The 543,129-nt window shown below is 47.3% G+C and overlaps 7 protein-coding genes, 3 long non-coding RNA genes, 4 pseudogenes and 11 gene segments (V, D, J or C); 20 read left to right on the top strand and 5 right to left on the bottom strand.

Moving 5' to 3' along the window:
- Nucleotides 1-2,523: 2,523 nt before the first annotated feature.
- Nucleotides 2,524-8,682, bottom strand: ZNF280A (zinc finger protein 280A). Its single transcript, XM_005567821.4, has 2 exons — nucleotides 8,071-8,682; nucleotides 2,524-4,488 (listed from the first exon to the last, which is right to left on the bottom strand). Exon 2 carries the CDS (start codon nucleotides 4,415-4,417, stop codon nucleotides 2,789-2,791), a length of 1,629 nt encoding a protein of 542 aa, XP_005567878.3. The 5' UTR covers nucleotides 4,418-4,488; nucleotides 8,071-8,682; the 3' UTR covers nucleotides 2,524-2,788.
- A 33,017-nt stretch (nucleotides 8,683-41,699) lies between these two features.
- Nucleotides 41,700-51,833, bottom strand: LOC101866303 (hypothetical protein). 2 transcript variants are annotated; one of them, XM_005567824.4, is made up of 5 exons: nucleotides 51,746-51,833; nucleotides 51,014-51,132; nucleotides 44,723-45,045; nucleotides 43,683-44,291; nucleotides 41,700-42,601 (listed from the first exon to the last, which is right to left on the bottom strand). In XM_005567824.4, exons 2-5 carry the CDS (start codon nucleotides 51,032-51,034, stop codon nucleotides 42,025-42,027), a joined length of 1,530 nt encoding a protein of 509 aa, XP_005567881.1. In that variant the 5' UTR covers nucleotides 51,035-51,132; nucleotides 51,746-51,833; the 3' UTR covers nucleotides 41,700-42,024. The 2 variants fall into 2 exon arrangements, with proteins under 2 accessions (XP_005567881.1, XP_005567883.1); XM_005567826.5 differs by having other exon boundaries at nucleotides 51,014-51,111; nucleotides 51,746-51,778.
- A 102,492-nt stretch (nucleotides 51,834-154,325) lies between these two features.
- On the top strand, nucleotides 154,326-156,748 carry LOC102119605 (immunoglobulin lambda variable 3-21-like). The segment is given in 2 exon segments: nucleotides 154,326-154,410; nucleotides 154,814-156,748. Coding segments are annotated over 2 exon segments (447 nt in total).
- Nucleotides 156,749-165,559: 8,811 nt separating this feature from the next.
- On the top strand, nucleotides 165,560-169,606 carry LOC135965240 (immunoglobulin lambda variable 2-8-like). The segment is given in 2 exon segments: nucleotides 165,560-165,646; nucleotides 165,762-169,606. Coding segments are annotated over 2 exon segments (654 nt in total).
- A 5,570-nt stretch (nucleotides 169,607-175,176) lies between these two features.
- LOC135965244 (immunoglobulin lambda variable 3-22-like) lies at nucleotides 175,177-176,033 on the top strand. The segment is given in 2 exon segments: nucleotides 175,177-175,257; nucleotides 175,412-176,033. Coding segments are annotated over 2 exon segments (441 nt in total).
- A 7,173-nt stretch (nucleotides 176,034-183,206) lies between these two features.
- LOC102119992 (immunoglobulin lambda-1 light chain) lies at nucleotides 183,207-489,970 on the top strand. Of its 2 annotated transcripts, none has more exons than XM_065521755.2 (4): nucleotides 183,207-183,286; nucleotides 183,689-183,987; nucleotides 488,171-488,207; nucleotides 489,510-489,970. In XM_065521755.2, the coding sequence occupies exons 1-4, from the start codon at nucleotides 183,241-183,243 to the stop codon at nucleotides 489,827-489,829; spliced, it is 702 nt and encodes a 233-aa protein (XP_065377827.1). In that variant the 5' UTR covers nucleotides 183,207-183,240; the 3' UTR covers nucleotides 489,830-489,970. The 2 variants fall into 2 exon arrangements, with proteins under 2 accessions (XP_065377827.1, XP_065377826.1); XM_065521754.1 differs by lacking the exons at nucleotides 183,207-183,286; nucleotides 183,689-183,987 and adding exons at nucleotides 230,839-230,925; nucleotides 231,043-231,347.
- LOC135965242 (immunoglobulin lambda variable 3-21-like) lies at nucleotides 218,096-220,291 on the top strand. The segment is given in 2 exon segments: nucleotides 218,096-218,178; nucleotides 218,583-220,291. Coding segments are annotated over 2 exon segments (561 nt in total).
- On the bottom strand, nucleotides 223,969-225,095 carry LOC135965695 (uncharacterized protein C2orf27A-like; annotated as a pseudogene).
- Nucleotides 244,329-249,290, bottom strand: LOC135965248 (uncharacterized). The gene is made up of 3 exons (XR_010578193.1): nucleotides 249,189-249,290; nucleotides 247,597-247,770; nucleotides 244,329-246,098 (listed from the first exon to the last, which is right to left on the bottom strand). It is a non-coding gene; the product is annotated as an uncharacterized lncRNA (long non-coding RNA).
- On the top strand, nucleotides 254,068-266,180 carry LOC135965239 (uncharacterized). Its single transcript, XM_065521749.1, has 3 exons — nucleotides 254,068-254,154; nucleotides 254,272-254,565; nucleotides 263,905-266,180. The coding sequence occupies exons 1-3, from the start codon at nucleotides 254,109-254,111 to the stop codon at nucleotides 264,327-264,329; spliced, it is 765 nt and encodes a 254-aa protein (XP_065377821.1). The 5' UTR covers nucleotides 254,068-254,108; the 3' UTR covers nucleotides 264,330-266,180.
- Nucleotides 262,357-365,732, bottom strand: LOC123567284 (uncharacterized). 2 transcript variants are annotated; one of them, XR_010578192.1, is made up of 4 exons: nucleotides 365,403-365,732; nucleotides 266,317-266,341; nucleotides 262,799-262,860; nucleotides 262,357-262,455 (listed from the first exon to the last, which is right to left on the bottom strand). It is a non-coding gene; the product is annotated as an uncharacterized lncRNA (long non-coding RNA). The 2 variants fall into 2 exon arrangements; XR_012418962.1 differs by lacking the exons at nucleotides 266,317-266,341; nucleotides 365,403-365,732 and adding an exon at nucleotides 263,884-263,973.
- LOC107131043 (immunoglobulin lambda variable 3-9-like) lies at nucleotides 285,043-287,805 on the top strand. The segment is given in 2 exon segments: nucleotides 285,043-285,128; nucleotides 285,418-287,805. Coding segments are annotated over 2 exon segments (363 nt in total).
- Nucleotides 312,204-312,978, top strand: LOC135965241 (immunoglobulin lambda variable 2-18-like). The segment is given in 2 exon segments: nucleotides 312,204-312,286; nucleotides 312,392-312,978. Coding segments are annotated over 2 exon segments (579 nt in total).
- Nucleotides 332,141-332,710, top strand: LOC135965246 (immunoglobulin lambda variable 4-3-like). The segment is given in 2 exon segments: nucleotides 332,141-332,231; nucleotides 332,362-332,710. Coding segments are annotated over 2 exon segments (369 nt in total).
- Nucleotides 344,933-345,502, top strand: LOC135965245 (immunoglobulin lambda variable 4-3-like). The segment is given in 2 exon segments: nucleotides 344,933-345,023; nucleotides 345,154-345,502. Coding segments are annotated over 2 exon segments (369 nt in total).
- LOC123567272 (actin-related protein 2-like) lies at nucleotides 366,348-380,676 on the top strand (annotated as a pseudogene).
- LOC123567276 (ADP-ribosylation factor-like protein 5A pseudogene) lies at nucleotides 370,217-374,426 on the top strand (annotated as a pseudogene).
- Nucleotides 376,519-419,552, top strand: LOC102124557 (ubl carboxyl-terminal hydrolase 18-like). Its single transcript, XM_065521758.2, has 7 exons — nucleotides 376,519-385,078; nucleotides 387,003-387,079; nucleotides 414,022-414,101; nucleotides 414,388-414,523; nucleotides 416,278-416,367; nucleotides 417,126-417,231; nucleotides 419,370-419,552. Coding segments are annotated over exons 2-5 (276 nt in total). The 5' UTR covers nucleotides 376,519-385,078; nucleotides 387,003-387,078; the 3' UTR covers nucleotides 416,337-416,367; nucleotides 417,126-417,231; nucleotides 419,370-419,552.
- On the top strand, nucleotides 419,859-424,287 carry LOC135964376 (uncharacterized). The gene is made up of 2 exons (XR_010578194.1): nucleotides 419,859-421,460; nucleotides 423,501-424,287. It is a non-coding gene; the product is annotated as an uncharacterized lncRNA (long non-coding RNA).
- Nucleotides 424,465-433,608, top strand: LOC135965694 (putative POM121-like protein 1; annotated as a pseudogene).
- IGLL5 (immunoglobulin lambda like polypeptide 5) lies at nucleotides 462,603-484,354 on the top strand. Of its 4 annotated transcripts, XM_065521750.1 has the most exons (4): nucleotides 462,603-462,686; nucleotides 463,162-463,467; nucleotides 482,280-482,315; nucleotides 483,894-484,354. In XM_065521750.1, exons 1-4 carry the CDS (start codon nucleotides 462,632-462,634, stop codon nucleotides 484,211-484,213), a joined length of 717 nt encoding a protein of 238 aa, XP_065377822.1. In that variant the 5' UTR covers nucleotides 462,603-462,631; the 3' UTR covers nucleotides 484,214-484,354. The 4 variants fall into 4 exon arrangements, with proteins under 4 accessions (XP_065377822.1, XP_065377823.1, XP_065377824.1 ...); XM_065521751.1 differs by lacking the exons at nucleotides 462,603-462,686; nucleotides 463,162-463,467; nucleotides 482,280-482,315 and adding an exon at nucleotides 476,356-476,811; XM_065521752.1 differs by lacking the exons at nucleotides 462,603-462,686; nucleotides 463,162-463,467 and having other exon boundaries at nucleotides 482,234-482,936.
- Nucleotides 489,971-493,569: 3,599 nt separating the features above from the next.
- Nucleotides 493,570-495,593, top strand: LOC135964424 (immunoglobulin lambda constant 6-like). The segment is given in 2 exon segments: nucleotides 493,570-493,792; nucleotides 495,133-495,593. Coding segments are annotated over 2 exon segments (528 nt in total).
- A 3,349-nt stretch (nucleotides 495,594-498,942) lies between these two features.
- Nucleotides 498,943-500,926, top strand: LOC135965243 (immunoglobulin lambda constant 6-like). The segment is given in 2 exon segments: nucleotides 498,943-499,165; nucleotides 500,466-500,926. Coding segments are annotated over 2 exon segments (528 nt in total).
- An 11,279-nt stretch (nucleotides 500,927-512,205) lies between these two features.
- On the top strand, nucleotides 512,206-514,377 carry LOC135965693 (immunoglobulin lambda constant 6-like). The segment is given in 3 exon segments: nucleotides 512,206-512,256; nucleotides 512,484-512,589; nucleotides 513,923-514,377. Coding segments are annotated over 3 exon segments (477 nt in total).
- Nucleotides 514,378-515,620: 1,243 nt separating this feature from the next.
- On the top strand, nucleotides 515,621-517,463 carry LOC102117446 (immunoglobulin lambda constant 6). Its single transcript, XM_045364445.2, has 2 exons — nucleotides 515,621-515,820; nucleotides 517,030-517,463. The coding sequence occupies exons 1-2, from the start codon at nucleotides 515,637-515,639 to the stop codon at nucleotides 517,347-517,349; spliced, it is 504 nt and encodes a 167-aa protein (XP_045220380.2). The 5' UTR covers nucleotides 515,621-515,636; the 3' UTR covers nucleotides 517,350-517,463.
- The last annotated feature ends 25,666 nt before the right edge of the window (nucleotides 517,464-543,129 follow it).

Here is a 543,129-nt window from a genome sequence, read left to right as displayed (position 1 = left end):
AATTACTTTTTCTCCCCTTTCGTACCCTATTCTTTGGGAGTAAGTCACCAAATCTTGCCTACACGCAGGAAGGCCATGAGGTCTCATTAAGGGAAAATTATCTGTGCAAATTACTTTGCAACTCTTCTTTAAGGAAGGTTTGTCTCTTCTTCCTTTAGTTTTAAATTAATCAAAAATAGGTTTAGTTTTAAATTAATCATAAGTAAATAAAATTAAAAATTTAGTGTCTCAGTCACACTAGCCACATTTCAACAGATCAGTAGTCACCTGTAGCATATTGGACAGAGCAGAAGTAGAGCATTGTCATCATCACAGAAAGATCTATGGACAGCATTGACTTAGATCTTTAGTGAACCTTTCTTCTTTCCAAATATATGCATTTAAAAATACAAATTCTCAGGAACTGTTTTAATTCCATTGCATAAATTTTGTGCTTGTTTTCAATAACTTTCAATTCAACATTTTCCTTTTTTCACTGCAATTTCTTAGAGGAGCTATGGGTTATTTAGAATGAGGACCAGGACTGGGGTGAGATAAGCAAGGAGGCTGGGGTGCATTAAGGAGAGACGCACCCCCAACTTCAGGGATGGCACGTTGTCACCTTAGGTTCCCTGCTTGCTTCACCCTAGTCCCAGCCCTGTTTAGAACTGTATTGCCTAATTGAGGGACTTTGGGGTTTTTTTCAGTGATCTTTCTGTTACTGATTTGTAAGTCGATTCCCCTACAGTCAGTGGGTAACTACAAAGAGCCCCACAGCTAACATCACAATTAAAGTAAACTACTATACCTGAGTTTGAGACCACGCAAAGGACACCCACGAAAGCCACTTCAATTAGTAAAGCATTTGGAATAGCCAATGCAACTTTGAATGCCAAAGTTGGAGAAATGAAACTAACACATGGAGGATTATGCAAAGCTACAATAATTAAGATACTGCAGCCTTAGCACAAGGATAGAGAACAGGACAAATGAAATGAAATAGATTACAGAAACACATATATACAATCATCCCTGGTTCACACAGTTTCCACTGCAATACAGTAGGGAACGAGTGGTCTTTTTAGTAGGAGGTGCTGATTGATTTGGGGTATGCATATGAAAAAATTAGTCTTCGTGCCTTATCACACCATTAACAAAAAATCAGTTTGAGATATCTCATCTAAACAATAAAGCTTCTAGAAGAAAACATAGAAGGAATATCTTTATGTCCTTGGTAGACAATTTCTTTTTTTTTTTTTTTTTTTTTTTTTTTTTTTTTTGAGACGGAGTCTGGCTCTGTCGCCCAGGCTGGAGTGCAGTGGCGCGATCTCGGCTCACTGCAAGCTCCGCCTCCCGGGTTCACGCCATTCTCCTGCTTCAGCCTCCCGAGTAGCTGGGACTACAGGCGCCCACAACCGCGCCCGGCTAATTTTTTGTATTTTTAGTAGAGACCGTGGTCTCGATCTCCTGACCTTGTGATCCGCCCACCTCGGCCTCCCAAAGTGCTGCGATTACAGGCGTGAGCCACCGCGCCCGGCCGACAATTTCTTAAATAAGACATAGGAAAGATAAGGCTTAATGTACGTATGTACACCCATAAAGCCACCATTCAAATCCAAATATGGGACATTTCCAGTGCCCCAGCACTTTTCCCGTACCCTCCCCGGTCAACAGCCCAATTTTTAAAAAGGTAAGAGGGGGCAAAATTTGAATAGACATTTAATTTAAAAAAAATACTCACGTGGCTGATAACTATATAATCTCAAGGTCCATTACTCATCAGGGAAATGCAAATTAAAGCCACAATAAGGTACCACTACAATTTCAAGAGAAGGGCACTTACTAAAATGACTGACAGTACCAAGTGCTGGATCAGTAGCAATGGAATTCGCAATATCGGTGGTGGGAATGTAAATCGTTTCAACCACTTTGGAAATGTATTTGGCAGTATCTACACTAGAAAGCTAAATATATGCAGTTCCAGCACTTCTCATAGCCATACATACCCACGAGAAATGATTACATGCTTACCAAAAGACACGCACAAGGTCGTAGCAGCTTTATTCAAAATTGCCGAAGAATCAGCCTCAAAGTCCATCAACAGTAAAATAGATTTATATAAAACTGCCACAGTCACACAACGAAATTCTACCCAGCAATGAAAAAGAATGTGCTACTGCTACACACAGCAAAAATGCATCTCACTTATTTTATTTTACTTTATTTTGAGACAGAGTCTTACTCTGTCACCCAGACTGGAGGGCAGTGGCGCGATCTCAGCTCACTGCAAACTCCCCCACCCAGGTTCAAGTGATTCTTCTGCCTCAGCCTCCCGAGTAGCTGGAACTACAGGCACCCACCACTACACTTGGCTAATTTTTCTATTTTATGTAGAGAAGGGGTTTCACTATGTTGGCCAGCCTGGTCTCAAACTCCTGACCTCAAGTGATCCACCTGCCTCAGCCTCCCAAAGTGATGGGATTACAGGCGTAAACCATCACGCCCAGCCATCTCACTTATTTTAAAAAGCCAAAGACAAGAATCTTTGTGTTATTCCATTTATTTAAAGTTAATAAACAAGAAAAACCTCTGAGATCAGAATAGGGGATGAATTGTTGGAAGCCTTTGACTGGGAAAGGGCACGAAGACTTTGGAGCTACTTCTTGACGATAGGGAGCTGATGAGATGTCACTGTAAATAAAACCTGACAGTTGATGACATTGCTTGCTAGCATCTACAGCCACAAAGCACACATGGCCTAGCCTCACTTCTGCCTTTCACAACTCCTGGAAGTGAGTCGAACATATTTTCAGCGAGAATCCTTGCTGCAAGGGAGTCTGGAATCTCCAGTGTTCGTAGCCATCGTTTTAGTTTTTACAGGTGAAGGCGGAGGGTCAGTGTCACTCACAATAATGGAAGCCACACCACGTGATCCTGGCTGAGCTGAAGCCTGAATAATAACTTTCGTTTCACGAGGCAACCCTTGCAGTTGCTCCGGCTTTTTAAATGTTTGATGGTTCTTGGTTTTGTGCTCTATTTCCTCCTTCAACGTCAAAAACTGTAGTCGGCACTTGGAACATCGAAGGACCCTCCTTCTGCTGTGCCTCCAGCAATGATTCATGTATGGTATCGCAGTTTTGAAAAGTTTGAGACAAAACAGACAAAGCAAATACTTTGTGTTTTCATGGCATGTTCTAAAATGTGTTTCCACATCAGCAAAGACCGAAGATCTGTAATGGCAAACCTGGCACACATAGGGCATTTCGCCAGGCTTATGATGGTCCTTCATGTGTTGTAAGAGGACCTGATCTGTTTCGAATGACAATTCACAGATCTTACAGACAGCAGAGGGCCCCATGGCGATGTGCACACTGTCAATGTGACACTGTAGCTGGAAGGGAGTGGGAAACTGCCGGTGGCAGTGCTGGCAGGTGGTGTGGTTTTCCCAACTGTCGTTCCTCTGCTTCTCAAACTCCAAATGATGCTTCATGTGATTCATAAACTTAATATTTTTTAGAACTTTCACGCAACTGAGGCATTTAAAGGTGGTGTGAGTCTTCTGTTCTGGCTGCCCATCTCCTTTATGCTGTCCATAGTAAAAGTCGCTAAGTAACACGATGGGAATTTCTTTCCTGGGATCAAAGGTCTTCTTTTGACTTGCTAGACTTGAAATGTCTGTTATTACCAGGCCATCAGACCCATTTGCTCTCTCTGGATTCCTAAGATTGAAATGTGCTGTTCCGTTAGCATCAGCCCAAGGAAATGTTGCTCCATTCTGAACGTGGTTTGACGAGTTGCAGACCCCCTGTGAGGGTGTATTTGTGCTTATTATAGAAGAGCTATCTGAAGGGACCACAGCTAAAGAATGTACCCCTGGGATTTCATCCCTGAGTTTAACCCTTTTGGAATTTCTGCTGTTTATATCTGAAGTGGAAAGTCGCTTGGAATCAGGAGAACTCTCACTTCTGCCTCCTCCAGAGAACATAGCTCCAACTAGATGCTGAGTCCCTGGAGGAAGAGAATCTGAGGAATTGGGAGAAACAACGTGTGGTGAGCCCATTTTATAAGCAGATTCAGGTGAAGACATCGTAGTGACAGGACTATCTGTAGATCTCCCCTCAGATGGAGAAACTGGCCTGATGGCTTTTGCCATAGAGGTCACATGATTTGCAGGTTGCCACACGTGAGCAGGATCTTGACGGAAGTGGCCTTTTCTTCTTCTTGAATTTGAGCCTGGGGTGACTCTGTTCAAAATGTTTGAAACGACTGGTTTTGAATTTGAAATCATCCCGACAAAGAGAATTTCAGCGTCTTTATGTACATGTTCCACCCCAACAAAGATCAGATCTGGATCTTCATCATCTTTGTCGCTTTCTTTGGATTCTCTCAAATTCTTCTTTGGTGATTCCACTTCCTTACACAAAAAGACATCTCCCATTTTCAGTTTACTTTTTGCTTGAAGCCACTGGTCCCTTCAACTTCCAGAGCCGTCTTTTTACAAATTGCCACCTAAGTGCAACCATGTGACAATAGTCAATATTTATTTCAAAAGACAAAATCATTACTTTATTGTACCCTCCCTTAAAACACTGAGGTAACTATCAACATCACTCTTTTACACATCAGAAATAAGGCTTGAAACATTTTAAATGGCATAATTTCAAATTCACCTCTCTCTCCTACCCTGGTCTTCTGCAGTTGTGAGGCAAAGGAAGCAAGATTTCAGGAGGTGCAGATGGAACATCTCAGAGTGCTCGCCTCGAAATTTTGCACTCTAGATGCCTCGCTCACCTCCTCCTCATCCCAGATGTACTCTCTCAGATGTCTAAGGTTTCTAGCCAACTTGAACAAAACTTCTCTCAAAAACATTCTGCTCTAAGCCTGGGCAACATAGCAAGATCCCATCTCTACCAAAAAAAATTAAAAATTAAAAAAAAAAAAACTAGCTTGGCATAGTAGTACACACCTGTAGTCCCAGCTACTTGGGAGGCTGAGCCAAGAGGAACACTTGAGCCCAGGACTTCAAAGCGATGTTCATGGCACTGCACTCCAGCCTGGGCAACCAAATGAGACCCCATCACACACACAATAAAAGCTACAACACACACACACACACACACACACACATACACACACACACCCTTTGCTGTTCCTGTAATGTTCCTTTTCTCAGTAAACCCAGTTGTTCAGTCTACAAACTTCAGAGTCATCCTTTGACAGACTTTCTCTCATACACCACAGTCAATCAATTAGCAAACTCAGTCTGCTCTATCTTCTAAAGATATCCGGAATCTGACTACTCTCTTCTATATCCACTGCCACCTCCCTGATGGAAGGTACTATGTTCTCTCCCTGGATCATTGCAGAAGTTGCCAGACTTAAAAGTTGTCAGATCTCCCCATGGTGGCCCCAGTGCCCCTGTTAAAATATACAGGGGAGCAAGTATATTTTGCTCTTAAGTCTTCAATGACTTTCCATCTCATCCATAGGAAATACCAGTAAATTTAAATTTCCCCATAGAACCTTAGGTCATTATCACCCTTGCTAACTCCTCTCCCTCTGCTGCAGCCATCCTGAGCCCCATAAGTCTGGAACATACCAGACCTTTTTCTTTTTCAGAACTTTTGTTGTTCCCGGGCCTTGCATGCCTCTTTCCCCAGATTAACCCCATCTGGGCTCCTGATTTGCCTCACGTCAGTGGTTCCTCCTCAGCAAGGCTTCCCTGACCACAGTATCAAAAATCACAACCTCCTTAACTCATATGTTCTAACCTTCAATGCTATTTTTCAACTTAGCATTTATTACTGCCTACCACACAAGGTGTAAAATATACCTTGCAAGCCCAGGAGTTTGAGGTTACAGTGAGCTATAATCATGTCGCTGCATCCAGCCTGGGTGACTTTTATAATTGATGGCATCTTACAGTCAGCGAAAAACCCTATTTCTTTGTATAAGCTGACAGCCCGCTAAACTTGTTTTATAGTTCACTAATGGGATATCAACTATATTTTGGCAAACAATGGTTTAAGACAGGAATTGGAAAATTGGCCTTTCCCCTGTTTTGTACAGTCAGGAAGTCAAGAATGTTTCTTACATTTCTAAGGTATTGTTTTCTTACTTTTTTCTATTATTAAGATTACATTTTTTTTTTCTTTTTTTTTTTCTTTTGAGACGGAGTCTCGCTCTGTCGCCCAGGCTGGAATGCAGTGGCGCTATCTCCACTCACTGCAAGCTCCGCCTCCCAGGCCCACGCCATTCTCCTGCCTCGGCCTCCCGAGTAGCTGGGACCACAGGCGCCCACCACCGCGCCTGGCTAATTTTTTGTATTTTTAGTAGAGACGGGGTTTCACCATGTTAGCCAGGATGGTCTCAATCTCCTGACCTTGTGATCCGCCCGCCTCGGCCTCCCAAAGTACTGGATTACAGGCGTGAGCCACCACGCCCAGCCAAACTTTTGTATTTTTAAATCTGGGGGAATAAACAAGCAAAAGGAGGCGGGGCGTGGTGGCTCACACCTGTAATCCCAGCACTTTGGGAGGCCCAGGTGGGCATGAATCACTTGAGCTCAGGAGTTCCAGACCAGCCTGGCCGACATGGTGAAACCCCTTCTCTACTACAAATACAAAAATTAGCCAGGCATGGTAGCAGATGCCTGTAATCCCAGCTACTCAGCTACTCAGGAGGCTGAGGCAGGAGAATCTCTTGAACCTGGGAGGTGGAGGTTGCAGTGGCCAAGATCGCACCACTGCACTCCAACCTGGGTGACAGAGCGAGACTCTGTCTCAAAAAAAAAAAAAAAAAAAAAAGAAGAAAGAAAAAGGAATATTTTATGAAGTGAAAATTATATAACATTCAAAATGTCAGTGTTCACCATAAAGTGCTGTGAAACACGGCCATGATCATTTGTTTAGTGCTGTTGTCCATGGTTGCTTTCGCACTTTTATGACAAGAGTTGAGTACAGTAGTCCCCCCTTATCTTTGGGGCATATATTCCAAGACCCCCAAAGTGGATGCCTGAAACTGCAGATGGAACCAAATTCAATATATACTATGTTTTTATATATATATATACACACACGTGATCAAGTTTAATTTATAAATAGGCACAGTAAGAGGTTAAGAATAAAAAAAATAACAATATACTAACTACTGTAATAAAAGGTATGTGAGGCAGGGTGTGGTGGCTCATGCCTGTAAGCATTTGGGAGGCTGAGGTGGGTGGATTGCCTGAGGTCAGGAGTTTGAGACCAGCCTGGCCAACATGGTGAAACCCGTCTCTACTAAAAATACAACAATTAGCTGGGCGTAGTGGCAAGCATCTGTAATCTCAGTTACTTGGGAGAGTGAGGCAGAAGAATCACTTGAACCCGGGAGGCAGGGGTTGCAGTGAGCTGAGATCATGCCACTGCACTCCAGCCTGGGCAGCAAGAGTGAACTCCATCTCAAAAAAATTAATTAATTAAATTAAAGGTATGTGAATGCAGTCTCTCGCTGACAAAATATCTTTATGTACTGTAGATCTTGGCAACCTTAGCATATGATTGTGTTTTCTTTCCTTATTACATTAAAAACTTTCCCATTTTCACTTAAAGGAAGCACTGTACAGCTTCTCTATGGCATATTAGAATCGCCAGCCTGGCTACCCTTGTGCTTTGGGGCCATTATTGAGTACCATAAGGGTTAATTGAACACAAGCACTGAGATACCACCAGGACAGTCACTCTGGTAACTGCGATGGCTCCTAAGTGACTAAGGTACAGAGAGCGCAAACAGCCAACAGCATGGGGACTCAGGACAAAGGGAGGATTACCATCCCAGGGCAGGGCTGACTCAAGAGCTTATCACACTACTCAGAAGGGCTGGCGACTTAAAACTTATGAATTGCCTAATTCTGGAGTTTTCCAATTAATATTTTGGAACCGCAGGTAACTGAAAGCACGAAAAGCAAAACCCTGGATAAGGGAAGACTACTGTAGTTGAAGCAGAGAATCGCAATGCCTAAAATATTTACCATCTAGTCCTTCACAGAACAAGTTTGCCAACTCTAGTTTTAGAGAGGCAAAATGAAAGATACCAAATTTCTCAGCTCACCAGTTCCTAAAGTTGCGTGTGCATCCAGATGATCCAGTGCAGCTCAGTATGCTCCACTCTGGGCCACGAGGGAAAGCGAAGCTGGAGCTTCCTTGTCTCCACCTCCCAGAGAAATTTGTCGAGAGACCAGCAGCACTGCTTCTGCAGGCGAACAATGCCGCTTGCTCTTCAAAGTCCTTTCTGAGGCCAGATCAGAAGGTCCCACTCCTTTTAAGCCCATTATAACCCAATCATTTTCCAGTCACATGTCTGAAGCAGTTTATCCTGATTGGATTTTCAGTTGTTGTCCAGCTTGATTGCCAAAACCTTTCCTCCAATTGCTACTCAAAGGAAAGAAGGAGGGTTGGGCTTGAGGGTTGCCTTCTGGGTTGACTCAACTGGTGATGGGTGTCCTCCCTCCTCTCTCTGTTGTTCAGACTCCACCACCTTCTCTGTAGTGTGCCTGAGCCCTCAGCTACTGGGGGTCAGAAGGGATGGGGCGCGGAGTGGGAGGCAGTCCACATGTCTGTTCCAACAGAGCTCACACAGAGATGAGGAAGTTCAAAGGCAGATATCTTTCCAGTAGAAGCCCCAGGGGGCAGGGTGTGTCTCACTCCCACAGCCCTTGAAGACTAGGCTCCCATAGGAGTTTCCAGGTGTCCAAACAGGGTCCTCACTGAGTCTTCAACAGCTTTCTCTAAGCAGCATCCCACTTCCTTCTTAATCAGTTTCCAGGGGTCAAAGGTCTGTCCTGATTCCCTCCCATCCCCTCTCACTTCCTTCCCTCCGCCTCTCCCTCCCCCTTCCTCCTTCACTACCCCCTCCTTGGAACCTTCTCAGTTGAATTTCAGGCCCTCCCTTTCACTGTCTTTACAGCCTTTGCAATACAGATTAGAAAGCGGGGGAGGGGGAGCCTCAAGAGTCCCTCGACAGGTAAGAAATATTTGTATTTCCACCCCATTCCAATGCAGTGCAATCAAGTCCCAAAATTAAACCAAAAATCATTTGCAAATTAAAATGTTCTAAAGTAACATCTCCTGATAAAACTTTAAAAATACTTTTCTGGGCCAGGCGTGGTGACTCACGTCTGTAATCCCAGCACTTTTGGAGGCCGAAGCAGCAGATCACATAAGCCCAGTAGTTTGAGACCAGCCTGGCCAACTTGGTGAAAACCCATCTCTATTCTTTATAAAGTAAAATACAAAAATTTCCTGGGCTTGGCAATGCACACCTGTAATCCCAGGTACTTGGGAGGCTGAGGCAGGATAATCGCTTGAACCCAGTAGGCGGAGCCCAAGGTGGTATAAAAGTGTATGACTCAGGGTCTTTATTTCTAGGGACTGGGGAAAGGCTGCTTGAGGGCATTGCAAGTAGCCAAGGGTGTGCCCCTGGAAAGCAAAGTGAAATGAGGCCCGCTGCTGAGGTACACCTGTAGTCCCGGCTATTAAAGGGTGAGGTGGAAAGATCTTTGAGCCCAGGATATCCAGACCAACCTCAGCAAAATATCAAGACCTCTGTTTCTACAAAAAAAAATGTTTTTTAATTAGCCAGGCACAGTAGCACGTGCCTGTAGTCCCAGCTACCTGGGAAGCTGAGATGGGAGGATTGCTTGAGCCAGGGAGATCGAGGTTGCAGTAAACTATGATTGCATCACCATACTGCAGCCTGGGTGGAAGAGAGAGACCTTGTCTCATTCATTCATTCATAAATAAATAAATAAGCAAGCAAAGTGAAATGAAGTGCAAGACTTAGACAGTAAAATTATTCCAGGGGCTGGGCATGGTGGCTCACACCTGTAATGCCAGCGCTTAGACAGAGGCTTGAGCCCAGGAGTTTGAGACCAGCCTGGGCAACCTGGCTAAACCATGTTTCCACAAGAGAATACAAACAATTAGCCTGGGTGACAGAGTGAAACCCTGTCTCAAAGAAAAGAAAAAAGAAAGGAAGAGAAAGAGAGAAAGAAAAGAAGAAAGAAAAAGAAAGAAAGAGAGAGAGAAAGAAAGAAAGAAAGAAAGAAAGAAAGAAAGAAAGAAAGAAAGAAAGAAAGAAAGAAAGAAAGAAAGAAAGAAAAGAAAGAAAGAGAGGAGGGGAGGAGAGGAGAGGGGAGGGGAGGGGTGGGGAGGGGAGAGGAAAGGTGTATTCTACAGAACTGATATTCACTCCTTCCTCTTTTCCAGAAACAGAATCCTGCTAGGAAGATTCCAGGAAGGCTAGGCAGTGGTCAGGGGCTGGCTCAGGTATAAAGCAGGCCCTTCCCCTGAGACAGAAGGTTGTGGCAGCAGTGCTTGTGGAAGGTAAGAAAATTGAGAGGAGTGTCTAGAAATAGCTCGGAGTGGCATCTTATTTTCTTTTGCTCAGTTTTAAAAGTCCCAAATAAAACCTCATCTAGCTGTTCTAACCAAGCTATTCTAACCCACTAATCTAGTAAAAATAAAATCACATGGTCTGAATATAAATTTGCATCAGGATACATGCCTTTCCTATGAAACATTTATGTTCCCTTATAGAATATATCCTCCTTTTCTGCAGAAAACTAACTGTAATGCATCTAAAGGTCACAGAATGTGGTGAAACATCCTCATGGTTGATTTTTTAAAAATTATTTATTTATTTATTTTTTGAGACGTGGTCTCATGCTCTGTTGCCCAGGCTGGAGTGCAGTGGCACAATCACGCAGTCTTGATATCCTGGACCCGAGCGATCCTCCCACCTCAGCCTCCCAAGTAGCCAGGACAATAGGCAGATGCCACTATGTCTAAATATTTTAGTTGTATTTTTTAGTAGAGATGAGGTCTCACTATGTTGCCTGAACTAGTCTCAAACTCCTGAGCTCAAGCAATCTTCCCACCTCGGCCTCCCAAAGTTCTGGGATTACAGGTGTGAACTACCTGCACCCTGCCCTGCACAGCTGATTCTTTTTTTTTGAGACTACACTCTGTTGGCCAGGCTGGAGTACAGTGGCATGATCTCTGCTCACTGCAACCTCCATCTCCCAGGCTCAAGCAATTCTCGTGCCTCAGCCTCCCAAGTAGCTGGGATTACAAGTGTGTGCCAACAAGCCCAGCTAATGTTTGTACTTTTAGTAGAGACAGGGTTTCACCATATTGGCCAGGCTAGTCTTGAACTCCTGATCTCGGGTAATCTGCCCACCTCAGCCTCCCAATTATAGGATTATAGGCGTGAGCCACCACGCCCAGCCGTAGCTGATTCTTTATCAGTCTGCCTTTGGGAAGTTTCCGCTGGGAAACTCTTTCAGACCAGCCCCACTTTCCAAACAAAGAATTCCAGTGATGAGATTAAAGCTGGTCACAATATGTTTTTCAAATGACTGGTAGAAGCAGACCTTAAGATTAAAAAAGAAAAAGAAAAAATGGCTGAAATCTTGAATCCTTTATTGCTTTAAGGCACAGAATAGGAAATGGATGGTGCGTCAGGAATGGATGCAGGTAGGGACAGACCATCACTCATGCCACCTTGCTGTGTTTATGAAACAGAGTGCTGGAAATTAAATTTAAGGGATACACAAAGAGGTGCCCAGTCAGATGAACTCAGAGTTGGAATTGCAGTTTGTGAGACAGTTACGTCAAAGGAAGAAAAGAAGGAGAGAAGAAAGGTGAATATCAGGAGAATTTTCCAGCCAGAAGAAAGACACAGAGGTACAGGCATTTCATGGTCTGGAACAAGAAGAGCACAGAAACAAGTGTGGCTCCAGTTAAAGGACCAGCAGAGAGGAAAGATGAGGTCACTGATTTGGGTAGGGGACATAACAGTTAAGATATTGTTGGTCGGCCGGGCGCGGTGGCTCAAGCCTGTAATCCCAGCACTTTGGGAGGCCGAGACGGGCGGATCACGAGGTCAGGAGATCGAGACCATCCTGGCTAACACGGTGAAACCCCGTCTCTACTAAAAAATACAAAAAACTAGCCGGGCGAGTTGGTGGGCGCCTGTAGTCCCAACTACTCGGGAGGCTGAGGCAGGAGAATGGTGTGAACCCGGGAGGCGGAGCTTGCAGTGAGCTGAGATCCGGCCACTGCACTACAGCCTGGGCGGCAGAGCGAGACTCCGTCTCAAAAAAAAAAAAAAGATATTGTTGGTCAAAGTCAAGATTTTGGGATTTATACTGAATGAGATGAGAGATTACAGGACATTTATTTGAAAAAGGAAGTTACATGCTATGTTTATATTTTAGTTTTCATCAAATTTGGAAAATCTGCCATTACATCTTCAATTTTTTTTTGGTTACCTCCTCTATTATGGACTCAAGATAAGATGCTGCCCTCCACCACTGTGACTGCCCCTGAAGTGTTATGTTGAAGCCCTAACTCCTCTTGTTGTATTTGGAGATAGGGCCTTTAGAAGGTAATTAAGGTTAAATGAGGTCATAAGGGTGGGGTCCTAATCCCATAAAATTAGCATCTGTATGAGAAGTGACACCAGGGAGCTGACTCTCTGTGAGCTGAGGAAGGGGTCCTGTGAGGACATAACGAGAAGGTGGCCATCTAAAGCTGAGAAGACCCTCATCAGAAACTGATTCAGCTGGAACCTTGATCTTGGACTTCTAGCCTTCAGAACTGAGAGAACACATTTCTACTGTCTAAGCCACACAGTGTACGGTATTCTTTTAAACTCTATCTTGGCAGAGAAGTCTGTGTTATTTTATTATGGCAGCCCAAACAGACTAATATTCCCTCTCTCTCCACTTCCTCAGAGATTACAATTACACATATTATTGAGCTCTTGAAATTGTCCCCACAGTTTACTGACCCTCTGCTCATTTTCTTTTTTGTATTTGTTTTCCGTTTTGGGGAGTTTCTATTGCTATCCTCCAGTTTAATAATCTTTTCTTCTGCAATGTCTAATCCTCTGTTAATCTCATTCAGTGTATTCTTCAGCTCAAGCATAGTTTTCATCTGTAGAAGTTCAATTTGAGATGCTTTTACATCTTCTGTGTCACTGCTTAACATTCTCCAGCTTTCCCCTAACATGTGGAAGATCATTGTAATAACTGTTTCAATCTTCTTGTCTGCTAATGCACTAATTATATCATCTATGACATCATTGGAGCCTAATTCAGTTGATTAATTTTTCTCCTTATTATGGATAGTATTCCCTGGCTCCTTTGCCTGCCTGGTAATTTTTGATTAGGTGTCAGGTTTGATCTTGCTGGACTTGAATATTTTTGTATTCCTTTAAATATGCTTGAACCCTCTTCTGGGATGCAGTTAAATTACTTCAAGCTCGTTTAATCCTTTAAGGCTTGCTTTTAAGTGTAGGTGGCCTGATTTTGCTCCATTACCAAGGCAATGCCCTTCTGGGAATCTATGGTATATCAGCCTACAATATCTCTTTCAACTTGGTGTGGCAAATTCTCTCAGAGAATGAAAACAAGTGCATGAAAAGGATGAAATGAGCAGGGGAGCTCTTTGCAGCATGCCAATGTTGCTAGATACACAATCCAACTTGACCCTTTAAGCTCTGCTAAATGTCCTAGTGGTTTCTTTAGTGCAGACATAAAGATGAAGTTTACACACAGGGACAGGGGGACCAGAGAATGGAGCAGCAGTCCCAACCAGGAAGGATGGCAATGCTTTGGGAGCCCAAGACCAGGCCTTGGTTTAAGTTCAAACTGTTGGAAGTGAATAGAGCAGCGTAAAGCAGTCCTTGAAAGAACCTGGACAGGTCAGTTGATGCCTCTAAACTTGGGGACTTCAGGGCTATGCCGGAAGGATCTGGGCCAGGTTCTTAAAGTCCACGTGAAACGTCCTGCTGCAGTGGCTTATGCCTGTAATCCCAACACTTTGGGAGGGCAAGCCAGGTGAATCATTTGAGGTCAGGAGTTCGAGACCAGCCTGATTAACATGGTGAAACCCTGTCTCTACTAAAAACACAAAAAAGTTAGCCAGGCGTGGTAGTGACAGCTACTCGAGAAGCTGAGGCAGGAGAATGGCTCAAACCTGGGAGGCAGAGGCTGCAGTAAGCCAAGATCATGCCGTTGCCCTCCAGCCTGGGTGACCAAGCAAAACTCTGTCTCAAAAAAAAAAAAAAAATTCCACATGAAGGATGCAGAGATGCCTATGAGTGACAATATGTCTAATCTCCTACTTTAAGAATGGCCATTTTCAAATTCTAACATTCCTTCAACATTTATTAATTCTTTTGTAAAGAAGAATGTAGATTTGTCTATCAGTGTGGCGTCAGGAAGATTTACGTTATTTAAAAATGTTATAAACAGATACTGTCATTATTTTTATGATGCTTCAAATTTCAAGTGAGACTCCCTTTACCGTGGTCCCCATATCTTTTTGTTTTTTTTTTCCTTTTTTGAGAGAGAGAGTCATGGTCATCCATTTATTTCACACCTGATTCTCATTACATCAGTCAGAGAGGAAGGAGTCATGCACCAGTGCATACAATTGTGCTGTTCTATTATCCTTTGGACAATATTGGGATCCAGGTTCTAATTATTTTTAAGTTCAGGATCTGGATCAGAGCCCAAAGAGGTTAACTGCTGCTGCTGGGGACTGGGAGCTGCTGAGAGAACAGCAGGAAACAGGCATGGAGCTGACCATGGAGGGTTCATGCTCCAGAACTCCCATCTGGGTACCTGAGGATCTTTCACGGAGATCATGGACTGGGGTGTGACAGCACTTCCTCAAAGCAAACGGGGATGGCAAACATGGGGCTGGTACTTGGGAGTTGGAAAAACCATCATATTTGCACAGGGAGAAATTGAAAAACTGCTGTCCTTCCATCTGTATCCCAGAATCCTATGTAGAACCATGAGGACAGGGCCAAGGTTGGTTCCTTGGCCTCTGTTTGTCCTCATGAGTAGTCCAGTAGGAGTCCTGCAAACTTATCACCATCTGGAGTCAGTGCTGCCAACTCTTCTTTATGCCCCTCTGCTTGAGATGCTAGTTGATTGCTTTAGACTATTCACGATTACGCTTCCTCAACTCTTCACATTAAAGAAATTCCTGGCCAGATATAGTGGCTCATGCCTGTAATCCCAGCACTTTGGGAGACCAGAAGTTGGAGACCAGCCTGGGCAACATGGCGAAACCCTGTCTCTACAAAAAAATAGAAAAATTAGCTGAACGAGGTGGTGGGTGCCTGTAGTCCCAGCTACTTGGGAGGCTGAGGTAGGAGGATCACCTGGAACCTGGGAGGCAGAGGTTGCAGTTTGCTGAGATAACACCACTGCACTCCAGCCTGGGTAACAGAGTAAGACTGTCACAAAAAAAAAAAAAAAAAAAAAAAAAAGGCTGGGCACAGTGGCTCACGCCTGTAATCCCAGCACTTTGGGAGGCCGAGACAGGCAGATCACAAGGTCAGGAGATCGAGACTATCCTGGCTAACACAGTGAAACCCCGTCTCTACTAAAAAATACAAAAAACTAGCCGGGCGAGGTGGCAGGCGCCTGTAGTCCCAGCTACTCAGGAGGCTGAGGCAGGAGAATGGTGTAAACCCGGGAGGCGGAGCTTGCAGTGAGCTGAGATCCGGCCACTGCACTCCAGCCTGGGCGACAGAGCGAGACTCTGTCTCCAAAAAAAAAAAAAGGAAAGTAATTCCCGTTCTTTGATGAAACTCTGGATCTCCTAGCCACTCCATGTGTTAATCAACTGTTCTGAGGGTTTTCTAGTTCCTTGGTTTCATAATTTCAGTCTTAAGTCACACTTTCTCCGTTTTTATTCCTGAGTTTCCTCCTAAGGTTCTTTTCATTGCAGCCACAGGGACTAGTCTGGGGTCTGCAGAGAACTAGTACTTACTCTGCCCAAATGGAATCCAAGAGCATCAGAAGGGGCCCAACGGTGGAAATGTGTTTCGGCTGTCTGCTTTTGGCAGTCTTGCTCTCCATGTCTTTTTGACATGCCTCCTGATATAGTTTGGGTGTTGTACTCATAGGATGTAACCCCTGATGCTGGACATGAAGTCTGGCGAGAGGTGATTGGATCATGGAGGTGGATTTCTCATGAATGGTTTAGTACCATCCTGTTGGTACTGTCCTCAATGATAGTGAGTGGGTTCTCCTGATACCTAATTGTTTTAAAGTGTGTGGCACCTCCCGCCTCTCTCTTGCTCTGGCCATGGTATAGCTGTTATGGAAAGCAGTACAGTGGTTCCTCAAAATATTGAAAATAGAGCTACCATATGAGTCAGCAGTTCCATTTCTGGGTATATATCCGAAGAAAATGAAATCAATATGTTGAAGAGGTATCTTTACTCTCATGTACATTGCAACATTATTCACCACAGTCAAGATGTGGAATCAATCTGAGTGTTCATAAATGGATAGATGGATAAAGATAATGTGGTATGTATACATAATAAAATACTATTCAGCCCTTTCTTTTTTTTTTTTTTTTTTTTGAAACAAGATAAAAAGATCTTCCTCTGTCACCTAGGCTGGAGTGCAGTGGCATGACCATCATAACTCACTGCCGCCTTGAACTCCTGAATTCAAGCAATCCTCCCACCTCAGCCTCCCAAGTAATCAGGACCACAAGTGCATGCCACCAACACCTGGCTAATTAAAAAAAGAAAATTCTATAGGGACAAGGTCTCACTTTGTTACCCAGGCTGGTCGCAAACTCCTGTACTCAAGTGATCCTCCCTTCTTGGCCTTCCAAAGTGCTAGGATGACAGGCAAAAGCCACCACGCTTTACCACTATTCAGCCTTAAAATCAAAGGAAGTTCTGTTATTTGCAACAACGTGGATAAACTTGGATGACATTATGTTAAGTAAAATAAGCCAGACATAGAGGGACCAATACACAGTGTCTCACTTATATGTGGAATCTAAAAAAGTTAAACTCACAGAAGCAGAGAGTAAAATGGTGGTTACTAGGGTCAGGATGGATAGAGGATAGGGAAAATATATATATAGTATATATAAAAATACAAAAGTTTCAGTTAAACAGGAGGAATTATTAGTTTTGGAGACCTAATGTATAGTATTACAGCATGGCGACTATAGTTAATAATAGTGTATAGTATATTTTAAAATTGCTGAGTAGATTTTGAATGTTCTCATCACAAAATTATAAGTATGAGGTGATTGCTATGTTAATTGGCTTGATTGACACGTTAATTGGGTTGATTTAATCATTACATAATGTGTACACATATATTTATCATGTTGTACATCATAAAATGTATACAAATTATCATCTGTCAATCAAAATTTTAAAAACGCATTCAAGATCTGGGCACTAAGTATGTTCAATTGTTATAGCTTCAGTAGACAGACCTAGAATATACAGTGTACTCATATTTCCATTTAAATTTAGTGCCATGGCAGGAATTCTTACCTTCTTTCATTTTATTTTATTTTATTTTATTTGTTTTTATTTTTTGAGACAGGGTCTCACTCTGTCGTCCAGGCTGGAGTGCAGTGGTGCAGTCTCGGCTCACTGAAAGCTCTGCCTCCCAGGTTCAAGTGATTCTCCTGCCTCAACCTCTCCAGTAGCTGAAATTACAGGCGCATACCACCACGCTCGGCTAATTTCTTGTATTTTTAGTAGAGATGGGGTTTCACCATGTTGGCCAAGCTTGTCTTGAACTCGTGACCTCAAGTGATCTGCCCATCTCTGCCACCCAAAGTGCTAGGATTACAGGTGTGAGCCCCTGTGCCCGGCCCCTTCTTTCATTTAATATTTTTATATATACTATACTCAAGTGATCCTACTGTCTTGGCCTCTGATATGGTTTGGCTGTGTCCCCACCCAAATGTCATTTTGAATTATAGCTCCCATAATTCCCACGTGTTGTAGGAGGGACCCAGTGGGAAATTGCTGAATCATGAGGGAGGTTTCCCCCATACTGTTCTTATGATAGTGAATAAGTCTTATGAGATCTGATGGTTTTATAAGGGGTTTCCTGCTTTCACTTGGCTCTCATTCGCTCTTGTCTGCTGCCATATAAGATGTGTCTTTTGCCTTCCACCATGATTGTGAGGTCTCCCCAGCTACGTGGAACTCTGAGTTCATTAAATTTATTTTTCTTTATAAACTACCCAGGGTCAGATATGTCTTTATCAGCAGTGTGGAAATGGACTAATACAGCCTCCCAAAGTGCTAGGATTACAGGCAAGAGCCACCATACCTGGCCACTATTCAGCCTTAAAATCAAAGGAAATTCTGTTATTTGCAACAAGATAGATAAACCCAGATGGTGTTATGTTAAGTGAAATAAACCAGACATAGAGAGACAAATACACAGTGTCTCACTTATTTTAATTTGTTTAAATTACATTTTTTGTACAGATGGGGTCTCACTATGTTGCCCAAGCTGGTCACCAATTCCTGGATTCAAGGGATCCTCCTGCCTTGACTTCCCAAGTGCTTGGATTACAGGCGTGAGCCACTGTGCCTGGCCTATTTATGTTTTTAAATCCCATCATTCTTATTGTAAGACAAGTACAAGAATCTCTCCTAAGTCTAACTGTATTAGGCCATTCTTGCATTGTTACAAAGAAATACCTGAGACTGGGTAATTTATCAAGATGTTTAATTGGCACACGGTTCTGTGGGCTGTACAGGAAGCATAGTGGCATCTACTTGTGGGGAGGCCTCAGGAGGCTTACAATCGTGACAGGGTGAAGGGGAGCAGTCATGTCGCATGGTGAAAACAGGAACAACAGAGCAAGAGGGTGGTGCTACACCTTTTTTTTTTTTTTTTTTTTTGAGACAGGAGTCTCGCTCTGTCGCCCAGGCTAGAGTGTAGTGGTGCCATCTAGGCTCACTGCAAGCTCCGCCTCCTGGGTTCACACCATTCTACTGCCTCAGCCTCCCGAGTAGCTGGGACTACAGGCGCCCACCACCACGCCCAGCTCATTATTTGTATTTTTGGTAGAGACGGGGTTTCAGCATATTAGCCAGGATGGTCTCGATCTCCTGACCTCGTGATCCACCCGCCTCGGCCTCCCAAAATGCTGGGATTACAGGCGTGAGCCACCGTGCCCGGCGGTACTACACACTTTGAAACAACCAGATCACTGAGAACTCACTCACTGTCAGGAGGATAGCACCCAGGGGCATGGTGCTAAACCATTCACGAGAAATCACACCCATGATCCAATGACCTTTCACCAGGCCCCACCTCCAACATTGGGAATTACATTTCAATATGAGATTTCCTTGGGCAAACACATCCAAACTATATTATTCTGCCCCTGGCCGCGCCCAAATCTCCTGTCCTTCTCATATTTCAAAATACAATCATGCCTTCCCAATAATCCCCCAAAGTCTTAATTTATTCCAGCATTAACTCAAAGGTTTAAAGTCTTATCTGACCCAAGGCAAACATCTTCCACATATGAGCCTGTAAAATAAAAAATAAGTTAGTTACTTCCAAGATATAATTGGGGTACAACCATTGGGTAAACATTCCCATTCCCCAAGGGAGAAATCAGCCAAAAGAAAGGGGCTACAGGCCCCATGCAATTCTGAAACCCAGCAGGGCAGTTGTTAAATCTTAAAGCCCCAAAATAATCTCCTTTGACTCCATGTCCCACATCCAGGACACACTGATGCAAATGGTGGGCTCCCAAGGCCCTGGGCAGCTCCACCCCTGTGGCTTTGCAGGGTTCAGCCCCACCCTTGTGGCTATGCAGGGTACAGCTCCTGCTGCTACTCTCATGGGCTGGCATCGAGTGCCTGAGGCCTTTCCAGGTACAGGTGCAAGCTATGGGTGGATCCACTACAGCTCCACTAGATAGTGCCCCAGTGGGGACTCTGTGTGTTGGCTCCAACCCCACATTTCCCCTCCACACTGCCCCAGTAGAGGTTCTTTGTGAGGCTAAAATTTTGTTTGTTTTTTGAGAGAGAGTCTTCCAGGCTGGAGTGCAGTGGCATAATCATGGCTCAGTACAGCCTTGAACTTCTGGGCTCAATAGATCATCCCGCCTTCCACAGTGCTGGGTTTACAGGCGTGAGCCACTACGCCCAGCCAAAACACGCGCACATTCTTATGTCAACCTAGTAACGGAGAGAAGTTCTTTAAAAGAAAATGATGTGTATTTGGCAATAGAGCATTGCAATGAAAATATGTATGCCCTTTGTGTGCATTTGGGGAGGTAAAGGAAGACAAAGGTTTTTAAAGGAGAGATAAGAAGGATTACATAATTGTTTTGAGATAATTATCCTTGACTACAAAGATCAAGAGCAAGGGTGATGCTAGTCCAAGGTTGGAGAGGCAGTTGCTGGACAGATGCCCTTATGGAAGTATTTTTTGCTTCAGGTTGCGATGGCCTTTGTACGAGGCTGTTTCTGTAGAGTCTTTTGTCATTGTTTTGTTATCAGCTATGCAAGCGTGAAAACCCTCTCTTCACGGCCTTCCCAGGCTCTGTTTGTCAAGTTTTGCTTTGTTGTTGTTGTTGTTTTAACATTAGTGGCTCCGTTTTGAGTCTGACAACTTTCACACTTCTAAGTTAGAGTTTAGAAAATACTCTGTTACTTTTTTTTCTAAAAATGTATTTTAACTTCTTTCTTTCTTTTCTTTTTTTTTTTTTTTTTCCTGAGACGGGGTTTCGCTCTTGTTGCCCAGGCTGGAGTGCAGTGGCATGATCTGGGCTCACTGCAACCTCCACCTCCCAGGTTCAAGCGATTCTCCTGCCTCAGCCTCCCTAGTAGCTGGGATTACAGGCATGTGTCACCACACCCGGCTAATTTTGTATTTTTAGTAGAGACGGGGTTTCTCCGTGTTGGTCAGGCTGGTCTCAAACTCCTGACCTTAGGTAATCCTTCCACCTCAGCCTCCCAAAGTGCTGGGATTATAGGCGTTAGTCACCACGCCTGGCCCTTTTTTTTTTTTTTTTTTTTTTTTTTTAATTAGGCGAAGTCTCACTCTGGCACAGTCTAGAGTGCAGTGACGCGATCTCAGCTCACTGCAAACTCCACCTCCCGGGTTCAAGTGATTCTCCTGCCTCAGCCTCCCGGGTAGCTGGGATTACAGGCGCCCGCCACCATGCCTGGCTAATTTTTGGATTTTTAATAGAGACAGGGTTTGCCATGTTGGCCAGGCTGGTCTGGAACTCCCGACCTCAGGTGATCCACTCGTGTTGGGTCCCCAAAGTGCTGCGATTATAGGGGTGAGCCACCATGTCCAGCTTTTCTTTTTTCTTTTTTTTTTTTTTTTGAGGCGGAGTCTTGCTCTGTCGCCCAGGCTGGAGTGCAGTGACACAATCTTGCCTCCCAGGTTCGAGCCATTCTCCTGCCTCAGCCTCCCGAGTAGCTGGGACTACAGGCGCCCGCCACCACGCCCGGCTAATTTTTTGCATTTTCAGTAGAGACAGGGTTTCACCATGTTAGCCAGGATGGTCTCGATCTCCTGACCTCGTGATCCACCCGCCTCGGCCTCCCAAAGTGCTGGGATTACAAGCGTGAGCTACCGTGCCCGGCCTATTTTTTCTTTTTATACTGGATTTTGACAACTAAGAACAGAATTCTTAAAGTGAAAGGTTTATAAGGGCCGAGCATCAAACGCATTTGCAGAATAAGGTAAAAGAGAAATGAGCCCTTGGAAAATAGAATCATGCAGGAGTCTTTCAAAGATATTAATGCTACTACTCAATTTTATCTGATTTCTGTTCGATGGCAATGCTGATGTTGCTCATCTATTTTCTAGCAACACTAGAAATTTAAACTTTTATGTTGTCTCTCAATTTTAAAATGTAAAAAGTATTTATTTTTTAAGTTTTAAAGCATAGTGAAACCAAATAAAGCACATCTGTGTGTTGATTTGAACTGTGAATTGCCTGTACCCCAATCTGGCTTACTGAGATGTGTATTTTACACTTCACTCGTTTCTGAACTTAAGGCTAGTGGTACATGCAGAACTTAAGGCGAGGGGCACATGCAGAATGATGTGGTCCCTAACTACCCACAGAAGTGTCTCTAGTGATTGCAGCAGCTTAATCTAAGAGTTATCCCAACAGTCATCTTCATCCCAAATATTTTAGTATAGTATTTTAGTATAGACATCCCTCACTATCTGAAAGGGATTGAATATCAGCATCCTCAGATACTTGAATCTCTTATATAAAATGGCCTAGGATTTGCATATAACTGACACACATCCTCCCATATACTTTATTTTTCTCTATTTATTTATTTTTGGAGACAGAGTCTCTCTCTGTCACCCAGGCTGGACTGCAACAGTGTAATCTCAGCTCAGTGCAACCTCTGCCTCCCGGGTTCAAGTAATTCTCCTGCCTCAGCCTCCCAAGTAGCTGGGATTACAGGCATGAGCCACCATGCCCTGCCACCCTCCCATATACTTTAGATCATCTCTAGATTACTTATAATACTTAAGACAATGTATTGTAGTTGTTGTTGTTTTGAGACAGAGTCTCACTCTGTCACCCAGGCAGGAGTGCAGTGGCTTGATCATGGCTCACTCCAGCCTTGACCTCTTGAGCTCAAGTGATCCTCCCACCTCAGCCTCCTGAGTATCTAGGACTATAAGCATGAGCCACCATGCCCGGCTAGACCTTTTTTTTTTTTCCTCTCTTTTTTGGAAGAGACGAGTTCTTACTGTGTTGTCCAGGCTGGTCTTGAACTCCTAGGCTCAAGCAATCCTCTGGCCTCAGCCTCCCAAAGTGCTAGGATCACAGGTGCTAGCTACTGAACCTGGCAATACCCGTAACAATGTAAATGCTATTTAAATAGTTGTCATATTGTATTTGTTTTAAAATTTGTATTATTTTTAATTGTTGAATTGTTATTATTTTTTGAAATATTTTCAATCTACAGTTGGTTGAATCTTCAGATGAGGAACTCATGAGGTGTGGAGAGCTGGCTGTATATTATTTAGCAAGGCACCTAATCTATGACTCTTAAGCCTGTGGTTCTCATCCTGCTACACATTCAAATTGCCCAACCCTATCCCAGATCAGTTAGATTAAAACTTAGAGTAGTCCCTTTTCAGATGCTGAATGGATCCATGTGCCTTCCACCTGAGAAAAGGTTAGTGATGAGGGTTGAGGGGAAATACCTTTTTCCACCTCCCACTTCACAGCAGAAGGCTTTTCTTTCACCATTTTCAGATTATTTTTATTTATTTATGTTTTATTTTTTGAGACAGGGTCTTATTCTATCACCATGCAGTGGCAAGATCACAGCTCACTGCAGCCTCAGTCTTCCGGGGCTCCCCAGTAGCTGGGACCTGCAGGCATGTGCCACCATTCCTGGCTAATTTTTATATCTTTTGTAGAGATGGGATTTCACCATGTTACCTGGGCTGGTCTCCAACTCCTGGGCTCAAGCAATCCTCCTGCCTTGGCCTCCCAAAGTGTGTGTGTGTGAGTGTGTGTGTGTGTGTGTTTTGAGACGGAGTCTCGCTCTATCGCCCAGGCTGGAGTGCAGTAGTGTGATCTCGGTTCACTGCAAACTCCGCCTCCCAGGTTCACGCCATTCTCCTGCCTCAGCCTCCCGAGTAGCTGGGACTACAGGCGCCCGCCACCACGCCTGGCTAAGTTTTTTGTATTTTTAGTAGAGACAGAGTTTCACTGTGTTAGCCAGGATAGTCTCGATCTCCTGACCTCGTGATCCGCCCACGTTGGCCTCCCAAAGTGCTGGGATTACAGGCGTGAGCCACTGCACCCAGCCATGTTTTGTTTTTTTTTGAGACAGGCTCTTGCTCTATTGCCAGGCTCTAGGGTGCAATGACAGCTCACTGTAGCCTCAACCTCCTGGGCTCAAGCGATCCTCCCACCTCAGGGTCCCAAGTAGTGGGAATCACAGATGTGGGCCACCACACCTGGCTTTTCATTTGATTCCTAACCCAGACAAATGAAATCGGTATTTCCAGAGGTGGGACCCTGGAGTATGTATTATGAAAGCTCCCAGATGTCTAATGAGCAGCCTGGCTGGAAAACTACTGCCCTTGCTGGCCCTGGCCCCTGCTCAGCTGTCACCAAGTAAAGCAACCAGTGTGAATGAAGCCCTCTCCATCTCTCTCTATGACGGGCTGAATTGTGCTCCCCTCAATTCCTATGTTGAAATGCTAACCCATGGTACCTCAGAATGCAACCATATTTGGAGATAAGGCCTTTAAAGAGGTCATGAGGCCATTATGGTTGGCTCTGATTCCATCTGACAATACCCTTATAAGAGGAGGAAACATGGAGACACAAGCATACACCAGGGGTGCGAACACATAAAGGAAAGGTCAGCGGCAAGCAAGAGAGAGAAGGCCTTGCCAGAAACCAAACCTACCGACACCTTGATGTCTGACTTCCAGCCTCCAGAGTGGTGAGAAAATTGACATCTGTTGTTTAAGCTGCCCAGTCTGTATGTTATGGCAGCAATATCGAACTGATATACTCTACAAAATGAGAGCCACCTCATACATAGGTAGGGGGTGTGCAGGGATAGCTCAGTTCCCAGGTGACTCCTGGGACACAAACAGATGCCCTTAGAGGGGGTTTCTTTTTCTTTTTCTTTTTCTTTTTTTGGAATTGGGGTATTGCTGTGTTGCCTAGGCTGTAGTGCTATGGTGTGATCACAGTTCACTGCAGCCTCAATCTCTGAGCTCAAACAATCCTCCCACCTCAGCCTCCGGAGTAGCTGGGACTATAGAAATGTGCCACTATGCCTGGCAAAAATTTTTTTCTTTCTTTCTTTCTTTTTTTTTTTTTTTTTTTTAATTTCAGAGATGGGAGTCTCACTCTTTTGCTTCGGCCGGTCCCAAACTCCGGGCATCAATTGATCTTCCTGTCTCTGCCTCTGAAAGTACTGGGATTATAGGTGTGAGGTCCCCACAGCTGTCCAAGGGTTTTTTTTTTTTTAATTGTATCAATCTACCCTGATTTTCCAAGGAACAGCCTTCTCCCACTTTGGGCTATTTCCTAGAGACCAGTGTTGGTAGGGACTCCCTTTCAATTCTTTTTCTGGCCCCACCTCCCTTGATTTCTCTCCTAAACTGTGAAGAACAAAACCTTGAGGACAGAGAGAGATAAATTTTCACACTGTTTCAAAAGCTAGGGGAATATCTGTGTTCTATCTGTCTGGTATAGGTAAGAGAATAATAAAAACAAATGATAACTGTATATTAGAATGGTCTGAAAGCTAATGGCCTAATATATAAAAGACCTTACAGTGTGAAGTTATGAAGAAGCAGAGGGTGTAAGTTCAGTGTGGTCTGCAGATGCTGGGCAGGTCTGCTGGGGTGAGATGGCTACTTACCCAAGGTGGTTTCCATGGAGAAGGACAAGATGCTTTCTGCAGACTGAGTGGAGAGAAGACAAACTTTTCAGGTAGGCTTTGGGCCTGTAGCCAGTAATGTGAGTAGAGGGAGAATTTAAAAAGGGGAGTTTATTGTTATTCAGTTTTCTCCACTTCTAGAAGGTCTACACTATGAGCCTTGGACGTGTGGGCTCCCTGAAGCCAGGGAGAGGAATGAGGAATATCTAGTTCTAACTTTACGAAAGCCAAAATTGGGAGCAGGGTCTTGGAGCCACCTCTTACTAGTCAATATGGGGATACTCCCAGACAGCAGGCTGGGCTCAGGAAACTATCTGCTCTCTTCCTTCTTCCTCGAGGAGTCCCATGTGTACCCACCATTTACCTCCAACTTGTAAGTGAGAACATGCAGTATTTGGTTTTCTGTGTCTAGGTTGGTTCACTTAGGATATGGCCTCTAACTCTATCCACATTGCTACAAAGGACATGAATTTATTCTTTTTTGTGGCTGCATAGGACATTCTTAGGTGACAAATTATGGTGACCCAGGTTATCCCCAGTTCCTTCTGTCAAGAAAAAAAAAGGATGGTTAGAGGGAGCCTCCAATTTTAATGGGTACTGCAAGGAAGAAGACTGGAGAACCGGTGACAGAAATGTCCTCTGATGGGTCAAGTGCTTTAGCTGAGTCTTACCACTGCAAGGCTCACCACTGTAAAACTGGAGGAGACTGAGGCTTTGGGTAAATGCTCAGTCATTACCAGGTGGATTAAGGAAAAAACTCCAAGTAACAGTAATGAATCATCGCAGTAGAGGAGAAAAACTCCAAGTTATATCTAACACTGAAATCCTGAAATTGAATGTGTCTCTTCAGTGATTAGAAATGCATTTCTAGGCCGGGCGCGGTGGCTCAAGCCTGTAATCCCAGCACTTTGGGAGGCTGAGACGGGCGGATCACGAGGTCAGGAGATCGAGACCATCCTGGCTAACACGGTGAAACCCCGTCTCTACTGAAAAATACAAAAAACTAGCCGGGCGAGGTGGCAGGCGCTTGTAGTCCCAGCTACTCGGGAGGCTGAGGCAGGAGAATGGCGTAAACCCGGGAGGCGGAGCTTGCAGTGAGCTGAGATCTGGCCACTGCACCCCAGCCTGGGCGACAGAGCGAGACTCCGTCTCAAAAAAAAAAAAAAAAGAAATGCATTTCTATCAGCTATTGAATAAATACCTTATTTCATACAAGTTTTTATTAATTTAAAAACAAGGCTGCAGCAAACCACCATGGCACATGTATACCTACGTAACAAACCAGCACGTTCTGCACATATAATAATAATAATAATAATAATAATAATAAAAATCCCAGAACCTAACATATAATAATAATAATAATAAAAAACAAGGCCAGGCATGGTGGCTCACACCTGTAATCCAAGTAATTTGGGAGGCTGAGGCGGGTGGATTGCCTGAGCTCAGGAGTTGGAGACCAGCCTGGGCGACATGATAAAATCCCATGTCTACAAAAAATAGAAAAACTAGCCAGGTGTGGTGGCATGTGCCTGTGGTCCCAACTACTCAGGAGGCTGAGGTGGGAGGATTGCTTGAGCCTGGGAGGCAGAGGTTGCAGTGAGCCTAGATCGCACCATAGCACTCCAACCTGGGTGACAGAGTGAGACCCAGCTTCAAAAAAAAATTAAAAACAAATAATAATAATAATAATAACAAAACTAAAACACTCAGGAGAGATTAGTGGTCTAAACGCATATTTTTATAATGTATTCAGGGTTATTCCATTGTTTCTTAAAAACGGCCTTTGGGAGCACCTCCCCAAACTTAGTTTGGAAGTGTGTTTTCTGGGTTGCAATAAATAAGCAAACAAAACACTACCTTTTAATTAAAAGTAATACTTAAATAGAGCTAAAAATAAAATCAAATACACAAAAATCATCCATTAATTTTTTTTTTTTTTTTTTTTTTTACGTGGAGTCTTGCTCTGTTGTCTACCCAGGCTGGAGTGCAATGGTGCCATCTCGGCTCACTGCAACCTCCGCCTCCTGAGTTCAAGCGATTCTCTCACCTCTGCCTCCCAAGTAGCTGGGACTACAGTCGTGCGCCACCACGCCCAGCTCATTTTTATGTTTTTAGTAGAGACAGGGTTTCACCATGTTGGCCAGGTTGGTCTTGAACTCCTGACTTCAAGTGATCCCCTGCCTCAGCCTCCTGAGGCACTGGGATTACAAGCGTGAGCCACTGCACCCGGCCAAAATTCATCCATTAATTGTAAAGTAAATTTCCCTTCTGCCCCAGGTCACGGTTACCTGTCTCTATTCCCAAAATAAATGGCTGTTTAGAATTTCTGATGTGTCCTTCAATATATATTCTCTGCATCTACACAGACTCATCTTCCCCTACCCTTTTTTTTTTTTTTTAAAGACAGATCCTCACTCTGTCGCCCAGGTTGGAGTGCAGTGGCACGATTTCAGCTCACTGCAAGCTCCGCCTCCCGGGCTCACCATTCTCCTGCCTCACCCTCCTGAGTAGCTGGGACTACAGGCGCCTGCCACAACGCCTGACTAATTTTTTTTGTATTTTCAGTAGAGACGGGGTTTCACCGTGTTAGCCAGGATGATCTCTATCTCCTGACCTCGTGATCCGCCCACCTCGGCCTCCCAAAGTGCTGGGATTACAGGCGTGAGCCACTGTGCCCGGCCCATCTTCCCCTGCCTTTTTATGTAAGTGGGTGTTTATTATTTACATACTCTGTATTAAAATTGTGGTTTATTAACATAATTTTACTGACTTATTTTAATTTGAATGGAGATAAATTTGTAAAGGGGACTGATGATTATAATTTTATGTTTAAAATGTTCGAAAGCAAACAGTAATGCATCTTATCTTCTGAGTAGGATGTGGGTTGATACTGCAAAGGCAAGCATGAGATGTTTCATTAACACAAAGCCTTGAGTGCCCCAAACCCAAAAGTCAAAGCAACTTATCAATAAATGCCAAAGGATGCTATTCTGACATATCTGTGTGCTACGATGTGAATGCGAACCCCAAATCTCATGTGTGGGAAACTTAATTTCCAGTGTGGGACTATTGAAAGGTGGGGCCTTTAAGAGGTGATTGAATCATGAGGGCTCTGCCTTCACGAATGAATAAATCCTTTCATGGATTAATGGGTTAATGGGGTATCGTGGGAGGGGAACTGGTGGCTTTATAAGAAGAGAAGAGATACCTGAGCCAACATGCTCAGCCTCCTTCATGAGATGCCGTTTGTGGCATCGGGATGCTGCAGAACCCCCCAACCTGGTAAGAAGGCTGTTACCAGATGTGCCCCCTCCACTTTGGGCTTCCCAGCCTTCATAACTGTGAGAAACTCATCTTCTTTATAAACTGACAAGTTTCAGATATGTTGTTGTAAGCAACAGACAACGGACTAAAACACTGTGTTATCTAATTGTGTGATTCTTGTTTTATTATTTATTTATTTAGCCTCTTGTCAGAAACTTTTTTTTTTTCTTTTGAGATAAAGTCTCACTGTGTCACCCAGACTGGAATGCAGTGGTGCTCTCACGGCTCACTGCTGCCTCGACCTCCCTGGCTCAGATGATCCTCCCGCCTTAGCTTTTCTTTTTTTTTTTTTTTTTTTTTTGAGACGGAGTCTCGCTCTGCCGCCCAGGCTGGAGTGCAGTGGCCGGATCTCAGCTCACTGCAAGCTCCGCCTCCCAGGTTCACGCCATTCTCCTGCCTCAGCCTCCCAAGTAGCTGGGACTACAGGCGCCCGCCACCTCGCCCGGCTAGTTTTTTTTTGTATTTTTTAGTAGAGACGAGGTTTCACTGTGTTAGCCAGGATGGTCTCGATCTCCTGACCTCGTGATCCGCCCGTCTCGGCCTCCCAAAGTGCTGGGATTACAGGCTTGAGCCACCGCGCCCGGCCCCGCCTTAGCTTTTCAAGTACCTGGGACTACTACAGGTGCACACGCCACCATGACTGGCTACTACTTTTTTTTTTTTTTTTTTTTTTTTTTTTTAATGTTGCCCAGGCTGGTCTCAAACTCCCGGCCTCGAAAGATCCTCCTGCCTCAGCCTCCCAAAGTGCTGGCATTGCAGGTGTGAGCCACCACACCCAGCCCACCAAGAATTTTTTGAGACATGTACCTGAGTGATTAAGAGTTTAGGATTGGCTGGGCAGGGTGGCTCACACCTATAATCCCAGCACTTTGGGAGGCCAAGGCGGGCAGATCACCTGAGGTCAGGGGTTCGAGACCAGCCTGAACAACATGGAGGAACCCATTCTCTACTAAAAATACAAAATTAGCCGGGCATGGTGGCGCATGCCTGTAATCCCAGCTACTTGGGAAGTCTGAGGCAGGAGAATCGCTTGAACCCAGGAGGCGAATGTTGCGGTAAGCCGAGATCGTGCCATTGCACTCCAGCCTGGGCAACAGGCAACAAGAGTGAAACTCCATCTCAGAAAAAAAGAAAAGAGTTTAGGATCTATATTCACTCTGCCTGGGTCCAAATCCTGGATGTTATTAACTGTGTGACTTTGGGCAAGTTTATTAACATCTCCATTTAAAAAAAATCTGTAATAGGAATATAATAATAATAAATGCACACTCAGGATTTGATTAAATGGAATAAAATATATAGAACTCCTAGAACAGTGCCAGGAGTTTGAGGCCAGCCTGGGCAACATAGTGAGACCCCATCTCTACAAAAAATACATAAAAAAATGAGGTGGGAATGGTGGTGCACACCGGTGGACCCAGCTACTTGATAGACTGGGATGGGAGGATTGCTTGAGCCCGGGAGGTCAAAGCTGCAGCAGTGCAGTGATTGCACCCCAGTAATCCCAGCACTTTGGGAGGGCAAGGGAGGAGGATCCCTTGGGGCCAGGAGTTCAAGACCAGCCTGGGCAACATAACGAGACCCCATCTGTACAACAACAACAAAAATTCTCATGCACTTAGCATTTGCCAGATATAATGCCAATTTCTAGGGCACAAAGGCAAATGGTAACTACCTCCCTGGATTGTTGTAAAATAATGCATGCAAAACATTTTGTGCCCCCAGTGATCCCTTCCTCATGGTGTCCCCACACTTTTATTTTGTGCTTTCACAATGAGCAGGGCACCACCAGGATACTGGGAAATAATGACGTGTGATTTCCAAGACTAGGTCATACAAAACATTTTGCCTTGCTCTGTTGAATCACCTGCTCTGGTGGAAAACAGACAACTGCTATGTCATAGCGTTCAAGCGGCCCTATGGGGAGGTCCATGTGGTAAGGAACTGAGGCTTCCTGCCAACAGCCAAGTGAAAGAGGCGTGTTGGAAGAGGATCCTCCAGCTCTCAACAAGTTCGCCAAGCCAACATTTTGAGTATAACCTCATGAGAGTCTCTGAGCCAGAGCCACACAGCTAAGCTGCAGTAACTTTGACGTAATAATGATTTATTGTTGTTAAGCCACTAAGTTTGGGGATAATTTGTGATGTAGTCATAGATAGCTAATACAGTTGTGCTTATTATGTTTGGTACTTGTTACTATCACCACCACATCAGTGCATTGTTGTAGAAAACAAATTCTATGTACTAAATTGTTTTGTTTCCCCGCTGAATTATGCTGGGTTTCCAAGGGGAAAAGTGCCCACCAGAGTTGTTGTTTTTTTTAATGTAATCAAGTTTTTAAAATTTTATTCTATTCTATTTTTTTTTTTTTTTAAGTTCCAGGGTACACGTGCAGGATGTGCAGGTTTGTTACGTAAGTAAACGTGTGCCATGATGGTTTGCTGCAACTATCAACCCATCACCTAAGTATTAAGCCCAATATGCATTACCTCTTTTTCCTAATGCTCTACCCTCCTCCTTCCCTCCCCCAAAAGGCCCCATTGTGTGTTGTTCCCCTCCCTGTGTCCATGTGTTCTCATTGTTAAGCTTTCCACTTATAAGTGAGAAAACGCAGTGTCTGGTTTTCTGTTCCTGAGTTAGTTTGCTGAGGATAATGGCTTCCAGCTTATCTATATCCCTGCAAAGGACATTATCTCATTCGTTTTATGGATTCATAGTATTCCATGGTATGTATGTATCATATTTTCTTTTTTCTTTTTTTTTTTTTTGAGACGGACTCTCATTCTGTCGCCCAGCTGGAGTACAGTGGCATGATCTCTGCTCACTGCAACCTCTGCCTCCCAGGTTCAAGTGATTCTTCTGCCTCGGCTTCCTGAGTAGCTGAGATTACAGGCATGTACCATCACGCCTGGCTAGTTTTTTGTATTTTTAGTAGAGACGGGATTTCACTGTATTAGCCAGGATGGTCTCAATCTCCTGACCTCAGGTGATCCACCCGCCTCAGCCTCCCAAAGTGCTGGGATGAGCCACTGTGCCCGGCCAGTAACACATTTTCTTTAACCAGCCTATCATTAATGGAAATTTGGGTTGATTCTATGTCTTTGCTGTTGTGAATAGTGCTGCAATGAACATACACAAAATTAGCGGAATGATTCCAGTAAACATCATGTATTCGTTTGCCAGCTACCATAACAAAATACCATAGATTGGGTGCTTAACCAACAGAAATTTATTTTCCCACAGTTCTGGAGGCTGGAAATCCAAGATCAAGGTGTTGGCAGGGTTGGTTTTTTCTGAGACCTTGGCTTGCAAGATGGCCACCTTCTTGCTATATCCTCACAAGATCATTCCTCTGTGCACGTTTGTGTCCTAATTTTTTCTTCTTATAAGGACACCGGTCATTTTGGATTAGGGGTCATTCATATGACTTCATTTTCACCTTAACTGCTTCTTTCAAAGCCCTATCTGGAAATAAAGTCACATTCTGAGGTTACTGGGGGTTAGAATTTCAACAAATGAATTTTGGGAGGACTTGCCAGCATCATATGTGGAGCATTCAACTGGAGAAACTGCCCTAATTTCTCATTTGAAGGTCTAAACACCTCTTTTATCAAAATAAACCAGATTCTATTAAGAAGGCTGAATGTGCATCTGGCTCAATCAACAGGAGTCTGACTGCTTCAAATGCTTGATTTTTTTTTTCATTCTCAGAAAATGAAAACAATGTTGAAATACTGAGTATGTTCTATACAAAGTCTTCATGTCACAATGAGTAAGAAAAGTACTTTTTTTTTTGAGACAGGATCTTGCTCTGTAGCTCAGGCTGCAGTTTTTGGAGTGCACTGGCATGACATAACTCGCTGTAGCTTCCATTTCTTGGGCTCAAGTAATCCTCCCACCTCAACCTCCTGAGTAGCTGGGACTACAGGCATGTGCTACCACTCCAGGCTAATTATTTTATTGTATTTTTAGTAGAGATGGGGTCTTGCTATGTTGCCCAGGCTGGAATCAAACTCCTGGGCTTAAGCAATCTTCCTGCCTCAGCCTTCCAAAGTGTTGGGATTATAGGCTTGTGCCTATAATTACTGGCTTGTCCACTGCATCCAGTCAAGAAAATACTTTCTAATACTGAATGCAGCTAAAGAATGCATGGTAGGCTGGGCGCGGTGGCTCAAGCCTGTAATCCCAGCACTTTGGGAGGCCGAGACGGGCGGATCACGAGGTCAGGAGATCAAGACCATCCTGGCTAACACGGTGAAACCCCGTCTTTACTAAAAAAAAAATACAAAAAAATAGCCGGGCGAGGTGGCGGGTGCCTGTAGTCCCAGCTACTCGGGAGGCTGAGGCAGGAGAATGGCGTAAATCCGGGAGGCGGAGCTTGCAGTGAGCTGAGATCCGGCCACTATGCTCCAGCATGGGGGACAGAGCGAGACTCCGTCTCAAAAAAAAAAAAAAAAAAAAAGAATGCAGGGTAAACCATTATTGTCCAATCAGGATCACTACCATCCAAGTGGGACACTCAATCTTTGAGATTCTGAGTGGTGCTATAATACTTGTTGCCTTGGTATCTGAGTGAGCACTTAGTCTAACAATTATCTGGAGGTGTATATTAGGGTTCTCCAGAAAGACAGAACCAATAGAATGGATGAATAGATAGATGGATAGATAGATAGAAAGATAGATTGATAGATATGTGAGGGGATTTTGTTAGGGGAACTGTCTCATGCAATTATGAAGGCTGAGAAGTTCCACAGCAGGCCATCTGCAAGCTGGAGACCCTGGGATGCTGACAGCATGGCTTACTTCAAGTCCAAAAGCCTCAGAACTAGTGGTATAATTCTCAGTCCAATGCTGAAGGCCTGAGAAGCTAGGGAGTGAGGGCACACTGCTAGTGCAAGTGGTGGAGTCCAAAGACCAGAGAGCCTTGAGTTGCGACATCTAAGTACAAGACAGGAAGAGTGTATCTCAGCTCCAAGAGGTAGAGCAACACATTCACCTTTTCTCTGTTTTTGTTATCTTCAGTCCTGGCCTTTGGATGGTACCCACCCACATGGAGGGCAGATCTTCCCCACCTAGTCCACTCACACTCACGTGTTAATCTCTTCTGGAAACACTTACAGACACACCCAAAGATAATACTTTACCAGGTTTTTAGGTATTCTTTAATCCAGTCAAGATGACACCTAAAATTAACCATCACAAGGGTATATTCAATCTGAATGGCCAAAATTATCTGATAGAGCCTTCATACACTTGTACTCAACAGATGTACTCTTGGGATTAAATGAGTTTATGCTCAAGAAATGATATTAGCCAGGCATAAGGGTGCATGCCGTTGTCCTAGCTACCCTGGAGGCTAGGGCAGGAGGAGTATTGCTTGAGCCTGGCAGCTTGAGGCTGCAGTGAGCTGCGATGGTGCCACTGCAATCCAGCCTGGGTGACTGCGCAAGACCCCACCACAAAGAGAGAGAGGCAGAGAGAGAGAGAAGAAATGGTATCTGTTATTTTACATTAAAAGTTCTAGAACAGGGGAGTGCTATGGTCTGAACGTATCCCTCCAAAGTTAATGTTGGAACTTATGACCCAATGTGATAGTATTAAGAGGTGAGGCTTTTACAAGACAACTAGACTATTAGAGACTCACCCTTACGATGGATGAATGAATGTCCTATCAAAGAGATTCCAAATCCACTATGCTGAGGGCAGAAAACAAACAAACAAACAAACACAAACGAGGTTCCACACAGCACTCATCCTTTTTGCCCTTCCACCCTTCTGCCATGTGAGGACAAAGCAACAAGGCTCCATTTTGGAAGCAGAGAGCAGCCCTCACCAAATCTGAATCTGTTGGTGCCGTGATATTGAACTTCCTAGCCTCTAGAACTGTGAGAAATGTTTCTGTTCTTTTTTCTTTTCTTTTTTTTTTTTTTTTTTTTGAGACGAAGTCTCGCCGTTTTTGCCCAGGCTGGAGTGCAATGGTGTGATGTTGGCTCACTGCAACCTCCGCCTCCTGCGTTCAAGGGACTTTTCTGCCTCAGCCTCCCGAGTAGCTGGGATTACATGCGCGTGCCACCACGCCTGGGCAATGTTTGTACTTTTAGCAGAGATGGGGCCTCACGACGTTGGCCAGGCTGGTCTCAAACTCCTGACCTCAGGCGATCCGCCCGCCTCGGCCTCCCAAAGTGCTGGGGTTGCAGCCGGGAGCCACCGCGCCCAGCTGAAATGTTTCTGTTCCTTGTAAATTACCCAGTCTCAAGTATTTTGTTATAGCAGCACAAACAAGTTAAGTAAGCTGTAATATCAGGCTGTCTTCTAATTCCCTATGCTCTGCTGCACAAATTGTATTTCCAGAAGTTCCCATAGGAAGGTCTCAGGAAATGAAATGGATATGAGCTAACCTCATGTCAGGGGGTCAGTCTATGGAGGATCATAATCATACTACATGGTCCACCCTTGCTATAATCTATTCTTTTTTTTTTTTTTTTGAGACAGAGTTGCTCTGTTTCCCAGGCTGGAATGCAATGGTGCGATCTCGGCTCACTGCAACCTCCGCCTCCTGGGTTCAAGAGATTATCCTATCTCAGCCTCCTGAGTAGCTTGGATTACAGGCACCTGCCACCACACCCGGCTAATTTTTGTATTTTTAATATAGACGGTGTTTCACCATGTTGGTCAGGCTGATCTCAAACTCCTGACTTCAAGCAATCCACCTTCCTCGGCCTCCCAAAGTGCTGGGATTACAGGTGTGAGCCACCATGCCCAATCTTATATTCTATTCTTAAGGCCCTCATATATTCCCAAGTACTAGACGGGAGGCAGCCACATTATCTTATGTTCTAGGTATCCTCAGCATCGAATACAGGAGCTAGCCCATATAAAATGGGGTTTTCTCAAGATGGGATTTCACTCTGTCACCCAGGTTGGAGTGTAGTGGTACGATCTTGGCTCACTGCAACCTGTGCCTCCCAGGCTCAAACGATCCTTCCACCTCAGACTCCCGAGTAGCTGGGACCACAGGCACCCACCACCATGCCTGGCTAGTTTTTTGGATTTTTGGTAGAGACTGGGTTTCGCCCTGTTGCCCAGGCTGGTCTTGAACTCCTGAGCTCAGGCAATTTACCTGCCTTGGCCTCCCAAAGTGTTGGGATTACAGGGGTGAGCCACTGCACCCAGCTGTTTTCTGTTTTCTGGCTTTTATTAAGACAGTCTCACTCTGTTGCCCAGGCTGGAATGCAATGGCACAATCTCGGGTCACTGCAACCTCTGCCTCCTGGGTTCAAGCGATTTTTCTGTCTCAGCCTCCAGAGTAGCTGGGATTACAGGTGCCCGCCACCACACCCGGCTAATTTTTGTATTTTCAGTGGAGATGGGGTTTCACCATGTTGGCCAAACTGGTCTCCAACTCTTGACCTCAGGTGATCCCCACACCTTAGCCTCCCAAAGTGCTGGGATTATAGGCATGAGCCACCGAGCCCGGCCTTGTTTTCTGTGTGTGTGGGGGGGTTTTTTTTGTTTGTTTGGTTTTTTTTTTTAAGAGATAGGGTCTTGCTCTGTCGCCTAGGCTGGAGTGCAGTGGCACAATCAGCTCACTGCAGCCTTGAACTCCGGGGCCCAAGAATTCCTCCCACCACAGCCTTCTGAGTAGCCAGGACTATAGGTGAGCACTGGTTAAATTTTTAAATTTTTTGTAGAGACAGAGTCTTGTTATGTAGTACAGGCTGGTCTCAAACTCCTAGCCTCAAGTGGTCCTCCAGCCTCAGCCTCCCAAAGTTTGGGAATTACAGGCATGAGCCACTGCATCTGACCATATAAAATGTTAATAAACTGGCCAGGCACTGTGGCTTATGCCTGTAATCCCGGTACTTTGGGAGGCTGAGGCAGGCAGATCACTGGAGGTCAGGAGTTCAAGACCAGCCTGGCCAACGTGGTAAAACCCCATCTCTACTAAAAATACAAAAATTAGCCGGGCGTGGTGGCACTTGCGTGTAATTCCAGCTACTCGGGAGGCTGAGGCAGGAGAATCGCTTGAACCTGGGAGGCAGAGGTTGCAGTCAGCCGAGATCACGGCACTGCACTCCAGCCTGGGCGACAGAGTGAGACTCCGTCTCAAAAAAAAAAAAAAAAAAGGCCGGGCGCGGTGGCTCAAGCCTGTAATCCCAGCACTTTGGGAGGCCGAGACGGGTGGATCACGAGGTCAGGAGATCGAGACCATCCTGGCTAACACGGTGAAACCCCGTCTCTACTAAAAATACAAAAAAAAAAAAACTAGCCGGGCGAGGTGGCGGGCGCCTGTAGTCCTAGCTACTCGGGAGGCTGAGGCAGGAGAATGGCGTGAACCCGGGAGGCGGAGCTTGCAGTGAGCTGAGATCCGGCCACTGCACTTCAGCCTGGGCGACAGAGCGAGACTCCGTCTCAAAAAAAAAAAAAAAAAAAAATTAATAAACCTTTGTTTATCTGGCTAACGGCTAATAAGCCGTATATTTGTTATTGTGTAAATGACCAAACCAGCACTCCTTCCTACCCTGACCCATCTTTCTACTTCCCACGGGTTATTATACACCCTGTAGACAGGAACCTAACTGCATAGCCTGGGCTCCTTACTCCATGAGCAGGAAGATTTGACAGGCAATAACAATGACATGTATATCAGATTTCATTTCTGTCTTGATGCATTTTGGTCCTGTTAAGGAATTGAGAGGAAACACTTCTCTATCCCTCAACTAAAACATTGATGGAGCTGACCTAGGAGAAAGAAAGAAGCAAGTGGAGCTTATGGGTCTTCGCCTAGGAGTAAAATGATAAAAATACAGAGCCATCTCTTCAAACCATCAAACAGCCCACTGACTAGAATAAAGCTGTGCATTTACTTGTTGGGACCATGGAAGTCGGAGCCTCCAGAGGTCTGACAGATGCAGGATCCACTGGGCGCTGGCACATCACAGCCACCTACCTCTGGCACCTTCATAATTATCACAGGGGTGACAAGCTGCTTTTCCACGTTCTGCAGTTTACTTCCAGACAGACTAAAGGGTCTATGTCTCTGTCTCACATTTCTTTGGATTGGGAGGAGATTCATTAAAGAAAACGTCCAATAATATTCCAAGGGCAACAGCTTTGTTCTCCAGCCTGCTGAAGTCTTGCCTCTTCATGTTCTATTAAATTTTGCTTGTGTCTAAAAGTAGGTCACCTCACCTTTTGTTCTTCCTCTTTCTCTTCTTGAGATAATCTCTCTGTAGCCACGCAGCCCTCTTAGGTGCCTGGACCCACACCTTTCTGCAGTAACCCAAGGGTTGACGACTCCTCACGCTGATGTTCTGCTGTCTCCAGTGCAGTGCATGAATCCAAATCCAAATTCAGCTCAGCCTGTGAGACCTCCCTTTGCTTGGCCAATTTCTCTTCAGTTTCAAGACACAAGATGGCCAGTTAGATAGGAAATTTTACAGATGATGAAAATGTGTCTTTGCCAGGCATGGTGGCTCATGCCTGTGATCCAAGCACTTTAGGAGGCCAAGGCAGGTGGATCACCTGAGCTCAGGAGTTTGACACCTGCCTGGGCAACAAAATGAGAACCCGTCTCTACAAAAATTTGAAAAGCAAAGCAAAGAAAATATATCTCTAACAATGACTTTATGTCAGATGCAGAATCCGGGCTATTTCGCTCAGAACCCCGTTGGATACATCCCGTTAGTAATAGTAGTAGGAGCAGGATTAATCTAGTTTCCTCATACTGATCTGAATTTTGGGTCAAGTCAGCCGTCCTTTCTGGCATTTAGAAATTGTTGGGTTTTCCCTGACTCCGTTTCCTAAGACGGTTATCCTTTCTGCCCAAGCCTCAGGCCTTCTTTCTGTCTCTTTTCTGCTTCTGGATGATTCCCTGGGAGTGCATTTGACCTCACTCTATTTCTTTTATATTTAGATTCTTCCCTCTCAAATCCATATTGCCCAGATGCCGTAAGTCCAATCTGCCTGTCTGCCAAAGAGATGGGGTGTCTCTAACATGAATGTCAATACCGAGAAACCTACTGTGTGTACCATACTCCCCCTGCTTACTTCCTAACTGCCTACCATCTGGACACCCCTTCCTTGGGCCTTCATATACATGACTCCCCTACCTTAGGTAGCCACCACCTCCCCTTTTCCCTTGCATGGCTACTCTTACCAAAGAGATGAGGTCTCTCTCCAGCCAAAGTCAACTTATAAAAAACTCATCAATTAGTACCATGCCACCATGCCACTTCAAATATTTTGTTTGGAGACGGACTTTTGCAGTAGCACAATCATAGCTCACTGCAACCTCTGCCTCCCGGATTCTGGTGATTTTCCTGCCTCAACCTCCCCAGTAGCTGGGATTATAGGCGTGTACCACCATTACCCAGCTAATTTTTGTGTTTTTTGGTAGCGACAATGTTTCACCATGTTGGCCAAGCTGGTCTCAAACTCCTGGCCTCAAGCGATCCTGCTGCCTCAGCCTCCCAAAATGCTGAGATTACAAGCATGAGCCATTTATTTTTCTTTTTTTGAGACAGGAGCTCACTCTGTTACCCAGGCTGGAGTGTAGTAGCATGATCAAAACTCACTGCAGCCTTGAACTCCTGGATTCAAGTGATCCTCATGCCTCAGCCTCCTGAGTAGCTGGGACTATGGGTGCACGCCGACATGCTCAGCTCATTCAAAAATTTTTTCATAGAGATGGGCAGTCTTGCTATGCTGCCCAGCCTGGTCTCAAACTCCCGGACTCAACTGATCCTCTTGCCTTGGCTTCCCAAAATGCTAGGATTACAGGTGTGGGCTACTGTGCCTGGCCTTTGATTTTTAGACAGGGTGTTGCTCTGTTGCCAAGGCTGGAGTGCACTGGTATGATCACAGCTCACTGCAGCCTTGTCCTGAGTTTAAGTGATCCTCCTTCTTCAGTCTCCCAAGTTACTAGGACTACAGGTGTGTGCCACCACACCCAGCTACTTTATGAATATTTCGATTCCAAAGTCTGAAAAAAGTTTTCCAGATTCATCTCTCAAATGAGATCTCCAGGTCAAATAATGTCCCTACTGTCAGGAATCCTGCTTCAGAAGCAAGATGCAGCATTTTTCTTTCTTTACTTGCAGCAGGCAGCTAATAACCATTATCCTGTGCTGGACTATCCATGTTCTACGATTTTCTAATGTGTGCTTTACATAAAAAAATTAGCTCAAGTGAACCTCACTGTGACATTACAAGGTACGTATTATTAATCTCTTTTTTTTTTTTTTTGAGGTGGGGTCTCACTCTGTCGCCAAGGCTGGAGTACAATGGCTCATGCCTGTAATCCCAGCACTTTGGGAGGCTGAGTTGGGAATATCCCTTGAACCCAGGACTTCAAGACTAGTCTGTACAACATAGGAAGGATCCGCATCTCTAGAAAAAATAAAAACATAGCCATGCATGGTGGCGTGTGCCTGTGGTCCCAGCTACTTGGGAGGCTGAGAAAGGAGGATCACTTGAGCCTGGGAGGTTGAGGCTGCAGTGAGCCGTGATCATGCCACTACACTCCAGCCTGGGTGACAGAGTGGGACCCTATCTCTAAAAAGAGAGAAAGAGGGAGAGCTTTTAAAATACAGCAAAATGTGCCCACAAGATGGGCCTATTTCTTTTTTTTTAAATAGAGACAGAGTCTTGCTCTGTTGCCCAGGCTGGAGTAGAGTGGCATGATCTTGGCTCATCGCAACCTCTGCCTCCCGGGTTTAAGCGATTTTCCTGTCTCAGCCTCCTGAGTAGTTGGAAATACACACACCCGGCTAATTTTTGTATTTTTAGTAGAGACAGGGTTTCACCACGTTGGCCAGGCTGGTCTCGAACTCCTGACCTCAGGTGATCCACCTGCCTCGGCTTCCCAAAGTGCTGGGATTACAGGTGTGAGCCACTGCGCCCAACCAGTTTGTTTCTTATAGAGCTTAGAGTAGGAGGCTTGAAGATGGGAACAGAAGAAAAAAGGTTGAAGGGCCCAGCTGATAGGTGTCGCAAGATAGGAAATTGTTGACAGTCTGCAATGCCAGCAGCATCATGGGTGGTTATCACCAAGACAGAGACCTCAGAACAGGCAGGACTGGGTGTGCTGGCACTCACAGCTACATGCAGATAGAGCCTGCCCCTGGGCCTTGGTGTGTGACCTTATTCCCAAGTGCTTCTTTGGAAAGCTGTACAGTGAGGGAGGTGACGCAGCCTAAGGGCAGGACACACTAGCATGGGAGCAGTGGCAGGCAAGTGGGCTGACTGCCCAGGGATTGTAGAGTCCACCTGCACAGTATGACATCTCCCATCCTTTTTGATAGATTGTTCTATAGGGTGGCCTCCACCTACTCCCAACTCCCAAATCTGACATTCATTCATCTACTTCCCCCTAAGTGCTCCCTAGCACCTGCCCTGAGTTTGTTCACTATTGGAACCCCAAATCCAGGGCATCTCACTGGCTGAGATTCAGCTTACTACCTCCTCATTGATGGGGAGACTCTTACGTTGAAGTAGTAATTTTCTGGTAGGACCACAAGATGAAGTCATTTTTAATGTGGGTACAAATACTAAATAAATATGATCTTAGTGTTTTGCCAAAAGGAATTTAGATGTTTTAAATGGGTCACAATTAAATTCAAAAAGGGGCTGGACCTGATGGGATGGGTTGGTGAGGCCCAGAGGCTCCACCTCAAGTGCAGTACTGGACATCCCCTCCCAGTACTGGGGGTCTGACCTGTACATAGCCAAGCCCAATACTGGCACAGCCAAAGGCCAGGGATGGAGGCTTATGAGTGCACTGGAAAACAGGGAGGACTGAGTCCAGGGTCTCAGGGGGTTTAGTAGTGAGGGCTCCTGTGAACAACCCTTCACTCAGTGGTGTTCATTATTGGCCCCTTCCTTAGTATGTTCCAGCCCTGAGGATACACCTTGCATGCTGTCACCCTTTGAATACCAAAGAAATAAGCAAGGAGGTAACTGATGCCTCAAAGAAATTCATGGTGCCATGATATCTGGGGGCCGGGACCCTGTCCAGCCTAAAGGTATAAGTACCATGGATGAGCAGTGTCTTAACCAGCAACTGGAGATTTCCTGAGGTTTAATGGGGAAAGGAGATTCATATACTAGAAGACACCAGGTGCTTCACATTGCTTCTCTTTATTTTCAACAGTTTCTTTACAACAGTTTCTTTACAACAGTCTACACAGGGATTAACTTCTACATGTACTTCCCAAGCCAGAATCCCCCTTTAGAAATTCAGATTCTATTTCTAACTGTATAGGATGCATCTCCCAAAAGATCCCGTTAACTCAACATCTGTCTACCCCCAACTTCCCCTTTTTTCTCTCACTCACACTGAACATTTGTCTGAAACTGTGGCTGCTTTGTTGCTTCAAGATGCATGCACATCCTGGGCTTCAGTGTCCAAGTATGCAGAATGAAGCATTTGATATGTGCACCCAGCTAGTTAGGCATGAAACAGGGGCACAAGATGGGCTCTGGGTCATAGAAGGTTCTGTCCCCACAGTGAGGACAGGGATTGGCACTAAGCCAGACCATGCTGGGCCGCCCCAATTCGCACAGCAACTCCCTGAGCCTGGCGTGCAGATAGGCAAGTCTCCCCAGGTGGAGGGTACCATGGACGTCCTCGTAACTCTCCAGGGGGACAGGATACAGCACGTGGGTCAGATTGCTCAGCCCGATGAGGTGGTGCAGGAGGTTCTCCAGGACAGATATGGAGATGGGATTCCCGCAGAAGCTTAAGGTCGTCAGCTGGGAGCAGTGGCTCAGGGAAGGCAGGAGGACAAGGAGCTGATCATCCATGATCCCACACTCATCAAAGTCCAGGTCCTGGAGGGTGGCAGAGGCTCTCTCCAGCAGAGCTTGGAGGGGCTCGGGACTTACATCGGTCAGCATGACCCCACTTAGACTCAGGACACTCAGCTGACTGACGTTGGGGCTCTGGGACAGATGTATCACATCGCCTTCCGAAAGCCGGCAGTTAGTTACTGAGAGGGTTTCCAAGGGATTCATCACGTGCCTGCAAACAGACAAAGCAGTTAGTGCTGGGGAATGGTGGTAGTGGGGTGGGGAGACTGGAGAGAGGCCCGTTTCACCGAAACCCAAAGTCTTCCTGATGATGGTTAACCCCCAGGATGCCATGTTGTAAAGGAGCATTCAAGGGAGTACAAGTTTAGGTGCAGTCCTTTCTCCATTATTTGCTGCATAAGTGGGTCAGGTAAACAAAGATCTCAAACACTCTCTTGGCTGACCTGTGAGGCGGGGTCCAACACAGACCTCTTCGGTGGTGTGAGCATGAACTGAATTGAGAGAGCCTGATTTGATCTCTCAAGCAAGGAAGGGCATCAGTGAATTTTAGTATTTGAAGATACAACCGAAAATACTTTTTCACCTCAGGCTTCCTCTGCCACTGCCTGGGCCCCAGTCACCTGTATCTCTGTGCCTGATGAAGCTACTGGGGAGTAGTCATAGAGGACAAACTTGGGCAGGGTCAGCAACATCCAAAGGGGGTTCCCAGGCTGCAGGGCTACCTTAGATCACCGCATCATCAGCAAACCACCTATCAATTTTTGCAATTCCTCACTCTTGTTCCTTCTCCCACATCTCCAGAATCCTGCATTTCCCACCTATTACCTTGAGATCTAAATCACACTTTACAGACAGGAAATTTGAGTCGGGTTTAGAGGGAACAGCTCATGTTGAGAAGCTGGTGAGTACACAGCTTACAATTTCAAATCTCACCTTTGACAGGCTTTCCCTTCTTCAATGCCCTCCTTGCTTATTTTCGGTCATCTTAGGCATCACTTCCTAAGGAAGAATGCCTAAAGGCACCCTCGCCAGACCCCAACCTCCCATTACAGAGTTTTCTAACAAGGAGTCACTGTTAATAGCATCTATCCTAATGTATATCTCTAACCCTAATGAGTAGTAGTTACGTGATATCATGCTTGGGGACAGAGTGGTGAACAAGACATGTTAACTGGTAGTGACTTGCTCACTCTTGCATTATCAGTGGCTGGCACATGCTAGATGTCCTTTATTGTTTACTACAATAAAGAAGGGCTTGCTCTGGTCTGCAGAGAAACCTCACCATCCCTTACCTGAGCAACTGATCCAGGCGGCCTCTAAGGAAAAATAGAGAGTCCACATAGAGAGCCTGGAGGCACTGCAGACTGAGGAACTGAGAGGTGAACTGGGCGATATACTCCTCTTCCTTCTCCGGGGAAATGGAGGAAGATGCATGGATGTGGGAGAGGAGGAGTCTACGCAGATTAATCATCTGGCCCAGGTAGGGAGAAAATTTTGCCAAGGTGGGTAGCTTCCAGGTACAAGTCACTTCCAAATCTTCAATAGAGTCCAGCTGTACCATTTTCAGGATCATCTTGATATTCTGCATGGGCATTGCAAAAATCTTCAGCTTCTTACAGCACAGGTGTAGTACATTTTTCTGTCGCTTCACTTTCTCCATGAGGTAAGAGAACAACTCATCACAGGCACCTTCCTTGAGGGACAGGTCTACGAGCACCTCTATTGGAGTGAAGGGCTGCTCTGCCTCTGTGCTCAAACCATCTACTTTCCGCTTCTTTCTCATAGGCTGAGCTGCTTCTGGCTCTGGAAATGAGTAGAGACTGGCCCTGTTTCCAGACCATACAGTCCAGAAGTCCTGATGAGAGTTCTTCCGTAAATCCAGCACTTCAAGTTTCCACCTCCTGTGGGGAAAAACACGTTAATAGCCGAGATGCTTTAAAATCAACTCAAGATAAGACCATGAGTCTCATAATGTGGGTAAGAACCCACCAAACAACTGCCTTAGATCTGCACTTTTACTCCATACATCAGAAAGGCATCAGTTGCTCCCTTTCCCACTAGGATCCTGGGATCCTTCCTGGTCACCACTTCCTGCCCCACCAGGAGGAAGCAGGTGCATGTTCCTTCAGACACCTGCATTTTAATCAGTGCCCCATGTCCAGAAGCCCATTCCAAGAGTGACCCCTGCAGTGGCCCCCAAGGCCTCCCTGAACTTCCTTGCTGGCACCATCGGAGCCTCTGGCCCAGCCTTAGGTGCTCCATGCTCCCTGACCCCGGCTGCATCCTGCTCAGGTTCCCAGGGCCCCACATGAAGCTGCTAGATCACCCTTACCTGGGGCGAACCTCCTGGGTAAGCAGCACATCAAGTCCATCAAGCACAGCCTTGAAGGTCTCCAGGTGAAGCTGTTGTCCCTTCATCAGCACTCCCAAAGGGAGGCAGGTGAAGGGCCAGGCCTGCACCATTGCCTTCAGGGTCTGGCTATGTCTCCCATCAAAGGCTGCTGTGAAGAGTGGCGGGAAGAGCTCCCTGGGCAGCAACTCCAGGGCGGCGATGGCCAGGGCCTCATCCTTCAGCAGGCTCTGCCCCGCCAGCTCCACAAGTCTCCGTGGGCTTGTCCACACGCTCATGCTGATGTATCGGCTCTGAATGGAACCCTGAGGAAACATACAGGGAACAAAGCATCCCTTTCAGCCCAAGCATAAGCAACTCTATCTTTTCCTCGCCCTTCTGAGGGACCAACTCAGGGCCAAAGTCACTGTGCTAGCAACAGCAAGGGAGTTCTCAGTTTATCCCGATTCCATTCTGCACTCGGTGGCCACAAAGCCACAGCTCTGCTGGCATCAGGATGAGCATCTCATCAAGTGTAGAGGAGGAAACAGGATGGCCACTGGCCCCATCCTGTATCTACCCACTACTCTATTTAATTCTAGTCCCCCTGGGAAGTAAGAACTAAGGAGCCTGAGAGCTGAGCCTACTCATTCCGGGAAAAAGCTTCTGATGATCACTCAAAGACAATTCAAACGGGAGTGTCACATAGCCCAGAACAGCATCCTTCTCTGCTCCAACAAGCCAGATGGGAAAGATTAGGGACACACACACAATGCACAGTGGGTGCCATTATATTTCACCAAAAAATTTTAAATGAGAAACTACAGAAGCAGCCCAACAGTATTACACAGCAATTGGAAGTAAAATTAAAACAAAACAAAAAAAACCATTCTGAGACATGTATTTTAACTGTGTCTCTTTTACATATATTAAGAGTTATTACTTTGACATGGAAATCAAGGGAGCAAACAATTCACAGTAAAACAAAGCCTGGTTCTTTTTCCCCAAAACATTAGTTTTAAAATGGAGAAATAAAAATTGTGTATATTTATGGTGTACAATATGATGCTTTGAAGTATGTATACATTGTAGAATGGGTGCCTTAAGCTAATTAACATATGTATAATCTCACATATGTGTGGTGAGAACACTTAAAATGTACTCTTAGAAATTTTCATGTATACAATACATTATTAACTACAGTTACCATCTTGTATACTAGATGTCTTGAAAAAGCCTCCACCCTCCAGCACAGTGGCTCATGTCTGTAATCCCAGCACTTTGGGAGGCCAAGGTGGGATAATGGCTTGAGCCCAGGAGTTCAAGACGAGCCTGGGCAACACAACGAGACCTCATCTCTATTTAAAAAAAAAAAAAGGCCGGGCGCGGTGGCTCACGCCTGTAATCCCAGCACTTTGGGAGGCCGAGGCGGGCGGATCACAAGGTCAGGAGATCGAGACCACGGTGAAACCCCGTTTCTACTAAAAATACAAAAAATTAGCCGGGCGCGGTGGCGGGCGCCTGTAGTCCCAGCTACTCAGGAGGCTGAGGCAGGAGAATGGCGTGAACCCGGGAGGCGGAGCTTGCAGTGAGCCGCCACTGCACTCCAGCCTGGGCGACAGAGCGAGACTCTGTCTCAAAAAAAAAAAAAAAAAAAAAAAAAGAAAATGTCTTTAATTCCAAAGCATCTGACAAAAAGAAAAAAGAAAAAAAGAAAAAAATCTATGGAATATTTTTTAACTTTTTAGTTAAAAAAAGCCTTACTAGTAAATCACTAAAAAGTTAGAGAATCATAAATGATGCAAATTATAATTGCTTGCCACATACTATCTAAATTGTAATAAAGTAAAATTCCAACTAATTAGATATCTTTTATTTTCCAAAAAAGCTGTTTAAGAAATTATTTTTTAACATATACAAAATGGCAGAAATCAAAATGTTTGGGATTCAATATAAATAATAAATGTTCCAGGTAATGGCTATACTAATTGCCATAATTCGATTACACGCTATATATGCATCAACTAAAATATCACATGTACCCTACAAATATATACGATTATTGTGTATCCATTAAGAAATAATCCAATAACCAAAGAAAAATGTTTGGGATTAAGGCAAAACTACATTTAGAGGCAAAAGCAAAGCTTGTTCCTTTGTAAGGAAAGAAAAAGGAAAATCATCTAGGCAGCATTGGCCCTCATGGCCCATGGAGACCCTGGGCTGACAGTGGGAAGGTGGCAGTGGCCATAGCCTGGCCTGAGGTTCCCGACTCACCAGACCCAGGTGTGGTGCAGAAGCCATCTGCCCAGACCTCTGAGAGGACCACAACATTGACTTCAAGGCCTCTGGGTCCCTCCTCTAGCACCTCAGAAGCTATTATTGCCCTTTCTGGGCATCCTTCCCCTTTCAACTCCACGCTGCCAATGAGAGAGCCAAATCTAATTACATTCCTGGATTTCCAGCCAGTGAATCCTGGTGGGGTTTTTTACTTACTTCAGGTTCAACTGATTGAATGGGATGTCCATTTACAAAACGGAAAGAAAAAGTGAACAAAACCACCCAGAAAGTGTAACTGTTGGGGGAATTTTTGGCCACATCAAAATTACCCAAATACTCCAGTTAAGATAGCTTTATGAAGAGCATCATGTCATTACCCCTCCCCACTCCCAAACAATCCCCAAGTATCAAATTGTCACTTATACTCTGTGTTCCTTAACACAGCAAATCACATGCCTATTCAGGGAGAAAGGAAGGTACAATAGAGGGGTGGCTGGTCTTCCAGACTTTGAAGGTCAAGGCTGTCCTGAAGTAAGCTGGGTCAAAATTACACTACAACTAGGAGTTAGCCAGAAGTAAGGCTGGGCATTTGTAACGGGACTGAGTGGATTACCACAAAGACAGATATTCTTTTGGGGGGTGGAATTGAAAGACTTTGGCCTGGATGGAGTAGAGAAATTAAAAAGGGGAATGGCTAAGGAAGACAAAAGACAGTTCCAGTAAAGCCAAGGTAATCACTGGGACAGGGAGGGAGTTCAATTTTCCTCCCTCCCTAGAGGGAAAGGGTGTTTTCTGCCAGAAAGTCAGGATCCTCTTGGCAAACAGCCTTGACAAGATTAAACCTAGGAATGTGGGCTGGAGAGGTGGGATGGAGGGTAATGTTGGTGACCCAACCTAGGACAGCAACATTTTCAAGTCTGAAAGACCCCGTGGTTTCTTAGGAATCTTGGAGCCAGGGAGAGAAATAAACAAGAGCCAAAAGCACACATCCCTGCCATTAAGGAAGTTCTCAGAAGACCTTCTCTTTATAGTTAGGTGTCCTCTTCCACACCGGGGCTGTTCACAAGCAGCAGGTCAGGCCTTTACCCCAAACATAATCTCCAATGGCCAGTCCCTTCCTAAGTATTACTAATGTTTCCACACTTCAAGGAAACAGCTGACGCCTTCTTGACCCTAAGCTTCTCAGGCACAGAGATTCTGGTCACCGAGATGCAATCAGGCCTATCAATTAAGACTCAATTTTTCCCTCTTTTCATGCTAGGCACTGTGCACAAATACATTTTCTCTCACAAAAATTGAAGTTACATTTGGCATTTAAGGATCTGCTTAGGGATGATTCCTATCCTGGGCCTGATCACCCATTGGTGCTTTTGAAGTTTCGAAACCTCTCCACCCAAAGAATTCTCCAGGCCATTCTCTGCCTCATGCACTGTGACGTCCCCACAATGCTTATATTCTACTGGCAAGTGTCCAGCTGGAACGTCTTGGGGCCTGGCTTTGTTTGCTCTGGCCTGCCTAAGGAGGCTGTAATTCGTTGAAGGGTGTTTTCCATTTCAGTTCTCTCTCTGGAGACTATTTTCTCCTACTTTTCACCCTCAACACCAAACGGCCTTTGTGAAAATTGGGTTAAACTACAATTGGTTCTACATTTCCTTTAATTCCCAGGCAATCATCTTTCCTCATCAGCCACGGAAGACTGAGATTAGTAATAAAGGTCACTGTCAATGTCCCTAATTATCAAGCACCTACTGGGCACAGCAAAGGCAGCAGCAGTTCTCATTCATTACCTCAAATAGCCTTCACAGAAAATCTAAAATTCACCATCATTTTCATTTTTAGTCTTGTAAGTCCTTGACTCTTTCTGGGGAAGAACCTGCTCAGCTCCAGGCAGGCAGGAATTGGTAACCCTTACGTGAGGAGTTTAGATAGATCTTCATTTCCCTGCCTATCAAACAATCTAAGTGTCAGAAAGGGCTGATAAGCTTCACATAAACCATGGAAAAACAGGAAAACTGAGGAAGTCCAACAGTTAGGGAAGTTTCTATGGGATCCCCACTTCCAGGAGATCCAAGGGAGGAGGAGGGACTGTGATGAAGTGTGAGTTGTGCAATCTCTGAGCTGTGCAATCTCCCTGTGAGGCAGTGACACTCCTCCGTCCAGCTTCACACCGCCAGTTTGCCAGTGGCACTAGAGGAAGCAGCACCAGGAGCACATTTGCACAAAGGTGCTGTCCTTCCTCCCAATGTAAGGGAGGAGTGAAAAGACTGGGGCCCAGCATGACTCCTAGGGTCCGGGGCACGAATTGGGGAGGTATTTCTGCATGTCCTGTCTACTAGTTCTTAAGGTCCTTGTGGGCTGCGCAGGCCAGAGTGGCCTCTGAGCTCATCATGGGGGTGGTCTGCACCCTCTTCTCTAGTCATAGAATCCCAATGGGGACCCCCAAAGTATCTGCACCAGGTCCTTCAGGTCTTTTTTTTTGGAGTGCAATGGCACTATCTTGGCTCACTGCAATCTCCGCCTCCTGGGTTCAAACAATTCTCCTGCCTCAGCCTCCTGAGCAGCTGGGATTACAGGCATGCACCCCCACGCACGGCTATTTTTTTGTATTTTTAGTAGAGACGGGGTTTTGCCACGTTGGCCAGGCTGGTCTCAAACTCCTGACCTTCAGGTGATCTACCCGCCTAGGCCTCCCAAAGTGTTGAGATTACAGGCGTGAGCCACCATGCCCAGCCTCTTTTTCTACTCTTTAGAGACAGGGTCTTACTATGTTTCCCAGGCTGGTCTTGAACTCCTGAGCTCAAGTGATCCACCCGTTTCACCCTCCCAAAGCGCTGGGATTACAGGCGTGTGGATCCTAACAGCACCCAATACAGGCGAGCGGATACCAACAGCACCCGAGCATGACCCCACAGTCCAATGCACACAGTCATCCTTGAGTCTCTGGTTCCAGTACGAGTCTCCACGCTTCAAGTCAGGTTGCATGTCCTCCCTGATCTCCCCAGGAGGCACCCAACATTCTTGTTGTTCACTTCTCAAGACGAACACTTACCCCTAATGGCCCAAGCCCACGGGGCAGTGAGATCAGAGCCTCCCTGAACTCATGCTCTCTGACACCACTCGGAAATGTGGGCTGTAGCCTCTGATTACCCCATGCAAAGGTTCTGAATCTAATCGTGGCTTTGGCAATAAGGTCCCCAATACATTAGGATTTTTTTTTTTTTTTTTTTTTTTTTTGAGAAGGAGTTTCACGCTAGTCGCCCAAGCTAGAGTGCAATGGTGCCATCCTGGCTCACTGCAACCTCCACCTCCTGGGTTCAAGCGATTCTCCTGCTCCTGTCTCAGCCTCCTGACTAGCTGGGAGTACAGGTGTGGGCCCCCATGCCTGGCTAATGTTTTTCTATTTTTAGTAGAGACAGAATTTCACCATTTTGGCCAAGCTAGTCTCAAACTCCTGACCTCAGGTAATCTGCCCGCCTCGGCCTCCCATAGTACTGGGATTACAGGCATGAGCCACCATGCCTAGCCTAGGGTTCTTTTTTTTTTTAGAGACGGAGTCTAGCTCTGTCCCCCAGGCTGGAGTGCAGTGCCATGATCTTGGCTCACTGCAACCTTCGCCTCCTGGGTTCAAGCGATTCTCCTGCTTCAGCCTCTTGAGCAGCTGGGACTACAGGCGCATGCCACCACACCCCGCTAATTTTTTGTACTTTGGTAGAGACGGGATTTCACCGTGCTAGCCAGGAATGGTCTCAATCTCCTGATCTCATGATCCGCCTGCCTCAGCCTCCCAAAGTGGTGGGATTACAGGCACGAGCCACCAGGGTTGATTCTTAGACAAAGACAGCAGGAGGAGCGAAATGCTCTTTTGGGGAAATGACCGGAAACAATAAAAGCGGCTCCTGCCTCTTCCTCTACTGTGAGGGACCTCAGGATGCAGCTCCCATCTGGCTCGAGGGACAAGGACAGAGGGAACAGGGCTTCTCTGAGCACCTCAGACAGCTCAGGGGACCTTCTTACCCGCAAACGTCTTCGTTCCATTTTGAAGCGATTTAGGCTGGCCTCAGGACCTCCAACGTTTGGATTTCTAGGTCTCAGTCACTTGTCTCCACGCACGTCTGAGAGTAATAATCAAAATGCTCCAAAAAGAAGGACACATGTATAATATTTAGGAAGCAACGGTCTCCTGTAAAAACCTCCGCAAATACTGCTGAGGAAAGTGACAACTGGCGACTCAATCTCGCCCTTTCATTGCAAATCTCTAGCTCCAAACCCGAGCACCAGTGTCTCCTGGGCTGAACCAGGGCGCAGGAGGAACAACAGACCATGTGGTCGGTCACAAGTGACCCCTGTGGTCAAGGACCCTGACTACCGTCCTCTAGCCACATTTCTGCCTCTGCTCCCGCCTTCCTAGGACGCCTACGTCACTACCTGGGCCGTCCCCAACCCCCAGCACCTTCAGAGGGGCCGAGTCCCAGAGCATCCACCGCATTACAAATGCGCACCCGCCCCGAGGAGCTCCAAACACGAGCATCGCGGCCTCGGTTCAAGGCTTCGTGACAGCCACAACTCCTCAACTGTGGCCAATTTTCCGGGGCATGCGGCCCGGGGTGACCCAAGTGGCGCATATTATTTTCTTTGGTCTTCAACCCATTTCTGGAGAGAAAACAGGGACCCGGGACAGGGGTGGTGCCGGGGCACAAGCCCAAGGTCACCCTGTGGGGAAGCGGAGGAATCACGGCTCGAACTTACGTTTTTCCTCAGAGAGAGCACCACTCTGCGAAGTCGCTGGAAGGAAAGAACCAGACGATGGCTCAGCAAGCGCCCTAGCGGCTGTGGCGGGGCAAGCAGCCTGGCCTGACCAATCCCCGTCTCTCAGTCCTTCCAGGGCAAAATCTCACGAGATCCAGCGAGGTCGCCCAGAGTCGAGAGGGGCTCATTTTCAAGGAGTGGGAGGAGGAGGAGCAGTGGGGGGAGGGGCAGAGAAAAGGGAGCAGGAGGAAGGGAAAAGGGGAGACAGGGTTGGGGAGGAGATGGGGGTGGAGAAGGAGGGGGCGGAGGAGGGTTAGGAATGGGGGAGACAGGGTGGAGGAGCGGTGGGGTGCGGAAGGAACATAGGGTGGGGGAGGGGTCGGGATGGAGGAAGGGAAACAAAGAGTGGAGAAGGCATAGGCACGGGGAAAGGAGACAGGGTGGGGGAGGGGTGGGCATGGGGGAAGAGAGACAGGGTGGGGGAGGGGTGGACATGGGGGAAGGGAGACAGGGTGGGGGAGGGGTGGGCATGGGGGAAGGGAGACAGGGTGGGGATCCGAGAAGAAAGAAAGTGTGGGGGTGGGGGATGGAACACGTGGGGGAGGGGTCGGATGGGGGAAGAGAAACAGAGTGGCAGAAGCCCGTGGGGATTGGGAACGGAGACAGGGTGTGAGAGGGGTGGGGATGGGGGAAGGAAGACATAGGGTGGGGGAGGAGTGTGGATGGGAGAAGGGAGACAGGGTGGGGGAGGGGATGGGGGAAGGGAGACATATGGTGGGGGAAGGAATGGGGGAAGGGAGACAGGATGTGGAGGAGGGATGGGGGAAGGGCGACATAAGATGGGCCGGGTTGGGATGGGAGAAGGGAGACCGGGTGGGGGTGGGGATGAGGAAGACAGAGGTTGGGGGAGGGGTGGGGATGGGGAAGAGAAACAAAGGGGGAGGGGGAGAGAAGAGAGGCAGAGAGTGGGGGATGGGTGGGGATGTGGGAAGAAAGAAAGGGGAGAAGGTATAGAGGGGGGAAGGGATGGGGAAGGAATGGAGGGGGGGAAGAAATGGAGGGGGGAGGGAATGGGGGGGAAGAAATGGAGGGGGGAGGGAATGGGGGGGAGGGAATGGAGGGGGGGAGGGAATGGAGGGAGGGAGGGAATGGAGGGGGGGTGGGGATGGGTGAATAGGTGATGCCTGCGGCCTTTCCCACCGGACAGTAGGGTGGGGGCAGGGTGGAAAAAGGGGGTGCGGTGGGCAAATGGAGAGGCAGTGGGGAGGTGGGGGAGTGGCTGGGAGTGTGGGATGGAGTATTCTGGGATAACGGAGACGGCCAAGTCTGGACTCTGTCCTGGGCCTGTGCTTCTGGCGACCTCCCTTTTCCTCAGTTGGATGCGGGGTGCAGGGGCCGGTTCCAGGGTCCCGTGAGCTCAGGTCCTCGCCCCACCCCACCCCGCTTGTCTAGAAAAGACGCCCCTGCCCTTGGCTGGGCAAATCTCTGGATTTACCTACTTCTGTAACCCCCTGGGCTGGAAAGACCCACTGCCCCCGGGATTCTATTAACTTACCCTCTGTCTGGAGTGCACGTTCCTCCCTGCTGCCGGGAGTCAGTTTTCCACAACTTTCTGAGGCCCGCGCATGCTCCCCTCGACTCCCCGTGTTTCCGCTCTCCACGCATTCACGCCCCTCCCCTCCCGCGAGCCTGCAGAGGAGTCAGCCCTGCTTTCCCTACATGCAGGGCTGCTCCTTTTGTCGCCAGTCGCCAATACAGACCTGTTGACGGGTCACGCCTGGGAAGCGGGTGGGGTGTCCAGGAGCGGTGTGGAGGCGCGGCAGGCCCAGCTTTTGACTGCCGGGTAGCTGTGCCCTGAAGCCCCGCCGGAATCTCGCCTTCGGGACCAGCAGGGGGCACTGGAGTCAACAGGGACTGTTTGCAAAACTCACTTCCTCCCAGGCCCTCTAGGGGGACGGTCAAGCTTCTGTAGAGATGGGGAGGGTCTTTCCTGGTGAGGGGAGAGGGAGGGGCTAGGAGTCAAGCGGAAGGACCCCCTGTTCAAGGCCGTTCAAGGGACAGGACAGGCGAGGAATCCCTTTGGGTCTTTTGAATTGTTTTCTCGGTCAGGCCTGGAAAGTACTCAGCCTCCACAAACTGTCTTTTCCTGAAAGGGGTCGGGGGCACCCCAAATCTCCTGCCACAGGCTATGATGGCCATGGTGGCTAAGAGCAACAGGCAGTGTGGTGAGGCTGGCTATCTTTTCGTGGCTCTGTCCTGCCGTTCCCCGAGGTATCGCCATGCCAGCGAACAGAGCTGCAGGTTCCCAGCTGCACTGATGAATGCACGAACAAAACGTAGGTCCATACAAAGGAAGTCATTACATTGATCCAGATTCGACCTGGGATTGTCGCATAAAACAGGGCTGATAAAAACCGTCGTGTTTTTTTTCACCTTGAAAATACTCAGCCTCCCCCCCTCCGCTTGAAGCATTCAGCAAAGGTTTGTCCTTGAGTGGCTGTGGATGCTCAAGGACTTACGATTTCTGACTTTATAAATAGGGTGAAAACAAAAAACAAAACAAAAAGACCATTGTTTTAAAGTGGCCGTTGTAACTAATTATCTCAAGAAAGCAAACAGACTGGTACTGAAAGTTACACAGGCAGGCGGCTCCCTGGGAGGGTTGCCCAGGACTCCTTTTCTGAGACCTGAGCAGGGAGCAGCCAGAGGAGCTTGAAGGGATGGAGTTCAGGGCATGGAAATGGGCTGCACACATCTTCGCAGAGTAAGGCGCTTGTCCGGTTTGAGAAGGGAAAGAAACTGGGGCAGAGGGCTGATGAGAAGGCAGCAGATGGATAGTGCGAGATTGAAAAGGGGATCCATTTGAAGACTGGTCACCATTATTTATTTTCATCATCTGATTGCTGTTGCTCTACTGAGCTCCATGCATGGAGAACAAGTTGGGGAGTGGAGCAAATGTCAGGGAGGGGAGAGAAGTGAGTGAGTATGACCTTGATCCAGCCTCATAGGACAGAGTGTGGTCATAGAAGTCCACAGAGGAGGACAGATAGGGAGGAATCATGGCATGGCCAGGTTGCAGAGCAAGAGGGAGAGAGGAGAGAGGATTGTGGAGGATACCTGCAGAGTGCTGACTGTCAGTCGAGGCTGGTCCTTTCTTTTATGGCAATAGGTGTGTGAAAGTTGCAGATACTAAAATACACTCGCTTTTTGTTGACCCAAAGTAAAACCCTGAGGGTATGAAAGGGAAGGGCTCATGCTTACAAGGCTGAGATAAAAGCTGTTTCAGGAAACTGGACACGGTGGCTCAACCCTGTAATCCCAGCACTTTGGGAGGCCAAGGTTGGAGGATCCCCTGAGGTCAGGAATTCAAGACTAGCCTGAGCGATATAGCAAGACCCCATCTATATTTTTTAAAAGGGATGGCTGTCTCAGGACTTTCTGAAATAGGCCTGCAAGGCATTCCTGTTTTAGGACCACAACAATTCAGATAAGATGCTTTTGAAAGAACACCTGCCCAGGAACAGCATCTCCACCAATGAACTGATGCCATCTGTGGTTTTGAGTCTCCATAACCAGTGAACTGTTTCCAAGCAACTTATTTAAACCTCTTTTTTTGCCAATACAACCTTCCCTTTGCCCTCCCCTCTTCAGATGCATATGTGGCTTGCTATGGCTGTACATCTTAGGTTATAATGCTTTTTTTCTTTTTTTTTGTAGATTTATTTTTATTTTTATATTTATTTTTTGAGACAGGGTCTTGCTTTGTCACCCAGGCTGGAGTGTAGTACATAATCGTAGTTCACCACTGCCTCCAACTCTTGGGCTCAAGCAATCCTCCCACCTCAGCCTCCTGAGTAGCTAAGACAGCAGGCAAGTGCCACTATGCCCAGCTAATTTATGTATTTACTTTATTTAAAAAAAATTTTTTTTGGTAGAGTCTCACTGTGTTGCCCAGGCTGGTCTTGAACTCCAGGCCTCGAGTGTTCCTCCCACTTCGACCTTCCAAAGTGCTAGGATTACAGGCATGAGCCACGGTGCCCAGCCTATAATTCTGTATTCTGATTCCTGAATAAATTAAAAAAATTTGGAGGTGTTTTTTGTCTGATGGTTCCTTTTGGTCAACATTTGGAATGGGAGAGGAACAGTGTGAGGGCAAACAAATGCTTTGCTGAGCTCTGGGTAGTTTTTTTGGATAAGACACACAAAATACAATAAGATGTCTGTAATGTTTGATTTTTTTTCCAGGTTTCTTGAGGTATAATTGACAAATAAAAATTGTATGGATTCGAAGTGTACAATTCATACACATTGATCCACATACACCTTGTTTGATGATTAATCAAATTAGTTAACATATCTTTCACCACAGTAGTCAACGTGTGTGTGTGTGTGTGTGTACACTTAAAATATGCTCTCTTAGCAAATTTCAATTAATAATACGGCATTATTAACTACAGTTACTATGCTGCGTATTAGAGCCTCAGGACTTACCATCTTATAACTAAAATTTTGTAGCCTTTGACCACCATCTCTCATTCCTCCCACCCACAGCCCCTGGGAACTACCATTGTACTCTGCCTGTATATGTTCCACTTTTTGTGTTTACTTTTTCCCTTTCCTTTATCTTTTTTTTGCATTTATTGTATTACCAAACAATGTCAAAAGAGTTCCACTTTTTAGATTCCACATATTATTAGCTCATACAGTATTTGTCTTTCTGCATCTGGCTTATTTCACTTAGCATAATTTCCTCCAGGTTCATTTGTATTTTTGCAAATGGCAAGATTCCCTTCTATTTAATGATTGATGATGTCTGTCTGCAATATTTGAAAAAAAAAATGCAGGTCACATGAATGATTGTCTAATGTAATTCTATTACTGTAAAATCGTGTATGACCATAACATTCACTCATTCATTGCTTCACGTTCTTTATAATTGTATGCCATATTCCTGGGGCTCTACTAGGCCTGGAATGGGGAGTAGGAGTTACAAGGTTCCTGGGATATCAGTGATTCATATTTGTGAACGTCTTAGGTAAGTGGGTTAACATGTACAGAAAATGGTTACTAAAATGGTAACACTGTTTATTATAAAATACTTTTCTATATTCTCTTGAACTTTTTTTTTTTATCATTTATTCGTCTGCTTCAGTTGCCATAACAAAATATCACAGACTGGATGGATTAAACAACAGAAATTTATTTCTCACAGTTCTGGAGGCTGGGAAGTCCAAGATCAAGGTGCCAGTAAAGTAGGTGTCATTCTGAGGCGTCTTCTCTTAGCTTATAGGCTGAGGCCATTTGGCGTTGTGCTCACGTGACCCCTTTGTGCGCATGTGTGGAGAGACAGTGTGGGTGTTTCTTCTTATAAGGATGCTGATAGTATCTGATGAGAACCCAACCCTTGTGACTTCACTTAATCTTAATTACTTCCTTAGAGGCCCCATCTCCACATACAGCCACAATAGGGGTTAGGGCTTCAACATATGAATTTGTGGCAGGGGGACGTGCACATTCAGTTCATAAACATATCATGATTTTTTGTTTCCTTGACCAGCAATGAAAACAGAAGTATCTTCATTTTGGAAAGTGAGAGTCAACCTGTGCTGAATTAGAGTAATGACAAGAGATACTTTAAAAGACTGCAATGAGGGAAGCAAGGGAGGGGTATGCATTTGACAGTCTGTTCTGCTCTGCTCCTGGAACTGAAAGAGGCTGAGTCGGGACTAACCTTTGCACGGGTGACATAGAGAACTGAGAGAGAAAAATATGTATTTTTCTATGACCACCTAAAACAAACCTGGAGTTGAAGGGGCCAGATGTCTCAACCTAACCATTCTGGGAATAAAAATCATAGAGACCTTGCTGATTAATGGAAACACTTTGCCTTTCGATTTTCTAAGCAGGCGAATGCAAGGAGTTTGTGAACTTTACTGCTGTTTTAGTTTTCTTCAGGTGAAGACACTGACAGTAAGAAAAGACAAACCATGGGTCCAAGACAGAGTGGTCAAGTCAAGAAGAAACTCAGGCTGTGTAGTCCTGGTGCAAGGCTCCAGCATGGGGCCACTCTGGCTGGCTGTGCTCCCATGACACTTAGTGCACACTGGGCTCCTGACTTAATAACACGTGCCTGAAGTGGCCCCTGATTCCCAATCTGTCGCAGGATTCAGCAGATGCACAAGAGGCGACAGTGGAAGGTCTTGGAGAGAATTCAGAATGGCTTGCCTATGTTCCCATCACTATGTGTCCTAATGGGAGAATCACCACTTTGGAAAATTCTTTTGGAGGCCAGGCGCGGTGGCTCATGCCTGTAATCTCAGCGCTTTGGGAGGCTGAGGCAGGCAGATCACCTGAGGTCAGGAGTTCGAGACCAGCCTGGGCAACATAGTGAAACCCCATCTCTAATAAGAATACAAAAATTAGGCCGGGCGCGGTGGCTCACGCCTGTAATCCCAGCACTTTGGAAGGCCGAGGCGGGCGGATCACAAGGTCAGGAGATCGAGACCATGGTGAAACCCCGTCTCTACTAAAAATAGAAAAAAAAATTAGCCGGGCGCAGTGGCGGGCGCCTGTAGTCCCAGCTACTCGGGAGGCTGAGGCCGGAGAATGGCGTGAACCCGGGAGGCGGAGCTTGCAGTGAGCCGAGATTGCGCCACTGCACTCCAGCCTGGGTGACAGAGCGAGACTCCGTCTCAAAAAAAAAAAAAAAAAAAAAAAAAAAAAAAAAAAAAAAAAAAAAAATACAAAAATTAGCCTGGTGTGGTGGTGCACATCTGTAGTCCCAGCTACCTGGGAGACTGAGGCAAGAGAATTGCTTGAACCTGGGAGGCAGAGGTTGCAGTGAGCCGAGATGGCACCACTGCACCCCAGCCTGGGCAACAGAGTGAGACTCTGTCTCAAAAAAAAAAAAAAAAAAGAGAGAAAAATTATTTTGTGGGTAGCTGTGAATGAGCTCAGAGGGAAGGCAGGAGCCTTCAGGCAGGGAGCAGCATGATTCCACCCCAGATTGAGGCCTTCTGGGTGTACAAAGGGCAGGAGGATCCTCCCCAGGTATGTGAGAGGAAGGGAAGATGAGGCGTTTGGGTCAGGGAACACACTAGAAATCCAGATGCTCACTGATGGATGGTGCTTGGCATCTCTGTGTTCTACCAATTGAGCCTCAAAGCAACTTTGGAAGAGGATTTATGCCCTCCACACCCTTCCAACCTGGGCCAGGGCATCTGCACAATCCCCTGGGTGTAGGCCTCCAGGGCTTGGAGCAAAGGAAGAGCTAAGAATTGTCAGTGCTCAGGAGGCAGATTTTCAGGGAGGATCCTCTTGCATCTCAGGACATGAGAGGAGCTAAGAGAGCCTTGAGTGTCCTGTCCCAATGCTGGGGTCTCAGAAGGCAGCTCTGGGGCATCTCCACCATGTCTGACTTCTGCTGCCTCAAACCTTTCACCCTCAGGGCAAGAGTCCTCAAGGAAGAGCACCTGGGCACCTGGGTTGACTCTTCCTCTCTCCTCTGCTGGTTCACCTGGGGTCATGCTCTGACCTAATCTCCATCTGCATTTCTTTCTTCTCTCAGGGGCCTGAGCTCAGCCTCGACTTAGCCTCCCTCAGTGTCTGGGACTTTGGGATAAACAGTCACCATCTTCTGCACTGGAAGCAGCAGTGACCTTGAGGGTTCTAACCATATCTCTTGGTACCTATAGTGCCCAGGAACTGCCCCCACACTCCTGATTTATTATGTCCAGTCTCAACCCTTAGGGCTTGATTTTCAGTCTCTAAGTCTGGCAACACAGCTTTCCTGGCCATCTTTGTCCTCTAGCCTGAAGATGGGCCTGACAGTCACTGTTTGTTCTGGGACAGCCATAGCATTTTACCCAGATGTGTTCCAAGTCCATGGGGAACAGAGACCAAATCTGCCATGAGTGACCAGTGTCACGGGGCTTCACACCAGTCAGGCAGTCAGACGGTGGTGTTTGCTTTCATTTCTGCTCATCATCCCAAGGGTATGGACACTTCAGGAATGGGACCCTATGCAACTCTCATTGCTCTTAATAATGATGTGGGAAAGAGAACCCATCTCCCAGGGGACTTGGCTTTGCAAAAATGAAAATAAAAACTCTCTCCTTCCTCTGTGCAGTGAATGACCTCTGAATGCAGACTTGGTCTCCGTCTTCACTGGCAAGGTTGGAGGAAGAACAACAGATTCTTATTGCACTTAGACAGCTCAGGGGCCACTTCATCTGAAGATGTCCATCAGTGTGAGCCCAGGTATTCCTGTACTCAATGATTGAGGTCTCGCTCTTTACCTCGTCTCCACCTGTCTGACCAAAGTGACCAAGATGATTCAGGTTTTAGTTTTCTCTTGCTGTGTAACAAATTCCCATAAACCTAGCACCTTAAAATAATACCCATTTATGATCTCCCAGCTTTCCTGGATCAGAAGTGTGGGATCAGCTTAGCTGAGTCGTCTGTTCAGGGTCTTCCCAACCTGAAATCAGGGCATTGGCTTGGCTACGTTTTCATCTGGAGGCTCAACTGAGGAAGAATCTGTTTCCAAACTTATTGGCAGAACTCGCTTCCTTGCTGCTGTATGATTGAAGCCAGGGTTTTGGGGGGCTATTTGCCGTCAGTGCCGTTAGCTCCTAGAGCTCCTAGAAGTCACTCGTAGCTCATTTGCCATTTCACGTAACCTAATGAAAAGAGAGATATTTCATCACCTTTGCCATATTTATTGGTTAGGAGCCAGTCACAGGTTCTTCTTGAATTCAAGTGAAGAGATTGTGCAAGGATATGACTTATTTGGGGTAACCATAGGGTATATCCTCAGTAATTGTGTGCAGTGAGGACTAGGGGAGGAGATTCTAATTATACAGAGAAGACTTGTGCTTTCTGTTGAGAAGTTAAGAAGACATCCTTTACTTTTTAAGACACTGTTATTTTATTCATTGATTTTTAGTGGTGTTCTAGAAAGTAGATTTTCCAAGCGTAAACCACAATAATAAAATGGCAGAGCTGATGACAGTTCAAATGCTATTAGATGGGTATGCTGATCTAGGTTTAGAGCCAAGGGATGGAGTAGTGTCTCTTGGTCTCCACTGTGGAGAGGCCCCTTGGGAAAACCTACCACCCTTATTTCTTCTCACTCCCTGCCTGGCCCCATGGTCTCTGCTTGGTCTGGCCTATACTACTAAAAATACACTTCAGTAATGATACCTGTCTTGTGTTTCTCTACACTCTTTGTCTATTTGCAGTGGACAGCATACTGCATGCTGATATCAAAAATTAATCCAGCAAATTCAAAAATAAGACAGTAAAAAGAAAAGACAGTTTTACAGTGGAAGAGACAGAAATGAATATTTGCACTTATGGTTGATTTAGCTGTTAAATCTAAGAGAACCAACTGAGAATGAGTATAGAGAGAAAGAGGTGGTTGCTGCATACTAACCATTACTAGTGTGAGATACCAGGGGAGCTAGGATGGCCTCCTCCTCCTCCTCCTCTTCCTTCTCCTGCCTCTCCTCTTTTTTCTTTTTTTGGTAAATATCTTTCCTAGATCGGTGGTTCTCAAACCTTTTGGTCTCATAACCTAATCATCTTCCAGAGGCCCTACCTCCAAATACCATTGCATTAGGGGTTAGGTTTCAACATATGAATTTTGGGGGGACAGGAATATTCAGTCTAGAATACTATTTTAAGAAAAGGAGGACACACAGGTCACATGATAATGGCTTTTAAAAATTAGATGTGGACAGCTCTTGTTTTTGGAATATGTCAGTGTACTGCTGTGTAAAGCATCCTGGGAACAACACCTCAGAATGTTTCCTGTCTGTGCCTCAGTAAAACTTGAAGGCTGGTAGGGTAGCCTGAGTCATGGCCTTCAGTGGCATCCAGGTGCTAATTCCTGGGACCTGTGAATACTGCCTGTCTTCATCCATTTTGCATTGCTGTAAAGGAGCAATTGCTGTAACTGAGGCTGGGTAATTTATAAAGAAAGGAGGTTTATTTGGCTCAGGGTTCTGCAGACTGTACAAGAAGCATGGTGCCCACATCTACTTCTGATAAGGACCTCAGAAAGCTTTCAATTTGGTGGAAGGGGGGAGGAGGCATCACATGGCAAGAGGCAGGACAAGAGGGAGAGGAGAGGTGCCATGTTCTTTAAACAACCATCTCTCTCATGAACGAACTCTCTAATCTCCGCAGGGAGGGCACCAAGCTATTCATGAGGGATTTGCCCCCATGACCCCAAAACTTCCCACCTTATTTTTCTTTTTCTCAAGCTCTGGGAGCATAGAACACAACACAGGATTTGGAGGGGACAAATATCCAAGCTATATCATTACCTTATATGACAAAAGGGGTTTTGCAGATGTAATTAAGGATCTTGAGGGAGACATTATAGTGGATTATCCAGTGGGCCCTAAATGTAATCACAGGTGTCCTTTTAAGAGGGAAGCAGAAGGAGATTTGAGGACAGAAAAGAAGGAGACATGAACAGCGGTTGGATGATGCAATTACAAGCCAAGGAATGCCAGCAGTATCTAGCAGCTGGAAGAGTCAAGGAAACAGATTCTCCCCTGGGACCTCCAGAAGGAACCAGTCCTGCTGATAATTTTATTTCAGTTCTGTAAGCCTTCTTTTGGACTTTAGATTCTCAGAACTGTAAGAAAATAAATTGCTGTTATTCTAAGCCCCTAAGTTTTTGACAACTTGTTACAGCAACAATGGGAATCTAATATAGCTAAGGTACCATACATTTTGACATCTTCTGTACATATGGTACCTTTCTGATTTGTGCTGTGCAAGGATTCCTTGCCCTCTCACTGGTAAACCTTGGTATACAGGAAATTATTTTTGTACATTATGTAAACTGATTACATAGGAGAAACCATCTGTTTACTTCCTTCAGGAAGTACCTGGCACCTTCTAGTGCTTTCTCTTGTGGACCACAGATGATGGAGGCTGGGCCCTAATCCAGCACACACCTCCAGTCTGGTGGACTTCTGGTCCAGTTATGTATCTACAGGTATTTTATTGATGTTATTCTTCCTCTGATGACATGCTGATTTCAAAGCATGCCTAAAACAAAAGACATGGGATCTCTGAAGTCCCTTCCCCCAAATATCTGAGGCTTTTCCCCAATTGAGCAGCAGTTCGCATGTTTGTAATTTTTAAATGTGTTAGGCATTTTATTGGAAATGTTTTATGTGCTTCACACTCCACAGGACTTTACTCCCAGCTCATTGATTGAGGAAAGTGAAATCTGCCATTTGCTGATGGGCCAATGTCAAGGCCAATGTCCCAGGTCACCTGTCAGGACAAAAGTGTGATGCAGCCAGAAGTCAGCCCTCACCTGCAAATGCTCTCCTGAACTTGCCTACTCTGGAGGGATCTGCTCACCAGGCAGATTCCAAGTGATGCCCAAAGCACTCCCTAATAAAATTCTGTGTGCTCATCTCTGCCTTAACATCTGTTTCCAGGAGACCCAGCTTGTGACCATTGTTTCCAGGAAGATTACCAATTGTCTCTGTTTGCCCTAGACCGAAGGTTTTCCCAGGACATAGATCTTTCAGTGCTAAAACCGGGCAGTCCTGAGTTATCCTAGGACCAGGAATGTCTGAGAAAGGAGACACTGAGAGATGGAATTCTGGAGCAATGGAGACCCCAATATGCTGGAGTCGGAGGTAGAGGTGCGGGGGTAGATGTGCATATAGCCCCTACCATGGTGGAACAATGCAGTATGTAAACTTTTTACTAGTGGTGAATAGGGATGATTTACCTATAGGAGGAAATGAAAAAGCAGGGCCATGAGTCAGACATTTGAGAGATATCAAGGGAACCTGCCCCCGATGGTTAACATGGGTTCTTTTCTATTCCCTAAGCATCTCGGCTGGTTTGAGAAATAAAGGGAAAGAGTACGAGAGAGAAATTTAAAGTTGGGTGTCTGGGGGAGACATCACATGTTGGCAGGTTCCATGATGCTCCCTGAGCCATAAAACTAGCAAGTTTTTATTAGCGATTTTCAAAACGGGAAGGAGTGCACAAACAGGGTGTGGGTCACAGAGATCACATACTTCACAAGGTAATAAAATATCACAAAGCAAGTGGAGGCAGGGTGAGATCACAGGACCACAGGATGGGGCAAAATTAAAATTGCTAATGAAGTTTCGGGCACACATTGTCATTGATAACATCTTATCAGGAGACAGGGTTTGAGAGCAGACAACCTGTCTGACCAAAATTTGTGAGGTGGGAATTTCCTTGTCCTAATAAACCTGGGACAAGGAAACTGGGGCTTATTTCATCCCTTTGGCTTCGACCGTAAAAGGCAGCCGCCTCAAGGGGGCCGTCTGTAGACCTACCCTCAGGGTGCATTCTCTTTCTCAGGGATGTTCCTTGCTGAGAAAAAGAATTCAGCGATATTTCTCCTATTTGCCTTTGAAAGAAGAAAAATATGGCTCTGTTCCATCCGGCTCACTGGCAGTCAGACTGCGAAGTCTTATCTCTCTTGTTCCCTGAAGATTGCTGTTATCACGTTCTTTTTTCAAGCTGCCCAGGTTTCATATTGTTTAAACACGCATGCTCTATAAACAATTTGTGCAGTTAACACAATCATCACAGGGTCCTGAGGCGACATACATCCTCCTCAGCTTACGAAGATGATGGAATTAAGAGATTAAAGTAAAGACAGGCATAGGAAATCACAAGAGTGTTGATTGGGGAAGTGATAAGTGTCCATGAAATCTTCACAATTTATGTTCAGAGATTGCAGTAAAGACAGACGTAAGAAATTATAAAAGTATTAATTTGAGGAACTAATAAATGTCCATGAAATCTTCACAATTTATGTTCTTCTGCCATGGCTTCAGCAAGTCCCTCCGTTCGGGGTCCCTGACTTCCCACAACAGAGAGATGTGAAGAAAACAGAATATTAAAGGAACCAATTCCACAGCTTCCTCTGTTGGAACAGTGTGGTAGCACTGACACTAAGTGTGATTGATGATTTGCAAAAGATAAAAGGCTGGAATGATTAATTAGCAATGAAAAACTAGAAGTTGTGGGGAAACAAGGCTCCAGCTCTATCCTCTTATGGTACTAGCTGGGCTCAAGAATTAATTGACACAAAACAGATTCACAGGAGAAAAAGCATACGAATTTACTTAATACAGGTTTCACATGGCACAGGAGCCCTCACAAGGAAATGAAGACCCAAAGAAGCAGTTAGAGTCAGTTACGTATATAATGAATTGGTCAAAGAATAGTCGGTTGTGAAGAAGCAACTAAAATATGTGAAGAAAAAAAAACAAAACCCAGAATCTGGTGTATCCGGATAGGACTCCACTCTGATGACAGGTTTCTTGGGCCAAGGTTCCTTTGAGTCCCATCCAACTTCTTCCCAGCTGCTGAGAAGAAAAAATCTTTTTGAGGCTTCTGGAATTTTCCCAGTCCACACTGATTTTGCTTAAAAGATAAAAGTTATTATAATAAGGTCGTTCAGAAGTATCTCAGTTTTGACTTCTCATCCTTGAGGATAAGAATGTTGCTTTTCCTTCTAGCATAGGGACGGACAGCGTTTTTCACATGGGACTTTTGTCTTCTGCTTTTAAGAAACAGAAAAGAGGGCAGAATGATCTTTTTGCAATTGGTGTTTTCAAGTGCCTTTTACTTAAATAGTCAATTTGCTAGACTGGTATATTTTTAATTCCATCAGAGTGCAAGCCAAAAAGCTTCCTCCTGGACTGAAAAAGCTTTTTGGCTTGCACTCTTTCTCTGGGCCTGAGCCTTCCCTACCCTCTCATCTGCTTGGACAGAGGGCAGGGGAGACTGAGGCCCAGGGCTTCATCCTAAGTGTAGCAGACAATTAGGACCCTGACAGGGTAACATTGGGGTACTGAGTCACGGGATAAGGCCATCTGGAGTCATGCATCTGAAAATCTTGATGTCCTTGAATTTTCCAAACCTGCAGAAGTGGCCTTCCCTTACTCATTGAAGCCCATGTCTCCCTTCCTTTTGTTTGAAGATGACGCTGAGGCCTCTGACCTATGAGATTATATTCACCAGCACAAGTGTCCCCCGAAATATGCCACCTCTTCCCATTAAGACCAATGGACCAATAACCAGAATTGAGTCACCAAGAAACCTGACAAGGAATGTGATAGACTTGCTGCAGTATTAAGGAGCTCCAGAACCAGCCAACACGTGCAGTGGGCCTCAGGCAAGTGTATACAGGGCTGGATTCTGAGGGTGCAAGATCAAAGTGCAAAACCTAAGATTCGACTGGGGAGGGTTTATCTGCTGGAAGCACTCTCCTGGGACGCAGGCTTTAACCCCCTAGCAAAGACATTGAGGCATTCTGCAAGCCCGCTGCAAGGATGGCCCTTAGAAGGACAGAGAAAGCAATGGTCCGTACCAAGAAAGGTCATAATGCCAGACTTACTGTGGCAGATGGTGGGAGAGGAATCAAAAGGTCCTGGGAGGTCAGGTGTGGTGACTCACGCCTGTAATCCTGGCACCTTGGGAGGCCACCGTGGGAGAATGGCTTGAGAGTAGGAGTTCAAGACAAGCCTGAGCAATATAGTGAGACCATGTCTGTACAAAAGATTAAAAAAAATTAGTCAGGCATGGTGGCAAACTCCTGTAGTCCCAGCTACTAGGGAGTCTGAGGTAGGAGGATTGCTTCAGCCTAGGGAGTTTAAGACTGCAGCAAGCTGTTCCAGCCTGGGCGACAGAGTGAGACTGTGAAAAAAAAAAGAAGGGGAGAGAGAGAGAGAGAGAAGGAAGGAAATAAAGAAGGAAAGAAAGAGAAAGGAAGGAAGGAAGGAAGGAAGGAAGGAAGGAAGGAAGGAAGGAAGGAAGGAAGGAAGGAAGGAAGGAAGGAAGGAGGAGAGAGAAGGGTTCTGAGAGTGCTTAGCTGGAAAGGCAATACCAGGTACTCATGGACACCTCCCCAGGTGAGAGAATTCTCAGGAGGGCCTGGGGGCTGCAGTCTTGAGGCCAGGAGTTCAAGACTACCCTGGATAGCCTAGTGAGACCCCCATCTCGACAAAAAAATAAATAAATAAAAAATAAGCTAAAAAGATTAGAAGCTATCCCTTTCTTGGTAGCTCATGCATCTTGCCATGAGAGGTGCCATGCTATACTGACTGACTCCATCATTCAATGTCAGGGGCCTTGGCTGTCACTTCATCTTTTGCCACACACCTGCCTCCTATGTTTAAGCCCTGACAATGTGACACTATGACTGCATGGTCCTTCCATGCCTATTGCTATCAACTTCCTTACCAGCCTCCCCTACTGGCCTGGTCTAGAGAGGAACTACCCACTGAGTTTTTCAAGGATGCTGCACTGGTGAGAGAAACCTAGCATCCTTGAAAAACTCAGTGGGTAGTTCCTCTCTAGACCAGGCCAGTAGGGGAGGCTGGTAAGGAAGTTGATAGCAGCCAAGGCCCCTGACATTGAATGATGGAGTCAGTCAGTATAGCATGGCACCTCTCATGGCAAGATGCATGAGCTACCAAGAAAGGGATAGCTTCTAATCTTTTTAGCTTATTTTTTATTTATTTATTTTTCTGTCAAGATGGGGGTCTCACTAGGCTATCCAGGGTAGTCTTGAACTCCTGGCCTCAAGTGATCCTCCTGCCTCAGCCTCCCAAATTGCTGGGATTACAGGTGTGAGCCATAGCCTCTGGCCTAGCTTTTAATCTATATTTCAGAGGGAAGTAAGGAAGAAGGGCCAAACCCCATTAACAAGTTTCTGAAAGAGCCCAACTTGCAATGTCCAGTCATTCCAGAGTAGAGGGTAAAAACACAGCACTGATTGCTGTATATTAACTATCTAGAACTTATTCATCTTATATAACTGTACTCTTTTGTACCCTTTGATAAACATCTCCTCATTTCTCTTTTCCCTCCCTAGTCGTGACACCCACCATTTTACTCTCTGTTTCTATGAGTTTGAATATTTTAGATTTCACATGCAAATAAGATCATGCAGTATTTATCTTTCTGTTTCTGGCTTATATCAGTTAACATAATGTCCTCCAGCTTCATTCATGTTGTTGCAAAGGACAGGATTTCCTTTATTTTTTAAAACCTGACAATATTTGTGTGTGTGTGTGTGTGTGTGTGTGTGTGTGTGTGTGTGTGCGCGCGCATCACATTTTCTTTATCCATTCGTCATCAGAAATTTTGGTTGTTTCCATGTGTTGGCTATATAACAGATATCTATCCAAGATTCTGATTTCATTTTCTTTAGAGATATATCCACAATTGGTATTGCTGGATTATATGGTAGTTCTATTTTAATTTTTTGAGGAATTCCAATACATTCTCTACAATGGCTGTATTAGTTTACATTCCCTCCAACAGTGTACAAGAGTTTCTTTTGTCCACATCCTTGCCAACATGTGTTATTTTTTATCTTTTTGCTATATTGCAGGTGCATGCCAACACACCTGGATAATTTTTTATATTTTTGGTAGAGACAGGGTTTCACCATGTTGGCCAGGCTGGTTTCGAACCCCTGAACTCAAGTGATCCACCCGCCTCAGCCTCTCAAAGTGCCGGGATTACAGGTGTGAGCCACTATGCCTAGCCTATTTTTTCTATTTCTATAAAGAATGGCATTTGGGTATTGATAGGTCTAGCATTGAATCTGGAGATCACTTTGGGTAGTATGAACATTTTAAGAATATTAGCTCTTCCAATTTTTAAACATGAGATGTCTTGATATTTATCTATATCTTCTTTAACATTCTTCGTCAGTATATTATAATTTCCAGTGTAAAAGTCTTTCACCTCCTTTGTTAAGTTTATTCCTAAGTACTTATTCCTTTTGTAAATGTGATTGCTTTCTTAATTTTATTTTCATTTATTTGTTGTCTGTGTGTAGAAACATCATTGATTTTTGTATGCTGATTTTTTATCTTTCAAATTTACTTAATTCATTTATTAGTTTTAACAGACTTTTTGTTATTGTGGAGTCTTTAGGTTTTTCTACACGTGTGTTTATGTCATCTGCACACAGAGAATAGGATTTTAATTCTTCTTTTCCAGTTTGGATGCATTTCATTTCTTTTTCTTGTCTAATTGCTTTGGTTAGGGATTCCAGTGCAATGTTGAGTAAAAGTGGAGAGGGGGCATCTTGCCTTGCATGGGATCTTAGGGGAAAAGCTTCTGTTTTTGTTTTGTTTTTTTTTCCCCATTGATTATGATGCTAGTTTTGGGCTTTTCACATATGGTCTTTATTGTGTTATGGTAAGTTTCTTCTATACCTATTTTATTTATTTATTTATTTATTTTACAATTTATTTTATAATAGAGATGAATTTTGCTATGTCGCTCACGCTGGTCTTGAATTCCTGGGCTCAAGCGATACTCCTGTCTCAGCCTCTCAAAATACTGGGATTATAGGCATGAGCCACTGTGCCTGGCCTATACCTATTTTGTTGAGAGTTCTTTTCTTTTCTTTTTTCCCCTATTCATTTCTTTTCTTTTCTTTTCCTTTCTTTTCTCCTCCTCCTCTTCCTCTTCTTTTTTCTTTCCTCTTCCTCCTTCTTCTTCTTTCTTCTTCTCCTTTTCTTTCTCCTTCTCCTTCTTCTCCTTCTTCTCCTCCTCCTTCTTCATCTTCATTTAAAATCATGAATGGATGTTGAATTTGGTCACATGCCTTTTGTACATCTATGGACATAATCGTGTGTGTGTGTGTGTGTGTGTGTGTGTGTGTGTGAATCTTTCAGCCTGTGGATGTGCTGTACCATCCTTGCACATGCAGAATCATCCTTGTATCCAGGGGTAAACCCCACCTGTTCCTGATGTATGATCTTCTTAACATGCTGTTGAATTTGGTTTGCTAGTATTTTACTAAGAATTTTTCATTTAGTATCTGTTAATGTTTATCAGAGGTAGACTGGCTTGTAGTTTCTTTTATTTTCTGGTGTTGTCTTTGCTTTGCTTTGGGATCAGGGTGACGCTGACCTCATAAAACAATTTTGGAAGTGTTCCCTTTTCTATTTTTTGAAGACTTTAAGAAGAATTCATATTAAATCATCTTTGAATGTTTGGTAGAACGTTCAGCTATGAAGCGATCTGGTCCTGGGCTTTTCTTTTTTGAGAGATTTTTGATTATTAAGTAAATCTCCTTCTTTGTTATTGGTATGTTCAGGCTTTCTATTTTTTCTTGATTTGGGTTTTTTTTTTTTTTAGGTTGAATGTTTCTAGGAATTTATCTATTTATGTCTTTTAATTTATGTAGCTTGTTGGTGTATAATTGTTCAAAATATTCCCTTATGATCCTATTTATTTATTTGAGACATGGTCTTTCTTTGTCACCTAGGCTAGATTGCAGAGGCTTGATCACAGCTCACTGCAGCCTCAACCTCCCAGGCTCAAGTAATCCTCCCACCTCAGCTTTATAAGTAGCTGGGACTACAGGCATGCACCACCATGCCTGGATAATTTCCTTCCTTCCTTCCTTCCTTCCTTCCTTCCTTCCTTCCCTCCCTCCCTCCTTCTTTCCCTCCTTTCTTTCTTTCCTTTCTTTTCTTTCTTTTCTTTTCTTTTCTTTCTTTGTAGACGGGGTCTCACTTTGTTGCCCAGGCAGGTCTTGAATTACTGGGCTCAAGAGATCCACCTGTCTTGTCCTCCCAAGTGTTGGGATTACAGGTGTCAGCCTTTTTATTTCTGGCACATCTGTTGTAATAGCTCCTTTTTTCATTTCTGAGTTTATTTATTTGAGTCTTCTCTCTTTTTTCATAGTGTAGCTAAGGATTTGTCAACTTTGTTTAATTTTTCAAAAAAACCATCTCCTAGTTTTATTTTTTCTATTGTTTTTCTATTATCTGTTTGATTTATTTCTGCTGTAATCTTTATTATTTCCTTTTTTTCTGCTAAGTTTGTTCCTCTTTTTTTAGTTCATTGAGTTATACTTTTAGGTTGCTTATTTGAGATCTTTCTTTTTTTTTTTTTTTTTTTTTTGAGACAGAGTCTGGCTCTGTCGCCCAGGCTGGAGTGCAGTGGCCGGATCTCAGCTCACTGCAAGCCCCGCCTCCCGGGTTCACGCTATTCTCCTGCCTCAGCCTCCCGAGTAGCTGGGAGTACAGGCGCCCGCCACCTCGCCCGGCTAATTTTTTTTTTTTGTATTTTAGTAGAGACGGGGTTTCACCATGTTAGCCAGGGTGGTCTCGATCTCCTGAACTCGTGATCCGCCCGTCTCGGCCTCCCAAAGTGCTGGGATTACAGGCTTGAGCCACCGCGCCCTGCCTCTTTCTTCTTTTTTAATGTTTGCTTATCTCCATAAACTTCCCACTTAGTACTGCTTTTACTGCATCCTATATGTTTGGTGTGCTGTGTTTTAATTTTCATTTGTCTGAAGACATTTTTAAAATTCCCTTTGGTTTTCCTTTTTGACCCAATGGTTGTTCAACATGTGGTGTTTGATTTCTGTCTATTTGTGAATTTTTCCATTTTTTTACTGTTATTAATTTCTAGGTTCATTTCTTGTTGTAAAAAATATTTTTGGAATGATTTAATTCTCCTTAAGTTTCTTGAGACTTGTTCTGTGACCAAACGTGTGCTCTTTCCTGGAGAATATACCCTGTGCATGTACAAGACATATTGAGAAGTCGGGTGGTCTTTTCCTCACACCATTTTTCTCACCTAATGCTTATAATGAGGTTAGTTCATTTTACATCTAACGTTTTCTCAGCCTGGAGCTAAGACACCTCATGCACCTTTGACAAAGTCATTCGGTCCTGAGAATGAGTATCTTAGTGACCTGGTATGGCAGAGGACACATTCATCATGGAAAAAGTCAGAGGAAAAGGGTCAGGACTAGCGTGGGTCGGGGGCCTGGTCCTGAGCTGGGGGGAGAAAAAGGCACGTTGGAGTGGGAACAAAGCAGGTATTTCTATCTCCCACTTAGAACTGTGTCCTGGTACTTGAGATGAACCATCTGAGGCCACCAGGGGGCAGCAGGGGACTAGGTTGGGGATGATGATTGACACAGTTTATCCTGACCTTTAAAAAGTCCCTGAATCTGCTGGGCGCAGTGGCTCACGCCTGTAATCCCAGCACTTTCGGGAGGCCAAGGCGGGTGGATCACAAGGTCAGGAGATCGAGACTATCCTGGGCAACATGGCGAAACGCCGTCTCTACTAAAAACACAAATATTAGCTGGGCATGGTGTCTCGTGCCTGTAATCCTAGCTACTCAGGAGCCTGAGGCAGGAGAACCGGTTGAACCAGGGAGTTGGGGGTTGCAGTGAGCCGAGATTGTGCCACTGCGCTCCAGCCGGGCGACAGAGCAAGACTCCATCTAAAAAAAGAAAAAAAGGAAGACCCTGAATCTAAAAAAAAAGGAATGTGACTTTATGATTAACTATGAACAGCCAGCTGCTCATTCATAAAAAGCCATTAAAGTTAAAAAAAAAAAAAAAAAAAGAAAGAAAGAAATCTCAGGAGCTATTTACCCTTGAATATCTCTAAAGGTACTGGGAAGCAGTGCTCCAAATCTGTTGTGGCCCAGTGAATTCCTTTTTAGAAGCAGCATTAATGGTCCTAGTTCAACATGTCAGCCCCCAACTTTAAACCACTGCAGGGGCAGGGGATGCAGCGGTGCTTAGAACCCACCCTCGCTGAGAGAGCCAAGATGGTTGGGCAGGGGATGAGGAAATGAGAAGTCCCATCACTGTCTGAAGTCTCTGGGAGGAGGAGCGATTGAACTTTCCCGTCCAGCCTGGGAGCCTGTCCTCACATTCATCCTTCACAGCACAAAGGAGAAGTCCTGATTTCCTCAGCCTGAAGCTCCTGCAATAGCGAGGGTTCGGATACCTCTGGACTGGCCTGATGTACTGGGCACTCTCATGGGTTCAGTCTCGGGAAATCCATGCCTAGGCTGGATTAATCCCCTAGCCTGAGCCTCACAGGGAAGCAGAAGTCTCTGAGCCCAGGCCCAGGTGAGGGTGGGGTGGGGAGAGGAGCTTGGGACGAAGATTTGCATGGAGGCCCCGCCCTCCTCTGAGGCAGGGCGGATAAGAGAGGCAGTGCTGGGGTGTCAGGAGGCAGCGCTCTCAGTCTCCACCATGGCCTGGGCTCTGCTCCTCCTCACTCTCCTCACTCATGGCACGGGTGACACCTCCAGGGAAGTGGCCTCAGGGACCTCTGGGCTGATGCTTGCTCTTCTGCTCCTGCTCCTCAAGGTCACCGGGCCCAGCACTGACCCAGTAGAGTGTGTTTCTCCTTCTTTCCAGGGTCCTGGGCCCGGTCTGCCCTGACTGAGCTTCCTTTTGTGTCCCAGGCTCCAGGACAGTTAGTCACCATCTCCTGCACTGGAACCAGCAGTGACGTTAGGGTACCAACAGCGTCTCAGCACTACCTCCAGACTCCTGATTTACAGTGTCAACACTCGGCCCTCAGGGATCTCTGACCACTTCTCAGGCTCCAAGTCTGGCAACATGGCTTCCCTGACCATCTCTGGGCTCAAGTCCAAGGATGAGGCTAATTATCACTGCAGCTTATATTCAAGCAGTTACACTTTCCACAGTGGTCCAAGTTCCTGGGGGAACTGAGACCAAAACCTGCCCTGGGCTCTCAGGCTCCCTCTTTGCTCTGAAGATGCTTCCTCACGCTGTGCAAGGGGCTTCCTGCAACAGGGCCTTGAGAATTCACTTCTCTGTCAGCTCCTCTCCTTTTCCATCATGAATTCCCAAAGGAAACCTCCTCTCTTGTTTACTCTCTGAGATATGACAGCTTCCTGTTTACTCATATGATGGATGTCCTGTCTGAATTGGAAACTACTTCCGGCTCTTTAACAGGAAGTACATACTGGCAGGGAAATGCCTGCCTAGTGCAGTCCTCATACTTCTCCGGATGATCCTCACTTGATTATTTATTTTTATTTTTGTATGCACTAAAGTTTGTCAGTGTAAATCCTTACGTTAAATGCCTCTACTTCCCACATTGTGCAGCACAGCCTGGATTCAGAAATGACATTGTCCTCTTCAATGATAAAGGACCACTGCTCTATGAACACCCAACTCTAGTGAAGATAGTCCACCTTGCTGGGTTATTCATGTACATCTTTTGTGGAAGCAGCAACCACTGTGTAAAGCTCTGAAGATGTTTTAAAGCAAAGAGGAAGATGTGTGTGTGTGTGTGTGTGTGTGTGTGTGTGTGTGTACGTGTGTGTGTAGGGTCCATCCTCTTTGCCCTAATACCTCAGGTTGCTGAGCTACAGACTATTTGAGTGACAGACTTGGTGCCCTCTCAGGATCCCCCTCCTCTCATATCACTGAGCCCCTGTCCTCAAAACACTCAACAGGTGGAGGATCTCCCCATAGTATGGAAGTTTCCAAAATGGCTCCACAGGGAAGAGTTGAGCTGAACACACCCACCCCTTCCTCACGGGCATCAAATAAATCTAATTTCTCTGGGGAAATCAATAGATTTCTAGCTGGAGTCCTCATTAATCAACAGACTGTGAGAATTAAAAATTTAAAAAAGATTCAGACATATCCAGAGTCCAGTATTTGAATTCTCTGGAATTTTGTGAGCCAATTTTTAAACATAGTCATTATTATAGTTTAGAGTTCATGAACCTCAATTAAATAGATTCTATTAAACACAAAGTGCCTTAGTTGTCTATTGTTGCATAAAAATTACTCCTAAAATTAACATATTCTTATTGAGAACACATATGTATTAATCTGTTTTCACACTGCTATAAAAAATATCTTATTTATAAAAGAAAGAGGCTTAACTGGCTCACAGTTCCACATGGCTGGGGAGGCCTCAGGAAACTTACAATCACGGTAGAAGGCAAAGGGGAAGCAAGAACTTTATTCACAAGGTGGCAGGTGAGAAGAGCTGGGGAGGATGAACTTCCAAATACTTTTTTTTTTTTTTGAGATGGAGTCTCACTCTGTTGCCCAGGCTAGAGTGCAGTGGCGTGATCTCGGCTGACTGCAGCTTCTGTTCCCAGGTGCAAGTGATTCTCCCACCTCAGCCTCCGAGTAGCTGGGATTACAGGCATGCGTCACCAAGACCGATTAATTTTTATATTTTTAGTAGAGATGGGGTTTCACCATGTTGGCCAGGCTGGTCTCGAACTCCTGACCTCAAGTGATCTGCGCACCTAGGCCTCCCAAAATGCTGAGATTACAGGTTCAAGCCATTGTGCCTGGCCTCAAACAATTTTAAAACCATCAGCTCTCACGATAACTCCCTAACCACCACGAGAACAGCAAGGGGGAAACTGCCCCCATGATCCAATCCCTCCCCTCCCTCAACATGTGGGGATTACAGATCCCTCCTTCAATACATGGGGATTAGAATTTGAGATGAGATTTGGGTGGAGACACAGAGTCAAACCGTATCAACGTATTTGTGATCTTGTGGTTTTGCTGCATCGGGAATTTGAGAGCTGCTTAGTTTGGTGGTTCTGACTCTGGGCTCCTCATGAAATTGCATTGAGGGGCTGCGTTCAGAGGCCAGAGCATGTGGCCAGGCCCAGCCTCAGGAGGCTTCCACTGTCCCTAACCTCTTTGGCAGATGTAGATGAGTTCAGGGAAAAGGGGAACTCCCCACAGTGGGTAGAATCCCAGTGTCAGAGGGAAAGCACCATGGAGCAGAGGGCCCAGCACAGGGCCCTGGGGGTGCACTCAGACCTACCTGGTGGGATGGTGGGAAGGGGCATTCGCAGCAGGGACACGATAAAGGGCCTCTGTCCAGGGTCCTGAGCTGTCTTGGCAGCTCAGTCACATTGGTTCTTAGGCAAATCGGAGGTAAACCCTATCCTGCGTTTTACCGCTGAAAATGGGTACAGTTTGAACTAGGAGTGTTCAAACTTTTTCTTTCCACATTGACTTCTTAATAACCACGATTCAATTTTTTTAAACCCCAGCCTAGTTTAGCTACATAGCTTCCAAATGTTTTGCTAGTGTGAAACTGAGCTATTAGTTACTTTTATCAGAGCATTTTATTTTGGTTACATGTTTATACATGTGCTATGTTGGTGTGCTGCACCCGTTAACTCGTCATTTACATTAGGCATATCTCCTAATGCTCTCCCTCTCCCCTCCCCCGACCCCATGACAGGCTCCGGTGTGTGATGTGCCCCTTCCTGTGTCCAAGTGTTTGCACTGTTCAATTCACACCTATGAGTGAGAACATGCAGTGTTTGGTTTTCTGTTCTCGCAATAGTTTGCTCAGAATGATGGTTTCCAGCTTCATGCATGTCCCTACAAAGGACGTGAACTCATTCTTTTTAAATGGCTGCATAGTATTCCATGGTGTATATGTGCCACATTTTCTTAATCCAGTCTATCATTGATGGACATTTGGGTTGGTTCCAAGTCTTTGCTATTGTGACTAGTGCCACAATAAACATACGTGTGCATGTGTCTTTATAGCAGCATGATTTATAATCCTTTGGGTATATACCCAGTAATCGGATGGCTGGGTCATATGGTACATCTAGTTCTAGATCCTTGAAGAATTGCCACACTGTCTTCCACAATGGTTGAACTAGTTTAGAGTCCCACCAAAAGTGTAAAAGTGTTCCTATTTCTCCACATCCTCTCTAGCACCTGTTGTTTCCTGACTTTTTAAGGCTCACTATTCTAACTGGTGTGAGATGGTATCTCATTGTGGTTTTGATTTGCATTTCTTATCAGAGCATTTTAAATTTGAACAGATTCCTTGGTCTTTCTATGGGTAATTAGTCAAAGCTTAGGTATGGCGTAGAGGATCTTTACCAAATGCTTTTCTAGACTCTGGTTTCATTGGCCTTATAGCAGCTGTTTCATCTGGGCCATGCAGGATTAGGAGAGTTTTTACTCTCTTGACGTAGCCTCTATAACATGCCTATCCTTTCTGCCAGTATAAAAACAGCTGTGCTTTCTCTCCACCTGTCTCTCCTGCTGTCTCCCTGTTTTTCCTATTGAATATGCAACTGTGTTTGTAATCCATCTTGCATTCTGAGAAGATGAGAATTTCTTTTCATAAAGAGTGACCTAAAATAGCTTTAAAGATGATCAGAAGTCACAACTGCATACTTACTGGAGTGCAATACCAAATGTGGCCTCTGATTACAGTAACCTGGATCTTACAGTTGAAGCAATTCAGCCCCTGTTACTTGTGGACAGATTCGTACGTCTGTGGATGAGAAGATGAGCTATTGGAGGTGGATATGTTTATTCGTACCAGCAGAAGTCAGGCCGGACCCCTGTGCCAGTCATCTATAAGGATAGCAAGTGGCCTTCAGGGACCCCTGAGTGATTCTCTGGCTCTAACTTGTGGAACACAGCCACTCTGACCATTAGTGGGGTCCAGGCCAGGGATAAGCCTATTACTATAGCACCTATGATGGCAGTGGGAGCAGCAGGCAGTGGCTTACAGTGAAACAGACAGATGGGGATGTGGGACAGGAACCTCTAATATGACTTGACTCAAAATCTCACATCCCCTCTAAGCCAGGGTGTCCAATCTTTAGGCTTCCCTGGGCCACATTGGAAGAAGAAAAATTGTCTTGGGCCACACATAAATACAGTAACGCTAGCAATAGCTGATGAGCTTAAAAAATAGCATTAGGAGATATACCTAATGTAAATGATGAGTTAATGAGTGCAGCACACCAACATAGCACATGTATCCATATGTAACAAACCAGCACGTTGTGCATATGTACCCTAGAACTTAAAGTATAATAAAATAAGTAGAGAACAGATACAAAATACAAAATACAAAAAAAAAAATTGCAAAAAAACCCCTCATAATGTTTTAAGAAAGTTTACAAATTTATGTGGGGCCACGTTCAAAGCCATCCTAGGCTGCATGTGGCCTGCAGGCTACAGGCTGGACAAGCTTGCTCTAAGCAGCAACCATGACTTTGGTCTCTGTTCACTCAGATGGTTTTTCACGGTAGCCAAAGCAGCGGGAGAAATTGTCAGATTTCTATTTAACCACAAATTTTACAATTACGTTCATTATAAAACCAAACATCTTGTCCCTTTATTACCTGGGCCCTACAGAGGCCAGTGCATACGTTTATGGGATGAGAAATGTCTCCAGAGAGCTTGGTTTTCACACTAGAGACAGTCCTTTCCCTCCCTTTCAACATGGAGTGTGGCAGGAAAGGAACCAGTTCTCTGAGCTTCTGACCCTGAGAACTTGGGCTTGAGAAAAAGAAAGCATTTTGAACCAGTAGGATTGTGTCTGCAGAATGAGATGTGCTACTCTGGCTCAGCCCAAGTCCCTTCATTTCAGGAGCTCTGTCTGAGCCAGGCGGGTGCAATGGAATCCTAGGGATCAGATCCTCAGTTTCAAGCCTTTTCTTCTCTGGGTGTCTGAGAACAGGAGTTGTCTTGCACGTGCACATGAGAAAGAAGTGCACACATGACTCTCAGGTGTGAGCAGCAAAGACAGAACAAACCTTTCCAGAAGAGGCAAATTTCATTAAGATGACAGGGCCTTGTTACACAGCCCCATGGGTCTACATTGGGATCTCCTACTGGATCTTGACATAAATGCAAGGTTTTTTCTCCCATCAATTCCTGCATTGCAGTAGACCCAGCTGGATTTCAGGACTCAACCAGCAGGGCACTCTCACCACTGTGTGGACCTGCTGCAGAGCCTTCCTGCTGTAGAACCTACAGACATTCAACTTTTCTTTGTTTTTGATATTTGGGTTGGAGCAACATCCCAAGTGTGAATAATGCTTCTTCCTGAATCCATTATGACCATATATACTTCTTCCTGATGCAAAGTTAGGATGTAATAATGTGTCCCTTTTTTCTGTGGGAGGTGCTCAGCTGTTCCAAACAAGAAGACCCTAAACATTTCTGCTCATATGAAGGATGACTCCCTAGGTTTGCTTTCCTATTCTCTGAATGTATGGGTCCCAAATCTTCCAATGACTTTCCACTGCATGCACATCTCATCCAAATACTACCACATGGAGGATACTTGGGATGTTCTCCTGGGTGTCCAGGTGGTCCGAGACCCCATGACTATATCATGACAGGGAAGGGAGAGTTAATAAATCTGAGGGCATAAAATGTGAACATATACTGTTTCTATCCCACATGAAGGCACATGTGTCTGAGCCTACTTTCTGGGAGGAATAGAGAAGATCTCAGTTTCCACACTGGGGTTGCATTCTATGCACCTGCAGCCATGTTATTCTGCTGTAGCTGATGCTACACTTGGCACTGACATTGCAGATGGAACCATGAACTTACTGGAGCTGTATAAATCTACTTCCACCTTCCAGAATCCATTTAATATTTATAGGAGCTAGTCCAAGAAATTAGATGGAAATAAAGTCCTGCTACAACCTGAGAATCTTTCAGTCTTTAAAGGTGACACTTCTACATGCAACTCCCAATAAAGGGTGAAGCACGATTATTATTTACCTTTTTTAATGGGGTGAAATGGGGAGAGAATCAGAATTCATCACATGCATAAAAGGTAGGTCGTACAAATTTTAGTGTTTGTGAGTCACAAGGTCTGTCTTGCAGCAACTCAGATCTGCACTTGTGGCATGAAAGCAGCCATTGACTGAACATAAATGAAGGGACGTGGGTTTGTTTAATGAAACTTTATGTACAAACATAGGTAGTCACTATGGTTTGCTGACCCCAGCTTTTCCATTTCCCCATGGAACTTTCTTTGGGATGTCTTTTTGCAGTGGGTTCTAGGTGAGAAAAATTGGCTCGGGTCTGGATGCTGAAGTTGAGATTGGTGCTGTCATTTGGCTACTGCCCTCGTCCATCCTGGGTGACTTCTGACTGTTGTGATGAGCAGGGCCCTTTGTGACTGCCTAGCTCCTGGTGCTAAGAATGATGAACCCTCTGCATTGCCCTCTGCAGGGCAGACCACAGGACAGCCACCCCGAATCGCTCATTCTCACTGAATCCACCTTGGCTAAGATGGTTGGGCACATTCACTGGCTGGTTAATTCCAGATAGTGTGATCTCATTACTGCCAGGCAGTCCCTTCTAGAAGAGGCTCCTACCATCTGCACTAGCCCATGGAGCTTCTCAGGGGTGCTAGTGCCCTGTCACCTGAATGTGCTTCAGGGATTTGCTAAACAGAATGTCCTTCAGGCCCTCCTATAGAACACAGTCATCTGTGCAACTGCAAAAGGGAAAACAAAAATGAGGCTGGGAAAGGGTGATTTAGGACTTTGATAATGTCAAGGCTGGGAACTCCCATCAGAGTTTCTATATATGACGGGGGGGGGGGGCCCATTTTTTGAAAGTCAGCATTGACTGGTTATTGGACACAGGTGGCCCTCCGTTGACTCTCTCTTGCCCAGGATCTATCCTCAAAAAGTCTCAGGGTGATTCGGCCCCACAGCAGCAGGGGCGTGACACCTTCTGTCCTGAAGGCTGATAACCGGTGACGTGGACAGCTGCCAATCACTGTGGGGAAGATGCTGCCTAATTCCACACCCACTGCCTGCATGTCTAGTGAGAGCCTGCCTATCCCTATGGGGACACCCCAAAATTAGCTCCACCAAGAAGCCTCCCCCACCTCCATTCTCCACAGAAGACACTCATCTTACATGCTTGGCTACAGGTCCTGTTTGCTCTGCTATTATCCCTATCACCTGGTCCTGTCTGTTCAATTGTCTCACATGAGCAGAGAGCCCATGTCTCATTCAGCCCCATTTCCCATGGGTATTAATAAACATTCATTGAATCAATTAAAAATTCATGTAATAACCTATCAATGCATGTCTCTGTGTGAGGTAAAGAAAGCATCCTGACAGTAAATATAACTCTCATGTTAAAAGCCGGGTGCAGTGGCTCATGCCTATAATTCTAGCACTTTGGGAGGCTGAGGAGGGTGAATCACCTGAAGTTAGGAGTTTGAGACCAGTCTGACCAATATGGTGAAACCCCATCTCTACTAAAAATACAAAAATTAGCAGGGAATGGTGGTGTGTGCCTGTAGTTCCAGCCACTCAGGAGGCTGAAACAGGAGAATCACTTCAACCTGGGAGGCCGAGGTTGCAGTGAGCTGAGATCACGCCACTGCACTCCTGCCTGGGTAACAGAGCAAGACTCCGCCTCAAAACAAACAAACAAACAAACAAACAAAAAAGTTCTTACAGATTATCTGTGGCTTTTATTCCTTTATTCTACCATTAAGTTGTTAGCCTCTCCTATGTGCCATTTGTTATAAAAAATCAGCTGTCATTTTTATGGAGACTGAGAAGTCCCCTGATCTGTCCATTGCAAGCTGAAGACCCAGGAGAGCCGGTGTTGTGGATTCGTCCAAGCCCCAAGGCTTGAGAACCGGGGGAGCTGCTGGTCTAAGACTCAGTCCAAGGGCGGGAGAGGATCAAGATCTCACTCATGCAGTCACACACAAAGGAGGAATTCTCCCTGCTGGTGCCTTTTGTTGTATCCAGGCCTTCGACGGATTTCATGATGCCAACCACACAGAGGAGGGCAACGTACTAACTAACTGAGTTCAGGCATTCAAACGTGAATCTCATCTGGAAATACCCTCACAGACACATTCAGAAATAATGTTCAATCTGGGCACCTCATGGCCTGGTCCATTTGACCCATAAAACTTACCATTACCATCATTAAAATGGCACATGTTATGCATATTTTGTCATCATGAAAATTTACATTCTGAAAATAAAGTACAGTGTCTTAGCCCATTTGTGCTGCTATAACAGAATACTTGAGATTGAGTGATTTACAAAGAACAGACAATTGTTTCTCACAGTTCTGGAGGCTGGGCAGTCCAAGGTCCTGGTGAGGGCTTTTATACTGCATTCTCATGTGGCAAAGGCAGGAGGGCTGGAAGGAGAAAGCTAAAGGCTGCATGAAGCCTCTTTCCTAAGGGCCTTAATCCTTTCAAGAGTGAAGAGCTGTTATGCCCTAATTGCCTCTTAAAGGCCATCCCTTTTAATACTACCACGCTGGCAACATCTGAATTTTGAAGAGGACACATTCAAACTATAGCAGCAAGTTTAATTTGGAAATAATTCTACTAAAAAAAAAAAAAAGTTAGAATTGAGTAATAAGACCCTGTATATCCCCTCACTGGATGCAACAACAGGGTACATTAAGTCCTATCCAGGGGGCAGTCTCTCTTACTCTCTCTACTCCATCTTAGAAAATCAGCAATAATTTTCTGTCCACTCCATAATCCCATTTCACCAATTGCCCAAAATACCTACAGCAGTTACTTAATTATGTTTCCTGACAGCAGAGCGAGCCTAAAGGTAGGTGCCAGGCAGAGGTATCTGTGGGGTGGCCCAGATCTGGAGGGTCACAGAGACACAGGCACCACACAGCAGAGACACTGAGGGCCAGGAGCTCACTCGGATGAGGGACTTCAGCAGATCTTTCTCTCCTGAGCAAATCAGGTACAAAGAAATCAAGTTCCTATCATCAGAATAGACAAACAAGGACTTTAATCTCCTCAGCTGAACCCCACTGTCCAGGGAAGAAGTCTCTGAGCCCAAGCCCAGGTGAGGGTGGGGTGAGAAGATGAGCCAGGACACAGATTTGCATGGAGGCCCCGCCCTCCTCTGAGGCAGAAGGGATAAGACAGGGCTAGGGCAGGCCCAGTGCTGGGTTCTCAGAAGGCAGCGCTCTGGGGACGTCTCCGCCATGGCCTGGACTCTGCTTCTCCTCATCCTCCTCACTCAGGACACAGGTGATGCCTCCAGGGAAGGGGCCTCAGGGACCTATGGACTGATTCTTGGTCTTCTGCTCCTTAGGCTTACCTGGGCCCAGCACTGACTCACTAGAGTGTGTTTTTTTTCCCCCTTTTTCCAGGATCCTGGGCTCAGTCTGCCCTGACTCAGCCTCGCTCAGTGTCCGGGTCTCCTGGACAGTCGGTCACCATCTCCTGCACTGGAACCAGCAGTGACATTGGGTGTTATAACTATGTCTCCTGGTGCCATCTGCCCCCAGGCACATGATTTATGATGTCAGTAAGTGGCCCTCAGGGGTCTCTGATCGGTTCTCTGGCTCCAAGTCTGGCAACACGGCCTCCCTGACCATCTCTGGGATCCAGGCTGAGGACGAGGCTGATTATTACTGCAGCTCATATGCAAGCAGCAACATTTTCCACAGTGGACGTAAGATTGATTCTCAGGCTTCAAGTCTGGCAAGTGAGCTTCTTTGAGACTCCCTGGGATCCCACCAGTGAGACTGATCATTATTTCTGTCCCACACATCCCAAGTGATGAGGAAGTAAGATCAAAACCCTCCTGAGATTCCTGACTTGTGTCCTGACACCAGGGCTGTTGGGATTCCTGTCATTCCTTCAAAATTGTTCAAATAGGCAGTAACAATCACTTCCCTATGAGATACGAGAAGAGAATAATTCCATAGGAACCAAACCCATGAAGTCCACACTGAAGCCTGCCGAGTTCTCTGCAATCTAGTGCGACGGAGGGAGCATTTTCATGGGGACTTTTCAGAGTATGTGGAATGTCTGAGGAAACCACGCTCAGCCATGGGTTTCAGAGACAAAACTCTGGGAAATGAGCCCAAAAATCTCCTCAACCTGCAGCCTCTGTGGTCTGTTAGACTCAGCTATGCCTAGTAGAGATGGCCATGAGACACCTGTCCCCCACCTACTCAGGAGAGAGTGGAGCAGGCAACAGTGCAGAGAGAACCAGCAGGAGCCAGGCCAGGCCCTGCATCCAAAGCAGCCCCCAATCCCAACAGATTCTCAAGCTACAGCCCAGAGTACAGTTCCCACCTTCTGCAGGCTGAAGTGGGCTTCTCAGCATGGCCAAGCCATGACGGGGGATGGCAGTGTGTCCATGGGACACAGCCCTGCTGCCTGCCTGGCCCTCACGCCCCCTCCCTCCCCACCCTGGTTAAACTCTGCCCCAAAGGGCCCGGGTTCATTACTCAGGACACCTGGGTCAGGTCCTGTACTAGCCACCACTGCTCTCTGTTCTCTGAGCCACTTAGTCTCTTTTGGCCTCAATGTTACCTGCTGTGAAGTGAGGAGGCTTATACTGAACTGAGTAGCTCTTTTCTTAATTCAAAATTAAAAGAAAAACAATGAAAGTCATGTGAATTAAAGCCTGATGAGGGGATATCATTTAATGGGCTTCAATAGGCTTCAGGCATAGAACTTCTTGTCTTTCCTCTGCAGGGATTCCAAGAAAGGGGCTCAAAAGAGCTTGCTTTCTGTATGGTGGGAGCAGCGGTGCCCAGCTGAGAATAAGCAGAAGAGTCTCAGTTTCATCAGGAAGACAGACTAGGCTAGTGTAGAAATCTTCTCGGCACAAACTCTGAGAAGTGTTGAATAAAATAAAGATAAACATAATTTCATGTTTTCATGGTGCCAACGACGGTGATGTTAGTTCACAACTAAGCTGCAGTGCCTGAAACATCAGGAAATCACAGTGAATCATAGCTGCTCTTACTAGGTGGGAGGTGCACCAGTTTGCTTCCTAAGTGGATGGAAAGCCTGGGTCCCTGTAGGATGGCACACACATCTCTCTGGACTTTGAAAGCTTTGCGGAAGAGCTTCAGTTGACTCACTCTAATTAGTCCTGATGGAACAAAACCACTAGAGGAGGGCATTTCAACCCTGAGACACTTCTATAGCCCCACCTCCCTGCACTGCATGTGTGACCTCTCTGTGCTGGGCTGGGCAGGGCAGATCCGGTCATCCTGCACAGAATGGGGCTGGACTGTCTGGTCCTCAACTTCTGAAGTGACAGGTGCTGTGGGGTCACCTGGAAGAAAAAAGCCCCTGGGCTGAGTTTCCTCCACCAGCTGGGGGCAGCAGAGCTGCAGCCAGGAGCAGTCAGGAGAAAGGCTGGGGCTGCCCAGCTGGGGCAAAGAGGAAGGCCAGCCTGGGGTTCAACAGGTGTCCAAGAATCGGTCTTCAGATTGAAAGCGAGGGCAGCTCATCCTATCCCCTCAGGTTGCAGTGACCACGCTTTGAGGGTCAGACTCATACAGTGTCACCCAAGGACACCGACAGAAGCCTGGCACAGTAAAGGGCACACCCGGGAAATGCAGCTGGAGGAGGCTGGGTCCAGATGTCAGCGTGGACAGCCTCCTCAGGAAGGGGATTCCCTGGGAGATGTCCAGAGGTCGAATTGGTCTAGGAGGGGGCACAGCGTGAGGTGACGGGGCTCCCAGATCCCGAGTCCTTCACCCAGGAAGGCTGTCTGAGTCTCCTGCCACTCTCAGGTCCTTGTCCTCCCTGTCCAGCAGCATCCTGGGGAGCTAAGCCCTCTGTCCTGGGCACTTCCAGACACACCCGACCCCTGCTCTCTCTGCCTCTCCTTCAAGCTCCAGGCTGACTCTGACTCAGGGGGCAGCTCCTGTGCTCAGGTGAGTCTCAGGTGGATGGGGTGAAGCATTTGGGATCCTGATCCCTTCATGGGGCATCCCCAGCCTCCTTAAGGAGACACTCTTCAGAAGGACAGGGCTTCTCACTTGCCTCAGCTCTGACCATGGGGCTGTCCATGCTCAGTGACAGGACACTGACCAGGGATCTGACTGAAGTGGCCAGGAGCCTGGCTGGAGTAACCAGGGACCACCCACCTTCTGGAGCTCACGTGCTGTGCAGAGACCATGACCCTGGGACCCCTGCAGAGACCATGGGGCCTAAAGTTAGATTATCAGTCCAGTGTGGTTTTCTCCTGCTTTTTGCAAGTTTACATAAAACATTGATGAGAAAAACATACATCAATAACAGACGAGCTGAGGGTGCCAATTGCTAATCTCTTGTGGCAATGAGGGGTGATGTAGAAGGAGCAGCACCATGGCTGAAATGAGACCAGAGGCCCTGTTGACTCCACTGGGGTGTGTGGTTGCTTAAATGACCCAACTATTCCTACTGAAGTAATTAGCAAGTGTCCTGATGACACAGCACAGCATTTAGATGGAATGAACAAGAGGGGACTGAGTCTGAGGGACCAGCAGGAGGAAGATGATGGGTCCCTGGTCCACCTGCTGCTAGGTCAAGTGTCATCATGATCTCTCAGCAGAGCCCAGCTCAGGCCCATGGCCAACCTCCTGGAAGGTCCACAGCTCTGCTGAACCTGGTCCAGGACAGACCCCAGGTCAGCGAGGTTTGGGACAGTGGTCATGAGATCAATTCCCAGAAAGGTGACTGTGATCACAGGGCTTTAAGGCTGCAGCTGATTTTCTAATCTGAGACCCTGCTTCTTCCTCCTATCGCCTGTGCTGCCCCTGCAGCTGGTTTGAGTGACATTTGTCCAGGAGGAGTCACAGAGGATGTAAATTTGCATAAGCACCAAACACTGACTGCCCCCAAAAGCTGGAGAGGGAATAAGAGCGGCCTGGGAAGTCCAGCTGTGCTGTGGGCTCAGGAGGCAGAGCTCTGAACGTCTCACCATGGCCTGGATCCCTCTCCTGCTCCCCCTCCTCGCTCTCTGCACAGGTGCTGCCCCTAGGTTCAGTCTCCACAGACCCTAAGTTGGGCCTGACCTGAATCCTGAGCAAAGCCCCACCACTGCTGCTGAGAGCAGGGGGATTCCTGGCAATGGGTCCTTTGTCTTCAAGCCCCATCTCCTGTCTTTTCTTGCAGTCTCTGTGGCTTCCTATGAGCTGACACAGCCACCCTCGGTGTCAGTGTCCCCCGGACAGACGGCCAAGATCACCTGCTCTGGAGAAATACTGGCAAAAAAATATGCTCGGTGGTTCCAGCAGAAGCCAGGCCAGGCGCCTGTGCTGGTGATTTATAAAGACAGTGAGAGGCCCTCAGGGATCCCTGAGCGATTCTCTGGCTCCAGCTCAGGGACCACAGTCACCCTGACCATCAGCGGGGCCCAGGCTGAGGATGAGGCTGACTATTACTGTTACTCTGGGGATGACAACAATCTCACAGTGACACAGGCAGATGGGGAAATGAGACATAAACCCCTTGCCATCTGTGTCACCTTCTTCCTCCAGCCCCAGGAGGACTGTGGACAAAGCCACGAACAAGTCTGGCCCAGTTCACCTTGATTTGAGATTCTGAGGCCTCCCTTCCAGATCTCCACGCAGGCCCTCCAGAAGGTGGGTCGAGAGTAAATATGGGACTGGCAGATCCAGTCAGTCCTGGTGTTTTCTGGGCTGGAGTGCAACTTTGGGAAAAATGACTTGAATGGAAGTACAGTCAGAGGGAGACATCTGCTGAGTGGTGATGGTTCCAGTATTTCCTCGCGTGATGACTGAATCTAAGGCAGTGACCCTACTCTGTGGCCCAAATGCCATGGGTTATTCCTCTGAGCTCCCCATGTTTTACTGAGATGCTCCAACCCCCACTCTCATGGTATCCTGGTCTGAAGAATGATGGCCACTGCGGTGGGCACTGTGTGTCCGTCTAGATGCACTTTTCAGGCCTCATGCATCCAGCATCCAAACAAGGCTGTGCGGGAGACTGTGACTTGTCACAGCTGTTCCCCACTGGAAAATGCCATTGAGAGCAGAGAACTGCTCTCCCAATGATGTGCCTCCTTCACAGTGTGGTTCAGGTGCAATGCCTCCCTGGTCCCTAGATTTTGATGCCATGTTTTAATTTAAAATAACTTCAAAGTGTCTCCTGCTGAGCTCTCCAGTGTAACACATGCCCAGTCATACCTCTCACACTTTTCTTTCTGACAAAATTCCCTGAAACCCTACTGCAATGAATTCTCCCTCTCAGAGTAGGATTCCAGGGTATTCACAAATGAACAAACAAACCAAAAACTGTCTAGAAGAAAGAGGATCCAAGAGGAGAGAACTGCACAGGGGGTGCACTCTGGAGTCTGCAGATATTCATGAGCACCGATGAGCGCATGCGTGGGAGGAAAACTTCTGTGATAGAGAAAACAACCATTCAAAGATTCAAAGACATTTGAGGGAACACTCCATAGAGCTCACACTCACACCCATCTGCACACACACACACACACACACACACAATGAGAATAGTGCCTGGTCCTCCCCTCCATGAAGAAAGACCTGAGTTAAAGGGTGTGAGGTTGACCAGTGAGAAGAGCTTTGCCTCAGCACTGGGGAAAACGTTGCCCTAGACAAAAGGCATCTCTGGTGTCAACTAAGAAAGTGTAAGGCCCCTGTGCTGATGCCTATGTCAAAGACCATCAAATGTATTTTAACCAACTAGCCTAGAGTTGTCACCAAGAGTTTGATCTTACAAATAATCCTGCAATGAACATCCCTATTCGGACTCCTTGGGGTAATCTGAAGATTACCATAGAATAAATCTCTAGGCATTGAATTGCTGGGTCAAAAAGAAGTATGTTTGTAATTTTCACCGATTATTCTCGGATTCCTATTCATGGGGGGTTGTACCAATTTACAATGCCAGCCATAAATCTTTGATGTGAGTATGCTGTTGAAAGTTTGGGTTTTTGCCAACATGGGAGATTAAAATTTTGATATCATGTTACAGTGATATTTTGGATCTCTCCTATTCTGCTTGAGGTTGAACATTTTATCAAACATTTTGGTGCTCTTTAGTTTTTAGAATTTAGTAAACTTTTTTCTTAAGTGGCCAGGTAGAGAGGGTTTTAGCCCCTGTGGGCCAAGAGTCAACTTCGACCATATTATGAAGGAACTTATAACTCCAGTTACCATGTAACCTTTTAAAGCTATAAAAAACACTCTCAGCTCTGGAACCACACAAAACAGGTGACACACCAGGAGTGGCCGCAGGATGTGGTTTAATAGTCCCTGGTTTGTAGGGTCATTTGAAGTTGAAAAACTTCACCAGCATATATTTTAGGTGGAGATCTTTTTGTGGGTAACACTATATTTCACCTCCTATAGTGGCCTGAGGTTTCTCTCTAGATAAGAACACACTTTTATCATTTTTTTGGATGGATTTTGGGTCTATCCGTGATAGCCCTGTGTCATAAACTCCTAACTTTTGTGTCCGTCCTTTTACTGTGATTCTTGGGAGTGTGACAGTATATCAGGAATATACTCCCCAAGGTGGAAAATCAGAGAGAGGGAGGGGCAAGTGGGCAAAGAAGCTTGTACCAAAGCTGTAATATCCAGTGCAGTCTCAGAGAAAAGGGTCCTAATATCAGCATTTGACTGAAGCCAAAACCACAAGAGAACATAGGGGTGCTGAGGGTGACAAATAAAAACATAGTTTAAGTTTTGATGCATTCATTCTTTTTATAATCCACAAAAATTCTAAAACTCAGAATTTAACAATGGGATAAGGAAGAGAGCTTGAGATGTTAAACTATAAAGACCCCAAGGCAAGTTGCCAGGAAAAGAACAGGAACTTTTTGGTGGAACTATGTTTATGCTGCAAATTACCCTTTTCTATATGTCTATATATATATTTAGGTATAAGGGAACATCTCATGGAACATCCTTCTTCACTAGTCAAAGATCACCCTCACCCAAGGAGGGAACCTAAAGGGAATGTCAATATGAAACACAAAACATAATGCACTTTTGTATAACCATTAAGAGAGTCTCTATTTGCATATCAAAATGTGGATGCTTAATGTTAACTTTGGAAATAGTAGGTTAATATGCATATGAGATGAATTTTCTTGTGACTATTTCTGTCTGTGATTTATCTTTCTTAATAGGGACATTCTCTGCCCTTAGAACAATTAAACTTGTGATATTTTTTGTTCTATTATCTGTATCAGCTCTGTTTTTTTTCAAACGGTGGCAAAGATATCCCATGGCTAATGATTAATAAATTCAGTTAAGGGTATTTAAACTATTTCAAGAGTGGACAGTTGTGATTTCCCCACCTCTAACTCACAGATGTTGCTGATGCTGACTCGCTCTTCTCTTCTAATCTTAGCAAATAAAGTGGGAGCATTTACTTTCTGAAGACCCAGATGACAGCAGGAGAGAGGAGGTGAAACCCCTCAAAGCTGTTTTCCTTTAAACCCTCAGGATGAATCACCCTGGAGAATCCCCCACACTTGAGTTGGATGATATCTAAATGAGAGTTTGGTCTTAGAGTTGATGCTGAGTTAGTTCAGGATTTGGGCTGTTGGGATGGGGTGAATGTGCTTTACAAGTGAAAAATGCATGAGTGTTTGGGTCCATAGGTTGGAGAGTTCCTGGCTGCTTTATGTGCCCCTGAATTCATACAATGAAGCTCTTAGGCACAGTGTGTGAGTTAATTTGGAGAGTCTTTAAAGAGGTGATTAAGTGAAAATGAGGTCATGAGAGAGGGTTCTTATTCAATCTGACTGGTATTCTTCTGAGAAGAGAAAATTTTCAGACACAGAAATGAGACATCAGAGATGACCGTGTAGAGGAAAGAGCATGTAGGGACACAGCAAGGAGGTAGCGACCTGCAAGCCAAGGAGAGAAGCCTTAGGGGAATCCAAACCTATAAACCCTTTCATCTTGACTCCCCAGCTTCAGAACTGTGAGAAAATAAGTGTCTCCTCTTTAGGCCAGCAGGCCTTTGGTATCTCATTAAGGTAGCACTAGCAAATGAAAACAAAAGGACCCCGAAGACCTTGGATGTGGGAGAAGGAGGAGATGGAGCAGGGTGCAGGAGGCGGGGCAGGGAGAGCCTGGAAGTTCAGGCTCTGAGGTACATCTCCTGGGTGGAATCCTGACTCCACTCACTGCTCTCTGGGGACTTGGCGAAAAACAATTAACCTCCCAATAGTAAATCCCTAACAAATACCGGGCCTTGAGCATAGGGTTCCTCATCCTCTTATTCCCTATGATGCAAGTCTTATTGAAGTCACGCTTGTAAAACACTCAGCAATGTATCTGGCATACACTATGGTCTCAGAAGTGGTTGTTCTGAATTTTCTAGTGATGTGTAGAGGATGGCATTGGTCCTATGGGCAGAGGGGGCACTGTGGACCTTGGTTTGAGGACTCTGAAAAACACCAAGTCCCCTGGTAGTGCATAAGTGCGAAGAGCCTCACAGATGCTTCCTCCCAGGCCCCTTCTATTGGGTAAAATTTACTCTCCACTCCTGACACCCATCTGGTCCTTCTTCTGACTTTAGTAAATTGCCAGTATGAAGGGCTAAGGCTTAAGGCTCAGATGAGAGCTAGGACAGGCACACTGGGGAATGAGGAGTAGATTTGCATCCTCTGCTCATCAGGGATCCCACCCAACAAAGACACAAGAATAAAAGAAGTAGATTTGCATGAAGAGCCTCTCTTTCCTATGATAAGAGAGGCCGGAAGGTCCCTCCCCAGCCGTGGGCTCAGAGACAGAACTCTGGACCATCTCCGCCATGGCCTGGACCACTCCCCTGCTCACCCTCCCCATTGTCTGTGCTGCCTCCCAGGGTTCAGCGCCCACAGGACCAGAGATCAGCCTGGCCCTGAACTTCAGCTCAGCACAAGGAGTGATGTAGAGTGTGGGGCTCTGGGAATGACCCTCATCCTCATAATTACATCTCCTGTCCTCTCTTGTAGGCTCTGTGGCCTCCTCTAAGCTGACTCAGGAGTCAACAGCGTCTGTGACCCTGGGACAGTCAGCCACGGTAACCTGCCAGGGAGACAACCTAAGAAGCCATGGTACAAACTGGCACCAGGAGACACCAGGCCAGGCTCCTGTGTGGGTCATACATGGAAACAACAACCAGCCCTCAGGGATCCCAGATCAATTCTCTGGCTCCAACTCAGGAACACAGCCATCCTGACCATCACCGGGGCTTAGGCTGAACATGAAGCTGACTATTACTGTCACTCATGGGAAAGCAGTGCTACTCATCTCACAGTGGGACAGATAGATTGGGAAGTGAGATCTAAAGACCTTTGCTGTCTGTGTCACCCTCTTTCTCCAGGCCTAGCAGGACTGTGGAGGCAGCCATGAGCAGGGCGGGCCTGGGTCACCTGGATTGAAGCCCTTCAGTCTGCGCTTCCCTCCAGAGCTCCAGGCAGGCTCTGCAGAGAGTGGGTCAGGATAGGATTTGGGGTTGGCAGAACCAGGTTGTCCTGCTGTTATTGGAATGGATATACCTTGGCTCAAGGTGACCTGCATGGAAGGATAGTAAGAGGGAGACAGTTACTGAGTGCTCATGGTCGCTGAATTTCCTCCTGTGTGTTGACTGAACCCAAGACAGTACCTCTACTCTGTGGCCCAAGTACCCTGGATTATTTCTCCAAACTGCCCATGTTTAACTGAGACTCTCAAGCCCCAGCTTTGTGCATCCTGATGTTCTGAACATGGAAGCTTTTCATAGTGAGCACCGTGACATACCTTAGATTCCCATTTCAGGACTTACGAACCCACCATCCACCCAGGGCTGCAGGGAGACCCTGGTTTCTCACAACTCTTCCCCACCAGAAAATGCCATGCAGTGCAGAGAATAGTTTTGCTCAGAGAATTGTTCATTTCAGAATATGTTTCAGGGGCAATGACTCCCCAATGCCTTAATCATGCTTTAATTTAAGACCCTGAATATCACATTGAAGTCCCTCCTAGCATAGGACTCAATTGTAAAACATTCCCAGTCACGCTCCCCACACTTCTTTCCTGAGAATATATCCTGACACCCTACTGCATGCAATCCCCCCTCTCAGAGTAGGATTCCAGGGAACTCAAAAATTAAAAACAAACAAACAAAAAAGCCAGTCTAGAGGGAGGTGTATTGAAGAGGAGAGAGTTGCACAAGGAGAGAACTCTGAAGTTGCAAATATTCATGCACTGATGAGCACTTGTGTGTAAAGAAACTCCCTCTGAAAGAGAAAGACACTTGAGGGAACACTCCACATAAAACACACACACACACACACACACACACACACACACACACACACACACACTCACTCCAGTCACAGAGGAAAGGCCTGAGTTACGGGGCATGAGGTGGACTTGTCAGAAGAGCTTCAGCTCAGTATTGGAGGAAATGTCGCCCAGACATAGGGCTACTCTGCTTTCAACTAAGAAAGTGTAGAAGCAAACTGAGAAAAGTCAAGACAGTTTCCAAGTAACTTTACTGAATCCAAAAATAAAAGACAAAAATAGAAAAGAAAATGCAAAAGAATTATAAACTCAGCAAGGAAAAATGCACAATGATTGGCATTCTCTCAATATTTCCTGCAAGGAAAAAAGAAAATATATGCTCTAACACAGAGAAAAACAAATCAATCCAAAGTGACAATAAAATTGTACGCATGATAGACCTTATAGGCAAGAATTTTAAAGCAGTTCTTATAACTCTTTTCTCCTTGCTCATGAGAATAGAGGATTGATTGAATGTGTTAAGTGGAGAAATGGAAGGCATAAAGAAAGATCCAAGTTAAACTTTTGGAACTGGACCTTCTTTCTTTCTGCTGGACAGCAGAGAAAACTGTCTTCTCCAGGTTTATTCCCCTTCTTAGCAAGGTTTGGTTTCATAACTGCCTGAGGTGAAGATCTCAAGCCTCCCTTTCAATGTAGGAGAATCTGAAAATCCTCCAGTTCCACAGCTCCCTATAGGGATGGCAGAAGCCTCAATGTGGGTCAGGGTGTCCTTGTGCCCAGTGTTGCCTCCCTCACTTAGTTTCACACCAGCTGCGCAAGCAAATTTCCATCTCAGAGTCTGCCTCCAGGCATCCCAAAATAACATAACAAGTCATCCCCAACGTGAGCCATCAGGAACCTGAGGAGGCCACAGTATACCTGAAAGCACCGGTTTATTCCTAATGATCATTCTGAGTCTGCAAATGCCCAATGAGATCTGAGTGTTTCTTGCATTTGTACGGAGTGAAAAGGGCCCTGGCATGCCAGGTGCTCTGGGATCAGAGGGAGAGTTGAAGTCAGATCCTCCTCCAGGAATTCAGGGTCAGGAGAGGCAGCCTCACCCCAAGCAGAGACCACAGATGCACCCACAGGGGAAGCTACAGGATGGATGTTGCCCACCTCCACCCTCCACATCCTGTGAAAAAAATCATTCTTTCCACCCCTCCTTCAGCCATCAAAGTTGACACTTTAAAAGCCACAAGAGCCTACACCTGTCAACAGAAAACCCACTCACATCTCCATCAACCACACAATCTCCACATAAAGATTCTTCAAAAAATAATAACAGTAGCCACGAAAAGGTATCTAAAATGTTACATAAATAATTGAACTTAGATTACATATGAAAATGATACTATTTTTGATATGCGAGGTAAATAAAATATAATATTTGAAGTCATTTACCTTCTTCTCTTTATATGTCTAACGTGGCGGACTAGACCTTGGGATTCCCCTGAGGCTCACATTATATTGTGATTGAACAGTGCTGGTCTGCACCCCTTCAGGTAACAGGGGCTGAGGAGTGACCTGGTGCAGGAAGCCCCATCTCCATCTACAGGACATCAGTGTGAACACAGGGAGAGGCACGGGTGCAAGAGAAATGAGAACAGGAGTGTGGACCACCTGCTTGTGCACGGGACTGAGCCTTCACTTTGAGCCAAATAAACTTTTTTTTACTATCTTCAATTACGAACAAGAGGACTTTCCTGGACTTCTTTAGGTTTTGAGATTTGTGCCCCTTCAGGTTTGGTGCTGTCTGGACTCCCAGCCAGGGGTCACTGAGGAAATCCAGGAGTCTCACACTGACTCTGTTGCATTTCGTCTGCTGGGAGCACCCCAAACCATTGTGTACGATTTCCTTTGCTGGTGCTCAAATAGCTGCTCCATGCACTTGTCGTGGTTTCAGAGATGAATCTAGGTGGGAAGACAGGATAGTGTATGTTATGATATTTAAATGGAAACTGAATCCATTAATTGTTTTTGGTTTTGTTGTTGTTGTTTGTTTTGTTTTGTTTTTGAGAGAGAGAGTCTCGCTCTGTTGCCCAGGCTGGAGTGCAGTGGTGCAATCTCGGCTCACTGCAACCTCTACCTCCCAGGTTCAAGCGATTCTCCTGCCTCAGCCTCCTGAGCAGCTGGGATTACAAGCCCCCACCACTATGCCCAGCTAATTTTTGTATTTTAGTAGAAATGTGGTTTCACCATATTGGTCAGGCTGATCTCGAGCTCTTGACCTCAGGTGACCCACCTGTCTTAGCCTCCTAAAGTGCTAGGATTATAAAGGTGAGCCACTATGCCAGGCCCAATAGTTTTTTAAATATGAAATGTTAAGAGAGATTTGTCATAGGCAATGAGAAAGGTGAAAATAGATTAAAAGCGTTTTAAGGAAAAAAACCAAAAATATACTTGTAGACTGTGTGCCTTCAGTGTTGCAGGGTTGAGAGAGGTCAGTTTTATGGTCCCGAGAGGATGTGCTAAGATGGAGGAAACCAAGAAAGTAAAAAACACACATATCTGTGACTCAAAACAAAAATCAAAGTAAAATGGAAAAAATCTTTCAATAAAACATTCCCAATAAATATCACTCTGGTGCACTCAGAAATGCCTGTTACCAAACTTTCCCTTTCCCTTACTGGGTCATATTCCCATGGATCACCTGTGTGCAGTGTGGACTCAGCCTCCCTCTGAAAAAATTAAGTTCCTGCCATCAGAATAGACAAACAAGGACTTTAATCTCCTCAGCTGAGCCCCACTGTCCAGGGAAGCAGAAGCCTCTGAGCCCAGGCCCAGGTGAGGGTGGGGTGAGGAGAGGAGCTCAGGACGCAGATTTGCATGGAGGCCCCGCCCTCCTCTGAGGCAGAGGAGATAACACAGGGCTGGGGGCAGGTCCAGTGCTGGGGTCTCAGAAGGCAGCGCTCTCAGGACGTCTCCACCATGGCCTGGACTCTGCTCCTCGTCACCCTCCTCACTCAGGGCACAGGTGACACCTCCAGGGAAGGGGCTTCAGGGGCCTCTGGGCTGATTCTTGGTCTCCTGCTCCTCAGGCTCACCTGGGCCCAGCACTGACTCACTAGAGTTTCTCCCTCTTTCCAGGATCCTGGGCTCAGTCTGCCCCGACTCAGCCTCCCTCTGTGTCTGGGTCTCCTGGACAGTCGGTCACCATCTCCTGCACTGGAACCAGCAGTGACGTTGGTGGTTATAACTATGTCTCCTGGTACCAGCAGCACCCAGGCAAAGCCCCCAAACTCATGATTTATGGTGTCAGTAAGCGGCCCTCAGGGGTCTCTGATCGCTTCTCTGGCTCCAAGTCTGGCAACACGGCCTCCCTGACCATCTCTGGGCTCCAGGCTGAGGACGAGGCTGATTATTACTGTTGTTCATATACAACCAGTAGCACTTTCCACAGTGGTCCAAGTTCATGGGGAACTGAGACCAAAACCTGCCCTGGGCTCTCAGGCTCCCTTTCTGCTCTGAAGATGCTTCCTCACCCAGTGCAAGGGGCTTCCTGCAGCACGGCCTTGAGAATTCTTCTCTCCCAGCTCCTCTCCTTTCCCACCATGAAGTTCAAAAGGAAACCTGCCCTGTGGTTTCTCATCCAGGACAGGGACAGCTTCCTGATGCTTGTGTGCTGTGGTCCCTGAATGCACAACTCTTCCTAGCTCTTCAAATGCAGGGACAATGACAAGGAGCTTCCTGATTGGTGCAGTCACTGCTTTTTTCAGTGTCTCTCCACCCTAAATGCATCACCATCTCCCACACTGTGGGTAGAATTTTAGTCAACTACATTCTAATGGTTATCGCCACAACTTTGATCTTAGAAATAAGAGTGCAGCGAACATCCCTATGCAGCCTCCTTTGAGTTCCTGTGTGAATATGATCATAGGATTCATTTCTAAAAGTGAAATTGCTATTCAGAAAGACGTGTGCTTGTAATTTTCTCCCATTGTTGTCAGATTCCCCTCCAGAGGGGTTCTTTCAATTTTCAACGCCAGCCAGAAGTACTTGTTCAGAGTACATTGTTGAAAGTGTAAATTTTTGCCAACCTACCAGACTCAAAAATGGTAACTTGTTACAGTTTTACTTTTGAGTCTCCTCTTCTGCTTAAGATTGGGCCTTTTCAGAAATAGTTCAGTACATTTTCTTTTTTAGGATTTGGTAAACTTTTTCTTAAATATCCAGGTAAGGAGAATTTGAGTCTTTGAGGCCGGGCACGGTGGCTCACGCCTGTAATTCCAAGCACTTTAGAAGAGTAGGACGGGTCAACTGCTTGCTCCCAGGAGTTGAGATTAGCCTGGGCCTCACAGTGAACGCTCATCTCTATTAAACTAAAGAACATAAAAATAAATTTAAAAAAGAATTCGTTTAGTCTTTGTGGCTCAAGAATCAACCTTGGGGATATTCCATAGGTACGTATAGCATCATTTACAATGTAAACATTTAAAATGATAAAAAACACTGTCATCTCTGAGTCATACAAAAACAGGTGTCAGGCCAGGGATGATCACAGGATGTGGTTGAACAGTCCCTGGTTTGTACGTTTATCTGAAGGTTGAAAATTCCACCAGCACATGATCTAGGTGGGGATCTCTCTGTGAGGGTCACTGTATTTCACCTGTATTAGGCTGAGGACTTTCACTGGATAAGAACATGCTCATATCGTCTATTTGACTGGATCATGGGTTTAAGACAGCCCTGGGTCACAATCACATAACATTTTTCTGCATTGCTTGCTCTGAGTTTTGGGAGAGCTTTAATTTATCAGAAATAGACTCCTCTTAAGGCAAAAGTCTGAGGGAGTGGGAGGGGCACGTGGGCCAGAAAGCTTGTACCAAAGCTAGAATATCCAGGGCAGCCTCAAAGAGAAGGATCCTAATATCAGCATTTGACTGAAGCCAAAAACAGAAGAGAACATGGAGGTTCTGAGAATAACAAATAAACAAATAGTTTAAGTTTTAAATGTACTGAATATTTTTATAATCCATGAAAATTCTAGAACAGAATTCAACAGTGGGATAAGGAAGAGTGCTTGAGATGTTAAACTATAAAGATCCCAAGGCAAGTTGTCAGGAAAATAACAGCACCTTTTTGGTGTAAATATGTTTATGCTGCAAATTATCCTTATATATATATATGTGTGTGTGTGTGTGTGTGTGTGTGTGTCTGTGTGTCTGTGTCTGTGTCTGTGTGTATAAGTAAACATCCCTTGGAACATCCTTCTTCCCTACAGTCAAGATCACCTCACTCCACAAGGGAACCTAAACAAAATGTCATATCAAATAGAAAAAATAATGCACTTTGTATAACCATTACAGAGTCTCTATTTGCATATCAGAATATGGACGCTTAATGTTAACATTGGAAATAGTATTTTAATATGCATATGAGATGAATTTTCTTTAGACTATTTTTGTCTGTGATTTATCTTTCTTAATAAGGACATACTCTTCTCTTAGAACAATTTAACTTAATATACTTTTGTTGTACTTTCTGTATCATTTCTGTTTTTTTCTAAACACTGACAAATATATCCCAAGGCTACTGATTAATACATTCAATTAATGAATATCTAACTTATGTAAATTATTTCAATAGTGGACAGATGTGATTTCCTCACATGTACCTCACAGATGTTGCTGATGTTGACTCGCTCTTCTCTTCTAATCTTAGCAAATAAAGTGGGAAATTTGACTTTCCTGAACACCCAGATGACAACAGGAGAGAGGAGGTGAAACCCCCAAAGCTGTTATTCTTTAAATCCTCAGGATCAATAGACCTGGAGAATCACCCACACTTGAGTGGGATGACATATAAATGAGAGTTTGGTCTTAGAGTTGGTGCTGAGTTAGTTCAGGATTTGGGTTGTTGGGATGGGGTGAATGTGCTTTACAAGTGAAAAAGACATGAGTTTTGGAGTCTGTAGGGTAGAGTGTTCTTGGCAGAACTGTGTCCCCTAGATCTGGGTTGAGTGACATCCTACCATGAGGAGTCCCAGAGAAGTAAATTTGCATAAACACCAAACATGCAGTGACCCACCAGGCCTGAGAGGAAATAAGAGAGGTCTGGGAGCCCAGCTGTGCTGTGGGCTCAGGAAGCAGAGCTCTGGGCTCTGTGTCTTACCACAGCCTGGACCCTTCTCCAGCTCCCCCTCCTCAGCTTCTGCACAGGTGCTACCCCCAAGCCCTGCCCCAGGCTCAGCCCTCGCAGGGCCCTGAGCTGGTCCTGCCCTGAACCCTGAAAGCTCTGCATTTTCTGAGCTCAGCCGAGGCAGAGCCCCAGGATGATACCACTGGAAATGTGTTTGTTACCTTCAAGCCCCCTCGCCTGTCCTCTCCTGCAGGCTCTGTGGCCTCCTATGAGCTGACACAGCCACCCTTGGTGTCAGTGTCTCCAGGACAGGCAGCCAGGATCACCTGCTCTGGAGATATACTGAGGGAAAATTAAGCTGACTGGTACCAGTGGAAACCAGGCCAGGCCCCTGTGCTGCTGATATATAAAGATGGTGAGTGGCCTTCTGGAATGCCTGAGTGATTCTCCGGGTCCACCTGAGGGAACACGACCATCCTGACCATCAGCAGGGCCCTGAACAAAGATGAGGCTATTGCTCTTTTTCTGAGGATGAGGACAATCCCACAGTGACACAGGCAGATGGGGAAGTGAGACACAAACCCCTTTTTCAGAAGACACAAACCCCTTCTTCCTCTAGCACCAGGAAGACTGTGGACCAAGCCATGAGCAGGTCTGGCCAAGTTGTACTGGATCTGAGACCTCCAGGCTATCCTTTTGTCCAGCCCTACAGGTTGGCTCTGCAGAGGGTGGATCAGGAGTGGATTTAGGGCTGCTATTTCAGACTTTACTGGTGTTTTCGGGCTTTGGGAGTGACTTGGGAACATAAGAACTGGATGGAAGATGAGAGAGATGTAGAGAAACATCACTTGGCCTTAGATTTCCATACGATGGTGACTGGGTCACTCCTTCAAAATATCCTATATCAGTCCCAACAAATGCCCAGCTCAGTTCAATACCTGAGGTTCCAGTCTTCCATGGCAGCCTGGGATTTTGAACAGGAAAAGCTGAGGAAAGGGCACTGTGGCATCTGCCTCAAAACCCTTTTCTGAGCTCACCAACCCTCAACTGTTGGGAGCTTCTAGGAGCTCAGGGCTGTGCCCTCACTGGAAAGTGCTATTGTTTCCAGAAGACTTCCTTCCTCATATTTAGGTCCAGTTTTGAGAGTTTTCATTTAATGATGGCCTGGGACCAAGAACCCAAGGCCCTGCCTTAATACAGGATGACACTGAAAGCCCTTCCAGCTCATGACCTCCCATTGTTGATGTCTGAGGTGTCAGTTGCAGCCCTATGATGGGTCAGGGTATCCTGCAAGTGGTGCCTTCCTCACTCCATCCAGGTCATCTGTGCATGCAAATCTTTATCTCAGAGTCTATTTCCAGGAAACACAAACTAAGATGGCCAGCTCTTACCAAAATGAGCCACCATAGACCTGAGGTGGCCACTATACACTGGAAGGCACCAGCGAATTCCCTCAGTTTCCATTGTGAGCATCCAAATGCCCAACTACATCTGAGTGTTCCTTCTGTTCTTACGAAATGAAAAGGGAGCCTGACATACCAGGTGCTCTGAGTCCTGAAGGAGAGGTGGAGTCAGATCCTCCTGCAAGAAATCCATGGAAAGGGGAGCTGCCTCACCCCATTCAGGGACCAGAGATACTCCCACAGGGGCAGCTGTAGGATGGACGCTGCCCACCTCCACCCTGCACATCCTGCACAATTACTCTTTTCACCCTTCCTTCAGCTTATTGAAGTTGACATTGACGAAGCCAGCACAGCTCACCCTTGGCAATTGGACTCCTTCAAGCCTCCATCAACCACACAATCTCAACAAAAAGAATCTCCCCAAAATAATAATAGTAACAGTATCTATGAAAATGTCTATGAAATATCTCACAAATAATTTTAGATTGTGTGCATGTGTAAATATTATTTTTCACACGTTGGGTTAAATAAAATATATTATTGAAACTAGTTTACCTTTTTATTTTTTATGTCTAATATGGTAACTAGACAGTAGGATTCACATGAGGCTCACATCATGTTGTGATTGTACAATGCTGGTCTGGTCTTACCCCTTCAGATGACAGGTGCTTTGGAGTAACTTGCTTCAGCCCCATCTCCACCTCTAGGACATATGTGTGAAGCCAGGGAGAGGCACGGGTGGAAGAGAAATGAGGACCAGCTGTTTATGCAGGTGACTGAGTCCTGGAGCCCTGACCCTGCTCTGTCCTAGACGTGTCACGTCCATCTCACCAGAGATCACTGCTGGCCTGCTTGAGCTCAAAACTGGGGGCATCTGGCAGTTCTGGCAACATGGTCATTTGATGTCCAGTGTTATCCTGTCTCTCCCAGGGCCCAGTAAGACAAAAGGAGCTGTTTTTAGAAAGGGAAGTAATGCTCTACTGCACATGACATGGCCTTCTTCCAAAACCCCAGGAGTCTACATTGGGATTCTCCAGTGGGGTTTGCCATGTGCAGGAGGTTTCAGTTCCCACGGTAGAGTCAGCTGGATTCTCTGGCCCCAACAGCAGGACACTCACAACCCTGCCTGCACCTGCTGCAGAGCCTCAGTGCTCTGGGCCTGGAAAACAATGGGTGATATTTATGGCTCCTGATATACGGGTTGAGCCACATCCCCAAGTGTAAAATATGCTACCACTAGACCTTTATAGACCTTGTGTCTCTTTCTTCCTGAGGGTAAATGAAGGATGTAATAACATGTTGTTTATTTTGTAGGAGATTCTCAGCTGCTCCAGACAACTAAACTCCCAATTTCAGCTAATATGAAAGAGGAAACATCTTAGTTTATTTCCCACTCTGAAAACTGCATGGATCTCACAAAAGCTTGCAATAGGCCATGCCCATTATGTACATGTGATTCAACTCTGATGTCCAGATGGTCTGAGCCCCCATGAAGATATCTTGATAGGGAATGGAGAGCTAATGATGCTGGGCAGAAAATTGTGAATGTATACTGTTGTCCATCCCACGTGAATGCGCACTGATTCTGATCCTATTCTCTGAGGGTAATGGACAAGACCTCAGTATCTGCTTCAACGGTGTAACTGTGCACCTGCAGACATAGCATTCTGTTCCAGGAGATCCCCATCTGACACAGATACTGCAAATGCCTCTATTGCCTGTATGGATCTGTGCAAACCCAAATTCATCTTCCAGGATCATTCAACTATTGTAGAGATCAGTCCAGTAAACTGAAAACGAGGATCCCAGAAGTGATCACACGTACTTCAGGAGAGAATAGAGTTGTCTCAGAGGGCACCATCCTGTTGAAATTCCTCTGCTCCGTGGGAAGAAACAGCCCAGAAAGGGCCCCAGGGGCTGTGTCACCTCTGGTTCCTGGATAAGGCATAACTCCTTACTGTAGTGAGATTTCACAGAAGCCTCAGGTGAAGTGGAAACACCATCTTTGGTTCATGATTGGCATCTTTTTATCACACACTCGTCATTTTGTCCACAATGTCCAAGTTTCCAAATAGCTATCTAATAGATACAGAGGTTCTGTGTGGGCTGATGAAAGCTCTGGGGTTGGATAGTGGTGATGTTTGCATATTTTTACTGTACTTATTACTGCTTAATTACATACTTAAGAATGATTAAAAGGGTAAAATATTTTGTTATGTTTATTTTACCATAATAATAATATTGCATACTCTGGAAGCAAAGTAATACCAGTTTAATTTTAAAATTATACAACTGCTAAAAATGGAAAGAATTTAGTACTAAGCACCATTTTCTCTGTTTTATATGCTACAACTCAACTTTATCTCTCTCTCTCTCTCTTTCTCTAGTTAACAATGATCTCCTGTCTGGTCCAAGGTCACACATTTCCAGTCTTCTAGGAATGTCTATTGATTCTGCTAATTTGTTGCCAGGAAGAATCCTCAAACTTCTCACGCTCATGTTTGAGTGTCAGGTGTCTCCAGGCAGCATTTCTAAACCAGGATCCTTTGACAAGACTTGTGAAGAGTTTTGTAAAAAGTACCCCCCAAGATGACAGTGTTCACTGTTGGCAGCAGGACTGTTTCCACACAGTAGGGCTATGCTGGGTGTGCAGAGGAGCCGTGCCCAGTGTGCCCACGGGGCAGATTCTATGCTGCTGACTCTGATCCCTGTGTTTGGAGGACCGTGTCCACTGCTGAGTCTACATCTGAATTTGATTCTCAAGAAAAAGGTCATTCATAGCTGTTGGACACTGAGTCACATGGAGGGATAGACAGTGCCTGAGAACACCTTATCTCTGATGTGCATAAGGGGATTAGATCTGCTGGTGGAACAGGAAGATGAAGAAACCTGTGGCTCTAAACATGGAATTTCCAGCTCTCAGTCTCTGCTGTCCATGGCTCCCTCAGCTGTATGTTCCTGGGAGATGTGGACCATGTGTGTTAGAGGTGAAGGGGATTGGGAAGCTTTCATGGTCTCTCTCACCATCTCCCTTGCTTGTCTAACACACTCTTCTACACCTACTTTATTACAGCTTCTGCTCTACAAGCATACCTGACCTCTAAATTAGAGACTTGTGAAAGTACAGACAGACGCAGGAACTCATCCAACTGGAGACTTTTCCACCATTTGACCCACTGAACATGCCTCTGCAAGGCTCTGAATTTCAAGTGACAGGATTTTGGGATTTCAAAGAAAACTCAATCTTTGGATGAACCACGACACAAGAGGGAAGCATCACACGTTTCCCTGTTCCTTGGGCCTCAGTGAGGACTGACTTAGCCAGTCTCAGGCTCCTGGAGACCTTCTAGGTGATACGCACTAGAAAAGTCTTTTCAGTACAAACTGGGGCAGGTAAGGGGCCCTTGCTCTGATATTCTGCTCTCTGATAATTTGGTTTTCAGAGAAAAACAAAGACCTGTGATTCCAGGAAGTTCAAAGCCCACAGATAAGGTCTCCTCATTCTCCCATGACAGCCCAAGCTCTGCATTCCAGAAAAAAAAGAGCATCTTCCCAGCATGAAGAGCCAGGAGCAAAGAGCAAGCTTCTCACAGGGGTGAGCAGGACAGAAGCCACCTTGGTCAGTGGGAAGGAAACTTGCTCAGCTCACATCTGACTCAGAATGACTCAGTCACACCTGTGCAGGGTCACCTGCATGTGAGCATCATTCATTTGCTGCAAGACTAAATACCTTGTGTGGCTCTTGGGTAAAATCTTAGCACAGGTGACATTTCTCTGCCTATTGCTTCAACCCGTGTTTTTCATAATTCACTGTAGGACGCTTACATAAGGTAAGCATGTCAGGTGTGAGATGTGTTGAATAGGAAAAGCACAGGCTGCCTGTATCAATGCTCATGTCTTGTATTCATGGCCATATCTCATGGAAATGGAAAAAACAAACAGAAAAAAGAATAATACTCTGCTCAAAAAAGCACTGAGAAATGCTATTGTATTGCTATGTCTACAATGTATTGGTTGAGCTAATGGAACATTAACTTAGATAGATCATTTTTGTGGGGGGATTCCTAAACCTTAAACATTGTGTGAAAAAAATTGTTAGGTTGAAAGATCATTAAAAGGCCAAAGTTTGATTATAATCTGGAGTCTTTTACTTTGGGCTTCAACTGGCCAATGAGGGCAGGGAGCTGGCTGCCCTCCCAGGCTCTGACTGACTCCATGTCCAGGTAGAGCTGCACTCCCCACAGGCAGCTGGAGGAACTGACAAGGGGAAGCTGTTTGCATCAGGGCCTCAAAAATTTGGCTCAGGATTTTCCCATGTCCCCTCCCCAAGCCCAGGATGGTTCCAGAACACTAAGAGGAGCTCATCATTACGGATCTAAGACTTCTCTGATCTTGCTCTTCTTTCTCCCTTCCCCAGTGACCTTGGAATTGTCACTCCCTCTCATAGGCCCTTCTTTTCCTTGTCAAGTGCACTCCCTGAATTCTCTGCTTCTGGGTCAGCAAATCTCTAGAACTTCAGGGAAAGCAGAGCTGGGTCACCCACACGGGGCCCTAGAAAGCTGGCCCAGGACCAGACACACAGGCAGCAGGGTGGGTCCCCACAGGACTGCAGAGTGGGCATCGGGTAGAGGGAAGGGACCAGGAACCACTTTCTGAGTGTCCTTAGGGCCAGGTGAACTAGAGAAGGGCTGGGACCTGGTCTGGACCCACGCAAGCCACACCTGTCCCTACACACTATCATCTTCCTGGATGTGATTGGTGATTCTGTTTGTTATGCTGCCCCAGATCACCTAATTTATTACCAGTGAATTTCACACACTACACATCATGCCTGTCCCCAAATTCTTCACTTGTGAGCAAATGTCACATCTGACCTGAACTGGTTTACATCCCAGATCCCCTTCAGGCCTTCCACTGCCCTTTCAGATCCTCACACACCCGAGACCCTTCTCCGCAGGGCACAGACACAGCTCTCTGCACATGCTCTCATCACTTATTTCTTCACTGTTTACTGAAAGGAGCTCCATGGACTCCTTCAAGGACACCTTTTCCAAACACTGAATTTACAGCAGCCAGCCAGTCAGCTTCTGTCGGAACTTTCCATGATTATCTTCAGAGAGCTTACAATTCCACGTTTTTTTTTTCTATCATTATCTTTTGACTGGTTGGTTTCTATTAATCATTGCATTAACAGTCAGAAATGTTTTTTCACTACAAGAACACGTGAGGCAGGAACCAGGGAGCATCCAATTTTCTCCCACAAAAGAAAATCTGCATGTCCTTGGTGATTGTATTCCAGATGCTCACCGATTCCATAGGAAGCTTGAATGTTTGTAACTCTCCATTCCCTTTCAGTGCGGTGTTGACTTTGCTTTCATTGTTGTTGATGTAAGACCTCAGCATGGCTGCTGCAGCTCCAGTTATCACACCCATGTTCAAGAGAAAAAGCAAAGCACAAATCCAATCTAGTCCTTCCTACACGGTAGGAAAAGTTCCCTGAAAAGAACGTCAGCCACCTGACTCTTACATCCCATGGACCAGCGCTGGGCTACTTGGAAACTCCTGGGGGAAGCAACTGGAAATTTGCCTGGTTTTCAGTTGAATAGAGGGGATGACACACAGGTAGATGGTGTAGGGAGTATCTGTTGGGTCTGTAAACCCAGTGTGCCTACTGCACTGACCCAGCAACAGGACAGGAAAGTCCTCAGAGCAAGGACTGTGTCTTCCTCACGCTGAATTCCTAAAATGCTGTCTTACCAGGACAGAGTGGGTCGGGGGAATATTTGTTGGGTGAATGAGCTTCTGTCTCTGTTGTATTGCAGGAGTCACCACCGACCCACATTGTAGTCAGAACCAGTCACAGCCACCCCTGAGTCCTGCATCCCCCAGTACCAAGCCACAGTTCCCCCTCAGGACCACCCACCACTCAGAGAGACGTGCAGGGAGCCTCAGGAGGGCCCTGTCACCTCCTCCTCCACGTGGGAGTGTTTAAATTTCCATCAGGAATCTGAGCGCCTTGTGCCAGGTCCTGAAGCAGGAAGGGCCACACCAAGAAGAGGAACTTCTTTCCGTGAGGTCAGCAGTCCATGAATGAAGGAATCAGGGACCTGAGCAGCAGATTCTGAAGCTAGGACCCAGGAGACCCCTGAGCCTCCAGCTGACAGTGTAGAGAGGCCACCAGGGGGCAGCAGAGAGTAACCCGGCAAAAACACCTGGGGATGGGGTGGGCCTGGCATCAGGGAGATGCTGACAGGCAGGGAGGGTCAGTGACCATGCCCTGAGACCTGGAGGGAAAGAGGTTCTCCTTTTCTTAGAGTATTTGTCCTTCACACTGGCGTTTAAATTCTTCTGACTTCCTGGTTCTAAGATCTGACTCTTGGAGATGGTGCTTATTTTTCTGATGCAGATTCAGGCATTTTGCCTCTTCCCATCGCCCGGCCCCCATCCCACAACCCCTCTTGCCATCCCATTCTGTAGTCACGCATGTCCTGCCTCCCCGCCCTTCACTCTGAGAAGCAGACACAGGGGCTTCTCCTTCCCTGGCCACTCCTCAATGTCCACTGTCCCTGGTCTTTACCAACTGTCCCGGTGAACCTGCCAAATCACAGCTCTTGATTTCCTTATAAGGCACAAAATACTTGCTCGTTAATCTTTTGTTGACTTAAGATTTATCCATTGATACATTTTCCCAGCAACTGAAGACAACTTAATTGTAATAAACATTCACTACCAGGGTCTTGGAGTTTGCAGCCCCCTCTCACTCTCTCATGAAGCCAACATTTCCTTCACCTCCTGATCTGTCCCTGGCCCTGGCCGAACGCTGGAGATACTGAGGCACAGCACCTATGACCTGGCACTAGAACTCACAGCTAAGGCAGAAACTTACTACATCAGATGGATCATCCAACACTCCGTGTGCACTTGGCAACCAAGAATTGCATTCTCCCCTAGCACTTAGGAGCTGTGCCCTGGGGTGGGGCCTGTACCTGTCCAAGGCTTGTGCTGGCCCCTGTAGAGTGGGAATGAAGAGGGTCCCTGCATTGGCCTCTGCATGTATCTTCAACATGGATTTAGGCCTATACCAGACATCTCACATCTGACGTAAAATGGTTATGACCAGGACATTTCTAGAGACACAGACAAAAGCTAACCACCTCCCTCCTGAGCCAGGATGGAAGGAAGGAGGGAACTGTGGACTCCAGGTAATTCCCCCATCACCACTGTGACTCTGGCATCCTCTTGAACAAGGCCAAGCACTATCCCGTAGGAAGGACTTTATATCCCCTAGAAAATACAGAGAAACTCAGCTCTGAGCTTTTGCTTGAACAAGCCAGCCCAGGAGCAAGGCTGGGCACCATTTGGGTGAAGATGAGAGCCCAGACTACGGGACCAGTGGTTGGAAGAAAATCCCATGGGCTGAGGGGTGGGTAAGCAGGGGCCACCCCTCCTCTCTCTGTTTCCTTTTGGGCTGAGCCCTTCTCTGGAAACCACAGATCTCCGCCAGCAGCAGCCGCTGACTCTGCTGATTTGCATCACAGGCTGCGCTCTCCAGCAGGGGGATAAGAGGCCTGGGAGGAACCTGCCCAGCCTGGGCCTCAGGAGGCAGCATCGACGGTGCCTCAGCCATGGCCTGGACTTTTCTCCTCCTCGGCCTCCTTGCTTACTGCACAGGTGCTGCCCCCAGGGTCTCACTAACCTGTCAAGCCCCAGGGCTCTAGATCCAGCCTGGCCCTGACTCTGAGCTCAGCGGGGCCCTGCCAGTGGTGGGCAGGATGCTCATGACCCTGCTGCAGGGTGGGGGCTGTTGGGACTGAACTCCCCCCACACTCTGCTCAAGGCCTTGTGAGAGCCTGAGCGGCTGCACCTGCCAGGAGAGAGTAGTGGGTTTTCCGTTCAAAGGCTCCACGCAACAGGAAAGTCCATGGACCACTGGGACTGGGGCTAATTGCAGGGGATACACTGAGGGTTCACAGACTCTCTGGAGCTTGTCCAGGCCAGGAGGGCAGGGATTTCCTAGAAGGGTCTTTCACCTGCAAGTTAACCTCTACTTTTTTTCTTTCTTTTCCTTTGCAGGCTCTGCGGCCTCCTATGATCTGACTCAGCCACCCTCGGTGTCAGTGTCCCCAGGACAGACGGCCAGGATCACCTGTGGGGGAGACAACCTTGGAAGTGAAGTTGTGAACTGGTACCAGCAGAAGCCACCGCAGGCCCCTGTGCTGGTCATCTATGCTGATAGCGAACGGCCCTCAGGGATCCCTGAGCGATTCTCTGGCTCCAAATCAGGGAACACCGCCACCCTGACCATCAGCGGGGTCGAGGCCGGGGATGAGGCTGACTATTACTGTCAGGTGTGGGACATTAGTAGTGATCATCCCACAGTGACACAGGCAGATGGGGAAGTGAGACCAAAACACCCTCCCAGCCTCTGCCACCCTCTTGCTGCAGCCCCGGGAGGATAAAGCCATGAGTGAATCTGGTCTAGTTCACCTGGATCTGAGCCCCTCAAGCTGCCCTTCCCTCCAGCCCCCTCCGGAATCTCTACAGAGCACACATCAGGCAGAGACATGGCCTGGAAGAACCAGAATCATGAGGGCCTAGGTGGAACACAGAGGTAACCTCTGTCCACTGTCCTGCCCCTAGATGGTCATATGGTGGGGACAGGGCAACTCCTTAGATCAACTGTCTGGATCAGGCCCCAGAACTGCTGCCCAGCCCTGCTGAGGTCCTGGGCCTGAGGCTGTGTGGCAGCCTGTGATTCCCAACAGAGCAAACCAGAGGAGGGGACACTGTGAAGTCTGCCCAGATCCCCTCTTCCATGTGACCCACCTGGCACTGCTGAGAAGCCCAGCAGCTCAGAGCTGTGCCCTCACTGGGAAGTGCTGTTGGTTACAGAAAGCTGCCTCAAGTCTATGTCCCTTCTCAGAGGGGTTGGGTTTAATGAACCAAGATCTCAAGTCCCTGCCTCATTTTAAGATGCCACTGAATGAAGGGCCTCCCAGCTCCAGAGCTCCCTGTGTGGATGCCTGAGGCCTCAGTGGCAACCCCACCATGAGTCAGGGTCTCCTTCTGCCCGGTGTTTCCTCCCTCATTCCCTCCTAAATCTTCTGTGCGTGAAAATCTCCATTGCAGAGTTGGCTTCCAGCGAACCCCATCTACAATGGCCAACTGTCCCCAGCATGGGCCATCAGGGACCTAAGGAGGCCACTATGCACTGAAAACTCCGGTTTCTATCCTAAATTTTCAGAGCACATGTTGAAATGCCAAATTTGATGATGTCTTGAATTTTTATGGAAAGAAAAGGAAGCCTGAGTTGCCAGGTGCTCTGGGTTGAGGGAGAGTTGGAGCCAGATCTCCCTGCAGAGAACCCCAGGGCAGGCGGAGCAGCCTCATCCCATGCAGGGACCACAGATGCATCCACGGGGTGAGCTGCAGGTGACACTGTCCACCTCCACCTTCCATATCTTCTGCAAATGTCGCTCTTTTCTACAGTCCCAACCAGATATGTAGATGCGATTAACTAGGTAAAACTCAGGTCACTTGTCACATCAAAAGCCACTGCAGGTCACCCTCATCAACAGAAAACCCATTCACATCCCCATCAACTACAGAGTCCCCGAATCATTAATCTCCAGAAAAATAACAATAACAATAGCCAAGAAATCTATGTAATTCATCTCATAAATAATTTCATGTTGATAACATGTGAAAATGATAGTATTTTGCTTTACGGACATAAATAAAATATACTATTTATCTGAATTTATTTGTCTTATCTTTTTATATTAAATGTGATTACTAGACACTAGGGGTCACAGGAGGATCGTGTCATACCGTTATGGGACAGAGCTGGTCAGGACTCTTTCAGGTGACAGGTGCTGTCAAGTAACCCGGTGCAGGAAGCCCCATCTCCACCAGATGATATAAGTGTGAACCCAGGAAGAGGCACTGGAACAATAGACAGGACAACCTGTTTGTGCAGAGGACACCTCCCTCGAGCCCTGCTCCTGCTCCATCCTACGTATGCCACATTCATCTCACTGTGGGTCATTTCTTGCCCTGCCTGAGCTCATGACCAAGGGGATCCAGCTGGTCTGGCTGTGCGGTCACTGCTGTCTCATGTGGTTCTGTATATAACAAGGCCCATGAACATAAAAGAGGCTGTTTTGAAAAGATAAGTAATTCTCTACTGCACATGACATAGACATGTTGCTGAATCCCACAGGTCTACAGTAGGATTCTCCTCTGAAGCTTTGCCTTAAGCACAAGGTTTCAGTTCCTATGTCCAGTTCCTCCATTATGGTAGAGTATGCTAGTTTCTCTGGCCCAATAGCAGGACACTCACACTCCTGCCTGTACCTGCTGCAGAGCCTTTCTGCTCTTGGCCCCGAAACAATGGGGCACACAGTTCTTAGATCCTTGATTTATGAAGTGGCACAATCTCGGCTCACTGCAACCTCAGCCTCTCAGGTTCAAGCAATTCTCCCTGCCTCAGCCTCCTGAGTAGCTGGGATTACAGGTGCCCACCACCATTCCTAGCTAACTTTTGTGTATTTAGTAGAGACGGGATTTCACCATGTTGGCCAGCTGGTCTTGAACTCCTGATCTCAGGTGATCCACCCACCTAGGCCTCCCAAAGTGCTGGGAATACACATGTGAGCCACTGCACCTGGCCATGTTTTTCTTATTTTTGCTCCTCCTCTTTTCCTCAATACCTCAGGTAGGTGAACTGGGGAGATTTTGAGGGGCAGGCTCAGCGCTCCCTCAAAATTCCCCTGCCTCACATCACTGTGGTCTTGTCCTGGAAACTCCCCAGAAGTGAATGGTCTCCCTACGGGATGGGAGCTTCCAAAATGGCTCCATAGGGAAGAGTTAACCTGAGTCCATTCCTTCTTCCTCACTGACATCCAGCATTTGTAATTTCCATGGATGTCAATACTTTTGTAGCTGAAATCTTTATTAATCTACTAAAAGTGAGAATGAATTGACAAAATGTTCGGACATTAGTTGTATCCAATATTTAAATTTCCTTAGTCAACTGGTAAACATCGCCATGATTGTATGTAGTTTAGGCTTCATAAACTTTGATTAAATGGATTTTATGAAAAACAAAGTAACCATTTTACTATATGTGATCCCATATCAACATGTTGTATACTTGAAATATCCACAAGAAAATGTATTTCAGAAACCAAATTGTATTTATTATCTATTGTTGCATAAAAATTTCTCCCTAATAGCTAACATGTTAAGAGAACATGTGTTTGTGATCTTGTCACTTTGGTGCATCTGGAATTGAGAGCAGCTGAGTTTTGTGGTTCTGGTTCTGGGTTGGTCATGAAGTTGCAGCCAAGTTGTCAGGCCAGGCTGCATTCAGAGGCCAAAGCAGGTGGCCAGGCCCAGCCTGAGGGGGCTTCCACTGTCCCTAACGTGTTTGGCTGATGTGGAAAAGCTCAGAGGAAAAGGAGAGAGTGAAGTGTAAGGGGCCTGTCCTGGTCCCCCTTTGTCAAAGACCATCCCATACATGCACCATTTCTTATTCTTTTCTGTGACATCTTAGGCATAGAGCGCTGCCCATTCATTCTAAGGCTGTAGAGTATTCCACAGCAGGATTTTAGCCACGCAACCTCTAATGGTTATCACCATGATTTTGATCTTACAAATCACACTACAACGAGCATCCCTATGCAGACTCCTTTGAGTTCCTGTGTGCATATGACTGTAGGATAAATTTCCAGAAGTGGAATTGCTGAGTCAAAAAGATGTTCATTTCTAACTTTTACCCATTGTTTTCACATTCTCCTCCAGAGGGGTTCTACCAGTTTACAATGCCAGCCCTAAATATCGATGGGAGTACATTGGTGAAAGTGCAAATTTTTACCAACCTGTGAGATATAAAATGTTATCTAGTTACACTTTGAGTTTTGATTTCTCCTATTTTGCTTGAGGTTCAGCATTTACGCAAATATTTTAGGGCTCATTATTTTTTAGGATTTGTTCAACTATTTATTAAATGTCTAGATAAGAAGTATTTTAGTCTTTGCCACACACAAGACAATGTTGGGGATAATATGTAGGTTCTGATAGCACCATCTGCAATGTAACCATTTAAATGTATAAAAACCACTGTCAGTTCTGGGGACATTAAAAAAAAAAAAAAGGTGGCAGACCAGGGACATCCCACAGGATATGGTTTAACAGTCCCTGGTTTCTAGGGTGATTTGAAGTTTGAAAATCACCTAGGTGATTATATGTTCTAGGTGGAGACCTCTTTGTGAGGACACTGCAATTCACTTCACCTCCTATAGCAGCCTGAGGTCTTTCTTTGGATAAGAACATACTTGCACCATCTATTTGGTTGGAGCTTGTCTCTGCTCAGGACAGCCCTGTGTCACAAGCTCATGACTTTCATCTTCATCCATTTGCTCTGAGTTTTGTGAGAGCTTTAGTATAACAGGAAGAGAGACTCCTCCTCGGTAGAAACTTGGAGAGAGAGTTAGGGGCAAATGTGCAAGGAAGCTTGTACCAAGTCGGGTGAGATCCAATGTAGACTAAGCAAAAAAAGGTCCTATACTCAGCCTTGTAGCTGAAACCAAAAACACACAAGATTGTTGGTGTTCTGAGTGTCATAAACAAACAAATAAATGAAGTTCAAGTTTTAAACGTATTGCAGATTTTTGTAAATCAGATTATAGAACTCAGAATATAACAATGGAATAAAGAAAGAGTTTGAGATTTTAGACTGTAAGTCCCCCAACTAAGTTGCCGTGACAAGAACCGGATGGTGAGAGTGGACATATGTTATCCTGCAAATTATTCTTTTGTGTAAAAGAGTATTTTCCCTTTTACTTAGATAAAAGAAACATCTTCTGGAACATCCTTCTCTCCAACTGTGAAAGCACAATTAAGCCACCAATAAACTGTAACATGAAGTAGGCAACACCTGCCTTTTTATATAACCATTGAGAGGTTGCTTTATTTGCACACCAAAATTTTGATGCTCAATGCTTAAATTGGATTTAGTAATTTAATGTGCTTACAAGTGTTTAATTTTCTTTGGACTATATTATTTCTGTCTACAATATATATTAGTTAACTCGGACATATTCTGCTCTAAAAACAATTCAATTTTTGGGTTTTTTGGAGTTATATTTTCCGTACCAACTATGACACTTTTCAAATGCTGTCAGAATAGCCCATGGCTACTGGTTATATAATTTAATTTATGGGCATTTAAATTATTATGTCCTCTAAATTATTTTAGGAATGTACAGTGAATTTCACTTTCTTTTCTTTTTTTGACAAAGTCTTGCTCTGTTGCCAGCTGGAGTGCAGTGGTACAATCTCGGCTCACTGCAACCTCCGCCTCCCGGGTTCAAGTGATTCTCCTGCCTCAGCCTCCTGAGTAGTTGAGATTATAGGCACGTGCCACCACACCCAGCTAATTTTTTTATTTGTGGTAGAGTCAGGATTTCACCGTGTTGGCCAGGATAGTCTCAATCTCTTGACCTTGTGATCCACCTGCCTTGGCCTCCCAAAGGGCTGGGATTACAGGTATGAGACACCACGCCTGACCTATTTCAATCTTAATGAACTAGAAGTTTATTTTTCTGGAACCCGGATGATAACAGGAGACTGGAGATGAAACCCCCCTAAAGCTGTTTTCCTTTAAACCCTCAGGATGAATCATCCTGGGGAATCACCCACACTTGATTTGGATGATCTATAAATGAGAGTTGGGTCTTAGAGTTGGTGCTGAGTTAGTTTAGGATTTTGGCTACTGGGATGAGGTGAATATTTTTGCAAGGGAGAAAGACGTGAGTTTTTTGGAGTCCATTGGGTGGGGGGTTATTTGCTGAATTATGTTCCTCAAAATTCATGCACTGAAGCTGTAATGCACAGTGTGTGACCAAAATTGCATATAGCGTCTTTAAAGAGGTGATTAAGTGAAAATGAAGAAATTAGGGTGGATTCTTATCCAATCTAACTGATGTCATCCTAGAAAGTAAATATTTGCACACACAGAAATGAGACACCAGAGATGAGTGTGCAGAGGAAAGACCATGTGAGGACACAGCAAGGAGATAGCGACCTGCAAGCCAAGGAGAGAGGCCTCAGGGGAAGCCAAACCTACCAACACCTTTATCGTGGATTTTCAAGCTTCAGAAGTGTGAGAAAATATCTTTCTGCAATTTAGGTCACTAGCTCTTTTGTATTTTCTTGTGGGAACTTTAGCAAATGAAAACAGGAGGGAGCCCAAAGACCTTGGATGTGGGAGAAGGAGGAGATGGAGCAGGGTGCAGGAGGCAGGGCAGGGAGGGGCTGGAAGGTCGGGCTCTGAGATGCATCTCCTGGATGGAATCTTGACTCCACTCTCTACTGTCTGGCAGACTTGGGAAAAACATTTCACCTCTATTAATATTGATTCATTAATAAAGATAGGTTTGGAGCATAAGGCTCCCCAACATCCTATTCCATATTATAAAAGTCTTCTTGAGGTAACACTTGTAAAACTCTCACCAATGCATCTGGCATGAATTATGGGCTCATACGCAGCCCTTCTGAGTGATCTAGCGATGTACAGAAAATGGCATTCACACTGTGGGCACCAGGGGGCACTGTGAGATTTAGTCTGAGGCTCCTAATGAGTCCAAGCCCCTGGTAATGCTCAAGTGCAAAGGGCATGACTGTTGTTTTTTTTGAGGCTGCTTGTATTGGGCGAATCTTAAAACACACTTGGCCCTTCTTCTGATCTTGAGAAATTACTCAGAGAAGGCCATCAGGCTCAGGGCCCAGACAGAACTAGGACAAATGTTTTAGGGAATGGAGAACAGATTTGCATCCACTGCTCACTAGAGCCACCTAATAGCGACATAAGAATAAAGGAAGTAAATTTGCATGAAGAGATTCCCCTTCCTATGATAAGAGAGACCTGGAGGTTCCTCCCCAGCTGTGGGCTCAGAAGCAGAACTCTGGGTCGTCTCCACCATGGCCTGGACCCCTCCCCTGCTCATCCTCCTCACTCTCTGCACAGGTGCTGCCTCCCAGTGCTCAGCCCCTACAGAACCAGGGATCGGCCTAGCCCTGAGCTTTAGCTCAGCACAGAAAGTGATGGAGGGTGTGGGGCTCTGGAAATGAGAGCCTCATCCTCAGACACCCCTCCTGTCCTCTCTTGCAGGTTCCGTGGTTTCCTCTGAGCTGACTCAGGAGTTTGCATTGTCTGTGGCCTTGGGACATACAGTCAGGATGACCTGCCAAGGAGACAGCCTCAAAACCTATTATGCAAGCTGGTACCAGCAGAAGCCAGGCCAGGTCCCTGTGCTGGTCATCTATGGTAACAACTACCGGCCCTCAGGGATCCCAGGCCGATTCTCTGGCTCCTGGTCAGGAAACACAGCTTCCTTGACCATCACTGTGGCTCAGGTGGAAGATGAGGCTATTACTGTGGCTTCTGGGATAACAGTGGTAACCATCCCACAGTGACACAGACAGATGGGGAAGTGAGACAGAAACCCCTTTACTGTCTGTGTCACCCTCTCTCTCCAGCCCCAGCAGGATTGTGAACAAAGCCACGAACAGAGCTGACCAGTTCACCTGGATCTGAGACCTCCAGGCTGCCCTTCCCTGCAACCCTCTAGGCAGGCTCTGCAGAAGTTGGGTCAGTATAGGATTTGAGGCTCTAAGGACCACTCTATTCTGCTGTTGTTTGGACTGAGGGTGTCTTGGCTCAAGATGACCTAAGTGGAAGGACAATAAGAGGGAGGCACACAGCTGTTGAGTGGCCATGGTCCCTGGAGTTCCTCTTGTGTGGTGACTGGATCTAACACAATGCCTGGACCCTGTTGTCCAAATGCCCTGGATTATTGGTCTGAACTGCCCATGTTTAACTGAGACCCTCAAGCCCCAGCTCCATGCATCTCACGTTCTGAAAAGGAAAGTCTTTCCTAGTGAGCACTGTGGCATGCCTTGGCATCCCTGGCTTCATACAGCTCTTCCCCTCCGAAAAATGCCATTGAGTGCAAAGAACGGCTTTGTACAAAGATGTCCCTCCTTCAGAATGTGGTTCAAGAGCAATGACTGCCTGATGCCTTAATCCCAAAGCCGTGCTTTAATTTAGGATGACCTTAAATGCCTTGTAGCTGAGCAGTCAATTGTAACACATTCCCAGTCACACCTCCCACACTTCTCTCCTGAGAGTATATCCTGAAACCCTACTGCATGGAATCCTACCTCTCTGAGTAGGATTCAAGGATTTCAAAACTTAAAAAGCAAATAAAACAGTCTAATGGGGAAAGTATCAAAGTGGAGAGAGTTGCACAAAGAGAGAACTCTGAAGTCTGCAAATATTCATGCACTGATGAGCACTTCTGTGTGAAGAAACTCTATGAAAGAGAAAAGAACCACCCAAAGACACTTGAAGGAACATGCCTCAGAATGTATGTGCACACACTGTCACTCACACACACTCTCACACACATACTCACACAAACACACACATAACACTCTCTCACACACACATGTACTTTCACACTCACACACTCACACACACACTCACACACCAGTCCCAGAGGAAGGGCCTGAGTTACAGGGCACGAGGTTGACTCATCAGAAGAGCTTTGCCTCAGTACTGGGGAAATGTGACGCTAGACAAAAGGCTGTTCAGGTCTCAACTATGAAAGTGTAAAAGCAAACAGAAAATCCAAGCAGTTTTCATGTAACTTTACTGAATTCAATCATAAAAGACAAAAGTAGAGAATGAAATGTAAAATAATTCTAAATCCAACAGGAAAAATGCACAATGTCTTCATCCCGTCAATATTTCCTGCAAGATGACAAGAAAATATGTGCTATATCAGACAGAAAAATGAATCAATCCAAGGTGATAATTAAGTTGCACACATGATAGACCTTATAAACAAGTATAAAAAGAGCAATTCTCATCATTCTATTCTATTCTACTTGTTCCTGAGGATACAAGATTGAAAAAACATGTTAAATAGAGACATAAAAAAGGTAAAGAGAGGCACAAGTTATACTTTTATAAATAATCCATAATATGGCATAATAAAATATACACTGAATGAGACTGATTGCAGATTAGATGCTGTAAAGAATAGATGCGTGAACTTGAAGATATAGCAATGACAGCTATTCAAGATGAAGCACAAAAGCATAAACAAGTATCAGTGAGCTTTAGGACATTTTCAACTGCCTAAATTGGTATATTAAAGTCATTAAAGGAGATAAGATTGACCAGGAAGAGAAAAGGTAGAAATACAATTTGAAAGAATAAGGACCAAAATTACCCAAATTTTGTGAAAACTAGAAACCTACTATTCAAAAAGGTTAACACGTCCCAAAGACACACAGAGAAAGAGAGAGACAGATACGGGTGAACACCACAATGACAAGAAAAGGCTTGGTTTTTAACCTTTATTTAAATTTTAGTGTCTGCACAGTAGGAGTATATTTTATTGGGTACCTGAGATGTTTTGGTACAGGCACACAATGTGAAATAACCACATTATGGAAAATAGGATATTCATTCACTCAAGTATTTATCCTTTGAGTTATAAACTATTCAATTACACTCTTTCCGCTTTTTTAAACATGCAATTAATTTGTAATTAACTATAGTCATCCTGTTGTGCTGTCAAATAGTGGCCTTATTTATTATTTCTTACAGGTTTTTTGACCCATTAACCATCCTCAGATAATAGTGGATTTCTTATTAGAAGTAATACAAGCCTGAGTCAGTGAAGTTATATTTAGAAAATATTAAATGAGAAAACTTACTACCCAAAGTAATCTACAAACTCAATGCAATTCCTATCAAAATACCAATGACATTATTCACAGAAATGAAAAAATCTGTAAAAAAATTGGTATGAAACCAGAAAAGACCCTGAATAGCCAAAGCAATACTGAGCAAAAAGAACACAGCTGAAGATATCACACTACTAGAATTAAAATACATTACAAACTATAGTAACCAAAACAGGATGGTATGGGCATTTGATCAGACACTGAGACCAATATAACAGAATAGAGAACACAGAAATAAATTTGAATATCTATACCCAGCTGATTTTCAACAAAGATGACAAGAACATCCACTGAGAAAATGGCACAATTTTCAATAAATGGTGCTGAGAAAACTGGATACTTACGTACAGAACAAGGAAACTAGACACTTACCCCTCTCAGCATAAAAATATCAACTAAAAGTGGATTAAAGATCCAAATATAAGACCCCAAACTGTAAAACTACTAGAAGGAAACTTAGAGAACACAGAGGAAGAACAAGTTCTTTAGGACGTTGGTCTAGATAAAAATGGTATGGCCAACACTTCAAAAGCAAAGTCAACAACAAATAATAGCGATATGGGACTTTATTAAACTAAAAAGCTTCTGACAAGCAATGGAAACAATCAATAAAGTAAGGAAAATGTGTAGAAGAACAGAAAATATTTGCAAACTACTCACCAGACAAAGAGCTAATATTCAGTATAAAAAAATTTTTTTAAACTGAAACAACTCATTAGCATAAAAAATGAATAATACCTTTAAAAAGTGGGCCAAGAATTTGAATACACTTTTCTCAACAGAAGACATGCAAATGGTCAATAACATATGAGAAAAATGTTCAACATCACTAATCAGCAAGTGAATGAAAATCAAAACCCCAGTGAGATACAATCTCACCCTACCTGGAATGGCTATGAGCGAAAAGACAAAAAATACAAATGCTGGTGAAGATAAGTGACTTCATATTTCTCTAGTCTGATTCTCTGAGAACAATGAGAGTGCTCTGTCTTTTCTCTCCCTCTAGTAACTATTTTTCACATGCAAAAATATGGACCTTATTGGGAAATAACGCCTAAGACCACCAACACCTGAATCGGTCATTCATCACACTAGAAATGAAATGGTTTTCTGAATAATATTAACATCTCTCTGTGTCTATCACCATAGTGTCAATGTTTGTGTGATCCAATAAAATTTAGAAGGCCTAGAAGAATGCCTTTGCATCTGTGGCCTAACACAGATATAGATGATATAGATATAGATATAGATATAGATAGTAGGGGGTTGTACCTTGAAATTTATTTCCCTAAGGGACACATTTCACATCAAATTTGAAATTATTCTGGTTTTAAATGTAACAAATGATGAACCTCATGGAATGATAACACAATTGTTTATGTTATAAAGTCACAGGGTATATCAAATAATGAACCAATCATTCTATATTGAGGTTAGTATTATTTTTTTCACTTCAATTCTCATTATATGAGAACAGCTTTATATAAGGAAGGAAGAAAGGAAGGAAGGAGGAAGGGAAGGGGAAGGAAGAAAGAAAATGGAAGGAAGGAAGGAAGGAAGGAAGGAAGGAAGGAAGGAAGGAAGGAAGGAAGGAAGGAAAATCTTTCAAGCTTTACAATAGTAGTGCCACTCTGTAATCAATAAACAACAAAATCAAAACAATAAAAGATTTTACAGAGCAGTCTAACAAGTAATACAATTACAAAATTCTGATTCAGATATCAAAACCATTTTCAATAATAAATATATGATATGAAAACCCCACAAAGGTCAAGTAGGATTTATTATACTTGAATGAAATTATGAGTTGAGAGTAGGAAATTTATAAATTTGATGAAACAAATTAAAGAATTAAGAGGAAATTGTACTGCTAATCTAATGTCTTATTTGGCAAGCTGTTCAATGGAATGCCAAGATATTCTTAAGGAAGTTGCAAATATATTTTAAAATGTTATCATTGAGGTGGATTTTAAAAAATGAGGACATGAATACCTTTAAAAAGGATTCAGGGGTTAAGAGAGAAAAATACATTTAGATTGTATGCACATACAAAACATATTTTAAAAGATAAACTTGTCTTTTTTTATCCTTTAAATAAAAGGAGCAGATATTTAAATTCCTTGCATTTTATTTTAAAATTTAGAGAATGCGTACAGCTTCCCACACTGAAATTTTACTAAGAAGCTAATCTAATCAAGAGATAACAATATCAAAACAGAATTATCTTGATGAATCTATTTTCTTGATTTTTAAGTCTAAATGTATACTCAAAGAAGTAAAAGTATTTATCATTGATTCTGCTATTTGAAAATATTTACTGATCATTTACTTTACACCAAGTGACCTCCAGCTCTGAAGACAGGTCAGTGGTAAAATATACAAAGTTGCCCAGCTTCATTAAGCTTAAATCCTAACGTGGAAGAAAAGAAGTAATTAATCAGGGACTTTAAAACAGGAGTGTTGTGATATGGATTGGAATTCTAACTGCATACTGTGTTTGCTGTGTGGAGTCGGGATTGAAAAATAGAGCGATGATAGAAGCTTGAATTCATAGAGAATATGGCTAGCCTGTATTTTGAGGGTCCCTGAAATAAGAATGTGTAATTGTGCTCTTTGTTTCCCCCAAGAAATCTCTGCAGTGGAGCTTTGGTCTTGTGAGGGAAGTACTATAGTCAGCAAGTGGTGAGGGTGGGAAGGCGAATTTGCAGATACCATTTGGAATGACTTCACTTTAAAGGTAAAGCTGGCAGAATTTTCATACGTGTCAGATCTGAAAATGTGTGTGTGTTTGTGTGTATGCGTGTGTGTGTGTGTGATAGAGAGAGAGAGAGAGAAAGAGAAAGAGAGAGAGAATGAGAACCAGACAGATACAGAGAGACAATGACACAGAGAGAGCTGCAGAGACAAAGAATTAAAAGGGGACACCAAGAATATTGAGGTGAGAAATTATAAAATGGGAAGTGCCATTAACCAGAATGGGGAAGAGAAAGTTTGGGGAGTGTCAATGGCTCCATGTGGACTTACTAATTTTGAGATTCCTAAACCACATCCAAGTGGAGAAGCCAGACAGTGTTGGGTGTGGTCTAGTGTTATGGTATCAAAGAAAATATCAGGGAATGTATGACACAAAAATTGGTAAGAAAGCAAAGATAAGAAACTTAAGTGAAAATCCTGAGTCTAGTGGTTATCTAATACCCAAAAAGTAGTAAAGATGAGAAGAAACCAGCCCAAAAGTACTAGGGGTAATTATCAAAAATGTCAAGAGGAAAGTAGGTTAAGTGTTCTGGAATTCTCTCAAAGAAAGTTTTGAAAAAAAGAGGGAGAGATCGACTGCGTTCAATGCTACTGATAAATAAATTAAGACAAAGGCTGAGGAATTATGCTTCAATTCATCATTTCACAACATGGATACCGTTTATGCTTTGATAACAGCAATTTTCTTGCAGTGAGTAGGTGAGAAACCATATTGGAGTGATTTCCCCAGGCTGGAGTGCAGTGGCCGGATCTCAGCTCACAGCAAGCTCCGCCTCCCGGGTTTACGCCATTCTCCTGCCTCAGCCTCCCAAGTAGCTGGGACTACAGGCGCCCGCCACCTCGCCAGGCTAGTTTTTTGTATTTTTTAGTAGAGACGGGGTTTCACCGTGTTAGCCAGGATGGTCTCGATCTCCCGACCTCGTGATCCGCCTGTCTCGGCCTCCCAAAGTGCTGGGATTACAGGCTTGAGCCACCGTGCCCGGCCCTCTGGATTCTTAAGGAAATTTTTTATTGAACAGTGGAGGCACAAATCAGATTAGTTTTAATTCCGGGGTCAGGACGCACTCTAAACATGCACCTCTGCATGCCTCGCTTTTTAAAGCTGTGTATCCTATTATCTTTCAATAACAGAATAATCACCTGCAAAACCCACACCCATTTAATGGACACACTCTACAAAGATTGACACTAGAGGTTGCTGGAGAGGATGTGGTTCCACGTAATATCTTATTGAGTTACCAGTGAGTAAGTAAGCTGGTAAAATGTCTTTGGAAAACTCACCACGCCTGCTATACTTAAACACTCAGATGCCAGACACCAGAAATTCCACATCGTAATGTATTCCCATGAGAAAAAACAAGAGACTTGTATTAAAATAGTGATTATTATTAAAAATTATCACACTTGGTTTCCTGAATGTTTTATTAGCAAGTCAGTCTCTGCCTATTTTTAGTAGTACAACCTCTACCTAACATATATTTTTGTTTTTAATCATAAACTAAAAAAATGATATTTTGTCTTACTTCTACATCCAGTGCCATAACCAACATTTTGTAGATCCCACAGAATCATTTTTTGAATAAATAATGAATAACTTAAATAAGTTAATATTTATAGTGTCCATACACAAATAATGTATCATCTCAGAATACAGTGATAGCATGTTGTGTAGAAAATTATTTCAATCTCAGTTAAAACTATTTCGGGCACAGGAGTTACTGTCACATATAGATGTTCACATTGTTTTTTTAATATGAAAATGTTTGTAATTAATGTACATTTCTGGTACATACGCCTTTTGCTCTTGCTGCCATAGCAAATAGTGTGCCTATTAAGAACATGAACCTGAGTTTTACTTCATTTTAACAGATTTCTTAATAAAATATGTACCATACTATTTGGTTTAATACAAAGAGTCATCCACTCCAGCATTGCCACCTGTCCCTCCTCTAATGTGGCTCCTGAAGATGTTACCGATAGCAGAGGACTTTATGTTCAACCTAAGCACTTTATAGCCCTTTTATCTTGAACTAGGCATGAGATAAAGTAATTCAGCAGCAATACAACTCACACTTCTTAAAGAATGACTCTTTTGAACCTGGTTAGCATTACGCATCAAGACAGAGTACACTTCTCTATCCCAGCAAATCAGTGTTGGCATTACACTCTCTACACTCTGACGACTTGTATTATTGACTTTCTTACAAACACCTTTGGAGCTTATAATTTAGATGCCATCAAATAATGTATGAAAATATGCTACTTCCTTCCCCTTCTCTTCTGTTCTCTTCTTACCAGACAATTGTCAGTTGTCTTTTCTCTGCAACTGCTTTCTTCTGTCTACTTGGTTTTTAAAAGACTTTCTGCACATTTACAATCTTGGTATTGTAGATACCAAATATATGGTCAAACTACACACACAGGAAGAGTTGAATTATATGCAAGCATTTTTAAATAAACGATTCCTCCTCAGTTTTCTGTGATTATGTTATATAATCAAATGTCTTCCAGGTATACATCCCAAATCAGCGGTTGCCAAGCTCTGCTTTATTGTCTAATTTCATTGGAATTATCCAAAATTATTATGATAAGTACAGATAAATTGGCATAACTCCAGATTTATGAAATCAAAATGTCCAGAACTGAGGAACATGCATTGAAAAATGTGCTCCTCAGGTGATGCTGATGGGATCCGAGTTTAGAATCCAAGGAAAATTAACCTTCGTGCCCTCTAGTTGACCAGTTATCTAGATGACCAGAGTTGCCCTCTTGTTATCCAGAGGTTCTTTCCCCTTTCACTTTCTGCTCTCTCTCCATCTGCACAATCGTCCTCTCCTTCCTCCACTTCTCTTCATCCACATCCAAGCCCTCCTCCATCGATTCTCCTAAAGCTCCAAATGGTCAGTTGCCACTAAAGTTCCCTCTGTCCCATGAACAAGTTATGCGGACAAATGTAGAATTTAAGCTTGGACCCAGTGGAATCAAAAGCTGCAATTAAAGATTTCTCTAAACCCAGAGAGGACCTGCAAATACTTGTAGAAGATTAGAGATTTCCTGTGAGTGCAAAGGACTCAGGGTGACCTGATGCTATAGACAAAATCTTACGGTCCCCTCAGATTCATGTGTTAAAATCTAATTGCCTATGTGATGGGATTTGGAGGTGGGGCCTTGGAAGGTGATTGGGTCATGAAAGCTGAGACTATGAATGTGAACAGTGTTCCTATCACAGGGACTGCTGAGAGCTCCCTCATCCCTTTGGTCATGTGATGACACAGTATAAAGATGACAGCCTATGAACGGGGAAGCAAGCCCTCAACAGACAAGAAACCTGCTGACCATTTGACCTTGGTTCTTACCATCTCCAGAACCATGAGAAATAAATTTGTTTCCCTGCTACCTAGTCTGTGACGTTCTATGTTGGCACCCAGAAATTGGCTAAAGTACCAACATAACAACTTGTACACATAATTTCTGGAATCACTGATGCCAAATCTTTGATGGCAAGAGGCAATTGATCTGCTGGAGGAATGGACCTACGTGATCCCTCTTTCCACAATAAACCAGAGAGTAAAAACAAGCTAAAGTAGGTCAAGGTCTCCTAAAAGCAGTGCCTGAAAAGTTTCCAGTAACAGTTGATTAGATGGTAATTCCATCGCATAAACAACCACAGCAAAGTGACACAACTATCAGAGATTTCAGGATGACCTCAAAAACACCATCTGACAACATCAGGGAGTTAAAGAAGACATGAAGTTTCAAAAAGTCAACATTTATTCAAATGCCATTGTAGAAATTTTAATTTAACACTATGAATAAATTCTGGGCAAGTGGCGGCATGGCATGGTGACTTTGGGGCACAAGTGCTGAGTTTCGAAGCTTCAGTTTCTATACCCTTTGGAGATGCCCCTGGCCTCCTAACCCGTACCCACCTGTCAAGTAGAGTGCGTTCTGGGCAGCGCCTCAAGGGAAACATCACAGATGCCCAGCTGAGCACAGACCGTCATGCCTGGAGGAAGAAGCAGCCTCTGGGAGCAGGAGGAGCTGCTGGAACCCCTCCTGGCAGGCTTCTTTTCCTGCCCTCCAGCACCTCAGGCAAACAATCCCAGCAGCAGCAGGCGCTCCAGCTGCTGGGCTGCAGCTCTGCCAAATGAGAGAAGCCTCTCTCCAGTGATGCAGAGGAGCTCAGGCCACACACCCGGGTCTATGCCTCCATGTCTCCCACTGTGCCCAAGACTGACAGCAGCGTGGGAGATCCTGGCTGGGGCCATGCTGGCCCCCTCCTCTCTTCTACCTCTTGCTCCAGCCATACTTTCAGCTCCAGAGCTGAGGCCTATAGCTACAGCAGGTGCCATGAGGTCAGGCAGCTGCTTAATGGGCTAGTGCTGGGCAACACCAGGGCAGGGGCAGGAGGGCTCTGAAGCTGCCACTAGCTCCAGTTCTGTCCCTGACGGGGGCTCTTCCCCTAGTGCTGGCACTGGCTCATCAGATGGTGCTGGAAGGTCCTGTATTGCTGTACATTGAGCAGGAGTTGAAAAAGAAGAGTCACCAATGTCAGTCACTTTCCACTGGAATTTCCAGGCACAGAATCAACCGCGCTGAATTTAAGGAATTGCATTCCAAAACACTACCCCTGCCAAGTCTCTGAGTCTATAGGGAAAACACCAGCTCCCCGCCCCCCGCCGCAAACTCTCTGACACTATAGGCCACCTGACCGTGTGCCTGTGCCTCGAGGAAGAGCAGAGGCTCTGGTTGGACAAGAACAATGCCCACATATGGCCCCAATGGGATCACAGGTGAGGCCTGGCCTGGGTGGGGCTTGCTCTGGGCTGCCCTGTGATACCTGGGGGCGCCTTCAGCCAGAGGCACCTGGGTGAGGGATGAGCCTGCGTCTGCATCGTGGGAAAAGGCTCTCGCTCGGGGCCCTCCTGAAGCACGAACCTCGAGATGTGGGGATGCAGCATGAGAACATCATGCTTTCCTGAGCGTCTCCCACCAAGGGAGCAGGCTGCGGGGCTGTCCCTAGGATGTGGGTGCCTGGTTACCAGAGTTCTAAGTTCTTTGAGGGTCTGTCGCCAAGGAATTGAACTCACTTCTTTAAGGTTCTGTATCCTTGGCTCCTTCGTTCCATAAGACCTACTCGGAATCGCCTGGGCTGCTGGCCGCTCACCCTCCCCCCAGGTCAGCTCCTTACCTGTACACAGGTAAGCCCACCCAGGGCTTGCTTGTACACCTGCGCCTGATGTGCACCTGGGGCCTAGGAATCCACTTGGGGCCTGCGATCCAACAGGGGCCTAATGTGGGTTAAAAGTCATTTTGATTATTCCTACAGGGAAGGAAAGGCCTTCTAGCAATAAGAAGCAGAATTTCATATCAAATATGTAAAAATGATCAAAATCTTATGGAAGAAAACTATCAATTTTAATCACTGAAATGTTAACTTTTGATAAATATTTAAGTTTATAAGGAAAAATAAAACCATGCTGATTAAATCACAGTTGTAGGGAATGCTATAGAGTTTCTTGTTTGTGGGTTGAACACGGAAAGGTCCCACCTACTTATGGTCATAATTTTCTACCTTAATCTTCCTGTTCTTACGATCCATAGAAAAAATACCATGACAATGACGGTTATGATCGTTCAAGTACACAACTGAGGTTTAGCGACAGAAACATCAGGTGCTCCAGTTACAGTGCAGCTGTTCTTATTGGAGTGGGAAAATCAGTCTTCTGTTCAGGATACATGGGAAGCAGGAGTACATGTGGGGAGAACCGCATTTCACTGCACTTAGGTTTTTCACAGAAGAGCTACAGTTTATCCTGCACTCTGTATTCTGTGATCAAAAACCATGGAACAGAGAAAAACATTTCAACCTGAGACTCAGTTACCAGAAATACACCTGCCCCACCTCCCTGCAACCATATATACCACCTCTCTGTGCTGAGCCAGAAGGGTTCACATATGGCACAGACTGACGCTGGACTCCATAGTTCTCAGCCTCCCAGGTGTCAGGTGTTTTGTGGTCACCTGGAGGAGGGAAGCTCGTGGGTTCCATCTTCCTCACCAGCAGGGGGCAGCAGAGCTGCAACCAGAAGTTAGTCTGGGGCTGCCCAGGAGGAGTCTAATAGGGAGGCCTGCCCTGAAGGCTCAACAGGTGTTTGAGGATCAGTCCTGGGTCTGGAAGCCCAGTAAAGTGCATCCTATCCCCTCGGGCTGCAGTAACCCCGTCCTGAGTGCTGCATTCACGCGGCGTCTCCCAAATGACAGGAGACGGGGAACAGTGAGGGCCTCACCTGGGAAATGCAGCTGGAGGTGCCTGGGCCCTGGTGTCAGCCTGGGCAGCTCCTAAAGGGCTGGGATTCCCTGGGAGATGCCCCAAGGTCAAAGTGCTCTAGGAGGAGGGCACAGTGTGAGGAAAAAGGGTTTCCAGGGACTGAGCCCTTCATCTAGTATTGCTGCCTGAGCCTCCTGCCCCTCTCAGGGTCTTGTCCCTCTCTGTTCAGCAACATTCTGAGAAGCTGAGTCCTCAGTCCTGGGCACTTCCACAGGCTCCCCCACCCCTTCTCTCTCTGCCTTTCCTTCCAGCTCCAGGCATACTCTGACTCAGGGGGCGGCTCCTGTGCTCAGGGAGTCTCAGGTGGGTGGGGTGGCGCACTCAGGACCCTGGTTCCTGGATGGGACATCCCCAGCCTCCTTGAAGAGATGGTCTCCACAGGGGAGGGAATTCTCACCTGCCTCAGGCCACAGCTCTGGCCACCAGGTGGTCTTTGGCTCAGTGACAGGATATATCTCATTGCAGGGATCAGGGACCACCACCCTACCGAGACCACACCCTGTGCAAAGACTGTGTTCCTGGGATTCTCACAGAAACCATGGGGCTTACAGTTGGATTTCCCATCAATATTTCATGTAAACTTGTAAAAGGCACCAGAAAACCACGCTAGATAGAGAACCCTGGTGCTTTTTACCATTTTACATAAAATATTGATGGGAAAATAAATAAACAATGGCAGAGATGAGGATGGCAATGGCTGGTCCACTGTGGGGAAGGGGATGGCCTAGAAGGATCAGTACCATGGGTGAAATGAGACCAGATGTCCTGATGACTCCACATGGGTGAGTGGTTCCTTACATGATTCAACTATTCTCACTGAAATAGGTGACAAGTGTCCTAATGACACAATCCATCATTTAGAGGAAATGACCAGGATGGGAAATTTCCTCCAGCCAGGAAGACTGTGGACAAATTCATGAGCAGGGCCGGCCCCATTCACGTGGATCTGAGACCCTCGGATCTGAGTCTCTCTAGCCCTCCAGGCAGACTTTGAAGAGGGGGCATCAAGAGTGGATTTAGAACTTAGCTGACCAGGATGTATTGGGGTTTGGGGACTCAGCTGTGACTTAGGGAAATGGGGTCTGGTTGAATAATCAGACCGAGGTGGACATCCCTCAGCTGGTCTCTGGATTTCCACAGGTAATGACAATCCAGTCCTTGGCCTGAATATCCTGGATCAGTCCCCAGAACTGCCCAGCTCAGGCTCATGTCATTCTCTACAGAAAATCCAGTGGACTGGACACTGTGGGATCTGCCCAGATTCTTTTTTCTGTTCTCACCCACCCAGCACTTTTGGGAGCTTGTGGCAGCTGAGAGATGTGCCTTCACTGGGAAGTGCCACTCAGAGCAGAAAATTGCCTCCTCCAGGTTTATGTTCTTCCTCAGTGAGGTTAGGTTTCATGATTGCCTGAGGCCAAGATCTCAAGACTCTGCCTCAATATAGGAGGACCTGAAATTCCTCCTAGCTCCACAGCTCCCTGTGGGAAAGACTGAGACCTCAATGAGGGTCGGGGTCTCCTGCCCGGTGTTGCTTCCCTCACCTCCTTTCACAACTTCTGTGCATGCAGTTCCCCATCTCAGAGTCTGCTTCCAGGGAACCCAAATTAAGATCACCAGCCATCCCCAACATGGGCCATGTGGGACCTCAGGAGGCCACTGTACACTGGAAAGCACCCGTTTATTCCTAAATTAGCATTGTGAGTATCCAGATGCCCAGTGAGATCTGAGTGTTTCTTGCATTTGTATGGAATGAAAAGGGAGCCTGACTCACTAGGTGCTCTGGGTTCGGAGGGAGAGTTGGAGTCAGATCCTCCTGCAGGGAAACCCGGGATAGGAGGAGAAGCCTTACCCCATGCAGGGACCACAAATGTACCCACAGGGTGAGCTGCAGGATGGACACTGCCCACCTCCACCCTCCACACCCTGTGCAAAAAAATCATTCTTTCCACCCCTCCTTCAGGCTATCAAAGCTGATACTTAAAAAGCCACCACAGCCCACGCTTGTCAACAGGAAACCCATTCACATCTCCATCAACCACACAATCTCCACAGATTCTTCAAAACATAGTAACAGTAGCCATGCAAAGTATAGAAAATGTCTCCTAAATAATTGTACTTAACTTACATATGAAAGTGATACTATTTTTGATATGCTAGGTAAATAAAGTATATTATTTAACTCATTTTCTTCTTCTCTTTGTATTTCTAATGCGATGACTAGACATTCGGTTTCCCATGAGGCTCACAACATATTGTGAATGAACAGTGCTGGTCTGCACCCCTTCAGGTTACAGGGGCTGTGGAGTGACCTGGTGCAGGAAGCCCCATCTCCATCCCTATGACATTGGTGTGAACCCAGGGAGGGGCGCTGGTATAAAAGAGATGAGAACACAGGTGTCAACTACCTGCTTGTACAGGAGACTCAACCTTCACTTTGAGTCAAATAATTTCCTTTCCTATCTTCAATCCTGAACAAGAGGGCTTTCTGGTCTTCTTTTTGTTTTCAAGTTTGTGCCCCTTCAGGTTTCATGCTGTCTGGATCCCAGCCAGGGAACACTGAGGAAATCCAGGAGTCAGGAGGGCCCTGTCACCTCCTCCTCCACATGTGAGTGTTTGTATTTCCATCAGGAATCTGAGTGCCTTGTGCCAGGTCCTGAGGCAGGAAGGGGCCACATGGTGAAAAGGAATTTCTTCCCTGAGGTCAGCAATCCATGAATGAAGGAATCAGGGAACTGAGCAGCAGATTCTGAATCTACACCTGGACCCAGGAGGCCCCTGAGCCTCCAGCAGCCAGCGTAGAGAGACCACCAGGGGGCAGCAGAGAGCAACCTGGCAGAAACTCCTGGGGATGGGGTGGGCCTGGGCATCAGGGAGATGCTGCCATGCAGGGAAGGGTCAGTGACCGTGACCTGAGACCTGGAGGGAAAGAGGTTCTTCTTTTCTTAGAGTACTTGTCCTTGACACTGATGTTTAAAGTCTTCTGACTTCCTGGTTCTCAGATCTGACTCTTGGAGATGGTGCCTATTTTTCTGACACAGATTCAGGCACTTTGCCTCTTCCCATAGCCTGGCCCCCATCTCACGGTCACATATGCCATCCCATTCTGTAGTCACACATATCCCACCTCTCTGCCCTTTGCTCTGGGAGCTCCTGTCCTGCAGACATAGGGACTTCTCCTTCCCTGGCCACTCCTCCATGTCCACTCTTCCCAGTCTGTCCTGGTGAACCCCCCAAATTACAGCTCTTGATTTCCTTATGAGGCACAAAATACTTGCTCATTAACCTTTCCTTGATTTCAGTTTTTATCCATTGATACATTTTCCCAGCAACTGAAGACAACTTCGTTATAATAAACACTCATTCCCAGGGTCTTGGAGTTTGCAGTCCCTTCTCCTTTTCTCATGAAGCAAACATCTCCTTCCCATCCTGATCTGTCCCTGGTCCTGAAAGCACCCTGGTGATACCGAGGCACAGCACCTATGACCTGGCACTAGAATTCACAGTCAAGGTAGAAACTTATCACATCCCATGGATCTTGCAACACTCCGTGTGCACTTGGCAAACAAGGAATTTCATTCTCCCCTAGTACTGAGGAGCTGTGCCCTGGGGTGAGGCCCGGACCTGTCCAAGGCTTCTGCTGGCCCCTGTAGAGTGGGAATGAAGAGGGTCCTGCACTGGGCTCTGCATGTGTCTTCAAAATGGATTTAGGCCTATACCAGACATCTCACATCTGGCATAACATATTTATGACCAGGACATTTCTAGAGACACAGACAAAAGCTAACCTCCTCCCTCCTGAGCCAGAATGGAACGGAGGAGGGAACTGTGGACTCCAGGTAATTCCCCCATCACCACTGTGACTCTGGCATCCTCTTGAACAAGGCCAAGCACTATCCCGTAGGAAGAACTTTGTATCCCCTAGAGAATGAAGAGAAACTCAGCTCTGAGCTTTTCCGTGACCAACCCAGCCAAGCAGCAAGGCTGGGCACAATCTGGGTAAAGATGTGAGCCCAGATCATGAGACCAGTGGGTGAAGGAAAATCGCACGGGCTGAGGGGGTGGGTAAGCAGGGGCCACCCCTCCTCTCTCTGTTTCCTTTTGGGTTGAGCCCTTCACTGGAAACCACAGATCTCCAGCAGCAGCTCCTGACTCTGCTGATTTGCATTACGCGCTGTTCTCTTCAGCAAAGGTATAAGAGAGGCCTGAGAGGAACCTGCCCAGCCTGACTTTGGGAAGCAGCCTTGGCGGTGCCTCAGCCATGGCCGGGACCCTTCTCCTCCTCGGCCTCCTTGCTCACTGCACAGGTGCTGCCCCCAGGGTCTCACCAACCTGCCCAGACCAAGGGCTCCGGGTTCAGCGTGGCCCTGACTCTGAGCTCAGCGGGGCCCTGCCTGTGGTGGGCAGGATGCTCATGACCCTGCTGCAGGGTGGGGGCTGTTGGGGCTGAACTCCCCGCACACTCTGCTCAAGGCCTTGTGAGAGCCTGAGCGGCTGCACCTGCCAGGAGAGAGTAGTGGGTTTTCCGTTCAAAGGCTCCACGCAACAGGAAAGTCCATGGGCCACTGGCACTGGGGCTGATTGCAGGGGTTACCTTGAGGGTTCACAGACTCTCCGGAACTTGTCCACATCAGGAGGGCAAGGATTTCATAAAAAGGGTCTTTCACCTGCAAGTTAACCTCTACTTTTTTTCTTTCTTTTCCTTTGCAGGCTCTGCGGCCTCCTATGAGCTGACTCAGCCACACTCGGTGTCGGTGTCCCCGGGACAGACGGCCAGGATCACCTGTGGGGGAGACAACATTGGAAGTAAAAATGTGCAGTGGTACCAGCAGAAGCCAGCGCAGGCCCCTGTGCTGGTCATCTATGCTGATAGCGAACGGCCCTCAGGGATCCCTGAGCGATTCTCTGGCTCCAAATCAGGGAACACCGCCACCCTGACCATCAGCGGGGTTGAGGCCGGGGATGAGGCTGACTATTACTGTCAGGTGTGGGACAGTAGTAGTGATCATCCCACAGTGACACAGGCAGATGGGGAAGTGAGACCAAAACACCCTCCCAGCCTCTGCCACCCTCTTGCTTCAGCCCCGGGAGGCCTGTGGATAAAGCCATGAGTGAATCTGTCCCAGTTCACCTGGATCTGAGCCTTTCAGGCGCCGTTCCCTCCAGCCCCCTCCAGGAGTCTCTACAGAGTGTACATCAGGCAGAGACATGGCCTGGAAGGACCAGAATCATCTGGTGACTTGGGGCTGTTGTGTGAGTTAGAGAATGAGGGTCTGGGTGGAAACACAGACAGAGGCAACCTCTGTCCACTGTCCTGCCCCTGGATGGTCATATGGTTGGGACAGGGCAACTCCTGAGATCAACTGTCTGGATCAGGCTCTAGAACTGCTGCTCAGCCCTGCTGAGGTCCTGGCCCCAGGCTGTGTGGCAGCCTGTGATTCCCAACAGAGCAAACCAGAGGAGGGGACACTGTGAAGTCTGCCCAGATCCCCTCTTCCTTGTGACCCACCTGGCACTGCTGAGAAGCCCAGTAGCTTCTCAGAGGTTGTTTTCAAAACAGAAATAATTCGCAACTGCACATGACATAGACTTCTTGCTAAATCCCATGGGTCTACAGTAGGATTCTCCTCTGAAGCCTTGCCTTAAGCACAAGGTTTCAGTTCCTATGTCCAGTTCCTCTATTATGGTAGAGTCTGGTAGTTTCTCAGTCCCAATAGCAGGACACTCACACCCCTGCCTGCACCTGCAGCAGAGCCTTTCTGGCCCAAAATAACGGATGAGGCATTTCTCAGACCCATGATGTATGAAGTGGCACAATCTCGGCTCACTAAAACCTCAGCCTCTCAGGTCGAAGCAATTCTCCCTGCCTCAGCCTCCTGAGTAGCTGGGATTACAGGTGCCCACCACCTCGCCTGGCTAACTTTTGTGTATGTAGTAGAGACGGGTTTTCACCATGTTGGCCAGGGTGGTCTTGACCTCCTGATCTCAAGTGATCCACCCACCTCGGCCTCCAAAAGTGCTGGGAATATACACGTGAGCCACTGCACCTGGCCATGTTTTTCTTATTTTTGCTCCTCCTCTTTTCCTCAACACCTCAGGTTGGTGAACTGGGGAGATTTTGAGGGACAGGCTCAGTGCTCCCTCAAAATTCCCCTGTCGCACATCGCTGAGGCCCTGTCCTGGAAACTCCCCAAAAGTGAATGGTCTCCCTATAGGACGGGAGCTTCCAAAATGGCTCCACAGGGAAGAGTTAACCTGAGTCCATTCCTTCTTCCTCACTGACATCCAGCATTTGTGATTTCCATGGACATCAGTACTTTTGTAGCTGAAATCTTTATTAATCTACTTAAGGAGATAATTAATTTAATAAATATTCAGACATTAGTTACATCCAATATTTAAATTTCTTTAATCAATTGGTAAACATAGCCATGATTATATATAGTTTAGGCTTCATAAACTTTGATTAAATGGATTTTATGAAAAACAAAGTAACCATTTTATTCTACATGTATCCTATATCAATATGTTGTGTACTTGAAATATCCACAAGAAAATGTATTTCAAAAATCAAATTGTATTTATTTCCTATTGTTGCATAAAAATTGCTCCCTAATAGTGAGCATGGTAAAAGAACACGTGTTTGTGATCTTGTCAGTTCGGTGCATCTGGAAGTGACAGTCGCTTAGTTTTGTGGTTCTGGCTCTCGGTTGGTCATGAACTTGCAGCCAAGTTGTCAGGCCAGGCTGCATTCAGAGACCAGAGCAGGTGGCCAGGCCCTGCTTGAGGGGCTTTTACTCTCCCTACCCTGTTTGGCTGATGTGGAAAAGCTCAGAGGAAAAGGAGAGAATGAAGTGTAAGGCTTTTGTCCTTGTCCCCCTTGTCAAAGACCATCCCCTACATGCACCATTTCTTATTCTTTCCCGGGACATCCTAGGCATACAGCACTGCCCAAGTATTCTAAGGCTGTAGAGTATTCCACAGCAGGATTTTAGCCAGGCAACCTCTAATGGTTATCAGCATGATTTTGATCTTACAAATCACACTGCAGCGAGCATCCTGTGCAGACTCCTTTGAGCTCCTGTGTGCATATGAAGGTAGGATGAATTTCCAGAAGTGAAATTGTTGGGTCAAAAGGATGTGCCTTTCTAACTTTTACCCACTGTTTTCACTTTCCCCTGCAGAGGGGTTCTACCAGTTTACAACGCCAGCCCTAAATATCGATTGGAGTACATTGGTGAAAGTGCAAACCTTTGCCAACCTGTGAGATATAAAAAGTTATCTTGTTGCACTTATATTTTTGATTTCTCCTATTTTGCTTGAGATTCAGCATTTACTCAAATATTTCAGCGCTCATTACTTTTTAGAATTTGGTAAACTTTTTCTTAAATGTCTAGATAAGAAGTATTTTAGTCTTTGCCACACATGAGACAACGTTGGGGATAATATGTAGGTTCTGACAGCACCATCTGCAATGTAACCATTTAAAAATATGAAAACTGCTACCAGTTGTGGGGATATTTAAAAAACGTGGCAGGCCAGAGATGTCCCACAGGATGTGGTTTAATGTTCCCTGGTTTCTAGGGTTATTTGAAGTCTGAAAATTGCACCAGCATATGTTCTAGGTGGAGACTTCTTTGTGAGGGACACTGTATTTCACCTCGTACAGTGGCCTGAGGTCTTTCTTTGGATAAGAACATACTTGTACCATCTATTTGGTTGGATCTTGTCTCTGCTCAAGACAGCCCTGTGTCACAAGCTCATGACTTTCATCTTCATCCATTTGCTCTGAGTTTTGTGAGAACTTTAGTATAACAGGAAGAGAGTTTTCTGGAGTCCATAGGATGGAGGGTTATTGGCTGAATTATGTTCTCCACAATTCATGCATTGAAGCTGTAATGCAGTGTGTGTGTGACCGAAATTGCACACAGCATCTTTAAAGAGGTGATTAAGTGAAAATGAAGAAATTAGGGTGGATTCTTATCCAATCTGACTGATGTCATCCTAGAAAGTAAATATTTGCACACACAGAAATGAGACACCAGAGATGAGCATGCAGAGGAAAGACCATGTGTGGACACAGCAAAGAGGTAGCTACCTGCAAGCCAAGGAGAGAGGCCTCAGGGGACATCAAACCCACCAACACCTTTATCGTGGATTTTCCAGCTTCACAACTGTGAGAAAATATCTTTCTGCCATTTAGATCGCTAGCTCTTTTGTATCTTCTTGTGGGAAGTTTAGCAAGTAAAAACAAGAGGGACCTCAAAGACCTTGGATGTGGGAGAAGGAGGAGATGGAGTAGGGTGCAGGAGGCGGGGCAGGGAGGGCCTGGAAGGTCGCGCTCTGAGGTGCATCTCCTGGGTGGAATCTTGACTCCACTCACTACTGTCTGGAGGACTTGGGAAAAATATTTAACCTCCTAATATCGATTTACTAATAAAGATAGGTTTGGAGCATAAGGCTCCCCAACATCCTATTCCATATTATAAAAGTCTTCTTGAGGTAACACTTGTAAAACTCTCACCAATGCATCTGGCATGAATTATGGGCTCATAGGCAGCCCTTCTGAGTGATCTAGTGACCTACAGAAAATGACATTCACACTGTAGGCACCAGGGGGCACTGTGAGGTTTAGTCTGAGGCCCCTAATGTGTCCATTAAAAGCCCCTGGTAATGCTCAAATGCAAAGGGCAGTACTGTTGCTTCCTTTAAGGCCCCTTGTATTGGGTAAATCTTAACACATACTTGACCCTTCTTCTGATCTTGAGAAATTACTCAGAGAAGGCCATCAGGCTCACGGCCCAGACAGAACTGGGACAAATGTTTTAGGGAATGCAGAGCAGATTTGCATCCACTGCTCACCAGAGCCACTTAATAATGACATAAGAATAAAGGAAGTAAATTTGCATGAAGAGATTCCCCTTCCCATGATAAAAGAGGCCTGGAGGTTCCTCCCCAGCTGTGGGCTCAGAAGCAGAACTCTGGGTCGTCTCCACCATGGCCTGGACCCCTCCCCTGCTCATCCTCCTCACTCTCTGCACAGGTGCTGCCTCCCAGTGCTCAGCCCCTACAGAACCAGGGATCGGCCCAGCCCTGAGCTTTAGCTCAGCACAGAAAGTGATGGAGGGTGTGGGGCTCTGGAAATGAGAGCCTCATCCTCAGACACCCCTCCTGTCCTCTCTTGCAGGTTCCGTGGTTTCCTCTGGGCTGACTCAGGAGCCTGCATTGTCTGTGGCCTTGGGACATACAGTCAGCATGACCTGCCAAGGAGACAGCCTCAAAACCTATTATGCAAGCTGGTACCAGCAGAAGCCAGGCCAGGTCCCTGTGCTGGTCATCTATGGTAACAACTACCGGCCCTCAGGGATCCCAGGCCGATTCTCTGTCTCCTGGTCAGGAAACACAGGTTCCTTGACCATCACTGCGGCTCAGGTGGAAGATGAGGCTGACTATTACTGTAACTCCTGGGACAGCAGCGGTACCCATCTCACAGTGACACAGACAGATGGGGAAGTGAGACAGAAACCCCTTCACTATCTGTGTCACCCTCTCTCTCCAGCCCCAGCAGGATTGTGAACAAAGTCATAAGCAGAACTGACCCAGTTCACCTGGATCTGAGACCTCCAGGCTGCCCTTCCCTGCAACCCTCTAGGCAGGCTCTGCAGAAGTTGGGTCAGTATAGGATTTGAGGCTCTAAGGACCACTCTGTTCTGCTGTTGTTTGGACTGAGGGTGTCTTAGCTGAAGATGATCTAAGTGACAGGACAATAAGGGGAGACACACAGTCATTGGGTGGCCACAGTCCCTGGAGTTCCTCTTGTGTGGTGACTGGATCTAACACAATGCCTGGACCCTGTGGGCCAAATGCCCTGGATTATTGGTCTGAACTGTCCATGTTTAACTGAGACCCTCAAGCCCCAGCTCCATGCATCTCACATTCTAAACAGGAAAGTTTCCTAGTGAGCACTGTGGCATGCCTTGGCATCTCTGGCTTCATACAGCTCCTCTCCTCTGAAAAATGCCATTGAGTGCAAAGAACGGCCTCATGCAAAGATGTGCCTCCTTCAGAATGTGGTTCAAGAACAATGACTGCCTGATGCCTTCATCCCAAAGCCATGCTTTAATTTAGGATGACCTTAAATGCCTTCTAGCTGAGCAGTCAACTGTAACACATTCCTACTCACAGCACCTTCGGTCAGAGGTCCCTGGGGTGAGGGATGAGCCTGCGTCTGCATCGTGGGAAAGGCTCTCGCTCTGGGCCCTCCTGAAGCACAAACCTCGAGATTGGGGATGCAGCATGAGAACATCTTGCTGTCCTGAGCATCTCCCACCAAGGGAGCTGGCTGCGGGGCTGTCCCTAGGATGTGGGTGCCTGGTTACCAGAGTTCTAAGTTCCAATGGGGTCTGTCACCAAGGAAGTGAACTCACTTCTTTAAGGTTCCATATCCTCGTCTCCTTCCTTCCATAAGATCTACTCAGAAAGCCCTGGGCTGCTGGCTGCTCACCCTCCCCCCAGGTCAGCTCCTTACCTCTACACAGGTAAGGCCACCCAGGGCCTGCTTGTACACCTGCGCCTGATGTGCACCTGGGGCCTAGGAATCCACTTGGGGCCTGCGATCCAATAGGGGCCTAATGTGGATTAAAAGTCATTTTGATTATTCCTGCAGGGAGGAAAAGGCCTTCTAGCAATAAGAAGCACAGTTTCACATCAAACATGTAAAAATGATCAAAATCTCATGGAAGAAAACTATCAATTTTAATCACTGATATGTTAACTTTTGATAAATATTTAAGTTTATAAGAAAAAATCAAACCATGCTGATTAAACCACAGTTGTAGGGAATGCTATAGAGTTTCTCATTTGTGGACTGAACACAGAAAGCTCTCACCTACTTATGGTCATAATTTTCTACCTTAATCTTCTTAATCTTATGATTAATAGAAAAAATACCATGACAATGATGGTGATGATGGTTGAAGCACACAACTGAGGTTTAGTGACAGAAACATCAGGTGCTCCAGTTACAGTGCAGCTGTTCTTATTGGGGTGGGAAAATCAATCTTGTGTTCAGTATACATGGGAAGCAGGAGTAGATGTGGGGAGAACCGCATTTCACTGCACTTAGGTTTTTCACAGAAGAGCTACAGTTTATCCTGCACTCTGTATTCTGTGATCAAAAACCATGGAACAGAGAAGAGCATTTCAACCCGAGACTCAGTTACCAGAAATGCACCTGCCCCACCTCCCTGCAACCATATATGCCACCTCTCTGTGCTGAGCCAGAAGGGTTCACATATGGCACAGACTGACGCTGGACTCCATACTTTTCAGTCTCCCAGGTGTCAGGTGTTTTGTGGTCAGCTGGAGGAGGGAAGCTCGTGGGTTCCATCTTCCTCACCAGCAGGGGGCAGCAGAGCTGCAACCAGAAGTTAGTCTGGGGCTGCCCAGGAGGAGTCTAAGAGGGAGGCCAGCCCTAAAGATTCAAGAGGTGTTTGAGGATCAGTCCTGGGTCTGGAAGCCCAGTAAAGTGCATCCTATCCCCTCGGGTTGCAGTAAACCCGTCCTGAGTGCTGTATTCACGCGGCATCTCCCAAATGACAGGAGACGGGGAACAGTGAGGGCCTCACCTAGGAAATGCAGCTGGAGGTGCCTGGGCCCTGGTGTCAGCCTGGGCAGCTCCCACAGGGCTGGATTTCCCTGGGAGATGCCCCGAGGTCGACGTGCTCTAGGAGGAGGGCACAGTGTGAGGAAAAAGGGGTTCCAGGACCCGGGCCCTTCACCTAGTATTGCTGCCTGAGCCTCCTGCCCCTCTCAGGGTCTTGTCCCTCTCTGTTCAGCAACATTCTGAGGAGCTGAGCCCTCAGTCCTGGGCACTTCCACAGGCTCCCCCATCCTTTCTCCCTCTGCCTTTCCTTCCAGTTCCAGGCATACTCTGATTCAGGGGCGGCTCCTGTGCTCAGGGGAGTCTCAGGTGTGTGGGGTGGGGCATTCAGGACCCTGGTTCCTGGATGGGACATCCCCAGCCTCCTTGAGGAGACGGTTTCCACAGGGAAAGGGATTCTCACCAGTCTCAGGCCACAGCTCTGGCCACCGGGTGGTCTTTGGCTCATTGACAGGATATATGTCATTGCAGGGACCAGGGATCACCACCCTATGGAGCCCACACCCTGTGCAAAGACTGTGTCCCTAGGATTCTCACAGAGACCATGGGGCTTAAAGTTGGATTTCCCATCAATATTTCATGTAAACTTGTAAAAGTCACCAGAAAACCACACTAGATAGAGAACCCTGGTGCTTTATACCATTTTACATAAAATATTGATGGGAAAATAAATAAACAATGGCAGAGCTGAGGATGGCAATGGCTGGTGTACTGTGGAGATGGGGACGGACTAGAAGTATCAACACCATGGGTGAAATGAGACCAGATGTCCTGATGACTCCACATGGATGAGTGGTTCCTTACATGACTCAACTATTCTCACTGAAGTAGGTGACAAGTGTCCTAATGACACAATCCATCATTCAGATGAAATGACCAGGATGGGACATTTCCTCAAGCCAGGAAGACTGTGGACAAATTCATGAGCAGGTCTGCCCCAGTTCACCTGGCTCTGAGACCCTTGGATCTGAGTTCCTCCAGCCCTCCAGGCAGACTCTGCAGAGGGGGCGTCAAGAGTGGATTTAAGACGCAGCTGACCGCAATGTACTGGGGTGTGGACTCAGCTGTGACTTAGGGAAATGGGGTCTGGTTGAATCATGAGACTGAGGTAGACATCCCTCAGCTGGTCTCTGGATTTCCACAGGTCATGACAAGCCAGTCCTTGGCCTGAATATCCTGGATCAGTCCCCAGACATGAGCTCAGGCTCATGTCATTCTCTACAGAAAAACCAGCGGAGTGGACACTGTGGGATCTGCTCGGATTCCTTCCTCTGATCTCACCCCCGCAGCACTGTTGGGAGCTTGTGGCAGCTGAGAGCTGTGCCTTCTTCACTGGGAAGTGCTGCTCAGCACAGAAAACTGCCTCCTCCAGGTTTATGCCCTTCCTCAGCGAGGTTAGGTTTCATGACTGCCTGAGGCCAAGATCTCAACCCTCTGCCTCAATATAGGAAGACCTGAAATTCCTCCTAGCTCCACAGCTCCCTGTGGGAAAGACTGAGGACTCAGTGAGGGTCGGGGTCTCCTGCCTGGTGTTCCTTCCCTTACCTCCTTTCACATCCTCTGTGCATACAATTCTTCATGTCAGAGTCTTTTTCCAGGGAACCCAAATTAATATCACCAGCCATCCCCAACATGGGCCATGCAGGACCTCAGGAGGCCACTGTACACTGGAAAGCACCCATTTATTCCTAAATTAGCATTGTGAGTATCCAGATGCCCAATGAGATCTGAGTGTTTCTTGCACTTGTATGGAATGCAAAGGGAGCCTGAGTCACCAGGTGCTCTGGGTTCAGAGGGAGAGTTGGAGTCAGATCCCCCCACAGAGAAACCCAGGGCAGGAGGAGCAGCCTCACCCCATGCAGGGACCACAGATGTACCCACAGGGGGAGCTGCAGGATGGACACTGCCCACCTCCACCCTCCACACCCGGGGTAAAAAATCATTCTTTCCACCCCTCCTTCAGCCTATCAAAGTTGACACTTAAAAAGCCACAGCAGCCCACGCTTGTCAACAGGAAACCCATTCACATCTCCATCAGCCACACAATCTCCACAGATTCTTCAAAACATAATAACAGTAGCCATGCAAAGTATATATAAGATGTCTCAAATAATTGTACTTAATTACATATGAAGGTGATACTATTTTTGTTATGTTAAGCAAATAAAGTATATTATTTAACTCATTCTCTTCTCTTTGTATTTCTAATGCAATGACGAGACATTGGGATTTCCATGAGACTCACAACGTATTGTGAATGAACAGTGCTGGTCTGCACCCCTTCAGGTTACAGGGGCTGTGGAGTGACCTGGTGCAGGGAGCCCCGTCTCCATCCATAGGACATCGGTGTGAACCCAGGGAGGGGCGCTGGTGTAAGAGAGATGATAACACAGGTGTGAACCACCTGCTTGTGCAGGGGACTGAGCCTTCATTTTAAGTCAAATAATATCCTTTCCTATCTTCAATCCGTAACAATAGGGCTCTCTGGTCTTTTTGCTTTCAGGTTTGTGCCCCTTCAAGTTTCAGGCTGTCAGGAAACCAGCCAGGGAACACTGAGGAAATCCAGGAGTGTGACACTGACTCTGTTGTATGCCATCTGCCGGGACCATCCCAAACTGCATCGTACCATTTCCTTTCCTGGTGCTCAAATAGCTGCTCCACGCACTTGTCCTGGTTCCAGACATGAATCTAGGTGGGAAGACAGGATAGTGTATGTTATAATATTTAAATGGAACCTGAATCCATTAATATTTAATATGAAACATTAAAAGAATTTTGTCATAAGCTATGGGGAAAGAAGAAAAGATACAAAAATCCTTTTAAGGAAAAAAACAAGAAAACGTATTTATTGAATGTCTGTGTGTCTTCATTGTCGCAAGGCTTAGAGAGGTCAGCTTTAAGTTGTGCTGAGGAAGTGGTCTGATGGGAAAAGTAAGAAAGCAGGAAACACGCATCTCTGTGATTTAACACATAAATTACAGTTCAATAAAGCAAATATTCACAATAAATATCACGCTGGTGCACACAGAAAAGCCTGTTAACAAACTTTCCCTTTTTCCTGCTTGGTCATATTCCCATGGATCACCTGTGTGCAGTGTGGGCTCTGTGGTCCCCATTTCTCAGGCTGAGACCCAGACGGTGGGAAGGACACGTCGTCTGCTGATGAGTGGGAAGGGCTGCATTGGGAGCAGTGGAATCAGGCTCAGGACTGTGCACCTGGTCAGTGCTCCTGTTCCCTCCACAGGGTCCCTCCCACATGTGCCCGTGTGGATGTCGGTGCACTGCCTGGGGCGGCTGATGTGCTCCAGGGATTCGATGCTGTAGATGCTTCAGCACAAAGCGTGGGGGTGGGGATGGGACGAGGCTGCACCTGGGGAGACCAGGGACCAACAACACCCAGCAGAGGAGTCCACCAGATGGGTACCCCCATTTCCTGACAGTAGAAACAGCCTGGAGGTGGGTGCCAAGCAGAGGGCACTGCAGGGTGTGCCCAGGCCTGGAGGGTCACAGAGACACAGTCACCTCACAGCAGAGACACTGAGGGCCAGGAGCTCACTCAGGTAAGGGATTTCAGCAGATCTTTCACTCCTGAGGAAATCAGGTGCAAAAAAAATTAAGTTCCTGCCATCAGAATAGACAAACAAGGACTTTAGTCTCCTCAGCTGAGCCCTGCTGTCCAGGGAAGCAGAAACCTCTGAGCCCAGGCCCAGGTGAGGGTGGGGTGGGGGGAGGAGCTCAGGACGCAGATTTGCATGGAGGCCCCGCCCTCCTCTGAGGCAGAGGAGATAAGACAGGGCTGGGGGCAGGTCCAGTGCTGGGATCTCAGGAGGCAGCGCTCTCGGGACGTCTCCACCATGGCTTGGGCTCTGCTCCTCCTCACCCTCCTCACTCAGGGCACAGGTGACACCTCCAAGGAAGGGGCTTCTGGGTCCTCTGGGCTGATACTTGGTCTCTTGCTCCTCAGGCTCACCTGGTCCCAGCACTGACTCACTGGAGTGTGTTTCTCCCTCTTTCCAGGATCCTGGGCTCAGTCTGCCCTGACTCAGCCTCCCTCAGTGTCCAAGTCTCTTGGACAGTCGGTCACCATCTCCTGCACTGGAACCAGCAGTGACATCGGTGGTTATAATGACGTCTCCTGGTACCAGCAGCATCCAGGCACAGCCCCCAGACTCCTGATTTATGAGGTCAGTAAGCGGCCCTCAGGGGTCTCTGATCGCTTCTCTGGCTCCAAGTCTGGCAACATGGCCTCCCTGACCATCTCTGGGCTCCAGGCTGAGGACGAGGCTGATTATTACTGCTGCTCATATAGGAGTGGAAGCACTTTCCACAGTGGTTCAAGTTCATGGGGAACTGAGACCAAAACCTATCCTGGGCTCTCAGGCTCCCTTTCTGCTCTGAAGATGCTTCCTCACCCAGTGCAAGGGGCTTCCTGCAGCATGACCTTCAAAATTCTTCTCTCTCAGCTCCTCTCCTTTCCCACCATGAAATCCAACAGGAAACCTGCCCCGTGGTTTCTCATCCAGGACAGGGACAGCTTCCTGATGCTTGTGTGCTGTGGTCCCTGAATGTGCAACTCTTCCTAGCTCTTCAAATACAGAGACAGTGACAAGGAGCTGCCTGATTGATGTAGTCACTGATTTTTTGGGGATGTCTTCACCCTAAATACATCACCATCTCCCACACCGTGGGTAGAATTTTAGCCAACTACATTCTAATGGTTATCGCCACAACTTTGATCTTAGAAACAACAGTGCAGCGAACATCCCTGTACAGCCTCCTTTGCGTTCCTGTGTGAATATGACGATATGATCCATTTCTGAAAGTGAAATTGCGGATCAGAAAGATGTGTGCTTGTAATTTTCACCGGTTGTTGTCAGATTCACCGCCAGAGAGATCTACCAATTTTCAACGCCAGCCATAAGTGCTTACTCAGAGTATATTGTTGAAAGTGTAAATTTTTGCAAACATATCAAACTGAAAAATGTTACCTTTTTACAGTTTTATTTTTGAGTCTCCTGTTCTGCCTAAGATTGGGCCTTTTCAGAAATAGTTCATTACTTTTTCTTTTTTGCATTTGTTAAACTTTTTCTTAAATATCGAGATAAGAAGAATTTTAGTCTTTGTAGCCAGGCACTATGGCTCACGCCTGTAATCCTGAGCACTTTGGAGGGGTAAGACGGGTGAATTGCTTGATCTCAGGAATTTGAGATTAGTCTGGGCTACGCAGTGAACCCTCATCTCTATTACATTAAAAAAAATAAAAATAAATTTTGAAAAGAATTATTTTAGTCTTTGTTGCCCAAAGATCAACTTTGGGGATATTCCATAGATACCTATAGCATCATTTACAATGTAACCATTTAACATGATAAAAACCACTGTCAGCTCTGGGCCATACTAAAACAGGTGTCAGGTCAGGGATGGCCACAGGATGTGGTTGAACATTCCCTGGTTTGTAGGTTTATCTGAAGGTTGAAAATTCCACCAGCATATGATCTAGGTGGGGATCTCTCTGTGAGGGTCACTGTATTTCACCTGTATTATGCTGAGGTCTTTCATTGGATAAGAACATCTTCATATCATCTATTTGATTGGATCATGGGTTTAAGACAGCCCTGGGTCACAATCACATAACATTTTTCTGCATTGCTTGCTCTGAGTTTTGGGAGAGCTTTAATTTATCAGAAATAGACTCCCCCTAAGGCAAAAGTCTGAGGGAGTGGGAGGGGCAAGTGGGCCAGAAAACTTGTACCAAAGCTGGAATATCCAAGGCAGGCTCAGAGAGAAGGGTCCTAATATCAACATTTGACTGAAGCCACAAACAGAAGAGAACATGGAAGTTCTGAGAATGACAAATAAATAAACAGTTTCAGTTTTACATGTATTGAATATTTTTATAATCCATGAAAATTCTAGAACATAATGTAACAACGGGATAAGGAAGAGAGCTTGAGATGTTAAATGATAAAGACCCCAAGGCAAGTTGCCAGAGAAAAAACAGAACCTTTTTGGCAGAAATATGTTTATGCTGCAAATTATCCTCTCATATACGTGTGTGTGTGTGTGTGTGTGTGTGTGTGTGTGTGTGTGTAAGGAAACATTCCATGGAACATCCTTCTTTCCTACAGTCAAGATCACCCTCACTCCACAAGGGAACCTAAACCAAATGTCCTATCAAACAGAAAAAATAATGCACTTTGTATAACCATTAGAGAGTCTCTATTTGCATATCAAAATGTGGATACTTAATGTTAACATCGAAAATAGTACTTTAATATGCATATGAGATGAATTTTCTTTAGACTGTTTATGTCTGTGAGTTGTCTTTCTTAACAAGGACACACTCTTCTCTTAGTACAATTTAACTTAATGTACTTTTTGTTCTATGTTCTGTATCAATTCTGTTTTTTTTCTAAACACTGATAAAGATATCCCATGGCTACTGATTAATAAATTCAATTAATGGGTATTTAACTTATGTACATTATTTCAAGGGTAGACAGTTGTGGTTTTCAGACATGTACCTCACAGATGTTGCTGATGCTGACTGGCTCTTCTCTTCTAATCTTAGCAAATAAAGTGGGAAATTTGACTTTCCTGAACACTCAGCTGACAACAGGAGAGAGGAGGTAAAACCCCCCCCAAAGCTGTTATCCTTTAAACCCTCAGGATGAATCAGACCTGTAGAATCACCCACACTTGAGTTAGATGATATGCAAATGAGAGTTTGGTCTTAGAGTTTGGATCGGGATTTAGGTGATTGGGATGGGACGAATGCATTTTACAAGTAAAAAAGACATGAGTCTTGGGGTCTGTAGGGTAGAGAGTTCTTGGCTGAATTGTGTCCCCCAGATCTGGGTTGAGTGACATCCCACCATGAGAAGTCCCAGAGAAGTAAATTTGCATAAACACCAAACATGCAATGCCCCACCGGGCCTGAGAGGAAATAAGTGAAGCCTGGGGAGTTCCCATGTGCTTTGGGCTCCTGAGTTCGAGCTCTGGGTGTCTTACCATGGCCTGGACCCCTCTTCGGCTCTCCCTCCTCACCCTCTGCAAAGGTGCTGCCCCCAAGCCCTGCCCTAGGCTCAGCCCTTGCAGGCTCCTGAGCTGGTCCTGCCCTGAACCCTGAGCACAGCCTAGGCACAGCCTCAGGGTGATACCACTGGAAACGTGTTTGTTATCCTCAAGCCCCCTCTCCTGTCCTCTTCTGCAGGCTCTGTGGCCTCCTATGAGCTGACACAGCCACCCTTGGTGTCAGTCTCCCCAGGACAGACAGCCAGGATCACCTGCTCTGGAGATGTACTGAGGGAAAATTATGCTGACTGGTACCAGGAGAAGCCAGGCCAGGCCTCTGTGCTGCTGATATATAAAGATGGTGAGCAACCTCCGGGAATCCCTGAGCCATTCTCTGGGTCCACCTCAGGGACACGATCGCCCTGACCATCACCAGGGTCCTGAATAAAGACACGGCTGACTATTACTGTTTTTCCGGGGATGAGAACAATCCCACAGTGACACAGGCAGATGGGGAGGTGAGACACAAATCCATTTTTCATATGTGTCATCTTCTTCCTCCAGGACCAGGAAGACTGTGGACCAAGCCATGAGCAGGTCTGGCCAAGTTCTACTAGATCTGAGACCTCCAGGCCATCCTTTTGTCTAGCCCTACATGTTGACTCTGCAGGAATGGGTTTAGTGCTGCTATAATCAGAATTTACTGGTGATTTGGGGCCTCTGGAGTGACTTGGGGAAATAAGAATGGGATGGAAGATGAGAGAGATGCAGAGAAACATCACTTGGCCTTAGGTTTCCATACAATGGTGATTGGGTCATTCCTTCCAAATATCCTACATCAGTCCCCAAAAATGCCCAGCTCAGCTCAACACCTGAGGTTCCAGGCTTCCATGGCAGCCTGGGATTTTGAACAGCAAAGGCAGGTGAGGGGACACTGCGGCATCTGCCTCGATACCCTTTTGTGAGCTCACCCGCACTCATCTGCTGGGACCTTCTAGAAGCTCAGAGCTGTACCCTCACAGGAAAGTGCTATTGTTTCCAGAAAACTTCCTTTCTCATATTTAGGTTCAATTTTGAGTGTTTTGGTTTGATGACTGCGTAAGGCCAAGAATCCAAGGCCCTGCCTTAATACAAGTTGACACTGAAAGGCCTTCCAGCTCCAGACTTCCCATCGTGGATCCTGAGGCCTCAGTTGCAATCCTATTGTGGGTCAGGTTCTCCTTCTGCGGGTGATGCCTCCCTCACTCCTTCCAGATTCTCTGTGCATGGAAATCTTTACCTCAGAGTCTACTTCCAGGGAACCCAAACTAAGACGGTCAGCTCTCACCAAAATGAACCACCATGGACCTGAGATGGCCACTATACACTGGAATGCACCAGCGAACTTCCTAAATTTCCACTGTGAGCATCCAAATGCCCAACTATTTCTGAGTGTTCCTTCTATTCTTATAAAATGAAAAGGGAGCCTGAAATGCCAGCTACTATGAGTCCTGAAGGAGAGGAGGAATCATATCTTCCTGCAAGGAATCCACAGAAAAGGGAGCAACCTCACACCATGCAGGGACCAGAGATGCTCCCACAGGGGCAGCTGTAGGATGGATACTGCCCACCTCCACCCTGCACATCCTGCACAATCACTCTTTCACCCCCTCTTCAGCTTATCAAAGTTGGCACTTACGAAGCCAGCACAGCTCACCCTTGGCAACCCGACTCCTTCAAGCCTCCATCAACCACACAATCTCAACATAAAGAATCTCCCCAAAATAAAATAATAACAGTAGCTATGAAAACATCTATAAAATATCTCATAAATAATTTTAGATTGTGTACATGTGTAAATATTATTTTTCATACTTTGGGTTAAATAAAGTATATTATTGAAACTGGTTTACCTTTTTATTTTTTATGTCTAATATGGTGACGAGACAGTAGGATTCACGTGAGGCTCACATCATGTTGTGATTGTACAGTGCTGGTCTGGTCTTACCCCTTCAGCTGACGGTGCTTTGGAGTAACCTGCTTCAGCCCCATCTCCACCCGTAAGACGTATGTGTGAAGCCAGGGAGAGGCACTGGTGGAAGAGAAATGAGAACACGAATGTAGACCAGCTGTTTATGCAGGTGACTGAGTCCTGGAGCCCTGACCCTGCTCTGTCCCAGATGTGTCACATCCATCTCACCAGAGACCACTGCTGGCCTGCCTGAGCTCACAGCTGGGGGGATCTGGCAGTTCTGGCAACATGGTCGCTTGATGTCCAGTGTTATCCTGTCTCTCCCAGGGCCCAGTAAGACAAAAGGAGCTGTTTTTCCAAAGGGAAGTAATACTCTACTGCACATGACATGGCCTTCTTCCAAAACCCCAGGAGTCTACATTGGGATTCTCCAATGGGGTTTGCCATGTGCAGGAGGTTTCAGTTCCCACGGTAGAGTCAGCTGGATTCTCTGGCCCCAACAGCAGGACACTCACAACTCTGCCTGCACCTGCTGCAGAGCCTCAGTACTCTGGGCCTGGAAAACAATGGGTGATATTTATGGCTCCTGATATATGGGTCGGAGTCACATCCCCAAGTGTAAAATATACTACTCCTAGACCTTTAGAGACCTTGTGTCTCTTTCTTCCTGGGAGGAATTGAAGGCTATAATAACATGTTGTTTATGTTGTAGGAGAGTCTCAGCTGCTCCAGACAACTAAACTCTCAATTTCAGCTAGTATGAAAGAGGAAACATCTTAGTTTATTTCCCACTCTCAAAAGTACATGGATCTCACAAAAGCTTCCAATAGGCCGCGCCCATCATGTACATGTGATTGAACTATGATGTCCAGATGGTCTGAACTCCCATAATGATATAATGATAGGGAAGGGAGAGCTAATGATGCCCGGCAGAAAAAGTGTGAATGTATACTGTTGTCCATCCCACATGAATGTGCACTGATTCTGATCCTAGTCTCTGAGGGGAATAGACAAGACCTCAGTATCTGCTTCAATGATGTAACTGTGCACCTGCAGCCATAGCATTCTGTTCCAGGAGATCCCCATCTGGCACAGATACTGTAAATGCCACTATTGCCTGTCTGGATCTGTACAAATCCAAATTCATCTTCCAGGATCCTTCAACTATTGTAGAGATCAGTCCGGTGAACTGAAACACCAGAAGTAATCACACGTACTGCAGAAGAGGAGAGAGCTGTTTCAGAGGGCACAGTCCTGTTGAAATTCCTCTGCTCCTTGGGTAGAAACTTCCCAGAAAAGGCCCTGGGGGTGTGTCTCATCTGAGTTCCTGGATGAGGCATACCCCCTACTGTACTGAGATTTCACAGAAGCTGGAGTTGACGTGCAAACATGGTCTTTAGTTCATCCTTGGTATTTTCTTTTTATCACACACTCATCATTTTGTCTACAATTTCCAAAGTTTCTAAAGTAGCTGTCTAGTAGATACAGACGTTCTGAGTGCACTGATGAAAAAGCTCTGGGGTTGGATAGTGGTGATGACAGCACAACATTTTTACTGTACTTACTGCCACTTAATTACACACTTAAAAATGATGAAAAGGACGAAACGTTTTGTTATGTTTATTTTACCATAATAAAAATACTGCATACACAAGAAGCAAAGTAATGCTAGTTTAATTTTGAATTATGCAACTGTTAAAAATGGAAAGAATTTTGTACTAAGCACCATTTTCTCTGCTCTATATGCTACAACTCAACTTTCTCTCTCTCTCTCTCTTTCTCTTATTAACAATGATCTCCTGTCTGGTCCAAGGTCACACATTTCCAGTGTTGCAGGAATGTCTATTGAATCTGCTAATTTGTTGCCAGGAAGAATACTCAAATTTCTCATGCTCATATTTGAGTGTCAGTTGTCTCCAGCCAGCATTTCTAAACCAGGATTCTTAGACAAGACTTGTGAAGAATTTTGTAAAAAGTAGCTCCCAAGGTGACAGTATTCACTGTGGGCAGCAGGACTGTTCCCACGCAGTAGGGCTATGCTTGGTGTGCATTGGAGCCATGCACACTGTGCCCACAGGGCAGATTCTGTGCTGCTGACTCTGATCTCTGTGCTTGGGAGGACCGTGTCCACTGCTAAGTTTACATGCGAATTTGATTCTTAAGAAAATGGTCATTCATAGCTGTTGAACACTGAGTCACATAGAGGGAGAGATGGTAGCTGAGGACACCTTATCTCTGATGTGCATAAGGTGATTAGATCTTCTAGTGGAATAGGAAGATGAAGAAACCTGTAGCTCTAAACACAGACTTTCCAGCCCTCAGTCTCTGCTGTCCATGCTGTATGTTCCTGGGAGATGTGAACCACGTGTGTTAGAGGTGAAGGGGATTGGGAAGCTTTCATGGTCTCTCTCACCATCTCTCTTGCTTATCTAACACACTCTTCTACACCTACTTTATTGGAACTTCTGCTCTACAAACATGCCTGAACTCTAAATTAGAGACTTTTGAAAGTGCAGACAATTGCAGGAACTCATCCAACTGGAGAATTTTCCACCACTTGAAGCAGTGAACACGTCTCTGCAAGGCTCTGAATTTCAAGTGACAGGATTTTGGGATTTCAAAGAAAACTCAATCTTTGAATAAACCACAATACAAGAGGAAATCATCACACATTCCCCTGCTGCTTGGGCCTCAGTGAGGACTGACTCAGCCAGTCTCAGGCTCCTGGAGACCTCTTCGGTGATGTGCACTAGAAAAGTCCTTTCAGTACAACCTGGGGCAGGTAAGGGGCCCTTACTCTGAAATTCTGCTCCCTGATAATTGTGCTTTCAGAGAAAAACAAAAACCTGTGATTCCAAGAAGTTCAAAGCCCACAAATAAGGTCTCCTCATTCTCCCGTGACAGCCCGAGCTCCGCATTCCCAACATGAAGAGCATCTTCCCGGCATGAAGATCCAGGAGTAGAGAGGGAGCTTCTCACAGGGGTGAGCAGGACAGAAGCCACCTTTGTCAATGGGAAGGAAATGTGCTCAGCTCATGTCTGACCCGGAATGACTCAGTCACACCTGTGCAGGGTCACCTGCATGTGAACATCATCTATTTGCTCCATGAGTAATACCCTGTGTGACTCTTGGGTAAAATCTTACCACAGGTGACATTTCTCTGCCTATTGCTTCAACCCATGTTTTTCAAAATTCACTGTGGGACACTTACATAAGGTAACTATGTCAGGTGTGGGATGTATTGAATAGGAGAAGCAGAGGCTTCCTGTATCAATGCTCATGGCTTGTGTTTATGGCCACAACTCATGGAAATGGAAAAAACAAAAACAAAAACAGAAAATGATACTCCGCTCAAAAAAGCACTGAGAAATACCATTGTATTAATATATCTACAACTTATAAGTTGAGCTAATAGAACATTAACTTAGATAGATCGTTTTTATGGGGGGATTCCTAAACCTAAAACATTGTATTAAAAATTTTGTCAGGTTGAAAGGTAGAGCAGCACTCCCTACAGGCAGCTGGAAGAACTGATGATGGGAAGCTGTTTGCATCAGGACCTCCAAAATTTGACTTAAGATTATCCGATGTACCCTCCCCAAGCCCAGGATGCTTCCAGGCCACTAGAAAGAGCTCATCATTAAGGGTCTAAGATTTCTCCGATCTTGCTCTTCTTTCTTCCTTCCCCAGTGACCTTGGAACTGTCACTCCCTCTCACAGACCCTTCTTTTCCTTGTTAAGTGCGCTCCCTGAATTCTTTGCCCCTGGGTCAGCAAATCTCTAGAACTTCAGGGAAAGCAGGGCTGGGTCACCCACATTGGGTCCCAGAAAGCTGGCTAAGGACCAGACACACAGGCAGCAGGGTGGGTCCCCCCAGGGCTACATGGTGGGCATCGGGTAGAGGGGAGGGACAAGGAACCAGTCCCTGAGTGTCCATAGGGCCAGGTGAACTAGAGAAGGGCTGGGACCTGGTCTGGACCCACGCAAGCCACACCTGTCCCTACACAGTAGCATCTTCCTGGAGGTCAAGAGTGATTTCATTGCTATGCTGCCCCAGATCACCTAATTTATTACCTGTGAATTTCACACACTACACATCATGCCTGTCCCCAAATTCTTCACTTGTGAGCAAATGCCACATCTGACCTGAACTGGTTTACATCCCAGATCCCCTTCAGGCTTCCCACTGTCTTTTCAGATCCTCACACACCCGAGACCCTTCCCCCCAGGGCACAGACACAGCTCCCCGCACATACTTCCATCACTCCTGTCTTCACTCCTTCCTCAAAGGAGCTCCGCAGACTGTTCTTCAGGGAGGCCTTCTCCAAACACTGAATCTACAGCAGCCGCCAGTCAGCTTCTGTCGGAACTTTCCATGATTATCTGCATACAATTCCACGGTTATTCTTCTATTTCATTATTTTTGATTGATTTACTTCTATTAATCATTGCATTATCAGTCAGAAATGCTTTTTCACTACAAGTACATGTATGGCAGGAACCAGGGAGCATCCAATTTTCTTCCACAAAAATAAGTGTGCATGTGCTTGGTGGTTGAGTTCCAGATGCTCACCAGTGCCACAGGAAGCTCAAATATTTGTAACTCTCCATTCCCTTTCAATGCGATGTTGACTTTGCTTTCACTGTTGTTGATATAAGGCCTCAGCGTGGCTGCTGCAGCTCCAGTTATCACACCCATGTTCAAGAGATAAAGCAAAGCTCAAATCCGAATTAGTCCTTCCTTCATAAGAGGAAAAGTTTCCTGAGGGCAAACTCAGCCATCTGACTCTTACATCACATGGATCAATGGTAGGCTACATACATGGTCACTCCTGGCTGGGAGACACTGGACATTTGCCTGGTTTTCAGTTGAATAGAGGGGATGACACACAGGGGTAGGGAGTATCTGCTGGGTCTGTAAACCCAGTGTGCCTACTGCACTGACCCAGCAACAGGACAGGAAAGTCCTCAGAGCAAGGACTGTGTCTTCCTCACGCTGAATTCCTAAAATGCTGTCTTGCCAGGACAGAGTGGGTCAGGGGAATATTTGTTGAGTGAATGAGCTTCTGTCTCTGTTGTATTGCAGGAGTCACCACCGACCCACATTGGCCCTATATTTGCATCCAGACCCAGTCAGAGCCACACCTCAGTCCTGTATCCCTCAGTACCAAGTCCCAGTCCCCCTTCAGGACCACCCCCCACCCAGTGACACGTGCAGGGAGCCTCAGGAGGGCCCTGTCACCTCCTCCTCCACATGTGAGTGTTTGTATTTCCATCAGGAATCTGACTGCCTTGTGCCAGGTCCTGAGGCAGGAACGGGCCACATAGAGGAGAGGAATTTCTTCCCTGAGGTCAGCAATCCATGAATGAAGGAATCAGGGAACTAAGCATCAGATTCTGAATCTACACCTGGACCCAGGAGACCCCTTGAGCCTCCAGCAGCCAGCGTAGAGAGGCCACCAGGGGGCAGCAGAGAGCAACCTGGCAGAAACTCCTGGGGATGGGGTGGGCCTGGGCATCAGGGAGATGCTGCCATGCAGGGAGGGTCAGTGACCGTGACCTGAGACCTGGAGGGAAAGAGGTTCTTCTTTTCTTAGAGTACTTGTCTTTGACACTGATGTTTAAATTCTTCTGACTTCCTGGTCCTCAGATCTGACTCTTGGAGATGGTGCCTATTTTTCTGACACAGATTCAGGCATTTTGCCTCTTCCCATAGCCCGCCCCCCATCTCACGGTCACATATGCCATCCCATTCTGTAGTCAAACATATCCCACCTCTCTGCCCTTTGCTCTGGGAGCTCCTGTCCTGCAGATATAGGGACTTCTCCTTCCCTGGCCACTCCTCCATGTCCACTGTTCCCAGTCTGTCCTGGTGAACCCCCCAAATTACAGCTCTTGATTTCCTTATGAGGCACAAAATACTTGCTCATTAACCTTTCCTTGATTTCAGTTTTTATCCATTGATACATTTTCCCAGCAACTGAAGACAACTTCGTTATAATAAACACTCACTCCCAGGGTCTTGGAGTTTGCAGTCCCTTCTCGTTTTCTCATGAAGCAAACATCTCCTTCCCATCCTGATCTGTCCCTGGTCCTGAAAGCACCCTGGTGATACCGAGGCACAGCACCTATGACCTGGCACTAGAATTCACAGTCAAGGTAGAAACTTATCACATCCCATGGATCTTGCAACACTCCGTGTGCACTTGGCAACCAAGCAATTTCATTCTCCCCTAGCACTGAGGAGCTGTGCCCTGGGGTGAGGCCCGGACCTGTCCAAGGCTTCTGCTGGCCCCTGTAGAGTGGGAATGAAGAGGGTCCTGCATTGGGCTCTGCATGTGTCTTCAAAATGGATTTAGGCCTATACCAGACATCTCACATCTGGCATAACATATTTATGACCAGGACATTTCTAGAGACACAGACAAAAGCTAACCACCTCCCTCCTGAGCTAGGATGGAAGGGAGGAGGGGACTGTGGACTCCAGGTAATTCCCCCATCACCACTGTGACTCTGGCATCCTCTTGAACAAGGCCAAGCACTATCCCATAGGAAGAACTTTGTATCCCCTAGAGAATGAAGAGAAACTCAGCTCTGAGCTTTTCCATGACCAACCCAGCCAAGCAGCAAGGCTGGGCACAATCTGGGTAAAGATGTGAGCCCACACCGTGGGATCAGTGGGTGAAGGAAAATCGCATGGGCTGAGGGGGTGGGTAAGCAGGGGCCACCCCTCCTCTCTCTGTTTCCTTTTGGGTTGAGCCCTTCACTGGAAACCACAGATCTCCTCCAGCAGCAGCTCCTGACTCTGCTGATTTGCATCACGGGCTGTTCTCTTCAGCAAAGGTATAAGAGAGGCCTGAGAGGAACCTGCCCAGCCTGGCCTCGGGAAGCAGCCTTGGCGGTGCCTCAGCCATGGCCGGGACCCTTCTCCTCCTCGGCCTCCTTGCTCACTGCACAGGTGCTGCCCCCAGAGTCTCACCAACCTGCCCAACTCCAGGGCTCCGGGTCCAGTGTGGCCCTGACTCTGAGCTCAGCGGGGCCCTGCCTGTGGTGGGCAGGATGGTCATGACCCTGCTGCAGGGTGGGGGCTGTTGGGGCTGAACTCCCCGCACACTCTGCTCAAGGCCTTGTGAGAGCCTGAGCGGCTGCACCTGCCAGGAGAGAGTAGTGGGTTTTCCGTTCAAAGGCTCCACGCAACAGGAAAGTCCATGGGCCACTGGCACTGGGGCTGATCGCAGGGGTTACCTTGAGGGTTCACAGACTCTCCGGAACTTGTCCACATCAGGAGGGCAAGGATTTCATAAAAAGGCTCTTTTACCTGCAACTTAACCTCTACTTTTTTTCTTTCTTTTCCTTTGCAGGCTCTGCGGTCTCCTATGAGCTGACTCAGCCACCCTCGGTGTCAGTGTCCCCAGGACAGACGGCCAGGATCACCTGTGGGGGAGACAACATTGGAAGTAAATATGTGCACTGGTACCAGCAGAAGCCAGCGCAGGCCCCTGTGCTGGTCATCTATGATGATAGCGACCGGCCCTCAGGGATCCCTGAGCGATTCTCTGGCTCCAAATCAGGGAACACCGCCACCCTGACCATCAGCGGGGTCGAGGCCGGGGATGAGGCTGACTATTACTGTCAGGTGTGGGACAGTAGTAGTGATCATCCCACAGTGACACAGGCAGATGGGGAAGTGAGACCAAAACACCCTCCCAGCGTCTGCCACCCTCTTGCTCCAGCCCCGGGAGGCCTGTGGATAAAGCCATGAGTGAATCTGGCCCAGTTCACCTGGATCTGAGCCTTTCAGGCGCCCTTCCCTCCAGCCCCCTCCAGGAGTCTCTACAGAGCATACATCAGGCAGAGACATGGCCTGGAAGGACCAGAATCATCTGGTGACTTGGGGCTGTTGTGTGAGTTAGAGAATGAAGGCCTGGGTAGAAAGACAGACAGAGGCAACCTCTGTCCACTGTCCTGCCCCTGGATGGTCATATGGTTGGGACAGGGCAACTCCTGAGATCAACGGTCTGGATCAGGCCCCAGAACTGCTGCCCAGCCCTGCTGAGGTACTGGCCCCAGGCTGTGTGGCAGCCTGTGATTCCCAACAGAGCAAACCAGAGGAGGGGACACTGTGAAGTCTGCCCAGATCCCCTCTTCCTTGTGACCCACCTGGCACTGCTGAGAAGCCCAGTAGCTTCTCAGAGGTTGTTTTCAAAAGAGAAATAATTCGCAACTGCACATGACATAGACTTGTTGCTAAATCCCATGGGTCTACAGTAGGATTCTCCTCTGAAGCCTTGCCTTAAGCACAAGGTTTCAGTTCCTATGTCCAGTTCCTCTATTATGGTAGAGTCTGCTAGTTTCTCAGTCCCAATAGCACGACACTCACACCCCTGCCTGCACCTGCAGCAGAGCCTTTCTGCTCTTGGCCCCAAAATAACAAATGAGGCATTTCTCAGACCCATGATGTATGAAGTGGCACAATCTCGGCTCACTAAAACCTCAGCCTCTCAGGTCGAAGCAATTCTCCCTGCCTCAGCCTCCTGAGTAGCTAGGATTACAGGTGCCCACCACCTTGCCTGGCTAACTTTTGTGTATGTAGTAGAGACAGGTTTTCACCATGTTGGCCAGGGTGGTCTTGACCTCCTGATCTCAAGTGATCCACCCACCTCGGCCTTCAAAAGTGCTGGGAATATACACGTGAGCCACTGCACCTGGCCATGTTTTTCTTATTTTTGCTCCTCCTCTTTTCCTCAACACCTCAGGTTGGTGAACTGGGGAGATTTTGAGGGACAGGCTCAGTGCTCCCTCAAAATTCCCCTGTCGCACATCGCTGAGGCCCTGTCCTGGAAACTCCCCAAAAGTGGATGGTCTCCCTATAGGATGGGAGCTTCCAAAATGGCTCCACAGGGAAGAGTTAACGTGAGTCCTTTCCTTCGTCCTCATTGACATCCAGCATTTGTGATTTCCATGGACATCAGTACTTTTGTAGCTGAAATCTTTATTAATCTACTTAAGGAGATAATTAATTTAATAAATATTCAAACATTAGTTGCATCCAATATTTAAATTTCTTTAATCAATTGGTAAACATAGCCATGATTATATATAGTTTAGGCTTCATAAACTTCGATTAAATGGATTTTACGAAAAACAAAGTAACCATTTTATTCTACCTGTATCCTATATCAATATGTTGTGTACTTGAAATATCCACAAGAAAATGTATTTCAAAAATCAAATTGTATTTATTGCCTATTGTTGCATAAAAATTGCTCCCTAATAGTGAGCATGGTAAAAGAACATGTGTTTGTGATCTTGTCACTTCGGTGCACCTGGAATTGACAGTCGCTTAGTTTTGTGGTTCTGGCTCTGGGTTGGTCACAAAGTTGCAGCCAAGTTGTCAGGCCAGGCTGCATTCAGAGACCAGAGCAGGTGGCCAGGCCCTGCCTGAGGGGCTTTTACTCTCCCTACCCTGTTTGGCTGATGTGGGAAAGCTCAGAGGAAAAGGAGAGAATGAAGTGTAAGGCTTTTGTCCTGGTCCCCCTTGTCAAAGACCATCCCCTACATGCACCATTTCTTATTCTTTCCTGGGATATCCTAGGCATAGAGCACTGCCCAAGTATTCTAAAGCCATAGAGTATTCCACAGCAGGATTTTAGCCAGGCAACCTCTAATGGTTATCAGCATGATTTTGATCTTACAAATCACACTGCAGCGAGCATCCTGTGCAGACTCCTTTGAGCTCCTGTGTGCATATGAACGTAGGATAAATTTCCAGAAGTGGAATTGTTGGGTCAAAAGGATGTGCCTTTCTAACTTTTACCCATTGTTTTCACATTCCCCTCCAGAGGGGTTCTACCAGTTTACAATGCCAGCCCTAAATATCGATTGGAGTACATTGCTGAAAGTGCAAACGTTTGCCAACCTGTGAGATATAAAAAATTATCTTCTTGCACTTATATTTTTGATTTCTCCTATTTTGCTTGAGGTTCAGCATTTACTCAAATATTTTAGGGCTCATTACTTTTTAGAATTTGGTATACTCTTTCTTAAATGTCTAGATAAGAAGTATTTTAGTCTTTGCCACACATGAGACAACGTTGGGGATAATATGTAGGTTCTGACAGCACCATCTGCAATGTAACCGTTTAAAAATATGAAAACTGCTATCAGTTGTGGGGATATTTAAAAAACATGGCAGGCCGGGGATGTCCCACAGGATGTGGTTTAATGTTCCCTGGTTTCTAGGGTTATTTGAAGTCTGAAAATTGCACCAGCATATGTTCTAGGTGGAGACCTCTTTGTGAGGGACACTGTATTTCACCTCGTACAGTGGCCTGAGGTCTTTCTTTGGATAAGAACATACTTGTACCATCTATTTGGTTGGATCTTGTCTCTGCTCAAGACAGCCCTGTGTCACAAGCTCATGACTTTCATCTTCATCCATTTGCTCTGAGTTTTGTGAGAACTTTAGTATAACAGGAAGAGAGTTTTTTGGAGTCCATAGGATGGAGGGTTGTTGGCTGAATTATGTTCTCCACAATTCAATCATTGAAGCTGTAATGCAGTGTGTGTGTGACCGAAATTGCACACAGCATCTTTAAAGAGGTGATTAAGTGAAAATGAAGAAATTAGGGTGGATTCTTATCCAATCTGACTGATGTCATCCTAGAAAGTAAATATTTGCACACACAGAAATGAGACACCAGAGATGAGCATGCAGAGGAAAGACCATGTGTGGACACAGCAAAGAGGTAGGGACCTGCAAGCCAAGGAGAGAGGCCTCAGGGGAAATCAAACCCACCAACATCTTTATCATGGATTTTCCAGCTTCACAACTGTGAGAAAATATCTTTCTGCCATTTAGATCACTAGCTCTTTTGTATCTTCTTGTGGGAAGTTTAGCAAGCAAAAACAAGAGGGACCTCAAAGACCTTGGATGTGGGAAAGGGAGGAGATGGAGCAGGGTGCAGGAGGCAGGGCAGGGAGGGCCTGGAAGGTCGCGCTCTGAGGTGCATCTCCTGGGTGGAATCTTGACTCCACTCACTACTGTCTGGAGGACTTGGGAAAAATATTTAACCTCCTAATATCGATTTACTAATAAAGATAGGTTTGGAGCATAAGGCTCCCCAACATCCTATTCCATATTATAAAAGTCTTCTTGAGGTAACACTTGTAAAACTCTCACCAATGCATCTGGCATGAATTATGGGCTCATAGGCAGCCCTTCTGAGTGATCTAGTGACCTACAGAAAATGACATTCACACTGTAGGCACCAGGGGGCACTGTGAGGTTTAGTCTGAGGCCCCTAATGTGTCCAAGCCCCTGGTAATGCTCAAATGCAAAGGGCAGTACTGTTGCTTCCTTTAAGGTCCCTTGTATTGGGTAAATCTTAACACATACTTGACCCTTCTTCTGATCTTGAGAAATTACTCAGAGAAGGCCATCAGGCTCACGGCCCAGACAGAACTAGGACAAATGTTTTAGGGAATGCAGAGCAGATTTGCATCCACTGCTCACCAGAGCCACTTAATAATGACATAAGAATAAAGGAAGTAAATTTGCATGAAGAGATTCCCCTTCCTATGATAAGAGAGACCTGGAGGTTCCTCCCCAGCTGTGGGCTCAGAAGCAGAACTCTGGGTCATCTCCACCATGGCCTGGACCCCTCCCCTGCTCATCCTCCTCACTCTCTGCACAGGTGCTGCCTCCCAGTGCTCAGCCCCCACAGAACCAGGGATCGGCCCAGCCCTGAGCCTTAGCTCAGCACAGAAAGTGATGGAGGGTGTGGGGCTCTGGAAATGAGAGCCTCATCCTCAGACACCCCTCCTGTCCTCTCTTGCAGGTTCCGTGGTTTCCTCTGAGCTGACTCAGGAGCCTGCATTGTCTGTGGCCTTGGGACATACAGTCAGCATGACCTGCCAAGGAGACAGCCTCAAAACCTATTATGCAAGCTGGTACCAGCAGAAGCCAGGCCAGGTCCCTGTGCTGGTCGTCTATGGTAACAACTACCGGCCCTCAGGGATCCCAGGCCGATTCTCTGTCTCCTGGTCAGGAAACACAGGTTCCTTGACCATCACTGCGGCTCAGGTGGAAGATGAGGCTGACTATTACTGTAACTCCTGGGACAGCAGCGGTACCCATCTCACAGTGACACAGACAGATGGGGAAGTGAGACAGAAACCCCTTCACTATCTGTGTCACCCTCTCTCTCCAGCCCCAGCAGGATTGTGAACAAAGTCATAAGCAGAACTGACCCAGTTCACCTGGATCTGAGACCTCCAGGCTGCCCTTCCCTGCAACCCTCTAGGCAGGCTCTGCAGAAGTTGGGTCAGTATAGGATTTGAGGCTCTAAGGACCACTCTGTTCTGCTGTTGTTTGGACTGAGGGTGTCTTAGCTGAAGATGATCTAAGTGAAAGGACAATAAGGGGAGACACACAGTCATTGGGTGGCCACAGTCCCTGGAGTTCCTCTTGTGTGGTGACTGGATCTAACACAATGCCTGGACCCTGTGGGCCAAATGCCCTGGATTATTGGTCTGAACTGTCCATGTTTAACTGAGACCCTCAAGCCCCAGCTCCATGCATCTCACATTCTAAACAGGAAAGTTTCCTAGTGAGCACTGTGGCATGCCTTGGCATCTCTGGCTTCATACAGCTCTTCCCCTCTGAAAAATGCCATTGAGTGCAAAGAACAGACTCATGCAAAGATGTCCCTCCTTCAGAATGTGGTTCAAGAACAATGACTGCCTGATGCCTTCATCCCAAAGCCATGCTTTAATTTAGGATGACCTTAAATGCCTTCTAGCTGAGCAGTCAACTGTAACACATTCCTACTCACAGCACCTTCGGTCAGATGTGCCTGGGGTGAGGGATGAGCCTGCGTCTGCATCGTGGGAAAGGCTCTCGCTCTGGGCCCTCCTGAAGCACGAACCTCGAAATGTGGGGATGCAGCATGAGAACATCTTGCTGTCCTGAGCATCTCCCACCAAGGGAGCTGGCTGCGGGGCTGTCCCTAGGATGTGGGTGCCTGGTTACCAGAGTTCTAAGTTCCAATGGGGTCTGTCACCAAGGAAGTGAACTCACTTCTTTAAGGTTCCATATCCTCGTCTCCTTCCTTTCATAAGATCTACTCAGAAAGCCCTGGGCTGCTGGCTGCTCACCCTCCCCCCAGGTCAGCTCCTTACCTCTACACAGGTAAGCCCACCCAGGGCCTGCTTGTACACCTGCGCCTGATGTGCACCTGGGGCCTAGGAATCCACTTGGGGCCTGTGATCCAACAGGGGCCTAATGTGGATTAAAAGTCATTTTGATTATTCCTACAGGGAAGAAAAGGCCTTCTAGCAATAAGAAGCACAGTTTCACATCAAACATGTAAAAATGATCAAAATCTCATGGAAGAAAAGTATCAGTTTTAATCATTGAAATGTTAACTTTTGATAAATATTTAAGTTTATAAGGAAAAATAAAACCATGCTGATTAAACCACAGTTGTAGGGAATGCTATAGAGTTTCTCATTTGTGGACTGAACACAGAAAGCTCCCACCTACTTATGGTCACAATTTTCTACCTTAATCTTCTTAATCTTATGATTAATAGAAAAAATACCATGACAATGATGGTGATGATGGTTGAAGCACACAACTGAGGTTTAGTGACAGAAACATCAGGTGCTCCAGTTACAGTGCAGCTGTTCTTATTGGGGTGGGAAAATCAACCTTGTGTTCAGTATACATGGGAAGCAGGAGTACATGTGGGGAGAACCGCATTTCACTGGACTAAGGTTTTCCTGCACTCTCCATTCTGTGATCAAAAACCATGGTACAGAGAAGAGCATTTCAACCTGAGACTCAGTTACCAGAAATGCACCTGCCCCACCTCCCTGCAACCATATATGCCACCTCTCTGTGCTGAGCCAGAAGGGTTCACATATGGCACAGACTGAGGCTGGACTACATACTTTTCAGTCTCCCAGGTGACAGGTGTTTTGTGGTCACCTGGAGGAGGGAAGCTCCTGGGTTCCATCTTCCTCACCAGCATGGGGCAGCAGAGCTGCAACCAGAAGTTAGTCTGGGGCTGCCCAGGAGGAGCCTAAGAGGGAGGCCAGTCCTGAAGATTCAAGAGGTATTTGAGGATGAATCCTGGGTCTGGAAGCCCAATAAAGTGCATCCTATCCCCTCGGGTTGCAGTAAACCCGTCCTGAGTGCTGCATTCACGCGGCATCTCCCAAATGACAGGAGACGGGGAATAGTGAGGGCCTCACCTAGGAAATGCAGCTGGAGGTGCCTGGGCCCTGGTGTCAGCCTGGGCAGCTCCCACAGGGCTAGGATTCCCTGGGAGACGCCCCGAGGTCGACGTGCTCTAGGAGGAGGGCATAGTGTGAGGAAAAAGTGTTTCCAGGGCCTGAGCCCTTCACCTAGTATTGCTGCCTGAGCCTCCTGCCCCTCTCAGGGTCTTGTCCCTCTCTGTTCAGCAACATTCTGAGGAGCTCAGCCCTCAGTCCTGGGCACTTCCACAGGCTCCCCTGTCCCTTCTCCCTCTGCCTTTCCTTCCAGTTCCAGGCATACTCTGATTCAGGGGCGGATCCTGTGCTCAGGGGAGTCTCAGGTGGGTGGAGTGGGGCATTCAGGACCCTGGTTCCTGGATGGGACATCCCCAGCCTCCTTGAGGAGATGGTTTCCACAGGGAAAGGGATTCTCACCAGTCTCAGGCCACAGCTCTGGCCACCGGGTGGTCTTTGGCTCATTGACAGGATATATGTCATTGCAGGGACCAGGGATCACCACCCTATGGAGCCCACACCCTGTGCAAAGACTGTGTCCCTGGGATTCTCACAGAGACCATGGGGCTTAAAGTTGGATTTCCCATCAATATTTCATGTGAACTTGTAAAAGTCACCAGAAAACCACACTAGATAGAGAACCCTGGTGCTTTATACCATTTTACATAAAATATTGATGGGAAAATAAATAAACAATGGCAGAGCTGAGGATGGCAATGGCTGGTGTACTGTGGAGATGGGGACGGACTAGAAGTATCAACACCATGGGTGAAATGAGACCAGATGTCCTGATGACTCCACATGGATGAGTGGTTCCTTACATGACTCAACTATTCTCACTGAAGTAGGTGACAAGTGTCCTAATGACACAATCCATCATTCAGATGAAATGACCAGGATGGGACATTTCCTCAAGCCAGGAAGACTGTGGACAAATTCATGAGCAGGTCTGCCCCAGTTCACCTGGCTCTGAGACCCTTGGATCTGAGTTCCTCCAGCCCTCCAGGCAGACTCTGCAGAGGGGGCGTCAAGAGTGGATTTAAGACGCAGCTGACCGCAATGTACTGGGGTGTGGGACTCAGCTGTGACTTAGGGAAATGGGGTCTGGTTGAATCATGAGACTGAGGTAGACATCCCTCAGCTGGTCTCTGGATTTCCACAGGTCATGACAAGCCAGTCCTTGGCCTGAATATCCTGGATCAGTCCCCAGACATGAGCTCAGGCTCATGTCATTCTCTACAGAAAAACCAGCGGAGTGGACACTGTGGGATCTGCTCGGATTCCTTCCTCTGATCTCACCCCCGCAGCACTGTTGGGAGCTTGTGGCAGCTGAGAGCTGTGCCTTCTTCACTGGGAAGTGCTGCTCAGCACAGAAAACTGCCTCCTCCAGGTTTATGCCCTTCCTCAGCGAGGTTAGGTTTCATGACTGCCTGAGGCCAAGATCTGAACCCTCTGCCTCGATATAGGAGGACCTGAAATTCCTCCTAGCTCCACAGCTCCCTGTGGGAAAGACTGAGGACTCAATGAGGGTCGGGGTCTCCTGCCCGGTGTTCCTTCCCTTACCTCCTTTCACATCCTCTGTGCATACAATTCTTCATGTCAGAGTCTGTTTCCAGGGAACCCAAATTAATATCACCAGCCATCCCCAACATGGGCCATGCAGGACCTCAGGAGGCCACTGTACACTGGAAAGCACCCATTTATTCCTAAATTAGCATTGTGAGTATCCAGATGCCCAATGAGATCTGAGTGTTTCTTGCACTTGTATGGAATGCAAAGGGAGCCTGAGTCACCAGGTGCTCTGGGTTCTGAGGGAGAGTTGGAGTCAGATCCCCCTGCAGGGAAACCCAGGGCAGGAGGAGAAGCTTCACCCCATGCAGGGACCACAGATGTACCCACAGGGGGAGCTGCAGGATGGACACTGCCCACCTCCACCCTCCACACCCGGGGTAAAAAATCATTCTTTCCACCCCTCCTTCAGCCTATCAAAGTTGACACTTAAAAAGCCACAGCAGCCCACGCTTGTCAACAGGAAACCCATTCACATCTCTATCAGCCACACAATCTCCACAGATTCTTCAAAACATAGTAACAGTAGCCATGCAAAGTATATATAAGATGTCTCAAATAATTGTACTTAATTACATATGAAGGTGATACTATTTTTGTTATGTTAAGCAAATAAAGTATATTATTTAACTCATTCTCTTCTCTTTGTATTTCTAATGCGATGACGAGACATTGGGATTTCCATGAGACTCACAACGTATTGTGAATGAACAGTGCTGGTCTGCACCCCTTCAGGTTACAGGGGCTGTGGAGTGACCTGGTGCAGGGAGCCCCGTCTCCATCCATAGGACATCGGTGTGAACCCAGGGAGGGGCGCTGGTGTAAGAGAGATGATAACACAGGTGTGAACCACCTGCTTGTGCAGGGGACTGAGCCTTCATTTTAAGTCAAATAATATCCTTTCCTATCTTCAATCCGTAACAATAGGGCTCTCTGGTCTTTTTGCTTTCAGGTTTGTGCCCCTTCAAGTTTCAGGCTGTCAGGAAACCAGCCAGGGAACACTGAGGAAATCCAGGAGTGTGACACTGACTCTGTTGTATGCCATCTGCCGGGACCATCCCAAACTGCATCGTACCATTTCCTTTCCTGGTGCTCAAATAGCTGCTCCACGCACTTGTCCTGGTTCCAGACATGAATCTAGGTGGGAAGACAGGATAGTGTATGTTATAATATTTAAATGGAACCTGAATCCATTAATATTTAATATGAAACATTAAAAGAATTTTGTCATAAGCTATGGGGAAAGAAGAAAAGATACAAAAATCCTTTTAAGGAAAAAAACAAAAAAACGTATTTATTGAATGTCTGTGTGTCTTCATTGTCGCAAGGCTTAGAGAGGTCAGCTTTAAGTTGTGCTGAGGAAGTGGTCTGATGGGAAAAGTAAGAAAGCAGGAAACACGCATCTCTGTGATTTAACACATAAATTACAGTTCAATAAAGCAAACATTCACAATAAATATCACGCTGGTGCACACAGAAAAGCCTGTTAACAAACTTTCCCTTTTTCCTGCTTGGTCATATTCCCATGGATCACCTGTGTGCAGTGTGGGCTCTGTGGTCCCCATTTCTCAGGCTGAGACCCAGACGGTGGGAAGGACACGTCGTCTGCTGATGAGTGGGAAGGGCTGCATTGGGAGCAGTGGAATCAGGCTCAGGACTGTGCACCTGGTCAGTGCTCCTGTTCCCTCCACAGGGTCCCTCCCACATGTGCCCGTGTGGATGTGGGTGCACTGCCTGGGGCGGCTGATGTGCTCCAGGGATTCGATGCTGCAGATGCTTCAGCACAAAGCGTGGGGGTGGGGATGGGACGAGGCTGCAGCTGGGGAGACCAGGGACCAACAACACCCAGCAGAGGAGTCCACCAGATGGGTACCCCCATTTCCTGACAGTAGAAACAGCCTGGAGGTGGGTGCCAAGCAGAGGGCACTGCAGGGTGTGCCCAGGCCTGGAGGGTCACAGAGACACAGTCACCTCACAGCAGAGACACTGAGGGCCAGGAGCTCACTCAGGTAAGGGATTTCAGCAGATCTTTCAGTCCTGAGGAAATCAGGCACAAAAAAATTAAGTTCCTGCCATCAGAATAGACAAACAAGGACTTTAGTCTCCTCAGCTGAGCCCTGCTGTCCAGAGAAGCAGAAGCCTCTGAGCCCAGGCCCAGGTGAGGGTGGGGTGAGGAGAGGAGCTCAGGACGCAGATTTGCATGGAGGCCCCGCCCTCCTCTGAGGCAGAGGGGATAAGACAGGGCTGGGGGCAGGTCCAGTGCTGGGGTCTCAGGAGGCAGCGCTCTCCGGACATCTCCACCATGGCCTGGGCTCTGCTCCTCCTCACCCTCCTCACTCAGGGCACAGGTGACACCTCCAGGGAAGGGGCTTCTGGGTCCTTGACTGATTCTCGGTCTCCTGCTCCTCAGGCTCACCTGGGCCCAGCACTGACTCACTGGAGTGTGTTTCTCCCTCTTTCCAGGATCCTGGGCTCAGGCTGCCCTGACTCAGCCTCGCTCAGTGTCTGGGTCTCCTGGACAGTCGGTCACCATCTCCTGCACTGGAACCAGCAGTGACATCGGTGGTTATAACTATGTCTCCTGGTACCAACAGCATCCAGGCACAGCCCCCAAACTCATGATTTATGAGGTCAGTAAGCGGCCCTCAGGGGTCTCTGATCGCTTCTCTGGCTCCAAGTCTGGCAACACGGCCTCCCTGACCATCTCTGGGCTCCAGGCTGAGGACGAGGCTGATTATTACTGCAGCTCATATGCAGGCAGCAACACTTTCCACAGTGGTCCAAGTTCATGGGGAACTGAGACCAAAACCTGCCCTGGGCTCTTAGGCTTCCTCCTTGCTCTGAAGATGCTTCCTCACCCTGTGCAAGGGGCCTCCTGCAGCGCGGCCTTCAGAATTCTTCTCTCTCAGCTCCTCTCCTTTCCCACCATGAAACCCAAAAGGAAACCTGCCCTGTGGTTTCTCATCCAGGACAGGGACAGCTTCCTGATGCTTGTGTGCTGTGGTCGGTCCCTGAATGTGCAACTCTTCCTAGCTCCTCAAATGCAGGGACAGGGACAAGGAGCTGCCTGATTGCTGCAGTCACTGCTTTTCTCAGGAATGTCTTCAACCTAAACACATCACCATCTCCCACACTGTTGGTAAAATTTTAGCCAACTACATTCTAATGGTTATCGCCACAACCTTGATCTTAAATAACTGTGCAGCGAACATCCGTATGCAGCCTCCTTTGAGTTCTTGTGTGAATATGACCATAGGGTTCATTTCTGAAAGTGAAATTGTGGGTCAGAAAGATGCGTGCTTGTAATTTTCTCCCATTTTGCTAGATTTCCCTCCAGCGGGGTTCTACCAATTTACAATGCCAGCCGGAAGTACTTGTTCAGAGTACATTGTTGAAAGTGTAAATTTTTGCCAACTTATCAAACAGAAAAATGTTATCTGGTTACAGTTTTATTTTTGTGTTTCCTGTTCTGCTTTATGTTGGGCCTTTTCACAAATAGTTCAGTTCTCTTCATTTTTTAGGATTTGGTAAACTTTTTTAAAATTATCAGATAAGAAGAATTTTAATCTTTGTGGGCTTACACGGTGGCTCATGCCTGTAATCCCAGCTCTTTGGAAGGCTAAGATGGGTGAATCACTTGATCCCAGGAGTTTGATATTAGCCTGGGCCACACTAGCCCCGTGAGATGAGTGAACCCTCATCTCACTTAAATTAAAGAAAATAAAAATAAGCTTTAAAAAAGTCTTTGTGGCCCAAGGATCAACTTTGGGGATATTCCATATGGACTTATAGCACCATTTACAATGTAAACATTTAAAATGATAACAACCACTATCAATAGCAGAACTAATTTGACTCCATCAGAAATAAAACAAAAACAAAAACACTAAAAGATTCCAATTCTGTATTTCCAAATGTTCTAATGGTCAGAGACCACTTCCTTGAACAGTGGTGAGTACGGGGAACTGATAGGATAGGGAGCATTTAGGCAGGTTTTGGGTGAAGAATAGGGATATACACAGGAAAGCTTTCAAAGAGAAAAACACATGGCGGTTGGAACACAGAACAGAACATAATATGTCTGAGAAATAAGACTTACTGGAGCTGAGTGAGAACAACAACAACAAAAAATGGCATAAGCCATGTATTTCTCTCTGGATATCTCATTAAAATATTTTCTCCTCCCTAACACACCACCCATGTGAATTGTAAAAATGCCCATTTTTAATTTTTTTTTTTTTGCATATCATGACAGGGTCAAGCACATGAATCAAACTCAGTTTGATGAGTCCAGGCCTGTAAAGCACCAGACCCAGGTGGCCTCGGAAGGACCTGGGGAGACAAGGGCTTGTTGTCAAAAGTAGAGGAAGTGAGATTTTCATTGTGGCTTAGAGCAGAGATTCTAGTGGACATACAAGCCCCTGAGGGGTCTGGTTAAGATGCAGATGCAGCCTCAGCAGTTCTGGATGTGGCCCCAAATTCTCTGTGTCCAGCAACTCCCAGGTGAGGCTGATGCTGCTGGTCCTCCAAGGACCACACTTTGAGTGGCTTAGCTCTTATTCACCCACCTCACTCAAGGCACAGAGGAGACTCACACAAGGAGAGCACATTGTAGAAGCACAGGTCACTTCTCACTCCTCCCCTTGTGTCTTAGATCTTTTTCTGTTACTGTAAAGAAGTACCCAAGACTGGGTAATTTATAGAGAAAATAAAAGGTTTATTTGGCTCACAGTTCCAATGGCTGTAAAGTTCAAGGTGTGGCACCTGCTCTTGCTGAAGACCTCAGGCAATTTCCAGTCATGGCAAAAGGTGAAGGGGAGCCAGTGTGTGCTGAGGTCAATGGGGGGAGAGGAAGCAAGAGAGAAGGGGAAGATGCCAGGCTCTTTTAAATAACTAGCTCTTGTGGAAACAGTGAGAATTCACTCACCCCAAGTGAGGGCATTAAACTATTCATGAGAGATCCACTCCCATCACCCTAAAAGCTTCCATTAGTTCCCACCTCCAACACTGGGGATCCAGCTTCAACATAAGATTTGGAAGAGACAAAGATCAAAGCCATAGCACCCTGAGGTTAGGCCACGCACTTGCTCATCTCCACATTTGTCCGTCCCCTCAGGACTGGGGTCCTGACTGCTCTGACTCAGTCTCCCTCCACTTCATGGACACCTGGCAGTCTGTCATCATCTGCTTTGCTGAATCCGCAGCAACACTGGGGGTAACAATTTTGTCTCCTGGTTCCATGAGAAACAGAGTAGAGCCCCACACAGCTGAGGTGTGGGGTCAAAGATTAAAACTAAGAGACAAAAATCTGATTCTCAGGCTTCAAGTCTGACTAGTGAGCTTCTTTGAGACTCCCTGGGATCCCAGCAGTGAGACTGAACATTATTGCTGTCCCACACATCCCAAGCAATGAGGAAGTAAGACCAAAACCCTCCTAAGATTCCTGACTTGTGTCCTGACACCAGGCTGTGATTCCCGTCATTCCTTCAAGATTGCTCAAATAAGCAGTGACAATCACTTCCATATGAGATATGAGAGGAAAAAGAATTCCACATGAACCAAACCCACGAAGCCCACACTGAAGCCTGTCGAGTTCTCTGCAATCCAGTGAGATGGAGGGAACATTTTCATAGGAACTTTTGGGAATATGATGGGAACCAGCCCCAGCTATGGGTTCCGGAGACAAAACTCCGGGATGTCTCTCCCTGGCCTCGGCCCATCACCTGCTACTTCTCCTTACTCTTTGCACAGATGCTGCCCCAGGCTAAGCCCCCACAGGACCCTAAGCCTAGTCCTGACCCTGAGCTCAGCCCAGGTGATGCTTCAGGAGATGGGATCCTGAGAATGAGCCCCAAAGCCTCCTTAACCTGAATCCTCTGTGGTCTCCTAAAGACTCAGCTACCCCCAGTAGAGATGGCCATGAGACACCTGTCCCCACCTTCTCAGGAGACAGTGGAGCAGGCAACAGTGCAGAGAGAACCAGCAGGAGCCAGGCCAGGCCCTGCATCCAAAGCAGCCCCCAATTCCCACAGATTCTCCAGCTGTAGCCTGCGTACAGCCCCCACATTCTGCAGGCTGAAGTGGGCTTCTCGGGATGCCCAGGCCATGATGGAGGATGGAAGTGTGTCCATGGGACACAGCCATGCTGCCTGCCTGGCCATCATGTCCCCTCCCTCCTTACCCTGGTTAAGCTCCACCTCAAAGGGCCCAGGTTCAGAATTCAGGACACCTGGGTCAGCTCCTGGATTTGCCCCCACTGCTCTCTGTTCTCCTGAGCCAGTTAGTCTCTTTTGGCCTCAGTGTTACCTGCTGTGAAGTGAGGAGGCTTATACTGAAGTGAAGAAGCTCTTTTCTTCATTTGAAATTACAAGATAGAAAAACAATGAGTCATGTGAATTAAAGCCTGCTGAGAGGATGTCATTTAATGGGCTCCAATGGGCTTCAGTCATGGAACTTCTTGTCTTTCCTCTGTAGGGTTCCAAGAAAGGGACTCAAAAAGAGCTTGCCTTCTGTATGATGCCAACTACGTTCCCGAACCGAGCATAACCAGGAGAGTCCCAGTTTCATCAGCAAGACAGACGAGGCTAAAGTAGAAATCCTCCCCGCACAAGCTCTGAGAGGTGTGGAATGAAATAAAGATAAACATGAAATTAATATGCCGACGATGGTGATGTTAGCTCGTAACTAAGCTGCAGAACCAGAAACATCAGGTGATGGCAGTGATTCATGGCTGCTCTTACTGGGTGGGAGGTGCACCACTTTGCTTCCTTAGTGCATAGAAGGCCTGGGTCGCTGTAGGATGGCATGCACGTCTCTCTGGACTTCCAAAGTATTGCAGAAGAGCTTCAGTTGACTCACTCTAATTAGTCCTGACCGAACAAACCCATTAGAGGAGAGCATTTCAACCCTGAGACACTTTCATAGCAATTTCACCTGCCCCACCTCCCTGCACTGCATGTGTGACCTCTCTGCGCTGGGCTGGGCAGGGCAGATTGGGTCACACTGGCACAGAATGGAGCTGGACTCTCTGGTCCTCAACTTCTGAGGCGACAGGTGCTGTTGGGTCACCTGGAAGGAAAAAATCTCCTGGGCCGAGTCTCCTCCACCAACTGGGGGCAGCAGAGCTGCCGCCAGGAGCAGTCAGGAGAGAGGCTGGGGCTGCCCAGCTGGGACAAAGAGGAAGGCCAGCCTGGGGTTCAACAGGTGTGCAAGAATCAGTCTTCAGACTGAAAGTGAAGACAGTTCATCCTATCCCCTCGGGCTGCAGTGGCCATGTTCCGAGGGTCAGACTCACACGGTGTCAGCTCAGAACACTGACAGAAGCCTGGCACAGTGAAGGCCTCACCTGGGAAATGCAGCTGGAGGAGGCTGGAACCAGGTGTCAACCTGGGCAGCTTCCTCAGGAAGGCGATTCCCTGGGAGATGTCCCGAGGTCGAGGTGCTCTAGGAGGGTACACAGTGTGAGGTGACGGGGCTCCCAGGGCCCGAGTTCTTCATCCAGGATGGCTTCCTGAACCTCCTGCCACTCTCAGGGTCTTGTCCCTCACTGTCCAGCAGCATCCTTGGGAGCTGAGCCCTCTATTATGGGCACTTCCAGATACACCCTCCCTACCCTCCCTCTGCCTCTCCTTACTGATCCAGGCAGACTATGAGTCAAGGGTAGCACCTGTACTCAGGGGAGTCTCAGGTGGGTGGGGTGAGGCATTTGGGGCCCTGGTCCCTGCATGGGCATCACCAGCCTCATTGAGGAGACACTCTCCAGAGGGACGGGGCTTCACACCTGCCTCAGGCCTCAGCTCTGACCCCAGACCTGTCCATGCCACAGGTCAAAAACTAATTGCCAATCTTGAGCAGATTGTCCTGACTGTTTCTGCAGAACTGGATATCTCTTCCCAGCACCAGGAAGTCCCAAGCAAGGCCAGGTCTAGGAAGGCAAGTAGGAGTGTAACATACATCACAGAGTTTGGACAAGACAAAGTGGTTTTGCTGCAGTTCTGCTGGGACACATCCTGGTGATGTCTCTCAGAACTCATTCAGGTGCCTGCAACAGAAAGCCCACAGAACAGGACAGCAGGATGAAGGCTGTGCTCCCTTTTTACCTGTGCACAAAGCAGTGCCATGTGTATGCATGTGTGTAAATGCATATGTCTGTGTGTTGATGTGTGTGCCTGTGTGTAAATGCATATACCTGTGTGTGAGTGTGTGTGCTTGTGTGTACATGTGCATGCTAGTGTTGCCAAGGAATGTCTCGAGTATCAAATGTCCCAAATTCAAAACTTTTCTATTTTCCTCACTTACCTCCTCCCTCAGAGTTAAACTCATTTAACTCTGGGTTAAATGAGTTTGTGGGAGCAGGGCCCAGAAATAGGCAAGGCACAGGCCATAGTCAGTGCTGAGTAAGGGTCATTAACGATTGTTATGCTCATATAGAACCTTCCTCAGGATGGGCCACATGTACACCCGGGTCTGGTCCTAACAGAGCAGCAGAAGGGGGACTGAGATACAACAATGGCCAGGGCCCTGGCAACACGGAGACACCTTCCCACCCCTGTGAGCTTCACAGACAACCATGGGTATGGGATTCTTGTAGTTCCTTTGAGTTTGTTCAAATAATCCCTCCCCTATGAGATATGAGAAGAATAATCCCACATGAACCAAACCCGTGACTCCCACACTGGAGCCTCCGAGCTCTCTCCAGACCCGTGACTCCCACACTGGAGCCTCCGAGCTCTCTCCAGACCCGTGACTCCCACACTGGAGCCTCCGAGCTCTCTCCAGTCCCGTGACTCCCACACTGGAGCCTCCGAGCTCTCTCCAGTCCAGCGTGATGGAGGGAGCATTTTCGTGGGTACCTTTGAGAGTATGGAGAAGGCCTGAGGAAAATGGCCTCAGCTATGGGTTCCAGAGACAAAGCTCTGGGACATTTCCCCATGGCCTGTGCCCCTCACCTATCACCTTTCCTCACTCTGCACAGATGCTGCCCCCAGATAAGTCCCCACAGGGCCCTAAGCCCAGGTGATGCTTCAGGAGATGGTTCTCTGAGAATGAGCCCAAAGTCTCCTCAACCCACAGGTTCTGTGGTCTCCTACAGACTCAGCAGCCCCCAGGAGAGGTGGGCATGAGACACCTGTCCACCACCTTCTCAGGAGAGACTGGAGCAGACAAAAGTGCAGAGAGAACCAGCAGGTGCCAGGCCAGGCCCTGCACCCAAAACAGCCCTCAATCCCCACAGATGCTCCAGTTCTAACCTGGGGTACAGCCCCCACCTTCCACAGGCTGAAGTGGGCTTCTCAGAATGGCCAGACCATGACGGGGAATGGCAGTGTGCTTGTGAGACACAGTCCTGCTGCCTGCCTCACCCTCATGCCCCTTCCTCCCCACCCTGGTCAAGCTCTGCCCCCAAGGTCCCAAGTTCAGAACTCAGGACACCTGTGTCAACTCCTGGACTTGCCACCACTGCTCTCTCTTCTCCTCAGCCACTTAGTCTCTTGGGACCTGAGTATCACTTCCTGTGAATTGGGGAAGCTTATACTGAACTTAAAAATCTTTTTTCTTAATTCAAAATTACATGACAGAAAAGCAACAAAAGGCGTATTAGTTAAAGTCTGATGAGGGGGTATCATCGAATGGGCTCCAATGGGCCTCAGACATGGAATCTCTCATCATTCCTCTGCAGAAATTCCAAGAAAGGTGGTCAAAAAGTGCCTGTTTTCTGTATGGTGGGAACAGCGGTCCCCATTTGAGAATAAGCAGGAGAATCCCAGTTTCGTCAGGAAGACAGATTAGGCTAGTGAAGAAATCCTCCTGGCACAAACTCTAAGAGGTGTGGAATGAAATAAACAAACATGAAACTAATCATGCCAATGATGGTGATTTTAGTTCACAACTAAGCTGCAGTGCCAGAAACATGGGGTGATCGCAGTGAACCACAGCTGCTCTTATTAGGTGGGAGGTGCACCAGTTTGCTTCCTGAGTGTATAGGAAATCTGAATCGTTGAAGAATGGCCTGCATCTATCTCTGGACGTTGAAAGCTTTGCAGAGGAGCTTCGGTTGCCTCACTCTAATTAGTCCTGACAACCAAACCACTGTTGTAGGGCATTTCAAACCTGGGACATCATTATAGCAATTCCACCTACCTCACCTCCCTGCAAGTGTATGTGACCTCTCTGTGCCAAGCAAGGCAGATGGGGTCACGCTGGCACAGAATGAGGCTGGACTCCCTGGTCCACAGCCTCTGAGGTGACAGGTGCTACACCTCACCTGGAGGGAAGCTGCTGGTGTGAGTCATATCCACCAGCAGGGGGTAGCAGAGCAGCATCCAGGAGCAACCAGGAGACAGGCTGGGGCTGCCCAGGTGGAGCCTAAGAGGGAGGCCAGCCTGGGGTTCAACAGATGTCAGAGAATCAGTCCTCAGCCCGGAAGTCGGGACAGTGCACCGTACCCCCTCAGGCTGCAGTAACCACGTTCTGAGAGTTAAGCACACAAATCATCACCCCAGGACACCGGCAGGAGCCCAGGCACAGTTAGGATTTTGCCTGGGAAATGCAGCTGGAGGAGTCTGGGCCCAGGGGTCAGCCTGGGCAGCTCCCACAAGGATGGGATTCCTGGGAGATGTCCCAAGGTCCAGGTGCTCTGGAAGGGGCAAAGTTTGAGGGGATGGGGCTCCCAGAGCCCAAGTCCTTCACCCAGGATGACTGCCTGAGCCTCCTGCCACTCTCAGGGCCTCATCCCTCCCTGTCCAGCAGTGTCCTGGGGAGCCGAACCCTCTGTCCTGGGCACTTCCAGAGACAAGCGACCCCTCCTCCCTCTGCCTCTCCTTCCAGCTCCAGGTGGACTCCGACTCAGGGGGGAGCTCCTGTGCTCAGGGGAGTCTCAGGTGGGGGGTGGGGGGCGATCAGGGCTCTGGTCTCTGCATGGGGCATCCCCAGCCTCCTTGAGGAGACGCCTCCAGAGGAAAGGGGATTCTCACCTGCCCCAGCCCACAGCTCTCACCACAGGGCTGTCCTTTTATCAGTGACAGGACCTGCATGGCTGGAGGAACTACTGAACACACACTTTCTGGAGCTCATGTCCTGTGCAGAGACCATGACCCGGAGACCCTCAGAGAGACCATGGGACCAAAAGTTAGATTTTCAGTACAGTGTGATTATCTGGTTCTTTTCGCAAGTTTACATAGAACGTTGATGAGAAAAAGTGAATAAATAAAGGAAGAGCTGAGGATGGCAATTGCTGGTCTACTGCGGGGTTGGGGGATACCACGGAAAGAGCAGCAGCACGTGTCAAATGAGACTAGGGATTGGGATGCATCCACAATGTGTGTGGTTGCTCAAATGACACAACTCTTCCAACGGCAATGATTAATAAGTGTCCTAAAGACACAGTACATCACGTACATAAAATTGCCAGGATGGGGCCAAGTGATCCTGGGGCATCCGGAGCGGAGATGAAAGAGGAGAAAGATGACGCATCTTTGGTGCACTTGCTGCTGAGTCGGGTGTCATCAATGATCTCTCAGCAGGGCCCAGCTCAGCCCCACGCCAGGCTCCTGGAAGGTCCACAGCCCTGCTCAATGCAGCTTAGGACAGACCACATGAGACAGAGGTTTGAGACAGCAACCATGTTGTCAATACCCAGGCAGGTGGCTGTGATCACACACACGTCTTGGAGGCCAAAGCTGATTTTCTGACTAGAGAAGCAGATGAAGGAAGTTGGGGACTCACTCCTTCTTTCTTAGTTTCTTGTGCTGCCCCAGAGCTGGCTTGAAGGATATCCCACCATGAGGAGTCCCACAGAAGTAAATTTGCATAAACACCAAGGATGCACTGCTCCAGTGGAACTGAGAGGAAATAAGAGAGGACTGGGGAGCCCAGCTGTGCTGCAGGCTCAGGAGGCAGAGCCCTGGGTGTCTCACCATGGCCTGGACCACACTCCTGCTCCCGCTCCTCACCCTCTACACAGGTGCTGCCCCCAGGCCCTGCCCCAAGCTCAGCCCTCTTAGACCTCTGAGCTCGTCCTGCCCTGAACCCTGAGCTCAGCCCAGGCAGAGCCCCAGGGTGACACCACTGGAATGGGTTTGTTACCTTCAAGCCCCCTCTCTTGTCCTGTCCTGCAGGCTCTGTTGCCTCCTATGAGCTGACACAGCCACCCTCGGTGTCAGTGTCCCCAGGACAGACAGCCAGGATCACCTGCTCTGGAGATGTACTGAAGGAAAATTATGCCGACTGGTACCAGCAGAAGCCCGGCCAGGCCCCTGTGCTGCTGATATATGAAGATAGTAAGCGACCCTCTGGAATCCCTGAGCGATTCTCTGGGTCCACCTCAGGGCACACAACCACCCTGACCATCAGCAGCACCCTGAGCGAAGACGAGGCTGACTATTACTGTTTTTCTGGGAATGAGAACAATCCCACAGTGATACAGGCAGATGGAGAAGTGAGACACAAACCCCTTTTTCATCTGTGTCATGTTATTCCTCCAGCACCAGGAAGACTGTGGACCAAGCCATGAGCAGGTCTGGCCAAGTTCTACTGGATCTGAGACCTCCAGGCCATCCTTTCATCCAGCCAACCAGGTTGGCTCTGCAGAGCGTGGATCAGGAGTGGACTCAGGGCTGCTATAATCAGAATTTATGGTGTTTTTAGGCCTCTGGAGTGATTTGGGGAAATAAGAACTGGATGGAAGATGAGAGAGATGTAGAGAACCATCACTTGGCCTTAGATTTCCACATGATGGTGATTGGGTCACTTCTTCCAAACAGCCTACATCAGTCCCCAAAGCTGTCCACCTCAGCTCAACACCTGAGGTTCCAGGCTTCCATGGCAGCCTGGGATCTTGAACAAGAAAAGCAGAGGAGGGGACACTGTGGGATCAGCCTCAATAACCTTTTCTGAGCTCACCCACCCTCAACTGCTGGGAGCTTCTAGGAGCTCAGAACTGTGCCCTCACTGGGAAGTGCTATTAGTTCCAGAAAACTTCCTTCCTCATATTTAGGCCCAGTTTTGAGAGTTTTGATTTGATGACTGCGTGAGCCAAGAACCCAAGGCCCTGCCTTAATACAGGATGACACTGAAAGGCCTTCCAGCTCCAGACCTCCCATCGTGGATGCCTGAGGCCTCCGTTGCAACCCTATTGTGGGTCAGGGTCTCCTGCAGGTGATGCCTCCCTCACTCCTTCCAGATCTTCTGTGCATGCACATCCTTATCTCAGAGTCTACTTCCAGGGAACCCAAACTAAGATGACCAGCTGTCACTAAAATGAACTACCATAGACCTGAAGTGGAAACAGGAGCAAATTTACCAAATTTCCATTGTGAACATCCAAATGCCCATTTATATCTGAGTGTTCCTTGTATTCTTAGAAAATGAAAATGGAGCCTGACATACAAGGTTCTAGGAGTCCTGAAGGAGAGGTGGAGTCTGATCCTCCTGTAAGGAATCCACTGAAAGGGGAGCACCCTCACCACATGCAGAGATCAGAGATGCACCCACAGAGGCAGCTGTAGGATGGACGCTGCCCACCTCCACCCTGCACATCCTGTACAAACAATCGCGCTTTCACCCCTCCTTCAGCTTATCAAAGTTGACACTTACGAAGCCAGCACAGGTCACCCTTGTTAATCAGACTCCTTCAAACCTCCATCAACCACACAATCCCAACATAAAGAATCTCCCCAAAATAATAATGGTAACAGTAGCTATGAAAATATCTATAAAATATCTCATAAATAATTTTAGATTGTGTTCATGTGTAAAATTATTTTTCACACTGTGTTAAATACAGTATATTATTGAAACTGATTTACCTTTTTATTTTTTATGTCTAATATGGTGACTAGACAGTAGGATTCGCATGAGACTCACATCATGTTGTGATTGTACAAGGCTGGTCTTATCTTACCCCTTAACGTGACAGGTGCTGTGGAGTAACCTGCTTCAGCCCTATCTCCACCCGTAAGACATATGTGTGAAGCCAGGGAGGGGCACTGATGGAAGAGAAATGAGAACACGGGTGTGGACCAGCTGTTTATGCAGGTGACTGAGTCCTGGAGCCCTGACCCTGCTCTGTCCTAGATGTGTCACGTCTATCTCACCAGAGACCACTGCTGGCCTGCCTGAGCTCACAACTGGGGGGATCTGGCTGTTCTGGCAACATGGTCGCTTGATGTCCAGTGTTATCCTGTCTCTCCCAGGGCCCAGCAACACAAAAGGAGCTGTTTTTCCAAGGGGAAGTAATGCTCTACTGCAAATGACATGACCTTCTTCCAAAACCCCAGGAGTCTACATTGGGATTCTCCAGTGGGGTTTGCCATGTGCAGGAGGTTTCAGTTCCCACAGTAGAGTCAGCTGGATTCTCTGGCCCCAGCAGCAGGACACTCACAACCCTGCCTGCACCTGCTGCAGAACCTCAGTGCTCTGGGCCTGGAAAACAATGGGTGATATTTATGGCTCCTCATATATGGGTTGGAGCCCCTTCCCAGAGTGTAAAATATGCTACCACTAGACCTTTATAGACCTTGTGTCTCTTTCTTCCTGGGGGGAGCTGAAGGATATAATAACATGTTCTTTATTTTATAGGAGAGTCTCAGCTGCTCCAGACAACTAAACTCCCAATTTCAGCTAATATGGAGGAGGAAGCATCTTAGTTTATTTCCCACTCTCAAAAGTGCATGGATCTCCCAAAACCTTCCAATAGGCCATGCCCATCATGTACATATGATTCAACTCTGATGTCCAGATGGTCTGAACTCCCATAATGATATCATGACAGGGAAGGCAGAGCTAATGATGCTTGGCAGAAAAAGTGTGAATGTATACTGTTGTCCATCCCACATGAATGCACACTGATTCTGATCCTAATCTCTGAGGGCAATAGACAAGAATTCAGTATCTGCTTCCATGGTGTAACTGTGCACCTGCAGCCATAGCATTCTGTTCCAGGAGATCCCCATCTGGCACAGGTATTACAAATGCCACTGTTGCCTGTATGGATCTGTACAAATCCAAATTCATCTTCCAGGATCCTTCAACTATTGTAGAGATCAGTTCAGTGAACTGAAAATGAGGACCCCAGATTTAATCACATGCACTGTCAGAGAGGAGAGAGCTGTCTCAGAGGCCACAGTCCTGTTGAAATTCTTCTGCTTCTTGGGAAGAAACAGCCCAGAAAAGGCCCCAGGGGCTGCATCTCATCTGAGTTCCCGGATGAGGAATACCCACTACTGTGCTGAGATTTCGCAGAAGCTGGGGTTGAAGTGCTAACACCGTCTTTGGTTCATCCGTGGGATTTTCTAAAGTAGCTGCCTAATAGATACAGAAGTACTGAGTGCACTGATGAAAAAGCTCTGGGGTTGGATAGCAGTGATGTTTGCACAACAATTTTACTGTACTAACTGCCACTTAATTACACACTCAAAAATGAATAAAAGGATGAAACATTTTGTTATGTTTATTTTACCATAATAAAAATATTGCATACTCTGGAAGCAAGGTAATACTAGTTTAATTTTGAAAGCAGAGAACTGTTAAAAATGGAAGAATTATGTACTAAGCACCATTTTCTCTGCCCTATATGCTACAATTCAACTGTCTGTCTCTCTCACTCTTTCTTTGATTAACAGTGATCTCCTATCTGGTCCAAAGTCACACATTTCCAGTTTTCCAGGAATGTCTATTGAAGCTGTTAATTTGTTGCCAGGGAGAATACTCAAACTTCATGCTCATATTTGATGGTCAGGTGTCTCCAGGCAGCATTTCTAAACCAGGATCTTTTGTCAAGTCTTGTGAAGAGTTTTGTAAAAAGTACCCCCCGTGATGACAGTGTTCACTGTTGGCAGCAGCACTGTTTCCACACAGTAGGGCTAAACTTGGTGTGCTGTGGAGCTGTGCACAGTGTGCCCACGGGGCAGATTCTGTGCTGCTCACTGTGAATGATCCCTGTGCTTGCGAGGACCGTGTCCACTGCTGAGTCTACATCCAAATTTGATTCTCAAGAAAAAGGTCATTCATAGCTGTTGGACCCTCAGTCACATGGAGGGATAGACAGTGGCTGAGAACACCTTATCTCTGATGTGCATAAGGGGATTAGATCTGCTGGTGGAACAGGAAGATGAAGAAACCTGTGGTCCCAAATATGGAATTTCCATCCCTCAGTCTCTGCTGTCCATGGCCCCCTCATCTGCATGTTCCTGGGAGATGTGAACCACGTAGGTTAGAGGTGAAGGGGATTGGGAAGCTTTCAGGTTCTCTCTCACCGTCTCCCTTGCTCATCTAACACACTCTTCTACACCTACTTTATTGGAGCTTTTGCTCTACAAACATGCCTGAACTCTAAATTACAGACTTTTGAAAGTGCAGATGGATGCAGGAACTCGTCCATCTGGAGACTTTTCCACCACTTGAAGCAGTCTCTGCAAGGCTCCGAATTTCAAGAGACAGGATTTTGGGATTTCAAAGAAAACTCAATCTTTGGATGAACCACGACACAAGAGGGAAGCTTCACACATTTCCCTGCTGCTTGGGCCTCAGTGAGGACTGACTCAGCCAGTCTCTGGCTCCTGGAGACTGTCTGGGAGATTTGCACTAGGAAACCCTTTTCAGCACAACCTGGGTCAGGTAAGGGGCCGTTGCTCTGTTATTTTGCTGCCTGATAATTTTGCATCCAGAGAAGAATAAGGACCTGTGAGTTCGGGAGGTTCAGAGCCCACAGACGAGGTCCCTTCATTCTCCCATGACAGCCCGAGCTCTGCATTTCCCCCAAAAAAGAGCATCTTCCCAGCAGGAAGAACCAGGAGCAAAGAGGGAGCTTCTCAGAGGGCTGAGCGGGACAGAAGCCACCTTGGTCACTGGGAAGCAAACTTGCTCAGCTCATATCTGACCTGGAAAGACTCGGTCACACCTGTGCAAGGTCACCTGCGTGTGAGCATCATCTATTTGCTCCATGAGAAAATACATTGTGTGGCTCTTGGGTAAAATCATACCATAGGTGACACTTCTCTGCCTACTGCTTCAACTGATGTTGCTCCTGATGCACTTTAGGACACCTGCATAAGGTAAGCAGGTCAGGTTTGGGACGTATTGAACAGGAAAAGCAGAGGCTTCCCATATTAATGCTCATGGCTTGTATTTGTGCCCATACCTCATGGAAATGGGAAAAATGGAAAAGAAAATGATACTCTGCTCAAAAAAGTACCAAGAAATACTATTGTATTAATATATCTACAACTCATTAATTGACATAATAAAATATTAAAATAGATAGATCATTTTTATAGGGGATCCCTAATCCTTAAACATTATGTTAAAAATGTGTCAGGTAAAAGGCCTACGTTTGATTAAAATCTGGAGTAACGTCCTTTCAGTCTTCTAATCAGCCAATGAGTGCAGGGAGTTGGCTGCCCACCCAGGCCCTGACTGGCTCCATGTCCAGGTAGAGCTGCACTCCCCACAGGCAGCTGGAGGAACTGATGAGGGGAAGCTGTCTGCATCAGGACCTCAAAAATTTGGCTCAGGATTTTTCCATGTCCCCTTCCCAAGCCCAGGACACTCAGAAGAGCTCATCATTAAGGGTCTAGGACTTCCTTGGTCCTGCTCTTCTTTCTTCCTTCCCCAGTGGCCTTGAGATTGTCACTCCCTCTCATAGGCCCTTCCTTTCCTTGTCAAGTGCACTCCCTGAATTCTCTGCTTCTGGGTCAGCAAAGCTCTAGAACTTCAGGGAAAGTAGAGCTGGGTGACCCAGTGGGGCCCCAGAAAGCTGGCCCAGGACCAGACACACAGGCAGCAGGGGGGTCCCCACAAAGCTGACTGGTGGGCATCGGGTACAGGGGAGTGACCAGGACCAACAACCCTGAGTGTCTTCAGGGCCAGGTGAACTAGGGAGGGGCTGGGACCTGGTCTGGACCCACGCACTGGTTACTGCATTGACCCAGGAATAGGACAGGAGACTCCTCAGAGCAAGGACTGTGTCTTCCTCATGCTGAATTCCTAAAAAGCTGTCTTACCAGGACAGAGTGGATCAGGGGGAAATATTTGCTGGGTGAATGAGCTTCTGTCTCTGTTTTATTGCAGGAGTCACCACCAACCCACACTGGCCCTGTATTTGTATCCAGAACCAGTCAAAGCCACACGTGAGTCCTGCATCCCTCAGTTCCAAGGCCCAATCCCCCTTCAGGACCACCTACCACCCAGAGAGACGTGCAAGGAGCCTGAGAAAGAACCTGAAACCTCCACTACTACATGAAGTGTTTGTATTTCCACCAGGAATCTTGAGCGCCTTGTGCTGAGTCTTGAGGCAGGAAGGGGCCACACAGAGAAGAGGAATTTCTTCCCTGAGGTCAGCAGTCCATGAATGAAGGAATCAGGGACTTGAGCAGCAGAATCTGAAGCTACACCTGTACCCAGGAGGGCCCTGAGCCTCCAGTAGCCAGCGTAGGTGGCCACGAGGGGGCAGCAGAGAGTAACCTGGCAAAAACACCTCTGGATGGGGTGGGCCTGGCATCACGGAGATGCTGACATGCAGGGAGGGTCAGCGACCATGACCTGAGATGCAGAGGGAATGAAGTTCCTCTTTTCTTATAGTATTTGTCCCTGACACCGATGTTTAAATTCTGACTTCCTGGTTCTCAGATCTGACTCTTGGAGATGATCCCTATTTTTCTGACACACATTCAGGAACTTTGCCTCTTCCCATCGCCATGGCCCCCGTCTCACAGTCACACATGTCATCCCATCCTGTATTCACACGTGTCCCACATCCCTGCCCTTGCTTGGGGAGCCCTTATCCTGCAGACACAGCGGCTTCTCCTTCCCTGGCCACCCCTCAACATCCACTGTCCCCGGTCTTCCCCAATTCTGTCCTGGGGCACCTGCCAATTCACATTTCTTGATTTCCTTATGAGCACAAAACACTTACTCATTAATCTTTCACTGACTGAAGTTTGTATACATCGATACATTTTCCCAGCAACTGAAGACAACTTAGTTATAATAAACATTCATTTCCTGGGTCTTGGAGTTTGCAGCCCCCTCTCATTCTCTCATGAAGCAAAAATTTCCTTCACCTCCTGATCTGTCCCTGGTCCTGACAGCACCCTGGGGATACTGAGGCACAGCACATATGACCTGGCACAGAACTCACAGCTGAGGCAGAAACTTACTGCATCCCATGGATCTTCCAAAATTCTGTGTGCCCTTGGCAACCAGGGATTGCATTCTCTTCTAGGACAGAAGAGCTGTGTCCTGGAGTGGGGCCTGCACCTGTCCAAGGCTTGTGCTGTCCCCTGACGGAGATGAAAAGTGTCCCTGCATTGGGCTCTGGATGTGTCTTGGACATGAGTGAGAATGAAGAGGGTCCCGGCATTGGGCTCTGGAATGTGACTTCAAAATGGATTTCGCCTATACTGTACGTCTCATGTCTGACATAAAATATTTATAATCAGGACACTATTAGAGAAGCAGAAAAAAGCGAATCACCTCCCTCCTGAGCAAGGATGGAATGGATGAGGGGACTGTGGACCCCAGATAATTCCCCTGTCACCACTGTGACTCTGGCAACCTCTTGAACCACAGCCAAACTCTATCCCATAGAAAGGACTTTATATCCCCTGGAAAATAGAGAAAGTCACCTGTGAGCTTTTCCATGACCAACCCAGCCAAAGAGCAAGGCTGGGCACAACCTAGGTAAAGATGTGAGCCCGGACCATGGGACCAGTGGGTGAAGGAAAATCGCATGGGCTGAGGGGCTGGGTAAGCAGGGGCCATCCCTCCTCCTTCTGTTTCCTTTGGGGCTGAGCCCTTCTCAGGAAACCACAGATCTCCTCTCCAGCAGCAGCACCTAACTCTGCTGATTTGCATCACAGGCTGCTCTCTCCAGTAAGAAGATAAGAGAGGCCTGGGAGGAACCTGCCCAGCCTGGGCCTCAGGAAGCAGCCTTGGCGGTGCCTCAGCCATGGCCTGGACCCTTCTCCTCCTCGGCCTCCTCGCTTACTGCACAGGTGCTGCCCCCAGGGTCTCACGAACCTGCCCAGCCCCAGGGATCTGGGTGCAGTGTGGCTTTGACTCTTAGCTCAGGAGGGCCCTGCCTGTGGTGGGCAGGATGGTCATGACCCTGCTGTAGGGTCAGACGCTGGTGGGGCTAAAATCCCCGCACACTCTGCTCAAAGACTCGTGAGGGCATGAGGGCAGCACCTGCCAGGAGAGAGTAGTGGGTTTTCCGTTCAAAGGCTCCACACGACAGGAAAGTCCATGGGCCACTGGCACTGGGGCTGATTGCGGGGGATACGCTGAGGGTTCAAAGACTCTCTGGAGCTTGTCCGGACAGCAGGGCAGGGATTTCACAAAAAAGGTCTTTCACCTGCAAGTTAACCTCTACTTTTTTTCTTTCTTTTCCTTTGCAGGCTCTGCGGTCTCCTATGATGTGACTCAGCCACGCTCAGTGTCTGTGTCCCCAGGACAGACGGCCAGGATCACCTGTGGGGGAGACAACATTGGAAGTAAAGTTGTGCACTGGTACCAGCAGAAGCCAGCGCAGGCCCCTGTGCTGGTCATCTATAGAGATAGCAACCGGCCCTCAGGGATCCCTGAGCGATTCTCTGGCTCCAACTCAGGGAACACCGCCACCCTGACCATCAGCGGGGTCGAGGCCGGGGATGAGGCTGACTATTACTGTCAGGTGTGGGACAGTAGTAGTGATCATCCCACAGTGACACAGGCAGATGGGGAAGTGAGACCAAAACACCCTCCCAGCGTCTGCCACCCTCTTGCTCCAGCCCCGGGAGGCCTGTGGATAAAACCATGAGTGAATCTGGCCCAGTTCACCTGGATCTGAGCCTTTCAGGTTGCCCTTCCCTCCAGCCCCCTCCAGGAGTCTCTACAGAGCACACATCAGGCAGAGACATGGCCTGGAAGGACCAGAATGATCTGGTGACTGGAGCTGTTGTGTAAGTTGAGAATGAGGGCCTGGGTAGAAAGGCAGACAGAGGCAACCTCTGTCCACATCCTGCCCCTGCATGGTCATATGGTGGGGACTGGGCCCGTCCTTAAACCAGCTGTCTGGATCAGGCCCCAGAACTGTTGCCCAGCTCTGCTGAGGTCCTGGCCCCCGGGCTGTGTGGCAGCCTGTGATTCCCAACAGAGCAAACCAGAGGAGGGGACACTGTGAAGTCTGCCCAGATCTCCTCTTCCATGTGACCCACCTGGCACTGCTGAGAAGCCCAGCAGCTCAGAGCTGCACCCTCACTGGGAAGTGCTGTTGTTTGCAGAAAGCTGCCTCAAGTCTATGTCCCTTCTCAGAGGGGTTCGGTTTCATCAACCAAGGTCTCAAGTCCCTGCCTCAATTTGAGATGCCACTGAATGAAGGGCCTCCCAGCTCCAGAGCTTCCCGTGTGGATGCCTGAGGCCTCAGAGGCAACCCCGTCATGAGTCAGGGTCTCCTTCTGCCCAGTGTTGCCTCCCTCACTCCCTTCTAAATCTTCTGTGCATGGAAATCTCCATCTCAGAGTCGGCTTCCAGTGAACCCCATCTAAGATGGCCAAATGCCTCTACATGGGCCATCAGGGACCTGAGGAGGCCACTATACACTGAACACTCTGGCTTCTGTTCTAAATTTTCAGAGTAAATGTTCAAATGCCCAATGTGATTGTTCCTTGAAATTTTATGGAATGAAAAGGGAGCCTCAACTCAGGTGCTCTGGGTTGAGGGAGAGTTGGAATCAGATCTCCCTGCAGGGAAACCCGGGGCAGGAGCAGCCTCATCCCATGCAGGGACCACAGATGCACCCACAGGGTGAGCTGCAGGATGGACACTGCCCACCTCTGCCCTCCACATCTTCTCCAAATGTTGCTCCTTTCTACAATCCCAACCAGATACGTAGATGTGATGAGCTAGGTAAAAAACAGGTCACTTGTCACATCAAAAGCCACTGCAGGCCACCCTGGTCAACAGAAAACCCATTCACATCCCCATCAACTACACAGTCCCCAAATCATTGATCTCCAGAAAAATAACAGTAACAAAAGCCATGAAAACCTATGTAATTCATCTCATAAATAATTTCATGTTGATAACATGTGGAAATGATGGTATTTTTCTTTATTCACAAGAATAAAGTATACTATTTAGCCATATTTATTTTTATATTGTTTTTCATATCTTTTTATATTTAATGTAGTGACTAGACACTAGGGGTCACAGGAGGATCGTGTCATACCATTATGGGACAGAGCTGGTCAGGACTCTTTCAGGTGACAGGTGCTGTCGAGTAACCTGGTGCAGGAAGCCCCATCTCCACCAGACGATGGAAGTGTGAACCCAGGAAGAGGCACTGGAATAACAGAGAAGAATCTGCTTGTGAGGAATACAGTGCCCTTGGGCTCTGCTCCTGCTCCATCCTACCTGTGCCCCATCCATCTCACTATGGATCATTTCCTGCCCTGCCTGAGCTCATGATTGAGGGGATCTGACAGGTCTGGCTGTGTGGTCACTGCTATCTCACGTGGTTCTGTATGTAACAAAGCCCCTGAACATAGAAGAGGTTGTTTTCAATAGGAAATAATTCTCTACTGCACCTGACATAGACTTGTTGCTAAATCCCATGGGTCTACAGTAGGATTCTCCTCTGAAGCCTTGCCTTAAGCACAAAGTTTCAGTTTTGATGTCCAGTTCCTCTATTATGGTAGAGTCTGGTAGTTTCTCTGGCACAAAAGCAGGACACTCACACCCCTGCCTGCACCTGCTGCAAAGCTTTTCTGCTCTTGGCCCCAAAACACTGGGTGACACAGTTCTCAGACCCATGATTATGGTGTCAGTATTCAGGCCTCGAGGGTCCCTGATGGCTTCTCTGGCTCCAAGTCTAGCAACACAGCCTCCATGACCATCTCTGGATTCTAGGTTAAGGATGAGGCTGATTATTACTGCAGCTCACATAGGAGAGGTGGCACTTTCCACAGTGGCCCAAATTCATGGGGAATTGAGACCCAAACTTGCCCTGGGCTCTCAGGCTCTCCCTTATTCTGAAGATGTTTCCTCACCCTGTGCAAGGGGGTTCTTGCAGCACCGCCTTGAGAATTCCCCTCTCTCAGCTCCTCTCCTTTCTCACCACGAAGTCCAAAAGGAAACCTGCTCTGTGGTTTCTCATCCAGGACAAGGACAGCTTCCTGTTGCTTGTGTGCTGTGGTCCCTGAATGCGCAATTATTACCAGCTCTTCAAATGTAGGCACATAACGCAAAGGAGCAGGGGCATTCACTGCTGTTTTTAGGGGTATCCTTGCCCTGAATGCATCCCCATATCCAACACTGTGCACCAACCTGGACAGAAGTCATTACAGGGAGTTTCCTGAAATTGTATCTCACTCAACTCTGTCCACCATGCTCTGGTGAAGATGAAGATGACTCTCCTGGCGGGGCTATTCCTCTGAATCTCTGTTCTGAAGCAGTGACAATCACTGTGAGAAGATCTGAAAATGTTTTTGAGGGATTAAGAACAAAAGGAAGCTGTCGTTTTTCTTTTTTCTTTTTTTTTTTAAGACAGTGTCTCACTCTGTCACTCAGGCTGGAGTGTAATGGCGCGATCTTGGCTCACTGCAACCTCAGCCTCTCAGGTTCAAGCAATTCTCCCTGTCTCAGCCTCCTGAGTAGCTTGGATTACAGGCCTGCACCACCACGCCTAGCTAATTTTTGTATATTTAATAAAGATTTCATTATGTTGGCCAGGCTGGGCTTGAACTCCTGACCTCAGGTGATCCACCTGACTCAGCCTCCCAAAAGGGTGGGATTACAGGCGTGAACCACTGCACCTGACCTTTTTTTTTTTTTTTTTTGCTCCTCCTTTTTGCCTCAATACCCCAGGTTGCTGAGCTAAAGAGATTTTGAGTGACAGACTCAGTGTTCTCTCAAAATCCCTGCCTCACATCGCTGAGACCCTGTCCTGGAAACTCCCCAAAAGTGGATGGTCTCCCTATAGGACGGGAGCTTCCAAAATGGCTCCACAGGGAAGAGTTAACCTGAGTCCATTCCTTCTTCCTCACTGACATCCAGAATTTGTAATTTCTGTGGGCATCGATACTTCTGTAGCTGAAATCTTTATTAATCTACTAAAGGTGAGAATTTATTTAATAAATATTGAGACTTTACCTGCATCCAATATTTAAATTTTATGAGTCAACTGGTAAACATAGCCATGAATATATATAGTTTAGGCTTCATAAACTTTGATTAAATGGATTTTACGAAAAACAAAGTAACCATTTTAGTATATGTGTATACTATATCAACATGTTGTGTACCTGAAATATCCACAAGAAAATGTATTTCAAAAACCTAAACTGTATTTATTGTCTATTTTTGCATAAAAATTGCTCCCTAATTGTTAGCATATTAAGAGAACATGTGTTTGTGATCTTGTCACTTCAGTGCATCTGGAATTGAGAGCAGCTTAGTTTTGTGGTTCTGGTTCTGGGTTGGTCATGAAGTTGCAGCCAAGCTGTCAGGCCAGGCTGCATTCAGAGGCCAGAGCAGGTGGCTAGGCCCAGCCTGAGGTGGCTTCTACTGTCCGTAATCTATTTGGCTGATGTGAAAGAGCTCAGAGGAAAAGGAGAGAGTGAAGTGTAAGGGGCCTGTCTTGGTCCCCCTTGTCAAAGACCATTCCGTACATGCACCATTTCTTATTCTTTCCTGTGACATCCTAGGCATAGAGCACTGCCCATTCATTCTAAGGCTGTAGAGTATTCCACAGCAGGATTTTAGCCATGCAGCCTCTAATGCTTATTACCATGATTTTGATCCTGCAAATCACACTGCAGCGAGCATCCCTGTGCAGACTCCTTTGAGTTCATGTGTGCGTATGACCGTAGAATAAATTTCCAGAAGTGGATTTCTGGGACAAAGTACGTGCATTTGTAATCTTTACCCATCGTTTTCACATTCCCCTCCAGAGGAGTTCTACCAGTTTACAATGCCAGCCCTAAATATTGATCAGAATGCATTGGTGAAAGTGCAAATTTTGCCAAACTGTGAGATATAAAATGTTATCTGGTAACACTTTTAGTTTTGATTTCTCCTATTTTGCTTGAGGTTGAGCATTTACTCAAATATTTCAGTGCTCATAATTTTTTAGGATTTGGTCAACTTTTTCTTAAATGTCTAGATAAGAAGTATTTTAGTCTTTTCCACACATGAGTCAACTTTGAGAATAACATGTATGTACTGATAGCGCCATCCGCAACCATTTAAAAATATAAAAACCACTATCAGTTCCAGGGTCATTTTTAAAAAAAAGGTGGCAAGCCAGGATGTCCCACAGGATGTGGTTTAATGCTTCCTCATTTTTAGGGCCATTTGAAATTTGAACATTGTACCAGCATATGTTCTAGGTAGAGATTTCTTTGTGAGGGAAACTGTATTCCACCTCCTCTACTGGTCTGAGGTCTTTCTTTGGATAAGAACATACTTGTATCATCTATTTGATTGGATCTTGTGTCTACTCAAGACAGCCCTGTGTCACAAGCTCATGACTTTCATCTTCATCCATTTGCTCTGAGTTTTGTGAGAACTTTAGTACATGAGGAATAGAGACCCCTCCTAAGTGGAAAATTCAAGGGAGAGGGAGGGTCAAATGTGCTAGGAAGTTTGCACCACATTGAGAGTGATCCAGTGTAGGCTGAGAGAATAAAGGTCTTAAAATCAGCCTCGTAGCTAAAACCAAAACACACAAGATCATTGATATTCTGGGCATTATAAATAAACAAATAAATGAACTTCAGGTTTTAAAGGTATTGTGAATTTTTATAAAGCATGTAGATTGTAAAACTTAAAAGGTAGCAATGGGATAAAGAAGGGAGTTTGAGATTTTAAATTGTAAGTCCGCCACCTAAGTTGCCATGAAAAGAACAGCATGGTGAGAGTGGAAATATGTTATCCTGCAAATTATCATTTTATGTAAAATAATATTTTCCCTTTCTCAGATAAAAGAAACATGTATGGAGCATCTTCTCTCCCACTGTCAAGAGCACCATTAAGCCACAAATAAACTGTAACATGAAGTAGGAAACAATTGCCCTTTTATATAACCATTGAGAGGTCGCTTTATTTGCACACCAAAATGTTGATGCTCAATGCTAAAATTGGATTTAGTAATTTAATAGAATTATGAGAAATTAATTATCTTTGGACTGTATTATTTCTATGATTTATCTTAGTTAACTCAGATATATTCTGCTCTAAAGACAATTCAACTTTGGGTTTTTTTGTTTTATTTTCTCTATTAATTATGGCTGTTTTCCAAATGCTGTCAGAAATAACCCTTGGCTACTGATTATAAAATTCAATTTTATGGGCATTTAAATTTTTACTCTAAATTATTTTACGAATGAACAGATGTGAAGTTTTCACAGCTAACTCAAAATGTTGCTGATATTGATTCACTTTTTTGTGTCAATCTTAATCAAGTGGGTGTTTACTTTTCTGGACACTGGGATAATAACAGGAGAGTGGACATGAAACCCTCCAAAGCTGTTTTCCTTTAAACTCTCAGGATAAAACACCCATAGAATCACCCACATTTGACTTGGATGATATGTGAATGAGGGTTGGGTTTTAGAGTTGGTGCTGAGTTAGTTTAGGATTTGGGCTGTTGGGATGAGGTGAATGTTTTTACAAGGGAGAAAGACGTGAGTTTTTTGGAGTCCATAAGGTGCATGGGTATTGGCTGAATTATGTCCCCCAAAACTCTTACAATGAAGCTGTAATGCACAGTGTGTGACTGAAATTGCACACAGGGTCTTTAAAGAGGTAATTAAGTGAAAATGAAGAAATTAGGGGAGATTCTTATGCAATCTGACTGGTGTCATCCTAGGAAGAAAAAGTTTGCACCCACCAAAATGAGATACCAGAGATGAGAGTGCAGAGGAAAAACCACGTGAGGACATAACAAGAAGACAGCGACCTGCAAGCCAAGGAGAGAGGCCTCAGGGGAAGCCAAACCTACGAAAATGTTTATCGTGAATTTTTCAGCTTCAGAAATGTGCAAAAATGTAGGTTTCTGCCATTTAGGTCACCAGCTATTTTATATCTGTTTGTGGGAGCTCTAGTAAATAAAAACAAGAGGGACTTCAAAGGCCTTGGAGGCTGGAGAAGGAGGAGATGGAGCAGGGTGCAGAAGGCAGAGCAGGGAGGGGCTGGAAGGTTGGGCTCTGAGGTGCATCTCCTGGGTGGAATCTTGACTCCACTCACTGCTGTCTGGAGGACTTGGGAAAAACATTGAACTTCCTAATATTGACTCACTAATAAAGATAGGTTTGGAGCATAAGGCTCCCCATCATCCTATTCCATATTATAAAAGTCTTCTTGAAGTAATACTTGTAAAACTGTCACCAATGTATCTGGCATGAATTATGGGCTCATTAAGTAGCCCTTCTGAGTGATCTAGTGACATACAGAAAATGGCATTCATGCTGTGGGCACCAAGGGACACTGTGAGGTTTAGTCTGAGGCCCCTAATGAGTCCAAGCCCCTGGGAATGCTCAAGTGCAAAGGGCATGACTGTTGCTTTTTTTGAGGCCGCTTGTATTGTGTGAATCTTAAAACACACTTGACCCTTCTTCTGAGCCTGAGAAATTACTCAGAGAAGGCCATCAGGCTCAGGGCCCACACAGAACTAGGACAAATGTTTTAGGGAATGGAGAACAAATTTGCATCCTCTGCTAACCAGAGCCACTTAACAATGACACAAGAATAAAGGCAGTAGATTTGCATGAAGAGACTTCCCTTCCTATGATAAGAGAGGACTGGAGGTTCCCCTTAGCTGTGGGCTCAGAAGCAGAGCTCTGGGGTGTCTCCACCATGGCCTGGACTCCTCTCTGGCTCACCCTCCTCAGTCTTTGCACAGGTGCTGCCTCCCAGGGTTCAACCCCGTATTATTATGCTAACTGTGTCAGCCTGGCCCTGAGCTTCAGCTCAACACAGGGAGTGGTGTAGGGTGTGGGACTCTAGGCATGAAACCCTTATCCTCACCTCTCCTGTCCTCTTTTGCAGGTTCTGTGGTTTCTTCTGAGCTGACTCAGGACCCTGCAGTGTCTGTGGCCTTGGGACAGACAGTCAGGATCACCTGCCAAGGAGACAGCCTCAGAAGCTATTATGCAAGCTGGTACCAGCAGAAGCCAGGCCAGGCCCCTGTGCTGGTCATCTATGGTAACAACAACCGGCCCTCAGGGATCCCAGAGCGATTCTCTGGCTCCAGCTCAGGAAACACAGCTTCCTTGACCATCACTGGGGCTCAGGTGGAAGATGAGGCTGACTATTACTGTGACTCCTGGGACAGCAGCGGTACCCATCCCACAGTGACACAGACAGATGGGGAAGTGAGACAGAAACCCTTCACTATCTGTGTTACCCTCTCTCTCCAGTCCCAGCAGGACTGTGAGCAAAGCCATAAGCACAGCTGGCCCAGTTCACCTGGATCTGAGACCTCCAGGCTGCCCTTCCCTCCATCCCTCCAGGTAGGCTCTGCAGAAGGTGTGTCAGGATAGGATGTGAGTCTGGAAGGACCAGGCTGTTTTGCTGTTGTTTGGACTGTATCTTGCCTCAAGATGACCTGAGTGGAAGGAGAGTAAAAGGGAGACAGAGAGCTGTGGAGTGGTCATGGTCCCTGGAGTTCCTCTTGTGTGGTGACTGGATCTAACACAACGCCTGCACTCTGTGGCCCAAATACCCTGGATTATTGGTCTGAACTCCCCATGTTTAACTGAGACCCTCAAACCCCAACCCCATGGATCCTGATGTTCTGAACAGGAAAGTCTTTCCTAGTGAGTGCTGTGGCATCCCTTGGCACCCCCGGCTTCATACAGCAATTCCCCACTGAAAAGATGCCATGGAGTGCAAAGAATGGCTTCATGCAAAGATGTGCCTCCTTCAGAATGTAGTTCAGGAGCAGTGACTACCTGATGCCTTAATCCCAATACCATGCTTTAATTTAGAATGACATTGAAATGCCTTCTAGCTGAGCAGTCAACTGTAACACATTCCTACTCATGCCTCCCACACTTCTTTCCTGAGAGTATATCCTGAAACCCTGCTGCATGGAATCCTGCCTCCCAGAGTAGGATTCCAGGGATCTCAAAAATTTTTTAAATACGAACAAAAAGAGTCTAGTTGGAAGAGTCTCAAAGAGGAGGCAGTTGCACATGGAGAGAACTCTGAAGTCTGCAAATATTCATGCACTGATGAGCATTTGTGTGCAAACAAACTCCCTCTGAAAGAGAAAAGAACCACCCAAAGACACTTGAGGGAACACCCCACAGAGCTCACACCCACACACACTCACTCCCACACACACTTACAGACACTCACACACTGCAGTCAGAGGAAAGGCCTGAGTTACAGGGCACGAGGTTGACTCATCAGAAGAGCTTTGCCTCAGTACTGGGGAAATGTGACCCTAGACAAACGACTGCTCAGGTCTCAACTATGAAAGTGTAAAAGCAAACAGGAAATTCAAGCAGTTTTCAAGTAACTGTACTGAATTCAACAATAAAAGACAGAAATAGAGAATGAACTGCAAAAGAACTCTCAACCCAGCAGGAAAAATGTGCAATGCCTTCATCCTGTCAATATTTCCTGCAAGGTACCGAGAAAATATATGCTATATCACACACAGAAGTGAATCAATCCCAAATGGCAGTAAAATTGCACAGGTGATAGACCTTGTAGGAAGGACATGAAATAAATTCTTATAACTCTATTCTGTTGTACTTGTTCATAAGGATACAGGATTGAAAAAACATGTTAAGTGGAGACATAAAACATATAAAGAGAGACCCAAGTTATACTCTTATAAATGATCCATAATATGGCTGCAGTAAAAAATACACTGAATGAGACTGATCGCAGATTGCATTCTATGAAAGAATAGATGAGTGAGCTTGAAGATATGGCAATGGCAGCTATTCAAGATGAAGCACAAAAGCATAAACAGAGTGTCAGTGAGCTTTAAGACATCTTCAACTGCCTAAATTGGTATAATGAAAGTCATTAAAGGAGATAAGATTGGACAAGGAAGAGAAAAGGTAGAAAAACAATTTAAAGGAACAATGACCAAAATTTCCCAAATTTTGTGACAACTAGAAACTTACTATTCCAAAAAGCTTAACATGTCCCAAAGACACACAACACACATGGCGGGGTGGGGGGGTAGAGAGAGAGAGTGAGAGAGAGAGAGAGGAACAACATAATGACAAGAACAAATTTGGTTTTAAAATTTTTTTAAATTTTAGTGGTTGCATAGTAGGCATATTTTTTATTGGGTACATGAGATGTTTCAAAACAGGCATGCAATGTGAAATAGCCACATTATGGAAAATTCGGTATTCATTCACTCAAGCATTTATCCTTTGTGTTATAAACAATTCAATTACACTCTTTTAGCTTTATAAAATGTACAAATACGTTGTTATTGACTATAGTCATCCTGCTGTGCTGTCAAATAGTAGGCCTTATTCATTATTTCTAACTAGTTTTTTCTTACCCAGTAACCATCCCCAGATAATAGCTGATTTCTTACTAGAAGTAATGCAAGCCAGAGTCAGTGGAGTTATATTTAGAAAATATTAAATGAAAAAACTTACTACCCAAAGCAATCTACAAACTCAATGCAATTCCTATCAAAATACCAATGACATTATTCACAGAAATAAAAAAACTCCTCTGAAATTGGTATAAAACCAGAAAAGACCCTGAATAGCCAAAGCAATACTGGGCAAACAGAACACAGCTGAAGATATCACACTACTAGAATTAAAATATACTACAAACTATAGTAACCAAAGCGGGAAGGTATTGGCATGCAGTCAGACACTGAGACCAATATAACAAAGTAGAAAACCCAGAAATACATCCATATATCTATATATGGCTGACTGATTTTCAACAAAGATGCCAAGAACATACACTGAGAAAATGGCACAATTTTCAATAAATGATGTGAGAAAACTGGATACCTGTGTACAGAACAATGAAACTAGACACTTATCCCCTCCACAAAAACATCAACTAAAAATGGATTAAATACCCAAATATAACACCCCAAACTATAAAACTACTAGAAGGGAACTTAACATGGAAAAGAACAAATTCTTTAGGACTTTGGTCTAGATAAAAATTGTATGGCCAAGACTTCAAAAGCACAGGCAACAACAAATAATAGAGATATGAGACTTCATTAAACTAAAAGGCTCCTGAAAAGCAAACGAAACAATCAACAAAGTAAAGACAATATGTAGAATGAGAGAAAATATTTGCAAACTGTTTACCTGGCAAGGACCTAACATTCTATATAAGAAAAAAAAAACTGAAATAACTCATTAGCATAAAAATAATAATAATATGATTAAAAAGTGGGCCAAGAATTTGAAGAGACTTTTCTCAATAGAAGACATACAAATGGGCAACCTTCATACAAGAAAAATGTTCAACATCACTAATCAGCAAGGGAATGAAAATCAAAACCCCAATGAGACACAATCTCACCCTAGCTGGAATGGCTATGAGCAAAAAGACAAAAAACACAAATGGTAGTGAAGGTAAGTGACTTCATATTTCTCTAGTCCAATTCTCTGGGAACAATGAGAGCGCTCTATCTTTGCTCTCCCTCTAGTAATTATTTTTCACATGCAAAAATATGGACCCTAGTGGGAAATAATGCCTAAGACCACCAACACCTTAGTCATTTGTTCATCATACTAGAAATGAAACTGTTTTCCAAATAATATTAACATCTATCTGTATCTATCACCATTGTGTCAAACTCTGTGTGATCCTACAAAATTTAGAAGACCTAGAAGAATGTTCTTGCTTTTTGCAACACAAAGATGGCCTATATCATAGATGATACAGATATAGATAGATATGGGGTTGTATCTTGAAATGTATTTCTCTAAAGGACTTATTTCACTTCAAATTTGTAATTATTCTGGTTTTAAATGTCACAAATGATAAACCTTATAGAATGATAACACAATTGTATATGTTATAGTCACAGGGTCTATCAAATGATGAACCAATCATTCAGTGTTGAGGTTAGTAGTTTTTGTTTTGTTTTGTTTTTCAATTTTCACTAAATGAGAACACATTTTATATTATATATTGCCCTAACCATACCACTTACAGGGATTGGTCAGAGACTGTGAGGTTCTGCCAACACTAAGCCAGGATGAGAATTGTATTCCTCACACTGCTCTCTGCACTCATTTGAATCCCATAATATCCCCCAAAAGTGAGCATGAAAAGTTCATTTTTTAAGCTGCTTGTTCATTCTCTTACATTTAATACATGTACCAAAAATTGTCTTCATTTTTAAAATAAAGAGTCTGGCAGTTCCTCAAATGGTTAATCACAGTGACCCTGTGACCCAGCAATTCCACTCCTGAGGCTATACCCAAAAGAAGTGAATACATGTGTCCACGCAAAAACCTATACAGTAATGTTTATAGCAACATTATTCATAAAAGTTAAAGGGTGGAAAAAAAATACCCATCAACAATGATAATGAATGAATAAATAAAACGTGGAATATATCCACACAACAGAATATTATACACAATAAAAAGGAATGAAGTACTGATACATGCTACAACATGGATGAACCTTGAAAACATTATGCTAAGTGAAAGGAACCAGGCACAACGTATCACATATTTTGTGATTCCATTCACATGAAATCTCCAGAGTAAACGAATCTGTGGAGTCAGAAAGCAGATTAGTGGTTGCCTAGCAGAAGGGGTCAGGGAGATGAGAGGATTGGGAAGTGATAGCTAAGGGTGCGGGGTTTCTTCTTATAAAGAAGATGTTCTAAACTTGATTGTGGTGATGGATGCATAACTCTGTAAATAGGCTAAAAGTATAAGGGAGTATACATCTTAAATGGTGCATTATATCTCAATAAAACTACTTAAATAATATATTTTATTCAACCCAATATACCTAGAATATTACTATTTTAGCATATCCTTAATATAAAAACTACAAGTGATACATTTTACATTTTTTCATAACCCAATGTGTAATTTCTGGTTCCAGCACATCTCCTTTTGGACTAGTCACATTGCAATTGCTTAACAATCACATGTGGCTAGTGGCTACCATATGGGCCACCAAAGTTCTACAGCCTTCAGGAAGATCCTAGGAAGACCAAACAGTTACCAGATTGGTGGGGCTGACTGGTTCTTTTAATCCAGCTCCTTCATGGAATGTCCAGTGCTCCCACCCCCAGACCCTTCTGTAGCCGCTGCTGCTGAATGAAGACAGAGTCAAGACTGCAGTCTGCATGAGAGACAGCCCTAGCGGGGAAGAGGGCTCCACGGTCTGTGACATGAGCCTCCACTTCTGGCTCCGTGCTGGCGCACACACCCTTTGTCGGGTTCAACTTCAGACTTCAACATGTATGAGTGGTGTGTCTCATTTACGAAAATAGAGATGTAATAGTACCATTCCCTCATAACTATTTTGAGAATGGAATGTCATAATGTATGTAAACTGCTTTGGATGGTGTCTGGTACAAAGTAAGCATTATTTGGTATTTGGTAATTATTGAGGAATAATAATCATATCATTCATTCTGAAAACAAAAATTTTATGCTATCTTGTAATCTATGATCCTATAGAATAATCTTGATCCATACACTTTTGTTATCACAGGCAGAACAAGATCAAGTTCCTCTCTCTGGGATAAATGCCGTGACCGCTGCTCTTTGAGCATTATTTTTCTTAGATTATTTTTTAAACAGAAATTTATCTGACTTACCTTAACCAAATGTCTTTTCAAAGTAACCACATTTATTTTAAGTGAAAAATTAAATATTCACCATCTGTTATCAAGAATTATCTGAATACAAAATATTTATCGTTTTAACTATAGAAGGAATGAAAAACATCTACAGGTTACTAATCTAAAAATGCAGGCTCTAGGTTTATATGGTATTAACATGTCTTCCAAATTTTAAGGAATAGGTATTAAAATGACAGGCACTTTGTTTTCAAATTTAGAAAATGTTTCAACCTCTTGGCTGGGCATAGTGGCTCACGTCTATAACCCCAGCACTTTGGGAGGACAAGCTGGGAGTTTTGCCTGATCCCAGGAGCTCAAGACCAGCCTGGGCAACATGATGAAACCCCATCTCTACAGTTACCAAAATTGGCCAGGCATGGTGGCACCGCCTGTAGTCCCATCTGCTTGAGAGACTGAGATGGGAGGATTGCTGGAGCCAGAGAAGTTGAGGCTGCAGAAGGTAAACTATCGAGGCTAAAACATGGTAAATATTTAATTTGCCACTTGAAAGAAATGTTGGTTACATTGAAAAGAAATTTGATTCATCTAAGTTAGATACATTTCTGTTTAAAAAATAATTGAAGTGAGTTCTGGTAGCACCACTGCATTCCAGCCTGGGCGACAGAGCAAAACCTGTAGAAAGAAAGAAAGAAACGGAAGGAAGGAAGGAAGGAGGGAGGGAGGGAGGGAGGGAGGGAGGGAGGGAGGGAGGGAAGGAAGGAAGGAAGGAAGGAAGGAAGGAAGGAAGGAAGGAAGGAAGGAAGGAAGGAAGGGGAAAGAAAAAAAGAAAGAAAACATTTCAAGCTTTACAGTAGCAGAGCCACTCTGTAATCAATAAGCAACAAAACCAAAATGAAAAGGGATTCTACAGAACAGTCTAACCAGCAATACAATTATAAATTGTTCAGATATCAAAACCATTTTCAACAGTAAATATATGGTATGAACACCCCATAGAGGTCAAGTAGGATGTATTACGTGTGAACGAAATTATGAGTTGAGAGTAGGAAATTTATAAATTTAATCAAACAAATTAAAGAATTATGAGGCAGTTGTGCCGCTAATGTATTATTTGGCAAGTTGTTCAGTGGAACACCAAGATATTCTTAAGGAAGATGCATATATCTTTTAAAATGTGATTATCAAAGTGGATTTTTAAAAATGAGGACATGAATACCTTTACAAAGTATTCAGGGTAAAAGACAGAAAAATAAATTTAGATTGTGTATACATATATAAAGTGTATTTCAAAAGATACACTTTTTTTTATTCCTTAAGTAAAAGGAGCAGATGTTTAAATTCCTTGCCTTTTATTTTAAAATTTAGAAAATGCTTACAGCTTCCCACACTGAAATTTATACTAAGACAGATAATCTTTTTTTTTTTTTTTTTTTTTTTTTTTTGAGACGGAGTCTCGCTCTGTCTCCCAGGCTGGAGTGCAGTGGCCGGATCTCAGCTCACTGCAAGCTCCGCCTCCCAGGTTCCCGCCATTCTCCTGCCTCAGCCTCCCGAGTAGCTGGGACTACAGGCGCCCGCCACCTCGCCCGGCTAGTTTTTTGTATTTTTTTAGTAGAGACGGGGTTTCACCGTGTTAGCCAGGATGGTCTCGATCTCCCGACCTCGTGATCCGCCCGTCTCGGCCTCCCAAAGTGCTGGACAGATAATCTAATCAAGGGATAACAAAATCAAAACAGAATTCTCTTGACAAATCTATTTTCTTGATTTTGAAGTCTCAATGTGTACTCCAATAATAAAACTGTTTATAACTGATTCTGCTGTTTGAAAATATTTGCTGCTCATTTATCTTGCACCAAGTGACCTCCAGCTCTGAAGATAGGTCAGTGGTAAAATATACAAAGTTGCCCAACTTCGTTAAGTTTAAATTCTAATGAGGAAGAAAAGAAGTAATTGATCAGGGACTTTAAAACAGGAGTGTTGTGATATGACTTGGAACTCGAATTGAATACTGTGCTTGCTGTGTGGAGACTGGATTGAAACATAGGGCAATGATAGAAGCTTAAATTCTTTTAGAGCATGGCTGTCCTGCATTCTGAGGGCCTCTGAAAAAAGAATGTGTAATATTTCTCATTATTTCCTCAAGAAATCTCTGCAGTAGAGCTTTGGTCTTGTGAGGGAAGTACTATAGTCAGCAAGTGGTGAGGGTGGGAAGGTGAATTTGCAGATACCATCTGGAATGACTTCACCTTAAAGGTAAAGCTGGCAGGATTTTCATACATGTGAGATCCAAAAGTGTGTGCGTGCATGTGTGTGTGATAGAGAGAGAGAGAAAGAGCAAGAGAGAGAGAATGAGAACCAGACAGGTACAGAGAGACAGTGACAAAGCTGCAGTGACAGAGAGAATTAAAAGGGGACACCAAGAATATTGAGCTGAGAAACTATTAAATGGGAGGTGCCATTAAACAGAATGGGGAAGAGCAGTTTCGGGGAATGTCAGTGGCTCCATGTGGACTTAATTTTGAGATTCCTAACTGACATCCAAATGGAGAAGTCAGACAGTGTTGTGCGTAGTCTAGTGTTACCGCATCAAAGAGAATATCAGGAAATGAATAACACAAAAATTAGTAAGAAAGCAACGATAAGAAACATAAGTCGAAGTCCTGAATCTAGTGGTTATCTAACACCCAAAAAGTAGTAGGCCGGGCACAGTGGTTCACGCCTGGAATCCCAGCACTTTGGGTGGCCGAGGCAGGCAGATCACCTAAGGTCGGGAGTTCGAGACCAGCCTGACCAATATGGAGAAACTCCATCTCTACTAAAAATACAAAATTAGCCAAGTGTGGTGGCTCATGCCTGTAATCCCAGCTACTCAGGAGACTGAGGCAGGAGAATCGCTTGAACCCAGGAGATGGAGATTGTAGTGAGCTGAGATTGTGCCACTGCACTCCAGCCTGGGAAACAAGAGCAAAACTTTGTTTCAAAAAAAAAAGTGATAAAGATGAGAAGAAACCAGCAAAAAAGTACTCGGGGTAATTATCAAAAATGTCCAGGGGAAAGTAGGTTAAGTGTTCTGGAATTCTCTCAAAGAAAGCTTTGAAAAAAGGAGGGAGGGAGAGAACAACTGCGTTCAATGCTACTGATCCATAAATTAAGACAAAGGCTGAGGAATTATGCTTCAATTCATCATTTCACAATATAGATATCGTTTGCGCTTTGATAAGAGCAAATTTCTTGGAGTGAGTAGGGGAGAAACCATATCGGAGTGGTTTCTCAAAGGAATGCCTGGTCTCTGGATTCTTAAGGACAATTTTTATTGAACAGTGGAGGCACAAATCGGATTAGTTTTAATTCAGGGGTTGGGACACACTCTAAACTTGTGCCTCTGCATGCCTCGCTTTTTAAAGCTGGGTATCCTGTTATCTTTCAATAACAGAATAATCACCTGCAAAACCCACACCCGTTTAATGGACACACTCTACAAAGACTGACACTAGAGGTTGCTGGAGAGGATGTGGTTCCACGTAATATCTTATTGAGTTACCGATGAGCAAGGAAGCTGGTAAAATGTCTCTGGAAAACTCACCATTCCCGTTGTACTTAAATTTTCAGATACCAGACACCAGAAATTCCATATTGTAATATATTTTATGAGAAAAATCAAGAGTCTTGTATTAAAATATTTATTATTATTGAAAATAATCACACCGGGTTTCCTGATTATTTTTATTAGCAAGCCAGTCTCTGCTTGTTTTCGATAGTACAAACTCTATCTAATATATCCATATTGTAGTTTTAATCAACCACTAAGAAAAAGTATTATATTTTATCTCAATTCTACGTTCAGTGCCGAAACCAGCATTTTGTAGATTCCAGAGATTTGTTGAAGATATAATGAATAACTTAAATAAGTTAATATTTATAGTGTCTATACACAAATAATATATGATCTCAGAATACAGTGATAACATTTGTTATGTAGAAAATGATTTCAATCTCAGTTAAAAATATTTTGGGCGTAGGTGTTACTGTCATATATAGATGCTCACATTGTTTTGTTTATATGAAAATGTTTGTAGTTAACGTACATTTTTGGTACTTAAGCCTTTTGTTCTTGCTGCCACAGCAAATAGGGTGCCCTTTAAGAACAGGTACCTGAGTTTTACTTCATTTTAACAGATTTCTTAATAAAATATATACCATACTATTTGGTTTAACACATAAGCGAAGAGCCATTCACTACACGACTGCCACCCATCCCTCCTCTAATACGGCTCCTGAAGATGTTACTGATAGCAGAGGACTTTGTGTTCAACCTAAGCACTTTATAGCCCTTTCACTTTCAACTAGGTATGAGATAAAATAATTCAGCACCAATAAAACACATACTTCTTTTTTGTTTGTTTTTTGTTTTTTGGTTTTTTTAAATTATACTTTAAGTTCTAGGGTACATGTGCACAACGTGCAGGTTTGTTACATATGTATACATGTGCCATGTTGGTGTGCTGCACCCATTAACTCATCATTTACATTAGGTATATCTCCTAATGCTATCCCTCCCCCTTCCGCCTCCCCACAAAAGGCCCCAGTGTGTGATGTTCCCCTTCCTGTGTCCAAGTGATCTCATTGTTCAATTCCTACCTATGAGTTAGAACATGCGGTGTTTGGTTTTCTGTTCTTGCGATAGTTTGCTGAGAATGATGGTTTCCAACTGCATCCATGTTCCTACAGAGGACACGAACTCATCACTTTTTATGGCTGCACAGTATTCCATGGTGTATATGTGCCACATTTTCTTAATCCAGTCTGTCACTGATGGACATTTGGGTCGATTCCAAGTCTTTGCTATTGTGAATAGTGTCACAATAAACATACGTGTGCATGTGTCTTTATAGTAGTATGATTTATAATCCTTTGGGTATATGCCCAGTAATGGGATGGCTGGGTCAAATGGTATTTCTAGTTCTAGATCCTTGAGGAATTGCCACACTGTTTTCCACAATGGTTGAACTAGTTTACAGTCCCACCAACAGTGTCAAAGTGTTCCTATTTCTCCACATCCTCTCCAGCACCTGCTGTTTCCTGCGTTTTTATTGATTGACACTCTAACTGGTGTGAGATGGTATCTCATTGTGGTTTTGATTTGCATTTCTCTGATGGCGAGTGATGATGAGCATTTTTTCGTGTTTCTGTTGGCAGTATGAATGTCTTCTTTTGAGAAGTGTCTGTTCATATCCTTTGCCCACTTTTTGATGAGGTTGTTTGTTTATTTCTTGTACATTTGTTTGAGTTCTTTGTAGATTCTGGATATTAGCCCTTTGTCAGATGAATAGATTGCAAAAAATTCTCTCCCATTCTGTATGTTGCCTGTTGACTCTGATGGTAGTTTCTTTTGCTGTGCAGAAGCTCTTTAGTTTAATTAGATCCCATTTGTCAATTTTTGCTTTTGTTGCCGTTGCTTTTGGTGTTTCAGACATGAAGTCCTTTTCCATGCCTATGTCTTGAATGGTATTACCTAGGTTTCCTTCTAGGATTTTTATGGTTTTAGGTCTAACATTTAAGTCTTTAATCCATCTTGAATTGATTTTCATATAAGGAGTAAGGAAATCATCCAATTTCAGCTTTCTACTTATGGCTAGCCAATTTTCCCAGCACCATTTATTAAATAGGGAATCCTTTCCCCATTTTTTGTTTTTGTCAGGTTTATCAAAGATCAGATGGATGTAGATGTGTGGTATTATTTCTGAGGGCTCTGTTCTGTTCCATTGGTCTATATCTCTGTTTTGATACCAGTATCATGCTGTTTTGGTTACTGTAGCCTTGTAGTATAGTATGAAGTCAGGTAGCGTGATGCCTCCGGCTTTGTTCTTTTGGCTTAGGATTGTCTTGGCAATGCGGGCTGTTTTTTGGTTCCATATGAACTTTAAAGCAGTTTTTTCCAGTTCTGAAAACACACACTTCTTAAAGAAGGACTCTTTTTTTTTTTTTTTTTTTTGAGCCTGTTCAACAATACACAGCAAGACAGAGTACACTTCTCATTCCCAGCAAATCAGTGTTGGCACTACACTCTCTACACTCTGAAAACTTGTATTATTGGCTTTCTTACAAACACCGTTTGAGCTTATAATTTAGATGACATTGAATAATGTACAAAAAATATGCTACTTCCTTCCCCTTCACTTCTCTTCTCTTCTTACCAGACAATTGTCAATTGTCTTTTCTCTCCAACTCCTTTCCTCTGTTTACCTGATTTTTGAAAGATAATCTGCACGTTCCCAACCTTAGTATTGTAGAGACCAAATGTGTGGTCAAACTTCATATGCAGGAATAGTTGAATTATATGCAAGCACTTTTAAAAAACAATTCCTCCTCAGTTTTATGTGATTATTTTATAAAATCAAACGTCTTCCAGATATACATTCTAAACCAGTGGTTGTCAAGCTCCACTTTGTTGTCTAATTTCCTCAGAATTCTCCAAAATTCTTATGATAAATACAGATAAATTGGCATAACTCCAGATTTATGAAATCAAAATTTCCAGAACCCAGGAATATGCATTGAAAAAATGTATTCTTCAGGTGATGTTGACGTGATATGGGATCCAAGTTTATAATGCAAAGAAAATTACCTTGCTTGCCCTCCAGTTGACTCTTATATCCAGAGGTCCTCTTATGCTTTCACATTCTGCTCTATATCCTTCTGCACTTTCCTCCTTCCCCCCTCCACTTCTGCTCATCCAATTCCCAAGGCCTCCCCCATGGATTCTCCTAAAACTCCAAATGGTCAGTTGCCACTAAAGTTCCCTCTGTCTCATGAACAGGTTATGTGGGCAAATGTAGAATTTAAGCTTGGACCGAGCTGAATCAAGAGCTGCAATTAAAGATTTCTCTAAACCCAGAGGGGACCAGCAAATACTTAAAGAATATTAGAGATTTCCTGTGAGTGCAAAGGGCTCAGGGTGACCTGATGCTATAGACCAAATTTTATGGTCCCCTCAAATTCATGTGTTAAAATCTAACTCCCTATTTGATGGGATTTAGAGGTGAGGCCTTGCAAGGCGATTCATTCATGAAGGCAGAGACCATATGAATGGGGTCAGTGTTCCTATCAAAGGGACTGCTGAGAGCTCCCTTATCCCTTCTATCATGTGAAGACACAGTACAAAGATGACAGTCTATGAACCAGAAAGCAAACTGTCACCAGACACAAAACCTGCTGACCATTTGACCTTGGATTTTACCTTCTCCAGAACAATGAGAAATAAATTTGTTTCTCTGGTACCTAGTCTATGGCATTCTGTTTTGGCACCCAGATTAGCTAAAGTACCAACATATCAACTTGTACTCATAATTTCTGGAAACTCTGATGCCAAATCTTTGCTGGCAAAATGTGATTGATCTGCTAGAGGAATGAACCTACACGATCCATCTTTCCACAATAAACCAGAGAGTAAGAACAAGGAAAAGTAGGCCAATGTCTTCTAAAAGCCGTACCTGAAAGATTTCCAGTAACAGTTGATTAGATGGTAATTCCATCACACAAGCAACCCAGCAAAGAGACACAAAGATCAGAGGTTTTCAGGATAGCCTCAAAAACACCAACTGACAACATTAGGGAGTTAAAGGAGATATGAAGTTTCAAAAAGTCAAACTTTATTTAAATCTCATTGTAGAAACTTGTAATTCTAACACTGAATACATTCTAGGGCAGGTGGTGGCATGGCATGGCGACTCTGGGGCACAAATGCTGAGTTTCAAAGCTCCGATTTCTATACCCTTTGGAGATGCCCCCTACCCTCCTCACCCCTGCCCAGCTGTCAAGAAGAGCCTGTCCTGAGCGGCACCTCAGGGGCAAACAGCCCAGAAGCCCAGTTCAGCACAGACCTCCATGCCTGGAGGAAGAAGCGACCTCTGGTAGCAGGAGGAGCTGCTGGAACCCCTCCTCCAGGGCTTCTTTTCCTGCTCTCCAGTGTCTCTTGCAGGCAGGCAAACAACTCCAGCGGCAGCAGCAGCAGCAGGCACCTCAGCTGCAGGACCGCAGCTCTGCTAAACGACAGACGCCTCTCTCCAGTGAGGCAGAGGAGCCCAGGCCACATACCCAGGTCTCTGCCTCCATGCCTCCCACAGTGCCCAGTACTGAGAGTAGAAGGGCAGCTGCTGGCTGGAGCTGTGCTGGCCACCCCCTCTCTTCCACCTCTTGCTTTAGCCGTGCTTTCAGCTACAGGGGTGAGGCCAGTGGCTAGAGCAGGTGCCATGATGTCAGGCAGCTCCTTAATGGGCTGGTCCTTGGCAGGACCAGGCAAGGGCAGGAGGGGAGCTGCCTCTAGCTCCAGTTCTGTCCCTCAAGGGGCTCTTCCCCTAGTGCTGGCACTGGCTCATCAGATGGTGCTGGAAGGTCCTGTATTGCTGCACACTGAGCAGGAGCTGAAAAAGAAGAAAGAGTTCCCAATGTCAGTCACTTTCCACTGGAATTTCCACACATGGAAACAACCGCACTAAATGAAAGGAATTCCAACCAGAAAACATTGCTCCCAGAAAGTCTCCAAGACTACAGGCCACCTCACCATGTGCCTGTGCCTAGAGGAAGTCCAGAGGCTCCAGCTGGCCAAGGACAATGCACAGATGTGGCCCTGACAGGATAATATGTGAGGCCTGGCCTGGCAGGACTTGCCCTGGGCTGCCCTGTGGTACCTGGGAGCACCTTTGGCCAGAGGCGCCTGGGGTGAGGAATGAGCCAGTGTCAGCATGGTGGGAAAAGGCTCTCACTCTGGGCCCTCCTTAAGGAGGAGCCTCAAGATGTGGCGCCGCAGCATGAGAATTTCATGCTCTCTTGAGCATCTCCCACCAAGAGAGCTGGCTGCGGGGCTGTCCCTATGATGTGGGTGCCTGGTTACCAGAGTTCTAAGTTCCAATGGGGTCTGTCACCAAGGAAGTGAACTCACTTCTTTAAGGTTCAGTATCCTTGACTCCTTCCTTCCATAAAACCTACTCAGAACTCTCTGGGCTGCTGGCTGCTCACCCTCCCCTCAGGTCAGCTCCTTACCTGTACACAGGTAAGCCCACCCAGGGCCTGCTTGTACACCTGCGCCTGATGTGCACCTGGGGCCTAGGAATCCACTTTGGGCCTGTGATCCAACAGGGGTCTAAACTTGATTAAAACACATTTTGATTATTCCTATAGGGGAGAGAAGGCCTTGTAGCAATAAGAAGCACAGTGTCACATGAAATATGCAAAAATGATCAAAATCTTATGGAAGAAAAGTATCAATTTTAATCACTGAAATGTTAACTTTTGATAAATATTTAAGTTTATAAGGAAAAATAAAACCATGAAGATTAAACCAAAGTTGCAGGGAATGCTATAGAGTTTCTCGTTTGTGGATTGAACACGGAAATGTCCCACCTACTTATGGTCATAATTTTCTACCTTAATCTTCTTCTTCTTACGATTAATAGAAAAAATACCATGACAATGATGGTGATGATGGTTCAGGCACACAACCGAAGTTTAGTGACCGAAACATCAGGTGCTCCAGTTACAGTGCAGCCGTTCTTATTGGGGTGTGAAAATCAATCTTGTGTTCAGTATACATGGGAAGCAGGAGTACATGTGGGGAGAACTGCATTTCACTGGACTAAGTTTTTTTCCCAGAAGAGCTACAGTTCATCCTTCACTCTCCATTCTGTGATCAAAAACCATGGAACAGAGACGAGCATTTCAACCTGAGACTCAGTTACCATAAATGCACCTGCCCCACCTCCCCACAACCATATATGCCACCTCCCTGTGCTGAGCCAGAAGGGTTCACATATGGCACAGACTGAGGCTGGACTCCATAGTTTTCATCTTCCCAGGTGTCAGGTGTTTTGTGGTCACCTGGAGGAGGGAAGCTCCTGGGTTCCGTCTTCTTCACCAGCAGGGGGCAGCAGAGCTGCAGTCAGAAGTTAGTCTGGGGCTGCCCAGGAGGAGCCTAAGAGGGAGGCCAGCCCTGAAGGCTCAACAGGTGTTTGAGGATCAGTCCTGGGTCTGGAAGCCCAGTAAAGTGCATCCTATCCCCTCAGGCTGCCGTAAACCTGTCCTCAGTGCTACATTCACACAGCATCACCCAACTGACAGGAGTCAGGGAACAGTGAGGGGCCTCACCTGGGAAATGCAGCTGGAGGTGCCTGGGCCCTGGTGTCAGCCTGGGCAGCTCCCACAGGGCTGGGATTCCCTGGGAGACGCCCCGAGGTCGAGGTGCTCTAGGAGGAGGGCACAGTGTGAGGAAAAAGGATTTCCAAGGGCCCGAGCCCTTCACCTAATATTGCTGCCTGAGCCTCCTGCCCCTCTCAGGGTCTTGTCCCTCTCTGTTCAGCAACAATCTCTGAGCTCAGCCACCCAGCACTGCTGGGAGCTTGTGGCAGCTGAGAGCTGTGCCTTCACTGGGAAGTGTGGTTCAGCGCAGAAAACTGCCTCCTCCGGGTTTATGTCCTTCCTCAGCGAGGTTAGGTTTCATGACTACCTGAGGCCAAGTTCTTGGCTCTGCCTCCATATAGGAGGAGCTGAAAATCCTCCCAGCTCCACAGCTCCCTGTAGGAAACACTGAGGCCTCAATGTGCGTCAGGGTCTCCTTCTGCCCAGTGTTGCCTCCCTCACCTCCTTTCACACCCTCTGTGCATGCAATTCCCCTTCTCAGAGTCTGCTTCCGGGGAACCCAAATTAAGATCACCAGCCATCCCCAACATGGGCCATGCGGGACCTCAGGAAGTCACTGTACACTAGAAAGCGCCCGTTTATTCCTAAATTAGCATTGTGAGTATCCAAATGCCCAATGAGATCAGAGTGTTTCTTGCATTTGTATGGAATGCAAAGGGAGCCTGAGTCACCAGGTGGTCTGGGTTCTGAGGGAGAGTTGGAGTCAGATCCCCCCACAGAGAAACCCAGGGCAGGAGGAGCAGCCTCACCCCATGCAGGGACCACAGATGTACCCAGAGGGGGAGCTGCAGGATGGACACTGCCCACCTCCACCCTCCACACCCTGTGCAAAAAATCATTCTTTCCACCCCTCCTTCAGCCTATCCAAGTTGACACTTAAAAAGCCACCACAGCCCTCGCTTGTCAACAGGAAACCCATTCACATCTCCATCAGCCACACAATCTCCACAGATTCTTCAAAACATAATAGCAATAGCCATGCAAAGTGTATATAAGATGTCTCAAATAATTGTACTTAATTACATATGAAGGTGACACTATTTTTGATATGCTAGGTAAATAAAGTAAATTATTTAACTCATTTTCTTCTTCTCTTTGTATTTCTAATGCGATGACTAGACATCCGGTTTCCCATGAGGCTCACATCATATTGTGAATGGACAGGGCTGGTCTGCACCCCTTTAGGATACAGGGGCTGTGGAGTGACCTGGTGCAGGAAGCCCCGTCTCCATCCATAAGTCATTGGTGTGAACCCAGGGAGAGGCGCTGGTGCAAGAGAGATGAGAACCCAGGGGTGAACCACCTGTTTGTGCAGGAGACTGAGCCTTCACTTTGAGCCAAATAATTTGCTTTCCTATCTTCAATCCTGAACAAGATGGCTCTCTGGTCCTCTTTTTGTTTTCAAGTTTTTGCCCCTTGAAGTTTCAGGCTGTCTGGATCCCAACCAGGGGACACTGAGGAAATCCAGGAGTCTCACACTGACTGTTGTGTTTCATCTGCTGGGGCCATCCCAAACTGCAGCGTACCATTTCCTGTCCTGGTGCTCAAATAGCTGCTCCATGTACTTGTTGTGGTTTCAGACATGAATCTAGGTGGCAAGACGGGATAGTGTATGTTATAATATTTAAATGGAACCTGAATCCATTAATCTTTATTTTAATATGAAACATTAAAAGAATTTTGTCATAAGCAATGGGGAAACAGGAAAAGATAATAAAATCCTTTTGAGGAAAAAAGCAAAAATGTATTTATTGGATGTGTGTGTGTCTTCAGTGTTGCAGGGTTGAGAGAGGTCAGCTTTAGGTTGCCCTGAGGAAGTGATCTGATGGGAAAAAGCAAAAAAGCAGGAAAGATGCATCTCTGTGACCTGACACGTAAATCACAGTAAAATGGAAACAAATCTTCCAATAAATCAAACATTCACAAAAATATCACTGTGGTGCACACAGAAATGCCTGTTAACAACTTTCCCTTCGTCCTGCCGGCTCATATCCCCATAGATCACCTGTGTGCAGAATGGACTCTGTGGTCCCCATTTCTGAGGCTGAGAACTAGAGAGTGGGAAGAACAAGCGGCCTGCTCGTGAGTGGGAAGGACAGGATTGAGAGTAGTGGACTCGGGCTCAGGACTGTGGCCCTGGTCAGTCCTCAGTGTTCCCTCCACAGGTCCCTCCCACATGTGCCCGTGTGGATGTGGGTGCACTGCCTGTGGCGGCTGATTTGCTCCAGGGATTCAACGTGGCAGATGCTTTAGCACAAAGCCTGCAGCTGGGGAGACCAGAGACCAACACCCCCTGGCAGAGGGGTCCACAGGATGGGCAGCCCCATTTCCTGACAGTAGAGACAGCCTGGAGGTGGCTGCCAAGCAGAGGGCACTGCAGGGTGTGTCCAGGCCTGGAGGGTCACAAAGACACAGGCACCTCACAGCAGAGACACTGATGGCCAGAAGCTCACTCAGGAAAGGGATTTCAGCAGATCTTTCTCTCCTGAGGAAATCAGGTACAATAAAAGTAAGTTCCTGACGTCAGAATAGACAAACAGGGACTTTGATCTCCTCAGCTGAGCCCCACTGTCCAGGGAAGCAGAAGCCTCTGAGCCCAGGCCCAGGTGAGGGTGGGTGAGGAGAGGAGCTCAGGGTGCAGATTTGCATGGAGGCCCCGCCCTCCTCTGAGGCAGAGGAGATAACACAGGCCTGGGGGCAGGCTCAGTGCTGGGGTCTCAGGAGACAGTGCTGTTGGGAAGTCTCCACCATGGCCTGGGCTCTGCTCCTCCTCACCCTCCTCACTCAAGGCACAGGCGAGTCATCCAGGGAAGGGGCTACAGGGGCCTCTGGGCTGATCCTCAGTCTCCTGCTCCTCAGGCTCACCTGGGCCCAGCACTGACTCACTAGAGTGTGTTTCTCCCTCTTTCCAGGATCCTGGGCTCGGGCTGCCCTGACTCAGCCTCCCTCAGTGTCCAAGTCTCTTGGACAGTCGGTCACCATCTCCTGCCCTGGAACCAGCAGTGGCATTGCTAGTTATAGTGACGTCTCCTGGTACCAGCAGCACCCAGGCAAAGCCCCCAGACTCCTGATTTACAGTGTCAGTAATCGACCCTCAGGGGTCTCTGATCGCTTCTCTGGCTTCAAGTCTGGCAGCACAGCCTCCCTGACCATCTCTGGGCTCCAGGCTGAGGACGAGGCTATTTATTACTGCTGCTCATATAGGAGTGGAAGCACTTTCTACAGTGGTCCAATTTCATGAGGAACTGAGACCAAAACCTGCCCTGGGTTCTCAGGCTCCCTTTTTGCTCTGAAGATGCTTCCTCACCCCGTGCAAGGGGCTTCCTGCAGCGCGGCCTTGAGAATTCTCCTCTCTCAGCTCCTTCCCTTTCCACTGTGAAATCTGAAAGGAAACCTGCCCTGTGGTTTCTCATCCAGGACAGGGACAGCTTCCTGATGCTTGTGTGTTGTGGTCCCTGAATGTGCAACTCTTCCTAGCTCTTCAAATGCAGGGACAGTGACAAGGAGCTGCCTGATTGCTGCAGTCACTGCTTTTTTCAGGAATGTCTCCAACCAAAACACATCAGCATCTCCCACACTGTGTGTAGAATTTTAGCCAACTACATTCTAATGGTTATCGCCACTACTTTGATCTTAAATAACAGTGCAGCGAACATCCCTATGCAGCCTCCTTTGAGTTCCTGTGTGAATATGACCATAGGATTCATTTCTGAAAGTGAAATTGCTATTCAGAAAGATGTATGCTTGTAATTTTCTCCCACTGTTGTCAGATTCCCCTCCAGAGGGGTTCTACCAATTTTCAATGCCAGCCGGAAGTACTTGCTCAGAGTGCATTGTTGAAAGTGTAAATTTTTGCCAAGCTATCAGACTGAAAAATGGTAACTTGTTATAGTTTTACTTTTGAGTCTCCTCTTCTGCTTAAGTGTGGGCCCTTTCACAAATAGTTCGGTACATTTTCCTTTTTAAGATTTGGTCGACTTTTTCTTAAATATCCAGATAAGAAGAATTTGAGTCTTTGTGGGCAGGCACTGTGGCTCACGCCTATAATCCCAGCACTTTGGAATAAAACGACGGGTGAATTGATTGATATCAGGAGTTTGAGATTAGTTTAGGCCACACAGTGAACCCTCATCTCTATTAAAATAAAAAACATAAAAATAAATGTAAAAAACAATTATTTTAGTATTTGTGGTTCAAGAATCAACTTTGGGGATATTCCATAGGTATGTGTAGCATTATTTACAATGTAACCATTTAAAATGATAAAAAACAACGGTCAACTCTGGGCCACACAAAAACAGGTGCCAGGCCAGGGATGGCCATAGAATGTGGTTGAACAGCCCCTAGTTTGTAGGTTTATCTGAGGGTTGAAAATTCCACCAGCATATGATTTAGTTGAGTATCTCTCTGTGAGGGTCACTGTATTTCACCTCCTGTATTAGGCTGAGGTCTTTCACTGGATAAGAACATGCTCACATCATATTTGATGGACTCATGGGTTTGCCCAAGAGAGCCCCGTGTCACAGTCACATAACTTTTATCTGCATTGCTTGCTCTGAGTTTTGGGAGAGCTTTAATGTATCAGGAATAGACTCCTCCTAAGGCAAGAGTCTGAGGGAGAGGGATGGGCAGGTGGGCAAGAAAGCTTGTACCAAAGCTGGAACATCCAGGGCAGGCTCAGAGAGAAGGGTCCTAATATCAGCATTTGACTGAAGCCAAAAGAAGAAGAGAATATGCAAGTTCTGAGAATAACAAATAAGTAAATAAATAGTTTAAGTTTTGAATGTATTGAATATTGTTATACTGCATGAAAATTCTAGAACAGAATTTAACAATGGGATAAGGAAGAGAGCTTGAGATGTTAAAAGTATAAAGATCCCAAGCCAAGTTGCCAGAAGAAGAACAGGACTTTTTGGTGGAAATATGTTTATGCTGCAAATTACCTTTTCCTATAAAATTATTTTTTAGGAATAAGGAAACATCCCATGGAACATTCTTTTTTTCTACACTCAAGACCACCCTCACCTCACAAGGGAATCTCAATATCAAATAGAAAAAATAATGCACTTTTGTATAACCATTAGGAGACTCTTTATTTGCACAGCAAAATGAGGATGCTTAATGGTAACATTGGAAATAGTAGTTTAATATGCATATGTGATGAATTTTCTTTTGACTATACCATTTCTGTCTGCAATTTATCTTTCTTAATAAGGACATACTCTATTCTTAAAACAATTTAACTTGTGTTATATTTTGTTATATTTTCTGTATCAGCTTGTTTTTCCCAAACACTGGCAAAAATATGCCATGGCTAATGATTATTAAATTCAACTTATGGATATTTAGATTATTTAAATTATTTCACGAGTGGACAGATGTGATCTTCCCAGATGTAACTCACAGATGTCTCTGATGCTGACTCGCTCTTCTCTTCCAATCTCAGCAAACAAAGTGGGAAAGTTGACATTTCTGAACACCCAGATGACAACAGGAGAGAGGAGGTGAAACCCCCTAAAGCTGTTATCCTTTAAACCCCCAGGATGAATCACCCTGGAGAATCCCCCACACATAAGGCTTCCGTTTCTGTGCAATCCCCCACCCCACAGTTTATGTGTCACAGATAGTGGCACATCCTTACTGCAAGGGGTCGTCTGAATAATGCAGCCCTCAGGAGCTTGGCTTTGAGGGGCAGCCAGGTTTATCCTTGAAGCACACTTCTGTTACCTCCAGCTGTGTGGGTGTCAGCAAGGCATTTAATCTCTCAGAAAACTATCCTTATGAGAGGTAAAAAATCTCTGAGAAAAGAAGTTAGACAAGAATTCATAGTCATTCTTCACTATTGAGGCTGCAGGGATGTCACTTAATCATGTTTGTAAAGTGCATAACATACGGTCTGACACACCCCAGCTGCTCCTGAGTTGGCAGCAATTATTCCCGACATCACTCATGACAATTGGGCCTGGAATGGGAATGGAGGGAAGGCAGTGCAGAGGGTTTCAGAGGGTTAAGAAAAGAGAGACTTTAATAATTTAAAATGAAGGCCTGGGAGTGGAGGCGAGCATCCTGGGACATTCTCCTGCCAACTCTCACAATGTCTCAGAAACTGTTCCAAGGTGAAATCTACTAGAGAGGTAAGGGAGGAGTCTCAGAATCAATGTCATGGACAAGGCAGTGGAGAGTCAGTGGGGAAGGAAAAGAGCTGAGCTCATTTGAAGGGTGTTTATTATCTTCTGGCCCTAGAGTCCTTGGCCATCCCTCTATGACCAGGGCCTCAGATAAGCAGAGAGCTTATCTGCTTCTCCCCTCCAACCATAGTTCCTGGTTATCCTGAGCCCAGGTTAGTGCAGCTGTGGCCTTTGCATTCTATGAGCCTATTTGACTCCCCCTTGTGCTCAATTGACTGACCTGGAGGAAACAGTAGGGGGTTCCCCTGCTCTCTGTCCCCAGGGTCCCTTCCTTTCAGTGGCACCAGCCCAGCCCTAATGCCCATCCATCTGTGCCTGCTCAGTCAGGCCTCCATGCAGCCCACTGTAATGGCCACAGGTCAAAAACTGATTGTCAGTCTTGAGCAGATTGCCCTGACTCTTTCTGCAAAACTGAGCATCTCACTCAGCACCAGGACATCACAAGCAAGGCCAGCTGTAGGAAGGCAAGCAGGAGAGTAATGTCCATCAGAGAGCCTGGACAAAACAAAGTAGTTCTGCTGGAACACATTCTGCTGATGTCTCTCAGAATGGTTCAGGTCTCTGCAATTGCAGGCCCAGAGAACAGGACTGCAGGCTGGAAGATGTGATCCCTTTCTCATGTACACAAAGCAGTGCCATGTGTGCATGTGAGTAAATGCATATGCCTGTGTGTGTGCATGTGTGTAAATGCAAATGCCTATGTGTGTGTGTGTGCATGTGTGTAATGCAAATGCCTGTGTGAGTGTGTGTGCATGTGTGTAAATGCATATGCCTGTCTGTTGGTGTGTGTGCCTGTGTGTAAATGCATATGCTGTGTGTGAGTGTGTGTACACGTGCATGTTGGAGTTGCCAGGGAGTGCTGGCAGTGTCAAATGTCCCAGACTCAAAACTTTTCTATTTTTCTCACTTACCTTCTCCCTCAGACGTGCTTCTGGGTTAAATGAGTTCATGTGGGCAAGGCCCACAAACAGGCAAGGCACAGGCCATAGTCACTGCTGAGTCAGTGTCATCAGATATTGTTATGCTTATATAGAACCTTGTCCAGGATGGGCCACATGTACACCCAGGTCTGCTCCTGACAGAGCAGCAGAAGGGGGACTGAGACACCACAATGGCCAGGGCCCTAGCAACACGGAGACACCTTCCCACCCTGTGAGCTTCACAGACAACCGTGGGTATGGGATTCTTGTAATTCCTTTAAGATTGTTCAAATAATCCCTCCCCTATGAGATATGAGAAGAATAATCCCACATGAACCAAACCCGTGACTCCCACACTGGAGCCTCCGAGCTCTCTCCAGTCCAGCGTGATAGAGGAAGCATTTTTGTGGGGACCTTTGAGAGTGTGGAGAAGGCCTGAGGAAAACAGGTCAGCTATGGTTTCCAGAGTCAAAGCTCTGGGACATCTCCCCATGACCTGTGACCGTGACCTGTTACCTCTGCTTACTCTTTGCACAGATGCTGCCCCCAGGATATGTCCCCACAGGACCCTAAGCCCAGGTGATGCTCCAGGAGATGGGTCTCTGAGAATGAGCCTCAAAGTCTCCTCAACCCACAGGTTCTGTGGTCTCCTACAGACTCAGCTGCCCCCAGGAGAGGTGGGCATGAGACACCTGTCCACCACCTTCTCAGGAGAGACTGGAGCAGGCAACAATACAGAGAGAACCAGCAGGAGCCAGGCCAGGTCCCGCATCCAAATCAGCCCTCAATCCCCACAGATGCTCCAGCTCTAACCTGGGGTACAGCCCCCACCTTCTACAGGCTGAAGTGGGCTTCTCAGCATGGCCAGACCATGATGGGGGAGGGCAGTGTGCTTGTGAGACACAGTCCTGCTCATGGCTTGTATTCAGTCCCATACCTTATGGAAATGGGAAAAACAGAAAGGACAATGACACTCTGCTCAAAAAAGCACTGAGAAATAGTATTGTATTAATATATCTACAACTTTTTAACTAAGCTAATAAAATATTAACATAGATAGATCATTTTTATAGGGGGATCCCTAATCCTTAAACATTATATTAAAAATGTGTCAGGTAAAAAGATCATTAAAAGGCCTATATTTGATTAAAACCTGGAATAACTTACTTTGAGTCTTCTAATCAGCCAATGAGTGCAGGGAGCTGGCTGCCCACCCAGGCCCTGACTGGCTCCATGTCCAGGTAGAGCTGCACTCCCCACAGGCAGCTGGAGGAACTGACGAGGGGAAGCTGTTTGCATCAGGGCCCCAAAAATTTGGCTCAGGATTTTCCCATGTCCCCTTCCCAAGTTCAGACAGGTCCCAGGACACTCAGAAGAGCTCATCACTGTGGGTCTAGGACTTCCTTGGTCCTGCTCTTCTTTCTTCCTTCCCCAGTGGTCTTGACATTGTCACTCCCTCTCACAGGCCCTTCCTTTCCTTGTCAAGTGTACTCCCTGAATTCTCTGCTCCTGGGTCAGCAAAGCTCTAGAACTTCAGGGAAAGCAGGGCTGGGTGACCCAATAGGACCCCAGAAAGCTGGCCCAGGACCAGACACACAGGCAGCAGGGGGGTCCCCACAGGGCTGACTGGTGGGCATCGGGGGTACAGGGGAGTGATGAGGACCAACTCCCCCGAGTGTCTTCAGGGCCAGGTGAACTAGGGAGGGGCTGGGACCTGGTCTGGACCCACGCACTGGTTACTGCACTGACCCAGGAATAGGACAGGAGACTCCTCAGAGCAAGGACTGTGTCTTCCTCATGCTGAATTCCTAAAAAGCTGTCTTACCAGGACAGAGTGGGCTAGGGGGAATATTTCTTGGATGAATGAGCTTCTGTCTCTATTTTATTGCAGGAGTCACCGGCAACCCACGCTGGCCTTCTGTTTGTATCCAGAACCAGTCAAAGCCACCGGTGAGTCCTGCATCCCTCAGTACCAAGCCTCAGTCCCCCTTCAGGACCACCCACCACCCAGAGAGACACGCAGGGAGCCTCAGGAAGAACCTGAAACCTCCACTACTACATGTAGTGTTTGTATTTCCATCAGGAATCTTGAGAGCCTTATGCCATGTCTTGAGGCAGGAAGGGGCCTCACAGAGAAGAGGAATTTCTTCCGTGAGGTCAGCAGTCCATGAATGAAGAAATCAGGGACTTGAGCAGCAGATTCTGAAGCTACACCTGGACCCAGGAGGCCCCTGAGCCTCCAGCAGCCAGCGTAGAGTGGCCACCAGGGGGCAGCAGAGAGTAACCAGGCAGAAACACTGGGGATGGGTGGGCCTAGCATTTAGGGGAGGCTGACATGCAGGGAGGGTCAGTGACCATGAACTGGGATCCGGAGGGAAAGAAGTTCTTCTTTTCTTAGAGTATTTGTCCTTGACACCTATATTTAAATTCTTCTGACTTCCTGGTTCTCAGATCTGACTCTTGGAGATGATCCCTATTTTTCTGGCACAGATTCAGGCACTTTGCCTCTTCCCATCGCCCTGGATCCCATCTCACTCTCACACATACCATCCCATCCTGTATTCACACGTGTCCCACATCCCTGCCCTTGCTCTGGAAGCCCCTATCCTGCAGACACAGCGGTTTCTCCTTCCCTGGCCACCCCTCAACATCCACTGTCCCCGGTCTTGCCCAACTCTGTCCTGGGGCACCTGCCAATTCACATTTCTTGATTTCCTTATGAGGCAGAAAATGCTTACTTGTTAATCTTTTGTTGACTTAAGTTTTTATCTATTGATACATTTTCCCAGCAATTGAAGACAACTTAGTTACAATAAACATTCATTTCCTGGGTCTTGGAGTTTGCAGCCCCTTCTCATTCTCTCATGAAGCAAAAATTTCCCTGAACTCCTGATCTGTCTCTGGTCCTAACAGCACCCTGGGGATACTGAGGCACAGCACATATGACCTGGCACAGAACTCACAGCCAAGGCAGAAACGTACCGCATCCTATGGATCTTCCAAAACTCTATGTGCCTTTGGCAACCAGGGATTGCATTCTCCTCTAGGACAGAAGAGCTGTGCCCTGGAGTGGGGCCTGCACCTGTCCAAGGCTTGTGCTGTCCCCTGACGGAGATGAAAAGGATCCCTGCATTGGGCTCTGGATGTGTCTTGGACATGAGTGAGAATGAAGAGGGTCCCTGCATTGGGCTCTGGAATGTGACTTAAAATGCATTTAGGCCTCTACCAGACATCTCATATCTGACATAAAATATTTACGACCAGGATATTACTAGAGAAGCAGAAAACAGCGAATCACCTCCCTCCTGAGCCAGGATGGAATGCAGGAAAGGACAGTGGACCCCAGACAATTCCCCCATCGCCCCGTGCCTCTAACAACCTCTTGAAACACCGCCAACCTTAATCCCATAGGAAGGACTTTATATCCCCTAGATAATAGAGAGAAAGTCACCTCTGAGCATTTCCATGACCAACCCAGCTAAGGAGCAAGGCTGGGCACAACCTGGTTAAAGATGTGAGCCCAGACCATGGGATCAGTGGGTGAAGGAAAATCGCATGGGCTGAGGGGCTGGGTAAACAGGGGCCACCGCTCCTCTCTCTGTTTCCTTTTGGGCTGAGCCCTTCTCAGGAAACCACAGATCTCCTCCAGCAGCAGCCGCTGACTCTGCTGATTTGCATCATGGGCCACTCTCTCCAGTAAGAGGATAAGAGAAGCCTGGGAGGCACCTGCCCTGTCTGGGCCTCAGGAGGCAGCATTGACGGTGCCTCAGCCATGGCCTGGACCCTTCTCCTCCTCGGCCTCCTCGCTTACTGCACAGGTGCTGCCCCCAGGGTCTCACCAACCTGCCCAGACCAAGGGCTCTGTGTCCAGCGTGGCCTTGACTCTTAGCTCAGGAGGGCCCTGCCTGTGGTGGGCAGGATGCTCATGACCCTGCTGCAGGGTGGGGGCTGTTGGGGCTGAACTCCCCACACACTCTGCTCAAAGGCTTGTGAGAGCCTGAGCGGCTGCACCTGCCAGGAGAGAGTAGTGGGTTTTCCGTTCAAAGGCTCCATGCAACAGGAAAGTCCATGGGCCACTGGCACTGGGGCTGATTGCAGGGGTTACCTTGAGGGTTCACAGACTCTCTGGAGCTTGTCCGGACAGCATGGCAAGGGATTTCATAAGACGGATCTTTCACCTGCAAGCCAATCCCTCTCTCTCTCTCTCTTTTAACCTTTGCAGGCTCTGCGACCTCCTATGAGCTGACTCAGCCACCCTCGGTGTCAGCGGCCTCAGGACAGACGGCCAGGATCACCTGTGGGGGAGACAACATTGGAAGTAAAAATGTGCAGTGGTACCAGCAGAAGCCAGCGCAGGCCCCTGTGCTGGTCATCTATGCTGATAGCAAACGGCCCTCAGGGATCCCTGAGCGATTCTCTGGCTCCAACTCAGGGAACACCGCCACCCTGACCATCAGCAGGGTCGAGGCCGGGGATGAGGCTGACTATTACTGTCAGGTGTGGGACAGTAGTAGTAATACGCCACAGTGGCACAGACAGATGGGGAAGTGGGACAAAAACACCCTCCCAGCCTCTGCCACCCTCTTGCTGCAGCCCGGGAGGCCTGTGGATAAACCCATGAGTGAATCTGGTCCAGTTCACCTGGATCTGAGCCTTTCGGCCTGCCCTTCCCTCCAGCCGCCTCCAGGAGTCTCTACAGAGTGTACATCAGGCAGAGACATGGCCTGGAAGCGCTAGAATCATCTGGTGACTTGGGGCTGTTGTGTGAGTTAGAGAATGAGGGTCTGGGTGGAAAGACAGACAGATGCAACCTCTGTCCGCTGTCCTGCCCCTGCATGGTCATATGGTGGGCATGAGGCCAACCTTAGACCTGTTGTCTGGATCAGGCCCCACAACTGCTGCCCAGCTCTGCTGAGGTCCTGGCCCCCGGGCTGTGTGGCAGCCTGTGATTCCCAACAGAGCAAACCAGAGGAGGAGACACTGTGAAGTCTGCCCAGATCCCCTCTTCCATGTGACCCACCTGGCACTGCTGAGAAGCCCAGCAGCTCAGAGCTGCACCCTCACTGGGAAGTGCTGTTGTTTGCAGAAAGCTGCCTCAAGTCTATGTCCCTCCTCAGAGGGGTTCGGTTTCATCAACCAAGGTCTCAAGTCCCTGCCTCAATTTAAGATGCCACTGAATGAAGGGCCTCCCAGCTCCAGAGCTCCCTGTGTGGATGCCTGAGGCCTCAGAGGCAACCCCGTCATGAGTCAGGGTCTCCTTCTGCCCAGTGTTGCCTCCCTCACTCCCTTCTAAATCTTCTGTGCGTGGAAATCTCCATCTCAGAGCCGGCTTCCAGTGAACCCCATCTAAGATGGCCAAATGCCTCTACATGGGCCATCAGGGACCTGAGGAGGCCACTATACACTGAACACTCTGGCTTCTGTTCTAAATTTTCAGAGTAAATGATGAAATGCCCAATCTGATGGTTCCTTGAATTTTTATGGAATTTTGAAAAGGGAGCCTGACTTGCCAGGTGCTCTGGGTTGAGGGAGAGCTGGAGTCAGATCTCTCTGCAGGGAACCCCGGGGCAGGCAGAGCAGCCTCACCCCACTCAGGGACCACAGATGGACCCAGAGGGTGAGCTGCCACATCTTCTGCAAATGTCGCTCCTTTCTACCATCCCAACGAGATATGTAGATGTGATGAACTAGGTAAGACATAGCTCACTTGTCACATCAAAAGCCACTGCAGTCCACCTTGGTCAACAGAAGAAAACCCATTCACATCCCCATCAACTACACAGTCCCCAAATCATTGATCTCCAGAAAAATTACAATAACAATAGCCATGAAAACCTATGTAATTTCTCTCATCAATAATTTCATGTTGATAACTTGTGAAAATGGTAGTATTTTGCTTTATTGACAAGAATAAAATATACTATTTAGCCATATTTATTTTTCTTATCTTTTTATATTTAATGTGGTGACGACACCATGCGTCACAGGAGGATTGTATCATACCATTATGGGACAGAGCTGGTCAGGAGTATTTCAGGTGACAGGTGCTGTTGAGTAACCTGGTGCAGGAAGCCCCATCTCCACCAGACAATGGAACTGTGAACCCAGGAAGAGGCACTGGAACAACAGAGAGGAGAAATTGCTTATGTGGAAGACAGTGCTCTTGAGCAATGCTCCTGCTCCATTCTACGTGTGCCACCTCCATCTCAATGTGGATCATTTATTGTCCTGACTGAGCACGTACAGGAGGTTTTAATTCCCATGGTAGAGTCTGCTGGATTCTCTGGCCCCAACAGCCAGACACTCACAACCCTGCCTGCACCTGTTGCAGAGCCCCCCTGCTCTGGGCACAGAAAACAATGGGTGATATCATGACAGGGAAGGGAGAAATAATGATGCACGGCAGAAAAAGTGTGAATGTATACGGTTGCCCATCCCACGTGAATGCACATTGATTCTGATCCTATTCTCTGAGGGGAATAGACAAGACCTCAGTATCTGCTTCAATGATGTAACTGTGCACCTGCAACCATAGCATTCTGTTCCAGGAGATCCCCATCTGGCACAGATACTGCAAATGCCACTATTGCCTGTCTGGATCTGTACAAATCCAAATTCATCTTCCAGGATCATTCAACTATTGTAGAGATCAGTTCAGTAAACTGAAAAGGAGGACCCCAGAAGTAATCACACATACTGCATGTGAAAATGATAGTATTTTGATTTACTGACATAAATAAAATATACTATTTAGCCATATTTATTTTTATTTTATTTGTCTCATCTTTTTATATTTAATGTGGTGACTAGACACTAGGGGTCACAGGAGGATCGTGTCATACCGTTATGGGACACAGCTGGTCAGGACTCTTTCAGGTGACAGGTGCTGTTGAGTAAGCTGGTGCCGGAAGCCCCATCTCCACCAGACGATGGAAGTGTGAACCCAGGAAGAGGCACTGGAACAACAGAGAGAAGAACCTGCTTGTGAGGAATACAGTGCCCTTGGGCTCTGCTCCTGCTCCATCCTACCTGTGCCCCATCCATCTCACTATAGATCATTTCTTGCCCTGCCTGAGCTCATGACTGAGGGGATCTGACATGTCTGGCTGCGTGGTCACTGTTGTCTCATGTGGTTCTCGATGTAACAAAGCCCCGAACATAGAAGAGGTTGTTTTCAAAAGGAAATAATTCTCTATTGCACATGACATAGACTTGTTGCTAAATCCCATGGATCTACAGTAGGATTCTCCACTGAAGCCTTGTCTTAAGCACAAAGTTTCAGTTCCTATGTCCAGTTCCTCTATTATGGTAGACTCTACTAGTTTCTCTGGCCCAATAGCAGGACACTCACTCCCCTGCCTGCACCTGCTGCAAAGCCTTTCTGCTCTTGACCCCAAAACACTGGGTGACACAGTTCTCAGACCCATGATTATGGTGTCAGTATTCAGGCCTCGAGGGTCCCTGATGGCTTCTCTGGCTCCAAGTCTAGCAACACAGCCTCCATGACCGTCTGTGGGTTCCAGGCTGAGGATGAGGCTGATTATTACTGCAGCTCACATAGGAGAGGTGGCACTTTCCACAGTGGTCCAAGTTCATGGGGAATTGAGACCCAAACTTGCCCTGGACTCTCAGGCTCTCCCTTGTTCTGAAGATATTTCCTCACCCTGTGCAAGGGGCTTCTTGCAGCACCGCCTTGAGAATTCCCCTCTCTCAGCTCCTCTCCTTTCTCACAATGAAGTCCAAAAGGAAACGTGCTCTGTGGTTTCTCATTCATGACAGGGACAGCTTCCTGTTGCTTGTGTGTTTTGATCCTTGAATGCACAACTATTTCCAGCTCTTCAAATGCAGGCACACAGTGAAAAGGAGCTGCCTGACTAATGCATTCGCTGCTGTTTTTAGGGATGTTCTTGCCCTAAATGCATCCCCATATCTGACACTGTGCAGACCAACCTGGACAGAAGTCATTACAGGGAGTTTCCCAAAATTGCATCTTACTCAACCCTGTGTCCACCATGCTCTGGTGAAGATGACTCTCCTGGCTGGGCTACTCCTCTGCATCTCTGTTCTGAAGCAGTGACGACCACTGTGAGAAGATCTGAACATGTTTTTGAGGGATTAAGAACAAGAAGAAGCTGTTGTTTTTCTTTTCCTTTCCTTTTTTTTTTTTTTTTTTGAGACAGTGTCTCACTGTTGCCCAGGCTGGAGTGGCACGATCTCAGCTCACTGCAACACCAGCCTCTCAGGTTCAAGCAATTCTCCCTGCCTCAGCCTCCTGAGTAGCTGGGATTACAGGTCTACACCACCACGCCTGGCTAATTTTTGTATATTTAGTAGAGACTGGGTTTCATTATGTTGGCCAGGCTGGGCTTGAACTCCTGACCTCAGGTGATTCACCTGACTCGGCCTCCCAAAAGGGTGGGATTACAGGCGTGAACCACTGCACCTGACCTTTTTTTTTCTGCTCCTCCTTTTTGCCTCAATACCTCAGGTTGCTGAGCTAGAGAGATTTTGAGTGACAGACTCAGTGTTCCCTCAAAATCCCCCTGTCTCACATAGCTGAGGCCCTGTCCTGGGAACTGCGTAAAAGTGGATCATCTCTCTATAGAATGGGAGTTTCCAAAATGGTTCCACAGGGAAGAGTCAACCTGAGTCCATTCCTTCTTCCTCGTTGATATCAAGAATTTCTAATTTCCATGGGCATCAATACTTCTGTAGCTGAAATCTTTATTAATCTACTAAAGGTGAAAATTCATTTAATAAATACTGAGACATTACCTGCATCCAATATTTAAATTTTATGAGTCAATTGGTAAACATAGCCATGAATATATATATAGCTTAGGCTTCATAAACTTTGATTAAATGGATTTTATGAAAAACAAAGTAAAAACTTTAGTATATGTATATACTATATCAACATGTTTTGTACCTGAAATATCCACAAGAAAATGTATTTCAAAAGGCTAAACTGTATTTATTGTGTACTTTTGAATAAAAATTGCTTCCTAATAGTTAGCATATTAAGAGAACACGTGTTTGTGATCTTGTCACTTCGGTGCATCTGGAATTGAGAGCAGCTTAGTTTCGTGGTTCTGGCTCTGGGTTGGTCATGAAGTTGCAGCCAAGCTGTCAGGCCAGGCTGCATTCTGAGGCCAGAGCAGGTGGCCAGGCCCAGCCTGAGGGGGCTTCTACTGTCCCTAACCTATTTGGCTGATGTGGAAAAGCTCAAAGGAAAAGGAGAGAGTGAAGTGTAAGGGGCCTGTCCTGGTCCCCCTTGTCAAAGACCATCCCATACATGCACCATTTCTTATTCTTTCTTATTCTTTCCTGGGACATCCTAGGCATAGAGCACTAGCCTGTGTTTTGAGGGTGCCTGAAATAACAATGTGTAATAGTTCTCATTATTTCCTCAAGAAATCTCTGCAGTGGAGCTTTGGCCTTGTGAGGGAAGAACTATAGTCAGCAAGTGGTGAGGGTGGGAAGGTGAATTTGCAGATACCATCTGGAATGACTTCACTTTAGAGTTAAAGCTGGCAGGATATTCCCACATGTCCGATCTGAAAATGTGTGTGTATGTGTGTGTGTGTCTGTGTGTGTGTGTGTGTGTGTGTGTGTCTGTGTGTGTGTGCATGTGTGTGTGTGTGTGTGTTATAGAGAGAGAGAAAAAAAGAGAAAGAGAGAATGAGAACCAGACAGGTACAGAGAGACAATGACAGAGCTGCAATGACAGAGAGAATTAAAAGGGGACGCCAAGAATATTGAGCTGAGAAACTATTAAATGGGAGGTGCCATTAAACAGAATGGGGAAGAGTAAGTTTGAGGAGTGTCAGTGGCTCCGTGTGAGCTTACTAATTTTGACATTCCTAACTGATATCCAAATGGAGAAGTCAGACAGTGTTGTGCATAGTCTAGTGTTATGGTATAGAAGAAAATACCAGAAAATGAATGATACAAAAGTTAGTAAGAAAGCAAAGGTAAGAAACATAAGTCAAACTTCATTTAAATGTCATTGTAGAAACTTGTAATTCTAACACCGAATAAATTCTAGGGCAGGTGGTGGCGTGGTATGGTGTTTTTGGGGTACAAGTCCTGAGTTTCAAAGCTTTGGTTTCTATACCCTTTGGAGATGACCCCTAGCCTCCTCACCCCTGCACACCTGCCAAGAGGAGCCTGTCCTGGGCAGTACCTCAGGGGCAAACAGCCGAGAAGCCCAGTTCAGCACAGACCTCCAAGCCTGGAGGAAGAATCCGCCTCTGGGAACAGGAGGAGCTGCTGGAACCCCTCCTCCCAGGCTTCTTTTCCTGCTCTCCAGCGCCTCTTGCGGGCAGGCAGACAACACCAGCAGCAGCAGTAGCAGCAGCAGCAGCAGCAGCAGCAGGCCCCTAAGCTCCAGGGCTGCAGCTCTGCCAAATGAGAGAAGCCTCTCTCCAGTGAGGCAGAGGAGCCCAGGCCACACACCCGGGTGTCTGCCTCCATGGCTCCCACAGTACCCAGTACTGAGAGCAGAGTAGCAGCTGCTGGCTAGGGCTGTGCTGGCCACCCCCTCTCTTCCACCTCTTGCTCAAGCCATGCTTTCAGCTCCAGGGCTGAGGCCAGTGGCTAGAGTGGGTGCCATGAAGTCAGGCAGCTCCTTAATGGGCTGGTCCTCCACAGGACCAGGGCAGGGGCAGGAGGGCTCTGGTGCTGCCTCTAGCTCCAGTTCTGTCCCTGAAGAAACTACTGGCCACCTCACCATGTGCCTGTGTCTGGTGGAACTCCAGAGGCTCCAGCTGGCCAAGGGCAATGCACAGATGTGGTCCAGATGGGAACATTGGTGAGGTCTGGCCTCGTAGAGCCTTCCCTGTCATACCTGGGGGTGCCTTCAGCCACAGGTGCCTGGGATGAGGAATGAGCCTGCGTGGGCATAGTGAGAAAAGGCTCTCACTCCAGGCCCTCCTGAAGCAGGAGCCTCAAGATGTGGGGAGGCAGCACGAGAACATCTTGCTCTCCTGATCATCTCCCACCAAGGGAGCGGGCTGCGGGGCTGTCCCTAGGATGTGGGTGCCTGGTTACCAGAGTTCTAAGTTCTTTGAGGGTCTGTCGCCAAGGAAGTGAACTCACTTCTTTAAGGTTCCATATCCTTGCCTCCTTCCTTCCATAAGATCTACTCATAATCCACTGGGCTGCTGGCTGCTCACCCTCCCCCCAGGTCAGCTCCTTACCTGTACACAGGTAAGCCCACCCAGGGCCTGCTTGTACACCTGCGCCTGATGTGCACCTGGGGCCTAGAAATCCACTTGGGGCCTGCGATCCACCAGGGGTCAAAACTTGATTAAAACACATTTTGATTATTCCTATAGAGAAGGAAAGGCCTTCTAGCAATAAGAAGCAGAGTTTCACATCAAATACGTAAAAAATGATCAAAATCTTATGAAGAAAGGTATCAATTTTAATCTCTGAAATGTTAACTTTTTGATAAATATTTAAGTTTATAAGGAAAAATAAAACCATGCTGATTAAACCACAGTTGTAGGGAATGCTATAGAGTTTCTCGTGTGTGGATTGAACACAGAAAGGTTCCACCTACTTACGGTCACAATTTTCTACCTTAATCTTCTTGATCTTACGATTAATAGAAAAAATACCATGACAATGATGGTGATGATGGTTCAGGCACACAGCTGAGGTTTACTGATAGAAACATCAGATGCTCCCAGTTACAGTGCAGCTGTTCTTATTGGGGTGTGAAAATCAATCTTGTGTTCAGGATACATGGGAAGCAGGAGTACATGTGGGGAGAACTGCATTTCACTGGACTTAGGTTTTTCACAGAAGAGCTACAGTTTATCCTGCACTCTCCATTCTGTGGTCAAAAACCATGGAACAGAGAAGAGTATTTCAACCTGAGACTCAGTTACTAGAATTGCACCTGCACCTCCCTGCAACCATATATGCCACCTCTCTGTGCTGAACCAGAAGGGTTCACATATGGCACAGACTGAGGCTGGACCCCATAGTTTTCAGCCTCCCAGGTGTCAGGTGTTCTGGGGTCACCTGGAGGAGGAAAGCTTATGGGTTCCCTTTTCTTGACCAGCAGGGGGCAGCAGAGTTACAGTCAGAAGAGAGTCTGGGGCTGCCCAGGAGGAGCCTAAGAAGGAGGCCAACCCTGAAGGCTCAAGAGGAGTCCAAGGATCAGTCCTCAGTATGGAAGCCCAGTAAAGTGCATCCTATCCCCTTGAGCTGCAGTAACCCCATCCTGAGTGCTAGATTTATGCAGCGTTCACCCAGGACACTGACAGGAGACGGGAACATGAGGGCCTCACCTGGGAAATGCAGCCAAGGCAACTGGGCCCGGTGTCAGCCTAGGCAGCTCCTACAGGGCTGGGATTCCCCCAAGGTTGGGGTGCTCTAGGAGTGGGACACAGTGTGAGAAGATGGAGATCCCAGGGCCAGAGTCCTTCACCCAGGATGGCTGCCTGAGCCTCCTGCCAATCTCAGGCAGGGTCTTGTCCCTCTCTTTTCAGCAACATTTTGAGGAGCTGAGTCCTCAGTCCTGGGCACTTCAAAAGACTCCCCCACCCCTTCTCCCTCCGCCTTTCCTTCCAGTTCCAGGCATACTCTGGCTCAGGGGGCAGCTCCTGTGCTCAGGGGAGTCTCAGGGGGCTGGGGTGGCGCATTCAGGACCCTGGTTCCTGGATGGGACATCTGCAGCCTCCTTGAGGAGACGGTTTCCACAGGGAAGGGGATTCTCACCTGCCTCAGGCCACAGCTCTGGCCACCAGGTGGTCTTTGGCTCATTGACAGGATACACCTCATTGCAGGGACCAGGGACCACCACACTATGGAGCCCACACCCTGTGCAAAGACTGTGTCCCTGGGATTCTCACAGAGACCATGGGGCTTCAAGTTGGATTTCCCATCAGTATTTCATGTAAACTTGAGAAAGCACCAGAAAACCACATTGGATGGAGAACCCTGGTGCTTTTTACCAATTTACATAAAGATTTCATGGGAAAGATAGATAAACAATGGCAGAGCTGAGGATGGCAATGGCTGGTCCACTGTGGGGAAGGGGATGGCCTAGAAGGATCAGTACCATGGGCGAAATGAGACCAGATGTCCTGATGACTCCACATGGGTGAGCGGTTCCTTACATGACTCAACTATTCTCACTGAAATAGGTGACAAGTGTCCTAATGAAACAATCCATCATTTAGATGAAATGACCAGGATGGGACATTTCCTCTAGCCAGGAAGACTGTGGACAAATTCATGAGCAGGGCTGGCCCAGTTCATCTGGATCTGAGACCCTCCAGCCCTCCAGGCAGACTCTGAAGAGGGGGCATCAAGAGTGGATTTAGGACTTAGCTGACCGGGATGTATTGGGGTTTGGGGACTCAGCTGTGGCTTAGGGAAATGGGATCTGGTTGAATCATCAGACTGAGGTAGACATCCCTCAGCTGGTCTCTGGATTTCCACAGGTCATGACAAGCCAGTCCTTGGCCTGAATATCCTGGATCAGTCCCCAGAACTGCACAGCTTAAGTCGTGTCATTCTCTACAGAAAAACCAGTGGAGTGGACACCATGGAATCTGCACAGATTCTTTCTTCTGAGCTCAGCCACCCAGCACTGCTGGGAGCTTGTGGCAGCTGAGAGCTGTGTCTTCACTGGGAAGTGTGGCTCAGTTCAGAAAACTGCCTCCTCCGGGTTTATGCCCTTCCTCAGTGAGGTTAGGTTTCATGACTACCTGAGGCCCATTATCTCAAGACTGCCTCAATATAGGAGGACCTCAAAATCCGCCCAGCTCTACAGCTCCCTGAAGGAAATAATGAGACCTCACTGTCGGTCGGGGTCTCCTTCTGCCCAGTGTTGCCTCCCTCACCTCCTTTCACATCTTCTGTGAATGCAATTCCCCTTCTCAGAGTCTGCTTCCAGGGAACCCAAATTAAGATCACCAGCCATCCCCAACATGGGCCATGCGGGACCTCAGGAGGCCACTGTACACTGGAAACCTTACCCGTTTATTCCTAAATTAGCATTGTGAGTATCCACATGCCGAATGAGATCTGAGTGTTTCTTGCATTTGTATGGAATGCAAAGGGAGCCTGACTCACCAGGTGCTCTGGGTTCTGAGGGAGAGTTGGAGTCACATCTCCCTGCACAGAAACCTGGGGCAGGAGGAGCAGCCTCACCCCATGCAGGGACCACAGATGCACCCACAGGGGGAGCTGCAGGATGGACACTGCCCACCTCCACCCTCCACACCCTGGGCAAAAAATCATTCTTTCCACCCCTCCTTCAGCCTATCCAAGTTGACACTTAAAAAGCCACCACAGCCCACACTTGTCAACAGGAAACCCATTCACATCTCCATCAGCCACACAATCCCCACAGATTCTTCAAAACATAATAACAGTAGCCATGCAAGGTATAGAAAATGTCTCCTAAATAATTGTACTTAGATTACATATGAAAGTGATACTATTTTTGATATGCTAGGTAAACAAAGTATATTATTTAATCACTTTCTTCTCTTTGTATTTCTAATGTGATGACAAGACATTCGGATTCCCATGAGGCTCACATCATATTGTGAATGGACAGTGCCGGTCTGCACCCCTTCAGGTTACAGGGGCTGTGGAGTGACCTGGTGCAGGAAGCCCCGTCTCCATCCATAGGACATTGGTGTGAACCCAGGGAGAGGCGCTGGTATAAGAGATGAGAACCCAGGTGTGAACCACCTGCTTGTGCAGGGGACTGAGCCTTCACTTTGAGCCAAATAAGCTTCTTTTCCTATCTTTAATCCTGAATAAGAGGGCTCTCTAGACCTCTTTTTGTTTTTTGGGCTTGTGCCCCTTCAAGTTTCGGGCTGCCTGGATCCCAGCCTGGGGACACTGAGGAAATCCAGGAGTCTCACACTGACTCTGTTGTATTTCATCTGCTGGGGCCATCCCAAACTGCTGAGTACCATTTCCTTTCCTTGGGCTCAAATAGCCGCTCTGTGCACTTGTCCTGGTTTCAGAGATGAATCTGATGGGAGGACAGGATAGTGTATGTTATATTTAAAAGGAACTTGAATCCATTAATATTTATTTTATTTTATTTTATTTTTTATTTATTTATTTTTTTTGAGACGGAGTCTCGCTCTGTCGCCCAGGCTGGGGTGCAGTGGCCAGATCTCAGCTCACTGCAAGCTCCGCCTCCCGGGTTCCCGCCATTCTCCTGCCTCAGCCTCCTGAGTAGCTGGGACTACAGGCGCCCGCCACCTCGCCCGGCTAGTTTTTTGTACTTTTTAGTAGAGACGGGGTTTCACCGTGTTAGCCAGGATGGTCTCGATCTCCTGACCTCGTGATCCGCCCGTCTCGGCCTCCCAAAGTGCTGGGATTAAAGGCTTGAGCCACCGCGCCCGGCCTAATATTTATTTTAATATGAAACATTAAAAGAATTTTGTCACAGGCAATGGGGAAAGAGGAAAGATATTAAAATTATTTTGAGGAAAAAAACAATAAAGTATTTATGGAGTATCTGTGTGTGTCTTCAGCATTGCCGGGTGGAGAGAGGTCAGCTTTAGGTTGCTCTGAGGATGTGCTCCGATGGGGGAAACCAAGAAAGAGGAAAGATGCATTTCTGTGACTTGACACGTAAATCACAGTAAAATGGAAACAAATCTTTCAATAAATCAAACATTCACAATAAATATCACCCTGGTGCACACAGAAATGCCTGTTAACAACTTTCCCTTCATCCTGCCGGCTCATATCCCCATAGATCACCTGTGTGCAGAGTGGACTCTGTGGTCCCCATTTCTCAGGCTGAGAACTAGAGGCTGGGAAGAACAAGTCACCTGCTCATGAGTGGGAAGGGTAGGATTGGGGGCAGAGGACTCAGGCTCAGGACTGCGGCCCTGGTCGGTGCTCCTGTTCCCTCCACAGAGTCCCTCCTACATGTGCCGTGTGGATGTGGGTGCACTGCCTGGGGTGGCTGATGTGCTCCAGGGATTCAATGTGACAGATGCTTCAGCACAAAGCTTGTGGGTGGGGGTGGGATGAAGCTGCAGCTGGGGAGATTAGAGACCAACGCCCCCTGGCAGAGGGGTCCACAGGATGGGCAGTCCCATCTCCTGACAGTAGAGACAGCCTGGAGGTGGGTGCCAAGCAGAGGGCTCTGCACGGTGTGCCCAGGCCTGGAGGGTCACAGAGATACAGTCACCACACAACAGAGACCCTGAGGGCCAGGAGCTCACTCAGGAAAGGGATTTCAGCAGATCTTTCTCTCCTGAGCAAATCACGTACAAAATAATTAAGTTCCTGCCATCAGAATAGACAAACAAGGATTTTCATCTCCTCAGCTGAGCCCCACTGTCCAGAGAAGCAGAAGTCTCTGAACTCAGGCCCAGGTGAGGGTGGGGTGAGGAGAGGAGCTCAGGACGCAGATTTGCATGGAGGCCCCGCCCTCCTCTGAGGCAGAGGGGATAACACAGGGCTGGGGCAGGTGCAGTGCTGGGGTCTCAGGAGGCAGCGCTCTCGGGACGTCTCCACCATGGCCTGGGATCTGCTCCTCTTCACCCTCCTCACTCAGGGCACAGGTGACACCTCCAGGGAAGGGGCTTCAGGGGCCTCTGGGCTGATGCTTGGTCTCCTGCTCCTCAGGCTCACCTGGGCCCAGCACTGACTCACTGGAGTGTGTTTCTCCCTCTTTCCAGGATCCTGGGCTCAGGCTGCCCTGACTCAGCCTCCCTCTGTGTCTGGGTCTCCTGGACAGTCGGTCACCATCTCCTGCACTGGAACCAGCAGTGACATCGGTGGTTATAACTATGTCTCCTGGTACCAACAGCACCCAGGCAAAGCCCCCAAACTCATGATTTATGATGTCAGTAAGCGGCCCTCAGGGGTCTCTGATCGCTTCTCTGGCTCCAAATCTGGCAACACGGCCTCCCTGACCATCTCTGGGCTCCAGGCTGAGGATGAGGCTGATTATTACTGCAGCTCATATGCAGGCAGCAACACTTTCCACAGTGGTCCAAGTTCATGGGGAACTGAGACCAAAACCTGCCCTGGGTTCTCAGGCTTCCTCCTTGCTCTGAAGATGCTTCCTCACCCCGTGCAAGGGGCTTCCTGCAGCGCGGCCTTGAGAATTCTCCTCTCTCAGCTCCATCCCTTTCCACCATGAAGTCCAAAAGGAAACCTGCCCTGTGGTTTCTCATCCAGGACAGGGACAGCTTCCTGATGCTTGTGTGCTGTGGTCCCTGAATGTGCAACTCTTCCTACCTCTTCAAATGCAGGGACAGTGACAAGGAGCTGCCTGATTGCTGCAGTCACTGCTTTTTTCAGGAATGTCTCCACCCTAAATGCATCACCATCTCCCACACTGTGGGTAGAATTTTAGTCAACTACATTCTAATGGTTATCGCCACAAATTTGATCTTAGAAATAACAGTGCAGTGAACATCCCTATGTGGCCTCCTTTGAGTTCCTGTGTGAATATGAGCATAAGATTCATTTCTAAAAGTGAAATGGCTGCGTCAGAAAGATGTGTACTTGTAATTTTCACCCTCTGTTGTCAGATTCCCCTCCAGAGGGGTTCTTCCAATTTTCAATGCCAGCCGGAAGTACTTGTTCAGAGTACATTGTTGAAAGTGTAAATTTTTGCCAACCTACCAGACTCAAAAAAGTTACCTTGCTGCAGTTTTGAGTCTCCTGTTCTGCTTAAGTTTGGGCCTTTTCAGAGAGAGTTCAATAGTTTTTCCTTTTTTAGGATTTCATAAACTTTTTCTTGAATATCCAGATAAGAAGAATTTTAGTCTTTGAGGCCAGGCACGGTGGCTCACGCCTGTAATCCCAAGTACTTTGGAAGAGTTAGACGGGTGAATTGCTTGATCTCAGGAGTTTGAGATTAGTCTGGACCACACAGTGAATCCTCATCTCTATTAAATTAAAAAGCATAAAAATAAATTTAGAAAAGAATTGTTTTAGTCTTTGTGGTCCAAGAATCAACTTTCAATCCTAAAGTTGATTCTCAGGTACTTATAGCAACATTTACAACATAATCACTTAAAATGATAAAAGTCACTATCTCTCTGGACCATACAAAATCAAGTGTCAGGCCAGCGATGGTCACAGGATGTGTTTGAACAGTCACTGGTTTGTAGATTTGTCTGAGGGTTGAAAATTCCACCAGCATGTAATCTAGGTGGGGATCTCTCTGTGAGGGTCACTGTATTTCACCTCCTATATTAGGCTGAGGTCTTCCACTGGATAAGAACATGCTCACATCATATTTGATGGGCTCATGGGTTTGCCCAAGAGAGCCCTGTGTCACAGTCACATAAATTTTATCTGCATTGCTTGCTCTGAGTTTTGGGAGAGCTTTAACATATCAGGAATAGACTCCTCCTAAGGCAAGAGTCTGAGGGAGAGGGATGGGAAGGTGGGCAAGAAAGCTTGTACCAAAGCTGGAATATCCAGGGCAGGATCAGAGAGAAGGGTCCTAATATCAGCATTTGACTGAAGCCAATAACGGAAGAGAACATGCAAGTTCTGAGAATAAGAAATAAATAAATAGTTTAAGTTTTGAATGTATTGAAGATTTTTATACTCCATGAAAATTCTAGAACAGAATTTAACAATGGGATAAGGAAGACAGCTTGAGATGTTAAAAGTATAAAGATCCCAAGCCAAGTTGCCAGAAGAAGAACAGGACCTTTTTGGTGGAAATATGTTTATGCTGCAAATTACCTTTTCCTATGAAATTATTTTTTAGGAATAAGGAAACATCCTATGGAATATTCTTCTTTCCTACACTCAAGACCACCCTCACCCCACAGGGGAACCTCAATATCAAATAGAAAAAATAATGCACTTTTGTATAACCCTTAGGAGACCCTTCATTTGCACAGCAAAATGTGGATGCTTAATGGTAACATTGGAAATAGTAGTTTAATATACATATGTGAATTTTCTTTTGACTATACCATTTCTGTTTCCAATATATCTTTCATAATAGGGACATCCTCTGTTCTCAAAACATTTTAACTTGTGTTATTTTTTGTTCTATTTTCTGTATCAGCTCGATTTTTTACCAAACACTGGCAAAGATGTTCCATGGCTAATGATTATTAAATTCAATTTATGCTTATCTGCTTCTCTCCTCCAACCATAGTTCCTGGTTATCCTGAGCCCAGGTTAGTGCAGCTGTGGCCTTTGCATTCCATGAGCCCATTTGACTTCCCCTTGTGTTCAATGGACTGACCTGGAGGAAACAGTAGGCGATTCCCCTGCTCTCTGTCCCCAGGGTCCCTTCCTTTCAGTGGTACCAGTCCAGCCTTAATGCCCATCCATCTGTGCCTGCCCAGTCAGGCCTCCATGCTGCCCACTGTAATGGCCACAGGTCAAAAACTGATTGTCAGTCTTGAGCAGATTGTCCTGACTCTTTCTGCAAAACTGAGCATCTCACCCAGCACCAGGACATCACAAGCAAGGCCAGCTGTAGGAAGGCAAGCAGGAGAGTAATGTCCATCACAAAGTAGTTCTGCTGGGACACATTCTGGTGACGTCTCTCAGAACGGTTCAGGTGTCTGCAATTGCAGGCCCAGAGAACAGGACTGCAGGCTGGAAGATGTGATCCCTTTCTCCTGTACACAAAGCAGTGCCGTCTGTGCATGTGTGTAAATGCATATGCCTGTGTGTGTGCATGTGTGTAAATGCATATGCCTGTGTGTGTGCATGTGAGTAAATGCATATGCCTGTGTGTGTGCATGTGTGTAAATGCATATGCCTGTGAGTTGGTGTGTGTGCCTGTGTGTAAATGCATATGCTGTGTGAGTGTGTGTGCACGTCTGTACATTTGCATGTTAGTGTTGCCAGGGAGTGCTGGCAGTGTCAAATGTCCCAGACTCAAAACTTTTCTATTTTTCTCACTTGCCTTCTCCCTCAGATGTGCTTCTGGGTTAAATGAGTTCATATGTGCAAGGCCCACAAACAGGCAAGGCACAGGCCATAGTCACTGCTGAGTCAGTGTCATCAAATATTGTTATGCTTATATAGAACCTTGTCCAGGATGGGCCACATGTACACACCTGTCTGGTCCTGACAGAGCAACAGAAGGGGCACTGAGACACAACAATGGCCTTCCCACCCTGTGAGCTTCAGAGACAGCTGTAGGTATGGGATACCGGCATTCCTTTGAGATTGTTCAAATAAGCAGAGACAATCACTCCCCTATGAGACATGAGAAGAAGAAGAATTCCAATGAACCAGCCCCATGAAGCCCACACTGAAGCCTGCTGAGTTCTCTCCAGTTGAGCGTGATGGATGGAGCATTTTCATGGGGACTTTTGAGAGTATGGAGAAGATCTGAGGAAACCATGCTCAGCTGTGGGCTCCAGAGACAAAACTCTAGGATGTCTCCCCATGCCTAGATCCTTCGCCTGCCACCTCTCCTCACTCTTTGCACAGATGCTGCCCCAGGGAAAGCCCCCACAGGACCCTAAGCCTAGTCCTGACCCTGAGCTCAGCCCAGGTGATGCTTCAGGAGATGGGACCCTGAAAATGAGCCCCAAAGTCTCCTCAACCTGTAGGCTCTGTGGTTTCCTAAAGACTCAGTTACCCCCAGTAGAGATGGCCATGACACACCTGTCCCCACCTGCTCAGGAGACAGTGGAGCAGGCAACAGTGCAGAGAGAACCAGCAGGAGCCGGGCCAGGCCCTGCATCCAAAGCAGCCCCCAATTCCCACAGATTCTCCAGCTCTACCCTGGGGTATATCCCCCACCTTCTGCAGGCTGAGGTGGGCTCCTCAGCATGGCTAGGCTATGACAGGGGACGTCAGTGTGTTCACAGGACACATCCCTGAAGCCCCCTGGCCCTGATGCCCCCTCCCTCCCCACCCTGGTTAAGCTCTGCCCCGAAGTGCCCAGGTTCTGAAATCCAGACACCTGGGTCAGCTCCTGGACTTGCCCCCACTGACCTCTGTTCTCCTGAGCCACTTAGTCTCTTTGGGCCACAGTGTTACCTGCTGCAAAGTGAGGAGGCTTATACTGAGCTGAAGAAGCCTTTTTCTTCATTCCAAATTAAAAGACAGAAGAGCAACGAATGTCATATTAATTAAAGCCTGATGAGGGGATGTCATTCAATGGGCTTCAGTGGGTTTCAGACATGGAACTTCTTGTCCTTCCTCTGCAGGGATTCCAAGAAAGGGGCTGAAAAGAGCTTGTTTTCCGTATGGTGGGAACAGCAGCCCTCAGCTGAGAATAAGCAGGAGAGTCCCAGTTTCATCAGGAAAACAGACTAGACTAGTGTAGAAATCCTCCCGGCACAAGCTCTGAGAAGTGTGCAATGAAATAACCGTACACGTGAAATTGATGGTGCCGACCATGGTGATGTTAGCTCGCAACTAAGTTGCAGTGCAAGAACCATGCGGTGATGGCGATGAATCATAGCTGCTCTTACTGGGCGGGAGGTGCACCAGTTTGCTTCCTAAGTGCATAGGAAGCCTGGATCCCTGTAGGATGGCACACGCGTCTCTCTAAACATCGAAACCTTTGCAGAAGAGCTTCTGTTAACTCACTCTAATTAGTCCTGACTGAACAAAATCATGAGAAGGGCATTTCAACCCTGTGACACTTTTATAGCAATTGCACTTGCCCCACCTCTCTGCACTGCAGGTGTGACCTCTCTGTGCTGGGCTGGGCAGGGCAGATTGGGTCACACTGGCACAGAATGGGACTGGACTCTCTCGTCCTCAACTTCTGAGGCGACAGGTGCTGTGGGGTCACCTGGAAGAAGAAATCTCCTGGGCTGAGTTTCCTCCACCAGCTGGGGGCAGCAGAGCTGTAGCCAGGAGCAGTCAGGAGAGAGGCTGGGGCTGCCCAGCTGGGGCAAAGAGGAAGGCCAGCCTGGGGTTCAATAGGTGTCCAAGAGTCAGTGTTCAGACTGAAAGTGAAGACAGTTCATCCTATCCCCTCAGGTTATACTGACCACGTTCTGAGGGTCAGACTCATACAGTGTCACCCAAGGACACCAACAGAAGCCTGGCACAGTGAAGGCCTCACCTGGGAAATGCAGCTAGAAGAGGCTGAGCCCAGGTGTCAGCTTGGGCAGCTTCCTCAGGAAGAGGATTCTCTGCGAGACGTCCCGAGGTCGAGGTGCTCTAGGAGGGGGCACAGTGTGAGAGCATGGGGCTCCCAGGGCCCGAGTCCTTCACCCAGGATGGCTGCCTGAGCCCCCTGTAACTCTCAGGGCCTTGTTCTGTCCTGTCCAGCAGTGTCCTGGGGAGCTGTGCCCTCTGTCCTGGGCACTTCCAGATATACCGGCCCCCTCCTCCCTCTGCCTCTCCTTCCAGCTCCAGGTGGACTCTGACTCAGGGGGCAGCTCCTATGCTCAGGGGAGTCACAGGTGTGTGGGGTGAAGCATTTTGGGGCTTTGATCCCTGCATGGAGCATCCTCAGGAGCATCCTTCAGGAGATGCTTTCCAGAGGAACAGGGCTCTTCCCCTGCTTCAGGCCACAGCCTTGACACTGGCGCTGTCCATGTTCAGTGATGGGACAATGACCAGGAGCCTGGCTGGAGTAACCAGGGACCACCCACCCTCTGGAGCTCACGTGCTGTGCAGAGACCATGGGGCCTAAAGTTAGATTGTCAGTCCAGCGTGGCTTTCTGCTGCTTTTTGCAAGTTTTCATAAAACATTGATGAGAAAAACATATATAAATTCTGGCTGAGCTGAGGGTGTCAATGCTAAATCTCTTGTGGCAATGAGGAGTGATGTAGAAGGAGCAGCACCATGGCTGAAATGAGACCAGAGGCCCTGTTGACTCCACAGGGGTGTGTGGTTGCTTAAATGACCCAACTATTCCTACTGAAGTAATTAGCAAGTGTCCTGATGACACAGCACAGCATTTAAATGGAATGAACAAGAGGGGACTGAGTCTGAGGGACCAGCAGGAGGAAGATGATGGGTCCCTGGTCCACCTGCTGCTGAGTCAGGTGTCATCATGATCTCTCAGCAGAGGCCAGCTCAGCCCCATGGCCAACCTCCTGGAAGGTCCACAGCTTTGCTGAACTTGGCCCAAGACAGACCCCAGGTCAGCGAGGTTTGGGACAGTGGTCATGAGATCAATTCCCAGAAAGGTGACTGTGATCACAGGGCTTGAAGGCTGCAGCTGATTTTCTAATCTGAGACCCTGCTTCTTCCTCCTGTCACCTGTGCTGCCCCTGCAGCTGGTTTGAGTGACATCTCTCCAGCAGGAGTCTCAGAGGATGTAAATTTGCATAAACACTAAACACTGACTGCCCCAAAAGCCTGAGAGGGAATAAGAGCGGCCTGGAGAGCCCAGCTGTGCTGTGGTTCTAGGAGGAACAGCTCTGGGTGTCTCACCATGACCTGGACCACTGTTCTGCTCCCCTTTCTCACTCTCTGCACAGGTGCTGACCCCTGGCCCTGCCCCAGGCTCAGTCCCCACAGATCCCAAGTTGAGCCTACCCTGAATCCTGAGCAAAGCCCAGACACAGCCTCTGGGTGGGACTCCTGGGAATGGGTCCTTCATCTTCAAGCCCCCTCTCCTGTTCTTCTTTGCAGGCTCTGAGGCCTCCTATGAGCTGACACAGCCACCCTCAGTGTCAGTGTCCCCAGGACAGACGGCCAGGATCACCTGCTCTGGAGAAATACTGGCAAAAAAATATGCTCAGTGGTTCCAGCAGAAGCCAGGCCAGGCCCCTGTGCTGGTGATATATAAAGACAGTGACAGGCCCTCAGGGATCCCTGAGTGATTCTCTAGCTCCAGTTCAGGGACAACAGTTACCTTGACCATCAGTGGGGCCCAGGCAGAAGATGAGGCTGACTATTACTGTCAATCAGCAGACAGCAGTGGTAATCATCCCACAGTGACACAAGCATATGGGGAAGTGAGACATAAACCCCTCCCTCTCTATTTCATCCTCTTCTGTGAAATAGAAGAGGGACAAAGACCGTGGACAAAGCCATGAGCAGGATTGGCCCAATTCAACCCAATTTGAGACCCCCCAGGCTGCCCTTCCCTCCAGCCCTCCAGGCAGGCTCTGCAGAGGAGTCAGTCAGGAGTGGATTTGCACCTTGCAGGATCAGGCTGTCCTGTTTCTTTGCCTGGGGTTTGAGTTGTTGATGGAGAGTCTGAGCGGAAAGACAGACACAGGGAGACATCCATGCAGGCATATCCAGAGGGACGTGGGGAACTCTCAGGTCTCAGTTCAATACAGTCATTGTTGTATCCCCTGGGAATGCATTTCCCCAGTGCACTAAGACCTCTAGACCCACAGAGCCTGAGGTCAGGAGGAGAGGATGTTAAATTTTTGCTAATGGATCACTAAAGACATTTTTGAGTGGAGCCACTACAATTTACTCCTTGATTCTGGACACATGGATCCTGACTGTGGGAGAAAGAGCACCATATATTGGACACTGCTGCATAGCACATGCCCCATTCTGGAAGACATTGCCCAACCCTACACATACTCGCCACTTGCCTGGTTCAGTCATGGAGTCTTCAAGTTGTCATTAAACTATTCATATATGCCACATGCCTCAGAATGTTGGGGACAGTAGTAAGACTCTTGAATGTCATGAGAAAATGCCCATAGTCGTTTGTTTGCTGTGAAATGAGTTCCTTGGTCAGAACCTCCTGTGGAATACCATCATGATGGGTGTGTCGTTCTGTAATCCAGAGACAACAGTCTTGGCAGAAGCACTTCTGTCAATGAAAGCAAATCCTGTGTAGAGTAAATATCAATTCTAGTAAGAAAAAGAGCTATCTCTGCCATGATGGAACAGCTCTAATGAAATTAATATCAAGCAGGCCCCTGACTGTTTTCCACAGAGAAGGTCATCCTGTAGGAATCTCCGTGTTGGTCTCCGCTGTTGACTGATGGTCACTCCACAGTTGCTTCAGCCAGGCCAGCTCCAGTTAGTGGAAATTCACATTGGTAAGCCCATTGTCAGCCTCTATCCCTGCCACCATGGGCACTTTTTTATGGATCCCATTGAACAATGACAGGAGTGGTTGAGGGACGCTACCTGGTGTCCATAGAACAGGTTACTCTACTACCTGATTAACAAAATCACTTCCTTTTCACATCACACTTGGTGAGTATTTGCATATGGAAAAAAATTCTCATGCTTTCTGCCCACCAGAGGAGGTCTACCGACACATCTCTACCCAGACATCTTTGTGATCAACATTCTTATTGTGTCTCTCCCAAGCCCCTGAATATACTTGACCATCTTCTAGGACCCTTCACAGCCCACGAATTAGGAACCTCTGCCCATCTCTTTGCAGGTGACATGAACCATTTTCACTGCTTAAAATTCTGCTTTAAGGAGAATGTTTTTCCACTACTGCTGTTCAGGGATTCTCAGAGGCCAGGTGGAGTACAGTATTGTCCACACCAGTAGTGGCTGCATGTCCTGTAGAAACCTCTGTAACCCCAGTGTAAGTGCCTCCTCCTAGGCAGCTGATCTCAGGGAGCCCCTCAGGAGGCCAAGGCTGTAAGGTGAGAGGATGGCATGGCCCAGGGCTTGGGTCATGACTATTTGGCCAACTCTTCATGCAACTTACTTGGGCCTCATAACCTAGTCCCTCAAGTCACAAATACATCCCTGCCATGTGATTGGGGAGCTGCTGGAAATGGTCACCCGGGAGTATGCTTCAGAACAAGCCTAGCATATCAGCAACTTGGGCCCCATGGTGAGCTGTGTGGCCACAATCACACAGAACCCCTGCCAAGGCTCAGGAGCCCTCACAGTCTTTCTCAAATGGAGCTTTCTGCTCATTCAAAAAAACAATAAGTAGAGGAGGGCTGCTCACCTGCTTCCAGTCTGGGACACTAGGACCCCCTAGACCACACCCATGATCTTGTGTGATTATTCTGATTCCTTTTTGGCTCAGCTACGCATTATGGCAACCAAACCGCACCGTCACTGACCATAAAATGCCAATCCTTGGCCCCCACGTACCCTGGGATCCCCTCAACCACATCTTGCTACCCAGTTAAAGTTTCAGCAACACTAAGAAAAATGTATTTTTATATTGAGATAGGAAACATTATTTCAATTGTGAAAAATGTATAAGGCAATAATGTGAAAATATTTTAAAAGACATTTTACAAAGGGTGAAAGACCCTCCATTAAACCACTCAATATATTACACTGCAATTGGCCTGCCCAAACCCTGACTTCAGCTCTGGGCTGGGATCTTCTGTAAATGAACTTTTCATCCTCAAGTCCTCTTCTTTTCTCTTCTCTTCCCTTCTCTTCTCTCCTCTCCTCTCCTCTCCTCTTTTCTCCCCTCCCCGCCCCTCCCCTTCCCTCCCCTCCCCACCCATCCCCTTCCCTCCCCTCCCCACCCCTCCCCTTCCCTCCCCTCCTCTTCTCTTCTCTCAGCCCTGTGCCTCCTACATGCAGAGACAGCCGGTCTCAGTGTTGGTGGCCCTGAGACTGACAACCATGATCACATGCACTGGAGATAACCTCAGGATAAATGTGCCTTTAGGAACCAGCAGATGCCATGTCAGGCCTCGTGCTGGTCATCTAGTATAACAACAAGTGACCCTCAGGGACCTCTGCCCAATTCTTAGGCTCCAAATCAAGGAACATGGCCACCCTGATCATTAGTGGGGCCCAGACCCTCAATGAGGCTATTACTGTGCTGCAGATAATAGCAGTGGGAGCAGCTGGCAGGGACTCATAGTAACACAGACAGATAAGGAATTGCACAGAACTGTCCCCTTGGCCTGGCTCTCATTCTCACCTGCCCTCTGAGCAGCTATAGGTCAGACCTCAGGGTCAGGTGTCCTCTCTGGTCCTAACCTGACCCCCGCAGGGCTGGTGATTCTGAATGGCTTCTGTATCCTCTCAGGGCCTGCATGTGTCCAATGAGAAGTGGACAGGGGGAAGCTGGTCAGAGCTGCAGGGACCTTTGTTGGGTTTGTGGTGTACATCAACAGTTTAGAAATCCACACAACAGCACATGGCCCCAGATGTAATCATACATCATGCAGGGGAGGAGAGAGCTGTCACAGAGGGCACAGTCCTGTGGAATTTCTCTTTTCCTTGGGTAAAACCAGTTCAGTGGAAGCCCTAGGGGCTGTGTCTCCTCTGGTTTCCAGAGGAGTTGACCCCCACATTCTGATAGGGTGCTTGAGGCCTGAGGAGCACTGGAGACCCAGCCCCTTTTGGTCCCAGGGTCCTTTCTGTGCTGATATTTCACAGTAACTGAAGAGGAAGCACAGACACTACCTTTCATCCCACCTGGGGACAGTGTTTGGGGCACACTGACCTCCCAGGGTCCCCAAAGTCCCATCACCTTCCCCAGGTAGGTCAGGCCTGACTGGATGTGCCCCCAGAACCCTGTTGGTGTAGATTTTATCTTTGGGCTCTGGGCTGCTTTCTGAGGAGCTCACTAAGAAATCCTGGATGCCAAGCCTGGGACCTGCACCTTTGCTTCATGGCCCAGGACTGCAGCTGTGAAGGGAGGATCCCGGGTGAGGGTGGTGCCCTTTCCCAGGAGAGATGTCTGATTCCAGTCTCTAGGGCCAGGCTTATTGGGATTTCTTTTCTGACTTGGATGTCTCAGTCTTTATTTCCTTCTTTAAAAGTACTACCGGTTTAGGGCGACCCGTTTTGGTCCCCTTCCACGTTGTGGAAGCTTTGTGATTTCACTCTTCACAACAAATCTTGCTGCTGCTCACTCTTTGGGTCCATACCACCTTTTAAAAAAAAGTACAACTGGTTTAATCGTGAAATCATGTGTATACACTAAAGTTTACAGCTTACTGTCATCAGCACATATATATACTCTTTCAGGATGCGACAACTATGGACACTGTCTGGGGTCTCTGTCTCTCTCATTATCACAAGTGAGAATACTAACAGCTCTCTCCTATGCAGACCGTAGTCATGTTTCCCAGTTGCACAAGAATGTCTCTTACAGTTGTTTAATTTCCTTACCAACCAGGACCCTTAAGTTTCCCATGCTGATATTTGGTTGCTATTTCTCTCTGATCCAACATTTTTCAAGCAGTATTCCTTGGAACCCAACAAAAGTTCCACAAGAAAACTCAAGTTTCTGATGCACTGTTGGACCAGCTTCATTGCATGCAGTAGGACCTTGCTCAAGTGATGAATCCATTTGATGTTTTCACCATCAAGGGGAAGGGCGCTATGACTTTTGGGCACTGGGTTGATAAAGGGGAGATAGCAGCTGATGATGGCCCTACCCACCGATGTATGTGTGTGGGCAGGACCTATCGATGCATTTAGAAGTTGAGGGAACTGTGTATCCTGCAGATGGAATTTCCAGTACTGAATCTCCATCACCCAGCCACTAGCATTCAGCAGGTGCTCTGTAAGAAGAAGCCCTTCACTGCCAATCATGGCCATTACACAGGTGAAGGAGAAGATGACTTTTAACAGCCATTGACTCTCACAGTAAACTGAGGTGGAAACTCAGGTTCACAAAGTGACTTTGAGAGAAGAGACGGAGGAATCAGGTTAATTAGTAGCAGAAGGCTTGCCCAGAGCAGGAACAACACAGGGTCGGTGAGGACCTAGGGATGCCATGGTGTGGAAGGAACAAGGCCTGAACCAGGAGCAGGAAAGGGCATGGGAAAGACCATGCGCCACATATGATGAGTCAGCACGTGGAAGGCACAGCAAGTGTTGCCCAAAGATTTTATGTAATAATCTGGCAAACAGCTGCTTCTCTATCCAGACTGATGAGCCAAAAAATGTTACTGATGCATTGCTGTCACATGTGAACATGCTGTGAAGCATGGTGACATTCAAGGAAACCTGTTCTCTGCAGACACCTACCCACCGGTACAGCGGACACCCCAGCTATGCCAAAGCCTTTGTCTTCCTCTGGTGTAAGAGCCTGAGAACAACCAGGTGGCCCCTGAAAGGGGTGCCGCATCATCTGCTCTGCATGGCTGAGTTAAATGGGGAGCTCCCAGAGAACTTTCCAGAAAACAGCCTGCTTTTGCTGGGTACACTGAGGATGATCCAGGATCAATGGAAGTGACAGAAACTTAATTTCCCCATGGCTGCAAGGTGAGCACTGGGAAGACAGCTGAGGCAGTTCAGCCACCACCCCCTAGTGGCTTCAACCCCAGGTAAGCAGGGACAGGTGAAGGGCCTGCCTGAGCCCACCTGTGTCTAATTAGTTCCAGCATCAGCAACTGCATCCTGTGGACCACCAGGGAGTGTGTATGCCCAGCCCCTCACAGATCGCGAGAACATAAACAGAAAATTCTCCTCCTTACACCGAACTGCACCACACACCTGTGCCCAGATCTTCATTTACAAGATGGTATCACATCAGACACAGACTGATCTGGGTCCCAGGTCCCCTCAGGTTTCTGATGTCCTCTCAGATCCCCACACACAGCAGACTCTTCACCGCAGGGCGTTGAGCCAGCTCTTCCCCTCACAATGCCTGTTACAGGTTTACAAGTTACTCCTCTCCAATATGTTGGGGATTTGCTTTCACTGTGTGTGTGTGTGTGTGTATGTATGTATGTGTATATATATGTATTCACTGTGTATATATATAGACACAGTGTATATATACTGTGCATATATATATACACACACATACATATATGTATACACACACACACATACACACACACACATATATATATATATTTGTATTTTCTTGGGTAAGCTGAGCCCATTGTACCTGGTCTTGAGTCAGGCAGGCGCCACACAGAGAAGGGGAATTCCTCCCTTAGAATGAGCAGTCCATGGATCAGGGAATCAGGGACCTGAGCAGCAGGTTCTGAATCCACACCTAGACCGAGGAAGTCCCTGAGCTCCCAGCCAACAGTGTGGAGAGGCCACCAGGGGAAGCAGAGAATCAACTGGCAAAGCTACCTGGGGATGGGGCGGGCCTGAGTGACAGGGAGATGCTGACATGCAGCAGGTGCCAGTGACCACGACCTCACACCTGGAGGGAAAGGGTCTTTATTTTCCTAGAAGATTGTCCTTGTGTCCTTGACACTGATGTAAACATTCTGGAATCACATTTTGTCTCCAGCTCTTTTGCATGCTGACTCTCTCTGACACAGATCCAGGCACTTGACTTCTCACAATGCCCCCTCCTCCACACCCAGTTGTGCTAAAACAGCATCCCCCTCATGTACAGTGTCCTCCCTGAGGTCACAGGTGTCCTCCGTACTTTCCTTTGATCTGGGAGTCCCTGTCCTGCAGACATAGTGGCTTCTCCCTTCCTGGCTGCTCCTCCACATCCACTGTCCCTGGTCTTTCCCGACTCTCTCCTGGGGAAGCTGCCAAATCACAGCTCTTGATTTCTTTGTGAGTCACAAAATAGTTGCTCATTAACCTTTAGTTGACTTAAGTTCTTATTCATTAACACATTTTCCCCAGCAACTGAAGACATCTTATTTGTAATAAACATTCACTTCTGGGGGTCTTGGAGTTTGCAGCCCCCTCTCCTTCTCTTACGGAGCAAACATTTCCTTCACCTCCCCATCTGTCCCTGGTCCTGACAGCATCCTGGAGATATTGAGGCACAGCAGCTATGACCTACCTAGGAGCTCACAGCCAAGGCAGAAACTTTCAGCATCTCATGGATCTTCCAACACTCTGTGTGCACTTGGCAAATAAGGAATTTCATTGACCTCTATCACTCAGGGGCTGTGCCCTGGGGTGGAACCTGCACCTGTCCAAGGTGTGTGTTATCACCTGTACAGTGGAGATGAAGAGGGAACCTGCATTGGGTTCTGGAAAGTACCATCTAAAACAGATTTAGGCCTACACCAGAAATTTCCTCTCTAACATAACATCTTTATGATTAGGACACATTTAGAGGCCTAGATCAAAATTAAATACCTCCTTCCTGAGCCAAGATAGAATGGAGGAGGGGACTGGGGACCCCAGAGAATTCCCCAGTTACCAGCATGACTCTATGGTCACCTCCCAGACTAGGTCAAAACCCATCCCATAGGAAATACTTCATATTCCCCCAGGAAATACAGACAAAGTGAACTCTGAGCTCTGCTATGACCAAGTGAGCCCAGGAGTGAGACTGAGCGCAGTGTGATGTGGAGATGTCTGCAGAGAATATGGAATCAATTCATATAGGAGATCCTGGGGGCAAAGGGCAGGAGGGCAAGGCCACCCCTAACCTCTTTGGGTCCCTTGGGGCTGAGCCCTTCTGGGAACCACAAGCCTCCTCCAGCAGCAGCCCCTGACTCTGCTGATTGGCAGCAAGGGCCATTCTCTCCAACAAGGGGTTAAGGGAGACCTGGGAGGAGCCTGTCCAGCCTCAGATTTGACAAGCAGCATTGGAGGTGCTTCAGCCATGGCCTGGTCCCTCTTTTCCTGGGTCTCCTGACTCACTGCACAGGTGCTGCCCCAGGGTCTCACCCACCTGCCCAGCCCCAGGCCTCTAGGTTCAGCCTGGCCCTCAGTCTGAGCTCAGCAGGGCCCTGTGTGTGGTGGGCAGGATGCTCATGACCCTGCTGATGGGGGAGGGGCTGAGGGTGCTGAAATGCCCCCACTCTGTGCTCCAGTGCTCATGGGTGCCCTGAAAGCCCTATTATTCCTGGGACTCACTCCAGTCCCGGCAAGTGGCAAGATATCCTTGGGTTGAGCCGCTCAGTTTCAACTTTTTTCTCTCCCTTTTTCTTTCCTTGCAGGCTCTGTCATCTCTTGTGAACTGACACAGTCACCCTCAGTGTCAGTGGCCCCAGGACAGATGACCAGGATCACCTGTGAAGAAAGTAACATTGGAAGTAAAAGTGCTCAATGGTACCGGCAGAAGCCAGGCCAGGCCCGTGTTTGGGTCATCTATGGGGATAGCAGGCGGCCTTCAGGAATCTGTGAGAGATTCTCTGGCTCCAACTTGGAGAACACAGCCAACCTGACCATCAACAGGGCCCAGGCTGGGGATGAGGCTATTACTGTAAGATGTGGGACATTAATGCTCCTCATCCCACAGTGACACAGGGAGAGGGAGGAGCAAGACACAGGCTGCCCTTTTCAGAGGCTGTCCAGGCAGGCTCTGCAGAGGGGGCACCAAGAGTGAATTTAGGGCTGAGGTGACAAGGATACATTGAGGTTTGGGGGACTCAGTTGTGATTTGGGGAAATGGGGACTGGTTGGAATATCAGGCCAGGGTCGACATCCTTAGTTGGGCTCTGGATTTCCATAGGGGATGAAAACCAGTCCTTGGCCTGAATATCCTGAGTCAGTTTCCAGAACTGCCCAGCTCAGGCTCCCGTGGCATCCTGCCATTCTCTTCAGGAAAACCAGTGGAGTGGATACTGTGGGATCCACCCATATTCCCTTTTCTTAGAATGCCCACTCAGCACTGCTGGTAGCTGTGGCAGTTCAGAGCCGTGCCCTCACTGAGAAGAGCTGTCAACGGAGAAACCTGTCTCCTCCAGGTTTGTGCCCCTTCTCAACAAGGTTTGGTTCCATAGCTGCCTGAGGTGAAGATCTCAAGACTCCCTTTCAATATAGGAGAAACAGAAAATCCTCCGAGTTTCACAGCTCCTTACTGGGATGCTAGAAGCCTCAATATGGGTCAGGGTGTCCTTGCACCCGGTGTTGCCTCCCTCACTTAGTTTCACACCAGCTGTGCAAGCAAATTTCCATCTCAGAGTCTGCTTCCAGGCATCCCAAAATAACACAACAAGTCATCCCCAACTTGAGCCATCAGGAACCTGAGGAGGCCACAGTATACCAGAAAGCACCAGTTTATTCCTAATGATCATTGTGAGTCTGCAAATGCCCAGTGAGATCTGAGTGTTTCTTGCATTTGTATGGAATGAAAGGGGGCCTGGCATGCCAGGTGCTCTGGGGTCTGAGGGAGAGGTAGAGTCAGATCCTCCTGCAGGAATCTGGGGTCGGGAGAAGCAGCCTCACCCCAAGCAGGGACCACAGATGCACCCACAGGGGGAGCTGCAGGATGGATGCTGCCCACCTCCACCCTCCACATCCTGTGAAAAAAAAATCATTCTTTCCACTCCTCCTTCAGCCTATCAAAGTTGACACTTTGAAAGCCACAAGAGCCCACCCTTGTCAACAGAAAACCCACTCACATCCCCATCAGCCACACAATCTCCACATAAAGATTCTTCAAAAAATAGTAACAGTGGCCATGAAAAGGTATCTAAAATGTTACATAAATAGTTGAACTTAGATTACATATGAAAATGATACTGTTCTGATCAGTTAGGTAAATAAATCATTTGAGCTCATTTACCTTCTTCTCTTTGTATGTCTAACGTGGCGACTAGACCTTGGGATATCCATGAGGCTCACACCATATTGTGATTGAACAGTGCCCCTTCAGGTAACAGGGGCTGAGGAGTGACCTGCTGCAGGAAGTATCATCTCCATCCATAGGACATCAGTGTGAACCCAGGGAGAGGCACTGCTGCAAGAGAAATGAGAACAGAAGCATGGACCACCTGCTTGTGCAGGGGACTGAGCCTTCACTTTGACCAAATAAGTTTATTTTCCTATCTTCAATCCTGAACAAGAGGGCTTTCTGGAGTTCTTTTAATTTTCAGGCTTGTGTCCCTTCAAGTTTCAGGCTGTCTGGAGTCCCAGTCAGGGGACACTGAGGAAATCCAGGAGTCTCACTCTGACTCTGTTGTATTTCATCTGCTGGGGCCATCCCAAACCGCTGCATACCATTTCCTTTCCTGGTGCTCAAATAGCTGCTCCATGCACTTGTCATGGTTTCATAGCTCAATCTGAGTGGGAAGACAGGATAGTGTATGTTGTAATATTTAAATGGAACCTAAATCCTTTAATTGTTTTTGTTGTTGCTTTTGTGTTTTTTGAAAAAAAGTCCCGCTCTGTCGCCCAGGCTGGAGTGCAATGGCGTAATCTCGGCTCACTACAATCTCTGCTTGCTTGGTTCAAGCAATTCTCCTGCCTCAGCCTACTGAGCAGCTGGGATTCCAGGCCCCCGCCACCCCACCCAGCTAATCTTTGTATTATAGTAGAGATGGGGTTTCACCATGTTGGTCAGGCTGGCCTCCAGCTCTGGACCTCAGGTGACCCACCCGCCTCAGCCTCCTAAAGTGCTGGGATTACAGGCATGAGCCACCGCGCCTGGCCCAATCGTTTTTTCTAATATGAAATGTTGAAAGAGTTTTGTCATAGGCAGTGGGAAAGGTGAAAACAGATTAAAAACATTTTAAGAAAAAGAAAACAAAAACGTATGTACAGACTGTCTGTGTGTCTTCAGTGCTGCAAGGTTCAGAGAGGTCAGTTTTTTGGCTCCTTAAGGATGTGCCAAGATGGAGGAAAATGCCCCCACAAAGTCTGACACTATAGGCTGCCTCACCGTGTGCCTGTGCCTAGAGGAACTCCAGAGACTCCAGCTGGACAAGGACAATGCACAGATGTGGCCCCGATGGGATCACCGGTGAGGCCTGGCCTGGTAGAGCCTGCCCCGGGCTACCCTGTGGTACCTCACGGCACCTTCAGCCAGAGGTGCCTGGGGTGAGGGATGAGCCTGTGTCTGCATCGTGGGAAAGGCTCTCACTCGGGGCCCTCCTGAAGCAGGAGCCTCGAGATGTGGGGATGCAGCATAAGAACATCGTGCTCTCCTGATCGTCTCTCACCAAGGGAGCGGGCTGCGGGGCTGTCCTTAGGATGTGGGTGCCTGGTTACCAGAGTTCTAAGTTCTTTGAGGGTCCGTCACCAAGGAAGTGAATTTACTTCTTTAAGATTCCGTACCTTCGGCTCCTTCCTTCCATAAGAACTACTTATAAGAACTTCCTTCCATAAGAACCCCCTGGGCTGCTGGCCGCTCACCCTCCCCCCAGGTCAGCTCCTTACCTCTACACAGGTAAGCCCACCCAGGGCCTGCTTGTACACCTGCGCCTGATGTGCACCTGGGGCCTAGGAATCCACTTGGGGCCTGCGATCCAACAGGGGCCTAATGTGGATTAAAAGTCATTTTGATTATTCCTGCAGGGAGGAAAAGGCCTTCTAGCAATAAGAAGCACAGTTTCACATCAAACATGTAAAAATGATCAAAATCTCATGGAAGAAAGGTATCAATTTTAATCACTGAAATGTTAACTTTTGATAAATATGTAAGTTTATAAGGAAAAATAAAACCATGCTACAGTTATATGGAATGCTATAGAGTTTCTTTTATGTGGATTGAACACAGAAAGCTCCCACCTACTTATGGTCATAATTTTCTACCTTAATCTTCTTCTTCTTATGATTAATAGAAAAAATACCATGACAATGATGGTGATGATGGTTGAAGCACACAACTGAGGTTTAGTGACAGAAACATCAGGTGCTCCAGTTACAGTGCAGCCGTTCTTATTGGGGTGTGAAAATCAATCTTGTGTTCAGTATACACAGGAAACAGGAGTACATGTGGGGAGAACCACATTTCACTATACTTAGGTTTTTCACAGAAGAGCTACAGTTTATCCTGCACTCTCCATTCTGTGATCAAAAACCATGGAACAGAGAAGAGCGTTTCAACCTGAGACTCAGTTACCAGAAATGCACCTGCCCCACCTCCCTGCAACCATATATACCACCTCTCTGTGCTGAGCCAGAAGGGTTCACATATGGCACAGACTGACGCTGGACTCCATAGTTTTCATCCTCCCAGGTGTCAGGTGTTCTGGGGTCACCCAGAGGATGGAAGCTCCTGGGTTCCCTCTTCTTGACCAGCAGGGAGCAGCAGAGCTGCAGCCAGAAGAGAGTCTGGGGCTGCCCAGGAGGAGCCTAAGAGGGAGGCCAACCCTGAAGGCTAGAGAGGTGTTCCAGGATCAGTCCTAGGTCTGGAAGCCCAGTAAAGTGCATCCTATCCCCTCGGGCTGCAGTCACCCCATCATGAGTGCTAGATTTACATAGCATCACCCAACTGACAGGAGATGGAGAATATGAGGACCTTACCTGGGAAATGCAGCTGGAGACACTCGGGCCCTGGTGTCAGCCTGGGCAGCTCCGAAAGGGCTGAATTTCCCTCGGAGATGCCCCTAGGTTGAGATGCTCTAGGAGGAGGGCACAGTGTGAGGAGATGGGGCTCCCAGGACCCAAGTCCTTCACCCAGGATGGCTGCCTGAGCCTCCTGCCCCTCTCAGGGTCTTGTCCCTCTCTGTTCAGCAACATTCTGAGGCGCTGAGTCCTCAGTCCTGGGCACTTCCACAGGCTCCCCCACCCCTTCTCCCTCTGCCTTTCCTTCCAGTCCCAGGCATACTCTGATTCAGGGGCGGCTCCTGTGCTCAGGGGAGTCTCAGGTGGGTGGGGTGGGGCATTCAGGACCCTGGTTCCTGGATGGGACATCCCCAGCCTCCTTGAGGAGACGGTTTCCACAGGGAAGGGAATTCTCACCAGTCTCAGGCCACAACTCTGGCCACCAGGTGGTCTTTGGCTCAGTGACAGGATACACCTCATTGCAGGGACCAGGGATCACCACCCTATGGAGCCCACACCCTGTGCAAAGACTGTGTCCCTGGGATTCTCACAGAGACCATGGGGCTTACAGTTGGATTTCCCATCAATATTTCATACAAACTTGTAAAAAGCACCAGAAAACCACACTGGATAGAGAACCCTGGTGCTTTTAACCAGTAAACATAAGTTATTGATGCGAAAAATAAATAAACAATGGCAGAGCTGAGGATGGCAATGGCTAGTCCACTGTGGGGAAGGGGATGGCCTAGAAATATCAACACCATGGGTGAAATAAGACCGGATGTCCTGATGACTCCACATGGGTGAGCGGTTCCTTACATGACTCAACTATTCTCACTGAAATAGTTAACAGGTGTCCTAATGACACAATCCATCATTTAGATGAAATGACCAGGATAGGACATTTCCTCCAGCCAGGAAGACTGGACAAATTCATGAGCAGGGCTGGCCCAGTACACATGGATCTGAGACCCTTGGATCTGAGTCCCTCCAGCCCTCCAGGCGGACTCTGAAGAGGGGTCGTCAAGAGTGGATTTAGGACTTAGCTGACCAGGATATTTTGGGGTGTGGAGACTCAGCTGTGACTTAGGGAAATGTGGTCTGGTTGAATCATCAGACTGAGGTAGATATTCCTCAGCTGGTCTCTGGATTTCCACAGGTCATGACAAGCCAGTCCTTGGCCTGAATATCCTGGATCAGTCCCCAGAGATGAGCTCAGGTTCACGTCATTCTCTACAGAAAATCCAGTGGAGTGGACACTGTGGGATCTGCCCAGATTCTTTCTTCTGAGCTCAGCCACCCAGCACTGCTGGGAGCTTGTGGCAGCTGAGAGCTGTGTCTTCACTGGGAAGTGTAGCTCACAGCAGAAAACTGCCTCCTCCGGGTTTATGCCCTTCCTCAGCGAGGTTAGGTTTCATGACTGCCTGAGGCCAAGATCTCAAGACTCTGCCTCGATATAGGAGGACCTGAAAATCCTCCCAGCTCTACAGCTCCCTGTAGGAAAGACTGAGGCCTCAATGAGGGTCGGGGTCTCCTTCTGCCCAGTGTTGCCTCCCTCACCTCCTTTCACATCCTCTGTGCATGCAATTCCCCATCTCAGAGTCTGCTACCAGGGAACCCAAATTAAGATCACCAGCCATCCCTAACATGGGCCATGCGGGACCTCAGGAGGCCACTGTACACTGGAAAGCACCCGTTTATTCCTAAATTAGCACTGTGAGTACCCCATGTCCAATGAGATCTGAGTGTTTCTTGCATTTGTATGGAATGAAAAGGGAGCCTGAGTTGCCAAGTGCTCTGGGTTCTGAGGGAGAGTTGGAGTCAGATCTCCCTGCAGGGAAACCTAGGGCAGGGGGAGCAGCCTCACCCCATGCAGGGACCACAGGATGGATCCTGCCCACCTCCACCCTCCACATCCTGTGCAAAAATCATTCTTTCTATCCCTCCTTCAGCCTATCAAAGTTGACACTTAAAAAGCCACTACAGCCCACCCTTGTCAACAAGAAACCCATTCACATCTCCATCAGCCACACAATCTCCACAGATTCTTCAAAACATAATAACAATAACCATGCAAGGTATATGATATGTATCATAAAAAATTGTACTTATATATTAAAATGATGCTGTTTGATATGCTACATAAATAAAATACATTATTTAAACTCATCGACTTCTTTTCTTTGTATTTATAATGCAGTGACTAGACAGTGGGATTCCCATGAGGCTCACATCATATTGTGATTGGACAGTGCTGGTCTGCATGGCTTCAGGTTACGGGGCTGTGGAGTGATCTGGTGCAGGAAGCCCCGTCTCCACCCATTGGAAATCAGTGTGAACCCAGGGAGAGGCTGGTGTAAGAGAGATGAGAACCCAGGTGTGAACCGCCTGCTTGTGCAGGGGACTGAGCCTTCACTTTGAGCCAAATAAGCTATCTTCAATCCTGAACCAGAGGGCTTTTTGGACTTTTTTTTCAGGTTTGTGCCACTTCAGGTGTGGGGTTGTCTGAAGTCCCAGCCAGGGGACACAGGAAATCCAGGAGTCTCACTCTGACTCTGGTGTATTTCATCTGCTGGGGCCATCCCAAACTGCTGCATACCATTTCCTTTCCTGATGCTCAGATAGCTGCTCCATGCACTTGTCATGGTTTCAGAGATGAAACTACATGGAGAGACAGGATACTGCAGATTATATATTTAAATGGAAGCTGAATCCATTAATATTTAATTTAATATGAAACATTAAAAGAATTTTGTCACAGGCAATGGGGAAAGATGAAAAGAGAGTATAAGTGTTTTGGAAAAAAAAATGTATTTATCGAATGTGTTTGTGTCTTCAGTGTCGCAGGATTGAGAGTGGTCAGCTTTAGATTGCCCTGAGGATGTGCTCAGATGGGGGAAAGCAAGAAAGCAGGAAACACGGATCTCTGTGACCTGACACATAAATCACAGTAAAATGGAAATAAATCTTTCAATAAATCAAACATTCACAATAAATATCACTCTGGTGCACACAGAAAAGTCTGTTAGCAAACTTTCCCTTTGTCCTGCTGGCTCATATCCCCATGGATCACCTGTGTGCAGAGTGGACTCTGTGGTCCCCATTTCTCAGGCTGAGAACTAGAGGCTGGGAAGGACAAGTCACCTACTTGTGAGAGGGAAGGGCAGGATTGGGAGCAGCGGACTCGGGCTCAGGACTGTGGCCGTGGTTGTTGCTCCCTTGTTCCCTCTACAGGGTCCCTCCCACATGTGCCTGATGTGCTCCAGGGATCGATGCTGCAGATGCATCAGCACAAAGCGTGGGGGTGGGGATGGGATGAGGCTGCAGCTGGGGAGACCAGAGACCAACAACACCCAGCAGAGGTTTCCACGGGGCGGGCAGCCCCATTTCCTGACAGTAGAAACAGCCTGGAGGTGGGTGCCAAGCCGAGGGCACTGCAGGGTGTGCCCAGGCCTGGAGGGTCACATAGCCACAGGCACCTCACAGCAGAGACCCTGAGGGCCAGGAGCTCACTCAGGTAAGGGATTTCAGCAGATCTTTCTCTCCTGAGGAAATCAGGTACAAAAAAATTAAGATACTGCCACCAGAAAAGACAAACAAGAACGTTAATCTCCTCAGCTGAGCCCCACTGTCCCAGGAAGCAGAATTCTCTGAGCCCAGGCCCAGGTGAGGGTGGGGTGAGGAGAGGAGCTCAGGGTGTAGATTTGCATGGAGGCCCCGCCCTCCTCTGAGGCAGAGGAGATAACACAGGGCTGGGGGCAGGTCCAGTGCTGGGGTCTCAGGAGGCAGCGCTCTCAGGACTTCTCCACCATGGTCTGGACTCTGCTCCTCCTCACCCTCCTCACTCAGGGCACAGGTGACACCTCCAGGGAAGGGGCTTCAGGGGCCTCTGGGCTGATTCTCGGTCTCCTGCTCGTCAGGCTCACCTGGGCCCAGCACTGACTCACTGGAGTGTGTTTCTCCCTCTTTCCAGGATCCTGGGCTCAGGCTGCCCCGACTCAGCCTCCCTCTGTGTCCGGGTCTCCTGGACAGTCGGTCACCATCTCCTGCACTGGAACCAGCAGTGATATTGGGTATTATAATGCTGTGTCTTGGTACCAACAGCATCCAGGCAAAGCCCCCAAACTCATGATTTATGAGGTCAGTAAGCGGCCCTCAGGGGTCTCTGATCGCTTCTCTGGCTCCAAGTCTGGCAACACGGCCTCCCTGACCATCTCTGGGCTCCAAGCTGAGGACGAGGCTGATTATTACTGCAGCTCATATGCAGGTAGTGGTACTTTCCACAGTGGTCCAAGTTCATGGGGAAGTGAGATCAAAACCTGCCCTGGGTTCTCAGGCTTCCTCCTTGCTCTGAAGATGCTTCCTCACCCCGTGCAAGGGGCCTCCTGCAGCGCGGCCTTGAGAATTCTCCTCTCTCAGCTCCTCTCCTTTCCCGCCATGAATTCCAACAGGAAACCTGCCCTGTGGTTTCTCATCCAGGACAGGGAAAGCTTCCTGATGCTTGTGTGCTGTGGTCCCTGAATGTGCAACTCTTCCTAGCTCTACAAATGCAGGGACAGGGACAAGGAGCTGCCTGATTGCTGCAGTCACTGCTTTTTTTTTTCAGGGATGCCTTCACCACAAATGCATCACCATCTCCCACACTGTGGGTAGAATTTTAGCCAACTACATTCTAATGGTTATCGCCACAACCTTGATCTTAAATAACAGTGCAGCGAACATCCGTATGCAGCCTCCTTTGAGTTCCTGTGTGAATATGACCATAGGGTTCATTTCTGAAAGTGAAATTGCGGCTCAGAAAGATGTGTGTTTGTTATTTTCACCCACTGTTGTCAGAGTCCCCTCCAGAGGGGTTCTACCAATTTTCAATGCCAGCCAGAAGTACTTGTTCAGAGTATATTATTGAAAGTGTAAATTTTTGCCAACCTACCAGACTGAAAAACATTATCTTGTTACAGTTTTATGTTTGAGTCTCCCATTCTGCTTAAGGTTGGGCCTTTTCACAAATAGTTCAGTACTCTTTATTTTTTTAGGATTTGGTAAACTTTTTCTTGAATATCCAGTTAAGAAGAATTTTAGTTTTTGTGGCCAGGCACGATGGCTCATGCCTGTAATCCCAGCAGTCTGGAAGGCTTAGACATGTGAATTGCTTGAGCCCAGGAGTTCAAGATTAGCCTGGGCAACACAGTGAACCCTCATCTCTAGTACATTAAAGAAAATAAACATAAATTTTAAAATGAAGTAGTTTAGTCTTTGTGGCCCAAGAATCAACTTTGGGGATATTACATAGGTACTTATAGCATCATTTACAATGTAACCATTTAAAATGATAAAAAACCACTGTCAGCTCTGGGCCATACAAAAACAGGTGTCAGGCCAGTTCTGGCAGGGTGAGGGCTATTTTGGTGGGAAAGGGAAATGGAAGCCATTAGAGTTCCTTCTACCTAGAAAAAAATAGTAAATCAAAAACTGTATCATATCCCTGGAGGGATTGCAGAGATTAGTGCCGCCATCAAGGACTTGAAAGACACAGAGGTGGTGATCAGCACCACATCCCCGTTCAACTCTCCCATTTGGCCCGTGCAGAAGATAGATGGATCTTGGAAAGTGACAGTGGATTATCATAAGCTTAACCAAATGGTGACTTCAATTGCAGCTGCTGAACCAGATGTGGTTTCATTGCTTGATCCAATTAACACATCTCCTGGTACCTGGTATGCAGCCATTGACTTGGCAAATGCCTTTTTCTCCATTCCGGTCCACAAGGCCCACCAGAAGCAATCTGCCTTCAACTGGCAAGGCCAGCAATATACCTTTACTGTTCTACCTCAGAGATACATCAACTCTCCAGCTTTATATCATAATATTTTTTTTCTTTTTTTTTTTTTTTTGTTTTGAGAACGGAGTCTTGCTCTGTCACCAGGCTGGAGTGCAGTGGCACAATCTCAGCTCACTGCAACCTCTGCCTGCTGGATTCAAGCTATTCTCCTGCCTCAACCTCCTTAGTAGCTGGAGCTACACATGCGCACCATCACGCCCAGCTAATTTTTGTATTTTTAGTAGAGACAGGGTTTCACCATGTTGGCCAGGATGGTCCCAATCTCTTGACCTCGTGATCCAAATGCTTCTACCTCCTAAAGTGCTGGTATTACAGGCCTGAGCCACCACGCCTAGCCCTTTGTGTCATAATCTTATTCAAAGAGACCTTGATCACTTTTCACTTCTGCAAGATAGCACACTGGTCCATTACACTGATGATATTATTGGACTGGATTCAGTGAGCAAGAATTAACAAACACAATGGACTTATCGGTGAGACATTTGCATGCCAGAGGATTTGAAATAAATCTGACTAAAAATCAGGGACCTTCTACCTCAGAAAAATTTCTAGGGGTCCAGTGGTGTGGGGCCTGTTGAGATACTCTTTCTAAGGTAAAGGGTAAGTTGCTGCATTTGGCCCCTCCTACAACCAAGAAAGAGGCACAACGCCTAGTGGGCCTATTTGGATTTTGGAGGCAACACATTCCTCATTTGGTTGTGTTACTCTGGCCCATTTATTGAGTGACCCAAAAGGCTACCAGTTTTGAGTGGGTTCCAGAAGAGAAGAAAGCTCTGCAACAGGTCCAGGCTGCTGTACAAGCTGCTCTGCCACTTGTGCCATATAACCCAGCAGATCCAATGGTGCTTGAGGTGTCAGTGGCAGATAGCAATGCTGTTTGGAGCCTTTGGCAGGCTCCCATAGGTGAATTGCAGTGAGGTACCCCAGGATTTTGGAGCAAGGCCCTGCCATCCTCTACAGATAACTACTCTACTTTTGAGAGACAGCTCTTGGCCTGTTACTGGGCTTTGGTGGAAACTGAACATTTGACTATGAGTCATAAAGTTACCATGGAACCTGAACTGCCTGTCATGAACTGGGTTCTTTCTGATCCATCTAGCCATAAAGTGGGTCATGCACAGCAGCATTTCATCATCAAATGGAAGTGGTACATACATCACTAGGCTCGAGCAGGACTTGAAGGCACAAGAAAGTTACATGAAGAAGTGGCTCAAATGCCCATGGTCTCCACTGCGGCCACCCTGCCCTCTCTCCTCCAGCCTGCACCAATGGCCTCATGGGGAGTTTCCTATGATCAGTTGACTGGGGAAGAGATGGCTAGGGCCTGGATCATAGATGGTTCTACAAGATATGCAGGCACCACCCGAAAGTGGACAGCTGTAGCACTAAAGCCCCTTTCTAGGACATCCCTGAAGAATAGCAGGGAAGGAAAATCTTCCCAGTGGACAGAACTTAGAGCCGTGCCACTGGGTGTGCACTTTGCATGGAAGGAGAAATGGCCAGATGTGCGATTTTATACTGATTCATGGGGTGTAGCCAATGGTTTGGTTGGATGGTCAGGTACTTGGAAGAAACATGATTGGAAAATTGGTGACAAAGAAACTGGGGGAAGAGCTATGTGGATGGATCTCTCTGAGTGATAAAAAACTGTGAAGATATTTGTGTCCCATGTGAGTGCTCACCATTGGGTGACCTCAGCAGAGGAGAAGTTTAATAATCAAGTAAATAGGATGACCTGTTCTGTGGATCCCACTCAGCCTCTTTCCCCAGCCACCCCGTCATCCCCAATAAGCCCATGAACAAAGTGGCCATGATGGCAGAGACGGAGGTTATGCATGGGCTCAGCAACATGGACTTTCACTCACCAAGGCTGACCTGGTTATGGCGACTGCTGAATGCCCAATTTGCCAGCAGCAGAGACCAACACTGAGCCCTCAATATGGCACTATTCCTCAGGGTGATCAGCCAGACGCCTGGTGGCAGGTTGATTGTATTGGACCTCTTCCATCACGGAAAGGGCGGAGGTTTGTCCTCACTGGAATAGACACTTACTCTGGATATGGGTTTGCCAATCCTGTATGCAATGCTTCTGCCAAGACTACCATCTGTGGGCTCACGGAATGCCTTATCCACCATCATGGTATTCCACACGGCATTGCCTCTGACCAAGGCACTCACTTTACAGCTAAAGAACTGCAGCAGTAAGCTTATGCTCATGGAATTCACTGATCTTCCATGTTCCCCATCATCCTGAAGCAGCTGGACTGATAGAAGGGTGGAATGGCCTTTCGAAGTCACAATTACAATGCCAACTAGTTGACAATACTTTGCAGGCTGGGGTAAAGCTCTCCAGAAGGCCATGTATGTTCTGCATCAGCATCCAATATACGATACTGTTTCTTCTCCTGTAGCCAAGATGCATGGGTCCAGGAATCAAGCGGTGGAAGCGGAAGTGGCTGAGTCCTTTAGTATTTATGTAATTCCACTGAGACAGGGTATTAGTTGTGTCCCAGAAAGGTGAGGTCAGGGGTGTGTTCATAGGATTTGAGAATCTATGTTCAGGGGTTCAAGGCAGGTCTTCAAATAAGGAACTCCCTGGACTTGGACACATCTGGGACATCGCAGCTCGGGCTGGTGGGTGCTGGGAGCTGAGGGGCACCTAATGAGTCTGGATTAGTAATTATTTTTTAAATAAGTGACCTCTTTGTGCCAGTGAGAACCATGTTGTCCTAAAGCAAATTGTTCATCTGGGTAAGTGCTGTTTAGAAATTTCCTGAGCAATGGGTGCCTTTAGTGATGATTTACATCCTCACCCTCCTGGACAGAAAGGTCCTGAGGCTTTGACACGGTGACACAAGTATTTTCTCAGTCCCAGACCTTTCAAGTATCAACCCTGTTCCCCACCAGGATGAAAAGGATAATGCAAGAGGGAGAAATTTATTAAATTCATACAGAGAAACAGACGTCTCCACAAGCAGGGATAAGAGAGTCGGGATCAGCTGAGCCAGTCCTATCAGAGCTGATTCCCCTGTGATAGAAATGACCCCCACTTCTACCCCTAACACCCACCCCCCTCAGGCACATTAAAGTAATTACATTATCTTCCCATCTCCATGTCTTTCTATGGACACATAGACATGCTATTTCCTTTTCCAGGCAAAATTTTCCTCATCCTCTAAGTCCCAGTGTAAACCTCTTTAACAGACCCATAAGGTCCCACAGCTGCCTGGGCTGAGCTGAGGTTGGGGAGGGAAGCCCTGCCCTGCCCTTGTCTAGTCCTTCCCAGTGGCGTCTCCAGGCTCTTCCTCCCTCTGCTGGGGCTTCCTCTCCTCCCTGCAGCACCCCCGATGCCTCCCCATCTCCTGTCTCCCCCAGCCCCAGGCCCTCCATCTGCAAACCCTGGATCCTCCCCCTGCTCCATGTCCAGGCCCTGAAGAACAACCCAGGCCCAGAGACTCGGGCAGAATCTTCCATCCCACCAGCTTCGGGGCGGACACGGGGGCATCACAGCCAATGTTCCCTGAGGACTCCAGCCAGGGACAGGCCTGAGCTCCCTGGGTATCCTCTCACATGCCACACACACAGCCCCAGTAGGATCATTTAGGAAGCCCTAGAACCACCTGAGCCTTGAATGAGATACTCTGAGGCCTTCTGGATTAGTCCTCCTGGGTATACCTCACTTCACACACCCAAATCTTCCTTTGTGGGTTAAGATCCTTCCCAACCCAATTTGAACAAGACCCTGACTCTCTTTTCCATTAATCACATGAACTTGATAACTGGATGCATTAAAGATGAACTCACAGACCCATCTGAACATTGGAAAATGAGTTTTCTTCTTTCATTTATTCATTTAATCATTTTTCTTCAATACCTGTAAGAAAGTCCAACTTTCTAAAGATTCACTGATGTAAAATACAGGCATCAACTGAGTGAAGAATCTGAAACTGGTGGATAATTTGCTCACTCTTCCTCAAGGAAATGTGCATCCTCTTCATTATTGTCACATCCAAGAAGGTTGTGTCCTCTCCAGGGTCAGTGCTGCCACAGTGTCCACCCTGGACATGAGCACATTGCAAGAAATTGGCCCCAGGGATCAGCTCCTTTAGAAAAACATGAGGTTTCAGTGAGAAGGGATGAAGCTTCTCAGTCCCTTTTTGTTTGCTTGGTTGGTGTTTTTTGTTTTTGTTTTTGTTTTTTTTTGGTGACAGAGTCTTGCTCTGTCACCTAGGCTGGGGTGCAGTGGCACGATCTTGGCTCACTGTAACCTCCACCTCCTGGGTTCAAGCAATTCTCCTGCCTCACCCTCCCGAATAACTGGGATTACAGGTACCCACCACCACACCCAGCTAATTTTTACATTTTTAGTAGAGACAAGGTTTCACCATGTTGGCTTGGCTGGTCTCAAACTCCTGACCTCAGGTGATTCTCCCGCCTTGGCCTCCCAAAGTGCTGAGATTACAGGTGTGAGCCACTGCACCCAGCGCCTCTTTCTGAAGGGACACTTTCCGGCTGGAGGGAGAGGGAGCCACTCTTCCATCTCCATTTCCTTGTAGAACAGGCTCATTTGGGCTACTATGGAACCATCCAGAACACCTGCTCAGTGTAGCTGACTGACCCCAGAGCCTCATTCATCCTGAGAGGATGACAGAGGTTGGGAGAGCCCTGCCCAACTGTGGGCTCAGGAGGCAGAGCTCTTGGCATTTCCCCATGGCCCATGCCCCTCTCCTGCTCCCCCTCCTCACTCTCTGCACAGGTGCCACCTAGGACCTGAACCCAGGCTCAGCTCCCACAGAAACCTGAGCCTGACCCAGACCCTGAGTTCAGCCCAGGAGATTTTTCAGTCGATGGAACCCTGAGAATGAGCCCCACAGTCTCCTGATTCTGCAGGCTCTGTGGTCTCCTAAAGGCTCAGCTGTGTCCAGTAGAGTTGACCATGAGATACCTTCCTACACCTGCTCAGGAGAGAGTGGAACAGGCAACAGTGCAGAAAAAGCCAGCAGGAGCCCAGCCAGGCCCTGCATCCAAAACAGCGACCAATCCCCACAGATTCTGCAGCTCTAACCTGGAGTACAGCCCCAGTGAGCCCACCACCTGCAAGCCGAGGTGGGCTCCTCACACAGCCAGGCCATCATGGGGGATGGCAGTGAGCCAAGGGACACAGCCCTGCCACCACCCTGGCACTCACATTCTTTCTCCCCTACCCTGGTCAGTCTCTGTGCCACAGAGCCCAGTATCTGAATTCAGGACACCTACACTCAACCTGGACCTGCCACAGCTTTTCTTTGTTGTCTTGGGCAATGTAATCTCTATGGGCTCAACTTTACCTGCTGTGAAATGGGAAGCCTTATACTGACTTTAAGAATTTTCTTCCTAATTAAATGATAAAAATGACCAAAAACAGGTTCTCATTAATGAGAGAGAAACTCTGCAGAGGTCTGAATGGGTAGCACAGTTTTTGGAGTCTTGTTCTTCCTCTCGGGGAATCCAGGAAAGAGCTCAGCACAGAACATGTTTTCTGCAATGGAAGGAAAGGGTTTCCCTGGTCAGAACAAACAGCAGATTCCTTGTTTCAAATCTCTAGCCTATGCTCATATAGAAATCCTCCCACCACAAGCCCCAAACATTTGTGATGAAATCAAATAATCCCAACAGAGGTAATAATAAGAATGATGAAAATAATGATGGTAATGATAGTGATGATGATGATGATGGTGATGCTGATGATATCACAGCACAACTGAGCTTTAATGTCCAAAAACACCAGATGTTCCCAGTGAATTGTAGCTGCTCTTAATAGGTGGTGGGAGCATCAGTCTTGCTTGTAAATACATAGACATTCTGGGACCCTGTATGGTTCTGACTGGGTTACAGAAATTGCACCTGCCCCACCTTCTCGGGCACCACATTTTCAACCTTTCTATGGTGGGCTAGGCAGGGCAGGGTGGGTCACACTGGCAGAGAGTGAGGCTGGACTCTGGTCTGAAACCTCTTAGGTGAAAAGTACTGTGAGGTCACCTGGAGTAGGAAAGTTCCTGGGCTGAGTCTCCTCTTCCAGCAGGTGGTGGCAGAGCTGCAGCCAGTGGGAGTCAAGTGTCCCAGGGTCAGTTGTAGGACTGGAAGTCAGGACAGCCCATCCCCCATGCCGACCACTTTCTGACAGTCAGATTCACAGAATCACCCAGGACACTGACAGGAGTCCAGACACAGTGAAAGCCTCACCTGGGATACACAGCCGGAGGTGCCTGGGCCCTGGTGTCAGTCTGGGCAGCTCCTGCAGGGCTGGGATTTCCTGGGAGATACCCCGAGGTCAAGGAGCTATAGGAGGGAGCACAGTGTGAGGGGACGGGGTTCCCAGGGCCCAAGTCCTTCACTCAGGATGGGCGGCCTGAGCCTCCTCCCATTCTTAGGGCCTCACCCCTCTCTGTCCAGCAACATCTTGGGGAGCTGAGCCCTCTGTCCTGGGCACTTCCAGAGACACCTCCTGAAGCCTCTTCCCTCTGCCTCTCCTTCCAGCTCCAGGTGGACTCTGACTCGGGGGCAGCACCTGTGCTCGGGGAGTCTTGAGTGGGTGGGGAGGGGCATTCGGGGCCCTGGTCCCTAGATGGGGCATCCCCAGACTCCTTGAGGAAACACTCTTCAGAGGAAAGGAGATTCTTACCTGCCTCAGGTCACAGCTCTGACCACAGGGCTGTCCTTGGATCAGTGACAGAATCTGCCAGGCTGATATAAAAATTATTAACCCAGGCTAATAAAAATTTACATACACAGAAATGAGACACCAGAGATGAGCAGGCAGAGGAAAGAGCATGTGAGGACACAGCAAGGAGGCAGCGACCTGCAAGCCAAGGAGAGAGGCCTCAGGGGAAACAAACCTATAAACACCTTTATCTTGACTCCCCAGCTTCCAAACTGTGAGAAAATAAGTGTCTGCTCTTAGGCCTGTAGGTCTTTGGCATCTGCAGGATTCCTCAAAGATCTGTTTGGGGAAAACATGTAACTTCCCAATACTAGTTTTCTAGTAAAGACTAGGCCTTAAGCATAGGGCTTTGCATCATCCTATTCCACATTATGAAAGTCTTCTGAGGTCCTTTGTAAAACAATCACCAATGCATCTGGCATATGTTAAGGGCTTATACATAGTCATTCTGAGTGATCTGGTGATTTACGGAAAATGGCATTTTATGGGCACCAGGGCTACTGTGAACCTTGGTCTGAGGACCATAATTAGTCCCAGTTCCCTGATGGTGCTCAAGTGCAAAGGGTGTAACTGTGGCTTCCTCTGAAGCCCCTTCTATTGGGTAAAATCCTGAAATTCACCTGGTCTTTCTGATCTTGAGAAATTACCCAGAGAAGGCCTTCAGGCTCAGGGCTCAGACAAGAACTGGGGCAAATGCTTTAGGAAATAGAGAACAGATTTGCATCCCCTGTTCACCAGGCTTTGTTCATCTAACAAAGACACAAGAATAAAGAAAGTAGATTTGCATAAAGAGCCTCCCCTTCCTATGATAAAAGAGACCTGGGGGTCCCTCCGCAGCTGTGGACTCAGAGGCAGAGCTCTGGGGCATTTCCATCATGGCCTGGACCCCTCCCCTGCTCACCCTCCTCACTCTCTGCACAGGTGCTGCCTCCCAGAGCTCAGCCCCCACAGGACCAATAATCAGCCTGGCCCTGACATTCAACTCAGCGCAGGGAGTGATGCAGGGTGTGGGGCTGTGGGAGTGAGATTCTCATCCTCAGAGTCACCTCTTCTGTCCTGTCTTGCAGGCTCCGTGGTTTCCTCTGAGCTGGCTCAGGAGTCTGCGGTGTCTGTGGCCTTGTTACAGATGGCCAGGAGGATCACCTGCCAGGGAGATGGCATAGGAAACTACTACACAAACTGGTGCCAGCAGAAGCCAGGCCGAGCCCTAGTAGGGGTCACCTGTGGTAACAACTGTCCCTCAGGGATCCCAGACAAATTCTCTGGCTCCAAATCAGAGAAGAAGGCCATCCTGACCATCACTGGGACTCAGGTTGAAGATGAAGCCAACTATTACTTTCTATCACGACAGCAGTGGTACTCATCCCACAGTGACATCACTCATCCCACAGTGACACAGGCAGATGAGGAGATTAGACAAATACACCTTCACTGTGTCACCCTCTTCCTCCAGCCCCAGCAGGACTGTGGACACAGCCATGAGCAGGGCTAATGAAGTATGAATGGATCTGAGCCCTCCAGGTTGCCCTTTTCTCCAACTCTCCAAGCAGGTTCTGCAGAGGGTGGGTTAGGAGGGAATTTTGGGCTGGTGGGATCAGGCTGTCCTGGTATTGTTTGCACTGGATGTGTCTTGGCTCAAGATGACTGGCCAGAACGACAGTAGCAAGAGGCAGCCATTGAGTGGTCATGGTCCCTGAATTTCCTGTTGTACTGTCACGCTAAGGCAGTGCCTCTACTCTGTGGCCCAAATGCCCTGGATTATTTCTCTGAACTGCCCATGTTTAACTGAGACCCTCACACCTCAGCTCCATGGCATCCTCACGTTCTGAACAGGGAAGCCTTTCATAGTGAGTACTGTGACATGCCTTCGATCCCATAGGGGATGACTGTGGAGACAGGAGCCTCCATCCTTTCCTTTGGATCTTGTGGAGAGGCCCCTGGGAACTCTCCAGGAGTCCAGGCACTTCCAGGTAGAAGCAAACCCCTGGTCCTCAGGAGGTGTCACCTGCTTTTCTGTTCCATGTTCTATTAGCACCAGGAGCAAACCCAAGGCCCCACTGATGTTGAAGGAGCCACCAATCTCATTTAAACTCTCCAGGATGTGTGTGCCCACAAAGGGGACCAGACAGAGAAATCAGAAGCATTTGCTGCATCTGTCCTCACTGCAGCCCAAGCAGCAGCAAAACATGTTAAGATTCTTTTTCGGATGGTAGTTTTCTCAAAGATTTAATTTTCTTTGAAATACAAAATCATTGTCCCTTAAAATCCAGGGCCTTGGAAAGAGTAAGAAATGGTGCTTGCATGGAGGATGAAGACTGGGGACCTTACACTTCACTGTCTCCTTTTCCCCAGAGCTCATCTACATCTGCGAAGAGAGTAGAAACCGTGGTAATGCCCTTAGGATAAACCTGGCCGCCTGCTCTGGCCTCTGAATTCAGCCCAGCTGGACATCTTGGCTGCAACTTCATGAGGAGCTGAGAACCACCAAACTAACTGGCTCCTGAATTCTAGATGCAGCAAAGTGACAAGATCACAAACATGCATTCTCTTAACATTCTAAGTATTAAGAGTCATTTGTATTAGGGCATGAGGTTGAGTCCTCAGAAGAGCTTTGCCTTGGAACTTGGGAAAATATCAGCCTACACATAAGGCTGCTCTGGTCTCTACTAAGAAAATGTAGATGCAAGGTGAAGAAGGTGAGGCAGGAAATTAAAGAAATGAAGAAAAATAAAATTAAAAAGAGAAAGAAATATGCTTTCCTGTATTAGGCTGACTTGTCACAAAGGCAGCAATGGGCACAGCCCAGACCCAGGGAAAGTCTTGATAATACTATCTAAGAAGCTGGAACACAAAGGAATGTGCTCTGGAGACTCTCCCAGCACTCCTTCAACATAAGAAGAAGAAAAACACATTTTCCTTTGTTTTATGGTATGAGTTTATAAACTCCTGCTCTGTGTAACTGATGACTTCAAGTATTCTGTCTTATCTAAGCAGGGAAGTGAGGGTCATAAGCCGTCTGAGCAGGCCACCTGGGCACCATAGTGAAGGCCATGGAATAAGCCATGCTAGGCACTAGGCAAACCTAGATAATGGGCATCTGGGTTGCATAGCAATGGTCATGTGTGATCCTGAGTTATGAACCTGTTCCAATGTGATTAACTGTTTTTGTCCTGCCTCTGTGTCCCTGCTTTTACACCACTGTAAGCCTTCTTCAACCTAGCCCACCCCTCTTTAGAGTGTGTATAAAAGTCAACTGCTGTCTTTGTTCTGGGCTCAGTCTTTGGATGTTAAGTCTGCTGGGTAGTCTGAGTGCACTCAATAAAGATATCCTCCTGTATACACCCCGAGGTCTCTCTCTGGTCCTCCTGATCCCACAACAAAGGTTCAAACAGTTTCAATACTTTTACTGAATCCAAAAATAAAAGACTAAAACAGAGAAAGAAATGTAAGTATTCTGAATCCAACAAGGAAAAACTTACACAGTCTGCATTCAATCAACATTTCCTACAAGGAAACAAGAAAATATATGCTATAAGAAACAGAAAAATTAATCAATCCAAAATGACCTTGAAATTTCACAGACGATAAACTTTGTAGGCAGGAACACACAACAGAAACTTTTTTTTTTTTTTTTTTTTTTTTTTTTGAGACCAAGTTTTACTCTTGTTGCCCAGACTGGAGTGCAAGGGCACGATCTCGGCTCACTGCAACCTCTGCCTCCCAGGTTCAAGCAATTCTCCTGCCTCAGCCTCCTGAGCAGGCACCCACCACCATGCCCAGCTAATTTTTGTATTTTTAGTAGAGACAGGATTTCACCATGTTGGCCAGGCTGCTCTTGAACTCCTGGCCTCAAGTCGTCTGCCCACCTCGGCCTCCCAAAGTGCTGGGATTACAGGCAAGAGCCACCACACCCAGCAACAGAAATTCTTATAACTATGTTCTACTTCTTCATGAGGGTAGAGGATGGATTTACCAGGTTAAGTAGAGACAAAGAAGGCATAAAGACCCAAGTTAAACTTTTAGAAATGATCCCTAAAATGTCTCTGACAAAAAATATACTTAATGAGCTTGATTACAGATTAGATGCTGTGAAACAGTAGATGAGTAAACTTAATAATGTAGCAATGGAAGCCATCCCCCCAAAAAAACACACACAAAAAAGAAAAGATAAAAAAGGTAAATAGAGTATGTGTGAATATTGGACTTCATCAAATTGCCATGATACTATAATTAGAGGCATAAAAGGAGACAAGATTGTTGGGGGAAGAGAAGGGATAGAAAAACAATGTAAATCGTGACCAAAGTGTTCTAAGTTTTGTTAAAATCATAAACGCACTGTTCCAAAAACCTGAGCAGATCCCAGACACACACACACACACACACACACACACACACAGAAAAAAACACACACACATAAAGAAAACAGCACTCAACATCATCAAATTGGAAAAAAAAATATGATAAAGAAATGCTCTTCAAAGTAGCCAGAGAGAAAATACGTGTTAGATTCAGTGAACAACATAATGATAAAAGTAGATTTCTTATTAGGAGCAATGCAAGCAGGAGGCAGTGGAGCACTATTTATAGAGTACTAAGAAAAACAAACTACAACCCAAAGCATTCTACAGACTCAATGCAATCCCTAAAAACATACTAATGACTTTCTTCACAAAAATAGAAAAAAAAAGTCTAAAATTTGTATGGAACCACAAAATACCCTGTATAGCCAAAAACAACAAAGCTTAAGACATCACACCACCTGATTCAAAATATACTACAAGCTACAGTAACCAAAAACAGCATAGTAATGCCATAAAATAAGACACTCAGAATAATAGAACAGAGAATCTGGAAACATATCCATGTATTGACAACCAATTGACTTTCAACAAAGGTATCAAGAACATACATTGGAGAAAGGACACCATTTTCAATAGGCAGTGCTGAGAAAAGTGGAGATCCACATGCAGAACAATGAAACTAGAACCCATCTCTCTCCAAATAAAAAATCAGCCCAACAAGGATTACAAACCTAAGTATAAGACCTGAAGCTATAAAACAACTAGAAGGGAACATAGATAAAATTCTTCAGGACTTTGGGCTACACAAAAGTTTTATGACTAAGACTTCAAAAGAACCGAGAACAAAAACAAAAATAGACAAATGGGAGTTTATTCAACTAAAATGCTTCTGCAAAGCAAATGACAGATTGAAGACAGCCCTTAGAATGGGAGAGGGTATTCATGTGAACAGGTTCTAATATCCTGTTCGTCTGAAAAGGCATAATATCCAGTGTACGAAAAGAGGACAAGGCTCTAAAACAACTCATTAGCATTAAAAAAATCATTTTAAAATGGGCAAAGGACCTGAATAGACTTTTCTCTAAAGAAGACACACAAATGGCAAACAGGTATGTGTTTAAGGTGACTATTAATAATCAGGGAAATGCAAATTAAAACCCAAATGAGATATCATCTCACCACTGCTGGAATGTCTATCACCAAAACATAACAAGGCCAGGTGCAATGGCTCACGCCTGTAATGCCAGCACTTTGGGAGGCCGAGGTGGGCAGATCACGAGATCAGGAGATCGAGACCATCCTGGCTAACATGATGAAACACCGTCTCTACTAAAAATATAAAAAAATTAGCTGGGCATGGTGGCAGGCTCCTGTAGTCCCAGCTACTCAGGAGGCTGAGGCAGGAGAATGGCGTGAACCCAGGAGGCGGAGCTTGCAGTGAGTCAAGGTAGCACCACTACACTCCAGCCTGGGTGACAGAGCAAGACTCCGTCTCAAAAAAAAAAAAAGCCTAACAAATGCCAGTGACGATGAGGAGAAAACGAAGAAAAAAATCACATGATTGTCTCAACAGTCAGATCAAATGTTTTCTTTCAAGGAAACATTTTCTTTGGTTGTTTTTTCTAGTATTGTCAGAACATCACGCACAATAAGATTTGCGGTACAGAAGTTACAGGGGATGTTATTCCATGCAAAGTATCTGGATATCCCATACCCAATTCTTAGAACTTACTGATAAATGCTAAAAGGTTATAATTTTGTATTTTCAAATATTCTGGTGGCCAGAAACCTCTTCCTTGGCAAGTCTTGAGTACAGGTGTCTGAAAGGATGACTAGAATGTAGGCAGGTATTGTGTGGCAGTGGGGTCACACACAGGAAACGTTTCAGTCAAAGAGAAAAACAGATGGAGGCTGAAACACAGAGATCATATGTTCGAGAAATAAGGAAATTCCATACTAATGGGAGCTGAGAGAGAACAAGATATGAACCACCTATTTCTCTCTGGACATCTCATTGGGATCTTGTCCCTTTCCCAGCACACCACTCATGTGGATTTTAAAACTGTCTGCTCTCAAAACATTTCTTGCACATCATTAGAGTCTAGCACTGGAATCAAGCTCAGTTTGATGAGACCAGGGAAGTAAAGCACCAAACCCAGGCATTCTTAGAAGGGCTTGTAGGAGACAAGAGCACGTTGTCAAAAGCAGAGAAAGTGAGACTTTCCACTGTGGTTTAAACCACAGCTTCTGGAATTTCACTGGGCCCACAAATCCCCTGAGGGTTTTGGTTAACATACAGCTGTACCCTCGGCATGTCTTGGTATGGCCCCAGATTCTCCATGTCTAGCAGCTTCCAGGTGAGGCTGATGCTGCAGATCCTCCAAGGACATTTTGAGGGCTTAGCTCCTATTCACCCTCCTCACTCAGGCACAGGTAAGACTCACCTAAGGAAGAAACCTGAGAAGCACGGGTGAACTCTCCCTCCTCTCCTGGTGTCTTAGTATCTTTTGTGTTGCTATAAACAATACCGGAAGCTGGATAGTTTGTAAAGGAAAAAAAAGGGTTTATTGGGGTCATGCTTCTGATGGCTGGAAAGATCAAGATTGGGTATCTGCATCTAGTGAGGGCCTCAGGCTGTCCCCACTCATGAGAGAAGGCGAAGGGAGGCTGGCCTGTGCAGAGATCATTGGGAGAGAGAAAGCAAGCTTTTTTTCTTAACAAAGCTGCAGGGATGTAATTGAATCATATTCATAAAGTGCTTAATACAGGGCGTAACACATTCAAGTGCTCCTTAGTTGACCGCAATCATTACCGACCTTGCTCATGAAAATTAGACCTCAGATGGAGGAAAGGCAGTGCCGAGGGTTTCAGACTGTTCGAAACGAGAGAGATTAAAATGATTTAAAATAGAGGCCCAGGAGCTGAGGTGAGCATCCCCAGGTGTTCTCCTGCCAACTCCCCCAATGTCTCAGAAGCTGTTTTCAGGTGAAGTCAGCCAGGAAGGAAAGTGGGGGAGTCCACAGAACCAAGGATTGCAACTTCATCCATGAGGAGGAGGCGTAGCCAGCCAGGCGTGGAAAGGCTGCTGAGCTCATCCGAAGGGTGTTCAAGGTTTTCTGGCCCCATGGTCCTGGGCCATCCCTCCCTGCCCCGGGCCTCATTCCTCAGCTGACAGCCACAACCTTGAGAGAGGCCTGTGAGTCTGATCAGAAATCCCGCCAGGGCCCCGAGCGGGCAGGCATGGGAGGGAGGTGTCTAGGGTCACAGAAGACACTATTTGCTGACTGTGGGGTTGGGACAGGTTCCTTGAGAGGAAATTCGGGCACTGTAGGGGAGGAAAACACAGGACAGGGAGGCCCCTACCAAAAGGATTGTGATGATGGAGACCAAAGTATCTGCAAACAGCCCAGCTCTGCAGGGGGTTCCCTGAACACAGCGTTCCTAGGGGCATCTGTGTTATTTTGCCAGGATTACCATAATAAAGTAGCACAGACTGGATGTTCAGAGAAAAGAAATGTCTTCTCCACTAATCTGTAGGTGATGTTACAATCTGAGATCAAGGTGTTGGCAGGGTTGGTTTCATCTGAGGCTGAACGAGGGCCTGTTCTGTGCATCTCCCTAGCTTCAGGTGCTTCTGGAAGGATGTGCTGTTCCCTGTCTCGTAGGTGAACACCCCAATCTCTGCCTCCGTGTTCATATGGCATTTTCCCTATGTGTGTCTCTGACCATGTTTCCTCATTTGTTGTTGTTGTTGTTGTTGCTTTTCTTTTTGAGATGGAGTCTTGCTCTGTCACCCAGACTGGAGTGCAGTGGTGCAATCTCGGCTCACTGCAACCTCCGCCTCCCAGGTTCAAGTGATTCTCCTGCCTCAGCCTCCTGAGTAGTGGGGATTACAGGCGCCCGCCACCACCCCCAGCTAATTTTCATATTTTTAGTAGAGATGGGGTTTCACCATGTTGGCCAGGCTGGTCTCAAACTCCTGACCTCAGGTGATCCACCTGCCTCGGCCTCCCGAAGTATTGGGATTACAGGCGTGAGCCACTGCATTCAGCTGTTTCCTCCTTTTATAACAACACCAGTCCTGTTGGATTGGGAGCCCACCCCACTTCAGTATGATGTCATGTTAACTCATTACATCTGTAACCACCCTATTCCCATATAAGATCCCATTTTGAGGTCCTGGGGCTGAGGACTTCAATATCAATTTGGGGGGGGGGGGGGCGCTACAATGTAAATTTGTAACATTGTCTCTGTCACGGCTTGACCTTCCCCTTGGGGCTCTGCAGGTTGGATGTGCACCACCAAGTTCTCTGGTGCATTAACAACAGCCCAGAAAGACCCGGCCATCTGAAAAATGTCTTCTCTCTCTTTCACCCTGAGGGGCAGCTTTTCATGCTGTCTTTCTTGTTCTTTTCATGCTGACACGGGAGACTTCATCCTCTGCTTTTTAAGGAAGGGCTATTTACCCTCCCCATCATTCCGAGTACATGCCCAGGCTGGTTCCAGAGGAAGTGAACCAAGGAGAATTACGAATGTCCTTGAACCTTCGTAATTAGCCAGCTATCAGTATTCCCTGAATATCTGATCCACCCATGCTCTCTGGCCATCACCAGAGTGAGCAAATCCCTGACACATGGATAACAGTTGCTTCCATGGGCTCCCAGCCAAGCTGGAAATTCTTGATTTATGGAATCAAGAATCTCCTTTCTCCACTGGGTGGGGCTAAATGCAGCTGCTTCCCTGACAGAGTCTCCCTGGGACACTAGGCTTACCAGCTTCTTTCCTAAAGCTGCAGGTCTTGACTGTCCTGAGCCCCCAGCTCTGCTGTGGTCTTTGCATCTTAAGATCTTATTCAACTCCCCTTTCTGCCTCAGTGGACTGACCCACAGGAAACAGTGGGAGATGCCCCTGCTCTCTTTCCCCAAGGTCTCTTCCCCTCAGTGACACAAGACCTGCTCTATCGACTGGCAGTCCCCACATGGCCATCCCAACCTCCACACTGCCCACTGTGCATGGTCACAGGTCACAAACTGATTGTTTACTTTGGGCAGATCACCTTCCCAGTTTCTGCAGAACTGGGTGCTTCTTCCCACAATCAGGAATTCACAGGCAAGGTCAGTTCTAGAGACGCAACTGGGAGAGTAATGTGCATCACAGAGAATCTGGACAAGACAAAGTGGTTTTGCTGTAATTCTCCTGGAGCACATTCTGGTGATGTATCCATCTCCCAGGATAGTCTTAGCGAGTTACATCCAACGCTGCATCAGGACCCACAAGAAAAGGCATCAGAACTGGCCTGCATGAGTGGCCAGCACGGTCCTGGGAGGAGACCCTGAGATGCCCAGTGACAGAAGTGGGTTCATACGTTGGTAAGTGTATGGAGGAACTGCGAGTGATGTGCTCCTCCAAGTACAGGAGCAGGCGTATTGGTGACCTGTGGCCTCATCTTATCTCAGTTATCTCTTTAGACCAACTCCAAGGAGTCAGCACATAGAGACTTCCGTCTGTCTCTGAGATCATCACAGGGCTTCCCATGTCTTTTCTATTTATACTGCACCATCAGGTTGTGAGTGAATTAGTTTCATCACAGCCTCACCCATCCTAGGTCTGAAAACTAATACATATACTTAGAATATTAATTAAGGAATACTTTCTTATCAATTATGTTTATTAAACTAAAAGATCACAACCCTCTCTTTTTTAATCAGGTGCATTGTCTTCCATGGATTCTGTAGACAGAGGTAGGGACACTTCCTCTGTTCCCTCCATGACAGATAACAAAGGCGCATGTGTCAGCAGTGACACTGGGACATCCAGATGTCTGCTTGGCTCCTTGTGCCAGTCATATCCCCAGAAAAATTTGGGATCAGGATTTTATTTCTAAGAAGGTCAAGGCTGTTGAATTAGGACAGCTGTAACACTAGATACTGAAGTCTTTTAATTTAATAAACATAATTGACATGTGAAGTAGAGTCAAGATTCTTCCCATGAGTCTGGGATGAGGTGGGAGGAGGAGACTCATGGGAAGAAAGGAAGCAGGGCAGGAAGAAGCTGAAGTCTAGGCTCTGCATGGAATCTCGACTCCACTCACTTCTGTCATTGTGTAACCTTTCAATGTTGGTTCTGACATCAGTAAACTTGAGGAGAGGTTATGCCGTAAGCGTAGGGCTGAGGAAGGGTTATTATAAATATCTGGTCAAGGTTGTGCCTATAAAACATTCACCAAAGACTCTGAATATATTAAGGTCTCATAAGTAGTTGTTTTGCATAATCTAGTGATACATGGTGGATGGCATTCCTCCTGTGGACAGCAGGAGGCACTGTGGGTGTATGGTTTGGGGACCCTAATAACTCCAAGTCCCCCAGTAGAGCTCACATGCAAAGGGTGTGACTGATGTTTCCTTTCAGGTCCAGTCTTTTGAGTACAATCCACTCTCCACTCCTGACACCAACCCGGCCCTTCTTGTGACCTCGAGAAATGACTACCCTGAGGCCATCAGCCCCAGAGCTCAGCTATGAGCTCAGACAGACATGCTGGGGAATAGAGAATAGATTTGGATTCAATGTTCCTCCCTTCTTGAGCTTCAAGAAGAGGATAAGATAGGAGCTGGTTGTGTCCAGGCTACACTGGGCAGCCACGGTCAGAGCTCTCAGAAGTGCCTCCCATCATGGCCTGTGTCTCCTTCTACCTCCTGCCCTTCATTTTCCCCACAGGTCGGAGCATCCAGGGAATTCAGGGAAACCCTTTCACTGTTATTTCCCCCTAGTACGGGTCCTCAGGGGCATTCAGCATCATTCATGAACTTCTATGTTTCCAGGTCTCTGTGCTCTGTCTGTGCTGACTCAGCCCCCGTCTGCATCTGCCTTGCTGTCAGCCTCGGCCAAGCTCACCTGCACCCTCAGCAGTGAGCACAGCACCTACACCACTGAACGGTATCAACAGAGACCAGGGAGGTCCCCCTCCTCCCAGTATATAACGAAGGTTAAGAGTGATGGCAGCCACAGCAAGGGGAACAGGATCCCCAATCACTTATTGGGCTCCAGCTCTGGGGCTGAATGCTACTTAATTATCTTCAACCTCCAATCTCAGGATGAGGCCAAATATCACTGTGGAGACAGCCACATGTTTGATGGTGAGGATGGGTGAGCCACAGTGACACAGACAAAGAAGTGAGGCCAAAACATACCCCTCCCCTTCCTCCTCAAGGACTCAGAGTGAGAAGCCCTATGTCCTCTCACTGGCCCTGAGAATGTTGACTCTCCCCCTTGCAAATCTCATCATCCCACATGTCCTCCCTCAAGACACCCCTAGGCAGAGGCAGATGCAGGCCACGACTGAGGTCATTTTGATAACTCATCATTCTGTTTCAGCACTTTGGGAGACTGAGGCAGGAGTATTGCTTGAGCACAGGAGTTTGAGGCTGTGAGGTATGCATGGCATGTGTATATATCGAGACAGAGAGAAAGAAACTTAAAAGAAGAAATTGGTTATTAGGATTGTCATGTCTGACAAGGATAAAAATCTCTTGGGTAGGCTGAAGGCTGGAAATTCAGGTAAGAGTTGATGTTGCAGTCCTGAACCTGAATTCAGCAAGACAGGATTTAAGAAATCCTCAGTGTTTGCTCTGAACACTTTCTTTTTTTTTTTTTTTTTTTGAGACAGAGTCTCACTCTGTCACCCAGGCTGGGTCACAGCAATGAGATTTCAGCTCACTGCAATCGTTGCCTCCCAGCTTCAAGCGATTCTTGTTCCTCATCCTCCCAGGTAGCTGGGATTACAGGTGTGCGCCATCACACCCATCTAATTTTTGTATTTTTATTAGAGACCAAGTTTCTCCATGATGACCAGGCTGGTCTTGAACTCCTGGCCTCAAGTGATCCTCCTGCCTCCTTGGCCTCCCAGAGTGCTGGGATTACAGGTGTGAGCCACCAGGCCTGGCCTGCTCTATACACGTTCTACTCATGAATGAGGCCCACCACATTGTGATGAGTAATCTGCTTATACAAAGTCTACTGAGTTAAATGTGAGTCACATCTAGAGAATATCTTCACATAAACTTCTATATTTGTATTGGACAAAATCAACCTGGAACCACATCCTAGTCAATGTGCCACTTAAAATTAACCATCACTTAAGCCAGCATGAAGATAGAAAGGAATCATTTTTAAAAAAAATCAAAAACAGAGACAGAGAAAGGGAAAGAAAAACAAGGAACATATCCATTGATTGTATTTTTTTTGAAAAGTCATTTTTAGAAACTTTTCTAAAAAAAAAAAATCCAAAAAGACACAGAAATAATCTGTTAGTTAAAGATAGAATAAGTGAATCTCAGAGAGTGGACACAGGTTGGTGGTTGGTGGAGTCCTGTCCATCTCTGGGGGCATTTTCTAGTGTGGGAATGCATGTTCCCAGATATATTAGCAAGATACTCGCAATTTTCTCAAAACGACAGACAAGGATAGTGTGGAAATCCTCCCACCACAAATTGTGAACAGTGTATGATGAAAAAAAAAATAGTCACAGAAAAAGATGGCGATGATGATGACAATGACTTAAGTACACAACTAAGGTTTAGTGATAGAAAAATCGGGTGTTCTCAAATTCAACGCAGCTTTTCTTATAGAAAAGGGGCATCAGTCTTAGTTCCCATATATTTAGGAATTGAGGGTCCCCATGAGGGGTCACTGCATTTCTCTGGACTTTCATCTTTATTACAGAAGAGCTACAGCTTACCCTGCAGTCTTCAGTCTGCAATCAAAAACCATGGACCAAAGAATATTTCAGCACAAGACTCCATTATGGGAATTGCACCTCCCCACCTTCCTGAAACCATATACACGACCTTTCTGTGCTGACCTGAGAAAACCACAGTGGATCACACTGGTTCAAAGTGAGGCTGGACTCCTTTGTCCCCACCCTCCCAGGTGGCAGGTCCTGTGGGGTCACCGGGAGGAGAAAAGTTCTCCTGGGCTCGGTCTCGTCCACCAGCAGGGGGCAGCAGAGCTGCAGCCAGGAGCAGCCGGGACAGAGACTGGGGCTGCCCCAGTGGAGCTTAGGGGTAGGCAGCCCTGGGAGGTCTACAAGTGTCCAAGGTTCAGTCCCAGGACTGGAAGTCAAGACAGTCCATCCTATTGCTTCTGGCTACAGTGACTATGTTCTGAGGGTCAGACTCACATAGCATCACCCAGGACACTGACAGAAGCCAGGGCACAATGAGAGCCTCACCTGGGAAATGCAGCTGGAGGTGCCTGGGCCCAGGTGTCAGCCTGGGCAGCTCCCACAGTGCTGGGATTCCCTGGAAGATGCTCCAAGGTCAAGGTGTTCTAGGAGGGGGCCCAGCATGAGAGAATGGGGCTCCCAGGGCTTGAGTCCTTCACCCAGGATGGCCACCTGAGCTTCCTGCCACTCTCAGGGCCTTGCGCCTCCCTCTCCAGCAGTGTCCTGGGGAGGTGAACCCTCTATCCTGGGCACTTCCGGGGACGCCCGATCCCTCCTCCCTCTGCCTCTCCTTCCAGGTCCAGGCTGACTCTGACTCAGGGGGCAGCCCCTGCACTCAGCGGAGTCTCAGGTGGGTGGGGTGGCACACTCGGGGCCCTGGTTCCTGGATGGGGCATCCTCGGCCTCCTGGAGGAGATGCTTTCCAGAGGGAAGGGGATTCTCACCTGCCTCAGGCCATAGCTCTGACCGCGAGGCTGTCCTTGGCTCAGTGACAGAGTCTGCCGCATTGCAGAGACTGGGCACCACCCATCATCCAGAACTCACACTCTGTGCAAAGGCTGTGTCCCTGGGATGTTTGCAGAGACCACTGGGCCTAAAGCTGAATTTCCCATCAATATTTCATGTAAACTTCTAAAAAGCACCAGAAAACCACACTGGACTGAGAACTCCGATGATTTTCTGGTGCCTTTTACAAGTTTACATAAAATAATCATAGAAAAAATAAATAAATAAATAATGGAAGAGCTGAGAATGGCAATGGCTGGTCTATGTGAGGATGGGGAATGGCCTAGAAGGAGCAGCACCGTGGCTGAAATGAGAGCAGATGTCCCGATGACACCACAAGGGTGTGTGGTTGCTTAAATGACCCATCTGCTCCTACTGAAATAATTAACAAGTATCCTGATGACACAGTACATTATTTAGATGAAATGACCAGGATGAGACTAAGCAATTGTGGTGGACCCAGAGAGGAGATGAAGGAGGGGGAATATAGTGGCTCTCTGGCCCACCTGTTGCTGAGTCAGGCATCATCAATGATCTCTCAGCAGGGCCCAACTCAGCCCCATGCCAGGTTCCTAAAAGGCCTGCAGCCCTGCTGAGCATGGCCCAGGACAGACCACAGGTCAGAGAGGTTTGGGACAGTGTCATATGGCCAGTCCCCAGGAAGGTGACTGTGATCACAGGCCTCAGAGGTTGACGATAATTTTCTGACCAAAGACCCAACTTCTTCAGTCACCTGTGCTGCCCCCACAGCTAGTTTGAGTGACATCTTTCGATGAGGAGTCCCAGAAGATAGAAATTTGCATGAACAACAAGCACTTACTGCCCCATAGGGCCTGGGAAGGAATAAGAGAAGCCTAGGGAGCCCAGCTGTGCTGTGGGCTCAGGAGGCAGAGCTCTGGGTGTCTCACCATGGCCTGGATTCCTCTCCTACTCCCCCTCCTCACTTTCTGCACAGGTGCTGCTCCTAGGCCGTGACCCAGGCTCAGTCCCCATAGACCCCAAGTTGGCCCTGCCCTGAACCCTGTGCTAAGCCCAGACACAGCCTCAGGGTGGGACCCCTGGGAATGGGCTCTTCATCTTCAAGCCCCCTCTCCTGTTTTCCTTGCAGGCTCTGCAGCCTCCTATGAGCTGACACAGCCACCCTCGGTGTCAGTGTCCCCAGGACAGACGGCCAGGATCACCTGCTCTGGAGATGCATTGCCAAAAAAATATGCTTATTGGTTCCAGCAGAAGCCAGGCCAGTCCCCTGTGCTGATCATCTATGAGGACAGCAAACGGCCCTCTGGGATCCCTGAGAGATTCTCTGGCTCCAGCTCAGGGACAGTGGCCACCTTGACTATCAGTGGGGCCCAGGTGGAGGATGAAGCTGACTACTACTGTTACTCAGCAGACAGCAGTGGTAATCAGCACAGTGACACTGGCAGATGGGGAAGTGAGACACAAACCCCTTCTTCATCTATTTTATCCTCTCCCTCCAGCCCCAGGACGGCTGTGGACCAACCCATAAGCAGGTCTGGCAGAGTTCACCTGACTAGGAGATCCCTAAGCTGCCTTTCCCTCCACTTCTCTGGGCAGACTTTACAGGAATGAGTCATGAGTGGATTTGGGCCTGGCAGGGCCAGACTGTCCTGTGTTTCCTTGCCCATGGTTTGAGTTGTGAATGGAGAGTATGAGTGGAAAGGCAGACATAGCGGGACATCCATGCAGGCATGAAAAGCCCAGAGCCACAGGGGAAACTTTCAGCTCTTAGTTCAATGCAGTTGTTGTTTTAACTGTTGGAAGAAGCATTTCTCCAGTGCAACTAAGACTCTACACTCACAGAGTCTGAGGTTGTGGGGCAGGACATTAAATTTTGCTAATGGATCACTAAGGACATTTTTGAGTGGAGCCACAACAATTTTGTCCTTGATTCCTGGACTCATGGATCCTGACTGTGGGAGAAATAGTGCATATTGGGCACTGCTGTACAGTGCCTGCCCCGTCCTCAGACATTGCCCAACTCTACATGTTTTTGCCATCCTGCTGCCACAGTAACTTAAGTCTTCAAGCAGACACTAAGCCATTCATATAAGCCAGATGCCACAGAATATTGGTGAAGATGGTAAGACACTTGAATGCCATGAGGATGGGCCCATGGTTGCTGTTTATTTGCTGTGATTTGAGTTCCTTGGTCAAAGCCCCCTATGGAATGCCATCATGGTGGGTGAAGCATTCTGTAATCCAGAGATAAAAGGTTTGGCAGAAGCATTGCAGTCAAAGAAATCAAATCCCTATCTATACTAAGTGTCTGTTCTGGCAAGAGCAAAGAGCTATCCCTGCCATGATGGGACAGCTTTAATGAAATTAATATCAATTGGCATCCTATAGGGATCTTCCTGTTGGTCTTTGCTGTTGGCAGATGGTCACTCAGCAGTAGCTACAGCCAGGTCAGCTCTAGTGAGTGGTAGTCCACTTTGATGAGCCCATGGACAGCCTCCTTTTCTGCAACCATGGGGCATTTGTTATTGAGCCAATTGGGCAATGACAGCAGTGGTTGGGGCAGACTGCCAGGTGTCTGCAGAGTCACCCATCCTACCAACCTGTTTAGCAAAATCAATTCCTTCTCATGTCAAGACTTTACAAAATATTCACATAGGAGATAAATATCCTCATGCTTTCTGCTTGCTCACACATCTCTCCCTCAGACATAGTTGTGATCAATATTCTGATTGTATTTCCTGTGTCTCTGAACATCTTTGATCGTCTTCCAAGTCCCTGAATCACAGCCCATGGAACCTCTGCCCATCTCTCTTTGCAGATGACATGAACCAGGTACACTGCTCTAAGTTCTGCCTTAAGGAAAGTGTTCCTCCACCACTGCTGTTCAGGAAGCCCAGAGGCCAGGTGGGATACTAGCACTGTCCACAGCAGGGATGGCTGTCTGTCCTGCAGAAACCTCTGTATCCTGAGCCTGAGTACCTCCTCTTAGGCAGGTGGTCCTGGGGAGCCCCTCAGGAGGCCCAGGCTGTAAGGTGAGAGGATGGCCATGGGGCAGGAGTTAGGCCATGTCTATTTGGCCACCTTTTCATGCAACTTATTTGTGCCTTGATCCATCAGGTCTCAGGTACAGCCTGGCCATGTGATGGGGAGGCCACTGCAAATGGCCATCTGGGACTGAGGGTCAGATAATACTCAGCTCATTGGCAGCTTGTGTCCTATGGTGAGTTCTGGGGCCACAGTCATGAAGAGCCCCTGCTGAGGCCCAGGAGCCTCCCCACAGTCTTTCTCTGATGGAGCTTTCTGCTCATTTAGAAAAATAGCAATGAGGAGGTTGCTCACCTACCTCAGGTCTAGGGACGCTAGGACCACCTAGACCACATCCATGATCTTGTCTGATTATTCTGATCCCTTGTTGGCTCAGCTATGCATTAGTGTAACCAAGCCACCATGTCTTAGGCACTAAAATGGCACTCCTTGGCCCCCGCCTACCCTGGGATCCTGTCAACTGCATCTTGGTACCCAATTCAGTTTTAGCACCACTAAGAGAAATCTATTTTTCTATTGAGAACAGGAAACATTAGTTATTTCAATTGTGGAAATTTTATAAGACAATAGTGTAGAAATGTTTTAAAAGACATTTTACGAACAGTAAAAGACCTTCCATTAAACCACTCAATAAATTGCTCCGTAAATGGCCAGCCCAAAACCTGAGTTCAGACCAGGCACCGCCTCGGTGTTGGGACCTTCTGGGAATGGGTCCCTGTCATCAACCCCTCTCTAACCTCCTCTCTGCCCAGCCCTGTGCCTCCTACATGCAGGGACAGCTCCCCTCAGTGTCAGTGGCCCTGGGACAGATGACCACGATCATATGCTCTGGAGATAACCTCAGAATAAACAGGCATTTTGGAAAAAGCAGAAGCCAAGCCAGGCCTCAACGATGGTCCTCTAGTATAACAGCAACCAGCCCTCAGAGACCTCTCCTTAATTTTTAGGCCACGAACTAGGGAACATGGCCACCCTATCAGCAGTGCCCAGGCCAGGGACCAAGCTACTACAGTGCCTCAGATTGTGGCAGTGGGGGCAGCTGGCAGGGACTCACAGTGACAGAGACAGATGGGGACTTGCAACACAACTGTCCCCCCTCGGCCTGGCTCTCATTCTCACCTGCCCTCTGAGCAGCTGTAGGTCAGGCCTCAGGGTCAGGTGTCCGCTCTGGTCCTAACCTGGCCCCTGCAGGGCTGGAGATTTGGAACAGCTTTTCCATACTCTCAGGGCCTACATGTGTTCAATAAAACCTGTACAGGTGGAAGCTCATTAAAAAGCTGCAAGGACCTTTTATGCGTTTGTAGTACACATGAGGACTTTAGGAATCCATATAGTGTCACGTGGCTCCATGTGTAATCACACATCACACAGGGAAGGAGAGAGCTGTTTCACAGGATGCAATCCTGCTGGAATTCCTTTTTCTTGGGTAGAAGCAGCTTAGTGGAGGCTGTATCTCCTCTGGTTTCCTAAAGGTGTTGACCCCACATTCTAATGGGGCACCTGAGGCCTGAGGAGGACAGGAGACCCAGCCCCTGTGGGCCTCAAGGCCCTTCTTGTCCTGACATTTCACAGAGACTGCAGAGGAAGTGCAGACCCAACCTTGGGTCCCACCTGGGGACTGTCTTCAGGGAACACTGATCATTCACAGTCTCCAAGTTCCCAGCACCTGCCCCCGTAGGTCTGACCTGACTGGGTGTGTCTCCAGCTCCCTAAGAGCTTGGATTTTATCTTTGGAGTCTGGGCTGCCTTCTGAGGCACTCACTAAGAAATCCTTGGTTCCAGGTGCAGGGCTTGCCCCTCTGCTCCATGTCCCAGGGCTGCAGGCACAAGGTGCAGGTCCCACAGGGTGAGGCTGGCACCCTCTTTCAGGAGGGATCTCTCATCCCAGGCCCCAGGGCCAGGTTCACTGGGCTTTCTTTCCTCACTTGGAATCTCTCAGTCTTTTTGTTTCCTTCTTTAAGAGTACAACTGCTTTTTGGTGAAATCATGTGTATACATCAAAGTTAACAGATTACTGTCACAAGGGCATCTATATACACATCCTCTCCCTAGGTGGGTAACTGTGGACAGTCTGCCATAGTCGTCCTTCTCTCTCTCTATCACAAGTGAGAATATTAATAGCACTCTTCTATGCAGACCATATCATATTCTCCAGCCGCACAAGAATGATTCTTATAGTTGCTTAATTTCCTGCCTTTCAGGACCCTGAAATTTCCCATGTTCACATTTGGTTGCCATTTCTCTCTGATCCAACAGCATTCCTTGGAAGTCGAGGCTTATGAAGCATTTTGCAAAAAGTTCCACAGGAAAACTCAAGTTCCTGGTGCACAGTTGGATCATGTTCATTGTGTGCAGAACCTTGTTCCAGGGGTGAGTCCATTTTATGTTTTAACCATCAAAGGGATGGGCATTATGACTTTTGGGCACTGAGTCGATGGAGGGAAGACAGCAGCCGATGATGACCTTAGGCACTGACGTGTATGCGGCCAGTGTCTATAGATGGATTTGGAACTTGAAGGTGCTGTTCATTCCGCAGATGGAATTTCCAGCATCGAATCTCCAGCACACAGCCACTAGCACTTGGCAGACACTCTGTAAGAGGAAGCCCTTCACTGCCAATCACAGCCATTACACGGGTGAAGGTGAGATTTTTAATAGCTATTAACTCTCAAAACAAACTGAGGAATAAACTCAGGTTCACAAAGTGACTTTGAGGGAACAGCCTGAGGAAGCAAGTTAATTAGCAGCAGAAGGTTTTGCCCAGAGCAGGAGGAATCGCAGGATCAGTGAGGACCTAGTGATACCATGGTGTGGAGGTGCTGCGAAGCATGGTGACATTCAAGAAAACCTGTTCTCTACAAACACCTACCTACCCACAGGCGCAGCAGACACCCCAGCTATGCCAAGGGCTCTGTATTCCTCTAGAGTAAGAGCCTGGTAGCAAGCATGTGCCTCTGAAAGGCAGGTGCCTCATCAGTCAGCTCTGCACAACTGAAACAAAAGGAAAACTACTAGAGAACTTTCCAGAAAACAATCAACCTGCTTGTGCTGGTGCATTGATGGTGACCCAGAATCAATGGAAGTAACAGAAGCTTAATTTCCCCATGGCTGCATGATGAACACTGGGAGGGAAGTGTGGAGCCAGATTAACCAGCACTCTAAATGGCTTCAGCTCCAGGTAAGCAGGAACAAGTGAGGGGGCTGAGCCCACTTGTGTCTAATCAGTCCCAGCCTCAGCAGCTGCATCCTGGAGACCACCAGGGAGTGTGTGTGCTCAGCCCCTCCCAGATTGCTGAGCATAACCAGGAAATTGCCCTCCGCACACCTGCCCGCACCACATACCTACCCGCACCACACACCTGCCCCCAGCTCCTCGCTTACAAGACAATATCAAATCAGACATGGATTGGTCTGGGTCCCAGATCCCTTCAGGTTGCCGCCGTCCTCTCAGATCCCCACACAGCAGACTCTTCCCCTCACACTCCTGTTACAGGTTACTCTTTTCCAATATGATGGGGGTTTGTTTTCACTCTTTCTGTATTTTTTGTATTTTCATGGGTAAGCTGAGCCCCTTCTACCTGGTCTTGAGTCAGGCAGGGGCCACACAGAGAAGAGGGATTCCTCCCCTGGGGCCAGCAGTCCATGGATCAAGGCATCAGGGACCTGAGCAGCAGGTTCTGTTCCTACGCCTGGACCCAGGAGGCCCCTGAGCCTCCAGCAGCCAGTATGGAGCAGCCACCAGAGGGGCAGCAGAGAGTCGCCTGGGAAAGCCACCTGGGGATGGGGTGGGCCTGGGCATCAAGGAGATGCTGACATGCAGGGAGGGTCAGTGACCATGACGTGACACCTGGAGGGAAATAGGTCCTTCTTTTTCTAGAGTATCATCCTTGACACTGATGTAAAAAATCTAGAATCAAATTTTATCTTCAGCTCTTGTAGATGCTCCTATTTCCCTGACAAAGGTCCAGGCACTTGACTTCCCCACACACCCTCTCCTCACACACCCAGTTGTGCTAAAATGCTGTCCCTGTCACACACACTGTCCTTCCTGAGGTTACACATGTCCCCCTCCATGCCCTATGCCCTGGGAGCCCCTGTCCTGTAGACATGGCAGCTTCTCCGTCCCTGGGCATTCCCATCTCTCTCCTGGGAAAGCTGCCAAGTCACAGCTCTAGATTTCCTTGTGAGGCACAAAATAGTTGCTCATTAACCTTCTGTTGACTTAATTAAGTTTTTAAGCCCTTGATTTGTTTTCCCCAGCAATGAAGATGCCTTAGTCATAATAAACATTGACTTCCAGGAGTCTTGCAGTTTGCTGACCCCTCTCATTCTCTCATGGAGCAAACATTTTCTTGACCTCCTTATCTGTCCCTGGTCCTCACAGCACCCTGGGGACACTGGGGCACAGCATCTATGACCTGCCCTAGAGCTCACAGCCAACGTAGAAACTTGGAGCATCCCATGGATCTTCCAACACTCCGTGTGCACTTGGCAACCAAGAAATTTTCCTCTTCTCTAGCACTGAGGAGCTGTGCCCTGGGGTGGGGCCTGTACCAATCCAAGGCAGGTGCTGTCACCTGGAGAGTGGGGACAAAGAGGGTCCTTGTATTAGGTTCTGGAAAGTGTCTTCAAAAATAGATTTAGGCCTACACCCAAAATCTCCTCACTGACACAAATTATTTATGATCAGCACACATCTAGAGGCCTAGACCAAAATTCACCACCTCCCTCCTGAGTCAGGATGGAATGGAGGAGGGGACTGGGGACCCCAGATAATTTCCCTGTCACCACTGTGACTCTATGGCCACCTCCTGCAACAGTCAGGGACAATCCCATAGGAGGGGCTTCATATGTCATAGGAAAAACACCCAAAGTCACCTATGAGCTGTACCATGACCAAGTGAGCCCAGGAGGGGGACTGAGCACAGGGTGGTATGGAGATATCTGCAGAGACTGTGGAACCAGTTTGTAAAGGAGACACTGTAAGCTGAGGGTGAGAGTGCAAGGCCACTCCTCCCCTTCTCTGCATCCTTTAGGGCTGAGCCCTTCTCTGGAAACCACAGATCTCCTCCAGCAGCAGCCCTGACTCTGCTGATTTGCATCACAGGCTGCTCTCTTCAGCAAGGGAATAAGAGAGGCCTGGGAGGAACCTGCCCAGCCTGGGCCTCAGGAAGCAGCATCGGGGGTGCCTAAGCCATGGCCTGGACCGCTCTCCTCCTCAGCCTCCTCGCTCACTTTACAGGTGCTGTCCTCAGTGTCCCAGCCACCTGCCCAGTCCCAAGGCTCTGGGTCCAGCCTGGCCTGACAGTTACCTCAGCAGGGCCCTGCCTGTGGGATGCAGGATGCTCATGATCCTGCTGCAGGGGGAGGGGCTGCTGGGGGTGAAATGTCCCCATACTGTTGTTCTTCTGTGCTCATGACCCCCTGAGGACACTTTTATTCCTGAAACTCAAGCCAGGCAGGTGGGAAGGCGTTCTTGGGCTGAGCCCCTCAGTTCCAAGTCTATTCTATTCTCTCCCCTTTTCTTGCAGGCTCTGTGGCCTCCTATGAGCTGACTCAGCCACTCTCAGTGTCAGTGGCCCTGGGACAGATGGCCAGGATCACTTGTGGGGGAAACAATATTGGAAGACAATATGTGTACTGGTACCAGCAGAAGCCAGACCAGGCCCCTGTGCTGGTCATCTATGAGGATAGCAAGCGGCCCTCGGGGATCCCTGAGCGATTCTCTGGCTCCAACTCGGGGAACACGGCCACCCTGACCATCGACGGAGCCCAAGGCGGGGATGAGGCTGACTATTACTGTCAGGTGTGGGACAGCAGCACTGCACACAGTGACACAGGCAGATGAGGAAGTGAGACACAAACCCTTTCCCCATCTGTGTCACCCTCTTTCTCTAATTCCAGGAGTACTATGAACAAAGCCATAAGCGGATCTGGTTCAATTTTCTTCAATCTCTGCCCCCAGCCGGTCCCTCCCTCCAGTGCTTCAGGCAGGGTCTGCAGAAAGTGCGTCAGAAGTTCATTTAGGGTGATGTGATGGACTGGCGTTTTGGTGACTCAGCTGTGACTTGGGAAAATAGGGCCTGTATGGAACATCAGACTGAGGTAGACATCCACAGTTGGCTCTGGATTTCCATAGGTGGTGACAGGCCAGTCCTTGCCCCAAATGTCCTAGATCAGTCCCCAGAACTGCTCAGCTCAGGATCCTGTGGTAGCCGGGGCAGAGAACAGACTCCTCCAGGTTTATGCCCTGCCTCAGTGAGGTTAGGTTTCATGACTGCCTGAGGCCAACATCTCAAGACTCTGCCTCAATACAGGAGGACCTAAAAATCCTCCCAGTTCCACAGCTCCCTGTAGGAAACACTGAGGCCTCAATGAGGATCGGGGTCTCCTGCCCGGTGTTGCCTCCCTCACCTCCTTTCACATCCTCTGTGCATGCAATTCTCCATCTCAGAGTCTGCTTCCAGGGAACCCAAATTAAGATCACCAGCCATCCCCAATATGGGCTATGCGGGAAACCCAGTAGGCCACAGTACACTGGAAAGCATCCTAAATTAGCATTGTGAGTATCCACATGCCCAGGGAGATCTGAGTGTTTCTTGCATTTGTATGGAATGAAAAGGGAGCCTGACCTGCCAGGTGGTCTGGCTTCTGAGGGACAACTGGAGTCAGATCTCCCCGCCCAGAAACCCGGGGCATGAGGAGCAGCCTCACCCCATGCAGGGACCACAGATGCACCCACAGGGTGAGCTGCAGGATGGACACTGCCAACCTCCACCCTCCACACCCTGTGCAAAAAATCATTCTTTCCACCCCTCCTTCAGCCTATCCAAGCTGACACTTAAAAAGCCACCACAGCCCACGCTTGTCAACAGGAAACCCATTCACATCTCCATCAACCACACAATCCCCACAGATTCTTCAAAACATAGTAACAGTAGCCATGCAAGGTATAAAAAATGTCTCATAAATAATTGTACTTAGATTACATATGAAAATGATACTCTTTTTGATATACTAAGTAAATGAAATATATTATTTAAATTCATTTACTTCTTCTCGTTGTATGTCTAACGTGGTAACTAGACAGTGGGATTCCCATGAGGCTCATATCATATTGTGAATGAACAGTGCTGGTCTGCACCCCTTCAGGTTACAGGGACTGTGGAGTGACCTGGTGCAGGAAGCCCTGTCTCCATCCATAGGTCATCAGTGTGAACCCAGGGAGAGGTGCTGGTATAAGAGAGATGAGAACCCAGGGGTGAACCACCTGCTTGTGCAGGGGACTGAGCCTTCACTTTGAGCCCAAGAAGTTTCCTTTCCTATCTTCAATCCTGAACAAGAGGACTTTCTGGACGTCTTTTTGTTTCCAGGTTTGTGCCACTTCAGGTTTGGGGATGGCTGGATCCCAGCCAGGGGACACTGAGAAATCCAGGAGTCTCACACTGACTGTTGTTTCATCTGCTGGGGCCATCCCAAACCACCGTGTACCATTTCCTTTCCTGGTGCTCAAATAGCTGCTCCATGCATTTGTCATGGTTTCAGAGATGAATCCAGGTGGGAAGACAGGATAGTGTATGTTACAATATTTAAATAGAACCTGAATCCCTTAATAGTTATTTTAATATGGAATATTCAAAGAGTCATGTCATAGGCAATGGGAAAAGATGAAGAAAATTAAAAGCATTGTGAGGAAAAAACAGAAACGTATTTATCGAATGTGTGTGTGTCTTCAGTGTTGCAGGATTGAGAGTGGTCAGCTTTAGGTTGCCCTGAGGATGTGCTCAGATGGGGGAAAGCAAGAAAGCAGGAAACACGCGTCTCCGTGACCTGACACATAAATCACAGTAATGGAAATCAATCTTTCAATAAATCAAACATTCATAATAAATATCACTCTGGTACACACAGAAAGGCCTGTCAGCAAACTTGCCCTTTGTCCTGCTGGGTCTTACCCCCATGGATGACCAGTGTGCAGAGTGGATTCTGTGGTCTCCATTTCTCAGGCTGAGAACCAGAGGGTGGGAAGGACAAGTCGCCTGCTTGTGAGTGGGAAGGGCAGGATTGCGAGCAGCGGACTCAGACTCAGGACTGCAGCCCTAGTCGGTGCTCCTTGTTCCCTCCACAGGGTCCCTCCCACACGTGCCCCTTGTGGATGTGGGTGCACTGCCTGGGGTGACTGATGTGCTCCAGGGATTCAATGCTGCAGATGCTTCAGCACAAAGCATGGGGGTGGGGATGGGACGAGGCTGCAGCTGGGGAGACCAGAGACCAACAACACCCAGCAGAGGTTTCCACGGGGTGGGCCGCCCCATTTCCTGAGAATAGAGAGAACCTGGCAATGGGTGCCAGGAAGAGGGCACTTCGAGGTGTGCCCAGGCCTGGAGGTTCACAGACACAGGCACCGCACAGCAGAGACGCTGAGGGCCAGGAGCTCACTCAGGTGAGGGATTTCAGCAGATCTTATTCTCCTAAGCAAATCACGTGCAAAGAAATCAACTTCCTGTCATCAGAATAGACAATCAGGGACTTTAGTCTCCTTGGCTGAGCCCCGCTGTCCAGGGAAGCAGAAGCCTCTGAGCCCAGGCCCAGGTGAGGGTGGGGTAAGGAGAGGAGCTCAGGGTGTAGATTTGCATGGAGGCCCCGCCCTCCTCTGAGGCAGAGGGGATAAGACAGGGCTGGGGGCAGGTCCAGTGCTGGGATCTCAGAAGGCAGCGCTCTCAGGACGTCTCCACCATGGCCTGGGCTCTGGTCCTCGTCACCCTCCTCACTCAGGGCACAGGTGACACCTCCAGGGAAGGGGCTTCAGGGGCCTCTGGGCTGATTCTTGGTCTCCTGCTCCTCAGGCTCACCTGGGCCCAGCACTGACTCACTGGAGTGTGTTTCTCCCTCTTTCCAGGATCCTGGGCTCAGGCTGCCCTGACTCAGCCTCCCTCTGTGTCTGGGTCTCCTGGACAGTCGGTCACCATCTCCTGCACTGGAACCAGCAGTGACATTGGTGGTTATAACCGTGTCTCCTGGTACCAACAGCACCCAGGCAAAGCCCCCAAACTCATGATTTATGAGGTCAGTAAGCAGCCCTCAGGGGTCTCTGATCGCTTCTCTGGCTCCAAGTCTGGCAACACGGCCTCCCTGACCATCTCTGGGCTCCAGGCTGAGGACGAGGCTGATTATTACTGCAGCTCATACGCAAGCAGTAGCACTTTCCACAGTGGTCCAAGTTCATGGGGAACTGAGACCAAAACCTGCCCTGGGCTCTCAGGTTCCCTTTTTGTTCTGAAGATGCTGCCTCAACTGGTGCAAGCGGCTTCCTGTAGCATGGCCTTGACAATTCTCAGCTCCTCTCCTTCCCCACTATGAAGTCCAAAAGAAAACTTGGGCTGTGGTTTCTCTTCTGGGACAGTTGACAGTTTCCTGATGATTGTGTGTTGTGGTCCCTGAATTGCAACTCTTCTCAGCTCTTCAAATGCAGGGGACAGTGACAAGGAGCTGTCTGATTCCCTGCTGTTTTCAGGAACATCCTCATCCTAAATGCATCCCCGCCTTCCTCACTGTGCAGACCAATCTGGACAGAAGTCATTAGAGGGAGTTTCCAGAAATTGCATCTTACTCCACTCTGTGTCCTCCATGCTCTTGTGAAGATGGCCCTCCTGGCTGGGCTATCACTCTGCACCTCTGTCCGGAGGCAGTGACCACTGAGGGAAGATCTCAAGATGTTTCTGAGAAATTAGTAACAAAGAGGAAGCTGTTGTTTTTCTTATTTCTGCTCCTCCTCTTTGCCCCAATACCTCAGGTTGCTGAGCTAGGAGATTTTGAGTGGCAGGCTCAGTGTTCTCTCAGAATCCCCCTCCCCTCACATCACTGAGCCCCTGTCTTGGAAAGGCCCCACATGTGGACGGTCTCCCCATAGAATGGGAGATTCCCATGTGGCTCTACAGGGTAGAGTTAGCCTGAGTCCATTCCTTCTTCCTCATTGACATCCAGCATTTCTAATTTCCATGGGCGTCAATACTTTTGTAACTGAAACCTTTATTAATCTACTAATGGTGATAATTTAGAAAATATTCAGACATGAGCTGGATCTAATAAATTTTCTGAGCCTATTATTAAACATAACTATTATTATATATATTTTAGGTTTCACAAACTTCAAATAAACAGATTGTATTAAAAACAAAGTAACCATTTTACTATATGTGTATCCTATTATCATGTTGTGTACCTGAAATATGCACAATAAAATGTGTTTCAATGACAAAAGTGTATTCATTGCCTATTGCTGCATGAAAGTTACTCCTCATACTCAGCATGTTAAGAGAGCACATGTTTGTGATCGTGTCACTTTGGTGCATCTAGATTTTGAGGGCAGCTTGGTTTGCTGGTTCTGGCTCCAGATTGGTCAGGAAGTTGCAGCCAAGCTGTCAAGCAGGGCTGCATTCTGAGACCAGAGCAGGTGACCAGGCTCAGCCTGAAGGGGTTCCACTGTCCCTAACCTTTCTGGCAGATGTAGATCAGCTCAGGGTATAAGGAGAGAGTGATGTGTAAGGCCCCTGTCTGTTCCTTTATGTCAAAGACCATTCCATGCATGTATAATTTTTTCTTTCCTCAGACATCCTATGCATAGAGCCCTGTCCCATTCATTCTAAGCTGCAACATATTCCAGGGCAGAGTTTAAGCCAACTATCTTCTAATGGTTATCACCATGATTTTGATCTCACAAGAAACAGGACAGTGAACACCTCTATGCAGACTCCTTGTAGCTCACATGTGCATATGACCATAGGATAAATTTCTAGAAGTCCAATTGTTGGATCAAAAGGTTGTATGTTTGTAATTTTCACCCATTATTCTCAGATTCCTCTCCAGCGGGGTCCCACCAATTTATAATGTCAGCCATAAATATTTGATCAGAGTACACTGTTGAAACTTTACATTTTGGCCAACCCGTCAGATTGAAAAATGTTATGCTATTGTTTTATTTTTGATTTTTCTTCTTCTGTTTTGGGTTTAGCATTTTCTCAAATATTTCAGTGGTCTTTATTTTACAGAATCCAGTAAACTTTTTCTTAAATGCCCAGAGGAAAACGATTTTAGTCTTAGTGGTCACAGATGGTGGTTCACAGCTATAATCCCAGCACTTCAAAACACCAAGGTGGGCAGATAGCTTGAGCCCAGGCGTTCAAGACCAGCCTGCACAACATGGTAAAACCTCATCCGTGAAACAAAATAAAATTAATTAATTTTTTAAAAAGTACTTTAGTCTTTGTTGCTCAAGAGTGACATTTGCAGGTACACAACCATTTAAAACTATAGAAACGACTCTCAGCTCTAGGACCACTTTCTGAGTCTCTTGTTAAACACAGCCATTAAAAACAGGCGGCAGGTCAGGAAAGGCCCACTGGATGTAGCTTCATTGTTCCTGGTTTGTAGGGGTAGGTGAAGTTTGATAATTCCACCAACATAAGTTCTACATGGAGATCTCTTGGTGATTTCACCTCCTACAGTGGCCGGGGGTGTTTCTTTGGATGAGAACATACGTGTATCTATCTATGTGATTGGATCTTGAATCTACCCAAGACAGCCCTGTGTCACAGTCTCATAACTTTTATCTTCATCTGTTTGCTCTGAGTCATATGATAGTTTTAGCATAACAGGAACAGACTTGCACTAGATGGAAAATCAGACGGAGAGGGAAGGACAAACGGGCAAGGAAGCTTGCACTATATATGGAATAATTCAGGGCAGGCTCAGAGAAAAAGGTCTTAAAATCAGTTGTGTATCTGAAACCAAAAACATGCAAGATTATTGAAGTTCTGGGGATTTTAAGTGAATAAGGTTTAAGTTTTCATCATATTGCAATTTTATATAAAGCATAAACACTATAAAACTCAGAATGTAACAATGGAATAAAAAAGAGTTTGAGATTTTAAGCTGTAATGACCCCAAAACAAGTTGTCAGGAAAGGAACCTTGATAGCAGAAATGTGTTATTCTACAAATCATCATTTTCTGTAAAAGTAGATTTTTTCCCCTTTTTCTTAGGTATAAGGAAACATTTCATGAAACATCCTTTTTTCCCACTGTGACGAGTATCATTATCCCACAAAGACACTAGAACATTAAGGAGGAAACAATTGCACTTTTGTATCAATATTGAGAAGTTTCATTATTAACACATCAATATGTTCATGCTCAATGATAAAATTGGATTTAGTAATTTAATATGCTTACAATAGATTAATTTTTTTCTCTGGGCTATACCATTTTTGTCTATGATTTATCTTAGTTAACTCAGACATATTGTGTTCTAAAAACAACTCAATTTTTGATATTTTTTGTTTTATTTTCTGTATCAACTATGGCTCTTTTCCAAACACTGCCAGAGATATCCCATGGCTACTCATTATTTAATTCAATTTTATAGGCATTTGAATTATTTGATATTGCTCTAAATTATTTCAAGAATGCACAGATGTGACTTCCTCCACATCCTGCTCACAAACATTGCTGATGCTGACTCACTCATCTCTTTTAATCTTAATAAAGTAGTTTACTTTTCTGGACTCACAGAAGGTAACAGGAGTGAGGAGGTAGAACCTCCAAAAGCTGCTATCCTTTAAACCTTCAGGATGAATCACAACTGTAGTCTCACCCACACTTGATTTTGATGGTATATAAATGAGAGTTAAGTCTTAGATCGGTTGTGAGTTAGTTAAGGATTCAGTTAGTTTGGGCTGTTGGGATGGGGTGAATGTATTTTACAAGTGAGAAAGAAATAAGTTTTGGAGTTCATGGGGTGGGGGGTTATTGGCTGAATCCTGTCCCTTAAAATTCATGCAATAAAGTGCTAATACACAGTGTGTGACTGAATTTGGAGAGAGAGTTTTTAGAGGCAATTAAGTGAAAATGAGGCCATGAGGGTGAATTCCAATCCAATCTGACTGGTGTCCTCCTAAGAAAAGAAAATTTGCACACACAGAAGTGAGACACCAGAGATGAGCACACACAGAAGTGAGACACCAGAGATGAGCGTGAGGACACAGCAAGGAGGCAGCCACCTGCAAGCCAAGGAGAGAGGCCTCAGGGGAAACCAAACCCACCAACACTTTCACCCTGGACTTTTCAGCTTCAGCACTGAGAAAATTAAGTGTCTGTTGTTTAGGCCACCAGCTCTTTGGCATCTTATCATGGCAGCTCTAGCAAATGAAAACAAGAGGGACCCCAGAGGCCAGGGATGAGGGAGGAGGAGATGGAGCAGGGTGCAGGAGGCAGGACAGGGAGGAGCTGGAAGATCAGGCTCTGAGGTGCGTCCCCTGGGTGGAATCGTAACTCCGCTCAGTACTGCCTGGGAACTTGAAGAAAAATGTTTAACCTTCTAATATTGATTCCCAAAAGAAGACTGGATCTTAAGAATAGGACTCATCCTCCTATTCCTATTATAAAAGTGTTCTTGAGGTCATGCTTGTAACACACTTATTCTGTGTCCCGCAGGGGGCACTGTTAGTCTTCATTTAGGGCCCTAATGACACCAAGTCCCCTAATAATGCTCAAGTGCAAAGGGCATGACTAGTGCTTCTTTTGAGGCCCCTTCTCTTGGGTAAAATGTACTCTCCACTCATGACTCCCACCTGGCCCTTCTGCAGACAAGAGCTCAGAGAAATGCTCTGGAAAATGGAGAAGAAATTTGCATCTGCTGCTCACCAGGGAGCCATCCAAAAAGGCAAAACAGGGAAGGAAGTAGATTTACATGATGAGGTTCCACTTCCTGTGATGAGATGCCTGGTGGCCTCTACCCAGCAGTGGATCCAGAGGCAGAGCTCTGGGGCATCTCCACCATGGCCTGGACCCCTGCCCTGCTCACCATTCTCACTCTCTACACAGGTGGTGTCTCCCAGGGCTCAGCCCCCAATGAGACCAAAGTCAGCCTGGCCCTGACCTTCAGCTCAGCACAGGGAGTGATGCTCTGGGAATGAGACCTTCGTCCTCAGACTCACCTCTTCTGTCTTCTTTTGTAGTTTCTGTGACCTCCTCGGAGCTAACTAAGTTACCTGCAGTGTCTGTGACCTTGAAACGGATGGCCAGGATGACCCGTCAGAGAGACAGCACAGAAGATTCTTATTCATTTGTACCAGCAGAAGCCAGGCCGGGCTCCCATGCTGGTTATCCATGATAAAATCAACCAGCCCTCAGGGATCCCTGAGCAGTTCCCTGTATCCAGCTCAGGGGCAATGGCTGCAGTGACCATCATTAGGGCTCAGGTTGAAGATGTGGCTATTACTGCTGGTTGGTAGACCTCAGTGGTAGTTATCCCACGGTGACACAGGCAGATGGGAAAGTGAGAAACTCCTTCCCGATCTGTGTCACCTTCTTTCTCCAGCCCCAGAAGGACTGTGGACAAACCTATGAGCAGGTATGGCCCAGTTTACCTAGATCTAAGATCCCCAGGCTGCCCTTCCCTTGAACCTCCAGACAGGCTGTGCAGAGGGTGGGTCAAGAGTTGATATACAGACAATTATTATAAGTTTATTCATTTTTTTCAGGAAGTAGAGGAATAACTGAACATGTTAACTCAAAACATGGTCACGTTTTTCCAAAAAAAAGGAAAAATTGGAATTGCAGAGATGAAAACCACAATATCTAAGATTTAAAAAATATACTGGGTAAGACTGACAAGTTAGATGCTGCAAAAGAAAAGATTAACAAAATATATAAAGATAAGGAAAAAATAATGATGAAAATGAACAGAACATCAGTGAGTTGTAGGGCAACTTCAACAGCCTAACGTATGCATAATTGAAGTCTTTGCAATAGAAATGGGATTAGAATTATACTCCAGTTTTTCAAGAAGTAGAGGAACGATTGAACATATTAAATGGAAGCACAGAGTACCAAAAAAGGGATAATTGACCTTGTACTGCTAATAATTACAGTATCTGAGACATTAAAAAACATATTGAACGTGATTGACAACAGATTAGATGATGCAAAACAAAAGATTAGCAAACTCAATAATGTAGCACTAGAAAATACTCAAAATGCAGCACATAAAGAAAAACTAATGATGAAAATGAAGAGAGTGTTATAGGATATTTATAGAGAAAATGAAGAGTGAGTTATAGGACAACTTCAAACAGCCTGAGGTTGGCTGGGAGTGGGAGCTCACACCTGAAATCCCAGCATTTTGGGAGGTCTCGGAGGGAGAATCCTTTGAGACCAGAAGTTCAAGACCAGACTAGCCAACATAATGAGACTTAATCTCTACAAATTTTTTTAAGAAAATTAACTAGGCATCATAGCCTGCAGTTGTAGTCCTACCTACTTAGGAGCCTGAGGCAGGAAGATTGCTTGAGCCCAGAAATTCAAGATGGCAGCAAGTGAGGTACGATCATGCCACTGCACTCTAACCTGGGCCACGAAGCAAGTTCCTGTCTCTAATATAGGTTCTCACTCTGTGGTTCAGGCTGGAGTGCCATAGTGCAATTACAGCTCACTGCAGCCTTGACTTCCCAGGCCCAAGAGATCCTCCCAGCTAAGCCTCCCAAGTTTCTAGGACTACAGGCACACATCACATGCCTGGTTAATTCTTTGCATTTTTTGTAGAGATAGGGTTCTCTCTATGTTGCCCAGGCTGGTCACAAACTCCTGGGCTTGAGCAATCCTGCCGACTCAGCCCCCCAAAGTGTTGGGATTACAAGCATAAGCCACCCCACCTGATGTGAAGAAATACTTAAATACAACAACCTGAAGTATGTATAATTGGCATCCATGGAATAGAAAAGATGTGGTGGAGGGTCAGAAGAAAATATATTTGAATAAATAATGGCCAAATATGTTCCACATTTGGTGAAAATCAAAAATTGGTATATCCAAGAAGCTCAACAAAACTCAAGCACAGGAAACATGAAGAAAATGACTCCAAAACACATCATAATCAAATTGTAAAATCTAGTAATGAATAGCCACTTAAGAGTTTAATTCTAAGAGCACATCTCTCATCAGAAATAATGCAAGGCACAGCGGAACAATATTTCAAAAACACTGAAAGGAAAAACTTGTGAACCTTCTGTTATTTATCTAACAGAAATAACATTCAAGAGCAGAGGGTAAATAAAATGTTTTCAGACACATAAAAACTTACAAAATTGATCACTATCACTTTTGCCATTAGAAATTGTAATGGAGATCCATAGACAGAAGGAAAATCATACCCAATGGAAAAGTGAATTTACACAAAGAAATGAAAACATCAGATAGGGCAATGACATAGATACCTATAGAAACCCCTGTATTATGTTAACGTCTATGAAAGATAATTAACTGTTCAAAGAAAAAGTAGTAAAAAATCACTGTGACTTATCATGAAAGCAAAATTAAATTATATGACAAACAGCACAAAAACAGAGAGGAGTGAAGAACATGTTATAATGGTCATATACTCTGTATGAATATCTAATCACACTTGAAGACAGATTTTGATAAGTTATATATGTACCATTAACCCTAAAGTAATTATTAAAATAAACCCTTTTAACAAAAAAGAATTATGACTAGTAGTAACCTATATTAGGATTCTCCATAGAAACAATATCAATCAGATATGCATGTGTGTGTGTCTGTGTGTGTGTGTGTGTATGTACTGAGAGACAGAAAGAGTGAAAAAAATGTATTTTGAGGAAGTGGATCATATGACTGTAGTGGCCGACAAGGATGAAATCTGTTGGGCATGCTGAAGTCTGAAAATTCAAGTAAGAGTTAATGTTGCAGTCATGCATGCAAATTTAGCAAGCCAGCACATCAGGAACCCTCCGTATTTGTTCTAAACACCTTCAACTCACTAATGAGTCCCACCCACCCTGTGCAGAGCAACCTGTTTATACAAGGTCAACTAATTAAAATGTTCATCACATCTGAAAATTATCTTCATGTCAACTCCTATACTGGTATTTGACAAAATCAACCTGGCCCATATCCTAGCCTATCTGACACTTAAAATTAACCATCACTTAAGCCAGAAAGAAAATTTTAAAAATAATTCTAAAAATAAATCAGAAAAGGAAACAATAGAAGGGAAAAATAATGAAAATATGGGATGAATTAAAAATGAGCAAGAAGGTATATTTCAGTAGGATTATATTACTAATCACATTAATTGTAAATGGCCTAAATACCACAACTAAAATATTGTCAAATTGAAATTAACAGCAAGACTCAACTATATATGCTACCTAGAATAAACCTACTAGAAATTTTAAAGCCACAAAAAGCCAAATACAAATCAGGGACAATCTTCCCAACCCCTGGTTTGCTCCACAAAGCAGTACAAAAAGAATTCACAGGGATTAACACGTAGTTAAGACATATTCCTCACCTCCACCAACACTCTCACCTCTCTTCAGCCTCTAATGCCTAGATCCCAGTACCAGAGTTGCAGGAAAACAGGGCACACAAATGTTAAATAAGGTTACTGAGGGTTACCCTCAAGAGGTAGGTGAAAACAGAATGAGGGAATTGAAACCACAAGGGCCCCACTTGCATGGGGCAGCTTCTGCATCAGAATGTTGATTGATACATTACTGATGAGTTTTTGTCCATGTTCATGGTGGACATAGGTCTGTAACTTTCTTTTCTTGTCATGACTTTGGCTTTGGTATTGGAGTAATGCAGGCCTCAAAGAGTAAGTAGAAAAATGTTTCCCCTGCTGTATAACCTGAAGAAGTTCTTGTAGGATTGCTATCATTTCTTAATTAAAAATTTGATAGAAATTTACCATTTAAAACTGGGTGAGCTTTTCTTAGCAGGAAGATTTTTAATTGCCAATTCAATACCTTCAAGTACCATAGATCTATTTGGATTTTCCATTTCTTCCTGAGTCAGTTTTGATCATTTATGTCTTTTAAGGAATTTTTCCACTGAAGTTATTTATACTTTTGGCATTAATTGCTTGTAATAATTTCTCTAACCATTTTAACTTTTGTAAGGTTGGTAGTCATGGCACTCTTTTATCACGGTTTTAGTACTTTGTGTCCTTTTATGTTTTCCTGGTTAGTCTACTTAAAAGTAAGGTCAATAGATTGTATTTATCTTTTTGAAGAGCCAAGTTTTGTTTTCTAGAGGTTGTCTATTGCTTTTGTTTATCTTTTCTTTTTTATTTTGAATTTAAATGCTCACCTTTTGCTTGAATTTATGAGGTACAAGCTTAGAGAATTCATTTTAGATCTTCTTTCCAACATTAAGCATTAAATACAAAAGATTTCTTTCAAAGCACTGATTTAGCTGCATTTCTTAACTTTTGATATGTTGTCTTTTTGTGTTTTAAAGGTTCAGTATCTTCTAATTTATGTTGTGTTTTTACTTTGGCTCACGGATTACTTAGTTGTCTGTTCTTTCCTGTTCAAATAATTGAAGATTTCCCATAGTTCATCGGGTATTAGGTCCAATTTAATTAGTTATTTCTGCATTAAATAATACCTTCTATGATATTCATCCATTAAAATTCACTAAGATTTGATTTGTAAGTTAGAATATAGATTATTTTAAAATCATTTAAAAATGTGCCAAATGTATTTAAAAGCATAATGGATATTCTGCTCTCATATTTGAAAGTGTAATGGGTATTCTGCCACTGCGGGTGTAGTTTTCTACAAATTTAATTAGGATAAATTGGCTATTTGGGAGGCCGAGGCGGGCGGATAACCTGAGGTCAGGAGTTCGAGACCAGCCTGGCCAACATGGTGAAACCCCAACTCTACTAAAAATATACAAAAATTAGCCAGGTGTGGTGGCAGGTGCCTTAATCCCAGCTACTTGGGAGGCAGATGCAGGAGAATCATTTGAATCCAGGAGGCAGAGGTTGCAGTGAACTAACATAAAGCCATTGCACTCAAACCTGGGGATAAGGGTGAGACTTCTCTCAAAAAAAAAAAAAAAAAAGGATAAATTGGCTAACCATCAAGTCTGTATCTTTATTGAATTTCTGTATAGTTGTTTTGTAGATCACTGTCAGGGTGCTACTGGAATGAGTTGACACTAATTTTAGAATTTCTGATTGATTCTTTGAGAGAGGAAATTTTCAAATCATGGGTCTAAATACTTTATTCTTCTGACAAAAGGCCTTTTATGATTTCCCAAGACTAATCTAGGAAGAAAAGGCAGAGTTCAAGCCTCAGTTGGTGATGCCACGGGAGCACTGAATGATCATGTGAGGTGCCTCCACTGGTGAGGTATATGTAAATGAAGATTTTTTAAAAAACAAATTTGGAGGCCGGGTGCGGTGGCTCTTGCCTGTAATCCTAGCACTTTGGGAGGCCGAGGCAGGTAGATCACGACGTCAGGAGATCAAGACCATCCTGGCTAACACAGTGAAACCATGTCTCTACTAAAAACACACAAAAAAAATTAGCCAGGCACGGTGATGGGCACCTGTAGTCCCAGCTACTCGGGAGGCTGAGGCAGGAGAATGGCGTGACCCCAGGAGGTGGAGCTTGCAGTGAGCCGAGATTGTGCCACTGCACTCCAGCCTGGGCGACAGTGAGAGTCCATCTCAAAAAAATATTTTAAAATTTTTAAAAAGTTTAAAAATAAGAAAAATATTGGGGCCAATATGTCCAGAAAATTTGAGAAAATGTATGTTGAATAAAGCAAGAAAATGAAAAGCAAGTGACTGCATATGTATAACATTGCTACCACAAGGCCAACCTCATGGGAAACAAACAGAAACTGTTAGCAGTTCATTATGTTTACTCACAAACTGAACACATATGAATTGAAACCAATTCAATGAACTGTCCCAGATGCTGTTTTGGTACTTGGGATGCATTGGTGAACAAAAGAGACAAAGTACCTGCTTTCACAGTCTCATTATAGAAGATGACGGAGTAGGAAATTCCAGGAAATGGTCCTTTCTGTGAAATAACTACTGAAGGGTAAGAACCATCAGAATTAACCACAATAAAATGAGGAAATCTAGTCCCACATTCGTAGCATCCAGGGAAGTACTGATGAAGAAAGAAACAGGCGTAAGAAAATCTCTGCCAGGTAATTTTTGGCCATAGAAGTAACTGAACAGAAACTTCATGGATCACTCTGACAACAAAGTCCTTGCAAAATTATTTTGGAAAAGTCACTACACAAATGAATAACTCCATCCTTCAGCAGCAACATCAGCCCAGGAGGAGCAGGGAGACAATCTGATTTTGAGAGTTACAATATCACACATTCAAAATACACAGATCTCAACAAAAACTTCCAAAACAGATGAAGTTAAAAGGAAGCATGACCCATTCACAGGAAAGAATTTTAATGAACTGAATATATTCCCAAGGAAGGAGAGGCACTGGACAAATGACACAAATACTTCAAATAACCATTTACATGTGTTCAAACACTCAAGAAAACCATGGGAGTACGACTAAAGAAAATCGGAAGAATGATGTCAGAACAAGTGAGAAATATCAATAAAGAAAAAGAAGTTAAAAAAAAGAACTTTGGGAGGCCGAGACAGGTGGATCACGAGGTCAGGAGATCGAGACCATCCTGGCTAACACGATGAAACCCCGTCTCTACTAAAAAATACAAAAAACTAGCCAGGTGAGTTGGCGGGCGCCTGTAATCTCAGCTACTCAGGAGGCTGAGGCAGGAGAATGGTGTAAACCCGGGAGGCGGAGCTTGCAGTGAGCTGAGATCCGGCCACTGCACTCCAGCCCGGGTGACAGAGCGAGACTCCGTCTCAAAAAACAAAAACAAAAAAAAAAAAACAATAAAAAAGAACCCAAGCAGATTTTCTAGAACTGAGAAGTTAAATAGCTAAAACCAATATTTCACCAGAGGAGTTCAGCAGCAGTTTGAGCAGGCAGAAAAATAATCGGTCAAGTTAAAGATACATTGTTGTAATTGCACAGAATGAGCATAAATTTTAAAAGAATAAATAAAATGAGCAGAGCCTAAGAGCTATATGGGACATCATCAAGCATATCAATATACCATGTGGGAGACTCGGAAGAGAAAAAAGGAAGTATAAAATACACGTAAAAATAATGGCTAGAAACTTCCAAATTGATGAAAGATATGAATCTATACTTTCAAGGAGCTCAGTGGCCTTAATCAGGTTAACCTGACAGAGACTCACAGTGAGGCACGATATGCTCAAACCATCAAAAACCAAATACAAAAGCAAAATATTGAAAGCAGCAAGAGAAAGAGACTCATCATAAACAGTAGATTCTCATGAAGATTAACATTTGGTCTTTGATCAGAAACCAAAACAGTCCAAAAGGCAGCACAATAATCTATAAAGTGATTTATAAAAATATATTATCTACCAATTCTACATTTAGTCAAACAAATCCTCTAAAATAAAAAATTAAAATAATCACAGATAAGCAAAATTTAGTAGACCTGGTAGATCTGCCCTACAAGAAACACTACAGGAAGTCCTTAAGTCTAAGAAAAGACACTACATAATTTGAATACATGTGAAGAATTAAAGATCTCTTGTAAATATAAAGCTAGTGCTGTTGTATTGTTGGTATGGAGCTGCTGTGTTTTCTATGTTATTTATGATACATATGGAAAAATATTATAATTTTATAATTATAAAACCATGTACATAGGCACAAAATGTTTAAAGCTGTTATTTGTGACATTAACAAGGTCTAGAAAGAGAGGACATGGAGCTGGATAGGAACAGAATTCATGGCTATTACTGAGACTACATTCGTAGCAATTCTAACAATTTTAAAATGTTAATTATTACTCCAATGGTAACCAGTAAAAACTAAATTGAGTATATAAAGAAAAGAAAATGAAGAAGGAATCAAAACGGACCCAGAAAAAAATAAATAGAACACATGGGAAAAAATTATTGGGGTAATTTAGGAACAACAACAACAAAAAGATAAAACACGTGTAGAAAACAAACAGCAAAATGACAGACTTTCTTCATTATCAGTGATTAGTTTAAATATAAATGGATTAGATTCACCACTTGAAGCAAAATAACAAAACGAAATTTTTAAAAGTAAAAAAAAAAAAAAAAAAATAGAATCCATCATCTATCTACATGGTGTTTACAGAGAATCAATTTAGACCTAAAGACACAAATAGGTTGAGTAAATAATAACAAAAGAAGAACTTGTGTGGCTGTTGTGACATGAGGCAATATTGACTTTAATTATGGTTTCAAGGAAGAAAAAAGTGTATTCCCTATTGATAAAATGGTCAATGAATCAAGAAGATATAATAATTATACACACATATGCACCAAGCAATAGCACTTCAAAATATGTGAAGGAAGACACACTTAAAAGAAAACCTGTAGAGATGTATAATATAAATTGCAGACTTCAGTACCCCACTTTAAAAAAGAATAGAATATCTAAACAAAACATTAATAGAAAATGCAGATATTGAACACTATAATCCAGCTAGACCTAATAGATATATACAAAATACTGCACAAAACAAAAGCAGAATACACAACTACTCAGGTGCACATGGAACATTCTCCAGAATGGATGCTATTTTAGGCCATAAAACAATTCTCAACAGTTTTTTAAAAATTGAAGTCATATCGGGGTAACCCACCCCCAATATTTCAACACAGATTCTTTCTATTTTTCCTAAGTGTCGGCCAGTCTGAGAAATAAAGAGAAAGAGTACAAAGAGAGGAATTTTACAGCTGGGATGCAGGGTGTGACATCACATATTGGTAGGCCCGTGATGCCCACCTGAGCCGCAAAACCAGCAAGTTTTTATTAGGGATTTCATAAGGGGAGGGGGGGTGTATGAACAGGGAGTAGGTCACAAAGATCACATGCTTCAAGGGGCAAAAAGAAGAACAAAGATCACATGCTTCTGAGGAAACAGGACCAGGGCAAAATCAGAAACTCCTGATAAGGGTCTATGTTCAGCAGTGCACATATTGTCTTGATAAACATCTTAACAGAAAACAGGGTTCGAAAGCAGAGAACCGGTCTGACCTCAAATTTATCAGGGCTGGGGTTTTCCAATCCTAGTAAGCCTGAGGGTACTGCAGGAGACCAGGGCGTCTCTCAGTCTTTATCTCAACCACATAGGACAGACACTCCCAGAGCGGTCATTTATAGACCTCCCCCAGGAATGCAACTCTTTTCCTAGGGTCTTATTATATTCCTTGCTAGGAAACGCATTTAGAGATATCTCTCCTATTTGCCTGTCTGTTTATAGGCTCTCTGCAAGAAGAAAAATATGGCTTTTTTTGCCTGACCTTATGGTTGTGTTCTCTTATTCCCTAAAATTGTTGTTATTCTGTTCCTTTTCAAGGTACACTGATTTCACATTGTTCAATTCAAACACATGTTTTACAATCAATTTGTACACTTAATGCAATCATCACAGTGGACCTGAGATGACGTACATCCTCAGCTTATGAAGAAGAAATTAAAGACAGGCCTAAGAAATTATAAGAGTATTATTAGGGAAGTGATAAATGTCCATGAAATCTTCACAATTTATGTTTCCTCTGCCATGGCTCCAGCCGGTCCCTCCATTAGGGGTCCCTGACTTTCCACAACAAATTCATACAGGGAGTCATCTAAAACCACCATGAAATGAAGTTTGGGTAGAAGAGGAACAATATTTCCTTCTGCTCAACTTAGTTTTATTGGCCAGTGGTCCCTATCACACAAGACAGATTAAAAAGAGAAACTCGTAACATTTATTAAATATAATTTTTACTTGGCATGGGAGCTCTCACAAGGAAATGAAAACTCAGAAATGGTTGAATCTGAGGACTTTAAATTTAGGTTTGATGAGGGGAATACAGGTGTGGATAAGTATGACAAAGAATGAAGTAAATGCAGTAAATGGGGGAAATAGCAAGGCTTATGTTCATTCTCAGTGTGCCTTCATTTTAGATGAAACAATGCTCCCTTTTCCTCTTCTGTCTAGTCAACAACCCAACTTTACGAATCATGGAACAAGAAAGAGAAAAGAAAACTTAAACCAAAGTCCAAAAGGAAAGAAATAAGAATCATTAGACCAGAGATTAAAGAAATAGACGAGAAAAAAAAGCTGTAAAGAATATAAATGGCATAAAAAGTTCCTACTTGGACAAGAAGAAGAAAATTAACAAGCTGTTAGGCAATCCAACTAAAACCATGAGAGAGAAGATACAAATAACAAAAATCAGAAATTTGGGATAATACAACCAACATTATGGGAATTAAAATGATTATAAGAGAACACCATAAGCAATTGTATGTCAAATCTAGGAGAAATTGACAAATTCATAGAAAAACACAAATTACCAATCTAACTGAAGAAGAAATAAAAAATCAACACAAGAAATAGATTAAGTCAGCAATTGACAATTTCTCTAAAAACAAAAGCCCAGGGCCAGATATCCTTACTGGTAATTCTACTAGAGATTTAAGAAGGAAGTAATACCAATCATACTCAATCTCTTCCAAAAATAGATAAGGAGGGAACACTTCCTAGCACATTCTAGAGGCCAACATTAGCCTGATAGCAAAGACAAGGATACTATAATATAGAAAACTATTGGCTAATACTCCTGAAGAATAAGCATGTAAAAATCCTATATGAAATAAGAGAAAACCAAGTCTAACCACACATTAAAGAGAACACATGGAATGAAAAAGTGAGATTTATCCCAGAATTGCAAGGATGGTTCCACATAAGCAAATGAATCAATGTAATAAACAATATCAATAGAGTGACAGGAAAAAGCATATGATCATCTCAGAAGATGTAGAAAAAGCATTTTACAAAATTCATCACACTTTCAAGACAAAAACACTTAGCAAACTGGGAATAGAAGGAACACTGCACTAACTGATTAAAGAAGGGCCTTTATCAAAATCCACAGTAAACCTCACAGTAAATGGTGAAAGAGTGAACGCCTCCACATTAAGATCAGAAGCAAACAAGGACTCCTGCTTTCACAGCTGCAATTCGACATTGTCCAGGAAGTCGTAAATTTCATTAAAACAAAAAAGGCTAGTGCTTCCCACCAGAAACATGGATCAGTGTGTTAGGAAATGAAAATAATGGTAATAGAAAAATTATAAATGACCGTGATGATGGTTTAAGTACACAACTGAGGTTTAGTGGCAGAAATCCGGTATTTCCAATTACAGTGCAGCTGTGCTTATTGGGGTGACGGAATCGATCTTGTTTTCAGAATACTTGGGAAGCAGGAGTACACGTAGGGTATGACTGCATTTCTCCAGAGCTATGTTTTTCACAGAAGAGCTACAGTTCATCCTGCACTCTCCATTCTGTGATCAAAAACCATGAAACAGAGAAAAGCATTTCAACCTGAGACTCAGTTACAAGAACTGCACCTGCCCCACCCTCCTGCAACTATATATGCCACCTATCTGTGCTGAACCATGAAGGCCAGAGTGGTTCACGTGTGGCACGGATGGAGCCTGGACCCTCTTGTCCCCACCCTCCCAGACAGGTGCTCTGGGGTCACCTGGAGAAGGGAAGTGCCTGGGCTCTATCTTCTCCACCAGCAGAGGGCAGCAGAGCTGCAGTCAGAAGAGAGGCTGGGGCTGCCAGGAGGAGCCTATGAGGGAGGCCAGCCTTTGGGAGGTCAAGAGGTGTTCAGGATCAGCCCTCACTTCGGAAGTTTGGTCCAGTCCCTCCTATCACCTGGGGCTGCAGTGTTCATGTTCTGAGGGTCAGACTCACACAGCCTCACCCAGGACACTGACAGGAGCCCAGGCACAGCGATGGCCTCACCAGGGAAACACAGCTGGAGGTGCCTGGGCCCTGGTGTCAGCCTGGGCAGCTTCCATAGGGCTGGGATTCCCTGAGAGATGTCCCGAGGTCAAAGTGCTCTAGAAGGGGGAACAGTGTGAGGGGACGGGGCCCCCAGGGCCCAAGTCCTTCACCCAGGATGGCTGCCTGAGCCTCCTGCCATTCTGAGGCTCTCATTCCTCTCTGTCCAGCAGCGTCCTGGGAAGCTGAGCCCTCTATCTTTGGCACTTCCAGAGACACCCTACCTCCCCCTCCCTCTGCCTCTCCTTCCTGCTCCAGGCCGACTCTGACTCGGAGGCAGCTCCTATGCTCAGGGGATTCTCAGGTGGGTGGCATGGAACATTTGAGATCCTGGTTCCCAGATGGGGCATTCCCAGCCTCCTTGCAGAGATGCTCTCCAGAGGGAAAGGAATGCTTACCTGCCTCAGGCCACAGCTCTGACCATGGGATTGTCCTGGCCTCAGTGACAGGATCTGTCTGGCTGGAGGGACCAGGGATCCCCCACCCTCCAGAGCTCATGCGTGTTCAGAGACCATGACCCTGGAACCCTCACAGAGACCAAATAACCTAAAGTTAGTCTGTCAGTCAGGTCTGGGTTTCTGGTGCTTTTTACACATTTATATGAAACACTGATGAGAAAAAATAAAGAATCAAAGAGCAGAGGACGGCAATTTCTAGTCTATTAGAGGGAAGGGGGATGTCATACAACGAGCAGCTCAGGCGGGAAACAAGACTAGACTGTGTAATGAATCCACATGAGTTGTGGCTGCTCAAAGGACCAAACCATGGTCATGGAAATCATTTACAAGTATCCTAAAGACACAGAACCACATTCTAATTAAGCTACCAGGACAGGACCAAGTGAATCTGAGGAGCCCAGAGAGGACTTGGAGGAGGAGGAAGATGATGGGTCCCTGGTCCACCTGCTGCTGAGTCAGGTGTCACTGATGATCTCTCAGCAGGGCCCAGCTCAGCCCCATGGCCAGGCTCCTGGAAGGTCCACAGCCCTGCTGAGCCTGGCCCAGAACAGAGCACAGGCCAGGATGGTATAAAACAGTGGCTGTGTGGACAGGCTGACTTGGGGTTTTCTAACCCAGGATAAAGCTGGTGAAAGAGGGTCTGAATGAAAGGACACATAAAGCGTATCTTTCATCTAGTGGTAAAGGACGTGAGTTCCGTATGATGAAGCCTGGGTCACTCCTTGGCCCAGATGTCCTAGATTAGTCCTCAGAACTTCCCTAGCACTTCAGTTCCTGAAGCTCCTGGCAGTCTTCTATTCAGAACAGTGTTAACTAGGGTGGACGCTGTGGGGTCCATCTAAATTCCACGTTAAGGTTGACCCACACACTCTCAGAGCCTACCGAGTGGGCACCCATGTGATGGGGCACATGTCACCTGATAGAGGCTGACTGACAACCCCCAATCTCTTCTTTCTGACCACTTGGGCGTTTGGCACTGTGTCCACCATGGACACTCTATGGGCTATTAACCTATGACTCAAAGTTTCTTCTGTGTGGCGCCCATGCCCAAAGACCACCCACAGGCTTCCGCCCATACCCCATTTCCCCCATTTCCCCATTTTTCTCTTGCAGTCCCTGGAACACCTGCCCAAGTCATTTCCCACTGCCCTGAGCCCATATCTACCCTAGCATCCAGCCACTCACCTTTCCTCACAAAATGAATGACCAGGCACCATACCCTGGTGCATGGATAGATGTCCCTTCTCCATCATCTCTTAATGCCACCCCTTAGTAGACCCGTACAGTACAGCTGTGTCTACTTCATGGTGATCCAATTCATTCCTGGGCTACTCTGGAAATTTTTGCTCCATCAACTGAGCAGAGAGACTGCTACCCACAGAACCTAAGTGTAAACCCAGAGAGCGGTGCTAGAGCAAGAGAGATGCAAACGTGGCTGTGGACCATTCACAGGCTACTCAGCCCTGGGGCCCTGCTCCTGCTTCCTCCTAGGTGTGTCACATCTGTCTCACCAGGGATCGTTGCTGGGTCTGCCTGAGCACATGACGGGAGAATCTGGCAGTTCTGGCTTCTTGGTCACTGAATGTTCGATGCTGTCCTGTATCTACCAGGGAACAAGAGCACATGGGAAGAGTTGTTTTCAAAATGAAAATAATTCTCTATTGCAGATCACAGGGAATTGTTCCAAATCCCATCGGTCTACGTTGGGATTTTCCCGTGAGAGATGGTGTAAACATGAGTTTTCAGTTCTTATCACAAATTCTTCAGTTCTTATCGCCAATTCCATGACTACGGTAGAGTCTGCTGGATTCTCTGGTCCCAACAGAAGGACATCCATACCCCTGCCTGAATCTGCTGCAGAGTCTCCCTGATCTGGGCACGAAAATAGTGGATGATGTTCATGCCTCCTGATATATGAGTTGGAGCCACATCCCCAAGGGTTAAATATGCTGCCTCTAGACACCAGAATGACCTTATAGCTTTGTGTTTATTTCTTTCTGGTGGGAACTGTAAGATCTAATAACGTGCCCTTTATTTTGTGAGAGATACTAAGCTGCTCCAGAGAACTTAATCCTCAACATTTCAGCTACTACACAGGATGAATGGTCTTACGGTTTGTTTCCCACTCTCAGGAATGCATGGGTCTCACCAAAGCTTCCAACAGACAGGGCCCCTACATGCACATCTGGTCCAAATACAGAATAGAGCCCTAGGAGGTTCTCCTGGGTGTTCAGATGGTCAAGGCCCCTATGACAATATCACGAAAAAGAAGGGAGAGTTAATGAAGTTGAAAAAATCAAGTATAAACCTACACCGTTGTCTACTCCATGTAGTCACATGGTTTCTGATTCTATTCTGAGAGGAACAGAATGAGTTTCTGCATGGATGGTGCCTGCTGTGCACCTGCAGCCAAGCATGGTGTTGTGTTCTATCAGGGTCTTCTTCTGGCACAGCAATTTCGAATGGAACTACCAGCTGACTGCGTCTGTAGAAATCCACTTCCATCTTCCAGGATCCATTCAACAACTGCAGGAATCATTTCAGTAAACTGAACACAAGGGCCTCAGCTATAACTACAAGTCCTCCAGGAGAGGACAATGCTGTCTCAGAGGGTGCAGTCCTACTGGAACTTCTCTTCTCTTTGGGACAAACCAGGCCAGAGGAGGCACAGGGGCTGTGTGTCATCTAGTTTCCTAGATGAGGTGGTCTCCTCGCTGTCCTGAGATTTTGAAGAAACTGGGGAGATTGGTGCAGGCACCCCTTGGGCCCTTACAGGAAACTTCCTCCAGACCACACACTCCTCAATTTGTTCCCAAGCTCCAAACTTTCTAAAGTCACTGTCTAACGGGCCCAGAGTGTTCGTGTGGAGTGGTGGAAAATCTCTGGGGATGGATAGTGGTGGTGGCTGCAAAGCATTCTGAATGGACGTACTGTTGCCGAATGCACATTTACACATGACTGAAATGGTTTAAAAATTGATCATTTTGCCATAATAAAAATACTGCATACTTTGGAGAAAAGTAAACCTAGTTTAATTTTGAAATTATTCAATGAATACCAATAAAATAATAGTGTAGTAAGCACCATTTCCCCTTTTGCTATAGCAGCAACTGATCCCCTTGTGCTCTTTTGACCTCTCTCCCCCACTCTCTCTCTCAATAATGAGCAATGATCTTCTCTCCAGTCCAAGCTCACACTTCCCCAGTTGTGCAGGAATGCCTGTTGTAGCTGTTCATTTATTTCCAGGCAGAGTCCTCAAGATTCCTCTGCTCACATTTTGTTCTCAGCTATCTGGAGCCAGCACAAGTGAGCCAGAATCATTTGTCATGACAGACTTGTGGAAAGTTTTGCAAAAAGTTCCCCAAGAAAAAACAATGCTCATTGTTGGCAGCAGGACCATTTCCACACAGTAGGACTGTGCTAGGTGTGCAGCGGGGCTGTGCACATTGTGCCCACAGGCCGGGCTCTCTGTGCTGCTGACTCTGACCCTGTGTTTGGTAGGGCCTTGTCCGCTGCTGAGTCCACTGCAGACTCGACCCTCAATGGGAAGGTGGTTCCTAGCTGCTGGACACTGAGTCTCAGACAGGGACAGACGGTATTGAGGATGCCCAGCCCCTGATGTGCATAAGGGAACAAAGCCTACTGATGGAGCAGAAGATGAAGGAACCTGTGGCTCTAAAGGTGGGGTTTCCAGCCCTCAGTTTCAGTGGTCCATGGCCTCCTCATCTGTGTGCACCTTGTCAATCTGGACAATGTGAATTAGAGGTGAAGGGGATTGAAGAACTTTCCCATTTTCTCCCATTTTCTCTCCTAGTTACAGAATGCAGCCTTCCACATATACTCTATTAGAGCTTGTGCTCTACAAACACACCTGATACTAAATTAATGACTTCTGATAGTGCAGATGGGGACAGCCACCAGTCCCTCTGGAGACATTTCCCATAACATGAACCAGTGAACCCATCTCTGAAAGCCCTCATATTTTAAAAAATAAAATTTTTGAATTTCAAGGAAAACTAAACCTTTGAAAAAAACACGATTCAAAAAGAGAACCATGCCACTTTCCATTTCTGCTTGGGCTGCAGCGAGGACAGATGTAGAAAGTGCTTCTGACGTCTGTGTCTGTTCCCCCGTGTGGACGCACATATCCAGGAGAGTTTAAACGAGGTAGGTGACTTCGGCAGCGTTGGCCGGGCTCTGGTTTGCTTCTGGTGCTAACAGAACATAGAAGAGAGGACAAGGTAGCGTGTCCCGAAGATCAGAGATTTTCTTTTTGCAGGAAGTGCCTGGGCTCCTGGAGTGTTCTCAGGGCTTTGATCCAGCCCACTGGCTCCACAATCAACATCACTGATATTTCAGCAGGTCACTGACCTAATTCCATTTTAGCGCTATCTCAAATGGAAACATTATTTTCTTACAACTATTCATGTAGCAACATAGCACATAAATATCTAAATAACACACGCAGAAACAGTAGTCTCAAATGCAAAGTTGTCACCTCCCCACACCACACACTTTCTCACCTGAGCCCCTGAGCCCACTCTTCCCTCCTCTCACCCTTGCCTAGGGCTCCCTTCTCCTGTGCCATTATAAATGTCTTCTAACAGGGACAGTGACACAAGACAGTCCCCCCACCTCCCCCAAGCACTCACACCACAGAACCCCCAGTCCATCTCCTGAGGGGACGTTTACATTTCTATTCTGACAGAGAGAAGTCACTGTGATTGGAGTCTTTACCCCAAACCCAGGAGTTTCTGAAGAACACATGGGGTCAGCCACTCTCTTGTGTCGGGAGGCTTCACCTCAGGGAGACGCCCGGCTCTGGGCTGAGGCGGACTCAATGTGAACTAAAAGGCAGGACTAAGGGAAGTCCTGGGTCACACTGTGAGCGACGCACGCGCCCTCAGAAGGGGTCCCTGGTGCTAACCCTGACCCAATTCTAACCCCGGGCACCTTTCCTCAGCTCCTCTGGCCCTGGGACACCTCCCTAACCTGCTTCCCATGAGGCTGGTCACAGCTGTTGTGAGCACTGCCTTCTCCATGTCACACTTTTTCTGTCAACATTTTGAGGAGCCAGTGGTTTTCTCCTCATCCCATGTTCCTGTCCCACCTGCCTGCTGGGGGTGGGTTTATTTCATGTGTGAGGTTTCCTCAGCCCTGAGCCAGAGCTGCCTCATGGGCACCAACCCTGTGGGATGCTCCTCTGGGAAAAGCAAACAGGAACCAAGAGGAGCATGTGGAGCCCTGGTGTGGGAGACGCACTCCATCCTGGGGGAGGGAGCGTGGAGGGGATGAGAAGGGACCAGGGGCCTAGGATTGAGCTGGGAAGGGAACCAAAAGGCAGAAAGGGCAGAGCAGGGGCTGTCAGCTGTGACTCAGGGAAGGATCCTGGGCCTCGGGCTCCTCCTTCTGAGGCCACCAGGGGACAGTGTGGGCCTGGACCTGGGATGGCCCTGTTGGGCTTCATGTGGGGTGACTCCTAGGAGCTCCTTCTTCCTAAGTCCCCCTAAAGAGACAGAAGCAGTCTGGGGTCCTAAATCTGTCGTGCCCCCATAAATGCATTTCTAGAAGGGCCAGTAAATGAACCCCAGATTTATCCAAACAGCAGCTTCAGGCCCCTGCAGACACAGAGAGCAGAGCAAGGTGTGAGGAACTAGCCGACCTGAGGAGCCCTAGAAGGGCTGAGGGGGACTGAGGGGTCCCTGGGAAGGGGAATGCTGGGGTGTCTCCAAGCCACTCTGGGCCCTGCCCTCACACTGGCCCCACAAAGAAGGGAAGGGAAATCCTGGGACCCCACAGCCGTCCTGGACCACCATGAACCGCAGCACAGGAAGGACAAGGACCCCAAAGCTGGCTCCATTTCCCGGGGACTGTCATGGGCTCGGTGTCAGGAAATCCAAGTCAAGGAGTTTCAATCCCCCCAGATGAGCCCTGCTGTCCAGGGAAGCAGAAATCTCTGAGCCCAGGCCCAGGTGAGGGTGGGGCGAGGACAGGAGCTCAGGACATAGATTTGCATGGAGGCCCCGCCCTCCTCTGAGGCAGTGGGGGTAAGACAGGGCTGGGGCCAGGCCCAGTGCTGGGGTCTTGGCAGTGCTCTCTGGACGTCTCCACCATGGCCTGGGCTCTGCTCCTCCTCACCCTCCTCACTCAGGGCACAGGTGACACCTCCAGGGAAGGGGCAGACCTCTGATCCTTGGTCTCCTGCTCCTCAAGCTCACCTGGACCCAGCACTGACTCACCAGAGTGTGTTTCTCCCTTTCCAGGGTCCTGGGCTCAGTCTGCCCCGATTCAGTCTCCCTCAGTGTCTGGGTCTCTTGGACAGTCGGTCACCATCTCCTGCACTGGAACCAGCAGTGACATTGGGCGTTATAACTATGTCTCCTGGTACCGACAGCAGCCAGGCACGACCACCAAACTCATGATGTACAAAGTCAATATGCGGCCCTCAGGGGTCTCTGATCGCTTCTCTGGCTCCAAGTCTGGCAACACGGCCTCCCTGACCATCTCTGGACTCCAGGCTGAGGACGAGGCTGATTATTACTGTAGCTCATATGAGGCCAGCGACACTTTCCACAGCGGTCCAAGTTCATGGGGAACTGAGACCAAAACCTGCCCTGGGCTCTCAGACTTCCTCTTTTCTCTGAAGATGCTTCCTCACCCTGTGCAAGGGGCTCCCTGCAACACGTCCTTGAGAATTCCTCTCTCTCAGCTCCTCTCCTTTCCCACTATGAAATCCAAAAGGAAACCTGCTCTGTGGTTTCTCATCCAGGACAGGGACAGCTTCCTTTTGCTTTAGTGTTGTTGTCCCTGAATGTGCGACTATTCCTAGCTTTTGAAATTCAGGGAGAGTGACAATGAGTTTCCTGATTGGTGCAGTCCCTGCTGTTCTGAGGAACATCCTCATCCTAAATGTACTGGAATCTCCCACTGTGTGCAGACCAATCTGGACAGACACTATTAGGGGTAGTTTCCAGAAACCACATCTTACTTGACATTGTATCCACCACACTCTGGTGAAGATGGCCCTCCTGGCTGGGTTAATCCCCTGCACCTCTGTCCCCCAAGCAGTGAGCACTGTGAGGAAGATCTGAAGATGTTTCTGAGGAATTAAGAAGAAAGAGGAATCCACTTTTTTGTTTGTTTTTACTGCCCTTTCACTTTGCTCCAATACCCCAGGTTGCTGAGCTGGGAAGATTTTGAGTGATAGAATCAGTGTTCTCTCAGAATCCTCTTCCCCTCACATCAATAAGCCCCTGTCCTGGCAATGTCCCACAAGCCCCTTCATGTAACAGGGATTGTGGAGTGACATGCTGCAGGAAGCCCCACCTCCACCCGTAGAATGAGAGTTTCCAAAATGGTTACACAGGGAAGGGTTAACCTGAATCCATCCCCCTTCCTCATTTACATCAAGCATTTCTAGTTTCCATGGAGGTCAATACTTTTGTAGTTCAAATCCCTATTAATTTACTAATAGTGATAATTAGGAACTAGACAAGAGCTGGGTTCAAAATTTATATTTAATAAATATAGCTATTATTATATACAGCTTAGACTTCTTAAACTTCAATTAAACACATTATATTAAAAACCAACTATTTTACTATATGTGTATCCCAAAACATCATGTTGTCTACCTGAAATAAACACATTAAAATTTATTTCAAAAACCAAATTGTATTTATTGTCTGTTGATGCATAAAAATTACTCATGAAACTTAGCATATTAAAAGAACACATGTCTGTGATCTTGTGACTTCAGTCCATCTAGAATTGGGCGCAGCTTGGTTTGGTGGTTTTGGCTCCCAGCTGATCATGAAGTTGCAGCCAAGCTGTGAGGCTATGAGGCTGTGAGGCTGGGCTGCATTCAGAGGCCAGAGCAGACGGCCAGGCCCAACCTGAGGAAGGCTGCCAGATGCAGACCTGCTCTGTTTGGCAGATGTAAATCAGCTCAAGGTAAAAAGAGAGAGTGAAGTGAAGGCCCCTGCCCTGGTCCTCCATATCAAAGACCATTCCACGCATGCACCATTCCTCACTCTTTACTGTGACATCCTAGGCATAGAGCACTGCCCTGTCCATTCTAAGGCTGCAGAGTATTCCATGGTAGAATTTGAGCCTTGGAGCCTTTAATGGTAATCAACATGAATTTGATCTCACAAATAACATTGCAGTGAATAGCCCTATGCAGGCTCATTTGGGTTCTTGTGTGAATACGACCATAGGATACATTTCTGGAAGTGGAATTTCTGGGTTAAAAGGATGTGTGTTTATAATTTTCACCTGTTGTTCTCAGATTCCCCTCCAGACAGTCTCTACTAGTTTACAACACTAGCCACAAATATTTAATCAGAGTACACTGATGAAAGTTTACATTGTCCCCAACCTATCAGATTTTAAAAGGTTACCTTGTTTCAGTTTGATGTTTGATTTCTCCTATTCTGCTTTAGGTTCCGCATTTACTTAAATATTTCAGTGTTCACTATTTTTTAAGATTTGGTAAACTTTTTCTTAAATGTCCAAATAAGACCTATTTTAGCCTTTGCTACACAGAAGTCAACTTCGAGAATATTATGTTGGTACTTATAGCACCATTTACCGTGTAACCATTTAAAACTATGAAAACCCCTCTCAGCTCTGGGGCCACACAAAAACAGGGGCTAGGATGGCCCACAAGATGTGCTTTAATGGTCTCTGGTTTGTAGGGTTATTGCAAGTTTGAAAATTCCACCAGCATAGGTTCTAGGTGGAGATCTCTTTGTGAGGGTCACTGTATTTCACCTCCTATAGTGGCCTGAGGTCTTTCTTTGGATAAGAACATATTTATATTACTCATTTGACTGAATCTTTGGTCTTCCCAGAACAGTCCTGTGCCAGAGTCTCATAACGTTTATCTTGATCCATTTTTCTAAGTCATGGAGAAGAGCTTTAGTGTATCAAGAATAGACTCCCTCGGCCGGGCGCGGTGGCTCACGCCTGTAATCCCAGCACTTTGGGAGGCCGAGGCGGGCGGATCACAAGGTCAGGAGATCGAGACCACAGTGAAACCCCATCTCTACTAAAAATACAAAAAATTAGCCGGGCGCGGTTGTGGGCGCCTGTAGTCCCAGCTACTCGGGAGGCTGAGGCAGGAGAATGGCGTGAACCCGGGAGGCGGAGCTTGCAGCGAGCCGAGATCGCGCCACTGCACTCCAGCCTGGGCGACAGAGCGAGACTCCGTCTCAAAAAAAAAAAAAAAAAAAAAGAATAGACTCCCTCTAGGTTGAAAATTAGCGGGACAAGGAGGGCCAAAGCGGCAATGAAGCTTGCAACAAGTCAGGAATAGTCCAGTGTAGGCTCATAGAAAAAAGTCTTAAAATCAACACTGTAGATGAAACCATAAACAGACAAGATTGTTGTAGTTCTTGTGATTACAAATAAATGAATAATGAAGTGTATGTTTTAAATGTATTGAACATTTATATAAAGCATGAGGACTGTAAACCCCAGAATGTAACAATGGAATAAAGAAGAGAGCTTGATACTTTAAGCTTTAAAGGCCCAAAACAAGTTGCTAGGAAAAGAACAGGACTTTGATAATGGAAATGTGTTAATGCTACAAATTATCATCTTCTGCAAAAGCAGAAATTATATTTTCTTAGGTATAAGGAAACATCTTATGGAACATCCTTCTTTCCCACTGTCAAGAATACGTTCATGCCATGAAAAAACTGTTAACATTAACTAGGAAACAATTGCACTTTGTATTAATAAATAACATTGAGAGGTGTTTCCTTATTAGCACACCAAAATGTTGATGCTCAATACTAAAATTAGACTTCATAGTTTAATGCATACAACACAGTGATTTTCTTTGGACTATACCATTTTTGTTTCTGATTTATCTTAAGTCAAGTCAGACATATTCCATCCTGAAAAAAAAATCCAACATTTGATACTTTTTGTTTTATTTTCTGTGTTTTCTTCCAAACACTACTAGAGATATCCCATGGCTGCTGATTATTAAATGTGATTTTATGGGCATTTCAATCATTACTTTAAATTATTACAAGAATGCACAGTTGAGATTTCCCCCACATCTAATTCACAAATATTGCTGATGCTGACTCACTCATCTCCTTCAATCTTAGCAAATGAAGTGGAGGTTTACTTTTCTGAACACTCAGATGATAACAGGAGACAGGAGGTGAAAATCCCCAAAGCTGCTGTCCTTAAACCCTCAGGATGAACAGCACCTGGAGTCTCACCCACACGTGATTTGCATCATACGTAAATGAGATCTGGGTCTTAAAAGAGTTGATGCAGAGTTCTTTAAGGATTTGAGCTGTTGGATGAATGTACTTCGAATTTCAGCTCTTGGATGACTATATTTCACAAGTGAGAGAGACAAGTTCTGGAGTCCATAGGGTGCAGCACTATTGGCTGAACTGTGTCCCCTAAAAATTCAGACAATAAAGATCTAATGCACAGTTATGTGACTGAAATTGCACACAGGGTCTTTAAAGAGATGATCAAGTAAAAATGAGGTCATTACAGTGGGTCTTTATCCAATCTGCCTGATGTCTTCCTGGGAAAAGACATTTTATGTACTCAGAAATGAGACACCAGAGATGAGCGTGCAGAGGAAAGACCGTGTGAGGACACTGCAAGGAGGCAGCCACCTGCAAGCCAAGGAGAGAGGCCTCAGAGGAAACCAAACCTATAAACACCTTTATCTTGGAGTTTCCAGCTTTCAAACTGTGAGAAAATGAGTTTCTGCTGGTTGGGCCACTAGTTCTTTGGTACCTTGCTATGGCAGCTCTAGCAAATGAAAACGAGAGAGAACTTGGAGGTCAAGTATGAGGGGGAGGAGGAGATGGAGCAGGGTGCAGGATGCAGGGCAGGGAGGGACTGGAAGGTCGGGCCCTGAGGTGCGTCTGCTGGGTGAAATTGGGACTCCAGTCACTACTATCCAGGGGACTTGGGGAAGTAGTTGACCTCTCCATATTGATTCCCTAGTAAAGATCGGGCTGTGAGCCTAGGACTCCTAATCTTCCTATATTCCTATTTTATAATTCATATTATAAAAGTGTTCTTGAAGTCACACTTCTAAAATACTCACCAATGCATCTGGCATATATTGAGGGCTCATAAGCAGTCAAGCTGCATAAACTACTCCAACATGGAGGATGGCATTTTTCTTGGAGGAGCAGGGGTTACTGTGAGCCTTGGTTTGGGGACCCTACTGATTCCAAGTCCCCTGCTAGTGTTTAAGTACAACAGGCATGAATGATGCTTCTTTGGTGCCCATTCTATTGGGTAAAGTCCACTCTCTATTCATGACAGCCATGTGCCCCATCTTCTGAACTTGGGAAATTGCCACACCAAACCCTCAGGCTCAGGGCCCACACAGAAGACACACTGGGAAATGGAGAAGAGATTTGCATCCATCCCTTAGTGGAGAGACACCTAACTAGACAATAAGATAAGGAAGTAGGTTTGTATAATGAGTCACCCCTTCTTATGATATGAGAAACCTAGAGACTCCCTTCTCAGGTGTGCGCTCAGAGGTAGAACTCTGAGGCATCTCCACCACGGCTTGGATCCCCTTTCCTGCTCACCCTACTCACTCTCTGCACACGTGCTGCTTCCCAGGGTTTAACCCCCACAGGACCAGGGAACAGCCTGGCCCTGACTTTCAGCTCATCACAGGCAGTGATGCAGGGTGTGGCACTCTGAGAATGAGACCCTCATCTTCAGACTCTTCTCTCCCGTCCTTGCTTGCAGGTTTTGTGGCCTTCTCTGAGCTGACTCAGCTGCCTGAAGTGTCTGCAGCTTTGGGACAGACGGCCAGGATCACCTGCCATGGAGAGGACTTAGAAAGCTATTATGCACACTGATACCAACAGAAGTCAGTCCAAACCCCTAAGCTCATCGTATATAATGATAGAAAGCTGCGCTCAGAGATCGCTGAGCGATTCTCTGGTTCCTGATCAGGGGGAACAGTCACACTGACCATTACTGGGGCTCAGGTTGAAGACTATTATTGTTTTTCTGGAGATAAAAAACACATCCACAGTGACACAGACAGATAGGGAAGTGAGACACAAACCCCATCACCATCTGTGTCACTCTCTTAAGCCCCAGGAGGACTGTGAACAAAGTCATGAGCAGGGTTAGCCCAGCTCAACTGGATCTGTGACCCCCAGGCACCTTTCCCTCTAGTCATCCAGGCAGGCTCTGCGGGTGGAGGGGGTTAGGAGAAAATTTGGGATGACAAGACTAAGCTCTCCTGAGGTTGCTTAGCTGGGTATGCATTGGCTTAAGATAACGTGACTGGTAGGTCAGAGCAAGATAACCATTGAGCAGTCATGTTGCCTGGATTTCATTTTGTTTAATGACCAAACTTAAGGCAGCTCTCTGATCCAAAATGCCCTGGATTAGTCCTCTGGATTCCTCATTGTTTGAGACCTTTGGTCTCCAGCTGTTATGGCATCATGATACTGTAAACAGGGAAGGCCACTGTAATGGCAACTGTGACATCGGGGTCATTTACCCACTATCTACCCAAAGCCACAGGGAATCCTTGGCTTCTCACAGCTTTTTCTCACTGGAAAATGCCACTGAGTGCAGAGAACCGTGTCTTCCAAGGATGTGCCCCCTCCAGAATGTGGTCTGGGAGCAATGACTGCCTGATGCCTACATTCCAAAGCCATGCTTCAATACAGGATGACCTTGAAGTGCCTCCTGCTGAGTGCTCAATTGTAACACATTCCCAGTGGAGCCTCCCACATTTATTTTTCTGGGAATATATACCTGAACCCTACTGCATGGAATTCACCCTCTCAGAGTGAGTTTCCAAGAAATCCAAAAATTAAAAACTAAACAGCAACAAGAAAACAATATGGAGAGAAGAGTATCAAAGAAAAGCAAGTTGTACAAAGAGAGAACTCTGGAGTCTTCAAATATTAATAAGCATCAAGGAGCACACGTGTGGATGGAAACTCCATTTTCAGACAAAACCACCATCCAAAGACACTTGTGGGAACACTTCACAGAGCACTTTCTCTCTCTCTCTCTCTCTCTCTCTCTCTCTCTCTCTCTCACACACACACACACACACACACACACACACACACACAAAATATGAATCCTGCTTGTTCCTACAGTCACAGAGGAAAGGCCTGAGTTAAGGGGCATGAGGTCGAATCCTCAGAACAGCTTTGCCTCAGTCCTGGGGAAAATGTCAGCCTAGACAATAGGCTGGTCTGGTCTCAACTAAGTAAGTAGAAAAGCAAGTTTTAAAAAGTAGCAACTTTCCAAGTAATTATACTAAATCCAAGAATAAAAGACAAAATAGAGAAGTGCAAGTATATTCTAAATCCAACAAGGAAAAATTCACAATGTCTAGCACCTATCAAATTTCCTTGCAAGAAGCAAGAAAATATATGCTATAAAAAGCAGAAAAGTTCATCAGTCCGAAGTCTCCCTGAAATTGCACAGATGATAGACTTTGTAGGAAGAATACAAAAGCGATACTTAAAACTATCTTCCACTGGCTCAAGAGGGTACGGGATTGATTGAACATGTTAAGTGGAGACACGGAAGACATAAAAAGATCAAAGTTACAGAAATGGCCTCTAAAATGTCTGCGATAATTAAAAAAAAAAAAAAATGAATAAGGGCCAGGCATGGTGGCGCATGCCTGTAATCTCAGTATTTTGGGAGATCATCATGGGAGGATTATTTGAGCCTAGGAGTTTGAGACCAGCCTGGGTGACACAAGGAGACCCTGTTTCTACAAAAATTAACAAAATTAGATGCGTGGTGCACACCATGGTTCCAGCTACTTAGGAAGTGGTGGAAGAATTGCTTGAGCTCTGCAGGTCAGGATGGCAGTGACCTGTGATCATGCCACTGAATTTTGGCTTGGGTGATAGAATGAGACCCTGCCTCTTTTTTTGTTTGTTTGGTTTTTTTTGTTTTTTTTTTTTTGAGACGGAGTCTCGCTCTATTGCCCAGGCTGGAGTGCAGTGGTGCGATCTCAGCTCACTGCAAGCTCCGCCTCCTGGGTTTACGCCATTCTCCTGCCTCAGCCTCCCGAGTAGCTGGGACTACAGGCGCCCGCCACCTCGCCCGGCTAGTTTTTTGTACTTTTTAGTAGAGACGGGGTTTCACCGTGTTAGCCAGGAATGGTCTCGATCTCCTGACCTCGTGATCCACCCGTCTCGGCCTCCCAAAGTGCTGGGATTACAGGCTTGAGCCACCGCGCCCGGCCGAGACCCTGTCTCAAAAAAAAAAAAAAAAAAAAAAAGTCTGAGAATAATTGTAGATTAGCTGCTGCAAAATAATAGATTACTGAACCTGAAGATATAACAATGAAGCTCTTCAAAATGAAGCACTGAAAAAGAGAAGATAAAAATTATATTGAGCATCAGTGAGTTTCATGACATCTTCAAGGAGCCTTAATGGTATAATTAAATAAACTAAAGGAGACAAGATTGGTGGAGGGAGAGGGAGGGTACAAAAACCACTTAAAGAAATAACGAACAGCATGTGGAAAACTTGGTGAAAACTATAAACTTATGATTTCACAAAGTTTAACAAAACCCAGACACCCACCCACCCACACACACACACACAGACATAGACACAAAAAACACACACATAAAGAAAACATCAACACCCGCCATGATCAAATTGCAAAAAAAAAAAACAAAAAACGAACAAAAAAAACCCCAAACCTGTGATGGAGAAATGCTCTTAAAAGCAGCCAGAGAGGAAAGACATGTTTGATGCAGGTGAACACCATAATGATGACAGCAGCTTTCCCATTAGAAACAATACAAGCAAGAAGGCAGTGGAGGTACATTCATAAAACTTTTTAAAGCTTACTAACGCACAGCATTGTACATATTCAGGGTAATCCCTATCAAAACACCAATGTTATTATTCACAGAAACAGAAAAAAAAAATCAATCCTGAGATTTGTATGGAATTGCAAAAGACCCCGAATAGCCAAAGCAATAGTGAGCAAAAAGAATAAAGCTGGAGGTGTCACACTGCTTGATTTCAAAATATACTACAAGGATATAGTAACCCAATACTGTTTTATAGTATAAAAACAGACACAGACCAATGTAACAGAATAGGGAACACAGAAATAATCCACATTATTTACAGACAACTGGTTTTTGTCAAAGGCACCAATAACATACATTGGTTAAAAGACAGCCTTCTCGGTGCTGCTGAGAAAAGTGGATATTCATAGGCACAAGAATTAAAATAGATCCCTATCTCTCACCACATACAAAAGTGAATTCCAACTGGATTAAAGACTTAAATGAAACTGGACACTATTAAACTACTAGAAGAAAACATAGGGAGCATAGGGAAAATGCTTCCAGACTTATGTGTAGACAAAGTTTTTATACCTGAGCTTTCAAGAGCACAGGCAACAAAAACAAATATACAGCAGTGGGACTACATTAAACTAAAAGTTTCTGCACAGCAAAGAAAACAATAAATAAAGTGAAGAGACAACTTGTAGAACAGGAGAAAATATTTACAAATTGTTCATCTGGCAATGGATTCATATATAGAATAAGACAATAAGACAAGAAAGTAAAACAATTCAACACCAAAAAATGCCAAATAATACCATCGAAAAGAGGTCAAAGAATCTGAATACACATCTCTCAAAAGAAACATACAAATGGCCAAAGGGTGTATTTTAAAAAATGCTCAACATCACTAATCATGAGGGCAATGCAAATCAAAATCACAATAAGATATCATCTCACCCCAGCGAGAATGACTATTATCAAAAAGACAAAACATAACAAATTCTGGCAAGGATGCAGTGTTATACACTGTTGGTGAGAAGGTAAATTGTAAATTAATACAGCCATTATGAAAAACATAATAGTGTTTCAGAAACACTAAAAATAGACTATCATCATAGAATGCAACAATCCCACTACTGGGTATTTATCACAGGAAAAAATGTCAGTATATCCAAGGAATACCTGCACTCCCACGTTTATTGCAGCACTATTCAGAATAGCAGAGCTACAGAATCAACCTGTTTTCATCAACAGATGAATGCATAAGGAAAATGTGGCATGTACACACGATGAAATACTTTCCAGTCATAAACAAAAGAATGAAATCTTATCTTTGCAGCACCATGATGGAACTGGAGATCATTATGTTAAGTGAAATTAGACAGGCACAGAAAAACAAATGTCACATGTTCTCACTCATGTGGGAGCTAAAAAAAAGTTGATCTCTTGGAGGTACAGTGTAGATTAATGGTTCCCAGAGAGGCCGGGAAGGGTGAGAGGTTGGGGGGATGAGGAGTAGTTGGTCAATGGAAACAAACATACAGTTACATAAAAGCAATAAGATCTAGTGTTGGATATTACACAGTAAAGTGGCCATAGTTAATGTAATTTATTGTATATTTCAAAATATATAGAAGATTTGAAATATTCCCAACATATAGAAATGACAAATGTTCAAAGTGATGGACATCCTAAACACTGATTTGATCCTTACATATTGTATTCATGCATCAAAATAGCACGTGTACCCGCACGTGTACCCCATAAACTTGTATAATTATAATGTATCAGTAAAACATGTTCTTTAAATTAAAAAAAACTGTCAATTCTGAATTATTGACTTGGTGAAAATATCTTTCAGAAGGAAGGCAAAATAAAATGGTTTTAACCAAAAATGTACTTGCAGTATTCATGACTCGCAGACACACACTATAGGAAATAATAAAGAACGCTTCTCAGATAGAAAGAAAATGATATTAAAGATGTGAATCTGAATAAAAAAACCAAAAACATCAGGTATAGGAACTACATAAAAACATATAGAAATGGTAAATAAACATAGATATAAAAGACTTAAATTACACTACAAAACAACTAGACTTAATAGACAACAAGAGAACTGTCCATCCAACACAGCAGAATATATAATCATCTCAAGTACATATGGAACATTCTCCAGGGTAGAACCTGCAAAAAAAAATGAGTACCTTAAAAAAATAGAAAATCTATAAAGTATATTCTTTGTGTTACTTCACTCTCATATTGCTATAAAGAAGTGCCTGAGGCTGGGTAATTCATAAAGAAAAGAGGTTTAACTGTCTCATGGTTATGCAGGCTGTACAGGAAATCCGGTGCCAGCATCTGCTGCTGGTGAGAGACTCAGGAAGCTTACAATTATGGTGGAATGTGAATGAGAGCAGGCATGTCACGTGGTGAGAGGAGGAGTGAGAGAGAGAGAGGTGGAAAGTGCCACGCTCTTTTAAACAGTCTCGCGTGAACTGGGAGCAAGAACTCACTCATTGTCATGAGGACAGCACCAATTTATTCACAAATGATCCACGTGGCCCCATGACCAAAACACCTCTCACTAGGCCCACCTCAACACTGGCAGTAACATTTCAGCGTAAGATTTGGATGGGACAAATATTAAAAGTATATAATTCCACCCCTGGCCCACCAAATCTCATGTCTTTCTCACATTGTGAAATGCAATAATCCCTTCTCAATAATCCCCCAAAGTTCTAACTTGTTTCAGCATCAAGTTTAACAACCTAAGTCTCATCTGAGACTAATCTCCTCTCATCTGCGTGTCTGTAGACTCTAAACAAGTTATTTACATCTAAGATACAGTGTGGGTACAGGCCTTGGGTTAACATTACCATTCCAAAAGAGAGAAAACAGCCAAAAGAACAGACCCCACACAAGTCCTAAACCTAGTGGGGCAGTAATTAAATTTCAAACTTCCACAGATCTCTAGGTCACGAAAACAATTCAGCCAAGCTTTTTGCTAAGGCATCACAAAGGTGAACTTTGCTCTAGTTCCCAGTAACTACCTCATTCCATCTGAGACCTCATCAGCCTGGACTTCACTGTCCATATAGCTATCAGCATCTTGGTCACAACCAGCGGACCAGTCTCCAGGAAGCTCCAAACTTTCCCTCATCTGTCTGACTTCTTCTGAGCCCTCTAAACTCTTCAAACCTATACTTTTTACCCAGTTCTAAAGCTGCTTTCACATTTGCGTTATCCTTACATCAACAACCTACTTCTGGTACCAATTTTCTGTGTTCTTTCATTCCTGCATTTTTATAGCATCTTTATGGCATTGCTATAAAGATGTCCCTGAGGGTGGGTAATTTATAAGGAAAAGAGGTTTAACTGGATCACTGTTCTGCAGGCTGTATAGGAAGTATGGTGCCAGCATCTACTTCTGGTCAGGCCCTCAGGAAGCATACAAAAATGGTGGAAAGTAAAGTGAAACCAGGCATGTCACATGGCAAGAGAAGCAAAAAAAAGAAAGAAAGAGAGAAAGAAGGAAAGGAAAGGAAAGGAAAGCAAGACAGGGAGGGAGGGGAAAAAGAAAGAAAGAAAGAAAGAAAGAAAGAAAGAAAGAAAGAAAGAAAGAAAGAAAGAAAGAAAGAAAGAAAGAAAGAAAGAAAGAAAGAAAGAAAGAAAGAAGGAAGGAAGGAAGGAAGGAAGGAAGGAAGGAAGGAAGGAAGGAAGGAAGGAAGGAAGGAAGGAAGGAAGGAAGGAAAGAAAGAAAGAAAGAAAGAAAGAGAAAGAAAGAAAGGAGAGAGAGAGAGAGAAAGAAAGAAAGAAAGAAAGAAAGAAAGAAAGAGAGAAAGAAAAGCAAAAAAGGGAAGGAAGGAAGGAGGGAAGCAAAAGGAAAGGAAGAGGAAGGAAGGAAGGAGAAAAGAAAGAAAGAAGGAAGCAAAAAAGGGAAGGAAGGAAGGAGGGAAGCAAAAGGAAAGAGGAAGGAAGGAAGGAGAAAAGAAAGAAAGAAGAAAGAAAGAAAGAAAGAGAAAGAAAGAAAAAGAAAGAGAGAGAGAGAAGGGGAGGGGAGGGGAGAGGAGAAGAGAGGAGACGAGAGGAGAGAAGAGGAAAGGAGAGGAAAAGGGAGGGAGGGAAAGAGGGAGGGAGGGAGGCAGGGATGGAGGGAGGGACGACGGAGGGAGGGACAGAGTGAGGGATGGAGGGAGGAAAGGAGGAAGGAAGCAAGCAAGCAAGCAGAAAGAAAAGGAAGGAAGGAAGGAAAAGAGAGAGAGAGAGAAAGAAGAAAGAGTGGGGCAGTGCCACACTCTTTTAAAACAACCAGATCTTGTTTAAACTAATGGTTAGAATTCATTCGTTATTATGAGGACAGCAGCAAGCCAATCATGAAGGGTCTGCCCTCATGACCCAAACACCTCCTGCTAGCCCCACCTCCTATAGTGGAGTTCATCTTTCAGCATGAGATATGGAAGGAATAAACAAATGATATCATCCTCTGAACACTGATATTGAAAAATAAAATGTATTATATGAGAACACTGTGAAAAGCTGCCTGCCAAAAATAGATGAAAAGAAAAAATTCCTAAAAACATAACAACTACTAAACTGACTCAAGGAGGTATAGAAAGCCTGATGAATACTATAACAAGAGTTTAAATTAGTCATTGAAACCTCCCACAAAGAACAGCCCGGGCATGAAGGGATTCATTGATGAATTTTATGAACTGTTTAAGAAATTAATAATAATTATTCATAAACTTTTCCAAAAATATAAGAAAGGGGAACATGAGCAGCTCATTCTATGAGGCCAGAAGTATGCTGATAACAAAAACAAAAGAAAGACATGAAAAGTGAACTGGAGCCCAATAGCCTCTATGAAAATAGATGCAAAACCACCACACTTCAACAAAATACTAGCAAAATATAAAAAGGATTAAACACCATAACTAACTAGTATTCATTCGCAAAATTCAAGGGATTTTTAACCTATGGAAATTAATTATTTTAATGATCCATATTAAAACAAAGGATAAAACCACATGATTATTTCAACAGTCACATCAAATGTTTTCATGTAAGCAGACATGACTTCCTGCTGTTTTCCCATTCCTGTTAAAGCATCATAAAAGGCACGATTTGTGGTGCTATTGGATGGGGTGCTACTTCATGCAAACCGAATATGTCATGTCCAACCGTGAAGATACTTAGCCATAAATGCTAAAAGATTGTAATTTTGTGTCAGAGACTTGGTGGTGGGAGACCACTTCCTTGGCAAGTGATAAGTACAGACATCTGAAAGGATAATGAGGATTTAGGTAGGTATTGGATGAGGAGGTGAGTCACACACAGAAACAGTTTCACTAAAAATCTCATAGATGCTTGAACACGGAAGATGGCTCAACATGTCTGAGAAATAAACAAAGTCCGGAATAACTGGAGCTGAATGGAAACAAGGCAAATGACATGAACCATCTGTTTCTCTCTGGACAACTCACTGGGGCATCGTCTCCTCCCAACATATCACCCACGTGGACTGTAAAAACGTCTGTTCTTAAAACTCTCTTGTGCATCATGACAGCATGTAGCACCTGAATCAAGCTCAGTTAAATGAGGGCAGGACAGTTAACCACCAAACCCAGGTGGCCTAGGGAGCACATCAGGGAGATAAGACCTTGTTGTCAAAGGCAGAGGAAGTGAGATTTTCCATTGTGGCTGAGACCAGAGCACATGAAATTTCAATGGGTACACAAACCATACAGGGTTTGGTTAAGCTGTAGGTGCAGCCTTTGCAGGTTTGAGTGGAGCCCCAGGTTCTCCGTGGCCAGTAGCCTCCAGTTGAGGTTGATTGATGCTGGTCCTCCAAGGAACACACTTTGGGTGGCTTAGCTCCTATGCACCCTCCTCACTCATGCACAGCAGAAACACTGACATAACGCACCTTCTGAGAAGCACAAGTGACTTATTTCTCCTTCACTAATGTCTCTCAGTCCTTTTTGCTAAAAAAGAATATCTGAAGTTGGGTCATTTGTAAAGAAGCAAAGGTTTATTTGGGTCATGCTTCTGATGTCTGTAAAGTTCAACAGTGGGCATCAGCATCCAGTGAGGACCTCGAGCTGCTTCCACTCCTGACAGAAGGTGAAGATGAGCTGGTGTGTGCAGAAATCAGTTGGAAACAGAAAGCAAGTTCTTTCCTAAAAATACTGCAGGAGTTTAATGATCATATTTACAGTGTTGTTTAACACAGAGCCTGACACACCCTAGCTGCTCATGAGTTGGCAGCAATTATTGCTGATGTCACTCATAGAAATTGCACCTCAGATGGAGAAACTGCAGTGCAGAGAGTTCGAGAAGTTTAGGGACAAGAAAGACTTAAGTGACTTAAAATCGAGTTCTAGGGGCTGAGGAGAGCATCCCTGGCCATTTTACTGCGACCTTTTCCAATGTCTCGGAAACTGTTTCAATGTGACATCAACCAGAGAGGAAAGCAAAGGGGTTTGCAGAACCAGGGGCTACAACTTCATCCACGAGAGAGTGATGTAGTCACGGGCTGGGAAGGGGCAGCTGAATTCGTGTGAAGGGTGTTTAAGGTTTTCTGGCCCAGGGATCCTTGGCCATCTCTCCCTGCCCAGGGCCTCATTCTTCTGCTGACCAGCAGAAGCTGGAGAGTGGCTTGTGAGTCTGATTAGAGATTCCACCAGCACCCAGAGGGATAAGATATGGGAGGGATGGGTCTAAGGTCACTGGAGACACTGTTTGCTGCCTAGAGGGCTGGGACAGGCTCCTTGAAAAAAAAAATTCAGACACTTTAGGGGAAGAAAACACAGGATTGGAAGGCTCCTCGCCAGGGGATTGTGATAATAGAGACCAAAGCATCTGCGAGGAGCCCAGCCCTACAGGAGGCGCCCTGAACACAGAGATCCTAGGGATGAATGTATTCTTTTGCCAGGGCTGCCATAGCAAAGTAGCACAGCCCTGTGGCTCAAAGAACACAAATTTATTTTCTCACTATTCTGCAGATGATGTTAGAATCTAAGATGCAAGCGTCCACAGGGTTGGCTCCTTCTGAGCACTGGAGAATCTGTTCCATGCCTCTCCCAGCTTCTGCTGGCTGCTGAGGTGTTTGCTGTTCCCTGGAATGGAGGTGAATTACCCTATTCTCTGCCTCACATTCATATGGAGTATTCCTCCTGTGCAGGTCTGCATCACAGTTTCCCCTTTTCATAAGGACATTAGTCGTGTTGGATTGGGTACGTACTCTACTGCAGTATGACCTCTTCTTAACTAATTTCAACTGTAATCACCCTATTTTGATATAAAATCCCACTCTGAGGTCCTGGCAGTGAGGACCTCATTATACGAATTTGAGGGGACTGCAATTCAAATTCATAACAGTGTGTCTGCCATGGCTCAGGCCTCTCCTTGGGGTTCTGCAGGTGGGATATGCACCACCAACCTCTTAGGTGGGGCACTACCCGATACACCAGAAGGACCCCAGGCCCTCTGAAAAATGACTTCTCTCTCATCCATCTTGAGGGACATCTTTTCTGGTTGTCCTTCTCATCCTTTTCATGCTGACATGGGAGACTCATCCCCTGCTTTCTAAAGAGGGACTCCTTCACCTTCCCAGTTGTCCCAAGTAGATGCCCACGCTGGTTCCAGAGGAATCAAACCAGGGTGGGTAATGAGTTATATTAGCCACCAGCTGAAAATATTCCCCGAATGTCCAGGATCCACCCATGCTCTCTGACCATCACCAGAGTAAGCAAATCTCTGACATGTGGGTAAGAGTTTCTCTCATGGACTCCCAGCCAGACTATGAGGCAAGATCCCCTTTCTTCAGTGCATGGGGCTCAGTGCAGCTGCCTCCCTGACCAAGTGTTCCTAGGACACTAAGCTTATCAGCTTCTCTCCCCCAGGGACAGTTTTTGGTTGTCCTAAGCCTAGCTCAGCTCTGCCATGGACTTGCCATCCTGAGAGCTCATTAAACGCCCCCTTGTGCCTCAACGGAATAACCTGGAGTAAACAGTGTGAGGTGACCCTGCTTTCTGCCCCCAGGGCCTCTTCTCCTCCATGGCACCAGCACTGCTCTATTGGCCAGCAATCCCCATCTGCCCATTCAGGTCTCTACACCGCCTACTGTGAACAGTCACAGATCATAAACTGATTGCCAAATATGTGCAGATCATCTTGACAGTTTCTGTGGAACTGGGTGCCTTCTCACAGAACCAGGAAGTCACAAGCAAGGCCAGCTCTAGAGAAGCAACTGGGGGAGTAACATGCATCACAGCGCCTGGACACTATAAAGGGATTTTGCTGTAGTCCTACTGGGACACATCCTGGTGATGTCTCTGAGAAGCAGTCCTGGTCCCTGCAATTGAAAGCCCACTTAAACAGGACAGTAGGCTGGGAGGCTGTGCACAATTTGTGCCATGTGTGAGCTGTGTTGATCGTGCATGTATGTGTGTACATATGTGTACATGTGCACTGAGTGTTGAAAGGAAGGGTTGTCAGTGCCAAATGTCCCAAACTCAAAACTTTTCTGTTTTCCTAAATTATCTCCTATCTTTACTACCTTCGTACTATCGTAAGAATAAGGATAATGATTAGGGCAGAAATGGTAGGAGGAGGAATAATGTTTAATTATTCATTCTTACGTGTTTCCTATCAAGCACTCTTCAAAACAATTTATATTTATTAAATCACTCAATATCAACCACTCCATGAGCCAAATATTGTCATTATCTCTCCATTTCCAGTTGGAGAATCTGTGATACAGATTTTGAGACATGGGAAAGCTAAGGCAAAGAAAGGAGAAGGAACTTGCCAGATGTCAGAACTAGAAAGCGGCTGACCCAGGGGCAGACCCTGAGGTCTTCCAGTCTCAGAAACCCTGTTCTCTAACAACACCCTGTGGGCCTGTCATTGTGCTTTAAGGTAAAACACTGGCATCTTCCTAAGACTCCAGAGATTTCCCTGTACTTTTTGAAATCAAGTAACTCATATTTGCAGTGATTTGCAGTGCAGTGGGAATTCTTTGGTGCTGAGGAGTCTACAAGGAATATAATTTCAATGACTTTAAAATTTTTCAGTTGCCACATTTTAAAAGTAGTAAAGAATGGGTGGAAGTAACTTTCATATTATATTTTCTTTAACTGAGCTTATCCAAATATTATTTCAGTATGTAATCAACTTAAAAATATTGAGACATGTTGTTATTTTCCTAAAACCTTTTTAAAATCTGGTTTGTTTTACCCCCACATCACATCTTAACTTGAATTATCCACATTTCAAGGACTCAGCAGCTCCCTGGGACTCATGATTGCTCTATTGGACAGAGCAGATCCACATGAATGATGGTCCATTTGGATCACAGCCCCTCCAGTACTTACTTAGAACCAGCTTGGGGCAACGGAGAGTCCTATGACCCAGAGGGCCTTCCTAGGGAAGAATGGCTGTTTCATTTTCCAACCAAAGTAGAAATACAGAGGACTCTCAGAAACTAGGGAATGTTTACAATGTGTTTCATGCTTCTTCCCTTCTCAAAGACACGGACTATAAATTCTAGTTCGAAGATAAATCTGAGCCATCAAAGGCATTTTTTCCTATTGGTCAGTGGAATGGATGGCAATGGTCTCTGTGAATTGTGCTCCAAGGATCCCTTGCAGTGGGAAAACTTACAAAAAAAACCAACTAAAAGTAGGAAGTTATAGTTTACACGTAGATCTAGATGAAACAGGGCTGATCATGAGGAATATAGTATTGAAGGTGAGTGTGTTGCTATTCTTCACAAAGGGCTGTTTTTGTCTAACTCACAAGCATCAATCATTTTTATGAAGGTGTATTTTCCCAGAGTGGTCTTAGCAAGTTACATCCAATCCTGTATCAGGACCCACAAGCAAGGGTGTCAGAACTGACCTGCCTGAGTGGTCAGTAGGAAACAATGTGGAGACTCTGAGGTGTCAAGTGACAGGAGGAGTGGAAGCATTGGTTGGAAAGGGCTTGGCAGAGCTGCAGTGACATGCTCAGCCAACTACAGGAGCAGGCATATTGGTGTCATGTGGCCTCCTCTTATCTCACTTCTCTCTTTACACCAAACTCCAAAGTGCAATGTGTGGAGGTGTCTGTCTGTACCCACGGACACCTTGGGCTTCACACATTATTTCTATTTCTAATGAACCAGTGTTTTGTTAATGAATTCATTTCATCACATCCTTAGTAGTTCTAGGCTGAAATGCAATACATGTCTCTAAGATATTAGGTAGGAAATATTCTCCCGCCACTCATATTTATTAAGGTTAAAACGCTTCAGTATCTAACGTGACAGTTGTCCAAATTCAATACCCTTCACCTTGTTAGAAATGGAATCCTAATCCTAACTTGCCTGGAGAGGAGCCTGGCATGAGGAGCATGACCACACATCTGGACGTCCCCGATGTCACCGCTAACACACACTCCTCTGTCCCTTGCCCTGAAGGGAGCAGAGGGAGCATCCATACCTGTGTCCAAAGAACTCAGAGGACAGGGCACCTGATTATTAAATGTAGGGCTGTGATGAGTGGGTCCAGGGTCCTGGATGAGGGAGGAGAAGATGGGGCATGGGGTAGGAGACAGGGCAGGGAGGAGTGGAAGGTCACGCTCTGAGGATGGATGAAATCCTGACTCCACTCAGTACTCTCTGGGAGGATTTAATAAATCTTGTAACCTCCTGATGTTGCTTCTCCCATCAGTACACTAAAGGAGAGGTTGTGTCTTAAGCCTCTGCTTGCTGTGGGGCTATTGTGAATGTGTGGTTGAGGTGGCGCCTGTAAAACACTCTCCAAAGGGCCTGGCACATACTAAGACCTCAAAGCACTTATTCTGCTTGAGCTCCTGATACATGGAGGATGGTATTCCTCCAGTGTGCACTAGAGGGCACTGTGGGCCTTGTCTTGAGGACCCTAATGACTTCCTTGGTAGGCTCAAGTGCAAAGGGCATGACTGATGCTTCCTTTGAGGCCCCTTCTATTGGGTAAAATTCATGCTCCACTCATGACACCCACCTGGCCCTTCTGACCTTGAGAAATTGCCAACATGAAGTCCTCAGACTCAGAGCTCAGACAGTAGCTCAGATATGCTGGAAAGTGGAGAGCAGATTTGCATTCAAAGCTCCTCCCTTCTTGAGCTTCAAGAAGAGGATAAGACAGGAGCTCACAGTGTCCAGGTGCCACTGGGCAGCCTCGAGCAGAGCTCCTGGAAGTCCCTCCAACCATGGCCTGGGTCTCCTTCTACCTCCTGCCCTTCATTTTCTCCACAGGTCAGAACATCCCAGGGAACTCAGGGAAACCCCTTCCCTGCTATTTTCCCATTATAACTCCAGTCCTCAGGGGCATTCTTTCCAGTTCTCCTGTGCATTCAGCATCATTCATGAAATTCTATGTTTTCAGGTCTCTGTGCTCTGCCTGTGCTGACTCAGCCCCCGTCTGCATCTGCCTCGTTGGGAGCCTCTGTCAAGCTCACCTGCACCCTGAGCAGTGAGCACAGCAACTACTTTATTATCTGGTATCAACAGAGACCAGGGAGGTCTCCCCGGTATATAATGAAGGTTAAAAGTGATGGCACCCACAGCAAGGGGGATGGGATCCCCGATCGCTTCTTGGGCTCCAGCTCTGGGGCTGACCGCTACCTCACCATCTCCAACCTCCAGTCTGACGATGAGGCCGAGTATTACTGTGGAGAGTGCCACACGATTGATGGCCAGTACGGTTGAGCCACAGTGACACAGACGAAGGGGAAGTGAGGCCAAAACCTCCCACCTCCCCTTTCTCCTCAGGGACTCAGAGTCAGCAGCCCTGGGTTCCTCTCCAGTACCCCGAGACCTCTGACTTTCCTCCCCCAAGACACTCCTAGGCAGAGGCAGATGCAGGCCATGATGGAGGCCATTTTGAAAACTCATCTTTCTGTTTCCTCTACAACCACCTATGGGGACCATGCTGGGAAAGACCAGAGCAGCCCAGGCAGGAAAAGGACCCTGACAGAGTGGCTAGGATGAGAGGACCGTGTCCCAGTGTCTCATTGTGCCCTTGCTCCATCACCAGGCTCTGCCCCAAGAAAGGACATGGATCTTGACCTGCCACCCACCATTTATGGGAGTTCAACTTTTATATTTTTTAACATATAAAAATAATAATCTCCAAGATGCTACAAGCAATTTCACTGAGTCTCATCATGGAACTCTGACCTCCCCCAGCATGTCTCCTGTTTCTACTATCTCCTGTTCAAGGTCAACTCAACTCCATTATCCAGCCCAGCTGCTGGATGATCAAGACAGGGCTGTGAGCGCCGAAGAAACTTTAAGGTCCACGATGAGAACACGTCAAGAAGGATTTATGTTGGAGCTTCCTTCCCCATGGATATTTACATCAACAGAGAAGATGTCTGGGTTCTTGCCTATGCCTACGAATACCTAAGACATGAACTGAGGTGTGTGTGTATGAATATGGTGTGGGCAGCACTTCCTCACTCAACACCAGAGACAGTCTGAGGAAACGGGGTACAGAACATGGAGTCAGGGCATATTTTTATACACTCAATTAAGCCCTTATCCTTCTCTGCTCACCAAGGGGCCTCCCAACAAGGCCACAACGGGAAGAGAAGTAGATTTTCATGAAGAGCCTTCCCTTTCTGTGGTAAGAGTCCTGGAAACGCACTGTCTAGTTGTGGGATCAGAGGCACAGCTCTGGGGCATCTCCACCATGGCCTGGACCCTCCCCTCCTCATCCTCCCCACTCTCTGCATAGGTGCTTCTTCCCAGGTAATAAGCCCCATGGAACCAGGGGTCAGCCTGGTCCTGACCTTAAGCTCAGTGCAGAGAGTGATGCAGGTGTGGGGCTATGGGAATGAGACCCTCATTCTCAGTCTCACGCCTCCTGTCTCCTCTTGTAGGCTGTGTGACCTCCTCTCAGCTGACTCAGCTGCCTGCAGTATCTGTGGCTTTAGGATGTATGGCCATGATCATCTGCCAGGGAAATAGCATAGGTGACTCTGATACAAACTTGTACCAGTAGAAGCCAGGTCAGGTCCCTGCTAATCTATGGCGACAGCAGCCAGCCCTCAGTCATTCCCAAGCAATTTTCTGACTCCATATCAAAGGACGTGGCCACCTTGGTTATTAACGCGGCACAGGATGGAAACAAGGCTGACTATTACTGTTGCTCATGGGACAGCCCTGCTTCTCATCTCACAGTGACACAGCACATAGGAAGAGGTTTGCATCTCACTTTCCTATCTGTGTCATTCTCTCCCTTCAACCTCAAGAGGACTGTGGTCACAGCCATCAGCAAGTCTGGCCCAGTTCATTCAGATTGGAGACCCCCAGGCTGCCCTTCCCTCCAGTCCTCCAGGCAGACTCATTAGATGGTAAATCAGGAGTGGATACACAAACTATTATTATCATCATATTCCAATTTTTTATGAAGTAGAGGAACGACTGAACATGTTAAGTAGAAGCATAGAATAACAAAAAAGGACTAATTGAGCTTGTACAGCTAATAACTGCAATGTCTGTCACTTTAAAACATACAGGATGTGATTGACGACAGATTAGATGACGTAAAACAAAAGATTAGCAAACTTGATAATGTAGCACCAGAAAATATTCAAAATGCAGCACATAAAGAAATAATAATGATGAAAATGAAGAAAGCATTATCAGATATTTACAAAGAAAATGAAGGTGAGTTATAGGGCAACTTCAAACAGCCTGAGGTTGGCTAGGAGTAATGGTTCACACCTATAATCCCAGCACGTTGTGAGGTCTAGGAGGGAGGATCTTTTAGAACTAGGAATTCAAGACCAGACTAGGCAACATAGCTCCACAAATGAAAAAAAAAAAAAAAAAAACTTAAAAATTAACTGGGCTTCGTGGCCTGCACCTGTAGTCGTACCTACTTATGAACCCAAGGCAGGAAGGTTGGTAGAGCCCAGAAATTCAAGACTGCGGTGAGTGAGCTATGATCATGCCACTGGACTCCAGCCTCGGTAACACAGCAAGTTCCTGTCTCTAATATAGGGTCTCAATCTGTCATTCAGTCTGGAGGGCAGTGGTGCGGTCATGGCTCACTGCTGCCTTGACTTCCCAGACCCAAGTGATCCTCCCAGCTCAGCCCCCCAAGTAGCTGTGAATACTGGCATGCACCAGCATGCCCAGCTAATTTTTGTGTTTTTTTTTTTTGTAGAGACGGGGTCTCCTTATGTTGCCTAGGCTTGTCTCAAACTCCTAAGCTCAAGCAATCCTCCAGCCTCAGCCTCCCAAAGTGTTGAGATTACAGGGGTGAGCCACTGCACCTGGCCTAAAAAGAAAAAATTTAAATACAACAACCTAAGTATGTATAATTGACATCCATGGAATAGAAAAGGTATGGCTGAGTAGAAAAGAATATCTGAATAAATAATGGTCGAATGTGTTCCACATTTGGTAAAAACCAGAAACTGGTATATCCAAGAAGTTCAACGAAACTGAAGCACAGGAATCGTGAAACCAACAACTCCAAATGAATTAAATTAATAAAATTAATAAAATCTGGTGATGAAGAGCGACTTAAACATATGACTCTAAGAGTATATTTCTCATTAGAAGCAATGTAAGCAAGAAGACAGTGGAGCAATAATTTTAAAATACTGAAAGAACACCTGTCAGCCTTAAATTCTTTATCCACCAATAATAACTTTCAAGAGTGGGGGATAAATAAAATGTTTTCAGATATATAAAAACTTACAGAATTGACTACTGTCACTCTTGCCATTAGAAATGACAAAAGACATCCATGGACAGGGAAAATCATACCAAATTGAAATACGAATTCACACAAAGAAAATATCAGATAATGCAACTCCATCTGAATATATAATCACACTTGAAGACAGTGATATATGTACCACAAAGCCTAAAGTAAACATTAAAATAAACTTTTTAAAAAAAGAATTATGACTAGTAAGCTGTATGAGAATTCTCCACAGAAACAATATAAATCAGATATGCATGTATATATTATATGTGTGTGTATATATATATACACATATATATGGTACATACATATATACACATATATGTATGGTGTATATATACACATACAAATAGTATATATATGTGTATATGGTGAGACAAAAAGAACATGAAAAAAACTAATTTTGATGAATTGGATCATATGTTTGTGGTAGCTGACAACGATGAAATATGTTGGTCAGGCTGAAGGCTGGAAATTCAAGTAAGAGTTGATGTTGCAGTCCTGCATCCAAATTTAGCAAGGCAGCAAGCACTTCAGGAAACCTCAGTATTTGTTCTAAAAACATTCAGCTCACTAATGAGTCCCACCTGCATTATGAAGAATAATCTGCTTATACAAAGTTTACTAATTAAAGTGTTCATTACATCTGAAAATTATCTTCATGTCAACTCCTATACTGGTATTTGAGAAAATCAATCTGGTGTATATCCTACCCAATCTAATACTTAAAATTAACTCACTTAACCCAGCAAGGAGATAAAAAGATAATTTTTTAAAATCAATCAAAAAAGGAGACAGCAAAAGGGGAAGAAAACTAATGAGTATATGAGACAAATATAAAATAAAGAGCAAGAAGATCCTCCCAGATCAGCCTACTGAGTTTCTGGGACTACAGGAATGTCCCACAAGGCCTGGATAAATTTTTGTATTTTTTTGAGAGACAGGGGTCTCCCTATGTTGCCCAGGCTGTTCCTGAACTCCTGGGCTCAAGCAACCCTCCTGTCTCCACCTCCCAAAGTGTTGCAATTACAGGCATGAGCCACCGCACCTGGCCTGAAGAAATACTCAAATACAGCAACCTAAAGTATGTATAATTGAAATCCATGGAATAGAAAAGACAAGGTGGAGGATGAGTAGAAAATATGGTAAAATAGAAATGGCCAAATATGTTCCACATTTGGTGAAAATCAAAAACTGCTATAAACTGGAAGTTCAACAAAACGGAATCACAGGAATTATGAAGCAAACAACTCCAAAACATATCATAATCAAATTATAAAATCTAGCAATGAAGAGCCACTGAACAGTATAATTCTAAGAACACATCTCTCTTTAGAAGCCATGTAAGCAAGAAGACTAGTGGAACAATATTTTGAAAATGCTGAAAGGAAAACCCCATGAACCTTAAATTCTTTATCTAACAGAAACAACATTCAAAAGCAGAGGGTAAATAAAATGCTTTCAGACACACAAAAAACTTACAGAATTGATCACTATTGCTCTTGCCAGTAGAAATGGTAAAGGACACCCTTAGACAGAATGGAAAATCATACCAAATTGAAATGTGAATTCACACAAAGAAATGAAAACATCAGATAGGGCAATGACATGGATACCTATAGAAACCCCTGTATTCTGTTAATGTCTGTAAAAGATAACTAACTGTTCAAAGAAAAATTAGTTAAGAAAACACTATGATTTATAATAAAAGCAAAAGTAAATTATATGACAGCACAAATGCAGAGAGGAGTTACGAACATGTTATAATGGTCTTTATACTCCATATGAATATCTACTCACACTTGAAGACAGATTTTGATCAATTATATATGTACCATAAAACCTAAAGCAATTATTAAAATAAACCCTTTTAACAAAAATGATTATGGCTACTAAGCTGTATTCGGATTCTATACAAAAACAAAATCAGATATGCATGTCTGTGTGTGTGCGCGTGCATGACTGCGTGTGTGTGCTTGTGTGTGGTGAGAGAGAAAAAGAGTGAAATAAACATGTTTGGAGGAATTAATCTGACACTTAAAATTAACCATTACTTAGCCAGCAATAATATTCAAAAATAATTCTAAAAATAAATTTTAAAAGGAGACAGTAAAAGGAAAGGAAAAATAATGAACATGTGAGATGAATAAAAAACAAAGAGCAAGTTGTTATATTTCAGCAGAATTAGATTACTAATTACTTTAATTGTAAATGGTCAAAATACCACAACTAAAACGCAGATATTGTCAGGTTGAAATTAACAGCAAGACTCAACTATATCTGCTGCCTAGAGAAAACCTACTTTAAATTTTTAAATCACAAAAATCCAAGCCCAAATCAAGGACAATCTCTCTAACCTCTGGTTGGCTCCGCAAAGCAATACTAAGACAATTCACACTGAGTAACACACACCTAAGAAATATGCCTCACCTTCACCAACATTCTTACCTCTCTCCAGCCTCTAATACCTAGAACCTGATAGAGGTTTAAAATTTAAAACTAGGTGGGCTTTTCTCAGCAGGAAGACTTTTTAATTGTCAATTAACTACCTTTAAGTATCATAAATCTATTTGATTTTCTATTTTTTCCTGTGTCAGTTTTGAATTTGGCCACTTAAGTCCTATGCTTTCAGGATTTATTGCTTCTAATAATTTCTGTAACTATTTCAGCTTTTGTAAAGTTGGTAGCCATGGCACTCTTTTATCGTGGTTTTAGTGCTTTGTGCTTTCTTTCATGTTTTCCTGGTCAGTCTACCTAAAACTATTATCAATACATTTTATTTATCTTTTTGAAGAATCAAGTTTTGTTTTTTGGAGGTTGCCTATTGTTTTTCAGTTTTCTGTTTCATTAATATTTGGCTCTGTTCTTTACTATTACCTTCTCTTTTTCTTAATTTGAATTTAAATGCTCTCCTTTTGCTAAGTTTTATGGGGGACACGTTTAGATAATTCATTTTAGAACTTTCTTCTTTCTTCTTTCCAACATTAAGTGCAATATATTTTCTTCAAAGCACTGAAATAGCTGCATTTCTTAAGTTTTGATATGTTGTCACTTTATGTTTTAAATGCTTAGTATCTTCTAATTTATCTTGTGTTTTTTCTTTAGCTCATGGATTACATAATTTTTTGTTCTTTTCTGCTTAAATAATTGATTTCTCATAGTTCATCAGGTAATAATCCATTTTAAGTAGTTATTTCAGCATTAAATCATATCTTCTATAGAAATTCACTAAGATTTGACTTATGACCTAGAATATGGACTATCATAAAAAAGTTTCATATGTATTTGAAAACATGAGTATTCTGCTGTTGTCGGTGTAATTTTTTACAAATTCAATTAGGATAAGTTGGCTAACTATTCAAATCTACATCTTTACTGGATTTCTGCATAGTTGTTTTGTAGACATCTGGCAGAGGGCTATTGAAATAAGTGACACTAATTTTAGATTTTCCCATTGATTCTTTCAGAGGGGGAATTTCAAATCATGGGTCTAAATATTTTATTCACCTAACAAAAGACTTTCTAGGATTTCTCAATGCTAATTAAGAAAAAAGGGTGGAGTTCAAGCCAGAGTTGGTAACACCATGGGAGCAGCGAACGATCATGTGAGGTGTCTACAATGGTTAGGTGTATGTAGACAGAAATTTTTTAAATCACAGATTTGGACTAAAATACCATTTAAAAATTTGAGACCACATATGTTGAATAAGACATGACAATAAAAAGCAAGGTAATTGTATATGTAAAACATTGCTACCACAGGGCCAACTTGTGGGAAATAAGCAAAAACTATCAGCTCATTATTTTTTATACATACCACAAATATGAATTGAGACCAACTCAATGAACTCTCCCAGATACTATTTAAGTGCTTATGATGTATTGGTGAACAAAAGAGACAAAAACATCTGCTATCAGAGTCCCATCATGGAACATGATAGAGTAGGAAGCTCCAGGAAATGGTTCTTCCTGTGAAATAACTACTGAATTGGCAAGAAACATCAGAGTTAATCATATTAAAATGATGAAATGTAGTCCCACATTTGTAGAATCCAGGGAAGTATTGATAAAGAAAGAGACAAGTGGCCGTGTGCAGTGGCTCACACTTGTAATCCCAGCACTTTGGGAGGCCAAGGCAGGTGGGTCACGAGGTCAGGAATTCAATACCAACCTGGCCAAGATGGTGAAACCCCGTCTCTAGTACAAATACAAAACAATTAGCCGGGCGTGGTGGCGGACGCCTGAAATCCCAGCTATTCAGGAGACTGAGGCAGAGAATTGCTTGAACCCAAGAGGCGGAGGTTGCAGTGAGCCAAGATCACGCCACTGCATTCTAGCCTGGGCTACAGAGTGAGACTCCGTTTCAAAAAAAAAAAAACAAGCATAATAAAATTACATCAGGACAATTTCTGACCACAGACGTAACTGGACAGAAATTGAAAAATTTCAACATTATTTTGGAAAAGTCACTAAACAGATGAACAACTGCACCCTTCAGTAACATCAGCCAAGGAAGAGAAGGAGGACAACCTTATTTTGAGAGTTACAACATCACACATTTACATCCAGGTCTCAACAAAAACTTACAAAGCAGAGTAAAAAGGAAGCATGATCCATTCATGGGGAAAAAAATTAAAGAATTGAATATATTCCCGAGGAAACAGAGACATTAGATAAACTACATAAGTACTTCAAATTAACCATCTATATATGTTTGAAAAGCTAAATGAAATCATAGGAATATAACTAAAGGAAATCAGAAGAATGACATTTGAACAAGTAAGAAATATCAATAAAGACAAAAAAGTTATAAAAAGGAGCCAGGTAGAAATTCTGGAACTCAAAAGTTCAACAGCTGAAATCAAAACTTTACCAGAGGAGTTCAGCAGTAGTTTGGGCAGGCAGAACAATAATCAATAAACCCAGAGACACATCATGGCAATTACACACCATGAGAACAAAATTTAAAAAAAAAAAAAAAACAGAATGAACAAAATGAGCAGAGCATAACAGACATGTGGTACATCATCAAGGATACCAATGTACACACTGTGGGAGACTCTGAAGAAGAGAGGGGAAAGAAAGTATAAAGTACAGGTAGAAATAATGGCTAGACACTTCCAAAACTGATGAAAGATACGACTTCATCCTTTCAAGGAGCTCAATGGATGTAAGCAGGTTAACCTTACAGAAATGCATAGTGAGGCACAATATGCACAAACCATCAAAAACTAAATACAAAAGAAAACCATGGAAAGCAGCAAAAGAAAGAGACTTATCACAAACAATAGATTCCCATTCATATTAACATTTGGTCTTTCTTTAGAAACAAAGCAGTCCAAAAAGCAGTAAGATGATCAAGAAATGATTTATAAAAACATATTCTCTACCAATTATACATGCAGTCAAACAAAACTTCTAAAACAAAAAATAATACAAGATATTCACAGATAGGCAAAATTTAGTAGACCTGGTAGACCTGTACTGCAAGAAACACTACAGGAAGTCCTTAAGTCTGAGAAAGGATCCTAGATAGTTTGAATACGTATGAAGAATTAAAGATCTCTTGTAAATATAAAGCTACTGCTGTTGTATTTTTGGTATGGAACTGCTGTGTTTTCTATATCATTTATAAGTACATTGTTAAAAATTCAATAATTATAAAGCCCACCTACATAGGCACAAAAAGTATAAAGATCTTATTTGTGACATTAATGACATACAGAAGGAGAGAGAATCGACCTGGATAGGAACAGAATTAATGGATATAATCGGGACTGAGTTGATAGCAGTTCTAACAATTTTAAGAAGTTAATTGTTATTACAATGGTAACCACTAAAACTAAATTGAGTATATAAAGAAAAAACAAATGAAGAAGGAAACAAAATAGACTCTAGTGAAAAAAACAACAGAGCACATGGAAGCCAAGTATTGGGACAATTTAGGAACAAAAACAACAAAAATATAAAAGACATGTAAAAAACAACCAATTGACAGAAATGCTCCATTATCAGTGATTACCTTAAATACAAATAAATTAGATTCACCATTAAAGGCAAAAATAACAAAAAAATTTTTAAAGTAAAAAAAAAAGTTATGACCTATCTACATGGTATTGACAGAGAATCAACTTAGACCCAAAGACACAAATAGAATGAAAGTGAAAGGAGTAAAAAAGATAGTAGTAACAAAAGAAGAAACTGTTGTGACTATAGGGGTATCAGACAATATTGACTTTAAGTTAATCTCGGCCACAAGAGACAGAAAAGGGGTATCCCCTATTGATAAACTGGTCAATTAATCAAGAAGATATAATAGTTATGCACACATACGCACCAAACAATAGCACTTCATAATACGTGAAGTTAGACACATTTAAAGGAAAACCTATATAGATCTACAATGTAAGTTGGAGACTCCAATACCCCACTTTGAACAAAGAATAGAATTTCTGGACAGAAGATTAACAAGAAATAAAGATATTGAACAACACTATAAACCAGCTAGGCCTAACAGATATATACAAAATACTGTACAAAACAACAGCAGAATATGTATCTACTCAAGTGCACATGGAACATTCTCCAGAATGAACCCTATTTTAGGCTCCAAAACAATAATCATCAATTTTTTTTTAATATTGAGGTCATACAGGGAGTCATCTACAACCACCATGAAATAAAGCTCATGCAGGGGAGGGGCAGTATTTTTTATTTCTACTCAACTTAGGTTTATTGGCTAGAGGTCCCTATAACACAAGACAGATTGAGAAGAGAAACTCATGCACATTTATTAAATATAGTATTTACTTGACATGGGAGCACTCACAAGGAAATGAAAACTCAGAGAAACACTTGAACCTGAGGACTTTAAATTTAGGTCTGATGAGCAGAGTACAGGTTTGCAGAAATAAGACAAAGTATCAGGTAAGTGCAGTAAGCTGGGAGAAGAGTAAGGCCTGTGTTCCATTCTTCTCAGCATGCTTTTGTTTTACATGAAGAAATGCTCGTCTCTTCCTCTCTCTAATCAACAACCCAATTTTACAGCTCATGGAACAAGACAGACAAAAGAAAACAAAACAAAGACCACAGAAGGAAACAAGTAAGAATTATTAGACCAGAGGCCAAAGAAATAAAGAAGAAAAAAATGTAAAGAATAAAAATGGCATGAAAAACTCCAAGTACTTATCCAAATACTATTCAATATGTGATCAACATAAAAATATGGAGATATTTTACGTTATTTTCCTACAACCTTTTTAAAATCTGGTGTGTTTTACCAATACATCACATCTTAACTCGAATTACGCACATTTCAAGGACTCAGCAGCTCCCTAGCACTCATGATTGCTATATTAGAGCAGATCCACATAAATGATGGTCCATTTGGATCACAGCCCCTGCGGTATTTACTTAGAACCATCTTGGGGCAATGGAGAGTCCTATGACCCAGAGGGCCTCCCCCGGGAAGAATGGCTGTTCCATTTTCCAACCAAAGTAGAAATACAGAGGACTCTCAGAAACCAAGGAATTTTTACAATGTGTTTCATGCTTCTTCCATTCTCAAAGACATGGACCATAACTTCCAGTTCGAAGATAAATCTGAGCCATCAAAGACATTTTTTTCTATTGGTCAGTGGAATCCGCATGGCAATGGTCCCTGTGAATTGTGCTCCAAGGATCCCTTGCAGTGGGAAGATTTACAAAAAAAACAACTAAAAGTAGGAAGTTATACTTTATATGTAGATCTAGATGAAAGAGGGCTGATCGTGAGGAATATAGTATCGAAGGTGAGTGTGTAGCTATTCTTCACAAAGGGCTGTTTTTGTCTAACTCACAAGCATCAATCATTTTTATGAAGGTGTATTTTCCCAGAGTGGTCTTAGCAAGTTACATCCAATCCTGTATCAGGACCCACAAGCAAGGGTGTCAGAACTGACCTGCCTGAGTGGTCAGCAGGAAACAATGTGGAGACTCTGAGGTGTCAAGTGACAGGAGGAATGGAAGCATTGGTTGGAAAGGGCTTGGCAGAGCTGCAGTGACATGCTCAGCCAACTACAGGAGCAGGCATATTGGTGTCATGTGGCCTCATCTTATCTCACTTCTCTCTTTACACCAAACTCCAAAGTGCAATTTGTGGAGGTGTCTGTCTGTACCCACGGACACCTTGGGCTTCACACATTATTTCTATTTCTAATGAACCAGTGTTTTGTTAATGAATTCATTTCATCACATCCTTAGTAGTTCTCTGTTGAAAAGCAATACATGTCTCTAAGATATTAGGTAGGAAATATTCTCCCGCCACTCATATTTATTAAGGTTAAAATGCTTCAGTATCTAATGTGACAGTTGTCCAAATTCAATACCCTTCACCTTGTTAGAAATGGAATCCTAATCCTAACTTGCCTGGAGAGGAGCCTGGCATGAGGAGCATGACCACACATCTGGACGTCCCCGATGTCACCATTAACACACGCTCCTCTGTCACTTGCCATGAAGGGAGCAGAGGGAGCATCCATACCTTTGTCCAAAGAACTCAGAGGACAGGGCACCTGATTATTAAATGTAGGGTGTGATAAGTGGGTCCAGGGTCCTGGATGAGGGAGGAGAAGAAGATGGGGCATGGGGTAGGAGACAGGGCAGGGAAGAGTGGAAGGTCACGCTCTGAGGATGGATGAAATCCTGACTCCACTCAGTACTCTCTGGGAGGATTTAATAAATCTTGTAACCTCCTGATGTTGCTTCTCCCATCAGTACACTAAAGGAGAGGTTGTGTCTTAAGCCTCTGCTTGCTGTGGGGCTATTGTGAATGTGTGGTTGAGGTGGCGCCTGTAAAACACTCTCCAAAGGGCCTGGCACATACTAAGACCTCAAAGCACTCATTCTGCTTGAGCTCCCGATACATGGAGGATGGCATTCCTCCTGCGTGCACTAGAGGGCACTGGGGGCCCTGTTTTGAGGACCCTAATGACTTCCCTGGTAGGCTCAAGTGTAAAGGGCATGACTGATGCTTCCTTTGAGGCCCCTTCTATTGGGTAAAATTCATGCTCCACTCATGACACCCACCTGGCCCTTCTTCTGACCTTGAGAAATTGCCAACATGAAGTCCTCAGACTCAGAGCTCAGACAGTAGCTCAGATATGCTGGAAAGTGGAGAGCAGATTTGCATTCAAAGCTCCTCCCTTCTTGAGCTTCAAGAAGAGGATAAGACAGGAGCTCACAGTGTCCAGGTGCCACTGGGCAGCCTCGAGCAGAGCTCCTGGAAGTCCCTCCAACCATGGCCTGGGTCTCCTTCTACCTCCTGCCCTTCATTTTCTCCACAGGTCAGAACATCCCAGGGAACTCAGGGAAACCCCTTCCCTGCTATTTTCCCATTATAACTCCAGTCCTCAGGGGCATTCTTTCCAGTTCTCCTGTGCATTCAGCATCATTCATGAAATTCTATGTTTTCAGGTCTCTGTGCTCTGCCTGTGCTGACTCAGCCCCCGTCTGCATCTGCCTCGTTGGGAGCCTCTGTCAAGCTCACCTGCACCCTGAGCAGTGAGCACAGCAACTACTTTATTTTCTGGTATCAACAGAGACCGGGGAGGTCTCCCCGGTATATAATGAAGGTTAACAGTGATGGCACCCAGAGCAAGGGGGATGGGATCCCCGATCGCTTCTTGGGCTCCAGCTCTGGGGCTGACCGCTACCTCACCATCTCCAACCTCCAGTCTGACGACGAGGCTGAGTATTACTGTGGAGAGTGCCACACGATTGATGGCCAGGACGGTTGAGCCACAGTGACACAGATGAAGGGGAAGTGAGGCCAAAACCTCCCACCTCCCCTTTCTCCTCAGGGACTCAGAGTCAGCAGCCCTGGGTTCCTCTCCAGTACCCCGAGACCTCTGACTTTCCTCCCCCAAGACATCCCTAGGCAGAGGCAGATGCAGGCCATGATGGAGGCCATTTTGAAAACTCATCTTTCTGTTTCCTCTACAACAGCCTGTGGGGACTATGCTGGGAGAGACCAGAGCAGCCCAGGCAGGAAAAGGACCCTGACAGAGTGGCTAGGATGAGAGGACCGTGTCCCAGTGTCTCATTGTGCCCTTGCTCCATCACCAGGCTCTGCCCCAAGAAAGGACATGGATCTTGACCTGCCACCCACCATTTATGAGAGTTCAATTTTTATATTTTTTAGCATATAAAAATAATAATCTCCAAGATGCTAGGAGCAATTTCACTGAGTCTCATCATGGAACTCTGACCCTCCCCCAGCATGTCTCCTGTTTCTACTATCTCCTGTTCAAGATCAACTCAACTCCATTACCCAGCCTAGCTGCTGGATGTTCAAGACAGGGCTATGAGAGCTGAAGAAACTTTAAGGTCCACGACGAGAACACGCCAAGAAGGATTTATGTTGGAGCTTCCTTTCCCATGGATATTCACATCAACAGAGAATATATCTGGGTTCTTGCCTATGCCTACGAATACGTAAGACATGAACTGAGGTGTGTGTGTATGAATATGGTGCGGGAAGCACTTTCTCACTCAACACCAGAGACAGTCTGAGGAAACGGGGTACAGACATGGAGTCAGGGACTATTTTTATACACTCAATTAAGCCCTTATCCTTCTCTGCTCACCAAGCAGCTTCCCAACAAGGCCACAACGGGAAGAGAAGTAGATTTCCATGAAGAGCCTTCCCTTTCTGTGGTAAGAGTCCTGGAAAATCACTGTCTAGTTGTGGGATCAGAGGCAGAGTTCTGGGGCATCTCCACCATGGCCCGGACCCTCCTCTGCTCACCCTCCCCACTCTCTGCATAGATGCTTCTTCTCAGGGAATAAGCCCCATGGAACCAGGGGTCAGCCTGGCCCTGACCTTAAGCTCAGTGCAGGGAGCGATGCAGGGTGTGAGGCTATGGGAATGAGACCCTCATTCTCAGTCTCACGTCTCCTGTCTCCTCTTGCAGGGTGTGTGGCCTCCTCTGAATTGACTCAGCTGCCTGCAGTGTCTGTGGCTTTGGGACATACAGCCAGGATCATCTGCCAAGGAAATAGCATAGGTGACTCTGATACAAACTGGTACCAGTAAGTAGGCCAGGTCCCTACTAATCTATGGTGACAGCAAGCGGCCCTCAGTGATTCCTCAGCAATTTTGTGACTCCCTATCAGAGGACATGGCCACCTTGATTATTAACGTGGCACAGGATGGAAACAAGGCTATTACTGTCGCTCATGGGACAGCCCTGCTTCTCATCTCACAGTGACACAGCACACAGTGAAGTGAGATGCCAACCCCTTCCCATCTGTGTCATTCTTTCCCTCAATCTCAAGAGGACTGTGGTCACGGCCATCAGCAGGTCTGGCTCAGTTCATTCAGATTGGAGACCCCCAGGCTGCCCTTCCCTCCAGTCCTCCAGGCAGACTCATTAGATGGTAAATCAGGAGTGGATACACAAACTATTATTATCATCACATTCCAATTTTTCATGAAGTAGAGGAATGATTGAACATGTTAAGTAGAAGCGTAAAATAACAAAAAAGAACTAATTGAGCTTGTACAGCTAATAACTGCAATGTCTGTCACTTTAAAAACATACAGGATGTGATTGACGACAGATTAGATGATGTAAAACAAAAGATTGGCAAACTTGATAATGTAGCACCAGAAAATATTCAAAATGCAGCATATAAAGAAAAGCAATGATTAAAATGAAGAAAGCATTATTGGATATGTATAAAGAAAATAAAGGTGAGTTATAGGATGACTTCAAACAGCCTGAGGTTGACTGGCAATAATTGTTCACACCTATAATCCCAGCACTTTGGGAGGTCTAGAGGGAGGATCTTTTGAGACTAGGAATTCAAGACAAGACTAGGCAACATAGCTCTACAATTAAAAAAAAAAAAAAAAAAAAAAAAAGACTTAAAAATTAACTGGGCTTCGTGGCCTGCACCTGTAGTCATACCCACTTATGAACCTGAGGCAGGAAGGTTGGTAGAACCCAGAAATTCAAGACTGCAGTGAGTGAGCTATGATCATGCCACTGGACTCCAGCGTGGGCAACACAGCAAGTTCCTGTCTCTAATATAGGGTCTCAATCTGTCATTCAGGCTGGAGGGCAGTGGTGCAGTCATGGCTCACTGCTGCCTTGACTTCCCAAACCCAAGTGATCCTCCCAGCTCAGCCTCCCAAGTAGCTGTGAATACTGGCGTGCACCACCATGCCCAGCTAATTTTTGTGGGTTTTTTTTGTAGAGACGGGGTCTCCTTATGTTGCCTAGGCTTGTCTCAAACTCCTAGGCTCAAGCAATCCTCCAGTCTCAGCCTCCCAAAATGTTGAGATTACAGGGGTGAGCCACTGCACCTGGCCTAAAAAAAAAATTTAAATACAACAACCTAAAGTATGTATAATTGACATCAATGGAATAGAAAAGAAATGGGTGAGTAGAAAAGAATATTTGAATAAATAATGGTCAAATGTGTTACACATTTGGTAAAACACAAAAACTGGTATATCCAAGAAGTTCAACAAAACTGAAGTGCAAGAATCATGAAGCAAACAACCCCAAATCACGTAACAGTCAAATTAATAAAATTTGGTGATGAAGAACCACTTAAACATATGATTCTAAGAGTATATTTCTCCTGTACTCTTTAAATTTAGGACTTAAAATTTAGGACTTTAAATTTAGGTTTGATGAGCAGAGTAGAGGTTTGGAGAAATAAGACAAAGTATCAGATAAGTGCAGTAAACTGGGGGAAGAGCAAGGCCTGTGTTCCATTCTTCTCAGCATGCCTTGGTTTTAGATGAAGCAATGCTCCTCCTCCTCTCTCTAATCAACAACCCAACTTTACAGCTCATGGAACAAGAAAGACAAAAGAAAACAAAACAAAGACCACAGACGGAAGCAAGTAAGGATTATTAGACCAGAGATCAAAGAAATAGAGAAGAAAAAAATATAAACAACACAAAAGGCATGAGAAACTCCTACTTGGAAAAGAACCAAAAAAAATTAACAAGCTGCTATGTAAACTGACTAAGAAGATAAGAGAGAAGACACAAATAAGAAAAATTGAAAATTTGGCACAATAAAACCAACTTTATGGGGATTAAGATAATGATACAAGAACACTGTAAGCAATTATATGCTAACTCTAGGAGAAATTGACACATTGATAGAAAAACACAAATTACCAGTCTAAAGAAGAAATAAATTAAATCAAGAAATAAAGAGATTAAATCAGCAATTCACAATTTTTCTTAAAACACAGCCCAGGGCCAGAGGCCCTCACTTCTAATTCTACTAGAGATTTAAGGAGGAAAAAATACCAACCATAGTCAATCTCATCCTAAAATAGACTGGGAGGACACTTCCTAACACATTCTAGAGGCCAGCCTTAGCCTCACAGCACAGACAAACAAGGATACTATAATACAGAAAACTATAGGCTAATATTCCTGAAAAATAAGCATGGAAAATTTCTTAACAGAACAAAAGATTACCAAATCTAACTGCACGATAAAGAGAACTCATGGCATGAAAACACCAAATTTATCTTAGCACTGCAAGAATGGTTCTACATAAGCAAATGGATCAATGTAATAAACAATATCAATAGAGCGACAGGAAAAAGCATATGATCATCCCAGTAAATGCAGAAGCATTTGACAAACCTCACCACACTTTCAAGATAAAAAACACTTTAGCAAACTAGAAATGGAAGGAACGTTTCACAATATGATTAAGGCAGGGCCTTTATCAATATCCACAGTGAACCTCACAGTAAATGGTGAAACAGTGAACGTCTCCCCACTAAAATCAGAAGCAAAACAAGGACTCCTGCCTTCACCGCTGCAATTCGACATTGTCCAGGAAGTCTTAAATTTCATTAAAACAAAAAACGCTAGTGCTACCTCCCATCACAAACATGGATCAGTATGTTAGGAAGTGAAAATAACGGTAATAGAAAAAATACAATGACAACGACAGTGACGATGGTTTAAGTACACAACTGAGGTTTAGCGGCTCCCAGTTACAATGCAGCTGTTCTTATTGGGATGAGAAAATCAGTCTCGTCTTCCATACACATATGGGAAGCAGGAGTACATGTAAGGTATGACTGCATTTCTCTGGACTTAAACGTTTTTCACAGAAGATCTATAGTTTATCCTGCACTCTGTATTCTGTGACCAAAAACCACAGAATGGAGAAGAGCATTTCAACCTGAGACTCAGTTACAAGAAATGTACCTGCCCCACCTCCCTGCAACCATATACGCGACCTCTCTGTGCTGAGCCATAAGGGCCAGAGGAGTTCACATGTGGCATAGACTGAGGCTGGACCCTCCCACCTCACCCTCCCAGGTGACAGGTGTTCTGGGGTCACTTAGAGAAGGGAAGTCCTGGGCTCCATCTTCTTCACCAGCACGGGGCAGCTCAGCTGCAGCCAGAAGAGAGGCTGAGGCCGCCCAGTAGGAACCTAACAGGGAGGCCAGCCCGGGGTCCTACATGTCTAAGGATTAGTCCTTGGTTTGGAAGTCTGGTGTAGTATACTGTCATCTGGGGCTGCGGTGTTCATGTTCTGAGGTTCAGACTCCCACAGCATCACCTACGGACACAAACAGGAACCCGGGCACAGTGAGGACCTCACCTGGCAAATGCAGCTGCAGGCGTCTGGGCCCTGGTGTCAGCCTGGGCAGCTCCCGCAGGCCTGGGATTCCCTGGGAGATGCCCCGAGGTGGAGGTGCTCTAGGAGGGGGGCACAGTGTGAGGAGACAGGACTCCCAGGGCCTGAGTCCTTCACCCAGGATGGCTGCCTTGAGCCTCCTGCCACTCTCAGGGCCTCGTCCCTTCCTGTGCAGCAGTGTCCTATGGAGCTGAGCCCTCTGTCCTGGGTGCTTCCAGAGACACCTAGCCCCTCCTCCCTCTACCTCTCCTCCAGCTCCAGGAAGACTTTGATTCAGGGGGCAGCTCCTGGGCTAAGGGAAGCCTCAGGTGGGTGTCGTGGGGCATTTGGGGCCCTGAACTGTATGGGCATCTCCAGCCTCCTTGAAAGGATGCTCTCCAGAGGGAAGCAGATTCTCACCTGCCTCAGCTCTGACCAAGGGGCTACCCTGGGCTCAGTGACAGAATACGCCTGCCTGGGGGGCTCAGAAACCCCCCACCCTCCAGCGGTCATGTCCTGTGCAGAGGCCATGATCCTAAGAGCCTCACAGAGACCAAGTAACCTAAAGTTGGTTTCTCATCAGGCCTGGGTTTCTGATGCTTTCTATGTGTTTATATAAAACACTAATGAGAAAGAAAAGAAAAGTTGAGCATGTCAATTTCTAGTTTATTGCAGGGTTGGCATATGGCATATGAAGAGCAGCACCAGATGTGAAATAGACTAGACTGTGTGATGAATCCACATGAGTTGTGGCTCCCCAAATGGCCAAACTATGGTGATGAAAATCATTCACACAATCCTAGAGGCACAGAACCACATCCTAATTAAATGACCAAGATGGGACTAAGTCAGTCTGCAGAACCCAGAGAGGAGCTGGAGGAGGAAGATGATGGGTTTGAGGTTCATCTGCTGCTGAGGTGTTATCGATGATCTCTCAGCAGGGCCCAGTCCAAATCCATGGCCAGGCTCCTGGAAGGTCCACAGCCCAGCTGAGCCTGTCCCAGGACAAAGCACAGGCGAGGATGGTATGGGACAATGGCCAAGTGGCCAAACTTGAAGAAGGTGACTGTTAACACAGGGCCTTCAAAGATGGAGTCTGATCTTCTGACCAGAGAAACAGACGGAGGAAGCTGGGTACTCATTACTTCCTCCTCAGTCTGCTGTACTGTGCCCACAGATGGTTTGAGTGACATCCCTCAGTGAGGAGTCCCAGAGGATGTACATGTGCATAGACACCAGGGACAGACGGTGTTGAGGATGCCCGATCCCTGATGTGCATATGGGTCAACATCTGCTGATGGAGCAGGAAGATAAAGGAAGCTGTGGCTGTAAAGGAGGGGTCTCTAGCCCTCAGTCTCAGCTGCCTCCTCATCTGTGTGCACCTCCTCAACACGGACCACATGGTTTAGACGTGAAGGGGATTGTGGAGCTTTCCAATTTTTTCCCTTGGTTACATAGCACATCCTTCCATATATACTTGATTAGAGCTTGTGCTCTACAAACATGCCTGATGTCTAAATTAGTGACTTTTAAAAGTGCAAATGTGGGACAGACGCAGTCCCTCTGGAGACATTACCCATCACATGAACCAGTGAACACGTCCCTGCAGGCCTCAGTTTTTAAGAGACAAGATTTTTGAATTTAAAAAAAAAAAAAAAGACTAAATCTTTGCAGAAACCACAATTTGGAAGAGAACCTTGCTACTCTTCATTGCTGCTTGGGTTGCAGTGAGAACAGATTCACCAAGTGCTTCTGATTTTTGTGTCTGGTCCTCTGTGTAGACACACACATCCAGGAGAGTTTCAATGAGGTTGGCGACTCCAATAGCTTTGGTAGGGTCTTTGTTTTCTCCTGGTGCTAACAGAACATGGAAGAAAAGACAAGGTGGCATATCTTGAAGACCAGAGATTTCCTTTTTGCAGGGAGTGCCTGGGCTCCTGGAGTGTTCTCAGGGGAAAAGGATCCAGGCCACTGGCTCCACAGTCAATCAATGATCACTGATATTTGAGCTGGTCACTGACCTAATTCCATTTTAGTGCTAGCTCAAATGGAAACATTATTTTCTTGCAACTATTTATTCAGCAAAATAGCACATAAATATCTAAACAACACATGCAGAAACAGTAGTCTCAAATGCAAAGCTGTCACCTCCCCACACCACATACTTTCTCACCTGAGCCCCTGAGCCCACTCTTCCCTCCTCTCACCCTTGCCCAGGGCTCCCCTCTCCTGTGCTGTTAGAAATCTCTGCTTTCTAACAGGGACAGTGACACAAAACATTTCCCACCCCCGCTGCCAGCACTCACACTGCAGAACCCAAAGTCCATCTCCTGAGAGGGCGTTTACATTTCTATTCTGACAGAGAAGTCACCGTGATTGGAGTCTTTACCCCAAACCCAGGAGTTTCTGAGGAACACATGGGGTCAGCCGCTTTCTGTGTGGGGAGGCTTCACCTCAGGGAGGCGCCCGGCTCTGGGCTGAGGGGTACTCAATGTGCACTAAAGGGAAGGACTAAGGAAAGTCCCCGGTCACAGTTTGAGGGACGCACGCGCCCTGAGGAGGGGTTCCTGGTCCTGGCCTTGACCCAATCCTAACCCCAGGCCCCTTTCCTTAGCTCCTCTGGCCTGGGACCCCCCAACCCCCACCCCAGTGCTTTTCAAGAGGTTGGTCACAGCCTTCATGAGCACTGCCTCCTCTATGTCACGATTTTTCTGTCAACATTTTGAGGAATCAGTTGGTTTTCTCTTCATCCCATGTTCCTGTCCCACCCACCCGCTGGGGGTGGATTGATTTCATGTGAGGTTTCCTCAGCCCTGAGCCAGAGCTGCCTCAAGGACACCAACCGGTGGGACAGTCCTCTAGGAAAAGCAAACAGGCACCAGGAGGAGCATATGGAGCCCTGGTGTGGGAGACACATTCCACCCTGAGGGAGGGAGCGTGGAGGGAATGAGAAGGGACCAGCAGCCTAGGATTGAGCTGGGAAGGGAACCGAAGGCAGGGGGTGCGGGGCAGGGGCTGTCAGCTGTGACTCAGGAGAGCTCCTGGGCCTCGGGTTCCTCCCTCTGCGACCACTAGGGGCAGTGTGGGCCTGGGTCTGGAAGGTCCCTGCTGGGCTTCACCCTGGGTATGCGGTCTCAGGAGCTCCTTCCTCCTGAGTCTCCCTAAAGAGACAGAGGCAGTCTTGGGTCCTAAATCTGTTGTGCCCCCATAAATGCATTTCTTGAAGGGCCAATAGGCTGGGTACGGTGGCTCATGCCTGTAATCCCAGCACTTAGGGAGGCCAGGGTGGGCAGATCACAAGGTCAGGAGTTCGAGACCAGCCTAACCAACATGGTGAAACCCCATCTCTACTAAAAATACAAAAATTAGCAGAGCGTGGTGGCACATGCCTGTTATCCCAGCTACTCAGGAGGCTGAGGCAGAAGAATCGCTTGAACCTGGGAGGTGAAGGTTGCAGTGAACCAAGATTGTGCCACTGCACTCCAGCCTGGGTGACAGAGCCAGACTCTGTTTCAAAAAAAAAAAAGCCAATAAATCCACCCCAGGTTTATTCAAGCAGCAGCTTCAGGCCTCTGCAGACACAGACGGTAGAGCAAGGTGTGAGGACCCAGCCGACCTGAGGAGCCCTAGAAGGGCTGAGGGGGACTGAGGGGTCCCTGTGGGGCCTGTGGTCCTGGGAAAGGGGGCGCTGGGGTCTCTCCCAACCACTCTGGGCCCTGTCCTCACACTGGACCACACACAACGGAAGGAAGTACTAAGCACTCTACAGCCAGAACCACTGTGAACCCCAGGACAGGAAGGAGAGGGACCCCAAGGCTGGCTCCATTTCCCAAGCACTGTCACGGGCTCAATCTCAGGAGATCCATGTCAAGAAGTTTCAATCCCCTCGGCTAAGCCCTGCTGTCCAGGGAAGCAGAAGTCTCTGAGCCCAGGCCCAGGTGAGAATGGGGTGGGGGGAGGAGCTCAGGATGCAGATTTGCATGGAAGCCCCGCCCTCTTCTGAGGCAGAAGAGAGAACACAGGGCTGGGGGCAGGCCCAGTGTTGGGTCTCAGGAGGCAGAGCTCTCAGGACATCACCATAGCCTGGGCTCTGCTCCTCCTCCCCCTCCTCACTCAGGACACAGGTGATGCCTCCAGGGAAGGGGCCTCAGGGACCTAATCCTTGGTCTCCTGCTCCTCAGGCTCACCTGGGCCCAGCACTGACTCACTAGTGTGTGTTTCTCCCTCTTTCCAGGGTCCTGGGCTCAGTCTGCCCTGACTCAGCCTCGCTCAGTATCTGGCTCCTCTGGACAGTCGGTCACCATCTCCTGCACTGGAACCAGCAGTGATGTTGGGAGTTATAACATTGTCTCCTGGTATCAACAGCACCCAGGCACAGCCCCCCAACTCATGATTTATCACGTCAGCCCCCCAACTCATGATTTATCAGCCCTCAGGGGTCCCCGATCGTTTCTCTGGCTCCAAGTCTGGCAACACAGCCTCCATGACCATCTCTGGGTTCCAGGCTGAGGAAGAGGCTGATTATTACTGTTACTCATACGCAACCAGCATCACTTTCCACAGTGGTCCAAGTTCATAGGGAAATGAGACCAAAACCTGCCCTGGGCTCTCAGGTTTCCTCCTTGCTCTGAAGATGCTTCCTCACCCAGTGCAAGGGGCTTCCTGCAGCACAGCCTCGAGAATTCTTCTCTCTCAGCTCCTCTCCTTTTCGACCATGAAGTCCAAAAGGAAACCTGCTCTGTGGTTTCTCATCCAGCACAGGGAAAGCTTCCTGTTGCTTTTGTGCTGTGGTCCCTGAATGTGCAACTCTTCTTAGCTCTTCAAATGCAGGGACAGTGACAAGGAGCTTCCTGATTGCTGCAGTCCCTGCTGTTTTGAGGAACAGCCTCACTCTAACTGCACCCCCATCTCCCACGCTGTACAGCCCAATCTGGACGGAAGCCATTACGGGAGTTTCCAGAAACCGCATCTTACTCAACTCTCTGTCCACCACGCTCTAGGGAGGATGGCCCTCCTGGCTGAGCTAATTTCCTGCACCTTTGTCCTGAGGCAGTGACCGCTAAGATAAGATCTGAAGATGTTTCTGAGGGATTAGGAACAAAAAGGAAGCTGTTTTCTTTTTATTGCTCCTGCTCTTTGCCCCAATACCTAAGGTTGCTGAGCTGGGGAGAATTTTATCGATGGGCTCAGTGTTCATTCAGAATCCCCTGCTCCTCATATCACTGAGTCCCTGTCCTAGAAACTCCCCACAAGCAGATGGTCTCCACACAGGATGGGAGTTCCAATATGGCTCCCCAGGGAAGAGTTAACCTGAGTCAGCCCCGCTTTCTCACTGACATCCAGCATTTCTAATCTCCATGGGTGTCAACACTTCTGTTGCTGAAACGTTTATTAATCTACTAATGGTAAGAATTTAGAAAATATTCATACAAGAGTTGGGTTCAAAATTTATATTTTCTGAGCCAGTTGTTAAGCATAGCCATTATTACATTAGATTGGCACAGAAGTTACTGCAGTTTTTGTCATTACTATCAATAGCAAAAACCACAATTACTTGTGTACCAACCTCATATATAGTTTGGTTTTTATGAACTTTTTTATTTTTTTGAGATGGAGTCTCGCTCTGTCACCCAGGCTGGTGTGCAGTGGCGCAATCTCGGCTCACTGCAACCTCCGCCTCCCGGGTTTAAGCGATTCTCCTGCCTCAGCCTCCTGAGTAGCTGGGACTACAGGTGCCCGCCACCACACCTGGCTAATTTTTATATTTTTGGTAGAGACGGGGTTTCACCATATTGACCAGGCTGATCATGAACTCCTGACCTTGTGATCCGCCCACCTCAGCCTCCCAAAGTGCTGGGATTACAGGCATGAGCCACCGCCCCTGGCCCATGAACTTCAATTACATAGATTATATTACAAAGTAACCATTTTAATATATTTGTATCCAATAACACCATGTTGTGTACCTGAAATATACACAATTAAATTTACTTTAAAACCCAAAGGGTATTGTCTATTGCTACATAAAAATCATTCCTAATATTCAGCATGTTAAGAGAACACGTTTGTGACCTTGATACTTTGGTGCACCTAGAATTGCTGAGCCACTTAGTTCAGTGGTTCTGGCTGTGTGTTGGTCATAAAGTTGCAGCCAAGCTGTCGGGCTGGGATGCATCCAGAGGCCAGAGAAGGTGGCCAGGCCCAACTGGAGGGAGGCTGCCACTGTCCCTAACCTCTTTGGCAGACGTAGAGAGCTCAGCCGAAAAGGAGAGTGAAGTGTGAGGCCCCTCTCCTTGTCCTCAATGTTAAAGATCATCCGATGCATGCACTGTTTCTTCTTTCCTGAGACACTCTAGGCATAGAGCACTCCCCCTTCATTCTAAGGCTACAGAGTATTCCACGGTAGAATTTTAGCCAACTCATCTCTACCGTTTATCGCCATGATTTTCATCTCACAAATAACACTGCAGTGAACATCCTTATGCAGACTTCTTTGGGTTCATGTGTGAATATGAACATAAGATAAATTAAATTTCTAGAAGTTGAATTTCTGAGTCAAAAGGATGTGTACTTATAATTTTTACTCATTGTTCTCAGATTCCTCTCCAGAGGGGTTCCACCAGTTTGTAACGCCAGCCACAAATACCTGGTCAGAGTACAGTGTCGAAAGTTTGAATTTTTGCCAATATTTCAGATTTTAAAATGTTATTTGTTACACTTTTATTTCTGATTTCACCTATTCTGCTTGAAGTGGAGCATTTTCTCAAATGTTTCAGCACTGTGTATTTTTTAGGATTCGGTAAACTTTTTCTTAAATGTCCAGATAAGAAGGATTTTAGTCTTTGGTGCCCAAGACTCAACTCTGAGACTATTATGCAGGTACTTATGCCATTCATGATGTAACCATTTAAAACTATAAACACCACTCTGAGTTCTGTGGCCACAGAAACACATGTGGCAGACAAGGGAAGGCCTATAGAACGTGGTCCCTGGTTTGTAGAGTCATTTGAAATTCAAAAAGTCCACCAGCATATTTTCTAGGTGGAGGTCTCTTCGAGGGCAACCCTGTATTTCACCTCCCATAGTGGCCTGAGTCTTTATATATATGTGTGTGTGTATATATGTGTGTGTGTATATATATGTGTATATATATATGAACACATGTGTGTCATCTGTTTGATTGGATCTTAGGTCTGCCCAAGGCAGCCCTGTGTCACAATCTCATTACTTTTATTTCTATCCATTTGCTTTGAGTTTTGGGAGAGCTTTAGTATATGAGGAATAGACTCCCCCCAGGAGGCAAAACAGAGGAAGAAGGAGGGGCAAATGGTCAAGGCAGCTTGTACCAAGTCATGAATAATCCAGCGTAGGCTCAGAGAAAAAAGTCCTAAGATGAGCCTGGTATCTAAAACCAAAACATGCAAGATCATTAAAGTTCTAGGGATTATAACAGATAAGTAAATGAAGTTTTAAATGTACTGGACATTTATATAAAGCATGAAGACTGTAAAATTCAGAATGTGACAAGGAAATAAAGAATTTGAGATTTTAAGATATAAAGACCCCAAAGCAAGTTTCCAGGAAAAGTGTTTATGCCTCAAATTATTATTTTCTGTAAAAGTCTTTTTTTCCCTTTTCTTAGGTATGAGAAAACCTCTCATGGAACATTCTTTTTTTCCCACCATCAAGAACAATGTGACCCCACAAAGGAATTCTAACATTAAGTAGAAGACAATTGCACTTTTTTGTAACCATTGAGAAGTTTCCTATTTGTACATAAAAATATTGATGCAGAAATCACCTGTCTTCTGACTTGTTAGACCGAAAACCATGAAAACCCTAGAAGAAAACCTAGGTAATACCATTCAGGACATAGGCATAAGCAAGGACTTCATGACTAAAACACCAAAAGTAATGGCAACAAAAGCCAAAATAGACAAATGGGATCTAATTAAACTAAAGAGTTTCTGCATAGCAAAAGAAACTACCATCAGAGTGAACAGGCAACCAACAGAATGGGAGAAAATTTTTGCAATCTACTCATCTGATAAAGGGATAATATCCAGAATCTACAAAGAACTTCAACAAATTTACAAGAAAAAATTAACCCCATCCAAAAGTGGGCGAAGGATATGAACAGACTCTTCTCAAAAGCAGACATTTATGCAGCCAACAGACACATGAAAAAATGCTCATCGTCACTGGTCATCAGACAAATGCAAATCAAAACCACAATGAGATACCATCTCACACCAGTTAGAATGGTGATCATTAAAAAGTCAGGAAACAACAGGTGCTGGAGAGGATGTGGAGAAACAGGAACACTTTTACATTGTTGGTGTGAGCATAAACTAGTTCAACCATTGTGAAAGACAGTGTGGCAATTCCTCAAGGATCTAGAATTAGAAATACCATTTGACCCAGCCATCCCATTACTTGGTATATACCCAAAGGATTATAAATCATGTACTATAAAGACACAGGCATATGTATGTTTATTGCGGCACTATTCACAATAGCAAAGTCTTGGAACCAACCCAAATGTCCATCAATGATAGACTGGATTAAGAATATGTGGCACATATACACCATGGAATACTATGCAGCCATAAAAAAGGATAAGCTCATGTCCTCTGTAGGGACATGGATGAAGCTGGAAACAATCATTCTGAGCAAACTATCCCAAGGACAGAAAACCAAACACTGCATGTTCTCACTCAGAGGTGGGAACTGAACAATGAGAACACTTGGACACGGGGCAGGGAACATCACACACCAGGGCCTGTCATGGGGCTGGTGGGGAGAGGGGAGGGATAGCATTAAGAGAAATACCTAATGCAAATGAGTTAATGGGTGCAGCACACCAACATGGCACATGTATACACATGTAACAAACCTGTACGTTGTACACACGTACCCCAGAACTTAAATAAAAAATAGATAAAAAAATAAATAAAAATTATATATATATTGAGGCTTAATGCTAAAAATGGAATTAGTAGTTTCATATCTATACAAGTGATTAATTTTCTTTGGACTAAGCCATTTCTGTTTATGATTCATCATCGTTAACTTGGATGTATTCTACTCTGAAAACAATTCAACTGTTGGTATATTTTGTTTTGTTTTCTGTATCAACTATAGCTCTTTTCTAAACACTGACAGAGATATTCCATACCTGATTATTAAATTTAATTTCATGGGCACTTGGATTATTAAATTGTTTCAAGAATGCACAGACGGGACTTCCCCCGCATTGAACTCACAAACGTTGCTGATGCTGACTCATGCTTTTCTTTCAATCTTGGCAAATAAAGTAGGCATTTTATTTTCTAGACACCCAGATGATAGCAACAGACAGGAGAAACTCCCCAAAGCTGTTATCCTTTAAATCCTCAGGATGAATCACACCTGGAGAATCACTCACACTTGATTTACATTTTATACAAATGAGAGTTGGGTCTTGGAGCTGATGCCGAGTTAGTGAAGGACTTGGGCTGTTGGGATGGGGTGAATGTGTTTTACGAGTGAGGAAGACATGAATTTTTGGAGTCTATAGGGTAGGGGATTATTGACTAAATTGTGTCCCCAAAATTTGTACAATGAAACTCTAACATACAGTGTGTGACTGAGTTTGGGGATAGGATCTTTAAAGAGAGGAGTGAAATTGAGGTCATGAGAGTGGCTTCTTATCCAATCTGGCTGGTTTCCTCCTAAGAAAAGGAATTTGCACACACAGAAATGAGACAACAGAGACAAGTGTGCAGAGGGAAGATCACGTGAGGACACAGCAAGGAGGTAGTGACCTGCAAGCCAAGGAGAGAGGCCTCAGGGAAAACCAAACCCACCAACACCTTTATCTGGACTCCCCAGCTTCAGAACTGCGAGAAAAGATGTGTCTGCTCTTTAGGCCAGCAGGTCTTTGGTATCTCATTAAGGAAGCACTAGCAAATGAAAACAAAACAGACCCCAAAGACCTTGGATGTGGAAGGAGGAGGAGATGGAGCAGGGTGCAGGAAGCAGGGCAGGGAGGGGTTGGAAGTTAGGCTCTGATGTGCATCTCCTGGATGGAATCTGGACTCCACTCAGTATTGTTTGGGAGAGACTTGGGAAAACATTTAACCTCCCAATACTGATTTCCTAATAAACACTGGGCCTTGAGCATAGGGCTTGGCATCATCCTATTCCATGTTATGAAAGTCTTCTTGAGGTAATGTTTGTAAAACAATCACCAAGGCATCTGGCATGTATTAAGGGTTCATACATAGTCATTGTGATTTAGTTATAGAAAATTGCATTCATTCTATGGGCACCGTGAACCTTGGTCTGGGGACCCTAATGAGTCCAAGTTCCCCTGTGGTTCTCAAGTGCACAGGGCCTAACTGTTGCTTCCTTTGAAACTCCTTCTATTGGGTAAAATTCTGAAACCCACCTGGCCCTTCTGATCTTGAGAAATTACCCAGAGAAGGCCCTCAGGCTCAGGGCTCAGACAAGAACCGGGGCAAATATTTTAGGGAATGGAGAACAGATTTGCATCCACTACTCACCAGAGCCACCTAACAAAGACACAATGATAACAGAAGTAAATTTGCATGAAGAGACTCCTCTTCCTACAATAAGACCTGGGGGTCCCTCCCCAGCTGTGGGCTCAGAGGCAGACCTCTGGAGCATCTCCACCATGGTCTGGACCCCTCCCCTGCTCACCCTCCTCACTCTCTGCACATGTGCTGCCTCCCAGGGCTCAGCCCCTATGGAACCAGGGATCATCCTAGCCCTGAGCTTCAGCTCAGCATAGGGAGTGAAGCAGAGTGTGGGGCTCTGGGAATAAGATTGTCATCCTCAGACACCTCTCCTGTCCTCTCTTGCAGGCTCTGTGGTTTCCTCTCAGCTGACTCAGGAGCCTGCAGTGTCTGTGGCCTTGGGACAGCCAGCCAGAATCACCTGCCAGGGAGATGGCATAGGAACCTATTATGCAAACTGGTATGAGCAGAAGCCTCGGTACCAGAAGCCCTGTGCTGATCATCTGTGGTAACAACAACCAGCCCTCAGAATCCCAGACTGATTCTCTGGCTCCAAATCAGGGAACACGGCCACTCTGATCATCTCCGGGACTCAGACTGAAGACAAGGCTGACTGTTACTGACAATCACCAGACAGCAGTGGTACTCATCCCACAGTGACACAGGCAGATGAGGAAATGAGACAACTACCCTTTTTCTGTCTGTGTCACCCTCTTACTCCAGCCCCAGCAGGATTGTGGACACAGCCGTGAGCAGGTCTGTCCCAGTTCACCTGCATCTGAGCCCTCCAGGCTACCCTTTTTTCCAGCCCTCCAGGCAGGCTCTGCAGAGGGTGGGTCAGGAGAGGACTTGGGGCTGGCAGGATCAGGTTGTCCTGGTGGTGTCTTGGGAATGGGAGTGTCTTGACTCAAGATGACCTGAGTGGAAGGACAGGAAGAGACAGCCATTGAGTGGTCATGGTCCCTGGATTTCCTCATATGTGGTGAATGAACCTAAGTCAGTGCCTCTACTCTGTGGTCCAAATGCCCTGATTATTTTTCTGAACTGCCTATGTTTCACTGAGACCCTCAAGCCCCAGCTTCACAGCATCCTGATGTTCTGAACAGGGAAGCCTTTCACAGTGAGCACTGAGAATCCCTTAGATCCCCTTTTCAGGTCTCACCCACCCTCCATCCACCCAAGGCTGCAGGGAGGCCCTGGATTCTACAGCTGTTTCCCCACTGGAAAATGCCATTGAGTTCAAAGAATGGCTTCATATAAGAATGTGCCCCCTTCAGAATACAGTTCAGCGGCAATGACTGCCTGATGCCTTGATCCCAAAATCATGTCTTAACCTAGGATGTCCTTAAAGTGCCTTCTAGCTTAGCACTCAATTGTCACACATTCTCTGTCATTCCTCCCACACGTCTTTCCTGGGAGTATATCATGAACCCCTACTGCACGGAATTCTCCCTCTCAGAGTAGGACTCCAGGGAACTCAAAAACTAAAAAACAAACCAAACCAGGCTAGAGGTAAGAGTATTGAAGAAGAGAGAATTATACAGAGAGAAAACTCTGAAGTCTGCAAATACTCATGCACTGATTTACGCTTGTGTGTGAAGAAACTCCCTTTGAAAGAGAAAAAAACACCCAAAGACACTTGAGAGAACACTCTTCAGAGGACACACACACACACACACACACACACACACACACACACACACACACTACAGTTAAAGAAAGAGAAAAGGCCCCAGGTAAGGGGCATCAAGTTGACTCATCAGAAGAGCTTTGCCTCAGTACTGGGGAAAATGTCACATAAGACTGCGTGGTTCTCTACTAAGACAGTGTAAAAGCAAGGTAAGGTCAAACAGTTTTCAAATATTTTTTACTGGATCCAAAAAAATAGAGAAAGAAATGCAAAATATATTCTGAATCCAACAAGGACAAACGTACACAGTCGGCATCCCATCAACATTTTCTGCAAAGAAATAAACAACAACAAAAAAAAAAAGCTATAAGAAACAAAAAGAAATTAATCAATCCAAAGTGGCCTTGAAATTTGACAGACGATAAACTTTGCAAGCAGGAGCACAACAGCAATTCTTGTAACTATATTCTACTTGATTATGAGGGTAGAGGATGGATTTACCAGGTTAAGCAGAGATATAAGACATAAAGACCCAAGTTAAACTTTAAGAAATGATACCTAAAATGTCCCTGATGAAAAACACACTGAATGAGCTTGATTACAGAGTAGATGCTATGAACGAACAGATGAGTGAACAATGATGTAGCGATGGAAGCTATCCCCGAAAAGTTACCAAAAAAAGAAAAGATGAGAAAAGTAAACGGAGTATGTGTGAGTTTTTGGACATTATCAAATTGGCATAATGGTATAATTAGAGGCATAAAAGGAGATAAAATTGGTGTGGTGAGAGGGAGGGCAGAAAAACAATTTAAATAGTGATCCGAGTGTTCCAAGTTTGGTTAAAAATACAAACCCACTATCCAAGAAGCTGAACAAATCCCAAACAGACACACACATACACACACAGAAAAAAAAACACACATAGAGCAACACTCACCGTATTCAAATTGGGGAAAAAAAAAATCTGTGATGATGAAATACTCTTAAAATTAGCCAGAGAGAAAACACGTGTTAGATTCAGGTGAACAGCATAATGATAAAAGCAGATTTCGTATTAGAAGCAATGCGGCCGGGCGCCACGGCTCATGCCTGTAATCCCAGCACTTTGGGAGGCCCAGGTGGGCGGATCAAGAAGTCAGGAGATCGAGATCATCCAGGCGAACACAGTGAAACCGTCTCTACTAAAAATACGAAAAATTAGCCGGGCGTGGTGGCGAGCGCCTGTAGTCTCAGCTACTAGTAAGGCTGAAGCAGGAGAATGGCATGAACCCGGGAGGCAGTGCTTGCAGTGAGCCGAGATTGCGCCACTGTACCCCAGCCTGGGTGACAGAGTGAGACCATCTCTCAAAAAAAAAAAAAAAAGAAGCAATGCAAACAGGAGGCAGTGGAGCTATATTTATACACTAAGAGAAACAACTTTTTATTCAAAAATCTTGAATAGAAAGAAAAGCTGGAGGCATGACACTACCTGATTTCAAAATATACTACAAAATATACCATAAATCCATAGTAACTGCAAATCTATAGTATAATATCAAAACAGCATAGCACTGTCAAAAAAAAAGGGGCAGGGGAGAGACAGAAACAGACAAATGACAGACAGACATAAACAAATCAAACAGAATAGAGAACTCAGAAATAATTTCACGCATTTACAGTCACCTCATTTTTAACTAGGCATCAAGAATACATCTTCCGGAAGGACAATCTCTTCAATAAACTGTACTAGGAAACACCCAACACCCACATGTAGAAGAATAAATCTAGACCGTTATCTTATCATATACAAAAATCAACTCAAAATAAAGATTTAAATGTAGGACTTGAAACTATGAAACTACTAGAGAAGAAAACATAGGATAAATAATGAAATTGGCTAGGACAAGGAATTTTCAAATAGACATCAAAAGTGCAAGCAACAAAAGCAAAAATAGACAAATATAATTACATTAAGCTTAAAAGCTTCTGCAAAGCAGAAGCAGCAATCAGCAGAACGAAGAAACAATCCAGAGAGTGGAAGAAAATATTAGCAAACTATACATCAGGCAAGCGGTTAATACACAAAATACAGAAAACAAGACTACTCAAAAGCAAAACCACAAATAATCTAATTTAAAAATCAGAAAAAGATCTACCCAAAACCTTTGTCCCCCACCATTATTTCCCCCACCTTCTTTTCCCGACTGCCTTCCCCTCCCTGTGAGCACTCTTTTTTTCTTTCACCATCTACCCTAACACTTTTCCCCCACCACTTCTCCCCCAGCACCTTTTCACAAAGCTCTTCTCTACTCCCACTCATCATCCTTTTCCCCACCATCTTTTCCCCTCTCCCTGGCCACCCTCTTTCCCCTCTCGAGCTCTCATCACCCTCTTTTGCTTTTTTTTTTTTTTTTTTTTTGAGACGGAGTCTTGCTCTGTCGCCCAGACTGGAGTGCAGTGGCGCGATCTCGGCTCACTGCAAGCTCCGCCTCCCGGGTTCACGCCATTCTCCTGCCTCAGCCTCCGGAGTAGCTGGGACTACAGGCGCCCGCCACCACGCCCGGCTAATTTTTTTTTTGTATTTTTAGTAGAGACGGGGTTTCACCGTGTTAGCCAGGATGGTCTCGATCTCCTGACCTCGTGATCCGCCCGCCTCGGCCTCCCAAAGTGCTGGGATTACAGGCTTGAGCCACCGCGCCCGGCCCCTCTTTTGCTCTTCTATCTACCCCAAAGCCTTCTCCCCACTCCTGCTCCTCACCACCCTCTTTTCCCCCCTCCATCTACCCAAATACTTATTTTCCCACCATCTTATCCCCACCCTGTTCACAACGCGTTCTCCTGCTTGCCATCCTTTTTTCTCTTTAGCACTCACCACCCTCTTTACCCTTCCATCTACCCCAAAACTATTTTCTCTCCTCCTACCACTTCAGCTGTGCTGCCTTCTCCATGGCCGCCACCAACCGCAGGGAGGAGAGGTGCGCTGTCACAGGCCCCAGCCTCCAACGTGGGGCACTTAGCTCTCCCATCTCCTCCTCTAGCCGGACAGGAGCAGCTCCCGCTGCCGGCGGCCCCCCAGCACTCCCACGAGGCTGCGGTCTCGGTCACCTCCACCTACCACAGCAAGGCGAGGCAAGAGGCAAGCCGCAGTGCTACTGGCTCCAGCCTCCGGCCCCCAGCCTCCAGCGTGTAGTAAGTGGCTTCGTAAGCTAGCATGGAACAGCTCAGGAGATACACACAGAAAAATCCTGGCCTGACCTGACTGCCCGCCTCAGCATGCCTTATATACTGAGGTTAGGCAATGTGTGTTCCTGGACTACATGTTCTGATTGGATGAGAGAAAACCTGTAGGCCTACTCTGATTGGACTTTATTGTGATGTTCTGATTGGATGAGAGCAAGTATTAAAATAACCAATCAGAGCATGAAAATAAAGTCCAATCAGAGTAGGTCTAGAGGTTTTCTCTCATCCAATCAGAACATGTAGTCCAGGACCCCCCCCCCACCCTCCCCCCTCCCCCCACCCTCCCCCCCCCACCCTCCCCCCTCCCCCCACCCTCCCCCCTCCCCCCACCCTCCCCCCTCCCCCCACCCTCCCCCCTCCCCCCACCCTCCCCCCTCCCCCCACCCTCCCCCCTCCCCCCACCCTCCCCCCCCATTGCCTGACCTCAGTATATAAAGCATGCTGCAGCGAGCAGTCAGGCTGTTCCAGGATTTTCTGTTTGGGTGGGCTGCGGTGCTCCGTTCTAGCTTAGGAAGCCACCTCCTACTACATGCTGGAGGCAGGAGGCCGGAGCTCACGGCTCTGTGGCTCTTTTCTCGCCTCGCTGTGGTAAGATGGTGGAGACTGAGACCGCAGCCCCGCAAGAGCGGTAGGAGGGCCGCCGGCAGCGGGAGCTGCTCCTGTCCGGCTAGAGGTTGAGAAGATGGGAGAGCTACGTGCCCCACGTTGGAGGCTGGGGCCTGTGACATCGCACCTCTCCTCGTTGTGGTTGGTGGCAGCCACGGAGACGGCAGCAGCAGCTGAAGTGGTAGGAGGGGAGAAAATAGTTTTGGGGTAGATGGAGGGGTAAAGAGGGTGGTGAGTGCCAAATGGAAAAAGGATGGCAAGCAGGAGAAGGCGTTGCAGACAGGGTGGGGAAAAGATGGTGGGAAAATAAGTTTTTGGGTAGATGGAGGGGGAAAAGTGGGTGGTGAGCAGCAGGAGTGGTGGGGAGAAGGCTTTGGGAAACGCGGGGGAAAATGTTTTTGGGTAGATGGAGGAGTAAAACGGGAATGAGAGCACATAGGGTGAAAGAGGGTGGCCGCGGAGAGGGGAAAAGATGGTGGGGAAAAGGGTGGTGAGCGGGAGAGTAGAGTGGGCTTTGCAGAAAAGTGGTGGGGAAACAGTTTGGGGGTAGATGGAGAAAGAAAAAGGGGTGGCAAGAGGAAGGGGGCCGAAGGCAATTGGGAAAAGAAGTTGGGGAAATGGGGGGGGACACAGGTTTTTGGTAGATTTTTTTCTGATTTTTAAATTAGATTATTTGTATTTTTGCTTTTAAGTAGTGTTTCTACATTTTGTTTATTAATCGCTTGCCTGTTGCATAGTTTGCAAGTACTTTCTTCCATTATCTGGATTGTTTCTGCATTGTACTGACTGCTTCCTCTGCTTTGCAGAAGCTTTTAAGCTTAATGTAATTACATTTGTCTACTTTTGCTTTTGTTGCTTGTAGTTTTGATGTCTGTCTGAAAATTCGTTGTCCTCACCAATTTCATTAAGCATTTATCCTATATTTTCTTCTCTGGTAGTGTCATATAGTTTCAGGTCCTACATTTAAATCTTTATTTTGAGTTGATTTTTGTGTATGATAATTGTCTAGATTTATTTTACATGTGGGTGTTGAGTGTTTCTTAGCACAGTTTATTGAAGAGATTGCTCTCCGGAAGGTGTGGTGTTGATGCGCAGGTTAAAAATGAGTTGACTGTAAATGTGTGAATTTATTTGAGTTCTTTATTCTGTTTATGTCTGTCATTTGTCTCTGTCTCTCCCCTGCCCCTTTTTTTGACAGTGCCATGCTGTTTTGATATCATACTATAGATTTGTAGTTACTGTGGATTTATAGTATATCTTGTAGCATATTTTGATATCAGGTATTGTGATGCCTCCAGCTTTTCTTTTTATTCAAGATTATTTTTGTATCTGAGGTGTTTTGCATTACCATGTGAATTTTGCAATAGTTTTTTTTTTATTTCTATGAACGAAGTCTTTGTAATTTAACGTGAATTGCATTGATTCTGTAGATCACATTGAGTATTGATAGAGATATTTTAACACTATTCTTCTAGTGTATGGACGTGGGATATTTTTCTGTTTACTTGTGTCTACTTTAATGTCTTTGATCTATGGTTTTTTTGTTTTTGTTTTGAGACGGAGTCTCGCTCAGTCGCCCAGGCTGGAGTGCAGTGGCGCGATCTCGGCTCACTGTAAGCTCCGCCTCCCGGGTTCATGCCATTCTCCTGCCTCCGCCTCCCGAGTAGCTGGGACTACAGGCGCCTGCCGCCACGCCAGGCTAATTTTTTGTATTTTTAGTAGAGATGGGGTTTCACCGTGTTAGCCAGGACGGTCTCGATCGCCTGACCTCGTGATCCGCCCGTCGCGGCCTCCCAAAGTGCTGGGATTACAGGCGTGAGCCACCGTGCCCGGCCTGATCTATGTTTTATAGTTGTCATTGTAGGAGCTTTCACCTTTTTGGTTAAGTTTATCCCTAGGTATCATTGGTTTTTTTTGTTTGTTTTGTTTTTTGGTTTTTTGTTTGTTTTTTTTTTTTTTGGAGGGGGTGGGTAGTTACTGTAATGAAACAGCTTTCTTGATTTCTTTCGTATGTGTTTCACTATTGCTGTGTGTGCTACTCATTTTTGTATATTGATGTTGTGTCTTACAACTTTACTAAATTTATTTCTCGTAGGTTTTTTTGTGGAATCTTTAGGGTTCTCTATGTGTATATGATCATGTAACCTGCAAACATAGACAATTTGACTTTTTTTCCCAATTTGGATGGGTTTTATTGCATTCTCCTGTGTAATTGCTCTAGCTGGGGCTCCCAGTACCATGATGAATCAAAGTGGTGAAAGTAGCCACACTTGTTCAAGATCTTAGAGGAAGAGCTTTTAACTTGTCCCCCTTGATTACGATGTTTGTTCTGAGTTTGCCATATATGGCCTTTATTGTGCTATGTTCCTTTTGTACTCATTTTGAGTTTTTATCATGAAAGAATGTTGAATTTTATTTAAAACTCGTTTTCAGCATCTGCTGACATATGATTTTTGTTCTTGATTCGCTGAATGTGATGTATGACATTTATTTGTGTTTGTTGAATCATTCTCATATTCCTCCGATGAATCCCCAGGTATTTGGTTGAGGATTTTTTGAATCTGTGCTCACTAGAGATATTTGCCTGTGGTTTTCTTTCTGTGTCGTGTCCTGGTCTGGTTTTTGTAGCAGGGTAATGCTGACCTCATAGAACAAGTTTAGAATTACTCCTTCCTCTTCATTTTTTGGGGAATATTTTGAGTAAAATTGGCATTACGTTTTTAAAAAATGTTTGGTAGAATTCAGTAAAACCATAATTCTTGTGTTTTTCTTTGATGGGAGATTTTTATTACTGCTTTAATTGCATTACTTTATTAGTCTGTTGAGGTTTTTTGTTATTCCAGCTTGTGAAATTGCTGTTTTCAGAAATGTATTCATTATCTCCTAGGTTTTTCAATTCGTTTGTATATAGGTGTTTTTAGTAATCTCTTACGATCCTTTGTGTTTCTGTGTAATCAATTGTAATGTCTCCTTTTTCATCTATGATTTTACTGCAGTTTTCTCTTTTTCCTAGGCTCATTATACCTTGTCAATTTTGATTTTTTTTTTTTCAAAAAAAACCGCAGCTCTTTGTTCCTTTGTCTTTTTGTAATTTTTTGTTTCTATTTTTAAAATTTCTTCTCTAATCTTTATGATTTGTTTCTCTCTACTAATTTTAGCGTTTGATTTTTCTTGCTTTTCTCATTACTTGAAGTGTACTATCAGATTGGCTATTTGAGATCTTTCTACTTTTCTGATTAGGCATTTATAGCTATGCACTTTGCCTCTTACAACTGCTTTTGCCGCATCCCACAGGTTTTACGTTGTGTTTCTATTGTTTCAATTAATTTTTAATTTCCCTTACTCGTTTCAATGAATTTTTAATTTTTTCATTTATTGTTCATGAGCAAGTATATTAATTTTCATATATTTGTACAGTTTTTAAAGTTACTGCTGTTACAGATTTTTAGTAGTATTCCACTGTGGTCAAAAAAGATACTTGATATGATTTCAGTTTTTTTTTTTTTTTTTTTTTTTTTTTTTTTGAGACGGAGTCTGGCTCTGTCGCCCGGGCTGGAGTGCAGTGGCCGGATCTCAGCTCACTGCAAGCTCCGCCCCCCGGGTTTACGCCATTCTCCTGCCTCAGCCTCCCGAGTAGCTGGGACTACAGGCGCCCGCCGCCTCGCCCGGCTAGTTTTTTTTTTTGTATTTTTTAGTAGAGACGGGGTTTCACCGTGTTCGCCAGGATGTTCTGGATCTCCTGACCTAGTGATCCGCCCGTCTCGGCCTCCCAAAGTGCTGGGATTACAGGCTTGAGCCACCGCGCCCGGCCGATTTCAGTTTTAAAAATGTGCCGTTACTTGCTTTTTGTCCTAACACACAGCCTATCCTGGAGAATAATCTATGTGCTACTGAGTGGAATTTGCATTGTGAAGTCGTGGAGTCATACAAACCTGTGTAAATTTCTGTTAGATCCATTCGATATAGAGTACAGCTTATTTGATGATTTTTTGTTGTCTGGATGATCTGCCCATTGACTATAGTGGTGTGTTGATCACAGTGGGTTATTGAGGTAGATCTTCCATTATTATTAGTATTATTTTGTTTCTATTTTTTATTTTTTGAAATGGAGTTTCACTCTTGTTGCCCAGTCTGGAGTGCAGTGGCGCGATCTCAGCTCGCTGCAATGTTCGCCTCCCGGGTTCAAGCGATTCTCCTGCCTTAGCCTCCACAGTAACTGGTATTACAGGCATGTTCCACCATGCCCTGCTAATTTTTTGTATTTTTAAGATACTGGGTTTCTCCGTGTTGGTCAGGCTGGCCTCGAACTCCAGACCTCAGGTGATGCACCCGCCTCGACCTCCCAAAATGCTGGAATTACAGGCGTGAGCCACCGCGCCCGGCCAGAGTCTTAAAAAGTTTAATACATGGAAGCAGGGTAGTAGAATGGTAGTTACCAGAGACAGGGAGGTGGGAGAAAAGGAGATCTGTAGGTCAAAAGTACAAAGTTGCAGTTATGTGATTATAGTTAATAATACTGTATACTGGAAATTTGCAAAGTGAGTATATTTTAGATGCTGTTGTCTATATGAGAAGATAGATAAGTTCTTTAGTTTGACTGTAGTATTTATGTGTATGTATATGTATATATACAAATACATATGAAGGTTTTAATATATATGAATCAAAACAGGCTGTTCACTTAAATATATTCGATTTTATTTTAAAAATAAAAATGTGAAAGAAGAAAAAGCATGCATATAGTCTTAAGCTCAATTACCGATATAAATAACTGCACTGCTAATCAGAACAGTGAATTAAATGTGAGTTATGTTTGTTTATATTGTAACCTTTCCTTTTATTTTCATACGTTTTCTTTTTACGATTTTGCAAATATTTAATGAGTTCACAGTGCAACTATGTATTAAACATGCTCAACATATTTTAAAAGTGGTGAATGTCACAAGTTTTAGGTCATAGTCACTGTAAGAATGTTCCCTTGGGAAGTGTTATTTTCTGTTGGTTTGTTTAAAACATTCACCACCACCAAGAGATAGCCTGGGTTTTTCTCATCTTCACCCACCATAAATAATGTTATAATGAGTGCCTTTGAGCATATATCACTATGGGCAATTAAGCATACTTCTGACAGCTTCTGAGATTTGGAATTGCTGATCCAAAATCAATGAGCATGTTAAAATATGACTTTTTTTTTTCTTTTTTTTTTGAGATGGAGTCTCACTTTGTCATCCAAGCTGAAGTGCAGTGGTGCAATCTTGGCTCACTGCAACTTCCGCCTCCCAGGCTCAAGCGGTTCTCCTGCCTCAGCTTCCCAAGTAGCTAGGATTATAGGCATGTGCCACCACGCCCGGCTAATTTTTATATTTTTAGTAGAGAGAGGGTTTCACCATGTTGGCCAGGCTGGTGTCGAACTACTGACCTCGGGTGATCCACCCGCCTCGGCCTCCCAAAGTGCTGGGATTACAGGCGTGAGCCACTGCGCCCGGCAAAAATCTTATTTTCATTAATTTTGTGTAATAGTACCAGTACCAGTTTTCCCACACTTCACACCACAATTAGATACTATAAATTTCATTAGTTTTTGTCTATATATACAGGCCATAAAATCATCTCATTGCTCTTTCAATTTGAAGTTTCTGATTACTGTAATTCCAAATTTACCGTGTCACGTTTATTACATAGTTTATATTACATTTTGTGAATGCTATTTTCAGTCTCCTTTACGATGAATAAATGGAATATGTGTGGAAACAAATTCGGTTTTATATAAGAGTATCTTTCCTTGTACAAGATCTGTTTGAATTAGGCAAGAAAAATACCACATTCACCCAAACTGTATAATGTCTGTGTCCGTTTCACCCTAGCAATGCAATGTGAATAGAATCACACTCGTATCTGTCATGACAAACTAATGCCTTTTGTACAACAATCATTCATTTTGCATTGAAAAATCATTTTTTATTTTTTCAGCTACATGTGGTCAATTACTCTTTTTATGTTGCATACCTTCCTATTGCATCGAGGACTCTCTTATTTTTCAATAGTTTTGGGATACAGGTGGTTTTTGGTTACATGAGTAAGTTCTGTAGTGGTGGTTGCTGAGATTTTAGTGCACCCGTTCCTGACTGGTGTACACAGCACTCACAATATGTACTCTTTTATTCCTCACCCCCTCCCACCCTTCCCTCCGGGTTCTCAAAGTCCGTTACATCATTCTAAGTCTTTGCATCCTCACAGCTTAGCTTCCACTTACAAGTGAGAACATATGATACTTGGTTTTCCACTCCTGAGTTTACTTCACTTAGAATAATGGCCTCCGGCTGCCGCCAGCAAATTGCTACAAAGGCTATTTCATTCCATTTTATGGCTGACTGGTATTCCACGGTGTATATATACCATATTTTCTTCATCTACTCATTGGTTGATGGGCATTTTTAATTGATAGGCATATGGTTGATGGGTTTCATATTTTTGCAATTGTGAGTTGTGCTGCTATAAACATGCATATGCATCTGTCTTTTCCATGTAATGACCTCTTTTCCTCTGGGTAGGTACCCAGTAGTGTCACTGCTGGATCGAATGGTAGTTCTACTTTGAGTTACATAAGAAATCTAGAAGTTATTTTAATACAGATAATTGCAGTTAATTCTCCATCCAGTTTTTCACATTGGTTACTTACTACCACTGATTTGAGGCCATTTTTCATTTATATTACCCGATCATTTTATTCACTGTCACATTTCTACCAGTATATGCTTGCTTCCAAAGCATATCGTGAACAGTTTAAAATTCTCAAACTGTAATTCTTTGTTGAAGCATTTGTAAGTTTTACACAAGCCCGTATATGATCTGTTTTGATTTTTAAATCATTTCTTCTATTTTACTTATATTTACGTTTCTTCTTGTGAGATTTAATCTTATACAAACTTTATAGATAGATAGATGTTGGGAAGCTGTCACATGGTCTATTATGTTTATTGTGTTGTTTTAATAGACCAAACTCATTGATGAAAAAAAAGAGAAATCTTGATAGTTTTTTAATTATATAGGACACTTGACATAGAAAATTGAATGTTGAAAGTACTGCATCGTTGCATGTAGAGTGGTATGGATTCAAATGTTGAAAGTACTGCATCGTTGCATGTAGAGTGGTATGCGTGAATTACATTTGTAATGTTTGAATAGTGGATTACAGTTTTAACATGCTTTCACTTCATTTGGTCCTGTTAGGTAAGCAAGGGACCTTGTGTGTTGGAAAAAGAATTACTTCGGTGCAGCTGCCCTAGAGGAGCTGGGGGAGGGCGCTGGCCCACGAGGCTCATCGCAGACAACGTGGCGGCAATGTCCGCGAGCCAGGCCAGTCCCGCGTCCACAGCTATGGGGTCTTGCCCGCAGCAGGGCGGCCTGGGCTTGGCCTGCCTCCGGTTCTCTAGAAGCAGGCCCGCGGCCGGGGCAGCGGCAGAGGCTCCAGTGCGTCTCTCCCTTCCCCAGTCAGCCTGAGCCAGGGGAGGCCAGGCAGCCCGGGTGTCTGGAGCAGGGGTCCGCTGCCCGAGAATGAGAATTTTCTTCACCAGAACATGGAGACTGTTCCATCACCAGGAGCACAAAGTTTTCATTGTTGGGCTGGATAATGCAGGGAAACTACCATTCTCTACCAGTTTTGTTTGAATGAAGTTGTACATATATCTCCTACAAGAGGAAGGCATGTACAAGAGAGTGATTAATAATACACGTTTCCTAACGTGGGATATTGGTAGCCAAGAATCTCTTGGTTCTTCCTGGAACACCTACTATACTAACACAGAGTTTGTAATAGTGTGGGAAGTACAGAGAGGATTTCTGTAACTAGAGAAGAACTCTAAAATGTTAGTGCTTGAGGACCTAAGAAAAGCCTGATTGCTGAGTTTAGCTAATAAACAAGATGTTAAAGAATGCATGACTGTAGCAGAAATCGGCAAGTTTTTGAAGCTACCTTCTGTTAAAGATCACCAGTGGCATATCCAGGCATGATGTGCTCTAACTGGCGAGGGATTGTGCCGAAGACTTGAATGGATGATGTCTTGACTTAAGATTAGATCTCTACTGACCTCTTCTCATTGACTTTGTATAAATGAAGTGCTGGACTTTACCTGAAAGCTGCAAAAATTAATGGTTTAGATATATTTATAATAAACTGATTTAAACTTTTTCTATAGGAGGACAAATTAAGACTACTTATTTGAAACGAAAGATGGGAGAGGGAGGAGGAAGAAGAGAAAACGGCCGGGTGGCAGCGGCTCTCCCCCTGGCGGAGGATGGACAGCCAGGACAGGAAGGTGGTGGTGTGCGACAATGGCACCGGGTTTGTGAAGTGTGGATGTGCAGGCCCTAACTTTCCAGAACACATCTTCCCAGCTTTGGTTAGAAGAACTGTTACCAGATCAACCACCAAAGTGGGAAACATTGAACAAGGATTTTTTTTTTTTTTTTTTTTTTTTTTTTTTTTTTTTTTTGAGACGAAGTCTTGCTCTGTCGCCCAGGCTGGAGTGCAGTGGCCGGATCTCGGCTCACTGCAAGCTCCGCCCCCCGGGTTTACGGCATTCTTCTGCCTCAGCCTCCCGAGTAGCTGGGACTACAGGCGCCTGCCACCTCACTCTGCTAGTTTTTTTGTATTTTCTAATAGAGACGGGGTTTCACCATGTTAGCCAGGATGGTCTCGATCTCCTGACCTCGTGATCCGCCCATCTCGGCCTCCCAAAGTGCTGGGATTACAGGCTTGAGCCACTGCGCCCGGCCCTGAACAAGGATCTTATGGTTGGTGATGAGGCAAGCGAATTACGACTAATGTTAGAAGTTAACTACCCTGTGGGAAATGGCATAGTACGAAATTGGAATGACATGAAACACCTGTGGGACTACACGTTTGGAGCAGAGAAACTTAATACGGATACCAGAAATTGTAAAATGTTACTCTCAGAACCTGCTATGGACCCAACCAAAACAGAAGACTGTAGAGGTAATGTTTGAAACTTAGCAGTTTTCCAGTGTGTATGTAGCCATCCAGACAGTTCTGACTCTACGCTCAAGGTTTACTGACTGATGTAGCGGTAGACTCTGGAGATGGTGTGACTCACATGCCCAATAGATGAAGGTTTTTCTCTCCCTCATCTTACCAGGAGACCGGATATTGCTGGGAGGGATATAAATAGAAGCAGGTTGCTTCTATTGCGAGGATACGCCTTCAACCACCCTGCTGATTTTGAAACGGTTCACATGATTAAAGAAAAACTGTTACATTGGATATAATATTGAGCAAGAGCAGAAACTGGCCTTAGAAACCACAGTAGTAGTTGAATCTTACACACTCCCAGAAGGTCATGTCATCAAAATCGGCAGAGAGAGATTTGAAGCCCCAGAAGTTTTATTTCAGCCTCACTTGATCAATGTTGAAGGAGCTGGTGTTGCTGAATTGCTTTTTAACACAATTCAGGCAGCTGACACTGATACCAAATCTGAATCCTACAAATACATGGTGCTTTCTGGAGGGTCTGCTATGTATCCTGGCCTGCCTGCACGGTTGGAAAGAGAACTGAAAACAGCTTTACTTAGAATGAGTTTTAAAGGGTGATGTGGAAAAACTTTCTAAATTTAAGATCCGCATTGGAGACCCACCCAGCAGAAAGCACATGGTATTCCTGGGTGGTGCAGTTCTAGCAGATACCATGAAAGACAAAGACAACTTTTGGATGACCCGACAAGAGTACCAGGAAAAGGGTGCCCGTGTGCTGGAGAAACTTGGTGTGACTGTTCGAAAAACTCCAAAGCTTGTTCCCAACATACCCATAATGCTTTCTTTTTTCCTTTATTGCCAATCTTTGAACTCATTCAACTTCAGGACATGGTAGAGGCCTCTCTGTGCCTTTTAGACTGGAAAGGTCAAGTTTTATTCTGGTGTCTTGGGGAAGCTTTGTTAAATTTTTGTTAATGTGGGTAAATCTGAGTTTCATTCTACTGCTTCCCTACATAGACAAGAGGGCTAGGATCCTGTCCTTGTTTCTTTTAAGTAGGCATTTAGATCATTCCTGTAGGCTTCCTATTTTCACTTTACTGCTCTAATGTTGCTAGTTGTAATCTTTAGCACACTAGGTAGTATGCCTTTATTACCATAAGAAAAAATCTTTTAACAGGAGCTTTTACATATTACTGAGATGCGGGGTGGTTCGGGATGGGTGGGCAGCTGCTGAACCCTTTAGGGCATTTCCTCTGTAGTGTGGCGCTTTCAACTGTACTGCTGCGGCTTTAATTACCTCAAAGCTTCTCCTGTGAACATCTTAGGGAAATTTTAGGTTCAAAACTAAAGTGTTTTGGGGTGATTTTTTGTTGGGGATGGGTGACAGTGGATGGTCTTCTGATTTTTGAGGTTTTCTCACTGGAGTACATAGAGGAACTTTATTTACTGTACTTTGATTTGACAGGTTTTCTTCTTGTGCTCCGCCTGGAGCTGTTTCCATATGATATAAAAAGCACAAGTGTAGTATTCCATTACTATGTGGCTTAGGGATTTGTATTTTAAAATCAACCATGTTAGCTGGGACTAGACTCCCTACAATCTACTAATGGAAAAGTAACACTTAAAAATCCTTTGGCAATTCAAATTACAGGTTTAAAAGTGCTTAAGATTTGGTGTTTTGATAATGCTTCTGTTTATTCCATAAGCATTAAGGTAACCCATTGCCAGGTATCATCCTTGCAAATTATTCTTTTATGTAACTGACCAGTGCTTAATAAAGGAAGCAGGTACTTTCAAGTAGTTACTGGCAGTAGGTTATAATTGGTTTAAAAATAACATTGGAATACGGGACTTGTTGCTGGTTGAGTAATTTTCATTAGTTTTTTGTTTGTTTGTTTTGATTTGAAACCTGAAGTAGAGTGAAATTTAAAATGTTGGCCAAAAAAAAAATCAAGATTTAAATTTTTAATTTGTACTGAAAAACTAATCATAACTGTTAATTCTCAGCCATCTTTGAAGTTTGAAAGAGGAGTCTTTGGTGTTTTGTAAATGTTAGCAGACCTTCCTGCCAGTGTCAGAAAATCCTATTGATGAATCCTGTCGGTATTTCTTGGTATCTGAAAAAAATATCAAATAGTACCCATACATGAGTTATTTCTAAGTTTGAAAAATAAAAAGAAATTGCATCACACTAATTACAAAATACAGGTTCCAGAAAAAAATAATTTTTTTCTTTTAAAGAAATGTTTTTAAACTAATAATGGCTTTGAAAGAAGAGGCTTAATTTGGGGGTGACTAAAATCAAATTATTGACCTGAGGATCTCTGTTTTGTAAGAATACATAATTAGCTTAAATAAGCAGTAAAAGATTAGTTTTAATTCTGTAGCTTCTGTTAATAATGTGTTTCTTTGTCTGTTTTACCTCAATATGAACAGATAAGTTTGCCTGCATGTTGGAGATGTCTCAGAACACATGAATAGCCCACACTAGATGTTGGGAATGTGGATTTTAGAGTCAATTTGGAATAAGTTCTTATATAAATACCACTAGCCTTTTGAGAACGGGGCTTGTTAAAAGGATGCGTATGTAGGGTCAGTACCTGCTGGCAGTTGCGTTCAGGGAAATGGGATTGACTTGGGGATTGATTTGGCCTTTGGTCCTTTGGTCATAATTTAACAATGTGGGAGTAGAAGACAACAACGGATGGAATGGACTCTTAAAGAGCATTTATCATTTTGTCTCTTGAATGTAGAATTTGTTTTTGATTTCATAATTCTGCCTGTAAACATGACAGTTAAAATGGTGTGTTATGTATATATGTTATAATTTAGAAATTCCATTTTATAATGTTACTATTCCAAGGTGAAATAATGCATTTGAATTTGGTATTTGGGTGGAGTATTAGGTTTAACTGGAGTTCTTGTCAAGTATGAATCCCTCAGGGAAAAAAAAAAAATTGTTTTCAAAAGCAGTCTGATTCTTCGCCCTTGAAACTATTGTTACTTAAATTTCCAATAATTGAAAATTCTAAATTTTTAAATTAGAATTGCCAATATTTTGACCTTTGAGAAGGGTTTCTTAGAAATATATTTAGTAATGTCCCCAAGACATTAGTCTTAACATTTAAACATTTTTCTTTCCAACATGGTATTGGTTGTTCACTTTTATACAGTTCTGAGTACTCTTAATATCTGGAAAGTATCTTGAGAATAGTGGAAAGCTAAACAGTCTAAATTTAACATGAAATACTTCTTTTTGATTCAGAAAAAAATCAGGTTTTTTCAAAATCAAAAAGAAAAAAAAGCAAAGATGAAGTCTCACCTTCCAGTTTGCTTTCTCATTAGTTTTTCCAAAGTAAGTTATTAAAGCCGTGATATTTTTCTCATAACGAATCCTCTCAGGGCATTGTGTAGCCTGTGGTAAGTACAAAGGGAGAGGAAGACATTTTGAATTTTCAGAGCTTTATTATCAGTATAACCCTCCCTAGTTGAATGTTGTTTTCTTGTTCCATTAAGTCAAAATACAAATCAGCACAGATACTCAGTTTTCAGTCTTTTAAAATGTAGTGTTACTTATGAAAAGTATTTTGGTTAAGGTTGTGTGTGTATTTTGTATACACCTCAAGTTAATGGCGTTGATTTATGTTCTAAAGAAAAGCAAATTAGACAAATATTAATAATATCCTTTGTTATAACCATAATGAGGTAAGTATTGGCATTGGTGTTCAGTGCCATTTTATACTTTCTCCCTATGTTCTTTATATTGTACTAACCAACCTCCTAAATCATTGAGCTGCTTGTTAAAAAGGAAAAGGAAAAAGCATGACATTGTGTATCGATTTTTTTGTTGTTGACCAAAATCACACACATGCAAATGTGTAATTCGACAGAGTGGAATAGCAATCAGATTCTCGGCTTAGTATTACTAATGGATAGCGTTGTACAATGAGCAACTATCAGATTATTCCTTTCAGTGATTCTCTTATGGCATCTAAATTAGTGAATAAATTATTAATCCATTAATCATGGATTCAAATTATGATTAAAATTATTAAATGAATGCTCAGCATTAATTGAAAACTGTTGTGTGAAACATGTCTACCCAGAAAAGTAACATTCTACAAATACTATTAAACAACTTAGCTGTATTATTTTTAAGTATTATATGTCAAGCAGTTAAAGTGAATTTCAGAGTAAAAGTAAAGCATGTTTCTGAGGAACATGGATAATACCTTAATTTGCAAATTTCTTTTATTTTAGTATTTGGAATATAGTGTGAAATTTTTTATTTCTAAATGTTGTATCTTCTATTATATAAATGCATTGTTTGGCAATTATAAAATGCAAGTGTTTCTCAAATTAATGTAAGAATTTGGCTTAAAAATTGATTGATACTTCTTAGATTGTAACATGACCCAGAACACTCCGTGTTTGCTTAGGGTATTTTTCTTCAGTGCCTGAAAGTCAAAGGTATTCCTGTCACAACTGGAAACAAACTGATCCTAAATGTGTTATAACATATTCTTGGGTACTCTATTTGTGTATCTTTCATGCCTTGAAAATCTGAAGGTTAATCCAAACTCACATGTTTTAGCATATTTGAGGGGGGAAAAAAAAACTACTTTTAATAGCAGCCTTTTAAATTTCATGAAGAATTTGGTGAGGAATAATAGTATACACTTAAGTATTGACAAATCTTTGAAAGTTTTTTTCTATAAAATGCGAAATACTCAATATCTAAACCCAGGTCAGGCAGGGAGATCAGTATTTAACATTGTATGTTTTATATTTATAACGTTCAAAATGCAAGCGTAACATTTAATCTGTCCACATGGTTTTACAAAAGTAAATCTGAAATTACCAAGCTTTTCTCATGTGTTCTCATACTTTCTCAAATCACTGTGAAGAATTACTTGTTATCTATTAAAAATCCCCTTCACTCAAATCTGTATTATGGTTTCACCAGACAAATATTCTGTGATGTAGCCCAGAAAATCCACACCTTTTGTCCTTTTTATTTTTTAATTTGAATAATCATGTGCTTAGTCCCTTGGATTGCTGCCACATCAGTTTAACATGGTATCAGCACATTCCCATGTCATCAAGGTGTTGGCTCAGATTTATTCTTAATTGGATGTTTGAAGCATGCACTACCTTGTTACAGTTGGTTTAGTGTCTGGATGGTTGACATGACACCATGAGATGATGTGGAGTTTTATACCACATTTATAAAATATGATCTTGTTTTCTGTCCTTCAAGGTAAGCACGAAAAATAAGGTAGTATCTGTGTACTTGTACATAAATCCAAAATTATAGTTGGGAAAAAATAAATTTATATGTGGAAATGTCAAAAAAAAGAATTACTTTGGGTCAAGAAAGGTTAATTGATTATTATGACTTTTGATAAGTTAGCAAATTGGTCAAATCTTAGATTCAATTTTGGGCTAACAATAGTTCTATTTTAAGGTTTCAATGAGGACTAAATGAGAGAACTTAATAAAAATAAATTACATTCTATATATGTTTATTATGTCATTATCTCCTGACTCCCTTTGTAGGGTTTATGAATCAAGTCTCATAGAAGTTTAAATCACTTGTTAAATGTCACTTATTTCAGAATCAACAAGGACTTACGCTTTTTTATTTTAAAAACTGCTCTGTAAAATGTGGAGTAAATGATCAGTGCCATTATCCAGTCCAATGTGTTTATTTTACATCAGAGAAATCTGAGTCACAGAAGGCTTACTGTATCAGCCCATGGCCAGGCCATTAGGTTTTGAGTAGGTCGGAAATTGTGATGATACCTTCTTTTGTATTTTGAGATGTATTGATATGTGAGTACAAAAATGATGATTTTGGTAACAGCATAAGTGTGGTAATCCAGCAAAATACATTATATTTTGAAACAGGAATATGACTGATTTTGAGTTTTTTTGTTTTAATCTATGAGAAATATTGCATCTCACATTTGCCATGTTTAAAAATGTATGCATATATACTCAAACATTTATTTTTTCTCCTCCGAATAGCATCAGGTGCTGTTCAGAGGAGAAAAAAAATTAGAGAGTGAATATTTTTACAGGATTAATATTTCAATGTAATTTCTGAAATTAAAATGGTGTTACATAGTTTAATCCATGCTTTCCATAAGAATTAACCTATATGATTACGTTTCAAAACAAATAACCAAAACAAGATGAAAACTGTTTATTCTTGCAGTGTGTGACTGATCAATCTAAGTGCTAGATGCATTTTCTAGCATTCATTAACCTTACTCTCTTATAAAAATTCCTATGGGATGAACTGATAATTTGGAGCCTATTACTTGCACAAAAGCGCCACCACTTGCCCTGTTGGAAGAACTAGACATGCAGTTATGTGAGAAGTAAAATAATCCAATACGTCTTTACAGAAAATGTATTCTGAGAAGAAATAATGTTTTAAATTAAAAGTAAATTATTAAAGTATTCACCAACTGCTTTTCAATGCTTTATATAAACAACAAATTAGAATTGTTTTTATAATACAAATTTACAAATAATCGTGGGAAGATTTACAGAAAGCACCTTGATTAAATAGACCAACAATTATAAAGTGATATGAGAAGTATTTTACAATATATATTTACTAGTCAAAATATTGCCTTATAACTTATTATTCCAAACATAATTTGATACAATAGAGCAAATTTAGAGGAAAGCTTTATTCATATAAGAGTTCTCAAAGTAATCTTTATAAGGATCATTGGGGATTACTTTTGAAATTTTAAAAAAACTATTAATGTGTTAAAATACTCATAAAAGGAAATTTATCATCTTAACAATGTTTAAGCGCACCGTTCAGTACTGTTAAGCATATTAATGTCACTGTACACCGTCTCCAGAACTCTTTTCATCTTGCAGAATAGACTGCGCTCATTATGCAACTGTTCATTCCTTTCCCACTCTCAGCTCCTGGCAATCACCCTTCTTTCTGTCTCTAACTTTAGGTACCCCATATAAGTGGAATTATACAGTATGTGTCTTTTTGTGATTGGTTTAACATAGCATAATGTATTTTATGTTGTATGTGTCAGAATTTCTGTCCTTTGTGAGGCTGAATAACATGCCATTGTATATTTGTACTACGTTTTGTTTCTCCATTCATCCGTTGGTGGTTACTTAATTGCTTCCACTTTCCTGCCATTGTGAAGTGAACACTATTGCTATTAGCATGGAGGTACAAATATTCTGAGACTCTGCTTTCAACACTTCTGGATAGATTCCCAGAAGTAGAACTGCTGGGTCATATGTTGGTTCTATATTTAGTTTTTGGAGAAACTGCCGGTTTTTTTCTTTTTTTCTTTTTCTTTTTTTGTTTTTTTGAGACAGAGTCTTGTTCTTGTTGCCCAGGCTGGAGTGCAATGGCAGTCACGATCTCAGCCTCACCACAATCTCCACCTCCTGGGTTCAAGTGATTCTCCTGCCTCAGCCTCCCAAGTAGCTGGGACTATAGGCACCTGCCACCACGCCCAGCTAATTTTGTATTTTTAGTAATGACAGGGTTTCTCCATGCTGGTCAGGCTGGTCTCTAACTCCTGACCTCAGGTGATCTGCCTGCCTTGGCCTCCTAAAGTGGTGGGATTACAGGTGTGAACCACCATGCCCGGCCACCATCTTTTCTTTATAAATTACCCAGCCTTCGGTATTCCTTTCTAGCAATGCAGCAAATTAATACAGACACCAGCCCCACCATCCTTCTTCAGGACTGTCCTGGGCAGGACCTGTGGTCACCTCCGCTGGCCTCTGTCATTGGCACCTGCATGGTGGGTCCTGGATTGACATCACTCACTCCGTTTAGTTTCCCCTGTTGGAAGGAAAGGCACCAAGGGCCTGCCCTACTCTCTGCTCAGGATCCTCCAGATAACTGGCCTCCAGCCTGCTTACTCTGGGCTGATTTCCAGTCCCCTGGGGCCCTGCTGTGCCCCCAGGCTGCTCCTCTGAGATCAGATGGTTTTCACTTCTCTGGCCTGAGTCAGGGATGGTGGGTGGGGGCAGTGACTCTTTACTGGGTTCATTTGTTTAAGTGCAGGGTGTCCCTCCAAAAGGAGGGGCAACAAAGATGGGCACACAGCAAAGCTATGGGCATGTGTGCCACAGGCCAGTGTCCCTGGATGCCTTGTTTTGGGCAGGCCGGGGCTGAGGCAGGCAGCCTGACAGGCCAGAATGCCTGAGGCCCTGACTCTGAGCTTGTGTCCCAAGGGATGCAGTGAGCACAGACCTCCCTAGAATGGGGCCTGGCCCACCAGAAACCCAGCCCTGGCCCCTGCTACCAGCTTGTCCTTTCTCAGCTCGTAGCTCCAGCCAGATCTCCGGAGATGAGCGACCCTGATGACCAGCAAGGCCAGCCCAGCCCTCCTTCATCATCCTTCTCTTGCCCCGTGCAGCCTGGAAAAGGAGTGTGGTGTGAGGGTAGCCATGAACAGTCAGCTCCCCTGGGCCGAAGCCCCAGAAACGCTGCTCCAGGGCCCAGGCAGTTCCAGGGGCACAGCCTTCAGCACAGAAGGGCCCAGGCTGTGGATGTGGCCTGCGGCGGAGGGTGGAGGCCTGGAAAGGGCTTGGGTGATCCAGGGGATGTGTGGAGGTCTGTTCAGAACCAGCTGGTGACCACCTGCTCCCAATCCAGCCATCAGGCCCTGCTCTGCAATGGGTTCAGCTGCCCTGTGTTTGCCTTCCGGGCCCCAGCTCAGGTGGGAGGATCCTGGCACACCTGCTGGCCGTAGGCTGCCCTTCCTCCTCAGGCAGAGGAGATGCCCACTATGCACTGTGCAGCCAGGAGCCAGGATGAGCTGAGCCCCTACCTGCTGCCCCAGGGGAACCCTGCCACATTTTTCTTAGCCTAACTTAGCTGTGCATTAACCTCCCACCTACCCTGCACTAGGCTCACTGGGGCCCCCTTGTGGCTGCTCACGGCCTTGGCCCCTCAAGTGGGGCCCTGATGTCCACACCGCCTGCATTTGTCCTCTGTGGACTTTTGTCCTCTGTGCCACCTCCTTGGGTGGCACCCACCACTTGCTGTGCTGAGCTGCTTCTAAACCCCACAGTGGGCTGGGTGCAGTGGCTCACACCTGTAATCCCAGCACTTTGGGAGGCTGAGGTGGACAGATCACCTGAGGTCTGGAGTTCAAGACCAGCCTGGCCATCATAGTGAAACCCCATCTCCACTAAAAATATAAAAAATTAGCCAGGGGTGGTGGCGGGCACCTGTAATCTGTAATCGCAGCTACTCAGGAGGCTGAGGCAGGATCACTTGAACCCGGGAGGCAGAGGTTGCAGTGAGCCAAGATCGCGCCACTGCACTCCAGCCTGGGTGAGAGAGCGAGACTCCGTATCAAAAAAAAAAAAAAAAAACTAAGCCCCATGGGGGAAGATTGCCTGTTTTTATTTATAGGGTCTTCCTGTTTCACGTGCGGAGCATCGCAGGACGCATCTGTTATGATGTGAAAGGCCCAAGGTCACTGGAGGCAAGAAGAGGGATCTTGAGAGGCCGCCTGGGAAAGAGAACCGAAAGACAGTGACAGCAGTGACAATGATGACAGCAGTGAGAATGACGGCTCACACCTGTATGCTGGACACCGTTCCGGACACTTCATACAAACCAGTGAAGAGAGTGGCTGTCAGCATGAGAAGAGTTCTGGGGACACGGGAATGTCTTACAATGGGGCTCCTTCCTCCACCTCCCCAGAAAGCCTTTGGTAGACCCCACAGCTTCAGGTACTTTCGGGTGAGTTTGCGTGAGAGTGGAGTGTGAGGCATGCAGGCCTGAGAGCAGGGGGCAAAGCCTGTCCCTTTGGGGTCAGTTCACCCTCACAGGGACACTGGGGCAGTCTTGGGATCCCCCATCACATGGAGGGAATGACCAGGGGCCCCCAGAGCTGGAGCACGGTGCCCAGGCCATGGCCGCAGCATGACCTGGGCCCTCTGGGGGTGCTGCTCCACCTGCCATGGCCCTCCCAGCACCCCTTTCCAAGTCCCACCCAAAGCCCCAGACCCCTCAGGTCTCCTATATCCCCTGTCCCCCCTAAAGTCCCAATGACTTCCCAAGGTCCTTTAGGCGTCTGGAGATTCCCCAAAGCTCCCCAGGCCCCCAAGGCCCAAAAGATCCTCCAGAGACCCCCCCTCAAGGCCTTCCCAGGTCCCTCAAAGATTCCCAAGGCCCCCCAGGCCCTTTAGGCCATCCTAAGGTCTCCTAGGCTCTCTAAATTCTCAAGACTCCCCAAGGCTCTATGTGGCCCCCAAGACCTCCAGGTGTCCCTGCATCTTCTAAACCTCCAGGAGACACCATCAGCTGTTGCCTCTTCTGGGATGTCCATGCTGAAGTCTTTAGGGGTGAATCCACCTGTTCAGCTCCTTGCTTCCTGCCACCAGCTATTGGTTCTGTGCTGACCTATGTTGTGGTGTCTTAGGGTCACGTGACCACTAGGTATAGTCACATGGTGTCAAATGGGGCTGCCTACAGTACCACCATAGGAGAGATGAAAGTGAGTTCTGCAGCACCCCAGAGCTGGTCTGCAGGCAGGGAGGCCTCTCCAGAAGTGCCCACGAAGCTGCCTGGCAACCTGGGTGTCCCCAGCATGGGCCCCTTTAAGCCTGCTCTAGGAGAACAGTTTGTACAACACAGAGGGCTGAGGCTGAGTGTGATCTTTGTGTGTGTGTGTGTGTGTGTGCGTGTGTGTGTGTGAGACAGAGTCTCACTCTGTCGCCTAGGCTGGAGTGCAGTGGTGCAATCTCACTTCACTGCCTCCTGGGTTCAAGCATTTCTCCTGCCTCAGCCTCCCTAGTAGCTGGAATTACAGGCGTGTACTGCCACACCTGGCTAATTCTTGTATTTTTAGTAGAGATGGGGTTTCTCCATGTTGGCCAGGCTGGTGTGAACTCCTGACCTCAGGTGATCTGCCCGCCTTGGCCTACCAAAGTTCCGGGATTATAGGCATGAGCCACCGCTCCCAGCGCGGTCTCAATCTTTAACAGCTCCCCTCCGCTCCTGGAGACCTATCCACAGCCAGCCCTTGCTCAGCAGCCGGGGGAACCAGCAGTCCCTACCTCACCGCTACATGCCCCTCCTGGGGATTGGGGTTTCTTTTAGCAATACGAGGGCCAGGACGCTTCCCTCGTTCTCTCTTCCTGTTTCCCTCATCTGGAGGCCTAGGCCGGTCATCTAGCCAGCTTCCACCCAGCTCTTCTCTCTGCACACAAAGACTGACCCCATCAAGCTGTGCTCCCTGAAACACGCCCACAAACCACAAACTCAGCCTCCCCGTTGCCCACAGGATGCCCACGGGCAAAATGTCACCAAGAGAAAGGAGGAGGGGCCCAAACCGGCCCTGTCTGTGTGGAGAAAGAGCCTGCCTGGGGCTGAACCCTGGTTGTGTGGCCTCAGGTGTGAGTCCCTTCCCCGTCTCCCTTCACTGCACACCTAGGGTGATTACGTGTCATGGCCCGGGGTTAAGAGGGACTCCCTGGGCTTGACTTCTGGCTCTGCTGCACACTGGCTGTGTGACTCTGAACAAGTAACCCTAGCCTCTTTGTGCCCGAGTTTCCTTGTATGTTAATAGGGATTAAACAGAGCATACCACCAAGGTCGTTAAGAAGAGTGAAGTAAGTTTATGTTTATAAAGGTTTTTTTTAAATTTTATTTATGTTTTTAGACAGTCTCACCTATCACCCAGGCTGGAGTACTGCGGCGCAATCTCGGCTCACTGCAACCTCTGCTTTCCAGATTCAAGTGAGTCTCATGCCTCAGTCTACTGAGTAGCTGGGATTACAGGTATCTGCCACCACACCCAGGTAATTTTGTATAGTTTTGGTAGAGACGGGGTTTCACCATGTTGGCCAGGCTGATCTTGAACTCTTCTGACCTTAAGTCAGTGACCCGCATGCCTCAGCCTTCCAAAGTGCTGGGATTATAGGTGTGAGCCACTGCACCCGTCCAGGATTCTTTGTTTTATTCTTGCTGATTTGAGTTCCTTGTAGATTCTGAATATTAGTCCTTTGTCAGATGCATAGTTTACAAACATTTTCTCCCATTCTGTAAGTTGTGTGTTTACTTTCGTGATTATTTCTGCTATGTAGAAGCTTTCTAGTTAAATTAGGTCCTGATTATTTTTTTGTTGCATTTTCTTTGGAGCCTTCGTCATAAATTCTTAGTCTAGGCCAATGTCAGTAAGAGTTTTTCCTAGGGTTCCTTTTAAAATGTTTATGAGTTCAGTACTTAGATTTAAGTATTTAACCCATCATGAGTTAATTTTTGTATATGGTGAGAAATAGGGATCCAGTTTCATTCTTCTACATGTGGCTATCCAATTTTCCCACCATCATTTATTGAATAGGATGTCATTTCCCCAGTTTGTTTTTGTATACTTTGCGAAAGATCAGTTGGCTGTAAGTATTTTGCTCTATTTTTGGATTCTCTTTCTATTCTATTGGTCTGTGTATCTCCCTTGATATCAGTACTTGATACCAGTGGACACTGCTTTGATACTGTCTTGATTACTATAGCCTTATAGTGTAATTTGAAGTTGGGTAATGTGATGCCTCCAGATTTGTTTTTTGCTTAGGATTGCTTTGGCTTTGGCTATTTGGGTTCTTTTTTGATACCATATGAATTTTAAGATTGTTTTTTCTAATTCTGTGAAGAATGATGTTGTTGTTGTTGTTGTTTTTGAGATGGAGTTTTGCTCTTGTTGTCCAGGCTGGAGTGCAATGGCGCGATCACAGCTCACTGCAACCTCCGCCTCCTGAGTTCAAGCAGTTCTCCTGCCTCAGCCTCCCGAGTAGCTGGGATTATAGGCATGCGCCACCATGCCCAGCTTATTTTGTATTTTTATTTTTATTTTAATTTTTTTTTTTTTGAGACGGAGTCTCACGCTGTTGCCCAGGCTGGAGTGCAGTGGCGCGATCTCGGCTCACTGCAAGCTCCGCCTCCCGGGTTCCCGCCATTCTCCTGCCTCAGCCTCCTGAGTAGCTGGGACTACAGGCGCCCGCCACCGCGCCCGGCTAATTTTTTGTATTTTTAGTAGAGACGGGGTTTCACTGTGGTCTCGATCTCCTGACCTTGTGATCCGCCCGCCTCGGCCTCCCAAATTGCTGGGATTACAGGCTTGAGCCACTGCGCCCGGCCTGTATTTTTAATAGAGACAGGGTTTGTCCAGGTTGGTCAGGCTGGTTTCAAACTCCCTACCTCGGGTGATGAACCCGCCTAGGCCTCCCAAAGTGCTGGAATTACAAGCGTGAGCCATTGTGCCCAGTCAATGCTGGTATTTTGATTGGAATTGCAGGACTCTGTAGATTGCTTTGGACAATATGGTCACTTTCACAATATTGATTGTTCTAATCCATGAACATGGGATGTATATTCATGTGTGGTTATCTGTGATTTCTTTCAGCATTGTTTTATAGTTCTCTTTGTAGAGATCTCTCACCTCCTTGGTTAAGTATATTCCTAAGCATTTTACTTTTTGTGTGTAGGTACTGTAAAAGGGTTGAGTTTGAACTCCTGACCTCAGGCGATCTACCCACCTTGGCCTCTCAAAGCGCTGGGATTACAGGCATGGGCCAACCTGGTAAAACTCCATCTCTACTAAAAATACAAAAATAAGCTGGGCATGGTGTCAGGTGCCTGTAATCCTAGCTACTCGGGAGGCTGAGGCAGGAGAATCACTTGAACCAGGAGGCGGAGGTTGTAGTGAGCTCAGATCATGCCATTGCACTCTAGCCTGGGTGACAGAGTGAGACTCCATCTCAAAAAAAGAAAAGGGGGGTGATTGAGTTGTTTTGATTCTCAGCTTGATCATTGTTGGTGTATACCAATGCTACTGATTTGCATGCATTGATTTTGTAACTTGAGACTACTGAACTTATTTATCAAATCTAGGAGTCTTTTGGAGGAATCTTTAGTGTTTTCTAGGTATAAGATCATATCATTGGCAAACAGAGACAGTTCGTCTTTTCCAATTTGGATGCCCTTTATTTCTTTCCTTGTCGTGATTTCTTTGGCTAGGACTTACCTTATCAGATGTTCTTGCCATGTTCTAGCTGGGCCCTGAGTAGACAGAGATGAACCAAAGAAAAATACAGCATACCTACAAGTAACCACATCCCATTTCAGCCTGGGGTCCTGGGTTCAAAGGGTTGGTAGAGGCAGGATGGAACATTTATGCCTTGGGTGGTCAGGGAAGGCTTCTTGGAGGAGAGGGCATTTAAACTGGGCATGGGAGCCTGGGCTGGTAGTGACACAGGCATAGGGCAGAGACCCATGCAGCCCACTGATCAGCTGATCTGCAAGAGACTGAACGTGGGTGGGTGCCCAGTCAGCTGGCATCAAGGAGCTGAAACAACTTTATTATAGAACTGAAAGCCTACTCTTAAGCCCAATTGGTTTGGTGCCCTGCCCATTGCACTTGCCTGGTGTCACGACCTAGGTGTGGCCATGGCACTGGCCATTACTGTGGGCCAGGGAGGGACAGGATAGGTGGTGACCTCCTGACACAGCTCCTCTCACATACTTCAGTGGATCCTGAGGTTGGAGGTCCTGCCACCGACATGACTCATGAAACAAGATCCTTGGGAGGCTGGCCTGCCCCACCCCTATGCAGTGCTTCTGAGTTGTTCCCTCTTTAGGCCTTCTGCGCCTGCCAAGCCCCAAGGCCCTCAGAAGCTGCTGCTGACAGCTGATCTGGGATCCCAGGGTCTGCCTGGGCAGAGACTGTGCCCAGGAGCCAGTGAGCTGTCCTGACTCCTGGCAAGGCAGCTAGCACCTGCACCAGCCTACAAGGCACACCTCTTCCCTCCAGCTAACTCTGGTGCAACTATCAAGACCCACCCTTGCTATCACCTCCTATAAGAAGGCTCACTGACCCCTAGGCTGGGCTGAGTCCTCTCGTGGGGTCTCCAGCCTTTGGGATTTCTGAGCAAGGAGTTATATACGTAACAGGAAAAAAACAGCTCAGACCAGCTCAAACAGAAAAGGAAATGTATTACTGTAATTGTGATGTCCAGGGTATCTTCAGGAAACTTGGATCCAGGGCTCAAAGGGGGCCTTTCTTTGTTAGTTCCATCTCATGGTGGTTCCAGACCAATATTCTCCCCTGTCAGCAACCTTGGATGAACCAGAGATTTCCTCTGCCCAGTGATTCTAACAGGTTTCAGAACCGGACCTCACTGGCTGTGGTTGACCCGGCCAAGGTCACGTGTCCCTCCCTGAGGCATGAAGGACTAGGGCTAGCTCTACCTGGGCTATGTGGCCTGAGAGTTGGGGAGACGAGGTGTAGTTAGCAGTCAAAGGGGAAATGGAGTTGGCCAGGCAGTATTATGGTTGTCCATCTCATTGTGGCTGGCTCCCCACCAGACTGCCTACTGCAGGGACAGAGTTTAAGCCCCATCTGTGCCCCAGCATTGCCCTGCATAAGACAGCACAGGAAAAGAGCTCTAGCAGACTGGCTTTGGTTAGCTTCCTCAGGGTCTTGCACATGCTGTTCCCTCTGCCTGGAACAGTCCTGCACTGCACCCCCACCCACTGCCCCCACTTAGTACCACCTCATCTGGGGATCTGGAATTCTAGGAATTGTGATTAGATGCACATTAGAATCACTCGTTCTCTACCCCCAGCTTCTTTACCTTTCATATTTTTTCTCTTCTCATCTTTCTATGTTGCATCCTAAGAAATTTTTTCATATCTATGTTCCAATTCACTGATTTTCTCTTCAGCTGTTTAATTCATAGTTTCAACATTTGTATTTTTTCACTTGTAAAGGTGTATTTGGTTATTTTTCAAATCTGTTGGGCCTTTTTTTTTTTTTTTTTTTTCAATAGACCCTTTTTCCTTTTTGATCACCTTCCTTATTCCATTAAATCTTCCTTAATCTGCAGGCAGATTTAGCTGGAATTTCTTAGATGGAATAAGGAAGACTATCAAAAAGGAAAAAAAGGATGAATAGACTTCGTCTATTCCTTCCTTTCTTCCTTTCATCCCTTCCTTCCCTCCCCTTCCTACCATTCTCTCCCCTGCCCTCCCCTTCCCTTCCCTTCACTTCCCTGACAGGGTCTTACTCTGTCTCCTAGGCTAGAGTGCAGTGACACTATCATAGGTCACTGCCGCCTAGATCTCATAAGCTCAAGTGATCCTCCTACCTCAGCCTTCCAAGTTGCTGAGACTACAGACATGTCCGCCACATCCACTAATTTTTGTATATTTTTGTAGAGATGGGGTTTTGCTATGTTGCCCAGGCTGGTCGTGAACTCTTGGGCTCAAGCAGTCTGCCCACGTCAGCCTCCCAAAGTGCTGGAATTACAGGCGTGGAGCCACCGTGCCTGGCACTTCATTTATTTCAAGCAGTTCTCAGTGGCCTAAATCTATTTATTTCTATTGAGTCTTACCTTACAGTGGCATGTTTCTTTGGATTTCGTGTGTGTGTGTGTGTGTGTGTGTGTGTGTGTGTGTGTGTGTGTGTGTGTTCGTATTTGGTTGTGCTTCATCTGTAGGAATCCTGAAGGGCCTAAATTGGGATGCTTTCCTCCAGAAAGAATTTCTGTTTGCTTCTACAAGTTTTTTACTGACCAGGACCAGTATAATTTAATTTCTTGAGTTGGGATTTTCCTGTTTATGAAGATAGTGTAAATTTAACTTCAGCACTGCTGGAGAGCAAATGGTTGCAGATTCTCCAGGGACATTATTATTGTTCTTAAACATTTCCACCTGGAGCTCTGAAGTGGACACCCAGATTTCCCAGAGGGATCCCTGTGCTGGCAGGCAGATTTGTTGGAACCACCGTCTCCTTGCAGGGGGATAGCCTCCTTTGAGGGTCTCACGTCGGTGTAGGTATCTTAGGTTCACTCCCCCCACCCACCACTCTACATTTTGCATTATCTAAGGTAAATGCTTGTTGCTCATTTCTGGTTCCAGATAATTTGGTTTGTTTATTATTTGTTTCTTTTTTGGAAGGAGGGCTTTATTGTGATGTTGGCAGTGCAATAATGTTATGTCTGTAGACATTTACTCGTAATCAGGTAGCGGATGGCATTTTAGGGTATCTGGTTACTATGCTACCAGAAGTCAAGTCGACCTATCAGCTCATTCTGGGAGTTACATCCTTGGCTGTCAACATGGTTCTCACCTTGCTTGCTCCAGAGTAGTAATTTGGAGAGAATTCAGGGTATACATTTTCTGGCTAAGCCATGGAATGGGGCCTGGCCCCTGCTGCTTACTCCTCAGTTCTCATGCCTGTTACCAAGCTTTGGGGTCCTGCAGCAGCCCCACTTCCCGGTGACCTCATAGGTTCTTCTGAGGGTAGCCAGTGAGATGCTGTGACTCAGTGCAGCCAGAATGCATAGCAGAAAGAGTGAGGGGGTGCCTGTGTGTGTGCTGCAGTGCACTGGGGTGTGTTGGTGGTGGGAATAGCCCTAGAATTGTTCAAGTTGGTCACCTGGATTGGACATAACCTAGAAAACTGCCAGATTTCCTCTCCCTTTTAGGTACTACAGATACAACCTAATGGGCTGCTTTGCAGATGACCAAAAAACAGAAATGTCTGAGTGCAACAGAAAGCAATCCCACATATCCTCAGAGACAGGTCTAAGCTCTGCTTGTCCTCAGGGCTCTCCAGCCCCTCACACCCTCCTCCTCTCCTCTCAGGCACTTTCAGACCCATACTGTCCACATTCACTCATCCCCAGCCCAGCCTTGCTACCTGTGTCCCTGTTTCGGGGTGGGGCTGTCTCCCTAGGAGATGCTGCTCCCCTGAAGGCAGCCCTGGCCTCAGCCACATTCAACCACGAATATTTATTGATCTCTGCTCTGCACCTGGCCCTCTGCTCAGTGCTACACAGTGGAAGGAGCTGGTCTTGGCTCTCTGGGGTCATAATTAGGGAAAGGGTCATCATTAGGGAGACAGTAATACAGGACAGTGACAGCTGTAGTGCACGATGCTGTGGTTGTGGGAACACAGGAAGAGCACCCTAGCCTGCCCAGAGGACAGAGAAGGTGTCAGAGGAGGCAGCATTTGAGCTGTGGCTAGAACACCAAGTCATACTTTGTCAAATGTACAAACTGGGGGAGGGGCGGATGGGGGATGACAAATGAGGCTGACTGATGGGCAGGGCAGACCCGGAAAGGTCCAGAGATGAGGAGTTGCCCAGGACCCTTCAGAAGGGGAGTGACCTTCTCAAATGTGTTTTGGAAGATATATTACTGGGTTTTCTGAGACTGAACCCCACATTTCTGAAGTCTTTATGGCTTCATAAGAGGGAACTAAAGTATTCTGAAGCTGCTCTTTGTGATACCCAGGGTGAGGAGGTACATCTTCCTGGCCTAGATTAATGAGAATCACCCCCATTTGCAAAGCGCAGTAGAGTTCATGCAAATGACTCGCACAAGAACACTTCGCTGGTAAGTGGAGTGTGCCAGCTACATACTGCTGCATAACAAACCACCCCACAATCTCATGCCTTGAAACAACACTTTGTTGTTATTTCTCAGAGTTCTGTGGGTTGGCTAGGTTCAGCTGGGCAGTTCTTCTGCTTGTGGTCTCATGCAGTTGCCATCAGATGGTGGCAGAATGTCCAAGATGACTTACCACTCACCTCTCTGCATCCTCAATGCCCTCTGGGTGGGCCCTCTCCATCAAGATGGTCAGACTTCTTAGGTGGCAGCAGTCTTCTGAGAATGCAAGGGCCAAAGCTACTGGGTCTTGTTAAGGCTTAGGCCTGAAACTAGCAGAGTGGCACTTCACTGCATTCTGTTGGTTAATGTGAGGGTTAGGGCCAGTCCAGATTCCGTGTGGGAGGGGACTAAACAAGGGTGGAAACACCAGGAGGCGTTGGTTCCCTGTGGCCATCTGTGGAGACTGGCTGCTGCACAGTGAACCTTGCCTTCAGACTCTGTCTATGCATCTTAACCACTATGATTTTTCTCTGGAGAGGCCATAGCCACAGTTGGGGGTCTCTGAGTCTCAGTGAGACCCTGCTTCTCTGATAAGTGCTCCTGCAGTCATATTTTTAGTATGTGACACTCAGAGTCTTTATCAGTTGTCTGTATCAGTTGTCTATTGCTGTGTAACAAAACTCTCCCAAATGTAATAGCTGAAAACACAACCATTTCTCATGAGCCTCCAGGTCCACTGAGTGGTTCTGCTGATCTGAGATGAGGTCACTTGTGAGTCTGAGTTCACTATGGGTTGGCAACATGGCTCAACCGTCTTAGCTGGGCTCACTCACATTTCTGAGACCTCAGCTGGGACAGCTGCTTTTGGGTCCATGTGGTCTCTCATCCTCTAGTGCAGGTTTCCAGAAGAGCAGAAGTGCACTTTTAAGGGCTAGGCTCAGAACTGGTATCACTTTGCCTCACTGTATTGGTCAAAACAAATCATAAGGCCATCTACCAGATTGCAGGATGGGGAAATAGCTCCCACCTTCTGATGAGCTGAGGTGTCACCTTGCAAAAGGCGTGAAGGCAGGAAGGAGTGGAGCCATTTGTCATCAGCTGCCACTGTGCCTGTGTGCACTTGAGAGGGGCCCTTCCCAGCAGCAGCCGGCCCACATCAGGTAGCCTGGCTAGGTAAGCCAGGCCAGGCTGGGTTTCAGGCCCTGTGCACCACTTGGTGGACACCTTTGTGTGTACTCTCATCACCCTGTCCGACCCTGATGACTTGACTGTGCGGATGTTTCACACACCCTGGGCCAGCTTGGGAACTGGGAATTAGAAACAAGATTCTCGTTCACGAGGAGCCGTTCATTTGAACTGAGGAGACAGCTGAGCCCAGGAGCTCTGGCCGATGACAGGGTGCCTGGAAAAGCAGAGAAAGCAGCTCAGAGAGAGAAAGAAGAAAAAAGTCAGGGGCTCAGGAAGGCCATGTTGAGGGAGAGAGGGAGAAGGCTCCCCATGGCCCCACGGGAAGACTGCCCTGGGTCCAGGGGTCTTCCAGCTGCTGGGCCCACCCTCACATGTCCTGGTCATGTAACATATCTTCAGCTCTGCCCATCTGGTGCCATTATTGTTTTAAAATCGAGATGCTTCCTGGGCCATCAGCTCTACAGAGAGCCACAAAGCTTTTGGGTTCCTGTCAGAATTCTCCTTATCAGAGGGAGATGGCCTCATGGGCTGCTCCAGCACCAGCCTATGCAACGTGGTCCATGTGGTCAGAGAGCTGGAGGCCAGGGGCTTGGCATTCCTGGGACCCTCAAGCAGCTGGGAGACTGTTAGGGCCTGCAGGGGCATGGCAACAGGCAGAGCGGATTGAGGGTCCAGGTTCTAGGGCAAGCTGAGGTCAGGCTGGGTCCACAGGAGACCTGTTGTCAGCCCTCACCTGCCCATGCCAGTGGGAGCCAGGACAGCTAGACACAGGTCCTCCAGGGTACAGTAGGCTGGAGGTCCTGAGAATCCCTGTCACCAGGCGGCCACATAAGCCACATCGTCCCCTCAAGCACCCAGAAACTGGAGAGATGGCAGTGGAGGAGGGGAGGTATCTGGGGTCTGATGTCACTGGCCTGGCCTCGTTTTGTGCCCACTGCCCAGCGGGAGGGGCTCAGGAGACACTCAGAAGATTACAGGCAAAGGAGAGAAGCTGCACCTTCTCTGGACGTGTGAGGGAGATGGAGTTTTTTGGACGCTTGGAAATGTGGGGTCCATCCCCCTCTTATTTCCCAGAAGAGCCCCAGTTACCATTTCCACACCCCATGCAAAAGTAGAGGGAGATTCAGGTTTACACTAAAGCCAAAGCTCTACCCTGTTGGGCCATGGCCAAGGCATTCACCAATCTCCCCCACCAGCAGCCCAGCTCCTGACATCAGGGATGTCTGGCTCTCTGGGGAGATCCCACATTGCCTACAGTCCACCTCCCAGAAGCTTCTGGAATCCCTCCCTCCTGCCCCAGGTCCACCTTCCCCTCTGCAAGCCTCACTTCCAGTCCTCTCCTTGAAGATACACCATCCCCGCCTCCAGGAGCCCACCCAGGCAGACCTGGTGAGAAAGGCTGCCTGGCTCTGGGCCTGTCCCATGGGCTAGAACCTGCCACATGGACTGGCCCTGACTGCCGTGCTCTGCAGTGAAGGCAGGTAGGACAGGGTAGGCCTCCCCACTCCTCTCTTCTGGACTTTACCTCACTGGCCAGAGAAGAACCCCTCGCAGGAGGGAACAGGGTGGGAGATGAGGAGAAAGACCGGCCTGATGGAGTAGGTGTTGGCACCCATCTCACTGCTCTAATTCCTGCTGCTGTCCCCATGCTGATGGTAGAAGACACAGTCATATTCACCTGAAAGGGATGCAGGAGTGGGGATCTCTCTGAGCCCCTTCTCCATATGGGTTGGGGGACCTCACCCAGCAGTATTGCCACAGTAAAGGAGCCAGATGTCCACGTTTACGGAGGCAGAAACAGATTCAGCTCTCTCTTGAGTGCACGCTAGCCAGCAGCCAGCGTGGAACTCGGTTCCAGGTCACTTCTGCCAAACCCAGCTCTCCCCTCATCACTGCCGGTGGGTGAATAGGGTCATAGTCAAAGGAGTGACTCTCAAATGCTGGAATTGCTGATTATGAGAAAGACAAGAACCCTCTTGTCTCTGAGACTGGCAGCCTGGGGACGGTAGCCCCGTCCTCCGTCAAAGAAGTTCCTGGCTGGGACTTTGGAGTGAGCCACCTCTCAGCTGTCCAGTGTTGTGGTGTGTGGGTTCTGGTGTCCTGTGTGTTGTGCTGGGCAGACATCCTTTCAGGGTGGAAAGTCGCCTCTTCTGTGTCTTCTGGCAACATCTCAGCATGGGCATCTGGTTCTGTGCTCAGCTGGTCTCCTCCCCAACCCCTGCTCTTCCCCAGCCACTCATGCTGTCAAATGCACAGCTGACCTTCTCTCTCCACAGCTGAAAATCCCCAGTGCCTGCAGTCTGAAGGCCAGACCGCTTAACCCACCCCTGCCTACCTCTGGCCTCATCTCCCACCCCCCTGTCCAGCCCTGCGATTTCACCCCTAAGTAATACTAAATTGCTTATAGTCCCAAACCCTCCCCTACCACACGGACACTTTGTTTGATTCCTTGATGTCTTTGTATACATTTTTCCCCTTGGCTGGAATTCCACATTCTCATCTGCCTGGTGAACCTTCAAAACCCAGTTACCCTGGACAGCTTTCTCAGACACCCCCGCTTCACTCTGTCTCTGGAGTGACCTGTCCCTTGGTTTTGCTGCACAGTGTTTGACCGAGTATGTGTGTATGTCTGTCTCCCCAGCACAGCAGACAGGACTCACCAAGGGCGGGTCACACACTGAAAACTTAGACCCTGAGTCCAGCACAGGACTGGGCACAGGGCAGGCCCACAACAGTGGTGCATGGCTCAGATGAAATGAAGCAGCCTTCTCCCAGTCTTGGCCCCAGGAAGCTTCTCTGAAGGGTGATGAGGATTTGGGGGTCACAGCGGGTACCCCTCAAAGGCCAGTCTTGGGAATACTCCTGGCTTCCACTTGAACAAAGTCCCCCTTTCCCTCCCAGAACACCCATGGCCAGGAGTGATGCTGATTGATCCCTCACCCTCCTGCTGACCACACAGCCCCATCCTGGGCTCTGGCAGACCATGAGCGCTGGCTTTTCAACAGAACTTGACCCCAGCGTGGCAGACATCGTGACGTTAGCACATGTAGAGCGCGCCATCTCAGACCTCTGACCTCCACAACCAGCAGATAATCAGCGTCTGTGGTTAAGACTAAGTTTGTGTGGCTGGGCATGGTGGCTCATGCCTGTAATCCTAGCACTTTGGGAGGCCAAGGCGGGTGGATCACATGAGGTCAGGAGTTCAAGACCAGCCTGGCCAACATGGTGAAACCCCGTCTCTACTAAAGATACAAAAATTAGCCGGGCATAGTGGCCGGCTATGTAATCCCAGCTACTCAGGAGGCTGAGGCAGGACAATCGCTTGAACCCGGGAGGCAGAGGTTGCAGTGAGCTAAGATTGCCTTACTGCACTACAGCCTGGGTAAGAGAGTGAGACTGGGGGGAGTGGACATTCCATTGTAATGATGGCAAAAATAACCATAATCTTTCAGCCACTGCTGAAACTGCTGGAGTCTGGCCCTTCCCAGGTATGATTTGCCCTCCCTGATGGTGTCTTTCTCTCCCAGATGTGCAGATATGGAAGCTGAGGCCCTGGGGGGTCAGGGGAACCTCATGAGGGAGGAGGCAGGGGCGCAGGACTGACTCCTGAGCTCTGCAACCTTAGTGTTGCTGTCTAGGAGGCGGAGGCAGGCAGATCACTTGAGGTCAGGAGTTCGAGACCAGCCTGGCAAACATGATGAAACCCCATCTCTACTAAAAATACGAAAAAAATTAGCTGGTTGTGATCTCAGCTACTCGGGAGGCTCAGGCAGGAGGATCGCTTGAATCCAGGAGGTAGAGGTTGCAGTGAGCCAAGATCACATCACTGAACTCCAGCCTGGGCAACAGAGCGAGATTCCATCTCAAAAACAATAACAACAAACTGATAATAATAATTAGGATGCTGACACTGTTTCTACCTTTTCTGGGTCTCTCCCATTCCTGTAGAATCGTTCTTACCCACAGTCACCTGCCCATCTCTCTTGCACCCCAGAAGTTTTGCAACTTGAGGAAGAGAAATGAATAATCTGATATGTACCATGTGTATTCTCTCATGAGAATAACCTCTCTATGGGGGTGGGGGTGTCCATGTCCACAAAATTTTCAGAAATGTGTGCACCACATCCACAATCGTGATGCAGAACATTCCCATAACCTTAAATCCCTGTGACTCATTTGCTGGAAGTTCCCCCACCCAGCCCCAGGCAACCCCTGGTCTGCCCTCTGTCATTATAGACTAGTTTTGCCTCTTTTAGAATCTCATATAGAGGGAGTCATGCAGTATGTACTCTTTTGTAGATGACATTTTTGAGATTCCTTGGTGTTGCTGTGTTTTCTGTTGCTGAGTAGTATTCCCTTGTACAAATGTACTATAATTTGCCCATTTACTCTTCTATGGCTGGACTTTAGAGCTGTTTCCAGTTAGGTGCTAGTATGAATTGTGGAGGCAGTTTTAGACCAGATTTAACTTAACAATACAATATGGAAAGATTGAGTGAAGCTAATGAACATACCTGTTACTTCACTTACTTGGCATTCTTTTATGGTGATACACTTGAAATTTCCTCTTATTTTGAAATGTTCATTATTATTGACTATAGTCTCCTGCTGTGCAATAGACCTCAAAACTTTTTTCTCCTGCTTGGCTGAAACTTTGTATCTTTTGAAGAGGAAGTCTCCATTCCCTTGTTCTGCCACCTCGCCAGCTCTGGTAACCATCATTCTTCTTCCTTTTTTTTCCTTTTTTTTTTTTTAATTTTTTATTTTTTGGGATGTTGTCTCACTCTGTAGCCAAGGCTAGAGTGCAGTGGCGTGATCTCAGCTCACTGCAACCTCCGTCTCCTGGGTTCAAGCGATTCTCCTGCCTCATCCTCTCAAGTAGCTGGGATTACAGTTGCCCGCTACCGTGCCCAGCTAATATTTGCATTTTAAGTAGAGACAGGGTTTCACCATGTTGGTCAGGCTGGTCTCAAACTGCCAACCTCAGGTGATCTGACTGCCTTGGCCTCCCAAAGTGCTGGGATTACAGGCATGAGCCACTGCGCCGAGCCAAGTTTTGTTCTTTTTAAGACTGAATAGTATGTCGTTGTACATGTGCACTGCCTTTTCTGTATGTATTCATCTTAGGCTGATTCACTTAGGCAGATTCCACATCTTGGCTCCTGTAAATGGGGCCGCAGTGAACATGGGAGTGCAGATATCCCTGAACACACTGATTTCAGTTCTGTTGGATATATTCTCAGAAGTGGGATTGCTGGCTCACATGGTAGTTCTATGTTTAGTGTTTTGAGGAACGTCCATGCCATTTTCCATCGCAGCTGTACTATATGCCAGCAGTGTACTAGGGTTCCCCTTTCTCCACATCCTGGCCAACACTTAACCTTCCATCTTTTTCATAAAACCTGTTCTAATGAGAGGGAGGTGTTATGTCACTGTGGTTTTAGTTTGCATTTTCCTAAAGATTTAGGTTGCCACCAGTCAGTTCTGGGCCCCAGAGCTTCTTCAGTACTTGCTGTGTATAGTAAGCATCTCAGACTTTAACGTGCATATGGATCACCTGGGAATCTTGTCAAAATGCAGCTTTCAGGTAAGTGGGTCTGCAGTGGGGCCTGATATTTTGCCTTTTGAACAAACTTCCAGATGATACTGACGTCACTGCTCCCAGGTAGCATTTTTTCATGAACCTGTTGGCTGTTTGTATGTTTCTACTTTGGAAAAATGTATTTGGTTCCTTTGTTCATTCTTATATTGGCTTATTTGTTTTTTTGCTGTTGAGTTGTTTGAGTTACTTATATATTTTGGATATTAGCCCCTTATCTAATGTGTGGTTTGCAAATACTTACTCTCACGATGTGGGTTGTCTCCTCCATTACTTTTTCCTTTTGCTGTGCAGAAGCTTTTTAGTTTGATGCCATCCTGTTTCTATTTTTGCTTTTGTTGCCTGTGCTTTTGGGGACATACCCAAAAAGTAGTTGCCCAAATCAGTGTCATGGAGCTTTAAAACTCTGTGCTTTCTTATAGTAATTTTACAGTTTCAGGCCTAATGTTTAAGTCTTTGATCCATTTTGGGTTGATTTTTGGGCATGGTATACGATAAGGCTCTAATTTTATTTTCTGCATATGAATAGCCACTTTTCCAAGCACCATTTATTAAATAGACTGTTCTTTCCCCTTGGTGTGTTCTTCGTGCCTTTGTCAGAAGTCAATAGACAGTAGGCCAGGCACGGTGGCTCACACCTGTAATCCCAGCACTTTGGGAGGACGCTAGTTAATTTCTCTCTCTCTCCTCCCAAGCCAGGTCAGCAGATCTGCAGTGGGGCTTAACAGTTTGCCTTTTTAACAAGCTCCCAGATAATACCGATGCTGCTGGTCCCAGGACCTGCCTTTAGAGTAGCAAGACTGTTAGACAAGTGGTTCCTAGTGTTTTAGCAAAACAGAACAAAAAGATTCAGGACCTCTCCTCAAGATAATTGTACTTTTAGTATCCATTAGTTGTGAAAACACACTGAAAATGACCATGCATTCAGAAAAGATTTTACACGAACTTACATTTCTATAGGTAATGGCATCTGCCTACATTTTGGCAACTTTTCACATAACGCTGAAGGGCTGGATGTTAAGATACAGTAACAGTTGAGGCCATCTGCCTCTCAGTTTTCCTTAAATGCACTTGAATTTCAGCATCTCCACTGGAATTGAAGGCTAGGAGGGTCTCTGTGGCACGTATCACATGAGAAATATTTGTATTCTCAAGATGACTTTTTTAGTTCAGTTACTTCCTTGCTAGGTTCTGGTGGATAGATCACAGGTACTAAGTTCTGCAAACTATAGAATTAAGGCTTTTGTGGTGGTTATTGTTTAAGTAGCCTTTTAAGCGTATGATGGCTGCTATTCTGTAGTGTTTGAACATGTTGCAAAAGTACCTGACAAGGCAACTCTAGAGGCTCTGTACTGTCAGATGTCTTGACTGATGAAGGATGATGCAACTGGCTTTTTTTCTTTGGCCAAAATTTCTTACCTTCTGCTGTGCCACAGTGAATTTCTGAACCACCGATCTGAGGAATGTGAACAAATCACTGTCCACAGGACAAACATACATAGTTTGTGAGTCCCATGGCAATAAGAACACAGAGCCTTTGATTAAAAAAATTATTAAGAATTTGAAATTGGGAACAGGAGAGCATTAAAGGAAGCCAGGGACTCTTCTGAGCCAGGGCCCTGGGCCATGACACAGGCTGCATGCTCATGAAGCCTCCAACTCTGTTTGCTATTCTTTTTTTTTTTTTTTTTTTTTTTTTTTAAGATGGGGTTTTGCCACATTACCCAGGCTGCTCTTGAATTCCTGGGCTCAATCCTCCCACCTCAGCCTCCCAAAATGCTAGGATTACAGGCATGAGCCACCACGCCTGGCTGCTTGCTATTTTTTTTTTTTTTTTTTTTTAATTTATAAGAGATGAGGTCTCACTGTGTTGTCCAGACTGGTCTTGAAATCCTGGGCTCAAGTGATCCTCCTGTCTTGGCCTCCCAAAGTTCTGGGATTACAGTTGTGAGCCACCATGCCTGGTGTGTTGGCTATTCTTAACCCATTCTTAGCCTTCATCTTCTTTGTTCTACTGTTGATGAAAATCGTATGACACTGACATTTTAAAAACTGGCTTTCCAGTCTGTAACTGATTTCTTCAATCAGATTTTCCAGCAGAGAATCCTCACTGAGTTCATGATTAATTCATCATGATGTTAAGTTAAAAAGACTCTGTTGTGCTTAGTTCTGCCTGTCCAAATATCTGAAATACATGATTTAGAAACAGCAAGCCGGGCGCGGTGGCTCAAGCCTGTAATCCCAGCACTTTGGGAGGCCGAGACGGGCGGATCACGAGGTCAGGAGATCAAGACCATCCTGGCTAACACGGTGAAACCCCGTCTCTACTAAAAAGTACAAAAAACTAGCCGGGCGAGGTGGCGGGCGCCTGTAGTCCCAGCTACTCGGGAGGCTGAGGCAGGAGAATGGCGTAAACCCGGGAGGCGGAGCTTGCAGTGAGCTGAGATCCGGCCACTGCACTCCAGCCCGGGCGACAGAGCGAGACTCCGTCTCAAAAAAAAAAAAAAAAAAGAAAAAAAAAGAAACAGCACACTTAAAGCTACCATTTTTCTGGTCCATGGTCCGTGACAGAATATAATTCAGGAAAATTATCTTTAGGAACATGTTTTCCAAAGGTAATGCTGTTCCTATGATTCGTCGTTTGGTCAACTCTCAAAAGTTGAGCATTTCATCTTCCACTGTTGAATTGTGATCATCTCAAGTGGTCATTTGGACAACAATTTTCAGTCCCTGTAAATGGACTGGACATGACAAAGAGCATGTGCCGCAGGCATTTGTGTAGTCTGTGATTTCTGAAGTTTGGTTGGTGAGATCAAACTGTTTTGGGTACTTTGCTTTTCTCTAAAACATTTCTTCCTTTGTTCCAGCTTTTAAATATGTTTTATTGTATCTAGACTCAATGATAATTTATTGCTGATGTTGTATATATGTTTGGAATTTTTCTATCATAATAATTTGATGTGGTAAAATCAACATTCTGGTTTTAATTCATCTTTACAAGATGCGAAGAATTTGCAAAATAGGATTTTTTTCTTGGAAGACTCATGGCTTAGTTGTAATTGAATAATTAAAACTCAAATACAATTGTGAAAAGATTATTTACTTTAATATGACAAATATGAATGTACCAAAGAATTTTACAAAACATAGAACTGATAGACTCTTAACTGAATTATTTTTTAAATTGAATTAATAGTTGTTAATTTAATTGATAGTTGTTAACCCAAAAAGAATAGAATATTCTTCCTGGACTATTTGGCAAGTTTATTCTCTTTTCATATGTATAAATTTTCAATTTCTTCTTTTTAAAGGTTTTTAGCTGTCTTATACATAACATTAATGATCCAAACCATTCATTATTGCAGCATCATACCTGTGCATTACAAACTTTTTATACCTCAAAATATAAAGTATATGAGATTTCCCAAGCTATGTGTAGAATATTTGCAACCGTATGTTCAATGTTAAGAGTTAATACAAGCGACCTCCCTCTTTGCTATGCTGGTTAGATGCGGCAGTAACCAAAATGATCACTTGACCATATGCAAGTGCAGAGACCCCAGAAATGACACTAAGTGGGCATTTTGTTTGTAATTGGCCTTTCAAAGGCTGGGGTCAGAGCTGAAGCCACAGAGCAGATCTTAGCTGAATAATGATGTTGAAGCCACACTTGGGGGCTTTCATGGTTTCTTTATCTGAAAAATTTAAGTATTCATACAATGTTTAGAATGTATTTGGATCCTGTGCCACTTTCAGTAGGTGGCCCGCCCATAGATGGGAACACTGATCTATCCATATGATTTGTGGTTCTCATGTTTTTTTGTTTGCTGTTTAGTGCTTGCTCATTTTTATATACTTGGTACACTGCTTGGGGGGCTTGTTTCAGCTTATTTCTACCTGGATGGTCCTCATATATTTCACTAGAGGGTAGTGTCTACAATACCCAAACTTGGCTTGGCTTTTGTGGTTCTCACTAGAAGACATGCCTGTCTGAGCTTTGGGAAGGCTCTTCCGCCTTTAAGGGTCAATCAAAATAGAGTGTTGCTGGGGGATGATTGTGAAGTGGTTTGTGATTCAGATCTATTACCTACCACAGAGGCTCTGCCTATGCTGTATGCGGTGAGAATGGTTCCCTCAGGCCTGTGCCGGACCATGGCTGCTTTCCTCAGACCACTGGCCTTGATTCCAAGGTCTTAATTGATTCATTAACTGATGAATAATAACATAAACACTTAAGAAACTCCTTCACCTCCAAACTAGAACATTGCTCGCAGTGATAAGCTGTCTGCCTCATCCTCCGGCCCTCCCCTCAGAGGAAATTGCCTGGCTTTGTGATTTTCATGATCTATTTAAGGAGTTTTATTACTCACATATATATTGATCCATAAACAACATCAAGTTCCATTTCCATTTATAGTTTGAATCTGTAAAAAGAAATAACGTTATCTATTGTCTTTGAAGAATTGGTTTTTTGATTCAACCTTGTTTCTGAGACTCACTATGTCCTGACATGTGCTGTCGTTACCCAGTTTTCCCTGATGAGTGAGTGAGTGGCCTCCCCATTGCTTGAGTGTCTTATGGCTTAGGCACCTGTGCTCTGCCGGTCAGGTTGAGCACCTAAGTTCTTTGCATGTTTTTCCTATCACAGACAGTGTTGCTATGCACATTGTTACACGTCTCCAGGACCTGTGTAATAATCTCTCTTGCATTTTTTGAGTTGAAGTTGAGTGAATTTATAACTTGTAAGACGATGGCAAATAGTTTTCCAAGCAATTGTATTATTTTACGCCTCTTCGTAGGAGTATGTAAATGATCCTGTTTATCCACATCTTTTCCAACACCTGGTTAGGTCAAAATTCTTGTTTGTTTTTAACAGACACATAATAATTGCCCGTATTTCTGATGTAGAGAGGGATGTTTTGATGCATGCATACGCTGTGTAACAGACAAATCAGCTGGGCGCGGTGGCTGAACCTGTAATCCCAGCACTTTGGGAGTCCGAGGCAGGCGGATCTCATGAGGTCAGGAATTCGAGACCAGCCTGGTCAACATGGTGAAACCCCATCTCTACTAAAAATACAAAAATTAGCCGGGCATGGTGGTGCATGCCTGTAATCCCAGCTACTCGGAGGCTGAGGCAGCAGAATTGCTGGAACCCAGGAGGCGGAGGTTGCCCTGAGCAGAGGTCGTGCCATTGCAACCAGCCTGAGCAACAAGAGCAAAACTCCAACTCACAAAAACCTAACAGAACAAAACACAACAAAAAGACAGCCAAATTAGAGCAGTTAGCATGTCTATCACCTCACACGTTTATTATTTGTGGTTAGAACGCTCAAAACCCTTTTCTAGCTATTTTGAAATATACACTATTGTTAACTGCAGTCTCCAACAGAACGCCTGCACTTTTTCCTCATGATTGTAGCTTTGTACACATTGAACAGTCTTTCCCTATCCCTTCTCCAGCCCTCCCCAGCCTCTGCTAAGCACTGTTCTACTTTCTTCCTTTATGAAATCAATGACTTTAGCTCCCAGGTATGAGTGGGAACATGTGGTGCCTGGTTGATTTCATTTAACATCCTGTCCCCCAGTTCCATCCATGTTGCTACAAATGGCAGAATGTTGCTATTTTTTTGTGACTGAATAATATTCCACTGTGTGTATATACCACAGTTTCTTTTTTCTTTTTTGAGATGAGATTTCCCTTTTGTTGCCCACGCTGGAGGGCATTGGTGGGATCTTGGCTCACTGTAACCTCTGCCTTCCGGGTTCAAGCAATTCCCCTGCCTCAGCCTTCCAAGTAGGTGGGATTACAGGTATGCATCACCACGCCCAGGTTCAAGCGAGTCCCCTGCCTCAGCCCCCCAAGTAGCTGGGATTACAGGTGTGCATCACCACGCCCAGCTAATTTTTGTATTTTCGGTAGAAACTGAGTTTTGCCATGTTGGTCAGGCTGGTTTCGAACTCCTGACCTCAGGTGATCCACCAGCCTTGGCCTCCCAAAGTGCTGGGATTATAGGCGTGAGCCACTGCACCCAGCCTATACCACAGTTTCTTTGTCCATTTACCTGTTGATGGACACTTAGGTTGATTCCATATCTTGGCTATTGTGAATAGTGCAGCAGTAAACCCGGAAGTGCAGATATCCCTTGGATACTGATTTCCTTCCTTTTGGGTAGATGTCCAGCAGTGGGATTGCTGGGTCATATGGTATATCTACTTTTAGTTTTTCAAGGGACCTCCATGCTGTTTTCCATAGTGGTTGTGTTACTGGGAGAGGGGCAGGGTCATCAGTTCTTGTTTTCTTGGAAGAAAATGCAGCCAAGAGACACAAAGGTTAAGTAGCAGTTTATTGGAAGAAGATAAAGTACATTCCAAGAAGGAGCAGCTGGCTGGGATGGAAAGCGACAGCAGCAGCAAGGTTTATTTAGAGACAGCACCCTCCAGATGACAGGCAGAGCAGCTGCTGAGAGAGTGAATGAGCCCGCAGCGGCCGTGCTGGGACTCTATGAGGCTCTTCGTGATTATTCTCGGAGGGGCTTGAGGGAGTGTCACTTGCAATCGTGTTTTAGGCAGTCTCCTTTGGTGCACATGCTTGTGGTTGTACATGGCTAGTACACATGTCCATGTCTCATTAGCATTTCAAATGTCCACCCAAGGGTGTGCTTTTTTTTATTACAATGAGCAAAAGGCTACTCTAGGGCACGTTTTTGGAGGCATGCACGTGCTCATCAGCAAGAAACATGGCATACCACACTTATCTCCAGCTGGGGCCTGATACATCCGCCCTTCAGGGCAGAAGGAGCCCAACCATGAGGCCCCAAGCAGCCAGTATGGCCGTTGTCTTTTTTGCTGTCAGTGGGCAGCGTCTCCAGTACTACTTTTCCCTGGGGTTCCCTTGCCTGCTCATTTCTGGCTATCTACCTTCTCTAACAGGTGAGCTAATTTACACTCCTAACAACAGTATATTAAGTCGTCTCCTGTCTCCACATCCACACCAACATTGGTTATTTGTGTGTGTGTGTGTGTGTTTAGACAGAGTCTTGCTTTTTTGCAAGGCTGGAGTGCAGTGGCGTGATCTCAGCTCACTGCAATCTCCGTCTCCCGGTTTCAAGTGATCCTTCTGCCTCAACCCCCTGAGTAGCTGGGACTACAGGCATGTGCCATCACGCCCAGCTAATTTTTGTATTTTGAGTAGAGATGGAATTTCGCCATGTTGGCCAGGATGGTCTCGATCTCTTGACATCATGATCTGTCCGTCTTGGCCTCCCTGGGATTACAGGCACCCCGCCATTTTTTGTGTTTTTAATAGTAGCCATTCTAATTGGGATGAGGTGGTATCTCATAGTGGCTTTGATTGGTATTTCCCTGGTGACTACTGATGAGTAGTTTTTCATATACCTGTTGCCCATTAGTATGTCTTTTGAAAAATGTCTGTTCAGGCTGGGCTGGACGTGGTAGCTCAAGCCTATACAATCCCAGCACTTTGGGAGGCTGAGGTGGGCAGATTACCTGAGCTCAGGAATTTGAAACCATCCTGTGCAACATGGTGAAACCCCATCTCTACTAAAATGCAAAAAATTAGCTGGGTGTGGTGGCACGTGCCTGTTATCCCAGCTCCTCAGGAGGCCGAGGCAGGAAAATCACTTCAACCCAGGAAGCGGAGGTTGGGGTTGAGCTGAGATTGTGCCACTGTACTCCAGCCTGGGTGACAGAGCAAGACAAAGAAAGAAAGGAAAGAGAGAGAGAGAGAAAGAAAGAAAGAAAGGGAGAGAAAAAAATGTCTATTCATATCTTGCCCATTTTAAAATTAGATTATTTGTTTGTTGGCTATTGAGTTGAGTTCCTTATGTATTTTGAATATGAACCCTTGTCAGAGGCATAGTTTGCAAATATTTTTTCCCATTCTGCGGGTTGTCTCTTCACCTTGTTTCCTTTGCTGTGCAAAAGGTTTTTATATTGATGTAATCCCATTTGTCTATTTTTGAGGTTTTACACAAAAAATCTTTGCCTAGACCAATGTCTTGAAGCATTTCCTCAATATTTTCTTGTAGTGTTTTCATAGTTTTAGGTCTTAGATGTAACTGATCCATTTTGATTTGCTTTTTGTATATGGTGAGAGAGGGGGGTCTAGTTTTATTTTTCTGCATATAAATAACTAGTTTTCCCAGCATCATTTATTGAAGAGGCTGTTCTTTCCTCAGTGTGTGTTCTTAGCATTATGTTGAAAATGAGTTGACTATTAAGTGTGTGAATTCACTTCTGGGTTCTCTATTCTGTTCCATTTCTTTGTGTGTCTGTCTTCATGCCATTACCATGCTGTTTTGGTTACTGTGGCTTTGCAATACATTTTGAAATCTGGTGGTGTGATGCCTCCAGCTTGTTCTGTCTGTCTAGGATTGCTTTGTTTATTCAGGGTCTTTTGTGGTGCCATATGAGTTTTAGGATTTTTGTTTTTCTATTTCTGTGAAGAATGTCATTGGTTGTTTATATATATATATATATATATAGAAATTGCATTGAATCTATAACTGCTTTGGCTGTATGGTCATTATAACAATATTTATTCTTCTAATCCATGAGCATAGGATAACTTTTTAATTGATTTGCATCTTCTTTTATTTTTATTTTTTCTTTTTCGTCTATTTATTTTTTTTTTATGGAGTTTCACTTTTGTTGCCCAGGCTGGAGTGCAGTGGCGCTATCTCGGCTCACCACAACCTCTGCCTCCTGGGTTCAAGCGATTCTCCTGCCTCAGCCTCCCAGGTAGCTGGGATTACAGGCATGTGCCACCACACCTGGCTAATTTTGTATTTTTAGTAGAGATGGAGGTTTCTCCATGTTGGTCAGGCTGGTCTCGAACTCTCGAACTCAGGTGGTATCATTTGTAATGTCTCTTTTTTTCCTCTGATTTTACTTATTTGAGTCTTTTTTCCTCTTAGTTTAGCTAAAGATTGTTCAATTTTGTTTATCTTTTCAAAAAAACAACTTTTTGTTTTGTTGGTCTTTTGAATTTTTTTTTTTAAGAGACAGGGTCAGGCGGGGCACGGTGGCTCACATCTGTAATCCCAGCACTTTGGGAGGCCGAGATGGGCGGATCACCTGAGGTCAGTCTTGTCCCACTGACCTTGTAGAGGAGATGAACTTATCAATTAGCCCTGCCAAAGACTCAGAGCACCTCTTGACCCTTTGTACTTGTCCAAATTCATTTATGTTCTTAGCGGCCCTCAGGAGATTAGAATGTGTCAAGTCTTGTCAGTGCCCCAGACAGGGGAGATAGAAGCCAGCCCCTTCAGGTGCAGCTGGAGACGTTGGGGCATTAAGTGTGTGTTCCAGTTTATTCTATCCTGAAGGAAAAGCTGGGAGCATGAGTTTATCCCCCACTTGCTCTGCAAAAAGCCAGACAGAGGATCTGTGGCAAGTGCCTGCACTCATTTTTAAACTGCACACTCCTTCAATGCATTGTTTTGCTCTTTGTCACCCCCAGGGGCCTAGCAAATGCTGACTCCTCTCTGCTTAGAGATAGACAGGTTGGAAGCTTGACGCTATCTGTTGAGCAAACCAGTGGGAGCTGCTGTGGAAGTGCTCACCTGCCTGTTCAGGGTCTCAGGAGCACTGGTGTCCTGCTCTGTCAGCTCCCAGATGCATGGAAACCCCAGGGCAGCAGCTGCACATGTGCAGACAAACTCCTTCTAGGGAGACAGTGGGAGTCAGGCCTTTTTGCCTTTTCACCCTGCACTGGGCCTGGGGCGATGTTTTTTGGTCTCTGTGCCCCTGTGGGACTGAGAAATACAGAGCCTTGTCAACTCCCAAAGCTTGGTGATGGAGGAGCTAGTCCTTCGTTTGAGAGGGGTAAGCGTTGTGTACTCAATGTGTGAAGTTAGAGACCTGATTTTATCATGGAGCAGGGGGTGGGAGAAGGCATGGGACTTGCCCACACACCTGTCCAGACTCCTGGAAATCTATTGTTTACCTGCCCATTGGCTCCAGGTGCAGGCTGGTTATTACTAGAAGCCCATCCCTCGGGCAATAGGTCGGACAGCCCGCAGACATACCCTTCCAGGGAGAAACTGGGAGCCTGGCATTTCTGCCTGTTTGTGCTGAGCGCAGGGGCACAGCTGCTGGAAGAGCTCACGTGCCCATTTAAAACTGCCTCTTTGCCCTCTGTGGTCGCAGAGGATTCATAGCTGCTGACCCATGTCTGCTGCCAGAGCTAGGTGAGCTAGCAGCCAAGCCCTTGAGTGGGAACTGCAAAAGCTGGGGCTGCCTATGTGTGGTCCAAACCCTCGCCTCTCCAGGAGAAAGCTGGGCGCAGGGATTCCTTCCCCACAGTAAGGTATTGTGCCTACGGTGGGGCTTGTGGTGCGAGTGTGTCTCAGCTTTTCCAACCCATCGCGATATGGATGTTTTCTCCATTGCCCCATGTGCTAGTTTCTGGGTTTCTTTCTGAGGGAGTTGATTTGTGTGTAGATGGGAGTTTTTCTGTGTGTCCACGGGAAAAGGGAGCCCCAGGAGCCTCCTCCTCTAACCATCTCGCTTATATCACCCTCTGTGATTCTTTTTATACATAGTTAATGATTCACTAATATTTTGTTGAGGAATTTTGCATTTATGTTTATGAGAGATACTGGTTTCTAGGTTTTTTTCTTATGTCTGTCTGGTTTTGGTATTAGGATAATGCTGGCCTCAGAGAATGAGTTAGGAAGTGTTCTCTCTGCTTTTGTCTTTTGGAAGAGATTGTAGGGAATTGGTATAATTTTTCCCATAAATGTTTGGTAGAACCCATTGTTCACTAGTGAACCCATCTGGGTGTAACTGAGTACTCCCATTCTCTAAGAGATAGTTAGTTTCATTACTTTTCTTACTGTTATTTTCTTTTCACTTCCCCTCTTCCCTCCCCTGCCTTTGGTCCTTTAGAAAAGCAAGTATCACCTCTCACCTCCCCCTCACCAGACATTCCCTGCAGGGGTAAAGAAAGAATCTGTAAACTTGGAGATAGGTTGAAGGAGGTTTGGTTGAGAACAGGGCAAGTTCTTCCAGCTGATCTTTCCTGAGACTTAGCAGTAGATTTGCAGCCCAAAGTGTACCCACTAGGGAACTCTCCCTGCCAGGGGGTGGCCTCAAAACTTCCACACTCCAGGGGTTTGCCTTTCACCCACTAGGAAGGCATGGAGAAGGCATATCCCCTTGGCCACCTTTACAACTTACTTCTGCCCAGGCAGGTGCCAACTCAGCTGCCCAGTGCATAACTCGGTACAGCTGCCTGGTAGATAACCGCCATTGCTCACTCCCCCCACCCCCGCAACACACCTTATGAAAATGTCCCTTTCTCCTGCAAAGGAGAAATGGCACATTAAAAGGCAGGATGCGTCATACTCCTTCCCCCAAGCTGGCTTCAGAATAAATTCACATTTTTGTATAAAACCTTCTTTTGTATCAGATTTCTTTGGTGTCAGAGTTAGTAGAACTCTGTATGCAGTGAGCAGCTAACCAGCTTTTCAGCTGCATGGGCACTATGTTCCATCTTCCTTCCGTCCTCAGTCTGGAGAACCTCAGTCAACCTGTCTCTAAGTTTATGGATTTTTCTTTTGCCAGCTCTAATCTGCTGTTGACCTCCGCTAGTAAATCTTTCATTTCAGGCCAGGCACGGTGGCTCACGCCTGTAATCCCAGCGCTTTGGGAGGTCAAGGTGGGTGGAGCATGAGGTCAGGAGTTCAAGACCAGCCTGGCCAACATGGTGAAACCCCATCTGTACTAAAAATACAAAAAATTAGCTGGACCTGGTGGCGGGTGCCTGTAATCCCAGCTACTCGGGAGGCTGAGGCAGAGAATTGCTTGAACCCGGGAGGCGGAGGTTGCAGTGAGCCAAGATTGCGCCACTGCACTGCACTCCAGCCTGGGCGACAGAGCAAGACTCCATCAAATAAATAAATAAATAAATAAATAAATTCATTTTAGTTATTGTACTTCTGAACTCAAGAATTTCTGCTTGGTTCTTTTTTGTTATAGTTTTTGCTTTATTGGTACTCTTTATTCAGTGAGGCAGCATTTTCATACTTTTACTTCTTTTGACATGGATGGTTTTCTTAGTTCTTTGAACATATAACAGTTAAAGTCTCTGTTTAGTAAGGCCAACATCTAGCGTTTCTCAGTGAAAAGTTCTGATTGCTGTTTTCCTGGGTGTGGCCATACTTTTCTGTTTCATTATGTCTTGTATTTTTTGCTGGAGAAAGAACATTTTAGATAATATAATGTGGAAACACTGGACATCAGAGACCCCCATACCAGCGTTTGTTGTTGTTGCTGTTTTATTGTTATTGTCCTTGTTGTTGATCATTGTTCAGTGACAACTTTCCTGAACTAAGGCCGGGCGCAGTGGCTCACGCCTGTAATCCCAGCACTTTGGGAGGCCCAGGCGGGCGGATCACGAGGTCAGGAGATCGAGACCACCCTGGCTAACACGGTGTAACCCCGTCTTTACTAAAAATACAAAAAATTAGCCGGGCGTGGTGGCGGGCGCCTGTAGTCCCAGCTACTTGGGAGGCTGAGGCAGGAGAATGGCATGAACCTGGGAGGCGGAGCTTGCAGTGAGCCAAGATCATGCCACTGCACTCCAGCCTGGGCGACACAGGGAGACTCCGTTCCCCCTCCCAAAAAAAAAAAAAAAAAAAAAAAAAAAAACTTTCCTGAACTAATTCTGTGACATCTATCTTCCCTGTAGTGTGTGGCCACTGACTTCTCCGTTTGGTTACTTTAGTGGTCAGATAGTAAGTAGTCAGAGATTTCCTTAAATGCCTGAGCCAGTGAGTCTTCCAGTATTTGCTGAGGGGCTGTGTGTGTCTGTTAGGGCACGCCTTCAAAGCGCAGGCAGTTTGCAATTCTGTATTTGCCTTCATTGCTTTCTTGCATATGGCCTTGTGGTCAGTCAGAGGGGAGAGATCAGAGCCCTCTCAGGTCTTACATGGGCATGCGCATGGCCTTCCAGATCCTCAGGAATGTATCAGTGCTTTTCAAAGTCCCTGTGGACATCTCATTCCCCAGGCTGAGTGCAGTGGTAACATCACAGCTCACTGTAGCCTCAACATCCTGGGCTCAAGTGATCCTCCTGTCTCAGCTTCCCAAGTAGCTCTGACTACAGGTGTGTGCCACCACACTCAACTGATTTTTAAATTTTTTATAGAGACAGAGACTTGCTATGTTGCCCAGGCTGGTCTCAAACTCCTGAGTTCAAGCGATCCTCCTGCCTTGGCCTCTTGAAGCTTTGGGATTATAGGCATGAACCACTGCAGCTGGCACTGGAGCTTCAGTTTTAAGAGGTATTCTCAGAAATCAATACCAAATTTACTGTTCATTGATCACTTCATATGTGGTGTCAGCTTAGGTTTGCGGTAGGCTGGGGAGCTAGGAAGAGACAAAGTGATGAGTGCTCCTGTGTGTCTAGGTAGCAGGACATGAGAAGCAACTCTGAAGACCTCACTAATTGGCTGTTCCTTTTCTCTGTGGCCAGTGTTTGTCCAGCACGATGCTGCCCAACTCTACCTCAAACTCTGGAACCTGATTAAGGACCAGATCACTGATGTACACTTGGTAAGAACCTAGAACCAGAGCACTCCGAAGTTTAAGATGCTGCTCATTTGACTCAGCTGTTGTTCCTGTAGTGTGTAGAAGAATAAGAGAGTTAATCCACATAAAACACTTACCACAGTTTCATAATATTGTTACTGGTAATATTTTGCACCTTTGTGAGTAGGACAAAGAGCATTAGTGACTACCATTTCTAGAGCTTCTGTCTCTTGGCTCCACCTTCTGGCAATTGGCCTGACCTGGCTTATGGTGCTGTTCCCATCTCACCTCTCTGCTCTCCCTCTTGCAGGTGGAGAGGCTGCAGGCCCTGTATATGATACAGGTGAAGGACTCCTTGATTTGCCTTGACTGTGCCATGGAGAGTAGCAGAAAGAGCATCATACTCACCCTCCCACTTTCTCTTTTCAAAGCTCCTGAAGACACTGGTAAGGGGATTCTCTTGGTATTTGCTGCTTCTGTATGTGTTAGTCCATTTTCTGTTGTTATGAGTCAATATCTGAGATTAGGTAATTTATTTCTTACAGTTCTGGAGGCTGGGAATTCTTGGTTGAGGGGCTGCACCTGGTGAGGGCCTGCCTGCTGGTGGGGACTCTGAGAGTCCTGAGGCGAGGCAGTGCAGGGCATCACATGGTGAGGGGGCTGAGCATGCTAATGTGCCAGCTCAAGTCTCTCTTCCTCTTCATATGAAGCCACCAGTCCCACTCCCAGGATAACCCACTAACCCATTAATCCATGAGTGGATTAATTCATTCATGAAGTCTGTGCCCTTATGACCCAATGACCCCCTCTTTTTTTTTTTTTGGAGACTTCCTGTCACTCAGGCTGGAGTGCAGTGGTATAATCTCAGCTCACCACGATCTGTGCCTCCCATGTTCAAACGATTCTCCTGCCTCCCGAGTAGCTGGGATTACAGATGCCCACCACCACACCCAGATAATTTTTGTATTTTTAGTAGAGTCGGGGTTTCACCACGTTGGCCAGGCTGGTCTCAAACTCCTGGCCTCAGGTGATCCACCCGCCTCAGTCTCCCAAAGTGCTGGGATTACAGGCGTGAGCAACCTCGTCCTCCCTAAATATTTCTCAAAGGCTTCACCTTTCCATCTAGCCACATTGGGGATTCAGTTTCAACCTGGGTTTTGGGGAGGACAAACCCTCAAACCATCGTACCACATAATACAGTGTGGCCAGTTCCCCCTTGCCTCTTTGATCTATCTCTGGCTATGGAAAAGTCGCTTATTTCATTTTCATGGCTCTGGACAATTTCTCCTTTATTTTGGCAAAAATGTTTTTCCCTCCTACCTCCACCTCCCTCATACTGCTCCCTTAACAGGAGCCCCTCCTGTTTTCTTCCTCCAGTCAGTAGGTGCCCTTTGAGATCCTGCCAAGGGGACCACACCAGGCCAGGCATTAAGGGGGATATGAAGAAAACCAGAAAAAAAGCTGAAATCCTCAGCTGTAAAGTGTGGGGAGGCTGTACCCGCTACAGTTTGGGGCTGTGTCCCCACCCAAAAATCTCATGTTCAATTTTAATCCCCAGTGTTGGAGATAGGGCCAGTGGGAAGGAGACTGGATCCTCGGGGAGGGTTTCTCGTGAATGGTTTGGCACCATCCCCCATGGTACTGTCTTTGTGACAGTGAGTTCTCATGAGATCTGGTTGTTTAAAAGTATGCAGCCAGGCTGAGTGTGGTGGCTCATGCCTGTAACCCCAGCACTTTGGGAGGCCGAGGCGGGTGAATCACCTGAGGTCAGGAATTCAAGACCAGCCTATTCAACATGGTAAAACCCTGTCTCTACTAAAAATACAAAAAATTAGCCGGGTGTGGTGGCAAGGCCTGTAGTCCTAGCTACTCAGGAGGCTAAGGCAGGAGAATCACTTGAACCTGGGAGGCACGCCCCTGCACTCCAGCTCATTTACTTTTGTGCACCTGCTCCTCCCATGTAGATGCCTGGTCCTGCTTGGCCTTCTGCTATGATGGGGAGCTTCCTGCAGCCTCCCCAGAAGCAGATGCTGCGGTGCTTCCTGTCATCCTGCAGAACCATGAGCCAATCAAACTGCTTTTCTTATAAATTACCCAGTCTCAGCTATTGTCTCACAGCAGTGTGAGAACAGATGAATACAGTACTCTAGGTGGGAAATACCGACACTTTCTTTTTTCCCTATTCTCTTGGGTGGGACAGGAGGACGCCCTGCACTGCTTCTTCCAGCCCAGGGAGTTATCAAGCAAGTGCTTCTGTGAGAACTGTGGGAAGAAGACCTATGGGAAACAGGTACTCATTCCCTAGATCAGACTCAGCTGTCCCTCGGTGCACATGGGGGATTGGTTCCAGGACCCCTGTGTGTACCAAAATCCACACACACTCAAGTCCCCCAGTCGGTCCTACAGAACCCACGTATAGGAAAAGTTTGTCCCTCATCTATGTGGTTGTGCATCTGGGATACTATATTTTTTGATGAGCGTTTGGAACTCGTGCCTCTATGGGGGAGGGCAGACTGTATTTATTTAAAACAATGTGTGTATAAGTGGACCCACACAGTCCAAACCCGTGCTGTTAAGGGGTCAACTGTCCTTCACTAGCCTAGGGTTGCCCCCTGTGAATTTCCTGATAGAATCATCAGAGGCCCTGAGGGCACCCCATTTTGGTGAGAAAGGGAATCTGGATCTGGCCAGTAGTATCTGGGACACTGGGGTTCTAATTTCTAGAGCCGTGGATGTGGCTTCTCAAGTGGCATCACCGAGAGGGACCAGAGAAGAGGGCCTGAGAGCAGCCAGCAGGGCATTTCCCTCGAGGCGAGATTAGCTCCCTGGAGCAGGTGCCGTGGCTCCCCGGGTCCTGGTGCCTCGTGTGGGGACCGCATGGTGGTACAATAGCCAAGTTTTGCATTATTGTCAGAGGAGCTCAGCAGATCCAGCAAACAGGAGCCTTAAACTCCGTGATGTCACCCTGCTCCCCTCTTTTTGGGAAGAACGCGTCACTAGCCCTGACATTTCTCTGACTCTCGTTCCAATCATGTGATTCTCCATCAGGAATTCACAGACAAGAAAGATCTGCCACGCCCTGGACTTCCCCCAGAGCCTGGATTTCAGTCAGGTCCTTCCAATGGCGTGAGAGCCCTGTGATACTGAGGAGCAGGTGGGTTGCTGCTGACCTCTTTGCCATCCTGCCCCTCCCCAGACGCCTCATCCTTTCCGTTTTCCCTTCCCTCACCCCGAGTCTGCTAGAAGCCACCCATTCCTCAGAGATTGTCCCCAACCTTAAAATACTTTTTTCTTTCTAAATATTGGATTTGTGTTTATATGCCTCACAGTACTGAGGGAAGGAATCCAGAATTCAGTAGGCTTCTTTGGAAATAACATGTGGAATACATAGAAATGCAAAGGCAAACATGTCATTGTGGGTTCTTACTACCAACCAAACTTTCTTCCCAAAATGGCCTGTGCCCACTTTGAGGATAATCATAAAGTAGCCAGTTGACTGGACCACATTTAATCAGAGTAAAGGTTAATTTTCTTGTCCTGAGATAATAACTTATTGAGAGATTCTGAGAAAAAAAAAAAATGATAGAAGGCCAGGCAATGTGGCTCATGCCTGTGATCCCACACCTTGAAAGGCTGGGGTGGGAGGATCACTTGAGCCCAGGAGTTTGAGGCTGCAGTGAGCTGTGATCTATCACTGTACTCCAGCCTGGGTGACAGCACAAGACCCTGTCTCTAAAAACAAAACAAAACAAATACTAAGGAAAAAAAGACACAAGTATCTTTTCTTCATAGATTTGAAATGCTACATAGCAAATTTTGTATTCCCGTATGTACGGGTCTATTTTTGGAGTGTCTCTTCTGTTTTATTGGTCTGTTTGACTATTTATGCTCTAGAACCATGGCATTTAGAAAATTAAGGCCTGATAATATGTTAAAATAGCTCCTATTGTAACATGGTTTCTTTACCTGCTTAGGCAGTATACATTTCATAGGATTCTCTTTTTCTTCTAGTTCTTTATATTTCTACCTACACATTTTACCTGATGAAATATATTTAAAATTGTTTTTCTCTCAAAAAAGACTTATTGGCTGTGTGCAGTGGGTCACGCCTGTAATCCCAGCTCTTTGGGAGTCCAAGAGGATTGCTTGAGTCCAGGAGTTTGAGTCCAGCTGGACAACAAAGACTCCATCTTTGCAACAACAACAAAAATAACAACGAACAAGATTTTGTTATGGAATATTACAAACAGATACCAAAGCATGTAGTGAGGAATTAGCCAGTGAATCCTTGGCTGTAACAGTTACCAAAACTCATGGCAGGTCTTGCTTTTCCTATAACCCACCCTGTTTCACCCAACCCTGTACAGGGTTTTTCTGAAGCAAATCCCAGACCAGACTTCATACTATTTTATTTGTAAATACTCCATTATGTGTCCCTAAAGAATAAGCACTCAAAAGATAATCATCTCCATTTTGTAATTCCTTAATAGCATCAAATATCTGGCCAACGTTCAGGCTTCCTGTTGTATAATCTGTGTGGTTTGCTTGAATCTAGATCCAAACAACGCCTACACAAACACCACAGATGGAGTCTTGGTTTGTTGTCCAGCTGGACTCGTAACTTGCATTTAGTTACGTTTCTTTCTTAAGTTCCTTTTAGATTTCCGCTCCTTTTCTTTTCCTTGCAGTTGATTTGGTTGAAGATTTTTTACATAAGCCAGAGCTGGCTAGTTGGTTTCATTTAATGTGTTCCTCTAACCTTTTTATTTCTTGTAAACTGATATTTAGATACAGATATTGCCCTGCATTTTGTAAAGTCCTGCACAAAGTCTGCAAATGGAAACAGGGATAATTCCAGCCTCCACTGTGGGTGACCCAGCTTTGTGTGTGCTGCCCTTGCCGTCTGTCTCCCCTCTGCCTACAGAAGACTTTTGGCTGGGTGTGGTGGCTCAGGTTAGGGCCATTCCTGGGCTTGTGGAGAAACAGAACTCTGTTCTGATGACCCCCACCCCTCCCAGGGGAAAGTTCTAATCTTGCCTTGGCTTTGGGGGCCTCTCTCGTGACCTGCCTTCCATCTCCTGTGTGCTGTGCTCTGCCAAGCTGCTGAGCCTTCACAGTTCAGGATCCACACTCAGGAAAGCCCCTCCTGGAGGGTGCCCACCGGCCTTGGGTCAGGACTGTTTTCTAATATTCTGAAGTCCCAGAGTCGGGTTTAGGGTGGGCAGGTATAAATGTGTGAGGCAGTCATGTTTGTGGCGGTGGGTGAACTGTGTCGTGCCTGTCTCTTTCCAGCCTGGAGGGCAGTATGAGCTTTTCGCTGTGATCGCGCACGTGGGAGTGGCAGCCTCCGGTCATTACTGTGTCTACATCCGGAACGCTGTGGATGGAAAATGGTTCTGCTTCAGTGACTCCAATATTTGCTTGGTGAGAAACATCATCCACAATTGCCTCCTGCCCTGGATTGGCCACCTCTAGCACATGCTGGGCCCGGGACTGCGTGGGTGTCTGAGATCAAGACACACTGTGGTCCCGCTGTCTCGGTGTGGGGCCTTTGATGAGGGTTCAAGCCTTTTTCGGCCTGAAGTCCCCATGTGGTTTGCACCTCATTCACTTCCCTCCACTTTGAAGTTTTTGGTGCTTTAGACTCATGCCCTGCGGCTTCGTGCTTTGTGGGAAATGTCTAGAGAACAAAGAGAGTTAGAAATATGTAAGGCCTCTGGGAGAAGCATGACCAAGTTTAAACACAGGGATGAAAGCGCTAAAAAGACTTCATTGCACCGTCTTCCATAATGGTTGAACTAATTTACATTCCCACCAACAGTGTAAAAGCATTCTTTTTTCTCTACAACCTTGCTAGCATCTTCTGTTTCCTGACTTCTTAATAATTCTCACTCTGACTGGTGTGAGATGGTATCTCATTGTGGTTTTGATTTGCATTTCTCTAACAATCAGTGATAATGAGCTTTTTTTGCACATGAGAACACTATGTTTAAAGAACTACAAGGCAGTAGTACAATTATGCTTAACTGAATAAAAATAACAATAAAGATGTAAATTATAAAGAAGAACCAAACAAAATTTCTGGAATTGAAAGTAAAACAGCAACTAAAAAAATTTACTGTGAGAATTTCTACTAGTTTCCTAGAGTTGCCAAAACCGATTACAAAAATCTGAGTGGCTAAAAACAGCAGAGACATGCCTTTTAGTATTGTTTGTAATTTTATGGATGTGAGGTGTTAGATGCAAGAACTCATCAAATAGACTCTTAGTGTGAGGTTTTATGGGGATCTGGAGGAGTTAGGCTGTGCTCATATTGTCACTGTTAGGTGTCAGAAGCTAAAATGAATTCTGGTGTCTTTTTTTTTTTTTTTTGGAGATGGAGTCTCTGTCGCCCAAGCTGGAGTGCAGTGGCATGATCTCAGCTCACTGCAACTTCTGCCTCCCAGGTTCAGGCGATTGTCTCACCTCAGCCTCGCTACTAGCTGGGATTACAGGCACGCACCACTACACCCAGCTGATTTTTTGTATTTTTAGTAGAGACAGGGTTTGACCATGTTGACCAGGCTGGTCTTAAACTCCTGACCTCAGGTGATCTACCCACCTCAGCCTCCCAAATTGCTGGGATTACAAGTGTGAGCCACCGCGCCTGGGCATGTTTTCGTCTTCCCTATTGTTTTGGGGGTTCACTAGAGACTTCTTCACCACAAGGTCTGAGACTGGCAGTTCCTTCTGTTGCACTCCCTGTAATATACAGGGGTCCTGAGGATGGAGTGGTGTGGTGTGGAGGGGGGAATGTGTTCTCTAGTCCTGTGATAAGTCGTCTAGGGAGTCCAAGGCCCTGTGCTGTGACCTCCAGAAGTGCCTCTCAGTTTTCCCCTCTTTGGTGAGATTGAAAGGATAGAGGCAATGTTCTGCAAAAATAGTTGTCCTTCAGGGCAATTTTTCACTTTTTTGAAAACATTTTTTATTTTCAGGGGTTTTGGGGGAGCAGGTGTTATTTGGTTACATGAGTACGTTCTTTCATGATTTGTGAGATTTTGGTGCACCCATCTCCTGAGCAGTATACACGGAACCCAATTTATAGTTCTTATGCCTTTGCATCCTCACAGCTTAGCTCTCTTTTATGAGTGAGTAAGGAGACTGGAATACTCTGGGCATATTTCAAGACTTGCTCTTTTTCTACCCCTGCTGGAGGCACAAAGGTGTTTTTCTCTTATCTTCACCCTAGGAACATTACAGTGGGGGTGTTCCTGGAGATTAAACGTATGAAAATGTGAGGATCCCCATAACACAGCCCCTCCCTCCAGAGTGTTCACCTCTCAAGCTGGTCCTCATGGAGCCTCCCGCAATCCACCAATTACCGTCTGAAATTTGCCTGCCCAGGTACTGGCTCCAACACAGGCCTCTGCTCATCTGAGCTGTGATTCTCTGCATCTGCTGTCTTTCCAATTTACAGAGCAGTGGTTCAGCTGTGATCTCACTGCTCTGATGGATCTAAGAAGAGTTGTGGATTTCTAGTTGGTTCAGCTTTGTTGTTGTGAGGACAGGAGTGATGACCTCAAAGCTCTGTACGTATTAGTCTGCAAACTGGAAGCCCCGGAGGGGAGAGTGTCTTAGAACAGCATTGCACAGGCCTCCCAGATCCTGCTAAGGTGGCAGCTGTGGTGGTGGCCGGGGCAAGTTTGGAGGAACCTGCTTTCCATAGGACCCAGCACTCCCCCTCCTGTACAGCTGACCGAGAGAAATCAAAACCAAACTTCCTTTTCCACAGACAGACTAGGGCGAGGCTGGGTTGTCTTTCTATATTTCAATCAAACAAGACATTGAGACAGATTGAATGCAGGAGACAGGAGAATCCAATTGTCCTTCATTTTGCAAAAATGTACAGCAAGGCCACTCAGTCCCTTATTTATTTGTTTTGGAGATTATAATTATTTCTCTTTTTTCCTATAATGCTATCCTGAAGCAGATATTATAGTTATTTTTCATAAAAGAATATTTGCATTTTCATGTCTTATTTTTCAATCAATTAATGGTTCTCAATTGCCCATCTGTCATTTCATATTTAACTTTGTTTTGAAAGAAATTCAGAAAAGCTGCAAAAAGTAAGCACAAAAGTCCTAGCGGTCCTTCTGTTAGCTTCTAATGTCAACATCCTGCATCACCTTAGTTACAAGTGTGGAAACCAGGACATTCGCACGGATATATGATTAGCAAATAAACTGCAGACCTTACTTGAATTTCACCAATTTTTCCATCGCTTTCCTTTTTCTGTTGCAAGATCCAATCTAGGATTCCACGCTGCATTTAATTGGCAGGTGTCCCTTGGATGCCTCATTCTGTGCCAGTTCCTCACTGTTTTCTTGTCTTTCATGCCCTGGCAGTTCTGAAGAGTACTGGTCAGGTATTTTGTTGAGTGTCTCTGAATTAGTGTTTCTCTGATGTCTTCTCATGATCAAATTGGCAATTTGCTTTTAATGGAGAGGATACCACACATGTGATGCTGTTTTTTCCTCAGCGTGTCACATCAGAGGGTACCTGATGTTGCTGTGTCTTGTTTGCAGGGTGATATTCACTTGGTCACAAAGTTCGTGCCGTGTCTGCCATGTTTTCTTATGGAAAAGTTATTGTTATTTTTTGGTGGAGTTAACTTAATCTTTCTTTTTTTTTTGGAGATGGAGTCTGGCTCTGTCACCCAGGCCGGAGGGCAGTGGTGTGATCTCTGCACACTGCAACCTCTTCCTCCCAGGTTGAAGTGATTCTCCTGCCTCAGCCTCCCAAGTAGCTGGGATTACAGGCACGCCACCATGTCAAACTAATTTTTTTGCATCTTTAGTGGAGACAGGGTTTCACCATGTTGGCCAGGCTGGTCTCGAACTCCTGACCTTAGGTGAACCACCCGCTTTGGCCTCCCAAAGTGCTAGGATTACAGGTGTGAGCCACCATGCCAGGCTGGTGTTAACTTTAATAGGTAAAGCATACTCCGGAGACAGTATGTTGAGGTTATGTCAATGTCCTGCATCTTAGAATTCTGCGTAGAGATTTTAGCCTCCTCGGAAGATTCTTGTCTGCAACAGTGATTCCTGTATTTCTTGCTTCAATGTGATTCTCTATTTTCCTCATTCTTTCTACATTTATCCATTGGAAATCTTCTGTAAGGATGACTGGTCTCTTCTTCTACACTTGTTTATTCATTCAGTTACTTACATCTGTATAGACTTGCTGATACTACTTAATTATATGGCTTCTAATTTAATACTATCAATACGCACTTTCTAGCTGGGATGCTTTCAGTTCTGGTCATTGGGAACTCCTTCAGATGGGCTCCTGTGTCCTTTCAGCTTGCTCCATCTTTTAGTGAGCACCTCTTTTCCTCTGTATAACAAGATATTTTGCATTCATCTTGTATTTTTTTTCCCTCAGCTTTGAAATCAAGTCCTTCTTCAGTGAGACCTGGCTCTTTTGATTAGAGGACAGCTCTTACTGTACAGAAAACATTCACGGAAGTCATTTGCTGAAGGACGGAGCAACCCAAACCCACACAGCTCCCAGGCCATAGCACAGAGTTTCTGCCCCAGGAAGGGGTGTGACAGTCCGAAAAGACTGATGTAAAGCCCTGCCTGAGGGGAGTGACTTTACTTAGAGCAGGAAGAAAGTTCTGCACCAGAGCGTAATTGGAGCCAAAGGGCATCACAGTAGCTAGCAGTCCTCCATGGGAGCTTGTGCCCCCTGAAGCACAAAGGTCTGTACCTGTTTGTCCCCTTGCTCCTGAGCCTGAGTGCAACTCCTGGGCATGGGGGGAAGGAATGAAGTTTGATTGATCTCTGAGGCCCTGGCTCTCAGCACAACCTCCATCCATGAGGCCTCTGAGGACTGTTGTGGAAGGAGTCACCAAAGGAATGAATCCAGCAAGCCAGGCCTGACTCCAGGAAATAACTGAAGGAGAACTCGCACAGGGACTAAAGCGTATTTTGTGTAATATGGACTTGGACATCTGGTGTGTAAAGGCTAGGTGTTAAACATCCTACTACGCACAACTCTCCTCCCCTAAAGAATTAGCCATCCCCAAATCTCAGTAGTGCTGAGGTTGACAGCGCTTGGCTTACATCCTGCCTATTAGATCTGGAGATCTGGGAGAATTGGGTATAACACCTTCAGTGATCCACGGGGGGGGATCTGCAGCCATTGTGGGCGCCTGTTTTTCCCGTGACCTTTGTGTGCTCATCTCTCCTTTCAGTATCTATTGTGCTGCCCCCTACCCCCCAGCACCCTACACACACACACACAACCATCCAGCCTCCTGCCATTGCCAGCAGGTGCCTTGCACAAGTACCTTGCCGCGCTAATCCGTTCAGGTCGCTCTGTCACTCGCACCTATTCTTTACACATGCACGCACTCCCTCAGGTTGAAAAGGTGCATTGCCCAGCAACAGAAGAAACTGCTTGCTTAGGCTTTGGCCGAGTTGGCAGCTTGATGAGGACGCTTAAAGCTCAGCTCTGGAGAATTCGAGCATCCAACCATACCCGCTGCTCCCAAGAGCGGCTACCTGGGCACTCTGTGCCCCTTATTCCTGTCCCGGCCTGCGGCTGAGGACCTGCCAGTAGGGCTCAGTTGCCTGGAGCCCATTCAACCCATCCCCCAGTTCACTTTGCTTGTGGGATCTCCCCGTTGCTCCTGTCCCTGGACGGAGTGGCAGGCCATCCTACAAGTATCCAGACACTTGGCATCAGTGGTGTCAAGACTACTCCAAGAAGGTTTTCCGTGATCCTTCAAGCCCTGTGTTCGTTCCTGGTGATCCTGCCTTCAATTTGATTGTACAGGTACCACAGCAAGCCAGTGCTGTGTGCTCCAAATTCCAGGGCATCCTGCAGCTCAGCGCCTGCACTGAGCACAAGGAATCTCTGTGGGGCCCAGGGGCAGGGAGTCACCCCTTTGGGGCCCACAACACCCGGCTGTCCCCAGACTCGTGTCCAGGGAAGATCGTGTTGAAGGCCCTTAAGGAGAGCAGGGCAGGGATGCCTGAGCAGGACAAGGACCCCAGAGTCCAAGAGAATCCTGATGATCAGAGAAGGGTCCCCGTGGTCACCGGGGATGCACGGTCTGCATTTCGGCCCCTGCGGGACAATGGAGGCCTCTCTCCCTTTGTGCCCAGGCCTGGGCCACTGCAGAGAGACCTCCATGCCCAGAGGTCAGAAGTCAGATATAAGCAGACATCCCAGACCTCCTGGACGAGCTCGTGCACCAAACGCAATGCCATCTCGAGCTCCTACAGCTCCACGGGAGGCTTCCCGTGGCTAAAGCGGAGGAGGATGGGGGGGCCAGCCTCATCCCACTGCCAGCTGACCCTCAGTTCCTCAAAGACAGTGAGGCCAGGCATCAGGCTGTCCCTTTTCACACCCAGTGTGAAAAGGTGGGAGATACAGCACCAGGGCAGACACTCGCCCCCAGGACTGGCTCCCCCAGATCCCAGGCCTCCAGGCCCCATAGACGCAAGTTTCCCCTGCTGCCACGCAGGCGAGGGGAGCCTGTGATGCTGCCACCTCCATTAGAACTGGGGTTCTGGGTCACTGCTGAACACCTGGACCTGGAGAAGGAGGCGGCGTTCCAGTGCATCAACAGTGCACTGTGGGGTGAGGCCAAGGCCATCTGGGACTGCAGACCCTCACGGCCCTCCCATGCTTTGTCCTCACTTGCAACAGGGACTTCTGGTCTCCCTGCTGTTTCTAAAGCACCCAATATGGATGCACAGCAGGAGAGACACAAGTCCCAAGACTCCTGGGGCCCAGTGCGCCCCTAGCATCTGCTGCAGAGGCTCCCTCTACAGCTCCTGTGTCTGGGAAGCAAAGACCACCAGGCCCTGTTCTCCTTCTCAGATCCCCTTCCTGCCACCTGTTTCCACTCCCAGGACTCAGGCAGGTCACCTTGCTGATTCCTGCCCCCTCTCCAGTTGCAAGCATGGAGGACAGCATGAGAAGCCCAAGGCCTAGCACTTCTGGAGCCAGTTCCAGCCCTGCAGCTACACCCACGGGCTTTGGGAGTAGAGAGGCAGCCCCAGCTCTGAGTTCCCTCAGAAGAAAACAGGTAAAGAGAAAGGCCCCGAGCACCACCCATGGCAATGGGGCATGAGGGGGCCTGAACACCAGGGGGCCCCCCAGGCTGAGCACATCCATGGTGACTGCGGGACCTGGCACAGGGAGCAACTCTGTTGGGTGGCACTTTTGTCTTTAGTTTCCATCACATCCCTGGGGGACCATTTAAGCAGACACCCCCAGTTGCAAGTCAGGGACCCAGGGCCACTGCAAACAAGGCAGGCTGCATGTGCAAGTCTGGGCCGGCCTCTGATCCTAGCAACCCCACTTCCCACATGGGCACAGCAAGGAGGAACCTGGCCTCTAAGGCTCCCTCGTGCACTGTCAGGGGTTCTGCTGGACACACGTCCAATGGGCCATCGTCCAGCTCATCCTTCTCCACATCGGGCTTTTGAGCCCGTCGTAAATTCCTTGCCTAGAGTGAAGTCCAGAAGAGTTTTCTCTAGGTTTCCTTCTAATATTCTTGTAGTTTTGTATCTTATGTTCAAGTCTTGGATCTACCTTGAGGTGATTTTTGTATATGCTGAGAGTTAAGGGTCCAGGTTCATTCTTTTGCATGTGGCTATCCAACCCTCACAGTACCATTCATTGAAGAGGGTGTCCTTTCCCCAGTGTGTGTTTCTGTCGGCTCTGTCAAAGATCAACTGGCTGTGAACATGTGGCTGTGTTTCTGGGTTCTCTCGTCTGTCCCGTTGATTTAAGTGTATAGTTTTATGCTAAGATTATACTATTTTGGTAACTACACACTTGTCAAACATTTTGTAGTTGTAATTTGCAGTGAAATGGAATGCCTCTAGTTTGCTGTTTTCACTGAGGATGACTTTGCGTCTTTGAGCTCTTTTTTGATTCTTTTTTATGAATTTCAGGACTTTCCAATTCTGTGAGTGGTGACATTGGTATTTTGGTGGGGGTTGTATTGAATCTCTAGACTGCTTAGGGCAGTGTGGTCATTTTAATGCTATGAATTCCTACCATGAGCATGAAATGATTGTCCATTTCTTTCTCTCCTCTTAAACATTTTCTCAGTGTTTTGTAGTTTTCCTTGTAGAAATCTTTCGCTTCCTTGGTAAAATTTCTTCTGTGGCATACGTTTTTCCATTTTGTTGCTATTGTAAATGGGATTGCCTTCTTAATTCTTTCCCAACCAGACCATTATTGGTGTGTAGAAATGCTGCTGATTGTTGTCGATTCTGTATGCTGCAAATGACTGTATTAATTTATGTATGAAGTCTAGGAGTTTTCTGGTGGATGTTTCTAGATCCAAGATCACATCTTCTTCAGACAAGGATAATTTGATGTCCTCTTTTCCAGTGTGGATGCCTTTTACTGTTTTCTCTTGCCTGATTGTGTGATGTCGAATAGGAGTGGTGAGAACCGGCATCCTCATCTTGTTCCTGTTTACAGAGGAAAATGCTTTCAACTTTTCCCCATTCTGTAGTAGGTTAGCTATGGCTTTGTCATATACAGCTTTTATTATTTTCAGGTATGTTGGGGTTTTTTTTGCTGTTATTTCTTTATTTTTGTTTTTTGAGATGGAGTCTGGCTCTTGCCACCAAGGCTAGAGTGCAATGGTGTGATCTTGGCTCACTGCTACCTCCCTCTCTTGGGTTCAAGTGATTCTCCTGCCTCAGCCTCCCGAATAGCTGGGATTACAGGCACCCACCACCACGCCCGGCTAATTTTTGTACTTCTAGTAGAGATGGGGTTTCACCATGTTGGCCAGACTGGTCTCGAATTCCTGACCTCAGGTGATCCACCCACCTCAGCCTCCCAAAGTGTTGGGATTACAGGCGTGAGGCACTGGGGCCAGCCCGGCCATTTTCAGGTATGTTTCTTTTGTGCCTAGTTTGTTCCTTTTTTCAAGACATGGTCTCACGCTGTCTTTCACGTTGGAATATAGCGGCACCATCAGAGCTGCAGCTTTGAACTCCTGGGCTCAAGCCACCTCAGCCTTCTGAGTAGCTGAGACTACAGGTGCACATCACCAGAGCAGCCTAGTTTTTGTTTTTATTTCTTTGTAGAGATCTCTGTTCCTCAGGTTGGCCTTGAACTGTTGACCTCAATTGATCCTCCCAGCTCAGCCTCCCAAAAGCACTGGCCGAATTGACAAAGATGAGCCACCGCCTGGCCCAGAGTCACATTTTAACATCACATCCTCACTGCTGGGCTCAAGTTTTGGCAGTGACTGAAAACCCTAAGGGGGAGTTTCTGGTCAGGCCCGGCCCAGTCTGTGCATAGGAGGGGAATGGAAAAGTGGCCCGTGGATGGTTCTTCTGGAGAACTGGCCAGACAAGCACTGAGTGAGATGCCGTTTCCTGGAATACAGGGCTGTGTGATGTCCAGCCCAGCTGCCAGGTCCAGGGCCCTCGACACCGTCTAGTTTGGGAGCTCACCCAGAAGTGGCCTCGGTTGGCCAAAGCAGCTGGTCTCCCTTCCAATCTGGTCCCATTTGAGAGATGCAACTGGGCCCCGTCTTCCAGGAAAACATTTCAGTGTGTGCCTGTCTTTGTCGCCGCACTGGCTGGCCTCTCTGTACTGTGAGAACTTGGGTTATGCAAGGCTCTGCTAGTCAGCTGAGCATCACGAAGCAGCTCTCTTCTGTTCCAGTGAGGCCGACCAGGCTCCAGCACCCCTGCCCCAGTCTGACTGTTCTCCCCCTCACCCAGAAGTGACCCCCAACCCGATCCTGCTCCCTGTCTTCTGGCAGCTGCTCTGGGGAAGGGCATTTTGGCCTCAAGGGCTGAGCGTGTCATTTTCTGTTTTCTGTTTATCTTTCTAGAGCTGTTTGGGACAGCCCATGCGTCAGTCCATGTACTGCTTCTTTGGAAGGCAATTGGGGCTTTCTTTCAGGGGTGGGTATAAAAGTTCTTGTGACATTTGTTTATGAAATCAGCCTTCACTACATGGATAGGACCAGCATACTTCTGCGGCATGACTCTGCCATCTTACTACATTTTTTTTTTATTTTGTATTTTATTTCTTGATTTCTTTTGAGACGGAGTCTCGCTGTGTCTCCCAGGCTGAAGTTCAGTGGTGCAATCTGGGCTCACTGCAACCTCCACCACCTGGGTTCAAGTAATTCTCCTGCCTCAGCCTCCTAAGTAGCTGGGATTGCGGGTGCACATCACAATACCTGGCTAATTTTTGTATTTTTAGTAGAGATGGGGTTTTGTCATGTTGCTGGAGCTGGTTTCAAACTTCTGACCTCAGGTGATCGACCCGTCTTGGATTACAGGCGTCCATTTATTTATTTGAGATGAAGTCTTGCTCCGTATTTATTTATTTGAGACAGAGTCTTGCTCCGTCACCCAGGCTAGAGTGCAGTGGCACAATCTCTGCTCACTGCAACCTCCACCTCTCAGGTTCAAGCAATTCTCCTGCGTCAAGTGTTCTGAGTAGCTGGGATTACAAATGCCGGCCACCGCACCTAATTGTATTTTTAGTAGAAATGGGGTTTCTCTGTCTTGACCAGGCTGGTCTCGAACTCCTGACCTCATAATCCACCCGCCTCAGCCTCCCAAAGTGTTGGGATTACAGGTATAAGGCACCATACTTGGCCACATTTATCTTTTTACTTATTTAGAGACGGTCTCACTCTGTCGCCCAGGCTGGAGTGCAGTGGCGCCATCTCAGCTCACTGCAGCCTCTGCCGCCGCGGTTCAAGCAATTCTCATACCTCAGCCTCCCAAGTAGCTGGGACTACAGGCTCCTGCCACCACACAGGGACAATTTTTTCATTTTTTGTAGAGACAGAGTTTTACCATGTTGGCCAGGCTGGTCTCGAACTCTTGACCTCGTGATCTACCCACCTCAGCCTGACAAAGTGCTGGGGTTACAGGCGTGAGCCACCACGCCCGGCCACATTTATTATTTAGAGACAGGGTCTCTCTCTGTCGCCCAGGCTAGTGTGCAGTGGCGCCATCTCAGCTCACTGCAGCCTCTGCCTCTGGGGTTTAAGGGATTCTCATGTCTCAGCCTCCCAAGTAACTTGGACTACAGGCACGTGCCACCATGCAGGGATAATTTTTTCAATTTGTTTGTAGAGACAGGGTTTTACCATGTTGGCCAGGCTGGTCTCCAGCTCTTGACCTCAGGTGGTCTGCCTGCCTTCTCCTCTCAAAGATTACAGGTGTGAGCCACCGCGCCCAGCCTCTTGCTATATTTAAATAATGCAGTGGCTTTATTTAGTAGAAACCCCATCTATACTAAAAATAGAAACAGGCCAGCGCAGCCCTCGCCTCGCCTGCAGACACCAGATTGGGCAGAACAGCACGTGGCTCTTGCAGCGAGGGCAGAATTCAGTGTGGACCCTTCTGCCTGTGGGAGGGGCTGCTGAGGCCTGCGGAGAGGCCAGGCTGGAGGCTTATCCCCTTGTCCAGCCCTTGGTGTGGTCTCTGCCAGGTCCCCAGCCCACCAGTGCAGCGTGCCCCGAGCCTGCTACTGCCACGGGCCTGTCTCTACCCAGGACGACCCCCCACCTCGCAGTGTCAGGGAAATGGTCATGGTGGGGGTAACACTCCCCAGGCAGGACTGTTGAGAGAAGCTGAGAAGGGTCACACTGCAGGCAGGGGCCCGTGTGACAAGCTCCTCTCACCCCGAGAGAGCTGACCAGGCAGCTCACGAGCAGAGCCACGTCCCCGGAGTTCGAGAAAGGTTCTGACTGGGCTCAGCCACCTCACTGGCCACAGGCAGCCTTTGTCATGTGAGCCTTGCTCTCCTGGGGAGGCTGAGGCTGACGGCTGATGCGGGTATTGCCGAGGGTAACCTGTGGCCCAGTGGATGTGGCCGGGTCTCCTCAAGCTGCACTCACCCAAGTAGGACCCAGGCTGCACGCCCATCTCCAGCCCAGGGCAGCTCCCCTGTAAGCTGGGCGAACTACTGAGGCCAAGGCGGGAGGCGGCTGACAGCACCCACGGCCCATGCGGAGGTGGTGGAAAGGCTGGACTCAGCAGCAACACCAAATCCCGGACCAAGCAGAAACCACCCGAGACTGAGGGGCTCGTGCCAGAGCGGTGGCCACAGGTAAGAACCCGGGACCAGGCTGTGTGTGGTGGGAGTCCTCCCTGTCCCAGGGCTCAGCACAGCAAAGGAAGACCAGCTGCGTCATCCTGGCAGCCATCTGTCCCTGTCCCACCTGCAGAGTCAGAACAGCCTCTCCCCAGTGGGCATCGTCTCTCTCTGTCAAACCAACAGCGGTCCCTGCCCCAACCAGACCGCCCCCGTCAGTGGAATTACGGCCGCTGCTCCAGTGCTCACCGGAGCCCTCCGGGAAGTTGGGGTAGAACTCATCAGTGAAGAGGGGCTCGGGCAGCTCACGGAAGTACAGCTTCAGCGTGCCTGCGATGGCGTTCACGTCCATCTCGCTCATCATCACCGACACGTTCTTGTTATCTGGAAAGAGCATGGAAATGCAGCGGCCTCCTTCAGGATCCCGAGTGAGTCTCCCACCATCCCAGCCTTGGCTAAAGCACTGTCCCTGCCACGCTGACTACTGTGCGGGTCCCTCCCTGGCTTTAAGCAGCTCATCTGACCCCTCCCAAGAGCTGTGCGTAGTTCTGTGTCTGCAGAGTTGATGGGGCTGCATGGGCATTCCCATTCCTCTCCCCTGCTTGGCCCGATGTGACGGCCAGGAGGAGGCCAGCACGGCAGGACATGGTGCCTGCGTGGGAATCGGGTGACTCTGCCCTGTACATAGCAACCACCCCTGCACCAGTGTCTTCTGATAGTAGGAAGGCTGTGGGAGAATCTGATTGGTTTCAGTGATTGAACCGGTGTCTTTCTTTGGACCCAATGGGTCACTGGTGCTTATGTCCTCACCACAGGCCAGGTCTATTCTGGGACCCCAGAGAGAGCTGAAACTACCCCAGGGCCTCCCCAGGGATGCTGGGCATTTTAGGGGTCCTGGTCAGGGTCAGTGGTGTGTGCCCCAAGGAAGGGTCTGCAGGCATAAAATCTTGTTGCTTTGAAGATGCTGGGAAGGACCCTCTAGGGCTTCTGTGCCCTCCCCTGGCATTTGAGGCAGGTCCAGGTTCTTCATAGCTTGTGAGGGTTTGTGAGATGGAGGCAGAGATGCTGCAGCCCCGGCCTGAGCTGGATTTCATCAGTGCCTTCTGCCCGCCACATCCTCACACAGGGCAGTGGACAGACCACACTGAGTCCTGGGCTTCCACCTCCTGTCCACCCGCAAGGCAGGAAGGCCAAGGCCCTGCAGAAGCCCCTGGTTCATCCCAGCAAGTGGCATGGGTGAGTATGATGGTGTAAAAACTGGCTTCTGTAGAAGCTCTACAACTCGTCTTTTTTAAAAAAATAATAAAACAGTAAATGAAGAAAAGACGAAAAGAAGGATGTGACATGCCCGGGCCATGGAGCACTCTGAGATCACATCGTGGACACCACCGCCCACACCTCCATCCCGTCCTGCGCAGACACTCACTGACGTCGAAGGCTGCCTTCAGTGCCTGGATGTCCATGGCCACTCCGGACACGCGGTAGATTCCCACCTCTTCCATGCCTCAGCGCTGTATCTCCATGTGCTGGCGCACGATGTAGGGCACCTTGGACCTCTCTCTCCTGCAGGAGGAGGAAATGTTGAGGAAATGTTCTCAGTGTCCTGACAACCCTGCTTGGGCCACAGCACAGGAGACCTGCCCCCTATCTGCACACCCAGAGGTGAGGTGAGGACGGTGACGAAGGTACCCGGGTGTGGGGCCGTACACAGAGCCTTCTGCATGTCTGTGCTCCCTCTGCAAGCCCTGTCCTCATTGCATGTACTTTCTCAGGAACTTTTCAGGCAGCCAGAACCCCTGCAAGTTGCTACCCATTATCTTTGTGGGAAAGTCAGTAGGCCTAAGTAAAGTCAGCACAGAAAGGGCATCTGACAGATTCCAGGCCTTGGGTTAGCAGCCTGTGCTCCCAGCTGGGGCATCAGACCCAGTGTTGGTCCTGCCACCCGCGTGCTGTGTGAGAGGAGAATCCCTGACCCTTGCCCTGGGCGTGGGCCTTAGCACACATCGGACAAATGAAGGGTTGCCTCAGCACCCGCGCTCCAAGTCCTGCACTGCCAAGTGCTTTTCTCCTGTGAGTCTTAGCACTGAACAATTCCAATACCGCCACACAGGACACTAGAGTAAGAATACTTCAAAGTGAGCGCTGTGCTGAGGCCTTAACTTTAGTTCTGTTTTGCAACTGGATTTGGGAGCACATCAAAGCTGCTTCTCAAGCCACCCTCATTAGCAGTGCTTCTTTGGGGGAGCTGCTGCTGGAGTCCTCGCTGCTCATGCCCAGAGCCCTCCCAGAGTGCTACGCAAGTGGCTGCCATGTAGTTGGGGGTGAGCGTGCTGTTTAGACGCAGAAAGGAGTCCAGGGTGTGACTGATGGAGGCCCCGGCCCACATGACCAGCAAGTTCAGAGGCCCAGCCGGATTCCATCCTGGGGAAGCAAATGAATTCTCAGAGGAAGTGGTCTGTGTCTGCAAGAACTGCTCTCAAACCCAACAGGCTTCTCTTGGCAACTGACTCGTGACAAAGGGGCAGGGGTTATGGCCATTCAACAGGAACCTGGGACTGTGACAAATTCCAAGCGAGGACAGAAAACCTTGCACTCAGGCAGTTCCTGGAGCCAGCCCTACTGCTTCCAAGCAAGGCGGCAAGGACATTCCTGAGCTGGTTTTGAGTAAACACAGGAGGTAGCTGAACACACCAAGTGTTCCCTGGGGCCTGACCTCACCACGAAGCGGCCACGCACAGAGAGGAGAGACCCACACATGCTCTTCTCTGCAGAAACAGCTGAAGGGACAGGCACCCTCAGTGCATGAGCCCAAGCCCGTCCCCACTCACTTGGTGACCACAGCAATCTTGACTCTGAAGACCCCTGTTTACAGGACGGCATCCTCTTCAAGCTGAACTCTCTGCTGTTGAACTTGATCGAGAGCTTACTTCAATCTATAGTGGGGAGAAAGGGCACAGTCCTCTGATCTTTCTGGCCCTCATAGCCCAAGGTCCCAAGGGCCCCTTGGAGTCTCATCAAATATTTCCACCCCCAAGGCATGCAGAGGTCTCAGCATGAGGTAGGGCTGCCCCTCAGGGAATCCCCTCGTCTACTTCAGCAAGAGCCGGGATTGTTGAAGATGGTGTAAAAGACTGGCTTCTGCAGAACCACCTCCTAAAATCCCCGCTGCTTCTCTTGCTTGCTTGGGTTTTTTTTTTTTTTAGATACAAGATCTTGCTATGTTGCCCAGGCTATACTCAAACTCTTGGGCTCCACTGATTCTCCTGGCTCCAGAGTAGCTGAGACTATAGGTGCACTGTGCCTCTCTCTTTCTTAGTAACAAAAATTAAGAAAGACAAAGTAATATAAGAAAAACCCAAGAAACTCAAATGTTAACATTTTACCATACATGCCCAGGCCTTTTTGGGTATGTCATTGCTTTTAAGGTCTAAACTTTTCTGGGGTACCTAAAGACAAATCAGAGGTCTCCATTTCTACAGGCAGCCCCCCAGGTCCCCAAGTGGAGGCCCCACCTGTACTGGTGGTGCCATGAGACCTTTGTTTGAGGAGGGATGCTCAGGGCCTGGCTGGCAACTGCATCCCAGCCAGTGAATGACGGTTCTGTGCATGGCGATTCTGCTCTTTGGGGAACTTCCCTCCTCCAACCAGGCTCCGTGTCAGACGCTGGCTCAGGCTCAGCCACCTCTGACTGATTTGAAATGAACAGAGGCCACCCTACCCTTCTGGGGGATGTGGGTGCCAGGAGAATCTCATAGACATGTACCCTATTCATGGTGATGACAGCACACTGTCAGTCTCTGTCCTGCAGGGCTTGTAGGTCCAGCTGAAAGCAAGGAGTCATGATTGGCAGAGGCCCTGGCGTCTGTTCAGAGGCTGCACGGGGCAGCAGCCCACACCCGCCACTTCTCCAGTCCTTAGTCAGAGGCAGAGCCTGACTGTGGCCAGCATCTCCACCCAGAGGCCAAAAGAGGTAGAATAAGGAGGGGCCTGCCAGACACCCCTGGAACCCAGGGCCCCACTGCTCCCAGAGCCCTGCTGCCTGGGGCTCCCACCCCCCTCCTCCCTCTGCCCCTCCCAGTTGGGAGCTGATGCGCAGGCTGGCAGACTCTCTCCACCCGGCTCCCATCACCACGGGTGCTATGTGGAGCTCAGTGAAGGGCGAGCTGTCCAGCAGCAACTTCAGTAACAACTCCTGGGGGCCTGGTATCCACTGCTGCTGTCTGGGGAACTGTGGACGCTGTTCTCCCCCTGCACCATGAACAGCTTGTGGCAGGAGGAGCCCGCAGGCCACACCAGTCCCGTGGTTCAGAATCAGGCCCAGGAGGACCCAGAGCCAAGCCCTAAATCAAGCAGCTGGTGAGGCGGCTGGGAGGAAGCCCCTCTGTGACCCCTCTAACTTCTACCCCCACCCAGCCCTGTCCAGGCAGCTAGCCTGCAGGAACTTGTCCTTAATGTCACCTGAACACAGTCTGTGCTAGTACAAAACACCCTGTCATGACCAAGCCACACGTCCCCCGTCCGTGAAGGCTGTCTCCCGTTTTATGGGGAGCACAAGCTCTATGTCAGCAGTTCCTGGGTACACAGAGACCACTGGCTGGGCTGGGTGAATGAGCAGTACCATCGTGTTAAAAATACACCTTCCTGGGCTCCACCTATAGAAAACTGGACTCATAATCTGGGTAGGACCTGGGATTTGCACAACTAGAAACCCCAGGTAGTTCTGGAGTGAAGCCAGGTCACAGAGCCACTGTCTGACTCCAGATAAGGCCACTGCATCTGGCCTTGTGTTTCCATCCCTTGATTTAGGTGATGGTTCATTTCAGCCACAAGGCAAGCTGCCTAAGAGCAGAGACCACACCTCATGATGTCTGCACACATTCAGATGCATGCACACATTACGACAGTGCTGATCACAGTGCCAGGCCTAGAGAGGGACTGAGCACAGGCATCAGATCCATGGTAAGGCAGGAGAATCGTTTGAACCCAGGAGGCAGAGGTTGCAGTGAGTCAAGATTGAGATGGTGCCACTGCACTCCAGCCTAAAAAAAAAAAAAAAAAAAAAAAAAGTATGGAAAATGTTAGCACAAATGGAGAAAATTACCTTAAGCCTTGAGAGCAGGCAGGTGCGAAAAGGCAGGCCTGGGCGCCCTCCCAGCCCGAGTGGGCTCAGGAGGCCCTGCATACTCTGATCGGGGGTGCTCTGAGGGGCAGCAGGGGCCCTGGTGGAGACTGCTGGCAGGAGGAACCCCAGAGCCATGAAGCCTGGGCATGGGATCACATTGTCCTGCATCTGCTCTGCGGACTAAGAACCCAAATCCCTCAAAGTGAGGAGTACCACTCACTGGGAAACAGTTTTTGGTTCAGGCTTCCCACAGGCCCTGGGAAACCCTCAGCTGTCCTGAAAGCTCTGTAGGGTGAGACCCCACCTTCCCTCCCACCCCTGAGAAGGGCCTGCACACAGTAGGTGCTGAGTCCATGCACGAGAACAGGTGGTGCTGGGGCCCCTGGGGCTGAGCAACCCAAAGCCCAGGAGTTCTCTCCCTGGTGTGTGTGGGGTTCACCCTGGGACCAGGGCTGAGGTGTGCTGGCTGCTCTCCTATCTGGGGACACTCACACCTATCCTCAGTACAGGCTGGCAGGGGCTGCCAGGCTGGGGAGGCTGTGCCTGGGCTTTCCTTGGGTACTTTGAAGTAAAGGGTGTTCCCTGCCGAGGCAGGCATGTCACTTGAGGCCAGGAGTTCTAGATCAGCCTGCCAGCATGGTGAAACCCCATCTCCAGTAAAAATAACAAAAACACAGCGCGGTGTGATGGCACACACCTGTAATCCTAGCTACTCGGGGGCTGAGGCAGGAGAATTGCTTGAATCCGGGAGGCAGAAACTGCAGTGAACCAAGATCACACCACTGCACTCCAGCTTGGATGACAGAGCGAGACCCTGTCGCAAAACAAACATGCAATTCTATAGGCCTAGGTATTCACAAACCATGTTCATCAATGCGCGTTTTTAACCAACGTGTAGATAGTATACATGAGGTGAGAGTTCACCTAACTTAAAATTGGCATCTTTGTGGGAATATTTCAGAAATAGGAAGGTGAGTCCCATGGGAGGTGCTGGGGGTGGGCCGGGTGTGTGGTGCCTTTTAGCTTCCCAGTGTCTGCTGAGTAAGTATCCAAGGACAGGCCCTGGACCTGAGGCTGGGCCTGATGGACCCAGCCCTCCTCTTCCCTGCCCGAAGTGTGTGCCCAAGTCAGCTCCACCGATGCCCCTGCTGTGGCTGCCCCACCCTAAGAGGCAGCAAGGAAGGTGGGTAACCCGGGGGTCCAGCCCCGGACCCTCGGTTCATTCAGACCTCCCCACACTCCCAGCGCTCCCACATGGCCTGAGCATCCTGGTCTCACAGCAGCCTGCAAACCCGCAAACCCCACACCCCTCCACTCCAGGCTCAGGCTCAGCCTTGCAGCCTCTCCTCTCTGACGGGCCCGTCTGCACCCTGCCCTCTGCGGGTGGATGCCAGCTCCCAGCCGGCTATCAGTGACTGAAGGTCCTTGTGATTTCCACGTGGTGGCTTTCATCGAGGGCTCGGTGGGCAGAGGCCCTGGCTGAGTGAACAAGGCTGACAAGGCTCATGGCTGTGTTCTGGATGCAGGCCCGGCAGATGTTTGAGGGGGAGGTGGCGAGCCTGGAGGCCTTCTGGAGCACGGGCCTGGTGCAGGCACTGAGGCCCATGAAGGTCATAATTTTGTCAAGAGGCGGGGCCACCTTTGTGATGGAGCATTTGAAGATGAGCTTGAGCAGGTGAGTGTGTGTGAGACCCATATGCACACACACATACAGGCAGAGAGACTCAGTGACACAGAGACACAGATACGGATAGAGGGGGTAGTGAGAGAAATGGAGTAGCCTCTGGCTGAGCGGTCCACACAAGTTCCGAGTTACCAGAGGCAAGACCAAGAGTTCCCTCCTGCCATTTTTAATGGAGAGAAAAAGTAACTGCTTTATATGAATTTTTTTTTTTTTAGATTAGTTTGGCTGTAATGAGGCTGCATACTTATTTTTAAACAGTCGCACTCTTTTGCCCAGGCTAGAGTGCAGTGGCACAATCTTGGCTCACTGCAATCTCCGCCTCCAGGGTTCAAGTGATTCTCCCACCTTAGCCCCCTGAGTAGCTGGGACCAGGTGCCCACCACCACAGCCGGCTAGTTTTGGGATTTTTAGTAGACGGGGTTTCACCGTGTTGGCCAGGCTGGTCTCAAACTCCTGACATCAAGTGATCCACCCACTTTGGCCTCCCAAAGTGCTGGGATTTCAGGTGTGAGCCACCGCGCCTGGCCGCCTTTATACTTTATAGCACATTAATGCCAGCTCACTTTCGGCAGAATGAAGCTGATCTATGAATTACCTGGAGTTCTTACACTTTTTTCTTTTTTTCTTTGAGACAAGAGTATCACTTTGTTGCCCAGGCTGTAGTGCAGTGGTATGATCTCAGCTCACTGCAACCTCCACCTCCTGGGTTCAAGCAACTCTCTTGCTCAGCCTCCCAAGTAGCTGAGACTACAGGCACCTGCCACCACGCCCAGCTAATTCTTGTGTTTTTGATAGAGATGAGGTTTCACCCTGTTAGCCAGGCTGTTCTCGAACTCCTGACCTTGTGATCCACCTGCATCAGCTTCCCAAAGTGCTGGGATTATACGCATGAGCCACCACGCCCAGCCTCTACGTTTTCTTCTGATAAAGTCATACATAGTCATTGTATAAAATGTGGAAAATACAAACCCATGTGAAGACATAAAGCCACCATAATTCTTCATCAGCAAAGAACGATCGCTGTGAACATTTTGGCATATGATTATCATCCCAGTCTTTTTTTGCTGTTTTTGAAATGGGGTCTCACTCTCTTGCCCATGCTGGAGTGCAATGGCACGATCTCAGCTCACTGCAACCTCCACCTCCCAGATTCATGCAATTCTCCTGCCTCAGCTTCCCAAGTAGCTGGGATTACAGGCGCCTGCCACCTCACCCAGCTAATTTTTGTATTTTTAGTACAGACAGGGTTTCACTATGTTAGCCAGGCTGGTCTCAAACTCCTGACCTCAGTGACCCCCCCCCCCCCACCTCGGCCAGCCAATGACCCTCACTGGGGTGCATGCAGCTCCTGGGACTTGAGCTTCCATCATGGGCGCTGAGCAGACCCAGTGGGCTTCCCCTGATGTGCCAACCCAAGGAAGCCGCCTGGTGCCCACACTGGCATTTTCTGGCACCTCCAGGGGTTCGCTGGTGCTCACCTCACAGCCCTCCCATCTGCGGGGAGTTGGCCAGTTGGCCTGGCTGATCCCAAGCAGCAAATGGTGCTGCTCCCAGGAGGGCTGACCCCAGGCTTGGGCGGGGTCTGCAGTCCTGGCCGCCTCCCTGGGAAGTAGCTGACCTGGCTGTGGACTCCTGCACCCGGTTTGGCAACCAGGGGTGGGGGAGACTGGCCTGGAGGGTCCATTCTGAGAAGGGTCCTGAAGCCAGAGATCCCATAGCCAAGCCCCACTCAGGTCTCACCTGGGCTCTTGGGTGCTGTGTGCCGTGTTACTCTCCAGTCGCTTAGCATAATTGAAGGCTGCTGCTGAAGCTCTGGCAGATCCCAGCTGGAAAAGGCAGAAGCTCCTTCCTCGAGCTGCAGAACGTGGCTGGAGGAGTTGGCTCAGCTCAGGGTGAGGATTCACATTGGGGCTGAGTCCAGAGATGAGTAGGTGGGAGGGTGCAGGAAGGACCCCCAAGCCCCCTGGGGAAGAGGCTGGAGACAAGGCCCTGGTCCGGCACTGGGCCCTGCAGGGCTGTTGGGTGGCTGTGCCAGGGCCACCTGGGTTTTGCCTGAGTCTTGGCAGGGGCATCCATGACATGGTCAGCAGTGGTCATTGGGAACATTCCCCGAGTGTCTCGGGGGGTGTCACAGAGACCAGCTGTGCCGTGAGGCGCTCATGCCGTTGCACAGGAGGACACCAGATCAGGTAAGGAGCTTCAGTCAAGCCTGGCTCGGTTTCTGCATCCTCCCCGGAGGGGGATCCCCCGCCTGTGCCCCCAGCTTTTGTTTGGCTGAAAGTTGGGCCTTAAGGCTCCAAGCATCGGAGGGCTCAGGGTCTCTTACCCCAAAGTCCAGGCTTAGTTTCATCCCAGAGGATCCTCCTCCCCCAGGGCCCCACAATGACTCAGGCCAGGACTGCGAGGTGCCTTGGTGGGCTGCAAGGAAACAACTGGCTTCTCAGACACAGTACCAGGAGCTGGCCCTGCGGGTCTCCACAGGGCGCCTCTGACTCATGTCCCTGTCCCACATAGAATGCTGTGGCCTTGAAGTGCCCCTCAGGAAGTCTTTGTGTGCCCCCCCATCCTAGACAGAATCAGCCCGTCTGTCCCTGCCCTGCCCCAGGGGCCGTCTCCCCAGCCCCAGAACTTCCCCCAGGGATCCTGGGCCTCTGAGGGTGCAGGTTCCAGGGAGACAAGGGGCTGTCCCATCTGGCTACCCCACCCCCACCGGGTCCGGTGCCAGGCAGGCGGGAACCGGCAGGTGGCTTTGAACCCCGGCAGTGTCCCGAGGCGGCAGGTGCCCTGCCCCTGTGCTGGCCTCCAGGCCTTTGCATGCCTGGGTTCCACCCTTGACAGCCCCTCACTCTGCACTCAGAAATCAGCGCAGGGCTGCCAGGGGCTCACGGGAGCCCAGAGTGCGCCCAGCCCAGGTCCTGGTCCTCTATCCAAGGCTATTGTCTGACCCAGCAAGTCTGTTGAGCGCCTACTGTATATGCATACAGTTGAGGGGGAATGTTGTTCGGCCTCCACATTGCACACTAGTCTGGTCCAGAGAGCTGGACCAGTTTAGGGGCATTGGGGCCCATCCCCCAGGGCATGGCCACACCCACTGGGCTTTGCCCTTGCTGGCTGCCCCCACCCTGCCCCCTGCTATGCACTCTCTCCAGGTCCTGGGCAGTGCTACCTGCCAGCCTTCTCAGAAGGCCTCCCTGACCTTCCCACTGCACTCCATGCCTCCCATGGTGGTCCTCCCTCCTGACCCTTTCGCACCACCATGCCACCTCCTATCAGCCTCGGGCCACCTTCCCTTGCACTGTCCCAGGGCAGCACACAAGACAGCAGCCGGGGGGACATGGAGTGGCTAGGAACATCAAGGCCTGGCCCCAGTGGTCTGCTCTGCCCATCCTGACCCAAAGCCTGGGATGACCCCTCCTCGCCGGAAGGCAAAGGAGGGTTGGATCGGCGGAATCCATCACCCAGGGGGCAGCTCCCACACGCTGACTGTACACAGCTCTTAGCTTTCTGAAGAGCCAACTAAATTGTTTCAACAGCAGAGGGGTTACTCTTTTCTGCACTGCAAGCTGAGGCCCCAGGAGTTCTTGCACCCTACTAGCTGCCTCTCAGCCTGGGGCTGGCCCCAGCCAGCTGTGGATGCCCATATGCCTGAGGCCAAGTCGGCTTGGGGACCTGGGACCAGCCTGTCCGGCATTCCTGGACTCAGCTGCCTGCTCCAGGGAGTGATGAATCTGATCCAGGCCTGGCCCCGGGTCCATGACACGCTAACAGGGCCCCAGGCAGACCTGGAGTGTTCCTACCCCCATCCACTGAGAACACATGGCAGCCCTGCACCTCCAGCCTCCTCCTCCCCCATTTTCACGTCTCCACTCCCCGCACTGCTGCTGTGCTGGGGGACCTGGGGACATGCGGGGTTTACAGGGGCCTAGGCACACCTGGCCACGCCCTGCCTCAGGGATCACATGGCAGAGCCCGGCACCCCACGGCCCCTGCTTGGGATGCTCCCTACAGGTCCCAGGAACCACTGCAAGGTGGGTGCGGGGCCTCAGAGCCCTTCCCCTGAACTGGGGGCTTGCAGTCACCCTTGGCTATGGAGGTGGTGAGCCAGGTCTGCCTACCAGAAATGAATTATTTCTGCAGCAGCTGCTTTGCCTGCCCGGTGCCCCCACTGCCCTCACTGTAGGCCCCATGGCTTGTTCTGAGTGTCCTGCGTGTGTGCACATGTGTCTGTGAGCATGCTGCCTCGTGTGTGCGCTGTACGTGTGAGTATGCTGTCCAGGTGTGCATGTGTGCTGCCCACATGGGTGTATGTGAGCATGCTGCCCAGGTATGCATGTGTACATGTGTGAATATGCTGCTTGTGCATGTGTGTGTGAGCATGCTACCTATGTGTGCCTGTTTGTGAGCGTGCTGCCCACGTGAGCATGTGTGAGAGAGAGCATGCTGCTGTATGGGCATGTATGTCTGTGTCTACTTGCCGTGCCATGGTATGTGCCCTCCTGGGCTCACCTGCCCCTTCATCTCCATGATGCCCTATGGTCCCTGACTCTCCCCTGTATCCAGTTCCTTTCTCCCCCACCCTGCTCCCCAGCCCACCCAGTGCTGATGGGGGAATCAGGGACCAGAGTGTGTACCTCTCCCAGCCTCGCTGTGTGACTGGGAGCTAAAGAGCCCTCTCCGGGCCCACTGCCGCTTCACTATCTCCCAAGTGAGGTTACTTGTGCACCTGACACAAGCTGAGCTCAGCAATTACATCCCGGTTGCTCCAGCTCTGGAAGGGGCCCCGAGGATAGACCCAGGGTCACAGGTAGGCTAGTCTAGGCTGCAGAGCTGACCACAGTACAGGGCGGGCGACCAAAGGGAGCCACGGAGTGACAAGCAAGAAAAGAACCCCCAGCTCTGGAAGGTTTGGGTCCCCTCAGCCCCTACCCACAAAAATGAAAATCATCCCTGGGCCTTGACTGACGCTCAGCTCCTGCGCCTGGCTGGCCTCAGTGAAGACAGGAAATCCATACCAGGCTGAGGGATGTTTCCAGCCAGGTCAGACCCATTGGCAGGGGAGGCGAGTGGGGGCGGCTGCTCAGCAGCAAGCCTGGCTGCCTCCCCTCCGCAGCTCCCAGGCTGAAATCAGGCCGAAATCTCCAGGCCGGCTTCCTGCAGACCTGAGTACACCAGGCTGGGCTATCACAGGGCCAGGTCCTGCTGGGCTCTGTCCAGCTTTGCTGGGTCTCCGGCACACAAGCCGTGACCCCGGGGCGCAGCCGGAGCCCTGGCAGCCCAGGTCCTCACACATAGGCAGCGGGGATGCAGGTTCTACTCCACATCCCAGGAGCCAGCACAGGGGCCAGAACACGAGAGCCCTTGCTAACCAGGACGGAGCCACCCACCAGAAATGGATCCTCACCCTCCGGCCGCCCCCTGTACCCTCTTCCCCTTCCCAGGCCTGCCTCAGGGTCTGCTGGAGCTTCAAAGGTCCCTGCTGGGGTTCCACTTCACTGCCTCGGCACAGCTCATCTCCCACCTAGGAGCTGTCGCCCTGGATACCGCCTGCTCCCACAGCAGCTCAGAAAGGCTTTTTCTGAGCCTCCCAGACCCCCTGGCCAGGCAGGAAGTGATGGCATCAGCATCCCCTCTACCCAGGAACCAGCTGGCCAGCTCAAGAACATCTGTGGATAATTAAATGAATGGACGAACAAAACAACAAATGCTCTAGGCCTCCCCACAGAGCTTAGGGTTGCCCCAGGTAACTGCACGAAGAGGAGCTTCTGGGCCCTAAGGATGGGGAGCCCAGTCCACAGGGCCCTGGACCCAGCCTTGTTCATTGTTCCCATCAGCGCCGAGGATCAGCTACAGGACAGCGATGCCCAGTCTGGGCTCGGGTGCCCGAGGCCTGGCGCCAGCCTCCCTGATGCACACAGCTGGGCAGGGTGTATACGGTCTGCAGGAGAAATGGAAGCAGAGGGATTGGAAGCTCCTGCTGCTGCTTCCCAAGTTGCTCCCATCTGCCCCTGACTGCTTGGCAGGCTGGCCCTTTCTGGTGTGGCACCACCACGTGGCTGGTTTTGGCTTGTGGGGCACGTTAGGAGTAGGGTACGGCACGCCTGGGTTCCACGCACGACCTGCAGGCTCAGTCTCTCTCTGGGATCCAGCAGCATCTGAGAGGACCATCAAATGACTTAGAACAGGGCCTCACCCACCCACCCTGTGGGGGTTTGCTGGGCCTCTGGCCTGGGTGCCCAGACATGTAGCCACTGTCCTCTGGCACTGGCCAGGGTGGCCTCTGTCTCCGTTTCTCTCCTCCAAGAGGTGGCTCTGCTGCCAAACCAGCTCTTCCTGCTGGTTCCTCCCTCCTCCAGGTCAGACCCCCCAACCCATTCCCCAGGCCTGCCTGTGGAGGGGTGTGGACAGCCCCCTGTGCCTGCCTGGTGACCAGTGTCCACTGCACTCTCCCAGGCCAGCCGAACCTGGCACACACTGGGTGTTCCCTAAATAGCCATGGAGGATATCATAGTGACCCCCCATTTTATTCAGGGGTCATCAGCTCCCTGACCTTAAGGCCAGGCTTTCCCTGAGCCCTAGATGTTATTTGGAGGGGGGCGGGGGGGCACACCTCCAAAGCCATGTTTTCATTAGCAAGAGATGAATAATTAATACCACAGCACCTTTGAAAACTGTACACTAAGGAAATAATTGAAAACATGAAGGTAAAAATGAAGAGAAATTCAAAACAACTCTGGGGAAAATCAGTAAAAGTAAACCAATTATTGGGATAATTTAGGAACAAAACAAAAAGATAAAAGACATACAGAAAATAGCAACAAGCCAGAAGGTCTTCCTTATCAGAGAGCGCTTTCAATGTTACTGGATTAAATTTCTCAATGACGGCAAAAATGACAGAATTATACTTAAAACAAGATTTAAACATGATCCTATTTATATGCTTTTCACAGCGAATCACTTGAGACCCAAAGACACGAATAGGTTAAAAGAGAAAACAGCGAAAATATGAATAGTAAGAGAGCAGGGGTAGCAAAAGTAATTTCAGACAATATAGACTTTAAGTTAAAAATGCTTAGAAGAGACAAAGAAGGGTGTTATAATTGAGAAAATAATCAATTACTCAAGAAGATATAATAGTTGTACCCAGATCTGTACCAAGAGATAGCTCTTTAAAATACATGAAGACCGATTTGAGACAAAAATAATATGTAGATCTGTAATATAAGTTGGAGACTTCATTTCCCCACTTTTAATAATGAATGGACCGTCTAGGCCAAGTGCGATGGCTCAGGCCTGTAATTCCAGCACTTTGGGAGGCCGAGGTGGGCAGATCACTTGAGGTCAGGAGTTTTCAGACAAGCCTGGCCAACATGGCAAAACCCTGTCTCTGCTTAAAAAAAAAAAAAAAAAAAAAAAAATACAAAAAATAGCTGGGCATGGTGGTGGACATCTGTAAACCCAGCTACTCTACTGGCTGGGGCAGGAGAATTGCTTGAACCCAGGAGGTGAAAGTTGCTGTGAGTGATGATGTCACCACTGCACTCCAGCCTGGGAGACAGAAACTCTGTCTTAAAAATAAAGAATTAAAAAATAAACAGACCATCTAGAGAGAACAGAAAATAGAGAATTTGAACAACACTACAAACCATTAGACCTGCCACACATGTAGAAGACACTCCACAAAACAACAGTGGATCACAGTCTTCTCCAGTGCACATGCAACATTCCCCAGAATGAACCCCATTTTTGGCCATAAAACAATCTTCAAGTTTGTTTGTGTTTTTTTTTTTTTTTTTGAAACTGAAGTCACACAGGGCATCATCTAAAACCACCATGGAATGAAGCAAGTGCAGGGGAGGAAAAATATTTTTTTCTTCTATTCGACTTACGTTTATTAGCTAGAGACCCCTATATCCAAAGGAAAGTTTAAACCTGTGTATTTTTTATGTGGTTAGGTGAATAGAAGATAGTGTGGAGAAATGCGATACATGATAAAGAGTCTGCAGTGAGTGTAGTAGGCTGGGGAAACCTAGTTCAGCCTGTGTGCTCGATTCTTCTCAGCACTTTTCTGTTTTGGAGACAAGCGTGCTCCTTCCCAGCTCTGATTAACAATCCAAATTTACAATTCATGGAACAACAAAAAGAAAAGAAAACCTAAACCATAGCCCACAAAAGGAAGGAAATCATCATTAGAACAGACATAAAAAAATAGAGAAGAGAAAAACTGTAAATATCAATGGAATGAGAAGCTGGTATTTTAAAAATAGCAACAAATTAACAACTTAGGTAGACTTCAGATCTTAAAAGACAGAACTAAAATCAGAAATTTGGGACAAAACTACCAACCTTATGGAAATTTAAATAAATACATAAGCAATTGTATGGCAAATCTTAGGAGATACGGACATATTCATAGTAAAACACAATCAACAATCTGATCCAAGAAGAAATAGAAAGAAATTAACAGAAGCATAGAAAAGCAGGAAATTAAATCAGTAACGGAAACTTCCCAAAACAACAAGCTCAAAACCAGATGCCCTCACTGGCCATTCTGATAGTGACTTAAAAGAGGAAATGATACCAATATACTCAATCTCTTTCCAAAATAGATTAGGAGGAAGCACTTTCTAGCAGTTAAGAGCCTAACATTAACCTGATACAAAAGGCAAACAAGAACAGTATAATTAAAAAACAAAAAACTAAAGGCTAGTATTCCTTAAGAATAAGCATGCAAAAATCCTCAACAAAATAAACCAAATCCAACCATAAGAGAAATACAGGATTTCAAGGATAGGTCTACATAAGACCATGAATCGATGTGAAACATTAACAGAGTGACAGAAAAAGCATATGATCATCTAAGTAGATGTAGAAAAAGCATTTAGCAAAATTCACCACACTTTCCTGATAAAAATTCTCAGCAAATTCAGAAGGAAACTTCCACAAACTGATAAAGGGCCTTTACCTGAAGCTACAATGTACATCACATTAAATGGTAGAAGAGTTAAAGCTTCCCTACTAAGATCAGAGACAAAACAAGGACTCCTGCGCCTTCACAACCACTATTTGACATTGTACAGAAGTTTTAGTCAAAGTGCTTAGGCAAAGAAAGAAATAATAAGTATCTAGGATGAAAATGAAGACGTAAAATCATCCTTATTTGCACATCACAGGATTCTAAATGTACAGTGTCCCGAAGAATCTACAAAATAAATTAACAAAGGGAAAAAACATATTGAACAAAGTTTCAAGGTACAAGAACAACTGCTGCTCTTAACAAATTTTTCTGTTACCCTGCGCATTAGTTCTCTTGGCCTCAATTTTATCTTTACAACTGGAAGGCTTATACTATGGTTATGAAACTGTTTTCTTTAAAAAAAAAAATCCAAAAAGACTTGAAAGGGACCTATTAAAGATGGAATATGTGAATCTCAGAGAGTGGAGCCCAGTTGGTGGAGTCCTGTTCATTTCTGTGGGAATTCATGAAGCTCAGCAAAGGAAACGTTTTTGTGGAATGCGGGAATGCATGTTCCCAGGTGTATTAGTAAGATATTCCCAATTTTCTTAAAACAACACACAAGGATGTGTAGAAATCCTCCCACCACCAACTATGAATGGTGTGGATGAAATAAAAATAATAGAGGAAAAGATGGCAAGGATGATGATAATGATTTAAGTACACAACTAAGGTCTAGTGGCAGAAACATCACATTACCAATTCCAATGCAGCTTTGCTTTTTTTTTTTTTTTTTTTTTTTTTTTTTTTTTTTTTTTTTAAATAGACGGATTCTCACTCTGTTGCCTAGACCAGAGTGCAGTGGCATGATCTAGGCTTACTGCCACCTCTGCCTCCCAGGTTCAAGCAACTCTCTGCCTCAGCCTCCTGAGTAGCTGGGATTAAAGGCACCCGCCACCATGCCCGGCTATGTTTTTTGTATTTTTAGTAGAGACAAGGTTTCATCATCTTGGCCAGGCTTGAACTCCTGACCTCGTGATCCATCTGCCTCAGCCTCCCAAAAGTGCTGGGATTACAGGCATGAGCCACTGCGCCTGGCCTCAATGCAGCTTTTCTTATAGAGTGGGGGGCATCAGTCTTAGTTCCTATATATTTAGGAATTGAGGGTTCCTGTAGGGTGACACTGCATTTCTCTGGACTTTTATGTTTATCACAGAAGAGCAACAGGTTATCCTGCATTCTCCAGTCTACAATCAAAAACCATGGACCAAATAACATTTCAGCCCGAGACACCGTTATCAGAATTGCACCTTCCCCACCTTCCTGAAATGATACACAGGATCTTTCTGTGCTGTGGTGAGAAGACCACAGTGGTTCACATAGGCACAGAGTGAGGCCAAACTCCCTGGTCCCCACCTTCCCAGGTGACAGGTGCTGCACCGTCATCTGTAGGATGGAAGCTCCTGGGCTGAGTCTCAACCACCAGCAGGGGGCAGCAGAGCCGCAGCTAGGAGCAGCCAGGGAAGAGGCTGCGGCTTCCCAGGTGGTGGTGAAGAGGGAAGAAGCCCCGGGGAGGTCCACAGGACTCTCCACAGTCCATCCTATTGTTTCTAGCTACAGTGACCATGATCTGAGGGTGAGACTCACACAGTGTCATTTCAGAACATTGCCATGAGCCCTGGCACAGTGAGGGCCTCACCCGGGAAATGCAGCCAGAGGAGCTGGGCCCAGGTGTCAGTCTGGGCAGCTCCCACAGGCCTGGGATTCCCAAGGAGACGCCCGAGGTTGAGGTGCTCTAGGAGGGGAGCAGTGTGAGGATACAGGGCTCCCAGGGCTCTAGTCCTTCTCCTAGGATATCTGCCTGAGCCTCTTGTCAATCTCAGGGCCTCGTCCCTCCCTGTCCAGCAGTGTCCTGGGGAGCTGAGCCCTCTGTCCTAGGCACTTCCAGAGATGCCTGACTCCTCCTCCCTCTGCTTCTCCTTCCAGCTCCAGGCACACTGTGACTCAGTGGGCAGCTCCTGTGCTCAGGGGAGTCTCAGGTGGGTGGCATGGCACATTCAGGATCCTGGTGCTGGGTGGGCATCTCCAGCCTCCTGAGATGCTCTCCAGAGAGACAGGGATTCTCACCTGCCTTAAGCCACAGCTCTGACTCCAGAGCTATCCTTGTCTCAGTGACACGATCTGCCTGGGTAGAGGGACCAGGGACCACCCACCCTCCAGAGTTCGTGGTCTGTGCACATACTGAGAGCTTAGGACTCTGACAGAGAACAAGGAGCTTATAAAGTTGACTTCTCAGTTCGGTCTGGGTTTCTGGTACTTTTTCGAGTTTACATAATACATTGATGAGAAAAACAGTAAAGAAGTGAAGAACCAAGAATGCCAATTTTTAGCCTACTTTGAGGGATGGGGATGTCATAGAAGGAGCAACACCAAATGTGAAAGGAGGCTAGACATTGGGATGCATCCACAGAAAAGCAGGTGGTGGTTCACCGAGCAAACTGCCACACAGGAAAGACTACCAGTGATCCTAATGACTCAGAGCCTCATTCTCATGAAATGACCAGGAGGGACCAAGTGAGTTTGGAAAGCCCAGAGAGGACAAAGAAGAGGAAGACGATGGGTCCCTGGTCTACCTGCTGCTGAGTCAGGTGTCATCAAGGATCTCTGAGCAGGGCCCAGCTCAGCCGCAGCCCAGGCTCTTGGAAGGTCCACAGCCCTGCTGAGCCTGGTCCAGGACAGAACACAGACCAGAGAGGTTTGGGACAGTGGCTGTGTGGCCAAACCCTGGGATGGTGACTATGACCAGGGGCCTTGGAAGTTGAGGCTGATTTTCTGACCAGAGAAGCAGATGGAGGAAGCTGGGGAACCCACCTCTTCCTCCTTGGTCTCCTGCGCTGCCCCCACAGCTGCTTTGAGTGACATCCCTCAAAGAGGAGTCCAAGAGGATGTGCATTTGCATAAACACCAAACACTCACTGCCCCAAAGGGCCTCCTGAGAGAGGATAAGAGACACCTGGGAAGCCCAGATGTGCTGTGGGCTCAGGAGACAGAGCTCTAGGTATCTCACCATGGACTGGACCCCTCATCTGCTCCCCCTCCTCACTCTTTACTCAGGTGCTGCCCCCAGGCCCTTCCCTAGGCTCAGCTCCCACTGAGCTGAGACTGCCCAGAACCCTGAGCTCACCTCAGGCACAGCCTCAGGGTGCGATCCTCTGGGAATAGGTTCCTCATCTTCAAGCCCTCTCTCCTCCCCTCTTTCACGGGTTCCATGGCATCCGATGAGCTGACACAGCAGTCATTGCTGTCAGTGTCCCTGAGACGGATGGCCAGGATCACCAGTTGTGGAAATACAGTGGGGAAAATTATGATCATTAGTACCAGCTAAAGCCAGGCCAGATCACTGTGCTGGCCCTATATACAGATCACTCCCAGTCCTCGGGGTCTCTTAGTGATTATCGGGGTCTAGATCAGATCAGCCAAGACAGTCACCCTGACCATGAGTGGGACCCAGCCGAGGATGAGGCTATTAATGTCAACTGAGTGGCAGCAGTAGTACTCAATCCACGTTGACTCAGGCAGATGGGGAAGTGAGACAGACACAAACCCCTTCCCAAACTCTGTCTTCCTTTTCTTCCAGCCCCAGGAGGACTGTGGACAAAGCCATGAACAGGTCTGGCCCAGGTCACCTGGATCCGGCCCCAGGCTGTCCTTCCCTCCAGCCCTCCAGCCAGGCTCTGCAAAGGGGAAGTCAGCAGTGAATTGGGGTTTGGCAGAACAACTGAGACCTCAAGTCCAGCTGAGCAGAATGTCAAGGGAGAAGATGTACATTTTTGTCAGCGGGTCACTACGGACATTAATGAGTGGAACCACTCCGACTCACTCCTTGATTCCTGGACCATGAATTTTGGCTATGGGAGGAACAGTGCCACATATTAGCCACTAACAAAATATACCCCATCCTGGAAGACATAGTCCCAATCATACATGTCCTTGCCACCTCACTGGCATAGTAAATGAGTCTTCTAACAGCCATTAAACCATTCATTGAAGCCACATGCCTCAGAATGCTGGGGATGATGGCAAAACACTTGAATTCTATGAGGACGGGCCCATGGCAGCCCTTCATTTTTTTTTTTTTTTTTTTTTTTGAGACGGAGTCTCGGGCCGTCGCCAAGGCTGGAGTGCAGTGGCCGCATCTCAGCTCACTGCAAGCTCCGCCTCCCCGGGTTCACGCCATTCTCCTGCCTCAGCCTCCCAAGTAGCTGGGACTACAGGCACCCGCCACCTCACCTGGCTAGTTTTTTGTATTTTTTTTTAGTAGAGACAGGGTTTCACCGGGTTAGTCAGGATGGTCTCGATCTCCTGACCTCGTGATCTGCCCGTCTGGGCCTCCCAAAGTGCTGGGATTACAGGCTTGAGCCACCGCGCCAGGCCTCATTTGCAAATCAGTTCCTTTATCAGAGCCCCCTGTGGAATACCGTCACGGTGGCTGAGGCATTGTGTAGTTCAGGGATAATGGTTTTGGCAGAAGCATTGCAGCCAAAGAAAGCAAATCCCTCTCTAGAGTAAATGTCAATTATGCTACCAAAAAAAGAGCTAATCCTGCCATGATGGAAGAGCTCTAATGAAATTTATCCCAGCCAGATGCTTTCCTGCTTCCTGCAGAGAAGGGCATCCTATAGGGATCTTCCTGCTGGTCCCTGCTGTTGTCAGATGGTCACTCAGCAGTGGCAACCTCAGGCCATGCCCAAGGAAACTGAGACACCAGGCACCAATGAGCCCTTAACTAGAAAATGCACCTGCGAGGTTCCTGCTTGTATCTGTGGGCTGCAGAAAGCAGAGCTCTGGGTGTGTCTCCACCCCTCTCTTCCTCACTCTCTGCACCGGTGTGGGTCCTGACCTCAGGCTCAACCTCCACAGGACCCTAAGCCTGGCCATAATCCTGAACTCAGCCTAGAAGTTGCTGACAGTGAGCTGCACATATTCGTGAACTTGCAGGCTCTTTGGTCTTCTAAAGTCTCAGCTGCTCCCAACAGAGGTGGCCATGAGATACCTGTGCCCCACCTGCTCCAGGAGTAGGGCAGGCTACAGAACAGAGAGAAGGAGCAGGAATGAAGCCAGGCCATGTAGAGTGCCAATACAGGCTCCCACCCCAATCCCCACAGATTATCCAGCTCTAACCTGCGGCACGGCCCTGCTGATCCCACCACCTGCAGGCTGAGGTGAGTGCCTCACGATGCCCAGGCCATGATGGGAGATGGCAGTGTACCAGGTGGACACAGCCCTGCTGCCAGCCTTACCCTTACACCCCCTCCTTCCCTGCCTTGGTCAAGCCCTGATCCTCAAAGCAAATTCAGGACACTTGGATTAACTCCTGGATTTGCCATTGCTTTTCTCTATTGTCTTGAGCAATTCAGTCTTTCTGTTCTCATCTTAACTTTCTGAGAAATGAGAAAGCATACACTGACTTTAAGGGTTTTTTTCTAATTCAGTAATACAGATAAAAGGGCCCTATAAATTAAAGAGAAACTTGAGAGGCATCTGAATGAGGGGCAGAGTTCTTAGAATCCTGTTCTTCCTCAGAGAGAATCCAGGAAAGAGCCTTGGCCAAGAGCATGTTTTCTGCATGATGGGAATGGGCTTCGCCTTTCATCAAAACTCTAGACCAGGCTATTGTAGAAATCCTCCCACCAGAAACTCCAAACCTTTGTGATGAAATAAAATAACTAAAATAGAGATAATAATAATAATGATGATGATAACGGCAATGATGGCGGTGGCGGTGATGGAGGTGGTGATGGTAATGGTGGTGATGATGTGATGGTTGTGGTGGTGATTCTGGTGGTGATGGTGGTGGTGTGGTGGTTTGGAGGTGGTGGTGATGGTGGTGGTGATGGCAGTGGTGGTGGTGGTGATGGCAGTGGTGGTGGTGATGGAGTTGGTGGTGGTGATGGCAGTGGTGGTGGTGGTGGGGATGGAGTTGGTGGTGGTGTGGAGGTGGTGGTGATGGTGGTGACGGAGTTGGTGATGGTGGTGATGATGGCAGTGGTGATGGAGGTGGTGGTGATGGAGGTGGTGATGATGGAGTTGGTGGTGGTGGTGGTGGTGGTGATGGTGGTGACGGAGTTGGTGATGGCAGTGGTGGTGAGGTCAGTGGTGGTGATGGAGGTGGTGACAGTGGTGGTTATAGCAATTGTGATGATGGTGGCGGTGATAGAGATGGTGGAGATGGTGGTGGTGATGCTGCTAGTGATGGTGGTGGTGAGGATGGTGGTGGTGGTGGTGATGGAGGAGGTGGTGGTGGTGGTGGTGATGGCGTTGGTGGTGATGGAGTTGGTGGTGATGGAGGTGGTGATGGTGGTGGTGGTGGCGGTGGTGATGCTGGTGGTGATGGAGTTGGTGGTGGTGATGATGGCAGTGGTGGTGATGGTGATGATGGAGGCGGTGGTGATGGTGGTGGTGATAGAGATGGTGGACATGGTTGTGGTGATGCTGGTGATGATGGTGGTGATGCTGGTGGTGATGATTATGGTGGTGATGATGATGGTGATGATGCAAGTGGACAACTGAGCTTTAGTGCCAGAAACATCATGTATTCCCAGTGAGTTGTAGTTTCTCCTCTTGGGTGGAAAGAGCATCAGTCTTGGTTCTTAAATACACAGGAACTCTGGGTTCCTATAGGGGGTCACAAATGTTTCTCTGCACCTTGACACTTTGCAGAGAACCTACAGCTCATTCTGCTCTCTCCTTTCTTCCAAAAACCTTGATTCACAGAAAGGCATTTAAATCTTCAGTCAGGGTTACAGTAATTGCACCTGCCCCACCTCCCTGAAACACCACATTTGTAACCTCGCTGTACTGGGCAGAGCAGAGCAGGGTGCGTTACACTAGTATAGAGTCAGGCTGGACTCCCCAGTCCCCAATTTTTCCCTCTCTCCCTCTGCCTCCTCGCTCACTGCACAGGTGCTGCCCCCAGGGTCTCAGCAATTCATCAAGCCCCAGGGCTCTGGGTCCAGCCTGGCCCTGACTGTGAGCTCAACAGGGCCCTGCCTGTGGTGGGCAGGATGCTCATGACCCTGCTGCAGGTAGATGGGCTGGGGGCTGAAATCCCCCCCCACTGTGGTCCTGTGCTCACACTGCCCTAAGGGCTCTTTCATCCCTGGAACTGTGTCTAGGCCAGGCACGTGGGAAGATTTTCTTGGAGGTCAGTTTCTCAGTTTTAAGGCTTTCCTCTTTTCTCTCTCTGTAGGCTCCGTGGCCTCCTATGAGCTGACTCAGCCACCCGCGATGTCAGTGTCCCCGAGACGGACAGACACGATCACCTGCTCTAGAGATATGTTGGAGGATAAATATCCTTCCTGGTGCCAGCAGAAGCCGGGACAGGCCCCTGTGCTGGTCATCTATGAAGACGGCAGTCAACCATCAGGGATCCCTGAGTGATTCTCTGGCTCCAACTCAGGGAACACAGCCACCCTGACCATCAGCAGGGACCAGGCTGGGGACAAGGCTATTACTGTGCTACAGATCATGGCAGTGGGAGCAGCTGGCAGTGACTCGCAGTGACATGGACAGATGGGGACACAGGACAGAAGCCTCTCCCCCAACCTGGCTGTCGCTCTGACCCACCCTCAGCAACGACATGGCCTTCATTACAACTGACTCTGCCTGTTTCTCCTGCAGCCCAAGCAACAGGAGAATGGTGTCAGACTTCCATTTGTATTGTAGTTTTCACAAATAATTCATCTGAAGTCCAAATATCTTGCCACTTGAAATGCAAGCCTCTGCAGAGCCCGGCGCACAGGTTCAGAGGACAGAAAATGTCTCTAGAGAGTTTGATTCCTGCATTGGTGACCAAGTCTTTCCCCTCCCTTTCAACCCAGACTGTGGCAAGAGCACCCCCTACAGGCAGCTGAGTCTATGGGGAGAAGCTGTCTCAACAGGGACCCTGATAATTTGGGCTGAGGATTTTCCCATGCCCTCCCCTGGCAGGCTGGTCCCAAGATGCACAGAAAGAGGCGATTGTTATGGGTTCAGGGCCTCCATGGTCCTCCTTTTTTCTCTCCATCGCAAGTGACCTTTGGATTGTCACACCCCTCTCAGTCCCTTTCCTTCTCTGTCAAGTGCTTTTTGCAGATTCTGTGCTCCAAGGTCCTAGATCTGTAGAATTTCAGGGTAAGAAGTGCTGCTTACCCACAGGGGGCCCCAGGCAGCTGGCACAGGCAACAGTGTAGCTCCCCATAGGGCTTCATCATGGGCTCTGAGCGGAGGAGAGAAACCACTCCCCCGAGTGTCTTCAGTCCCAGGTGAACTAGGAAGAAGCCACTGGGCTCAGCTGAACACACCTGAGCCTCCCCTTTTTCTGGCCTAGCAGCATCATCTTGGATGCCCCTGTATGTGCTAAGCAGCCACCAAAGAACCCAATTACCTGGAAATTTTCCCTCATCACACACGACTACAAAAGACTCTTGTGCCCAAATTACTCATTTGTTAAAATAGCACAGTGAGCCTAAACTGGCTTGAATCCGGGACCCCTTTCAGGTTTGCCACTGTCTTCTCAGAGCCTCACACACACCAGACCCTTCCCACAGGGACCCAACTCCACCGTTCCCCACACAGCTCCTGGCATTCATTCCTTCTTTCAATCCTGACAGCGGTTGCAGAGACACTTCCCCATTAAGGTATCCCCTGGCTCTTATTATAATATGTCCTGCCTGTCATTTTCTGGCCAAATCTTTTAAATTTTCTGCATAATGTTTGTAACTGTAAGGTTCTTTCCTGTCATTATTTTATTAATTGACTGACTTGTGTTAATTATTTTCCTAACGGGTCAGCAATACATTTTTATTATTTTTTTTTTTTTTTGAGACGGAGTGTCGCTCTGTCGCCCAGGCTGGAGTGCAGTGGCCGGATCTCAGCTCACTGCAAGCTCCGCCTCCCGGGTTTACACCATTCTCCTGCCTCAGCCTCCCGAGTAGCTGGGACTACAGGCGCCCGCCACCTCACCTGGCTAGTTTTTTGTATTTTTTAGTAGAGACGGGGTTTCGCCGGGTTAGCCAGGATGGTCTCGATTTCCTGACCTCGTGATCCGCCCGTCTCGGCCTCCCAAAGTGCTGGGATTACAGGCTTGAGCCACTGCGCCCGGCCCAGCAATACTTTTTAACCACAAGAGCACACATATGAAAATCAGATGCACAAACAGCTAAAGGCATATTTCTCCCTGCAATAATACCCACCACTTTCACGAAGACGCCAGGCTCTTTCTCACTTTCTGTTCCACCATCCCTATGATGTTGGCTTTGTTTCTATCCTTACTGATGTAAGACCTCAGGGTGGCTGCTGCGGCTCCAGCTATCACTCCCATATTCAAGAGAAGTGCCTCATGAATCCAGTGGGTTTCTTTCCTTCACAAGAGCAAAACTTTCCTGAGAAGAACCTCACCCACTGACCTCCCATCCCACTGACCAGGCCTGAACCACACGGTCAGTCTCCATTGAGAAGCACCTGGGAATTGGCCGGGCATGGTGGCTCACGCCTGTAATTATTCCCAGCACTCTGGGAGGCAGAGGCGGGTGGGTCACCTGAGGTCGGGTGTTCGAGACCAGCCTGACCAACATGGAGAAACCCCGTCTCTACTAAAAATACAAAAATTAGCTGGGCGTGGGGGCGCATGCCTGTAATCCCAGCTACTCAGGAGGCTGAGGCAGGAGAATCACTTGAACCTGGGAGGCGGAGGTTGCATGAACCAAGATTAAGCCATTACACTCCAGCCTGGGCAACAAGAGCAAAACTCCGTCTCAAAATAAAATAAATTAAATAAATAAATAAATAAGTATAAAAGAAAAAGAAAAGAAAAAGAGAAGGACCTGGGGATCACAGGTCTATCTTTTCAGTGAATATAGAAGACAATGCTCGGGTTGAAGGTGGTCGGGACTATCTGCTTGGTCTGCAAACCCAGTGTTTACTGAACGGTGGAACCAACATGATGAGCAACTCACTTCAAGAACGCTGTGTCCCATTCCTGCTGAATTCCCAGCATGGAACGTGACCCAGACCAGAGTGGGTGGCGATAAACATTTGTTGGGTGTATGTGTTTCTGTCTCTTACATTGGAACAGCAGCCACCACTGACTGTTGGCTCTGTACCTAAAGTGGGCAGCAAAAAGAGGCTGTCCTTGAATTCTGTGAGCCCACTCCCCTGTGCCAAGCCCTGATATCACCCCCATGGCCACCCACAACTCAGAGTCATGTGCAGGGAGCCTCAGGTCGACCTGCCTTCTCCTCCAAATTCTCATGTTCATATTCTCATGGGTAACCTGCACCCCTTGCACCTGGTGTTGAGGCAGGCTTGGGTCACACAGAAAAGAGGGATGCCGCCCCTGTGGCCGGTAGTCCACAGATCAGGGAGTCAGGGACCTGATCAGCAGGTTCTGGTTCTACATCTAGACCCAGGAGGCCCCCGAGTCTCCAGTAGCCAGTGTAGAGTGGCCACCAGGGGATGCAGAGTCAGCTGGTAAAGCTACCTGGAGATGGGGGTGGACCTGGGTGACAGGGGGAAGCTGATACTCAGGGAGAGTCAGTGAGCACCACCTGAGACCTAGAAAGGAAGGCGGCGTTCATCTACAGCACTGTCCTTAACACTGAGGTACAAATTCTCCATGTGTTTCTCAGTTTTGTCTCTGGCCGATGTTGCATATTTGACATAGATCCAGACACTGTTTCCCCGCCACACACTGGCCCACTCTTCTGTGCTAAAACGCTGTCACTGCCACAAATGCTGTCCTCCCTGTGGGCACATTTATTTCACCTCCCTCCTGTTTGCTCTGAGAGCCTCCTCACTCTGCTAGACAGCAAAGATTTCTTTGAGCACGGAAGCTGTACCTGACCCTGACCACACATTGGGAGTACTGAGGCACAGCACCTGTACCCTGCTCCAGGAACTCACAGCCAAGGCCAGGAACTTACAGCATCTGCTGGATCTTTCAACACTCCATGTGAACATGAGAAGGGTGACACTAATTCTGGGAACCACCACTCAGAAGCAACAACAGGTCCCTGCGCATGTGCAAGCCTCATGGTGTCACCTGCAGAGTGGGATATCACAAGGATCACTGCACTGGGCTGAAAAGTGCCCTCCAGAGGGGGAGCTCCAACTACACCTACATCTGGACACTGCCACAAAATGTTTAAGGAAAGGACAGCCCATCCCTGGATTCCTAAATTATCCACATCACTCCTGAGCCAGGATCCAACAGAGAAAGGACCTGAAGTCCCAAAATAACCCCACAGTTGCCACTGTGACTCCCTGGCCACTTCCAGACAGGACAAGGAATGGCCACATGTGCAGGACATTTGATTGCCTGGCAGATGCACACGGAATTCCCCTCAGAGCTTTGCATGACCAGGGCAGCTCAGGAGTGAGGCCAGGACCCCACAGTCTACAGTGGGGACATCAGCCCAGATGGTGGGATCAGTAGGAGAAGAATTCTCTGCACTGGGACTGGGTCTGCAGGGCCCACCCCTCCTCTCTCTGTGTCCCTTGGGGTTGAGCCCTTCTCTGGAAACTACAAAGCTCTTCCAGCAGTAGCCCCCAACTCTGCTGATTTAAACCATGGGTTGCTCTCTCCAGTAACGGGATAAGAGAGGTCTTGGAGGAACCTGCCCAGCCTGGGCCTCAGGAAGCAGCATCAAGGGTGCCTCAGCCATGGCCTGGATCCCTCTCCTCCTTGGCCTCCTTGCTCACTGCACAGGTGCTGCCTCCAGGGTCCCAGCCAGCTGCCAAGCCCCAGGGCTCTGGGTCCAGCCTGGCCCTGACTCTGAGCTCAGCAGGGCCCTGCCTGTGGTGGGCAGGATGTTCATGACCCTGCTGCAGAGGGAGGAGCTGGTGAGGCTGAAATCCCGCCACACTGTGCTCTCCTGTGCTCACACTGCCCTAAGGGCTCTGTCATCCTGGAGCTGTGTCCAGGCCAGGCACATGGGAAATTTTCTTGGAGGTCAGCTCCTCAGTTTCAAGCCTTTTCTCTTCCATTTTCTCTTCTTGTAGCTTCTGTGGCCTCCTATGAGCTGACTCAGCTGCCCTCAATGTCAGTGTCCCTGGGACAGACAACCAGGATCACCTGCTCTGGAAATAAACTGGGGAATAAATATACTTTCTGGTATTAGCAGAAGCCAGGCCAGGCCGCTGAGCTTGTCATCTACAGTGATAGCCACTGGCCCTCAGGGATCACTGAGTGATTCTCTGGCTCCAATTTGGAGAGCACGGCCACATTGACCATCAGTGGGGTTGAGACTGGGGATGAGGCTATTACTGTACTGCAGACCATGGCGGTGGGAGCAGCTCACAGTGACTCCCAGTGACACAGAAACCTCTCTCCCAACCTGGCTGTCACTCTCAGGCTGCTCCCTGAGCAGTGACCATGACTTTCATCTCAAGTGAGGCTGCCTATTTCTTCTGCAACCCAAACAACAGGAGACTCCTGTCAAATTTCCATTTGTATCATGGTTTTCACAAAGAATTCGTTTCAAACCCAAACATCTTGCCACGTGAAATCCAAACCTCTGCAGAGACCAACCTGCCGGTTCAGGATGTGGAAAATATCTCTGGAGAGCTTGGTTCCTGCACCGGGGACCAACAGGCTTTCCTATCCCTTTCAACCCAGAGTGTGGCAGGCGCGCCCCCTACAGGCAGCTGGAAGAGCCCACAGGGAGATGCTGTCTCCATAGGAAGGGACCCTGAGTATTTGGGCTGAGGATTTTCCCATGCCCTCCCCTGGCAGGCTGGTCCCAAGACACCCAGATGTTATCGTTACAAGTCCAGGGCCTCCGTGATCCTTTTCTCTCTCCTTCCCAAGTGACCTTGGGATTGTCACACCCCCTCTCAGCCTCTTCCCTTCTCTGTCAAGTGCATTTTGCAGACTGCATGCTCCCTGGTCCTAAATAAATTTCAGAGAAAGAAATGCTGGTCACCCACATGGAATCCCAGACAGCTGGCTTAGGGCCAGAGGCACAGGCAGCAGTGCAGGTCCCCACAGAGCTGCATGGTGGGCACTGGGTGGAGGGGAGGAACCAGGAACCACTCCCCAGAGTGTCTTCAGCCCCAGTTGAACTAAGAAGAGGTCAACGGGCTGGCCTTAATCCACCTGAGCTGCCTCCGTTTCTGGCCCAGCAGCATCATCCAGGAGGCCCCTATATGTGCTAGGCATTCTCCAAAGAACTTGATTAATTAACGTGGAAATTTCCTGTCACCACACCTGACTACATATGACTCGCCCCCAAATTGCTCATTTGTTAAAATAGCACAGTGAGCCTACACTGGCTTGAATCTGGAACCTCTTTGAGATTTGCCACTGCCCTTTCAGATCCTCACTTCCCACAGGGCTGTGACTCCACCGTTTCCCACACAGCTTCGGGAACTCACTCCTACTTTCAAACCTGACAGCAGCTTCAGAGACACCTCCCAGTGAAAGTATCCCCAAGCTCGTATTCTAATATGGCCTGCTTGTCATTTTCTGCCTAAAACTTTTTAATTATCAGCAAAACATTTACAACTATAGAGTTCTTTGCCTACTGTTATTTTCTTAATTGTGTTAAGAAAGTACTTTGTGTTATTTTCCTAATTGTCAAAAATGCTTTTAAACCACAAGCACACACACATGAAAAATGGGCACAAACAGCTAGAGGCATATTTCCTTCTGCAATAACACGCATCACTACCTTGAACACACTGGGGTCTCTTTCTATTCCACTATCCCTATAATGTCGGCTTTCTTGTCATCCTTGCTGTTGTAAGACCTCAGGGTGGCTGCTGCAGCTCCAGCTATCACACCTGTATTCAAGAGGAAAAGGGCCACACAAATCTGTTGTGTTCCTCCCCTTCACAACAAAAACTTCCTAAGAACCACCCTACCCACTGAATCTCACAACCCATTTGACCAGTCCTTGGCCACAAGGTCAATTCCAGCTAAAAAGGACCTGGCACCGGTGTTTTCAGTGAATATACAGGACAATGCTGAGGTGGAAGGTGGCAGGGACTATCTGCTGGGTCTGTAAACCCTGTGTTTACTGTACGGTGGCGCCAACATGATGAACAACTCACTTCAAGAATGGTGTGTCTTGTTCCTGCTGAGTTCCCAGCATGCAACGTACCCCAGACCAGAGTGGGTCTGGATAAACATTTGTTGTGGTTCATGCTGTTTTGTCTCTGACATTGATGCAGCAGCCACCACAGCACGTTGGCCCTGCATCCACAGCTGGCACCAGTAAAAGCCAATCCCTAAGTCCTGTGACTCACATCCTCCAACCCAAGCCTTGTATTTCCTCCATAATCACCCATCACCCAGAGACATGTGCAGGCAACCACAGGTGGACCTGCCTCCTCCTCGGTTAAACAGTCATGTTTATAATATCATGGGTAAGGTGAGACCCTTGTACCTGGTCTTCAGACAGTCAAGGGTGACACAGCAAAGGGGAATTCCTCCCCTGGGGTCAGCAGTCCACAGATCAGAGAATCGGGGGCCTGAGCAGCTGGTTCTGAATCCACACCTGGACCAAGGAGGCCCCTGAGCCTCCAGCTGCCAATGCGGAGCAACCACAAGGGTGAGGCAGAGAGTCACCTGGCAAAGCCACTTGGGATTGGGGTAGGTCTGCATGACAAGGAGATGCTGACAGGCAGGGAGGGTCAGTGACCATCAGCTGACACACAGAGGGAAAGATAGCATTTTTTCCACTAAGGTACAAATTCTCCAAACCTTGTGTTTCTCAGCTCCATCTCTTGTCGATGTCGCATATTTGACACAGGTGTAGATACTTTGCCGCCCCCACACCCGTTGGGCCACTCTTCTGTGCTAAATGCTGTCACTGCCACGGAGCTCACCTTTGGTTTTGTGTCTTTCACCTCCCTCCTATTTCCTCTCAGAGCCCCCTCATTCTGCTAGACGGCAAAGATTTCTTTCAGCACCGAAGCTGTACAGCACCGAAACTTACAGCATCTGCTGGATCTCGCAACACTCCATGTGCACACGCCACGGGTGAAGTTTCTCCTGCCAATCACCACTCAGAAGCAACGGCAGGTCCCTGCACGTGTGCCTGCCGCGTGGTGTCACCTGTAGAGTGGGGTGGCAGGGTCACTGCACTGCAATCAAAAGTGCCCTCCAGAAGGGAAGCTAGACCTACACCTAACATCTAGACTCTGCCACAAAACATTTAAGGATAGCACTTTCCTGGAGTCCCTAAACACCCACACTACTCCTGAGCCAGGTGCCAACAGAGAGAGGACCTGAGGTCCCAGAACAATCCTTCAGTTGCTATTTGACTCTCTGGCCACCTCCAGGCAAGATAAGGCATGACCACAGGGGCATGACATCAGATACCCTGGAAAACGCACACAGAATTCCCCTCAGAGCTCTGCATGGCCAGGCCAGCTCAGAAGTGAGGCCAGGACACCATGGCCTACAGCGGAGATGTCAGCCCAGACTATGGGGCCAGCAAGAGAAAGAGAATCCCATGGGCTGAGGGTGGGTCTTACTGAGCCACCGCAACCTCTCTGTGTTCCTTGGTGCTGAGCCCTCCTGGAAACCACAAAGCTTCTCCAGCAGCAGCCCCTGACTCTGCTGATTTGCATAATGGGCCGCTGTCTCCAGCAAGGGGATAAGAGAGGCCTGAGAGGAACCTGCCCATCCTGGCTTCAGAAGCAGCATCTGGGACATGTCAGCCATGGCCTGGACGCCTCTCCTCCTCAGCCTCCTCGCTCACTGGACAGGTGCTGCTCCTAGGGTCCCTGCCACCTACCCAGCCCCAGGGTTCTGGGTCCAGCCTGGCTCTAACTCTGAGCTCAGGAGGGTCCTGCCTGTCCTGCTGCAGGGCGAGGGGCTGGTGGGGCTGAAATCCACCCCCTCACACACTATCCTCTTTGGCTTGGGTATGCCTGACAGGCTGCACCTGCCATGAGCAAGGGGGAATGCAGGCAGAATTTCCCTGTAGACTGGGACATCCTCTCCTTACTCCTGAGCTGGCCTGGCCATGCAGAGCTCTGGGGAATTCTGTCTTCCATTTTCCCATTTGTTCAAAGTCCCCATCCTTACATGCACATGAACCATGGGGGCTGAGATCAATGGGATGGAGTGAACTGTGGGCCCACAGAGTATCTGGACTTGATTCCAGGTACAAAAGGTAAGGAAATGTCTTAGAACTTGGCTTTTCGTTCTCAAGCCCACCTGTCTTTTCTCTTCTTGCAGGCTCTGTGGCCTCCTATGAGCTGACTCAGTCACCCTCAGTGTCGGTGTCCCCAGGACAGACAGCCAGCATCACCTGCTCTGGAGATAAATTTGGGAATGCATATGCTTACTGGTACCAGCAGAAGCCAGGCCAGGTCCCTGTACTGGTCATCTATAAAAATAGCAACCGGCCCTCAGGGATCCCTGAGCGATTCTCTGGCTCCAACTCGGGGAACACGGCCACCCTGACCATCAGCGGGGTCGAGGCTGGGGATGAGGCCGACTATTACTGTGCTACAAGCTATGGCAGTGGGAGCAGCTGGCAGTGACTCACAGTAACACGAACAGATGGAGACATGGGACAGAAACCTCAGCCTTAACCTGATGTCACTCTCAGCCGCCCTCTGAGCGATGACCGTGACCTTCATTTCAACTGACTCTGCCTGTTTCTCCTGCAGTCCAAACAACAGAAAATTAGTGCCAGATTTTTATTTTTATCGTGGTTTCCACAAAGTATTCATTTCAAACCCTAACATCTTGCCACTTGAAATCTAAGCCTCTGCAGAGACCAGCGGGCAGTTTCAGAGGATGGAAAATGTCTCTAGAGAGCTTGGCTCCTGCATTGGTGACCCTCCCTTTCAACCCAGAGTGTGGGTCTTTCCCCTCCCTTTCAACCCAGAGTGTGGCAGGCGCGCCCCCTACAGGCAGCTGAAAGAGCTGGCAGGGAGAAGGGCTCTCCTTAGGGACCCTGACAATTTGGGCTGAGGATTTTCCCTCCCCTAGCAGGCTGGACCCAAGAGATGTTATTGTTACAGGTCCAGGGCCTCTGTGGTCCTCCCTTTTCTCTCCTCCCCAAATGATCATGTGATTATCACTTTCCCTCTCAGTTCCTTTCCTTCTCTGTCAAGTGCACTTCGCAGATTCTGTGCTCCCAGGTCCTAGATCTGTAGAATTTCAAGGAAAGCAGTGCTGCTCACCCACATGGAATCCCAGACAGCTGACCAAGGACTAGAGGCACAGGCAGCAGTGTGGGTCCCCACAGAGCTGCATGGTGGGCACCGGGTAGACTGGAGGAACCAGGATCTTCAGCCCCAAGTGAACTAGGGAGGGATCAGCAGGCTGGGCTTAACCCACCAGGGCCTCCCCTGTCCCTGTCCCAGCAGCATTGTCTTAGAATTTTCTTTATGTGCTAAGCTACCACCAAAGAACCTGTCTAATTACCTGGAAATTTCCTCTCATCACACATAACTACACATGACTCCTGCCCCAAATTACTCCTTTATTAAAATAGCTAAAAGAGCTTAAACTGACTTGAATCTGGGACCCCTTTCAGGTTTGCTGAGTACTCTGGGATCCTCACACACACCAGAGCCTTCCCACAGGAGCCCGACTCTGTCATTCCCCCCACAGCTTCCGGGACTCGTTTCTTCTGTCAGTCCTGATAGCAGTTCCAGAGACACCTTGCAATTTAGGTGTCTCCAGGCTCTTATTATAATACAGACAGCCTGTCATTTTCTGCCTAATTCCTTTTCGTTGTCTGCATAGTGTTTACAATTGTAGGATTATTTGCCTGTCATTATTTTATTAATTGATTGACTTGTGTTCATTAGTTTTCTACTTGATCAGGAATGTGTTTATACCACAAAGGCACATATATGAAAAACTGAGGCACAAACAGCTAAGGGCGTATTTCTCCCTGCAACAATACCCGCCAATTACATTAAAATACTGGGTCTTTCTCATTCTCTATTCCACCATCCCTATTACGTTGGTGATGTTTTCATCCTTGCTGATGGAAGACCTAGCTGCTCCAGCTCCAGCTATCACACCTATAGCCAAAAGGAAAAGGGCCTCATGAATCCAATGGGTTTCTTTTCTTTACAAAAATTTCCTAAGAAACACCTCACCCATTGACTCTCACATTCCATTGAGCAGGCCTGAGCCACATGGTCAATTCTGGCTGAAAAGGACCTGGGAATCACAGGCACCGGTGTTTCCAGCGAATATATAAGACAGTGCTCAGGTGGAAGGTGGCAGGTACTGTCTGCTGGGTCTGTAAACCCAGTGTTTACTGAACAGCCGAACCCACATGATGAGCAACTCACTTCAAGAAGGCAGTGTCTTCTTCCTGCCGAATTCCCAGCATGAACCATGTCCCAGACCAGAGTGGGTCTGGATAAACAATTGTTGGGTTCATGTTCTTTTGTCTCTAAGCATTAGTGCAGCAGCCACCACTGCACAATGGCCCTGCATCCACAGCGGGCACCAGTAACAGCCAGTCCCTAAGTCCTGTGACCTGCATCTTCGGTCCCAAGCCCTGGTATTACCCCCAAAATCACAGAGACATGTGCAGGCAGCCTCAAGTATACCTGCCTCCTCTTCTTCCAAATAGTCATGTTTCCACTGTCATGGGCAATCTGCACCCCTTGCACCTGGTACTGAGGCAGGCAGGGGCCACACAGAGAAGAGGAATTTCTCCCCTGGGGCTGGCAGTCCCAAGGGGAGAATGAGGGAATCAAGGACCTGAGCAGCAGGTTCTGATTCTATACACGGACCCAGGAGAGGCAGAACAGAGTCACGTCGGGATGGGGTGGAGCTGGGTGACAAGGGGATGCTGACATGCAGGGAGAGTCAGCGACCAACACCTAAGACCTGGAAAGAAAGGTGTCACTTTCTACAGCATCGTCCTTAACACTGAGGTACAAATTCTCCAGGCTTTTTGTTTCTCAGCTACGTCTCTGGCCGATGTTGCACGTGTGACACAGATGCAGACACTTTACTTCCTCCCACACACTGGCCCACTCTTCTGGGCTGAAACGCTGTCACTGCCACAAATGCCGTCCTCCCTCGTGGTCACGTGCGTTTCATATCCCTCCCATATGCTCTGAGAGCCTTTCTATTCTGCTACACAGCAAACACTTCTTTCAGCATCCAAGCTGTACCTGACCCTGACCACACTGGGGATACTGAGGCACAGCACCTGTGCCCTATGCCAAGAGCTCACAGCCAAGGCCAGAACGCACAGCATCTGCTGGATCTTTCAACACTCTGTGTGCAGATGACAAGGGTGACGTTTTTTCTAGGAACCACCACTCACAGGCAATGGCAGGTCCCTGCACATCTGCAAGCCCCATGGTGTCACCTGTAGAGTGGGGTCACTAGGGCCACTGCATTGGCTCGAAAGGTACTCTCTAGAGGGGGAAGTAGAACTATATCATCTGGACTCTGCAACAACTATTTAAGGACAGGACACTCCTGGAGTCCTAGATTACCCACATCACCCCTGAGCCAGGATCCAACAGCGGAAGAACCTGAGGATAATTCCACAGTGGCCATGTGACTCCCTGGCCACCTCTGGGCAGGACAAGGAATGACCGACCACATGGGCAGGACATCAGATTCTCTGGAAAATCCCCTCAGAAATCCCCTCAGAGCTCTGCATGGCCAGACCAGCTCAGGAGTGAGGCCAGGACACAGCCCGCAGTAAAGATTTCAGCCCACACTATGAGACCAGCAGGAGAAGGAGAATTCTGTAGGCTGAGGGTGGGTATGCAGGGTCCACCCCTCCCCTCTCTGCGCCCCTTGATGCTGAGCACTTCTCTGGAAACCATAACACTCCTGGAGGCCCCTATATGTGCTAAGCAACTGACAAAGAATCTGATTAATTACCTGGAAATTTCCCCTCACCACACCTGACTACACATGACTCCTGCTCCCAAAGTACCAATTTGTTAAAATGGCACAATAGGCCTAAATCCGGGACCCCTTTCAGGTTTGCCGCTGTCCTCTCAGGTTCTCACACACACCAGACTCTTTCCACAGCGGCCTGACTCCACGATTCCCCACACAGATCCCGGGACTCGTTTTTCTCTATCAGTCCTGACAGCAGTTCCAGAGACACTTCCCCATTAAGGTGTCCCCAAGCTCTTATTATAATACGACCTGCCTGTTATTTTCTGCCTAAATCTTTTTAATTATCCCCATAGGATTTACAACTGTAGGAATCTTTGCCTATTATTAATTTTATTAACTGATTTGTGTTAGTTATTTACTTAATTGGTCATGGATGCTTTTTTACCACAAAATCACACATTAAAAACAGAGGCACAAACAGCTAAGGGCGTATTTCTCTCTGCAATACCCACCACCTTCACGAAGACACCAGAGTCCTCCCCACTTTTTGTTCCACCACCCCTATGATGTCGGCTTTGTTTTCATCCTTGCTGATGTGTGACCTCAGGGTGGCTGCTGCAGCTCCAGCTATCGCTCCCATATTCAAGGGGAAAAGGGCCTCATGAACCCAGTGCTCTTTCGCAAGAGCAAAGCTTTCCTAAGAAGAATTTCACCCACTGACCTCACATCTCACTGATCAGGCCTGAGCCACGTGGTCAATGCCAGCTGAGCAGGACCTGGGAATCACAGGCACTGGTCTTTTCAGTGAATATAAAAGACAATGCTCAGGTGGAAGGTGACAAGGACTGTCTGCTGGGTCTGCAAACCCAGTTTTCCTGCACGGCCAAACCAGCACAATGAACAGCTCACTTCAAGAAGGCCGTGTCTTGTCCCTGCTGAATTCCCGCATGCAATGTGTCCCAGACTACAGTGGGTCTGGATAAACATTTGTTGGGTGGATGTTCTGTCTCTGACTTTGGTGCAGGAGTCACCACTGTACACTGGCCCTGCATCCAGAGCAGGCACCAGTAAAAGCTAGTCCCTCAGTCCTGTGATCCCCACCCTCTGTGCCAAGCCCTGGTATTACCCCCATAACCACCCACCATCCAGAGACATGTGCAGACAGCCTCAGGTGGACCTTTCCCCTCCTCTTCCAAATATTCATGTTCATATTGTCATGGGTAACCTGCACCCCTCGCACCTGGTATTGAGGCAGGTATGGGTCACAGAGAGAAGAGAAAAACTTCCTCCATTGGCACCAGCAGTTCACAGACCTGATTCCACAGCAGATCTGATTATACACCTAGACTCAAGAGGCCCTTAAGCCTCCAGCAGCCAGTGTGGAGCAGCCACCAGGGGACAGAACAGAGTCACCTGGCAAAGCCACCTGGAGATGGGGTGGACCTGGGTGACAAGGAGATGCGGACATGCAGGGAGGGTCAGTGACCACAACCTCAGACTAGACAGAAAGCTGTCATTTTCTACAGCATTGTCCTCAACACTGAGGTACAAATTCTCCAGGCTTGGTGTTTCTCAGCTCTGTCTCCGGCCGATGTTGTATATTTGAGACAGGTGCACCACTTTGCTTCCCCCCACACACTGGCCCACTCTTCTGTGCTAAAACGCTGTCAGTGCCACAAACGCCATCCTACCCCCGTGGGCACATGTGTTTCATCTCCCTCCTGTTTGCTCTGAGAGCCTCCTCATTTGGCTACACAGCAAAGACTCTTTCAGCATCTAAGCTATACCCGACCCTGACCACACACTGGGGATACTGAGGCACAGCACCTGTGCCCTATGCCAGAAGCTCACAGCCAAGGCCAGGAACTTACAGCAACTCCTGGGTCTTTCAACACTCCATGTGCATATGACAAGGATGATGTTTGATTGTGGGAAGGACGTCTCAGAAGCAATGGCAGGTCCCTGCACATGTGCAAGCCTTATGGTGTCACCTGTAGAGTGGGGTCAGGAGGGTCACTGCACTGGGTTGAAAAGTGCCCTTCAGAGGGGGAGCTAGAGCTACACCTGACATGTGGACTTTGCCACAAAATATTTAAGGACAGGACACCCCTGGAGTCCTAAATTGCCCAAGTTACTCTGAGCTAGTATCCAACACAGGAAGGACCTTAGGTCTCAGAGTAATCCCTCAGTCACCATTGTAAGTCAGTCCCTGGCCATCTCCATGCAGGACAAGGAATGGCCACAGGGGCAGCACATCATACAACCTGGAAAACGCACACAGAATTCCTGTCAGAGCTCTGCATGGCCAGATCAGCTCAGGAGTGAAGCCAGAACACAGCCTACAGTGGTGATGTCAACCCAGATGTTGGGACCAGAAGGAGAATGAGAATTCTGTGTGCTGAGGGTGGGCCTTCAGGGTGCCCCCCCTCCTCTGTGTCCCTTGGGGCTGAGTTCTTCTCTGGAAACCACACAGCTCCTCCCGCAGCAACCCCTGACTGCTGATTTGCAACACAGGCCACTCTCTCCAGCAAGGGGACAAGAGAGGCCTGGAAGAATCTGCCCAGCCTGGGCCTCGGGAAGCAGCATCGGAGGTGCCTCAGTCATGGCCTGGACCCCTCTCCTCCTCGGCCTCCTCGCTCACTGCACAGGTGCTGCCCCTCGGGTCCCAGCCACTGGTCCGGTCTCAGGGCTCTGGGTCCAGCCTGGCTCTGACTCTGAGCTCAGCAGGGCCCTGCCTGTGGTGGGCAGGATGCTCAAGAACCTGCTGCGGGTGGATGGGCTGGGGGGCTGAAATCCCCCCACACTGCGCGCCTGTGCTCACACTGCCCTAAGCGCTCTTTCATCCCTGGAGCTGTGTCCAGGCCAGGCACGTGGGAAGATTTTCTTGGAGTTCGGCTCCTCAGTTTCAAGCCTTTTCTCTCCCCTTTTCTCTCCTGTAGGTTCCATGGCCGCCTATGAGCTGACTCAGCCACCCTCAGTGTCAGTGTCCCCAGGACAGCCAGCCAGCATCACCTGCTCTGGAGATAAATTGGAGGATAAATATGCTCACTGATACCAGCAGAAGCCAGGCCAGCCCCCTGTGCTGGTCATCTATGAAGATAGCAAGTGGCCCTCAGGGATCCCTGAGCAATTCTCTGGCTCCAACTCTGGGAACACGGCCACTCTGACCATCAGCAGGACCCAGGCTCTGGATGAGGCTAATACTGTCAGGCGTGGGACAGCAGCACTGCACGCAGTGACACAGATGCGGAGTGAGACAGAAACCTGCCCCCTCGACCTGGCTCACAACGCCCTGCCCTCTCTCCTGCCCCATTACACTGAGCAGGAGGGAGCCTTCCATGTGGAATAGAAGTTTCCAGTCCTGTCCCTGCCCTTATGTTCCCGAGAGATGGGAGCAATTTCCTGCCCACCTCTAGGCTCAGCTTATCCCAGAGTAAACTGAGCTGGTCACTTTGATGATCAAATGCCAGCTCCCAAAAGACCTCAGAAATCCTGGTATCTAAGTAGCACCAAGTCTATTAGTATCAAAGGAGACCAGCCCTAGGATGGAGTCATTTTAGTGTCTCAGAAGGCACAGGGCAATGGAAGGTTTTATGAGGTTTCAGGATATGCACATGAGCAGTTAAAGGCAGGTCTTACAAGGAAGGAACCTATTAGAATTGCGGCCTATCTGTGCTATCATAGCACAGCCTGGTGGACACAGAGAAGGGAAGGTCTTGAATCAAGTCTTGATCAATAAATATTCATTAGATAAGTGAGCAATTTACCTAGGTGAGAACTGTGTGCTCTCTTGAGCAGACCACTTACCTGGATAATTGGTTTTCAGAAATTTCCTGAAGCAATGAGAGACATTCTTTATTGTTTACATGTACCTCATCCTCCTGGGAAAGTGTGTTCTGGAACCAGCAGTTAACACTGACACAGTTGGTTTGAGTCCTCAGCACAAACATTCATTGCAGGCTGAAAAGTGATAATGGAAGAGAAAGGAGTTTATTAAATCCCTAGACACAACCAAATCCATGAGCAGGGATGAGAGATGCGGGCTCAGCTGGCCCAGTCCCACAGGGGTCATCCCTCTTTTGATGGAAACGACCACACAAGGGTTCCCCAAGTGGTGTTGGGGGACCATCCAGATGGAGGGAACTGGCCTCCCAGGGTTCCCTGCTGCTTGGACTGAGCCAAGGTTAGAGGGATGGAAGTCTGGTCCAGTCCTTCCCAGCAGCATCTCCAGGCTCCTCCTCCCTCTACTGGGGCTTCCCCTCCGCTCCCCAGCACCATCATTGCTGCCTCATCTCCTGTCTCCTCCCTGTGCTCACCCTGACTCCTCCCTCTGCTCCATGCCCAGCCTCTATAGAGCAGCCAGGGCCCAGAGACTTGGTCAGAAGCTTCCATCCCACCAGCTGCAGAACCTTCCCTACAGAACCAGGCCAGTCCCTGTGTCTCGTATTTGTAGAGATCCCAATCCCCCTGAGAGATGCCAGGTGGGCTCTCTGACCCTAGCTGGGAAACAAGCCCACAGTGACCCAGGCTGTTGGCATATGGACTTCAAGCTGGCTAGACCCCACTTGACTGCATCTCCCTGGCCAACTCCAACATCCGGGCTGGGAGTCTGAAATCCTAGTTCCCTTTGCCCATTCACTTCCACTAGATTTGCTTCTAAACTCCCTGTGCCTCAGCTAGTCTGCCCACCAGAATCAGCGACGGGCATTTTCCAGGGCTGTAGTGAGGGCCCTGGAACTCACTCTCTCTCTCTCTCTGAGCCTCTGTTTCCTCATCAGTAGTGGGAGCTAGAAGACCCCCTGCCAGGTGGGCCAGTCCATGACATCTACAGAGAGAGCAGGAACCTCTCCTATTTCCTGGAGGAGAGCTGGGGTGGAGGCTGCAACCCATGATCATCAGAGGAGCTGCAGTGTTCAAGGCTCCTACGGACCCCTTAAGCGGGGGTCAGAGTGACTTCAGGGGTCTTATTGCTCGGTCCCGACAGAAGATGTTTCCAGTTGTGAAAAATGACTTCAGGGACAACAAGGACAGAGATTCCCCTCTCTGGACACCAGTGGTTGATGTGCCTGGAGTACTCCTCGTACCAGGCAGGAGAGAGAGACCTAGAAAGTTCTAAGTGTCACCTAGATTTCGGGCCTCGGGGCCTGTATCAGGGGTAGGTGATGTCACAGTGAGTTGATGCTCTACAGCCCCTTCTCTAGGAGGTGGCAGAGGGAAGAGTTGGGGGTCATCTGAGGTATGAGTGAGTCCAACCCTGAGGGTCTTCCCAAGCTGCAGGTGCCTGGGTGTAGAGGGAAGAGGTTCTGGTTAGACAGGCCTGGTGTTGAATCCTGGTCCATTTATTCATTTGGTCAAGAAATACTCATGAAGGGCCCACTATGTGCCAGGTGCCACGTCAGGTGACTGGGGACACAGTGTTGAGTGGGACAGTTGGCCCCTTCACTGCTGGAGGTATGATATTCTCAAGCCGGGACTCAGGGCTCTACGATTGTATGTCAGATATACAGCCTCTATGTGCATGTCTCCAGAGACTGGTTTCCTGGAGTTCCAAGTGACAGCCATCATTCATTCGCCTTGAATGCAAAAGTTAAAAGAGCATCCAAAAACGTAGTGACCCAGATCAATAATATTTAATGCAATATTTTCAAAAATCAAAATTAACGCCCACAATGCACAAAATTTCAGGATCTGACTCACTTGTCTCAGTGGTTTCCCTCTTGGTCCTACCCACAGTCCCACAGGTGAGTGAGTGACCACGGGAATGCAAACCCAGAGTCAGGCTCCTGCACCCCCTTCTGCCCGGCCACCAGAGCCCTCCCCTGGGTCTCCACCTTCCTCTTCTGAAGAGCTCCAGTTGGTTAGTGCTCAGGCTTCTACTCCTGGTCTCTTCTGCCCCCTACTGGACTCTCCCCTTCTAGCTGCACTCCAGGCAGCTGGTAGAGGTTAAAGAACAGAAACCTCCCAAAACTCCACCCTCCAGTTCCAGGCTGGCTCCACCCCATGTCCAAAAAGTCTGGTCCTCCCAGGTCTCTAATTGCTATTAGTAAGTCCCGGGGTGCAGTCTTTACACCAAGTCGCTGTGTGCCTCAGGCAAGAAACTCTCCCTCTCTGAGCCTCTGTTTCCACATCAGTAGAAGGAGCTAGAAGGCCTCCCTGCCAGGTTGACAAGTCTACTCTGTGACATCTACAAAGGGAGCAGGGATCTCTCCCATTTCCTGGAGGAGAGCTGGGGTGGAGGCTGCAACCCAGGATCACCAGAGGAGCTGGGGTCTTTGGGGTTCCTGAGGACTCCTCAGAGGGGGATCAGGAGCTGCAGAGCCAGCTTCTACCTCTAGGGACTCAGAGATCCAGAACCTTTGTCACTTCCTTAGCCAATACTTGTCATCCTGTGCCTCAGACTCTCCCAGATCCCAACAGTGAGAAGCTCAAGATGAGACAAGAAAGACCAGCCAGCTTGAATTTGGGGATGGTGGGGAGTGGGGAGCTGGGGATCCCTGGACCTGGGAGAGAGGAGTCTGCAGTGCTTGCAGGTGGAGTTTCTGGGATGTGGGTGCTGCAGACTGGGCAGGGGACTGACCAGCAGGAGGCCAAGGTGGGGGACACCCTCAGACATGGAGCAGAGCAGAAGCAACTGGATGGGGTACACCCCTCTGCTTTGAGAGAGAAGGGCCAGGGTGGGACCCAGAGGGCTCTGCAGAGGCACCATAGACCCTGAGCAGGGGGTCCACCAAGCAGGACAGCTGGACTTGACCTCCTCTGCCCAGGCCTGGATCCAGCCCTTCCACATCTCAGTCCAGGAGGGCAGGGGGCAGGCCTGGGTGGCCAGAGCTGCAGCTGCACCTGCTGGGGAGGCCTAGTCCAGTCCTCTAGGGCCCCCGGCCAGACTCGGATTTCCGACTACAACCACCATAGGAGGATGTGGTCTGCGGTGGCGACGTCTGCCCAGAGGCCACAGCAGGTGCAGGGGTGGGGGTAGGGGCAGCAGCTGGGGATGCTACATTTAGGGACAGCCCCTCTTTATCCCCAAGACCTGGGACTTTCCCTGGAAGGAGCCACAGCTTCTGGGTCCTGAGCAGTGGGTAAGTGTCATACCCACAGAGGGCCTGGGCGGGAGCAGCTTCAGCCCAGACCCTCAGGGTAGACCCTTCCCCAGCCCCCATAACACAAAGAGCCCAAGAACAGAGGCAGGAACAGGCCAAGCTCCCCGGTGGAGGAGAAGGTGTGCTGGACCAGGGGTTTCCTAGGGCCCTCCCTTGTGCCCTGAATGATGTCTGTTAGGGCACCTACACAACGTTACAGATCAGTGCCTTGCCTATCTCCAAGGACAGGGATGTGTGGTGATTATTTGTATAATCCAGCCCCCAGGCGCCTGGGCCTCAAAAGTTGCCCAAGCAATACATATAAAGATCCAGCCTGGAGATCTTTGAAAACTGATTCGATGAGTCGAACCATTAAGTCATGATCACCATCCTCAACTTCATCTCTTTCTTCCTCCTCCTCCTCATTATCATCACCTTCAAGAACTGTGAAGGGTCTGAGACTTCATCCTATTTGCAGACTAAAATGTAAGCCTGCCACAGTGTCATGGATGCTGGCAGAAGATACAAGATTCCTGGGTCAGAAACAATGGACAGTCTGTCTTTCACAGCAAGAGCAGTTGCCAAGGTATCAGCATTGTCTTGCACCAGTTCCACAAGGTGATGCAAAGAAGGCCAGGTGACATCTGCGTGCCAAAGCTCAGGGATCTTAAACATTTTATACTTTACAGTAAGCATATCTGCCTTTTGCTCCAAAGAGAGGCACTCTCTGTACCTTCCAAGGTTGTTCACCCTACAAACATCCTTGCAAAGATAATCCACAAGAAAGGCAATCAGTGCCTTTGCCCGAGAAACATGCAGAAATGCAGAGATCCATAGCAGGCCACTGTCTCCCAACCACCATCAACTTTATCAAAGAAATGAAGTCTCGGGCAATTTATCTGTTACCATAGCCCTCAAAAATGTCTGGCTTGATTGTCACCAAATGTATGAGGGAAGTTAAGGAGTATCTGACTCAAAATATGAACCAAGCAATTCTCAAAGGGGCCTCCCAGGAAATTCACTTTAGGAAGTCCTACAAGGCTCCTCTGAGAGTTGCTAAAACAAAACATTGACAGCCCTAGGGGGCTGCAGATCCGAACTCGAGCAGATATTTTTAAAGATTTTGTGGCAGAAAAAGTAACTGGAAAGCAAGAGGGCAGACCCTCACTGCAGTTCTGTAAGTGACGGAGCAGGGGCCTTTCTCACCGGAGTATGGGGTCCTGAAGATCTCCTCAAACATTTTTATACTAGGTTCTCAGGGGCAACAGAAAAGATGGCAGCGGTGAATGGGGGGTCAAGGAATGCTAATGACACAAGAGGCCACATGAAGCAAAAGAGGTTTATTCAACCAGATTTAGTCCATGTTTAATTGAGCAACTCCTTTGTGATGAGCTCTGGGTTTTCCCATGCACCAAGCAGTGTGTTACCACCTAGACCCGGAGAGCTATGTCATCATCAGGAAAGCACGCCCTAGTGTCATGCAAGGACCAGGCCTCAGATTCCGACTCCAGCCCTACCGCCTCTTGGCCCTGTGACATTAAAAAAGTAGGGAATCAGCCTGAGCAGCATTTCCTCATCTTCAAATGTGGGGGACAGTAGATAATCTTAGCTGCCAGGATTAGTGCTTGTAAAGCACCAGGGCTAAAGAGCATTGCTATTATTACTGTATTATGCATCATATTCCCATATCATAGTCAAAAAGGACCCCAACTCAAAGCAACCGCCAGCCCTCTCCTCCTCCACCACTGCTGAATGGAGCCAGACACGAGTATTCTAGGTGGACAGATGAATAGAAATACAGGGGACGAGCCCCTTCCTAGATCCTAGCGCAGCTTGCTCCCTACTCAAGGAATGACATTGGGCCCTGCATTCATGTTCTCTGGATGGTAATTTTCTCACCTGTAAAACAGAGACACTTGCCTCAATGATGCCCCACACGTTGTTCTGAATCCCAAAGTAAGGAACAACAAAAAGAGAACCAGGATTTGTTCAACACCCACTGAGTGCTTAGCAAACACATAGTTTCTTTAACCCTCACAACCTTCATGCTGCAGAGGAACTCTCCCCATTTTACAGATAAGGAAACAGAGGCCCAGGGGTAACCTAGGTCTGGATAGACTCCACATTTATGATTTCACAACTCTTCCTTGCCTGAAGGATATAGAATCACTCCCTGCAGGGCTCTTGCCCGACTCAAGAAAGGGCCACAGGGTAGCTGGCCGGGCTTAACCTAGCCAAGAAAGGGCTGGTCCCAACTGGCTGAAGTGCAGTGTGCAGTCACACAGCCTGGAGGACTGATCAGAAAAGAAGCCACAGCTCCAGCCCCAGCCCCAACACCCTGAGCTCAAGCCCTTGGGGACTCCTGCTGGGCAGCTCTCTAGGCCCTAGGGACATGCTCCACAGACCCAGGCTGCCCTTTGGGAAACGGGGAAGGGAAGTGAGTCAGGTGTGCACCGCCCAGGGCCCCAGGGGCGGGGCCAGGCAGGCGGCTGCGGTGGGAGGCAGTTGAGCCCTGGATTGTGACCGCATCAGGGCAGTTGGTAGAGGCCCCTCTGGGAGAGATTCCCAGGGGTAACAGCCATGGACAAAGGGCCTGGGCTAGGGACAGGGACCAGAGCCAGTCCAGGGAGAGGACAGAGCCAACAGACTGGGGCGCACTGTAACAGCCCTGCTGGCGAGAGGGACCTGGGCAAGGCCTTCCAGGGAGCCCATGCTGCAAATCGGGTCAGAGGTGCCCCTGACCCTGAGGGCCAATGAGACCCAAGACAGGCCAAGTGGGTCGTGAGACCCCTGAGGAGCTGGGTCCTCGTCCCAGGCAGTGCTGACCCCTGCTGCTGCTGGGTCTGGCCATGGTCGCCCATGGCCTGCTGCACGCAATGGCTGCACCGCAGAGCAGGGACCCAGACCCTGGAGCCTCAGTTGGAAGCAGCCGATCCAGCCTACAGAGCCTGTGGGGCAGGTAAGGAGCGAGAGATTTCAGGGAATGTGGGGGTCCTGCGGCAGAGCTGGGAAAGGTGACCAAGGGGAGACAAGCCAGAGGAGTGAGGAGGAAGGTTAACCCCTAAGAGGGGCCTGGGCAGACACTGGCTTTAACTAATGGGTTGATATTTGGTCCATCACAGATTTGTTTGAATTATTGTTTTTAATATCATATTAAGATATTATTTTTCTTGATTTCTGGGTTTTCTAACCCTACTTAAATTTTGCGCCAGGGTCAGTGCCTCAATTACCTAGTCCTAGTCCTCTGGGTAGGGCAGGAACAGAGGCAAAGACAGGACGTCCACAGGGGGTGATGGTCACTGTCCCCACAGGATGCCCAGGCCTGTTCTTCTTCCTCCTCCTCCTCCTCCTCTCTGCCCATGTGCCTCCTGCCCTGTGAGGGCAGGGGCCATTCCCTGGAGAAGGCAGCAAGGGCTTGGCTTGGTCTCCCCCAAAGCTGTTCATTCACCGACTTGCACATAAATGCTTGCTGGGGCCAGGCTCAGGGACACAGGGAAGGTGGGCTGAACCGAGGGGAGCTGTCCAGTCATCGGAACAGGCCCATGTTTGGAGCAATAAAGGGAGAGGAGAGCTCCCTCTGGGATGATGCCCAGGCTGGTCTCACAGATCAAGGGGCACTGACTGGTGATGGGTGCCCCCAAAAGACAGAGCAGCGTCAGAGGAGAGGAGAGCACAGGATGAAGCTGGGAGCTCCTGGGTGACTGGGAAGGGGAGGAAGGAAGACCATAGGATCCGTGCCCCATCCCCAGAGTCCAGGACGAGTCCTTGGATGGATTTAGATAGGAAACTGATTATCAGAGTCAGATTTGTGTTTTTGGAAAAATTAGCACTGGATAGGAGGCTGATATGAGGACTGATTAGAGGAGAGAGGAGAGAGGAGAGGGGGTGACGGCCAGGTCCAGGGTAGGTGGGGAGCCTGGAGGAAGTCGTGGGGTGGGGAGAACACACAGATCCAGAGCACCCAGGTGCCCAGTTTCCTATGAAATGGGAGCATGAAGCTGAAGTGAGGGATGAGCAGAGGGGAGCAGACACTCTCGGGGACTGTCTATGGGCGTTGAAATGTATAACCATTTTAGTAATAGGCAGCGAGTCAAAAAACAGAGTGTATTTATCTAAAGTGGGCAATTCCACTTCTAGGAATTTATCCTAAGGGTGTGGTGGGGAGGGGAATAATCAAAGCTGTAACCAAATGTTTATAACAAGGGTGTGTTAGCTTAGCATTATTAATGATGGGAGAAAACTAGAAATAACCCAAATATCTGAAAGGGTGTGAAAAAACGCAATTGTATTTGGCGGTTGTTGTTGCTGTTGTTGTTTTGAAACAGAGTCCTGCTCTGTTGCCCAGGCTGGAGTACAGTGGCATGGCCACAGCTCACTGCAGCCTCAACATCCAGGGCTCAAATGATCCTCGAGCCTCAGCCTCCTGAGTAGCTAGGACTACAGCTACAGGCCACTACACCTGGCGAATTTTTATTAGGATTATTATTATTTTAGAGAAAGAGCTTCACTATGTTGCTGAGGCCTGTCTCAAATTCCTAGGCTCAAGCAATCCTTCCGCCTCAACTTCCCCTGTGCTGGAATTACAGGTGTGAGCCACTGTACCTGGCCCAACTGTGTTTTTAAAGTATATATACCTTTTCAAAAACCTGTCTGAAAATATAGAAAAATGTCAATGATGTGTCTGGCTGGCTGGTGGGATTTCCCCTAATTTTAATGTGGCTTTATAATTTTCTGGTTTTCTGATGTTGTTCACAAAAAGAGACATTTCTTCTAATACCATTTTTAATACAAGAGTAATGTACTCATATACATTACTCTTTTTGCAATGAGTACGTTACAAAATATAATGACTTTTGTACATTACTCTTTCTTGCAAAAAAAAAAAAAAAAAGATTAAGCAGAGAAGTATATAAAGTAAAAACAGTGCTTCTTCTTACCATCTCCCACCTCTTCCCAGAGATAGCCACTGTCAGGTTGGTCAATATGCTTCTAGAACTTCTCCTGTGTTGTATGTGTCCCTGAAAATACACACACACACACACACAGAGTTGGTGTTGGGATTTTATTTTGCAAAAATAGAGCCATATTCTGCATATTACCAACTTTTAATCTATTATTGACACTTTCTGTATCAGTCCATATGGATTAACCACATCCACTGCTTATAAACTTTGCTTTATAAGCAAAGTTTAGATGAGCCAAGATTTATTTCCACTAAAAAATCTAAATGACAAATGATGCTGCAGTGGAAATTCCTGTGTGTGTGTGTGTGCGCAAAGTGCACTTATATATCTCCCCAGGATAGATGCCTAAAAGTGGAATTGCTGGATCAGAGGACGTACTTTTGAAATGTTATAGGTGGTGCTTCCAAAAGTCTGTGTCCACTCACTCTGGTGAGTGGTAGTGTCTTCTCTCATACATTCTTGCCAATAATGCAAAATTGAATGTGTTTATTGTTTTATTGTGTATTTTATCACTGGTGAAATTTATTTTTTATATTTTTATTTATTGGTTTCATTTCATCTGTGGTCACCATATTGCCCGCTTTTCCATTCAGTTGTTTTCATCTTTTTATATATCTATAATATATTGGGATATATTTGGGATTTTAGCCACTTGTTTAATATATGCATTGTAAATAATTTTCCCTGGTCTGTTTTACGGGTCTTTTGTTTATGGGGTCTCCCACTATAAAACTGTCGTAAATTTTTATGTGTCGAACTGGTTTAACCTTTTCTTTATGGTTTCTGTGACCTCCACCATGTGTAGGAAGTTGTCTTTATTTCAGTATTATAAAGTCATTTTTCTATCTTATTGTGGTACTTTTGGTGTATTGGTGTTTTACTGGTTTTCTTTTTCTTTACTTCACCTGGAGTTTATTTTTGTGGATGTAGGAATAAAACCTTATCTTCCAAATAGGAAAGTCAATCATCACACCTTTGTTGAATATAAATGCAGCTTTCCTCAACTACTACATTACTGATTTGTTACATTCTTTCTGTGGTTCTCTTGGTTTATTGATCTATTCCCGCACCCAAAGTGTTTTGATTATTTTAGCTTTATAGTATGTTCGGTATCTGGTAGGGAAAGAACCTGTCATCGTTACTTTTTCTCAAAATAGTCATGTCTATTACCCGTTGTTCTTAAGAGTTAGACTGCAGAATCGGTTCCCTAATTTTCAAAAATCATTCTTTTGGTGTTATGTTTGTAATATCACAGAATATGGGATTAATTTGAGAACTGCTATATTTATAATGCTCAGTGGTGTTTTTGTCCAGAGACATGACGTACTCTCCATTCACTCAGAGAAGTGGTTTAATATTTTATTCATGCAAATCTTGCACACTTTATGTTTTTTATTCATAAAGCATTTGTAAATATAATTTTATTGAAGTTACAAATTTTTTCCCAATTTCATATCCTAAATGATTACTGTTTCTATAGCAAGGAACCCTGTTAACTTCTGTATGTTACTCTTGTATCCAGCCACTTTAACTCTTGTATTAATTCCAGCAGTTCTTCAGCTGATTCTCTCTCTGTGTGTGTGTGTGTGTGTGTGTATGTGTGTGTGTGTGTGTGTTTAGTCAACTATCACACCATTTGCCAAAAACAATTTTCTCTCTTTTTCCCTAATATTTATACATCCTCTTCTCCCCCTTTTATGTCATTTCATTGGCTAGAATCTATGGAATATGCTGAATAATAAAAGTGAGACTAGACAACCTTGCCTTGTTTCTGACTCTTCAAATGTTTTGCCTTTAAATATGAAGGTTGCAGTAAATTTGGGCAGATATTCTTCGTTAAGAAAGTTTTCTTCAGTAACTTAATAAAATGCTAAATGTTTGCTTTCTTTATATGAGAAACAAGCGTTAAATTTATATTACTATTGTATTAAATTGTTTCAAAAATCTTCTGCACACGTCTTAAATACAAATGTATTAAATACAACCTGCTGCTGAGATGAAAATTGCTGGCCCCGTCACAATGGGTATCTTGCAATGTAAATAAATTCCCATGGGAATAAAATCAGATTTGGAAAAGTCTGAGGATTCTTGCCATCATGAACTCTTAGCCTGTGACCTCGGTGTTTTTCTTTTTCTCTGGGGGATGTTAATGGTATCTTGTGTCATGCTAGGATGTCTAGGACAGAGAGCAATACAATGAGGGGAAGGCATTCTGCGATGTCCCCATGCCTCTGGCTTGAAGAGTAACTTGCTGAAGTGAGGACTCTGTGGAGGAGCAACATTATATGGAAATAAGTTTAGTTGGGATCTATTGAGTTGGAGGTGTCTACAGAGCATCCAAGCAGACGTAAGTTGAGGAGGCAGAATATATGTGAATCTGGAGCCAAGAAGAGAGGTAAGGGCTGGAAATAGGGATCTAAGATCCCTGGACAGTTGTGAGTGTGCACAATGAGGGTCAGATGCAGAGAAAATTAGGAGAATACAGAGAGCAGAACCCAGGATGGGGATCCGGGAGTCGGCAGTTGGGCATGGGCCTGAGAGAAAAGGAAGCTGAGGAGGAAAGGGGGCAGTCTCCGATACCAAGGAGGGGAGAGTGACTAGAAAGAACTTCTTGCAGAGACCTAAGGGGACTGGGGAAGAACTGCAGACTGAACTGGGACAAAGCACTGTTGGCCTTAACCAGAGAGATTTGAGGGAGAGATGAGGCTGAGAGCCAGGCGACCCTGCCATGTCCCAGCATAAAAACAGTACCTGACACATATGGATGCTTGGGAGCTGTTGTTGGATGAATGAGTGGACAGAGGCATGGATGGATGGACGGATGGATAGGTGATATATGGATGGACAAACAGATGAACAGATGAACAGCTGGATGGACAATTGAATGGATGGGTAGATGGAAAGAATGATCTGAGAGATCAGAAAAATCTTCAATCACAAAGTGGGACTGAACTGCGTCTCCATGGGTAGAAAGCAGAGGACTATCCACTTGAGTCAGGAATGACCCAGTGTTCTCAATATAGGGAGAAAGCCAGCCTAGCTTGACTGGGGACACTCATGTGGGGGACTCAGAGGCCCTTTAAATGAGGTCAGACGAGGTTGGACGGGTCGAAGCCAACTCAGCACTCCTCTGCCACACTGCACAGGAGGGGATGTGTCACTCTGGGAGTTGCTGGGACCTACTGGTCCCAGTGTTGTCATCAGCACTGACAGCCTCAGAGAGGAAGGACACACACTGGGTTGACTCCAAGGCTGTGGGTGGCACTTGCCTTAGACAGGGGACAGGCATGGGGAAACCTCTGGGGGACTGGCCACCCCCCTGCCTCATGCCTAGGTCCCAGCCCCGCCTACTGCAACCCTGTGCCCGTCATGCCCAGCAGGCTCCTACTCTAGCCCAGTCCCCAGGGAGCAGACCCCAGGTGCTGGCCCCGGGGGTTTTGGTCTGAGCCTCAGTCACTGTGTTACATCTTCGGTGCTGGGACCCGGCTCACCGTCCTAGGTAAGTGGCTCTCAACCTTTCCCAGACTGTCTCACCCTCTGCTGTCCCTGGAAAATCTGTTTTCTCTCTCTGGGGCTTCCTTCCATCTGTCCTCCCAGCCTTAAGCACTGACCCCTACCTTTCTCCATGGGGCCTGGAGGAGGCGTGTTAGTCTCGGGGTAACCGGCAGGAAGGGCCCCCACAGTGGGAGCAGCTGCCTTCAGGTTCCAACAGCTAGATGCAGCCTGGTCCCGGGGCCTGAGCTGGGATTGGGCAGGGTCAGGGCTCCTCCTCTCTTCCAGGGCAGATGTCTGAGTGAGGGACAGAGGCTGGCTCTGATGAGGGGCCCTGCAGTGGCCTTAGGGACATTGCCCAGTGACCCCTGGGGTCAAGGCCAGAGGCTGCTGGGGTGGGCCTGGGGGCTGCTGAGTCTCATAGTCTAGGGGAGTAGCCCCAAGAACAGCTGAGGGTCTAGGCTGAGGACTCGATGCCTATCCAGCCTGGGAGGGCCACATGGGGGCCTGGTGACACAGGGGTCACCCCAAGCGGAGACGAGTGGAGGGCACAGACAGAGCTCTGGGTCTAGGCTGCAACTCTGTGGTCTGTGCTGGGTCATGAGGACATGGGGACACAGAAGGACGGGTGAGACTGGGGGAGGTACCAGAATCCGACCCTCCCAGGACAGTCACCAGAAAGGAGAGGGTGTCTGAGGGCAGAGATGTGTCTGTCCCTGGAGCCCCATCACCTCTGGGGCTCGGTGTTTCTCCGTTCACGGATCGGACTCCTGCTTGCCTCAAAGGGCATGTTAGACTCAGGAGATGACCACAGGGGAGCAAATGAGGGGTGCAGAGAACTCCATGGCTACCACGCCAAGTGTGGGGTCATCAGAGGCTGCTGGGGTGGACCAGGGGGCTGCTGAGTCTCATAGTCTAGGGGGGCAACCACAAGACCAGCTGAGGGGAAGGGTTCTGTAGTCGGGCTCGTGGACACAGGAGACACCTCAAAGCCTCAGAGGAGCCCCGAGGCTTGTCTAGGTGGAGCCCACTCCTTGCCAGGAGAGCCAAGTGGGCCGGGCGGGGGCAGAGCCCGGTGCCTGTGAAGGGTAGAAAGCTCCAGTTCAAAGCAGGCTTGGGCCTCCCCACGCACTGCCTGCCAGGACAGTCCTACGGGCTGAGCAGGGGACCCACAGTTCAGAGGAGGCTCTAGGTCCCGGAAGAATAAAGTGGGTGGTGGAGGGGGTGTCTAGGGGTGGAAATGAGGGATCCAGGGGTCAAGGCCACATTCTGAACTCAGACTCCAGAGATCAGAGAAGGAACACAGCCTGCCCTGGGTATATGGGGAAATCGAGGCTGTAGAGGAGAGGGGCTGGACCAGGACACCGGGGAAAGGTGACTAGGGAGGGCTCCTAGGAAGGTACAGAGCTATCTGCCCTCCACAGGGCATGAGTGGAAAGGACAGGGAAAGGAGAGAAGGAGAGAACCCCGAGTGGACCAGACGGCCCCACTGTAAACCCTCCCAGAGACTTTAGACAGAGAGAGGGGCTCCACAACACCCCGGTGTTCTGTCTGCCCTCTCTTACCCCCTTCCCTGTCCACATAGGTCAGCCCAAGGCTTCCCCCACGGTCACTCTGTTCCCGCCCTCCTCTGAGGAGCTCCAAGCAAACAAGGCCACACTAGTGTGTCTGATCAGTGACTTCTACCCGGGAGTCGTGAAAGTGGCCTGGAAGGCAGATGGCAGCGCTGTCAACGCGGGAGTGGAGACCACCACGCCCTCCAAACAAAGCAACAACAAGTATGCGGCCAGCAGCTACCTGAGCCTGACGTCCGACCAGTGGAAGTCCCACAAGAGCTACAGCTGCCAGGTCACGCACGAAGGGAGCACTGTGGAGAAGACAGTGGCCCCTGCAGAATGTTCATAGGTTCCCAACCCTCACCCCACCCACGGGGGCCTGGAGCTGCAGGATCCCAGAGGAGGGGTCTCTCTCTCTCCATCACAAGGCATCAAGCCCTTCTCCCTGCACTCATGAATCCCAATAAATATTCTCATTGACAATCAGAAATCTTGTTTCATCTCATTTTTTCTTAAATTCCTAGTCTTCCCGGGGATCTCAGTGTGGGGTACAGGGAATTCTGCATCCAGTGTCAAAGTTACCAAAGGGGAGGAGGCTCACAGCCTCCCCGAGTCATCTCCCCAAAGGGTCCTTCCTCTCCCAGTCACCCCTCCCCCAACTCTCCACTGTACCCCTGAGCCACCAGCCTGGCATCAGTTCAGACCAGTCCCACACCTTCCTCAATTTTACTTCTCAACAAAGACTGATCATGTAAAACCCAGCATTTCTAATGTGCCATCTGTATCTGGTCATGTGTCTGGGCTGAAGGGTCCCCGCTCAGGGACAGGGGGCAGTTCCAGGTGAGATCCCATGTCACCATCATCCCACACCCCACCCAACCTGCCAGGGAGCTGGGTGAGCTCCCTGTGCCAGTGGGAACTGCAATCCAGGGCAGAAAACTGTCCTGCAGTCTTTGCCCAACTGGGAAGGGACAGGGGCCCAGTGGGAGGTTTGCTGGGGCCCTGTGGGGAGATTCAGGAGAAATGAAGGGGATCCCCGGAGACCAGATGTGGGTTAGAGGGAGCAATAATGGAAAAAGAACACCTTTGACTCAAGACCATGGTACCAGCAGGAACAGAAGCCGAAATTCCCCATTGCATACGAGGAACCAGTCAGGAGAGTGTTTACTGGGTGAGTGGTAAATAACTGTGCCGCCATTGCGAACTCGTAAAAACATTGGGAGAGGAATCATGCAGGTGTCTTTGTAAGGCTTCCACAATGCACACTGGCTGAGGAAACACACTGACAAATCCTGAACTAGGGAACCAGTTTAATATGATGAACCATAGCATATCCAAAAGCATGGTGATCTCCTTCTCCACCTTTAGAAGACCCAAAATACTCTGAAAGATACCAGCGCTTCCTGGAACTAGTTTGGGGAATATGGGGTGAGGCTGATGCACAAGATATTACAGGTGTGTGATCACATGGCTGTGGATTGGGGATCAGGCTCAAGGTTAACACTAGCGTGGGGCTGGACGTCAAGCATGAAGGGTGTGAACTACTAAGTCAGGCCCAGGTAGAGTTAGTTTCTGACTGGTTTGTGGATGGATCTTGATGATGGTCAGCCTGCAGGAGCAGGAGGATGTGGGGAAATTGAGAGAACATGAGAAAAGTCACCAATCCAAGCTCCGCATCTATTGATTGCCTGGGGGAGGCTATGTCAGAGTCGAATTCAGGATGAGCTTCAGGGCTGGGTCAGGCTAGATAAGAGCTGAGTGAACGTGGGCTGACAGCTCCAGGCAAGGCCTGGCATCCGTTAGGAGTCAGATCCCACAAACCCTCCTGCCTGCGGAGCACCCTCTCCCTCCCTAGCTCGTGACGGTGCAGCCTCCCTACCCAATCCCATGTACACCTGCTGCCTCATCTCAGACACTTCTCAACTCATCCCAGTGTCTCTGGCAGCAGATGATGTTGGCCTCCTGGGTGTGGAGACACCAGCTGTCTTGGTGAGTCCTCAGTGCCTGGGTACTCTCAGACCCCTTGTCTCTGCCTCCAGCACATCAGGCATGTGGCAGCTTCCTTCACCAGACCTGCTGGCTAGTCCTGACAGGCCAGGGACAGAGCCTGCAAAGACAGGAAGCTCTACAGTCACAATGAGGCAAAGAAAGGGCCCCTTACAGCTTGATCACAGCCACACCTGATCCAAATCCCAGCCTCTCATTAGAAGAACACTTGAGGGTTCTAGTTGCCACAGCACCTGTCTGAGCCCATTTCATGGAGGGGAAAACTGAGACCACCAAGGGCCAGATCCATAGCCCTGCAGGGTATAAAGCCATCCCCAGCAGCTGCGTATAAAGCCATCCCCAGCAGCTGCGTGACCTCCTTTCACTGTGTGGTAAGTTTCCATTATGGAAAACTTTGAACACATACATAAGGAGACAGAGGAATAATGATGCCCCAAGTTCCCATCACCCAGTCCCCCAAGTAAGCAATTCACAGACATTACTGACCTACACATGGCAGAATAACCCCCACATTACACAATACTTACTAACAAATACCAGAAATCACATCTTTTCAGCTGTAAATATCCCATTTCTATGCTGGAAACATATGGACTTAAAAAATACTACAATATTATTACCAAACCTAAATAGAAATTATCACTAATTTCCTAATACCAAGAAATAATCACGGGCTCCTCAAATGCCTCACAAATGCCAGAAGCATACTGACTTAGTTATGTGTTGGTGCCGTGGTTATTTTGGGGTTTTTGGTTGTTTATTTGAGAATTCAATATGGCATGAACTGGTGATGGATGTATGTGCTGTTAGGCTGCTTGTCACTGGTGAATATCTCCAAATTACTCTAGTGCTTCCTGGAAAGGCAGGAGCTGCAGGAACTGAGAGCTATCTGGGGACCTTCCCATGGTTGGAATAAAGCCACACCTCGCACAACAAGAACCCAGGACTATCATCTACTTCCGTTTTTGTTTTGTTTTGTTCTTTTCTGCAAAATGGTCAGAGCTTGGAGGGACATAACTGGACTCAGAATAGACATTGCAAAATAGCTTTCAAGGACATGGGGCTGCTACCAGCAAAGTCACCCATGTCACATTGCCACTCTTGTAGTAATGTTAGGTGCACAGGATGGTCAATACCTACATCCCTCAGATGGGAAGGAAGGCAGAGGATTGAGGCTTCAGTTCACGACCTTCTCATGAGCGCTGCAGAGTGTCTTTGAAGCCAGGGGTCTACAGCTGGGCTCTGTTCACCCAGGAGTGAGCTTCATGCTCTAGGAAGGAGACACTTTGCACACAGATGATCCAGGACCCAGCCATCCTTCCAGGGTGAAGAATCCATGTCTTCTCTCATGGTGAACTCTAGGATTCGAGTCATCTAATGTTTTGGAAGCCACTGCCATTATATTTGATGATAACAGGTGGCCAACAATGATGAATATTTTCGCAGGGGGAGTCACCCCAAGTGGCATCAGACTTCTCACATGGCCCCAGAGGATTAAATGGCTCCTGATTAGTCAGAGGATAACACGGTCCAGCTTATCATGTCCCTTTCTTCTTTGTCTTCTATGTATTTCTTGCCCCAGTCCTCGGATCCCCGACTGACATCCCATCCCTTAGTGAGAGGTGGTATTTGGAGACCACATTCTGGAGGTTCCCTCATGTCCCCCATTTGAAAAACACAATGGCAGCCACCACCCCAGTTGTCCCACCCACCATGACACCACATTCAGTGCCGCAGGGGATGCTTCCAGGGTTACCCTAACACATGTGGCTGGCATTTCATATTGGGACCAGCCAGGCCTCACTGACCAGGCCTAGCCAATTAGAACTACTCCAGAAGGTGGGGCTGGAACCCACCAAGGTTCTCAGAACACTGCAACCAGCCTCTCCGTGGGGGGAGAGGGGCACCCTCGGCACCACCCCATGGTGTTACCAAAAGTTGAACCATGGGTTGGTTCAACTTTACAGAGAAGAGCCCACCTATCCCATCTGTGGAAATTCACTCCTTAGTGACACAGATGTCCTCTAATAAATTCAATCCTGGACCTGACTGATGGTTGGCACAAAAACCAAATCCAAGATGTCCTCCAGAAGCATGGATTTCCAGGGAAACTGCTGCAGGTCACAGGATGTCACCGGTCCTCTTTTCTCTGTGGGCTGAGTGGGGGGGCCATGTGGACTCCCTCACGAGTAGATGCCACCAGGGTCAGTGGCCCCAGCTTCCTCCTTCACAGCTGCACTGGGGGCTGGGGGTAGGGGCGTCCCAGGGAGGGTTTTTGTATGAGCCTGTGTCACAGTGTGGCTTATTCGGAGGAGGGACCCGGCTGACCGTCCTAGGTGAGTCTCTTCTCCCCTCTCCTTCCCCACTCTTGGGACAATTTCTGCTGTTTTTGTTTGTTTCTGCGTCTTGTCTCAACTTGTGGTCAGGTTTTCTCCCTGGATCTCAGGCCTGAGCAAGGACCTCTGCCCTCCCTGTCAGACCTTTGCCTGCCTCAGCAGGTCACTACGACCCCTTCACCTCTGACCACAGTGGGAGGGGACTGTATAGAATGACCTCCTAAGCCCCATTTGTCTGTCTCCTCTCTGTCTGTCTGTCTGTCTCTACATCTGCCAGAGGAAGGCTGGGTCTCTAAGCGTTCTTCTGTTCTGGCCGCCTCAGTCCGGGTTCTTGTCAGAGCAGCGTTGCTCTTGGATTACTTTGGTTCCATCTCCTGGGGAATCAGGAACAAGGGGTCCGAGGGAGGGACCTCGTGGGAGACTTTAGACAGACCCAGTGCCCTCGGGGCTGCTGCTCAGGAATCCAGACCCAGAGTGAGGTAGGAGGTGGACGGGCTGCCCTGGGTGTCTGGGGGCTGCCAGGGACTGAGCCCTGAGCCAGCCTGAGACTCAGGAAACCCAGTCAGGAGAGAGAAGGGAGAAGCAGACTCTGGATACCAGAAAGCCAGGGAAAGGGTCTCCAAAGGAGAGGATGTGAGGAAAGGGCAGGCTCCTGGGTCTCTTCAGGACATATCCCCTGTGCCCAGGAGGATCAGAAGGGGCAGAGTACACAGTGGGAAAGCCCCGCTGCAATGACCAGGTAGCCGGGACGTGGGGTGGATGCCAGAAAAGACCCCATGGAATAAGAGAAACCCCAGGACAGCAGACAGACTCTCTGACCCCCCAGGCCCTTGCCTCACACACAGGCTCCAGAACTCATGTTTGGCTGCAACAGCCTGAGGGACCAAAACGCCCCAGCATCCCACAGAGCAGGGAAGCCAGGCCAGAAAAGTGACCTCAGAGGTCGCTGGGCAGGAGAGACACACAGCTCTCTTCATCTGCTCAGGGGACAGATGCCACCCAGAAGGCCCTGTCAGGATGGCAGGAGAGGGCAGGGTCAGGGCGCTGACGGTCAGATGTCCGTGTGTGAGGCCAACACCCCGAGACATCTCAGGACAGGTGATAAGAAGGTGTCTAAGGTGAAACAGCTCCCAGTGCAGATCAGGACATGGTGGAAAACACCCTGAGCCCTCTGCACGGCACAGACCCTCGGACGCACAGCCCCGGAACAAGCGCACCCCAACATCTCATCATATACTGAGGTCAGGGGCTCCCCGGCTGGACACCGGGACTCTGACCCCCTGCTCCTCGTTCACCCCGCAGGTCAGCCCAAGGCTGCCCCCTCGGTCACTCTCTTCCCGCCCTCCTCTGAGGAGCTTCAAGCCAACAAGGCCACACTAGTGTGTCTGATCAGTGACTTCTACCCGGGAGCCGTGGAAGTGGCCTGGAAGGCAGATGGCAGCGCTGTCAACACGGGAGTGGAGACCACCAAACCCTCCAAACAGAGCAACAACAAGTACGCGGCCAGCAGCTACCTGAGCCTGACGTCCGACCAGTGGAAGTCCCACAAGAGCTACAGCTGCCAGGTCACGCACGAAGGGAGCACCGTGGAGAAGACAGTGGCCCCTGCAGAATGTTCATAGGTTCCCAACCCTCACCCCACCCACGGGGGCCTGGAGCTGCAGGATCCCAGGGGAGGGGTCTCTCCTCCCACCCCAAGGCATCCAGCCCTTCTCCCTGCACTCAATAAACCCTCAATAAATATTCTCATTGACAATCAGAAATCTTGTTTTATCTCGCTTTTTCTTTTCTCACGTATAATTCCTAGCCTTTCCTGACTTCTCAGTTTGGGATGGAAAGAATCCTGAACCCAGTGGGAAAGTTCCCCAGGTGAAGGGGTTCTCAGTCTTCTGGGTATCTCTGCAGGTGGGGCCTTCCTCACCCAGACACCACTTCCTCAGCTCTCCACTGTACCCCTGAGCCACCAACCTTGCCTGGCTGGGACCAGCGGGGTGTCACACTCTCCTAGATTCTGTCTTTCAACAGAGACCTAACCACGCATCACACGGCACTGCTCGCATGCCTTCTGTGTATGCTCCGGTCTCTGGGCTGAAGAGTTGCTGGTCTGGGACAGGGAATATGTCTGCTCTTTGTCACATGCCAGGTCCCTGACATGGCATCCCTGACGTTGTACACCGAGCCAGTGACTCCAGGGAGCTCTCTGTGTCAGGGGGATCCATGATCCAGAGCTTCATGTTGTCCTGCAAGCATCTGGTGGGATGTAGGTCTTGCAAAACTGGGAAATACCATGGTTCAGCACCAGGATGCAGGACGGTCCTGAGAGGGAAATCAGGAAAAATGAAGGGGTCTCTGAGGAGCCCAGATCCGTGGGCTAGAGGCAGAAATAAGGGTGAAGAGCACCTATGAGTCAATGTCATGGTCTCAGCAGGAACAGAGTTGAAAATCCCCATTCTACATGAAACCATTTAGCAGGAAAGGAGTCCATACTTGTGCTGCCACCGGAAGCACTCAGAAGGCTTGGACAATGAAACATACAGGTGCATTTCCTAGACTTGACGACACACGTCATCCAAGAGAAGGCAATGAAAAGTTCTCTACTAGGGAAATCATTTCATATGATAAAGCTTAGCTTCCCTAAAGTCCCATTTATCCATCTGGCAGCTGAAAAAGCCCCATAATGTTCTGCAAGATACTAGTATTTCACGGAACTACTTTATGCAACATAAAGTGAGATTTAAGAACAAAGGTGTTACGGCTGTATGATCAGATGGCTGTAGGTTCAGGGTCAGGCTCAAGGTCTGAAAGAGGCCATGTCAAATTCATGACGAGAGTTGGAGCTGGGTCAGACTAGGTCAGGGCTATGTGAATGTGGGTGGAGGACTACAGGCAAGGTCAAGGCATCCAGGAACACTCAGCTCCCCCAGACCCTCCTGCCCACTGGGACCTTCTCCCTCCCTTGTTCACAGTGGTAGAGGCTTCCTACCCAAACTGCTACGGAGGCCCTGGATGACTGTGCGTTCTTAGTGCCCAGGCAAACTTAGACTCCCTGTCTCTGCCTCCAGCACATCAGGGATGTGGCATCTGCCTTCACCAGAGCTGCTGGGTGGCCCTGACAGGCCAGGGACAGAGCCTACAAAGACAGGAAACTCTGCAGTCACAATGAGACACAGAAAGGGCCCCTTGGTGCTTGATCACAGCCACCTCTCCTCCAAATCCCAGCCTCTGAATTACAAGAAGACTGAAGGGTTCCAGTGGCCACAGTCCTTCTCTAAGCCCGTTTCACTAATGAGAAAACTAAGACCACCCCAGGAGGGCCAGATCCACAGCTCTGCTGGGTACAAAGCCACGTCTGCTTCACACCCAGCAGCTGTCCAAAGACTGACCTGCGTTATGAGTGTATATTATGAAGAACTTTGAACATACAAATAAGGAGACAGAAAAATAACAATGTCCCATGTTCTCATTGCCCAGCACTCAAAATAAGCAAATCACAGATGATGCCGACCCACCTACAGCAAAATAAATTCTCCCTTATACAATATTTAGAAAGAAATACCAAACATCAGATCTGTTCACCTGTAAGTATTCCATTACTGTCCTGGAAGGATATGGACCTTAAAATAACTATAATATCATTACCACACCTAAATAGAAATTATCACTAATTCCCTAATATCGAGAAATAAGCATGGTCTCCTCAAATGCATCACAAACACCAGAAGTGCACTGACTTAGTTACATGTTGGTGCTGCTGTTTATATGAGGAGCAATATGGCATCAAATGGTAATGGGTGCATGTGCCGTCAGGCCAGTTGTCACTGGTGAGTATCTCCTCAACTGCTCTAGAATCTCCCAGCAAGGCAGGAGCTGCAGGAGCTGAGAGCTGTCTGGAGACCTTCTCCTGGTTGGAATACAGCCATGCCTCCTGCAGCAGGAGGATCTCCTCAAATGCATCACAAACACCAGAAATTCATTGACTTAGTTACGTGTTGGTGCTGTTGTTTATATGAGGAGCAATATGGCACCAAATGGTAATGGGTGCATGTGCCGTCAGGCCGGTTGTCACTGGTGAATATCTCCTCAATTGCTCTAGAGCCTCCCAGCAAGGCAGGAGCTGCAGGAGCTGAGAGCTGTCTGGAGACCTTCCTGTGGTTGGAATACAGCCATGACTCCTGGAGCAGGAACCTAGGGCTTCCCTTAGCTTTTATTTTCCTGGAAAATGATTCCAGCATGAAGGGGATTAACTTGATTCAGATTGGACATTGCAAATGGCTTCCAAGGACATGGGGCTGCTGCCAGCCAAGTCACCCATGTCAGGTTGCCAGTCTTGTAGTAATGTTGGGTGCACAGGATGGCCAATAGCTGCATCCCTCAGACGGGAAGGAAGGTAGAGGGTTGAGGCTTCAGTTCACCTCCTTCTCATGAGCGCCGCAGAGTGTCTGTGAAAGTCAGGGGTCTACAGCTGGGCTCTGTTCACCCAGGAGTGAGCTGCATGCTCTAGGAAGGAGCCACTTTGCACACAGATGATCCAGGGCCCAGCCATCCTTCCAGGGTGAACAATTCATGTCTTCTCTCACGGTGTATTCTAGGATTCAAGCCATCTAATATCTTTGACGCCACTGGCATTATATTCAATTGATGATGACAGGCGACAACCAATGATGAATATTTTCCCAGGGGAGGTCTCCCCAAGTGGCATCAGACTTCCTCACATGGCTCCAGGGGATTAAATGGCTCCTGATTAGTCAGAGGATAAGAGGTTCTGTCTTATCATGTCCCTTTCTTATTTGTCTGATGTGTTTTTCCTCCCTCAGGCCTAGGATTCCCCACTGATCTCCCATCCCTTAGTGAGAGGTGCTAATGGAGACCACATTCTGCAGGCTCCCTCATGTGCCCCATTTGAAAAAGACAACGGCGTCCACCACCCCAGTTGTCCCACCCAACATGAGGCCAGATTCAGGGCTGCAGGGGATGCTCCCAGGGTTACCCTAACACATGTGGCTGGCATTTCATATTGAGACCAGCCAGGCCTCACTGACCAGGCCTAGCCAACTAGAACTACTCCAGAAGGTGGGGCTGGAACCCACCAAGGTTCCCAGAACACTGCACTCTAGGGCAACCAGCCTCTCCGTGGGAGGAGAGGGGCACCCTCGGCACCACCCCATGGTGTTACCAAAAGTTGAACCATGGGTTGGGGTTCAACTTTGCAGAGAAGAGCCCACCTATCCCATCTGTGGAAATTCACTCCTTAGCGACACTAATGCCCTCCAATAATTTCAATCCTGGGCCTGACTGATGGTTGGCACAAAAACCAAATCCAAGATCCCAATGTCCTCCAGAAGCATGGATTTCCAGGGATCCTGCTGCAGGTCCCAGGATGTCACCGGTCCTCTTCTCTCTGTGGGTTGAGTGTGGGGGCCTTGTGGACTCCCTCATGAGCAGATGCCACCAGGGTCAGTGGCCCCAGCTTCCTCCTTCACAGCTGCACTGGGGGCTGGGGGTAGGGGCGTCCCAGGGAGGGTTTTTGTATGAGTCTGTGTCACAGTGTTGGGTATTCGGCGGAGGGACCCGGCTGACCGTCCTAGGTGAGTCTCTTCTCCCCTCTCCTTCCCCACTCTTGGGACAATTTCTGCTGTTTTTGTTTGTTTCTGCGTCTTGTCTCAATTTGTAGTCAGGCTTTCTCCCTGGATCCCAGGCCTGAGCAAGGACCTCTGTCCTCCCTGTCAGACACTTGCCTGCCTCAGCAGGTCACTTGACCCCTTCACCTCTGACCCAGGGGGAGGGGACTGTATAGAATGACCTCCTAAGCCCCATTTGTCTGTCTCCTCTCTTTCTGTCTGTCTGTGTGTCTGTCTGTCTCCACATCTGCCAGAGGAAGGCTGGGTCTCTAAGCATCCTTCTGTTCTGGCCTCCTCAGTCTGGGTTCTTGTCAGAACAGCGTTGCTCTTGGGTTACTTTGGTTCCAACTCCTGGGGAATCAGGAACAAGGGGTCCGAGGGGGGACCTCATGGGAGAGACCTTAGACGGACCCAGTGCCCTCGGGGCTGCTGCTCAGGAATCCCAGGGCTGGGACCCAGGACCAGAATCCAGACCCAGAGTGAGGTAGGAGGTGGACGGGCTGCCCTGGGTGTCTGGGGGCTGCCAGGGACTGAGTCCTGAGCCAGCCTGAGACTCAGGAAACCCAGTCAGGAGGGAGAAGGGAGAAGCAGACTCTGGACACCAGAAAGCGAGGGAAAGGGTCTCCAAAGGAGAGGATGTGAGGAAAGGGCAGGCTCCTGGGTCTCTTCAGGACATATCCCCTGTGCCCAGGAGGATCAGAAGGGGCAGAGTACACAGTGGGAAAGCCCCGCTGCTATGACCAGGTAGCCGGGACGTGGGGTGGATGCCAGAAAAGACCCCGTGGAATAAGAGAAACCCCAGGACAGCAGACAGACTCTCTGACCCCCCAGGCCCTTGCCTCACACACAGGCTCCAGAACTCATGTTTGGCTGCAACAGCCTGAGGGACCAAAACGCCCCAGCATCCCACAGAGCAGGGGAGCCAGGCCAGAAAAGTGACCTCAGAGGTCGCTGGGCAGGAGACACACACAGCTCTCTTCATCTGCTCAGGGGACAGATGCCACCCAGAAGGCCCTGTCAGGATGGCAGGAGAGGGCAGGGTCAGGGCGCTGACGGTCAGATGTCCGTGTGTGAGGCCAACACCCCGAGACATCTCAGGACAGGTGATAACAAGGTGTCTAAGGTGAAACAGCTCCCAGTGCAGATCAGGACATGGTGGAAAACACCCTGAGCCCTCTGCACGGCACAGACCCTCGGACGCACAGCCCCGGAACAAGCGCACCCCAACATCTCATCATATACTGAGGTCAGGGGCTCCCCGGCTGGACACCGGGACTCTGACCCCCTGCTCCTCGTTCACCCCGCAGGTCAGCCCAAGGCTGCCCCCTCGGTCACTCTCTTCCCGCCCTCCTCTGAGGAGCTTCAAGCCAACAAGGCCACACTAGTGTGTCTGATCAGTGACTTCTACCCGGGAGCCGTGGAAGTGGCCTGGAAGGCAGATGGCAGCGCTGTCAACACGGGAGTGGAGACCACCAAACCCTCCAAACAGAGCAACAACAAGTACGCGGCCAGCAGCTACCTGAGCCTGACGTCCGACCAGTGGAAGTCCCACAAGAGCTACAGCTGCCAGGTCACGCACGAAGGGAGCACCGTGGAGAAGACAGTGGCCCCTGCAGAATGTTCATAGGTTCCCAACCCTCACCCCACCCACGGGGGCCTGCAGCTGCAGGATCCCAGGGGAGGGGTCTCTCCTCCCACCCCAAGGCATCCAGCCCTTCTCCCTGCACTCAATAAACCCTCAATAAATATTCTCATTGACAATCAGAAATCTTGTTTTATCTCGCTTTTTCTTTTCTCACGTATAATTCCTAGCCTTTCCTGACTTCTCAGTTTGGGATGGAAAGAATCCTGAACCCAGTGGGAAAGTTCCCCAGGTGAAGGGGTTCTCAGTCTCCTGGGTATCTCTGCAGATGGGGCCTTCCTCACCCAGACACCACTTCCTCAGCTCTCCACTGTACCCCTGAGCCACCAACCTTGCCTGGCTGGGACCAGCGGGGTGTCACACTCTCCTAGATTCTGTCTTTCAACAGAGACCTAACCACGCATCACACGGCACTGCTCGCATGCCTTCTGTGTATGCTCCGGTCTCTGGGCTGAAGAGTTGCTGGTCTGGGACAGGGAATATGTCTGCTCTTTGTCACATGCCAGGTCCCTGACATGGCATCCCTGACGTTGTACACCGAGCCAGTGACTCCAGGGAGCTCTCTGTGTCAGGGGGATCCATGATCCAGAGCTTCATGTTGTCCTACAAGCATCTGGTGGGATGTAGGTCTTGCAAAACTGGGAAATACCATGGTTCAGCACCAGGATGCAGGACGGTCCTGAGAGGGAAATCAGGAAAAATGAAGGGGTCTCTGAGGAGCCCAGATCCGTGGGCTAGAGGCAGAAATAAGGGTGAAGAGCACCTATGAGTCAATGTCATGGTCTCAGCAGGAACAGAGTTGAAAATCCCCATTCCACACGAGACCATTTAGCAGGAAAGGAGTCCATACTTGTGCTGCCACCGGAAGCACTCAGAAGGCTTGGACAATGAAACATACAGGTGCATTTCCTAGACTTGACGACGCACGTCCAAGAAAAGGCAATGAAAAGTTCTCTACTAGGGAAATAATTTCATATGATAAAACTTAGCTTTCCTAAAGTCACATTTATCCATCTGGCAGCTGAAAAAGCCCCATAATATTCTGCAAGGTACTCGTATTTCATGGAACTACTTTATGCAACATAAAGTGAGATTTAAGAACAAAGGTGTTACGGCTGTATGATCAGATGGCTGTAGGTTCAGGGTCAGGCTCAAGGTCTGAAAGAGGCCATGTCAAATTCATGACGAGAGTTGGAGCTGGGTCAGACTAGGTCAGGGCTATGTGAATGTGGGTGGAGGACTACAGGCAAGGTCAAGGCATCCAGGAACACTCAGCTCCCCCAGACCCTCCTGCCCACTGGGACCTTCTCCCTCCCTTGTTCACAGTGGTAGAGGCTTCCTACCCAAACTGCTACGGAGGCCCTGGATGACTGTGCGTTCTTAGTGCCCAGGCAAACTTAGACTCCCTGTCTCTGCCTCCAGCACATCAGGGATGTGGCATCTGCCTTCACCAGAGCTGCTGGGTGGCCCTGACAGGCCAGGGACAGAGCCTACAAAGACAGGAAACTCTGCAGTCACAATGAGACACAGAAAGGGCCCCTTGGTGCTTGACCACAGCCACCTCTCCTCCAAATCCCAGCCTCTGAATTACAAAAAGACTGAAGGGTTCCAGTGGCCACAGTCCTTCTCTAAGCCCGTTTCACAAATGAGAAAACTAAGACCACCCCAGGAGGGCCAGATCCACAGCTCTGCTGGGTACAAAGCCACGTCTGCTTCACACCCAGCAGCTGTCCAAAGACTGACCTGCGTTATGAGTGTATATTATGAAGAACTTTGAACATACAAATAAGGAGACAGAAAAATAACAATGTCCCATGTTCTCATTGCCCAGCACTCAAAATAAGCAAATCACAGATGATGCCGACCCACCTACAGCAAAATAAATTCTCCCTTATACAATATTTAGAAAGAAATACCAGACATCAGATCTGTTCACCTGTAAGTGCTCCATTACTGTCCTGGAAGGATATGGACCTTAAAATAACTATAGTATCATTACCACACCTAAATAGAAATTATCGCTAATTCCCTAATATGGACACATAAGCAGGGCCTCCTCAAATGCATCACAAACACCAGAAGTGCACTGACTTAGTTACATGTTGGTGCCGTTGTTTATATGAGGAGCAATATGGCACCAAATGGTAATGGGTGCATGTGCCGTCAGGCCGGTTGTCACTGGTGAATATCTCCTCAATTGCTCTAGAGCCTCCCAGCAAGGCAGGAGCTGCAGGAGCTGAGAGCTGTCTGGAGACCTTCCCCTGGCTGGAATACAGCCATGCCTCCTGGAGCAGGAACCTAGGGCTTCCCTTAGCTTTTATTTTCCTGGAAAATGATTCTAACATGAAGGGGATTAACTTGATTCAGATTGGACATTGCAAATGGCTTCCAAGGACACGGGGCTGCTGCCAGCCAAGTCACCCATGTCAGGTTGCCACTCTTGTAGTAATGTTGGGTGCACAGGATGGTCAATAGCTACATCCCTCAGATGGGAAGGAAGGTAGAGGGTTGAGGCTTCAGTTCAGCTCCTTCTCATGAGCGCTGCAGAGTGTCTGTGAAAGTCAGGGGTCTACAGCTGGGCTCTGTTCACCCAGGAGTGAGCTGCATGCTCTAGGAAGGAGCCACTTTGCACACAGATGATCCAGGGCCCAGTCATCCTTCCAGGGTGAACAATTCATGTCTTCTCTCATGGTGAATTCTAGGATTCAAGCCATCTAATATTTTTGAAGCCAACTGGCATTATATTCAATTGATGATGACAGGTGACCACCAATGATGAATATTTTTCCAGGGGAGGTCTCCCCAAGTGGCATCAGACTTCCTCACATGGCTCCAGGGGATTAAATGGCTCCTGATTAGTCAGAGGATAAGAGGTTCTGTCTTATCATGTCCCTTTCTTATTTGTCTGATGTGTTTTTCCTCCCTCAGGCCTAGGATTCCCCACTGATCTCCCATCCCTTAGTGAGAGGTGGTATTTGGAGACCACATTCTGGAGGCTCCCTCATGTCCCCATTTGAAAAAGACAATGGCAGCCACCACCCCAGTTGTCCCACCCACCATGACACCAGATTCAGGGCTGCAGGGAATACTCCCAGGGTTACCCTAACACATGTGGCTGGCATTTCATATTGAGACCAGCCAGGCCTCACTGACCAGGCCTAGCCAACTAGAACTACTCCAGAAGGTGGGGCTGGAACCACCAAGGTTCCCAGAACACTGCACTCTAGGGCAACCAGCCTCTCCGTGGGAGGAGAGGAGCACCCTCGGCACCACCCCATGGTGTTACCAAAAGTTGAACCATGGGTTGGGGTTCAACTTTGCAGAGAAGAGCCCACCTATCCCATCTGTGGAAATTCACTCCTTAGCGACACTAATGCCCTCCAATAAATTCAATCCTGGGCCTGACTGATGGTTGGCCCAAAAACCAAATCCAAGATCCCAATGTCCTCCAGACGCCTGGACTTCCAGGGATCCTGCTGCAAGTCACAGGATGTCACTGGTCCCCTTCTCTCTGTGGGTTGAGTGTGGGGGCCATGTGGACTCCCTCATGAGCAGATGCCACCAGGGTCAGTGGCCCCAGCTTCCTCCTTCACAGCTGCACTGGGGGCTGGGGGTAGGGGCGTCCCAGGGAGCATTTTTGTATGAGCCTGAGTCACAGTGTGTGTTATTCGGAGGAGGGACCCGGCTGACCGTCCTAGGTGAGTCTCTTCTCCCCTCTCCTTCCCCACTCTTGGGACAATTTCTGCTGTGTTTGTTTGTTTCTGCATCTTGTCTCAATTTGTAGTCAGGCTTTCTCCCTGGATGCCAGGCCTGAGCAAGGACCTCTGCCCTCCCTGTCAGACCCTTGCCTGCCTCAGCAGGTCACTACGACCCCTTCACCTCTGACCACAGTGGGAGGGGACTGTATAGAATGACCTCCTAAGCCCCATTTGTCTGTCTCCTCTCTGTCTGTCTGTCTGTCTCTACATCTGCCAGAGGAAGGCTGGGTCTCTAAGCGTTCTTCTGTTCTGGCCTTCTCAGTCTGGGTTCTTGTAAGAGCAGCGTTGCTCTTGGGTTACTTTGGTTCCATCTCCTGGGGAATCAGGAACAAGGGGTCCGAGGGAGGGACCTCATGGGAGACTTTAGACGGACCCAGTGCCCTCGGCGCTGCTGCTCAGGAATCCAGACCCAGAGTGAGGTAGGAGGTGGACGGGCTGCCCTGGGTGTCTGGGGGCTGCCAGGGACTGAGCCCTGAGCCAGCCTGAGACTCAGGAAACCCAGTCAGGAGGGAGAAGGGAGAAGCAGACTCTGGACACCAGAAAACCAGGGAAAGGGTCTCCAAAGGAGAGGATGTGAGGAAGGGGCAGGCTCCTGGGTCTCTTCAGGACATATCCCGCGCCCAGGGGGATCAGAGGGGGCAGAGTACACAGTGGGAAAGCCCCGCTGCAATGACCAGGTAGCCGGGACGTGGGGTGGATGCCAGAAAAGACCCCGTGGAATAAGAGAAACCCCAGGACAGCAGACAGACTCTCTGACCCCCCAGGCCTTGGCCCCACACACAGGCTCCAGAACTCATGTTTGGCTGCAACAGCCTGAGGGACCAAAACGCCCCAGCATCCCACAGAGCAGGGGAGCCAGGCCAGAAAAGTGACCTCAGAGGTCGCTGTGCAGGAGACACACACAGCTCTCTTCATCTGCTCAGGGGACAGATGCCACCCAGAAGGCCCTGTCAGGATGGCAGGAGAGGGCAGGGTCAGGGCGCTGACGGTCAGATGTCCGTGTGGGAGGCCAAGACCCCGAGACATCTCAGGACAGGTGATCAGAAGGTGTCTAAGGTGAAACAGCTCCCAGTGCAGATCAGGACATGGTGGAAAACACCCTGAGCCCTCTGCACGGCACAGACCCTCGGACGCACAGCCCCGGAACAAGCGCACCCCAACATCTCATCATATACTGAGGTCAGGGGCTCCCCGGCTGGACACCGGGACTCTGACCCCCTGCTCCTCGTTCACCCCGCAGGTCAGCCCAAGGCTGCCCCCTCGGTCACTCTCTTCCCGCCCTCCTCTGAGGAGCTTCAAGCCAACAAGGCCACACTAGTGTGTCTGATCAGTGACTTCTACCCGGGAGCCGTGGAAGTGGCCTGGAAGGCAGATGGCAGCGCTGTCAACGCGGGAGTGGAGACCACCACACCCTCCAAACAGAGCAACAACAAGTACGCGGCCAGCAGCTACCTGAGCCTGACGTCCGACCAGTGGAAGTCCCACAAGAGCTACAGCTGCCAGGTCACGCACGAAGGGAGCACCGTGGAGAAGACAGTGGCCCCTGCAGAATGTTCATAGGTTCCCAACCCTCACCCCACCCACGGGGGCCTGCAGCTGCAGGATCCCAGGGGAGGGGTCTCTCCTCCCACCCCAAGGCATCCAGCCCTTTTCCCTGCACTCAATAAACCCTCAATAAATATTCTCATTGACAATCAGAAATCTTGTTTTATCTCATTTTTTCTATTCTCACATATAATTCCTAGCCTTCCCTGGGTTCTCCATTTAGAGTGGAGGGAATTCTGCACCCAGTGGGAAAGTCACCCAACGGAAGAGGCTCACAGCCTCCCCGAGTCATCTTCTCAGAGGGTCCTTCCTCTCCCAGTCACCCTTCCCCCAACTCTCCGCCATACCCATGACCCTGGCATCAGCTCAGACCAGTCCAACACCCTCCTCAATTTTACTTTTCAATGAAGACCTGATCACATAGAACCCAGTTTCCAATATGCCATCTGTCTGGTCATGTGCCTTTGCTAAAGGGTCACTGCTCAGAGACAACGGGCAGTTTGAAGTGAGATCCCACGCCCCCATCATCCCACACCCTACACAACCTGCCAGGGAATCAGGTGAGCTCCTTGTGCCAGTGGGAACCATGATCCGGAGCAGAAAGTTGTCCCTGCAGAGTGGGTCCTGAAATGCAGTTCTTGCCCACCTGGGAAGGATGTGGAACCTAGTGAGGAGAGAGTGGTGGCCCCGAGCGGGGTATCAGGGAGAAACGAGGAGTGTTCCAGGACCCCTGCTTTGGACTAGAGACGGAAAACCCTTGAGCCCAGGCCAAGATCAGAGCAGGAACAGGGTTGAACTTCCCTGTCCCATCCATGATATCCAGTTAGGAGACCATTTACTAGGTGAGGGGGTCCATGGTTGTGCCATCACCAGGGAGACATGAAAAGGCTGGAAAATGGAACCCTTTAGTGTAGTTCTCACTTTCACAATGCACATTAGCTATGAAAGATGCTAACAAGTCCTGCAGTTGTAAACAGTTCTTTTTTTTCTTTTTTTTTTTTTTTGAGACGAAGTGTTGCTGTGTGGCCCAGGCTGGAGTTCAGGGGTGTGATCCCGGCTCACTGCAAGTTCCGCCTCCCAGGTTCATGCCATTCTCTTGCCTCAGCCTCCCAAGTAGCTGGAACTACAGGTGCCCACCACCATGCCCAGCTAATTTTTCTATTTTTAGTAGAGACGGGGTTTCACTATGTTAGCCAGGATGGTCTCAATCTCCTGACCTTGTGATTTGCCCTCCTCAGCCTCCCTAAGTGCTGGGATTACAGGTGTGAGCCACTGCGACCTGCCAACAGTTCATTTTATATAACCTTGCAAGTCAAGAATTTTCTATTCACTGTCTCAACCAACTTAGCCCTAGGGTGCTCTTCAAGACACTGATATTCGTGTCACTAGTGCTGGGACATGGGCCGAGGCTGAGGCACACAGATGATTCGTTGTGATCAAATGGGTCAGGCTCAGGGTTAACACTTGCCAGGTCAGAAAGAGAGCATAGGGCTGTGATCTCAACCATGAAGAGTCTCAAATTCTAAAGTCAGGGGACACAGTAGAGTTAGATTACGGTTATGGCTGGAGCCACGATGGCCAGCCTGTGGGAGGGTAGGACTCAGGTGGACTGGACTGAATGAGAAAGGTACCATCTCAAGCATAGAATGGGCATCACTGGCTATCTGATGGAGGCTGTGTCAAAATCATATTCACCCAAGAATCAGGGCCAGGTCACACAAGGTCAGGGCAGGGTAAGTGTGAATTAAGGGCTACAGGCAGGTCAGGCTTTCATAAGACTCAGCTATCCTAGACCCCACCCCACCAGGGTCCCTCCCTCACTCATGTGACTCAGCCCCTCCATGTGCACCTACAGCCTGATGTCAGAGACACAATCGTCCCAGGGTCCCCCGACAGTGGATGAGATGGCCTTGGGAAATGTACTTCCCAGCACTCCTCATCAGTCTTGGGCGCTGTCAGGCCCCTTCTTGGTGCCTCCAGCACATCAGCGATGTGGCGGGTGCCTTCACCAGAGTTGCTGGGTGGTTACGCCAGGCCCGAGACAGAGCCTGCAAGGGCAGGGAACTCTAGGGCCATAGTGGGGCAGAGAAGGGGCTCCTCTTGGAGCCTAATCATAGCCACCCCTGCCCAAAATCACAACCTACAAGTTAGAAAGAAACTTAAGGGTCCTGATTCCCACTACCCTGTCTGGCCCCATTTCATGGATGTGAAAGCTGAGACTCCAACAGCAAAGAGGACCACATTGCTCTCCACCTTCTCAATGGCCCTGCTGGGTAGGAAGCCAGACTCCCCTCTGGATGTCCCCTGGTACTGTCCCAAAACTAATCTCTCTCATTACTGCCTTGTAAGACATTATAGGAAACTGACAGTAAGAAAATTTAAAAACAGGAGGATAATACAGCTCAAGTTGACCCACCCACAATCAAGTAACCTCTTTTACACAGTTGTTTGCAGCAAATTGTAGACATCATGCCCATTAGTCTAAACATTCCATTTGTGTCTCTAAACATATGGACCCCAAAAAAACTACATTCTCACAAACCTAAATAGAAATTGTCAATAATTCTTTCATATCAAAAAAAGGATGTTTCCCATCAAATACTTCACAAATGTCCTACGTTTCTTTCACTAGACCTGGGTTTGTCTTGTTATTTTGTGGTTTTGCATTTCATTTCTATGAGGATTCCATACAGTTGGAAATTGTGACTGGTGGCTGTGTTTTTAGACCTGTTCTGTCTGCAGGTATCTTCCTAGTTGATTTTTAATTTCCTTGCAAGGCAGGAGCTACAGGAGCTGAGGGCTGGTCCCAGGACCTTCCCACGGTCAGGATGCAGCCTGCTACCTCCCCAAGCTGGAACCAAGCGCTCCTCTCTGCTTCTGTGTTTCCTGAAAACAGATTCTTGGACAGAAAGTTTTAACAAGGCTCAGTGTGACTTTTCAGCAAGACCGCTTGGCTAGTGGGCTCCCATATGGGGTCATCTATTTGTGACATTAGCTGGGCTCTGCACTTAGTATCCAGTGCCATTAGATGGTATACAGATGCAAGGTGACCGCACTTCAGTTGAACCACCTTTTCCTTCTACTGAGCATCTGTAAAGGGTGTGCCCTCATATGTTCTGTGCTCCTCTGGGAGTACGATTCTTATTTCAGTAAGAAATAGCATAGACATGTTGAGTCTTTCCTTTCATTTATAGCATCTTAATAATGATGACCGTGTTGCCTGCCATCTTGTGAAGATGAACAATTATTTCATGGTGAGCTCAAAGTTATGTTACTGTATATGACTCACTTGAGTCCACCATAGTTCTGTTTTATCGATGATGACAATGACCCACCATGGCCCACTGGGTGCCTCTTCTGGTGGCCCCAGGATCCTCCTGAAAGAACCCAGTAGATCTTGACAGCTTTCTGCTCTCTGTTCACAATCTGTCCTGGGCACATCTTTCTCCTGCCTTTGTGTCTGGAATTGCCCATTAACCTCAAGTGGACTGGTCCCCGTAAGTGGGAGGTGGGATTTAGTGACCACACTTGGGGTGCTACTCACACAGCCCTTTTGAGTCAGAAACTCCAGACATACCCAAAAATGAGACGAGACCCTGAAAGGGTAACAGGGGCTTGCTTCCAACTTTTCCCTGGAGGTTGAGGCTGGCATTTCATACTAGAACCTAGTGAGCCCATCCCAAACTAAGACAACACCAGGAGGATAGAAGTGAGACCCCCTGGTGATGTGGTTGTGGTCACACTGGAGCTTCCCATGACTGCTGGCTGTGAGGCAAGCTGCCCCTCCTCTAAGGCACTCACTGGGGACACTTGAGGACGCCTCCAGCTCTTACCCTGCAGTCACACCAAGAGATCAGGGTTACAACCCTGTAAGTATAGACAATCCCTGTCCCCTTCCGTGTCACTTCACTCCTTCATGAAGCAAATGCCCTCCAAAGAGCTCATTCCCATTCCTGGGTCACAGTCACATGGAAAATCTGATCCAGATACCAACTTCCTCAGGCCTCTCCATTTCCAGACGTCCCATTATTGCATACATGGGGTTGACCATCCCATCTCAGCTCCAGAAGGGGAGGCAGGTGTGTGGACTCTGCTGAGCAAATGCCCGCCAGGGGCAGTGGTCTGGCTTCCTGCATCATAGCTTCAGGTGGGGGATGGGGAGGGGGAGTTGGGGGCCTCAGGGAAGAGTTTTTGTATGAACCCGTGTCACGGCATTTGGTATTCTGTGGAGGGACCCAGCTGACCATTGTAGATGAGTGTCTTCTTCCCTTTCCTTCCCTGCTCTCGCCAAGTTGGTGGCAATTTTATTCTGATTTCGATCTTTGTCTGTGACTTGCCACAGCCTGTGGTCAGGGTTTCCTTTAGAACCTCGGTCCTGGGAGGCTAATCTCTCCCCTCCCTATTCAGAACTCCTGTATGCCTCAGCTGGTCACTGAGACACCTTCATCTCCTCTGACCCCAGAGGCAGGGAGCTCCAAGACCAGACCACACTGGTATGTCTCATGAGTGACTTCTACCTGAGAGCCATGACAGTGGCCTGGAAGCTAGATGACATCTCCATCACCTAGTGTGTAGAGACCACCACGCCCTCCAAACAGAGCAACAAGGCTACCTGAGCCTGGTGCCAGACAGTGGAAGTCCCACAACCTCTACAGCTGCCAGGTCACGCAGGAAGGGAACACCGTGGAAAAGACAGTGGCCCCTACAGCATGTTCTTAGGTATCCGACCCTCACCTACCCACGGGGTCCTACACCTGCAGGATCAGGTCACGTGTCTCCCCTCCTACCCCAAGTCATCCAGCCCTTCTCCCTGCACCCCCAAATCCCTCAATAAATATCCTCATTGGCAACAAGGAATCCTGCTCCCTCTTTTCATTTCTTATCTACTATTTAATTTGCAACCTCCTTGAATTCTCAGTGGGGATGAGGAAAATCCTGGTGCCCAGTTTATTGGGTGAGAAGTCCATGGTGGTGCCATCACCAGGAACTTGTGGAAAGGAACTGGGAATGGAAACTCACAGGTGAATTTCACAGATTTTCACAACACAGGTTGGCTAAGCAAAGACACTGACAAGCCCTGCAACAGGGAAACAGAAAGTCCAGAATCCTGCTCAATGTCCCAGCCAACTCAGTGAGCCCTAGCATGCTCTGCAGGATACTGGTGTTCATGTCACTAGCTCTGGAACCTGGGGTGAGGCTGGGGCACACAGGTGACCAGTTGTGATCAAATGGGCTTAGAGGTTCAAAGTTAACCAGCACGTGGCTGAGATCTCAACCATGAAGTTCCCAATTCTAAAGTCAGGCTCTAGGGTGGAGTGTGTGTGTGCTTGGTGTGTGGCTGAGCCTGTGATGCTCAGCTTGTGTGAGGGGAGGACTCCGGTGGACTGAGACAAATGAGCAAAGACACTGTCCCAGGCACAGAATGGGCATCCCATGGTTGTCGGGGACAGTCTGTGTCAGAGCCTCATTCTGGACGAGAGCCAAGGCTGGGTCACACAAGGTCAGCACAGGGTGGGCGTGACCTTGGGGCTATAGGCAAAGTCAGGCTTCCACGGGACCTCAACTGCCCCAAACACCCTCATCCCACCAGGCCCCACTCCCTCCGTCACTCACGTTGTTCCATCGTCCCCTCACGCCCTGCACCATGGTGCACGTGCAGCCTCACTCAGACACCCCCTCATCCCAGGGTCCCTGACAGCGGGCAATTTGGTCCCTTGAAGGCCTTGACTGCCTCGGTGAATCCATAGTGACCGGACCGGGACCCCCACTGTTTCTGGTTCATCAGGGACATGGCAGCAGCTGCTGGGTGGCCAGCCAGGGCAGGGACAGAGCTGCAAGGCCTGGGGACTTTTTCCACAATGATGCAGAAAGAGAGGGGCCCCTTTGGAGCTCAATCTCAGCCACCCCTGCCCCAAATCACAGCCCTGAGCTGAACTGAATTTCAGGCACCCAGAGTTCCTCCGCCTCTGTGTGACCCATTTCACAGCTATGAAAATTCAACCCCATGGGAGACACGGTCCCAAGCTTCACCCTCTCTATAAGATGTTGTACGTTTTGATGATGAAGATCTCTGAACACAAAAATAGGGATACAGAAGAATAGTAATGACTCCAAGGTTCCCATCACCCGGTCCCCAGCATCACCCATTTTCAGATAATGCGGACCCTCCCACAGCCGAATAACTAAACTACTCCCTCAGGCAAGGGCATGAAGCAAATGCTAGTCATCACACACTTAACTGGAGAGAATATCAAGGATTTCTTGACATCAAAAATAGTTAATGAAGGGCTCATCAAATGTCTTGTGAATATCATTGTCTCTTTTTAGTTGACTCTGTGGTGCTGCTGCATATTCATAGTTTTAATTTCGTTTCTATGTGGATTAAATACTTGATGTTATCACTGGTGAATGTGTTTTTAGGCCCATCCCATCTGCAGGTATCTCCCAAATGCCTCTGGCTTTCCCTGGCAAGGCAGGAGCTGCAGGAGCTGCAGGAGCTGCAGGAGCTGCAGGAGCAGTGAGCTGGTCCCACAGTCGGGATGCAGCCGCCGCCTCCCTGAGAGGAATCCAGGGCTTCCCTCAACCTCTCTTTTCCTAAAAAATGGTTCTAGCATCAAAAGACTCAAGGGGGTTCAGGCTGGACATTGGTATAATCCCTTCCCAGGACATGTGGCTACTTCCGGAAAAGCCACCCATGTTGTGTTGTCATTCCTTTAGTGATATCAGCTGCATTTGATGATCAATAACTTCGTGCCTCAGATGAGAAGAAAGGCAGAGGGCCGAGGCTTCAGTTCACCTCCTCCTCATGAGGGCTTCCTGAAGGGAGGGCCCAGCAGCTGCACTGTGCACTCGGGAGTGTGCTTCATGCTTTGGGAGAAAGAAAGAAAAAATGTACATTCTTCCCTTTTGTTCAACACTTTGATAACTGATGATCTGATGCCTAGACATCCTTCAGGGCAAACCGCTGGTGTGCATGTGAGGACATCTGACATGTGGGTTCCACTGCGGTTATATTGAATTGGCAATGACAATGCGGCTACAAAACATGAACACTTACCCACTGGGCACCTCCTCAGGTGGCATCTGATTTTCTCCCATTACCCCAGGAGCTTCCGTGGCTCCTGATTTCTCAAAGGATGAGAGGTTCTGTCTCATCATGTCCCTTTCCTGCCCCAGGCCTGGGATACCACACTGACCTCACGTCCCTTCGCGGAAGGTGATATTTGGAGACCACACTCGGGAGCTCCTTTATGTCCCCCTTATTTCAATAACGCAATGGCGGCCACTGCCCCACCTCACCTACCAATATCAGAACAGGTTGAGGGGTGCAGGAGATCCTTCCATTTCACCCTGGACCTGGAGGATGGGGCTGGCATTTCCAGTGGGGACCAGCCAGGCCTCACTGGTCAGGCCCATCCCAACTAGGATAAGCCCAGGGAAGGTGGGGCTGAGACTCCTGGAGTCACAGCTACGTTCATGGGAAGGTTCCCAGGACGCCACACTCTAGGGTAACCTGCTTCTCCCTGGAGGGAGAGGGTACTCTCTGCATCATCCAGGGTGTCACCAAGTAGTCAGTGTTGAGTCAGCTCCACCAGGGAGACCATTTTTCCCTGACCACAGAAGTTCACTCCTAGTGACATAATGTCCTCCAATAAACTCATCCCCATGGCTACATGATGGTTGGTGGGAAAACCAAATCCATTGTCCTCCAGGAACCAGGATTTCTAGGGATCCTGCTGCTGGTCACAGGATGTCACCTGTCAGCCTCTCTCTGTGGGGATGAGTATGGCAGCCGTGTAAACTCCCTCATGAGCAGATGCCACCAGGAGCAGTGGCCCCAGCTTCCTCCATCACAGCTGCAGCGGGGGTTGGGGGTAGGGGCATCCAGGAAGGGTTTTTGTGTAAGTCTGTGTCACAGCATTGGGTGTTCGGCGAGGGGACCAAGCTGACCATCCTAGGTGAGTCTCTTCCCCCTCCTTCCCTGCTCTCCCCAAAATATTGAGAAATTTTCTGCTGCTTTTGTTCTTTTCTGTATCTTTTGTTGACTTGTGGTAAAGCTTTCTCTCTGGAGCCTAGGTCCTGGTCAAGGATCTCGCCCCTCCCTGTTCAGACCTTTGCCTCAGTGGGCCACCAAGACCCCTTCACCTCTGGCCTCAGAGATAGGGCACTAGACTGGATGAGCTACTGAAACTCATTCGTCTGTCTGCCAGGATCAGGCTGCTTCCCTAAAACTTGCTCAGTTCTGTCCTCCCCCCGCCTGGGCTTCTGACTGTCTACCGAGCTTTGTGCAAGGGAAACTGAGGCCCCATCTCATGGGGGAGAGGGAAAAAGGGGCTTGAAGAAGTGACCACCTGGGAGACTTTAGAAGGACCTGAAACCCTCAAAGCCAAGATTGGGAAATGGAAAATCAGTGTCTCAGGGCCCAGTCCCCTGGACTGTGGGACTCCAGATCCAGGCTGGCAACAAGGTAGGAGGTGCTGGGGCCTCTCCAGATTTCTGTGGGCTCCCAAGGAGAGAGCCCTGAGCTGGCCTGGGACCCATGAAGCCCTGTCAGGAGGGAGGGAAAGGCTCTGGACATGAAGAAGACAGGCGAAGGGTCACGAAAGGCCATGGCATTCTGGGAGGTGGCTGTTGGGTCTCTATGGGAGGCAACCCTAGAAGCAGGAACCCCTGAGTTCACTGACAGGCAGATCCCAAGGCACAAAAACTGTAGACTGACCCTAAACACAGAGAGACTCTAACACAGACTCCACAGAAAAAGAGCCCAGGACAGACAGACAGTGGGACTTGGGTAAGCGAAGGCCCTGACTCCACTGCAGAGGCTCCAGGAGATGTGGGTACAAACAGAGCCCTTAGGTGAGAGACCCACTCTCCCCTAATCACGAGCAGCTGTGTCAGGTGAGAAAAGTTTCCACACGGAATCTGACAGGAGGCTCACAGAGCCCAGAGAACACAGCCAGAGCCGGACCACGTCAGGATGACAGGGTGAGGCAGGGCCAGGAAACTGAAGGTCTGCTGTCTGTACAAAAGCCCAAGTCCTAGGAAGGTTTCCAAGCAGGCGATGGGCAGGGGTCAAGCTCAGGGGTTTTCTGACTGACCGAGTTCTTTTAGGAACATCATGTCACACCCTTCTGAGACAGTGTGGACCACATCTGAGAGGTCCTGCACTGGCACTGGGGGGCCTGAACACTCACACACTGATGTCAGGGGCTCCCCAGGTGGACACCAAGACTCTAACCCCCTGCCCCTCATCCATTCCGCAGGTCAGCACAAGGCCACCCCCTTGGTCACTCTGTTCCCACCCTCCTCTGAGGAGCTCCAAGCCAACAAGGCCACACTGGTGTGTCTCATAAATGCCTTCTACCCAGGAGCCATGACAGTGGCCTGGAAGGCAGATGGCACCCCAGTCACCAAAGGCATGGAGACAACCACACCCTCCAAACAGAGCAACAAGTATGCGGCCAGCAGTTACCTAAGCCTGATGCCTGAGCAGTGAAAGTCCCACAGAAGCTACCGCTGCCAGGTCACACACGAAGGGAGCACCGTGGAGAAGACAGTGGCCCATGCAGAATGTTCTTAGGTCCCCGACCCTCACCCCACCCACAGGGGCCTGGAGTTGCAGGATCCCAGGGCAGAGGTGTTCCCTCCCACCCCAAGTCATCCACTCCTTCTGCCAACACCCAATAAACCCTCAATAAATGTCCTCCTTGTCAATCAGAAAACATGCTGTCTGCTCATTTATCCATGTTCCATCCTAAATTTGATTATCTCCAACCAAAGGTGAACGGAGTCCTTTGAACTTGTGACAATGCTCCCTGGGAGCATCCTGATGTTTCTCTGAGTCATACTTTTTCCATCACCCCATCCCCATAGAATGTTCCAGAATAAGGAAATAGTCTTCAGAAGGACCCAGGCATCTTCATTCTTACCCATGTCTCCACTGTGCTTCCTGCTGCCCTGTGAGCACATCCAACTCTGGCTGCCCAGGGACACACCCTCCTTACATCCCTACGGCCCTGGGAGAACATCTCAGCTCCCTTCTTTGTTGCCCTTGGCCCTCACTGTCCAGATGCCATCCCTCTCTCAAGGTGTTTGTCCATCCCCCTCCAAGGCCATGTGGTCACCCCACCTGTATTCTTCATCAAAGCCTAGACCATCTCCCCTTCTCCATGGGCACAATCTGTTCCCGTCATCCCAGGGACCCTACCCTCCACCCCCACAAACCCCCCTTGTAACAATCACTGATGGGACGCTTACCCCCTCGACCCTAGTCACTCACCCCACATCCCCCTCTGGGTGCCTCTCATCCCAGGTGTCACTGGATGTCCCAGCTGTATTCAACATTTGCAGGGGACAAGGGTCAGCTCTGCTCCTCACTGACGCCACTATGAAAGTCTAATGTCCTGCTGGGCACAAGTGGTCAAATGACTGATGAGTTCGAAGTCAAGAGTGAGGTTCTGGGGTTATGCCAGGAGCTTGGGTGAAACTGATTTGTCTTCTGAAGAACTCAACATGGGATCTGAGCTATAATACGCACACACGTGCACTCGCACACCATGCACATAAACATACATGTTCATGTTGGGCATCTTTCTGGAAGGATCAGGAAGGGCCCAGGTAGAAGGGGCTGCAGTCAGGCCCAGGTCAGGACACGAGCAAAGCAAATCTGGGACCTGCCGTCTCCAGGCTTTGGGACTAGGGGGTCACCCCTGGATATGGGAGGGTGGGGCAGGGTTTTCTGTCCAGGCCAAGGGTAAGACAGAAGATGTGGAAGGGATTCTGATCAGGGATCAGCAGGCCACATCTCAGCGGTCAGGGGAGGTGCTTGCTGTGGGGAATACTGTTGGAGACGGCAGGGTGCCAGGTGTGTGTCCCAGGTGTGAGCTCTTCAGGTGATGGGCCCAGACCAGGATGCAGGTCCAGGCTGTGTGTGTCCAGGCCCTGCACTGCACATGTCCATCCACTGTGGGTGCCCCCCGTGCTGGTGACACTCCTGAGCACAAGCTGTGTAAGTAACCCATGCATGTAGGGTATGTGTGTAAGCTGAGGGAGCTGAAGGGGACGCAGAGACCCCACACACCTAGAGCTCCTGGAGGAAACCACACTGCCAGTGAGGCCTATGGCCTCCCTTGAGGAGCTCTCCTCTGGGCCACTGCAGCTCTAATCCAGCACACACCCCATAGGTAGGAAGCTGTCCTCATAGGCTCAGAAGGGGGACCTGGGCAGTGACCTGTGAGCTGCTCCTTCAGGACAGCTGTGCCAAGGATGCTGGAGCTCAGGCCTTACAGTGGGGTCTGTGTCCCTGTGGTCAACGTCATTCTCCGCACAACCCCAGTCCCCATTCCAAGCCTATCCCACCATGACCTCCCGTGCTGAGGATGTGGGGGGCATCAAGGAACCTCCCCACCATTCCCAATCTCTCAAAGGGGTCCCAAATGCACCATGTCAGTGGTATCACCGAACCGTTCACCTCCTCCTCCTCCCTGGTATTCCTGACACCAGCTGATCCAAGCCACACAACTCCCCCTCAGAAATGCAATTACCTGGGAGACAATTCCACACAGACCTGTCAACCCTTCCCATGACTTGGGTGGATGAACTCCCACGCCCCCAAGGAAATGATATTCGGATCAGTAGAAGGTGACCCCTTCACCCCACCTGTGGCTCACCCACCCATGAGAAAAGGGGGCTGGACCCTGCATCTTGTGAGCAGCTGCAGGGTTGCAGGGGGGTTGGGTCGGGTGTATTAGGAGGGTTTGTGTGCAGGGTTATATCACAGTGTGATGTGTTCGGAAGTGGCACCAAGTTGACCGTCCTCGGTGAGTCCCCTTTTCTATTCTTTTGGGTCTAGGGTGAGATCTGGGGAGACTTTTCTCACCTTTCTGTTCTCTCTAGGGCAGGGGTCTCAATCTCTCTGGGGTCTGCCACCATTGCCTTTTCTCCTGGCTCTAAACTCCTCCGGCCTGTCCCTTCTTAGGCACTTGGTGGGGCATGATGGGAAGATCCCAGTGACCTTTTCCTGCTCCCTGCTGAGGCCTGAACCTGCCGCTCTCACTTACAGGGCATTCTCCCCTCGGCTCTGGGATGTTCTGCTCCCTCACACGGAGGCTCCCAGCCCCAAAGACCAGCAGAGCAGGGGCCCTGGCTAGGGCACCAGGGCCGTGGGACAGGGGAAGGATGCTGGAAACAGTTCAGCTTCCTAGGGTTCTGGGTCCCAACTATGGGGCTGCTTTAAAAACCAAGAAGGGAGACCTTTGACTGGGGACTTGGGGAAATGAAGGGGGAACAAGGATGGAGAAAAAATGTCCTGTGAGGTGGCCCCAGGGTGCTGGGTCCCTCCTCCCCCAGGACAGACAGGCTGCCATGGACAGGGTGGTTCTCAGGATATTCAGGCCAAGGTTAGAGCCTTCCCATCCTACCAAAAAGGAGAGACCCCAAAGCAGGTGCTGAGGGAGGCACTCCTCGTGGGCACAGGTGACAGGGACCAGTCAGGACAGACAGATGTCTTAGCACAGCCAGATTTCCCAATATGATAAGGAGACCCCATATAGCAGACACAGCGCTAGGCTCAGAACAGAAAATATACTTCCCATGAAAGCCCTCCAACTCCTGGACTCCCAGGGAGCCGGCTCCTGGGACTGACACCCCGTCCCCACCGAGGGGCCCCTGTGGGAAAGTGGGGCAGAGACTGCAATGATGGTGCCAGGGGGACAAATGGGAAAGAAACTCACTCATCAAAAGGGAGGAGAACCTAAAGACAGGACACAGATGCCCTCATGAGTAGACCCAGAGGAGGGACCTGGCAGGGGATGTTCAGACAGAGACGTCCCCCAAGGAAAGATGAGGGCCCATGGCTGAACCCAACCAGCGTCAGGGAGCACAGGTGAAGTGAGAGCTGGGTGATAAGGAGGGGAGAATCTGAAGAGGAGGCTGGACAAAAGAGGCCTGATTCTCCTCAGTCCTCAGATGCTGAGGAATTTCCCACCAGGAGGTGAGGGTCCCCACCACTGCCAAGTTGACCTCAGTATAGCAAGACCCGGCCTAAGGTCCCTATCCTGGGCCTTAGTCCTTCATCCACCTGAAAACTGGCATCAGGGGCTCCCCAGGTGGACACTAGGACTCTGACACCCCTCCCCTTCATCCACCCCGCAGGTCAGCCCAAGGCTTCCCCCTTGGTCACTCTGTTTCCGCCCTCCTCTGAGGAGCTCCAAGCCAACAAGGCCACACTAGTGTGTCTGATCAGTGACTTCTACCCGGGAGTCGTGAAAGTGGCCTGGAAGGCAGATGGCAACTCTGTCAACACGGGAGTGGAGACCACCACACCCTCCAAACAGAGCAACAACAAGTACGCGGCCAGCAGCTACCTGAGCCTGACGTCCGACCAGTGGAAGTCCCACAAGAGCTACAGCTGCCAGGTCACGCACGAAGGGAGCACCGTGGAGAAGACAGTGGCCCCTGCAGAATGTTCATAGGTTCCTACCCCTCACCCCACCCACAGGGGCCTGGAGCTGCAGGATCCCAGGAGAGGGGTCTCTGCATCCCAAGCCATCCAGCCCTTCTCCCTGCACTCAATAAACCTTCAATAAATATCTTTAGTCATCCAAAAACCTTGGGTTTTGTGTTTTGTTTCTGTTTATACATTTTCTACCCGAAATTGGTCCAACCTGCAAGATGAACAAAATTATTTTAGACTTGTGAGAATGGAGTCTGGATTGTTTCTGAGAGGTAGTTCCACCATCACCTAGAAAGGCCCAGAGAACATTCCAGAACACAGCCTTGAGAAGCAGGTCCCAGGATTGCCCCTCTTTCCTATACGTGTTGTGCTTGTGTGGACATGTCCACCTCCAGCAGCCTGGGGCGAGCTCTCCTTGGTTCCCCATGGCCTCCAGAAGAACGAGTTCCCTCCACGGATCATCAGGTCTCACTCCCTGGACAGTCTCCCTCTCTCAAGGAGTCCTTCCTTGAGAAGTCCTTCCTTCTCAGCAGCCTTTCCAATCCACGAGTCCTTGGTCTCCCCTACTCCTTAGGGGCCCACCCTGTTCCTGACTCCCAGGACCCTGCCCTCTACCCCCACATCTATCTCTGAAGCAGGCACAGCCTGGACCCTGATCGTCTGGACCCAAGTCACACACCCCACAGGCCAGCTGGGTACCCTTGGTCCCACATGTGTCACCAGTGTCCCTGTTATACTCAAGTGCCCAGGGAAATAAGGGTCAAGTCCACGCTCACCCCTAAGTAGTCAGTCCAAAACTGACCACACCTCAAATACCTAATGTCCAGTTACCCATGGATGGTCAGTGGGGCTGGGGAGGTCAAGGTCAATCAAGAGATTCCGGAGTGGTGCCATAGACGTGCCTGTAAACCAATTGGTCTTTTTAAGAGCTGTATGTGGGATCTAAGAACCGGGCTGATTATTGTCCTGGAAGGTAGCACAGGATGAGGGGCCTGGGCAATGAAACAAACACACATACACACATATTCACAAACATAAACACACATGAACATCTCTAGGCACACAGGTATTCACAAACAAACTTGCCTGCGTGCAAATACACACACGCACACACACCCTCCTGTGCTATTTAGAATCATTGCCACATGGGCATCCCACTGGGGCTGTGCTGGGCATCCAGAGGACTCGGTTCTCCAATGGGGACCAGCTCCACATTCCGTGTGGCATAAACAGGCTTCTGACTTCTTCCATGGTGACAGTCTCCAAAGGAGCTGAGCTGGGACACATGGCTTCCTCCAGGACGAAGAGTAGCAGGGGACCCAGATGTGATGTGCAGACATGCCTCCTCCCTCTCCCCTCTCCCTCTCCCTCTGGGGGTGGAGGGATCCCTAACTTCCAGTCAAGTGTGCATGCATGCATGGAGGGGCCATCCACCTCACCCTCCTATCGGCCAGATCTGCTTCACGACAGGGCCGCTGGACCTGGGCGCCCAAGCAGCTGCAGCGGGGAACGGGTCAGGTGTGTCAGGAGGGGTTTGTGTGTGGGGCTGTGTCACTGTGTGTTATGTTGGGAAGAGGCACCAGGCTGACCGTCATCGGTAAGTTTCTCCGCTTCTCTCCTCTCTGAGATCCCAAGTGAAATGTGGGGAGATTTTTCCCTTTCCTGTCTGTCTAAGGCTAAGGTCTCAGCCTGCCTGGGTGTCTGGAATCTTTGCCCCTCCTCGCCTGGGCTCCTGGGTCAGTGTTGTCACCCATCCTCTCCTGGGGTTCTGGCCTCTCCTGGGGTTCTGTCCTCTGTAGGTCCCAGTTATGGGGCTGCATTAAACAGTGACAAGAGGCTTCTGACTGAGGATGTGGAGAGATGGGGAAGGAAATGGGAGGAGGAAAAGACAGAGGAAGAATATCCCGTGAGAAGGTGGCCCCACAGTGCTGGGTCGCACTCCCTCCCCCAAGACAGGCAGGACACCATGGACAGGGTGGTGGGTCTCAGAAAACAGGCCCTAAACATGGACCCTTACCAATTCCTCCACTGGAGGAAGACCCCAAAGCAGATGGCCAGGACAAGGACTCCTGGTAGGGACAGTGACTGGGACAGATGCCTGCTTGTCAGGGAAACCCACTGGAGAGTCAGATCCCCCATGTAACTTCTCACAACATGAAAACTCTTTCGAACATACGCAGTTCCACATTCAACTCAGGAAGTCAAAAAAAAAAAAAAAAAAAGTCCTCAATTGGAAGTCTTTGATCTACTGGAATCCATCCCTCAGGACTGACACCCTCTCTCACCAGGCAGACCAGAGGGGTCTCTGCAGGGAGGTGGGGTGGGGGCTGCAATGATGGCGCCAGGGGGATGTGTGGGGAAGAAACCCACTCCCGTGAGAGAGAAGAGCCAGAACCCAGGACAAACAGCTGCCCTGTATGAAGAGACAAGAACAAGGGGAACTGGTAGGAGGCACTGAGACAGATACCCCCAAGACAGACAGATACCCAGGGTGAGATGTGGTCCTGGACTCCATCCCATCCATTGTGGAGCGAGCACAGGTAGGGTCTGTAGATGATGGAACATATGAAAAACAGACAGATCCAAGAGGGGGTCTGTGACTCCCCAAGAGTGGGGGGCACTGAAGAGCCTTCCATCTGAGAGGGAGTGTCTCCACTCACCGCTGGCCTGACCTCAGTCCAGCAAGTGTTCGGCCTGAGGTCCCTGCCCTGGGCCTTAGTCCCATGCCCACTTCAAGACTGAGGTCAGGGGTTCCCCAGGTGGACACCGGGACTCTGACCCCCCCTCCCCATCATCCACCCCGCAGGTCACCCCAAGGCTTCCCCCTTGGTCACTCTGTTTCCGCCCTCCTCTGAGGAGCTCCAAGCCAACAAGGCCACACTAGTGTGTCTGATCAGTGACTTCTACCCGGGAGCCGTGGAAGTGGCCTGGAAGGCAGATGGCAGCCCCGTCAACATGGGAGTGGAGACCACCACACCCTCCAAACAGAGCAACAACAAGTACACGGCCAGCAGCTACCTGAGCCTGACGTCCGACCAGTGGAGGTCCCACAACAGCTACAGCTGCCAGGTCACGCACGAAGGGAGCACCGTGGAGAAGACGGTGGCCCGGGCAGAGTGCTCTTAGGCCCCTGACCCTTACCCCAGCCACAGGGGCCTGGAGCTGCAGGATCCCAGGGGAGGGGTCTCTCTCCCCATCCCAAGTCATCCATCCCCTCTCAATAAATATCCTCATTGTCAACCAGAAATCCTGTTCCTCCTCTTTTTTATCTCACATATAATTTGAGGCTTCCCCTGCGTTCTCAGTGTTGGGTGGGGGGAATCCTGGCACCCAGTGGGAAAGTAGCCCTGAGGGAGAGTCTCATAGCCTCCCAGGGTGTCTCCTGATGAAATAGGCCAGGATAGGAGAAATCTGATCACTGAACACCAGTCCCTCTGCCCTTTCACTCCTCCCCCTTCTCCTCAAAGCACAGCCCCCCTCTCCCTGCCTCCTTCCTGGAAAGAGTTGTCTCTGGCTGGACCTCCAGTTACACACTCTTATCTCTGCCCTAACAAAGATCCTTCACCCACCATCTCTTTTCCCAGCCTGAAAACCCTGCTCCAGGCCTGGAGCCTCTTTGCCCCTGGCCCTTGCCCCTGGCCCTCCTCCCTCTGTGCCCAGCTCAGTTCCCACCCACCCTCGCCCCCTCCCTTTCATCCCTGAGAGCCAGACTGTCCAGGACACTCCAGCACCACTGACTTCTCAAGCTCTTAAATGAGGGATCCACCTCAATTCCGAACCTGACAGCAGGTTCAGACACCTAAGAGGAATTGGAGGAAGCCAGGAAGGAAACTCACACAAAAGGCCTACAGGAGGCTCTGGACGCTTGCAAGAGACAAGCTCTGAACTCCCTAGGAACTAGTGCAAGGAAGGTAATACGCACTTCATCATTTCTGTAAGTTTAAACAAACCCTTTGCTGAAAGGAAGGTGGTGCTCTCAAGGCTGAGGCCAGGGATCTCTTCACAACTAAAAGTGGGAAGATGTTCTCTCCAAGGCCTCAGTAGTAATGGGATTTGAACCTTGAGGCATGCACAGGTAACTGTCTGGCAGCCCTAAGACATGGTGATTCTCTCAAGTGCATGAACAGAAAAGTCACTGGCCATCTTTGGGAACATCATTTTTGGGAACACTTCTCCATGGGATCCCGGGCCTTCACTGGAAAACCAGGTCCGTCTTCAGGACTTTCTCTGCGAGGTTCCCTGAGTCTGGGGCTCCAGCTGCTCTCTGAGAGGAAGGTGTCGGTGGATAGAAGACGACCCAGCTCCACCCAGCCCTCCCTGCATGGTCCCTCCTCTGTAGAGTGGGGGCGCCTGCAGGGGTCAGGCCTGGGTCACGATGGGTGAGGCCTGGGAGGGGGGCCCTCGTGGCATCCTGGGGAGTCTCTCCCATGGCTCCTGTCTGACTTTCCTCTGGTTGTTATCACAAATGACCCCTAAATTAGTGCTTAAAACATCACACATTGATTCTCTCCTAGGTCTGGAGGTCAGAAGTCCAAAATGAGTCCTCGATAGCTAAAATCAGGGTCCCAGCAGGGCAGGCTCCTTCTAGGGACTCTGGGGAGAATTCGTTTCCAGGACTTTTCCAGGTTCTAGAGAACAAACTCAGCTCCTGGCTCCTTCCTCCAACTTCAGAGTCAGAGCTCAGCCTCTTCAAATCTGTCTCCTGCTCTTCTCTCCCTCCCTACCTTCCCCTCTCTCTCTCTTCCTTCCCCTCTCTCTCTCCCTCCATCCCCACATGTCTCTCACTCTGACCCTCCTGCCTCCCTCTTTCTTTTATAAAGACCCCAGCTTGGACCCACCTGGATACTCCAGGATCATTTCCCACCTCAGACTCCTTAACGCCATCACATCTGCAAAGTCCCTGTGGTCACACAACATGACACATAGGTCCAGGACTGGGACATGACTGTCCTGGGGGGCCTAATTCAGATGACCACAGCTCCTCTCCCGAGTTCCTCTTCCTTTCTCTGTGCCCTGCCCAGTCCAGACTGAGCGACTCCTGGACGCTGTCCCAGTCCAGCCCCAGCCCTTCCTGTCCCTGGTCTTTTGTGGCCCCTTCTCCTCCTGGGGTTCCAGGAAGACACTGGGAGTTTAGCCACAGCTCCAGGGCACTGTCTTCCAGCAGGCCCCCTGAGGCTAAATGCTCTCCAGGACAAGCCACCCTTAGAGGAAGATCCTGTTGTGATCCTCACCCTAGGATGGTGACACCACAGCCCAGAGAGCCTCAGTGACCTTCCACAGGCCACAGCAGGGATTCAAACCTGGCCTGCCCAACTCCAGACCTCAGCTCTGGACCCCAGGTGCCTTTTTGCCCTCAGGCCACCTGGCCACACCCACCCACTTCATCCCACTGCCCCGGTTACAGGCCTCCCTGTCTTTCTCCATGTGGAGGAAAGGCTCCCAGGATATTCCAGGGCTCCAGGTTCTGATGAGAGTGTGGGAGGGGACCAAATACCCAGCCTCAGGGCCTGGGTTCACCCCTGCAGATGGCAAATCCCATCCACCCGTGGGAGTTCACCAGTTCCTTCTTAGAAGACACCAGCCTGTAGCTACCTTGGCCCAGGAAAGTCAGGAGCCACCACACATGGCCATGGCACATGTCACCTGATACATGAGATGCAAAGTGTAAGTTGGATGGGCCAGGGATGAGTGCCCCCAACTCTGCCTTCCTCCCCACAGGCCCACCCACGAGGCTAAGCAGGGTGGCCCTAGACCCAGCCATCTTCAATCTGTTCATCCACTGGCATCCCCACCACCGTCCCCTCAACATGCACAGGATGCCAGCCACCCAGGCCAGTTCCTGAGGTGAAGCAAGTGACGGGGGTACTTGTTCCTGCCCAGCCCAGAGTTCAGACTGCAGATGAGACCCCCTTGAAGAAAACAAGGGGCAGGGGATACTGGGGATTCCTTGTGGTCAGCAGAGGTGGCCTGGTGGCAGCAGCAACCTCAAATTGGCCCAGGATCTGGACCAAGGGCTGGAGGACAGAGAGAGGACGGGTGTGTTAGAGAGGTGAGTGGGAGCAAAGATATAGGAGTGACCACAGCGCCCCTTCTTCCCACAGGGCCACAGCAGTGCACAAGAGCCCTAATGGAAGAAATCTGAAGACTCACCTCAAAGACCCCATACTCTGTCCCCCATGTCACTTGGCCTGCCACCCTACTTAATACCCAGGAAATCCTTGGAGTCTGTGTCACATAGGTGGGCTTCCTCCCTGGAGAGCTCAGAGCCCACTAGACCCAGGCCCCCATCCCGGGACCCGGGATTCAAGTGACAGAGTTATTGGGCCAACAAGGGATGGAGGGGGAGAGGGGCCTTGGGTTGGAGTAGCCAGATTCCTCATGCCCCTTCTCCTTCCTCTGGATCAAATATCAAGGTCAGGGCACTTGGGGGAGGGGCCAGGAGAGAATCCCCTCTTCCTAGAAACCCCATCGCATTCCTGGTTCTGGATCCAGGGTTTTCAGTGTCCCCCGCCTCCAGGAGAGTCAGTCCCTGGCAGGTGGCTCCCCAAGCCCAATCCCCCTCCCTTCCTGGTCCCAGTGGCTCCCTCAAGATCCAAAACTTCGTGACAACGTCTTCAGTCAGGGACTGCTCTTCCAAAGGAGGAGCACATGGAGCTCTGGGTCTGGGGCCCCAGCACCGAGCACAGTAGGTGTTCGAGGGGGCTGTTGAGTGGTGGCATGTGAGACTCTTTGTAGAACCCCAGATTCAGGTTCATGTGCCTGATATGCAGCTGAGGTCCAGCACTGAGACGTAAGTGCTTAAGGATAGACAAAGATTTATTTGATTTGGCCAAAGTAAGAAGGCAGGAGAGAAAATCCCTCAACTCCATGTTAGCAAAAGGATGAAGCAGGGAGTTTCCATGTGGCCAAGGAGTGAGGGAGGTGGCATTTCAGGGGAAAAGTCTGTGTTTCTTCAGTCTCAGGTAATACCTTAAGCAACCAGATTTGTGGGCAACAGGGACTGGTCTCTATGTCCTTAAAGACATTCACTCCTACAAAATACTTTTGTGACTCTGAGGTTATCTCCTCCTCCTCCTTGACAAAGAAACAGGACATCCGCAGCTTATGATCATGTTGTGTGAACAAGGGATGCTGGGCAAAAAGCAAGCAGTTAACATGTACAAGCAGGCAAGGGCCAAATCAGAATTTTCTTTATTTCAGTCACAAAAATGCTGGGTACTGAAATCTCAACACACCTGGTGTCACTCCCAGAGCACAGGCTAGGACAACACACACCTGTCCCTGGAGAACTCCGGGCCAGTTCCCCCTTCTCCCACTGCTGACCCCCTCTTAGTCCACTTCCGCTCCTCCCTTCCCCGACCGGAGAACCTCCAAGGGTTTCCATTTCCTCCAGGATAGCACGTGCTGCCCTGTAAGGAGTCGCTAAAGTGAAGAGCAAGGAGGCAGGGGGCTTTCGAGCAAGAAGAGACCTGACTTCAGAGACCCTCAGTCCCCAAGACAGACGCACGCCCGTCAAGGGAGCGGCCATCCCAGGCTGTCAGGATGGGAGCACGTGGTCCTCTTCAACCCACCTCCTGAACCTCCTCTACTCCCCGCACCCATTTCCCTGTGGCCCCCATTTCCCTATCGTCACTGTAATTGAACCCCACTCCAGCCCCCTTCCCCAGTGACTCTTAGAGCTGGGGTTGATGCTGGAGCTGGAGTAGTGACCAGCCCCTGGTGACCCTGGCCCCATCCAGGTACCAGGCCACTGGCCACCAATCAACTATGGCTTCCCGAGCACCCATATGTGCCCAGCCTGGGCTTGGGACCCAGACCTAGTCCTGCCTGGCCTGCTGCAGCAGTAACGGTGGGCTCTTCCTGGAGAGAACCTGGTCCAGTCTCTCTGCCCCACCATCTCACTATGAAGGGCCAGGGACCCTCCTGATGATCACCTTAGGGCAAGCACAGATGTGATCCTTCCAGGAAGTAATAAAATGTGGATGCTGCCTTCCCTCTGGCTGCCACCTCCCTCTCTCCTGCCTTTCACAAGTGGTAATCAAGGGCTGCTGGGCTCCACAGTCCCCTCCTTCCTGCCTCAAGCCCAGCGGTCTCACCGCCACCCCATCACAGCCCCATTGGCCTGCAAGCGGCTCAATCCAAGAGTCCCCTCACTGTCCTCCTTCTGCTGACCTCTGGATGGGCTTGGCAACTCATGTCGCTCTTGTCCTCTTGAAGTCCCTCACCCACCTACCCCCCCCCCCAGGTCCTCTCCTCTATGGTCCCCTCACCCTTTGTTCTGCTTCTGCCCCATCAGGGCCACAGGGAGCTAGTACGCTTGGTGACTCTTTCTTTCACCGTGTGACTCATGAACTGCTGGAATGTAAAAGAGTTCCTTGCTCCTTCCTCGGCCCCGGCCCTCAGCCCTGTGGTGCCTCAGGCTTGATGGCTGCCCAGGACTGCTGATCACACTCTCCTGGTGCCGCCCTGCCCAGCACAGCTCTGGGGCACCATGGGAACCCGAAGGCAGGGGCTGCACCCCTCACGTCCTCCAATGTTCAGACAGGTGCTGGGCTGGGTATCACTGAGCCCCTCGATGGCCACTGCTCGATGGTGGAACTGCTCCCAGCTCTGCTGAAGATGCTACCTCACCTGCCACCTGGCCCAAGGCCATTTCCAGGGAAACCCTGTACTGGTCTATGATGTCGTGGGATCCCAGACCACCCCAGGAGTCCCATATCCATGCCCCACACATCTTACAGATGAGGAAGCAGAGGTTCGGAGACCAGCAGCCTGCCCGGGTCCCACAGCTGCTCGGGCTGCACAGATGGTGAGCACCGGGACTCTGATCCAAGATCAACCCAGAGTCACCCCCTTCCCTAAGGCATGCAGAGGAGGCTGAGCCTGCCCAGGTCCTGCAGATGTTTAGGGAAGCACAGTGGGTACCCAGGCTCCTGACATGAGGCCACCCTTCCCTCCTGAGGCCGTGCCTGGGCAAGGCCAAGAGATGGTGCTGAGCGCATGAACTCCCTTGTGGCTCTGTGGGGTGGGGTGACCTGGGCTCCTCCGGCTCTGTTGACTCAGTGGGTGGAGGAGGCAGGCAGGAGAGGAGTCATGGGGGTGTCCTCGGAGTCTACAAAGCACAGCAAGGACAGGTGTTTGTGTACCCGTTTCACAGATGAGAGAACTCAGGGTCCGATGGGAGGGGTAATGACCCACCTACGGTCACACAGTAAGTTACTGGCTGACCCACACCCAGCCTCTATTCATGACTCCTCAGCCCTAAGAGCTTTTCATTCATTCATTCATCCATTCATTCATTCATTCATGCATTCATCCATCCATTCATTTGTTCACTGACTCACTCATTCATTCATTTAACAAACTCAGCTGTGGGCCAGAGGCTGGTGCAGGACCACCTGCCCTGGAGAAGCTCACGAGCTTGGGGAACGACATGGAGATACCACTGCCCCACCCTGTCAAGTCTCCAAGGTTGGCACTCTGCCCAGGGAGTGTCTGGAGCAGCAGGAGCATCTCTCCACACTTAGGAAAATATTTAACTGAAAGAATCATCTGAGAGAGCCCCAGCTGTGATCCCTGGGCCACAGTGGGAACATCACAGACCCTCATTGACCCTCACAGTGACCCTGAGACCTAGAGCTGCCATTGCCCACCTCACATGATGGATGTACCAAGGCTGCCCAGGCTCCGCCCAGTCCAGGAGTAGCCAAGTTGGGCCTTAGTCCCCGCCTGTCTTCACATGCCACTGTGTCTAGCTCAGACATGGGCCAGCCCCTCAGGAGTGATGGCCTCATGACACGGAAGGAGGGTGGGTCTGTGCTGAGGAAACTCCTAGGTAAACGGAAGGGTGTCACAGTGGGGGATGGGGTGAGAGGAATTCATCCTAGCCCTGGCCCTGCTTAGTTGCAGCCCCGGCTGAGGGAAGTGTTCTGAGTCAGATTAGGGAGGGGCCCTGTGGCTTCCTGTACAGCAAAGCCAGAGCCCAGAATAGCCTGGGAGGGGGTGCAGGGGCCCTGCTGGAGGGGAGGGGAGGTGGCTGCTCAGGGCCCTGAGGGAGGAAAGGACTGGGAGCTACTAAGCTGAGTGGGTGACTCTCCCATCTGGCCCAGTCTCCTGTGGGGCCTGCAAAGCCACCAAGAGTGTCCACAGCCAGGCCTGGACAAAGCCACCCTTACCCTTCAACCCCATATTCACTGAGTCCAGAGGCAGAAAGAGGAACATCGACACTCACCTGGGAACAAGCAAACCAGCCCAGATGCCCCATAGTGAGGCCACCACATCCCCAGCAAGCACCCATTCCCCATCACAAAGCTTCAAAATCAAGTTTCCAGCCAAGTAGAACATGCGAATTTTGGGGACACAGAGGAAACGATCCCTGTCCACTTGCAATGCCCACCACTAATGACACAGCACAACGTTGAGGACACTGCCCCTCCCTCCCGACATGTCATCCTCTTCTCCAGAGTCTCTGTCACACCAGGGCCAGGCTCTGGATCCCTCACCCACCCCGCTTCCAGGACATGAGTCCTTGATGTTGAGCCCACACCCTAGGCTCCATCCTTGACCTCAGGACCAGCTTTTCCGGTCCTGAAGGAGTCACGTGTCATCACTTGACACCAATCCTCTTCCCTGTGCTGAATGAGACGTGAAGGAAAAATGGCCCTAAATCTGCCCGGGGTCCCCCGCGCCATACATGAGATGCTCCAGTTCCCCTGGGGATTCAGAAGCATCTCTAGCTGGCATCAACAGAGGCCGGGAAGGCTAGGTCTTTCCCCAAAACGCTTAGTTATGCAACACCCCAAGAGGCACCCGTACCTCTTGTAATAACCCAAGCATGAGGACTCTCTCTTTCTGGGGTGATGTGGGGAAACCGCTCTCCTACATGGTCATCTTGAGGATTGCAAATGGGCCACGGAAATGTCAACACAGTGACATAAGCAGGGGCAGCAGGGGCAGCAGGGTCAGAATCAGGGTCAGTCTTTGTCACTTGGTTACTTGGGACCACATCAAACCTAACCCTGTTTGACCAGTCATTTCACAAGGGTGGTCTCCCCAGGAACCATGTGTGCTGGGGGAGGTCTGAGGGGAAGGGGATGACCTGCATCCTGCATTTTCCAGGACATTCCCAGTTTGTGCCACTGACTCTGGGAGCTGAAGTAGATTCTGGGGCCAGAGCAGTGTCCAGCCCCTGGTGACCCTAGCCCCATCCAGGTCCCAGACCACTGGCCACCAATCAGCTGCAGTTTCCCAGGCGCCCGTGTGTACCCAGCCTCAGCTCGGGACCCAGGCCTGGCTATGCCTAGCCCATTGCAGCAGTAACGGTGAGCTCTGCCCAGAGACCCAGGCCAGGGCTGCCTCCGAGACCTCCACCCACCTCTGTCAGAGAGCCTGGTGAGGTTATTAATAGCACCCCTTCCGCTCCCAGGTACATCCCAGTTTAAACGACAAATTTTGGTTGCCCAAGCTCAGAGTAACTGTTTGCTAAATGACTGAATGACGTTCTTGATAATGGTTAATAACGAGGGGGACGAAGCCAAGCTCCAGCCACCTAACATTGTGGTAAGCAGTGCTAGACATTACAACAGGGGCCAGAGGCCAGGAGAGCCTCACTAGGGGCCACATCCAGGCAGTCACCATGATGCTCCTGGTCTCACATGGGCCCTGCCTGGAGCCCCCAGGAACCAGCTCACTCAAGCCCAGCTCACAAGAGAACAAGAGATGGCCCTAATACCATCTCCTACTCAGCAACAGCACAGCATGTCCACAGACCAGCAAGGGAAAGCTCCTCGGGGCAGCCCTGGTCCCTGGGGAGACCATAGGCAGCAGGGAGAATGCCTCCAGGCATTGGGACAGGGGCTGGGTGACTTCTGTGGCTGGCAACACAGAGCTCCCCTCCCTGTCAACTCCAGGAAAGAGTAGCCCACGGCCAGGACGACCCACCAGGTAACCCACAGTGTGTCTCTTTCCATACAGGCTATCCTTCATGGTGACCCTCTCTTCCTACAGCAACATCAACACCCTTACTCTGGCCACGGATCCCTCCTGCTTCTCACGTCAGGTTTGATGCCCACTGAACATCCAATGTGCCAGTTGCTGTGCCAGGCACCAAAGCCTGGACCCCTCACAGGTGTCACTAGGATGGGCCATCCCTGCCCACCCAGTGCCCAGTCTGTGCAGGGACATGTTGGGGCCTTCTGACTATGGAGATGATAGAGGAGAAAGGGGCCTCATCCTCATAGTTGCAGGCCAAAGGGGAGCCTCAGACACATCCTCTCCTGACCTGTCTGGAGAGGAGGATGGCAAGTGGTGGCCAGACTCGGCCTGGGCTCCCACAGGGGAAAGTTTGTAAAGGCCTGGGCAGCAGAGAGCAGCTCCCAGAGAGAAGGGGTGCTGGGCCCCAGGGCTGCTGGGCAGAGTGACTGAAGAAGGTGAGACCCCAGACTGGCCAGGTAAGTCCCCTTCTCAGGGACTGCCCAGAGCCAAGTCACACGTTCAGCTCTCTCCTGAGCACCTCCTGCTCCTGGAAACACAGCAGGGTTAAGGCGGACACAGCCAGATTCAGAGAGCTCATGTTTAGGGGAGAGGGAAATCAACCCAGCAGAAAAGGAACGATGTCATGCAGGAGACGGGATTTGTGCTGGGGAGAAATAGGGTAGAGGATGGGGAGTAGTGAGCACCTGGCCGGAGTCTCACAGCGGGCAACATCCCAGGGGCTGGAGGCACCCAGCAACTGAGGAGCCCTGACTAGCGCCAGGCCCCTATGGCTGGAGTTAGTGGCTCGGGCTCAGACTCAGTTTCCCCTTTGTGCAGCTGGGCTGATAATAATGGAAACTGACTCTCTGGGTGGGGGGAGGGACAATCAGATGGAAAATGGACGTTTTGTTTGTCTCTGCAGTTGGTTGTTTTCATCCTTGGGCTGTTCCAGCCCAAGATAGCCTCTGGCCAGCCCCCTGCCCATGCTGGGCTCCCAGCCGGCCCTGGAACCCTCACCCCAGTGCAGCTGGCCTGGTGAAACCAAGAGTGCCTGAGGCCAGAAATAGCTGGGAAACCCCACCAAACCTCACTCTGGCAGCAGGTGCCTCCTTCTCCCCAGGGTGGGGGGCAGGGGGGATTCAGTTTCCAAAGCTTCCACCAGCCCAGCTGGAGAATGGTCCTGTGTCCCAGCACCAAGGCACCCAAGCCCCGTGCCCAAGATTGAGTTAAGACAGGGTCTGGAGATCATGGTCAATCAATGGTCAGAAGTAGCATCTTCTGCTCCAGAAGCTTCTATTCATGCAGGCCCTGCCCGCTCCTCACAGCTCCCCAGGAACTGTTCTAAATGCCAGGTCCAGAGCTGTGACCAATTGAGGGGCACAGCCAGATACTTGGCGCTCAGAGGGGTCTGGGGTGGGCAGGGCTGGACATGGAACCCTGCTGATCACACTCCACCTGCTGCTCCCAGGTCTTGGACCCTTCGAGGGAGCTGGGCCAAGTATGGGGAGGGGAAGGAAAACAAGAATCCTTCCAAGAGCTTCCCTGGGAGCCCAGAACCTGAGACAGTAAGGAAGCTCCTGGAAGCACAGCTGCCAAGAGGACTTCCAGGGTTCCTCCCCAGTAGACAGGACCTCAGACTGGTCAGTCACTTGTTTGTCTGTCCGTCCATGTATCCACACATGCACACACACACACTCATCCTGCTAGAAGCCCCCTGAGGCCTGGCCTGTGCAGGGCTCTTGACACATGGTGTCTCAGGCAAGGCAGGAGTGCCCCAGCCCAGCCCCAGGTGAGACCTAGAGTGTGACTGCTCATGGGAGGAGGGGGCTGCAGTCCTGGGGTACCCCATCCCCTGTCCAGTCTTCCCCATGCTGGGTCTAGATACTGAGGTCAAAGGGTGGTTGACAAGTGTGAGGGACAGGCCACTGTGGGGAGGCTTAATGCCCTCTGCCCAGTGGGTGACCAGATCCCACTCACTGCCCCCATTACAGGCCTCCCTGTCTTTCTCCCTGTCAGGCTCCAAGTTCTGATGAGAATGCGGGACAGGATCAAATATCCAGCCTCAGGGCCTGGGTTCACCCCTGCAGATGGCAAATCCCATCCACCCGTGGGAGTTCACCAGCTCCTTCTTAGAGGACACCAGCCTGTAGCTTCCTTGGCCCAGGAAAGTCAGCAGCCAGGCCCGTCACACATGGCCATGGCACATGTCACCTGATACATGAGATGCAAAGTGTAGGGTGGATGGGCCAGGGATGAGTGCCCCCAACTCTGCCTTCCTCCCCACAGGCCCACCCATGAGACTGAGCAGGGTGGCCCTAGACCCAGCCATCTTCAATCTGCTCATCCACTGGCATCCCCACCACTGTCCCCTCAACATGCACAGGATGCCAGCCACCCAGGCCAGTTCCTGAGGTGAAGCAACCGAGGGGGGTTCTCATTCCTGCCCAGCCCAGAGCTCAGACTGCAGATGAGACCCCCTTGAAGAAAACAAGGGGCAGGGGACACTGGGGATTCCATGTGGTCAGCAGAGGTGGCCTGGTGGCAGCAGCAACCTCAAATAGGCCCAAGAGTTGGACCAAGGGCTGGAGGGCAGAGGGAGGACGGGTGTGTTAGAGGTGAGCGGGAGCAAAGATATAGGAGTGACCACAGCGCCCCTTCTTCCCACAGGGCCACAGCAGTGCACAAGCGCCCTAATGGAAGCAACCTGAAGGCTCACCTCAAAGACCCCGTACTCTGTCCCCCATGTCACCTGGCCTGCCACCCTACTTAATACCCAGGAAGTCCTTGGAGTCTGTGCCACATGGGTGGGCTCCAAGATGGACCAGACTTCCATGAGGGGAGCGGACAAGGGAGAAAGGAGGTCTGGGCCCTGAATAGGACACAGGTAGTGACTACCTGGTGGAGGAGAGGGAATGAGCAGAGGATGCCGGGAGTCAGGCCCAAGGCAGGGCCCTGCGGGATGCACATTTTCCTCGGGTGGACGGTGGACCAAGGCTGTGAATATTCATGCTTGTCCAGGCCAGTGGACCAGAGTGTCCCAAACCTCAGGGCTCTGCAGAGTGGCAGAGGCAGGGGCCAGAGACAGCAAGGCTGAGAGTAGAGGCCCTGAACCTCAGGTCTGACCAGATCTGCGATTCCTAAAGGCAGCTGCGTCCTGTGTTGAGATGCTGTTGAGTGGTCTTATTGTCCCTGTACCATTTATAAAACGGGTGGACACCTGTTATCCACCTGAGCCACTCAGGGATTCTGTGAGGCCACAGCCAGAATCATGGTCCCATTTCACAGGTAGGAAAACTGAGGCTCACAGCAGTTAGATCCCAAAGAGTCAGAACCAGCTCTGTGATGTCCTGACTTCCAGCCCAGGGCCTCCCATCTGACAAATGGGGAAACAGACCAGGAGAGCAAGGGAACTGCCCAAGCTCACACAGGCGCACCTGTGTGGAGGGGGCCATGTAGAGGGACCCATGTGGAGGGGACCTGTATGGAGGGCACCTATGTGGAAGGACCCGTGTGGAGGGATCATGTATGGAGGAGCTCATGTAGAGGGATAATGTATGGACGGGCCCGTGTGGAGGCAGCCTTGTGGAGGGCGCTGTGTGGAGAGGCCCGCGTGGAGGGGACCTGTATGGAGGACACCCGTGTGGAGGGGGCCTGTGTGGAGGGATCATGCGTGGAGGGGCCCACGTGGAAGGCACCATGTGGAGGGGCTCGTGTGGAGGGACCATGTGTGGAGGGGCCCGTGTGGAGGGGCTCATGTGTGGAGGGGGCCATGTGTTGGGACCCGTGTGGAGGGCGCCATGTGGAGGGGCCTGCCTGGAGGAGACCTGTATGGAGGGCGCCTGTGTGGAGGGGCCCGTGTGGAGGAGACCTGTATGGAGGGCGCCTGTGTGGACCACTACCCTCTGCCAGAGGCCAGATTGTTCACTTCCTCCACCATTCCACAGCCCCAGTCCCAGCCCCATTTCAGGGGTTCAGAAAAGAGGCCTGAAAGCAGCATGGATGAGAGTTAAGGCTACAGACCCTAATGGCCATTCCTTCCCTGAACCCTGAGAGATGCAAGGAAGGAGGGTGGCTGCAAAGGCCTGCAGGAGCCCAGGGCACTGTACTTCCCAGAGGGGCATCTGCCCTGGGAGCCCAGACCCCAGTGTCACACAGAGAAGGGGTCCACCCCAGGCTCAGCCCTCATCAACCCTTGACCCTTGGGCAATTCGCTTCTCTTCTGTAGGCCTCAGCTTCCTCATCTGCACAAGGGGGTGATAACAGTCCCTCCCCACAAGGTGGGTTTGCGGATTGAGATGATGCCTAAGCTGTGCCTAACCCATGGGGACCCACACCTACCCCCAGTCATTGCTCTTGCCCGGGCCCGCGAGTGACACTGTGTAATCTTGGACAAATGCCTTTGCCTTCCTGGGCCCAGCCTTCCCTCTGCTCAAGGAGGAGCTGGGTCATGGACTCCAAGTGCCAGCCACTCAGGAAACCAGCAGATTCCTGGGTGAAGGGGTTGGTCAGGGAGGCCTGGAGGGGCCACGAGCACTGAAGTGGGAGTGGGGGGGGGGGGCCGAGCCAAGGGATGGGGGTGGGGGATTCGCCTCCCCAGCTCTGGTGGCCCTGCCTGCAGCTGGCCACCCCTGGAAATCCCCAGGCTAAATTTAACCCCAAGTTGGCTGAAACCAGAACTCAGAGTGACAAAAGGAGAAAAATAAGAGGAAGAGAAACTGAGCCCATGGCCGCCGGGGCGTAGGATGAGTGACAAACAGGCCCAGGTGTGGCCCAGGAGGAGCATGGGGCAGTTTCAGGGCTGCTGCTGGATGTTTGTGCAGCTCACAGGTGGGGGCAGCAGAGCCTGTGCCCCACCCCGCCCCCTCCCAGTCCAGCCCCTGGGCCTGATGCTGCCCCCTGGCTGCCTCCCCACACCCTGAGCTCCATTCTGGGTCCCAGAGTCCACCAGAAGGCATTTCAGAACCAGCCAGCAGTGGCCCTGATTGTCAGCAGGGCCCGAGGGAGGGGGGTGGCCAGGGCAGGGCTCTGGAGCCCCCACCCCAGGCCCTTCCCTAGGCAGAATGAGTGGGTGAGGGAGTGATGAGCAAGCACAGGCCTCCTAACTTCCCAAGCTGGAAATTCTGAGAGGCCTCAAGGCTAAGACACGGTTTGGCCTTTTGGGGGCCTCCTGAACGTGTCCCCTGTCTCCACAGCCTGGGAATGCACTCCCCCCTTTGACCCAGAAATCCTGCTGATAAGAATTTTTCATGGAGATGCTAGGGGCCAGTGCATGTGGATGCAAGGGCAGGGAGCTAACAGCAAAACGTGACAGAAGACAGCCCGAGAGCAGATGCCGGGCAGATGCCAGCCTCATATCCACATCCCCAGATGGCCTTGGAGAAGGGCCATAGACCGATGTTCACAACAGGGCACATGAGGAAAGAAGTTCCCATGTGTGTGATAAGCACAAGATTTCATGCAGAGAAAGATCTGGAAGGCGCCATACCAACACGCTAACAGGGCCTCTTGGGCAGTGCAGGATCAGAGACTTGCTTTATATTCTTCTTTATTACTTTCCCTGTTTTCAGATTTCTCAAAAAACAGGAATTAGTTTTATAATTGGAGAAAAAAACATTAAACCGATTTAAGATGTAAGATCCTATAAAAATGGTGTATTTGATGATTGAAATGGCATCTAAAAAGGCTTAAACATATTATCCCAAAGAGGCCACCAGATAAGACATGACCTGTGTGTGCATGAATCCCTGCATTTGTATCCATATGTAGGTGCATATCCATATCCACATCTATTCCCTGGGGCTACCCGTTGCAGGAGTAAACTGCAGGTAATGTTGGTTTTCATTTTGTACATCTAACTCTCTTCATTTTTTTGACAATAATTATACATTTATTATGCAGTTATGAAAAATAGAAGGTTTTTGTCACTTAAATCATCATGTTTATTCCAATTCACTTAACATTCAGCAAGTATTTCTCGTGTGTCGGCTACACCCACAACAGGGCGCAGGGTTTGAGATTACACTGACGAGAACACAGAGTGGTCTCTCTTGAGGAACAGTATAACGGGGGATTATATGGAAAGAGGTCACTATGATCCTGACATGGATTCACATCCTCTACGTCTTAGGTGCCGCCCAAAGCCCTGAAATTCTCTCACAGCTCCAGTCAGCACAGAGAGACAGGAAGCCCAGGGAAAGTTGCTGAGTCATCAAAATGGAAAGAGAGGGCATTCGGGGTGGGGAGAGATGAGTACCTAGCAGCAGACATTTAGCAAAGAGGATTGGAAAATGCACCCCATTAAAATACAGTTAAACACAGAGGAAGGAACAACTGCAAACAAAAAGTTTAAGCGATTTCTGCAAAGAGCAATAAAAGCCTTGCTCTGTAGAGCAAGGGACAAGGCCAGGTCAGGATCAGCAGAAGTTGGGAAGGAAAGAAGGAAGCCAGGATAGACTTGGAGAGTGTCTACCAGTTCCTCAGGCAGGAAGAGCTATATAGTAGGTCAGAGAGTATTTCTAGGAAGACCTCGGTTGACAAATGTCTCTGTCACTCAGAAGTGACAATTTACCTTGGTAAAATATCTCTCTCCCCTCATGTTCCAATCTGTTTGATATTGATCATATGAGTAGCTACCTCCCATGTGTATAATGGGAAATTTATGGGAGAATGCACATCAATTCCTGAATAGAGTACCTGGTTCCATGAATAATGGAAATCGGTTAGAATTTATTATTGGAAACTCACCCTGCATTACACCTATAGCTGGTTTAATTATACTTATATTCATTATATAGTAACTCATATATATTTGTCATTTCTTATAGTCAAAAACTCTCTACATAAATAAACTCTCCACCTATGGTCACTGCTAGATATCTGTTCTATACACAGCAAGAAGCCAGACACCCTACCTTACCTGTTCACTTTCCACCTTCTCCCTAGAAAAAAAAATACAAGTTTTTAACCCAATTCTGTGAGTCTAGTACTGTGACCCAAAACCCAAAGGGCAGGAACTCAACAGCCACCTCTCCATCCTGCCTGCCTCCCACCCCACATTCCCCTTCCAGAACCTTCACTGATGAGGGAAAAGATGATGTCCCCAAGTGCAGCCTGTTCCCATGTCTTCAAACTCCATCTCCCCAGCAGCCATCCAAGTGCCTGACTTCAAGGTTCTCAATAAACCGTTTGAATGAGGAAAGAAAGGGAGGGAGAAAAGGGTAGGTGGATGGCTGTATAGATAGGTGAGTGATTGATGGGTGGATGAGTGGATGAATCAGCAGGTGAATGGATGAATGGATAGTTGAGTGGTGAGTGGATGGGTGGATAGATGAGTGGGTGTACTGGTGGGTACCCATGTGTGGGTGGGTAGTTGAATGGGTGAATAGTTGGATGGGGAGGTAAATTCTAACCATGAGAAGCACATATTGGTGACTGGCAGCTCTGTGGAGAAGAGATTGGGTTCCAATCCCTGCTCTGATCCTGACTCCGTTGTGATCTTGTGCCTTTTCCTTAATGTCTTGAAGCCTTTTCCCTTCACCTGCCCTGCCCATCTCACGAACTGCTGGGAAGAACACTGGAAGGACATATGTGCATGAAGACGCTTTAGAAACCCCAGCAAGCTTCTCAGGTGTGACCTTAGCATTGGAGGGAACTTAGAGGCCATTGGGCTGACTCTCCCCATGGTTGGATCACAGTTCATGGTAAGAGCCTAAGCTTAGAGCCCAGACAGACCTGGGTTTGTGTCCTGGCTCCACCACTTGTCCGAGTGTGTGACTGTCCTCCCTGTGTCCTCCTCTGTGACGTGGAGGTGATGATGTTGGCAGCTTCCCCTCAGGGCTGTGTGAGGATTCAGCGGGATCATCATGGAAAGCCCTGAGCACAGCACCCAGCAGGGGTGCCATGATGAATTTAAGGTCTGACCTCCGGGGTCCCAAAAAAGAGGCCCAATCTTGCCTTTCCAGGGCTGGGTACCCTAGAGGCCATGGGATTGAAGGAGGGCTCTAGGATGTCCAACTCATATGTTCACAAAACCCTGAAAAGTGTCTGTATAAATGCTCATTGCAGGGAAAGATCTGTGGCTTTATACAGAGAGGCCATGACCCATAAAGCGTTAACCACAGTCATCTAATCCAGGACTCTCACTTGGGAAACTGAGACCTATGTTCTATCCCAGGGCACTCTGTGGGTCAGGGGACAGCAAAGCCCAGACATTCAGCCCAGTATGGAGGCCCTCCCCACCGAGGAGCAGGAGACTGCCTTGGAATACCAGACCTGAGACAGGATTACTGCCACCTGGGAGCAGCATACACCGGTGAGAGGCAGGGGCAGGGAGAATACCACCAGGATGGGGAAAAGGGAACCACAGGGCCCACTATTTGAATCAAGCAGTAGAATTGTAAGAAAACTGCAACTTCCTTTTGAAACCTGTCTTTCAAGGTTGTTAAAATGAGGTTTTAATAACAAAACTGGGGTAGAAAGACGTGGCTGATGTCAAAAACATCTCAACCCGCTCCCCTGGGGGACCTGCAGTTCTCTAGTTCATTTCTGCTAACAAAAAGCACACTAAAAGAGGGGCCGAAACAAATGGAAATCAAGCTTATCAAACACAGATGACATGGAGTTGACCAAAGCATCTGGAGCCAAGATTCCAGGAAGCAGATCTCTCTCCTTTCTCTGGGACCATCCTAGGAGAGGTTCCAGGGCCCCCTGGCAGAGAGCTGCCACCAGGGACCTCGAACTTCAGGCACAGGTGGAGGCAACAGGCGTAGTTGAGGCTACAGGGACACAGGTGTCAGCACAGCATAAGAGAGGGTCACCTTGTTTGTTTTCTGACTTCCTCTTAAAGAACAGTTTATTGCCCTTGATCTTTAGTTTCAAATAGTAAGTCTTCATAGTAAACAATGTGACACAGTAAACAACGTGTACAATAAACAAAGTACAGAAAAACAAACAGGAGAAAACAATTTGCACCTTGTACTTCACCCAGAAGAGCTACTGCTAATATTTTTATGTATTCCCTTCTATTTTAGTTGCAAACTGTAACAACCATTAAATAAACAAAATGAATTTGTAAAGTTTACAAAGTAATAATAGGAGTGATGATTGCACAATATTGTCAATGTACTAAATGCCACTGAATTGTACACTTTAAAACGGTGAATTCTACATGATGTGAGTTTCACATCTATTAGCCTCCTGGGCTAGGAATACTGCCAAGACCTCAGGAACCACAGAATTCATCATCTCTTTCCTTTTCCTTAAAGTTTGACCTCCTGTGTGTGCCCTTCCACAAACTATTTTTCAGCTTGTCCTGCTTTTGAATTTCACATGGATTGAAGGAGACCGTGTGTATATTCCATGGTTTGCTTCTTTCCCAACACTGTCTCTTTGACATTGATGTTGATGAATTACTCATTTTCATTGCTGACTAGAAGCCCACCGTGCAGAGGTCCCATCACTCAGCTGTCCACTCTGCTGCCACTGACACATGGGCAATTTTGCTCAGGAGCAGGGCATCGCAAACACCCAATTGGAGTCCAGTCTGACAGCTTTTCCAGCACCTGTCATTGTACAACACATCATTTCACTTTGTTTTTCAAACATAGTGAATTCTTTCCTAATTAAAGAAGAAGAGAGTATAAAGAAGAAAAATTTCCAGCACAGTCTGGAGATCTGTACTGGTTGTATCTGGAATTCCAGACTCAGCCTTGCATTTCACATAGCACGTAGACAATGATGATGATGATGATGATGATAATGATGAAAAAGAAGAGGAGGAAGAATAAGAACAGAAGAAGAAGAGAGAGAGAGGAGAGGAGCGGAGAGAGAAGAAAAGAAAAGAAGAAGAAGAGAGAAGGGAGAAGGAGGAGGAGGAACAGACGATAGACTGACAAAGATTCTCTACTTTTGTCACTTAACAACATATCCATGCAGGTGTGGATAAACCTGGGTGTGCATCACACTGGGAACAAGCAGCTCCAACACTACTGAGGCAGCCTCTTCCCAAGTCTGCTGGACAATTAGGCTGCTTTGCTCGGGTTGTTCACTGTTCTGAGCAGGACACAGTCAAAGACCCTCGCCCCCACCTCTGTGCAAGGATCGGATAACTGACTTGGGGTTGACCCTCTCTGCAAAGATCAAAGGTCGTGCCTGTCTAAGGCCTTGGACACACGTCCCAGACTGATTTCCAGAAAGGAGAGCCTGGACTGCCCTGCTCAGTGCCCAAAGAGCTCCCTGCATCCACAAAAGGGACCTATGAGGGTGTGGATAAAGAGGTACCCACAGGCCCTGGGCTCCCACCTGCCCCACCTGCCCCCAGCTCTACACTGAGACTGGGGAGACAGAAGGGCCTCCTCCAAACTCCCCTAGAGCATCCACTGTGAGGTCACCTGAACCAGGCCCCAAGCTCCCTCCTCACGGAGGCCTCAGTCTCCTTCACCTCTGCAGTCTCCACCGTGGCTGCTCTGTGTCTCTCTCTGACAGCACCAACCACCCCCACTGCTATTGACCCCACCATCGGAGAAGGCTCAGGGGTATGAGTTCAGCCTCTGGCTGCTCTGGGGGATCTAGGGAGGCAGGAGGGCTGCGAGTGGGTGCTGGGAGAGCTACCCAAGGTCAGGGGTCTTGAGCTGGAGTCTGCGGGGTGTGTACATGTGGGGTTGAGGGACGGCTTGAGAGGCCCTGTTGGTGGCCACTGTCTCCAGAGCCAGAGCCCAGGAAGGAGATCTGGTCCCTCCTGCACCAGGTAATCCCTAGTTCCTTGGTTCCCAAGGCTGCAGTCCCCAGCCTGGCCTTCCCGCGGTGGCTGCCCTTGCTGTGGGAAGCTCGGGGATCTCCAGCCCACCACCTCCAGCAGCAGGACCTGGTCCCCCCAGCTCTGCACTGCCCCAGGTCTCAGAGCCTGGGCTGTCGCCCCTCATGGGTCCCGGGTGCCCAGCCCAGCCCAGCTGCCCCAGGAGCCAGGAGGGTCTGGGGAACACCAAGAGTCTTAGAGAATGGACCCCACCACTCAGCGACACAGGAAAAACTGAGGCTCAGAGGGGACAAAAGGCTTGCCATGGGTCCGGCTGTGAGCCTGGCTGCCAGTCTTAAGGCCCAGTGCCCCCCTAAAGGGTGCTGCCACACACCCTTGGCCCTGATGAGGTCCCCTCTCAGCCCATCTCCAGCCCCATGACCTGCACCTCAAGATTCCACACTGGCCACCCTGAGCAGAGGAGGAGCCCCTGAGTCTTTGGGGAGGTCAGAGAGCCGGCACCCCCACCCCAGGCTACCCGGCCCCGGGATCCTCTCTGGACAAGGGGACCCAGTGCAGCTCACACAGGCCCAGTCCTGCCTGTGTTCCCTCCTCAGGGCACGTGAGGCTGAAGCTCACTCAACACTAAACATCCCAGCCCAGTTTATTGAATGTGAGGGATATGCAGGGTCTGAGCAGAGCAGCTGTCCCCTTCTGCCTCCCCTCCTTCCAGCCCTGGAGGCCAGAGTGACCCCACTGTCCTGTGCCCACTCCCAGTCCAAGGAGCCTCAGGACCTTGCCTGGGGCAGGGAGCTCGGGGCTGTAGGAAGATTGCCCCAGAGGAATGTGGCTGAGTGTTCGGGAGTCCAGCCATGTGGTCACCGCGCACTGCACAGTGTTGCCTGAACAGCGATGTCACCACGTGAAGGCATCCCAGCTACATCCTCGGCTGACATATCCCAACTGTCCCTGTACAAGAGGCTCCACACACACGTCCACACACACACTCATACACACAGTCTCACACTTACCCACTCATGCTCACACATTTATCCACACACATTCATACTCATTCATCCACACACACACACACACACACACGCATTCACACATACTCACACTCACATGCACTCGCCAGAGCCAGAGTTGATAACACCCTCTAGTGGCCGCTGTTGTCCCTTCTCTACAAGGTCTCTTATCAGTCACAACACCCAGGAGTCTTCTTCAGAAATCCCAGGATAGGTGAGTCTGGCAAGATCATTATCTCCTTTCACAGAGAGAGATGTGACCTGACCCAGGTCCCTCAGCAGGGAAGTGGTACAGCCCTCGCCCCCACCCACCACCAATGGTCTGAGTACTCAGATTCCAACTAACTCCAGCTCCTAAGGCCCTGTCAGAGCCCAGAGGCAGGGCCCTCTCCCAAGGGAGGGGTTGGAGCAGAGGATTTGGGGGCCCTTGTACACCCACCTCTCACATACACAGATTGCACGGTCCCCCTGGAGGGAAGAAGGCACCTTGGGGGAGAGGAATTTCCAGCCCAGAGTGCCAGAGACAGCTCTCCTCTGTGCCAGGTGGGATGGGGTGTAGGAGGGGAGGGCCTTGGCTTTAGGAAAACACAAATGCCAAGAACATTGACACACAGCAGTAACAAATGCTGGCCTGTTGTCAACTATCACATGCCTTTACTAAGAGATGAAAATACAACTGACCAGGTTAGATTCCACTCCGTTTCCCTCCCCCTTTTCCCTGGGAGAAACCCAGTGCCACTCACTCCACATGCAGCCATTCAACAGCTCTGGATGCGTCTTTACGCCCGGGGAACCCAGTGGTGGTCTCGGATGCCAAGCCCTGGAACCAAGTGCCATTGGGTGACATAGGCCTGGAACAAACACCACGTGATGCTGTCATTTGTGACGTGATGAGTTCTTTATGAAAAGGACAAGGTCAAACAGGAGACAGTAACAACTGCTGGTTTAGCTGGATGGTCAGGAAGGGACACCCCTGAGTGAATGAGGGGACCAGCCAGTTGTGGAGTTGCCTGGGGAGGAACACTCCTAGCAGCAGGAACAGCAAGTGTGAAGGCCCTGGGGTGGCACCCTGCTGACCAGCTGCAGAAACAGCAAGGAGGCCATGTGGCCAGATCCAAGGAAGAGAGGAGGAGTGAGGGAGGGAAGGGGTAGAGGGAGCTGGGTGGCACAGGGGTCCTTGGGGCCTTACAGACCGTGCTGAGCAGTTTGCATTTTGTTCCCAGGTTTCAAATGCACCTGAACAACATCATGTGAAACCTGTCACGCTCCTTCTAACTTGCTACATGTATATCTCTAGTCCTAGGAGATGCAACCAGATAAACAAGACAGACTTCCAAGGCTCAATGTACAGATAGACTCTGGTCCTGGCCCATCCCCAGTGGATGGACATCTGGGCTGTTTGGGTTCTTCATTCACAAACACAGGCCAGTGAGCCCCTGCGTGTCCCTGTGCACACATCGTGCCTCCCAAGGACAAGTACTCACCCTGCAACTGCAGGGACAGACGTCTATGTTTGGGTTTACCATGAGCTGGGCTCTCCCCAGAGCAGCCAGACTAATGCACAGCCAGCAAGGCCACCATCTCATGCCACACAACCACACCCTGCCTTGGAACTGTGGACGCTTGGGATGTTCCTATCCCCAGATAGCACAGCCATCTGGCCCCAAATGAGAACTCAGGTAAAGCCCAAGGGTGAGGCCCAGCCTACCGCGCATCACTCGAAGGTCACCAGACCTTGCCACCCTGACGACTATTCTGCTCCTACCTTGTTGACCTTGGCCTGAGCCTCAGTTTCCCCATGGTTTTATTCAAAGGTTGCAGTCCTGGTCCCTACTATTTTGAGTCTGCACAGACTAGGGACCTTCCCAGCGCTGCTAACATGGGGATAGACACCCTTGGTGGCCGAGGAGGGTGAAGTGGGCCACCGGAGCCGGGATGAGATTGCAGGGAGTGAGGGGGCGACTGGATTGGGTGGTGCGATCCCGTAAAGCACAGGGAGCTGCACCCCTCCGCAGGATTCCCGCCCTCAGAGCCCCTCCACTCTGTGCCCCGGAGCAGAAGCTGAGCCTGGGCTATGTCCGTGGTAGAGGAAATGCCCCCTCCATTGGGAACAAGGTGGCCGGCATCTGGGCTTGGGGAAGGAAAGGGAGAATTCTGGGTGGGAAATAGACAGACCCAGGTCCCTCTGGTCACGACTTTGAAGTTGCCCAGATGACCAGGAAGGAGGAGGGTGCTCCTCTCTGTCAAGAAGATGTGAGCTTCTCTTCCCTAGAATCAGCTCTTCTTCTATCCCCCTAAAAAAGTACCGGAATCTTGCACCTTGAATGAGTGGGAAATTCACTAACCAGTTTGGGAAGAACTGACACCTTTCAATCCATGAATATCGTCTGTCTTTCCCATTAGTATACTTTAATAATTGTCAGGAAAGTTGTACAATTTTCCGCATAAACAGCTTGGACATTTCTGTAGATGAACCCCTAGTTTACTGATATATATTTGTGGTGGGTTTTGTAGGGAGTGAGCGGCGGTAGGTGTTTGTTTTGGTTTTGTTTAGAGACAGGGTCTGGCTCTGTCACCCGGGCTGGAGTGCAGTGGCACAATTATGGCTCACTGCTGCCTCAAATTCCTGGGCTCAAGTGATCCTCCCACCTCAGACACTTGAGTAGCTGGGACTACAGGCATGCACCACCACGCCTGGCTAATTTTTAATTTTAATTTTTTTTTTGGTAGAGACAGAGTCTTGCTATGTTTTCCAAGCTGTTCTCAAACTCCTGGGCTCAAGCAATCCAGTTGCCTCAACCTGCCAAAGTGCTGGGATGACAGGTGTGAGCCACTGTGCCCAGTACAACTGATATTTTTAATGCGATTGTAAATTGTATCCCTCTTTAATATTATTTTCCATTCATCTGCTGATGTACAGAAATATATTAAGTAGTAGGCTTATATATTTGAAATCAGATCTGGTAAATTTGCTACACTTTCTTATAGTTCTAAAAGTGTGTCTGTGCAGTCTCTACGATTTGCTGCACTCTTAAACATGTCATCTGTGAATGGTGACAATTTCGTTGCCATCTTCTCAATTCCTATACCTTTCATTTTTTTCCTTCACCTTACTCCCCCTGCTGGTATTCAGTACAATGTGCCACAGAAGGGAAGATGATGGGCATCCTTGTCTTGTCACAAAGGATGTTTATATACAGTTCACTATTAAACACGATGCCTGCTGTAGGTTCCTTGTAGGAGTCTCTCACCAGATTAAGGAAGTTATTTTATATTTCTTGTATGATAAGTGGTTTCTGAAAATCGTTTTTCAGATTTTATTCAATGTTTCTTCTGCATTTTTTATTGTGATTACTCTTTTAATATTGCAATGTATCATTCTTCTAATGTTGAACCGATTTTGCATCCTTGGAATGCAAGAACCAGACTTGTCCATTATGTACTAGCCAGCACTATACCTGGAACTAGTGTGAATGAGGCATCGTTTATTCTTTGGAATTGTTTTATTCCCTTCAGGATCTTGTGTAAGGTTGGAATTTCCTGTCAGTGAAGTTCTCTGAGCCAGTTTTGGGGCTGGCTATTTGTTTTGAGACAGAGTCTCACTCTTTGGCCCAGGCTGGAGTGCAGTAGCACCATCTCAGCTCACTGCAACCTCCACCTCCTGGACTCAAGTGATTCTCCTGCCTCAGCCTCTAGAGTAGCTGGGAATACAGACTCGTGCCACCACACTCAGCTAATTTTTGTATTTTTAATAGAGAAGAGGTTTCATTGTGTTGGCCAGGCTGGTCACAAACCCCTGACCTCAAGTGATCCACCCGCCGTGGCCTCCCAAAGTGCTGAGATTACAGGCATGAGCCACCGCACCCCACCTAACCCAGTTTTCTTTGTGGGAATATTTTTCACTACTTATTCAATACCCTTACAAGAATTGAGATTTTCTACTTCTTGAGTCAAATATATGTGTTGGATTAGATTTTTCTAATATTCTCATTTCATCTTAAAGTCTTGGCATAATGGCAAAATTGACTTGGCAAAAATTGACTCTACTACCCATTTTAGGTATTCCACATTGATAAAAGAAACCCCCGTCCCCAGCCCTGTTTACACTCTATATGGATGATTTGTGCCTTCTTCTGTTTTTTGGGTTTTTTTGGTATGGAATCTCGCTCTGTCACATAGGCTGAAGTGCAGTGGTGCTGTGGTGCGACCTCGGCTCACCACAACCTCTGCCTCCCTGGTTCAAGTGATTCTCCTGCCTCAGCCTCCCGAGTAGCTGGGACTACAGGCAAGTGTCACCACACCCGACTAATTTTTTGTATTTTTAGTAGAGACAGGGTTTCGCCATGTTGGCCAGGCTGTTCTTGAACTCCTGACCTCAAGTGATCTGCCCACCTCAGCCTCCCGAAGTGCTGGAATTACAGGAGTGAGCACCACACCCGCTCCTTTCTTCTGTTCTTGATAAATTCACCAAATCATTTTCAATTTCTGTAATATCATAAAGGAACCAACTGCTACTTTCTTGCTACATCATCCTACTGAATATATCTACTTCTTTAATACTTGTTCTTCCCTTTCTTACTTCCTTCATTCAACTTTTCAAGATTATTTTACTGCCTTTTTCTGAGATCTGTGCTTAGCTCATTCCTTTTCAGCTTATTTTCTATAAAATTTCTATACATATTTTAAGGTTATCAATTTCCCTCTACGTACTATGTTAGTTGTATCTCACAAGGTTTTTATGTCATGATTTCATTATTGTTTAGTTCAAAATGTGATCTAATTTCCAATTTGAGAATCTCTCTAAACCACTGGGAACATGTTTCCTCATTTCTTTTTTTTTTTTTTTTTTTTTTTGAGGCGGAGTCTCACTCTGTCGCCCAGGCTGGAGTGCAGTGGCCGGATCTCAGCTCACTGCAAGCTCCGCCTCCCGGGTTTACGCCATTCTCCTGCCTCAGCCTCCCGAGTAGCTGGGACTACAGGCGCCCACCACCTCGCCCAGCTAGTTTTTTGTATTTTTTTTTTAGTAGAGACGGGGTTTCACCGTGTTAGCCAGGATGGTCTCGATCTCCTGACCTCATGATCCTCCTGTCTCGGCCTCCCAAAGTGCTGGGATTACAGGCTTGAGCCTCTGCGCCCGGCCACATGTTTCCTCATTTCTAAGCATATGAGGATG

Source organism: Macaca fascicularis, chromosome 10, assembly GCF_037993035.2.
Source record: "Macaca fascicularis isolate 582-1 chromosome 10, T2T-MFA8v1.1".
Lineage (NCBI taxonomy): Eukaryota > Metazoa > Chordata > Mammalia > Primates > Cercopithecidae > Macaca > Macaca fascicularis.
The sequence above is the reverse complement of the archived record's forward strand: the minus strand, read 5'-3'. Positions and strand labels throughout refer to the sequence as shown.

Excerpts from the sequence above, each read along its gene's own strand:
- ZNF280A (XM_005567821.4), bottom strand. The coding sequence starts at position 4,417 with ATGGGAGATGTCTTTTTGTGTAAGGAAGTGGAATCACCAAAGAAGAAT.
- LOC101866303 (XM_005567824.4), bottom strand. The coding sequence starts at position 51,034 with ATGGAACGAAGACGTTTGCGG. Across the intron at positions 44,292-44,722 it reads ACCCAGGAGGTTCGCCCCAG|GAGGTGGAAACTTGAAGTGC; the intron begins GTAAGGGTGATC and ends TTTTCCCCACAG. Across the intron at positions 42,602-43,682 it reads CGCCTGGATCAGTTGCTCAG|GCACGTGATGAATCCCTTGG; the intron begins GTAAGGGATGGT and ends GTCTGTTTGCAG.
- LOC102119992 (XM_065521754.1), top strand. The coding sequence starts at position 230,880 with ATGGCCTGGGATCTGCTCCTCTTCACCCTCCTCACTCAGGGCACAG. Across the intron at positions 231,348-488,170 it reads CATATGCAGGCAGCAACACT|GGCTTATTCGGAGGAGGGAC; the intron begins TTCCACAGTGGT and ends GTGTCACAGTGT. Across the intron at positions 488,208-489,509 it reads GACCCGGCTGACCGTCCTAG|GTCAGCCCAAGGCTGCCCCC; the intron begins GTGAGTCTCTTC and ends TTCACCCCGCAG.
- LOC135965239 (XM_065521749.1), top strand. The coding sequence starts at position 254,109 with ATGGTCTGGACTCTGCTCCTCCTCACCCTCCTCACTCAGGGCACAG. Across the intron at positions 254,155-254,271 it reads CCTCCTCACTCAGGGCACAG|GATCCTGGGCTCAGGCTGCC; the intron begins GTGACACCTCCA and ends CCCTCTTTCCAG. Across the intron at positions 254,566-263,904 it reads TTACTGCAGCTCATATGCAG|GCTCCGTGGTTTCCTCTGAG; the intron begins GTAGTGGTACTT and ends CCTGTCTTGCAG.
- LOC102124557 (XM_065521758.2), top strand. Across the intron at positions 414,102-414,387 it reads AGATCACTGATGTACACTTG|GTGGAGAGGCTGCAGGCCCT; the intron begins GTAAGAACCTAG and ends TCCCTCTTGCAG. Across the intron at positions 414,524-416,277 it reads CAAAGCTCCTGAAGACACTG|GAGGACGCCCTGCACTGCTT; the intron begins GTAAGGGGATTC and ends TGGGTGGGACAG.
- IGLL5 (XM_065521750.1), top strand. The coding sequence starts at position 462,632 with ATGTCAGCCATGGCCTGGACGCCTCTCCTCCTCAGCCTCCTCGCTCAC. Across the intron at positions 463,468-482,279 it reads CAGTGGGAGCAGCTGGCAGT|ACATCTTCGGTGCTGGGACC; the intron begins GACTCACAGTAA and ends AGTCACTGTGTT. Across the intron at positions 482,316-483,893 it reads GACCCGGCTCACCGTCCTAG|GTCAGCCCAAGGCTTCCCCC; the intron begins GTAAGTGGCTCT and ends CTGTCCACATAG.
- LOC102117446 (XM_045364445.2), top strand. The coding sequence starts at position 515,637 with ATGCATGGAGGGGCCATCCACCTCACCCTCCTATCGGCCAGATCTGCT. Across the intron at positions 515,821-517,029 it reads CACCAGGCTGACCGTCATCG|GTCACCCCAAGGCTTCCCCC; the intron begins GTAAGTTTCTCC and ends TCCACCCCGCAG.